This window comes from Colossoma macropomum, unplaced genomic scaffold, assembly GCF_904425465.1.
Source record: "Colossoma macropomum unplaced genomic scaffold, Colossoma_macropomum, whole genome shotgun sequence".
Taxonomy (NCBI): Eukaryota; Metazoa; Chordata; class Actinopteri; order Characiformes; family Serrasalmidae; genus Colossoma; species Colossoma macropomum.
In genome coordinates, this window is record NW_023494794.1 from 4,553,797 (window position 1) to 5,130,512 (window position 576,716).

The 576,716-nt window shown below is 38.1% G+C and overlaps 8 protein-coding genes and 1 pseudogene across 11 annotated transcripts; 8 read left to right on the forward strand and 1 right to left on the reverse strand.

Annotated features, from left to right (window-relative positions):
- Positions 1–37,837: 37,837 nt before the first annotated feature.
- On the forward strand, positions 37,838–47,035 carry si:ch211-122f10.4 (cathepsin A-like). Its single transcript, XM_036580913.1, has 11 exons — positions 37,838–38,040; positions 39,344–39,455; positions 40,474–40,608; positions 40,762–40,920; positions 41,185–41,276; positions 41,371–41,455; positions 41,560–41,709; positions 44,210–44,337; positions 45,797–45,959; positions 46,215–46,304; positions 46,856–47,035. Exons 1-11 carry the CDS (start codon positions 37,850–37,852, stop codon positions 46,934–46,936), a joined length of 1,386 nt encoding a protein of 461 aa, XP_036436806.1. The 5' UTR covers positions 37,838–37,849; the 3' UTR covers positions 46,937–47,035.
- A 74,772-nt stretch (positions 47,036–121,807) lies between these two features.
- On the forward strand, positions 121,808–315,756 carry lamc3 (laminin, gamma 3). The gene is given in 29 exon segments (XM_036579937.1): positions 121,808–122,349; positions 122,351–122,621; positions 144,510–144,814; positions 187,377–187,507; positions 190,771–190,937; positions 198,167–198,355; positions 204,767–204,884; positions 212,373–212,471; positions 212,991–213,127; positions 213,695–213,814; positions 237,832–238,030; positions 243,931–244,034; positions 253,971–254,210; positions 285,682–285,870; positions 288,631–288,882; positions 289,153–289,306; positions 290,507–290,649; positions 291,698–291,876; positions 298,917–299,115; positions 299,509–299,744; positions 301,489–301,565; positions 302,237–302,371; positions 304,331–304,583; positions 305,609–305,752; positions 308,986–309,088; positions 310,665–310,867; positions 311,538–311,681; positions 313,052–313,151; positions 314,266–315,756. Coding segments are annotated over 29 exon segments (4,950 nt in total). The 5' UTR covers positions 121,808–122,241; the 3' UTR covers positions 314,517–315,756.
- Positions 315,757–319,342: 3,586 nt separating this feature from the next.
- Positions 319,343–336,818, forward strand: aif1l (allograft inflammatory factor 1-like). Its single transcript, XM_036579938.1, has 6 exons — positions 319,343–319,477; positions 319,669–319,730; positions 322,992–323,058; positions 325,927–325,968; positions 327,352–327,514; positions 334,693–336,818. The coding sequence occupies exons 1-6, from the start codon at positions 319,453–319,455 to the stop codon at positions 334,778–334,780; spliced, it is 447 nt and encodes a 148-aa protein (XP_036435831.1). The 5' UTR covers positions 319,343–319,452; the 3' UTR covers positions 334,781–336,818.
- A 7,267-nt stretch (positions 336,819–344,085) lies between these two features.
- On the forward strand, positions 344,086–359,814 carry gfm2 (GTP dependent ribosome recycling factor mitochondrial 2). The gene is made up of 20 exons (XM_036579939.1): positions 344,086–344,407; positions 345,013–345,094; positions 345,195–345,240; positions 345,753–345,850; positions 346,218–346,343; positions 347,131–347,219; positions 347,597–347,685; positions 348,356–348,416; positions 348,513–348,701; positions 349,344–349,424; positions 349,538–349,686; positions 350,624–350,764; positions 351,216–351,315; positions 352,753–352,951; positions 355,133–355,209; positions 355,920–356,058; positions 357,510–357,695; positions 358,286–358,401; positions 358,526–358,708; positions 359,024–359,814. Exons 1-20 carry the CDS (start codon positions 344,372–344,374, stop codon positions 359,150–359,152), a joined length of 2,316 nt encoding a protein of 771 aa, XP_036435832.1. The 5' UTR covers positions 344,086–344,371; the 3' UTR covers positions 359,153–359,814.
- hexb (hexosaminidase B (beta polypeptide)) lies at positions 359,258–377,142 on the reverse strand. 2 transcript variants are annotated; one of them, XM_036579940.1, is made up of 14 exons: positions 376,853–377,142; positions 375,352–375,500; positions 374,564–374,629; positions 374,104–374,150; positions 373,905–374,015; positions 371,622–371,723; positions 370,690–370,822; positions 369,655–369,835; positions 369,328–369,414; positions 369,175–369,247; positions 363,838–364,015; positions 361,900–361,990; positions 360,172–360,276; positions 359,258–359,800 (listed from the first exon to the last, which is right to left on the reverse strand). In XM_036579940.1, exons 1-14 carry the CDS (start codon positions 377,101–377,103, stop codon positions 359,737–359,739), a joined length of 1,638 nt encoding a protein of 545 aa, XP_036435833.1. In that variant the 5' UTR covers positions 377,104–377,142; the 3' UTR covers positions 359,258–359,736. The 2 variants fall into 2 exon arrangements, with proteins under 2 accessions (XP_036435833.1, XP_036435834.1); XM_036579941.1 differs by lacking the exon at positions 363,838–364,015 and adding an exon at positions 368,337–368,511 and having other exon boundaries at positions 376,853–377,141.
- Positions 377,143–387,057: 9,915 nt separating this feature from the next.
- On the forward strand, positions 387,058–405,374 carry enc1 (ectodermal-neural cortex 1). Its single transcript, XM_036579942.1, has 4 exons — positions 387,058–387,273; positions 389,896–390,195; positions 390,359–391,886; positions 401,084–405,374. Exons 2-3 carry the CDS (start codon positions 389,902–389,904, stop codon positions 391,838–391,840), a joined length of 1,776 nt encoding a protein of 591 aa, XP_036435835.1. The 5' UTR covers positions 387,058–387,273; positions 389,896–389,901; the 3' UTR covers positions 391,841–391,886; positions 401,084–405,374.
- A 37,344-nt stretch (positions 405,375–442,718) lies between these two features.
- On the forward strand, positions 442,719–443,809 carry LOC118814991 (gamma-crystallin M2-like). Its single transcript, XM_036580914.1, has 3 exons — positions 442,719–442,833; positions 442,947–443,189; positions 443,522–443,809. The coding sequence occupies exons 1-3, from the start codon at positions 442,822–442,824 to the stop codon at positions 443,807–443,809; spliced, it is 543 nt and encodes a 180-aa protein (XP_036436807.1). The 5' UTR covers positions 442,719–442,821.
- A 3,688-nt stretch (positions 443,810–447,497) lies between these two features.
- On the forward strand, positions 447,498–448,540 carry LOC118814992 (annotated as a pseudogene).
- Positions 448,541–451,627: 3,087 nt separating this feature from the next.
- Positions 451,628–455,274, forward strand: LOC118814993 (gamma-crystallin M2-like). Of its 3 annotated transcripts, none has more exons than XM_036580917.1 (3): positions 451,628–451,648; positions 454,450–454,692; positions 454,987–455,274. In XM_036580917.1, exons 2-3 carry the CDS (start codon positions 454,477–454,479, stop codon positions 455,272–455,274), a joined length of 504 nt encoding a protein of 167 aa, XP_036436810.1. In that variant the 5' UTR covers positions 451,628–451,648; positions 454,450–454,476. The 3 variants fall into 3 exon arrangements, with proteins under 3 accessions (XP_036436810.1, XP_036436808.1, XP_036436809.1); XM_036580915.1 differs by lacking the exon at positions 451,628–451,648 and adding an exon at positions 453,199–453,231; XM_036580916.1 differs by lacking the exon at positions 451,628–451,648 and adding an exon at positions 454,320–454,331.
- The last annotated feature ends 121,442 nt before the right edge of the window (positions 455,275–576,716 follow it).

Here is a 576,716-nt window from a genome sequence, read left to right on the forward strand (position 1 = left end):
GCACCATTACACACTAGGCCAGAATGCATGCTGGGTACTAGTCTGGAATTACCTTTTGAGCTGTGCTATGATATAATACTAAATAGCAGAATCTAATTAGCAGTAGAAGTCCACTGTATACTTACACTCTTAGGTGTCACAACTATATGTAGGTTGTTAACTTAGCATGAATGCCACACAAGAATACTGAATAGCTGAAATATCTTCAACAAGTGTCATCAATGAGGCTTTTGTTAGGCATAGACACTTGTTATTAGCAACAAAATGTACTGTTAAAAGTGTGTAACATGATAAATGGCTGGAAATTTATGTTTATTAACTTATTTTTGGTGTTTGCTACATGGTAATGCCAGAGTTGTAACTGTGCCTCCAGCTCCACCAAACTCTAAAAATATTTGGTAATAATCACTTTTAAACCTATTTTTAGAAATATTATTTCTACAGCCTGATATATTCTACATGGCATTATTCCATCATGGCTTATTCTATTCTCCAATAGAGAATGGCTATGCAACACATTGCAACACATTTGGTTACCTATATTAATATTTAGCTAGAGTATTTTTCATCTTCAAAATATTTCATGCAGTAACAGTTCACGGTGGCTCACTTGTATTCCAGCACTTACCAGCGATAAGGAAAGCAAGTCGTAATTTTATATGAATTATTTCTCTTGTACCTCCTTGAAACAGGCAAAATTGAGGGTTGCAAACTTTCAAGTGATACTACATTTGTGTTTGCATGTAGAAGAGACTATGAATTTGATGATTTTTATATGAACTGTATGATGAATTTGATGAGCCATCACTCATTTTGCTGAAAGAAATCCTGTGAGCTCATTTCTTGACAAAGCTCTCATTGCAGAAGGTAAATTAAATGTAAATGTAATTAATTGTGTAATTCACTATGTAATTAAATATGTAATGTAATTACATTTATCCTTTATCCAGTAAACTAGGACTTTTCTTTATGTGCTATTTTCAACCTGCTTGCTGAAATATGGATGCTTCAAGTGTTTCTTGAACCTTTCTCTCACCCTTTTTTCTCTCTGTTCCCTCTGGACCAATGATATATTCATTTGCTCTTCGGTCAGAAAACGAAAGAATGGGGAAGTGTGGATTGATTAGTGTACCAGACCCACACAGCTTTGAGCAAATTTGAGATGTCCACAGAGCATTTGGTGGAGTATGACAAAGTCACAGGAGAGTATTGATATATTCAGTCTTTCTATCTCTATCTCGCACACATTCACACATCTGACTCCAGGTGCACTGCAGCGCGGGCCGAGTGTTTCCAGAACTTTCAGAGGCCGTGCAGTTTGTTGCCAGGATACGTTGATCTCCCAGGGTGTTTGTATTCAGAGCAGGTGCTCAATAGCTCGCTCACTGTGTGTGTGCGCGGGTATGCATGTGTGTGAGCGAGAGAGAGACAGAGATTGAAAGAGAGAGAGGGATAGAGATAGGCTTGGTCAAAGACGCCGCCAACCCCTGGTGTTGAAACAAAAGCTCGATTAGCTTCCAAAGGGGCCAAGGACCACAGTATTCACTTCCTTTTTATTTACAGGCTAAACCCCAAGGTGTGCTCACATCAGAATTCATGGAGCTTAGGCTGAAATCCCAGCATGCCCTGCTGTCTACTCATCAGCCCCCAAGTTTCCAGATTTAATCCATCAGCATGGGAACACTGACTGATCGATCAAACACCAACAACGCAGTCTCTTCAATGAAAGATCAGTAATCGCATAATGAGCTTACTAATGCAAATGCCTGGTTTACCCTGAGTGGACAGTTCTTTAGAAACCTCTACTTTGTTACTACCAGATAAGTGTTTTTTATAGGTGTCTGTGTCTTGCCTCTTGAAATACAATGCATCAGCCACCCTCTACCCTGTGCATCAACAGAAAGGGACCACCAGATCCAGTTCATTCCCAAGCTGTCTGAAGAGGTTGAGGCCGCCCTGGGCAGGCCACTGGAGTTCTTACCTAATTTTGTGCACAGGTGCACAGCCATGCTGGAACAGAAGGGGGCCCTCCCAAAACTGTTGACACAAGGTCAGAAGCCAATAATTGTCTAAAACATCTTTGTATGTGGTAGCATTAATATTAATCTTCATTGAAAGTAAGAGGCCCAAACCCTGAAAAACAACCCCAGACAATTATCCCTCCTCCCAACTTTACTGTTGGCACTATGCATTCCAGTAGGAAGCGTTCTCCTGTCATCCGCCAAACCTAGATTTGTCCATCAGAGTGCCAGATAGTGAAGTGCGATTCATCACTGCAGAGAACATGTTTCTACTACTCCAGAGTCCAGTGGCGGTGCGCTTAATTCCACTCCAGTCAAAGCTTGGCATTGCACATAGTGATGTCGGGCTTCTACGCAGCTGCTCAGCCATGGAAACACATTTCATGAAGCTCCCAGAACACAGGTCTTGTGCTGATGTTGCTTTCCAGAGGCAGAACTCAGGAGGACAGGTCATTTGGAACATGCTATGCACTCTGCGGCCCCAATCTTTATGGCTGAGAAGTTGCTCCTTGATACTTCCATTTCACAAAAGTAGCACTTACTGTTGACCAGGACAGATCTAGCAGGGCAGAAATTTTGCAAACTGACTTGTGACTCAGCTCTTCAGTAAGACTGACTGACAATTTATGTAAAGAATAATATGTAAGTAAAAAATATATATAATTTTTTGGTTTCAGGTCATAAGCAGTGTTAAATCTGGTGTGGGAAAACAAATGTGTGGCTGTGAGAGCTTTAACATGATAAAGGAAATGGATTTTTCTAGCAACAAGTAGCATAACCATCGCTAATGGGTAATTTAATAAGACGCGATTTACAAAGTGAATGTTTTTGCATTAAATTCTGCTAGGTACCATTAGGTTCTGTTTATGACACAGTAACAAAAAACTGAAATTACTGCAGTGACAATGATGGGTGACAAACTTCTCGATAAAGCAATAAGCCACACCTTACCCATGATAAAATCACTGTAAAGCATATGTGGCTTCTGTGGCTTATGGCTTTATAAAAAAATGATTTTCTAGAATGAGTCATACAAGAGTATTCCATATTTTTACTATTTTTCCCCATTTTTGAACAGCAGTCAGGACATCAAAACCATAACACAATCAAAAACTAAGCTATTTCTTCAAAGTGCCTTGAGGCAGATTTGCATACTCTTGGCCTTCTCTCAAGCAGCTTCATGAGGAGCCACCTGGGATGCTTGTCTAATAGTCTTTAAGAAGTCCCACATATGTTGAGATCTTGTTGGCTTGTTCATTTAAATTACCAGTAAATTAGAATAAACACAACTTAAGATTTTATATGAAATAAATTCATATAGACACCAATCTTACAATTCATATTTGTCTTTGAAGCAACTAAGTGTTTAAGCATAAGCTTTAAAATCAAGGTCTTTAAGATTATAATTTTACAACATACATTGTCAGGTGTGTCTAAAGTTACTTATCCTTTTGATCTTTCATTCAAAATATTAGCAAAAATCTAACATTTATTTAAGGTATAATGATTTAAAGAAAAAAATATATCTTGTCATGAAATACTTTTCTTAAATCTGTGTGCACAATCGTTGGCATCCCTAGAAATTCTCAAGAGTGAAATCTTAAGTATATTCTCATTCATATGTCACCAGGGAAAAAGACGCACACCAAATGACAAAATACTTTTTCGGGTATTTTATTCTGATAGATCCCACTCTAGGGATTTTATGTAATATCCTATATAAATCAAATGAAAATAAATGAGCAGCAATAAATCACTGGCCTCTTTACAATTAGCCTCAAAAGTAAATAAATAAAATAACAGATATCAGCACTTATACTGCTCAGCTACACAGTCTATATGTCCTGTGCTCATCAAATATCTGTGGTATTGCTGACCAAAATACACAAGTCCCAGCACACAACAGTACCCTACTGAGTTTAGGCTTACTGCCACTGCAGTGTAACTTTTGGTAGACTCTAAACAGCGCTGGATGCAATTCTACTCAAACAGGCATACAAATAAATAAGGTACACAATGTAAAACCTGTCAGAACACAGCACAGTGAATGGTAGTGGCACTATTAACAGAGAATGGAAAAATAACATTAATAACCTTTCACCATTGTTACCACTCTCAGAACTATTTATCTTTTCTCATAAGCTCACCTCGATTTACAAATCCTTACTCAACAAAATCCTAGCATGTCATCATGTGAAATTGGACAAAACAGCTTCTGTAAACCAAAAATACAGGGCTTGAACATGGGGAGCACTCCACCTCACTGAAACAAAGCAATTTGCCCCCATCCTGCTGTAGTTCTTCTACGTTATGTTTTTTTAAAAGGCAAAATAGGCATCCACCATAGCTAACATGACAGATAAAACTATATTGGTCAGTGCTTTCGCATTTTTACCTCATATTTCATAAGGATGGCTCTGGATACACAAAAATTTACTTGCAATGGAGCACCCCCATTATCTCCAGCTTGAGCCTCGCCTCTCTGCTCCTGCTCCAAGCCCCACCCTTTCCTCTTTCAGCGTGCCAGCAGTTCAAACAGTGGCCCTTAAAGACACACACCTGTTTGGGGGAGGGGGGGGTCCTTGCTGTCAAGGACCAACAAACTCAAGCTCCTACAGTTTGCCAAACTTTACTGGAACTTTCAGTGGGACCGTATTCCATGGCCATATGATGTGATACCAAAAAAAGAGGTTTTAAGAAACAAACACCAGAAGTCAGTTTGCTGTGGACACAAACAGCCATACAGAAAAGTACCTCATGTCCACTGTGAAGTATGGTGGTGGATCTGTGATACTGTGGGGCTGGTTTCTTCCAAAGGCCCTGGACAGTTTATTCAGATACATGGTATCACAGACACTGTCAAGTACCAGCAGAAATACAATCATCAAAACCTGACTGCCTCAGCCAGGAGGCTTAAACTGGGCCATACTGACCACTGACCACAGAATTAAGGTTTTGCCATGGCCGCCCCGGTCCCCTGACCTAAACTCCTTAGAAAACCTGTGAGATGAGCTGAGGAGGAAAGTCAACAATTGTGGACTTCAGAATCTGAAGGATTTGGAGAGGCTGTGTGTGGAGGAATGGTCTCAGATCTCTTGCCATGTGTTCTCTCGTTTCACTACTTATTATAGGAGAAGACTTAGAGCTGTTATCTTTGCAAAGGGACAATGTATTAAATGGGGTGCCAACAATTGTGGCACATGGATTATAAAGAATGTTTTTTACAGCCTGTTTTGCTCATGTTTACAAGGGTGCCAATATTTATGCAGGGCACTGTAGCCATATGCAAAAGTTTGAACACCTTTGGTCAAATTACAGTGCTTTGTAAGCTTGTGACCAGTGACAATTAACCACTAGTTACCACCATAACAGCCTGTGACCATAAAAAAAAAAATTTAAAAATGTTGATTAATTTCATGCAAACTATATTAAGACACTAGTTATCCCAAACATAGTTGAACAGAAACATGTTGGGTGATGTGATATCATGCATTTATACCACATTCATTGTACCTAGCCTACATGAGAATGTTCTAGAAATGTGTCAAAGTACACTTGTCGAATGTGCTCTGGGCTGCAGACAGATATCTTGAAAAAAAAAAATCCAATACGTTATGCCTACATTACAGAACATCCTCCCATCACACCATCAGGGGAGAAAAACACAGGAGTAAAATCATGTTTCAGCTGTTGTACATTGGGCAAAACAGGTAGTTTCAAACAGCCTCAGGCTAAAATGGCTTCTGGAAAGAAGGCATCAGGCTAAGCTAAGTGGCTACAAACTCTCAGATGGTAAAGTTTGTGTGATATTCACAATTCCATTCTTTCTTACTATACTAATGATAGTTATGTGGTCAAATAAAAGACTACAACCACAATTTTTACTGAACTGCACTTTTATTTTGCTCCCCAGATCTGCTTCTGTCTGACACAGTCATTTTCAGTGGGGGTGGGACAAAATGTTTAGGTTGCAGGTGCGAGTGGGACAAATTACAAAAAAGAAAAAAAAAAGTGTGTACCTTTGAAAAAGGAAATATTTTTAAAACTTATTATTAAAATGAATAAGAAAATTGCTATGAAGGTGACCATGTTTGTCTCCCCAGCAATCTGATCCACCGTGACCACGTCCAGCCTAGTATTTAATTTGGAACAGTTTAACTACTACAGTGATAGCCTAGTGCTGCAACACCAGCTTATAAAACTGCTTGTTTTCCTAAGACTTTTTCAAAGTGTTATGTTAGCAAACCTCAGCCAATTGAACAACATCTTTGATGTCAGGTGGACCAGCGCAATAAATAAACTGAGACAAAATCTGATTTGTTTGGGCTGAGTTTCCCAAAAGAATCTTGGCACTAAGATGATTCTTAAATGGTAGAGAGAGCATTATAATCAACACAATCTCTATGTGTTAAGATGATCTTAGCATCAAGATACTTTTATGAAACTGGGCCCAGATTAGTTCTTTGACTAACAAAACAGGTGTGTTAAAAGGAATAATGAATGCAAAAAATTCTCCAAAGCAAGTGGCCAATCCGTCCACAGGCTCTGCATTTTTAGTTGCCAAGATATGTTCTGGTCAGGGGCACCAGGTGATACACAATGACCAACCCTGAATACTTTAGTCTTTAGTTCTCTAAGAAAAAAGCTGTAAATCTGTATAATTTGTTATTTGAGAGAAAACACTAGTTTTCGAGAAGAATGAATTCACAGTAACGAGTTAGCAGTGTAGTGGGCAGAGTTTTCACAGGCTCCTGTCTGATTGGATCTGGGCAAAGTGAAAGTAACTGGAATTGTTCTTTCACTGTGCTGCTTGAGAGCCAAATAAATTTCCACAAGAACAGCTTTGATGAGACATTCTTTCATGACTCATGATGATGGTAGTATCAATTTTGTGTTCTATAATCATGCATCTCCAATGGTTATTTGGGGAACTCAGCAACTGGCCACTGGCTACTATTACAAATGAGTTTTAAGTCAGGGGGTTTCAGTTTACCAAGTACAGAGAAGCACGCCAAAATTATTTTCCCTGGTAATTGACAGTATGATAAAGCTGCAGCAGATGGCAATTAGGTAAAAACACTGCATTTCTTTAAGTTAGTACAGGGAACAGCAAAGAAACTCTCTCTCTCTCTCTCCTTCTACCCCCCACTCTAATACAAAACACCCACGTATTCAATTGCATTGATGAGTCCATTTCTTTCATGGCTTTTGGCCGGAAAAAATGCAATCATATGGGAAACTGTGGCGCAAACAAAGCAGCCAGACAAATTACAGGCAGCTTCACGAATAAACACTTTTTCCACTGTCAAGCTGATTTTACAGATAAAACGTGACATTCTCGTGGCTGGCTCATCGTGTGCTGGGCTTATTATTTCACCATGCCAGCACTTTTGGACGAGCACAAAGTGCCAGACACCGAACGAAAACAAAGCAATATCATGCTCCATAACAAAAGATGATATTGCAGAGCAGGCTGAAAGAAAGCAAAATGAGCTCGCGCAACTGCGTGCTAGAAGTAATGGGAATTTTACACAGCATGAGAAGATTCCTAAACTCATGTAGGTCACATTCTTATGAAAGGATAGTCATGGGTTGTATAAACCCAATTCCCAAAAAGTTGAGACAGTAGGTAATATGTAAATAAAAACAAAAAGAAATGATTTGCACATCATTTTAAACATGTTTTCAATTGAAAACCATACAAAGACATTTAATGTTTCAATGATTCATCTTTGTTTTTTTGTATATTTACACTTATTCTAAATTTAAGGCCTGCAACATGTTCCATAAAAATTCAGAAAGGGACACATTTACCACTGTGTTACACCACCATTCCTTTTAACACTGCTCAGTAATTGTATGGGAACGGAGAACACCAACTGTTGTGAAACTGGAATTTTCAAATTCTGCTTGATATAATGCTTCAGCTCAACAGTCTGGGTCTCTGTTGTATGATGTGCTACATAATGGATATTTTTCAATGGGAGACAGGTCTAATCTGCAGACAAGCTAGTCTAGCACCTGCACTCTCTGACTATGAAGCCACACTGTTGTAATGCACAGAATGTGTCATAGCAGTGTCTTGCTAAAACAAGCAGGGATGCTTTCCCTGAAAAGACATTGTCTAGATGGCAGCCTATTTTGCATGTGTACCCATCAGCATTTATTGTTGCCTTCACAGATGTGCAACTTAACCATGCCCATGGCACTAACATACCCCCCACATGACAAACTTTTAAACTGGCTTTAGGCTAGCTAAACATTTTGCCAGGAAAACAATGTCCATTATTTTCAAAAACAATTTGAAAAGTGGACTCATAAGACCACAGCACCTTTCCACTTTGTGTAAGTCTATCACAAAGGAGCTTTAGCCCAGAGAACTCTGCGGCATTTCTGGAGGTTGTTGATACATGGCTTCCGCTTTGTGTAGTAGGGTCTTAACCTGCATTTGTAGATGCAACAATGTTTTTACTGACAAGCATTTTCAGAAAAGTATTCCCAAGCCCTTGTGGTTATATTCATTACAGAAGCATCTTGATTTTTTAAATGCGGGGCCATCTAAGGGATCAAAGGTCACAGACATTCAATTTTTTTTTCTTTTTTCAGCCATGCCCTTTACATGCAGATTTTTCTCTGGATTCTCTGAAGCTTTTGATGATATTCTGAGAGTAAAAGGTAAAATCCTTGCTAGTTAAAATCCTTGCTAGTTATGCTTGAAGCTTTTTGAATTCTTGTAACACTACTACTACTACTACTACTACTACTACTACTACTACTACTACTACTACTACAACTACAACTACTACAACTACAACTACTACAACAACAACAACAACAACAACAACAACAACAACAACAACAACAACAACAACAACATTATAAAGCCAAGGAATTAAGCTTAGAAAGCATAATCACGTTAGCATACATGGATCACTCCAAATTACACACTTATTTTACAACTATTACAGAGCTTAGTAACTTTACTTTGGTATTTTCCAGAAATTTCCAATCAGGACAGGCATCATGGTGGAAAACCACAAGCCGCCTGATACATAACCACAAACCTGTAAAGGCAGCCAGGTCAAAATCAGAATAGCTAGAACCAGCAAACTTAAATAGACAACAGGACTGTGCAAAATAATAGTGAGGAAACTGGAGAGAATAAATATATTTCTCTTAATGAGACCATAAATAAGAAATCTGTATTAATGGGGTGCTAGGGTCAGAGCGGCACTATCACAACTGACCTATCCTTGCTCCGCCAACAAATGCATTATTTTGTAGGTACTGTGGAAAGGTTAAACAAGCTTTATAGAACATTTATAAGCAATCCATGATGGAAAAGTAAAGGCCATGTTAATTCAACCTTTGAGTTCATTCCAGTACAATTCAGTTCAAATGATATTTGTATCCACTTTATTCCCATGATGTTCTGAACAGTTTATGGACAAAAGTTCATGTAAAGCATAAACAGACTAAATATATTGGATATGTGGAATGCTAACATCCTAACATGACAAAGGCTAACGGGTTAGTTCAACAATATGTTGGATTTTGATGATGTCTAGTTTAAGTAAAGACACTTCAATCTTGTAACAGATACCTTGTGTGAAGGCTTGAATTTGAAGTCTTTTATTGTTGGATCATTAGCCTGTTAGCTTAGCTTGACCTGTTCAGCCTACTTGTGAGCGCAGAATATAGCTACTCACAGAGAATATAATTTTTGTAACAGTTTAAAGTGAGTCAGTTAGCAGCAACCAGTGACACGCATCTATCAATTTTTCATATGGTAGATTTTTATGTGCACAGATTACAATAACAACTGGGCTTTTTCATGAAGCCACATTCATATGTTCTTTGAAGCTCCAAACTGTCTTGAGAGGCTTATGCTCATAACATTCCTTTTCTTGCTGTACTTTCAGCTTCACTCATCTGTGGTGAGAGATGCAAAGTGCACATTGTCCTAGAAATGCCTCAGAGACATTTCAATGGGCACAAAATGACAAGCACACACTCCTTGACTTCGCTAAAGCAGTAATGAACTACACTCCTATTACTATTACAGACATAATCACAAGATATAGTGGTCACATGAAAAATAAGGTGGATAGGACTTTTCACAGCACATTTACAGAAATCTAGGTCCACACCCCTAAACAGGCTGAGGACGACAAAGGCGGTTGAATTCCAGTGGATAGTAGGACTATCCAAAATCATAAATAATTTGGTCATTATATTTATCAGTATTAATGTGCAAGTCATTGCACAACCTGAAATCTTTACTAGTTGACTCACTATTAAAAAAAAAAAATGGAGGAGTAGTCATTACCACCTTCATTACCATCTGAATGAAGTGTTATGTACCTCTATGAAAAGTGTTTTGTTAGTAGCTTGACCTGAGGCAGAACACACTGCAGTTTGAGGTGCAAGATGTGCATTGCAGAAGACTATGTAGTCTCAAGCATGCTACGCATAGAGTTACACAGACTGTCTAATGTAAGCTGCATGCTAAAATTATCACACCCGTCATCTTTTCTCAGGCTATCTGTGCTTCTGTGCACTGGTTTTATCAGTCTAATGAGAAACAAATGATTGTTTATCAAACCAATCTACAAACCAATATGACAAAGCAAGAAATAGGCCTAGTCTCTGAACCAGAAAACATTGTAACAAGTTATTCCTAAACTTCCTAAAGCCTAAAGAAGCAAGTAAATGAGATGTTTGTGGACCGGTACTGCACACTGTTTAATGCAAGTTAGTTTTTGCTGCACGCACATCACGCTAAATTGTGATTGGTCATTTTGCATGCCAGTCAAAACCATTTCCTTTCAGAGACTGTGGTTTCCTAAACCTCCATAGTCTGACTTACAAGCCTGTATTTCAGCACAGTCTTACACAGATTACAACAAAAAAGGATCTGTTCTCTCCTTCAGCCTGTTCACTGTGTTTAGTGTATTTCAGTGTACATTCCTCAACTAATCTACACAACTCCTAGTATGTATATACAACGAAACACTTTCCAGACCTCTTTATTGAATATTAGTCTGAATTTAAAATGTGAGTGAAAAAAGTGCTTTCAGGACACGTAGCTCCCTGGAACATTTAATAAGATTTTAATTTGAAATGGTTTGAGCTTTTAATTTATCATTTGTTTAGCTAATAATTTTTTAGGAAATCTTTTCAAGATGGGAAGATGCGAAACAAGTTATTTAGTTAATTTGAGGAAACTAATGATTGCTTCTAGTGTCACTGCAGGATTCATTGATAAAATTACAAAAAGTAAACAGGAGAACTGGGGAACAAATTAACTGCTAATCTGTTGTCCTCTTCAAAGTATTGAATGTAGCTGTGTCAGAGGGACAGCGAGTAAGAGAAAAAGGCAGACAGGCAAACAGATGCTTGAAGGAGTTTTTGCCTGATGAGAGAAGCTGTTAAAGCTCAGTTCTTTCTTGCCAAATTCACGTCCTTTACATTTTTGGCCACATTCACACTGTCAGCATAGATACCAGACACAGCAGGATAGTTTCAACTGAAAAGAAAATAGCTGACTGCGGTGCTGCTGATTTAACTGCTGTCATCTTGAGGAGTCTCTTAAAAATCACAGCAGCACTGCGCTACTAAAAAAAAATCCATATAGAACTTACGCTTGAGTGAAAAGTGAAAAAGGTGAAAAAAGTAGACACCAAAACATCACAGGCATATGTGCCTATGCATACCTCATCCCAAAATCATGGACATTAATTAAAAAAATGATTTGTCCTTTGCTGCTATAACACCTTCCAACATTCTGGGAAGTCTTTCCACTAGAGTTTGCACGTAGGGATTCGCTTCCATTCAGTCACAACAGCATTAATGATGCTGGGCAGCAGGCTTGCAATTCAACTCCAATTCATCTTAAAGGCGTTTAGAGGAGCTGAAGTTCCACACCCAACTCAGCAAACCATGTCAAGGAGTTTGCTTTACATAAGTGGGCGTCAATGTGCTGAACCAGGAAAGTGCCACCCCCAAACTGTTTCTACAAAGTTGGATAGACACTGTTCTCTAAAAAGTCATCGCCTGATCTAGCATTACATTTCCCTTTAGTAGATCTTAGAAAAACAGCTCCAGACCATTATTCCTCCTCCACCAAACCTTACAGTTAGCACTATGCATTCAGGCAGGCAGCATTCCCTTGCATCAGATTTGTCCATCCAACTGCCGGATAGTGAAGCATACTTCATCACTCCAGAGAATGCCTGTTCACTGAGTCCAATGCCAGTGTGCTTTACACCACTCCAGCCGACACTTGGCACTGCACATGGCGAGTGCAACTAAGGACAGACTACGGCACTTCAACACAGCACTGTATATATGCTTCATTTGATTCTCAGTGCAGCAGCGACATGGACATGGTAGTGTGTGGTGCTGGTTTGACTGTATTAAGCACAGAAGTGTTGCTGGAAGCTTCACACCTCTGGGTCACAAGTACTACGTTTAGAGGATATCCAGTGAAGAACAGTCTGATTAGCAGAAACTGACCACTGATGAAGAGCTATGGGATGTCCAACACAAGTTAATCAACAACAGATGAGCTATAGTATTACACCAGCAAGGTGGAGCTACAAGCTGGGTGTTTCAGTGTTGATAAATGCTGATGAGCACCCTTCTGTGTGTGTGTGTGTGTGTGTGTGTGTGTGTGTGTGCACGCCTGCCTGCCATTCATGCGCCAAGAAGAAAGATCACATTCCTTCTAAAGCAAGGACGTTTTGCCTTCACAAGACGTTAACTGAAAATGACTCATGTCAAGCCTGTGCCGATAGATGTCATTTCCCTTCACCATGCCCACTGAGCAAATCTGATAGCACAGACCAGGAAACCAATTGCATGTCAAATATAGAGTAGCATTTGTAACATTCCACTGGTTATTATTAGGCTTCATCAGTGTCCACAATAGATCTTGGGTGAAATGATGAGAAGATGGGCTTTTTAAAGTTACATTGATGTAAATTAAAGTGGGCGCTCCTTAGTGATGAAGATTGCATTCCTTCATGCAATTTTCTGTAAAGCTATGGAGTAATTGTACTCGGAATAGCAAGTACGCCATTTTAACATTTGAACTACTTGTCCAGCGACACATCGCACACTTTTAAGCTCTTCTTAGCTTCTTAAAGCTGCAGTGACTGCAAGCACTGGAGCAAGAAATAATGTCCAGTAGTTTTGGCTCCAGTTTGCGTTTCATCTCTGGCTGTCTTTTCATGTCAGGATGCAACATTGTTGAGTAACATTCTTTATGTAAACTTTTCATTAGCATCAATTAGCATCATGCAAAGGACATGCTTTAATCATCCCATTTGCCTCAAACCATAATGAGTCGTTAAGTATCTCAGATGTCTTTATGGTTTCTGACACTATGACAATGTTGTCGTCTGCGTGCTGATTTAGACATGATGCTAATTGATGGGGTAAAAGCTTGTTAGCAAGTCTGTTTGATAGATTTAGAGTAAAACAGAGGAAACTCATTTCCTGTTTTAGTGATATTTAGAGATATTTGATAATGAATATTAGATACATCACAAAAGTCACAGTTGCCAGGATGTTTCGTAGTGTTGTATTTGTCCATTTTAATCATGATATCCAAATTATTTGCTTAAAAGCCTTAAAAATGAGTAATAATATCAACATGCTTCCTTAATGGAAACATGTCCTCTGACTGGTTAATATTTACAGTACACAATAGAGTCATTCTGAAAGAAGAAGAAAGAGGGAAAAAAAAAAGAAAGAAAAAAAAAACAAAAAAAACACACAACAAACATTTTCATTTACCAACAACTGAGCTTTTTGAAAAATCTTTCCAGGTGAAGATTTTTGAAAACTGCATTTTCAGCATTATCATGTGGACGGGCAAAACTCACACCTTAAACTTGCATATGTCTATAGCTGTTTTCATTTAAGTATGCAGGACTCTGAAATATGACTGACAACTGGGCTGTTTGTGTGCTTAGCAACTTAGGGGTGATTTGAGAGATTTTAGGGTTGTTAGGGATGATTTGATAATGTGTTAAATTTCAAAGTTTTTTGCTTTTTAAAGCTCTATTTCATCAAGCCAAAATTGGACTTTGAGTGAGTTGTTTGTGTTCATGTGGATGTAGAAATTTTGAAAAGGAAAAATAAAATGTTTTTAACAATATTTGGATGCATGTGGATGAGGACTGAGAAGCAACAGTAAGTTCTTATATTTGGCTTGTTAATTCTCCTTTTACAGTGTTGGAACGTTAAAACATTTCCCACAAAGTTTGTGAAACATATCCTGAATGTTAGCCCTTGGATAACCAAGATTGATACTTCATCATTACAGCTATATCACATACATTAATCTTGAGTGTTTCAAACATGATTAGATGATGAACCACACATGAAAGAACTCAAGGACCTTTCCAGCATTTATTTTCCCACTTTTCCAAGCCTGGAAACCCACCAGACACTGTGGTTAGTTACATATCACAAGCTAGATATAATGAGCTTAAGCTGATTCTCACTATATTAAAAAGCAAAACATGTTGCTTTTTTTAACAGCACTGCATGCAAGAGGAACCATTCAAATGAAAAACCTGACATCATGAATGCTGCACACTGAACATGACCAACTTAGCTATGACTTATTTAGATAGTAAAACCTGCCTCGGTGGATTTGTTCTTGACACAGCAGTAGATACAGCATGTCTGAAATAGGAAATGAATGGAATTTCCAAACAAATTCACTGAGAAAGCATAACTGCTTATTTTCCAACACTTTACTTTTAGTGACTTCACTCACACTCAGAAGGAAGGATGTTAAACAAATAGAGTACCACATTAAAAATGTTCAAGGGTTCTTGAATAAAGAAAATGGTTCTTTACAGAACCATGAAAACTCAAAGAACAGTTTCCATAATTAAGTTGTTCTTCGCATTGTGAAAGTGTTCCTCAGATTGATGGACAATATGTATAAAACCTGTTTGAAAAGGGTTCTGTGTAGCACCAAAAAGGTTGTTCTATTGTTACGATGTCAACCCTTTTAAAAAAGATTCTATATACCATCTACTACCATCTACAACACAATTCAACAATCTGAAGAATGCTTTTACAATGTAAAGAACCATTTAGTCATGCAAATGGTTATATATAGAGCCATTTTCTTTACTCAAGAACCCTTGAAGAATGATATTTTTAAGTGTGTATTTGTTCATTATGTCCTTGACATGTCCAGCCATTGACACAAGCATGTTTAGGTCATCCTTTATGAATCTGACTGGGCCTTTTGAAAAAGCAGTTTAAAAACCACCAGAGAGGCCACAATGGCAAATGTCAGCTAATGGGCCTCATTTGTTGTTTGTGACCGATTTTTGATGGTCTTTGTCTCTGCAGGTTTAGCTGAGGTCCCGCTGGGTGTTGCACAGAGTCTGGTCTCATTATTGCTTCACATTTATGCAATATACGTGATTGTAATGTCAATCAGGGTCATCTTACTGATCAGTAAAAACAACCAGATGGAAAGCATAAATACATGAGAAAATGACCTTATTAATTCACTAGTACTGTTAGCTTAAAGAACAATTATGATTCAAAGTAAGCAATAGGGTCTTACTCAAAGTGTAGCCCTGTCCATATGCAGGGGTGATTCTTTGCAAATGGAGGTATTTGGACTGGAACCACTGTTGGGGTAATGAGGTATAAAGTAACATGTTACAGTAACAAGATTACATCTTCCTTTTACAAAGTAGTGTAGCAGTTATTGACTTAAGAATTCAGTTACTCTAAAGCCCTGTTTGAGCTGGATTGGTTTCCCTTGAGGAGGTGTAGTAACTTGAGTGATGATTGACAAGATCTCTGATTTTAATCCAGCACAAATCTGCCACGTGTAGTTTGATCTGATAAGTAATAGTTCTGGCGCAAATGATCTACAATTGGCTAAATTCTAAGCTCGCTTAGTAATGGTAGCCCTGTTCGAATAAGCAATCACAGTAATGTAATAACATAGCTTTAAAATTGATTTGACCCAATTCTTTAATCCTCAAGCTCATGACGAGACTACTGAAACCCACATTTGATGTGTAAAGTCTCGCCCCTTGTCCAGTGTTTTTTTTAGCACTATATTTGTAATTTAGCCACACAATGTGTTACTGTTCAGAGGTGTGGCACCTGTCACATAATGCAGACTGTGATAGAGGCCATTTGGGACAAAAACAACAATCCTGGACCACTTCTGTTAAACCTAATAAAGATTGAATAGGACTTAAAATTACTAAATAATTATATATTATGCATTTAAAACAAACTTTTGCCTCTATATATTATCTGTTTGTATGTAATTTACATGTGTGCTTGCCCCACCTGTGTCAGCTGACTGTGCACATTCTACTGTGACTGTGAGCAGTATTACAAGGCAGCTTTAAGCTTTTGTACTGGTTTAAATCACTCAAACCATCATCCATTCATAATTTTAATCAAGCACGGCTGTGTGTTTAGTGTAAAGGCCTCTTACATGCCATTTACTGTGATAGCCTAATAAAGGAGGAAAAGAAACTTTGAGGTTTTCTCTGGTTTTAGAGAGCAACACAGACGTAAAGAGATTACGTTTCCCAGGAATCAAATGTCAAGTAATCCTATTACCATTTGAGAGAAGTAATGTCATCTGTAATTGTAAATGAATAACTACCCCAACAGTGACTAGAACTAAGACTAAACTATTTTTCTGAAATTACTGAACTTGCACTTGGCTGTTTTTTCAAAGCAACCTCAGATCAGAATCAGCCCTACTAAAATCCACAAGGGGTTATATACAGTCTCCACCAAGAAATTCTTCAAATCGCATAGCCGTTCTAGATTCAGTGTGGATAGTTAGATAAACTGTCTAAGAGGTGCGGAGTTGACTGCTCACATTCTGAAGTATCTAGTATTGTATACTAGAAAATATTACAATAAACAAACTCTATTGCTATTAGAAAATAAGACTGCGTTACTGACACTTATGCAGTAGGAACACATTAAAGCAATAAATCATCTTTCTGAGCATTACTCTTGCGGCAGACAATATAATTTACAAAGTATGTCCTGTAAATATCTTTCCAATGCCCACTATATACCCAATGTATTTTGTCAAAAATATTCTCTTTGGATGTGAACAGGGCAGTCCTAACATTATGAACACACCAAGCGAAAGCTACCCACCAAGCGAAAGCTACCCACCAAGCGAAAGCTAACCCACCAAGCGAACCTAGCAAGCATCACTGAGCTATTGTCCGTGTGTTGTCTTTGTTCGTTTATTCGCCCCTCTGTCTGCATAATTCAGTGATTGAGCTTGAAGTCATTCAGTGTAGTTTGATGTGAAATGGTTCACTGTGGAGAAATGTACAGACTCAGATGTTCTTTTACAGTGGTAGTGATAGGATCCAGGAATCACAATGTCTACAATACAAAAATAGCCTTTTTATTTACTTTGCAAAATGACCAGAGACCCACATGTGAGTTTTCAATATGAAATGTCGCTAATGGGGAGGGCAGGGGGTCTTCTGTGGGGACTATTTTGCCTTATAATATGCCCTCTATATACCTCTTCATGGTGAAATGAATTTTTAAAAAATACAAAAGCATCTCAAAACTCTTGTAAAAACAACGTCTCATGCATCAGGCAACAGACTTATTCCATCTGAATTACTTTAGTGATATAATTATGCATAAATTTTGGAACATGGTTGGAATTTCCCTGTAAGACTACATGCCTTTAATTAGTATTTTGTCATGCAAATTTGCATTGCACACTGTATACTGCAGATTTAGTGACAAACAGATGCAGTTTGTTTAGCTAGGTCACAAATAAGGGTAAAACTGTTGAGTGATTTGTTTACGAGCCTTTCTGGGCCTGTGGCTGGCCAGTTAAATTACACCAAGCTTTAATTATATTTAGGTTTAAAAATTCCATTCTTAACCACATCACAAGAAGTATTGTTCTCATTTGACTAAGCCAGCTTGTCAGCCAATTACTAGCAGAAACACCTTGCGAACCATTATTTTTGAATACCCATTATTTAAAAATGGCCTTGATTGCTTTGGGGTAGGGACTCAGGAATTGAATTGTACTTCTCAGGCTGCATTCAAAATTCATGTGTTTATGCCGAGATATGAACATTCTCCAAGTGGGGCTCCGTTTTAGACCACCAAGTGCTTGCAGATGAGGATGCCTATTTTGAATTTAGGAGTGGGCAATTTGCTGCTTTAAAGTCTACATCTGCACTCAGTCAATGGAGCCAGCACTTTATATTCAGTTCTTTCATTATGACAAAAGCTGCACTGAAGTCAAGGTCTGCTGCAGAAGCCAAAGGTTGAAGCTGTGGCAAGTGCTTATTTGGTGCTCTTTTGACCACCCGATTGTGTCACCCGATTGTTTGTTTGTTTGCTGCCGTTTCCTTTAGGTGCAGAATTAATGTATTGATGAAAGCATGCCTCAGAGGTTTGGAGGGTGGGGGTGGGGGTCCTATCTTTTCCCCCCATGCCTTCGTTTCTGCCTTTAAAAGGAGGGCAGCCTTTTATTAAGCTCTTTCTAAATTGACTTGGTAATTCAGTGGCAGTTCAGGAGCATCAGAGATGAATAGCAATGAGATATGGTAGAGTGTGTGTGTGTGTGTGTGTGTGTGTGTGTGTGTGTGTATTTGAGTAAGAGAGTGAGAGCGAAAGAGAGTGCACGTATGATTCAATATATTCAGTGTTGCATTGCAACACATGATGGGTGTGTTTGCAAACTGGATTTGACACTCATCAGAAATTAGAAGGTGCTCGTCAGCTCTTAGCAGCGTGCCTGAAGATGCTGAAAGCTGTGATGCCAAAATAAAACAATTAGAAGCTTTTTGCAAGATATACAAGACACCTTTACAGATTCCATCAAACGCGGCCATTTTAGCCTCTTCATGTGCGCCCCCTAGCGAGTGTCTTTTTTTACACTGTCTATGCTTTAATCACTTAAGAATTATGTTTGTATCAGTTGTTTGCGTCAGACATGGAGAATCACAACCCAACTTTTAACTCGCCCGTAATCGACTCGCGACCCAACCCAGACTCACCCCTAACAGACTCACAACAACTCCAACTGGCCCATAACCAACTCATGACTCAACTATAACTCTCCTGTAACCGACTCGTGACCAAACTCCGACTCGCCCATAACTGGCTCGTGACCCAATTCTGACTCAAGACTGATGCTCCTGAAACTGACATGCGACTAATTATAATTAAAATTAAACATAATATTTTTAAAAAGTAATAATATTCAATAAAGTTAGCAATGACTAATTTTGAACAAAGAATCCAGAGAAAAGGATTATTGTTTTTATTATCTATATTCCACTACTGTGAAAATATTTCCTCCAGTCTTTATGAATCCGGTATATTTTGAATTGTGGTGAAGTTTGAGATTTAATTAGGCATTTTTTTAACAGCTGTAATTAAGGAACCCTTCTATATTTCACCTTACAGATTCTGAGAAAAGATGACATCACACGATTCTAAGCATCTAATCACAGCAGCTTGGCTTTGTGATCCCTGCTTCACTATCTGAATCCCAAATAACACTTTAGAAAAGATTGTATGTTTGTTTCTATTCATTTTAAAGTTAACTACGCTAACACCATATGGAGAATTAAAGCTTTGCATACATTTAATCATTTAAACCTTAAAGCAAAAGACCTGTTTTTCAGCCTAATGTCTACTGATATCCCAGTTGGCTACTAAGGTCTTGCGAGCACATTGCTATAGTATTCCAGGTGGTTACTAAGGTGTTGCTAGGTCATAGCTATGGTAACCCAAGTAGTTGCTAATATGTTTGTGTATATATTTGTGCTAGCATGCATGCGAGTCTGTATGTGTCTGAGGGGCAGTATGAAATGTCCATTTTAACCTCATTTGTGGAAGTTTTGATTTTGTCAACAATTCGCTATTAATTTTCTCATTGTACAGTCTTGTGAACAAAGACTGTACAAAAACCATGTCCTATTAAACACAGAAGCACAACTGCACTATTAGCATATAGGCTCTATGATCATGCAGTTTCATGGTTCTAATCCAAAAATTGCAAACTATGAAGACAAAAATTTGCAATCAATAAATAAATAAATAAATAAATGAAAAAAGACTGATTAAATGGAGAACAGTAAGTTGGCTTTCTCAAACCAACTTAATGCTAGCTAGATAAAGTACATAGAGAATTGTCTAGATTTGGGTGAGGAGGGCTGGCACATTGGTTTGAGGTTGGTTGGAGTTGTGTCTGCCGGTCCAGGTGTGTGTCACAAACATACATTAATTTTTACTATGCACTGGAAACATTAAAAAGCATACTCGTAGTACTCTACTACATAATTTATATTGAGGCGCGGCATTAGTGTTGTGTCTATATTGGCAAGCAACAAAAACAAAGTAAAACTAAACTCTGGGCACTGCCACAAGTGACCAATTGAAAAGGCTACGTCATTTAACATAGTAGGGTTTTAAAATCATCACTATGCATCTTCTGGATTCTTAAGTGATGCACTAGTTGTTGATGTTGAGGTGGAGGATAAATCAGCAGACTGATTTCCTACATTTCCTAAAGTGTCTCACATGTCCCACTCATGATTTAGTTTTGGCAGCAATTGATGTGTCTAAAAATGAAAATAACCTTGAATCCAATCTGTGTGTTATTTTTTTTTCTAATTGCATGTTAAATGAATATTTAATATGAAATATAAATAAAAGAAAAGAATTCTACTTTTACTCAAGTAACATATTACAAACCATCACTGCTATCTTTTAAGTAATGGAGTTTAAGTAAAGGGAGTGTACTTTGTCCATACAAGGCAATGAAAAATAGAATGGAAATAGAATTCTTTTTGACAGCAAAATGTTACATGATTAAGTGTTTAAATACCTGGTTTGGTTAATAAAAATTAAAAAAATTCTATTTCTATTTACTGCTTCATTCTTTGAAATAATGGCTTATTTTTAACACCAACCATCCCCATAACATGTGCCAACCAACCCAATGTTGGCACAAAATGAATTTAATAGTAAAAAATACTATTAATAATTAATATAATACTATTAATAATTAATAACCATACCTTTTTTTTTAAGCAGAATTTACAGGACAACTAAAAGGACAATCCTGTGTTATCTGAAAACAAAGACATAGGTAGTACATTTGCTGGTTTGGTTTGACATTGTGTGTGCTCGTACGAGAGAGAGAGAGAGAGAGAGAGAGAGAGATAAAGAGCTAGAGAGAGAGAGAGAGAGAGAGAGAGGAGAGAGAGAGAGAGAGAGATAAAGAGCTAGAGAGCGAGAGGAAGAGAAAGGGGTGAGAGAAAGAGAGATATACAGCCTAGTCAGCACTTTGTGGCACACTGTTTGAAAGGTATCTCATTTGCTTCCCGTTAACGATGACCTCTCCATTCTCCATCTCTACAGCCACCGCTCTCTGCAGAGCATTATGGAGATCCAGCTACTGCTATAGTGGAAATATTCTGGCCCAAGGCCCAACAGATCTACTTAAAGTGTTGCAAGAGCTGGTAAGGATATATGAGCGGTTCCTCCTGAAATTATTAAGAAGAGAAATTGCAGTCGCACCACCCTGCAAGGACTGAGCTACACATTAGCTCTTCTGCTCACTACTTTGTTGTACTTGAAAAGAAAAAGTCTAATAACATTATTTTATTTATATTTTGTGTGTATATACACTATGTTGTGTGATGTATATATACACACATACACACACACACACACACACACACACACACACACACACACACACACAAATCACCCTTATAGTCACATCACATTTACACAGGTGTGAAGGTGAGCGAAAATCTTAGGTGTGTAGCCCACTTGTAGAATTTAAATACAAAAAAAATAACACACACACACACACACACACGCGCACACACGCACACACACGCACGCACACGCACGCACGCACACGCACGCACGCACACACACGCACACACACGCACACACACGCACACACAGCTACCTTCAAATTCATGCACTGATGTGGAATGTTTGTTATTACTAAAGGAACTGAAAATGAAACCATTCAGTGGTAAATTCTCATTACATTCACAATGCTATGAAAAAACACACTGGTTGATTTTAAGAGGCCGTTTTGCGCGTGACTTGGCGTGTTATGAGGAAGCTGTCAGTGAGAATTATCTGGAGATTTGAGTTGAGACCACACATCAGAAACTGGAAGACCAAAGGGAGAGAGAAAAAAAGAAAAGAACAGGAGTGGGGGTTCAGATCTGGACCACAACAGTCTGTCCCAGTAGACGTTTGTGATCCCTTTTAATCTCACAGACTCACTGACTGTGTTTACACCATGTTTACATCATTGTTGCAGTTGTATGAATAATGAGCTGCTACTTTATTACATACACCTACACCCCTGTAGTGGCAAACTGATGATTAGAGCTTGGCCTTCAGTTCAGTCAATAAATGTGGAAATTCGGTCACAAATTGATGGATTGAGGAGGATCTCTACAATAATGCTAATTCCTGTTAGCTCCCCTGTGGAATGCCTGTAGTATGTTAGCGCAAAACTAATGCTATTGCACATGACCATTTTTTGGCCCTTCTGGATTAAATCTGAAGCTTGTAACAGACATATTATTAGCATATATTTTCTATCATAGCAGTTCACAGTGAATCCTTTAGTAAAGAGTCTTGTCACTGAGCTGCTGATGTTTTCTATTTCTAACATCCAACAATCACATTGGTCAGGCTACCACTGGTATTTGCAGTAAGTGACATATCTAGGACTTCCACAAGGTCTAGGGTGACTCCCCTCCCCCTCCCTTGACTAGATTTAAGATGATTTTACCCTAGTAAAAAGAACTAATAATGAGTTTGTAAAAGGACCAGGCCAAAGCTCTTAAATATGCTACATTAGGAGGTTTTGTAGGGGTGGTTGGAAGGTGGTTTGCCTCGATTTTGTAATTTCTTACAAAAGATTCTTCTGTTATTGTCAAAGAAAAAAAAAAAAAGACTTTTCCCCCATAAGTGCTAAATCAGCTGTCTTTTAGCCATGCCTTCAAAAGCTAGCTCTGGTTTTGACCTTGACTTTACTCTTAGCACTCGAAACATCAAAATTCCCAATACTTCCGCAAGTACTGCCGGAAAACACCATTATACTCTTTGCTAACCTGAATGCATGAGGAACTCCATTTTGCCAAGCCAGCACTGTTAAAGCCCTCTTATGAACATGAAATAGCTCCACCTTTAATACTCCCCGGTGGTCTTGAAGTGGGCCATTAAAAGAGATAAGTGTATCTTTTCAGGCCCTTCGCTCAGAGCACAACCTTCAAACCCAGGCAGCTTCCCCCTGAACTGCTTTAGCCGACACACAGAGCTCACATTTATTTTCTCACTTTTTCAAAGGGGAGGGAGAATTTCGCTTTCAAAACCTCGCAGCAGCCACACTGTCCTATTCACACACATAGAGCCTTAGTGTGTGTCCACTGGGGGTGGGGGGCCGCAAGGGGTGGACGTGGGCAGAAATCAAACTCTGCTTTTCGCAGCTCTGCTTTATAGGCAGTGGCACTAATGGCTGATGGAGTCATACAGCTTGGAGGCTTTTTAGATATTGTCATTCACGCACAGCTTTGTCAGTTTTATGCTCATTTTTTTTAAATGCTTTGATTAAACTTTAAGAGAGCATTCGAGTCAAAGAAGTACAGCTGGTGTACATAGGCTGTGACATCTTTCTAGGAGTCTTGCAAACCAGACTTCTGCTCATCAAAAAGCCTGGTGCCTTTTGTTCCTCAATGTGGCCAAGACAGGAAAGGGCCGTTTTGCAAAATAACCAACCAGTGACCACTACTCAAAACAGGGTTACAGGGAAAACAGCAGGAAGAACATTAGCATATGAGGATCTCTCATATAAAGGCTAAATATTCTTAAACTGGCCATCAACAATGTGCTAGAAAACTTGTCAGTGCTAGCAAACTTGTTGCACTCTTCTGCCCCTTCAACTGTACATGTCTGTGTCATTAGGTTGCCAGCTGTTCAACATTATAATCAATTTACATTTGCAATTAAAAAAAGTTACATTTTATACTACCTGTAGTCAAATTATCAAACCTTTATTGGCAGATGTGTTACATTTAGACATTAGCCTTAAAATTATATATATATAATATATATATATATAATAATTTGTATATATATATATATATATATATATATATATATATATATAAAGGGTGCCCCCATGTCTGCATTTTCAAATAGCGCTATTTGGCAGGAAAAACGTAAATCTGGGAAAGAACCAGTGCTCCCATTCAGCAAACAGCACAATTATTATAGTTGCCACAGAATTCCTGAATGCTCAAAAAAATGCTCATATCTACTCTTTTCCAACTGTTAAATTCAGTTTCACTGTATACTCTCAGAAAAAAAAAAAAGGACTAAACTGTCACTGGGAATTTAACCCTCGTCACTGGGGTGGTACCATCAAGCATACATCGTCACTAACTTTAGTTCCAGAACATAAATTGTTATTCATTTTAGGGAACAATTTATTATTTTATTTTTCTGTATTATTGTAGACATTAGAATAAGAAAAGTAACAAATACGTGTTTTCCCCTGGGGGGAAAAAAGAAAAAAAAAATTAATGCACAGCATTAATCCTTTAAACCACTGTTGCATTTATTTGTGATCAAATGTTTTTATTTTTAAGATGAAGCTCCAAAATATTAATATTTTTACAGCAGCTGCAACTGTGCTGAAATTGATACCAAATGTGTTGGTAAGTAGGAGATATTTTATTATAACCTAAATATGACATGCCTTTACAATGTCCAGTTTATGTCAATGGTCTAGGCCTGTCAATTATTAAAGAACCATCTAAATGGCAATTATTTTCCATAGTTGCCAACTTTCAGGATCATATGCCTACATTAAAATCAATAGCATGTTAACAGGGTGCCACGAGTGAAAGGGACATGTTTTCTGAGATGAAATGGGTCTTCTGAAACAACTTGTAGAAAACACCTTGATGTTACACTTAATTGATCCTACAAAGAAAATGTCATTTCTTTGTTTATAACTACACCCAGTCTAGGAGCAGCTTGGCATCACCAGCAAGGAGGCGTCACCTGCAGCAGTGGGTGGTTAAGTGCCTTGTCTAAGGGCACAACCAGAAACATCCAGTCAGTCCTGTTATTGAACCCATGACCCTTGTTGTTGGCTCACCACCCCTAAACTTTTCCATTTCAAAAGGTATACGCATTTCATATGATAGCAAAGTATGCCAAGCAAAAGCCAGTTTACTATTGTTTGGTTGAGGAACACAACATACTTGAAGCAGGTTAGATTCATCAACTTATTACAATGATACAGCTTAACTTAAGCAATAGTTGGCCACTGATTTTGTGCAAACCCTTGATAGGATATGGCTTCTGTTTCCAATGCACTTTCCTCTACGTTGAGCATGTGTGTGTGTTTTTCTGCCTGTGTGTTTACATATTGTGTGTATACACATGCACTGATACACAGTTCACAGAATCATATCTGCTGAAAAAAGGGCACAGAAAGTCACAAGATTTGGCATGATTGTTTGAAATAGGAATGTATAGTACTGGGCAAAAGCCCTACTGGTTTCAATGTGTTTAACAGAACATTACACCAAAGCCAGCAACAAGAATGAGTATAATATCAAATCTACCAGTATTTAATTTGTCCACTCTCTACTTTTGCCATTTTAATTCTTCTATCTTTCCCAGCAGCTACCCAAACACACCTTAGCTGCCTTATCAATTTCTTGCTCTTATGTATCTAAAATGACTGAACGAGATATTTCTTAAGAGATTATATGGAAGATCCTTCACTTGCACAAGGAACAGGAAAGTTAAAAGTAGGAAAAAGCAGGAGTTTCTATTACTAGGGTCCAAAAAAGCATAAAAAAGAAAATGGGCATTCTAACAGTTGTACCAGACCTGGTAGAGCACTAAAACTGTCACCATCATCTTTGAGAGAGAGGAGAAAATCAAGCTCCACTCTTTCTTTAAATATGAAAACATCCACAGGTGTTTGTTCACCCGCCCACTGTGACACTTTAATGCTATGCATTCAAAGGATGTGTAGCTGTTATGGAGAAAGGGAAATAGACAAGAAAGAAAAAAAAAATGCACTAGAATCTCAAATCTGAAGATCTGAGATGTGGCATAAGGGGTTATGAACCGTGAGGTCTAAATATGAGGCCTATGTAAGCCATAGAATGCAGTATATATGCTGCCAAAGCAATGAAAGACTCTTCCAATCATGTCTACAATCAGTCAAGCATGGTGGATGATCAGTGTAAATTTGGGGATGTGTAACATCCGATAAACATCTGTAAAACGTTTGGTGGGGGAGGAACGACAAGATAATGACTCCAAGCACACTGCTGAGATCAAAATGTACATATCAAGCAAAGAAACTGCTGGTGTAATCAGAACAAACAGCCATCAGAATTCAGACCTCAACATCAATTAATGTTTGAGATTCTTTGCATCATGAGAAGTACAAAATGCAAGCAACTAAGACTGAACTTTGGAGGTGTAAAAAAGACTTGTATCCTTGTATATTTCTTTAAAAAACGTAAAGCAAGTCTGAAAGGATAGAAGAGAACAACTATATTTCGTTAAATAAATATCTGCAGTCAGTGATGCTGAAAAATGACTAACTTGTACTTCAAGGCCATTTGGACTAGAAATTACATAAACGAAAGGGTGGTCTCTTACTTTTCAGTCAGTCCTGTTATTGAACCCATGACCCTTCTGGTTGTTGGCTCACCTTCCCTAAATTTTTCCATTTCAAAAGGTATACGCATTTCATACGACAGCAAAGTATGCTAAGCGAAAGCCAGTTTACTATTGTTTGGTTGAGGAACACAACGCACTTGAAGCAGGTTAGATTCATCGACTCTACATCATTACAATGATACAGCTTAAATTAAGAAGTAGTTGGCAATTGATTTTGTGCAAAGCCTCGATAAGATATGACTTCTGTTTCCAATGCACTTCTCTATGTTGAGCATGTGTGTGTTTTTCTGCCTGTGTAAGTGTTTACATATTGTGTGTATACACATGCACTGATACACTGTGTTCACAGAATCATATCTGCTGAAAAAAGGGCACAGAAAGTCACAAGCTTTGGCATGATTGTTTGAAATAGGAATGTATAGCACTGGGCAAAAGCCCCATCAGTTTCAGTGTACTTAACTGAACATTACACCAAAGCCAGCAACAAGTATATTGAGTATAATATAAAATCTATCAGTATTTAATTTGTCCCCTCTTTACTTTTGCCATTCTTCCATCACTCCCAGCAGCTACCCAAACACACTTAGTTGCCTTATCAATTTCTTGCTCTTATGCATCTAAAATGGCTTAAGGAGATATTTATTAATACATTATATAGAAGATAATCCACTTGCACAAGGAAGAGGAAAGTTAAAAGTAGGAAAAAGCAGGAGTTTCTATTACTAGGGTCCAAAAAAGCATAAAAAAAGAAAATGTGCATTCTAATAGTTGTGCCAGACCTGGTAGAGCACTAAAACTGTCACCATCGTGTTTGTTCACCCACCCACTGTGACACTTTAAGGCTATGCATTCAAAGGATGCGTAGCAGTTATGGAGAAAGAGAAACAGACAAGGAAGAAAAAAAGAAATGCACTAGTATACCAAATCTGAAGATCTGAGATGTGGCATAAGGAGTTATGAACTGTGAAGTCTAAATATGAGGCCTATGTAAGCCATAGAAGGCAGTACACATGTTGCCAAAGCAATGAAAGACTCATTATCAAGAGAAATTTGGGGATGTGTAACATCCGATAAACATCTGTAAAACGTTTGGTGGGGGAGGAACGACAAGATAATGACTCCAAGCACATTGCTGAGATCAAAATGTACATATCAAGCAAAGAAACTGCTGGTGTTATCAGAACAAACAGCCATGAGAATTCAGCCCTCAACATCAATTCTTTGCATCATGAGGAGTACAAAATGCAAGCAACTAAGACTGAACTTTGAAAGGTGTTAAAAAAAAAATAATAATAATAAAACCCTGTATATTTCTTTAAAAAACATAAAGTGAGTCTGAAAGGATGGAAAAGAACTATATTTCATTATATAAATTTCTGCTGTCAGTAATGCTGAAAAATGACTAACTTGTATGAAAAGATTTACAATAAAACAAAAAGAGTATATAAATAAATGAATAAACAAATCAAGTTAGTATTTCCTCAGCCACTAAGCCTACATTCTGTGATAAGCTTTCAGATGACCTATCCCTATTTTCTTTCAGCCACTTGACATTGTGTGAGCTCCCAGATTACGGCGGAAGTTTATTTAAGATTGTGTGTCCTTGTGATTGCTTTTATACTGGTTTCCATTTGCACTTTACTGTGACCTCCATTTCCATCGCTGTGAGTGCTTATTTGTGATGGAATAGTCTCGCACACTCTTCTGATGGTTTTCAGCCTCCAAGCCTTTTGGTATTCTTTATTTATAGACCACAGCTGTGGTGCAGTTCAATCAGCTTTCTGTACATTTACAAAAAACCTGCCAGTGCCATTAGTCCAAGCTGCATTGTGAACCCCCCACCGCCAATACAATTGCTGCTTGCAAGTAATTGCCATCATATAAAACTCTTTAAAATTACTGCTTTAAGGAAAGAAAAGAAAAAAAGAAAAAAAAAAACTAAGCTGCAAAAACATCCTGTTTTGAATTCATTGTTATTGTGATGTCACGAGAAGCAACCCACTAACAAATATCCACTTACTCATTCTACAACAGTTTAGCTCCACCCACTCACATTGAAGTCCTTAAGGCTCATTTACGTAGGAAAGGATAACATCCTTTCAAACAATGCAACCATGACTGCCCACACTTCCATGCGTCCTTTACATTAGCAAGGATGTTAAGCAACCACAGGAGGGCGGTCCGGAGTAAAAAGTTTGACAACAACAAACATGGCAATGGTGATGGAGATCATAATATTGTACCAACTATGCAAGAGACGAAAGAGGCACCAGTGTAGACTGTGGCGGTCTGTGAGGCCATTAAGTACTTGTGGACAGAGAATTCGAAAAGACTTGTTATCAGTGAGAGAACTTGGAATCGGGTCTCACGTGAACTATTGGTTTAAGTTGAGTTGAGTTAAGTTGACTTAATTAAACTTAGTTAAATTTTCCAATATTTCTTCAGAAACCCTTCTGATATTGCTGACATCTATTTTGCAGGGTAAAAACAACAAAAAAAAACATGAAAAATCCAATTTTGCCAAAAATGAGATTTTACAAAATTTTGAATCTACATTTGTACAGTTGTCAAGCATAAATTTTTACACTTTTTTAATTGTTAAGGCAAAGCTCTGGCTAGCAACTGTGATACTTTGCTTTTCTTACGCTTTCACAGGAAAAGAATTAAGAGCGGTTATCTTTCAAATAAATGTGTGTGTGAGGAAGATTGGCCTGCGTGCATGTGTGTGCGTGTGTGTGTGTGTGTGTGTGTACACACAAACACACACGTACACGTCACTTCATCATCAGCTGATTCCACTTCACAGCATGGTTAAAAAGTTTAGAGAACAGCGCAAAACACTGTCAGACAATCTCAAACACAACCTATGTTTAACACAAACACTGTACATAAATTGGCCGAATAACTGCTGAACTATTATTACACTGCTAATATAAAGTGATTATAACTTTACAACTGGCTCAAAAACTGAAAACAAAAGAGTGAGTGAAGAGACAAGAAATAGAGCAGTGCCTGTATAAACAAGGCAGTATGCCATCCAACTTGTGCTGCAGAGATAATAGCACTGTTATTATTTACTATCTACTTTATTTTTATGCCCCATGATGCTTTGAGTGAATGATGGACAGAACCTCTGGCAAAGCGTAAAACAGACAATACATTAAACGCTAGTAACATCTTTACATGACAGAAATGTGGGAATACATAAAACATAAATAACCTTCATTACTGGGATGTTTGAAAGCTTTTTTCAGGTTGTTTATAATTGAGCTGTCAACAGAAAGCTGAACCTGCGTGAGAGAAACTTCAGTCAGAGGAGTGAGCCTACACTTCTTACTTACACTAAGAAAACTCATTTCATTGTTTTAATTTTGTTTACATTGTCAGGTACCATAAAGCAATGCCTTTATATAGCAATGTTTAATAGGCTCAGATTTCAACAACAACACAGCCATTTTACGCAGTGATTACGAGGCCATATTGATACATCCTTTGAAGCTCTGTGCTTTCTTGAGAGGTTTATACCCATAAGATTCCTGTTCTTGCCCTCTCCCCTCTGTTTCACTGGACCAGAGGTCAGCAACCCAAATGTTAAAGAGCCATTTTGTCCTTTCAACATAAATCAAACCACCTTGGGAGCAACAACATTTAACGTCCATTTTACCATCTTGGCTCTAAATATGTCTCAGCATTTCCTAATGTACTAGTATGGGGTAAATATATATAATATAAACAAAAATGCAGACTTACTTCGCTCTGCTTTAAGCTTTAGCTCAGCTATAGCTGCTTTTCTCGCATCTCAGGCAGGAAACTTTTCCGCGAAAGTGGAATAGATCTGTAAAATGTCTCTCGGCATTTGACTTTATACGAGGCTGAAGTCAGCTTCTCATTAGCCAGCTTCTTGTTCAAATTTTCCTGTTCCATCTTAAATGTTATGCATGTAACAACTGCACCATGTAAAGTAGAATGGGACAATTTGAACAAGAAGCTGACGGCCGAGAAGCTTTGCGACTTTTTAGTGTTTGAGAGTTTGTCGTTGCAGATGAAACGTATCAGGAACCAGCTCGACTGCTGATAAACGATTAATCTCTAAATCACCGATGTTCATCTTAAATCTCTCTCTTCGCCTTTTCGTTAGCTACTAGCTGGGTGAGACTGTTGTCGTTGCTATGGTGACCAGCATCCTGCGCATCAATCTTCACGGGTAAAGGGTGAATAAGCAGATATAGGCCACATTAACTGCAGCCTTTAATAAAATTTATTGTTAAAACTGAGTTAGATCGATCAGCAGAGCTTTGGTTTACTGAAAAGGAGGATCTTTTTTTTTTTCCCCTAACAATCTAATTCTGCTGTTGAGTCACAACAGGGCAGTAAAAGAGCCACATGTTGCCGACCCCTGGTCTAGACCATAGTCACCACTACAAACTGCACGTTGTCCCAGAGTGCTGCAGAGACATTTAATGGAACATAAAACAACTGAACAAATAAGCACACACTCCTTGACTTGACTAAAACAATAATAAAGACACTGCCATTTCCTAACCTTGATATTTTGGCAATAACCTCAAAATACAGTGACCATGTGAAAAATGGAATTTTAAAAAGATGTATCACTAGTTTAGTTAATTAATAGGATTTATGATGTGCCAGTGCTACTCATCAGCCTCTGTATACACAAACTCTTATCTGATGGTAGGAAGTGTTCAAATATTAGTCAACAATCAAGATCCCTGATATAACTTGGATTAAATTTTCATTATATCACTTTATTCTGTAGCTATTAAACAAATTAGGCAACTACATTTAGGATGGTTTAATCTCAGCTGTTTCTCTCTGGCACCGTCTTAGTTAAACCTGGAGTTGTGCATCACTAGTTTAAACATAGAAAGGAGTGAAGGGTAGTGGTGGGACAGGGTGGAGTTTAGAAATGGAGACAAAGGGGCATTTACAATTTGCATAATCATGGGTATTCATAGATGCTCACATTCTGAATGAGTGTTGAGGTTTAGGAACTCTCCTGTGCCATTTCATAATGTTATGCATGTTAATTTTAGAGTGTTAGTTCTCTTGCATTAATTCACTTATTCTGGATCTTATTGTGAAGGAAGTGCTAGCTTGTCATGTGTTCTGTTAGATTCGGAAGTGCTGCGTCAGTCTCATGCTGACAGTCCACGAAGCAAGGTGTAGTGAGGCTTAGAGCGAATTATTAGACAAAAACTGTGTGCACTGCATGGCTGTGGCCAACTACAGCCCTTTAACAAAGCACAAGAACTTGTGTATAAACTGGTTCTTTTTCCTAGCAATAAATGCTACAGTCATCAAAAAACTTTTTTTTTTTCCTTTGGATTTTGATGACTTCAGGGGTACTTTAAAGAACGTCCACATAATGGAAAGCAACTGGCATAGAGAAAAGAACTTTTAAGTAAACCATTTTTTTTTAAATGTGTAATTTGTAAGATCTTTAGTTTAACTTTATTTAATTTTGGATTATTTTAAACAGAATGAGAAGAAATAACAGTTTTGATGTTCTGTCAAAGACTCCAGCCCTCCTTGCCTCATAGTACCACTTTGTAGCTCAAGAAGTGATAGTGAGTCACTGCAGCATCAAGTCTGCCATCAATCCAACACGAGAGGATAAAATAACAGCACTGTCCTAAGGGTATATTCTAACCCCTTGTCTTGAAGGTACTGCCCCCATTAGACCATTTAAGGACAGGTAGCCAATGAAAGGAACATTAAACACATCGATGGCTGAAGCTTTTGGCAAGTGACCATTATCGCTAACGCCACATGCTACATTCAGCAGCGAAGAAAATAAGTGACAAATAGAAGCAAAGGGTTAACAGTGGCATTGCATTTACTGCTTCAGAGGCCATGTAAATGGATGAAGTTTGATGCTGAACTCACAACGTTTCTTCGAGACTGGTAAGGAGGGGAAGGAGTGAAGAGGGAGGGGGAGGGACTGTGCACTTTCTTGCCTCCTTTGTGGTGGTACGTTGCCCCTATTTGTTTGGAGTATGAATTTGACAGGTTGCGTCATCTTACATATTGCTCATTTAAGGTGTAGATGAACCTTAACAACTACTTTCCCCTGGGGAAAAAAAGTGGTTAAAACACAGACAGACACAAAACATGGTAAATATAAGAAAAATGATTCTTATAAGTCTATAGAGAACACTTCTACTACTTATCCCCAGCTGATATCAACTACATCATCTCTCAGACTTCAGTTCATTTTGACCTCTCTTGGGCATAGTAGTAGATAGGGGCTCATGCTTCCTGGAGAATAACACAGCATTTTGTATTGCATCATCCGTGATCATTTCTAGGGCAAGTTTTTAAAGATAAAACTTCCGCTCACTTCAGTGATGCAACGAATGTGCAACATGCATGACATTTAATTCACAACAATTCACAGTGAATTGTCTGTCATTATGGGCATTGATATTGATATGAAAAAGTGATGAAAAAAAAAAAAGCCAATCAATGGTTTTGGGTATGAAAAGAACTTAAATTCCACACAGTAAAATATGACATTATGGCAGATGAAAGCATCTTAGATGTGGGTAATAAGACATTTAATATTCTTCATTATTCATACAGCTGCAAGAATATTATATGCTTATTCCTTCTACTTATGTAATCTTAAGTAAAATCTTTCTGTTCTTGCAAAAGCATTATTAACCTTGAAACAAGTACCTATAAGTAAAATAATTCTGCTTAGAATTACTTTAAATATGTTATGGGGATAACAGGGCACACTTTAATATGCAGTAACACTGAACAGCTTTTTTTTTAATGTAGTAATACAGTATCAAGTATAATATTGCTTCTGTCTGAACAAAACCTCGTTCAATCTCCATTTATGCCAATTTTCAGTTTGACAATTTAAAAGTGCCTGTTGGTCTTTACATTGTGTGTAAATTTCAAGAAGGAAATAGCCCAAAGTTTGGAAAAAAAAAAGTCTGGTTTCATTGACTTACATTAAAAATAAAGTATTTTTTTCAATCTCCTGAAAAGTTATCATTTTGGAGATGAGAGATATTTTAGGAGATATTTTGCTCTGACAGCAGCAATATGCTTTAAGAGATCCCCTCATATTCCCATAGTCACCCCATGTGCAAATTCTGACAGATATTCCTTGAGACTCACTCATATTTATGGTTTTTGTACCATAAAAGTAACTTTTTTCCCCCATCACAATTGTTTTTCTGTTATGGAATAGTGTGTTTAAGTCACAGAATTCACACCAATGTTATTTTAATTACCCTCCTGGTAGCTGTTATATAGCACATAAACCAATCAGAGTGAGAACAGGTTAAAGTACAGCCACCACACTTTAACAATGAGGGAATCCTATAATCCTCTATATACCTATAGACTCATCAAAAAATGTGGGGCTGGGATGATAAGCAATTAAAAAAAAAATGGTTGATTAGGTGAAAATAAGTTATCACATCTTCTGCATCTTCTACGGAGATCAAACTTCTGCACAGTTTTTATGTTTTTCCCCCCAAAATTTTAAACTTGTTTACTCCCTGTCTAAGTGGTTATAAGTAGTTAACTTATTTTCACACAGAAAAATTAACACATAATTTTGCATACAACTGTATATCGAGTATGTGTGTCATTATAGGGTAAAGACTTAGAGCAGGGGTGGGGGACTAAAGGCTGGACACTAGCACAATTTAGTGATTTCCCTGCTCTAGCACACCAACTAAAACTGGTAATTAGCTGATGGGTTGAATCAGGTGTGTTAAACTCCAGAAATCCAGCCCTCCAGCACTGTTCCCCTCCCCTGCATTAACACCTTTCTCTACAGAGACATTTATAGCCCCCTCCCCTCAAAAAATATGAATGTTATTTGGTATTTTGCACTAGAGCATATGGTTGTTGACTTGTTCACTGCTTTTAACGCGAGGAGCTTCAAGTTGCAGTAGACCCTCTTAACTCCAGCTCCACTTAACACCTGCTGTGAGAGTTGTTGAGGAGCTTCAGTGAAACTCCCTGTGCTGTTTCACTTTTCAGCAGAATGGGCCATTACCCACTGTCTGGGTTTTTTCTATTGTGCTGGCGAAAAATATATATACGCAACTCTGACTTTGAGGAATACAACTAACTTCTTAAGGGAGGTGTCCACTTTAGTTTCATTGGAGAGCTTGTCTAACACAAACTGAATGGAACTGCGCTGAATTAATAGAGCGTTCACCAATTTACAAGACCTTTTAACAGCTCCCAAAACTAGCAACTCAGTCTGTATCAATTATCCCATATATGGGTTAAGTTCATTTGCTTTCAGTTGAACAGTTCATCGTTGGTGTATACAAGTATTATTTATCATGCACAAAAACCAAAACATATTTGATTGTGCCCCACTCTCCCTGAAATAGGCTGAATAAATATTGATGCAACACTCCAGGAAAAAAAAAAAAAAAATTAAGAAAGAAATTAGATATTATTGCTGTTGCACAAAAAAAATTGACCTCCAATTGTTTAGTTCTTTACTTTTTTGCTTAATTTGAAAATTCCAGTTACTCCTGGCATTCTGTTAAAATTTCATTTTGAGGGGACCAATAGAAATGTATGTAAACTTACCATTTTGGACATAAGAGGAATTGTATCAACAGTGAGGATATATTGCTTATGCTTAACATGCTTTCGCGTGCCGACATCAAGTATACTCTGTACAAAACCTCGTGGCTTAGACTTATGGTTATAGAAAAAACATTTCTGATTGGTTTAGAACCTTTAAAATATGTTTTCAAAACTTTAGAAAAGTTCTTCACATCCACACCTCATTTATAAAACAGGTTCCTTAAAAGAACCATCTACATAAGTGCTCTTTTGGAAACCAAACAAAAACTATTGCAGCTGGTGGGAGGCTGATGTCCAGCACAGTTTGGTACCCAAACACACCCACTAAACCTGGCAAATAACAGATTAGTTGAAGCAGGCACGTTCACCAACGTGGCAAGACACCGGCCCTCCACAACTGGAGCGGTGCACTCCTGTTCTGCAGAGTCATTCCAAAGAACGATTTTGGCACCTTTAATTTTTAAAAGCGTGCTCTTACTACCTTTTTTGTGCTACATGAACAGTCATAGAGATGGGTGGATGAATACCAAAGCATATCCACCAATTAGCCACTAATTACCTCAGCATTCAGCAGTTGGCTTTTAAATTGAGAGCATTCCTCACTTAAAAATATGCAAACTATTGCAATGCACAAAACAAAACCATATAAACAAAGATAATCAAATTAACAAAGACGCTTATTAAAACAGTGGAGTTTGATAGTAAATGGAATAGAAATTTTGTTTTGACTGCATACAGTGCTTTTTAAAACATTATATGTGTGGGTATTTATGGAGGATGGGCCAATCAAGTTTTTGTCCCGGATTATAATACATTTTATTTAATATTGATGTGGTGAGTATGTGGCGAAGCCTGTAATAACTTCTATATATTTGCTAACAGTTGCATAATGCACACTTCAAATACATAAAAGTTAGTTAAAAGCAATCTAATTAAGGTAAGATATGCTAGGGTGGTCAAGTAAAATTACTTCATATTTGGTATTTGCAGTGTGACAGTCTGAACTAATACATTGTTTGAACTTGCATGTGCGGCCTATTCCTTTATCTAGACATAAAACAAGCTGTTAATGGTAACTGCTCCTAACATTTGAGGCTAGTATAACCATGTTTGTTAAAGGCGGCTCACTTATCCACAGTGGAAATGACACTGCAGATTTTACAGAGGGCTGTTGGACTGTTTTGGTTTTTCACTTTAAAACAGTTCTACACTGCAGATGTTCAGCCTGCTTGATTGCTTTATTGCCCAAGTTAAGGATAGTGTCCCTTTACATTACCATCACAGAATTGGATCAGGCTTAATGTAGCCAATACTGATCCACTAAAATGTGCCCTGCTCCAACCCAAGTCTTTCAGATCAGGTCAGTACATTCCTAAATATATTTATACCCATGTTTTGTGAAGGTATATCAAAACCTTATATTTAGGAGGGAATGCTTGTGCCAGAGTTTGCTCAGAAAAATTACTACAACACAAGACTAGAAAACAATGGCGTAATAAATATAACAGCAGTACCTAACAGAATAACAAAAAGATAAATTGTGATAATAAATAACCTAAAAACACAATATAGAAAAGCAATATTGCATGATGTTAAGTGTCACATAGGAAATGATACTGAAACTCAAAAGTAGTTTATTGCATATAATATTAAAAAGTATTATTGCATGCCATTGAGAAGTAATATTGCACATTTGAGTGAACCAAAAGAGGAAGTAAAATGAAGATAATCTTAGTTTAATTCACTTTAAAGTGAAGCTGTAAACTGGAATGAGTCCAATTTCAGCTGAAGTTTGTTTTTGGTCTTAAGACTTGACTTCAAGTGAAATGTGTAGTTTACATGGCTGCTTCAACAATGTATTAAACAGTTATTTTGATGCCTGTCAGTTCTTCGGTCTTTTTGAGAGAAAACAGACTCCAGATGGAAATGCAGCATCAAGAACCAATTCTAGCCCTTTCTTAGCTCTGCTGTTCATAAACTAATTTTGCAGTGACACATTTAGTGGCCAAGAAACATCCACAATGCTAACTGTTAAGCCCTTATGAATGTGTTTATAATTGGTCTACTGTATCTTCAAGCCATCAGAGCAATGCAAGCTGTTCCTTGGCAGAGAAAGTGAAACACGCAGCATTTCTCAATAGAACATGTAGAGCCTGACTTGCACAGAGGAACGCAGCTATTCTTCCAATGCATTTGATTATGTAGCTCAGCTGGTGATTTAATAAGAAATCTCTGTTACATTCAATTTAAGCCATTTTAACCTTATAGCCAGAGCCTTAAATAAACATTAACAGTATGTACAAGTATATTTTTTCTCCAAGGCTGGAATCTTTAGCAGAATGGAAATAGTTGCTATCAGGTCAGCTGATAAAGCTGATAAGGTATGGAACATATGGAGAACTCTGTGATAAGTATGACTATAAGAAGGAAAACCCAGATGATTGAGAGTGCTGTAGATGCAGTTGGTTTCCATGATGTTTCTTTGGTGCAGCTCATTTGTGATAGCTCTCTGCCTTAGGGTCACTTATGCCCTAAGTGGCCCTGCAGCAGATCTCGTTACATCCCTCCCAGGGCTGAACGAAACCCCAAACTTCCAGCATTATTCTGGTTATCTTCAGGCTGGGCAAGGAAAATACTTACACTACTGGTGAGTCCATCAATTACTCCTTCATTAGCTACATTTGTATAGACACTACTAAACTGCAAGCGATAAAAATGTAAAGAAAAATTTATGACTTTGTTTATATCAAACTGACTTGCTGTTGAAAATGCTTATATAAATGTCATTTCCTGCAAAAAAGAAAGTTTAAGGTTTATTGATTATGTTTGATGGTTCCATGTATGTTGCAATTTTTGTATGTTTCCTGACTTCCTTGTAACTTACTGAAGAAGGAAATTTTGTTTAGTCAGAATTTTCTTATTTTAAGATATATTTTAAAAAAAGTGAACAAAAGAAAGAACGAAAGAAAAGAAAGATAGAGAGAAAGTATTTAAAAAGAAGTTATTTTCCAGTGTTGGTTTGCACAACATTGCGTACCAACAAACAATTTCTGCCAACACTGAATGAAATAAAACAAAATAAAAAATAAATAATAATAATAATAATAATAATAATAATAATAATAAAATAATAATAATAATAATAATAATAAACAATAACAGCAATAACAATAATAACAACAACAAATTGACAATGTTTTAATAGTCTACATTGTAAAAAAAAAAAACAAAAAACAAAACTAAGAGGAAATCTCTAAAGACTTTACTGTCATACAGTTGTATGCAAAAGTTTGCCCCCCTCCCAAGTCAAATTACATGTTTTGTTGATTTTCTAAACATTCACATCCTCTACATGTTTTACTCATTCTAGCAAACAAAATAAATAAATAAAAAAAATAATAACTGTATTGAAGTTCTTTAGATTACTTCATGAAATGTTTAACAAAATGAGAAAAACACTTCACATTCATAAAACTGATGTGGCCTTCTATAAGACTTCCAAGCAGAAGGCATTAAGAGCACTGTAAAGCACAGAGATGGAAACGTCAAAGTCTAGGGCTGTTTTTCTTACAGTGCCATCACTAACCTTGTGTTCATTGATAGGATCATGAACTCAGAGGTGTACAAAGGCATATTGGATGAAAACCTACACAAATCTGCAAAGAATGAGAATTCGTCTTGGTATTACTTAGTCAAAAATCAATGGTCCTGCTTATCTCTAGATGGCAGAATCGACTGTCCACTTTCTTACATTTCACTGCGAGTTGTAACGCTCTCTCAATCAAAGCCAGCCTAGTTTAGCCAACGTCTTTTGCTTTAGGTATCTAATTGACAAGCGATTCCAGTTGCTTGTCTAATCAAGTAAGTCTGCTGTAGCTCAGGAATTGACCACGACTAATGTTGATGTCTTTGTCTAAACACTTGATCTGCGCACTGATTGTATTAAACAGGTTTGTGGAGTCACAGAACAATCCATCCACAGATCCAGTGGTGCTCTGGCTGAATGGAGGTCCAGGGTGTAGCTCCATGGAGGGGTTACTGGCTGAGAATGGGCCTTTCCATGTGAGCCTGAATTTAATTACATTACCAGTTTTTAGGAATACCTAACTTGTACCTACCACTGTAGGCCATTTTACCATATTTGAGTACTATTTAGGTTCACTTTGTGGGTTTTACTGACTGTAGCCCATCTGTTGCACAACATATCAGCCACTCTACACCCTGTCCCCATCAATGCAAAGGGGCCACCATGGAACCACTGCCCACAAGATTTACTTAAGTTGTGGACCATTTTAGCATAGCAGTGAAACCAACCATAGTAGAAGTGTAGCACTGGTATAAGTGCATCAGGCATAGTAGCATTTTTTTTTTTTAGGATTTTTCACATCACTGCTGGGTTAAGCCCAAAAATATCTGGCCGAGACTGATGCTGTAAGCAGATGATGACCTACAATCTTTAAAAAGATGGTTCTTCAAGGGTTCTTTAGTAAACGGAAAGTATTTCATGCTTGAATGACTCTTTGCATGGTGAAATGTTCTTCATATTGATGGAGAATGTGTTATATGGTTCTACATAAAACCTTTTTGAAAGTAGTTCTAAATAGCACCAACAAGGGTTCCACTATCGTTATGATGTCAAGCTTGTAGGAATAAAATAACCTTTTTGGGTGCTGAGGAGAGCCATTGTCAAAAAGGGTTCTATGAAGAACCATATACAACACAGTCGCCATCAATCAAGAAGCTTTTCACCATGTGAAGAACCAGTTAAGCATGCAAAAGTTTCTTTGAATGATCATGGTTCTATGTAGGACCACTGTCTTTAATGAAGAACAATCTTTTTTTAAAGTGTGTAGAAGAACCATTTTTGGTAATATATAGAATCATTTCCAGCAAGGTTCTATATGGAACCATATACAACACATTCCCCATGAATCTGAAGAACAATTTCACCAGGCAAATAACTATTAAAGCATGAAATGGTTCTATAAAGAACTCCTAGTTCTAAACAGAGCCATTCCCCTTACTTAAGAAAACGTATCATCTTCTTAAAGATTTCCTCACCATTCTTATGTGTGTCCAGCTACATGATGATGGCACAGTCTACCTAAACCCTTACAGCTGGAACCTGCTGGCTAACGTTCTATATGTGGAGTCTCCACCTGGAGTGGGCTTCTCCTATTCAACTACTGGAAACTACCAGACAAGTGATCCCCAGGTAAGAAAGTTGTGTTACAAGGCTTTTAGTAAATGCACTCCAAGAATTTTTTTTTTTGATGTCCTCTTTGCCAAAATATTGGAGGATAGAAATTTTAGAGTATTATAAGATTAAGAAACTTAATTCTTTCATTCTATCTACCCGTTTTTTAAGGTCGCTGAGGATAACTACAACGCCCTCCTAGACTTCTTCAACAAGTTTCCCTCCTTCACCTCCAACGACTTCTATGTATTTGCAGAGAGTTATGGAGGCATCTACGCACCCACCCTCTCAAAGCTCATTGCCAGTGGCTCTGCTAACATCAACTTCAAGGTAGTCTATCAAAACAGCGGGAAAGCATCGCGCACCCATTCAAAGAAAGCTATGCTTCTGTAAAAGGACTTTGTGGTGGGGTGAAGGAACCTGTATGAAATACATTACCATGTGCATCTCAAAAGGTTCTTTGAAGAACTGTGTTATAAGGTGTGCTATAGGAGATCACTTCAGGATAAGAGATTCTGTTGTGAAATGTAGCAGTTTTGTATGCAGGGCAGGTAAATGTCTTGACAGTTAATACCATCTGAAACTGCTCTCCAGGGCATGGGTGTAGGGAACGGCATGACTAGCTACGCTGTCAATGACAACTCCTTGGTCTACTTTGGATACTATCATGGCCTCATTAGTGACAGGTATATATGACCAAATCAAACATACATCCAATTTCCTGTTTTAGAAATTGCAATATTATTGAATAAAACCTGACAATATTCCTTGTTCCAAAAGCTTATGGAGTGAAATAAACCAGTACTGCTGTTCCAGTGGCACCTGCAACTTCTACAGCAATAGCAACAGCAACTGCCAGAATGCAGTGAGTACTCTATAATCTACTGAATATGAACTTTCAGTCTTTATTGATAAGAACATCTTCAGTTATTGTAATCCTGCCCTTCTTATAATATTGCCTCATTTCAGGTCAATGATGCCCTATATCTGATCGAGGACATTGGTTTGAACATCTACAATTTGTATGCCCCATGCTACGGAGGAGCACAAGCTCAAGGCCGTTATGCTGCAGACATGTCCAACTTATTCCGTCATTATGGATTCAAATTCCAGGCTGAAGTGAGTCATGGCTTTGCTGATACCTTGTAGATATGCCTACACTTAATGCACCTATAGTAACATCTTCTCATTGCCCTTTGTTATTCATTTATTTCTTTTGTCGCCAAACAACTTAATATAGTCACCTAGCAAAGCACAGTGTGTTAGCATTGTGTTCACTTAGAGCACACCAGAAAAATGGCCTAACATGCAGCACAGCTAACATGAACCAAGAAAGCTTAATATTGGTCAACTAGAAAGATACAGTATGTTAGCATTGCTTAATTGTTCATTTTCATGCACACATCCCAATATACAGCTCAGCTGTTTATTTTCAGGCACAAACATGCAGCAAACCTAACATGAACAAGAAAAGCTTGTAAAAAAATTATGTTAGCATAACAATGTTCATTCACCATATAGCAGGCACACAACATGCAACAAGGCTAACATGAACCAAGGAAACTTAATATTAGTCAACAAGCAAGGGGTAGTATGATAGCATTACTTACCTGTTTATTTTCAGGCATACAATCAAACATGCAGCAAAGGAAACGTAAATAAAGAAAGCTAAAATAGCGAAATATAGCATGTTAGCATTCTTTAAGTGTTTATTCACAGAAAGCAGGTGCACAACAAGCAGCAAAGCTAACATGAACCAAGAAAGCTTAATAAGTCTACAAGCAAGATACAGCATGTTAGCATTACTTGACTGTTCATTCACCATACAGCAGAGACACAGCATGCTGCAATGCTAACATGAACCAAGGAATTTAATATAAGTCAACAAACAAGGGATAGTATGTTAGCATTGCTTAACTGTTTATTTTCATGCACACAACATGCAGCAAAGCTAACATGAACCAAAGAAGCTTAATATTAGTCAACAAGCAAGGGGTAGTATGTTAGCATCACTTACCTGTTTATTTACAGGCATACAATCAAACATGCAGCAAAAGGTAGCATGAATAAAGAAGGCTTAAGTAGCAAAATACAGTATGTTAGCATTGTTTAAGTGTTCATTCACAGAAAGCAGGCGCACAACAAGCAGCAAAGCTAACATGAACCACGAAAGCTTAATATTAGTCAACTAGCATAATTGATAGTGTTGCCTCACAGAATAGCAGAAATATAGCCCTAAGTGCAGCAAAGCTAACATGAACCAAGAAAGCTTAATATTAGTCAACTAGCAAGGGATAGTATGTTAGCATTACTTGACTGTTTATTTTCAGGCATACAGTCCAACATGCAGCAAAGGTAACTTGAATAAAGAAAGCTTAAGTAGCAAAACACAGTATGTTAACATTGTTTAAGTCTTTCTTCACAGAAAGCAGGTGCACAACAAGCAGCAAAGCTAACATGAACCAAGAAAGCTTAATATTAGTCAACTAGAAAGACACTGTTAGCACTGCTTAACTGCTCATCCACTGAAAGCAGGCATACAACATGCAGCAAAGCTAACATGCACCAAAGAAGCTTAATATTACTCAACTAGCAAAACACAGTATGTTATCATTAATGTTCATTTGCAGAATAGCAGGAATGTAGCCCAACATTTAGCAAAGCTGACATGAATTTACATAAGCCAGGCACACAATTCAGCAAACAGCAGAGCAAGTAACCACATTAATACAAACACATACCTTGGGGCAGTGGACCAGTCATCTACTCTCCTTTACCTGTGTGTCTGCACCCGTAAGTCTACAGAGAAAACAGTCTTAGTTATAATCACAGAATTATCATTGCGCTTCTTTATAATCTTTAATGAAGCATAGGCCAGGCCCAAAGTGTGGCCTACACATCAAAGTTAGCCCATGAGGTCACTGGATTTAACCCATTAGAAAGTTACCCTAGCCCTCACCCACTGAGACAACAAATATTTTAATACTATATGGTATTAACTTCTTATTTCCCTTTTTAAATTGTCTTTTTAGGTATTTAAGTAACAGAATATAGCATAATGTTACAAAAATATACCTACCTACCTACTTTCTTTGTTGGTATATTGTTTTGTCTTCTTGGCCTTTGGTCCACCATAAGCAGTGCAGTGTAAATCCCCAGGACAAAAAGTTTAAGCACCTCTGGCATAGATGCTTGAAGCAGCTAACTAGTTATCCACAGCATGAATAACTTGCTAATCAAACATGTTCACTTAGCATAGCATGCTAACTTGCTAGTTAAACAAACTAACTAACTAAAGCTACCTTCTTTGCTAACATCCACCATGCAGTACCAACTCCTGGCCACAACAATGAACACAGTGAACAGCCCCAATCAAAAGCCTTTTTATGTTCACTTAACCTGGTGGCATTTAGCAGTGCTGCCCCGTAGTGGTGGGACCACTTACTGCACAAAGACGACAGTATATCATGACGAGGATAACTCAAACCAAACATGTCCTTAGCTGACTGACTAAATTTGGGGTAAGGGGGGGAATTGTTTTTTGGCCAAACTATTGCTTTGAAATATAATGAAATTAAATCATTTTATGTTGCTTTCTGGCACACCATCCTTCTTTCAGGTGGATGTATCTGTTCCTGGTGATCCCAGGTGTTTTAATGGGACAGCTATGTACGTTTGGCTGAACAATCCCAATGTACGAGCTGCCCTACACATCCCCACCTCGGTGCAGTCCTGGGAGCTGTGCAGGTAGGCAGAGCAGTCTCTGTGAGTGAGTTATGTTGTAGCCAGCTTTATTCCTTACAGGTGCATTTTCTTTACTTAGCTTGGAACAGATAAATCTGATAGATATTTGTTTTGTGATTACTGGACATTTCATTGGAATTGGGTAGTTTGCAATGGTGTGGGATTACATTCTTTTGTGGAGATGATTGTAGGCTGAACATCTCCCAATCGGGTATGTCTAGGTCATTCACTCTTAAAAATGTTCCCAAGGGATTCCTGACTTGGATATATGGTTGTTGGAAAACTACATTGTGGAGAAAAAACGTTCTCTTCACTCACTAATTTCATTTACAAAACTGGTTCTTCTTTCTAGTGTAGAGGTAGTGTTTGTCCCAGCACTGACCAAATATTTAATGAAGAGAAATTAGAAGTAAACCCATCATAAAAGTCCTTCAGCTTTTAGTCCATTTTTACTCTATATACTGTTCTTTTAATTAATAAGCATAATACACACACACACATTTTCGGAAACCACTTATCCTTCTGGGTCGTGGGGGTTGGGCAGGGGGTTGTTTGCTGGAGCCTATCCCAGCGGTCATTGGGCGGAAGGCAGAATACAACCTGGACAGGTCGCCAGTCCATCGCAGGACAGACATTAAGCACAATGGCATAACACCATAAAAGAATGAAGCATGCAAAGGCCAAAACTATTATATACTTATTGAGATTGTGGAATAGAAAAATATTAAAATAACAATATGTTTCTAGCCGCAATGTGCTGCTCTTATGTTGTTGTTTACATGACACTTCATTACTAAGTTACTTTTATACATGCGGCCAGTATAAAGGCCATGCCAATAACACAGGAATGCTTTGGATGTGGCAGCTGAGGAGAAACAAACTGGGTCCTTGCAGCCCACTTGTCCATACACTGTGACCCACAAATGGATTGTGTTTGAAAATCACTGCTCTGAAGAAACATTCAATGACAAGTTCTATAGGGAACCAAAAATGGTTCTTTCCACTCTCAAATATGAAGCTGGGAAAATTTATTTTGGAGCAAAAGTGTACGATATTTTTTTTTTCCAAACTGGCCTTCAGGGCCCCCCAGACGGTCTACATTTCATCCCTACATGTTGCGAGTTGGGTCAGAGCCAAAATGTGGACAGTGCCACATTTATGGACAATTCAGAAAATAAACAGTAAAAATTTACAATAAATGCAGATACAGTGCCACAAAGGGTGCTTTAAAATATACATAATTTACAGTATATAAACTAAGTGTATGGGGTATATGACTGTAACATGATGCATATGTGCATCATGGGTTACTGGTAGATGTTTACACAGCATTGTTAAGCAACTCAATTGTTAAGGTGATTAATTAACTTACTATTTGGGTAAAATGGGAATTAGCCCAAATTTCCCTGTATAGAAAATTGATATACTTCATATATATATTTTATTCCCTTGTCTTACTCAGCTCCACTGTTGGTTCACTATACCAGAGGACTTACAGTGACATGACTCCATTTTACCAGTATCTGCTGCAGCAGAACCTTAGACTGCTGGTCTACAATGGAGATGTTGACATGGCTTGCAACTTCCTAGGTGCAGAGTGGTTTGTGGAAGCCCTCAACCAATCGGTAATCCTGATTTATTCTGAAAATGTTTTTACATACGTTATGCCTGATATGGCAACTGTGGCAATATCCACTTCATGTTTCATGTAAATGTCGTCCAATACCAATGCAGATTGGGAAAAAGGCCTGAATCTACCTGGATTAACATTACAGAGAAATATACAGTTCAAATCTATAGTCTCAACATGAGAAATATTAGATGTACCAAGATTTGAGATCAAGGAACCATTTTTTAAAATCGTGTGACATATTTTGCAGGTGGTGAACCAGTATGGACCATGGTATTATAACAACCAGATTGCTGGCTACGTAAAACAGTATGAGAACATCACTTTCCTCACTGTGAAGGTATAAGAGAACATCACAAAACCTAAAGTACAGATATTTTCATATGTAGCCATTCAAGTTCACTTTACTGGATAGGCCTGTATAGATGGTTTCAGGAAGACCTTATTACTATAACTAACTACTGGTTGAAATTTAACTGTAAAATTTAGATGTATTACAGTGAAGGATGTTTATAGCAGTCTGTACTTAGGATAATATATATTTTTAGGTTTCCTTTTTTTAGGCTTGGTTGAGATAGTAATTATTGACCATATTTAGTTGGTATAGTGTAGTGTAGGTGGTTGGAACAGCACAGAAGATAACACCGCTACCCCTTTCATTTTCTTGCCTGGGCAAGCACACTAAGCCACAGCAATGTGATTCCTTGGGAAAACCTCCTAACACTGTGTTCACTTACCCACTAAATTACTTACAGGTTGCTCTAGATGAGAAAAGCAAATTACCATGAATTTAATGTAGTCATTAGTATTCAGGTTAACCAAGTTACTTTCTATATTACTGTACAAGTTAATTTCAATATATATTGACTTCGAATGTGTTTCTCTATTCAGGGTGCTGGCCACATGGTTCCGCAGTACAAGCCTGCTGCTGCTTTTCAGATGTTCAAGAATTACTTGTCTAACTCTTACTAACTAACATTTAATAACTAAATCTACAGTTATGATTGATGCAGCTTTCTTCAAAGCTCGCTGTAATCTGTAATGATAATTAAAAACAGTATGAAACCAAAACTTTGAGTCTGTCTTAATTATGTTTTGTCATTATCTCCAGCAGAGACATGCACATGTTGTAATTTCTCTGTGGAAAGATTTGAAGCCATGTCTCTGAATGTGTCACTGGTGAGATGTTAGATATGGAAGGGCTAAAAGCCTAGATGCAATGGCAGGTTTCAAAGACTTTTGGTGATCATCCTTGCAGCCATTGCTGAGAATGACACAGTTAGGTTCACTTATCTACATGCCAGACCCTCAAACAAGTTACATGGTTTTAATTGCGGAATGTTTTAGTGACCTCATATCAACATACAACATATGCTGATATACAGAGACACATTGGACCTCATTCAGCAACCGTTCTTAAGGAATTTCTTCTTAAAACCCACTTAAGATTCTGACTTTCACCAATGTTTTCTTATTTGGGATTTGTTCTTAGGTAAGAACAGAATGTACGCACACTCCAGAGCACAAAGATGAGAACAATTCTGTGGTTTAAGAATTTGATGTAGACTTTTTCTTGGGGCTTTCTCAAGAACAATTTTGAGAAAAAACTAAGGAAGATACTGGTGAATGAGGCCAATTGTTCTTTCCTTCTCATCTTAATGCAGCACTGACATTTACAAAACAGCCTTCAACTTTAAATGCTAAATTCTGACAGAGTGACATGCTGCCAAAGGGATTCAGGTCTTTTCAAATGTGTTTAGTTGCTGTGCTCCCACAAAGGTTACTCTTCACAGTATGTCAAAATGCTGGTGAAGGTAAAACATTCAATTGATCAAGTACACAACACAACCTTGGATTTCCTCTATGTCAGGCGTTCTTTATGTAAAACCGTAAGTTAGCACACATGCACTGATTCAGGAGGTGGTTATGTTGAAATGCACACTGTAGCTGTTCATTGGTAATGCAGTGGAGTGTTTTGGGCCGAGCGTGCACCTGCGGTAATTAAACCTTCCTTCTTATTCAGAAATGGCAATACTGGCACTAGTGAAACAGCAAGATCTGTGAACCTTCTTTAAAAGTAAAAATAGGTAGCTAACTAGCAATAACCTCTGAAGCATATCACGTGAAACAATAAATTAGAAAGCTAGCTAGCTATTTCCTAGTCATAAAGCCTGTTTACACCTTGCATTAACATGTTTTATGTCCAGATTGTATCTGGATATTCTTTGGCCAGATTCTATTTACACTTTTGACTAAAATGCATCCCCAGTTTGGCCAAATGAGATCCGATTTTACTTTTCCTATGTAAAAAGCACATCAGCACATACATTGTTTCTGTTTTACTTTTGTTTACTTTATCCCCTTTAAGATATAAGCTCAACTTGGACGCTTTCACTGGCTCTGAGTGCATGCAGGCTTTCCATTTACACTTGTGTTAAGTGTGATAAGATCCGTCTCTGACCACCTCCAAATGAGGTTTGAGTGATTGCAGTCTGGTTACAATGCGTACAAATCAAGTGAACTCCATATCAGATCAGTGAAAATGCATGTTGATGCAAGGTGTAAACAGGCCAGTATGGCTTTACTGTATAATAAAGTTTGGATTCAGAAAAACCTTCTAAGAAAAATAAGCTAATTTAGTCCATGGACAGCTAATCTAAGTGGATATTCAAAATAAAAGACAAACTCAAAAAAGTCAAAATAAAAAAGCAACCATCAATACATCTGTTTTAAACATAAATAAGTGGCTATTTGCCTCTTATAGCTGCCTTGCTTAGGTACAGAGCTAATATTATTAGGTGCTATTGCTAGGCAGTTGTATGGATGCATGGCCGGTGAATATAGCTGTTTTTGGAGTATTGCACAATAGCAAGAACCAAACTATTATATAGATCATTCTACAGAACCAGTTCAAAGTCACATTTCACAAAAGTCACAAAAACACATTTCAGACTTTTAACTGACTTGGACTTTAGACTAAAATCCTTTTGCTTTCAATGACCTTATACCTTATGTTAATTATGTTTATTTTATTAAAATAAATGATTGAACGTGGCTACCAAAGCATATCATAATGCAGCCGAATATTTACCAATGTTTCAGTAGTGGCAGTTATACACACATAAAATCATATAAATATTTCATTACAACACAAAATTTTACTTAACTGCAGAAAATATGTTTCTGTAGTGACAAATCCTAATGTTACATACTGATTTTCAGATTCGAGATGCATTTAATTCAAAACAATGGGCTCTAACTGCTCACCATGTGTAAATATTTAGCTTATTACTGTCTCGATTAATGCCTTGAGTTTAAATAGATCATAACATAATATCTATTTAGACTCATTCTGGGTATTGAGAAGCACCTACTGTGTCAGTGTAAACATGAATTTAAAAGACAACATGTGGAAGAGCCGCTTTCTTTAAAAGGGGTGGGGCTGGCTAAGGTGAAGGTCATGCTGTACACAGGTGACAGGCAGGCCAGTGAGATTAACTAACTACTTCTTTCTCTACTTCCATTCATAATGAATATTAAGGTTAGACATGTATTTCAGAACAGATTTCTTGAAATATTGCTGCGAATATGCATTCATAGACCCACATTTCTCACCACCTACTCATATGAATGACAGGATCACCACCATCCCTCTCTCGCTTTCTCTGAATTCCATCCTGGAATGTGCTGTCACGTCTGATCCGGCTGCATAACATTTATGATTCAGAGATTTAATTAGCAGTGGCCAGGAGCAGCCACCCTTGGGAAACAAGTTTTCCTTCGTCTTAATTAGTCTGTTAATTTCATCAAAGCACATTGTGCCTGCCCACAGAGAGAGAGAGAAAGAGAGAGAGAGAGAGAGAGAGAAAGAGAGAGAGAGAGAGAAAGAGAGAGAGAGAGAGAGATTTTGTTGGAAATGTCTGCTGTGGTCATTTTCACTGCTATCTCTTCTGCTGATTTAAGATGGAACAAATTATGTTTGTATATAATAAAAAATAATATAAGCCTTCACTTACAGATGTACTTCACATCAAATTCTCTCCTTCTCAGACATGTGATGACAACGAGGGTGTCCGAACTTTTGCACGACTATATGTGTCTGAGAAGGAGAGAATTTGATGTGAAGTACATCTGTGAGTGATCTTTCAAGTGAAAATAAGTTAACATATTTTCTACAGAGAACACACTTCTGCACATTTTAAAGCACAATTACTGTTTAATTGCTGAATTTAACATACTGGGGAAAATATACCATGAAATCTGGGCTGTGCAAAAGCTATGGCCTATTTTAGACTGAGATATTTATTTTGAACAAATAAATAAAAATTGTAGACTAAAATTTGCACAGAAGTGCCACATTTAAGTGTATTCTCTGTAGAAAATGTGTTAACTTATTTCCATTTAGAAAATCAACAAAGCATGTGGGCTGGGGTGGGGGAGGTTGGGTTGATGGTTATTTTGAAAAAAACAAACAAACAAAAAAATAATAATAACTGTTTTTATACTTTGATAGTATTACAATAAACTGTACTGAAATGGATCAGCATTGGATCACATTCTGTTTCAATGAAGGCTGGGTTTAGCATTTTTGGCACTTGCTGCTGCAAGTCTCACCTCCATGTTTATAGACTGTCACTAAACACCTGCCTTTTTCATCTGGTCAGCAACTCGTAATTTAGGTTATTTTATCTGGCAGTTCAACACCCTGCATGAAAACAGTCGTCAGGGAACATAAAACGCACCATTACAGAAAATTCTTAGAAAGCACACTAGTCCATAGAGCAGCGATGGGCTGGGTTTGATGTTCTTGCAGAGGTTAAATGAGCTGGTTGACTCTCTGCTTGTTTGCTGTTCATTCATGGACTAGCCAGAGATGAGTTGTGGCTACCTGCTGCTATCTGTCAGAACAGCTAGCACATCAGCTAAACATCAAGACAGGCCCAGGTCACCAGATTAGCAGCCCCTGGGCACAAATATCTGGTGGGAATTTTTAGTGATCACAGCAGGTTACAGGAGGATTATGCAGCACCACAATGTCAGCATACTAACCACAGTGTTGGGCACCTCACTGCTATAAGCACATAAACCCAGCAACTGTTGCGACATTTCCCTATAAAGCATGCATCCGTTCTCGACAAACAAAACATTTACCCCAATCAAGACCACAAATCAGACAGCTGAATTGTACATAGTAAAACAGAAGAAAGCAGCAAACTTAAAAAACTAAAGCAAAGCTAAAGCATACTGCTCAGTGGGTGTCGATGATTAGTTACATTTATATCTTACCTTTGATGACTTTATGCACAGAAACAGACAGTTTGCACATCACTACTGATAAGAATGACATAAGTTTTTTCTTTGACTTGGGTGGCTGACACTTTATGTTTGGCTTGGGAGATGAACATCCTCTCTGTTGAAGTATCAGGTCTCACCTTTACAGATCCCCCAGGCATGTGTTTGGAATATATGGAGCTTCATACTCAAAGTACATTCAAAGGAACTATCTCACTGCTAAAAAACTTTGACTGAGGTAATGGTAGGTAAGAAAAATGGGTGCTATCAGTGATTGGAGGACAAAATGAAGCGGATGTTTAGGAAAGACATGAAGAGCATCAGGATTATAATCGGCCATAACACGATGACGAATTTGATATTAGTTCTGTTCCATACTATGCCGATACTGAAATTCCCAACACAAGTAAAAAGAGCTGTATTGATTTCTCATAATTGGCTGCAGGGACCCCCTGGTGGATCAGGCCCCTGGTCACACATGCATAAAACCCAAGGGATGACGTGAGTCTGCATTTAGAGAATGTTTCCCAGACACAGACTTCACCTAGACCAAAATAAAGTTTCAATAGTATTTCACTACTGAGGAGATTAGCTTAATCCATTACCAGGAAACCCTCAGAGAAACTTTGGACACTGGATATGGAGAGTTAAGAATGTTACTGGCATACATTTCTAGTTACATTTAAAAAGACTTTTATTTCATTTTACAAACATGCTTGTTCAGTTTTCCTGTATGGTCTGGGAGTGCTGCAGCCCCCAGGCACCCTTATGTCCATGGTTAGGTAGGAAATGGTCCCTTTAGTACTGTACCCAACACCACTAACATTGCTAATAACTAAAACATGCTCCACCAAGCAACTAATCAAGGGTCCCTCGTGCATTGTAAGACAGTGGGACTTGAATTTGATATGTGGGCAGTAAAGGTGATAAAGTGAATATATGCTCACTTCATCAGCTGACATTTACAGAGCGTAATCACAACTGACAAAGATAAGAGAGATGGGGGAGTGCGGAGGAGAGAATGACAGAAAGAGTGATGGAGGGTTTGAATGAGACGGAGGTGGCATTTGGATGTCCTCCAAGAAAACCTTTCCATTCAACCATGTGCTCTGAATAGCATGTGCGTACGTGTTTGGGTGAGAGCGAGAAAGTGAGTGAGAGAGAGAGAGGGAGAGAGAGAGAGAGAGAGAGAGAGAGAAGAGAGAGAGAGAGAGAGAGAGAGAGAGAGAGAGAGAGAGAGAGAGAGAGAAAGAGAGCATGACTGAAAAAGGTCGGATTGTTATTTCACACACAAGTGTGTGCACACTATACCAGGGGTCTCAAAGTACCACCCTGAGACAGCTTCTTACAGCCCAAAGGTACTTTTGCTTCACCTACCAAACACTGTAGCTTCACTCACATTCAGCAGGAACACAACTGCTATCACAATAAAAGTCTGATATAATTCTACTGTTAAAAAAGTATGTTTACTTGATTTAGTTGAACTGTAACACATTTAATAAATTCTCAATGTATTTATATTATTACTACTACTACAACTACTACTAATAATAATAATAATAATAATAATAATAATGCTAAAAATATATTTTTCAAAAAAATGAGGCATTTTTCTCATATTTTAGTTTAAAATGTTATGTCAACATTAACATTAACATTAATTAAAAAACTCAATGTAGTTAAAATTCATAAGTAAGTACTACTCAGAATTATCTATAGCTCTATTAGTCAAGCTTATCTCTATTCATAATTATCCATAGCTCCATTAGTCAAGCTTATCTTTCACTTTGAACTCATTTATTAAGTTATTAAGAACAGTTAGCCTTAATTCTGTCATTAAAGGTTCACTATAAGTGACTGCTTTCCATAATGTCTGCAGAAGCGTTTGCTTTTCTAATAATGGAAAGATAGTGGATTATATTATAAGCTATGCTGAACACAACTCTAGCAAAAAAGCTTATGTTTTACTCTGAACCCATCCAGACTAATTAACACATTAGCATACTTTCTATCACTGATGGTTCCCAAAGGGTGTTCCAAAATGTTTGCAAAAATGCTAACATTGTGATGTGATGAATGAAAGCTAGTGAGTACCTAGTTAGCATAATTCAATTGAGATTACTCTACCATTCCTTCACCTTTATCTGTGCTAAGCAACATTCACATAGTCTGATTTATCCTTTACTATGAACTCTCTTTAGACTTATTAAGCACTATTAGCCTTAGTTTTATCATTGAGGCTTCACTGCTCTCTTCTGTATTCTTTCGCTAATCCTTCCACTGAAGTGAATAGTGCTGAACGCAAATGCCAAAGCACTCAGGTAGAAGTTGTCCTTAGGTTACTGTTTGCTTATGGAACATTACTTATTCCATCTAACTCGAGACGAACAAGTATTCTGGCAGCTGCATTTGGCTGAAGCCCTGAATAATAGCTGTAGGGCGTATTTTGCCAAAAGACCACCCGACCTTTGTGGCAATACTTGCATCACACTGCACCAATGACTCAGCTTGATCTGTGATGGACATGTCAGGCTCTGTATGAAGCAGCAGGGTAATTGACTGGATGTCTAATGCTCAGCTGGGTGTCCGCTTTATTGATTGCTAGATGAAATTCTAACTGTGATGTGGCCAGAGGAGAAGCCACATGTGACTGAAAGAGAACATCCTGTTTTGTAGAAAATCTCAGTTCTCTGTCAAGGAATGAGTGAAACACAGGTTTAAACATTAAGTGGGCATATTCCCATGTGGAGACTCAAAAAGTGCATTCCCACTTAAAAAACTTCAGGTTCCCAAAGACAAAATATAGCACTGCCATAGGCAAAAATACATTTCTGAGTAGGCCAATGAAAAAGTGGGTAGGCCAACTTGATAGATACAATTTCCAAACATGCTGATGTCCAACCGCATCATAACATCAGGCTATAGCTTATCCCTGACAGCAGTGCATTCTTCACCCTACCTACATCAACACTTCTGCTTTATCTGCATACAGAATAATAGCAATCAACCAGAATGCTGGGGACACATAAAATCCAACCAACACTGCAGCACCCTTCACTATAAAGCACGCATCCTCTCACTACAAGCATGTTTGGCTGAGGAAGATGACACAAGTTAAAGTCAGACAGCTCAGATGTACCAAGATCAGGAAGAACAGCACAGTAAACCCTAAAAACATAAACCTAATCATTCTAGGCTAAAGCATACTGGCACAATGGGTGGACCCAAAGAAAATGACAAAAAAAATCAGGCACTGGAAATGTGCAGAGACAAAGAAAACAACACAGCATACTGAAAATTCTAAGCCTAATCATCATATGCAAAAACATACCACCACGGCAGGCATGAAAAACGTTTATGGTCCATTTATGTCTTACCCTTGATGACTTTGAAGTAACCTTTTTTTGACATTTTTTTGACAGCCCATTTTAGCTTTTATAGTAAAAGGGCACTGTAAGTGATTGCAAGTACCAAATATGCAGACAACTAATGACAACAATGTTTTTAAAATGTGTTTTTGGCTTTGAAGACAGAAAGAAAACAGCATACTCTATGGGACAGTATCTCACGTTTAAACATTCCCAGTTAAATCTTTTCATTCAAATGGAGCAAATTCAATAATTGGCACACTTAAACTGAAGACCTAAAGCAATGACAGACAGCAACGATTGCTAGGTTGTGATTGGAGGGCTGCAGAAAAGAAGGCAGAGTTTGGCAGAGACCTTAATGATTTGACTGGCCACAATACAATGACAGCTTTCACAGAAAACAAATCAAATTTCACTGTCTTAAAAAAACAGCTTAATAAATATTCTTTCCCAAATGATTAGGTAGGCCCATGATCAATCTAGGCAAGTTCAGGCTCACTCAGGCCTTTTTGTGGCTACATACCTGAAGTACAGTGATTGTACATAAAGACATGAACAATACATACTTTCCAGTAAGCTTAGTCAGGTAAAGATATACCGATAAGGAATCAATACCAACAAGCAATGCATTTTCCTTTTTTTGCATTTTTAAAGTTCACACTAGAATCCATATATGACATGACAATTGTTGTATATATTTATATATTTAGCAGAGCAAATCACAATGGTAGCTCAAAGTAGCATTAGGGTTTTAGCTCAAGGACTCTTAAGGTGTAGCTGTGTCCTGCCTGGATAGAGGATCAAATCTTTGAGCTTTTGTGGCCAGAGCAGTTGTGTTATCCACTATGCTGTCCATTTCAGCAAGCTTGAAGATAACAGAAGCACTCAGCATTAGGATAAGGAAGTTTGACTAATTAAAAGCTTATGGAGATGCATGTATTTTGGTAGTAGGCAGGATTTATACTGTTTGTCCATTAAAGGCCTGTTCCAAATGGAGCCCTAAGCACAGTGAGATTATGTAATTAATCATACTTTTAATGAGCTAATTTGCATACAGTGTCAGTGCAGACTACACAGAGGCCTAAACTCAAGAAATAACCAAGAAAGATGATATAGTCGCATAAACAATTTTCATTTTTTATTATAAGACAGACATGTTTCTGCCACGGCCGCATTAAAAGGAACTTTGGCTAGTAAGACTTGTAGACTTTAGTCTGGAAGAAAAATCTTAAAATATGAACATTTGCTGTTAAAAACATAATCATTTATATACAATAAAAATGCAAGACTTTATTTGAGATGTTTGAATGTTGCCTGTTATTGTAGACATGCGTGTTCAGTAGACGTCAAATAGTCTGCATATCATCTGCAGGAATGTGTTTGTGAAAGCACATCTCATAGAACCCTACTGAAGACGGCCTTCAATGCAAGTTAATGGCAGATTCAAATACACACTGTTTTAGTGGAGGAAAGATCAATATTTATTGGACAACAGACTTTTACAACATCATTTTTGGGTCCTGCCCGGTGCCAGGATATTGAAAAATCTTGACTAATATAGCCTCAAACTAAAAATAGCCTGCCACTGTACATGTGCTGCTCAGTGCTCAGGAGTTGTTTGAAAAACTAGTATCACTGGCTTGATAAAACTTTGTATTGAGCAGGTTTTTATGGTCTTTTGCCATCATCATTGGGAAAATACTAACTAAACTGTTTTTTATTTTTTATTTCTGAATAAATTGTTAGAGTTTTGAGTTCGGTCATTCTTCTTTATTTGGTAAGTTAACTGTTAACAGTAAGATGTTAACAGTTAAGATGTAAGATGAACCTTTTGCTAGTGTGTACTGTAGTTTCCAAAAAAGTCTCATAGCTAATTAAGTGAATTCGCAATAGGTCAGTAACATGACACTCTGTGAAAGACTACTTGGGTAAACAGTGCAGCAATTCAAGAATAAAATTTCTCAATGCAAAATAGCAAAAAACTCGTCGTCTACAATACATAACATCATTAAAAGATTCAGACAATCCAGAGAAATCTCTGTATACAAGGGACCAAAACTAATATTGGATAGCCGTGATCTTCGGGCCCTGAGGCAGCACTGCAATAAAAACAGACATGATTCTGTAGTGGAAGTCACTGCATGGGCTCAGGAACACTTCCGAAAACCACTGTCTGTGACAACGCAAAGAAGAAACCATATATAAACAAGATCCAGAAACGCTGCTGGCCCAAGCTCATTTAAGATGGACTGAGACAAAGTAGAAAAGTGTCGTGTGGTCTGACAACTCAAAATTTGAAATTCTTTTTAGAAATCATGGATGGCTTGTCCCCCAGGCTAAAGAGGAAAGGGACCATCCAGCTTGTAATCAGCGCACAATTCAAATGGGGGTGTGTGTATGGGGGTTATTAGTGCACATGGCATCGGTGACTTGCACATCTGTGTAGGCACCATTAATGCTGAACGATATGTACAGGTTTTGGAGCAACACATGCTGCCATCCAGATGACGTCTTTTTCAGGGAAGGCCTTAATTATTTCAGTAAGACAACGTCAAACCACATTGTGCACATATTACAGCAGCATAGCTCTATAGTAAAAGAGTCCAGGTGCTAAACTGGCCTGCCTGCAGCCCAGACCTGTCACCTATTGAGAACATTTGGCACATTACGAAATGAAAAATATGACAAAGGAGAGCCCGAACTGTTGAGAAGCTGAAATTCTATGTCAAGCAAAAATGGGAAAACATTTCACTTTTGAAACCACAGCAATTGGTCTTCTTAGTTCCCAAACACTTAACAGAGCATTACTACAAGAAGAAGTGATGCAGCGCAGTGGTAAACATACTCTGTCACAGCTTTTTTAAAAGATGTTGCTGGCATCAAAGTCAAAATGATCATATATTTAAAAGAAAAAGATAAAATTTCTGTTTCAATATTTTATATAGGGTTTAAATGACTTTCACATCATTGCATTATGGTTTAATTTACATTTTGCACAGCTTCACAACTTTTTTGGAAACAGGGTTAGGCTAATCCCCTAAAATAAGGTTAACAATATTAGTATATAGCTGCTTTTTTATTACAACAGGTTTATAGAAAATATATACACGTTCAGAAGTTTGGTATCAATGTTTTTTTCAATATAATAAAACTTATTTAGTTGCAGATAAATGTATAAATTTATTCTAATCTGGTGGTCCTGTGAACCATGTACTGATTTCAAACGAAGAAATCCTATGTTTGTTGCAAATGACTTGTCACTAATTTTTTTCTAAATAGATACACTACATTGTTTATCATTTCATAATTTCTTATTGTTCCAAAAAACATTGAGGAAAGCCTCTAAAAATATGTTTTGGTGTCTAGTTCATAACATTTATATCTACAGCTATTATTGAATATAAAGTGTTTCAGAAAGCATCAGCCTCTGCTGCTGTACAGGCATTTTAAAATGCCACTTATGTCCTATATTAGACCACCATACCCCACAAACAAACCTCTTTCAACACTAACCATGCTGCTTTATCAGAAATGTAATCCTGCCTTTTACATAAACTGGACCACACTTAAAAAAGTCTTGGTAATTAGGAGCCTCCTGGTGGTTTAGGCTGTTAGTGCAGATCAATAGTATAATAGCCTATTTCATCTTTGCTGGGATATGTGCATTAGTATAGGCATTAGTGTAGTATTTTATTATTCTCCCAATAATTAATGCTCTGTTTTGAAAACTGTACAGCATCTGGCATCAATAACATCCTGCACCGTGATGACTAATGTCCAGTTCTGTTCGCTAGCAGTGCTTTTCTGATATGTTCTATAAATTCTATAAATGTCTGCATATCAGTCCTGTTCTAGCTCATTTAAAACTTCCCAGAAACTTCAATAAAGCATGCATTTCCCCCACCGCCCTCTTCACTTCCATTATAGCTCTGCTTCCTTCTCTCTGGGTAGCCATTACTAATGTTCCTAAGAAAAACTCACTTGAAGAACAGTGTGGCCTTGCAGTTTAAAGGAAGTGCTTTCTTACAAAGCCTATGCGTGCGTGTGTCTATGTGTGTGTATGTGTGCTCGAGAGGGAGTGAGAGAGAGAGAGAGTCCCTTGTTCCTCTAGGTCTTTCAGCTGTAACTGAAGAATTCATCATTAGTTTATAGTGACTAACCTTCAAAAGCAATAAAAGAAGGCCAATACAAACGCAATAAAACTGGCAATGAAAGCACATGGACGTTAGGTAGATGAAAAGCAGATACTGTGGAGCTGCACCCTGACAGGTTGAAAGAATTGCTGCAGACACCCACTGTACTTAACTAGACTTCTCCCTGATAAAAATCCACTCATTTGTAGTCATTCATGTAATGTGGCATGCAATCAATGGTGTATTCATAGTGATTAGGTTCATATTGATATTAAGACATTATGTTCATATTGATATTAGGATGGATATGCAGGTGATTAAAGGAATACTCCAGCATTTTTCAATGGAATGTCACTCTGTTACATCAGCAGACCACGGTCAATTACCACAGACAATAATTTTGATGCTTTTCCTGTGCTTAGTAGAAGAGAAAACTCATTGACTTATAACACACTTACAATAGAGGCCAACAGGCAGTTGCTTTAGTGCCTCCTATTACAGGCACAGAGAAATGGATTGGAATAATTGTTTGTAGCAACTGACTATATGCTACTGCTACAGCAGATTAAGATTAGGCTGAAAAATGCTGGAGATGGCCAAAAAAAATCACTTTTTCATCATGTTATAACTCCTGGAGATCCATCTTCCCCTATGAAATGGGACAATGCTTAAATACAAAAGAACATTAGTTCATTAACAGCTACTAGCGGTCATCTGTAGGTCACCCTGCCAGTCTGCACTGATAGCAGAGGTCAGCAACCTCGCTTAATTTTAAATTTAGGGAATCATATGCCTTCAAAAGGTGGGGTGCAACAATTATCTATTATCACCAGCCCCTAATTTTTGGGTGATATGAAGCTTTTTGCCAGCTTCTTGTTCGCATTTTCCCGTGGAATGGTGGAAGGAATGCAAAATTTAGCATTTAAATTGTGCAGCCAGTTTTTTTCCTCGTACTTTGTTTGGAGGGTGCCTCTGAAAAACCTCTGTTTGCAGGTTGCCATGTAGCCCTAACACTTTGCCCTACCTCTCTATCTCAACTAAAATTGGGACACCCTACCTCTAGGTGTGAACACACAAAACGGAAAGGTAAGGGCTAAGTGGTAGGGGCAAGGGGAGAAATTGGGCTGAGCCTTAATCTGACCCACCTGATCCAGATAATGAAAGTTTTCAGTGTCATCTGAACATTAGAGTCAGGTCAGATGGATTTAAACTCTCCAGGGTGCACAGTAAAAAAGTGCTAATTTCCACTAGCTTTTTCTTCTTTGCTCTACTTCAGTAAATAACTAGTTATACTGACTGGAATTCTGTTGTGTGTACCCTAACAGGTATTGAATTGAGCTAACAATGTTTGTTGTCCTAAACATTATAACTGGAAAAAAAAATTCTCCTTTCACATTGACGTTACATTTTGGTAAATGCTTTCATCCGGAGTGATGAACAAACTGAACTGTGTTACAGATTTAGGTGAATGTAGTGCTGGGCATCTTGCTCAAGCCCTTTTTTTGGCGTGGCAGGGGCTAAACCCTAATCTGCCGTGCATTCGACAGCAGTGTTACCCAGTATGCTACACCTTTCCCTGGATAATCGTTCAACACCAATAGGCCATTTAACGCATGAATAAATTACAATCTGTGTGCAGATATGGACATGCTAAGAAACAGGCCATGTGACTTTAGATGTTTGTACATTATGAAGATTTAAACTTTGCATGATAGATTGTAAAAAATCTAACCTAATTTTTTTTATTAAATTTTAGTTGATTAAGCAAATATCCTTAAAAATGTCATATTCCTTTATGTATAAATAATAGGAAGATGCCTAGCACTACACTTGCCTACCTCTGTAACATGATTAACCCCTGGGGTCTAAAGGCATTTTCTCAATCTTTGCATATCTTATTAAATATGCCCTTAAAGGTACTTGCATGTAACATAATATCCTGCATGCTGGATAAACGGAGAAGCACATTCAGTGGCCGTCTGTTACAGCTGTGCTGTGTTAAAGAGCACCATGAGAGATCTTTCTTACCTACGGCTCTACAACAATTCTCCTTACTGCAGAGACGGTACTGATTTCCTGCTGAACTGTGCTGAACCACATCACTTTGTCTCCTCTCTGATTAATACACACTGTGCAATATATCACAACTATTACTGTAATGACACTTTCACTATGCACTTTACTTTACACTGTAATATTTATGCAACTCAGAGTTAGTTATGTCTATAATATGTGCTTTTAGTTTACCTCATACCACTCAGTGTCTGCTGTCTTGTAAATACAGCGAATCTGTCTCATGTGCCATGTGAATATGTAAATAGATATACTTTTATTTTATTTCTCTTGTACTTTAACTTATGTCTAGATTTATTTCTATTTTTCTGCATAGTATAGGTAAGTTTATGTGCAATTATGTCTTGCTACTGAAACACTGCAATTTCCCTCCGGGAGCAATAAAGTTTGTTTGTTTGTTCGTTTGTTCTATCTATGTTTCATATTAAAATGCTCTATTATCTTCATTGCTACTTTCCAAAACTGCTGCAGCAACTTCAGTGGCTATAAACTCTCTGTACATCATTTCATTACATGTGTCTCCAATGTCGACTGAATACAGAATGAAGGGTTTTCAATGTGATGGTAAGGCCTTAGTGATTGTGTCCATTTGTCAGTTTCACACAAAATGTAGACATACACACAAATCCACCAATTACACATGGTAAGAGGCAGATAGCATGTATCTTAACCCCTCTTCATAGCCTCATAACTCTGGTTGTGAGTCACATACGATGTTGCAATAAGATGGAATCAAAAGGGCAGATTCTTCTGATTCAGGATATCTATTTCTGTGTTATATTATTGCAAAGATAGAGAAACATATACAGAAACATCAAATTTGATGTGTGGGCAGGTTTGTGGACCCCAGAGGGTTAAACCAAGGTATGAAATACAGGGGGTCCTGTATTAACCTCTTGGACCCCCTGAATGTCTCAACATCAAAATTCAGGGGGTCCCTGAAAATAAACTTATTATCATGTTCTGCTGCCTGGGAAAAGCATACACTCAAATACAAATTCAGGGAAAAGTTATTATTCAACTGTTACAATCTGAGGGCTTCTGTCTGTGGTATTCCTCACTAACTAGAGATGCAGTACTGGTCTGCCTCAGGGTTGTGCTATAGCAGACTGGTTCAGAGAGTTGGTCCTTCATGGCCTAGAAACTGTAATAATGCTGTAATAAAGATACCTCTGAAAAACTTTACAACGTTCCATATCATCTTTGTAAATCTGAACACTTATCCAGTTTTCCAAGAGTTTGGTGGAAAGAGTGAATTGTTACTCATTTCTCAAACTCAAAGCCTGCCAACATGGTACCCCCCGAATACCAGGGGCTGGTTAAAACCTCGCCTCACACCGAATAAAAGCATCTGCCAAAATGTGAGCGGAGAAAAGTTGGTATGATTTAAAGAGCTTTTTATTAATTCTACTTCTTACAACAACAAATTTTAATGCCAGCTCAACTCAATATTTCATGTAGTGCTGACAACACAATGTCAGTCAGTGTAACTACAGTTGAGTATACAAGAAAAAGTTAGTGGAAATTGGCAGTAAGATTTATTTTGTTGCGCAAACCCCACTTATTTTCCTTTGATTTGCCCCTTCCTTGTGCACGTGGATTTTGTTCTGTTTAATCTCTTCAGAAATACCGTCCAAAAAATGAACAACTTGTACTTAATGGCCGTTTTGACTTAAAATCATATTAATGAAGAGTGGTTTCAGATTTTTAAACAGTATTGTACAAATTTACAGTGTGAAAGAGAAAGAGAAAACAGCATGTGTAGCTATTCGGTTGCAACATGTTTGCGTATGCTGCTACTGTATTAACTTTGGCGCTGTTCCGACTGCTGCAGTATTGCCCCATGTTGCACTGCCGTCTCTGTGCCAGCTCAGAGCAAGTGCGTATACATTAAGAAGTCATTTCAAATTCGGTTCTGGGCTCTGTTCCAGCTGGCGATTTATGTGCGATGCACAACATGCTTTTGGTCCCTCTAAGACTAGAAGCTTAAAATTATACTTTATTTGTGCCCATATGTTGTGTTTAAATGTGGTGTTTGGGCTCATAAGAACATTATCATCTTTCACTGCTTTCACCCTGTGGCAGTAAGTAAATATTGCTCTGTATTTGCAGGTTTTGTTGGTTTTTATAGAAGAAAAAAGAGTGGCTTCCCATGTAAAATAGATCTAGATGTATTAGAGAAGATTCATACACATTACACACATGTAGAGTTGCCACTTTATTAGAAAACACCTAACTTGTGCCTGCACTCATTAGCCATTTTATTTAAAACTTCTACCATATAGGTGTAGGTTTATAGTTACTGACTGTAGCCCATGTGTAGCTGCATAATTTATCAGCTCCCTCGACCATATCCATAAGTGGAAAGGGACCACCATAAGACCACCACTGACCAGATATTATTTCTCAGCACAGCAGTGATCCCATTCATTTCTGGAGACTAGCTTTTAGGTTTTTTAAAGAAATCTGGGATATTTCTCCACCGTGCAGTCTAAGAGGCTGGTTGGATGTTCTGCTTCTCATGATCCATGCAATCCTAAACACATTCAGTGATGTTGTTGAGTCATCTTCTGCCACACAACTTTACATATCTGCTAAGCCAAATGAGGCTCTAAATCTAAATAATCTTGAAGAATGTGTTAAAAATATCAAAAGCTGGACGACCAACAATTTCCATCTTCTTAATCCTAACAAAACTGAGGTCCTACTACTTGGACCCAACGCAGAGAGAACTTTGAATTAAATTTAGATGGCTATACGGTCAGTCCAAGCATTACTGTAAAAAGTCTAGGTGTCATCTTCGATTCCAGTCTCTCTTTTGATACACGTTTGCAACATTGTTAGAACTGCATTCTTTCACTTGCGTAACATCGCTAAACTACGTAATATTCTAGCCCTAAACGATGCGGAAAAACTTGTGCATGCATTTATAACCTCCAGGCTGGACTACTGTAACACCATTTTAGCTGGATGCTCCAATACTTTTATAAATAAGCTCCAACTGGTCCAGAATGCAGCTGCCTGAGTCCTTACAAGGACCATATATCCCCAATCCTGTCACCATTACTCTGGCTACTTGTTAAATGTTGTGTAGAGTATAAGATCCTTCTCTTAACGTATAAATCATTAAATGGCCTGGCCCTACAGTATCTTAGTGAATTAATTCAGTCATATGAACCCACACGTACGCTCCGCTCACAAAAATAACAGCTTGCTAACAGTTCCTACAATTAAAAAAACCACAGCAGGTGGTTGAGCTTTTGCTACGTAGCCCCAAATTTATGGAATCATCTCCCGACCTCTGTCCAGGACTCAGACACACTCTCTACGTTTAAAACTAGACTCAAAACTTATCTTTTTGCACAAGCATTTTGCTAATATCAGTTGTTGCACCATTAACTCATTAATATCTCTCCATAAACTGCCCTGTCCTGTTAATCAATTTCTCTCTCCCTCTCTCTCTCGCTCTCCCTCCCTTTATTTGAGCCCCTGAGCGACATCTGCCTGAGTCGCCACATGTGAACCACGAGAGCTGCTAAAGTCACCAGAGCTCCATCTCTGTTGGCTGATCTGCACCTCACCTGCATGAACTGACCCCCCTGATGCTGCTGCTGCTGCATTAACCTCAAACTATCTAATTAACCATTGCTCCACCTGTTTTTCCTGTTTTGTATTCTAATATTTTATACTAATGCTGTTTGCTATCCAGTGTCATCCAGAGGAGGATGGGTTCCCCTTTTGACGCTTGGTTCCTGTCAAGGTTTCTTCCTCTTGTTCTTAGGGAGTTTTTCCTTGCCACTGTTGCCACTGGCTTTCTCATGGGGGCTCAGACCCAGATTTTTCTGCTTTGTAAAGCTGCTTTGTGACAACACCTGTTGTAAAAAAAGCTATATAAATGAGCTTTGACTTGACTTTGAATACTTTGGGATCATTTAGAGGTTTCTTAATCCAGGTCCTGCCAGCAGGCCCAAAGTGTCGTTACACAGTCCTGCAACCTAAGAATAGCTCAACCAGGTTGCATTGAAGTCCCTGTAGTTACTATATAATAAGCTGTAGTATGTAATAAGCCTGTGATTTTAAGGGTTAAACTTGAAAATGTTTCCTCATACATGCATTTCTCATTTACAAATAAGGGTCTTTAAATAAGCATCCACTGAAAGGTTCTTTAAGGAATCAAAAGTGGTTCTTCCATTGCTCCAAAGAACCCTATTTGCTTCCATTTGGCACCTTTATTTTTAAGAGTGTAAAGCATCTCTCTGAACCACTTTTCAACAAAATCTTGGATGGTATTAGTATGCTTTCAAGGGAAAGGTCACTATTTTTCAAAATATATAAAGTAATTTTGACTGGTTTCATTTGCATCATAATGGTGTAATGTGCAGAGTATCAGATAGAAACTCAAACTCCCTCAGCACGTTTCCATTAATAGCAGTAGCAAGAAAAACAGATTGCACCATGCCATGCGAATGGCTCACCCCAACAAGTAGGCTGGTTGAAAAAAGCATTTATTTCCTCTAGGGTGGGATGCCAATTTGGCACTAATAACTTATTCCAGTTTGGTTGTTAGCCACAAGAGCAGCAGCAAGGCCGTAATGCTCAACAGTATTACAACTGACAAGTGAAACAGGAAAATACTTATTGGTCTGTTGAGTCTTACGTTTACAGAGGAAGTGGCAAGTCCAATTTGCTGCAGTTGCACGCTCCGAGCACCTAAATTGTATTATAGACTGCCTGTCATTCGTTATCATCCCCAGTGCGGAAGTCAGAGTCCGGAACAAATACCCCCTGGGATGTGTGATCCGTTTGGCCAAATATTCAAGGCTTCATGGAGTCCTTGATAATCTGTCATGCAGCATAAGTTGAACAAACATTTTTGCAGGAAACTATATTGACAACCCAAACAACCAACAAACCAACTTGGCTAAGTTTGCTCATACAACAGACAAGCGCATAATGAACAGAACGCCTGAGTTGCTGTGGTAAGCAATTAAGCAAGTGAGATGATGCTGCCAAATTGTTGTTGCTACAATGAAAGTATTAGTTTTACAGAAAGTCACATTTGAGCAACTTTCCTCTTACCCCAAATGTAGTCAGTCAGCCAAGACATGTTGGTGTCTGAAGTTTACTTGTTTGATTTTGCACTGGAGCTATAAGGCTGCCATCCTGTTATCTTTAAAAGTGGACAGAGGTTCACTGATTGAATGGCGAAATATAAGGTGAGCTATATAGTGATACAGACTATTTTCACAGTATCTTTTTGTTTGTTTCACAGTGTGTTTATCCCTGTAGTTTTTTTTTTCCCTTAAGTTATATTAGGTAGGATCTTTTAACATCTCTGAATCAGTATGAATGATTTTTATACACTTTAGGCCACACAGCATCCAAAAACACCTACAGCTTTTTAATGAAGGTGTGCCAACATTCGGTGTCAACACAGTAAAGTCTTAGATATACAGTCAAATGCTCATGGTCTTGTCACCTCAGACAATGTTACCACCTTGTCTTTTTCACCTCATATCTTTCAACTCAAAAACAGCCAGTTCGTAAGTTCATAAATTATGTTCAAAGTTTCATTCCATGCCCTGTGATTGACTGGCAGTTTGTCCAGGGTGTATCCTGCCTTTCGCCCAATGGCTGCTGGGAAAGGCTCCAGCACCCCCTGTGACCCAGAAGGATAAGCGGCTTAGAAAATATGTATGTGTGTGTGTGTGTGTGTGTGTGTGTGTTTAATTTCATTAAATTTAGATGAAAAGAGTGTAAAAATTAACTTGAGCTTGATATGATGTCAGTGGACACATTGTGTTGCATTATATATCACTGCTGTCGGAAGAAAACCTTGTATCTCCATTTTTTTACGTTTTTCAGTTTTTGACATAATTTGAAAATGCAAGTAGTTCTTTACATTGTATGTAAATTTAATGATGAATGGACAAAATGGATGAAAAGGCCCAAAATGACTTGGAAAAAGTCTGGTTCCATTGATTTACATAAAAAGTAAAGGAGGTTTTTTCCTTCTCCTGTAAAGTTCTGATTTTGGAGATACAAGGTTTTCTTCTGACAACAGCGATATGCTACATAACGCTGTGAGGTGGTCCGGTGTGCAGTTTGAGATGCACTCGAGCTTAAAGCTTCTTTAGTTTTAAACTGGAGTAATGCATGCTGAACATGATGAAAATGTAGAAAAGAAGACCGTCACCTCGTGTGAGATCACTCATTGCGTCAAGAAAATTCACATTTTATAACCCTCAATTTTATCTCTCTTATGGGGGTTCCTACGCTTTGATGGCACATCTGGTACTCCCTTCCCGCTACCAGCCCCCTTAATTTGATCCAAAATTGAAATTAGTGATGGGTGAAACAAACCCTTCTGAACTAAAGCATTCAAAGCAATTGTTGCTAGGTTTCCATCACATATTTTTATGCATATTTTGGAATATTTAAAAAAGGGTTTGGTGGAAATGGCAAACATTGAATAAAAGTGGCAAACATTGCCGTAGCAACATTTCCTGAGCTGCTGCAACTATGTTTTGTCGTTGTGGTCCAGTGACGTTGTGGTCCAGCAACGAGAATCTGCACAACATTAACAATCAGTCTCTAACCCACTCCATATTTCTGTGAAGTGTTACAAATATGCCATAGAGAGCTTTATTTTCTAGCAAAGATCTGATGAAAACTCAGTCTAACTCACATAATTCCTTTGGCACATTTCAGTCATTTGCTTGAATTTAATCTAACAGCTGGATCTGGCTGGTTCGAGGTTTTAAAATATTTGACACCCAGATATCTCTCTGCTGAGCTCTACTGGACATCTGTTTCATCTTGGTCATGATGACTGTATTGTTCGGTTCTCCTTTTCTGTTTTCTTTTTCTAAGCATCATGAAAAACCCACAGTGAATGAAAATGAATGAAAAGGACATTGGTCACAAAAACTCTACAATCGAGAAGCATTTAAATCTGGGAATTTATGGCCCTTCTAGGGCCTCGGATCAGATGACTGACTCGGCCAGCGTGTCAATCACAGGAGGAAGCAGCAGGTTTAAGTGGCGCACTGACACATTCTGAAGCCTTGTTTACTGTCATATGCAACACTTCAAACACCCCCAGTATGAGTACATATTTTGTTGATGTTCTCAGAGAAAATACATTAAAACATGCTCTGCAGGGAACACACTTAAATATGCTAGTTAGCCAATGTAAGTATGCAATTTCTTTTTATTTGCTTTGAGTTTAACACATTGCAAAAATAAGGCCACACTTTATGTTTTATTTTTGATTTTTTTTCCCTAATATGTTAAATTCAGCAATTAAACAGTAATTGTCTGTACGTTAAATATTGTGTTAACTTATTTGCACTTTGAAAATTAACACAACATGTATTTGACTGGGGCGCACTTTTGCACACTTCTGTATATATGATCATGTGGCATTTGAACCACACTTTGAAGCAGCGCTTCAAAACAGCTGTGCTTAGAAAGCACCAATATCTTGGTAGCTCGCGTCCCATCACGGGTTGCTGCTAATGCTTATATATTTGTATAGACAACAGTACATTCTACTGTGTCAGAACAAGAGATTACTTAACGCCCTCAATACAGTTTGAGGCAAGCATGTGATGGCATGGAGTTTGCAAGATGCTAACTAGTGAAGTAAACTCATAATATTAAGCTTGCACTGGAGCTACAAAGCCAATGTAGCTAACAAATAATGGAAGTGTATTAATAGTAATTATCATCATTATCATCATGCAAACCTTATGGTTAAATCATCACATACGTGCTTTAAACCACAGCAGGTTGTTAAGCTAAAACATACAGACTTTTACACTATATGGCCAAAAGTAGGTGTATAGCTGACCACCACATCTATATGAGCTTGTTGGATGTCCCATTCCAAAATAATAGGCATTGATATGAAGTTGATGCCCCCCAACACTTTGTTGCCATAACAGCCTCGTAAGTGTGTCTGTGGGAATTTGAGCCTATTCAGTCAAAAGAGTATTTGTGAGGTCACACACAGATGTTTGACACAAAAGCCTGTCTTGCAATTGCTGCACCAATTAATTCCAAAGGTGATCAGTGGAGTTGAGGTCAGGGCTCTGGGAGTCCAGGGGATCCTCCACACCAAACTTGTCAAACCTTGTCTTAATGGACCGAAATTTGTGCACAGCCATGCTGAAACAGTAAAGGACCTTCCCCAAACTATTGCTACAAAGTTGGAAGCACATTGTCTTGAATCAAACCCTGAAAAACAGCCCCAGATCTTTATCCCTCTTCCACCAAACTGTTGGCACTATGCGTTCCAGAAGGTAGCGTTCTCCTGGCATCCACCAAACCCAGATTCATCCACCAGATTGCCAGATAATGGAGCATGATTCATCACTCCACTACATCATCCATGTACTGCCAATGTTTGTCTATGGAGATTGCGTGTCTTTGATTTTATACAGCTATCAGCAAAATGTGTGTCTGAATCACCTGTACTCAATAATTAGGAGGAGTGTCCGCATACTTTTGGCCATATTGTGTATCTATACAAGTGGACAGAAATACAGACAAAACTCTTTTTCCAACATGGCTGCTGTGCTATGTGATTGTTTTTAGCTATACTGTTGTGCTTTTGCCTATTTTTGAAGGTAGCTCTGGTCCTTGGCAACATTTCGAGTAAAGGAAAAATTATGTATATTTTATTATACATGTTTTGTTGCTTTGCTTCACTGCTGTACTCACTTAGCTCTGCTTCCAAAAACATGTAAGAAAGAGCAATGCTAAAATCAATGCCAAAATCAACAAGTATTGATTTTAAAATGCAATAGAACGTACACATATGCACAGCGACCTTGGGCTACACATTCAGTGGAGTATCTGCAGCAAACTGAGCTTCTAGTACATACGGTCTGTAGTTGGAGGGCCTCATTGACTTACCTGGCAACAGGTAACCACTGCCAACTTCTGGGTTGGTCCTCTACCATCTGTCTGATCTGTTCACTGGTGAGAATTTTGTCTTGTGCTGCCAAGAATACTGAGGCGTACTCAGGGATTCTGCTCGCTAGGCTTGTCTCTTCAGCAGCATAGAAAGTTATATAGGGCACAGAACCCTGCTGAGCTTCCTCTTTCGTAGCTAAACCATGAGAACAGAGAGATGCTTCTGTTGTAAATTCACTGTCAAAGGCGTTTGCTCTTCCTCTAGCATGGTGGATATCTTAAGCTAGCCTCTGAAACTTGCCAGGCATAGAATGTTTTGATCCACATTGTAGCAATGCAGACCAGTGTGACTTTGTTTTTCTACACTCACAAAACAAGTGCATGAAAAACAACATGTGTCCCATGAAATGGCTCATATTATGGCAAAATGAATTTTTATGTTTTTTTTTTGTTTTTTTTAAATTTTGGATTAGGAGACCTCTATGGTGGAAATGTGTAATTGCATACAATGTGTGGAAGAATATTTTGCAACAATGGTGCTTCAGACCCCTTCCCCAAGCAGATGAATCTAATGATCAGAGCATGTTGAAAGAGTATTCAAAGAGAACTTAGTCAAAACTTAGTGAAGAATGTGTCTTCTGAGGATATAAGTGAATGATTAAATCAAAGCAATGCGCACACTACTTTTATCCAATTTATCCGAGATACCGATGATGTTCCTGTTCTGGAATGTTCAGTCTGATTGGGAACAGTGTGCTTGTATACAGCTTTTTGAAACAACATATGGTTTTTAATTATTGTTAAATGACAATTTTTTCCCTTAGGAATGAGGGTGCAAAAGTTTGTGCACCCAATTTATGTCATGTTGATTCAAGTCCATTAGTAACACCCTATTAGCCACGTGGGGAACCAAAGCAACCATCTAGCAATACCCTAACAACCATCTGAAACACCATAGCAAACACTTAATAGCATCCTGGCAACCACCAAAAAAACACCCTAGCAACCACCTCAGGATACCACAGCAGCCACTTATCAACACCGTTGCAACCACCTAAAATCTAGCAGCTGCCTAGCAACTGTGTATCATGCGCAATCACTTCTAGTCTGCTGCTGTCATCATATCTTCATTGATTTTTTTTTTTGAGGCTGTGGGTGTGATGTTTATGTAAAGACATATAATGTGGTCTATTATAGTTTGATGAAGTATATAAACATTGTTAAACACTGTTTCAAACTGTTCCATCCACTCCGCAGTCCATACATGGAAACTAAGCTGCAAAAAAGCCAATTTTGTATTAACGCTGTGATGTCACAAAAACCAAGACGTTTACAGATATCCTGTCTATCAGCCCACAGTGGTTTAGCCCCACCCATTCACACTGTGATGAATGGTTTAGCTCAGGCTGCTTTTTGAATGAGGCACACTCTTAAAAAATAAACGCCACAAAGAGCAGTTTTAGTGATGCCATAGAAGAACCACTTCTGGTGCCCTAGAGAACCGTGCTTGAACAAGAGATTTGTGAATGTGAAGAACCAATATCTTCACATAATGCAGGTTTTAAATAGGGCTGACAAATATTAGAATAGTTATTTAAATTGATTTTATTAGCTTGTTGCAGTTAATCGTGATCAATCACATTTGTTGTATTTGTTTTAAATTAACCCTGAGGAAAGGGTGTTTCTGTCATCAGAACATGTTTATTAACTTCAATAATAAACTTGAAACTAAATATAAAATCATCACATGAAACACATAAAAAAATGGTAAACACAATTTCCAGTTTTCATCACCAATGTTCAGTGAAAGCAACAGCAGCTGCATGTTCCAACTCCTCCATGATCGTTGCCTCTCGCTCTAACATCGCTAATTCTGTTTCAGGGGAACTGTAGCTTTCTACTTTGCTTTTCTTTTGATAGTTTATAAAAATTATTTAAATAAAAAGTTTAAATTTTATAGCGCCTTTCTCAAACCAAAGGACACTTTACGGAGGCAGAAAATTCCTGTAGCCATGAAAGGGGGGCGTTTTCCTGCAGCCGAACACTGTCGGTCCAGGCAGCCTCGTAGTCGCAGTACTTCGCCACTCAAGCAGCCGGTCCAGGCAGCCACATATCTGCGATGTATTGTCGATCAGGTCCCTGGGCCAGGCAGCCTTGTAGGTGCAATACAGCATCACTTAAGTAGTCGGCCCAGGTAGCCATGTATCTGCAATGTATTGTCGATCAGGTCCCTGGGCCAGGCAGCCTAGTAGGTGCAATACAGCATCACTTAAGTAGTCGGCCCAGGTAGCCATGTATCTGCAATGTAGTGTTGATCAGGTCCCTGGGCCAGGCAGCCTCTTAGCTGTAATACAGCATCACTCAAGTGGCCGGTCCAGGCCACATCATAGCTATGATGTAGCGTTACCCAAACAGCCAGCCCAAGAAACCTCAGAGCCACGAGTGGAAAATCACTCTCGGCTGTTATCTCAGTGGAATGATAGCAAACTCCTCAGCCAGCAGGGAAACATCAAAGCATACACACAAATAATACAAAACAAAAGAAAAAAACAATGTAAAGGGGCAGCCATATTGTGCCAGCGTACTTACAATGGAATGAACATGCGTGGGTTGTTGATTTATCCATTGTTCTCACACAAGCAGCATAGTCTGCCAAAGGGGCCCTCCAGTGCTAACGTTATTGATATTACTGATATTGCCAGCATCAGTCCTGTTTTGTGTATTGTGTATATAAATGCTTGACAGTACCTGAAAATAACTTTCAAGTTCGCATCACTAAAAGCTGCCACTTAAAAGCTGTATTTAAGGTGTTTTTAATTGAATTTTGTCACATAGCAGCAGCTGGGCATCAGGCTGGTATTAACGATGGTCAAACAGTGAAAATTTGACAGCACTAATTCTTTAGCAATTTAAGGGTTCGTCCTAGAACTTTTACACTATGTAGAGGTTCTCTGACCGCTTTCTGCAGGCTTCCTCATGGCCTATCTGCTCATCTGCTCATCAGTTTTATTAATGTTAAATAAAATATTTCAATTTTCAAATATAATTAAAATATTTCCAAATTTTCAATTATATTTTAATACATTTTACTTCAAAGTTTGAAACTCTCAAAGTGAAATTGCATTTTATGGCTACTGTGAAAAGGGGTTAAACTTTAAGAAGGCTCTCCACACTTACAGTCTCATTCCCCAAAATGTTTTTTTTTTGTTTGGTTTTCTACCCCGAGGTCCACTTATAATATTTGAGCTAGTTTATATACGAAAAACAGACATAATACATTTTTATATGACCATTTCCCAACCACTCTTTATCCATTAGTACTACACAAGCTGTACTGTGCGTTTAAAACTGATATATGTAAATGACCTCTGCACTGTTTGGCTGCCCTTTATTTTGCTTCATTCAGAGAGTAGTCAAAGCTGAAACACTCCTTACTCCTTAACTTCACTGAGTGGCTGGAGCTTAACTGCTGTACACTGAACAGGTGGATACATGTGAATACTTTGGGTTTTGAGACATCACAAAAACACTGAATTCAATGCAAACTATTTTTTGCAGTGGATTTTCCATATATGGACTGTATGGACTGGGGAGCGAATGGTACATTTAGAAATTCTTTTAATTTAAAAATAAGTACGGAAAACTCTGTTTTCCATGATGTGTGCTCTTTCATGAAAATGGTGAATAAATGATATTCTGGACTGTTTCCAGGAGCCTCTTTAGGTGATTCAGGAGTGCATGGATGAAAGTATCACCACTCTGAAGGTCCAGAGGAGAGCAAGGTTTAAATGCTGGACTTGCCTTGGATGAAAGCTAGCCTAGTACACGATGAATGGCCAGGGGTAAGAAAGGTTATTCAATATTCCAGCGTATGAAAGATGCATGCGCGTGAATGTGCGCGGGTCAGAGAGGTGTCGCTGTCGGCCGACTGGCCTTTCAGATGAAAGGGACCCTATTTATGGGTCAGAGCACTTAGGATCGGTGTGTATATGTGTGTGTGTATGTGTGACTCTGATCAAAAGCAGAATTCTTCTTCCAGAAAAAGAAAAAAACAAAAGAAAACACTAACCAGCACTCTGATCTTCCACTTCAGCGACAGACTGTTGTTCTACACGTTTTAACCTTTTGCCCCCAGTGAGATTAAAGAGAGGCTGTGGAGAGCAGATGTAGGGAAAGTGGCAAAGAAAAGAGTGTAAAAGGAATTTGAAGGGATGACAAAAGAAGGAGGAGTGACGGCATGACACATCTGAACATCATGTCTTCCATTTCAAGAAACTGTCACAAGAAAGTGCGACATTGTTTGGCTCCCTGCTCTTACCGGCAAGACACGTCTTTATTTGTCACAGTGCCGAGACACAATGCTATGATGTGTTAAAACTAGTAAAATAGCTGCTGGCTGTGTGAAACGTGTGAAAATGCTGGTCTGTCGGCCTCTCGGATCGTTTATGAAGGTAAACACAGGCAATATGCAACCTTACCCCTTTATCACCCTGTCGGCGTCCTTTGTTCAGCTGCTTGTGTGTACGTGTGCGTTTCTGAGAGAAACTCCATCTGGATTAATCCGAGATATTAGAGCTGAAGGGTGTTGCATGCATTTCACAAAACAAAAATAAATATGTCATAACACTTTGAAGTCAGGTCTCTCATGTTTGTGTGTTGTTTTGCTCACAGAATGGATCCGTTCACGCACTGCAGCATATTTGTAGTATTTGTAAAACCAGTAAACTAATGTGGCCTAAGAAAATAAAAGCCAAGTCATTACAGATGGCTGTGTAGATGATCTAGCCAAGAGGAAAATTTTATTGCACAAATGTTGATCTTTGATGGCTCAGGAAACTGGTGATTCTTCGAAATGTCCTTCAGAGAAATAACTGCAGACAAAAAAAGGAGATATGCCACACTTCTGGCCTGGATAAAAATGATAATAGTTACTCTCAGCATGAACACTGAAAATGCTTTTAGGCTGCGTTCACATTTCAAGCCTCATTGCTCAATTCCTCTTTTTTGCTCGGATCAGGTCTTTCTAACAATGGTTGGCATTCACGTAGGTAAATCATGAACATCAAACAAATGAACATCAAACGAATGTACCAGCAGAAAAGGCCTTCTTCACAAAGGTAAACTACTTTGAACAGATCACAGCTCTTGGCAAAAAAGTTTGGGATGCTTTTGGTCTGTTTAATGGCACTAACTTCAGGTTAAGACTGAATGATGGAGTATACACAGCGGAAAAATAATTCATGAATTCTGACCTGACTGTTCTCTTTAGGCCTGTTAACACCTTGCATCAACATGCATTTTTGATATTCGGATCAGGTTCTGATTTCACTTGAGTGCTTGAAAAGCCAGACGTAAACATTCTGTCACGCATCGGGAAGATTCGGACTTCATTTCCCAGCATGCATGTGGAGATCACATGTCAAAACAACTTCCCTCGGACTCGGAAACCGAAAACAGACTCCACTGCCCACAATCCTTCAGGAGATCACATGACATCAGACAATAGCACACGCACCTATCAGTGCTCCCGATCGCCTGAATACTAATGTTGTGCACCTGTGTATCTTGTCATATGACCGTATTAGTTCAGTATATAAGCCCGGGCTTTAGATGTAGACATTGTGAGGTATTGTTTATTCCAAGAACTTACTGAGTGTTATATTTCTGATTGCCTTTGCCTGTTATTACCTGTGCTTTGTTTCCCTGACCTTGTTTTTTGCTTAACCTCTTGGTACTTCTGCCTTCTGTTTGTGGATCTGTGTTTTTGACCTTTTGGCTTGTTCTTTGACCACGATTTTTGCTTTTTCCCTTTGATCTCGACTGCCTGGTATTATTATCACGATTGTGATCTGGCTGGCTTTTTTGGATTTGACCCACGCCCGTTTTCTGACCACGGCTTTGCCTGGCGATAATAAAACAACTTGCACCTTTTATCCGCGAGCGTCTGAATTCTGTTGAATTCACACATTCCCAGGATGAACGGATTACAATTGGATCACTCAAACCACATTCAAGGGTGGTCAGAGATGGATCTTGGCCACATTTAACACTTAAGTGTTTTCATTATCCATATGGGTGGAAACACGTCTGCCCAGTGCTGATTATGTAAAAGGATAAACAACGAAAAGAAAGATAGAGGATAGGCAATGCTGAAGTTATACCCAAACTGAATGCCTTCTTGTACTCTGGATTGGTGGATGCGTCCAAGCTGAGATTGTCGGAAAATCGGAAATGACTTATGTGTGTGCGTTGATGTGCTTTTTACTTTAAAAAGTAAAATGGAATCTCATCTAAATGGGAATGCATTTTAGAGAATAGTGTAAATGGAATCCAGCCAAAGTGTACCCAGATCCAATCTGGACACAAAACACATTTTTTAAGGTTACATAGTGACAAATTGGACACGTATCCAATCTAGGACAACATATGAAAGTGAATCAGATCTGATTTAAAAAGACCAGATTTACATTTACAGTTCTAAAAACATCAGATCTGTGTCACAGTAAGGAAAAAATCAGATTTGTGCCACACCAGCCTGGTAGTGTGAACGTAACCTTAGTTTCAGATGATCAGTTCATATTGAGATTGCCAGACTTTAGTTCAGTTTCAGATAAACATGAGCATTATTATCTTGGCAAATCTGAGCACAATAACCTTTATTCATCAAAGCTATGCAAAAAGGATAGATGATTTTACCGCCTTTAATCTGTGTGTGATTCTTGAGATGTTTGTACAACATGGAAACAAGTGGGGATCTGAGCACAAATGATGGATCAGCCTCAGTGCGTGAAATCAAGCGCCAGCCTACCAGCACCTCACATATCATTTATCATTTAAATTATATGCAGATGTTTCGTTAGGGAGCCAGTAAAATCTCAGCATTCAGCAGCTTGTGAGTCACCAGCTGTGCTTGTAGGCAGAGTCTGAAGTTGAGCAGTGAGTGATATATAATCTCCTTTTTTTATTTTCTTTTCTGTGGAAAAGATGCCTTTTTGTGCCGACTTGAGACATTTTTTCTATTGTCTCTGAATTGTCTTGCACTTGATAGCATTTCAACAAAGACTTGCCTTGAGCGCCAAGAAACTCAGGCCCCACTGATGCATTGTAGTCCTCTTGTTTACAGAGAAAACTTCCACACATCTGACTACATTTAGAAGTGGACCGTTGGAGCCATGTTCTAAACTTTCAATCAATAATGTAGGTGTGTTTGTGGATAGAGGACACTTTTTACTGATTTATGCACATACCCTCTTATATTTATTTACTCTATGATTGTATTCTAAATTCATGAAAGTTTAAAAAGGTGCAGCCCCATTTGGTTAATTTCATATGATGATTATTTAAAAATTATGATTGGTTAATTTTCATTTGTTTCTACTGATACAACCACTGGATACCACCATACTTGAATCTTCAGCCAGCAGTCAGTCACAGACATGCCCATATGACTTCACTCCTGCGAATATAATAAACACAGTCAAATACTGCATACCACATACTACTTTTGGGCACAATCAATATGTGAGCAGTATGTCATGAGCAGGCCTGGAACATCCCATGGGTTTTATGGGTGTGTGCCCAGGGGCCTCAGCCAGTAGGGTGCCCCTGGAGGAAATTGCCAAAATCTAAACAACTGTGTTGACTCATGATGGGAGCAGTAAAAAAATGAACTAATGTCAAATTTATCATTGTGTTATGGCTAATCACAATCCTAACATTCTCCACATCTTTCATAAATGTCTTCATTTTCTCCTCCAATCACTGCTTAGGAGCCATTCCACTATCCACCGTTACCTTAGCCAATCTTTCATTTTCCACAGCCAAACACAAAATTGCATTGTCCTTGTCTATAGTGATCTGTGAACTGTCTAGGTCTGTGTGTAAGGTGATCAGAGGTAAGATAAAAATGAAAAATAAATTTATGTCTGCTGTGGCAGTATGCGTTAGCTTAAGATGTTTAATGGTTTGGGTTTTTAAGTTTGCTGCTTCTGCCCTTTATGTCTGCAAGATGATCACAACACCAAAGTGCAGACATTGAGGGGGGAACAGGGCCTTTTGAGATGGGCTTTACTTGAGTGGTTAGGGTTTGGTTGGCAGTATCCATGAATAAAGTGTTGTTTTGAATGTTTAGCCATGCTATGTGCACTGGTTGCATCTTTCACAAAATCTTTCAAAACTACAGTATATAAAATTTTGTTGCCTTGCCAAATTGAAAGATTTGCTCTACCCAGCCCAATTAGCAGTAGAAGCTGTAGAAATCCATTCAAACATGATATTGCATGCTCAATGTTCTACCTGATATAGATCATCTAGCCCACTTCCAACCCCTGTACTTGTGCACTTCAAGGGCACATTGTGCAACTGATTGAGAACTGGTCAAGTGCACTCCTGAAACATGCAAGTGTGAAGACTGAAGACTAGCAATTTGGAAGGCTTATTAAAAGAGAGCTGGCTGCTTGTTAACCAGTGATTTACAGTCAACCGTTAACTCCACCCTTTCTCAACTTCAGTCATATTGACTTTGGTCAGCTCAGCTCTGCCTCTGACCACGGTTCAGCTCCAGCTGTGCTGATTAATGGGTGGCTTTGTAGGAGTTTATCCATCAATCTCTTACCACAAAGACCCAACCACTGACAAACCACCCTATGGAACCCATCACGCATTAGTCTGTTGAGTAATTGAGCCTGTCTGCTCTATGGAACTTGTTTCTGAGACTGGCTTTCCAAACCGCAGGAAGCAGAGAACCAGATCACAGGGTGCAGGTGTGAAAAGAATAAAAGAACTGTGGAGCTCAAGCCTTGGCTTTTCTTTCTACCTGCTAATTTATCTTGATTGCTTCTCGCTCGTTTATCTTGACTCTTTTCCAAGCTGCTCTTTTAGCTAATAGGGGGGAAGATCTTGGCTAATTACCAGAGGAAACTCTACTGGGGAAACACTAATGAGCCTGGGCGATATCATCATCAGTCTGGGTGTAAAAATCTGACGACTGCAAAGGCAGTTTTTAAATCATCATCAAGGTCAGTGCTTGAAGTGTCGGATTAGTGGTGTAACCCTCTAAAATTTTTATTGGGCCCTTATGTAGATTCTGACAAAACTTTACACTCGTTATTCACAAAAAGATCAGATTTCTTAAAGACTCAGCAAAGCTGCTTTTCATTTCTTTCAGAAATTAAGTTTTCAGAGAAGATTTGACACATTTTTCCCAAATTGTTTTTCTTTTCCATTTTCTCTGTTAATTTAACTTTCATTTCACTGTTTGGCCATGACCCCCAGCAGATTACATATTCACCTCTTGATATTCGTCTCTTGGCATAACCTGGAACAGCCCAGTTTAGATAAGGCACAGGCATATCAGCCCAAGTCAAGTTTACATGTATGCGTCCAAGAAGAACATGGCTACAAAACACAAATTTGAGTTAATCTTAGTTATGTGAATATACAGAAAAACTGAACTTGACTGATCTTTAACATAAAAAGATTTAAACCTTACAGAATAAACCCTACATACACTGTAAAAAATGCACTACTTAAAAAAATTACTTCATGTGGTAACAAGCAATTGAACTAGTTTTAATCAACTCATAAAATTACTTTGATTGAAATAATCGTTCATTCAAAGTATTTATTTAGGTTGAATAAAACTAGTTAATTTACTTTTTACCACATGAAGTAATTTTTTTTGTAGATCTGACGAGCCACTTTTTACAGTGTATGTAGGGTTTATTCTGTACGGTTTAAAGCTTTTTATGTTAAAGATCAGTCAAGTCAGTTTTTCTGTATATTCACACAACTAAGATTAACTAAACATAATTGTTTTACCAGTTCAGACTGCTAACAAGCTAAGGAGCAACACAAATGATCCTCAGAATTAGGCTTTAAATTTAAACATTTACTGGAAGATTAGCTGAAAACATGCAAAATACAAAGTAAAGATGTGTTACATGAAGGTTTTTATAAGCTTCAAGGTTGATGGCTAATGTGTGAAGAACTAAATGCTACCTAGGAAAATAAATAAACATCCCGGTTAGCTTGATGCTAAAATAATAGGGAACTCAACATTGATGCTAATGGAATTAAAAATAATAAATAAAGCTATTTCATAAAGTAATGTTTTCAATGTGCATTTTAATGGTTATATGACAAAATGTTCATGAATGTACTCCAATATCATATGCTTTATTTCTTGTTGGGACAGATTGTGCTAGTGCATAGAGATGATGACAAAAAGTACCAAAAGTCCATAAAGAAATATTTTAGTTAGAAAGTTATTTTAGTTAGGTCTTATTAGACCTAGAAAGTTTTGTTAGTTAGATCTTATTAGACCTAGAAAGTTTTGTTAGTTAGGTCTTATTAGACCTAGAATGTTTTGTCAGTTAGGTTTTATTAGACCTAGAAAGTTTTGTTAGTTAGGTCTTATTAGACCTAGGAAGTTTTGTTAGTTACGTCTTATTAAACCTAGAAAGTTTTGTCAGTTAGGTCTTATTAGACCTAGAAAGTTTTGTTAGTTAGGTCTTTGAAAATATTTGGAATTTAACAGAGAGAGGGACTATAGCTAACTCCTTCTTACACTCCAAAACTGTTGTTTAATGCCAAAAAGGTGGTTAGGGGCCAGTGTAGCAATACTTGAAAACTTCAGACATGATTTTTATGCACTTATCAGTGCACAACATGTATTGTGCTGAATCGACAGCATGCAGATAATCACATGGTTTTGATTATGAAAGGCCTGTTCTGGGCCTTTATCAGCTTACCTCACCACGTAACATTCATCAGCACTACACAGACAGAGCTTATGTCATAAATCTCTCTCTTTTTCATAATGCATTTCATCCATTCGTTTTCAAAGAAATCTTTCACAATATGATACGGTTAATATTTATAGTTTAAAAATCTTAAATAGGCAGTCTGACATGAAAGGTAGGTTAAGGTTAGATGTCTGTGGTGGAGTGGCATTCCTTGAAGCATAACAATAGCAAGTAAACCAATATATTGCACTGCCATGTTTTTGTGCATTGAAATTCATTTTGTTACTGGGGGCAATTCATTTTTTTGTATAGGATTCTACTTACTCCACTGTGTTGGACTATGATGCCGATACAGTATTTGCTTTTTTCCAACAATCATGCCTCTCATCTAGGTTTGTGTTATTCCTAACATTGTTAGAAGTCATGCTAATGTCAGCAGTGTTGCTACCCTGCTGAAGTGCACACTTGCATGTTGTTATCTTTGCGTATCTTGGATGATTTGACTCACTCGCATCTCGAAGCCATGTTATGTTTCTGACTCTGATTTAACTGTTGTTTTGTAGCCTGGCTAACATCGCCAGAGACAAGCTTCTTTGGGACATTCTAAAATGTCTAACATGAAAAAGTTTAATGTAGCCTAACGTACTCACACCAAACTTAGAAGGGAATCCCAAACTTAAATTCTGACGTAATGTTCGATATAGATTTTTCTGTGTGTCCAGAATTCTGCGGCATATCATTGTATCTTTTATCCTCCACAGTTTCACAGAATTCACAATTTTATATTGTTTTCATTTTTTCATTCATCAAAGTTCTTTTACTACAATACCCAACATGCATTACACTGCATGCATTATACATCATACAAACATAGGAAATCCCTGTAGTGTCAACTGATCTTGACTGCCAGCCTAAAGAGTCATCTACAGGCTAATAAAAACAACCCAGCTAGCATTAGTGTAAATCTCTGTCATCGAACAAATGGAAAGAAAACAGTGATTTAGTCTTTATTCAGCCCAAAATAGATCCCAGAGACAGGTTTTTATCATTTCAGCCAGAGAGCTTCCCCTTCTGCTTTTAGCTCATTGCCCTCACCTACTGAGTCATTTCTTTCATTTGAAAAAATCAGTTCTTTTCATTATATTGATGATTTTAACACAGTTACGATTCTTTCACGGATACAGTAAGATATTGTACATATGATGGCTTCCTATCAGTAATGTTAGCTTTTTTCAGTTTCAAAATCATTTTGATGGTACACTGACATATAACAGAGAGAATGGCATCTCTGTCATTGCCACTCCGGAGCAACATTTTGTCGGAACTTGTTCAAGACCTGTCCACAACCAACCAGAGACTGAATAAAATTCTAGCACTTAAATGGCAGCATCTCTTAAAGGCAACCCTGACAGCTAAGACTTCTATGCATGGAAACAATGTCATGACAAATAAGACACTTTGTGCAATGTTACACTTCAGCTTTAGCTTCAGCATGTTGGAAGAGATGAATTACATATTTTGGTTAGATATTTAATCCGCTGTTCTTCACCCAATGGACAAGAGAGAGAGAGAATGGATGCTGAAGCAGAAATGGCAACCTACTAAAGGAGGGATTTAGTCTTTTTACATACATCCACATCATCTAAACCACTTATCCTTCTGGGTCGCGGTGGGGTGCTGGAGCCTATCCCAGCTGTCATTGGGCAGAAGGCAGGATACACCCTGGACAGGTTGCCAGTCCATCGCAGGGCAGACAGACAGACATACACAGTCACACCTAGGGGCAATTTAGCATGTCCAATCAGCCTGACTGCATCTTTTTGGACTGTGGGAGGAAACCCACGCAGACACGGGGAGAACAGGCAAACTCCACACAGAAATGACTCCGGTCGCCCGGCCGGGAATCGAACCCAGGCCATTCGTACTGTGAGGCGACAGCGCTACCCACTGTGCCACCTTGCCGCCCTAGTCTTTTTTAATAATATTTAAATTATTTTGTTTAGTTTGGACATGTATATATTGATGCTTACATGCCTTGACAGTTAGGGTTCCCTTTAGTTACCCTGCAGCGGTTATGACAGTCATCATCAGATATTATAAAAAATGATAACCCTAATTATCAAAAATCAAGTGTTCATATATATATATATATATATATATATATATATATATATATATTTCTGTAGACTGACCCCCATATAAAATCTGATTGGATGTGACGTGTTTGAAGCCATTCTAGAATCCACAATATACGCACACCTATGAGTGCCTCACAACAACTGAATTGTGTACTACACAATGTGCTTGTGCTGTTAACAGAATAATCTTTGACTATCATACTGCTCACATGGACCACCCACCATGTTGATGAAGTAAGATCTGTTTTTTGTTTAAACCAAGGGGCTGGCTACTTATGTTCTTAACTAGAAGTACACTGGTTAGCTAGCTAACACGCTAAAATATAGCCAACAGCCTAAACAACATCACAGGCTTGATTTAAAGTGCTTACAGTATAATTAACTTAAGTCTTAAGGAACTACATTTCTTGGCAGAATACTTGTTTATGTCGATTATTATTAATGATAAATTATTTTCTGAAAAATTGTGCATTTTATCATATTTTCATGTTGGCTACTATTTTATAAAAGACACTCAAGGCTGTGCATTACTGTAATTTTATCATGGGGAAGGGATATACAAAACTCATTAAAGATAGCAGACAGACAAAGAATAACTTGAAACTGAACCCAACGCGTAATGATGTCCAAAAACAACCAAATCTGACCAAACCAGACATGGCTCCATAAGGTTCAGATGCATATTTCAAGCTCTGTAGTAAAGTTTATCAATGGCTAATGTAAAACGATATTTATACCAGTCTTCGGCTGAGGTGATGAGATCTGCTAGTGAAACTAGTTTCTTCTTCATGCGCTTCTATGGAACAAAAATAAAAATCTCTGCTGGGCAATCTGTTTTGGCAGAGGTAAAATCGAGTGCCCAGATCTTATGCCAGTACACAAGAAAGCATCATGATACACCAAAGAGCAAAAACATAGGATTTCTAGTACAGCATTTCAGCCCACATCAAGCACTGACCAAGCTATTTTAGGTTAGCTTTTCACGTTGCCACAAGCTAAACGAAGAATTTGGCTCTCCATCACATAGTAACCCCACAGCCTCTGAAAATCAGAGCAGGTCTCTCCTCTAGAGTAGGTGGATTGCATCATCTTATGACAACGACAAGCTTTCTCAGTTTTCCTTTTGTAGCTGCGGGGCGCCGACTGTTACCAATCGATTTTTGGAGCGTCTGAAGAAACAGGGCGCAGGAGGTTTTTAATTCAAACACTTCTCTGCTTTTTCCCCTCCCTCCACCCAAAGAAGAGAAAAAAAACGTACGAGAGGAGCACTGGCTGTATATCTGAGGTTAGCTTTTGATGTTGGCCTAACCTAAGACACTTAGTTTAAAGGAATGATGAAAAAAAATCCTCCCCGCAGTCCTGTTCACCTTTGCCTCCTGCAATACCGAGGAGGATATGGGATGTCTGTTATCTTCTTCTTCCTCTTCTCCCCGTGACTTCTTTCTCACCTCCTTAAGGCTTGTCTTTTTCCATCATCCATAACATTTTGCCTTCTGATCTCACCATTTTGTATTTTTTCGTAATATTTTCTACCCAGGGAGAATGAAAGATAGGACAACTTATCAATTTATCGTGAATCACCAATAACGTTCTGTGCTTCAGTCTATTATGCGAAACTAGCTATTTGTCGAGGTCTCTTTTTATTTAACCTTTTCTAGATCACTGTACTGTACTGTGGCGATGCAATATACTTTTTGAAAGCTTAAAATCTCAGGGTTTGATTCCCGCAAACTATTTTGAAATCTATTATTCACAGCAGTTACAATCATGTCATTTGCAACAAAAGCACCAAATGAGCAATCGCTGGCAAATCTTTGGCTTCTTACCTTCAAAGCCTTGCTGATATCCACAGAGACATTATATTCCAAAACATGTGATCATGATAACATGGCAAGAGTCAGAGATCATGTCAAAATAACCTCCTCCATTCTAGCCTTTCTCACTCTGTGTCAGGAATTTATGCAATGATTTAAACGGGAATAAAACTGGAACATCCAAGTGTTTCCTTTCAAATCAGACCAAGATCATGACTGTAGTCCAAAGTGTGTGGGAACAGTACTCCTTGTACTTTAGGTTATGCTGTTTCAAGCAAAAATGGGGCAAAATGGGGTAAAAGCTACCGAGAGCAGTCCATGCAACCCAGATTAATCTATGTCTGAGGATTATAACAAAATGAATTTGGTGAAAATCGGTTGAGTAATAAGGAAGTTGTGGCCGATTTAATCCTGAGAACTCATCACCTCTTAATACAAGTGAATTTGTTCACAAGCGGATCTTGACCGACTTGTCCAACATGGTGGACACGCAGGTGTATCGCCTCAGATGGAGAACAACAGACAATGTGGCATCTAGTTATGTATATCTATGTTTGCAAATCTAGGGCCACCAGTCAGGCTGGAAATCCCATCATCAGAAAGATGGCAAAAAACCCACTTTATTTTTAAAAGTGACTCTGAATATAAGGAACTTTGCCTCTATATTTTTATCTCTCTGTTCAGTCCTCTTTTTCCTCACTTTTTTGCCAACCTGCACCCACTCCTTTGCCCTATGCATCACACACACTAATTCTTCTCACTATATATGACAATTAAGAGCCTTCCTGTTCAGCTGGGCTGCCTAAAAACAATATTCACCCAGTCAAAGATCACTCACATCGTCCGCCCTGTAATTACTGTTCTAGCTCCAGCCTTTTCTTTTCAGCGGCTGCCACACAGACATGCATATAAAATACCTTATCTGCAGGTGGTCAGGAGCACAACAGAGAATCACTGGCACACAACAGGGTAATATATGCTGCTCGTGAATCGTGGCCAGTCAGAGGATGACAAGCTTATTTGTACCTTGCCCTTTGCAAATCCAGAGCCACTAGGCAGGGAGGAAATCTCATGTCAAATCCGGAGGCGACTGTGCCTTAGCAGAATAGAAAAGCTTCCCTGAGAATGATATCGCAAGGAGAAAGCCCTCGAGACGACTGACTTTCTTCCCTGAGCCTGACTGAACACTAAGGCCGTGAAGCGAGAAGAATACCAGACTGATGGAGTGATTGGTGTTGATCACAGGTGGGAGATGTCAAGTTTTGCAAGTTTATTTTGTGAAAGTTAAGGTCGGGGCTTATGGAAAGAAGTTTTAACCAGTTTAACCTAGTGTTTACATAAAAAATTATCAAGGTTTTATGACAGGAATACAAAGTTGCTCAACAGGGCTGTATAATTTAACAATATTGTTGCGGAGAAATGAACCCTGTGCAAACACAAAAATGGTCACAGGTGTTCGAAAGACCTTTATGTGTGCAAATGTGTACATCTCCATTCAAGTTAGTTTGTCAAGTTCACGTGCTTATGGAAGTTAGTTATTCAAAGTCAAATATTTGTGCGCTGTTCTAACTACATGGTGTCTCACAATATCTCACAAATACACAAGGAATTTCCTTATAAGTGTAGTTGTGCAAGCTGTGAAGGAGGTTACGTTCTAGTGTTTATGGTAGTTGTAGTCCATCAGATAATACGAATACTAGAGAATGAATCCAGATCTTTGTAAAAAAAATGCCCAACCGTAGGTTAGTTTGAAGTGTCATATATAAAGCCAACAGTAATGTAGCACTTTGTTTAGAATTAACTGATTAAATAAAAAAAAACATATTAACCCCTTACCAAGACATTGGACCCTCCGGCAGGCCCAAAGTTTCATTACACACTTCTATAAGAGAACATCCATTAGTTAGCACTGAAGTCCCTGTAGATACTGAATAATACGCCTTACTATGTCCTAAGCCTGGAATGTTAAGGGATTAAATAACATGAATCCTTACTTTATATAATAAACTATTTTGCTTCTCATTTTAAAATTTAAAAACGAACTATCTCTGTGTTTATTTGCCGAGCTGTTCATGCCCTTGCTCGCCTGCCCTCTGGAGCAGTTGTGACCAACATGGAGCTTCCAGCATGTCTATTCACCCCCTGCTGTGTACAAAGTCTCACCTGCATGCCCCACTCACTCTCCTGACAGCATTTCTGCTTGTGCTGCTTCAAACTAGAACTACTGAGTCTTTCACATTTTTCACCTGCCTTACACCATACTGAGTTCTTTATGTATTCATATCAATGTATTGTGATTGGCATCTAACAGTAGTCACTGGTTTTAATTTATCCATTTCTTATTTGTTATTCTAAAAGGCTTCAGTTGTCCAATGTCAGGCTCATTTCATTTTTTTTATATGTTCACTATTCATTGTCAAATCTTAAGTTTTTATTCATATTGCCTTTGTTGTGTTATTGTTTTGGTATCCAGTGTTGACCAGAGGAGGATGGAGTCCCTTTTTAAGCCTTGGTTCCTCTCAAGATTCCTCTTCTTGCTCTTATGGAGTTTTTTCTTACCACGGTCACCCTTGACTTGCTTATTTGGGACTTTTTTCTGTAAAGCTTATTTGTGACAATGGCTGTTATAAAAAGCACTATATGAATAAATCTTTAACTGAATTAAATGTATTACTGCTGGTGTGGGTTTCCTCACACTAAATGATGCAGAAAAATGCTATTAGAATCACATTAGTTTCCCCTCATATGGGGAATGTAAATTATTGTGGAGAAAATGAATCCTCTGCACATTTCACAGTATTAACATTAAAACTTTAAACCTTTTATAAGCTGATCCTGTTTTCCACAGTTACAACTACTATTTGTTTCACTTATTCAGATTAATACTTTTTATCTCAGTGCTAAAAACATATCTTTGCTACAATATTTGCAATTTTTACAGCACCAAGTTTTACATAATGGTTCATAGCTTGGCATACAGTTCTTGAAAAAAGCCCTTAATTGGTGTACAACAGGTGTGAGGAGCCGAGGGCCAGGAACTAGCACTGTTTGATGTTTTCCCTGCTCTAACATTCCAACTAATCCTGAAAATTAACAGATGAGTTGAATTTGGTGTTTTAGCACAGGAAAGATCACTAAACTGTGCAGAAATCTGGAATCCCCACCCTGACCCCCAACCCAGTTGCCCCCTAGTTATGTGTAGTCAATTCCACCCACTACCTAAGTCTCCCCCATCACACAAAGCTACAAAGGTGGGAGAATGAAGGCAAGCAAGAGCTTTCTCCAAGACAAATGAAGCCAGCCACCACATCTTTTCCAAATGTCACTGGACAGCTTAACATGCTTGGAGGAGAATTTTATCTGCTATTTCCATTAGTTAACATGATGGTTCCCAACCCTGGTCCTGTCAAACCCCCCTGCCCTGCACAGTTTTGTGTTTTACTTCACACCCACTTCAACTCAAGAAAGGCTTTCTAATTAGCGGATTGGTTGGATCAGGTGCGTTGGGAGCAGGGCAAACACTAAAACTTACCAAGATAAATAAAATAATTTAGTTGATTATCAGTACCTCTGCAGCTTGGTCTCAAAAACAAAGATGGAAAGTTACAAAGATGGAAATGTATGGGTGTGCTGACAAAAACTGCTGCTTGCATGCAAGGCCAGTGCAAAAACATAAACACACCAGTGTGAGGAGTCTCTTGCCCTATGTACCCTCAGAGCTGTTTATGTTTAGAGAAAGCCAGACGACTCACATCTGTTGCCAACTGTTGAACGTCCACAAAAGTACGGAAAGCCATCTTTTGGGAGGTATAACTTCACATGATTGCTCTACATGATTACATAATGGCCAAGGGATATGATGCCATTTTAGACAACCAGGTGCAAGCTGTGGTGCAAACACTCTTCCGTCATAATGTTCTTGTATTCTACAATGATGCCCCCATCAAATTCAGGAGTTGTTTCATGAACCATAATGATGTTGAATGGCTTCCATGGCCCCTCTGATCACCATGTCTAAACATCATGGGGGTTGTGGGGGGTTTGCTAGAGCCTATCCCAGCAGTCATTAGGCAGAAGGCAGGAAACACATGGACAGGTCGCCAGTCCATCACAGGACAGACTCAGCTAAACGAGCTAAAGTTTATTTATTTTAACATTTTCCCTATATATCATGTGCAAAACTTTGGGGCCCCCTGGTTAAATGACATGTCGTATTGATTTTCTTAGTGAAAGTAAGTGAACACATCCTCTACGGAGAACACACTACTGCCACATTTTAATGCACAATTACTGTTTGCAGAAAAATACCACTGTTGATTTTATCCCTTGCACAGGATATCTTAATTTTTTTTAGACTTAGAAAACCAACAAAATGTAATTTTGACAAATTTCTGCATACAACTGTAAATAGATAATTCTATTAAATTGGTTTAAAGTCATAGTTCAAAACACATTTTGGACTTTTACTTGAATTGGATTTCAGACTAAAATCCTTTTGCTTTGAATACCTTAATTATGTTTATTTTATTAAAATAAATGGTTAAACATTCTATTTGGTACCTAACAAAACAATGGTAACTCTCCCAAAATCTTAACAAATGTAAAATTCAAAACTCAAAATAATTACTTAAAAACACCAGCCAGTACATGCATCAGTAGTGACCATTCTTAAGGTTACACACTGATTTTCAGATTTTGAGACACATTTACTTTAAAACAATGGGATCTTACTGCTCACAATGCGGCCATGAGGGACAGGGATGGAGTCGTACTTCCAGCTCTGAAATGCAGGGATGTGGCTAAAATAAGACTTCAAATATGGACTAAAACTCTTTGTGTTTCGGTAGTGACATGAAAACAACATTTTTTTGGATAAAGTATTTTTATTTGAGAATTAAACTCATGATAACTCTAAATCTTTAAAAGAAATTGAAAAATTTGCACAAAAAGTTGGAATAAAACAAAACAAAACGAAATTCAAGCACAATTTTCACAAATTAAAATGTAAGGGTTAGTTATTGGGACAGGGTTTGATAATTTTGTATGTATTTAGCTTATTACTGTCTCAGTTAATGCACTGGGTTTAATAGATCATAAATAATAAATACTTTGTTTTTCTTTTTTTTTCTGTGGTACTGCAGTTTGAACTAATTCGGTAAAATGGTCTAAATGCCATAACTTTAGGCCTTTCCTTATGAAATTTATATTATCCTTTTGGCTTATAAAAGAAATAGAGAAATAAACACCAACATAAGAAACAAATTCTTAAGTATTTAGGCCAACCTTACTTTTGAGATGATGTATAAATCACATCAGAAAACAAATACCTGAGATATGGTAGCTGGACAGACTGCATGACAGCCATATGCATTTTGTGGTTTCTGCAAAATACATTACATAGTAGCATTCAAGACGAGTGCACTCTGCACCATTCCATCCTGCAGGTGTTCTAGGGAATCAAGTGCCGGAGCGCACATTTCAATCCCAGGCAGCCTAAAGCATGCTGGCAAAGTACGGACTTGAATTTCATTTTCTCAAAAGTGCGCTGAGAAGAGGCAACAGCCTCGCAAACGGGTACACGAGAACATACTCGAATGGAGTGTAACATAATTACAAGTGAATAGCCACAGTGCAGTGGAGGTGGGGAGGCAAGGCACAGTGCTGACTCAAAGATAAGGCAGTGACATTAGCTACATCTCATTTAAAGCTCGGAAGTCCAAACACACTGCCGTTGTAATGGGGTGATACCCTTTATGACGATGTGTGGCCAGTTTTTGAGATGCCTGTTGAGAGAGAGAGAGAGAGAGAGAGAGAGATGAGCTGAGCCTTTCCTTGCCTCAGGATGTAATCTTGCCTGGTCTTCCTCATTGGACTTGCAAATATTGCTTTAGCAAAGCTCTGCGAGACATGAATGCATTTACTTAACGTACAACCGCATTGTGAAGGATGCTTGTATGTTTACACATGCATATATGCTTCCATACAGAGAGCTGAATTATATTAAGTGAACTATTTCTTATTACTATTGTATGCACTCTCATAAGCACAGAATAAACAACATGTAACTACAAGACCCAATCTTTCTACCGCACATTTGAATCGGGCTGTCACTTGCTCTCTATCTCTCTTTCTCACATATGCCATAAAAGCTCACATCCACAGTTTGCCTGAGCATTACAAACACCATCCCACTACATAAAGGCACACCCCCAAAATTAATGTTCCACACATTAAACTCGATTAAAGCTCAACTGGGGGAATTTAGTAGAAAATCTCATTACTATAGAATTATCATAACTCCACATGAGTGATCGTAAACAGAAAAGCCGGTGAGGGAGCAGCGCCAATTAGGCAGTGAAACTTTTGCTATTTCATCCTAAAATTCATTATTGACATGCTATATTTTTTTCCAAGTGCTTTCACTGCACCGTGTTCACGCCTCATAACTCACTGTAAGCGCTAAGAATGCCCATTTGTCAGGCGCATAACTAGAACGTTTAGTATGGCGTGGCCAGGTAAGACCCAGAGATAATATTGGGGTGGCACATTGCTAGGAAAAAAAACTAAAATTAAAATAACTGTATTAAAATGACATAAAAAATGATGTGTTGTTTTTCTTTTGTGTCATTTCCACATGAATAAAATATTACTTCAGCATGATTATTGCTTGTGTAACTTGTGTTGATAAAATGTATTGTCATTCATGGGGAAGTAAATTAAATTCACTACTTTTTTTTTGGTGCAGAACATTAACTTTTAAGAAAAACATTTCACCTAGGCCACAGAACTTAAAAAATCAGTCTAATTATTGCAAAGCTGGAGCCATGCTGTTGTAATATGCACAGAATGTGGTTTGGCATTGTTACGCTGAAATTGGCAAGGCCTTTCCTAAAAGATATTCCCTGCATGACAGCGTATGTTGCTCCAAAACCTGTATATATCGTTCATTATTGGTGCCTTCACTGATGTGCAAGTCACCTAGCCATGTGCACCCCCATACCATCACTGATGCTGGCTTTTGTTAACAGTTTACCACTGTTAACAAGCTGGATTGTCCCTCTACTCTTAAGCCTAGAGGACAAGGCATCCACAATTTCCAAAAATAATTTGAAATTTTGTTTCGTTGGACCATAGGACTCTTTTCCACTTCACCTCAGTCCATCTTAAATAAGCTCAAGCCCAGAGAAGGTGGCAGCGTTTCTGGATCCTGTTTCATATGTGGTTTCTTTTGTGCATGGTAGAGTTTTAACTTGCATTTGAGGATGCAGTGATGAACCTCGTTCTCAGACAGTGGTTTTCAGAAGTGTTCTTGAGCCCATAGAATGATTTCCACTAAAGAATTGTATCTGTTTATAATGAGGTACTGCCTGAGGGCCTTAAGCATCATTCTTGAATTGTTGCACTATTTGCCCATGAAGTCTTTCACAGCATAGTGAACCCCTCCCCATCTTTACTTCTGAAAGACTCAGACCCTCTAGGATGCACTTTTGTACCCAATCATGCTACTACCTTTTGCAAATTAACCTAATTAGTTTCACCTAATTCAGTTTCAACATTTGATATGTTGTTTCTGTAATATTTCCAATTAAATATAGGGTTTCAAATGATTTGCAGATAATTGCATTCTGTTTTTATTTACATTGTGCACAGTTTCCCAACTTTTTTTGGAAATGGGGTTATATTAAGAAATAAACGTTTAAAGCATAAGTTTTCCAAAACCATTTGGTTTAATTTTACTATTTTAAAATTTTTATTAATTTGAATGTGGCAAGGCAGCTGTTTGCATGGCGTTTTTCTGTCAAATAAACAAATGTGTTTGTATTTTTCCCCCCTCCTCTCTCAGCACAATGGTAAACCGTGGTAGTGCCAAAAATACAATAAGCTTTTTTGCAGGTGTTCAACAGTGCACAGTCAGTATTTAGGCTCAGCTTTGGTAAATCGAAAAAGGTGCTTCATTGTAATAATCTCGTCTCAGTTTTTTGTGCTTTGAAACTTTGAAAAATGCATATGCAATCAGGCAAACATGCAACAGAATATAGACCACAAAACATTTGTAAATCTGCCCTCTTAAGAACTTAAATAAAATTTCTGCCCTGAAAGAGCAGAGTGCAAAGATGCCAGTGAGCGAGTGAAGAATGATGAAGGTAAGTCTTGGTGGAGCTTTGACAGAGAGCAGAGGAGTGGCAGATGGGAAACAATGCTGTGTGGAGACCACGGGAATGATATGGGAGAGGAGAGAGAGAGAGAGAGAGAGAGAGAGCAGATAAAATCAGACACACCAGGAGATAAGGGACAAAATAGCGCTGAACTGACAGCTACTGCCACTTTGACATGCACAGAAAAGTGTAAGAAGGAGAGAGAGAGAGTTGGTACAACTGGCGAGCCAGCCAGGAGTAGGGGTGAGGGGTGGGGGGTGTGGAATGCAAATGTCTGGCAGAGATTGTGAGCGAGCCAATCAGGGTTGACATATGGAGCAGGCTTTGGAGAGAGCTCCTTCAGCCTGTCTCTTATCAGAGAGAACGCTGCTTTCACTCTGATTGAATGACTAATCTCTCCTCTTGACAGAACACCAGTGTGTGTGAGTGTGTGTGTGTGCAGGTGTATGTATATGTGTATGTGTGTGAGGGAGACACTGAGAGAGTTTAAATGCACAAGGGGGTACAGTGAAGCAAACCAACGAATAAAAGAACAATTGCCCGAGGCACCGAAGCCTGAGGGAGAAGGAGAATGAACGAGAAAGCGGGAGGGGGAAAGGAGTATTCGGAGAGGTTGTGACAAGGAAGAGGAGTTCTTACGGAGAGTGAGAGAGAGAGTTAGAGAGGGAGAGAGGGATTATACATACACACAGCCAAACAGACTATGCAAATTTAAGAAAAAAAAACAACTGATGTTCTTCAGTAGTCAAAGTATGGGCATGTTAATGTGTGACATTTTCAGAGCAAGTCTACCCATCAAAAAAGGAGCACTGTGCTTGAGGGAAGTGAAAGAGTGGGAGAGGGAGAGAGAACAAGAGAGATCTGCTGAGTCTTGTGTGAGTGTGGACTCTGGTGTGTCAGTTCACATCATATATACTGTAGACTGAGCCACAAAGTCAGTTGTAAACAAGTCAAAGGTTCAAGAGAGTTGCTACACAACAAGGTCCAATATGTGTTGGCTGTCTTAAAGCAGTGGTTCTCAATGCACAGACTGGAGACCACACTTTGTAGATTTTTATGCTTCGCTTGCTGTAATGCACCTAACTTGACTCATGAAAGACTTTTAGCTGGTGAAAATTTGGTGATGAGTTAAATGTGTATGTAAGTTTGAGTGAAAGAGCAAAAAATGTGCAGGACTGGGTTTGCTGACAATAGTCTGGGATTAGGGAACTGGTGTCTGTGATTGGAGATTTGGGTTTGGGATCAGTCATCACGAATAAGGAACCAAACTTGGGGATGGGACTAATATCTGTGATTAGGAACCACTGTCTAGGAATGGGAACTAGTGTTTAGAGATGAAGATCGTTGCTTGGGATTGGGGGCCATTGTCTACTATTGGGAACCAATATCTGGAGTTGGGGACCGTTTTCTGGGCCTGTGGACCTTTTTGGCATTGGTGACAAAAGTCTGGGATTGGGGATTTTGTCTTGGGTTGAGGACAGTGATCTCAGATTGAGGATCATTGTCTGGGGTTGGGGACTGTTATCTGGGACTAGGGACCAATGTCTGGGATTGGGAACCAATATCTAGTGTTGGGGACCTTTTTGTGGCACAGTGTCTGAGACTGGGAACCAATGTCTAAGATTGAAGATCTCTGTCTGAGATTGATGGCCAATATCTGGGATTGGGGACCAGTGTCTAATATTAGGGAGCAGTGTCTCAGAATAAGCATACAGGTTGGATCCATTCCTCACACTGGACTCTTATTTAGATACAGGAGAAAACCGTGTTGTGATCAGTGTTCCCCTAAGAAAAATACCTTACCTTGTGTTTGGTCTGCTTGACAGGGGTCTGTTCAGTGATGCCTGTAAAGCTGTTTTGTGACAATGTCTATTGTATAAAGCTCTATACAAGTAAAACTGAATGAAACTGCATGGGTGATAAATCCTCAGGCACAGTGAAAGTGACACTGAATGACAATGCCTGCTGACAGGAGTCAAGAAGAGAGGTGGAGGCAAAAGAGACTAATTGTCATACCCCCTGAAGCGAACTGAGCAAGTGAACACAGTGGTCATTGAGCCCTTGCTCCACTTGATAAGGAATTAAACTCACTAATGTGCTGATAAACGCTGATGCCATCGATTCAGGCTATGCCCAAACCTAGAGGAATTAATTAGAGATTAATATGATTGCAGGCAGCATTGTTAATTATACATCGAATCAAGTTGCATTAATGGGTCTCAGCAAGCTGTGGATGTTCAGAAGGGATCCTTGCAGCCCTGCAGTAATAAGGTTCAATAGACCTATTCAATATAATGTACTTACTCAGTTGAAAGAGATAAAAAAATGATGAATCCTTCTGGCTATGAACACCTAATGGTTGTCCCATATGAAAATGACATCTATTGCAACATTGAGTCAATATATTCTACAATTGAACTAGAAAATGAGAATGTAAGACAAACAAGAATTACAACCAGATTTCAATCAGATCTTAAGTCAATATGCAATGTGCAATTACTAGTGCTGAAAACACTATAGCTTGTGGGAAAAAAAAATAGCAGTTTCTTTAGAACTGTGTAGAATTGTAACCCAGCCTGTGAGAGGTGACCCATAAGTGAATGTGATCCTCCTCTATATTGAATGAGTTTAGTGTCTGTCAGATAGCAAAAGCTGTGTAAAAGACACAAAGATGTAACACTGTGAGTGATCTGTCATTTTTGAGATACAGTGGCCTCAAAAAAGTGTTTAAACCATTTAATCAAAGGTAAACTATAATTCAGTTCTTTAGGCTACTTCATAAGATGGTTAACAAAATTATATTTGCTGTAAGTGATGGAAGACTATTTGTGTTGAAAAAGCCTGGAGAAAAAATCCAATCAGACTGCACCAAGGGTGCTGGAGAGGGCTGTTTTTTTTTTAAAGTAGTGTCAGTGTCCTTGTGTTCACTGATGAGATCATGAACTCAAAGGCATTTTGGATGCAAATCTGCAGAAGTCTGCAAAGAAATAGCTTAAATAATAACAATCTGAAATTTACTTGCCACTTTTGGAAAAAATACAAAAAGAAAATTATAGTCTTGAAATGGTCACTTTCATTTTGTCTCTTGATGCAGTGAAATTTATACATTTATAATTATGGCACAAATGTCCAAATACTCATATTTATTGATAATCAGTGAAGGTCAGTGAATATTAATACTGGCGAATGCTCTCCATCCATTTTATGTTTGCACAATTCATAGCCTAATAGTATTGTTTGCTTAGGATGTGTTGTGATGTGTTTGGTATCCTCCCCCACTTCCTCCCCCCCAGCAATGCACCTCCACACCCCAACCCACCCCCAACCCTCAGAGTTTAGTGTTGGCTGGTGGCAAAACACATTTAAAATGTATACTGTTACAATCAGTATTCTGGTAACACTTGTCTATGTTGACATATGACATGGGAAGCCATATTTAGGTGCATGGTTTGGATGCCATGCTGTCCATTATTCATGTATTATTCAAGTTAAGGTTTTGTGCAACCCCACCAAGTATTTTCATTTCAATTTCATTTCACACAGTGCAACAACAGATATGCATGGCTACAGCATAGTGATGCATGACAATCCATTCAGCATATATATAACTGTCATTTTGATGGGTTTAAGGGTAGCACATATTAAGAAATTCAGCACCTATTCATGTATATTGGGTAATTAAGCACCCCCTCCTGCTTCTTCTCTCTCCATGGCAGGTTTGGAGGTGAAGCTTCCTATGCTCTTACCACTCACTGAGCCTTTCACTCCTTCATAAAACATGTCATCTCTGGATGAGGAAAGTCCAAATAATTGAGAGAGAGACAGATAGAGAGAGCGAGAGAGAGAGAGAGAATTATCTTTCTTTCTCAAGCTTGCTCTCGTCATAATAGTCAAGAGGTGCACAATATGAACAATATAGGCACACACAAGCCGACTTTCTACCAATTGCTGCGCTTTATAGCTAACAAAGAAGAAGGTGAAGACCAGGTCAGAAAAAGTTTCATGTGGAGACCATACGCTTGGTCTTAATGAGACCACTCTCGAGATTTCAGATCCTTGAGAAATCACACATTTCTACTGGTAGTTTCTACAATAATGTCTACAATGATTTACATTATGTGATTGTTAAAAATAGATAGCTGAGCTGCATTCAGAGTATATGTATTTACAACCCCATTTCCCAAAAAGTTGGGATGCTGTGTAAAATGCAAGAAAAAATGCAATGATGTGCAAATCATTTAAACCCTATTTCATCAAAAATAGTAAAAAGACAACATATCAAAAGTTGAAACTAAGAAATTTCATTGGTTTTTGAAAAATATATGCCCATTTTTAATGTGATGCCAACAACATGTTCCAAAAAAGTTGGGAGAGGGGCAACAAAAGGCTGGTAAAGTTGTGTAATGCTAAAAAAATACCTGGTGGTTGATTGACATAAGGTCAGTAACATGATTAGGTATAAAAAAGCATCTCAGAGAGGCTGAGTCTTCAGAAGTAAAGATGAGGAGGGGTTCACCACTCTGTGAAAGACTGCTTAGGGCAAATAGTGCAACAATTGAGGAATAATGTTTCTCAATGTAAAATAGCAAAGAACTTTTGCTTTTCAGTACGTCTACAGTACGTAATAATTTTAATAAATTCAGAGAATCTGGAGAAATCTCTGTATGCAAGGGACAAGGCCAAAAACCAGTATTTGCTGGCCAGGATCTTTGGGCCCTCAGGCGACGCTGCATTAAAAACCGACATAATTCTGTAGTGGAAATCACAGCATGGGTTCAGGAACACTTTTGAAAACCACTGTCTGTGAAAAGAGTTTGTCGCTGCCTCCACAGTTGCAAGTTAAAACTCTAAAATGCAAAGAATAAGCCATATACAAACAGGATCCAGAAACGCTTCCACCTTCTCTGGGTTCAAGCTTTTTTAAAACGGACTGAGGGGAAGTGGAGAAGTGTCCTGTGGTCCGACAAATCAAAATTTGAAATTCTTTTTGGAAATCATGGACACTGTGTCCTCCGGGCTAAAGACCACTCAGCTTGTTATCAGCACACAATTCAAAAGGAAGTATTCATGATGGTATAGGGGTGCATTGGTGCACATGACATGGGTGACGTGCACATCGGTGAAGGCACCATTAATGCTGAACAATATATACATGTTTTGGCAACATATGCTGCCATCCAGATGACATCTTTATCAGGGAAGGCCTTAATTATTTCAGTAAAACAATGTAAAACCATATTCTGCATGCATAACAACAGCATGGCTCCGTATCAAAAGGGTCCAGACACTAAACTGGTGCATTATGAAATGAAAAATATGGCAAAGGAGACCCTGACACTGTGAACTATTGAGCAGCTGAAATACTGTATCAAACAAGTATGGGAAAATATTTCACTTTCAAAACTACAGCAGTCCGTCCTCCTCAGTTCCCAAATGCTTCCAGAGTGTTGTTAAAAGAAGAGGTGATGAAACACAGTGGTAAACATGGCCCTGTCCCAACTTTTTTGGAACATGTTGTTGGTATCAAATTCAAAATGTGCATATATATTTTTAAAAAACAATACAATTTCTTACAAGTTTCAACATTTGACATGTTGTCTCTTTAAAGAATTTTCCTTTAAAAATATGGTTTACATGATTTGCATATCATTGCATTCTATTTTTATTAACATTCTGCACAGCGTCCCAACTTTTTTGGAAATGGGGTTGTAACTAGGGATAAAGTTAACCTTAGCCTAGCTAGCTAATGCTTGCAAGCTATCTAAAAGCATGCTTGATTACCTAGCACAACATGTACCAATATTTTATAAAGCATGGCATATTAAAGTGAGTTTATGATCTTCTTTTTCCCATAAATGTCATCATATAGCAGAAAATGGTGTAGAAACTTTGGAAGTATCATGTTTCTTTGTACTATCTGATTATCACTGCTATGATAATATTTTGCTCTATGGGATTTGCTATTTTGGACTTTCCGTTCAGTACTATACAGCTGTGGCTTAAACATGGACTTCTGGTGCACGTAACATATTTTTACTGTATAAATTGCAGTGAAACCTTTAGTAAATGGTTCAAATTAAAGCTAATTGTGAGTATTATTGAAGGAGCCTGTTAGCTTTTGAAAGAACAGCTGTTTGCAAGTTGAAGACAATTCATTATGTTTTGAAATTGATGTAAAGTAATTGTTTTGGAAAGAAAACTATTGACAGCCATAAAAGCAACATGCAGAATTTCTTTCCATTTTGTATGCAGGGGTGTTCTGATTCATTATTTAAAACCTTAGTCCTGCTTTTACCTTATTTACGCACCCAGCAGTGAGTTACACTGGTGTGTGTTGTCACACAGAGAAAACAGCAACAGAAACAGTAATTTTTTTTGCACTTAAATATAATTCAAAGATTAGTCATTAATGTTTCACACCGAGTTGATTTTTATGGATAACATGCTAAAACCTTCACATCAAGTCTTATGCCTTTTTTATTTAACATTGAGAATGCATGAAAAGGAAGAATGGATCCATCCAGCAAATGTCGATTGGCAAAGTAATCATTTTTCTTTTAGCTTGTGCGAGACGCAGACTCAAGGCTGGAGGCTCAGCTTCAACTCGAAGCTCTGAGCATTAAAAAAGAAAAAGACTACCGGGGCAACCCTGAGCTCTGATCAAAATGACAACAGTAGTGTTAATGTGTATGTTTTAAAAACTTGATATAAATTTTGGGGTTTGTTGGTCTGTAAACCTCAGATTTGGCCTTACAGTTTTGTCTCCTCCCTCTGGCAAAATGGAAACTGTCCTAGATACACTGAATGCAATAGTAAAACATTAGTCATTTTAAATAATAAAAACATCAATATTTATTGATTAGGGCTAGGGCCACTTTTTCAAAGCTCTGAGTTTCGTGTTCCATGTGCACATCACTGGTGACCTTACCTGGACCACCTGCCTAGCCAAGAAAAGACGAAGAGAGCAAACCTTCCCCCCTCTACGTTTACTACATTCTGCAGGGGGACAATAGAGAGTGTCCTGACCAGCTGTCTCACTGTCTAGTATAGAAACTGCACTGTCTTGGGCGGATTGCGAGTACAGCTGAGGAGATCATCAGGGTGTCTTTACCCACCATCCACACCTCTTACCATAAGCGCTTCATCCAGCATTGTGGGAGACCCCTCCCATCCCTCTCATGGACTCTTCGCCCTCCTGCCATCTGGCAGAAGGTATCAGAGCATCCGTTCCACCACCTCCAGACTCTGCAACAGCTTCATCCCTGAGGTGTTCAGATTACTGAATGCACTGATGCCCCCCAACATGCACCTGGACTAATCAAGGCCCTTTCCAGCATCCACAATGGGCTGATCACACAACACTTTACTATCACTGCAAATGCTGTCTAGACCTGCTGCATTCACATGCTGCTTTGATGACAATCCATGTGGATATATGTATGTGTATATATACATATGTGGCCCATTTGTATGTATTGTTTTGTTATCCTGTCTGGTATTATATATATATATATATATATATATATATATATATATATATATTGTCTGATGTATTTATTATATATTGCTGCTATCGGAACAAATCGTTGTATTTCCAAAATGATAACAGGAGAAGCAAAAAACTTTACTTTGAATGCAAGTCAATGGAACCAGAATTTTTTTCCAAGTAATTATGGGTCATTTCTTTTTTAGAAAAGGGGTGGGAATCTTTAGGCACCTCATGAATCGATTCGATTACGATTCAGAGGGCTGCGATGCGATTATAAAATGATTATCGATGCATCTCGATGCATCTTTTTTCTCTATACATGATTTCTATCTTCCTACTGTCTGAGGACTTGGTAGTTTTAAAGTAAAGTATTTGTAATGATCCATAATGTAAATGCATTACGGATCATTGCTTTAATTATCTAAAATATCTTTTATTAATAAATCAAATGGAAGTGATGTGGCAAGTGAACTAGAAGGCTCTCATTCAGAGACGCTGCTGCCACTCATCTGCGATAAAATGCGCTGTTGCCCTGAAATAAGATCCAGAGGCAATGGGTGTCCACGCAGCGCGTTACAGCCACCCTTTTGGTCTCGTTGTAGAGAGTGGGGGGGGGGTATTTTCGAGACTGGACGCTGAATCTCGGCTCCAAAGTGTGCAGCATAACGCGAAAGCCCTGGTTCTCAACGACTGAGAACAGACAGCAGGTCACATAGCCCCGAAGTCTGGCCTCGCTAGCAGCGAACGAAAAAACAGATTAAGACGAACATTTGGAGGACTTATTCGCATTTATAAGCAGCGCGGTTGGTTAAATCTGCAATGAGAGACTGTCTTTCTCTAAAAAGTTGCGAAATTGAACTCGCCTCTCTTTCGTATTTTCCCGTTCCACCTTAAATGGTGCAGCAGTTACATTCGGCGCCTAAGGCAGAATTTAAGGTGGAACGGGAAAATTAGAACGAGAAACTGGCGAATGAGAAGCGACTTCAGCCTCGTAAAACAGCCGGACGCTGAGACATTTTACAAGAAACTCTTCTAGTTTTGAAGAAAAGTTTTCTGGCGGAGAGCAAAATGGCTCTTCTTATCATTTGTGTTGTGACTCCTGATCTAACCTGGCTTTTAATGCAGAGGGAGCCGGTCGGATTTCTCGCTCTTCCAGAAGTGTTTTTGTTATGTGCCGCCACAGACTGTCCGGGCGCTGCACTTTTCCACTTCCAGTTCAGCCTTTTGCGTTCCGTCAACGTTACTTTATAAATTAAATATTTAGAAAATCGATTTTTGACGTTGAATGATACGATTCAGAATCGTTCACGTCTGCATCGCGATGCATCTAAGAATCGAGTTTTTCCCGCACCCCTAATATATAGGGTATAAAGGGTTCTTTGCATAAAGGGTTCTTTGCATGGTTCATTGGTTCTTCTCTACCTTTTCCGGTACTATAAAGAACCCTTTTTCTAAAAGTGCATCGTTACTGCTGCCAGTGGTAGTAGTCAGATCCAAACCCATTCAGAATAAAATGAATGTAATTAATTCAGTTACATTTAAATAGTATCATAAATCTATCGTACTAACTCCAGTCTAAGAGTTCAGCATAATCAGCTACTGAGCCCTTTAAATCAGACTTACACCATCTTCACTCATAAACAGTTTAATATTTTAGCTACTGTATATGTTCTAGATTTAATGATGCTGCTAACGTCAATGGCCTTGATGGCCGTTCTGCAATAAATTAACTAGTTTCCCATAAAATAAAAAAAATGAAGGAGATACAAGCTGTAAAAGGATGTACAACCAGACTAAATATATTAACAAGCTTATACACGCATACACAAACACACGCAGATGGTTAGGGTTGAGGGTGGCAGTAACATCATCATTTTCCTCTCTGTTGAGACTAAACACAGAGCTTAGAGTCAGCATGTCTTTTTTTGCATAGTAAACACAGCTGTATGCTGCCGCTTCTTTCAAAGAGCTGAAACTAGCTCTCGTTTGTATGTGTGTGTGTGTGTGTGTGTGTGTGTGTGTGTGAACGATACTAGTTCTCCTAAAGCAATTATCTACCATATGAGATTCTAATGGCCGAGTGTTCTTTCTAACAGCTTTCTAACTGTTAAACCATCCCTCATTTCAGTTTGGTGTAAACCGCTGTGGTCCCAAAGCCTCAGCACTCAATGAGACATCGATAAGCCTTTTAGGAAACTTTGTGTTTTCCATTTCTACTCTGGGAACAAAATGTGAAGTAAGGACAGTGATGGCACAGGTCAATGTTTGACAGTGGAAATGGGGAGGACTGAGTTCAGTATAAGGAGAAAAGCCACATCAGAACCTCCATGTTCAATACTATTACCATGTATATACATGATTCGCTTGCGAATAATAACCCTATTTGAGCCATATTCGTTTTACCCTGGGGACTGAGATGAGGGTTCAGGTCGCATGTTAAGTGACTCGCGACTCAACTTGGACTCGCCGCGTAACTGACTTGCAATTTGGACTTACGACTCTTAAAATTTCAACCTGAGGAAAAAACATGAACAAAACCGATTACATTATGACTGTCAAGCTAATTTGGTAAGTAAATGATATCATTTGTTTACTAACCTAACCTCTGTGTGTGACTTTGCCTGTCAGTTTTGCTAACTTTATGCACAGTCATTACTACAGTGCTGTTCTCCTGCAGCTCAGAGCAGCATCAGGTTCAATATATGATAACTAATAAGCCTTTCATTATAGAAAACCTTTAGTCTGAAGGAACTTATGCAGTGAATGCAGTGTTTAAAGGAAAGAGGCAAAACGGTTGGCTAGCATGTAGTAATTTTGTGGTAGTTATTTGCAACTGCACTAGCTAGCATACTATATAAAGTACAAACTAACCATTTAATTCAGGTTGTTTTGCTTCTTTCCTTTAAGTCACTACATTTACTGCATGAAGCACTTCAGTTCTGCCCTTCAGACTGAAGGCTTTTCTATAATGAAAGCCTTGTTATTTAAATCTATGTTAAACCTGTTATGTTTTTAGTGGTGTCTACTTTTATGCTATGCAATGCCTGTAGCTAATAATGACACTAAACTAAATTGTTCTACCAGAGACTTGAGGCTCAAGACTGCACTCATACCCCAGACACCCGAGGCTCAACCCAAACATGAACTGACTTCTGAACATCTTTGCCTGGGGAGATACTGTGACCCAGGGAACCCAAATCTGTGTTTTCTTTCTAGTTAGGTTAATCTTGTTCTTGCAGATAAACAGTAAACATATACCAAGCATACCTTTTGAATACTGTTCCAATGATCAGTGAATGACCAATATATTCACTATATTTTCTCTTCTTGATGTAAACTGGACGGTACGAATCTTGGGTAATGCTTCCTTATCAATCACAAGGCTGACGTCTCTTGCCCCACCCACACAAAACAGTTAGAGAAGTCATAGAAACTTAGTGAGCTAAAGCTAAAGCTGGCAAACTAAGCCACCTGTCTGTACCTGCCTGTCACCTGTTCATTCATTTATCCACACATGAACATTGCTCATTCTTCCATTCCTTTGTTCACACGTTGCTCCATCCATCCGTTTGTTCATCGACCCGTCTATCTGTCAGTACATCTATTTGTCAGTGCATTTTTTTGTCCAGTTACCATGATACAAAAGCTGATTATTGAGGCCAGGAACGATGGACAGAGAGCTGTCTATCATGCCATGCCCATACAGTTCTCACATAGGTCTGATTAGCAGGCTTTAAGATGTGTTTTATCAACACATCTCTAATACACAAGTTTAGTATCATACAAACATTTTTAATAATTTACTCTGTGTTTCATGGGACTTTAAGCGATTACCAACAAGATCCATGATTTTAATGCAGTCCAAATCTGCAATGCCCATTGAGATACATGACTGATAAATGATAATTCCAGAGCAAATTACTTTCTGTACATCAGAAAACCCAGAGCATATCCAGAAGAGTAGATGCTGTTACTACAGCAAAGGAGGGACAAACACCCTATTAATACCCTTGTTAGTGGTTGCTAAGGCAAGTGAATACCTTGCCTTTGCTGGCATATTTCCTCCAACAGTGCTCCTCCAATTAAACTTCTATGGTAATGTCATAACAAAACCTGCTAGTAGACACGGCCATGCAGTGTGTTGTTATTGTTACTGAAAGTCATGCCTGGCACTTAACCCATACATTTGGGCTAGAACATTTCTGTGCTGCGGTAATTATACACATACACTATATCCACAAGTATCCAGACGACTCTATCAACTAGATGTTTTAAGGTGCAACCATTGCTATCACAGGCATTCATTTCAGTATCTTCTTAGAAAAGCACTGCCAGTATAATAGGATGCTCTGGAGCAGCCACATATAAGCCTAAGGTCACCATGCCCAATGCCAAACATTGGCTAGAGGGGTTCCCCTTCATTTGGCTGTGGAGCAGTGGAATGGCATTCTTTGGAGTGATGGAGGACCATCTAATACATTTGAATTGATTTGGAGTGGCGTTTGTCATCTGGAACTAATTACCCAATATTAATATCTGACCTCACTAATGCTCTTGTGGCAGAAAGCAATCAAAACTTTGCCTTGCCAGAAGAGTAGAGGCTGTTACTACAGCAAAGAACAGACAAACTCCCTATTAATACCCTTGATTTCAGAAGAAACATTGAAGGAGCAGGTGCCTAAACATCTGGACATATGGATATCTTTTACCCCCATGATATGGCAGGCAAATCCCATAACAAATTACATTGCAAATCTAATAGTGTTAATGGTTGCTATGTTGAGTGAGTACCTTGTCTTTGCTAGCATATTTCCTCCAACAGTACTATGACTTCATCAGGCCATGGATGGCTGAGCCCCCTGGTTTCAGTTTCTTATTGTATTTTCCACACAGTAAAATTGCTATTGTGATCACTCGAACCAGACTATGCATTCTGATGGGCTCAACTTTTTCCTCAATGTAAGTAATCAGACACCCAGCATGATCTATCAGCCCCTTCATCTGTTTCACTATATATTTTCACTGTGATTCCTTTCCTCTTGCCTCTGTGCTTCATTTGCAAGATCACCCGGTACTCCAACACTGCTCACTGGATACACTGGGCATTTCACTTAGCAGTGAAATGCAAAACACAGCAATTCAATTCAATCACCCAATCTACCCTAAAAATGAAGGTGACAAAGAGGGTTGTTTGGAGCGATATTACAGAAGTACCAAACCTTCCAATGGGCTTTATTAACCATTCCCATAAACAAGCTATGCGAGCACAAAATGTTTTTAAAAGTTCCATAATGTAAAATTTCCATACCAATTACATTTTTTTTTCCTAGAACCATGCCAAGAATCATTTAAGGTCTTTTATTGTTAAGAGTATATGAGCTCAAAATCACATATTCCAGTCCACCGAACACCAAACAGCCTATAGTTCTGAGCAGAATAAACTCTGTTGCTATATCTCCAGCTCCATCTGTTGAAGAGCACAAGTCTTGGCCTTGATGAAATGACTTCAACAAGTATCTCATCTTCTCTCTCCTTTCATCGTATCCTTTCAGCTATCGTGGCTTAGTTTCCTTTATACAATCACCTTGTTAACTTTAGCATCAGTTTATCATCTTCAAAAACCTAATTGCTTCTGTCAGTTCTATTACTCCTCAGCCTGACCAGCACCAATGATTCCAACGTCTTACCCCTGAATCTGGCAAAATGAGACCAGAATAAATCTGCCTTCCATGAAAATCTCTGGATTACTGTGTGCAGCTTAGAGAGCCTGGCTTAGCTTCTTGCATTAAAGCTCCAGGTATTAGCGCCTCGAGATATTGCATCCACCCAATTAAAAAAAAAATTACCCATAGACATCCAGGTAAAATGTCAAACTCAGGCCCTATTTCCTAGACTCAACTGGACTAAACTGAATTAAACTGTGTCTTAGACTAAATTACAATATAAATGGTGATTCGCTGTTGAAAATCATTTTTTAATGTAGGTTGAGAATTGATCCTAGTTAAAATGTGCCACAGTAATAAATGCATACCGGACATTATGTCCAAGCTCTAGAAAGAGCCCTGCCAGATCACACTGGTCCATCATCACAACTAATAATGTATACAAGCTTTGTATACTTCAGGTTATTCAATGTGCAAGATGTTAGATTGTGACATCTGTTCAACAGTTCACAAACTTGATTGCCCAGCATTTGTTCTGAAATCAAGGGTATTAATAGTATCTTTTTTGCCCCCTTTGCTGATGTAAGAGCCTCCACTTTTTAGGAAGGTCTTACACTAGAAAAGTTCAAATGTTGTTATGGGAATCTGATACCATTGCCACAGGAGCATTGGCGAGGTCAGGTACTGATGTTGGCCAATTAAATCTGGAACAGAAATAGTGTTCCAGTTCTGCCACATTTGCTGTTTCATCACTCAGAAAGAACACACTTCCACAGCTCCACAGTCCAGTGGTGAGGCACTTTATAACACTTTAGCTAATGCTTGCATCTGGGCATGGTGACCTTAGGCTTAAGTGCAGCTACTCCAGATTCTAACTACTTAGTCTGTTGCCAGTGTGCATGATGCTGCTCTGCATCCACAATGAACACCTGTATATGGACACATGAGTCTGCAATTGATGTCCTTTAAACAGATGACTCCACTTATTAGTGAAAAGAGGTGAAAAACTAAATAAAAACAAAAACTAATAAGCAATTCAAAACTATGATAACTGTTTTTTTTGCCAAGTCTTGGTGTGTAGTGTGCCTCTAAGCCTTGTTTCTCTGCTTTCAGTTCCACGAAGAACCTTTCAATGGCTGGCTTTTTAATGAGATGTGCAAGTAGAAAGAACCTTTTTAAAGTTTCAAGAACCTCCTTGTGATGTCAAGGCAAGATACAATGAAAAGTTTTTTTTTTCCTGGAACTGTATGTCCAGTCAAAAACCACTTAGTTACCTTTACTTTTATGAGCAGACTTGTTCGTAATGGACTACTTGCACCTCACTTTGACCTTCTCACAAAACCTCTTTGCCATTACTTCTGTGTAACTCCTATTCCTTACAAAGGGCACTTTGGATGTGAGGCCACAACAAGTTGCTCCAAGCTATTGATTGTTGATTTAAAAAATACCCTAACAATCTCCTTTCTTCTCCATGTACTTTCTTATACCACTCCTGGCTTGCTCTACAGTAAAGCCGACCGACAGTTGGACATTACAATTCCCTGTGCAGAGCAGCGCACTGTCCTTGTGCTCTTAAACAAGGGTCTAATGACCGACCAGTGGAGCCATTTATTTCCCACGGCATTCTCCAATCGACCTCTCCAGGTGCTTATCACCACTTCACACTGACCGCAATCCCGCTGCCCGCTCTGTCCCCTCTGCCCTCCTCCTCCTCCCTCACGCGCCTGACTCGCCGACACTTCATTCCATCAAAGGATTTTTATCTGAGGACAGTACTGCCGAGACGTGGTCAGAGTGACTCTGTTTCAAATAGATTTCAGAGCTTTTTAGTCATTCTGAATGGAGCACAGTGTGATGTGTTGGACATTTTCTATTTACCTCTCTTTGAAGGTCGCTCTAAAAGTGAATGACGCAGGTTTCTAGTATCTAATTTGCTCTTGATTTATTTAATGAATTGCATGTATCTCTCATCCCTTGATGACATGGGTGTGTAAATGTGGCATGCTTCACTTTTTTTATCTAAATACAAACAAATAAAACATTTGCTTGAGAAGTCAATTTATATTTTGTGCAAAATTGTCTTTTGCAATGTCATTTTATACAATTTAAGATTAATCATATGCTGGGTGAGTTTGGTGTGGAAAAACTTGACCTACCCGCACAGAGCCCTGACCCATCGAACACCTTTGGGATGAACTAAAACAGAGATTGCAAGGCAGGCCTTCTCGTCCAACATTGTCTGACCTCACGAATGCTCTTCTGGATGAATGAGCAAAAATTCCCATACTCCAAAATCTTGTAGAAAGCTTCCCAGAAGTGGGGGAAGTTGTAATAGCTGCAACTCCATGTTATTGCCTATGGGTTTGGAATGGGATGTCATAAAAGCTCCTGTGGGTGTAATGTGTAGGTGTCCCAGTACTTTTGTCCATATGGTGTACATAGCTCATATACGTTTCACATACATTATGTTTCCAATCAAAATACAATCAAAATTCCAATACAAAAATGGAAAGAACATGGTCCCACCTATTAACCCAAATCATTCAGACACCTAAAGTATGCACAAGTTGCCAGTTGGGTCCACCTGCCATAGAAGTGTGGTAGGTTTACAATGGACTGAACTGACATCAGGATACTGACAGCTTCACCAGAATACCCCATAAACCAGCAAGGTTTGTCAAACTTGACAGTTAAGTTGCTTTAGCAGAGGTAGCCTAGAGCTTGAGTAGCTGTTGCTGGTATAAAATAGTGCTCAAATTATTAGTAGACTTACTTTCAAGCAACAACCCAGATAGCATGCAGAAGTGGGCCACTTCTGGTAAAAATATGGCACTGCTGGCCCATTGTTGGCACTGCATGTGAACCAAAAGTGGCCAACTTATAAAAAGCTTTTTGGCAAAGAATGGCAGTGCTGACATGAGCTGTGACAATCACTTATGTTTTAAACAGGGATTAACAGGATTGTTTATCGTTAAGACCTCAAGGTATACCGTAAAAAAATAAATACATAAATAAATAAACAATAATGTTGGGTTAAAATGTTAATTTCAGTTAGTTCAACACAACTAGGATCACTTTTAGTTTAAGACTGAGAATTGAATTTAAAATTTAGATTTGCGGCTGCTTAAAATTGTGTGCTCATTGAACATCAAACAGTAAATTAATAAAATAATAAATCTTATCCGAAGTTCAATTAACTTAAAATTTTAAGTCAGTCACATTGCATATTTAAATTAAAACAAATCTTTTTCTCAGTGTAGTAAACATTTTGGACATGCAGGCTTATTCTGGAAATGTAGGCTTATAAACAGGAGTACCAGAGTGGTGCAATAAGCTTCTACCCCATCATCATCAACATCACAGCCATCTGCAGCTGGTAGTCAAAGAGGGGAAAGCACATGCTAGCTTCCACCCCCTGAGCCTGGTGGCACCGTGCAACAGTGGAAGTCCTACTCAACAGAGGAGTTGTTGTGACAATCTGGTTTTGAGTGGTGGGTCAGTTCTGGCAGTGGTAGTTTAAAGGTGGCTGAGATGCAGCCCTCTAATGGCAGTGAACAGGCTGAGTTCTGGCAAACGCATCTGGCCCTTTCCGGTGCTATCATTCAATGCGGTATGTGGGCTACAAGCAAATGCCAGATGTGATATCAAAGCTATCTGGGATCACTGCAAGTGCTAGCTTGCTTGTAGCATGTATGTTGAAATATTCAGATTTTGCTGCTAAACAACCTCATAATTCAGAGGATCCAGTAACATTCTGGAAAAAATGATGTAGAACAACATCTGGTTTTGAACTGCTTTGTTTCCGCCATTTCCCCTGTTGCGGAAACAATCTTAGACCATGAGTTTCTAATATGGGCAGAATGACGCATGAATTCAGAGGCCTATTACTAATTGTAGCCCATCTGTGCTTCACAATTTATTTACTTACAGAGGGACTACTATAAGACTCCACTGATCGGATGTTGTTAGGGTGGTGAATCATTCTCTAGTATGGTATGAGGGTCTCAGGCACAGCAGTGTTGCTGGAGTTTTTAAACACTATGTGTACTCACTGTCCACTTTATTAGAAACACCTATGTTGGTCCATGTTGCTGATGTAAAACAATATACTAAACAGTCAGTAGAGTGCAGGAGCATCACTAGAGGTTTATGTATAATAGGGGCTAAGTATAAACAGAGAGGGGCTGGGGGCATGGTCCCCCCAAGATAATTTTTTTTTGAATGGCCCCAAAATGTCTGTATCATGAACTTTTAGAGTAGCAACAACTAGAAAATGTATCAAAAATGGTTATTTTGCACAGTAGATCTGTCTCTTTGTAGCTTGTGTTAAGCACAGAGTTAGCATGACTTAAATACTATATCTGTTCACTTACAACAGTCATAGATCAAGCAAAGGCACTAAAGTCAAGTAATGCTATCTCTGCTCTCTTAGATAAGCTGCAAGATCCTAAATATACTGTACAAATACATATTATAGATCACTTCAATTGATCAGTTTAATACGCGAGGTTAAGGAATTTTATGGTGATCCTGACAAATAGTTTCTTTGTAAACTTCAATTAAATTCAGTATTAATTTTAACTGAAAGCTTAAACAGCCCTCGCTTTTGGTTTTCTTGATCACTAACCTCCAGATCCACTCCTTTAGCCCTGTCAGTCTCCTTCAGCTTCTTCCTCTCCCTCTCGTACTGTTTAATAATACATTATTTTTGTTAAACTGAGATTTACAAGAACTCAAGGAAATAATGAGAGATCAATCTATTATTTGATTTTTTTAACAAGTAAAAAATTTCTTACCTTTGACAGAGCTGCTGCTGCCGGCTCTTCATTTTCATCTACGAGTTGAGGAATTGAGGGATATAAAATTGTGTTATGATCAACACTATATGACCTTTTCACTGACAATAACTTACTGTAAACAGTAATATATAGAAAATACTGGTGGTGTTGTTTTCAAATACTGAAGAGAAATATAAAAAAAGGATATAAAAAGCTGTCAACACTGTTATCTTTGGCTCGGTCACTCATTCTCACTCTCAAACTCACTATGAAGTTTCTTTAAATTCTTAAACTAGTTGGCTTGTCAGCTAGTTAGCTAATGTTGGTGTTAGTCTAACAGTTTTTCATTGCCACATGTAAACCCAAAGTTAGCTATATGCTTAAAAAAGTTGGTTATTTAAGGGTTCTTTAGTAAAGAAAATGGTTCTATATAGAACCATGAACACTCACAGAAGTTGGATGAAGAATGTGTTGTATATGGTTCTATATAGCACCTTTTTGAAAAGGTTTCTATATAGCACCAAAAAGGGTTCTTCTGTTGTGAAGAACCATCTGAAGAACCATTTCACTATGTAAAGAGCCCTTTAGGCATGCAGATGATTCTTTAAGTGTTCGTGGCTCTATGTAGAACCATTGCCTTTACTAAAGAACCTTTGAATAACCTACTTTTTAAGAGTGCAGTTAACATGCAAAGTAAACCTGATAGCCAGCTATACTGACCATATTTTGCCACAAATCCATATTATAGGTGAGTATCTTCACTCTGTAACTACTTACTGCTTCACTCTGTATATTAGAGATTTTGAATAAGGCCGAATGTTTATTTTAGTATGCTTTTAGCCAAAAAATCCTGTCTAGAGCTTCAGCAGTTGCAGACCAACAATAATTTGCAGAGCGAGTAATATCAGAGACTCTCTCCCAGGTCTGATATGATTGGCTTACAACTTACAAGGTTTATTATGATTGGTTTAGAGCTTACAAGGTTTAATATGATTGGTTTACAGCTTACAAGGCTTGATATGATTGGCCAAACCGGGGGTTCCATGATCCACGTGGTAGCACAGCAGAGGCAGCGCTGCATTAGAGCAGCAGCAACGCCTCCCCCAGGCTGTGTCCTGCTCTCACAATATATTGTGTATTTAGAGATACAATGGCACAGTTTAATAATGAAGAATGAATGAGAATAAACTATAGATGATTTGAACTAGTAATGTAAATTTATTTGGGCAGGTGGGCTAAAAACCATTTAGGAGGGGGTAAAGTCCCTCTAAAACTGGCCTAGTGATGAGCATAGGTCTACAACATTCATTGATTCATTGCAAATATATATATAGTCAGCAGTATATACATATATATATATATATATATATATATAGTCAGCAGTATATACATATATATATATATATATTTATTTATTTATTATTATTATTTTTTTTTTCCCACTGACTCCATCTTGTCTCCTGGCTTTTTGTTGTGTTATACATATATGTTCCTTGTCCCTAGGAAAAACTTACAAAGTTTAAAAAGGTACACAGTTGGACCTTTAAACCATAGTTGTACCTTCATTTGTGGTCATTTTCTCACTACAGGACCACTGTTGGCTGGTTGGTGGACGTTTCTCAACTCATGTGTAGCAGCTTTGCTGGGATTTTTAAAGCGATGGGTTCAAAATACATAGTCAGCAGTAGTCAGTCGGTGGTCCTTTTTCTTTAATGGAAGGGGTAGAGGGGCACTGATAAATTGTGCAACAGCAGATTGGCTAGTCTATAACTTTAAACCTAAAAAGTGCATCTATATGGGAGATGTATATAATAATATGGCCAAATTATTTTCCATTAAATTTCTGTTTTCTGTGAGCACTACACAGAAAACACAGTTTATTTGTATGTGTGTGTGTGTGTGTGTGTGTGTGTATGTGTGTGTGTGTGTGTGTGTGCGCGTGTGTGTGTGTGTGTATACACATGAGACAGGCAATTAAAATCACAAAGGGGTGCATCCATCTCATGGCCAAGGATCATTTGAGTGGGCTTTCATTTTCCTGTTGACCTAAGGCTATAAACAGGCCATTGAACAGGGGAGATGTGGTCATACTGCGATCAAATTGCAGCTCAAAGTTGAAGCCTTCAGGTTTTAATGGGCACACACAAAGTTTAATGAAGCAAAAAGGTTAGTTAGTGAGGTGTATTGCGTATGAAATTAGAATGAATGTATGGAACATTTAGCACAGTGTACACACTAAGTTGCCAGTTTATTAGAAACATCTACCTCATCTCCATTCATTGGCCATTTTATTGGAAACACCTACCATATAGGTGCACTTTATAGGTTTACAATTACTGACTGTAGCCCCTCTGTTGCTGCACAATTTATCAGCCACCCTCTACTCCAGCCATCAATGGAAAAGGACCACCACTGGACCACTGCTGACCAGATATCATTAGGATCATTCTCAGCACAGCAGTGACACTAACATGATAGCAGCATGTTAGTGTGTGTTGCACTGGCAACGAGTGTATCAGGCACAACAGCATTGTGGTTTTAACACACCTCAATAGCACTGATGAGTCCTGATCACTGATAGGAATAGAGGATGACTAACACACACTGTGCATGGAAAAAGATAAGCTATATTCTCCAGCTGTAAACCTAGGTAAAGCAACAAGTAAGGTGTAAAGCCACTTTCTATTTATTGGGTAAAAAAACAAAACACCACATTTTTTGTTTTAGTTTATTTTTCAATATGCATGAATATGAATATAGTATTTTCTTAGCAGATAAACAGTAATTGTGTATTAAAATTAGCAGAATTGCAGATACAGAATTCTCTGTAGAGGATGGGTACTATTAAAGAAAGTCAACAAACATGGAATGTGACCAGCGTGCCCAAACTATTTCACATGACTGTATATGTGAGAGCTCTCATAAAATTGTTTTGCTAAGAAAAGTGTTTAAATGTAAAAAGTGAGTGTTTGAATATTTTTCATTTTTTGGGGTCGTTTATTTGCATTGCATTTTGTATGTAATAGGCTTTGATGTTAGGTTTCTTGGAAACCATAGCGTACTGTTAACACCACATTATGAGTCAAACTTGATAATTATATGCTAATAAGTAATTAAATGCTCATTATTTATATATTAACTGTTTATTAAGCATTAGTTGCTGATTAAATACTTAGTTATTAGTAATTGAGTACACTGTTCACTTAGTTTGTCATTAGTTCACAGCTTAATCACAATGTCCATGGCCTAACAGAAGCCCTTGATCGTGGTAAAATCACTAATACACAGCCGCTCGTGGCTTACTGCTTTGACACTGGCTTCATACTTTTGCCTCATTTTTCTTCAGTCTTTTGCCTTCTTTTTTCTTTCAATCCTCCTTCTCTTCATCTCCCAAGCATTCTTTATCTCCTGTCTCCATCTAACCCCCTCCTTCTCACTTTCAGTATTCACCCCACCTTCTACTATTCCTCCTCCTAATTGTCTTCCTCTTTCTCTCCTCCTCACCTCATCCCTCTCTATATCTGTGGACGTCTCATTTGTCAGAAACCTCACTAGCCTTGTTTGAACCTCCCTCTCCAGCGTGTGAGAGTCTGCTAGCACGATTAATACCCTCTACTGACACACACACACACACACACACACACACACGCACACACACACACACACACACATACACACAGAATTGTTCTCCATCCTCCCTTATGAATTTCAAATGGACAGAAAATCTTATCCATATATCACAGGCTTCATTAGTCACTCAGCATCTGTGTGTGTGTATATGTATATATGTGTGTGTGTCTGTGTGTGTGTGTGTGTGTGTGTGTGTGTGTGTGTGGGTTTGGGGGCATCAGGCCAAAGTGCTCATGGCTCATTTCCTTTTAATAATGTCAAGATTGAAATTTTAAAACACTTGCATTTACTTGTGCCATTCATCTCTGGAGGAAATGACCACCATTAAAGTGAATTAGTCTTACATGCACCTCTCTACCCAAAAAGAGAGACACAGAGAGAAAGACAGAGAGAGAGACAGACAGAGAGAGAGAGAGAGCATTACATTACTGTAATCAACAATATTCACTTTTCTGAATATTATATATACACTTACTAATCACTTCATTAGACACACCTGTACTCCTACTCATTAATGCAATTTTCTAATCAGCCAATCATGTTGCAATTGTGCACTGCATAAAATCATGCAGATATGGATCAGCAGCTTCAGGAAATGTTCACATCACCCATCAGAATAGGAAAATGTGATCTCAGATATTTTGACAGTGGCATGATTATTGGGCCGGACTGGCTGGTTGGAGTATTTCTATAACTGCTGATCTCCTGGGTCTTTTACACAAAACAGTCTCCAGAGTTTACTCAGAACAGAGCAATAAAGTAGAAAACAATCCAGCGAGCAGCAGTTCTGCGAACAGAAACTTGTTGATGAGACAAAGAATGGCCAGACTGGTTCGAGCTGACAGAAATGCTACAGTAAATTAGATAACTGGTCTGTACAATTGTGGTGAGCAGAAAAGTTTCTCAGAATGCACAACACATTGTACCTTGAGGTGGATGGGCTACAACAGCAGAGGACCAATTCAGGTTCCAATTCTGTCAGACAAGAAAAGAAATTTGAGGCTTCAAACTGGACTTTAGTGGACTAAAAAATCGTAACCTGATCTGATGAATCACGATTTCTGCTGAAACACACAGATGATAGGGTCAGAATTTGGTGCCAACAGAATGGATCCATGAACCCAACCTGCCTTGTCTCAACAGTCCAGGCTGGTGGAGGTGGTGTAAAGGTGTAGGAAATGTTTCCTTGGCACACATTGCGCTGTTAACACCAGTAAATCATCGCTTGAATGCCACAGCCTGAGTATTGTTGCTGACCATGTGCATCCCTTCATGGCCACAATTTACCATCTTCTACTGGCTACTTCCAGCATAATAATACATCATCTCACAAAGCAAAAGTTGTCTCAAATTGGTTTCATGAATGTGATCATGAGTTGAATGTTCTTCAGTGGCTTTCCCAGTCACTGGATCTGAATCCACTAGGAGGTTTGCATCCTGAAAAATCTGCAGGAACTGCACAGTGCAGTCTGTTTTGAGAGCAAAGGCCCTACTCATTATTAGTATAGTGTTCTTAGTAAAGTTCTTAGTGAGTGTATATGCACACGCATATGAAATGGAAGAGTTAAAATGGCAGTTTTAAATTGCAGTTAAACTGCCAACTGCAAACTGAACCAGAAGACCAGAAAAGAATCAATTGTTTCATTTCAGTTTTTCAAAAATACAAATAGCTCTTCTTAGGCTTTAAGTTGAAGTGTTTACTAAATGATTCACTAAACATTTTTGTAAATTCAAGTTACAAAGTAAAAATATGTTACAAGCATGTTTTAAAACTCCAAAAAGTGTTCAAGCTAAAGCTGTATTAAACTCAATCAGGGAAAATTAATGCACACCACTGTACATCTCATAGATAGCTGAAATTAGCATTATCATAGCAGTCGTAATCAGGACAAGGACACTTAGAAAGTTGAAGTGTCTACACTAAATTCAGTAATGACATATATAACAAAAAAGTATAACACTTACTGAAAATCCCATTCTTTATTTTACATTGGTACAAGTTGTGCTAGGCAAGCTAGCACACTATTAGAGGCTAATGTTAACTAAATTTACCACTAGATGAGTCAATTTGTTGTATTTACCCTGCTTCACAGATACGAATGCAGCTCAGCTAACTCTTTGAATATTTAATATTTAGTTTGGTGCCTAGTTTTACAGTAAAGCTGATAACACTGTATGTATCATTGTATTATTCCAATACAGTTAGACTAACATACGGTGTTTAACACAGTATAAAATGCCTGTACATTTATAGTACACTGTACTTTATTGTAGAAATTATTGAAATTTTTTACAGTGGAGGAGAATTCATAGCTTCAACCCACAGTGCCTTAGTCTTTATATTAGTCTTTATCTTAATCTTGCATTGTCAGTTACTACTTGGGTTATTTATTCTGGTTTAAATTGTCTTTTGTCTTGATCTTAGTCTGCAGCTTGGACTTAAATGGTTTAGTTTTGGTCTCAGTTGGTCTTGATACTTCTGCTCTGATACACACACACTCACACGCGCACACACACCAATTATTCTGACCACCTCAGCAGTGCTAAGCCATGCGCGCTCAATTATTGGCTGGCTAAATTAAAAACGTGCAAATTGCAGTGTAAATCTGAGAGCGAGGGATGAAAATGGGAGCTGAAGGAGAGGACAAGGAAGATTTTAATGAAGGCATTTACGCCTGGTAATGACTGTCCCCTACCTCCCTCTTCAACTTCATCAACAGCCAGATAATTGAGAGAGAAAGAGAGAGAGAAAATGTAAAGAGCAGTGAACTTCACCTTTCTTTCAGACAGTGTCATATTTTGAACCATATGCAATGCATACAAAGTTAAGCATAATGAAAAAAAGACAGAAATGATATTTTTGACAAGAAAATAGTGCTTGATGGTCACTGGAGAACTGTTGCATATTAAACCACCACTTTCTTCATCTATTCAGCCTCATATACTAAGACTTAATGATGGCCTATTCCACAGCCTAGAGGATATTGCTTGGATGGACATGAATGCCCCTGGTCAAATTACATGCTTTGATGAGTTTCTAAGGGAAAATAAGTCAACAAATCCTCTACAGGGAACTGAAATATGACATTTGTCTGCAATTTTTCATGCAAAATTCTATTTATTTTATTTGAGTTTAACATACTGGAAAAAAAAAAAACTTAAACTATGAAATTTGCCATAACTTTTGCATAGGTTTTATTTTTTCCAGTAAGAAATAAATAAAACAATATTAAATATGTACTGATTATTTTTGAGAAATGTTTAATAAATAATCACAAATGAAGAAGAATGCAAATATTTTAAAAAGATGGTTAATTAAAAATTGAAATGGAGCAATAAATATTAGAATGAGCTCAACTGAAAATCATTTAAAAACATAATCTGATTAATTCCACTCTGCATGGTCCCCAGCCTTGCTAAAAAAGTCAAATATGAAAATGCATCAATAAAAATCTCTACATTTGTGGTGGAATTTGATTATAACAATACACTGTCTTATTGGAAAAAAGAAAACTACTTTCAGGTATGGTATATTAAAGTAGACATGTACTGATATTCAAAGTGTGTGTGTGTATATATATATATATATATGTGTGTGTGTGTGTAGGTAGGTAGAACCAGATAGTGGCATTGCATTACACCTTTAGTAGAATCCATATAAATAAAGAAAAGACCTTTTCTTTTGACTTGCTGCCTTTGTTTATCTGTATATGTGTTTGGGAAAAAGATAGAGAGCCAGATAGAGAGATCAAAAAAGAAGCTCGCAATTTGTCCATCACGTTCAACACAAGTTCAATCCTCTTCTCTCCCTCTCAGCTGCAGCAAATGTTTAGAGGATCCCCCAGTGAGACGCCAGCTCATTCGTCTTGATAACGATGAAGAGGCATTTTTCCGGCAGCTCCTGGGCTGAGGAGCTGCCTAATGGCAGCATTCTGCTGGACTGAAAAGCGCCAGCCTAACCCACCTACAAAACCACACTGCAGGGTGCAGCCCATCAGGGAAACATCACTTCACTTACACTTCACTTCAGCAACTGCTCTTTTGAAGGGGAAAGCACTTTCTGTATAAGCTCTCTCACATTGCTGAGCGATCCTCCAATTTATTTGCACTTAAACAGAAGCATCACCCTACAGTGCTAATGCCGATAATAATAAACCAAGCTAGTTCGCAAACATAAGTGAGGTATGCTAACAGGAAGCTTTTAGCTTTAATTTACTTCTAGCCACATTGTCCTTCAAAATCCTTTAAAAGAAATGCTAAAGTGCTCTGTTTTTATGCTCTCCGACATTATATTTTATAGAATTTTATATGGAGCCAGAATGTAACTTCTCACTCAGACGCTAATGGTGTTGATAATAAAGAAAAGCTAATTGGGAAATGCAAGTGAGATTATGCTAACTAGCCTAGGTTTCATTAACTATTAGTTACATTAGCTACAATTGCTACTGATTTTAAGTCATTTTACTGCTGATGAATAGGAAAAATGGAATTAGCATGCTAACATAAGCTGCACATATTGTGTTATTACAATGAGAAACTGTTGCTAAAGGTCTGTAAGGCCATCTTTCCAAGATAGCAAGCATATATTGGTTTGCTTGATTGGCTTGATACAGCCAGCACCCTAGATCAAAATCCTTTACTGAACTAATTTACGAAGTATAACTAAATAAAGGAAGGATGCAAAAATAAGTAAATTGGACCGTGAATGGAAAACGAGGATGATAAGTGGAATTTTGTCTACTTCATTTTGTCTAATGCTTAATCACCAGTGGGCCACTGATGGCAAAGCTGGCAGTCCACCGGCATTTCCAGGGTGGCCCAGGGTGGCCAAGACTGTCCTCTTGCTATCAGAGAAGCATTATTTGAGCTGTAAAGTATTACCAGAGGAGGTCATTTGTAAGGGAATCGACTGGGCGATTCATATGGGATAAAGTATCTGTGTAACTTCCCCAAATTACATCAGATAGCCCAGACTGAATTGAAACATCATAGCCTGGACATTAACTTCGGCCTTAAGATTATGATCCAATTGATGATTAGGCTAGTAAAGCTTATTCATTTAAGTTCATTTAACCTAACAGATGTCAAAAGAACAGAAATCACTCTGGCCTGTGAGACATGACTTCAGATATTTAATTCTTTCTTCTCCTTTGTATTTATCCCATCACCAAAATGTTTGAGATTACAGTAGTCCTGTTTTGAACTTTGCCAAACTCCCCCATCTGCCCGGGGCCAAAAAACAGTTGTCGATGTCTATTACCGAGAGCTTTTTTATTACATTACCATAGGGTCAATTCCAACAGTACTACTATTACAGAAGGAGCTCCAAGTTCGATGAATTATCAAAGGTACTCCACTCTGGAATTACTGCTTAGAGTACTAATCCAGCTTGAACACAACTTTTGCCGGCTCTTCTTTTCTTTGCCAGATGTAATTGCAGATGGGGTTTATGGGCAACCCAAGCAACTATTGCTCATTTGAGGGAATCTATTAAATTGCCACAGAATGGAATACTTGTGTCTCTTGTACTGGCAAGGCCTCTGATTTATCACACAACAGTTAAATATTGAAAATAAAAAATATTGTATACTATATATCCAGAAGTATCCAGACTCCTAATTAGTGAATTTCAGTGCTGACACACAGCTTGTATAGTCTTTCTTAGAAAAGCACTGCAATAGAATGGCAATGCCCTGGAGTGGTCACACATGAACCTAAGCTCATCAGAATAACCTTATAATGGTACATCCCTATTCATTTGCATTAAGATCATTAGGTTGCTAACAGTTACAACAAACAGAACTAAGACATAACGCATGGAACATCTTTGCCAATTATTCCCTTTATTAGCTGTTTTGTAATTACACGTTTGATGTAGGGGCAACCCAAGCAACCAGAAATTACTTCAGAGAAATAATTGGAGACTGGAATACAGTATAACTAGCAATGGCAGGACATGACATAATCACAGCCTCTCAGTTGTTGAACATGTTATTATAGGATAATGAGATTTCAACCAAAATGATCTTATAAGCTTTTTCTTTGTCTTGTTGCATATTGAGCCAATTCACTGTTTAATGTGGCAACCAGAAATCTTTGACCATATGCTAGTGGCTCTCAATCCCAGGCACATTTTTCCATTTTCTTTGCTCTAACCCTCCAGACTGAGATTAGTAATTTAATATGAGCTAAATTTGAAGTGTGTTAGATTAAGGAAAATAGAAAAACACATAGGGCATTGGATCTGAATGGATTGTCATTTGGCTTACTTTCAGGCACTGAACAATACTCTAGATATAGAATATATAGGCCAATACTTGTACCAGCAGATAGTTCAATTAAAGGTGGCACAACATCCCTTTTCATTTCCAATACTGATACCATGGTGATATCTTGGGACCAGTCGACACCAATCTGTTAATAACTTAGTGCAAATTGTACTCAAGATCAGATTGTTTACAATAAAGAGATTCTAGTATAATATTTAGCTAGATGCCTGTTATTTTTATGTTAACCCTGGGTCCCTATGTGTCAAGCACAAGGCCCGTGGGCCAGATCAGGCCCACAATACAATCCTCCCTGGCCCACAGAAGTATTTAAATTTTTTATTAATATTAGCCCGTTTCACAACGGTCCCCATCATGCACTGCAACGTTATGTGCACTTTGACTCTCCCACCCCAACAACAAGCTATGAGACAGTGGTTACATCTCAATTCTACACAATTCTATACCAGTCATATCACCAAACACTCTAGTTGCATTTCAGCTGCAGTTCAATCAGAATAAACATTTAACGTCAGTTCAGCAGCTCAGAAATTGAGCCCAAGCTTTAATGAACTTGCAGCAAAGAAAGGAAGTCAGGTGTCTAGTTGAAGCAGATATGTAGGTTTAAAAGACTGAGCTCCTGGGGACATTTAAATTTTGAATATTTCAGGTATTCATGTAACATTTCTTAATAAAGGTAATAAGGTCTACTAATAAGTTATAGCAGGCAACAAGCATTCTGTAATATTTAAATCTTGATCTGTTACAGACTCAGACTGTGTTTGATGTTTTTTTTTCCTGTCCAATCCAACATTTTCTGCCGGTGTCACTCCAGTACCAACACAGGGCACTGGACTGGTTCCAACTCTGATTAAAAAGATAATGAAATTACTCTTAACTAATAAACAAGTTCAGCAGAATAAAATGTAGGTACTCTGGCGTTTGCAACTGTTTATCCCTGTTGGGACAAAATCGTTTATCTCTATTTTTTGTAGTTTTTTTTTTATGTTGTAACATACTTTGCTTCCCCTTTATATTATGTGAAATGTTCATGGTGAAGAGACCAATAGAACTAGACTAAACTTCTTAAACTAAATTCTTAGACTAAAAGTCTTGTTACATTAACCTCCATTCAGCTACTCCTGTACAGTTACTATTTTACAGATATGAGGTTTGTGCCAGCCAGCGAGAGTATGCTTCAGCTACAATAGAACTGCAGTAGTCCTTCTCAAAAGGGGGTGCCTGTTACTGTGACCCCTTCACCTCTTTAATTATCTCCATACCTCCATCTCTCCTTTTATCCTTATCTTGGACCTCCCCTTTCAGCCTACTCCCCCCTATTACCCGCCTCTCCCTTAGTCTGGCCTGGCCCTTGTGTGTGTGTATTTGTCTCAGACCACTGCTTAGAGGGAAACACATGTTAGTAGTCTGCAGGAAAAGCAGGGATGAGGAGGAAGCGCTCCATATGAAGACACAAAGAAGCATTTAGGACATTATGCACTTTTTTCCCATTCTTTTTGCAAACGTGTGAGTGAGTTTAGTTTGTGAAGTGCATGGAACTGCTTATTTCTGTCTGATGCATGTCACTGCAAAAGAATCTTAGTGCTCTTCTCATCGAATGTAGCACTGTAGCTGAATTGTGAAGCTAGCGTGTGCATGGATGTAAATGTGTCTCTATACTGACGAGTATGCTGTATGTAGTCTGTCATTTATTTCCATAAATTTAAGTTAGAACTTCTGTATGGACGCACCTTTCATTGACTTTTCTCTGTTATTTTTAAATTAGCTTAGCCACTTTTCTGAAAAAAACATGCATTCTACTCCACTTTCCATACCCATCTCCCTCCTTTTCCTTCTCTTTCTCTCAAATTCCTGCGTTCTTGCGGGAATGGACTCCTGTTACGACGAAGAAGGAACACCCAAGCCGCTGCATGCCCAAATTTGAGAACGCAGCTTTCAATCGTACTGTAATAGTTTCAAATGTGTGCGGCACACCACCTGAGGACTACTGCATGCAAACTGGTTCCACACGTTTATGTCACCATTGCGATGCTTCGGACCCTGGAAGGAACCACAACGCCACCTATCTGACGGACTTCCACACCGACGAGGAACCAACCTGGTGGCAAAGCCAGTCCATGTTCTACAGAGTACAGTATCCTAACTCTGTCAACATCACGCTACACTTAGGTAAGAGATTCTATCTTTAAAGGAAAAAATATACACTGTTTTCCATTTACCCCAAATATTGTCCAACAGTCAAGACACGTTAAGTGTCCAAAGTTTGCTTCTGTAGTTTCACATTGGGGTTATAAGGCTAATGTAGCTGATAAGTAATGGACTCTCATAGCCACCTGATTAGCATTATGCAAAGTGCATGCCTAAATTATCACCCACTCATCTAATTTGCCAAAATGCCAATACGTTTTTAAGTTATTGTTATGTATGTAGTTTCTGCTACTGTATGGGATATTGAGGTCTATAAAAGACTAGAGGAACATTTTATTGCTCTTTGAGGTCTCGGGAGAGTTAATGGTCATTCTCCTAAGATTCCTTAAGAGAAATAGCATTAGACAAAGGGGAGATTTGAGACACAGAAGAAATAAAGGACCGATAAAAGTTTGGTTGCAGAAAAAGATGAATGAGCCTCATTCACCAATATCTTCCTAAGGTTTTTCATAAATTTGTTCTTACGAAAAGTGCTAAGAAAAAGTTTACGTCAGGTTCATGACATGTTCTTAAACCACAGAACTGTTCACACTTTTGTGCTCTTGAGTGTGTGTAGATTCAGTTCTTACCTAAGAACAAATCCCAAATAAGAAAACACTGGTGCATATCAGAATCTCTGTGAAAACTACTAAGTGGGTTTGAAGAAAACATTTCTTCTTAAGAACGGTTGGTGAATAAGGCCCATTCTAAGTATCTCGGCAAATCTGAGCACAATGTGTGACTGTTTTGAGTTCTGTGTTTAAACTCAAGAGAAGACATGTGTGAGAGTACCGAGATCTTTTCCTGAGGAGAAATAGCCAAGCAGCAGGAGACTTAGGCAAAAGTCACCTTTGTCTTTGCATTTCATCTCATAGTATGGTAGAAACTACAGATATTAAGGAGGAAACAGAAGTTGCAGCTATCTTTGAAGCTTGAATTTTGGTTTTCATTGACTTTTAAAGCAAAACTAACCTCCAAAATGCTAGTGTTACTTATAATAAATGCTAGGTAGTGGGCTCTGCTTAGCAGTATGCAGATCAGATCATGTTAACTGGTTGCTGATTGCTACTAGTTTTCAATGACTGTTAGCCACTCTGGCACTGCTAGGTGAAGTATTCCATTAGCATGAGCTGTTAAGACGAAAAGAAAAGAATTTAGACTTCACTAAGCAATAAGACATTAAGTCATACTATCTGGCTACTTTTAAAGACTAAACAGTCAGGGCTGTGGCTATAAGTTCCTGCTTAAAGGCTGTACTTTGCGCCGGATGACAAATAAGACTTACAATCTTTTTACACCTTCATGATGCTAATAAACCTTTTTCTCAGTCGCTGTGTTCTTATATCCAGCTGTAAATTGCAGCATTATCGAACTTCCGCCGCACCATTTAGCAGAGCGACAATGGAGGGTCGCCCTTTTTGCCTCCCTCAAAAATCTTCTTTTGGCCTCTGTGCAGTTCATAGGAGAGCAGCTGGCATGTCTGGTAGCTCCTCCAACATGGATGGAAAGGCTAGTTTGACTTGGCCGAAGCATGTCACGCAAAACTTAACAACATTTGAACTCTATATGACCCTGCATGTCTGCAGCTGTTGACTCTCTTTACCACTGTGCGGAACTCAGGGGCAAGCCCGGTAAATGGACTACGCTGCGGCAGACGTCTTGACATGCATCCCACGTTTAAAACCGCATCTCCGTGTCAAAGCAGGCGCATTAAGACGGCGGAACGTAGTCCGCAAAAAATCTGCGTCTGAACCTTGATTTGCCAGAGATGAGTTTTGCAAAACAGACAAGGAATGGAGCAGATCTTTATGTTCAACACCACTTCACACATTAAGCATTAACACTTTAAACAGATTTGTACTCATTGCGCTTCATATTGGAGGAAGAAAAAGTCCACCATGTTTAATTCTTCCTACTCAGCCCATGTTAACATTAGCAACATTAGCAAGTGCCCTGAACAGCACAACCAGCACAGAGACACAGCGTCATATTTTTACATTACTGTAAAATACTTACCAAGCTACAGTGGTGAGGAGTCTATTTCTCTGGGTTTTTACACAAAAAAAAGTATTTTCACCACAAATGTACATAAACCTGTCCTACTGTACAGCCCACATCGCTCTCCATTTCAGTTTTACCCTCCTTTTTTGGTCAGTTACCTAGTTAAAAGTGACATATGATGAGACTTTTCAGCTGAAGTTGAATATTTTTTCAAACTTGATCGACTGGAAACCCAGGTAAGGCTGTTTAGTTGAATTATTGGTGCATTTACGAACGCAACAATGACTTCGCGCAGTATCGGCCATTGTTTACAGTGTGAACAGAAGCTATTCAATGCTACTATTTACTCTTCCACATTAACAAGCACAAAAATGTGAGAATGGTCTATTAGTTCTTTCTTTTTACAACATGCTACATTTGCTTTTCATGCAAATGCTATATATGAATTAGAGAGAAACAGCCTAAACCCCAGCCATGAGGCCATATAGGGTTGGTTCCCAGATAGGAATTAAGTCAAGTCCTAGATTAGATTTTTCTTTTTTTCATTCAGAATGCTATGTAGTCCAAGACTAGGCTTAATCTCTGCCTGGAAAACCAACCCATTTTCTACTGATCACAGAGCTACAAGCTCATAAATTACTAATAAAATCATGCAGCTAACGCCAAAGATGTGCCTAAGGCCCAAATTTGAGCATCACCAATATAATCATACCTAAGATTGCATCAAGCATATCATCAAGATCATCGTAACTTTTGAAGATTGATGTGGACTGTTTAAATTTGACATCTATGATATTGAATGCTGGTATTCCAGTGACACCATGTCAAGTCCTTGGGAAGAGTTAGTGCCTTTGTTTCCATGTGTCACTGAGCCTTTAGCTGCTTTTGCAGTGATTTCCTTGTATTACTGAATTAAACATCACAGTGCACTCATTTGAGGCTTCAGATGTCCCGGAAAAATAAGAATAATAATAACTCATAAAACTAACAGGCTCTATCAACTTTATATTGCATTTCTCCAAAACTAGTTTTGAAGCAGGCCATGATTTCCTCTTGTTGGCTAAATACATAAGCTACTTTAGCTAATGCTAGCAGTCTGTTTATACTCCAGCTTCAAGAATCTTTGTTTGCATGATACATGCAAAGATACTTTACGTGATAAGGAGTGATTTGGTCTTTTCCCATCCTGCTCCCAACACCGGTCATTGTTTTTACTCGTTAGCGCAATCCTGTTCATGGGATCTGCTAACAGCAAGGTAAAGTTAATCTGCTAAGAGATGATGTGACATACAAGCACGCAGTATTTATTTTACCATTTAAGTGGCCTATTACCTGACATGCCATGTAAAATTTTCAATTAACATCATTTAGCACACTGCTGCTAATAGTATGACATTAGGTTGGCAAACACTTAGCCCAAGTTCCTCAACTCTTGCATGTCATGCTTGAACCTGCCTCTGTCAGACAGTTGGAACAGATGTGTCGTTACGTGAAAGTGTCTGGGGGGTCTTTTGCGTCCCTTAGATGGCTGAAGAGAGAGCCAGTTTACATTCTGTTGCCTCAGTTTGGAACAGCACAGATGTGACCCAATTTGAATGAGAGGAAAACTAGCTGACAACATTGTGTTCTCTGTCTTCCTTTTTTGGGATTGCTGGGCCAAGCTACAGCTTCCTGCTATCTTCCTGGAAATCTTTACAAGAGATGTACCGTAGCAAGTGCAAGTAGTTCCAGTGATACTGTCACTTTCAATCTACAGTTATTGTGAAGAAACATAAAATACATACAAAAGGAAGCTGACAATTCCGTGAAAAAGTGTTTTTTGAAAGCTTTAATAATTGCTCCACTGGACTGTGAGAGGTTGCACAAGGGTAGTAAATTTGTTAGCACTAAAGCTATCAGTGAGGTTGTGTTGTGGATGACAATACAATATGGGATAATGGGAACCAATAGTTTTATTGGGTCTGGGTTCAAATCAGCAAATATGTGCTTCATGGGACTTTTGCAGCCACGGACCCCTTGCTCTGTGGAAAAAATGCACAGATCCCACAATATCTGTCCAAAGTTTGTAACTGAATATCAGTCAAGAGTTCTTGATGTCTTCCCCTCACTGAATCCTAGTTAGTATGATAACAGAGTTATGGAGATAAAGTGAGACCAAATATGATAACGCTTTATTTGGATAGTCCACTTTAGATGCTTCATAGATACTTAATTTACTTTCATGTTACTTTGAACTAAATATCTACTACATTGACCATATTTTTTTCAACTCTAAACCTGGCTCTAATCCTAACCCTAACTTTAACCTCAACCCTCACCCTGGTCCTAGCCCTAAACCTGGTCTAGATCCTAACCCTAACCCCACCACTGTTTAAAATCAACTGAGTTTCAACAGATAGTTTGTTAACAATTTGAACATCTGTAGAAAATCTATAGGGGACTATAGTGGACTATCCAAATGAAGTGATACCATATATTTTATTTGGTTATATCAATGAAAAATATTAATTTCCATTGTCCTATAGGGTGCCTGAAGAAGGCTACTGCCCTAATATGTATTAGCTTTTCTCAGTTTGAACATATATGGTCTTAGATTTGAGGTGACAGACATCATTTTATTTTATACTTTTTAGAAATCATTTGACATCACACACCTTGAATAATATGGGGTCACTCCTGTGATGCAGGAACATTAAATTAATGTTACCTGCTGTTGAGCTAGCATACACAAGCATACACATCAATATGGGAGTTACTTTGAAGAGTGATTTTAATGTGGTTTATAGTCACTGGAAATCTGAATTGGATTTACATTTAAAGTAACATTAAAAAATCTTAAAAAGTATTACATAATGAGGATGCCTAGAGACCCTGTAAAATCTCAGAACCCCTTGGCGACACGTCACAGACCCCTCTTCGAGAACAAAGGCTTAAAGTGACTCAGCCTGTGAAGCTAATTTATAAATTATACTGTCTGGACTTGCTAGCCTCATAACTGCCCAACCAATTTCACAATGTCTGCAAACAGCTTAATCAACTTGACTGAAAATGTACAAAGCTTAGAGCAACATGCCTCCATGTCAAGAATGCCATGTCCATCTGTTCCGATCAAAGCAATTCCAAGTATTGTTAAAGCACCCATGAAACAAATGCAGATTGAGTTCTTTGAGATGACACATCTTTTCTCCAAAAACTGCTCCATCAATGAAGAAAAGGCATAGAGATGAATAGCATCTCTCGATGCATGCTTACCATAAAAAAGAGAACATCTACTTTCTTTAAATCGCAGTAAAAAGGTGTAAAAAAAGCTTTTACGCTGGAGATGACAGTGCATGTCTACCCGTCAAACCATATTGTAAAAGGCTCATTGTGTAAGCAGTCACTTGGCATGCAGTATACAATGCAAAACAGCTGCCCACAAAAGCTAATGTCTTTTCAACTTACCACATCATTACAAACTCTTCAGAATGATTGTGCTCTTGTTCATGTAACCATCATCGTTCAACAAAAGGGCCTCGTTTTTTTTTTTACCCTGACCGAGCTGGTAAAGTGCTGAAAGCAGAAAATGTATGGTGATCACAATTGCATCTGTCCGGTGGGAAAGTGGAAAAATAACGCCATTGCTGATTGCATACTTCTGAGACTGTGGGCTACAATAGCAAGTGTCAAATCCACTTGAACTCTCTGTTCTCCTGTCAAATCTGCTCATGCATGAAAAAAGCCAGCATATACTTTTACCATCATAGGTTTTCGTCTCTCCAGTTTGCCAAAGTTGGTTCTTGCATTCCCTTAAAGTCATTAATTTGGTGTTATATGGCTCATTCTAACAAACTGTTTCAAAGTCAGAGGTCAAAACATGTTCTAAACTTTTAACTAATTTGGACTTTAGACTAAAATCATTTTGCTTTGAGTGACCCTATACTTTAATTATGTTTAATTTATTAAAACAAATTATTTTACATTCCGTTATGCCACTAATAAATTGATCATGTTAATGCTGTAACAAATGTTTCGGTAGTGACTGTTTGAGTAGTGACAATTTTAGCTAATTTTGAGCAGAACTCTAAAATGCTAGCCAGTACGTGGCTAGTAAACACAGCTTTGAACAGTTGTACACACATAAAATCATAATATTTTTCATTTAAACACTTACTTGCAGAACATATGTGTTTCAGTAGTGACAGTTCTTAATGTTACACACTGATTTTCAGACATTTGAATACATTTACGTCAAAACAATGAGATCTAACTACTCATCATGTGGCCATGAGGGGATGGAGTCTCACTTCCTGCTCTAAAATGGAGGGGCATGGCTAAAATTAAGCTCTGCCTCTTTGTGTTTCAGTAATGGCATTAAAAACAAGTTGTTTTTTTTTTCATTTATTGAAAAGTTAAATATATATATATATATATATATATATAAATATATATATATATATATATATATAATATAAATATATAAATATAAATTATGATTTTTGTATATTTTTAGCTTATTACATTCTCAATGAATGCCTTGGGATTCAGTAGATTATGACATAACCCTTGTAAATATCTGAAGTCTGAATACTTAATTGGTTTATTTAAATAGCTTTAGTGTTTTTTTTCCTGTGGGACTGCAGTCTTGAACTAATTCCACAGAACTGTCCATATAACAAAAAACATCCTAAGTCATGTTAACATGACTATTGACCATGACCATTTCACAGGCTGTTTACTTACTGCCTTCATAACTTATATATGTGTTATCTATGTAAGTCCTAATTGGCTGCCTTGTGTTGTGCTTCACTGGAAAAGCGGCACAGGTTGAAATACTCCTTATGACTTCAGTGTGAATGGGTGGGGCTAAACTGCTACGGACTAAATATTTAAATATGTTGTTTTTTATTTTGACATCACAAAAACAATGAAAACACACAATGACTTCACAAAGTCTATATACAAAAATTGTTCAGTAGTGTCCTATACAAAAATCTAATATATATATATATATATATATATATATATATATATATATATATATATAAATAGAAATAGATATTTAAATTATATGTGAATTACTTACCGTTCTCATGATACAAACAAATATAAATATTATATTCTGAGCAACTCCTTATTGAAGTACAGCATTTATAAGACTGCACAACACCTACATAAGTCTTTCATGACACTGACATTGAAATTGACAACTGATGCTTGCTGGAATAAGCTTTAATAAATGTTTATCAAGGTTTTTGTCAGTTGTACTGAATGCTTACATAGGAGTCAGGCAGCCTTATGTATGCTACCCTTCAGTGATGAAGTGCTATCACATTCTGTCTCAAGTCAAATGACAGTAACATTGTCTACATGCTGTTCGTGCCCATACATTTCATTTTGTGATTATCTACATATTCTAATTGCACATCGTGACTGTCCAGAAAAAAATGCTGATGTTCACTTTTTGACATCATTTGAGCACAGCGGCTGACCTTTATACTGTGTAATTGATCAATTTATGATGAATGGATCAATAGAAATACATCAAAATTGCTTGGAATATTTTTTTTTTCCATTAACTTTTGTTAAATGTAAATAATGTTTTATCCTCTTCTGCAAAGTTGCCATTTTGGAGATACTTGTTTTTGGTTGGACAGCGACGATATGTTGACGTATCCAGAATTCCTAAGTATGCATACATGTACACTGTATATTGTTGATCTTAGATCATTAGTGGTACTCTATAAAGTTCTGATTGAGGTTCTGATTTCCTAGAACCTGTGTTTATATTTTTTTTTTACTTTTTTTAGGTCACTGAATAATAAAAATTCTTAAGCTTGACAAATATTAATTTATCTCAGGGCCTTGTAGGCCTTCAAAGAAGGCCTAATGAATTCTGGGAACCAGAAATTTCATGTTCATAATTTGTAGTTAATTTTTATTCAAAGGAATCATGCTTGTATTTAAGCTCTGCTAGTATTACAGTACTATTATTCTTTGATTGTCAAGTATAAGATAAAAACAAAGGGGTTAAATTCTTCAAATGGTCACTGGAAAATTGGCTGTTCAGAAATTGTTTTTCATGGTATCTAGGTAAATACAGTTAAAAGAGATCTCAATTATGTTTTGATTTCTAAGAGACATGACCAATTTTTTTAGAAAAAGCATCTGTAATGTAGGAGGTGTTGAGGCAGGATGCAAGTGCGAGTTGCTTTTATTTAAATGAGAGTTGAAAGTCCAAAAACACAGTGGCTGAGGTTAGTGGAACAGATAAAGCCATAACGAGACAAAACAAACTAAACCAGAACTAAACCACAAACAGCAACAGGGTATATAGACAATGCAAGACAAAGGGAATGAGCAAACACAGGGGTATAAATACTAACAGAAAACGAGAAACACCTGAGACCAAAGAGAGGGCGGGAGCTTGGAGACAAAGAACAGGTGAAGACAGGGCAGGAAAGGGAAGGGGCCAACATGACAACAAAAGCACATGTTACAAGAAAACAAAGGCACATGGCAGATAAACAAAAACACACAACACTGGGAAACCAAGAAAAAAGCAAAAACAGAGAAAGACCAGGACAAAGCGTGAACAGATACCCACCATAAATGTTGCAGCCCTTACATTCTGGTGCCTAAATGTGCCACTGTTTAAGATGGAATGGAAAATCTGAATACGAAGCTAACTTCAGCCTCATCAGAAAGTGCTCATGCGAATTGCTATTAGCTTAGCGCTAACAAAATACTAGAATCATATAGGCATGCTAGCGCTATCATTGAGGTGGGTTTTTCCTCATGTTTTGGCTGAGTTCTGACATTATCGGGTCTAATTGAAGGCCTAGCTCTAATAGTCACAGGTCACCATGGCAAAAAGACACATTTAGGAAGACTTTCTTTCTTGAAACACTTCTGTGAATCAATCTCGCCCCTGAATTCTGGCAGGAGCTCACAAGCTCGTTCAGAAAGAAATATCCAGCAGTAAAGGAAGCCTCATGCATATTATAAGTGAGGATAGACAACACTGTAGCACACAGAAAGCCTCAGTTCTACATGGTTAAATGTGTACAATGATTCTAGCAATGATATTCGGCACGAGTGGCTTTCTTTTTTTGGAGTGGGCCTTACTGGGCTTGTCAGGTTCATGCAGTTAACATGGTTGTGATTTACATTCTGTTCAACTTTCTTCATTTTCTTAATTCTATTTTGCTGCATTTGAAACACTATCATGCCTCTTCACCCTATATGTAATGCAATACACATACTCCTCATGTTCTTTTCAAGTCGTTTGGCAGCAAACTTTAGAGCATATCAATTACTCCTGGGCTAACATGCTCGCGAATGTTTATTCCAGTGCTCTCATTGGATGGAGAGATATCCGAAAAGACTCTTGGTGTGGACGGAGTTGTTTTTTTGAAAACGGACTGGGAAAATTTGGTCAGAAACATTCAGATAGGTGTGGATGAGGCTGTAGAATCTTTATCACTTACAGAGCCGTTGTTTCAGATTGGTTAACATGGTTGCACTGGCTGACAGAATCACTGATGCCATGCTAGCAAGAAGCCTCAAAGGCTCAAAGCAAAGGCTGCGGGAAGCATGTCAGTTTTAGAACAACTTTAAATAAGTGTCTGGATCATAGGCATTATTCATCTGTTTTCCTCACAGCCCTGCTGACAGCCAGAGCTGCTCCCAATTACATTAGCCAATATGCTCGTAAACATACGCCCCAATTCCTCCTCATTGATCTTCCCTTCACAAGCACGAGTGAATGGCATTGAGCCGACACCTCCTCACAGGCCAGAAAGGCTTGAAACATCTGTCAAAGGCGAATGGTGCGGATCACTCTCCAGGAATTCTTCTGACAGCTTCTGGAATTCCACCGGTGGTGGAAGTTGGTGGTGTGATTTAGCATTACTCTGAAAGGGGGGTTTTGAAGGAGAGAGAGAAAGAGAGAGAGAGAGAGAGAGAGAAAGAGAGTGAGAGGGGAATGACAGAGCATTAAATGTCATGTGTTCGACAGGAGAGGAAGCGAATAACATAATATTGGCTTTAAAAGGAGGAATATCATCTGGCAGTGGGCCGCTATTGATTTGAACGGAATGACAGCTCTGGGGCCGAGAGCGGAATGTCTGAACAGGAAACTCTCTTTCTCTCTCTCATGGCCGGTTTTTACTTTTGCTCTCTGATCTCCGGATGGCTTGCAGTTGGGGGTCTAACGTTCAGTTCTCTCCAGTTTCCAAACCAAACAAACTACATCCTAGACCCAGATATGAGCACAGCACACACACACACACACACACACACACACACACACACACACACACACTTGTTTTCATACAATGACAGGACATTGCATCCTGTGTGTATATGTACACAAACACTAAACCACCAACATTATTCATTGCTGCCTTCTAAAGGTGATATTAACAAATATCACATAAACAAACATTACTCACTGCTGCCCTCTAAAGGTGTTATTAACAAACATCAAATAAACAAGCATTACTCACTCCTGCCTTCTAAAGTTGTTATAAACAAATGAAATAAACAAACGTCACTTACCGTGTTTTTAACAAACATCAAATAAACAAATAATACTCGCTGCTGCCCTCTAGCGTTGTTATTAACAAACACCAAATAAACAAACATCACTGAATGCTACCCTCTAAAGGTGTTATTAACAAACACCAAATAAACAAACATCACTGAATGCTACCCTCTAAAGGTGTTATTAACAAAGCATCAAATAAACATTACTTACTGCTGGTCTCTGAAGGTGTTTTTAACAAACATCAAATAAACAAACGTTACTTATTGCTGCCCTCTAAAGGTGATATTCACAAACATCAAATAATCAAACATATAGCACAAGTTTAGAAGTGATTTTTGTTGTTTTTGTAAGGCTCACGTGTCTCATTAAGTGTATTTACTGCTTTCTTTTTTTACATTTAGTGCAAGGATGAAAACACACCTAATTCACATTCTGTGTGATGCAATATAAACTTATGATTGTTAAAGCTACCGTGGAAAATAATTGCGATCAGGCGATTACATAATAACGGTGTCAGGCTTATATGTGATCTTAACCTAATCCTAACCTTAACCTCAGTAGCTAAAATAAACAGTGTTGTCTTTTTTAATTTGAAGTATGTAGCTTCTGTAGAAAGCACTTCTACAAAATAAAGAGTGTTATATTGGTCCTGGTGTTATAAGTTAGACCTGGTTTCTCTGGTTTTCCTACAAAGTCAGAGATTGTTGTCGTGAAAATGTACAAAAACTAACATGCACATACACTATATTTGGGTCTGTATGTGTAGGTGTGTGTGTGTGTGTGTGTGTGTGTGTGTGTGTGTGTGTGAGGGGGTGGTAAACAAAACACTATAAGGAAGAAGACAAACATAAAAAGCAGCAGAGGTCTGGTGGCAGAGGATTCAGGTCAGGTCTTTCCCACACACACACAAATACACAAAGGCATTTTCAAAGGAAAGTTCGCCCATCTGCTTTTCATTGTGGTTTTCCTTCAACAACATTCTAGGAGCCCATATGAAGGACAGATGCCATGCAGTGCTTTTGATTTCTCGAGGTGAAGAAGAAGAACCACATTAGGCAACCCAGACACCACAGGCACTGACCCGTGGACGTTTGATGAGTGGATGCTGCAGAAATTCATTTAATCCCTTAACCCTTTAAGGGCTAAGCCTACTAAGCCTAGAAGTGGCCATGTGGACATATCTTGTAAAGTGGTGATACAATACACTGTCTACAAGTTTCTTCTTTTCTTCAGTCTTTATATCGTCATTCAGCACAAACTGTTTTACATTATGTAGTTGTAATTATGAAAGTAACATGTAGTTGCATAATTATATCAATCAGCTCAGAATCAATCAGCTCAGAATTTAATCAATCAGCTCAGAATTTTGCATCCACAGCTTACTGTTATCTGCAAAATTAGACAAACATATATTGCATAGCTTAAAACAATATTACCAGTGTTTTTGAAGTCAATTTTGTCCAAGACTGTCCATAATATTTAGAAATCATATGAATTGTTATTTCTTTCACTCCAATTCTTAAAAATAAACTCTCAGACTGGCTTTGAAATGGGTTTTTTCCACCATTTCCACTGCAGAAACAAATTCGAAGCTCCTGTTTTAGAGGGAGTTTGGTCATCTTTTGAGATAGATGATGATTGAATTTCTTGGCAGCTGAAGTTGTCCATAACCGGTGGATGAGGATGATTTGTTGGTGCTATTACCTGCACTCCTGGTTATTTATTCCCTTCAGCTTTAGACATAAAACAAACAATATCAGCTTCCTGAGTGGGTCAGCCGAAAATATTGAGTCTGGTCAGATGGAATGAAGTTTTCACGCACAGACACACAAACACAGAGACACACATGCACACACACACACACACACACACACACACACACACACACAGGATCAGTTTAGTCTGTGTATCCATTTCCCGACAAACAAATATTGGTCTTCCTTCGGCAGCATCTTCTGCTGTATCGACTTCAGTGGCTAACTGCAGAACATTACAGTAATAATACACCCAACTACACACACACACACACACACATACACACACTCTAATACTCATGAAGATGTGTGAATGTTCTCACAGACAGTGTCCTTGTCATTCCAGGAGCAGAACTAAACTTCTCTGTCTCATTTCTTTTCATTCTTTCGCTGTTCTACAACTAGGCCTTTTGAAGTATACACACACATATATATATATATATATATATATATATACGGTGCTGTATAAGTACCTTAGAAAATTTGAATTAACAAACTATTTGTCTGGGAAGTTTTACCATTTATCTGCTCAGAATGTTAATAATATTCATATAAAAAGTACTGGTTTTACACATGATAATGTGATTGTTTAACCACTACCAAACCTCTCCTATCCAATACCTGGCTTGATTAATTAATCCTTCATTATGTTAAATCAAGTGTGCTGGTAATAATCCAAATCCAAGCAATGGCTGGGATCGTCTAGGAGAAATCTGGAACCAAACGTTTTCTTTGAACTACCTCCCAGGATATCAACTGCTTTTTTTTCAAATGAGCAAATTCTTGTTACTCTTGTTACTGTATTCATATTTACCTGCAAAGTACTTAATGATGCTGATGTGTTTTTACCAACAAAAACACAACTCTTTCCACATACATATATACGTACATACACACACACACACACACACACACACACACACACATATGTATATGTATGTGTTGAAGGGATAAAGAGAAGTTGGAAAAAGGTGTTGTGAAACTGTTGGGAGTGGATTTTACATATATAAGAAATCAAAGCTCTATTATGATTAATACCTTATTTAGAAAACGTCATTAGAGAAATAAAAATGTATTTTCAATTACATGTCAGTGGTTAACTCACACCGACATTATTAGTGGACCACAGAGGATAGAAATAAAACACCAGAAAATATAGGATATGGGCTCTATCACATACTTTTAATAGATGGAGTTGAAAGACTGTGTCTGTGTGAATGCGCCTCTCTCTGTGAGTCTGTCTGTGGGTAGGGGTGGAGGGATAGCACAGAGGAAAGTAACTAACCAGTCTGACAAAGTAACAGAGTGCAACAGTACTTTTAAAGCAGGCTTATTGGCCAAAAGTGGCTTAAAAGTGTTCTGCTGACACCTACGCCAAATTGTGGAAGACAGAAGGAACGAAAAAGGCTCTTTCTCACTTTCTTAGTGGCACTCTTTTTTAATTAAGCTACTGTTAGGTTGTGTATTATGAAACCAAACCCCCAAAAAAGAATGAAGAGCAAGAATCATTAACTGCTCTCAGTAGCCTCTGAGTTTCAATTACTTTCAAACAGCAATTAACTCCAGACTTCTCCATGTCCAAGTTCTTTGGCTCTGCCTTTTAGGAAAGGCACTCTTTTAAAAAAAGAAGAGAGAGAGAGAGAGAGAGAGAGAGAGAGAGAGAGAGAGAGAGAGAGAGGACAGAGAGATTTAAGAGCCTCCGAGGCCCAGCACAACTTTTTATCTATGAATTCAACACATTATTTCGGTCGTACAGTTGCTGCTGTCTGCGTTAGATCGGATGGGGCCTTGTGGAGTCTGCAGACTCAGTCTCTTGATCATAGGCCACTGTTTTTTCTGTCTGTCTGCCTCTCTCTCTCTCTCTCTCTCTCTCTCTCTTTCTATTGCCCTCTCACCATGATAGTCTGCCCTTTCCCTCCTTCATGTATTAGTAATTAGTTTGAAAGCTTTTGTAATGGTAGCTTCTTTCCCTCCTTTCAAGAGTAGGGCAGAGTTTGGCAAAGTGCAATAGGCTGCAGAACTACTGTGGAAACTGGGGGAAGATGAACACTCACAGGTCATTATAAGGTACATCTGCCTTGTATTTTTACTCATTGTCCATTTTAAAAGCACCGCTTACTCTCTGTAGTTCTTCACATACAAACTGTAGTCCGTCTGCTTCTCTGAGTAATGTGTTAGCCCTGTTTAACCTGTTCCTCAATGGTCAGGACTGGGGCTGCAAAAGATGGATATGCGATGTTCGATAAAGCTGCTGGATATCGTGATGATACATTTTCATTAAAACAGCGTGACTCTGACTGAAAGTGCTACATGGATGGACCCTGACTTTTATTATTTATTTATTTGTTTGTTTGTTTGTTTTGCTATGTAAACAGAAATCTAAGCCAATAGCAAAATTCAAAATGACAAAATACAGTAGCACCATTCATTATTGTGCAAAATAAAGATACTTAGAGGGTTACTAGCTATTTACATCAGAACTGCAAGCATATTTTGTATAGGCTTACAAAAGCAAATAAATATATAAAGGGTTTCACTCCAAAGTGCTTTATGGACCACTGTTATGACTTTTCTTTTTTATGGTATACATTGTTAGGAGTGGGCTTTATATATACAAGAAATATCAAATCTATATTTTGATTATTACCTTCTTAATCAGAAAAATAAAAATGTGATTCCATTGACATGTTAGTTGTTATTCTTTTCAAAAACTTTTTATATCCCAAATTGTTATAAATGGCAGATCCAATGGGAGGTCCATCTGTTACTCTGAATATTTTTTTAGCCCACCCTTTGCTAATCAGCACTCAGTAGCTACCATGCTATTATCCAAAATCTATTTGATGTAAGAAATCAAAACATAAAAATTTATTACAATACAGATATTTAACCAAACATCAATTTAAATACAACAATTATTGTTGTGATATTTTTAAAAGTAGAACATATAGTTAGGTCATTGTTCTGACAAAATGCTAGCTAGTTATGTTTACATTCATCAATAGTCTGGATTGGTTTATTTGCTCACACCCCTTTGTCCCGACTGTAACAATCCAAAATTGTTGCAAAGGAATATACAGCATTTTGGAATGAAACTCTTCATATATTTAATTCCTTAAAAAACCCTTATGGTGATGCAGGTTTGTTGTAACAGTAGTCATTAGAACAGTCATCACAATCTGAAGTAAGTTTACAGGCTAGTAGTTAATGATAGTAGTTTCTGATCTGTGTGTGTGAAGGTTTTGTAATTGGCTGTCATGTGGCCATAAACTGACCGCTGATGAAGGACTAGAGGAAGACTAACATTAACTGTGCGGCAACAGATGAGCTATTGTCTCTGGCTTTACATTTGCAAGATAGTATTGCCTAATAGAGTGAACAGGATGTGTACACAGTGTTTAAACACTCCTGCTGTGTCTAATCCACTTGTGCCAGCACAACACACACAACCACCCAGCATATCGATATCACTACAGTGCTGAGAATAATCCACCACCTAATAACATTGACTCAGTATTTTGTTGATTTTTAAAAAGTGAAAAGGAGTAAACACAACCTCTGCAGCAAATTGTTAAGTACATAAATAAATAAATAATATTTTTCCTGTTATTTTTTGAAAGGCTAACTTTAAAAATGAACAAAAAGCAATTGTGCCATGTCCATAAGTTCAGACACCCTTCTTAGTCAGTACTTAACACCACCTTTGACAGATATCACAACTTGCAAACACATCTTGTAGCCAGTTGGACTCTTTCTATTCTTGTTTTAAGAGTTTTCAACAGTTCTTCCTTGCAGAGTGCTTCTAGCTCATAATATTCTTGGGCTGGCTTGCATGCACAACATGTTTAAGATTGCAGGTTTTCAGTGACTTTCAAGTGAGGGGACTGTGATTGCCATTTCAAATGCTTCAGCTTGCATTTCTTGAAGTAGTTCATGGTAGATTTTGAGGTATGTTTTGGATCATTGTCCTTTTGTAGGAGCCAGCCTCATTTCAGCTTGTTTCTTGGCTGACTGTGTCATATTTGCTCCCAGAATTAGCTGATATTAGTGGAATCCATTCTTCAATCTACCTGTGCAAAATTTCCAGTGTCACTGGCTTTCCCACTGCCCTAAAGAATAACAGACCCACTGCCATGCTAAACAGTTGGCAAGATGTTCTTATCATCAAATGTGCACCACCGCTCTTGCAGTCCTTTGCCGTCATTCAGTTTGTATTTCTGGCCAGAATATGAGCAAATTAATCTGAAAGTTTTCTTGGTTATCCAGATCTTGCCCTGAATTCCACATTCCCCCTCAACTGTCATTTCCTAATGACATTTCAGACAAAGGAAATTGCAAGTTGGAAGCACTTTGATGTCTTATTATAGCCATCCCCTGCTTTGTAGACATCAATTAGCTTCATTTTCAGATCCTTAGCCAGCTGCTTGAACCCATAATTATCAAGTGTTAGCACACAATTTGAAGTCTGAGAATTTATTACGCTCTGGAAATGTCATCAGCTGTAAATACAGGTGAAACTGACAGTCAAACACAGGTGAACTCAATCATCATGATCATGGAGACAACAAATGATAGTGTCAGAGTGGAACTTGCCTCAAGGAAGGGTGAAGCCAGCATTGAGCAAAGCTATAGTTAGGGGAGTTGTGATGTATTTGCGGACTTTCTAGTTAGGGATGACTCTCACTCAGTTATCTCTTTAGAGGTGATCAGATCAACATTTTAATCTGTAAATGGTTTCCTTGCCTGAAATATTTTAAAACTGCTGTCAATTTTAAAGGCTTTCAACTACAGCTTTAGGGCTATGTAACAGTGGTTTATTTGTATTTGTGACATCAGTGGAGGTGAACCATTTTACACAGCCAGTGAGCTGATCTGCATGCCAGCAAATCAGCACTCAGTAGCTGCCATGCTATTAGCCAAAATGTATTTGATGTAAGTAATCAAAATGTAACAATTTATTACAATATAGACATTTAACCAAACATCATTTCAAGTATGACAAACATTGTAGCGATATTTATATGTAAAAGTAGAACATATCATCACTGTCCAAAGAAGTATCTCCAAAATAGCAACTTTACAGGACAGGGCAAAAACGTTCTTTACTTTCAATGTAAGTTAATGGAAAGAGAGTTTATTCTAAGCTGTTCTGAAGCATTTCTATTGGTCCAATCATCATGGACTTTTCACACATTGTAAAGGACAGCTGCTGAGCTCAAATGATGCAGAAAAATAAAAATTGCAAAAAATGGAGATACATATTTTTCATTGGACAGCGACGAAATGTTTAGGTCAAGCTCTTTAATTGTCCTAGCTAAATGCTATCTAGTTATGTTTATATTTTCAGTGTAAGTTGACGTAAAAAGGTACCAAAGCTTGGCGATTTACAACTGTATCTCCATTTATCAGATTGAGAAAACCAAGAAAACCAAGTATAAACCGAAACAAAGAAAACACAGCAAAGAGTAGCACTATGTCTATGATTAATCAGCTCTACGCAATCCCATTCATTGAGGACTCTCTCATATGCACCCCTTGTGTTTTGCAGTCATTTGTTTTTTTGTATAATGGCATGAGCAAGAAGTAGGCAGGATCCTCCCTACACTAGCTTTGAAATATCCCATCATTTTCCACTGTCCCTGTTCACTGGCCTCCCACTTGGACATGGGAAATGTAGCTGGTCATGTTTTATTTACAGTTCTAACATGAATAACAATAACATTCTGTGACAGGAGACAAAATAAACTGAGACATATAACACATTCACAGCATGGCTCATAAAAGATAAAGAGGCGCAGATGTTCCATAAACTTTCTCATAGATCTAAGGAAGAATTTACCACACTCACAATATTGCTCAGTTTGTACCGGCTGACAGTGTGTGGATGGCGTGTTTTGTACATTGTGTAGACTTTTAAAATGAAAAGGTGCCAGAAAAGATTTTTTTTTTGTGCAAAGCCTAAAAAACAATGTTTGTAAAAGGTTTGTGATCGTGAAGAACCTTTTAAAAGCCTAAAGGACTTTTGCATAATCAAAGTTCTATATCAATTTAAGGGTTCTTCCTACAACCGTTACATTCCGATTCTCATTTTATGAGATATATTTACATGGTATTAGGTCTATTTCCACAGGCTTTTGGACACTGGGTCTAAATGAATAATTTTAGTGTGTACTGTAGAAAGTAAGGGCCCATTTTCTACACTTTTCTTGTGCTTTTATTTTTTTTAGAAGTCCTCCTCCTTTCTCTCCTTTCCCTCCTCTTCTGTGCCCCTTTTTCTGGCATTTTGAGTGCTCTCCTGATGACGTCTTGTTTAGTACAGCTTAACTGTCTAATTCTTTCTATTTTATTCTTGGAAAGTCTACACACCCCTATAAAAAATGGAAGGTTTTTGTGATGAACAAAAAAGAAACCAAGATAAATCATGTCAGACATGTTTCCATGTTGAACTTAAAGAGAAAAACAATCAGAAACATAAGTTTGCACACCCCTAAAGATGAAATTCCTCTTCATCTGCAGCTTTCTAGCAGATGATTGAATGTTTTGTGACAAAATTGACTACTATTAAGATCTATTCATGATTCGCTTGAATAAAGCCCCTGTTGCAGCTGAAGAAAGCAGCCCCAGTGTTTGATACTGCCACCACCATGCTTCACCATGTGTATGGTGTTCGTTTAGTGATTTGCTGATTTATTTTTGCGCAAACATACCTTTTGGATTCATAACCAAAAAGTTCAACTTTGGTCTTATCAGACCATAACATTTTTCCACATTGTTTTTGGGGGACTGGATTTATGTTTGTGCAACATTTAGCTGGGCTTGGATGTTATTTTGTGAGAAAAGTCTTCCGTCTTGCCACCCTACCCCATAGCCCAGACATATGATGAGTACGGGAGATTTTTTGTCACATGTAGGGAGCAACGAGTACTTGCGAGAAATTCCTGCAGCTCCTTTAATCAATCAATCTTTTATTGTAGCCGCTGGCCATTTGGCAACCTCCTTGACCAGTTTCCCCTTGTCTTCTTTTAACTTTTGGCAAGTCTGTCTCTTGGTAATGCCACTGTTGTGCCATATTTCCTCCACTTCTTGATGCCCATCCTCACTGTGTTCCATGGTTTATCTAATGCCTTTTTCTTTTGTATTCTTTTGTATCCCTCTCCTGATTGATACCTTTCATCAATGAGATCCCATTCATGCTTTGTAAGATGTTTGTAAACCACGGTTTTTGGAGTAAGATGCAACCAAGAAGGTGTCAGGAAAATTCTACAGGAACAGCTGATCTTTATTTGGGGTTAATTAAAGTCACTTTAATTGAGCCAGGTTATTGTAAGTATGTAGACAGTTTAGCTATTGGCATTAAGGTTTAAAGGGACGGCTTTCCTTATTAAATCTTGGTTCCTCTTAGTGTTTCTTCCTCATGATCCTAGGGAGATGTGGCCTTTAGCTTGTTTGTTAGTCACCTGGACCTACATTTCTTTAAAGCTGCCATGAGACAGTCTTTCTCTGTGACAAGTGATGGTAACACTTTATTTGGAGTGGACCTTTGTAGATGATTAATAAACTATTAACAGAGTATCAGGAACACATCAACAACATATCAGTGAAGTAGCAGTAGTAAAGCATCTGAATACATTAAGGTAAATATCCTGAAGATGTACTGTTGATACATTACTTACATTAAGTAGATGTGTTGTTGATATGTTAAACAGTCAGGTTAAACACCTACAGATATGAATTTGGAAACTCCTAACAAAGTCAAAACAGCTGAATTCAGCAGACTATAAACACATTTTATTTCTGCAGTTAATTAAAAGTCTCTTGATAATCTACTGAATATATTCACTGCTGCTTGATTGTTGTAGTTTTTTTTTGTTGTTTTTTTTTCTGAGAGTCTGTTGAGTGTTTATTTCATCTAAAAAGCACCACTCAAAATAAAGTGCCACCCAAGTCACTTAAAAAGAAAAATGCTGTCAAGTTTGACCTACATGATCCTAGATAAAGTTCTGGAATTGCAACCTCACAATAAACGCAAACAGAAGCACTGAAGGTCTTTACTGAACTGGATGGACATGTTCTAACACAAGAACTAAATATCCTGTTTAGATAGATCATCTAGCTAATAAGCAGATGCCCATCTTCTTAGAGAAACTCAACTCAGTTTCTATAACCAGGTTACAGACAGGGAGAGCAAGGAACCATGTGCAAATTCCTCCCCATCATGCTGTTCAGAACTTTCTCAGAAGCATAGCCAATAGTCATTAGGCAGTAACAGATGTGTTTATGGGCTTGAAGAACTATTTCCATGAAAACAAGAGGGATGGGTATGATGGCTCTACACTTCTTTTGTTAAATATAAGACTGACAGCCAGTCTTGCAATTCTTATTTTAGAAATTTTCAACCACTTTTCCTTGCAGCACATGTGTAGTTCTGCAATATTCTTGGGTTGTCTTGCATTCACAGCATGTTTAAACTCTACCCACAGAATTCCAGTCATATTTAAGTCAGGGTACTGTGAGGGCCTTTTCAAAAGTTTCAGCTTGCATTTCTTAAAGTAGTTCATGGAAGATTTTGAAGTGTGTTTTGGATCATTGTCCTCTTGTAGAAGTCAGCTGCTTTAGTTTCAGTCTCTTGACAGACTGAGCCACATTTGCCTCCAGAATTTATATTTAGTGGAATTCATTCTTCCATCCTCCTATGCAATGTTTCAGGTGCCACTTGCTGCCACACAACCTCAAATCATACTAGAACCACCTCATGCTTAACAGTTGGGAAGGTGTTCTGTTCATCAAATGCTTCTGCTTTTTTTCTTCAAACATACCTTTAGTTATTGTAGCCAAAGAGTTCAATTTTTACTTTATCACTCCATGGCACTTATTTACAAAATGCCTCTGGTTTATCCAGACATTGATTTTGTGATGAGGTTGTAGGTTAGGCTTTCTTCTGATGATTCTTCCATACAGAACAAAATTTGTGCAAGCAATGCTGCGGAGTAGAATGGTGCACCACCATTCCTGTGTCAGCTAAACCTTCTTACACAGGTTTTGCTTTGCCTTTCTGGACAATTTTTGACTTGCCTAACTAGTCCTAACCAGTCAATTGAGGTCTAAAGTGTTAATTAAGTCTTTACAATTAGAAGAGTGTCCAATCACATGCTATGATTTTTTTTTCTAATTTTAAAGTTAATGCACAAAGTAACTGTGCATTAACATTTGCAAAAAATGTATTAGAGGTTGTGTTTACTTCCGTTAATTAAAAAAAATTATCAAAAATAAGCAATTTAGCAATGATTAATAATTTATATAGTACCATTTATAAATGACTATGTACCTATTACTTATTTATTAACAGTCATTCACAAACTATTAGATAATTATTAAGCTGCTTAGTGTCTTTGAATAAGAACACTAAAAATACTAATGGTTTCTAAATAAACATGAAAATATTTCTGTGGGACAGTGATCTGTTTGTTTTCTAGGATATGACTACAACTGCAAAAGCTGAATAGAATTTAGATATATCATTTAAAAAAGTAAGAAACTATCAAAAAAGACACAACAGCTGACTCCAGATCTGTGCTCTCTTCCCAGGTAAGGCCTTTGAGATCACATATGTCCGCTTGAAGTTCTACACGAGCCGACCAGAAAGCTTTGCCATCTACAAGCGTACGACCGAGACAGCGCCTTGGCAACCGTACCAGTACTACAGTGCTTCCTGCCGTAAAACCTACAGGAGGGATTCCAAGGGTTTCATCCGGCCTGGAGAGGAGGAGAGGACAGCGCTCTGTACAGATGAGTTTAGTGACATCTCTCCACTGACAGGAGGGAACGTAGCATTCTCCACTCTGGAGGGAAGACCCAGCGCCTACAACTTTGACCAGAGCCTAGCACTACAGGTTTGTGTACTTTCAGTTATGTATGTATGTATGCAGCTATCATCATGTTGTTTTCCCTCAGTATTGTTTTGATTCTTATCATCAATGGATTTTTTCCGGATGTGCAGCTCCAAATGTTTTTTAAGGGGAGAATTCCTCCAATTTTTCCGAGAGGTCTGCATAATTAAATCATAAAAAGGTAAACAAAATTGCAGAGTCAGAATTGTTCATAGTGGTGGTGATAAAACCAGACGACCAAGGTATTTAATGCCCTTTAAAGGCTTGCTTTCACAGAATGTCCCTTTAATGTTGTCAGTTTGTTCAAGTCTTCTGAAGACAGTAGTCATTGACAAATGAAGAGTGTTTCTCATCTGTCGGACAGATGTGTGGGGATTTTTCTTCATTGTGGTGAGAATCCTTGTGTCACCAGCTGTGGAAGTCCTTCTTGGCCTACCAGTCCCTTTATGGTTACTAAGCTCACTAGTTCTGTCTTTCTTCTTAATAATGTTCTAAACAGTTGATTTTGGTAGGCCTAAAGTTTGGCTGATGCCTCTTACTGTTTTATTCTTGTTTCTTAGCCTTATCATGGTTTATTTGACGTGGTACAACTCTGGTCCTCTTATTGTCAAACAGCAAGACTCTGAAAATGACCAAATGGAACAGAGGGCAACATATAAAAAGTGCAATAGTTCTACACTTTAACCACATGTGAATTGTTTGAGTAAAATTTTAATACTGTGCAGTACAAAGCATAAATAAAAAAATTCCTTTGTCCCAAACATAATGCAAGGCACTGTATTTGCGTCAACCCAACACACTCAATTTGCATTTTGCTTGCTGAGGCGTAAGATGATCGTGAAATCTAACAACTGTGGGAAATTACTGTGGTCAGCTTAAATATTTGTAATCATTTCAAATAACTGAGATTAGACAATGTATTGTATGTATTGTATTATGAAGTAATTCTGACAGCCCTATATTTGGTGTGTATTTCCTATACATTTCACCTGCATCCCTGTGAATGTGAGTTTTTTATAATTACTTCCACTTCCTGCAATAACTGAAGTTAGACGAGCCAATGCTTGGCCAAAAAGAGCTATTTTAGACAGATGCACTTCTGTATTAGCAAAGAAAACACATAAACATGCACAAATTGCACATTTTAACATAGATGCCTGAAAGTGCATAATGGACTATTGTACCTGGATAGAGTACCACTTTAGATGAAATCTCAGTGGAAAAATAGAAACATTTTATTTTTCTTTTTTTATATCAAAAGGGAATTTATTTTCTTGGATGTTGGATGAATGGATGTTTGGAACTTATCTGTGGTACATATTGTTCAGTCACTTGACTGGATTGGACTCTTAACGCTACAGCAAGTCATAAATGTTCAAATCAAATTCCGCCCTTATAAGCCGTGATACCAGTGATAACAAATGCAGGATTTCGTTTTATGATTTTCTTCTCACTCTTACCTCATTAAAAAAAGAAGAGCAGTTCTGTGAAAAGAACAGAGCCTAGCCTTTTGACTGAAAACATAATTGTGTTTGTAAGAAGAGATATAAAGCTAAATTCTTGACATGGAAGCAAATGGAGAAAAGTCAGAAGTGCAAACTTAAACCTGTCAGCACAGAATGTAAATCCAATGTAAATGCAACTGATTATCATATAATGTAATGACAAAATTATGACAATTAGACCGTTTTAAACGCTGACCTCAACTCTTGTAAGCCTTTATTAATCTTATGAGCCTATAATTAAAGTTTATTAACTCCCACTCACTCACCATTCAAGACGTGGTGCCTGTGTTAGTGCACTTCAGTAATTGTTGTCAGATGTGTGTGATTTTCCACTACTGGGGTGTGTGTGTGTGTGTTTCCTAGGGGTGGGTAAAGGAAATCGATACAACATAGCATCACAATATTTTGAGTGAAAAAACAGTATCAGTTAGTATCAGTTTTATGCAATTTTACAAGGAATATTTGCATGTGCATCAAAGTAGACTAAAAGAATACCAAAATGAATTGTTTTCTTTGTCCAAAAAGAGCAGGTGTTCTCTTTCAGGGGCATCATTTGACGTCAAACGTAATAGATCACAATATATCATAATATATTAAATTGTATGTAATAGTTAGCATTACTCGTTGATGTTTCCCAACGTATACTTGAACACTCATTCTCAAAATCTTCTGCAGTAATATTTGGAGCATTTTTCAGTCGTCTGTCAGATGGAAGAGATATGCCTCCATTTTAATAAATGTGTTAGTCAACAACAGCTATGCTAGGTAGCTTAGCAAGCAGGCTACAGACCCAGACATTGCTACACACCACAGTACAGGTTTGGTTCTGACTAATTGGTGCTTAGAGGATATCTAAGAGTGCAAAGTCAAGTCACTAGTGTTAGAGTGAAAGTCGATATGAAACATGTTCTTGTGTGTAGCTCTTAGCCGTCGCTGAGCTGCTATGATGCTTAGTTTTTCGGAGGTTTATCCTGACTGTGATTTCTCCCCTCTTTCTATCAGCACCACCCACTGGTGGCACTACTAATGCATTGTGTTGTTGGGGCATCATGAAAATGTCTTTATGTATTGTGATATGATATTTTTCCCACATTGCCCACCCCTAAACCCTGGCATCATTTTTAAATAACACCTTATACCCTGTTACCTTCATACTGCCCAACCCTAGCTCAAGTAAGTGATAGTACTGTTTTGTGAAGCCTCTAGTAATTCCTACCCCAATGCTATGAAAAGAGACACAAGTAGGTGCATTTTTTCTTCATATCTCTCTCATACAGGAGAAAAAATGTTGACATTCACTTGCACTTTTAGCAAGTATATTATCAGTGCAGCTTTAGCATCTCGGTCTAGCTCCCCTGACCTTCATAGCAGCCTCTCACTGCAGGGCAGGAGCGTGCGCGCAGCCTGAAATGATTCTAAATCCAGCACACTTCAGGCAGACAGCAACCTTCTTTCAAAGAGTTTTCACACACACCTTTCAGTCAAGAAGATACACTCATAGCCATCAGTCCAACTACAGAGAATTGAAGTGGACAGATGACACCAAGGACATAGTGACAGTGACCATCTCTCAGGAAAAATACATTTTACATTTTAGTCGTACTGTATGGGTAGATACATAAATTCATATAAAGCACATAAATAACATAAATACACATAAAGCACATAAATAAATAACCCTGTACGCATACACACAATTTTAGACACAAAGAAATATACGATACTGCGCAAAGGTCAGAGACCACCGTTCATTTACTTTTAAAGTACAATAAGTACAAAATATTCATTTTTTAAATATCAGGACAAAAAGCAGAAACACATATTTAAGAGAAAATTACACAAATCCTCAAAAACTAAATCTAATTTTATTTCTTGTGCCCACCCTTTTTCTTTATCACAGCCTCCATTCTTGTCTTATCCAAAGTTCAGTCTTAAAAGTAAGTTGCATTTTCTGCTTCTCAAGATCAAAGTAATCCTGAACGTATTTAATGATGTTGAGGTCTGGACTCAGACTGAGAACAGAACAGTTTTGGTGGTCTAACAGGTCTTGAAACTAATGTTTTTCTCCTGTATATTATGGGAGCACATTGTTTTTTAGTTAATCTCCTCAGAAATATCTCCTGAAAAATGAATAGCTTGTACGTAAAGTCCCAGTGAACACAGAGTAAAGTATTAAAAAATGTATGTATGATACTAAACTTGAGTGCTATATTAATCCAGCAAAGCTTGCATGGAAAATATAAGCTCTACCTAAGTAGAAAGAAAACACAGATTTAGGTTCCCTGTGTCTTTACTGATAATTTTGACTGAAAATGAAATAAATGAAGGGTGGTCTCTGACTTTTGGACATTGGATATGTGCTCATGGAAGCATAAACACACTATCTATCATGATGACTAATCAAGTTTAATAACTTAAATATCACAGAATGCACCTTTCAAAACTTTAAAATGAACAAAAGGAAAGCATATGTGTTTCATAATCAATATGATTAAGTTGTAGTTCATGTTTATATATCAGTCTAAACATTTTTTTTTTCCTTGTTCTTGCTTGCTAAACACATAAAGCTGTGCTACAGAGCTCCTTCCATGCACAGAATATTTTGAAACATGAACTAGCCCTTGAATGATTTTGACTTTGTGGTTACATCAAAGTTAATGAAAACAAAAAGATAAAGCCTATTAATTTTATAAATAGCATAATAATAACAGGTTACAATAACAGCCAATTCATTTTGTTTATTTATTTATTTTTGGAAAGCAGCTTTCGCTTGCCATCGCCACCCACTCCCCTTCTGATACTATTGTCAATTAGCGACAGCTACTGTACAATTAGATACTAGAATAATTCACACGATCCCAGAAGCCCACTCTAAGAATTCTTATAAACATTGTTCTTTTGGCATAGTGACATCACTTCCTCCTGGCACAAACCACTGCTCTAATATTAGTTTATGGTCCTAACCTGCACCCCCCCACCCCCCATAGGTGCTGAAGCAACTGCCTATTGACTTGTATTGTAGGTGTATTTTGAAACCATGGGTATCCTGTTTTTGTCTAAATACTGGGAAACTATTGCGTGCTGTAATGAACCATGTACTACAGATGTGGAAGGTAGACATTAGGTTGAAAAATGTCGGACTATTCCTTTGAGGTGCTGAAGCAACCACCCACTGGCTTCTATGGTTTTCTGTTTTTGTCTAAATAACAGGTATTTATTGTTTGTGGTAATCGACCATAGACTGTAGAAACAGCAGATAGAGATTGCTCTGGAACATGCTGTAGTATCTTTTCATTGCTTCAAGATTCATCTGGAATATAAACCTTATAGTGTTTTGTATACAGCTGGCATATTTGCACATGCACACACTTGAATACAGAATGCACATAGTCCAGAAACAAGAGCCATTATTCAGACACAGCGTGTTGTTCTTATCACTGAGATATGTCGCTGAGATTGGGTGTGAGAATAGGCTATATGTTTAGGTTGGAACAAAAATGGTTCTGCCATTTTGAAGAGATAAAAAGAAGATTGGCCTGTCTTTTCTCATGCAGACAGAGTTTGCAGTGTGAGAATGGGGGCATACATAGTCATTTGTGGTACATATTCAAACACACAAAAACACTCCAAGTCAGAGACCAGCCTTATTTATTTCATTTCCAGGCAAAATGGACCATCCATCTTCGGCCTTTGTTACAGCTTCCGTTCTTTTTAGGAGGCATGCTCTTAGTTTTTCTAAGAAATCTGCAGGGATATTTTTCCACATCTCTAAAGTTCAGTCTTAGAAGTTGGTCACATTTACTGCTTCTTATTATCCAAGTACCCAAAACACGTCCAGTGCTGTCGAGGTCGAGGTACTGGGTACTGTCTGGGTATCTGGTGGGGATTGTTTTGGTGTTTTACCAGATCTAGCTCAGCTGTTAGGAGACCCATTTTCTCTGTATATTTTAGTCTTTTTTTTTTTTTTAACTCCAGTTTTGGAGTTCAAGAAATGAATAACTTGTATACACTTACAAAAGATGGTTCTTCAAGGGTTCTTTAGTAAAGACAAAGGTTCTGTTTAGAACCATGAGTTCAAAGTAGAACGATTTCATGCTGAAATGTTTTTTTTTGCATGGTGGAAAGATTCTTCAGATTGATGGAAGAATGTGTTGTATATGGTTCCATTTGGAACCTTTTTGAAAATGGTTCTATTCAGCACCAAAAAGGGGTTTTCTGTGGTTACGATGTCAAGCATGACAACAGAAGAATCCTTTTTGGTGCTAGTTAGAGCCATTTTCAAAACCCTTGTGGGATTTTGAAGGCTTAACCGTAAACACTTAATTCAGAAGAAAAGGTACCTTTCACACACACGCTTATCTATCTATCTTTCCATCTCCCTCTCTCCTATCAGTCTTTCTCTGCCTCATTTCTCTGCCTCTTTCCCTCATTTCCTCTATCATTCTCTACATCTCCCTCCATCAATGCATCTTTTTCCTCACCTCATACTCTTTCTTCTGCCATTCTCCTCCCTCTCTGCTGTCTGTCACGGCGCACTTTTCCACTGCGTACCCCTCTTATCTCTGCTGTAACGTCAAAGAATCTGCGCACTGTATTCGTTTGTCATGTCTTTGCTGTTTTTCAATCTGATCCAAGTCAAGGGCTCTCAGCTGGTGGTGCGTTTCATTTGAGCGCTTGCTATTTCTATCCCTGTGCATCAAAGATTTGATTGACAGTGCACTAAAGTCTGCATGAATCACCTTGTTTCTTGTAATGAAGGTCTGAAAGCAGCGCTAACTCCACATTTGACAGCAGGGGTAAAGAAAGACATGGATGAGTGAAATTTTAGGCATATTCTGCAGGCCCTCTAGTGGCCATTTTGTCAGTGGAATGGAAATCAACTGGGATATTTGATTTCATATGATCACAAATTTCCTGTAACTGTAACTGTAATTAGATTAACTAGAACACTGTTGGCTTTCAGTGGGAAATGTGTGGCTGTGTTGTGCTGCTAGTGAGCAATGAGGACTGAAAAGGGAGCTGTGAGTTAAAAGACGGTCATGCCGAGACATGACAGACAGCACAACTGCAGCTTTCTGATTTGGCTAGCATGTAGTTTGGAAGGAAAAGTCTTCAGTTTGATGGACGAAACTAAAGCGCTATGTGCGGTCAATGCAGACAGAGGCTAACCCTGATTGCAAGAGAATAGTGGACCACTGTCGGCATGCTGATGGCAAAGCTGGCGGTCCACTCGCGTTTTGCTTGCATTTTCTGGGTTGCATTCACTGGTGTTTAAGCAGAGTATTAGACAGAAGTTCACTAATCATTGCTCATTTTCCACTCACAGTCCAATTTACTTATTTTTCCCTCCTTCCTTTCTTTAGTTATTCTTTGTAATGACTTTAGTGAATGATTTTAATCTAGCACAGTGTCAGCAACACACCATTTCCTATAAAATCATTTTATATTAGGCCTAGTCATTATTTTTTCCCTCTCAGTTGTTTGTAATATTTGTGTTTATTTATTTATTTTCTAAAATAAAAGGCATTAAAAATGTGTTTGGAGAGATTACAACTAGTTACAGCTTGCATGCAGGACAATAATCTGGGTGGTCCGAGGGTGGACCAACAGTAGCAAATAGTCAGCAGGGTGCCGACCTTATGAAGCCAATGCTTGCTATCTGGAAAACAACTGGAAATGGCTGACCAGCATGTAGTTTGGATAGCAATTATGCTAGCTCACACAGTAGCTAATTTAGCTAAAGTTGACATCTAATCTAGGTGAAGTTTTAGTAAGTTACAAAACACATTGCCTTAAACATACGAAAACTTCTGCTGGATTGGCTATTATGCTAGCTAGTTAGCATAGTTGTGACACAAACTATAGACTAACCAACAGTTTGTGTTTGCATTAAACACTGCATTTACTGTGATGCTCTTCAGTTCTGTCTGCCTCCTGAAACATGTGAACAAGGCTGTTACCACCAAAAAATTCAGTAATGTTGGAACAACATGTACTGTAAAAGTTGACCAGTAGGGAAAAAGATGTCCATCCAGGCAGAATAGGTGGTACTGAGTAAAGATTGGTCTTCAAAAATGTTCTGCTTTTGTGTACAGTGCCACCACCTGACATCCAACTGACAGTAAAATGGCCTATTTTTACACCTTAACTGAGCTTCTTTTCTTGAGACTGATTGGCTCTGAGCTTCGATAGACTAGCGCCAGAGAGTGATTACCACTGCAGATTGTTCTGTCAGGAAGCCTTAGGCATGTTAGCAGTAATAACATAGGTAGAGATGATTATCCTGCGACCTTGCCCTTACAGGAATACACCAGCATTTCTTAACCTAATCTCCATCAGATGCATCTGTAGCATTCAGCTGATTACCGCAAATAATGATTTCAATGTGTTTCCCAGTACTTAGTAGAAGCATCTACTAACTGGCTTCTATATAAGTGTATTTTTGTCTGTTCTTCTCTAAGCACAAGGAAAAAGTCTTGAGCAATTAACTGTGTGCTGCTGTCATGGCAGAGATTGGGTTGAAAAAAAGATGGAATAATCTATTAACAAGAAGCAACCCGTTCTAAAGTCTGCTTAGGTGTGCCCTGAAAAAAACAACAAGCCTCTCTTATTCAAATGAGACTTACTTTCTTATTCAAATGAGACTTAGACATTCCTCGCTAAGAAGTAGCAGGCGCGTGCAAAATTTATGGCAAAATTCACTTTCCCATGCCGTACATTAATCATCAGCGCTTGCAAATATAAATTGTGAATGCCCTGGGCATCAAGCAGCTTCTCTAAGATGGATAACTCCCTATCCAAAGAGATAGTGATCCGGCCCTGCCTTCGTTCATTGTACGAGCGTCTGAGTAAGAGCCATCTATACTTTTTATAGTAGCATGCTCCATTTGCAGCAGGGAGAGCAGCCTTTGATGTGTCAGGGCAAAAATATCACATAGGTGCAATGACCCATTAATATCTGCTGATATCTTTCAACACTGGGCAAGCTACAGAGAAACATGATGGCAGAAGGACAGATTGATTTTGGCATGTTTAAAAGGGTTTTCTTTTTTGTTTAAACTTTTATTTCATGGAAAGTGTAGTTATAGAATATAGTATGTACAGTGCCATGTAAGGGTCAGACTACCCTTTGTTCATTTCATTTCCAGTCAAAATGTACATTGAATGCAAGTTACTTATTTTTTAGTATCAAGGAAAAAAGCAGAAAACACATATTTAACAAAAAATGACACCATCTCAGCATCAAAATGACTAAATCGCATTTCCTCAGTATTTAGTGTATACACTCTTTGCCTTTATTACCATTCCCATCCTTTTCAGGAGACTAACTTGCTTTCAGTTTTTGATAGACATTTGCAGGGATATTTTTCCACACCTCTAAAGTTCAGTCATTGAAGTTGGTTGCATCTCACGATGCAAGTAATCCCAAAAACATTAAGAGTGCGTTTACATGCACTCAATAATCCGATTGTAATCTGATTTCTGCAGTTATCTGATTATTCAAACGGTCAGGTAAACAGCTGTAACAGCTTTAAGAATGGGTGGAGGGAAGACGCCGGGAGCAGGTGTGGAGACAGAGAGCTTTTTTATTATTTATACACAACACAAAAACTACTCGGCTTTTCAGCCCACAGACAAATTAAGACAAGACGCTCGCTGGGACTTCAGTCCTTTCTTTCTTTTGTTCAGCTTAGCTCTCCTTGGCTCGGCTCACACACCCGCACAGGTCTCCTTCTCTCTCTGGGCTCTGACACCTACTGAGGGAAGAGATGACTAGTAGGCTGGCAGAAACAAGGCACAGATGAATGTCATCAGCTGCTTAGCCCGCTGGTTCAGCCGGACCGGCTTCTCCCTCCTGCATTGGACCCTCGGCCACGCCCCCTTCTCCACAACAGCATTATTCAATTTCTTAGGTTGGAGTAAGGTCCAGAAATCCGATTGTGAAATCCGATAAAGAGAGATGTATTTTAGCTCAATAGTCAGATTTGTCAGTGCATGTAAACTCTTACTCACATTTCTTTTAGATTTCTCAGTCTGGGCATGTGCAAAAACAGACTGATACAAACAGAGTTCATAGTTTAGGGCCAACACTAAAAGCATTTACATGACATAGCAAAATGACAATAATAATAATGATTCTAAGAGTTGACATATAAATATGAATACACTGTAATATGAAGTATCTATACTTCTAATGTCTAATACAAAGCACTGAAACACTATTGTTTCTTCTGAAATCAAAGGTATTAATAGAGAGTCCACCTCAGACTCTTCTCTCCTTAGGAAGGCTACATTAGATGTTGGAACATTGCTGTGAGGATTTGATTGCATTTAGTATCCAAAGGTACTGGATGGAGCTCAATCACTCCAGATGATGGGAAATGTAAAGTGCTGGGGGGCTTTACACCCCTCTAGCTGTGGCTTGGCATTGGGCATGGCTCATGTTTGGCTGCTCCATTCTATTGGCAGCGCTTTACTATGGAGATCAAATAAGATGTATTAGCACATTTGAACATCTGTGTCAGAAATTGGTGCATTTTAAAATACTCAAATTCCCCAATTATTAGAGGTGTCTGGATACTTTTGGACACAGTGTGTGATGCTGCATTAAAGGACTTCTTCACAATTTTTCAATCTAATATCTATCTGTCACATCTGTAGCCTACAATCTGTCAAAGACAACAGTTTCCATGTACCTAGAAAAGAACAGAAAAACTGTTGAACATTTACAATAAAAGGTAACGGACATGGACTTTAGTAAGGTTTCGTTCACAAGGTCTTCAGTTCCTTTACAACATATAGGAAAAACTATTGTTTGTGGTAACTGACCATATGTTGCAGATGTAGCAGACAGACATATGGTTGAAAAACACTGAAGTATTTATTTAAAATTTGGCCAAAATAAAATAGCAGGCGGCATATTTCCTCAGTTGGATGAAAATCTAGTATCTCCTAAATGGCAAATTTTCAGGAGAAGGAAAAAACATACTTAACTTATAATAGAACTGAATGTAACCAGATTTTTTTTTTTCCAAGCAATTTTGGACCATTTCTACTGGTCCATTCATCGTAAAAATTTACACACTGTAAAGATACAAGGTTTTGCTTTGACATTAATATATAGATATATAGATATATATAGATATATAAAGATATGAGAATTGAGGAATTTATGCATTTGATGGCTTAAAACATCCCCCAATATAGACACCTCACCACGTATTGAGATACAACCATGCTGTTCTGTTATTCACTCTCTTCATTCTTCCTCCACTTAACTCCCAGTGACCTCTGCACAACAATATCTTTACTTAAAGTGCCAGGTCTGCGTATTTAGTCACTTAAGTGAATGCTTAGGGCCACCAGGGGGCCTCCTAACAACTTCTGAACTTTTGCTGTATTGTTATGTTGTCTTGCAGGGGGTAGATGTGCCTCTTTGCCCCTTAATGACTAATAATTTAAAGCAAGAACAGTGCTAAAATGAAGTGGATCAAAGTGCATGATTCCTGCTTGTTCAACTGCTCCTGTCTTTGACAGACAACCCTGAAGCCCCACCTCATTTTCTTGGCCCTCCAATCACTGCTTACCAACCATTTCTGTAATCCAAATTCCATAATCATTTAAGCCTTCAACTCAGATTTTGAATGTAGTGGTGATATGGTGATAAAATGTGCCTGTTCCAGACTGAAGGACTGAAGGATGCTGTTTTCTATGCATTTCCAAAGACAAAACATAAAAACATCTCTGGATTCATCTGTGTGGTTAACCTCACCATCAGCTGAAATCGCATATCAACGACAGTGTCTGCTTTGTACTCTGTACTGTACTGTGTCTACTGTAAAAAGTAGATATTGAACCCTGGTATAATTTTAGCTGGTAAGCTATTAAAGTTAGTCTTTGCTGAACCATGCAAGCAGTTGTTCGTGAAATGTTTATTAACCCTTTAAATGGCCTGGCCCCACCAGCAGGCCCAACGTTTTATTACACACTTCGATAACCTACTATTAGCTCAGCCAGAACTCAGAAGTCCACGTAGTTACCAAATAATAAGCCTTAGCATGTAATAAGTCTGGGTTTTTAAGTGGTTAACTTGTTATAATGTTATAATGGCTTTAATAGCTCTGGCGGTGCTGTTACTTCATTAAGTGCATGATAGAAATTAGCTGATCTAACTCAAGCCTAGTAGAGCAGCAGGGTTGCTCTCTCATTTTTAACTCTCATTTTTTGCAAGGAGGGTGGAGCACTTTATGGGATTTTCTCATGGTCCATTTTGGAAACACTGTTATAGCCTGTCTTGTGGTAGCAGGTTTAACTAACATGAGTTCATTGTGGTTGTTACCTTGTTTAATCACATTTTATTGGCTATTTTATCAGCTGCTATGAGAATCAAAATTCAGTCAGAATGAAATATTTTTCATGTGAAAGCAATTGCATTTTAAACACTTCAGTTACTGTTGAGTATTAAGATATTGTGATATTTGACAGTAGTGTTATTTACATAACAAGGTTGACTGGTGAAATCTTGAATAAGTGTAATTACATTATTTTGATAAAAGCTAATCTAAGGTAATGTGGTGTGATGTGATGTTCTTTTTGAATACTGGTTGTTGCCGTAGTTGATTTATTCTGTGGTTGGTGTTTTTCATTTCGATCCATGTGTCTCATTATCACTTTGAGCATCTGTTCCTCTAAGGCTTTCTGCATGGCCTTGCATGAAAGCGTGATGTTAGTAATGAACATTCAATTGCTTGACAAAGAAGGAAAAAGAAAAGAAAGATAATGCCACCTTAATATGTAGTAAACAAAACATTTATAACAGAATAAGCAACCCTGTCACCACTGCCACCAGATCAAACTAAGCTTAGCTGGATAAGAAGTGCTGCTTCATGACACCGATTCCTGGATTGAGAATGCTGAGAATATTATCAAATTAAACTGTAACTTAATAGAACCCCAAACAAGCATCCAAGTAGTCAGCAATACACAAATTAGCCAGTTCTAAATTGACATAATTTAGACAGTTTGTGGTAGTCATTGTTATTAGTTAGTTTTTAATTTCACAGTAAATCAGCTAGCAAGATAGGGGCCCAAAAAAAAATCTTGCTCAGGGTCCCCAAAAGGCTAGAGCTGGCCCTGTTTACGCCATAATTACACAGAGGTCTGTAATTATGTACAGGTCTTAATTAAGCTCAGCATGGCAGGAGGCAAGCAGAGTGTTTCATTTCTTTCAGCCTCTGTGCTCAAGTCCTGACCTCATGCTTAAATATGGAACATGAAAAAATATGATTTTTTTTTTTCTCCCCTTCAGCTTCAGGCTTAGACCGATTTGTTGTTATTAGTTATTGTTCCGGGAGCAGTCAAGCTTATCCCATGAAATTCCGCCACCTGAGGCAAAATAGAATTTCTTTGCCTCCGCCGCTGCAGATAAAATTGTGTTGACACTCTTTTGTTCCACACTGCAATGCACTCACATTTTATTTGATCAAATTTACTGTGTGGTCTTTCTAAAACTTGCCCCAAGTTCAGGCCAATAATGCAGCTGTAAAAAATAAAAAATAAAAAAGTAAAGAAAAGAAAAGAAAAAAAAACCAGAAAGAGTAAATAAATATAGTAAAGTATGTATCTATTAAACCGTATAGTTCTGTACTTTTGTATTTGTTTTTTTTTTCTGTACTATTTAAATGTAATTGTACAATTACATGGTTAATTACACAGTTAGTTACACTGGAAAAAAGACTTTTTACACATTATTCCTTTATAATTTAAACTGAGCCTGAGTTTCTGCATTTCACTGTATATAGAGCCATTTCATGCTTAAATAGGATCTTTGCATGGTGATATTGTTCTTCAGATTGATGGAGAATGTGTTGTACATGGTTCTAAAAATAATCTTTTAGAAAATGGTTCTATATAGAACCAAAAAGAGTTCTATTCTTACAAACGTGAAATTCTGATGATAGTACAACCCTTTCAAAATCATGGCACTGAATGATTTTCAAAAAAGTTCTATATAGAAACATATGCAACACATTTTTCATCAATCACCATGCAAAGAACCATTTAAGCCTGAAATGGAACAGTGCTAAATAGAACCATAGCCTTTACCAAAGAACCCCTTAAGGAGCCATCTTTTTTACTTTAATCAGTGTCAGTATGTGGCACAGTTTCCCAGAGATGTTAATATGTTATCCATGAACTAGACAGAGTTAAAGTAGCTAATGTTAATTAACGGTGGCTAGTTAGCCTCACTGATATATATATATATATATATATATATATATATATATATATATATATATATATATATATATAAATCATGGCAGATATACAAGGGCAAATACTGAACAGAGAAAATAAAGAAATACATTTAATTGCAATTAATCTAGGGCAGGCATACTAAGAATTCTTTGAGGTTTTAGTCTCTTCATTACCTCTTAATTTTCTCATTTCTAAACAGTTTTCATCATAGAAAACTTTTGTGTGTTGCAACATGTTTTCCTCATGATAAAATGTAGGTTTTGATACAAGTTTTTGTTTTGTTCACCATGATGGTATTTTGTGTTCAAATTTACTAAAACAGCTCACAGCACAACACCGCTTAGTGGTCACTAATTGAGCTCTCAGTAGGCAACCTTATAAAGTTTTGCTGTATTATCACCACATCAAATATTTGAATCCTGATTATTCCATAGCCCAAAAAAGTCACCACTTATTGGCAAATTATCGACAATATTTTCAGTGATACTGCTAAATCTGTGGGTCAACAACAATCAACCAATCGCTATATTGGTAGGGTTCTAGTTCTCTTTTAAATTGAAGGAAACATATGTGATTTTTTATGGCTACAACTGTAAAATTATGGCATGTTCTGTATATGAAGTGACAAAATTGTCCTGTATATGCACAGAATATAAACAGTAATGCAAGGGAGCTCACAACATCCAATACGTATGGTACCAAGAGGCACAGTGGATACATGCACTACAGTAATTTAACAGAATTTTCCGTTAAAGGAGTGATGGAGTGATGGAGTTATCTGTTAACCTTATGGAAAATGTGCCAGTATTTTTTGCCAATGCATCTTCCGTTTTTTTGTTTGTTGGTTGGTTGGATGTTTTACAGTGCATATAAGGAATTACATTTATATCCTGTAATGCACTTCTGACTTTTTCTGATTCTTGTGATGTCAACAAATAACAAAACCAAGGCAAAAATTTCAACAAGTTTGTACATATAAATGTTCTTCAAATTCAAATCCTAAAATATCTTCTCTTCCTCATACAAATACAAATATGGTAATGATACAAAGTTTAGAATCTACACTTTCAACAGAATTTCTCTGATTGTTTCAAACAATGACTTCTAAAGGTTAAACTTACATTCATGTTGCTCTCGCAGCTTCGATTTAGATTTGCTGGCTAGTACCTTTGTCACAAAACCCTGCCGAAACATTTGCTTTTGAAGTAGAATACAAACACATTGAAAAGGTGTAAAATATGATCAAATGGGGTAGAGCAGTCTGTGAACAAAAGATAACTGCAAACAGCAGGCATTCTCAAGTGTTTTTTTCTATCACTTAATGCATGCTGAGCAAGAACTCAGCAGTAGCCAGCATACAAGGTGGGCCAAGGATATGCCAGAAGCTGCAATCAGCTCTATATCCTCAACATCATGTGAGACTGCATGCACGGCTTCAGTGCAGCCCGAGGCCCAATGGCCAAGCCAGACACAAAAGCTTTTTAGTTTCCACTTGACCTCATCTGGCTGTTTTTCTCTGGACTTTTTGATGGTAAGTAGATGTTTGTGTAAAACTTTTTTTGGATAGTCCGCTGTAGAAGCTTTGTAGAGGCTCACAGTAGGCCTCATTCACCAGCCATTCTTAAGAAGAAATCTTTTTAAAACCCACTTACATAGTTTTCATAAAGATTCTGACATTCATCAATGTTTTCTTATTTGGGATTTGTTCGTAAGTAAGAACAGAATCTACACACACTTTAGAGCACAAAGGTGTGAACAATTCTGTGGTTTAAGAACACGTCATGAATCTGACATAGACTTTCTCTTAGGAACTTTCTCAAGAACAAATTTAAGAAAAAACTTAGGAGAATATTGGAGAATTGTCCTATTATCTTTAACTGAAATTCCACTAAAAATCTATTCAATTCAGCCTAACTTTTCCTTAACACTTACTGTAATGCACATTACATGTTTTTGAAAAACTGTTTTCATGAAAAATCTTCATCCACACCTACAGTGTTTTAGAAAATCTCTTCATCCACATGAGAATGCAAAAATACTGCCAGAAAATAAAAGCTTAAGGAGAGCGTTTTTAAAAACTTAAATTTTAAGTGACAGAAAATGCTGTTTTCATTCGGAAGCCAAAATGCAACAGAAAAAAATGCATGAAAAATAAAATGAATATATATATATATATATTATAACAAATAAAAAGGGCAATAGTAAGCTGTTCTATCTGATAAATATGAAGGTGTCATGATGTTTCTGAGGTTTAAGAGTATAGATGAGTGTGGGCTCACTATGTGGCAAACAATAGGCCACTCTTTCTCTTTTTATTCATGTGTTTTAACTGCTTATTAATGATTTTAAGATGGGGATGGCCTAATCAATAACTATTAATAAACTGATTTTAAACCATTCATGAACTGTTTAGCCTTATTGTAAAGTGGTACCCAAAGACTTATTGTAAATAGCATGCTTCTGCACTGTGTGACATGATGAAATACCAATATTTAGCATTACTGAGGCATAAAAATACTAATAGAAATTCTTTTAGGAGTTCACTACACAGCAGCAGCCTAGATTTATGGCTGGTGACCAGCATCTCAGAAAAAGAGAATTTATTTCAGTGTACAATTCAACTAATCAGAGCATACAGAGTGTCAAGTGCCATTAGAATATGCTGGTGATGGCACCAAATTCAGTTAAAAAAAAAAAAAACATTGTTAGAAAGTAAGGATTTACCCAGGATTTAAAACCTAGTACTGTTCTTAAAGTGTTGTTTCCTGCTGCTTTTCATACTCTGAAACCCCAGCCAGGCTTTTCCTAAAGGCTATGAGGCCCGTAGATTTCTTCTCGGCAAGGTGCCCATCGACATACTGATTATAGAGCGTCCTCAGATCGATAAGATCACTTTACACGCAGGCAGTGACAAAACTTTTTTTTGTGTGTGTACGTCCACTCCAAGCCTTTTTTTTGCTCCCTCACTGCTTTTATTTCTTTCCTGCCAAGTCATTTTAATGAGTAAACGAGAGACCTTGGGATCGACCATCAGCGCTTCCTTCTAGTCTGAGCGAAAGAGAGATCAATAGAGTGAAACCCTTTCATTAAAAAACGCACCATCTCCCTCCCTTTTCTCGTACATATGAAATTGTGGTGCAAGGAGGGGGCAAAGAGACTAATTTGGCAGAGCGATTATGGGCTTTTTTTGTTCTCTGGTTGGAGCGGCCTACATTTTTATGGAGATGAGCTGACCTTTTGCAGATGTAACAGAGATGAATAGTGCAGCATGTTCTGCATTAGCCTGCATGTGCTCTTTTTCACTCCAGACAGAACCACTCACGATGAAGATGTCTGGCTACATCTGTCACAAAGCAACAAATATTTTGCCATAAATTCTAAATTGTGTTGTATATACTGCGTTGCCAGTGTATACCTTTCATCTGCACTCATTGGCCATTTGTTCAGTTTGTACACTTACCATATAAGTACACTTTGCAGGTTAATAGTTACTGACTACAGCCCATCTTTTACTGCACAATTTATTAGTCACCCTCTACCAGGGATGGGGGAGTAGCTAAGTAGCACGCTACTTTTTGTAGTTAGCTACAAATTTTAGTAGCTAGTAGCTGTAGCTGCTACAGTTTTATGAAATGTAGCTAATAGCTGTAGTGCCTACAAATTTTTCTGTAGCTATAGCGAAAACTTTCACTACAATTTCACTCCAGGCTTCAGGCAATCTACGCAAAATGTGAACCATAGAATGCGGTTGTTAATGGGGCTTGTGGCGACTGTGCAATCCTGACTGAGCCACAGACAGTTCGAGCAAACAGTCACATGCTGATCACCCCTTACTATGGTAAGCTTAGCTCAGGGGTCGTAACCGAAATGTTAAGAAGAGCCATTTTGTCCTTTCAACCAAAATGAAACCACCTTGGGAGGCATGACATTTTATGTCCGTTTTACCATGGCTGCAAGTATATCTCAGTATGTGCTGATAGTACAGGCTAAACATATAACAAACACAAACGCAGACTGTGCTCTGCTTTAAGCTTATTTCAGCTATAGCTGCTTTTCTCGCACCTCAGTCAGGCAACTTCTCCGCGGGTTTCTTGCAAAATGTTTCTCAATGTTGGACTTTTTACGAGGCTTTGGGCTTGTTTGGTGTGTCAGGTGGAGATTCACAAACATTCTGACAATCGTGCTTTGAAAGTAGCTAAAAAGTAGCGCACTACTTTTCAAAAAGTAGCTGAAAAGTAGCCACTACCTTTTCTGGAAAAGTGGCTAAATTGTTGCTAGCTATAAATTTTGGGAAAAAAAGTAGCTAACCACTAATTTTTCTGTAGCTTCCCAACCCTGGCCTCTACCCTGTCCATCAATGGAAAGAGACCTCCATGAACCATGCTGACTCTAACATGGTAGTGTGTGTTGCGTAAATACACACTTCTATAACCTAAGAATAGCTTAACCAGTTTGCATTGAATTCCTTGTAGTTACTGAATGATAAGCCGTAGTATGTATAACGCTGGGATTTTAAGGGGTTAAATGATTGAAATGAAACATTCAATCTACTTTGAATCTATTCACACATGACAAGAGTCAGCCTGACTATCCAGCCATAAAGGTACAAAAAACATCATTCTGTAAATCTGGTAGACAGTGACGTCTCTGGGATTGTTTTCTTTTCGGCATCTTACTTGATGTGCATTGTGACAATAGTGATCTTTGCGAGTGAGCTGATGTCCTCTCATTGGGATACCTAACCGATCTTGACAAGGCCTTAGCTGAGGACTTAACTCTGGAACTTTAGAACTTCAGCAAAAAACATCATAACACCTATTCAGCAAAAGGTCTTTGGTTATTATCAGTGGATTCATGGGGATGAGATACCATAGTGCCACTGCCCAAGGGCACCAAATGATCTAAATCTGGCCCTGACTGTAATGTCTCTACCACCGGCTACAGCTGCACCAAGTATACATTTGAAAAGACAGGAAGTTATTGATGTCAAATGAAAAGCCTGAAGGCTAAGATATATATAGTATATAGTAAATATATGATGTGTTGCTGAGTCTAAGGCCCTGATCACACTTGGAAATAACATGTATCTTGGGTAATCTGATCATAAGTGGACAGCGCTGAGTACAAGTGTGAATAGGGTACAATTCATCTTGGAGATATATTGTGATACAATCACTAAAACCACAATCGAAGGTGGCCAGGAATGCATATGACCACATAGCATTTGTGGCATGAACACTAAAACTTTTTGATGCACTCTTGACAGCGTCGAAGTACTGCCTTAATCAGATGCGTCATCACAGCAGAGACGAAAGCAGCTGCATAGCTTCAGTTTTTTTTCATTAGTAGTTGGTCTAAATCAGGGGTCGGCAACCCAAATTTTAAGAATAGCCATTTTGCTCTTTCAACAAAAATCAAATTACTTTGGAAGCCACCACATTTTATGTCCATTGTACAATCTTGGCTGTAAATATGTGTCAGTATGTGCTATGTGCTAATGTACTAGTATAGGTTAAAAAATATAAACGAAAACGCCGACTTGCTTTGCTCTGCTTTAAGCCCTAGCTCAGCTAAAGCCACTTTTCTCACATCTCTGACAGGAAATGTTTTCAAAAAGTGAAATAGGTTCTTGTAAAATGTCTCTCAACCTTTGAATTTTTTGTTTTTTTTTACAAGACTGAAGTCAGTCTTTTTTTAGAATTTTTTCCATTATACCTTATATGGTGCCTGAAGCATTAGAATGTAACTGCTGCATCTTTTAAGGTGTAATGGGAAAATTCGAACAAGAAGCTGGCAAACGAGAAACTGACTTTAGCTTCATGACTTTTTAACATTTGACAGCTTGTCGTTGCAGATTAAACATATGCGAAAACAAGCTGTAGTGCTTATAAATACAAATAGTCTCTAAATTATCCATGTTCTTCTATAATCTTTGTCTTTGCCATTTGTAGATGCTAGCTTAGCAAGACTGTTGTCTGTGTTGCCATGTGACCAGCATTTATTTATTTATTTATTTATTTATTTATTTATTTATTTCCTGTATATCAAAAACAGCCAAAAAATGTTTCTACCTTCACTTGTCTTTAAGCTAACTGGCTAACAAACAGCATGCCATACCAGCCCTAACCACGTGGGGGCATTCAAAATAAGGCTAATTGTTAAGCACTTAACTGAATAAGCTCCCATTCATTTTATTTCATTCATTCATTTACTATGTAGCTTTTGAAGCGTTGGTGGTGGTGGTGGGGGGGGGGGTCAAATCTTGTGTAACATGCAAAGTGTTAGTCAATATTTTTTTCCTTAGTAGTGCAAATTCTTTTAAGATTTCTAACGGCTGAAAATGATGCTAGAAATATTTTTTGGCTATTTGCGGTGTGTTATTGTAACGTAGGGGCTTAAAGGCATTCTGATACTCATTGTCGTAGCAATGTGGCTTCACTGTTTGGAACAGTAATTTTGCTAGTTTAAAGACTTCAGTGTGACGTTTTTCTTTGCCAGAAAAGAATCAAGTCCGATGTTCATATAATGCGAAAACTGATGTCAGTGCTGAGAATTGCTCCCAAATCGGAGACAGCCATGAAAAGCAATAGGTTGTGGCATCACCTGGAGATTATAAGTTTGATTGCCATTATAGAGCCAACATGACATGCTGTACATGTATATGTACAGATGTGATGTGACTTTGAAAGAGGTCATTTGTACAGGAGCACTTACTGAGCCATTGAAGTCACGAACAAATCAGTCAGCCCCAAAAAAAATAATGTTCTGCTACCATGACCATCAAAATAATAGACAGCTGCAGAAAAATGAAAGAAACATAGAGGCTTCACATGCTAATTTAAGTCATGCGGTTTAGCTTCCATAAATTGCTTCTATTAAGAGAGCTTCACTGCTGAATCATGTCATTATTTTGCCGCTGCATTAATGCACACGCTCCTAGTCCAAACCTCCAATAAACCCAAACCTTCCTTAACCTTGTCTTAATTGTCAACAAAGCATGTCTGCTTGTGACTCACAGCACACAGCTGGACATATTCTCCATAAGTCTGCATCAAAGCCTCCATATTTCATCCGCTTTAGAAGCACCAGGCCTGCATCCTGCCTGTAATATTAGCATTTTAATCCGGTTGTAAGTGTTTCCCCTACTGCGCAATCCATGTTCAAAACACTTTATTTTTTTCCCAGCCATCATTCTTTCCCTCTTTAAACCTCTTTTCGTTCAAACCCCTGCCGAATGCCTGAACGGAAAGAATTGCGAGGGGAGAGGAGAAAAGAGAGGATGTTTGAACTTGGAATCGGATGACAAGAGACACAAGGACCCCCTGGGTCGAGCTTCTATGCCGAGAGTAATCCAGGAATAAAAAAAGAGCTGCTCTAAGAAAAGGAAAAAGGCCTTCTCAGTTTGATTATGCCTATATTTGCTGTGCTAATCCCCCTCATGAACTCTCTGTTGGTCCATTTGGTTGCATCTTTAGGTTGTCTTTTTGGTTAAATGTCCCAGCCTGGGCTAAAAGAGTGCAGACCATTCTTTTTTGACACAAAATGCTAACCTAACATGCTAATAGTTTTAAGCCATATACCATATTTAAATGTCCCCTACGGTCACTGCAAAACCCTGAATTCACTCTTGTTTTTAATAATGTGATTTCTAAATGCTGTTGTTGCGTTTGCTTTAATATGTAAAGAACATTAAAATATAGCTGGACATTCTGGAGATTTAAAGGGGAATTACATAATTTTTACATTTTCTGAGCAATGAAGTAATTAAGATGTCAACTAAGAGCCTGTTTACAAATTGCCTTAACAAGTGTTTTATGTCCGGATCATAATTTGAAAAACTTTGGCCCGTTTCCATTTACACTTTTCAAAAAAATGTCCCCAGTGTGACTAGATGAGGTCCAACTGTACCTTTCCTACGTATATCATCTCCATTTTACTTTTGTTTACCCTTTTCCCCATTACGATATGAGTGGACAAGCTTGGCTTGGACCAGCGGTTGGCAACCAAAATGCTAAGAAGAGCCATTCTGTCCTTTCAATAAAAATCAAACCACCTTGAGAGCCACAACAATATTATGTCTATTTTATTAAAGTAATGTTTTACTATCTTAGCTGTGAATATGTATCAGTATGTGCTAATGTACTAGCACAAGATAAAAATATAAATGGAAATGCAGATTTACTTTACTCTGCTTTAAGCCTTAGCTCAGCTATAGCTGCTTTTCTCACATCTCTGTCAGGCTGCTTTTCTGCAAAATTGGAAACAGTTTCTTATAAAATGTCTCTTAACATTCGACATTCGATGTGAAGTCAGCTTCCTATTCGCCAGCTCCTTGTTCAAATTTTTCCGTTCCACCTTAAATGGTGTAACTGCTGCAATGGCACAATTTGAATAAGAAGTTGGCGAATGAGAAGCTGACTTCAGCTTCGCAAATTTTTAGTGTTTGACAGTTTCTCTTCGCAGATGTTTTAAATATATCAGGAAACTAGATGAGTGCTTATAAACACAAATAAGTCTATCTGTCCCCAAATTTCTCTTTGCCTTTTCATTAGATACTAGCTAGGCGAGACTATTGTCTGCGTTGCTGTGTGACCAGCAGTCTGCGCACCGATCTTCAGGGTTAAAGGGTGAATTAGCAGTTATAGGCTACATTAACTCCAGTGTTTAAGACCATTTATTGTTAAAACTGTGTCGATCAGCAGGGCTTTATTTTACTGCAAAGGAGGACTATTTTATTTTTACCTTAAAATCTAATTCTGCTGTGGAGCCGCAACAGGACAGTAAAATAGCCACGTGTTGCTGACCCCTGGCTTGGACACTTTCAACTGCCTGGAGGGCATGAAGGCACCTGCTAGTAAGCACTCAGTGGACGCATTTCCATTCATGTTATTATATACAGATATTAAAAGCGCATTCCATGTACACTTATGCATAAATGAGCTCGAGATACGTCTCTGACCATCTACGCTCGAGATACGTCTCTGACATCTACAAAAACCCAGCTGAAAAAATTATTATCCTGGACAGAAACTTTAACTTGAAATCTCTGTTACTGGATAATAATGTTATTTTTTATTACTCATGTATGACTTATTACTATACTTATTATACTTATTATTTATGTTTTACCATATACATATTTGGATCAGTATCACATAGAAGCGCTGTAAGGAGAAAGAGAGTTTAGGATGATTCGAAGGACCCCCAAGAAAGCTTTTCTTAATTAAAACCTTTAATTCATTAATAACAATTAAAGACTAGTTTTACATGCAGTGCTTACAGCAATGCAGCATCCATTCTGTCACCCATCCAGCTGGCCCCTTTGTGTAAGTGTTCAGTGGTTTAGCCCTCTAGAGAGACACTCTCTAGCCTCCCCTTCTGTCTTCCAGCATGACTAATACATCTCCCTTATTCCAGAACTTTCATGATCTATTGTCTGTGGACATTTTACTGGGCTTTAATGTATCTGTCTCATATTAGTCATAAACAGTTCATTATAAAGTTTTGCTTCAACAACCATGATGCAGCACTTTTAAGAAGCAACAGACATTACAGTGTTGGGCAGCTGCGAACAGTATATTGATCTGCATTCACATTGCTCATATTTCATATTCACAGCTTGCTGTATGCTAAGAAAGAGTTGGAATTATGGAGCTATAACAAAATAGGGTTCTGAAATATTGGCGCTTTTTAACATACTCAGCCCATAAATGCATTCTTTTTGGCTCGTTGCTAGGTTGGACAGTCTTTACAGAATGTTTGTTAAAATGACATTTAACTGAATAAATTTAGTTTTGATTGGCTACAAAACATTAAGTTTCCAATTTAAAAACCTATTTTACTGAGTTGGGCTGTGTTATTAAAACTGAGCAAGTTGGAAACAGCAATGATAAATTTGCCACCACCCCTGCTTAAAAAAGCAGGGCATGAATTCCATGCTGGTCTAAGCTGGTCTATGCTGGTTTATACTGGTCGAATGCAGTTCTGGTGCTGGTTTGTGTGGTCACTCAGCACGGTCATGCTGGTTGACCAGCATACCAACTTTCAAAACACTGTTCAAAAAACAGGTGTTAAAATGTCAACTGTACAGAAGAAGGCAAGAACGATCTTTACTTTTAATGTAAGTTAATGTGAAGAGATTTTATTGAAAACAATTTTGAAGCATATTTGTCCAATCATAAAAGTTTCACTCAGCCATTGTGCTCAACTGAAGTAGAAAAATAGAACATAAAAATTCAGATTTTTTTTTTGGACACTGACAAGATGCTGTTATTGCTGTTGACTAACATACCAGCATCCAAAATACAACATATGCTGGTTTTGCTGGTGACCAGTCTAGCAGCATACCTTCACAACTAAATAAAAAACAATACTTCTAACAGTGTGACCTTATACTATATATTCACAGTTGCATTCTACATTTTATTTTGATGTTGAAAGGGTTTTCTGGTGGTGTTTTTTTTATAAAGCTCATCCAGTTAGTGATAAGAATGCATTTGTGGGCAAGAACAGGTTATTTATCATAGTAGGATATGCCTGCTAGAGTAGCTTCCCCTGACTAGTTTGCTTTCACTTACTAGATTGCTCAGATTGAAAGACAGTAAGACCACCCTAGCAGAAATGCATAGTTTCATTTAAAAGCTGGGGGAGGAACAAACAATTTGGGCTTGTGATTTGTTAGGACTCGTAATTATGTACATCAACTATGATTAAACAGTAAACTGGGTCATTCAGTGTTAGAGTTCACTCTAAACTAATGGTTGAGGGTCTTGTACATGCTAGGTTGTCACAAAAGTGTTTATTTTAGGCATACGGTTAGGATTTACTAACCCTCCAAGACCCTCTGTTGCAATTGTTAAAGCATTATTTATGCTTAGTTCTGACTAGATGTTTCGTAAGACTACTTATCCCAACAGAACACTCTCAGAACTGTACCACAGCATCACTGCTCTGTGTTCTAGAGCATATTTGGCAACTTCAAGTAAGTGGTTATTCAAGTAGCTATTTTTCTTCATTGTTACTGTGTGTAAAGATAAAAAAATACAACAAATAATTTAAAGATCTATCTACACAATTTTGAGGCATTTTTTGTGAATGTTGCAAATGCAACAATGGGCCTCAATTTTCACCTCTTCAGCATTCACACAACAGCCCCATGCGGTCCATTAGAATGAACAAGTCCAACTCTAGTCTCGCAGATCCCCTGTCTGGAACATTTACAACAACTCAGTACTAACAACTTAATACAGATCGTCAGTTAATTACAAAGCCTTGTATGAGCTGGATCAGGTTTTTTGGAGATGCATGAAACTGCAGGGTTTTGTCTTTCCTATTACATTTACTATATAAATATTACATATTTCTATTACATATACTATACAAATATTCATAGGATTCATACTGTTTATGTATAAAATACATTACCTAATGTCAGGTGAAGCAAAAGTGTGTTAACTCACAATGAGAAAATGACCTTTAGAACATCCTAAAAAACACCCCAGAGCATTTGTGTGTGTATGTATATATATGTACAAATTTAATGTATGGATCTCTGAGGATTAAATACAGAACACAGAGTACAATGAAAAGCACACATACAGCAGGATAAGACTATAAACATCAGGAAAGGAAGGCAAACAAAACATAGGTGGAAACAATAATGATCAGGTGTGACAGGGGAGAAAACATGAAGGTGGTGAAAGGGCAGATCCAGGACAGGTATACTGTTACATAGGTAGTCAATTCAACTCAAGTTTATTGCCATGATACACAATAGGCATTCACTTAGTCTCATCACAACCAACACATAAAACAGAAACAAACACTGGTTTTAATATTGAAAATATGAACACATTCACAATGTTCTTTCCTAGAGTAGACCAATGTGTTGTACACACCAGTGTATTGCCTCATTTACATTGGCCAGACATCAGTTGGGTCAGAGTCTGGCTGGAGATTCCATTGTCACTAAAATCTGGCCAAAGCTGTTGAAAAGACTGGAAAGTCAGCCAGCTTTCACGTCCAAGTCTGAAACTGGCTGAGGGAGCATAATAAAGCGGATGTTGATTGGCTGTGGTTGGTGCAAATACACGCTTGTTTAACAAATTGGAGCAAGATATCCCTCGACAACAAAAATTAAACAGTCATAGCTTACTGGCTAACACTGAATATCACTTTTTTCCAAGAGGAATAAACAATGAGCTTTAGCACGCCCCACTGGAAGTGATTACATTACCTATTGCCAAATATTAGAGGGGAACATACTCTACATTTTTCTTGCTTGCCGGTTTACCAGGAATAGTCACAATCTATTTTTTACTTGACCTTTTCCAGCTTCTATTTATCCTTTAGAATTAAATGGGCTGTTTTTGTTGTAACTATTGGACCGCTGTACACTGTATGGCCAAACAGTATAATTACTCCTAATTATTGTAGTCAGATGTTTCAACCACACCTCTTACTAACAGGTGTATAAAATCAAGCACATAGCCATGCAGTCTCCATAGACAAACATTGGCAGTAGAATGGGTCGTACTGAAGAGCTCAGTGACTTTAAACATGGCACTGTTATAGGATGCCATCTTTGCCACAAGTCAGTTCACAAAATTTCTACCCTTCTGGATCTGCTCTAGTGAAACGGAAGCATCTAGGGGCAACGACAGCTCAGTTCAGTGGCTCAGGTAGACCACGCAAACTCACAGAGCCTGCCGCCGAACATTGAAGCGTGTAAATCACCTGTCCTCTGTTGCATCACTTACTACAGAGTTACAGCTGGAGTGGTGTAAAACACGCTGCCACTGGACTCTGGGGCAGTGGAAAGTGTGCTCTGGCATGATCAAACATGCTTCACTACGTGGCAGTCTGATAGATGAATCTGGTCTGGAATGATGGTCCGGGCTGTTTTTCAGGATTAGTTCCTTAGTTCCAGTTAGGGGTGGACGATATGGCAAAAATATTATATCATGATACTTCAAGACATTTTCATGATACACAAAGATAGACCAAATGGAACCTGCAGTGCCACATATAAAAATATAATAATAATAATAATAATAATAATAATAATAATAACTAACAACAATTAAACCTACAACTATAATGATTTTTATTAAATGTTTCACCAACAGCATTGCACTAAATCCAATTAAACAGGCCAAATTGTGCTCACTCTGTAATGAAACATGTAGTTAATAATATCCATGATAAGCTCAGAAAAACACATTGTGACATAGTTTATCACAATGATGATAAAATACAGTCATATTATCCACAACAGTTTCAGTGGAAAAACATTTTTTAGACAATGATATGCTTCCAACTTTGTAGCAGCATTTTGAGGAATGCTCTTGTTCCTATTCCAGCATGACTGTGTCACTTTGAACAAAGTGAGCTCTATAAACACATGGTTTAATGAGTTTGGTGTGGAGGAACTCCAGTGGCCTGCACAGAGTTCCAGACCTCATCCCCACTGAACACCTTTGGGATGATTGGAATGTCGATTGTGAGCCAGACCTTCTCATCCAGCATCAGTGCCTGACCTCACAAATGCTCTTTTGACTGAATGGGCACAAATTCCCACAAACTCACTCAAAATCTTGTGGAAAGCCTTTTCAGAAGAGCAGAGGCTGTTATAGCCTCAAAGTCAGAACCAATTTTGTATTTGATTTTGAAATGCGATACCCAACATGGGATGCTCATATAGGTGTGATGGTCTTTTGGCATTGTAGTATGTGTGTATATATTCTGATTGGCTGTCCTGTAATGTGCTTTGTACAAAAAGAGAACAAACTGTTCAGTTCAACCCAAAGTCTTCAGGAAACCCCAATGAAGGCTTTGGAATGCAATACTACTGTACAAAGACACAATAAACAGCACAATGTTTTTTCCACACGTATTCCACTCCATTACCTACAGAGTGTCTGCAGGGACAACACTCCTTATCACTTCAGCATAGGCAACTAAACTGCTGTAGAATGAATGGATGATCATGGTGATCATGCAAATGTGTTCACAACCATTACAACCTTCATGAATCCAAAATATGCTGCTTTTTCATGCTACTTTTATCGGGAATTTTTTTTTCTTTTTTTTCTTTCATTTTTGTGCCCTGTAATTTCAACTTTACTAATAGCCTGACATACAATTTCCAGCAGAGGCCCAGCCTAACTCTGTGGTCCAGCTTTGCAGGCACAAATCAAGCCTAAATTACTCCAAATGACTCTTGATTGAGATTATCTATTGAGTCCTGACTTATGAAAAATCATCCTCACTAAGAGATCTTATTTCGTTCCTTGCTGTTCTATGTGTTGCTATCATCTTTGTTTTTCGTTCGACTCCATTGAGCTCCTGCAGTCCTTTCTGCTGTTTTCCATTCATCTTCCCCAGGCCAATATTGTTTATCTTGATGGCTGCATGGCTGGGTGTAGGTATGCTAATATATGCATGTTTTTCCTCAATTCATCATTACAAAATAAATTGGCTGGAATAACAAACACTCACCTTGTAACCGGGTGCTTAGATGTTTCCGCAGAAGTAATGGATTACTTCAAAGGGGGCCTGTTTGCGAGTTTGTACGACATTATTATAGGTTTTTTCCGCTCTCCGCAAAAAAAGAAAAAAGCCTCACACTGAAGATGAAAGCTGCTCCATGAATTCAAATTTAATTTGTTCAGTCATCCATTAAAATGCTGCGCGTGCTCTCTCTCCTCCTCTCTTGCTCTCTCGCTCACTCTCTCTGGGTGAGGCTGGAGAGCTGGGTGTTAAATTGGAATGCCAGCATTGAATGCGAATGAGAATGGGAGGCATACAAAAGAAGCGAGGGCACCGTGAACTTAAGCAATCAAATTAAAAAAGTTATTAAGTTTGCAATGGGGGACAAGTCTCTTCCTTAATTCAGTAGATCCGCCAAGATTGGAGGCCAAGAACAGTTGGTGGTGGCGGTGGTATGGATTCATATTAAATGAACCGTATAGATAAAAATAAAGTTTTATATAATGAAGCAACAGACAGACAAAATGGCAGATAGTGGAATAGAGCTAAAGATAAAGCACAGTAAAATTACATAGTTCCTTATGTGTCAAAGATGGGTAAAAAAAAGTCTTTCTGGTTAATTTGCTCTATTTCATACTGAACATTTGGAGAAAATCTAACATTTAATTGAGGAAAATTTGGTTGTCCAAATGTAATTACTGGCATCCTTACATTTAGTACTTTAGCTAGCAAAACAGCAATGAGTCTTCTCCTATAATACAGAACCTTTCCAGATCCTCCAGGGTCCTAGGTCCTTTCTTTTAGACTGTCCTCTTCAGTTCACCCAACAGGTTTTCAGTGGAGTTTAGTTCGAGGGACTAGGATGGTCATGTCAAAAGCTTGATTCTGTGGTCAGTGAACCATTACTGATGGATATGGATGCATGTTTCTGTCTCACTGCCCAGCTGAAAGATATAACCATGACCCAGTTTAACATTTTGGCAGACAACTACATTTTTATTTACAATACCCTGGTACTTCATGGAATCCACAGCACATGATGCCATTTATCCTACAAAAAAAGGTTCTCAAGACCTTTGGAGGAAAAACAGCTCCAAAACACCACAGATCCTCCACCTTACTTAACAGTAGGCATGGGATTCTTTTCTGTTTAACCTTCTTCCTTTTTACACAAAACCCACTTTGAGTATTTGATGCCAAAAAGCTCTATTTTTCTTTCATCTGACTGGCCACTGAACCCATTCCAGTCAAAGTTGTCTAAAGTGTCTAGCAAACTCTGGGAGCTTAGGTTTGTGGTTGAATGGGAAAAGGCTTTGTTCTGACATGTATTTTAAATACTTTCTAATGGAGGTGGCATCTAAAAAATTTGGAGAACCCAAAATGCTACTATCTTCTGAAAATCTGAAATGATCCTTGGAGAACTGTATCCCTCTGTAACCATCCTCCTTTCATTGTGCATCGGGGTAAAATGAACATGTGTCTTCTCTCAGGCAGATTCACTACAGCTCTGGTTGTTTTAAACTTCTCAATTAATGCCTTAGCAGCAGACATGGCCATTTTCAGGCCTGAAGCTTTTTTCTTTTTTATAGCCATTGCTTGATTTATGAAGGTCAAATTTTTTTTCTTATTTCATTTGCATATTTTCTAATCTTCCCCATGTTGATGAATGACTAATGGAATTTGGCCTTTGTGTCTTATATTCATAGCCTGGTGAAATAAGTCACAGGGTTCTGCATAGACAGACTGCAGAGGAATTTGAACTTAAATATACATGGGAACATGCTTCTCTTATATATTGATCTTAAGAATTTTTAGGGGTACCAATAACTGTGACATGTTTTTGTTTTCTTAGACTTATTTTGCTTTAATTAAAGGTTAGAAATAGTAGTAAATGGTTTGAACAAAAATTTAAGTCATGGTATAATTAATAAATAGTATAATTTTAGACTTCCGTTTCAGTATATGTCCTACTTTATGTATGTTTTCAAATAAAACCATTTTAGATGCTTAAGTAAACCTATTTTTTGTAGGTTTATAGTGGCTTGGTAATCTACGATGTCGTTTCACAAGAAACATTTTTTAAACCCCTGGTGGACAGCTTACTTCCTATACAAGACCCCAATCATGACATTGTTTGATGCAGCTGACCGAGTTAAACATTCTTTTATGTCTGCTGCCTCAAAAACAAAGTGGACTACTTTATGCAATAGACTAGACAGCATGAGGTGATCGAGAGTCTTCTTGGCACAACAGTATAATGGTTATGGGAAGACTTTCAACGGTTATAGTACACATGACTAGTTAAAGCTCTCTCATATGTCCAGTGTGAGATTGATCTAATTAATCAAAAAGACCTTTTGACCATCACCTTTTTATCCCATCTTTACCAAACGTGCCAATAATTATGGAGCTGGCTGTAATTAAATAAAGCACATCTTAATTCTTACAGGTTTTGCAACAGTGAGCAAATAAAGAAATCCTGACATACACTTACATGAAACCTGCCCTAATTTAAGCAAGTGTAAGCCAATAAACAGGCTCATGAACTGTTGGCTGTGCTCCATGAAAAAATTCACCAGGACATGGAATACTCTTTCATGTGCAAGCGATCAACATACAACCCAATAGACTGACTAATGACCTAATTAAGATCCAAGTCTATACGTTTCAATGTAATATTTCCAAATTACATGTCAGCAGTATTCAGACTGGAAGAATGTTTTACGTGAATATTTAGTACAAATATTACCATATTAAATATTATGTATTATCATAGACTTTTATTCTTGATATTATTGATGATGATAATGATTCTATCATTTTATCATTTAAGCACAATTATTGTCCAAATTGACTACACTGAAATTTACACACACTCAGAGTAGATGCGAGTTACAGCAGATCTGTACTTGAGTAAAAGTATATATAAATACTTTTGGTAAAATACTATGAGTAAAAATAAAATTTTATTATTATATTATATAAATGTGCACAAGTAACAACGGAAAAAATGCAGATAAATAAAATAGAAATTACTGTGTAGATGACTACTGTGTAATACATACATGATACAAATTGTTCATCAACAATATCTACAATAACGCAAAGTACTCTTAATACTTGAACACATTTGCAAGCATGTACTTTTGTACTTTCTGTACCGACAGATTTGTAAACTGTACTCTCGAATTTAATTTCCATGACCTCCGATTTTTCTTTACTTTTCTCAATTTTAGAAACTGTGCCCACAGATTAGTTAGCTAACTGTGTAAAGCACACACTACCTTCCATAGCTACAGTACAGGCCACATTTATGACTATTTTGAGAATTTTTTTGACATTTCTGGAAGAGGGCAGGCAATTGGACGACACAACTGTGTCGACCTTTAGAGATGAAAAGATAAATATAAGCAAGTAACATTAATGTGACATAAAGCAGACATTACTAGAAAGTAGGTAGGATATTGTGCTGTACCTTTCACATACACCGTTATCAACGGCTTTAACATTTCATGAAATTACAGTTTAACCTTACTGCTCAACTGGAGTGTTTTGTGTAAATGTATTATGTGAATGCACTTGTTTAAAACGAGGCAAAAATAATCTCCCACCATGCGGCCAGCGATGACTGAATGGAGTTTCAGCCTGGAGAGCACATTGCATGTTAAAAGGAATAACGTTAAACCCTGACTAAGCAAAGAATTGCTGGCTATTTATAGCCCAGTGAGCAATTGACATTGAAATAATTGAAATCACGTGCATGAGCATCATTTCAGTACAGTACAGTTTACAAATCAGTCAGTACAGTTTTGCTAACTGAGAGTGCAGTTTACAAATCCGTGGGCACAGTTTATAAGCTGAGAGTACAGATTACTAAACTGCGGGGACAGATTTTGCTCCTCACAATTATTTTCTCGTTAGTGACCTCCGTAGAATTCTTTTATTGTTAGTCAAGCAGTGTTTTACTAAGAAAATTTCTACTTTTATTTTACTCGAGCATGAGTGTTTTCATTTTTCCTCAAGTAGTATTCTACCAAGAGTATTTCCACTTCCACTTTTGTTAAGATACAAATATACAAATATTTTACTTAAGTAGTATTTTGATAAGAGTATTTCTACTTTTATTCAAGTACAAGTACTTTTACCTTTACACAGCTAGTATTTTACCACGAGTATCGCCGCTATTACTTAAGTACAAATACATTACTTAATTAGTATTTTACCATTAGTATTTCTGCTTTTACTCAAGTATAAGTACTTTTACCTTTACTCCAGCAGTATTTTATCAAGTACATCCGTACTTTTTCCACCGCAGTTTAGTGATACAGCTAAACCAGAGACTGATGAATAATGAAAGAATAATGAAAAAACTTGTGAGTAACAAAAATGTCTATGAAAGTTGTGAAACTTTATGAACGGTTTTGAACATATGCTGAATATCACAAATAAGGGCTGTCATGTTTACTGTCTGGACTCTCTTCCCAGCGTTTTTGTTCCTGATAATATTATTCGGTGAAGTCTATTTTTAATTGCTAATTAGTGAATCATCAAAATAATTGTTACTCAATTATTAATCTAATCAATAATGAAACTTAATCAATAACTGTGAAAGGGAACAGAACATAGAAATGTAAGAGAGAGATGTTTCATATCTGTATCTCTATCAAGTCTTCCTTAGCTATATGGATATGTGTGTATGTCCAAAGCCTTGTGTTTACGTGCCTATATGTATTTGTTTTAGGCATGTATTATGGGGTATTATCCTTCTATTACCCTTACATCTATGTCTGCTCCAAATGAAAAGCAAAGCTCATTTTGCCATAAAACGCTGTTTCTCATTAGTCAGCGGCTTTAATGAACCCATCAGGCAAACGAGCAGGAAAAAATGAGCACTAATTAAGCTTTTGCTGCCGTTTGCACTTTAAGCCAATAAGTGCCCTAATAATTAACCTTTCAAAGATTGCTTCCATCCTCTGCAAAGTAAATAATATTTCAAAGAGCAATTGGTTCTGACAATTAGGTGTTGTTTACCTAGCCTGAACCAGGGCAAAATGGCAAAGGAATATTTCGTATATTATAATGATGACCTGTGAGCTGTACTTGTAAATGTCAGTGATAGGTGGGTATGTGCCATGATAGTTCATTCATATCTGGACTGTTTAGTACCTTTCTCCTTGCAAATGTAAATAAATGTTACTAATAAATAATATGAACCATTAAAAACACAAATATGATGGCTTTCTTAACAAAATTATGTATCTCCAAAATGTCAACTTCACAAGAAAACGTTCTTAAATTTTCATGTAAAAAACAGCATTTCTTTTCGTCCGTGTATCATGAAATATTCACATAGTCTAAAGGAGCTGAGGCTGTGGTCAAGAAGGCAAAAAAGACAGTGACACTATGTATTACATGGGACGTGTGCCTTTGCTGTCACTGTTGTGATGAAATATTGTCCAAACCTTGTCTGACTTTACAAGAGAAATAAATTCCACTGTATATAAATGTTCAATACTGTGCAAAATCATAGTCACTCGTGAACATTAGAATAAAAAAAAATATTATTTATATTCTCAGAAAAACACTAATATTTGAATTAAACAAATGCCATTAATACAGATAAGTACACTTATCTCTCCTTTTGGCAGGTCAACATTAATTGCAGTCATCATCCAATACCTGGCTTGGCTAATGAGTCTAAAAGTGTGCCAGTCATGGAATTTATTAAATGCATGTGATGGCTGAGAGTATCCAGGAACCAAATTTCAAACTATTTATTGTCACTTTTACTGGGTTTATGTTTATTTGCATTTATGTTAATGATATATAAGCTATATGATATATAAGCACAATCCCACTTACTGCTAAAGTTGATGGTGCTTAGGTGCTTAAGACTTTTGCACAGTACTGTATGTTTATGTGCATTTCTATTGGTCCATTCATCATGGTCACTCAAAGTTAAGAGCTTGGAAAGGGAAGCTAGATTTTTCAAATGGTGGTAAATAATTAAAAAAGGAGCTATAAAGTTTTTGATATCGACATACACAAATAAACATTAATACAGTAAAACATAAAAAGATGGTCTTGCTTTTTTTAAGTCACTGTTATTATTATGGCTATAAGAATACAGTACGTAGAACAAAGATTTGGTTACCTTTTGCTGCACTTCAGTCATGTCATGGACACATGATATAATTTAATGAAAGACTGATTAGATGAAGTAAGTAGTGGGTTAATGTGGTAACTGTAAATACTTGTCTTCTTCAAAGAGAGATTTAGAAATGGCTAAGCTAACACACTCACACACCTGTGTATTATTGTTGTATAGCACCTGCTCTTTCACTTTGCACTCACTTTGTCAATGCCTATGAGTCACTGTGAAAACCTTAAAGAGCAAAATCACTGAAAAACATTCTCCATGTATTTTGGACCTCTTAACACATTCTAGCAACGTAGGAGGTGTTTCTGACGCGATTAGATATGACAGTATTATTTTGTCTCCATTAGAGAAAGCCATTCTGAATTTGTCCTCCTCTTCCTGATTGCAAGAGACTACAAAAAGTCCAGGATTTTACACTTTCATCTCGTTGTATTAAGCAGCATTTACAAGTTTGAAAAGTTGTTCCTTGCCTCATAGCGGTATAGGACAGAAGGTGGCATTCAGCCATGCAAACTTTGGCAACATCAATGGCAGAAATGGATGATTATCAGAGGAGAGCAGTGGGAACAGGCTGTATTTTTTTTTTTGGTGATACTACTGGACTGATACTGAACAATGAGACTTTGGGAAATTCATGGCTCCCAAAAAAATCAATATCCAGTTTATTCCACTGCCACAGTTGGCACAGAAGTCAGCGGTGGGAAAACTGAACTGATGGAATGCTCTGCTGTTCCCTGCGGTACGATGTTGTGACAGAATTTTCCGTTAATTGAAGACAATGGAATATCTGTTTTGTCATTGACCACCTACCACCAGTAAACGCAGTGTAACGTTCTGATATGCTAAGAGATAGATCAGTATTTTGGAACCTAATTTTAAACTGTAGTATACAGTCAGTAAACATGGAAAATAATTTTCCTGTACTTGGAAACCAAAAATGTTGACGTGAAACATGTTTACAGTAGAAGGCCAAAGGGGAGCTGCTGAAACCACCAGTTTCTATTATAAATATAATATCTATTATAAATGTCCTATGTATAAGCAGTGTACAAGGGAACACAACAAAATTGTCATCAACAGTAACTGAATGCATGCTACAGATTCCACAGATAATGAAAGCATTCTTTGATTCTTGTGTTGAAAGTACAAGTCTGCTAACGTCTGTTAAACTGGCTGGCCAGAAAAAAATCCCACTTCCTATAGGGCATCATAGCTGGAAAGAAGCAAATGAGGCTCCATTAGCTTTATGCATTCTGCATGATAGAAAAACAAGTGAGTAAGAAATAATATGCACAAGAGCTTTTATATAAGCTTTCTATATTCTATAAACTATGAATGAAATGCAATATATCCAGACATCATTCACCTTCCTCTTATAGCTGTGTAGTCAAGTGGCATAAATGGGCTTTGGGGTTTATCAACAGTTGAGCTCAAATAAGGACAAACCTCAAGAGACTTACTCAGGTTGAATTAAAGTAATAATGACAGTGTCTTTAATAATGATGGCATAATAATGATGTTGTCATGGTTAATCATGTCAAAAACAACCCTCACTTTCCCAGCATACTAAGAGATGTATAGTCTTACTCATGGCCCTGCAAAAGAGTCTCATGGTACATGTTCAAATGGCTGGGAAAAGGGCTTAAAATCTTAGAAAGTGTGACAAACGGCAGTCACCCCTTCAATGATTATGGTTATTTTGCTATACTGTTCAAATGTATGTAATTCTACAAATATATCATGTATGCATTTCTACTCTGCTAGATCTGCCCTAGTCAACTGTAAGTGTTATTAGTGTGAAATAAAAATGACTAGGAGCCACAGCTGCTGACCAGTCAAATTCAGAGTGAGGCGAGTGCTGAAGCATGGAGCACAAAAATCACCTATCCTCTGTTGCATCACTAACTACAGAGTTCCAAACTGCCTCTGGAAGCAACATCAACACAATAACTGCATCAGCAGCTTCATGAAATGGGTTTCCATGGCTGAGCAGCTGCACACAAGCCTAAGATCACTATGCAAACGGTGTTCTCTGGAGCGATCGAGCTCTGTGGGATGAGATGGAGTGGTAGAACTAATCACCCAACATCAGTACCTGACCTCACTTATGCTCTTATGGCTGAGCGCAATCAAATCCTCACAGCAATGTTCCAACATCTAGTGTAAAGCCTTCTCAAAAGTATTGAGGCTGTTGCTGCAAAAAATGGGGTAGAACTTCCAATTAATACCCTTGATTCTAGAAACACTTGAAAAGCAGGTGTCTAACTTCAGATATATAGTGTAATTGTACATGAGCTTAATACATTATCTGAAGTGAGATTTCATGTGAATTAACAATTCATATATGCTTTTATACAACCGACTCCTTTAGGAATGGAGAAGTGATGTTACAAGAGCCCCAACCAGCCCCAACATGGGGGTGTTGAACATATGCTGTGGGGATGGTTGACACGCTATAGTTTCAAAGAAGGAAGCAGCAAATAGAAATAATCAGACCTTTTAATTTAAATCAAACCACAAATATAAATATTCAGTGATAACCAAAACAATTTTTGAACCAATTAAATGTTAGGATTTTTTTTTTACTTTTCATTTATTTACTTTCTTTTATCACTGGCTTTATTGAAGAACAATAAGAAGAAAAATAAAATGAATTATTTTTTTTCATTAGCCTTTATTTTTATCACATTATAAACAATAATTACTTATTTGAGGACTAAACATCATCTTGTTAAAAAATGACTAATGATTAGTGATCAGAGTTTTGTTTTTTTCATCTTGAGACAGATGCACTTATTATCAAGCTTAGAGGCAAGAACAGCCTGCTACAAATTTCATGTAAATGTAAATTTAAAATAGGCAGTGACATACTGCAGCACTGCGTTCTTGTTTATTTATTTAGTATGCTGTTTACTAATATATAATATGGTATTTGTGTGTGACAATAGCCCTACATATATGCAAGCTGGCACATGTGCCAACCAACTCCAAAATGAATGTGGCAACACACCCCATAGGACATAACTCTGTTTTATTCATGTTAGTTAGCTAGCATTACTTCTCATTCACTTTTAAATCATGCCATTTCTTTTTGACTGTAGGCCAAGAGGGCATTTTTTGTTCCCCCTACTGCCTCAGCAATTGTGCCAAGAAACCCCTGTGCTAACCAATGCAATGTCCCCTATTTATTAACAAACAAGATTGGCCCCAGAATGCCACCTTGGGGAACTCCTGCTGTAACCGCATCTTAAAACATGCAAAACACCACAAATGAGCCAAAGCAAACCAAGATGTTCAAACACTTCCAAAGGTGAAAAACAACTAAAGACAGCAAACAAATTGAGGCAAATGTATCACATATCCACTACCATAATCCAGAACAAGAAGTAATTGCATCTAAATGAAGCTATGAAAGGAGGAAATAAATGACTGATCATGTCCCTAAATAATGGTGCTACAGTTACCTACACTGTTTAGATGATCCATGTTATGCAGGTCTATATGTAGGAATAGCCAACTATCATCAGTTTTGGTCAAACTTTGCAACTATGAAGCTACACTGCAAAGTCAGCATCACTGCACAGTCTCTCTCTCTCTCTCTTTCTCTCTCACCCTGCTGTTCTGTGGTTGTTTGTCTTTATGATTCATGGCATACCGTCATCCAGGAGTTTCCGCCAAGCCTTAACTAGCCAAGAAAGCAAAACTTTCTAGGGAAAAAGTTTTTACCTGATGCACAGTCGAGCACTCAAAGGGAGAGAGGAGGGAAGGTGAACAATAGAGTAAAAAAAAGTGGTGGGAGAGTGCAACTGGACATTCAAAGAGAGCAAGAGAGAGAGAGAGAGAGAGAAAGAAAGAAGAGCTATAGGGATTGGTACTGAAAGATAGAAAAGAGAGAGTGAGAGAGGGGAAGAGAGCTCTGTGGAGATTAAAGGATTGATGCAGAGAAAGAGGAGGATGTCTATACAGAGAGAGCAAGCATTACTGAAAGGAGGAGAGAGAGAGAGAAAGAGAGTTCAGAGGGATATTTCTGTTCCCTCTACTTGTTTACACATTGCTCTGAATAGAAATAAGTTTTCATCCCTCAGAGAAAAAGTTTGGACACATTTCCAGGGTGCTAGCAAAGCTCTTTTTTTTCTTTCTCATCCTTGTTCTCCAGTCTACAATGTAAGTGTATATACACCTCAGTGTTTCTGGCAGCGTAGCTGAGTGTAAACTCCATTAATGAGAACAATACAGTGGCCAAAAGGCTATGAATGCGCCAGGTGCATTCCGTCAACAAGTGGTCACAGGGTGCTGCGTTCATTGGGCTACATATTGCTTTAAGATGTGGTCATTCAACAGTGGACATGCTAGAAGAGATTACCCAGGAGTGAAAAGGCTGGATGAAAGTATGAAAATAAAACAGTTGGCATTCTGGTCCTCTGGCTAAGCATCTTGCCTGTGGGATTCATGATACTTGACTCTAGTCCAGTGGATTAAAGACATCCTTAGTCAGTGTATTAGGCAAGCAAATAGGAGGTAGTTACTGCGGAGTGCCCCAGGGACTCGTTGTAGGACCAATCCAGTTTCTTAATGGAATACTTCAGTGTTTTTCAACCTAATCTTTGGTTGCACATCGGTTTGCACAGACAGTAATTCCATCACATTTACCTGTACTGCAAACTTGTTGACTTAGAATAGAAGCCATGGAACAGCTGCTGAAGTTGAAAATACAGTTGTTACTCTCTAACAATATAAGTCTTAGTAAGAGACAGACATAAGAGAATATCTAACTAAAGGTGTTCGTATGAAGTTGTTTTTTTTGTTTGTTTTGTTTTGTTTTGTTTTTTTTGTTTGTTTTTTTGCCAACTTTAGGACATTAGAACAGCAATAAAGAACTAGTTAAGGCTAATTTTCCCTAAATATTTCCTTAAGGCTTACTGGTATCCATTAGCCTACATCACTGCTTCTGGAAAACTGCATGCATCATTTGAAAGAACAAATTATATGTTTAGATATGTAGCTTAATTTGAAAATATCTTTGACTGAAGAATACATAAAATTTTCTACAAAAACACAGATATTTAGCATAAATGCTTATTAATAGAATTCAGCAACTGTCCAGTTGTCTAATAAGTGAGTGTTGAGCCTGTTTTCTGTTGTTTTCTAAATTAAGAGTAATGTGTTGAAATTATTGTCCGTGGCCATTGCTGTGCTATCCCAGGTGGTTGCTAAGGTGTTGCTAGGCTGTTGCTATGCTATCCCATTTGGTTGCTAAGATGTTGAAGGCCATTGTTATGCTATCACACCTGGTTGCTAAGGTGTTGCTAGGCTGTTGTTATGGTATCCCCGATGCTTGCTAAGTGCTGCTAGGCCATTTTTATGGTTTCCACAGTGGTTGCCATGGTGTTACTAGGCCATTGCTATAGTAACCCTGGTGGTAGTGAAAGTGTTGCTAGTCCATTGCTATGATATTCCAGGCAGTTGCTAAGGTGTTGTTAAGCAGTTGCTATGGTATACACAGTGGTTGCTAAGGTGTTGCTAGGCCATTGCTATAATATCCCAGGTGGTCATTAATGTGTTGTTAAACCTTTGCTGTTGTTTCTCAGGTGATTGCTAAGTTTTTGCAGGGCAATTGCTATGGTTTCCCAGGTGGTTGCTAAGGTGTTGTAGGTGTAGCTATTATAAAGTTTATGTACATTGTCATGTAGATGTTGTTCGAAAACTGCAACATGTGAAAATGGTATTTAAGCCATAGAATAATAAGAATGAGAGGATAACAAAGAACATTAAGTTGACTTTGGTAAACCAACTTAACAATAATTCTTTTAATCTTAATGTCAGGGTTGACTTGCAAAGTGCACATGTTGCATCTAAAACAATGCCAATTAAACTGCTGTTAATTAGCTGCAACCAGGAAAATCCAAATGGGCCCCAAGATGTTGGGGGAAAAAAGTTATCTCCTTACTGTCTCTTTGTCTCAGATAAAGTCACAATGTTCATGTTCTACCAATCTGAAACATGTGTTCTGTCTAACCTTTCACCTTAACTTTCTGACCTTGTGAAATGATCCTCATCCAGGATAAAGTCACAATGTTTATGTTCTACCAATTTGAGACATATGTTCTCACTCTTATCCTTAGTCTAGCCTTTCACATTTCACCTCAACTTTCTGGCCTTGTGAAATGATCCTCATTCAGGAGTGAACATTCCAACACACACGCACACATTCTCTTCTTTCTTTCTATCCTGTCTTTCTTTTTTCCCTCTCTGCTGTTAGTCCATCTGCCTGTCCAGATTAATCTCCTTGACACCGCCTTAATAGAGTCCCTGAGAAACTCAATGTGTTCTTTGTCAGAAGCCATAAATGAGCTTAAACAGTTCCACCGAGCTTTCTCCTTAATTCCAAAAAAGTCTATTAAATGAATACTCTTTTGTATCTTCCTCTAAGTTTCTTCATAGTTTCATATTTAAACTATTTCCTGCCCACACACCAATTTCACTGCACACAATTTAAACACAGGCTTTCATATTTGTTAAAAACCAGGTTTCTCTCAGGTTAATTTTCTAATAGAAATCCTCTCATGCTTGACATGCCTTCATATGAAAGCACTGATTAACCTCATTTTACCTTTTGATGTCGTAGTTATCGCTAGTGATAAAAAATGGTGTGATTTGATATGAACTGTGTCTTCTAGAAAGTGATTTACATTTTGTGTTTTTGTCATTATTTGACATTGAAAGTCAGATGTGCCGACTTGAACCCACAGAATGTAAATTGAAATTGCTATGTGATAGTTATTTACTAATGTACTTGTTTATATCACTGTTGGCACAAAGTTTGTGTCTCCAAAATAGCTGAGAATGCTTTACAGGAGAAGAAAAAAATATTCTTAACTTTGAATTGAGGTTAATGGAAAAGGTTTATTTTTCTGAATAATATTAGTCTATTTCTATAGGTAAAGTTATTGTGACATTTGAACATATTTTAAAGGGCAATTTTTAAATGATAAAAATAGAGATGCAAGGTTTTGTCATGAAAGACGTCTATTCAGTGAATTTTGAGCCTGTTTTCTGTTGTTTTATGTTCAGAGTCATGTATTGAAATTATTGTCCATGGTAATTGATTGAACATTACATACATAACAGAGATTAGACTGTGTTCATTTAACCCCTTAAAACCCTAGTCTTATTACCTACTAAGGCTTATTACTCAGTAACTACAGGGACCTCAATGAAATCTGGCTGAGCTATTCTTAGGTTATAGAAGTGTGTAATAATACTTTGGGTCATGTAATAATACTGTGGGCCCTGGCCAAGTAAGGGAAACATTTGAGAATAAATTTTTAGTTGGCTTGACATAGCTGTTGCTATGCTGTCCCAGGTGGTTGCTAAGGTGTTGCTAAGCCATGCTGTGCAATCCCAGGTGGTTGCTAAGTGTTTCTAAGCCATTGCTATTGTATCAACAGTTGTAGCTAAGGTGTTGCTAGGCCATTGCTATAATATCCAAGGTGGTTGCTAATGTGTTGCTAAGCAGTTGCTGTGGTATCCACAGTGGTTGCTAAAGTTATGCCATTGATATGGTTCTTTACTTTGAATTGAAGTTAATGGAACAAGATTTCTTTCATGAAGAATAGACAAATACAAGTGCTTCACAATCACTTACAGTAAATGTCTTTACATTAACTTACATTAAATGTTTATTTATTTTTTATTATTTAAAATTTGTCAGCAACATAATAGCACATACGCTATTATATATATTGCATATACTCTTGATTAGATAAGGTAAATTGGATGTATAGCAAAACTACAATAGTAAACCTAGGGATAAAACTAAAATTATGTATTTGATTGTAATTGTGTATGTAATTGATATGTAAGTACAAAATTACTTTTAAGCAGCATGGCAAAGTAGTAATGACTTAATAAATTATAAATAAATGATTCATAAATTAATTATCTCTAATAAAGTAATTAATTCTAATAAATTCTTAAAAGTCTAAAATAGTGTTTTATTAGAAAATAATACACAATTGTATCTACATCCTATGAAACAGACTGATCTAAAAAGAGCTAAAATGGGAATATGTTATACAATCCATTTGTAAAGTCATTCTTCACATATTCATTCTCTCTCTCTCTCTTTCTCTCTCTCTCTTTCTCTCTGCAGGAGTGGGTGACAGCCACTGATCTTCTGATCTCTTTGAACAGGCTCAACACATTTGGAGACGAGTTTTTTAAGGATGCCAAAGTGCTGCGCTCCTACTTTTATGCCATCTCTGACTTCTCAGTGGGGGGCAGGTGAAACATGCTCACACACACCTATACACACACACACACACACACACACACTTGTTTCTGTACAGTGTCAGAATGTGAGATCATATACACAATACTGTGCAGAAGTCTGATGCCACCCTTTATTAATTAAATTTTTGGTCAAATTGATCAATTGTAATTAAGAAATCAACAGGTACAAAAGGCTATATTATGTTCAGTTAACTGCTAGATTACCTTCCCCTTAAAGTATGTTTTTTCAGTAATCAGTGAAATCTAAGAAGTAAGAGAGAAAAAGAGCCAAGCAGAGAGAAAGGTAAATGAAAAACAATCAATATAAAACTATCAACTACCCTTCTTCTGTAGAGTAATTTGTTTGGAGGTGTTGTTCTGACGGCAACAATAGACAGATCTCAACATGTATTCACATCTGAAAATAAATATGTCAATAAATAATTGTATAATTAACTAAATAAAATGCAGGGTACCTAGAGTTAACCCCTTAAATGGCAATAAGCCTGGGATTTTAAGGGGTTAAAGCAGTTTATTGAAGAATGGAGGGATTGGAAATGAACAAACGGAAATAAACAGGTTCATAACAATTATGGATGTGTAAAAGGAACACTACAAAAAATGAAAAAAAAGACTAAATGAGACAGTGCCAGTTGCTGTAATACACATTCAGCCATTAGTGTGATGTAGATCACTTTTCTACAAAATCAACCTCACTAAAGTTTTGATCCTAGTTACAGCGCTGGTTCAGATATTACATCTAACACTTATTTCAAAAATCAAGGAAATCTTGGTTTTCGATGATATGGGCCAAAAATGATTTACAAAGTCAGGAGCATTTTGATATTGTTGCTCAGCCATTGTATCTTTTTTTTTCAGACAATCTTATTCTGAAAAAAATATACAGATACATAAGAAGGCAAGCATGACACGTTGATGCATTAACCTACAGTGCTGAACTGTTGGACTGAAAATGTCAGTCTGTGCCAAGCAGCCGAATGCATATGCACACTAAACACAGATACTGACTTCTGGCAAAAACCTACAATCTGTTCTGCAGGAAGTGCAAAACTTCTTTGAGTTAATGTGTTTGCAATGTAAACAGGATTTGGTGGTGAGAGAATGCTGTGTGTGTGGTGGGAGTGGTGAGACAGAGGGATTGCTCTGTGTGTGTGTGTGTGGTGGGAAACAGGGAGTGGGGGCATAGGATGGTGGACATGTGTGTGTAATTAAGTTGAATTATTTGGTGTTGGTGAATTGGCTTTGGTGTGCTGCTATCAAAGATTACACAACACATGCTAACACCACTGAAATCCAAACATCTCTTCTCCAATGGCATTTAGCTTACTATAAAGTTCAAGGAATCTGCATCTGTAGCTTATGATCAATGAACTCCTTAAATGGCTGGGGCCCACCAGCAGGCCCAAAGTTTTATTACACACTTCTGTAACCTAAGAACAGCTCAACTAGTTTGTATCGAAGTCCTTGTAGTTAGTGAATAATAAGCCTTAGTATGTAACAAGACTGGGATTTTATGGTGTTAATATGAAGCATCATTTGGATGTATTTTCTTATACTTACAGTTTGACCTCTATTAAGTTGAAAACACTACAAAAACACAATATTTGATGTTTCACATTATATATATGCTCATTCCAAATCTGATGCCTGCATTAAGTTAGGGCAGGAGCATGTTTATGTGTTAACACATTTCCTTTTGACAACACCTAATAATTGTTTTGGCGACTACGATGCCAATTGATCTAGTTTTAAAAGAGGTGTTTTGAAGAGATTTTTTTGCCATTCTTCCTTTAAACAAGTTTTCAGCTGTGCAACTGAACAGAGCCTTTGTTGTCATATTTTGCACTTCATATTGCACCACACGTCTTCAATAGGAAACAGGTCTGGACAGCAGGCACTCTTTGATTACACAGCCATGCTGTTGTAACATGAAGAATATAGCTTTCTGCTGTCATGTTGAAATAAGCATAGATGTCTCTGAAAAATACATCATCTGAACGGCAGCATATGTTGCTCCGAAGTGTGTATGTAGACTCCCCAAGGACTTTATTAGGAAAATCTCCTTGTTTCTACACTCATTGTCCATTTTATCAGCTCCACTTACTATATAGGTGCACTTTGTAGCTCTGCAATTACAGACTGTAGTCCATCTGTTTCTCTGCATACTTTGTTAGCCCCATTTTATTCTGTTCTTTAATGGTCAGGAGCCCCACAGGACGCCACAGATCAGGTATTATTTGGGTGGTGGATCATTCTCAGCACTGCAGTGACACTGACGTGGTGGTGTGTTAATATGTGTTGCGCTGGTACGAGTGGATCAGACACAGCAGTGCTGCTGGAGTTAGAAACTGGAGTTTTTAAACACTGTGTCCACTCACTGTCCACTCTATTAGACACACCTACCTTGTTGGTCCACCTTGTAGATATAAAGTCAGAGACTTATCGCATATAATAGCTTATCTGTTGCTGCACAGTTTGTGTTGGTCATCTTGTAGTCCTTCATCAGTGGTCACAAGACGCTGCCTACAGGTTGCTATTGCTTAGATATTATTGGTAAGTGGACTATTCTCCGCCCAGCAGTGACACTGAGGTGTTTAAAACTCCAGAAGCACTGCTGTGTCTGATTCATTCATACCAGAGTTAAAGGAGGTTAATAAGGTATGCAGAGAAACGGATGGACTACAGTATACAAAGTGCTTCTATATGGTAAGTGGAGCTGATAAAATGGACAATGAGTGTAGAGACAAGGACCTATCTTTGCTCATAAAGGACTAGGTCATTCCGGGATGCTCCTTTTGTACCCAAGCATCACCTGGCAAAGGTGCTTTTTAAACATCTCACAATGTTAAATTGCCTGTCTTAACTTTTCTGGAACATTTTGTGGGCATCAATTTCAGAAAGAGCGTAAAGTGTCAACAAACAATGAAGCTAATACAAATCACTGCTTTCTGATGTTTGTAGAAAAGTATAGAAAGAAATATTGAAATGAAAAAAGAATAGCAATATTGCCTCAAGACACACTTATAATAGAAGTCAATGGGTAGCTGGCTTGAGCTTGAGTTTTTCTTTAACAAGTGCCAACACACTTTCAAACACTTCTGCTGTTCCTTAATTATCTCTAACACAAAAGTCTCAACTGTCTTACAGCTTTAATTACCTCTAACTGTCTCCGGGGTTGAGTGTCATTTTCTATCCAAAACAACAGCAATGTTTTTGACACTGTCCTCAGATCATTATCTCTCCTCAAAACACAGATGCAAGTGTAACGGGCATGCCAGCGAGTGTGTGCCAAACGAGAATGGACGGTTGGTGTGTGCATGTGAGCATCACACTGCTGGGACGGACTGCCAGCACTGTGCCCCATTCTACCAGGACCGCCCCTGGGCTCGCGCCACTGCAGATTCTGCCAACCAGTGTGTGAGTGAGTACTGAAGCCAATTATATACTACAGCAGGTTTATCAACAGTCAGTATTGCTGTAAGTGCAACGTTATCATTTCTGCTTAATTTGCCATGACTGAAAAGTTGCGGAAAAGGGTTTTTGCTATAATGCCATAGAAGAACAATCGTTGGATCCCTAATCAACTATTCAAATGAAATCTGCAAGTGTAGGCTTAAAAGACATCCACACAATCCTGTGCCAATAAAAGAACTATATGTCCAAGCCAAGAACCTCTTAGATATCATCATTTTTTAGAGTATATATGGGCCTACATTTCAGTTCCAATCAACACCATAGCAAAACCAAACATCAAAAAAGCAGAGAGGTTCTAATAGACATTTTGTTCAAACCTGAGTTACTAATGCTACTTTTAATCTTCTGTGTCAAGCAAGCTTTTATGTATCTAACATCTACTTTTAACTTCATAGACTAGGCAAAACCATACGTTCCTTTAACTGTTACACAGCATTCTTGAGAAATCCTTTGAATGAATCAAAATAAACATTTACAGTTAATTATATCCCTCTGGAAATGTATTCAATTAATTAGAGTTTGATTTACATTGCCCTACAGTTGAGTAAGTTCTGAAAAAGTACTGTCAACCATGCTTTAACCTCTTATTCTCCAGGTTATATCTTGGTTTGTCCATCTGAATTTACATGACCAAATCGTAAGGTAAATTATTCAGTAACTGCATGAAATAAATGTAGATTTTTATTGTATTTATTTATTTTTTGTAAAAGCTCCCCTCAAATTAATAGATCATGTGTTTTATGATCATACACATATTGCTATATGCTTACAATTTACTGCTAAAAGCCAAAAATCTTAGAAGCTCTTTGTATTATTTTATAAAAAGTCTATATAAAAGAGTATATCACTGAAGAGACACCATCTGTTTATAGTTTATAGACTAGATTTGTGGAAAAATGGGTCAACTTTCAGCAGATGTTCAGCTTTTTCTATTATAAGGGTTTAAAATTACATTACCCATTTATTTGACTGGAAAGAAGACAGTTACAGCTCTCATATGACACCCACCTTTTGAATGTAGCTTATGAAATATGAAAGTTATGAAGAATATGACCAAGTGCATTTTGGAACCACCAGTGGAGTTGAAGAGGTTAAAATGTGCCAAGGGTCAGTTCTAGACATTCATGCCAGATATATTTTGCAGAGCTGTATAGAAATGAACTATTCCATACAATTTAATTTTAGGGGAGGACTATTTTCAGGTTCATGGGAACCAGGTAACATGCGTAAGACCAAGGATATCGCTACAGAGAGGATGACAACTACCAACTAGCCTACAATGTTTAAAAAAACCGTTGAAGTACTGTAAATTAAATGCTCAGTTTTATGTGGGGTGCATACTTTTCCCCAGGTCCCCCCTAGCCTGTTGGGTTTCCAGAATAGACCCTGTCATGCTTGAGAAGCCTTAAAAATAAAGCATTGGTTAACCATATTTTCACTGTCCAAAAAAATAAGTATCTCCATTTTTTCCCCATTTTTTCTACATCATTTAAGCACACCTAATGCTCTTTACATTGTGGGAAAATTTCATGATGAATGAACCAACAGAGATGCTCCAAAATTGCTTGGAATAAAATCTCTTTACATTAACTTATGTTAAAAGAAAAGAACGGTAAAAGTTGCCATTTTAGAGATTTTAGAGTTAACTATTCTTTTTACAACAGTGCTTTCATACCATATGGCCTATTCACACCTATTGTTCAACTAATATACTCTAAAACACTGAACTTCTGCTTAAATGGGACTAAGCCTTACAACCCATCTGTTAAGTGACTTGTAGAATCCATCTGTTAAATTATGTAGTTATTACTTGCAAATCTATGGACAAACTAAAGCTCTAATTGATATTACTGTTACTGGTACTATGGATAACTACCTTTTGTGTATTCTTATTTTGACTCTTTAGGCCAGTAACATATGGTTTTCTTTCATTATTCTACACATTTTTTGAGAAATCAAGTTAGGCCCCCTGTTATCCTAAAATTTACTAACATATTTTATTCTTGAGATCAATTTGACCCCAGGAAATACAAAAATTCTGGTTGAAATTATCCACCCCCCCATGTGCTGTGGACTATTGGTGGTTCTCGCACTACTACAGGGATGGCTGTATCAGGTTAGGGCCCTAAAGCAGAGGAAGTTTTTGAAGATTATAAAATTGCATGTTATAAGGACCTCAGTATCATCCAAAACAACCAAAACAAACGTGTGAAAAATATTGACATTTCTTATATTTTATACAGCTAAAACAGCCTGGGGTCAAACTGACCCCAAAGAATACCAATGTGTACGAAATGTGTTTTAGACATTGAAAACATATCGTCATCATGTTATGTTTACCCAGTTGTCCCCATTAAATTAGGGAAAGTCATTAAATATGAAGCAAAAACATTATGTCCGTAATTTATTTAGCGTTGTTAAAATTTGAATGGGGTCAAATTGACCCCAAAGATAATAGGAGGGTTAAATAATCAGTACAGTCATTTACTGCTAATAACGTTGCTGTTACCAGACAATTTAGTTACCATGTTACGTTTTACATTAACTCATATGATTTAATATATTTTTGTTGGTTTTTTGGAGCTAGGCCAAACATGTGAACCTGAAACTTTGTGATTATTGTGTTCATGTGCCTAATACACCGTAAAAAGGGAAAAAAAGAGTGCAATGTTTGTGGGAGTTGGTGTCTAAAATCACTGAAATCCTATTCTTAGAACAAATTAGCCAGCCAAAGATAAAAAAAAAAATAAATAAATAAAAGTTGGCCTTTTTCTGCTAGCAGGTAAAATTAGATCATTAAAGAAAGTGATGCAATTCCCCAGACAGTATGTATGCTTTTGCAACCCATATTGTCCCAAAGTAAGGTCAGTCTAAGTTTGGAACATCCTGTGGCAAACTGGACATTGTGGGTGTGTGTCTGGGGACTTTTAAGCTAACTCATTTACTGTGCAGATCCCAACAGAACTGATGTGACAGCAGGGTAAACTTCTGTCCTGCAGTGCTAAAGTCATTAACTGCACCGCACAATGTGCAATATATAAATTGCTGCTGTCGAAACAAAACCTTGTATCTCCATTCTTGTCGTTTTTCTGGGTTTTTTTTACATAATGTGAAAGTACTCATTGTCCTTTACGTAGTGTGTAAATTTCATGATGAATGGACCAAAGGAAATGATCCAAAATTACTTGGAGATAAGTCTGGTTCCATTGATTTACATTAAAAGTAGAGTATGTTTTTTCCTTCTCCTATAAAGCTCTCATTTTGGAGATACGAGGTATGTGTATATTTATATGTATCTACATTTATAGAGAGAGAGAGAGAGACAACCTATAATTGGCAACTATTCAAGCTTTACATTCATAAAGCTTTACACATATTGAAACTCGTTTAGCCTAAAGGTCCTTTAAACAGCTGAAGATTTCATTGCTGCCATCACAAGGGGATAAAATGTGTGAGGTATGTCATTAGTTCTAAAGCAGTACTTTCATAAATATTATGACAAATACTTCCTTGTGTGATAGTTTTTATTTAAATAAACTTGCTTCTTAAGTATATTAAAAGGCCAATATCCAACATTTTCTTGTTTTTTTCTCCCTGAAGCCCACTTATGTGTGCTTATAACGTTTTATGTACCAAAACCAGTTGTCCTAATGACCATTTTCCAACCTCTGTTGGGAAATAGTAAGGGAACAAGGGGGACAAGAGAGTCATTCATAGTGGTTTGATGTGAAATGGTTAGTTATTTACCAGCGTGAATTCAGCATGAATAGGTGGGGTTAAACCACTGAAGGCTAACATCACAACAACAGTGAAATCAATACAGGATGTTCTTGCAGCTTTATTCCATATATAGACTGTGTGGACTAGCAGTGAAATGTACTTTTTGAAACTTGAACTAATCTGGTTTTCCATGATATGGACCCCTATCAGTCATAACAAGCTGACAAAGAAAACAAGCTTGTCTTTAAAATATTTCAAAATGCTAGGTGTCTAAGTAAAATCAAGCGAATATGTGGATGTACTGGCTGTGTTTGAGGGACTGGATCAAATCCCTCTGGCTTAGCGATTATATCAACAAACAGCAGCTCTGTTTTTGAGCACAAACTGGGGATGTGTGCTTTTTGTATTATCTTGAATAATCCCAACAAAAGAATTGTTTGTTTGGTGGCTGCCTGGGGTAATTAACACTAATATGTTTTTTAGCAACTGCGTCCGTGTGCAGTCGGCTGGGTATACATGCGAGAGTGGGTTTCCCGCTTATCTCTCTTGGCATACTTCTATATGGTTTTCACAAACGAGGGAGGCGGTAATTGACTGATCCGATAAACCTAAAAAGCGCCAACCAAAAACAAAACAAACAAAAAAAAGCACAGTCTGGTAATTGTTTAATTTGCCATTCTAATAAGCCACGTGTCATTTTAATTAACTCGTTTTCTGCGGCCAACAGATGGCTTTTTGCAACCGACTGTCGTTCTTCCAAATGAAAACGAGGATTTACGTTTTGGTTAACTAAAACACCAGTAAACGACAGCAAAGGCGGCAAAAGGCACGTTTTGTGTAATGTATGCGCAGCCGCGACAAGAATTTGCATCGTTATTGGCCACGCTATGGCTTTCATTTGTAAAGTAGGCACTGCTAGTTTGGTGCCATATGCTTCTCTCTCTTGAGGGGGTACGCACATACATTAATTGATGTGGATGAGAGAGAGAGAGAGAGAGAGAGAGAGAGAGACTTTAAGATTAAAAAACAAGCCAGAAACTGAGTTAAATTAGCGTTAGTGTTAGCAATCGTGAGAGAGCATGGATGAAAGACTAGCCTTGTACTCTGCATCCGTATCCATTTGTATAAAGAGGAGGTTTGAGAAAACTAAAAGCTTTCTCCAAAAACACATCATCATAACAGCATTGGTATTTCTTGTATGTGTAAAGCCCACTCTCAACAACATATATCATGGAAAATAATGAAAGTAGCACTGAATGCACTTTGGACCAAATATACAGTACTGTGAAAAAGTTTAGGCACTTAAGCATATTATTAAAAATACATAGATATAAATAAACATAGATAAAGTAAAAAATGTAAATTAAAGAATGAAAGAAATTGAGATCTTGTGAGCTAAAGTTAATATACATGACATGTAAAATCACTATGTACTGTACTAATATTATTTGTATTTAGTATGTGTGTTTCTGATCAAACGAAGGCTTATGTCCAGATAAACAGCTTTTGTAAATGTAATTTTCTCAGCTGCCTAAAATTTTTTGCACAGTACTGTATATACAAAGGTGTACACATAAGTTTGGCCAAATTACATAACCTATATTTCTGCAAAAGTTAATACAGATATTTTATATTAGATCTTATAAAAATAGGATAAAATAAAATAGCAAATGTGGCATGTGAAAAAAAGTCTGGACACGCTTCCAGTTGTAAAGCCACAGAACTTCATTATCTTATTAAGCCCTAACTGACTTGTTAGGACTGGTTAAGCAGGTCAGCTTATGGAAATGACAGACCATAATAAATTCTCTGACTCTTCAAACATTCAAACTATATGTTTTTAAAGGTCCCCTGTTTTTTTTTGTTTGTTAGTTTTTTTTTTTGCAAGCTAAGTATTGGAGCTTGTAAATGCTATTCATGGGTTCTTATAGGGAAGATAAGACTTTTTTTTACTGCTTGGCCTTTTAGCAATAACTGATTACTCAATTAATTGTGAAAAATAATAGCTTACACAATAGTGATAAATGTTATTTTAATTTTTTTTTGGATTTGTACTTTGTAGCTCTACAATTACAGACTGTAGTCCATCTGTTTTCTGCATACTTTGTGAGTTCACTTTGACCCTGTTCTTATAGGACCACCACAGAGCAGCACTGCAGTGACATGGTGATGGTGTGTTACTGTGTGTTGTGCTGATATGAGTAGATCAGACACAGCAGTGCTGCTCTAGTTTTTAAACACCTCAATGTCACTGCTGGACTGAGAATAGTCCACCAACCAGAAATATCCAGCCAACAGTGTCTTGTGACCACTGATAAAGGACTAGGGGACCAACACAAACTGTGCAGCAACAGATGAACTACTCTGACGTTACATCTACAAGGTGGATCAAACAAGGCAGGAGTGTCTAACAGAGTGGACAGTGAGTGGACTCACTATTTAAAAACTCCAGCAGCACTGCTGTGTCTGGTCCACTTGTACCAGCACAACACACACTAACAGAGCACCATTATGTCAGTGTCACTGCAGTGCTGAGAATGATCCACCACCCATATAATACCTGCTCTGTGGTGGTCCTGTGGGGGTTGTGGCCCTTGAAGAACAGGTTGACAGGGGGCTTTCAAATTATAGGTGAAGCCAATAAAATGGACCAAGAGTGTAAATATAAGGTAGGTGTACTTAATGAAGTGCCTGGTTGGTGTATATATTTAGTATTTATCTATTTTTTTGCTAGAAGTGTCTAGAAATTTCCACCCACAATGCATTCTCACATTTTATTCCGCTCTGTTCCATATTTTCAACTAAAAATATGACTAAATGCATGATGCAGCCATACGCTTGAATGCTTCTAAGACAAATCTTACCCACTTGCTAGAATACTAAAACCTACTACTGCTCAAACTTCTCTAGAGGGCCTTCTAATTAATGTACGAGTGGCCTGTGTACTAAAATACAAAAGGAATCATTGTTATGGTTTAATAAGCAGTGATGTACTGGGATTAGGAATCCTTGCGGAGTGTACTGAAGAATAGCCTTCCTTCAATGTCAGGCAGAGACAGTACGGCCCACCGGGGAGTGATAATCGCACAGTTATTACAGACTAAAGAGACAGAGACGGGCAGATTTGGAATAAAATGGGTCATTTCCCACAATGCCCCCCCTAGGTGGCTCATGCGTAATGAGCAGTCTTTGAGGACTGTGATTGGATGGTAGAGCTTGAATAATTTACTGTTGTGCAAATGTGTCAGTGATACAGAGAAAGAGCTGTTCAATGACTTGAAACTTTCAGAGGCAATTACTTATGTATTACTAATACATTTTCTCATTTTTTTCATTGTTTGTTTTCTGCTTTCTGCCTCATTTCTCGCATTCTTTTTCGCTCTTTCCTTGCTGCCTCACTTCATACTATGACTCTCTCTCTCTCTCTCTCTCTCTCTCTCTCTCTGCCTGCGTCAGTGTGCAACTGCAGCGGGCGTGCAGATGAGTGTGAGTTTGATGCAGAGCAGTACCGCAGCACAGGCAGCGGGGGGCGCTGCATCGGCTGCAGGGAAAACACAGCGGGGCCACACTGCGAACGCTGCAGAGAAAACTTCTACAGACCATCGCCGCAGCTGCCCTGTTACAACTGCAGCTGCAACACTATGGGTGAGACACACACATACACAATCAGGCCTGTTTCACTCATAGGAGAGAGTACAGCACAATGGGTTAAATGTAACATGGACATTTTATGCAATTAACCAGGTTCAAGTAGAACCTACTTTCAACCATGTTCTTTTATTCCCATTGCAACTGTCTTCATCTTTTTTATGGGTACTGAGTTGTTAAGTCCCTAACCTTAACCTCAGCCCAAAACCTAATCCTAACCCTCATATGTATTTGACATATTACTGAGAGTCCATTAAGTGTTTATTTAATCTAAAAATGACCACCCAAAATAATGTGTCACTGACATGTTTTGGTAATTATTAAGTAATGCTGAGATCAACATAATAGCAAACAATAAAACTATAATATAAAATGTGCCATAACTTTTGCACAAACCATATTTGATATTTTTTTTTATTCCCCAATATGTCAAATTCAGCAAACACACAGTGATTGTGCATTAAAGTGTGCAGAAGTGTGGAGAGCTGCAACAAATGACTTTATTCCTGTTTTCATCAATCTTAACGGTGCATGTCTACTTGCATCTTCGCCTCACTGTATCCTATTCATTTCCATGGAGAGCTCTGCCGCCTTGTGCGGTACATGATGGTTTGCGGTGTGGTAAAAAATGCTTTGCCTCATGGCCAGAAAGTTTATGCAAATGGAAAAGTTTATGCAAATGAATGTGCATTGCATTTAGCCAATCAGGCAACGGTAGATTGGTCTTCATCACAAACAGCAAACACAACTTTCTCTGAGAGTACACAGCGGAAACTACAGCTCTCTTTTTCTTCTCTCAGTGCATGACTCTTAACATCATAATGAGAATATCTGGTTTTATACTGAGCTGCTGATAATGAGGATTTGGAGGGAAGATGTTCGATTGGATAAAGTGTACATAGTTCAGGTGGGATCTTCTTTCTATTCATATTTTCCAAAATAATAATAATCATATGTTGGAACATAAACAGACAGACACTCTGTGATGTAAGCGAGTGCTTTAAGGTCATTTCGAGCCTTAAAAACTAGCGGCAGAACTTTAAAGTCTATCCTAAAAGAAACAGGTAGCCAGTGCAGTTCTTTCAAGGGGGGGTATGAGCTCTGTGTTTAGTTCTTATAAGGATACCTGTATTTATAATAGGATCCAGGTTTTATAGTAATCAAAAAAAGTTTCTCTGCATCGCTCTGACATAGAAAAAGCTGAACTTTCGCAATATTTCTCAAAGGATAGAAAGCTACTTTAGTGATTGCATTTACAGGCAGGATAAAACAGAGCTCAGAGTCTAAGATCACACCCAGGTTTCATACTTTAGGTTTGGTACCTGAAGCTACAGAACTGCACTTCTCATAAAGCGGCTTTCCCTGAGTTTTAGTACCAGGGATCGGAATTTCTGTGCTTTTGTGATTTAGTTGTAGAAGCTTTTGCGACATCCGCTGAGGAATATCTGACACACATCTGGTAAGCTTGTCTACAGGGTCTTGATTATCAGAAGGAATGGAAATGTATACTTGTGTAAAAAGGGCTTTAACAAGCGCACAACAGATTTTCTGCATTGCTCCACTGCAATTGAAAGTTGCAGAAACAATAAAGGAACATTACAAACAAATCTTATGAGGCTGGTTTTCTGTATTTCTCCTCTAATGAGGAGTTATCTGTGTGGTCAATAACATCATGTAATGAAATTTGATATCATAGATCATATACTAGCCCTGCGGTCATCAGTCATTTTAATCTACATTCTGGACAGGAGGTTTTTCGGTGTGATTTTCTGGGTGTTCAGACAAATCAAATTAAGTCATCCAAGTGCAGCAGAGAAACTCAGAAATTTGGAGGAAAGCAAAACCTTTGTCGCTGCACTCCCAAAGCGAGCTGAACTTTTTCAGTCAGAACAGGGCGCTGCACAGGATCAGCAGGCCATACACAATGCTAATGCTAATGGTAGTATAGATAGCTCCAGTGTTGGGGCTCAAAAATGTAATCCATACCACATTATGACTATATTGGCAGATACAGGATATATGAAATATTAGGCATATCGACTAGATTTTAGGACTCTTTCATTTAAAATTATTTTATTTACACATTGATTATTTCAGAGTGTAGGCGGTTACATCACTGGGGAGCCCAGAGCCTCAGCTAGTTTAAAAATGTGCATCCAGGAGGCCACATTCTTTTCTTTTGCCTAGGACCCCAGAGTCACTAAAGCTCGATCCCACTTGTTTTCAAGTGTCAGTTTGCGCCTTGAAACTGAGTTACAAGGGATGGTGGTTGAAATCTTCCCCTATGAAATAGGACAAGCCCCAAATAAAAAAACATTACTTCATTAACAGGCTACTAGCGCAGCTCTGTAGGCGAACCTGCCAGTCTGCAATGATAGCAGAGGCCTCGCTGCTGCTCTTTAGTTACATTTAGGGCATCATAAGCCTTCAAAGTGCGGGGATGCAATAATTATTTCTTATCGCACATCACTAATTCTTCAGTGATATAAAGCTATTCGCCAGCTACTTGTTCTAATTTTCCCGTACCACATTAAATGGTGCAGCAGTTACATTCTGGTGCCTGAGGCATCAAAAATGCTGCACCATTTAGGGTGGAATGGGAAATTTAGCTAGCTATCTATTGAGACATCATGATGCTACTTGTGATTTTATGAAGAAAAGGACCATAATACATTGAAATGACATTAAACTAAGATAATACCATTTAAATTTTAGGTAATCATATGCTTTCGAAGAGGAGGGATGTGACAATTATTTTTTATCACCCACCCCTAATTTTTCGGTGATATAAAGCCAAAGTTCGCTATTCGCCAGCTTCTTGTTCACATTTTCCCATTCCACCTTAAGTGGTACAGCAGTTCTGATATCTAAGGTGCCAGAATGTACCTTCTGCACTATTTAAGGTGGAACGGGAAAGTTAGCTACCGAGACATCAGCATACTAATACCATTTTTTTTTAATATAAAAAAAGCACCATAGTACATTAAAACAATATTAAACTTAGACAATACAATGGTTATTGTAATTTTTAACAGAGAAAATATCTATATTTGTGGGATTCTTTCGTCGCTTGCACAGAGTTTCTTGTCAGTGTTTCTTTTTTTCTGATATCACTCTGTTGGAGAAAAACCTCCATTTGAAGGGCCAGGTAGCGTGAATGTGCAAAGCAAAGGGGTAAGGGCTAAGTGGTAGGGACAATGGGTGAAATGGGATTGGGAATCAGCCCATGTTCTTCACATGTAAAAGAGAAATAACCATGTATGTGATGTTGGTGTTTTTTAGCATACATTTATGTCAGTGCACATTCAAATGCTGATAATCACAGTGGCTATTACAGTGGCCAAACCAAGTGAATTCATTCTGATCATAAATTAAGACTGAGGTGTTTATATGCCCACTCTACTCAACAGTCTGATGAAAATCTGTTTACATGCACACTACAAGTACTCAAAATTATGTGCATGTGTGGAGTACCACTTAGGGTAGACGTTACCATGATAATGAGCATCATGTGAGTCCAGTCAGAGGTGAGCAGCAGTGTGTTTACCTGAGTTTTCAGCTGGCGCGCTTGTGTTTTTAATTGTTTTAAAATGATGGCAGACTCAGGAACATGCACTTCACATGTACTTATTAAAGAAGGGTGAGAGAAAGACAGCATGTTCTGCAACACATAAGCTGGATGCCAGTCCCACTGCCGATGACACAAAACCTCTAGCTGAAAGTGGGCAGTAAAGACTGGTGGGAAAGAGTAAACCTGCTGTGGTTCGTTTGCCCATATACTGGTCTGAATGGCTTGTTTTTGCGAGCTTTGCGACCATCCATCCTGCTATTATAATTAAGGCTTTAAGTTTGAAGCATGAACTTTGTCCCCTCTGCAGACCAGTTTATGGTGTCCCAAACATTGCATATGATGCAAATGCACATGCACAGCACATAATTAAACTCTCTGGCTGGAAATGAAATCAGAAACAGGCGTTTATATGGCTGTTATTCTCATCTGTTGTTATCAGGCTGTATGTAAACGTGCCTAGTGACATAAACCTCTGTGCACTGGAGGCTAAAACCTGAAGAAAAATGAAAAACATCCAAGTTAGTCTGTGTGCATTAGTGTGCAAGCATCCCTGATAGTTTAGTTGTGAAATGTGGACAAACAGTTTTGGGAGAAATATTTATTTCATGATAAGATTTAGGGTCATTCTACAGAAACGTCCACTTTTCTAGCTATCAATAGGTGTCACTTGTGTTACCAATCCTCACTTGTGTTACACATAAGAAAGGTAACACCAGAGACAGTAACAGCAGAGACATTTTTAATAATATTAATGAAATGCATTTTACAAAATGGCTGGTACAGAGCATCAAACCACAAGTTGTCAATCATGGAATATCCACTAAAATATGTAATTTAATCTATTTGTATTCTGTTTTTTCACAATGACCTAAGAATAAAGTAGGTCACACCAGTGACGTCGACTAAAAGCTTCACATGAAATCATGAGCTAAATGAGAAAATTCCTGATAACTGAAAAGACACAGTGGACTCACCATGTGCTTTTTTCATAGATCTTCAGAAAATAGGTAAAAGGAAGTCAAGTGATGTCATCAGTGTGATTTTTATTTCAAAATAAGAGATTCTTTGTTACGCAGTAACACCAGTGACATGACTCCTGGGGACCACAACTTTCATTATATATTTTATGATATTTATTTGGCATTTATTTTCTTTATGTCATTTAATTTATGTATTCCATAGTCATGTATAGATTATTGTAGTTAAAATTGCAGAAAAATGTGTTTTTTTACCTGAAAATATGTCACTCACCCTTTACACATGACTGTGGGGACAAGCACTTCTGTGGCGCTTGGAATTCTAGATAATTGATTTAAAAACCAATATTGTTTAATTGATGCTCAAGAAGGTGTAATTGTTAAAATAACTTATTGTTTTATTTTAAAATATAATAAATTGTAACCCTAACATGTTATTTAAGTGTAATATATCTGTAAATGCTAGGGACACAAAAATGGACATTTCTGTAGAATGACCCTTTAGTCTTTTTTCTTTCAATCATTGTACTTTGAACAAAGGTTAGATTTTTTCTTAATATTTTGACTTAAAGAGTAAAAGGATAAGCAGCAAAAAACCTTCTGTGCAGCTTGTTTTGCTTATGTTTACCAGAGTGGCAACATTTGTGGAAGGCACTATATCAGTATCTCACTAATATAGTATGTCGAGTTTCTGCCATGGACGCAGTGTATATTCTCTCACTTATTCACACACGATAGTCTTGCTGCCCACTGAGTTTGGTTTTACTTATCATACAGGAAACTGTCTAGATGATAAGTGTTTTTTTTTTTTATTTTTCAGTCATGCTCAACCCTGTACTGCAGCCTCTGCTATGTGTATTTTCCTCTTTCAATCACCTGACATAGCCATTCTGTATTAGTTGTTGCAGCCCCAGAAGTATATTCTCTGTATACGATGTGTTTATTTATTTTCACTTAGAAAATCAACAAATGTCATGATGTTAGTGAAAAAAAAAAATATTTTAAAAGCATATTTAAGATATATTGCTATTCAAAGCAAAAAGATTTTAGTATAAAATCCAAGTCAGTTAAAATTCTCAATGTCTTCAGTTCTGACTCTAAAATCCGGAACCAAATTATGTTCTTCAAAGTATGAACTACTTTTTTGAAAATAACAAATTTGTGTTACTTTTTATTTATGTTTTACTGTATTTCTGTTTATTTGCACTCATTCTAATGATACATGGTGTTTTTACAAGCATAAATGCAATTACTGCAAAGATAAATGGTTTTAAATAATGTTCTTTTGCACCTAGGACTTTTGCATAATACTGTAAATGTAATTAACTGTAAATCTCACTATGCAATTAATTATATAGCAATATAATTAGTATATAGCAAGCCAAAACTAATGACTCTCAACATCTAAAAGTTAACCTCTGCTGCCGCAAACAATGACCGAACAGCAATGGCTGAACAACAAGCAATCCCACGACGACCCAGGCAATCCATCTCGAATCTACAGCATGCCACATGCAGTCCTGCTCTGTTCCATCAATATTTTACAAATTAGAAAGTGTTCTTTCATAATTGCAGTCTGATCCCTATACACTAGACCTGCGTTGTTATTTTCGAAATGTTCCGCTGAGGCTCTCTCTTACGAGACTGCACCTTTTTAGACGCAAAAAGCAATTAAGGAAATCTCAGCTTACATGCTGCAGGCCATCTGAATGAAACGCAGCAGAAACGGCATTGAATATGTGAATGTTCATTCTGCTGAGCCAGTGACGCAACTGCAACAATTCATGAGCTCATTAAGAAGCAGACGACTGGAAAATAAATTCTCTGTCTTTCTCTATCTCATTATCACTCTGTGTCCAGGATCTGTGAGCCTGCAGTGTGACGAGGAAGGTGTTTGTGCGTGCAGGCCGAGCGTGATGGGGGTAAAGTGTGATGTCTGCAAAGCTGGCTTTCACTCCCTCGGCCCAGGAGGCTGCAGGTAGGCCTAATGAGAAAGAGAGACAGAGAGAGATGTATGAAAGTGAAAGGTTAAAGTGAAAGATGAATTATGACCTCCCCTTGATAAATATAAAGAAACAGGAAAACAAAAGACATTCGATAAGAACTTAAAGGGGAACTCCACAGATTTTTCAAAAGTTCTGCAAAATTAAATGCTTGTGATTATTCAGTTATTCAGAGTGGTTTAATGTGACATGCTCCATTCTAGAGAAATCTACTGAGTCAGAATTGTTCACAGTGGTGGTGATAGGAACCAGACATCTAAAGAGTTTAATGCCTCTGAAAGCTCCCTCACAGAAAGATATTACATGAAGTAGTTATGAATTGTATGTATTTGAATCCATTTATTCCCAGATGGAGAAAAATATATTCTTAATGTATTTATCAAATATATTTTAAAATGTATGAAAATGGCCAAGGAACATATTTGCTGAATATATATTTTAAAATGCATTTATGTGTTTTTTTTTTCAATTCCATGTAGTTTTAACAAAGTTTACAAAAAAATAAGTATACATGAACTGAATGAATGGTACTGACTTTTGTGTTTTGCATTGTACTTTGTATTAAGATACACTCACACAAAATGTATTTCAATTAAGCAAGATATCAAATCAAAACTTTTTTTTACAGAGTATCAATACCACTTGCTTTTGCCATGTGAAAGATTTGCTAATATTTAAAATTAACATACTGGAATACAATTTGATTTCAGAAGGTATCCAAACAGTAAAGCACACTTTCAAACGTATTTGATAAATACATTTACATACACTTATTTTTGTATGGTACCTTTCTGTATGTGTAATATGTCCACAGACATTTTATTACAATGTATTTTAAAATATATTTGGTTAATATGGCACTATATTCTGAAATACATTTTAGTATTTAAAAGGATTTCAGCATGGACTGCAATGTGTTTGAAATGTTTTTCAAATCTATAAAAAAATGCTTGTCCATATATTTTTTTTTCCATATGGATTTCAATCTGTTCATGGCGGAGGGGTACACACAAGGTGTTATAAGGCAAAATAGTCCCAAACAAGACTTTTTTTTTTACAGATTTATGATTATTTTACCATCATCAACATTACGTATAAAAACTAAGCAGGTACGTGTGGGTTCACTGGTGGTTTTGGATAGTAAATAAAATGGCTATATTTGTGTTGTTGACATGGCGACCCCTGGTTCCTATCACCACCACTGTAAAGAAATCAGAGTCTGTAAGTTTCTCTACAATAAACCACTTCACATCAAACCACTCTAAATTAATCAGTTTACATTTGAAGGACTGAATTATTCAGAAACTTGGTGGAATTCCCTTTAAATGTATTTTAGTAATGTGTTTTTTCTAAATCCATCTAGGTCTCATATCTAGGTCTCATATACACCTTGAAACTTCTCTTCATGTACCTTTTTTAATTATTTCTCACTTGTTGCTCATTGAAACAAGTAAAGAAATTCTGTCTAAGGTGTGGATTTGAATCTTTCATTACCACATTTGTTTTTGTAAGTCAAAGAGGAGATATTTTGATGAGATTGAAACTTGATGAAAAGTACTTGGTGTGTACAGACTTGTTTGGCTGAAACAAGCAAACAAACAAAACATTCTTTAAATTTTTGCTAGGTGTTTTTGTCCATTTTAAATGTTATGTATGTGTCTTTATATATGTGGTTGTATTGTTAAGGATGGCTTTATGTGGTGAAACTTTTCAACTAGTTGCATTTCTGTGCAATTTGACCATTACACTAAGCATTTCAAAATCAAAGTTGCATGCAACATGCCCAATTACGCCACTAGTTAACCAAATTGGCAGCTTGTATTTCTTGATACACCATATAATTCTGTTTATAAAGTCATTCACAGGGTCTTTTTTTTACATATTTGCAGCATCATCTTTGTACTTTTTCCAGCTGTATTTGGAAAACTTGTATTATGTTTTTAGCTCTCTATTTAAGGTTGTTTATGATACATTTGGGTTTTTATCTGTTGTGTATATGTTAAGCCATCGAAAATTCATGTTTAAGTAGCCATTATGGCTGTGGACCGCTTGATGTCTCACTCATCCTGTCCTAGAACCAAAAGTTCATCATGGACCATGTCTCTGTTGCAGCCTTTTAAACGTTAACTTGGAGAAACTCACGTTTATTGTCGTGGCTCAGGACACTGACAAAACGATGAATTCCATCCTTGAGTCAGTCGGTGGGTTTTCAAATGCCCAATAAACCATCTTCTGTTTTATTTTCTCATCCACTGATTGGGTAAAATTAATGGTTGCAAGTACACTGTTCAATGTGATCATGTGACTTTCTGTCAGCGCTTTTGATTGATTTACTGTTTCATGAAACTTGTTTCACAAAGTTGAGACACTTGAAACAGTTGTAGCTGAGTTTCAAATGAGTTGCAGAATGTTTTACATTGCGCAACTCAAGAGCAATTTAGTTTCATGTAGGTTTTAAGCAACCAAAGCTGCACTAAAGTTTCACTGTGTAGAGCCAGCTTTAGACTTGCAGGACATGTGTGCAGTGTTTCTTTTTTGGCGTTTAGGTGAGCAGCTGGTGACATCAAACAAGCCCACCAATATTTCAAAATTTCTACATGACTGAATGGTTAAGATATAAACAAAAGTTATTCAGAGTGGTTTGGTGTGAAATGTACCATTTTAGAGAAACTTAGTAAGCCAGAATTGTTCACAGTGGTGGTGATAGGAACACTGAAGAGTTCAATGTCTATAAAAGTTACACAAGAGAAAGTTAATACATAATGGCTGAAACATCATTTTACTATAGTTCTGAGATAAGTGTTTGGCCTAAAACATACTTTATAAAGAAATAGAAACCAAAATGTACGAACAGAATTTAAGATAGACTCTTCTGTGAAGATGCACATACAAGTATCTATGACAAGATGCACAGAAGATGCTCAAGGATAAGTGGAGCTCACAGAAGCTGTGCATCAAGCAAACACTGATTGCTATCTGGTAGAGTCAGGGGGCAGAAGGAGACTCAAACTAAAACTAGTGCAGAATCAAATGGAGTAGTTCGAGGATTGGATGGCAGAAGAGGTGCGAAGTTACAAACATTTATAGCCATTTGGAGACTTTTTATTAGCAAGTACTATCCATTCCCTAGAACGCAATGCAAAAGTTCCTTCTTCATTATTTTCTGTACATTCTGTAACATAAGCAGGCTGGCAGACAGCCTACAGTACTGGGCAAAAGACCAGTCAAAAGAGACCACCCATTCAGTTATTTCATTTCCAGTCAAAATGGCCAGTAAGTTCAAGGTATTCATTTTTCAGCTGCAGGAAAAAGGAGAGCGCACTAAATGAAACAACAATAACATTAGATTTTTCAGTATTTAATGCGTCCACTCTTTTCTGTTATTACAGCTCCCATTTTTTCCAGGAGACTTGTTTTCAACGAAACCTTCAGGGATATTTTTCAACACCTCCAAGTTCAGCCAGTCAGTTCAATTACAAATTGCAAATTTCTTCTTTTTTTGTCTATTTTCTTTGTCTCAGTATCAGCTTCTTGACAGCTGCACATCCTTTCAGACTCCAAGTGTTGAGTTGTCTTCTCACAGTGGAAGGATGGACAGAAACACCTGTGGATCTTTTCAGATCTGAATCAAGAGTGGAGTTTGATTTTCTCCTCTCTCTCAAAGATAAAAGCTTTACATACTGTTTATCTGATGGGGACAGTTTTGGTGGTCTAGCAGGTCTTGGAGACCCACTTCTCTTGTTTTTCTCATTTTTCCTTTAACTTTCCCCTTCACTGCGAATCTATATCCTCTTATCTCAGAAATATCTCCTGCAAAACTTGGACTTAATGGCTGTTCTGACTAGAAATTAAATAAGTGAAGGGTGGTCTATGACTTTTGCACAGTGCGCTCATGAAGTTTTGAATCCTATATGCTTCCGTGTGTGTGCTTGTGCACTTGTGTGACCTACACTCGAAAGTGATACAAAGAACAGCACAATGCGGAAGAAAATATGGGATTAAGGCTAAATAAAATACATCGAACAAATCAAAAACAAACACACTCGCTCTCTCTCCTGTGGCCCGTGTGAGTCAGTGTGTTGTGGTGTGAATTAGTTGGTTCAGTGGAGCGAAACAGAACAGGCCAAAATTGAGGAGTAGGAGGAGAGAGAGAGGCGGTCTGGTGAGAGAGTGTGTGAGAGAAAAGTGAGAGAGGGTGGTAAAGAAACAGAAAGACAGACAAAAAGATGAATCAAGTGATAATTGAATTATATCTAATAGCATGCTTATATAAACACTGATGCTTGGATCGCACTGATAATCAGAAACATAAACAGTGTACGGTCATCTTTTTGTTGCCAAATTATAAGAAACACTTACCTTGTAAGCTCATCTACACTTACTGGCCATTTTATCAGAAATGCCCACCCTATACAGTGGCCCCAAAAAGTACTTAGACACATACAATATTTAACCATTGGTAAGTTTTAATGAAGTTCTTTAGGTTTCTTCCTAAAATGGTTAACAAAATGATATTTTGAGACCAATATATATTATATATTATATATAGAAACCATTATTGTATATTAGATAATATATATATAGAAACCATCATATATTATATAAAGATATTTTGATATTATGAAAAACACTTTTAGCACAACATCAAACTGAAGGTAGGCTCTTTGTGTGGAGAAAGCCTGGAGAAGAATTCTAGCCAAGCTACACTAAGAGCACTTTAAAGCACAGAGGTAGAAACATCAAAGTATAGGGCTATCTTTCTTGCAATGATGTGGGTGAGCTTGTGTTCATTGACAGTATCACAAACTCAGAAATATGAAAAATGGACAAAAACCTGCAGAGAAAAGAAACTGCTCAAATAAGAGTGATCTGAAACTCACTCAGTCACGTTTAAAAAGAAGTGTACTTTGTCAAAAAGAACATGACAGTCGTTTAAAATAAATGGCACTAGGTTAGACATTTTGGTTCCCATGTTTTGGGGCCACTATAGGTACACTTTGTAGGTATACAGGCACAGACTGTATATGCTCAATATCTCAATGGAATCAATAAAATAAAATGTCCAGTAAGGTATATATATATATATATCTATATATATATATATATATATATATATATATATATATATATATATATACCACACTAGGGGTGGGAAGCTCTAGGCACCTCACAATTCAATTCAATTATGATTCAGAGGGCTGCGATGTGATTATAAAACGATTATTTTTTCTATATAGCATTTATATTTTCTCACTGTGTGAGCTCCAGTTTCAAGTTCAAGTTTTAAGTTTACTTGTCACTTGCACAACATGTCAGGACATTTATGCATTGAAATGCTTGTGGTGAGGCTCAGCTAATCACTCTACAGAAAGTAAATAAGTAAAAATAAAAATACAAGAAAAACCAACTGAAATATATTAAATATACACAAAATATACACAAAATATATACGGAATGTAGAGACAATATACATTTTAAAGTGACTGAGTAACTCGGTGTTATTGTTATTTAAAGTGACTTGGTACTTTTAAAGCAAAGTATTTGTAATGATCCATAATGAATTTACTTCCAATATCTTTTTTTAATAAAAACAGATGGAAGTGATGTGGCAAATGAAATAGAAGGCTCTCATTCACTGCTCTTGTTTGGAGCACGAGAAGCTGCTGCTACTCATCTGCGATAAAATGCGCAGTCACGGTGAACTAAGATCCAGTGGCAGTAGATCTCCACGCAGCACAAGTTACAGCTATTCTACCCGTTTTCTTTAGTGAGTTTATAACTTCGGTTTTGGTCTCGTTGTAGAGACCGGGGGGGGACGCTGTGTCAGTAAAATGTCTTTGAGACGGGTCGTGTGCAACATAGCACAAAAGCCCTGTTTCGCAACGACTGAGAACCGGCGTGCAGACTGCAGGTCACATAGCAGCGATGTGTTATTCGCATTTATAAGCAGCGCAGTTGGTTTCCTGGTCCGTTAAATCTGCAACGAGAGACTGTCAAACACTAAAAAGTGGCGAAGCTGAAGTCAGCTTATCTTTCAAATTCTCCTGTTCCACCTTAAATGGTGCCGCATTTACATTCGGCGCCTCAGTTAGAATTTAAGGTGGAACGGGTAAATTCGAACAAGAAGCTGGAGAATAAGAAGCGACTTCAGCCTCGTAAAACAGTCGAACATTGAGAGACATTTAATTGATCTACTTCCGAGGAAAGGTTTTCTGGCGGAGATGGGAGGAAAGCGGCTGTAGGCGAAGCTTAAAGCAGAGCAAAGTAAATCTGCGTTTTCGTTTATATTGTTTAGCCCATACTAGGACATCAGCACATACTGAGACATAGTGGACATTAAATGTTGCGGCTCCCAAAATGGCTCTTCTTATCATTTGGGTTGTGACTCCTGATCTAACCTGGCTTTTAATGCAGAGAGAGCTGGTCGGATTTCTCACTCATCCAGCTGTGTTTCTGTTATGTGCCGCCACAGACTGTCCGGGCGCTGCACTTCCGCACTTCCAAGTTCCACCTTTTGCATTCCGTCAACATTACGCTATAAATTAAATATTTAGAAAATTGATTTTTGACATTTGTGAATCGATTCAGAATTGTTCACGTCCGCATCGAGATGCGTCTAAGAATCATTTTTTTCCCACACCCCTAATACACACCTTACTGGACATGCCATTCCAAGACCATGGGCATTAATATGGAGTTCAGCCCCCCTTTGCGGCTATAACACAAGATTTTTGGAGTGTATCTTTAGGAATTTGTGCCTATTTAGTCAAAAGAGGCAACGATGTTGAATGAGAAGGATTGTCTCAATCGACATTCATCCTAAAGGTATTCAGTGGGCTTGAGGTCAATGCTCTGTGCATGCCACTCGCTTTGTGTAGTGGGGCACAGTCATGCTGGAATACAAAAAGGCCTTCCCCCAAACTGGTGCCACAAAGTTGGAACCATATAATTGTCTAAAATGTCGTTGTATGCTGTAGCACTGGAACTAAGGGAACGTGTCCAAACCCTGAAAAACAGCCCCAGACTATTATCCCTCCTCCACCAAACTTTATTGTTGGCACTATGCATTCTGGTAGGTAGCATTCTCCCGGCATCCGCCAAACACAGATTTGTCCATCAGACTGCCAGATAGTGAAGCATGATTCATCACTCCAAGGAACACATTTTCACTGCTCCAGAGTCCAGTGACAGTATGCTTTACATCACTCCAGCTGACCCTTGGCATTGGGATTAGAACCCAAGAACAGAAGGGTTAAAATATCGGTTCTGCTCAGATCAAATCTTTTTTTTTTCAGTCCCTGAGTCCTGGTGTGTGTAAGTAGCTGCTGTGTGAATGTTTTCTTCATTCCTCTGCTGTCATGTCTTGACAGGATGTGTATAGTGTGTAAGCGCATTTTGCTGATATTTTTCACTTGGCTTGTATGTGTGTTTGTGTGTGTGTTTGCTGGGATATGTACTTGCAGGTTGTGTGAGTGTGATGAAAGGGGCAGTGTGGGTGTGTGCTCTGCTGAAGATGGAACCTGCCACTGTAAACCTAATGTGGAAGGATACTCCTGTGACAGGTGACTTCAGTTAAGCAATATATTACATCTACACGTATTTATTTAGTTTAGCATTTTGTTTATCAGCACTTTTTTTCTGATATTGTCTTTTTTTATACATGTTTACATTTATGTTAGGGCCGTCAAAGTTAACATATTAATAACGGCTAGCATGATAAATTATTAACATCACTAATTTATTTAACACAGTGAGTGCATTTTTTTAATGTTTGAACTTCAAACCATCCATAGTAGTAGTGCAGGCTAAAGCCCAGCTGGTCATGCTGTATGTTGCTACAATAGAATCTAGGATTGTATCTCTCTGGAAAAGTGCTAGCATGACAACTATGGATAACTCAACAAGCAGCAAAATAACTCAACAGCAACATAGAAACTTATAGTTTTATATTATATATTATAATTATAATTATTTATATTAGATATATATATATATATATATATATATATTCATATTACTATTATTACTAAGATGCTTTAAAGTGTGCTTACGGAAAGCATATGGTGTGTGTGAGTGTTTAGGTGCAAGCCTGGGTCATTCAATCTTCAACCAGACAATCCAGATGGCTGTCAGACATGCTTCTGCTTTGGTCACTCCCTCGCATGCTCATCCTCCAGTCACCATGTGGCCTTCAACATCACCTCAGACTTTCTTGAGGGTAACTGAACAATCTGATATTGTTATCTCTGTATTATTTAATATTTTTTTTTATTCTAGTTTTGGAAAATGCTGTGTTTTCCACACTTCCTTTACTTTGACTTTGGCCTTCCTTGTGCAAATGGATTACCTTCTATCTAATCTGCTCTGAAATATCACCTCTTATCTCCTGTTCGACTTAATGGCTGTTTTGACTGGACTTTAAATAAATGAGAATGGTGGTCTCTGAGTGTTGCACAGCACTATAAGCCTTCACATAACAATATCATAAATAAAATAGTCAGGTAAGGAAGTACAGAAACATATTCAGGCTAACTGATACAAGCTTCTGACCTAACTGAACTCTGTCCCCAAGCCTTGCCTTAAGTCTAATCTTAACCTTAATTCATTATAAATTACTTTTTTAAATGCCTTTTTGTGTAGTGTATGGACTCTACTGATGCACGCTGCTGGTGTACAACTAAGTGCATTCAGCAGTACGAAACCATTATGAATAATGACCCAATAATATACAGTCAGCTTCCCTTCCAACCTTTGTAAAATATGTGTGTGTATTTATGTGTCTAAGACCCTGATGGCTGGGTAGGTGAGTTCGCAGGACATCAGGAATCCTCCTTGCTGTGGAAAGAAGGTGAAGTGTACCTGCTACCCTACAGTGAGGAGGATGCTGGCTACTACAAAGCACCAGGTAGGTTTAAAATGCATCAACAACTATCATAACCATAGATATATACAGACCAAATCATGTTTGTAAACATAATGTTTGGCCATAATTCCGGGTGGAAAACTAACTAAACATGGAAGCAATGGCACAATTTACAATAAATTCAAGCATAACAGATAAAACATTGGCAATAATGGTCAAACCTTGTTATGTTTGAGGCAGTAATGTCAAATGCACCCAAATATGTAATGGATTTCATTGACATTTTTCCAGTTTTCCCTGTTCAAAAGCAGCAGAGGTAACAGTTGCAGCTGAAGCCAATGACAGTTTAATGAATCCTTTACCAGATGAATATGTCAAGCAGTATTTCACGACCAATAGAAGAACCAGAAAATAAACTAGGATGGTATATTGATATTTTGATTGCTATTTTTAGAATTAGCACTTTGTAGAGAATTTAGCATAAGGAAAAAGAAGCTAGCACTATTAGCATGTATGCTAGCGGCCACAGAGCAAGTGTTTTCCTTGTTGAAAAAACAGCTAAGCTGGTCAATGCTGGTTTGGGCTGGTCTGGTGCTGATTATTACAAACAGGTCCAGCACGGTCATCCTGGTTGACCAACATACCAGCTTATAAAATATGAAATATGCTGGTTTTGCTGGTGACTAGCAAATTAACGTCCATTGCTCCTGACCAGCATGCCAGCATCCGAAACCTAAGATATGCTGAATTGGCTGGTGACCAGCTATGTTGGTTTTTCTAGCAGATTTTGCTAATATTCCACACTTGACAGAGAAAAATTAAAGCTTTGCTTAATTCTACACCTGATTCTGTGTCAATGTGGACATTTGTGTGAGTGCTCAGCACACAGCAGTGTATCATTTCATATCAGCCACTAAGCTAAGCTAACTAGCAAGTAAAGTAGATAATTAGCCTAGACACTAGACACTTTTATTTACATAAAAAAAGACCATTAAATTGTGGATATAAACAGGTTCAGCTGTATTTTGAGCAGGTAGAAAATGAACTCAAACCTCAAGCCTTGCCTTAAGCCTAATCTTATTATAAATTCATTATAAATTAGTTTTTTAAATTGCTTTTTTGTGTAGTTTTTGGATGTAACTGGTGCACACTGCTAGTGTACATTTAAATGCTTTCTATGCACATCTAATGCACATCTAAACGGCCTACATATTTGTGTGTAACGAGCCAATAATATGAAAAAATATAAATAAATCGTACATTATTTTGACGTTTTTTAAAATTTGGAACGTAGAACTGCAGTGAATGTCTGCAGGCACAAACTGCATGCATATGAAGAAAAATGTCTCAAACCTTACTAAACATTCAACATGTGAGAATGTAGTTTAATTTAACTATGTCTCGACTGGCCAATTGCAAGACAGCTTAGATACATAATGGGCTAAGATGCTCCATCAAGAACATTGAGGGAAAGGCTGTAAGTATTTACTGAAGAATTGACTAAAAACTGAGTAAAATAAAGTAAACAATATATGAAACATATGATTTACCAGCTTGAAATGTCCTCTTTCTGTAGAACTGCCATTAATAGTAAAAGTACACCTCAGTTAGCTTGGTGCTAATGTTATATACTGATTCCCATAGAGATGCTAAAGAATGTAGCATTACTGTAAAGACAGAAACTGAAAATAACAGAAGTGCATTATATTATGAAAGACCTGAACACTTGATTCTGATGCATATCTTGAAGAAAAACACATTTTCACAAAAATCAATGCAAGTCTATGGGGAACACTTCAAGGGAGTTCAGGATTGCATGTATACATATAAATTCAGCCTTTAAAATCTCTACTACTGCTACTTTTTGCTAATTGGTGCAGTATAACTACTGGAAGGAGAAAATTGTGTTTGTTTAATTTTTCACCAGACTGTTATTTTAACTTTTATGAAGATCACATGGTCTGGCACAGCAGGGGCTACGATTGGGCTGTCCGCTCCCAGAACAAATCCAACTTGCTAAATGATCAAGGCTTAGCCAATTAGTTCAATCTGGATTTAAAGCAGAAGACGTGCCATATGTTTGATTTGAAAATAGTGTCAATCATCCACAACTGTAATGCCAACCTTGGAGGTCAAATCCGGCAACAGCCAAGCAAACAAGCAGAGTTATCAAAGACATAGCATTAATCATGAATTAGAACACAAGCTTTTTCAAGCAGTTGCTTGCTCTGCTTGCTGTGCAGAGGCAGATTTAGTGATTCTGGGGCCCTAAGCAAAAGGCAGGATTGGGGCCTCATGAATGCACATTTTTAAATAATTAACGCAGTCATCTACACTGGGAAGTGAAATTATCTTAAATCTAGTCAGTATATCTAATATTTCTCTTTTTAAGATTGTTGTCAGTATATTATAAGAATTTTTATTTCTAGACATTTTTGCTTGGGTAATTTTATTAGGTGAAATAATCTCACTATATTGACATTTTGTTTGTCTTAAGAAATATACTTTAAAACATACAAAATGTAGATTATTACTTAATTACCTTCTTCATACAGGTCTATCTTTACAATTGTATGTATATATATATATATATATATATATATATATATATATATATATATATATTTATATATATATAATATATATATACATACACACACACACACACACACACAACATCAACACACACAGTTTATCTAATTTGTATTATCATGGTGCATGGTAACGGCTTGATTTATTAAATGCATACTACTTTGATTTACATGGCTCTGTTGCTGACCCACAGAACCGTTGACAATCACTTGCCCTTATGTTTCAAGAAAAAACAATGTGTTGTTGCACTGTAAAAAAAAATGTTATGCCTTAAAAAAGTAAGTAACCAGGCTGCCTTGAAATAATATGTTAGCAGAATGATAATTGTTCTGATAGGTTACTATGAAAAATTTCAAGTTTAACTAAGGTTTTTTTTTTTTGCAATGTGGTCTTTTTTCCTGTGTCAGTCAGTCCCTTTCTCTCCAAGCAGACAAGTCTTGTGAGCAAAACACCAGACTCTCTGGTGATACTTCCAAGACTACAGTACATCAGAGTTGCCATGTATGCAGTTTTCCAAAATTAGGCTTGTTTGACAATGAACTAGTTTTTAGGACTACTTTTAAATTAACCAGTCACCGGGTTGAGTGTGTGGCACCTTTGATAATGTGTCATTGGTAAGTAGTTTCTGCCTATTTCCTGTTATTAAACTAAATCTGAACACCAGCAAATGTGAATGTAATGCAATGTCTGAATTTCTACATGGCTGAAGTTGGCTTTTTATTCAGCAGCCAGCATACATTCTGCCACTTGCATAGGCACCTGAATGGAACTGCTGCACCATTAAGTTGGAATGGAAAATACAAATTTCGCAAATCATTTGTCACTCACATGCAGCAATCAGTCTGGTGTCCGTGTTAGGCTAAGGCTAACTCCAAAAGGCTGGCCATTTCTCTATGTCTGCTGCCTCGAAAACAAAGTAGACTGCTTAAAATGTAACAGACTAGACAGCAGGAGGTGATTAAAGGTCTGCTGCGTTTCCATTTCCATTTGAAACATGACTGAAACATCCATGACTCTCTGCTGACACAGAGCTAAAGGTGCTAACATTAGCATGTTCTGCTTTGTTTGTACACCATATTGTCCGCACTTATTTGTGGTATACTGGTAATAATTATGACAAAACTCATAGTATTTCAACTGGTATACTACCTTCTACTAGATCAGGCTAACTTTTCTCTGAGTTTAGAGTTTAGAGAACCCTTTATAAAAGAAACTGTAAGCCTTTAAACAGAAACTGAAACATGCTTAGCAGAAAGCTAATTCCAGAATGATTTTTGTCATTTTTGTCACGAACTAGTTCTAGAAACCAATCTGAAGCCAACACAAAATGTGGATATTAGCCTAGAGGGCTAGTTTGGAGTCCCTGTCCTCTATGTGCGGCGGACACAAGGCTTATGGAGGGCGAGAAACTTTGCCAGTCTGACAGAGTTCCATTAATAGTGTAATTTAGCGTTACTGAGAGACACTCAGCCAAAGCATCTCAGGCTGATCACAGTATGAGCAATCCTGTTACAGCATGTCTTTATGACTTCCAGTCCAAAATATGATCAAAGGACAGTCTACACACACACACACGCACACTCTCACACACCACTGCAGTGACACTCCTCCGTGCTATAAGCCCCCTAATACGAATGTCAACACAAGGCTTTTAGCTTCTGCTTTAATATGCAACTTTAAGGCCAGAAGATAAAGATGACTTTCTTTACTCGTGGTCAGTGTGTGTGTGCACACTCAACTCCAGTCATCTGCTAAACTGAGTGCAATTACACACTTGTTTGCAATGGCAGAACACACTGTTCTCCTGGTTCAAGTGTACTCAAGAGGGCACACTACAGCAGTAGAGCTAGTTGCCATTACGACCTCTAAGCTCTTGATCATGATCATCTAGAACTTCAATATTTTCAAATACAAGATCATATGAATTTGTCTATAATGCGTTTACAGTTTAATGAATTATAATAATCTCATATGTTTTGTTAACAAGGTCATCCAAATTCCGCAGAAGGCACACCCCTCCATACCACTCGTATTTTGGGACTGAATAGTATTCACTCAGTGTTCACTCAGTTCCAGTTTTGAACAGCCACTATACAATAAGTACAGGGAGATTCACTCGAAAAAGGCCAAGAATACATAACTCTCTCTAGGATAGAGCAATCTGAACGAAACAACATGCAATGTGCTCCTCAGTATATGGACCTTCGAAAAAGTCGGAATGCCTGGACAGCCGTTGCAACATTTTACCTCCGTTTGCAACTTCCATGTGCATACCCCCATACCCCTTCATGTCTCTGGCAGAAAACAGAGATCATTTCCAGCATTGCATGCAATGTAATCAATTATACATACGTCAAGATATGTAGCATATTTTTTTGGTTCAGACTGCTTCGTCCTAACAGGAGTTACAACAGAATATTCGGGGCCATTCAGGGCCATATTCATTTCGAGTGAATTTCCATGTACTATAATTGAGTTATAGTACTATGACAGTACTACACAGAGTACTAAGCTCTACACAGTCATGCTCAATGTGAAGATACTAGCGAATGATGTTGCAGTGTTTATTTATATGTATAGCCACTTCAATAAGTACACCTTGTATCCACACTCACTGTCCATTTTATCAGCTCCACTTACCAAGTAGGTGCACGTTGTAGTTCTACAATTACAGACTGTAGTCCATCTGTTTCACTGCATGCTTTGTTAGCCCCCTTTTAACTTGTTTTTTAATGGTCATAACGCCCATAGGACCACCACAGAGCAGGTATTATTTGTACTGCAAAAAATGGTATCTTGGCAAGTGAAATTATCTTAAATCTAGTTAATATATCTAATATGTTGCATTTTGTTGTAAACTTTATTTTTAAGATTATTTAACTCTATTCTAGACAATTTTTTCATTTGTGTAAGCCAACCTATTATCATTTTATATTGGTAGATATTTTTGCTTGTTTTAAGAAATGTGCTTAAAACCAGCACAATTAATGTCCAATACTGTGGGATCATTTTACTCATAAAAATAAAATTACATAAAGTAAGAAAACCAATAAATACAAATAAGTGAAATAATCTTAAAATAAGCTTACAACAATCTCAAAATGAGAAACGTTATATATATTGACTAGACTTAAGATAATTTCACTTGCCAAGTTACGATTTTTTGCAGTGTGGGTGGTGGATCATTCTCAGCATTGTAGTAATACTGATGTGGTGGTGGCACGTTAGTGTGTGTTGCACTGGTATGAATGGACATACAGATATCCAGTCTTCACTTAACCATATGTTGATAGATAAAGGTGACATAATTTAACAAGTGCCACTTAAAATGAACATTTGTCATCTTTTTATAAAACTGAAATAAACAGAAATTAAATGTTCTTATATGGAAAAAGTAAACACACTCCTACATATACCACCATTTCAGATGTGTCAGATTGAAATCAATTAGGTGCTAATGGTAATAACACTGTTAGAAAATATCTTGGAGGAACCTGTCTCATTTAAACCTGGTCTGTCTTATTGAAACCTGGTGTTTTTGTAGATATTGGAAATCAACCATTTCACTGTCCAACTAATGTACAGCCAGGGAATTTGAGACCAAATTGTCCAGGCCAGGCTGCCCCAATTAATTTAACCTGAAAGCACACCATAAGATCCTAAAAGAAGTCTTTAAAAACCCCAAAATTTCATCACAGGATCTGCCAGTAGCTACTTCCATTGTTGAGGTAAATGCCTGCATCTACCATTAGAAAGAGACTGCAAAAATTTGACCAGAGGTGCACCAGAAGGACGTTTTTGCTGTCTAAAAAGAACATCATGGCATGATTAAAGTTTTCTAATGGATATCTAGGCCCAGGGGACCAGAACTTCTGGAACAACAGACGAGTCAAAATAGCATTGTTCGATCACAGTACCAATAGTCATGTTTGGCAAAAATCAAAGAGAGCATTTGGTCACAGGGACCTTATACCAGCTGTAAAGCATGGTGGTAGAAATGTTATGGTTTGGGGCTGCTTTGCTGCTTCAGGGTCTGGCCAACTTGCAATAACAGAATTAACTATGATTCCTCTTTCGTACCACAATGTGGAGAATGTGAGACCATCTGTAAAAAAGTTCAAGCAGAAGAAGTGGACCTTCCAACAAGATAATGATCCCAAACATACAAGTAATTCCACTAAGGACTGGCTCAGACAGAAGAAAGGAAGGAGAGTTATGGAATGGCCTAGTCAAAGCCTAGATCTGAATCCCATTGAAATAGGGATTGTGTACATTCAAGCAACTGCAAATCCCCAAAAATTGCACAGTTAAGAGAATTTTGCATAGAGGAGCAGACAAAAAATTCTCTCCAATGTCAGAAACGGGTAGACAGTTAAGGAAACGTCTATAGAAGGTTGTTTCTGCCAAAAGGGGCAGTATCAGTTACTGAAGCCAGGGGTGTACTTACTTTATCAGCAGAAATAATGACATCAGTTAATTTTGTTATATTGTAAATAAATTATTGCACAGTTAAATGTTTATTTTTTTCCATTACATAACATTTATCTATTCATTCTGTTCATTTTTTCCCAACTTTTTCAGAAAGATTACAATGGTACATCTAGTTGCCCCATGACTTTTTTGTACATTAAAAAGTATAATCACCATAATATAATATTCTGTTGGTCAAGACTGACGAACCACTTCAGAAGCCCCACCTCTCTGCACCACTGTGGCGTATTATTTTGTAGGATTATGGGATTGAATGGTGTCCAATGTTCACGCACTTCTGATTTTCAATTATAGGATTGAATCGTGTCCAGTGTTCGCACATTTAATGTGGCCTCCTAGCACCTTTCAGCTAGTGTTTGATGAACACTGTCATACTGTGTACTATATACTGAACACTTATTCGCAATGGAAGTACATACATTCTCCTGCTTAGCACAGCAATCCAGTATGTGTAGGACTTTTTAAACAGACTACAACAGGCTTTTTTACTCCCAATAAGTTGGTTATCACATCCTCATAATGAATGCATTCTGCACCAGAGTAGAATCACATGCTGTGCTGCTGAATCTGGACTAGAAAGTTCTTGAAACAAAAGTGTAAAATGTAAATGTAAAGCCAATCTGTGAATACCTGTGCAATTAAAGAGACATTCTGACCAAAAGGAAAAAATTAACCGCTTAATCACTACATCTGTAACTCACATTGTTCACTTACTCACATCCTGATGACATATATTGAAGGTGGGGGAAACTTTTGAAAAACTTCAACTTCCTTGGGAGGTGGATTTTTTTGAAATGTCTTCTTTTTTTTTCCTTGTTAGCTGATAAAAGCAGAAGGAAGCCAGCAAACCAGCATTACTGTTAGAAAGTCGAACATCTTATTGCAGCTGTAGTAACTGCAGAAAACTTTAGTAACTGTCTTCAAATCATCATTACACTGGAGAAAACAGGTTTCTCAAATGACAGAAATGATTTGTCAGATGAAGAGAACTTAGCTAAAGCTAAAGCAAGGTAGCTATCAATTTGGCTTGTTTTCTCTGGCTGAAAGAGTAAAAACTTTTCTCTGGCATCCATTTTATGTTGAATAAAGACAGAATTGCTGTTTTCCTTACAAATTTGTTCAACAACCAGATAAAGAGATATACTAATAGTAGCTCGGTTGTATTTATTAGCCTATAGATTACTGGCTAGGCTATCAGTCATTAATGCATGCTGGGTATTGTAGTAAGAGAACGTTAATGGCCGAAGTCTTGAAAATGATACAAAATCATGAATTCTGTCAATGATGAAACTGTAGTTTAGGCCAGAAATTCCCCCTTAGGCCATCCTGGTGGGTAAATGGTTCTGCTACACTCAGCTAACTATGTTGAAGAAACTATGTTAGCCATGATTTTTAAGCATTCTCAGTGCTCAGGTTAGTGTCACAACAGACTCCTACAAAGTACAATAATCTTGTATGTTTTTATGAAAATGCAACATCTTCTAAAAGTTGACCTCCTCAAAAGTCCCACATACTACAGGAATTTATGTCCAGTTAACTGGACTTGTTTTGATCCATACCCTAATATAGCCTGGGAACATTGGGCCTCATTCAGCAAAATGTTGTGAATGTTTTTTTCCTAAATTTGTTCTTGAGAAAGGTCCTAAAAAAGGCTTTGTCAGATTCTTAAACTGCAGAACTCTCTGCACCTTTGTGCTCTTGAGTGTGTGTAGATTCTGTTCTTACCTAAGAACAAATCCCAAATAAGAAAACACTGGTGAATGTCAGAATCTTCGTGAAAAGTGGGTTTTACGAAGAAATTTCTGTTTAAGAGTGGTTGGTGAACGAGTACCATTAAGTCCAACCCGACCCACAGCACCAAGTTTAGAATCAAAACCAGACTGTCGTCTCACAAAAATTCCATCTGAACCCAGCCGCAAACAACTAAAGACCAAATAAAACTCCACATTCCTCATAATAACAGCTGCTAAATCACATTAACAACAATGACAGCCAAACCTATTATGACCAGTGATGTCCCATCAGGTCTGGACAAATATTTCCTGCTGTACTGCAGTGTTTATGCATTTCTATTTGGGACTGAATGTAGTCCGACCTCCGGGTGCATTTAGGTTTTGGACACACTGTAGTGTAATCTTTCTAGAGCACTATTTTAGCGTGCTATTAGGGCAGAAGTATGTGATTTCGGACACAGCGTTTGTCTCCCCCCCTCTCTAAGAGCTGCAGCAGCGGCCTCTTTGCACCGCTTTACAGCACTTTGTGGCGTTTTTTGCTTATCGTCATGACGCAGGGCTTGTTTGTGTTGTTCCAGCCGGCTGTGTTTAAAAAAAAAAGAGGAGATCTATTGCTCCCTTGCCGCTTTTAACGATCTCATTTTCTCTCCTCCCCTTGCTCCTTTTTTCTCCCGATGCTCGTGTCTCCTCGCCTATGTTGGCTTGCTTTAAAGATTAGACCACAGCCGCCCTGACAGCAAAGGACTTTTATCCCTTTTCTTATTTTCCTACACTATGTTCTAATTTGCGTGCCGTTTTTTATTCCCGTCGGTAATCCTCCCCACGCAGCTGTGGTTTCTTCAGGGCAAGATAATGCGAGGCAAGAGAGAGAGAGAGAGAGAGAGAGAGAGAAAGAGAGAGAGGGATGGCAGCCAGTGAAACAGGCAAATACATTTCCCTCTGATACTCACTAATCTATTTGTCACCTATTTTGGTAGAGTTCCCGGGACGGAAGCTGCCTCGCTTATTGAAAACTTTGCATATGTGTGTGTCTGTGGGTGTGTTCTCGTTTACATACAGTTTTCAGGGAAAAATTGGCCTAAAAACCAGGAAAATAAAGCTAACATGCACAATATGTTCAAAAGTTTGTAGCCATCTGCTCATCCAAAGTTTCTTCTGAAATCAAGGGCATTAATAAGGAGTTTGTTCCTCTTAACTGCAGTAACAGCCTCTACTATTTCTGGAAGGCTTTACACCAGATACTAGTGTACTGCTGTGAGGATCTGATTGCATTCAGCCACAAGAGCATTAGTGAGGTCAGGTACTGCTGTTGGATGATCAGTTCTGGATCGCAAGCTCCACTCCAATTCATCCTAAAGGTACTGGTTGGAGAGTGCAGTTCCACTGCTCCACAGCCTATTACTGTGGGGCTTTACACCAGTCTAGCTGATTCTTGGTTTTGGGCATGAGCTCATGTGCGGTTGCTCCATTCTGTTTGCAATGCTTTTCTATGGAGAATATACAAGCTGTGTGTGCACGCGGTTGAACACCTGTTTCAACAGTGGGTGCACCTAAAAGTAGAAGAATTCACTAATTAAAAGGGGTATCTGGATATTTTTGGACAGGTAGTGTACATAGAAGGTCAGGAAGAAGAGAAATACTCCTGATTTTGTGAAGTGCCTTTTTTTTTAGAAAAGTGACATGCTTTAACTTTAAAAACTGAAACACTAATGCCATTTCTTTCTGTTAAAGGTTAAGGTGAGAGATTTTGGGTGAGGCTCAAGTACTATATGGACAGGATATTTTTTTCTGGACGTACAGTACTATGAAAAAGTCTTAGGCACCTAAGTACATTGTTTAAAACCATTTCTCTTGGCAATCAATGTGTTTGTGCTTGTAACACAATATATATTTAGAATAAATGTAAATCACCATTAAGACAGCAAAAAGTAACAAGAACTTTGTATTTTGTGGCTTTTTTGGGGGGTGTTCTCCCAATTTAGTCGTATTCAATTCCACCCACTAGTTAGGACTCCCCCAATCACATGATACCACCAGTGCTAGGAGAGCAAAGACTAGCACAGCCTTTGTGATGGGGGATCACAAGTAATACTGAGCTTCCATGGGAGGCTTGGAATTGGTTAAATGAACACATACATGACCTACACAGGACCCCAGCCCACTGTTCTAAATGTTATTTGTATTTTTCCTAATATTGGTGTTTTTTTAAACAAATAATTGCTTACTGAACAGCATTTGAATTTTAATCTTCTCAGGTGCCTGAAAGTTTTGCATAGTGCGGTATACTCATTTTATTAGGACCACCTAATTGTTTCTACCCTCGTTTTTCGTTTTATCAGCTCCAATTACCATATTAGTTGCACTTTGTAGTTCTACAATTACTGTAGTGCCTCTGTTACTCTGCATACTTTGTTTTATATCTATTTTAACCCTGTTCTTCAATGGTCAGGACCCCCACAGGACCACCACAGAGCAGGGGTTATTTGAGTAGTGGATCATTCTCAGCACTGCAGTGACACTGATGTGGTGGTGGTGTGTTAGTGTGCGTTGCATTGGTACTTACATGCAGTACTGGGCAAAGTCAGAGACCACCCTTTGTTTACTGAATTCACAGTTAAAGTACAATAAAAAAGAGAAAAGTCAAAAAAACAGGAGTTTCCAAAAAATAATTAAAAGATATAGAGAAAATGACTCTAAACAGCCAAGCAAGATGTGGTAGATCTGCACAACTGTCACTATCTTATATGAAAACATCCACAGGTGTTTAAAACCCCACAGCTCAACACCATGAGTTTGAAAGGATGTGTAGCTGTCAAGAAGCTGTTACTGAGAAAACGTAAGAGGGAACATTTGCAAATCAAACAAAGAAGCTGGTGTTCTCAGAGTAATGGACTGACCACCCCAGAGTCCAAACCCATTCCAACATCACTGAATGTGTTTGAGATTTCTAAGATTGTGAGAAACAGAAAATACAACCAACTTGTGGGACTGTGCCTCATTTTAGAGTTAGCAATGCCCCGCAATATGTTTAATAGACTTGAATAGTGGTGGCATAAAGTATCAGATGTAATAGGATTTGTGTGTGTGTGTGTGTGTGTGTGTTCAGAATGGAGCAGCAGATGTTTCCTCACTTGAAAGCCTTTCTGCTTGGACGCTGCCTTGGGCTTTTGACAACAGTGAGGCTGCCATGTCAATAGTGGGGCAACAGACAGAAAGACACCAAAGCACCAAAGCCAAGAGTTCTGCTCATCCAATCTGTGTGTGTGTGTGTGTGTGTGTGTGTGTGTGTGTGTGTGTGTCCCTAGAGGTCTATCTCCTCCATGGTGAGAAAACAGAGTGGAACATTTATCACAGCTTTGAGGAGCAAAAAAAAAAAACACTGGACACATTCACACATCATGCACACACACTGAAGCTGGTCAATCTGGCACAAAGTCGGCTCCACAGATGGAGGGAAGGAGCAAGTCAGGGGCAGGGAAGTAGAGAAGGAGAAGAGAGAGCTGAAAGGAGGAGAACTCTAGATATACAGTCAGGTATTTGTTTTCTTGCTGCACCGTTTCTATGGAAACTCTGGCAATAAATCTTGATGGCCAATCACAAGCCAATAACAGATGTCGTAGTCAGTAGGGACATCACCAGCAGAGGTATTGTAATTGCTTGAATAAATACAAAAATGAAAAACAGACAAGATCGTCCTGCGTTAATGGTTCACATACATACAGTACTGTGCAAGGTCCACCCTTTTGTTCATTTAATTTCCAGTAAACACTCTAATTAAAAAAATCTATTTAAAATGATGCATCACTCTCCCCAGATGCAGTCGATCGCAAGACATGTTTGATATCTGAGGGTGTGCTTCTTTAGTTTATAACAGGAGATACAAGGCTAATGTTGCTAACAAACACTGGACTTAGACTGTCACCAAACTCATCTGAGTAAATACATGCAAATAAATGTTTTAATTGATTTACTTCAGAAATCTATCGAAATGCTAAGTAAAAAAGTTTGGAAAAAAAACAATTTAGTAAAACGGCTTAGATAGACCCACTTTTTAGTACTACTCCGCTTTCAAAATGGATCGCAAAGGGGTGAGTTCTACTTCAAAATGTCAATTGTGTTCATTAGCATAGCTAAGGCTTCTTAACTGAAAGATAGTTTGCTAGAAGCTGCATACTAAATAACAAAGCTATGAAAATAAGATGTTGCATTTCATTTTGTGTAAACAGGAAACAGAACAAAAAAATCTAGGTGTAGTCTGGTATATTACTGTTTCCCTAATGATGCAGAAACATGCAAACTAGATTTTGGCAATTAACCACACCATAAAGAGTGCAGTTCAGTCAAAGTATTGTGCCAAATCTCTGGGTATGCAGTGATCATTTTCCACAAGGCAGGTTGTAAACAGTGTATTCTAAAATCTACAGCTGTTCCAAATAAATTTATACAGATGAAAAGCAACTTTTTCTGTATTTACAGTCCATTTTGTGCTCACTTAGCTACTGTCATCTCAAATGCAGCTCGCATGCTTGATAACGTTTGACTACAGACATAAATAAATGCAACTTTTTGTCTAGTTCAACTGGATTTAAAAACAATGAATAAATACCTTTTGTTTTTAAAAAGTTTTGATAGTTTTTTAATGAGGCACTACTGGCTCTGTTCCAACTTATCAGATATCAGAAAAAATATATAGTGACTTATTGTTTATCATCTACACTATAACTCCACAACATGAACATAGCGTAACTGTGTGGGCAACAACAGCAACAGTAGATCATTACTTTAGCATTTAGCAAAAAAAAAAAAAAACTACCACATTTTTCTTCTATGTCAGTAAAATATGTCCATACATACTTATACACATACACTTATTTAATGTCAAAGAGTTCATGGTTCATACTTTGTGTAAAACTTACCACCCATTAAAAAAAACGTCCATAGCATGCAGTACTGTAGCCATATGCAAGCAATTTTGTGATATATGTCTGCAACATTAAACTTCCAAAAGGCCTGAATTTCTTATTTTTTCTTATAACATTCTGGATAAACACACCTTTTGGCTGGAGTACCGGCCTACGTGATTGCTTTGATCCCTAAAAATTTCAATATGTTCATTAGTCCTCCAGGAGTAAACTGATATCCAGTTCATAGTTGGCCTGTCCAATTGAAAAATGAGTTGCATTCGTTGAAAATGGCCTATTCCTGGGTCATTTAGGTACACAAACCACCTTGGCTAGAAGTTTTAAGCAGAGGTTTTATGTACATGTCATCGGTGATATCCTGGAAAAATCACTGCACAAATTGCAAAATCCATGAAGCGTTGAGACAGGCCACAGAATCAGGCCAGACGATGTCAGTCCCTCAGCTCTGTGCCTTTGTTTGTGTACAGCTGCATTAACTGTTGAGGTACAGTTGATTTAATTGAGTTAAGGCCCAGATTGATCGCTAAGCTCAACCACGGTTCAGCAAATGTCATCAGGCTTCGTCGCCGTGGTGACAGTCAATTTGTGCGACGGGGTCAACACCTTCGTGTCACTACGTTTGATCTTGAAGATTGGGAAGTTGACAAAAAGTACTACAAGTCTTGGGCCTCTCTTGCACTGTCTGACTCTCTCTTACCTTTCAGCCATGCTTTTTCCACCATCCTGCTTTAGAATTTCTCCTCCCCCACCTCCCCCTCTCTCACTGATTTTCTTCCTACACACCTCTCTTCCAATAGGCTGTAGGAGTGTATCAGTAAGCAAATTACATGATAGGATATGTATTTTGCATCATGACATGATACATTTTCAATACAGAATTTGAGAAGAGATGCTAACGTAACTTCAACATTTATTTACTTGTTTATTTATTTATGTATATTGTATTTTTTGAAAATTCCCACTGTCCCTAAAAGACAACAGTGCTTGTTGAAGCTAAAACTGGCACAAACTTTTTGGTGACAGTTTATTTTGAGTGGCCCTTTGTAGATGAAACAAACTCTCAACAGACTCTCAACAGACAACTTAGCAGCAGTGAATACAGTCAGTAGATTATTAAGAGACTTTTATTTAACTGCATACATAAAATATGCTGAAAATCTGCTGATTTCAGCTGTTTCTCACTTTATTTGGAGGGTCCAAATTCATATCTGTAGATGTTAACCCGAGGGATCACTGAACATGAAACAGGTCTAATACAGACCATCTCAACATCCTCAACAAGCTGTTATAGACATGCTGCTGACACCACTCTGTAACTGGACTTTACCTGGATTAGGTTTCAGATAAAGGTAAAGTTAGGATTAGGGCCAGGGTGAGGGTTAGGATTAGGTTTTGGGTTGAGGTTAGGGTTAGGATTAGGACCAGGGTTAGAGTTAGGTTCTGGTAAGGTTGTGTAAGGTTAGGTTTTGCTTAATGGAATAACCATATGAAGCCAACTCATGTAATATATCAATAATACATCTACTTAATGTCAGTAATGTATCAACAGAACATCTTCAATATATTCAATGTATTCAGATGCTGCACTACTGTTACTTTACTGATATGTTACTGATGCTCTGTTAGGAGTTTATTAATCATCTACAAAGGTCCACTCCAAATATAGTGTTACTAGCTATTTTTCTTAATTTCTTCATTTACAGTCAGATCTTGCATTTCAACATAAAGTCAGGCTCTTCTGGCCGAAATGAGTGTGAGGGGGGTTTTCTAATGTGGCTCAGCCACTTCAAGCAAACTGCAGAATTCGTAACCAAATAGAGGTAGACTCTACACCCGAATAGAGGTGGTCTCTACAACCGATAGAGTTTCAAAAATAGAGGTGCATATAAAAAAAAGCTTGGCTTGGACAATTTCAGTGGCTCAGAGTAATGAAGGCTCTTGGTTTCATTGTTTATTCTCTCACCAGCTTGTCAACACTTGGCAGATGCATTTCTGACTCATGTAATTGCATATGGACAACAAAAACATATTCATTTACACTTGTGTTAAGCATGATTCAGATGTATCTCTAACCACCTCCGCATGTGGTTTGAGTTATCAGATCATAGTCTGATCACAGTGCATCCTGGGTGTGTTTACACCTGGTTTTTCATGCACTCAAGCGAAATCCATGATCCAATCACTGAAAGTGTACATTGATGCAAGGTGTAAACAGAGTCAGTATATCATACAGAATCAGAAACCATGTAATCACAGCCAGTTAAGATTGCTTAACAACTCACTATGGTTTGTGGCCAGTATGTAATGATCTAAGCAATTAGCAATTAGTCTGCGCAATACTAATTGGGGAGATATATGCTTCCATGACTTAGCTACATTAGCTTCATAGCTCCAGTGCAAAAGTAAAAAAGCAAACATCAGATACCAAACATGTCTTGGTTTAGCAAGTACATTTGGGTTAAGGTTGAAACTGTGTAACAGCAGAATTGAGAGGTCTCTCTCTGGCAGTAGATGAAAATCTCCCATGGCGGGCATTTGTCTTTCAAGCCAAAGTTCTCCACTTCTCCATAGGCGCTGGAGTTTTGTGCATGTCACTTTCTGAGAGACTACAGCAGGGTGTCAGACCTGAAGACAATGGGAGCCCTGCAGGTATACTCCGCTTTCCCTCCGTTTTTGTCTCAGATGAGTCATTGCCTCATCTCCGCAGTTGGTGCGCTGGGGCGTGGGGTGGAAAAACACACCCGCTCTAGGTGTTTAACAAGCCAGCGGGTTATCTGGGATGAGGACGTTCTGTGGAGTTTTGTCTCAGACAGGTTACAGCAAACACATTTGGGGATTTAGCGCCAAGGCAAAAAGAGATAAATGAGAAACTCTCAGGGGCATGTGATGATCTGATTTGAGGGGCATATGATGATCTGATTTGTAGCTGGCTGGAACTGTAGGTAGTCTCAATTCTAGCCAACTCCAAGGACATCTTGATCTGAAAGGTTTCCATTTTTTTAAGGCTTTAGGCTTGAAGGCTGAATGTAATGCGCCAGACTCCCAGTTCATGAGCTACATGTTATTATGTTAAATTTCTCTAACTTAAAACTTAGATAACATTGAATGATGTAAGATATCATTAAAATTACAGCTCTTATGACTTGAAAATTGCACTCTTTCAAATTGCAATTTCAATATAAAAACGACCGTTCAGCCCAACCTGGCAGACCAACAAAGTTATCACCATCAGATAAACGGTAAAGCTTTCATCTTTGACGGGGAAGAGAAAATCAAGCTCTACTCGTTTCAGATCTGAAAAAAATCCATAGGTGTCCAAGAGCCGTCAAGAAGCTGTTACCGAGAAAAGGAAGTAGACTAAAAAGAAGAAAATTCACAAATCAAATAAAAAGCTGCTGATATTGTCAGAACAATGGAATGACCACCCAGAGTCCAGTCCTCAATAGTAATAGGGATTACTTGGATCATGAGAAGCAGAAAATGCAACCAAATTCTAAAACTGAACTTTGAAAATGGAGAAAAAATCCTTGAAGGTTTCTTAAAAAAATTAAATTAAGCCTCCCCAAAAATGAAGCTGTAATAAAGGCAAATGACAGGTACAGTATTGGTACTTGTCTATGTGTTACATGAATTTTTCATCCAAAATTTCACCTCCTTATGCAAATTACATGTGGCAGTCAGGCAGCACTGACTAATCAGGTAAAAGCAACTTTCCATTTTCTGTGAATAACGAGGATGTGCCTACAAAGTTTGGTCTGAATTACATGGTAGAAATGTTTTACACAGTATTTTATATGGATCATTCTACTAAATTGGTTCGAAGTCACAGCTGAAAACACATTTCGGATTTTTAACTGACCGAGTAAGTTCAAAATGCAGTCCCATAGTAAAAATGTAAGAAAGTAAAAACTGGAAAAACAACCAAAAAAAAAAAACCTAAGAAAAACATGAAAAGTGCTCAGATTTTAGATATTTAGAATGATTATGCTATGATCTATTAAAACTCAAGGCATTACCTGAGATCATAATGAGCTAAATATATACAAAATCATAATTCATAGGGAACTTTGTTTTGTTTTTTTTTCTAAGTGATGTTTCAAGATTTAGATTTATCCTGAGTTTAATTTTTAAATAAAAAAACAAAACAAAATGCTGTCCTAGGTTTTCACGTCATTACCGAAACACAAAGACTTTTAGTCCATAGGCGGAGCTGTATTTTAACTACACCCCTTCGTTTTCACCCATATCCACATGGTGAGCAGTTGGATCCCATTTTTTTGAAGTAAATGTGTATCAATATGTTAAAATCAGTGTGTAACATTACAAATTGTCACCACTGAAACACATTATCTGCAAGTAAGTAAACTTTTTTGTGTTTTAATGAAAAATATCATTTATGTGTTCAAAGCTGTGTTTACTAGTTATGAACTGAATCAAAATGAATCAAAATTATCTAAACGTATTGCTACTGAAACAGTCACTACTGAAACAGTCACTAATGAAACGTTTCCGGTAGCGTCATGATTGTTTTGGTAGTGATAAAATAGATGTTAAATGCTTTAAAAACTAAATGCTTTGTTTATAAACTAAACATAATTAACGTATAGGTATAAGGTATAGGTCACTCAGTGCAAAAGGGTTTGAGTATAAGGTCAAAGTCAGTTAAAAGTCCAAAATGACTTTTCCAGATTGATCTATATAAATAAAATCTAGGATATGGGCCCTTTAAAGGTTGTCATCATAAATAAAAATAGAACCCAGGACAGACTAGGAAGCCAGAAAAGTAGGACTAGCTAATGTTAATGAGCAGTCAATTTGCTGACTAGCATGAGGAACAAAATAAAAGACAATAAGACAGACAACTAAGCTTTCAACTGCAGCCATTAGCCTGCTTTTATTAGCACTATAAAGGCAGTGCATTAGAACTAATGAAAAGCTTCAATCTCACAAAACTGCTTAATAGTTAAAGTCTGAAGTATCCTTATTACAGCCTGGATTTACACAAGAAATTATAATGAAATAAATACGTGATACACTATAAAATTGTGTCTCAGACGCAGTGAGTATGGAGTGCCGAGTGCTGTATGGAGTGTGAGTGTGTAAGAGGGAGAGAGCACGCTGTGGGGGCTCTTTGAAGTCTTGTTAATGCTCTTTAATGAGGCAGGAGGAGATGAGAGCCGATTATACCCATCCTCTTACACACAGACACACAAGCACGGCCCATCTCCAACCTTGCTACTTGTCTGCAAAGCGAAGGATATAGCCAACATGCTTCCCTGTCCAGTGAATCATGGGATTTCAACATCAGCAGGTCATATTTGTAGAGTCTCTCGCTATCTCTCTCACAGTCTTTCTCTAGCTGTCTTTCTCACTCACACACACACCCAAACATTTCATCTCGTCGTGGATTATCTTAATCGGGGTCACCGCAGCTCAACAGTCAAAGTTATGCTTGAGTAATTAGCGGGAATTCATTTACATTGCAGAAATGCAATCGTGCCCCAATGCTATTCACTTAGCCCTACTTAGCCAGAGACCTGGGGTGTGGGCAGAGCAACTGTCAACCACTACTTTGGGTCAGTGACATTGTACATTACAGGGGTTGGTATCACCCATTGCTCGGTGTCCCAGCCCACAACATTTCATGTTTTGGGCACTAAAAATGTGGCCTGAGATTTTTATTAATTTATTTTTTTCCCATTTTTTTCACACCACTTGACTTTTCACACATTCACAAATATCCACCATTGACAATTAAGCATCTACTTTTCATCCTCTTGCATGAGATCCATAGCTTCTTTGGTTGGACACAGAACTAACTGCAAAAGATTTTGTTCCAAATTTGCCAACCAGTGTTTGCCCTACAATAATATAGGCTGAGAGGCCCACCCGGCCAAACTTGGGAGCCCAAATTATCACCAGAACACTAAAAAATCCATGACATGACTAGTCATGTCCAGGAAAAATCTGGAGCCAAACTTTGTTCTTCAAACATAGATATCAACTACTTTTTTTCAAAATAAGAATTTTTTGTTACTTTAAATAGTTTTTATGTTTATTTATATTTATTCTAATATGCTAATGGTAAAAACACATTAATTACCAAGATAAATGGTGTTAAATCATGCTTAGGTGTTTAAGAATTTTGCACAGTACTGTAAGTGGCGAACTCCCTAACATTTGCTTCCTAGTGTTTGGCTTTTGTGTGGTATTCCAATTTTTTTGTGATTTGTGATATTTCTTATGGTATTCCATTTTTTGATATTCAAATTTTCAAACTGTTTTGAATAATGAATTTAAAGATGCACTAAATTTAGATCCTACATACAGCACAAAACTGATCAGTGTGTGGCAGAGGCAAGCTGGTTTGTGCCGAAGGAGCAGCTTAGTCTTCTAGCTCTCCAGCATTGTGCTGTGGAGCAGTGGAACTGTATTTTCTAGTGGTGAAGCTCCCTCTAATATCCTTGAGATGAGTTCAAGAGGCATTGTGATCCAGAACTAAGTATCAGTACCTGACTTCATTAATGCTTTTGTGGCTGAAGGCAGTCATATCCTCATGTGTAAAACCTTCTCAAACAAATACAGGCTGTTATTGCACCAAAGAGGCCATAAACTCCATCTTAAAACCCTTGATTTCAGAAGGATAGTTAGATGAGTAGGTGTCAAGTTTTCAGACATATAGGGCCCAATGTACTAAGCCTTTTGTACCCATTTCAGGGGCAAATCGTATGCCTTCTGCACAAACAGATGCAGGCCAAACACCTAATTTGTAGGTCGTGTACATGGTAAAATGCAAAATGTGCTCCTCCTCTTTATACTTATGCAGTTGAGGGAAGGCCATGCAAAATGTGGGAGGATCACACAAAAGGTCAGTGGTGATATCACACGCGCAGTTAATTACATATTCCGCTCTACTAAAGCTGACCAACTTGTGGTGGCAGTTTTTCCTCTGCCTTTTAAAACCAATTGTAAATTTGTATCAAGGTCTCCAAAGGTGTGTTGTTGAGAGATTTCCTTTAACAATGGCAGCAGTGGCTAGATGGAGGCACAAGCATCAACAATGCACTAAATTCAGATTCCACATACAGTTCAGATCTGATCGGTGTGCAGCAGTGGCGAGCTAGTTTGAGCCGAAGCAACAACCTAGTTGTAACGAAACCGACCCGGTCAGACGAGTGCGGTAAAAGTGAAAAATAAGGCTTTTTTTCAATGAGGTTTGGCAAAATTCAGTGTTGATGAACAGACAAGGGTAAAATCCAGAAAAGCCTGAAAACAAAGAAAGATAAACATAACAAAACCAGGCAACCAGATCGAAAGGACAAAAGACAAAAAGCAAAGTAAAAGAGTCCAAAGGCAAGATCAAAAAAAGACAAAGAGCAATTAGACAAAACCACTCAGCAGTTCTCACAAATAGATACGATGTGTCATTAGTCAAGTGATCTCCCAGAGGATTCTGGGAGATGGAGTTCATGGATGCTTCAGAGCATCTAGTCACAGTAGGCCTTAAAACATTTTTTTTTCCTGCAATCTGAGATATGAGTTTGGTCTGGTTTTAGTTTTATTAAAATCTGTGTTGCACTCCTGAAAAGGGAATAATAAAAGAAAGTGAAACTAAAGCACACACCTTTGGCATTTTATTAACAAATAAAACCTGACATAAGCAGAACGAGCTTATTTTCTAGAATGAGCATTTCTTCGTGGCCTGCTGCAGTGGCAGGGTTATTAAAATATGGCTTGAAGAAAGAATTTGTGTGGCTGGAGTAGGATGTGATGTTTTGTCAAGCATGCTGTCAGTCTTCACGACAGGCAAACACTACAAGTTTATTATTTACCAATAGTAACATATCTAAAAAAGGCAATATTCAAAAGCACGGCTGCAGCTTTCAACTCTAGCGTTGACACAGCACAGTGATTTCCAGCGATCTGCTACAAATCCACAGGACAGACTGATCAAAGCCTGAAGAAGATGGCGGTGGGTCAGCAGGCTGCATTGATAAAATGCACAAAATGTGGGAGGATCACGCAAGAAGTGGCTGGAGATATTACACATGCGGCTGATTACATATTCCGGTCTACCAAAGTTTGAACAGCTTGCTCTGCCTTTTTAAAACCAGGTGCAAATTTACATAAGACGTGCTGTTGAGAGACTTCCTTTAACAATGGCAGCAGATTCAGAGGCTAGATAGAGGCATGAGCCTCAAACACATGCTGAAATAATGTTTACCATTAGAATAACACTATTTAAACTCTTGGGACAAGATCTGTGTATAAAAAATGCCGTTATGTGGCCACAGTACACATGCTCAGTCTGCGCTATCACGACTGGACTTTCATTTTTTGTTTTGTCTTGAGCTCCATTATGTCTGAGCTCCCTCTATAAACGTATTCTTTTGTAATAACAGTTGGCAGGTCGAGAAAGATTTAGAGAACACTGGCAGAAATCTTATCAAACCTAATCATAAATTGTAGCAATCTTTGGCCTCTTTTTCACTGCAGGGCCAAACGATTCTGAGCATGGAGGGTAACCGTTCCAGTGGTGTTACCACACAAACACAGTTCGACACGGAACGCTCGGTTTTTTTCAGCATGGTTAGCTAACCGTACTTGGGGCCACGGAACCGTTCGGTGGGATGACGTAGCTATTTCCTGATTGGTTTTATGTTTATGTCGGTATTGTGCCACTGCATCCTGCTGCATTAGTTCAAACTTGAAAACAATCAAATACATTCAGTTCACGATTTAAAACCCACCATTCATTATATGCCAAAGCTTCAATCTAACACCAATTTCTAAACATTAAACAGTGTGGATAACCAGGAGGAGTAATTGGTTAGCATTAGTTAGCTAGCATGCTGCCAGCTCTGCTCACCACAGAACAGGTTTGATTCTGACTAACAAAAGCTTTACTGATACAGTTTAGGTAATAAGGTCTCAGCTCGGAGGACGCAAAGTCGAGCGGTTGATGTTAGATGGACAGAAAGCCGAAATTAAACCTGTTCTCTGGTGTCTGGAGCTGGAGCTTCCTAGCTAGCTAAGCTAATGCTAGTCGGCTCCTCTTTCCTAGTTAACTTAGCATATCTAAAGATATCCAAACACCCCAGTGCAGGTTCGATTCGACTAACCAGTGCTCTGCTATCACAAGTATAGAGCCAAAATCACAAGTATAGAGCCAAAATCAAACCTCTTCTTTAGTGCTTTAAGCTGTAGCTGCTAGACTAAGCTAATGTAAATGCACAGTGCCTCCCACTGCAGTACAGGCTCGGTTCTAGTGAACCAATGATTAAAAACACCCGTTTAGAGGATAAAGACTCGTATATGAGAGCACAAATCTGAATGACCGGTGTAGAAACGACAGAAAGATGAAAATAGAATTGTTCTGTGGTGCTTTAAACTGTACCGTGTCGGGTGACGCTAATGCTAATCTAGCTAGTTATCCCACCACAGGTAAAACCCACTACAGTACAGGCTGTTTCAGTAACAAAATAAATACCACCCGTTCAGATGATAAAGAAGATGAGAGCACACTAAGAGACTGGAGTTGGAGTGACAGACGGAATCAAATGTGTTTTGCAATGGGTTATGTGTGCATGGCCATTAACCTATTAGCATTTAGCCACTCATTTGCGTTTTTTGGGGGGTATTTCCTGGTTCTGATTTAGTGGTTCAATAAATGGAAACAGAAACCACAACCGGTCTCACAAGTCCGGACCAGCGCGGAACGGCCCACTACGGCCCTGAGAACCATTTGGCCCGACGGTGGAAAAGCTTTTTTTTTTTACTACATGACCCCAACAAGCTGGACTATGTTGTCGAAGCTAATCAAAACCAGTTAGGTTTGAAATGGCAACAAATATACCACCATTCTATGACCCAAATTATCCTAATGCTGTAGCATTTCATTCATATACAAAATAAGTATTCAAATTAAGCTCTCTAAAGTTAGATAATTTGACAAAAACTTTACTCATTCTCTAAAGTGTAACTTTGTGAAACTTCACAACAGTAGGTATTATTTACTTCTTTGTTGGAGGGGCATAGGTCAGGTTCCTCACATTATGTGTGAACAACCTGATTTGATAGTCTTGCTTTTGAATACAGGTACAAATAGTCTTGCTAGCTAAACTGATCCAAAGTCTGGTCCAAAAGCTTTTAAAGATGAGATACTGTGGACTTCACATACAGCCCAGCTGCTGCTTCCACAGATATTACACTATTAATATTTGCCAAATTACATGCCTGTATCAGAAAATTGTCTCCTCCAAACTGAATCCTAATAGGATCTAATGAAGAATATTGTTCTCTATTTTGTCTTGTCTAATAGAAAAGTTTATAGGAAACCAGCTGCTGAGTTACGGGCAGCATCTTTCCTTGTCGTTCACCGCTGAAGCCAGCGAGCTGTTGCCAAGAAGTGTGACTGTGCTTCTGGAAGGATCTGGAATATCAGTCAGTACCAGCCTGTATTCAGAGAAGGACCTGGAGAGTGGGCCTGGCCACACTCTTCATAACACCTTCATTCTCAGGTATGAGTATGTTTGTGTGTCTATGTGCAAAAGTCAGAGACCAGTACTAGGATCCATTGAGAACACACCAGCACACAATAACAAAAGGAACTAGAAAGAACATAAATTGACTAAGAAAACAATGAAATGCTGGATTTGCACAAAGAAACCATGAGCCGAAAAACAAGATCACAAACATAAACCAGGAACACACCACAATACTGGCTAGGGAATAAAAGAAACACAGGGGTATACATACTAACACAGAAGACAAAGAACACCTGAGAGCAATGAGAGGGTGGGGCTAGAAAACATGGAACAGGTGAAGGCTGAAGTCAGGGCAGGACAGGAGAGGAGCTAATGCAACAAAAGCACATGGCTTTAAAAAAACAAAGGCACATGGTAGATGTAAATAAAAGCACATGACAACAAAGCAGATACAGAGTGTTAAAACGCCCTTTACGTTGTGTGATAAATCACCAATACACCAATAGAAATGTTCCAAAGTTGCATAGAATAATTTCTAAAATAAAGTTTCTTTATTGAAACTTACTTTAAAATTTAAGAGGATTTTTCTCTCTGTAAGGTTACCATTTTGGAGATACATGTTTTCTTTGGACAGCGATGATATATTTAAAAGGATATCACGCAGAAGCCTCAACCACTAAATGTATCATTTTTTCAGTATTTTTTCTGTCCACACTTTGCCTTTATTATAGCTTCCTTTGTTCTTGGAAACCTTAATATTTAATGATTAAATAAAATTTAATGATGTTGAGGCCTGGGGTGGTCAGTCTACTGTTCTAAGAACACCCATAGCGTTGAGTTGTCTTCACGCAGCGTAAGGATGAACAGAAACCTCTATAGATTTTTCAGCTTCCAGCCTTTCAGCTTTAAGAACTGTTTATCTGATGGTCACAGTTATGGTGGTATACCAGGTCTTGCACAGTTGTTAGGAGTCCCATTTTCTATTTTTAATACTTTTTTTGAACTTCAGTTTAGAAACTTCCTGCTTTCATTATGCAAGTGAATAATGTTATATCTAGTCTTCTCAGAAATATATCCTGAAAAATTAATAACTTGTACTTAATTGCCAATTTGACTGGAAAGTTAATGAATAAAAGGTGGTCTTCAAATTTTTGTATTGTATTGCCAATATTGTATTTCATTCCAATATGGCTTTGTTTTGCTTTGTTTATGTCAGCAGATGAAACAAATTTAAGGTTCCTCAAAAATGTTTACAGTTGCAAAGGATTTTACATGTTTCCATCATAATGTATGCTGTATGATTTGTGCCTGAATCAAGACTAAAGGATTTGTAACACTGCAATGTATGGTCAATGATGGTCCTAAAGTGGCTCCTCTCCATCAGTGGATGAAGTAGTTTGCGGCTAATGAATTCTGCTGATGGACTAAGAAAAAGTATATGAACCCTTTGGAATTACCTGCATTTTTGTATCTGTTTAAACTAATAATACAAAAAATAATATATTGTTCTTGTCCGTGGTGAAACATTCACAGTGTAGGCTGGAAAAAAGTATGTGAATCCTAACTAATTGGTGTCAGAAGTTAGCAAACATGGAGTTTCAGTGAAAAGAGATTTGAGGTGTGGGTTAGAGTTACTTTGACCTATAAAAACCACTCAAACATTGAGTTTGCTTTTCACAAGAAGCGTCTGCTGATGTAGACCATGCCTTGACAAAAAGAGATCTCAGAAGACCTAAGATCAATTTGATTTGCATAAAACTGGAAAGGGTTACAAAGTAATCTCAAAGAGTTTAAGTATTCATCAGTCTTCCTTTAGTCATACAGTCTGTAAATGGAGATGATTTAGTACTGTCTACTCTCCCTAGAAGTGGGCATGACACCAAGATCACTCCAAAGTCACAACACTGAATGTTCAGTGAACTAGAAAAGAGCCCTGGAGTAACAGCTAAAGGCTTAAAGGAATTACTGGAACTGGTTAACATGAAAAATCATGAAAGAATATGAACGGACATTTGTGTCCATGGCAGGGCACCACAGAGGAAGCTGCTGCTCTCCAAAAAACAAAAACATCACTTCATGCCTGAAGTTTGCAAAGAGCTCCTTGACACTCCAAAACACTACTCAGAGGATGTTTTAGGGACTGATGAAACTAAGGAGAAATTGTTTAGGAAGAACTCACAGCACTACGTTTGGCGTAAAAAGGGCACTGCATATCGACATGAATACATCATCCCAGCAGTGAAGCATGGTGGAGGGAGCATCATGATTTGGGGCTGTTTTGTTGCTTCTTGGCCTGGACTGACTGCCATCATTGAGAGAAGTTTATCAAGGTATCCTACAGGATCATATCAGGGTAGCTGTCCACTGGCACCTGAACTGAAACTGGGCGATACAGTGGGACAATGACCCTAAACAACAAAGTGAACCTACTACAGAATGGCTTTAAAAAATTAATCCACCCTTTGGAGTGACCCAGTCAGAGCCCAGACCTTAACCCAGTAGAGATGCTGTGAAATGACCTCAAGAGAACTGTTCACATCAGACATTCAAAGAAAATAAAGCAAGTCTGTAAAAAAGAAGAGTCCAGTATTCCTCTTGCACGTTGTGAAGGTCTGATCCACAGCTACCAGAAGCACTTGCCTGAGGTTATTGCTGCCAAGGGAGTGTTGACCAGTTATTAAATCCGGGGGTTCACTTACTTTTTACACCAGCACTGTGAATATTTAATTGGTGTGCACAATGAAGACATTAACGATTATGAATGTCTGTGTGTTATTAGATTTAGCACATTGTGTTTGTCTATTTGTGCAAGTTACATGAAGAACAGATCAAATCTTATGACCAATTAATGCAGAAAACTAGGTAATTCCAAAGGGTTCACATACTTTTTTTTGCCAGTGTATATAATAGGTGTGCCTAATAAAATGGCCAATAAGTATGAGGATGTGATGTTTCTGTTACAGTTATATAAAATTACCAAACATTCAGTGGTAATTACAGATGTCTTTTGAAAATTACAGACATTGAAGCTCTAATCTCACAAGAATCTGTTTTTAATGTCCTGAGAGAAGAATATGACCCAGTTTATAGGACGGAACAGGCCATCACTGATTCTTTTTCATGTGCTTTGATTAATTCAATTAACTGAAAAGACTCAAGAACTGCTATCAGTATAATTACGATCCACCATCTAATTGTGGGACACATTAGGCATAATAAGTGTTGCATGGGCTCATAATTGTTCAGCTTGGCTAGTTGCCTGGGGCTTTCAAAAACGCAGCAAATTGCCGCTTTGGGAGAATGGTTTTATTGATGGTTATCACCACAGGAGCTCTAATACACTCACTGACTCTACAGCGAACCTTTTCAATGCTGGAATACATCGTCCAGCAGGTAGTATTGATGTATTTGTCTTGTGTATAAGATGTGTCATATGCAAATATTTGGTCAAATTACACTTTTTTTTTTGTTGATTTTCTAAGGGAAAATAAGTTAACACATCTTCTACAGAAAACATACTTCTGCACATTCTAATACACAATTACTGTTTATTTGCTGAATTTAACTTTGACAAAAATTAAGGCTTGGCCTGTGCTAAAGTTACATGAATATTTTGTTTATATGTACATATAAACATATATACATATGTTTAACTCAGCAAAAAAATAGAAATTGTGCACTAAAATTTGTAGAAAACATGCTGTTGTAATTGTGTTAACTAGTTTTTAACCTAAAAATCAATAAAATGCAATTTGACTGTGGGTGTTCAAATTTTTGCATATAATTGTACATAGTACACTTACTGTGTGTAATACCTTATATATAAGCTGTTGTCAGAAGAAAACCTCGCATCTCCAAAATGGTAACTTTACAGGAGAAGGAAAAACCTTATTTTACTTTTAATGTAAGTCAATGGAACCAGACTTTTTTCCAAGTCATTTTGAGCTGTTTCTTTTAGTCCATTCATCATGAAATTTACACACAATGTAAAGGGCAACAGGCATTTTGAAATTATGTCAAAAACTGAAGAACGATAAATATGGACATACAACGTTTTCTTTTGAGAGCAGCAATGTGTATACTATGTACAGAACTGTGTTAAAATCTTATTTAAGATAATGATATGTAAAGCTATTTGTCTAGGGTGTAGGCATTTAACCAAGATATTAATTACTTAAGAAATATAGATTTTGCATTTATTTTCATGTTTATTTTATATTTTGCTCAGTAAACACATTTATTGGTAAGTTGTAGACAATTTTCTTGTCTCCATTTCTTGTAGTGTATGTATACTTTATAGTATTGTGCAAAAGTCTTAGGCATCTGAGAAAATTATATTTTGAAAAGTATTTATCTGTTCAGATATCAACATTATATACTCAGAAAAGCACTAATATTAGAATTAAAATAAATAACATTAATACAGTAAATACTCTGTTAAAAACAATGTTTTAGCTAAAAATGTAGAAACCTGGTTGGTTTAAAATTCTGAGTTATTGAACTCGATTCACTTTTTCGGTCACTTTTTAAAATTAAAACTTTTTTTTTTTTCTTTACACTGTAGTGATTTTATGTATGTGAATGCGACTGTTTATCCATTTCCAGACCTCTCCAGTATTAATTGTAGTTACCATCCTGGTTTAGCTAAATCAGTTGTGCTGGTGGCCTATAATGTGAATGTTTCTAATAAAGTGGCCAGTGAGTGGAAGCACAAGGTAGGTGTTTCTAATAAAGTGGCCAGTGATTAAAGGAAAAGGTAAGTGTTCCTAATAAAGTGGCCAGCCAGTGAATGGACAATGTAGGTGTTTCTAATGAAATAGCCAGTGAGCGGAACTGTAAGGTCGTATGTGACTTACTTTGCCATAATTCCTTTTTTATAGGAGAAGTTGGTCCAGCCCCTGCTGCCTTATCTTTCCTTACGACTAAATATTGGCAAAAAATAAACCTAGCTAAAATATAAAAGGCTGCCTGATCTTTACAGGACATATCTTCACTAGCTTATCCAGACAGCTTTAAAAAAAGAAGGCTAATTATGAGTTCTAGAGCTGGAATGATCCATGTTTTTGGGAGCAATCTTAGCGTGAACACTGAACGTGTGAGGACAAGTGTATGTGTGGGTTACTTGTTATCAGATATTTCTGTCTGTTTATCAGCGGGGTGTGGACTTCATGAATAAACATGATGAAGCAGTCAGAGTCACGACATCTGTGCACGCGCGAACGCGTGACTGTGTGACTGCATGTGCCATCGACAGGCTCCGGTAATGTTCCCTGACAGATTTAAAAGCTGTGTGTTTTCTGAGGGCGCGTTCTAGCAGCTAATTTTAATCAAGCAGTACGAGCGGGGGATCAGAGTGCAGGAAAGTGAACAGGTGAGAAGAAGAAGTGGAAAGGGGAAGGGAAGTAAAAGAAAGATCAGGAAGGAAGTAAACTTATGTGCACATGATTAGAGCTGAACAATTTGTGGAAAGATTTTTCTTACCAATAATGTGACAGTGATTTAAACTGTGATTACTTTCTATAAATAAAAGTCCAGGCCTGAACAGAATATCCCCCTTTTCTGGTTTGAGGCTTGAACGCTGAGCATACTGTTGTTCTGTTGTGATGTTGGGTTGGCCTTTGCATAGCATATGAGTGCTTGGTTGCTTCTAATTGGTCTAACTCAGTGGTTACCAACCTACTTCTCAAGATCCCCCAGACAGTCCACGTTTTTGCTCCATTTCTGAAAATGTGGTAAATAATAAACAGACCATAATAAAAACAATTCATCTTTCAGCCCTATGCACATGTGCTTTGGTTTACATATTATCGCATGCTGTATTCAATCTCTGTTTACAGCCCTGCTGCACCTAAGCTGTCACACCTGTACACACATCCAACACACACATTCACACATGGCTGACAGGCTGCATTAACCTGAATTTGTGTCCACAGGTTAAGTGAAAAGGAAGTGAATCCAGCTCTGACTCCGTTTGAGTTTCGACGAATGCTCAGCAACCTAACTGCACTCCGCATCAGCAACGCAGGAGGACAAAACTGTGAGTACCCATGTGTTATCGTTTTACTTTCTATGTGGGAGACTCAGGGCCAGATGTACATTATTTGTTCAAAAGTCAGAGACCACCCTTCATTTCAATTTCCTGTCAACATATTTCTTAAGTACAAGTTTTTACATTTTCAGAAAACATATTTGTAAACAGAAAATTACCCAGATGTAGGCCTGTGCCTAGAGCCGGTTAACCAAACAGTTACCAGTAATGGTAAATTTTATTTATTTATTTATTTTCTGTTAAAATTGAAGGATGTAGTGTTATTATTATTTAAGTTAAAGGTGTTGGGTCAGATTTTGGGGGAGTTTTTTTGGACCAAGTCATAAGTCTTTATGCATTAACATGCATAGAGTAGACTCAAAAAGTAGACTCAAAAAGAAAGTACGGCTCAATGTTTAGGTCTCAAATGCTAAATCAGCAAGCTGCCTTTGTTGAGGCACACAATTTAGGACATCCTTAGACCACAATATTAAGTTTCACACATCAGAAAAAAACCACTCCACATCTCTCGAAAAAATTGGGTCTCGGCTCTCATACATCAGACGGAACAAGCCTTTCAGATGGCCACAAACTCTCAGATGGTGAAGTTTGTAACATTCACAATTTTGCTCTTTCTTATTAGATAGATTGCAGTTTGTGGCCAAATAAAAAATCACTGTATACTATAACCACAGTTTTCACTGAATTGTGCTTGTATTATGTTCTTTTATTTGACAAAGTTTAAGCTTCAAATGAGTCTACATCACTGTGCAAGCTCCGACATCCACTTCAGTGTAAGGAGCGATCTCAAAAGATAGATAAAAAACCCCAGCCCAGGTTTGACTGTTTACGCAGTTACCTGAATAAAAGGACTGTTACCAGCAGAGGCCTACACAGAAGCCTCAACAACTAAATATAACATAAAATATTTCAGTATTTAGTGTGTCCACTCTTTACCTTTATTACAGCTTCCATTATTTTCAGGTGAAATTTTTCAAAGGAATCTGTGAGGTTAACTTTTCACACCTCTAAAGTTCAGTCTTAGAAGTTGGTTGCATTTTCTACTGTTCATGATCTGCGTAATCCCAAAAGAGTTCAGACCATGTCTTCAACATGGTTGTAGTATGAGGGAAAACTGATTGAGGGAGGGGGGAGAACTCTGAGAACTTGGGCTGGAGTTCTGGGGAAGTTCTAGACTAGTAGCTAGAGGCCAGATCCTCTGTCATAGCTGTAGTAGGACTGATGTAGGACTGAGGAACAGGGAGGAGATGGGGTGGCAGTGGGGATTGTGAACACTTCGTCACGGGAACGGAAGCAGAGGCTGTGGCATTCGTTTGGAAGAAGGAGGGGTTCCTCCCCCAAACGTCAGTTATAACATAACTACATTAGCTATATTGTGATAAGGGCTCTTGGATGGTCAGTCCATTGTTCTGAGAACACCAGCAGCTTCTTCTTTATGTTTTGCAAATTTTCTTAGCATTAATTTTTTTAATGGCTAGTTTGACTGGAAAATAGGTAAAAGGGTGGTTTTTGGCCTTTGCACAGTACTGTACCTACCTGAGAAGGTGCAGTGCAAAATGTGCCTTAATGTATGTGCAATAGGCACATGTAATACATCTGAAATGGAACATATCAACATATAAAGTACAATACAAATTCAAAACAGAAAGAGTCTTCAAAGAGATCATTCAAAAACTTCAAAAAGTAAAATAATAGCAAGATGTATTGTGAAAAAAACAGAAAAGTCTGTGAAATGTAATGCAAACTGAAATACGTACAGTGATTATGACTTCAAAACAGTCCGCAGGGACACCCAGACGGTTCATATTTTACTCTACCCCATGTGTTGCGGGTTATGTTGAAGTGAAAGTATCGACCGTTTGGGGGTCTCTGAGGACCTGTTTGAGAACCACTGACATAGCATATGTAGGAGTATTCCATAATATTTGATCAATTTGTAATGTAAGTGTGAGTAAAAAGTTTTAAGTTAAAAGAAGATTGGCCAAGAATGCACTGAGGTACAACAAACCATACTTTGGGAGTGTGCAAAATTTCTGAGCGTATTCCTACAAATAAAGACAAATCAAATCACTGTTTTAAGACCACAGCAATGTTAGAATGCATGTTGCATTTGTACTGCAGGTCTGTGCATTTGCAACGCATTGCATGGGCACTGTCATTTGTGTTTGCCTACTTGTGTTGTGTATGTTTCTGGCCTAATCCACATTTTAAGTCAGCTGGATTACTTACTTTTCAAAGTTAAAACAACAAATGATTGTTCACAACATGCACATTCACTTCTACATGCATACAAACTGTCATGTCTTGGCATGGAAGAAAAAAGTTGATTTATATGAATCCCAGTACAGCACTGGGGGTGTCTTATCACCTGAAAGCTCTGAAAAGGCAATAATATGAGAAATTCTACAAAGAACATCCTCCTATTCTTTTGTCTCACTCACTCGAAATGGATTATTAGCCCATTATTATTCATTTGTCAAATGTTCCGCTACAACCTCGGCCGCTTTGTTCAGCGACACGCGCGCTGACAGCCCGAGTTACCGATGCAAGACAACTGCCAGAGAGAGATATGTGCTGCCGCTCGGTGTGTGTGTGTGTGCGCCTCCGAGTGTATGTGTGTGTAGCCAGGGGTTAAATTGGAATTTAGTGAGGTGGGAGAGCTTTCTTTTTTTCAGGGTGGCAACAATGTGGAAATAACATAGTTCAATATGTGTGTTATTATATAGTTCAAAGCTTTGATGTCATGAAAATATGAATAAAACTACTTTAGGCTGTGTTTAAATGATGTAGAAAAATTAGAAAAAAAAAAAATCAGTCTCGCTGTGATGCACTGATTTCCAGCTACCTCACTGCAAGTGTGCATTTTGAGTGCATTTAGCAAAGCCAGGTGACAGAACACATTATAAACACAAGTTAGTTATGAAATTTAATCTGTTCAAATAAAACGGGTTATTACAGAGTTGGTCCTGACCTCCCTGGAGCCCTAAGCAATATTCTGCAAAGGGGTCCTCCTACCTAACCCGTGAGTCATGTAAACCATTTGCAATTGCCCGAAGTCACACCTGACACCCCGTGCTCCCACTACAGTCGTTACTCCATCTGTCGCTCTAGGCAGGCCTTTATAGAACAGAAAGAGGTATGAACATAGTTAAAATGATAGATAATACTAGGCCCAGTATGCCCAGCTAATCAACATTTTGAATTCAGTATTTAATCAATAGTCAGTGTCAATCCATTGCTTTTCATTTTGCATTACTCCAGAGTTAACTAAACCCTTGACTGAGAGACTAGATAATCATTGTCTGGTTTTAAAATGATGTTTGCCTATAAGGAGTGAACCATCACACCTATATATTGTCTGGACTGGCATCCAGAGGTTGATGCTGCAAAGCGTGAGTTACATTTGATGCATGCGCATATGAACCCATTAATGTGCGGTGCAGTTATCTTTTCCAAGCCACATGTTGTAAATGATTGCCCGCTGATGTTTAACAAACGTAATAAATAGTTGAACTTTTTTGTTATTTGCTGGCATCAAACAAGAAGAGAAGAGAGCACAAGTTTACTTGATTGATGTTCCCACATTTCACTCTCATGGTGTTTTTTTTTCTTTTTTCCTGACCAGATGGAGAGTTACGCTTCGTCCTCTCATCAACGTTGTAAACAAAAAACATCTTTGATGCAAGGGGTAGGCAGGGTCCTTGCATAATTTCCAGGGCCCTATGCAAATTGCATGGTGAGCGTATAGGGCTGACAAGCTCTCAGGACCAGGTTAAAACGTAGCTTGGCACAACAGTTTATTTTATAGTCAAAATGCTCTACAATGACTAAAATACTGCAAAAATGTCTCAAAATAAATTCCTTCCATCAAAACATCAACACAAGTGTCCTTACAACAAAAATACTTTATTAGTCACAGCACACTCACCTAAAAACATCAACAAGTGTAAGCATGAAGGTAGAAACTCTGTTTTATCTAAAAAGTAGTAAATAATTGTCATATTGTAAATTGAACATTATTCTTTGGTATATTTGTTTTGTTTTTTGTTTTTAAAAGAAAAACAATTACAACAGAAAAACATTACTTAGCAGAAATAAATCCAATACCACATAATAAGCAAAGATAATATCAGAGATATGCTTAACGCTTAGTTTACCTTGACTGCATTTTTTGGCCACGTGTTTTCATGCACATCACAGCTACTGTCCTCTCTTGCTTATACACAGTTATGGGCATGTGATGGACATTCCATTGCAAACAAGTTAACTTCTGGAGTGACCCCTTTTTATGGATGGTCAACTGCATATGAGTTCAGCTCAGCTGGGAATCAGTTGTGATTAGCATGTTTACATACATACATAATACATTTGTCTGTATTAACTTTAGACTGTTTTGGATTTTGATCTTTGTTGTCCAACATAGAATTTATATTTAGTAACTCGATGTGATGTTTATTAAGAATAGCAATTCTGTAATGGTGTATATAAGCATTTGCAGTTTGAGCTCTAGAAACACACTTTTTAAGGCTGAGACTGAGTGAGGAGTACAATCTTTAGAAAGATGTTTTTTCAAGGGTTCTTTAGTAAAGACAGTGGTTCTATATAGAACCATAAACACTTTCAGAACCATTTACATCATTAAATGGTCATTTGCGTAGTGAAATGTTCTTCAGATTGATGTTGAATGGTTTTATATAGTACCAGAAAGGGTTCCATCAGCAATCAGCAATGTATTATGTGCCTGGGATGCCCTGTTTGTAAAAATGCAGGGTGAAGCAGAGAGCATGTCTGTGTTTAAACTGATCACCTGTCAGTCACCTACACCACATAACTCCGCCACATTTCTGTCTACATAGCTCATAATACAAGGCAAAATCCAGTTACCAACTTGCACTGCCGAAAGACTTAACAACGTGAAGGATAGTAAAACAAGAATGCTTTGGAAGTGCTTTTCAAAGTTGGAATTATTACGTGCGAAGGAGAGAAAGTTGTCCTCTTGGACATGTATGTAATCGTGATACATATAAAGCTGGTTGAATCGCCTTTACATAACAAATCTAGTAGACAAATCTTTATCACTAAGACAGCCAGGTAAAGTAATACTTTGGATGAACCACCTTTACAGAGTGTGAATGTTGTGTGTAATACTAGTGAACTGCATCAAACTCCCAGGCAGTTGAGGATGCTAGATGAGGCTGAATTTGGCTTCTTATTCAAACTTTTTGTTCTGCTGTAGAACTGACATCTGCCTCATTATGAAGACAAACAGGACATTCTTGACTATGTTCAAGCAGTGAATCAGTATGAAGAGAATGTCAAGTGTATACAGACTTTCATAGACTCTATATAGAAGTAACTTATATTACGTAACTTTACAATCCCCCGGACAAAAGAGACAGTGGAGGTTGACGTTTGCTCTGTCTAAATGCTGCTGCTATACAAAGAAGTACTCGAAGAGAACTTGGATAGCTTGATTAGGCAAAAGTCTCCCTGAAAAAGTGAAACATAATGATATGTCATCATAATTTGCCAAGTAGAATAAAACACTTTGCCAGGGAAGAGAGCAGCATTGTAGCCCTCTCTTGACGTTTATATGTTTTAGCTAGGTTCATAAAAGCAAGCACAACTACCATGAGATGAATTAGCTAATATCAATGGTATACAATGTTATTAACAACTTGTGAAATTGTTGTTTTAGCTTTAAAAAGGACCACACACAGTGTGCTCTACTAAGGTGTAGGCTACATCAGATATATTGATCTCCTCTTAAGCAATAGTAGCGTAATGCCATACTTTTATCATCTATATCTATATTATGAAGCAAGGCAATTCCCATACGAAACAGCCTACCTCACTGCTAGAAAGTGAAGTCATGACAATGCTTGGTAGTGTTGCTGGTACTTTGTTATGATGGGTGGAAGCCGGAAGTGGAGCTAAAGAGTATGAAAAAATGTTCCAGTGTTGATGTTGTATTTCATCTGTTTAACCTCTAGAGGCGGGCCGCGGTCCGAGTCCAGACCCAGACGCTGTCCAATGCGGACCTGGGCCTATCACCGAGACAGAGGAGAATTATTTAATTTCGACCGGGTGGTCCTATTTTAATCTTTTCTAGCATTTAGGGTATGGTTTTTGCAGCCTGGGAAACTCACAGACCAATCGCATGCAACCGATGAGCACTGAAACTCGAGTGAGTGGTGCACACGAGACGAGGGACGAGACGAGACATAGCAGTTAGAGAAGAAATTGAGCCAGATTATTTTACATGGCGTTCTCTAAAAAGAGAAATCTAACAATAAATAGTGTTGAAATATTACTGAATTGTACTTTATTTGATTTGACATTCAGTTGTTGACTACATAAGATGTTGATATAACTACTACTTCAGTATACAGTATGTGGCACTGAATCATAGACATTATGATGTTCCGGACCTTTGGTTGAGGAAATTGTCTTTGACTGGACCTTGTTGAATTTTAATTAAAGACCTCTGCTCTAGAGGTTTGAAAATCCTCAATTTTGACTCATCCACCTTTTAAAGGAGACAACACTAAAGGCTTTATTTCACCAAGAAGATATTATGTAACAGAGTTACGTCAATTTCACAAAGAATGTATTAGAAATTATGCACATGTACTTCAAATTATAGTTAGCTTGGCTCTGCTTGTGTTCACAGAAAACAAACAAGAGTTCTGGCCCAATTTATCCCCTGTGTGTAGCCATGGCTAAAAATGAGCATGAACATGTGTGTGTAGGCATAGTTGAAGATAAGCACAAGAAGGTTTGATGGATCCAGCATGGCTAGAGAGTGAATGTGTGGGTGTTATTCCTTTATCATTAGTCAGAGGAGCTTGGGGTACCTGAGAGAGAGAAAGACCCCTTCACCTCCATCGTGTTCCTCCTTCTGCCTGTGCTGATTAATTTATACCTTTTTCATTTATTTATATACTTATCAAAGATTCACTCAGCCAGCACTCTGAGTGTCTGTCCATTTGTGTGTGTAAGAAAGAGAGAGAGAGGATGAGCTAGCTCAGCTACTGTCCACTGTGAAGGCAACTGCTAGTGGACATGTCACAAATGACTCCTCTACCTGAAGGGAATCCAAACATGAGGAGCCAAAACTAAGGTTGCAACAAAAACAGCTACAAAGCACTTTATTAGCCTAAAATGTTGTATATCATATAATCGGCCACTTCATTACAAACACCTCCTTGTGTCTACACTCACTGTCCATTTTGTCAGGTCCACTACAATTACAGACTGTAGTTCATCTGTTTCTCTGTGTACTTTATTAGATCCTTATACCTTGTTCTTCAATGGTCAGGACCCCCACAGGACCACTGCAGAACAGGTATTATTTAGGTGGTGGATCATTCTCAGCACTGCAGTGATACTGATGTGGTAGCATCACTTATATGATAAGTGGAGCCGTTAAAATGCACAGTGAGAGTAGAAACAAGTAGAATCACTACTTAATGAAGTGGCCAGTCGGTGTATTAGTATATTAATATTTAACATATTGTACTGTAACATAATATTGTGTTCGCTAAGACGCTCCTCTTTGTTGAAGGTTCTTGAAGAAATCCTGTGTGCCTGTAAAAAGGTTTCTGAACCTTGAATAGATCCTCATAGAACCTTAATTTCATTAAGAAAACACAACATTTCATAGTGGAACCTTCATTTTTAGAATGCAGTGTCCAGCCTGTGCATCAGTTTCTGGCCTCCTGAAGAAAAAAACGCTCCTCCAGCTTCATCACTGACTATCGAAAGATGTGACCTAGCCTTCCCGCAAGGCAACGCTTTGAAATGGACATGTGCTAAAATTAACCAATTATGGATTCTCCCTATCAGCCCTACTTCCCTCTGGGGTGGATATATGATAGAAGATAAGCGTTTAGCTCGCCCCTGTGTTTTTTAGAAGGCTGTAAATTAAGATTGCTATCCTGCTAGCTCCCCATGCTAGCTTGCATGCCATTAACTTATCTGGACGCCTTAGGCTCTTTCAATTACCTATCTTGTATGTGCTCGCCTTTCTTCATAGTAAGGATCAATACAGAAGTTGGGCCAAAGTCAATTAAACTCAAAATGTCTATCAGTAAACTTGAAAAAGCTCCACTATTTAACCTTTACACTGATGTATGGATGTCTTTGCTTAAAGGAATAGCCCTATATGTCTTGGTGTCATTAATCTTTGTCATTTCCATCGCAAACATGTTTACAGTCTAAGGAAGTGTTTCCAAACCCTTGTCCTGGTGCCTCCTGCACTGCACATTTGAAGATTTTCTCTGCTCTAACACACCAAATTCATCTCATTAGTAAGCTTGTCATAGGGTTAAAATGGGTGGAGATTGGGAAACACTGCTCTGAACTCCAACGATGCAAACAATGAAGTGCACTTTCCTCAAAAAATGCTAATGCTGCTAACAGCAAACTTCTCATTGGCAATATAAGCATGAACAACCCTGAAATGGGAAGATATGGCAGAGTGTGGGTTTACGATTTATCTAGGTCATTTCTTATCACCAAATACAATATCAGTTACAATCCACCAAGTGCTACTCATCATTTACAAGCCAGTAATCACAATCCACCAGTTACAATTTCATTTATAATCCACCAGTTACAATCCACCACATTTCAATATTTACAATTCATTAATTACAATCCACTAACTACAGTCCACCAATTACAATTCAACGTTTACCATTCACCAGTTAAAATCCATCATTTACAGTCTACCATTTACAATTAATAATTCACCAATTGCAATCAACACTTTACAATCCAGCAACGACAATCCACCAGTTGCAGTCCACTAATTGCAATCCACTAATTATAATTCACCAATTATAATTCCACATTTACAATCCACCAATTGCAATCTACCAGTTACAATTCATCTAATTACAGTCCACCATTCAGACATGCCAGAGTGTGGGTTTACAATTGATCTAGGTTTTTTATGTTTCTTTAACAAATACCATACAGTCTCAGAAAAACGGTACAAAACTGTCACTGGGATGGTACCGTCAACTGTACATCTCAGTACCTTTAGTCAGGGAACATCACCATACTGACACTCCAGGCTTTTTATTTTATTGCTCTGTTTTAAAACATTAGGTTATAAAAAGATACAAATACAAACTTTTCCACTAGAAAAAAACATACTCAAGATACACAATTGGACCTCAAAACCACTGTTGTACCTTTGAGGGTTAATCTACATTGTTTGTACCTTGATGAACAAAAAATGTACAGCACAATACCTTTATTTCTAGCAGTTTACTTACATATTTAACCTCTTACCCATATTTGGTTCTTATAACTCAGAATATAACATCAGAAGCTCATAGTAGTTACTGAATCATAGGCTATAAGAATAATAACTGATTTAATAACCCTGCAGTTTAATGAGTGTATCACAAACATATATCCTTTTTCCACACCTCCAAAGTTCAGTCTTAGTAGCTGGTTGCATTTTCTGCTTCTCACAAATCAAGTAATCCTATTATAACATACTACTTCTTTTTCTCACTAACAGCTTCTTGACAGCTGCACATCCTTTCAGACGCATAGCCTTAAGTTCGCTTCTCACAGAGGAAGGATGGAACGAAACACCTGTGGATTTTTTCAGATCTGAAGCAAGAGTGGGAATTTTTTTTTTCAGATTTGCTTGATTTGAGGTCTTTGTAAGATTTTAATTAACTTGACTTTAGCGATAACACATTATGTACAACTTTTGGCAGAATGACAGAAAAATATTACAGTGTGGCAGAAAATGACATGCAGTAACTAATAACACTAAAGGACATTTATTGTTGAAAAAGAAATGAACGACACTACCATTGTAATGGAGAGTGCAGACATTCTTAAACAGAAGTACTAGCATCCATTTAACCATTTTTCATACTTTCATTCTTCTCACAGATACTTCCCAACTGTCAGGAGTAAGCCTGGCCTCTGCTGTTGCAACTGCATACCTCTCCCATGCCCCTAGTGGACCCCTGGCACCATGGGTAGAGGTGTGTGTGTGCCCCCCTGGATTTGCAGGACAGTTTTGTGAACTATGTGCACCAGGCTTTACCAGAGAGACTCCCAACGCCGGACCGTTCTCACCCTGTGTGCCCTGCAACTGTAACCAGCACGGCACCTGCCATCCAGAATCAGGTCAGTAAACTATCATCCAAAAGTTTAGAATAACTGTGCATAATGTTGAAATAGCTATTTTCATCAATATAAAACATACTTTTTTGAGGATAAATGTATAAAATTATTCAAATATGATGCTTGTGCAGCTTCATGTTTCAAATAATTAGTAGAAAAGAATTTTAACATGATTGAAAAAGCTGTATAAAACTGATAATGAAGTTTATAATTTATTTAAATAGTTTAAATAATTTCTTTTTCAGAATTCCTTGTATTTGAAAAGTAGTAATCAAACCATGAGACTAACTTGAAAAAAAACTACCATAAATAAATAATGACAGTATATTGCTCATAATTTAATAACCTGTTCTCAAAAAACATGAAATATTGAATAAATAAAAAAATAAATCTTACAAGACACTCTCAGCAAAAATGGTTTTATGTAGTAACAATAAACGTTCTTTGACTAGAAACAACATCAGAACCCTTTTTGGTCCTACACTCTTTAAAGAAACATATAGATTTATAACCACACAAAGAACCATTCATTGATTGTTCTTTGAGTGATCACAGTTCTATATATAACCATTGCCTTTACTAAAGTGCTTAACTGTTTTTTTTTGTTTTGTTTTTAGATTTAGCTTCTGGTGTCTAGATTACTGTATTTCAATGTAAGTTAAAATAATAGCAATTATTAATATGACAAGTGATTCAACAGATTACCCAGAGAGTAGTAATTACAACCCACCAACTTAAATTCACCATATAAAATTCATCATTTACAATCCAACAATCACAGACCACCAATTACAATTCAACATTTACTATTTATGATATACAACTCATAATTTACAAGCTAGTAATCACAATGTGCAATCCCTGAATCACTACATATACTTATATTTCAATAGTTACAATTCATCAATTACAAACTTACCAAATACGGTCCGCCAATTTTAATTAAACACTTATCATTCACCAATTACAATCCCTCACTTACAGTTTACCAGTTACAATTTATAATTCACCAATTATGATCAATGATTTTGAATCCACAACCAATTACCAATTATCCAATTACAATCCACCAATTATAATTCACCAACTGCAGTCCATGAAATACAATCCACCAATATAATTCACTGATTACAGTTCACCAGTCACAATCCAACAGTTATATTTCGCTAATTACAATTCACTGGTTTCAATCCAGCATATACAACTGTGGTGTTTGTTCCTATTTGGGGAAATAGGACATGCTTGTTTGATTTTATTATTGATGTGGATGCCATCTCAGTGCATCGCCACTGAGTTTTAAAGCCTGCTGTGCTCTCTTTCAGACTGTTAGCTGTATTTACGTGTGTGTGTGGGTGTGTATCCATTCTGCCAGGGACAGGACAGTGTGCTGCCTATTCTCTTCCACTGTCGTTGGCTTTTTATTTCTCCATACGCCCACTCCAATCTCTCAAGTGTCTTGTCTGTCCCTCATAATTTCCACCTACTTTTGCCACTTACTTTGGACTCTTTCTGCTATTCCATCCCCCATCATCCTTCGTTGCTCTGCCGTTAGCCCTCCTTCTTTCTCTTGCTTTTCTCTTCTTTTACCCTGACCCACTTTAGAGGCTGACTGCCTGTACAGAAAAGGCAAAGTTCAATATCACCTCTTTCTTTCTCATTAGCCCTGTTAGCCACCCCTAGCTAATTAATGTTAATACAGACTGTGCCTGTACACGCCTGTGTGTGTGGGTATGTGAGAAATGAGAAATGCCAGTTTATTAGAAACACCAACCTTGTAGCTACATCCATTGGCCACTTTATCTGAAAACACTTTATTACAGATATATATATACATATATATACATATACACACACATGCACCTTTTTCTCATCTGTTCTCTTTCCATTCTCTCTCTCTCTCTCTCTCTCTCTCTCTCTCTTGCTCTCTCTATCCCCATGCGTATACTCCAAGGAGTAATTTTCTGTCTCTCTTAATGTGCTGCAAATTAAAGCTTCATCATTCTCCTTATGAGCGTAATATGTGATTAGTTCGGTACAAGACTTTCACGTTACAAATTAATGTCAGACACGACCCGATGTGCTTTAAGAGCGAAAAAAGATGGCCAGACGAAGAGGGAGGCACTAATTTATTAAGCCGCTTGGGGTAGGAAAGGAGGAGGGGGAGAAAAAGGTCAAGGGAGGTGTGAAAGTAAAGTAAAAACAGGGAATCAAAGACGGAGGACCACGTGGAAAGAACAAAATGAGAGAAAGCATGCAAAAAATCTCTCCATCCCAGGAGAGGAGGAGGAGCCCAGTGCATTTATTTATTCATGAGCCTGTTTAACTTCAAAGCGCGACTGAAAGCCAGTCGCAACAGGCGCCGTTCAGGGCCATTTAGCCGCTTAAACTCTCCTAGTTAGTAAATAAAATTAGGCCTGAAATGAGTCCCTGCTGAAAATGCACTCGCATGCCATTGGCATGTACGTAACGTCATTCTTCATTTCACCTCAGTGCTGCAAAACTGCCTTTAAAACTTATTTCGAAGTCATCCACCTAATTAAGCTTGGCTAGGTCTTTGATAGAAGCTAATCTAAACTAGTTTCTAGTGTCCAACTGGTGGACAAACTGGTTCTTTTGAACCAGACATTTTTAATAAATTGGTCATATCTTGACATTGAAACAAGAAGGAATGGTTAGAAGAGTGGACTCAAACCTGTTGATACCTGTCAATTGAATGTTAATTCATTAAATAACACACTAAGTGATTAAATATGTCATTTAAACAAAAGCAATGACTCAATTTTTGAGGGTTAAACTCAAAATTACAGTATAAAATATTACATTTGGTAAAACTTTATTTTAATGGTCGATTTAGATGCTTTGTAAGTGTTTGCTTTGTATTTAACTGACAATCGACTAAATAAAATTGACATTCAACTTAACTTTTCCATAAATATTCACTCTAATCGGAACCTAATCTATTTGATGATAATTAGAGCCTTTCTAGATCATCCATATAAATCAAGACACTATATTATCTTGTCTCTTTGTAGGCTGTAGCTGCCTTTCTTTTTACGTTTATGCTTTATGCATATAGAGATCGACTTTATTAATGAGTAGAGTAATGGGAATGAAGCTTACAAGACTTGTGAGTCAATGAGTCACTGAATCAGTCATTCAATCAATTAAAAAACCTGTTTTGGTCTTCACCCATGGTCAATTTATTGAATAACTTCTGTTTCAAGAACTTGACTGATTCAATCACTAATTGATTCACAATTGACGATATTTAGAGGTTCAGAAGATGACCTGACTTGCAAATCAACAAATCACTTGTTCAGTTCACTTAAATAGAGCTGGTTTGGTAAACTGATGGTAGGTAAAAAAATGTACCTCACATGTGAACCAATAAATCACTGAATCAGTTGTTGGATTCATTTAAACAGAACTAAATAAAGTGATGAATAGTCAAGCTGACCTGTCTTGAGAATCAATGAGTCATTGAATCAGTCATTTAATACATTGAAACAGAACTCATCTGGTTAACTAAGGATGGGTCATAGTTCTGTTTTAATTAATTAAAGTTGACCTCACTTATGAATCAACAGATCATTGAATCAGTCGTTCGATTAATTGAAACAAAACTGATTTAGTAAACTAACGAGAAGTTGACTTGACTTGTGAATCAATGAATCACTGAATATGCTGTTCAATTCACTTAAACAGAACTAATTTGGTAAAGTGATCATGGGTAGGAAAATTGACCTGACTTGTGAATCAACAAATGAATGAATCAGTTGTTAGATTCATGTAAACAGAACTGTTTAACTGATGGTAGTTTCCTTTTCAGAAGAGATTGACTCTTGTTAAGAGGCCACACTCGTTCAGTTTTATGCATTAAGGAGACAGGCATGTTTTTGCTGGATATTCAAATTAGGTCCTAATTGACTATCAATTGGTTAATGGTCGTGTCAGCCAGCATGGACTTTGTTTGTTTGGTGGAAAGGAACAAGGGAGTGGAGGCTGTACTCGAGTGCAGGGCTGATGGTGCTTCATAATTGTGATTTATTAAAAGTTCTCCAGCTCGTGTCATTGTCGTTTGCTCGCCGGCAAAACACGACAGATTGGAAAATGTTAATATTTGCAGCAGGGAAAACAAAAGAGGCCTTGGCTCCTCCAGAGTGCTGCCTCTGGAGGGCTGATGATGTTGAGCATATGTCCGTCTGATGAATGTACATGCTGTGTGTGTGGGTGCTACTGTGTGTGTATGTGACTATGTAGCAAAACAGGAACATATAACGTACTACAGCAGGATTAATAATAAAAATATAAAATACTGTGCATAATTCAGAGACCACCTTTTTGTTTATTTAACTTCCAGTCAAAATGCTATTCTTTTCAGTGTCAAAAAAGAAGGAAACATATAAAGGGTTTCCTTGTGTAGAATGCATTATAGATCACTTTAAGAAATGTCTTTTTTCATGATATACATTGTTGGGAGAGGGCTTTACACCTACGAGAAATATCAATGCTATATTACAATTAACACACCTTTATTAGATAAATGACAATGGTTACCATAGTAACATCCTAACAACATTTTAGCAATCACTTGGAATACCATAGCAATGACCTAAAAACACCTTAGCAACCACCTGGGATATGAGAATATTTATTGTTATCGTGATAAATTACATCACAATATGTCACAGTATGATTTTCTAAAACATATCATAGATCATCAATACTTAAAAACTTCCTAACTGCATATTTGATTAAGAAGAGAGTATAATTAGTCCTGTTTAATTGGATTTAGTGCAACATATTGTGTAAAATGTTGAATACAAGTTAATTACAATGACAAGTTGACTAGTGAATGACAAGTTAATAGTTTTTGAAAGTATTTTTTAAAATGTGGCACTGCTTTGTTTGTTCTAACTAATTGGAAGTCAGAAAAGAGAAATATTCCCAAAATATCATTATATTACATTTTGCCATATTGCCCATTTCTACTGGGATACCACAGAAATGCCCTAGCAACACCTTAGCAACCACCTGGGATTCCACAGCAATGCCCTTACAACGCCTTCAAAACCACTTCAGATACCATAGCAACAGCCTAGCAACACTTAAGCAATCACCTTACAACCACCAAGCAATGCCCTAACAACAAGCTGGAATACCATAGTAACCTCAAAACACCATAGCAAGCACCGGGAATTACTAAAGAAACCCAATGAAGTTATCAGAAACAACCGACAATGTTCTGCAACTGCTTTAACTTTTGAAATGTTGTTAGCTGGCTTTGTCAAGCCAACCTAAAGTTCATTCAACAAATTTTCAGGGTATAACTCTTTATTTATTTAGCAGAAAACTACACAACACCTCCAACACTAAGCATAATATCAAATCTTTCAGTATTTAATTAGTCCACTCCTACCGCAACTTTAACTTCCATCGTTCCAATCTTAAAACCAACCAGTTACAGCTGTGTCCTCCCAACACTGACCTCACTGACATTATGCTCCCCTTCAAACAGACACTAACAATCACACAAGCAACTAACCAAACACACCTTAGCTGCCTTCCAATTTCTTTCTACATGTACATCTAAAATGGCTGAAGGAGATATTTATGAGGAGATTAGATGCATGTTTTTGTTTTGCTATCCAATGTTGACCAGAGGAGGATGAGCTCTGCTTATGAGTCTTGGTTCCTCTAAGGTTTTTTCCTCTTGCTCATAGGGAATTTTTCCTTGCCATTGTTGCCATTGGCTTGCAAAGAGGAGCTCAAACCTGGATTTTCTTTGTGACAACGTCTGTTGTAAAAAGTGTTACATATATAAATTTGATTTTGAATTTGACAAGTTAATCCACTTGCCTAAGGAAGACAAAAACAGCAACACGTTCCAAAAAAGTTGAGACGGGGGCACATTTACCACTGTGTTTCATCACCTCTTCTTTTAACAACACTCTGTAAGCGTTTGGGAACTGAGGAGACCGACTGCTGTAGTTTTGAAAGTGAAATGTTCTCTCATTCTTGTTTGATATAAGATTTCAGGTGCTTATCAGTTTGGAGTCTCCTTTGTCATATTTTAATTTCATAATGTGGCAAATTCTTTCAGTGGTGACAGGTCTGGACTGCAGGCAGGTCAGTTTAGCACCAGCACTCTTTTATTACAGAGCCATGTTGCTGTAATACCTGTAGAATGTGTTTTGTCATTGTCTTGCTGAAATAATCAAGGCCTTCCCTGAAAAAGACGTCGTCTGGATGGCAGCATATGTTGCCAAAAAATGTACATATCATTCAGCATTAATGGTGCATTCTCAGATGTGCATGTCACCCATGCCATGCGCACTAATGCACCCCTATACCATCATAAATACTGGCTTTTGATCTAGCCTTTGAACAGGCTAAGTGGTCTTTAGCCCAGAGGACATAGTGTCCATGATTTCCAAATAGGACACTTTTCCACTTCCCCTCAGTCCATTTTAAATGAGTTCTAGCCCAGAGAAGGTGGCAGCATTTCTGGATCTTGTTTATATATGGTTTCCTCTTTGCATTTTAGAGTTTAAACTTGCATTTGTGGATGCAGCGATTAACTGTTTTCACAGACAGTGGTTTACAGAAGTGTTCCTGAGCCCATGCAGTGATTTCCACTACAGAATCATATCTGTTTTTAATGCCGTGCCGCCTAAGGGCCCAAAGATCACGGCCAGCAAATACTGGTTTTTGGCCATGTGTTTTGCATACAGAGATTTCTCCAGATTCTCTGAATCTTTTAATGATATTATGTACCATAGAAGATGAAAAGCAAAATTTCTTTGCTATTTTATGTTGAGAAATGTTATTCTTGAATTGTTGCACTATTTGCTCATGCAGTCTTTCACAGAGTGGTGAACCCCTCCTCATCTTTACTTCTGTAAGATTCAGCCTCTCTGGGATGCTTTTTTATACCCAATCATTGACCTCTAGTCAGTCAACCACTAGGTGTTTTTTTAACATTACACAACTTTACCAGCCTTTTGTTGCCCCCCATCCCAACTTTTTTGGAATGTGTTGTTGGCATCAAATTAATAAAAATGGGCATACATTTTTCAAAAAACAATACAATTTCTCAGTTTCAACATTTGATATGTTGTCTTTGTACTATGTTCAATTAAATATAGGGTTTAAATGATTTGCATATCGTTGAACTTTGTTTTTATTTACATTTTGCACAGCGTCTTTGGAAACAGGGTTGTAAGTGAAAAAGGTGAATTTTTACATGAATTCACATTTTTAAAAAGAATATTAGACTTTTTCTTACATGCATTTCATCAGAGCACAGAACTAGCCTTGAACTCTGCTTGGACAGATAAACCTCCTCACATTTTAGCAACATGCCCACAAAGCAGACATCTGTCTGCGAGGTAAGTGGTTTGGTTCGCTGTAATGCAAACACAGTTATTTTCAATTTAATACGTTTCATCTCTGACTTACTTAACAGTACTGTATATATGGGACTTATGTGTCCTACGTCCTAACACTACACTAAAACATTTTGTGTGTGTGTGCATGTGAGGGTTATTGTGTCTCTTGGTGTGCATTTTTCCAGACAGTGTTAATTTAAGACTTCCCATCCATTAAATTGGACTGAGAATGAGGGTAAGAACACAGCAGGGTGATTGAGAGAGCGAATGATTAAAAAAAAAGCAGAGAGAAAACTGAGGGTCTGTGTGTTTGTATGGACGAATACATTAAGAGTGACCAGCCAGTATAAGAACATGCATTTGTCTTCTAAACAAATAGGCTGCATTTAGTGTTATTTTCCTTTTTGTTTTCTCTCCTTCTGTTTTTCTCTCTCCCTTTCTTTTCCACAAGTGCGCGCAATAATTTGATTAGGATCAGTGAACACGAATGAAGCAATTAATTACAAAAAGCGGCACTCCGAGCATAGATGCCGTGTCTGCGAACAGCCATCTGCCTTTTTTTTTCTCAGCTATCGCTCTTTGCTTTGGTGCAAACCTTTTTGTAAATAACACCAAATGGATTTGCGTTATATCACATAATTCCCACGGGGGCCTTACACTTTACATTCATGACCACCAAACAAACAGCTGTCAAATAACAAGACAGATCCAGCCTTGGCATGAAATATTAATTTCTCTCTTGCATTATTTTCTTTGGTGTTATGTCTTTGGCCCTGTTTACACTTGGAATTAAACTGTGTCCTGTATCTGGATGCTGTCCAATTCTGATCGTAATTTGTTTGGTTTAATCTGGTGGTCCTGATCTTGAATAGAGCTGGGTATTGTGAGCAACTTCATGATACCATAGAATGACAAAACACACCAGAACAGACATTTGTGGTCTTACCTTGTTTACCTTGAAATTTGTTCTTCAACTACAGTAATAATGAATAAATAAACGAGGTTAGGGAGAATGACGAATGACAATTAATTTATGCAAGCATGAATTTTTATATAAATGCCTAAAAATGAGCTAATTACTTAAAATATTCAGTGTACACCTAATGGTCAAAAATATGTGGACACCCATTCTAATTCAGGTTTTTCAGATAGCCATTACTAACAGGTGTATAAACTCAAGCAGTCATCTCCATAGACAATCACTGGCAGTAGAATGAGTCATACTGAAGAGCTCAGTGACTTTAAACACGGCACTATCATAGGATGCCACCCTTCACCAGACATCAGTGAAATTTGTGCCATGCTAGATCTGCCCCAGTCAAACGTAAGTGTTATTGTTGTGAAATGGAAGCATCTAGGACAGCTCAGTCATGAAGTGGTAGACCATGCAAACTCACAGGGGTGCCGCTGAGTGATGAAGCATGTGGCATGTAAAAATCTCCCATCCTCTGTTGCATCACTCACTACAGAGCTCTAAACTGCCTCTAGAGGCAATATCAGCACAAGAACTGTGCATTAGGAGCTTCAGCAAATGGGTTTCCATGGTCAAGCAGCTGCACGCAAGCCTAAGATTACTATGCACAATGCCAAGCACTGGCTACAGTGGTCTGGATGAAACCACAAAATGAATCCAATGAGGCTGAGATGCAGTGCTATGCTATAGAATATTACATAACATGACCAGAAAGCACATCAAAATAATATATAATGTATATTTTAATAACATACTAATAATGTATATAATAACATACAGTGTCTTGACTTGGTGGTGATATGATGAATACAGTCTAATCACAGTGAGCAAATGTAAATGCCCAGTGTAAACAAAGTTTTTGTATGTCCAGTGCCTGGAACAGAACATTTCTTTAGGTGCTGTGTAAAAAGCATGGTCATATGCAATAGAAATACTTTCCTTTTCATCTCTTTCCTCCTATAACTGCTGACAGGCTTTTTCTGACCTGGGGGTCTTTGAAAGGCAAGTAAAGAGAGATGAAAGCAAAGCAGCTGTAATAAGATAACTTCAGCCATCTGCCTCATTAGTCATTAAATTAAGTTTAGATCTAAGACCATTGTCAAACAGCATACACACAAGCTTGTATGCTTGTGTACTTATACCCGTCTTAGTGGAGTATTTCCATTGACATCTGTATTACTGTCAGTAATTATTTCTCCAGCTATATCAAAACCATCCCTAGCCTCAAACTCATTAGAAGCAGGTACACATTGCATATTGTTTTTTTTTTTGTTTTTTTTTTTCGTAAAACAGCATTTTTCCTCATGGGGACCAGCCAGATGTCCCTACATCGTCAACATGTTAAAAGTTTCTGTCCTCCTGGGGACATTTGGTATGCACAAAAATCTAAACACATGGTCACACAGAAGATTCAGAAATGTAAAGGTATCTGCTACACTTTGCTCACATTCTACTTTAAGGCACAGTTACACTATAATTCACATCTCATTGCGAAATAGGTGCCCTCTAGCACTTTGACATCAAAATTCCTCAATCTTGGTGCAGGTAGCAAATTAGAAGTGCTAGTTAGTTCTGAAATGCTATTTTCAGAACTGGCTGCAATATCGTGGTGAGGATGGAGAGACTGCTAGGTCTGAAATATTTACAGTTTTTCTATCAAAATCACAAGAGTGCAAATTTCAAGTCGCACTTTTTAGGGAGTTCGTTGCAAACAGGTTGAGCTATTCTTAGGTTATAGAAGTGTGTTATAAAACTTTGGGCCCACCAGCGGGCCCTGTAAGGGCTTAATCTAATAACACAGAGCTGGAGACCTGCCTATCGATTAGTTAGACCAATCAGAAGCAACCAAAGGCCTGTATGTTTTCAACATGACAACACAACCACATCTGACCAGCAGTCTTGCACACTATGTTCAGTGCTCAAGCCTCAAGCCAAAAAAGTGGGTAAGGTGGTTGTCTTGGCCAAAGAAAACAGGCCTTGGCCTCAAGTTATAGAATCAGGCACAAAATTGGTAAGAAATATCACAGTTTGATGGTATTGCTTATAATAATACAGACACAGTTTATTCATCTTATCAGTGGCTTCCAGCCCAGATAATTCAGCCCTAAATACTGCCGAAGTTTGTTAGTTGGTTAGCTAACTTGCCAAAAATAAACACTTAAAGCATGAAATAAAGATGATTTTGTGACTAACTTGTCCATAACGCTTCTACATATTTTTTCACACACAAAAGACATATATATATATATATATATATATATATATATATATATATATATATATATAGTTGAATCCATAAGAACTGTATAAAATGGCCTGGTCACTGCTAAAACAGTGCCAGACATGGGGACTTGATTGAATGTTGATTGACTCGCGACCTGACGCCTACTCAGGACTTAAGACTTTTTTCTCAGTGTGGAAAAAAAAAAAAAAATCTCAGGACTCTGAGTGAATATTTGAACAAAACTTTGCATTTTGCCTGTCAGTTTTGCTACAGCCATGCCTGGTCATTACTGCTCGCCGCAGCATCAGGTTCGACAGGACTTCAAATAACAACAATGACTTTCATTATAGAAAATCCTTCAGGCTGATGGACAAAATATAGCGCCACATGCAGCAATTGTGACATTTAAAGGAAAGAGGCAAAACAGCTTGAAATGTTTGGTTAGCGTCTTCACTATATGGCCAAAAGTATGTGGACATTCGAATGTCATACCTACATGAGTTTGGTGAACATCCAATTCCAATTCGTGGCTGAGCTGTCGTTGCTCCTAGATACCTCTGTTTCACAATGATAATGCTTACATTTCAGCAGGGCAGATCTGGCAGGGCAGAAATTTCACGTACTGATATATGGCAAAGGCATCCTTTGACAGAGCCACTTTTGAAGTCACTAAGCTCTTCAGTATGACCCATTGTACTGCCAGTGTTTGTCTATGGAGACTGCATGGCTATATGCTTGATTCTATCCACCTGTTAGCAATGGGAGTGGCTGAAACACAAACTCATTAATTAGGAGGAGTTTCCATATACTTTTGGCCACTTAGTGGTAGTTTAATAGTTATGTATGCTAGCTAGTGCAATAGTCATTTTAGCTGAAGCAGTCAGTTGTATCTAACTGTAGTTCTAGTAAGTTACAGATCACATTCCTTTAAAACTTAAAGTTCAGCTGGATTATCTATTAACGGGCGGCACGGTGGCACAGTGGGTAGCGCTGTCGCCTCACAGCAAGAAGGGCCTGGGTTTGATTCCCGGCCGGGTGACCAGGGTCGTTTCTGTGTGGAGTTTGCATGTTCTCCCTGTGTCTGCGTGGGTTTCCTCCGGGTACACCGGTTTCTTCCCACAGTCCAAAAACATGCAGTCAGGCCAATTGGACATGCTAAATTACCCCTAGGTGTGAGTGAATGTGTATGTTTGTCTGTCTGGATGGACTGGCGACCTGTCCAGGGTGTATCCTGCCTTCCGCCCAATGACAGCTGGGATAGGCTCCAGCACCCCACCGTGACCCAGAAGGATAAGCGGTTTAAAGGATGGATGGATTATCTATTATGCTAGCTAGCTAGGATACTTGCTATACAAACTACAGACTAACAAACTGTTTCAAATTCTTTTGCCTCATGTAGCGTTTCAGTTCTGTCCTAAAAGTCTTGTCATTTGAAGACAATGCGAACATGGCATGTTTTTAACGGAGGTTTACTTTCATGCAGTGCAATGCCTACTGCTAATAGAGGGAGACTAAACTGAAATTCTCTACTCAAGGCTTGTCTTGCACTTGTTCCCCAGAGACTTAAGACCTGACTCAGACTTGCAATAAAGTGACTCATGAACAAAGCTTTCTCTATTTTTGTTTTCCAGTTCCGCTGTATGAAAGACCGCCCCTTCAAAGGTCAGCGCAGTTAGATTAATCATACTATTGGTCGATGATGCAAATTCGCTTGTCACACTTCACCAAAGTTAAAGTATCGCACTTAGAATTTTCACACCAGACGTCTGTGGTGCGAAACTCTTGATTAAGGCAATTTTCACTGAAATGAATGTAATTTTGCTTAACACACTTTGCTGCCAAAATGAAACGACCTACAGTGTCTGGAAGCCACTAATGAGATGAATAAACTGAATCTGTATTGCTAATTAATATTCTAATAACCAGTACCACATTTCACGGGTGGGTGTGTTCCAGCCGAAGTCGCTCAACTAGCCATCTGCATCCTCATTAAAAAGAATATATATTCTAATGAGCCCTCTAATCTGGGACCTATTCTAATGAGTATTCAAATGAGTTCCTCCCATTTGTGACGGATACGCAGCGACAGGTAGCAGGGTGGAAAAATGCCCTTTCCGTAGAATGAAATAAAGGACAGTGACGGGAGCGGTCCGTTTCATCTGTGTTTTTTTTTCTTTTCTTTTCAGTTGCTGACACTGAACACTTCCTTCTTTCACTCTTTTTCTCTCTTTCTCTTTCTTCTTGCTCAAAGAGTGCTGGAGGAGGAAAAAAGAGCTGTTCAGAGGTGGTGACATTTAGCCATGCAAAAAAGCGGTGAATAATTTAGAGAGACATACAAATGTCAGGAAGGAGGCGAGCGCGAGAGAGAATAAACTATGCCCGAAGAGAGTCAAGAGCGAAAATAAAGTCTGGCGCTTAGACGGGCGCCCGTGGGGTTTCAGACACTGATATGGTAATCAGCGATACAGTGAGGCCTCAGACACTGATATGGTAGACGGAGCCGGTGTTCATGAATTTTTGAGGGTTCTGGGGCCAAATTTTCAAAAGCTTACTACAGAAAAAACTTACGAGAGATCTTAAGACTCTGGGTTCTGATTCCAGAAAAGAAATGCATCCCAGACTTCCCTTTTGGACTTGACCTCATGGGAAGCCCAGCACCATCTTGAAGGGCATTCTGATTATCAAAAGGGTCGAAAGAAAATTTTTATTTGCAGAAACCCTTCAGGGCCCGTTTCAATTCTTTTTTTAACTTGCCCTCACACACTTCGACTCACCACTCGAATGTGCATCACACCTATGTTACACAAGTGTTCACTCACGGCAGAAGGGGAGGAGGTGAAAGTAAGGAGCGGATTATTCAAATGAAACGGACTCGGCCTTGGCAGGTTAGCCTCATTGAGCTAATCAGCTAGCCATGCAAACTTGGCAAAGCAAAATGGTTTGAGCATAATGTACATAACCTCATGCTTTGTTTGGCTGTAAACCTGGAGTAGAGCCATGGTGTAGTGTCTTTATTCTTGTTCTTGTTAGCCATGTAGGCTTTAGCATGCTAACAACCCAGCTAGCAGAGGAAAGTGATAAAGTTGTATCAGCAGTCAGATATAATAGATTGAGTAGTTTGCAACATAAAGCCTAGAAAATTAAATGCTATGGTTTGGAAATGTTAATGCATTTTATTTTAATGGAAATGTTAATGCATTTTAAAATAGTTCATTGCTGCAGCTTATAAACAGCTTCGTCTGACATTATTTTTGGATTTGAAAAGGGAAATGCATCAGGTCGCAATGATTTCTGTGCAAATTCTGCTGCTGAAGTCAACACTGGTGTTCACATGATCTTTCGCCCCTCCGAGGGCTCATCTAACATCCTTCACTTGAGCTAATAATGTAATGGAACTGCCCTTAAGATGGCGCTGGGGATTCCTCTGAGGTGAAATAACAAGACTAAGTGGATAAGAGCTTGTTAAAACTGGCATTAAAACAGGGGGTCGATTTGACTTGAGGGAGGGAGTCTACAAAACTGTACATTGAAGTCAAGTACCATTTACGAACCTCTAATTCTGAGCATGTTTTGTGATGCCAAATTGAATTGCATCTCAGGGACATGACAACACCTGAAGTGCACAGTTCAGGTGTCGCCACATCCCTAAGATGTATTTCATTTTGTCATAATAAAACGTGCTTGAAAATAGAGGTTCTTAAATGGTCTTTAACTTATATGCACAGTTCAAGGGAAAAAGTTGTTTAAACCTCGAAAAGATTCATCTCATTTACAGCAATGGTTCTTTAAAGAACAGTCCATTGAAAGGTTCTCTAGGGAACCAAAGTCTTTCTATGACACTGCCCCAAAGAAACCTTGTTGGCACCTTAAAGCTGTGGTCATATCGGATTGTCGCCTTGCTACTTTCTTCCCCAGGGTAGGGCAAAAATCAGTCTGTGGACAATACTGACCCTCAATTTGACTTAAGTAGGGAGTCTAAAAAACTGTATGAGTCAAAGAAAAAAGCAGTAACTTTTATTTTTAAACATGTTTTGTGATGACAAATTGAATTGCATCTTAGGGACATGGCGACAGTTTTGTAGACTTCCTACTTCAAGTCAAATCGAGGGTTTTTCCCCTTAAAAACTTCCCGACCCTTTTAATAATCAATCACCCTATGTTTAGTTGGTCAGGGGTTAATTCTACAGCAAGACAGTGAGCCAAAACATACCTCCAAGCTATGTCAGAACTAACTTAGGAGACAAGAACAAGACAGTAGGCTTCAAATCATGGAATGGCCAGCACAGTCTCCAGACTTAAACCCAAATGAGCTGGTTTGGGATGAACTGGACAGCAAGATGAAAGCAAAGCAAGCTACAAGTGCAACACATTTGTGGGAACTTGTTGGGAAAAAAAAATCCGAATAATATTTGATTTCCATTTTAGAAAGAATGTGTGTTTTTGCTGTTATATCTGCAAAAAGTTGCTACTTTGATGAGTCCAAAATTTAGATACATTTAAAAAAAAAAGATTCCATGATTTATGTTTACCTCTTATTGTTTATTTGCTCTATGTCATAATTTCAGAGTACACTGAGACATTAAACTGCATAAGCATTATTAAAAACTGATTTTAACATTAAGCCTGTAGCAACTAGGCAGACCCCATTAGTAAGCAACGAACAACATCTAATTCCCTTTGAGCAGTTTTCCAGTGTATATATGTATTGTTCATGTGATAAACAGTTGCTGATGACCACCCGCATGCAACAATGTGTTGACATAGCAATTGTCAGACTTAAGCAGTTGATAAGGACAAGCACAGTCCGAATGAAGATATACTTCTTGCTGTACATATGGAGAACATCAGGAAATCTGCAACAACTCACAAAATAATTTGACAGCATCAGGAAAACTGCAATTAAAATCATGTATTGGGCACCTGGCCTAAGACATTTTCAGGGTTACCTTGTCCATACTTGACACTGGCTACTTGACAGAATCCACAATAATCCCTCTGCGTTCACTTGTGGGATGATGCATTGAGGTCTGTCTGTGTGGATCAAATAAACACTAACAAACCCCAGTTTTCCAAAGTGGGCTGTTGGTTTTAGAACATCCAGAAAGGAGGAAAAAATTCCACACGCATTGTTTATTTTATCAGCTCAATATATGTGCACTTTCTAGCTCCACAATTACAGACTGTAGTCCATCTGTTTCTCTGTATACTTTGTTAGCCCCCTTTTACCCTGTTCTTCAGTGGTCACAACCCCCACAGGACCACCACAGTGCAGGTATTATTAGGGTGGTGGATCATTCTCAGCACTGCAGTGACACTGATGTGGTGGTGGTGTGTTAGTGTGTGTTATTCTGGTACGAGTAGATCAGACACAGCAGTGCTGCTGGAGTTTTCAAACACCTCAACCAAAATCTCCAGCCAGTAGTGTCCTGTAGGAAGCGTCCTGTGGGCAGTGTCCTGTGACCACTGATGAAGGACTAGAGGACAACCAACATAAACTGTGCAGCAACAGATGAGCTACTGTCTGTGACTTTACATCTACAAGGTGGACCAACAAGGTAGGAGTGTCTAATAGAGTGGACAGTGAGTGGACACAGTGTTTAAAAACTCCAGCAACACTGCTGTGTCTGATTCACTCAGACCAGCGCAACACACACTAACACACCACCACCATGTCAGTGTCACTACAGTGCTGAGAATGATCCACCACCCTAATAATACATACTCTGTGGTGGTCCTGTGGGGGTCCCAACCATTGACAACAGGGTAAAAGGGGGCTAACAAAGCATGCAGAGAAACAGATGGACTACAGTCTGTAATTGTAGAACTACAAAGTGCACCTATATAGTAAGTGGAGCTAATAAAATGGACAATGAGCGTAGAAACAAGGAGGTGTTTTTAATGAAGTGGCCAGTCAATTGGATGAACATGTTTTGAATTTGACCATTACATGAATGTGGGTGGGGTTGAGTGGGAGGGGGTTAGGAAAGAGTGAAGGTGACAGTGGGAGAGCGAGCAGCAACAGCAACACTTGCATAAAGTTAGCTACTACACTTAACTAGCAAAGTCATCCTGGCTAAATTGGCTTTTTCTCAGGTCGAGAGAATGTCTAGTTGCAGTTATACCAGTGATTTGTCTAATATTTACTTAGCAGAAGAATATGGAGAAACATTTTAACACAAGCCACGAGGAAGAGAGACTCATATTTCAAATTCACAGAGAAGTGCTTTGTGGTCATTAAGGTAGCTTAACCCTGACTGACATACAGACAGAAGGCTGTAGTGCATTTTGGTCATCTCAGTGGCCGATATTCGAAAAAAGACATTATGAGTCTAGCTTGCGTCTTTGTTTTTGACATGTTCAACACTTTTTGCCAGTGACTATGGTTTCTTCTGTCAGTCATATGCTTCAGTTCACTGTTATTGGATTGCAAGAGCGTAAAAAAAAGCTTATAGGCTGTAATGACCTACCAGAGCAAAAAGGGTCGGAAATTGATCTAAATCATACTTTTTGTGGTACTCGGAAAGATGCCAGGTTAAAACTGTGTCTGTTTTTATATATTTACGTAACAGTATGTAGTTTCACACCAGAAAATACATCGATCAAAATAAAGAAATAAAGATGTAAATTAGGCATGCTAATAAAAAGGTCTTAATGTTATTAGTATTCGTACCTACGTAGTCTTGTAAATGAAAAACTGTGTATGTGTAATAGCCGAGTGCAATCAGTGTTTAGAAAAAATGTTATTACGAATTCTACTATCTATTTATGCTGTTATGGTGTCTCCCTGGCCCCCTGTATCAGCACCACAGCATGTTTCATATCTGTGGGAAACACTGAATGTACATTTCATTTGTAGCATAATTCACTATGTAATTAAATCTGTAATTATGTAATCACATTTGAATAGCAAAGCAAAATGAAAGTAATAAGACTTCTGAAGCTTAATAATCTTAAAGTAGGTTGTGGAAAAAAAAACAAAACAAAAAAAAAACAAGACATTGGAATACCAAACAAGTGCAGACATTGAGTCAGCCTCTTTTGATCCAGGCACACAAACAAGTGTGTGTGTGTATGTGTGTGTGTGTGTGTAGCATCTGTCTTGTAAAAAGATGCCACATATGTCTCTTATTGCCGTTGTGACTTGTGCATCCACCACGGCTAAAAATCATATGGCAGCCGGCTTCGTGTTCAAAAGGAATCAAAAGTGATTCACTCACTCTCGCTTCTTTTTTCTAGACCTCTCTCTTTCTTTTTCTGTCCCTCTCTCACTCTCACTTTCTCTGTCTTCTTCTATCCCTTGCATGATCTTTCTCTTTTTGTCTCTCAATCGCTCCCTCTCTCTTTCATAATCTCTCCCCCCTTTCGCTCTTTCTCTGAATCTCTTTCTCTGTTTGTCTTTCTCTCTATCTCTCATTCTCTTTTTCTCTTTGTCTCTACTCTCTCTCTCTCTATATCATTATCTTTTTCTATACTGCCCCTTTCATTCTCTCAGTCCATTTGTTCGTGCCCTCCAAGCCTCTTTCTCACTCTCTCACTCTCTTTCTCTTAACCTCTCCCTCTCTCTCTATTTCTCTTTCTCTTAATCTTTCCCTCTCTTTTACTCTGTCTCTCAATCTCTCTCTCTTTGTCGATCTCTCTCTCTTGCTCTTTCTCTTTCTATCTGTCTGTTTTTCTCTTCTCTGTTTTAGTCTTGCTGTCTCTCTTTCTTTCATTTTCTCAATTGCTTGCTTTTTCTTTCACTCCAGGTCTCTCTCTCCCTCTCATCAGTCTCAGTCTCCCTCACCCTCTCTTTTAGTGAAAACTGTTACTGGCAACTCTGTCTCTCTCTCTCTTTCTCTCTAAATACAGCAAAATGATGTACTAACAGCACCTTCATTCTAATGAGTTATGTTCACATTCAGAGTCGGATAAAAGTAATTACAAAGAGCTGGCCTTATCACTTACCATGTTAATGACATGCTTTATCCTAATAATTACTTTTCCTCTCATGGCTCTACTGTCTTCTGTAATGGAGAAAAAGTCATAGTAACATAAATAGACCCGGAGCCTTCACACTGTGGTATGCTTTAGTTGTATGTTGGATATTACAATTTTGTAGTGGTTTTATTGTAGGGAAGGTAATAATGAATCATTCAACGGTTATGTGACAAATACATCAATGTTCAACCACTGCTTCTGGTTAAAAAGGTCATTTTGTTTTTCAAAAAAAACAATTGATCTTTGAAAATGTGGGCTTTTCATTCAATTTAAGGACCATTTTTTAATTGTATGCACAAGGACACAAGCGCAACTTGTTCCAGTAGTCCTGCTTAGGGATGCACAGCTCTGGCTTTTCTGGAGTCGACTCCTGCTGAAGTGGATGGAGTTGACTCCTCGATTCCATTTAATTTTAACCAACAGTGATAAAACAGACATTATACCATCCTAAACATAGTTTACAGGACTATTGCAACTAGATGTTATGAGTGCTAAAGTAGACCCTGTTTTTAAATGTCATGTTGCTTCTGTTGAGTACAGCCTTAAGTTATAGCCTACAGATAGGTTTGTTAGCTAACTGTTAGCCTATGTAGTTAGTCCCATGACAGAAAAGCTTGACCGACGTGAATTCGTGTTGATTGTTGTTGAAACTCTGTAAACTTCAAGCTAGTCTTGCTCAGGCCATAGATGTACGTAAGTAGACTGCATTACATTACTGTCATATCTGTTACATTAGGCGGTGCTTTTCTTCAATGAAGCCTAAAGCCTAGTTTATATAAAATGCTATAGAGTTTGTTAATGATTAATAACCAGTTTAAGGAACAATATGACAGCTTTCACTTAACTTAAGATTTATGTTTCATGAATTAAATGGAAAAAGTGTCATGTTAATTATGTTACTGTAATTTTAAACTAGCCATGCTTTGCACACATATTCATTCATTCGTCATTACTGTTGGTAAGTTGGACAAGCTTTTCATAACATTGGTAAAAAATCCTGTTCCATTTTAAGATGGATTATAGCATGCAAATACCTAAATTTAGTGTGTTATCAAGATCAAAGGATATGTATTTTGTATCATGTGTTTTTGTCCTCTGCAGTTTATAAATTATGCGTTTGCCAATGTTCTGTAAAGCCAACCTAGCAATGCAAGAACACATTTGTGGGTGCAGGGCAGATTCTGCTATACAACAGAGTGATATGCACAATGTTTAGAACATTTAGAGTCAGAGTTTGTGCTTAAAACTACACTACATTTGGGGATTTGGGGATTTGCAGACCTCTCTGGTAGAAATGTGTAACTGCATGCCATATGCAGAAACATGTTATGTAACATCAGTTGTGCCTCAGACCCCTTCCCCAACTGGATGAATCTGACGATTGCATGTTGAAAAAATGTTCAAAGAGAACTCAAAACTTGGTGATGGATTTGTCTTGTGAGGATGTGAATGCATGATCTACTATTATCATAACTTCATCAGTATAACGCTGGCTTTGCATTTGACACTTAAACATGAAGCTGGACCTTCTTTTTGACGCTGTGCATGTGATGTTACTACATCAAGACGTGGTCTGAGAAATTCCCCCCAAATCCAACCTGATACCTCTGACTTACAAATTGTTACTTCTTTCAATTTTAACAACAAAATGTTACACAATGCAGTTAACATGGGACTGAATAAACAAATAACACTGTTATTGGTCAGCAAACCACAATCTGCTGTTCATTTTGTCTGGACGTAAAAATGAAAAAAATGTCTGGCTTTGTGGGAAAGTTCCTGTCTGTACAGATGTATTGAGTTATTGGGCTTTTTTTTTTTCTTTTTTCTTTTTTTATGAATTGCCCTGGGTGTTGTGTACCTTTGCTCTGTTGAATAGCCACACACACATACACATATACGCACACTCATACACACTGAGGGAGACCTCCCAAAGACTGAAAATCAAATGCCTCTTAAATCTAATTTAACCGAACAAATAAACCGGAATAGTGGGAGACAGAGAGCGAAATGCAGCTGCCTCCAAAAACAAGGGAGGAAGAAAAGAGGAAGTGGGCCGTCCCCCAAAGCCCAGATCTTTATTTAAAGTCCCTGGCCTTCCTCCAGAGCAAAGATATTTTTCATTAAATGCCCCACACGCTCCTTCCCTCTGTCCTGGGCTCGCTCTTTCTCAGACTGAGATCTGTCAGCTGCGGTCAAGTGCCTTCCAGCAGTGTGCTGATGACACACTCATTTATTTGTGTGTGTGTGTGTGTGTGCAGCTGAGAGAGAGAGAGAAGACAGAAAAGGAGGGAAAGCACAATAAGAATGTGACTCCAAGGGCCTATTCACACAGTGTCTGATTTTTACAGATGGAAAAAAAGCTTGTCAGGATTTAACGAACACACGCTGGCCTTGAAGCGATCGATGATAGTATGATGAATAGCAATCATTAATGAAGTTGGACGATTTAAATGTCTGAAAACATGCCATCAGTGCTTTTAAAATGCACAAAAGTAAATATGTTTGTCTCACAATCCATTTTCTTTTAATGTAGTTAAGGGTGGGTGATATGATAAAAACATTTTATCATGATACTTCAAGATATTTTCATGATATGTGATATGCATCACAGTATGTAGTTCAGAACCTGCAGTGTCTTGTATAAAAATACTTATATAATTATTATAATAGTTATAATAATAATAATACCTACAACCACAATGATTTTTATTAATTGTTTTACAGACTAAATCCACTTAATCAGGTCTCATTATGCTCACTTTGTAATGAAACATGTAGTAAGTCGGTTGTTCTCTAAGCACTGACGATGTCCACGATACTCAGAATAGCGTATTGTGACATAATTTATCAAAATGATAAAATATTGTGATATTGCCCACCCCTATGTAACATTAGCCCAGGTCCTGGGCTGAATCAGCCCTGATCAGTTGTCTTTGTTGCTTGCCTGTATATCTTGCAGTTAGGACACAGTGAAAAAAGCATATAGTCCATCTTTTCACCTCCTTTTTCCTTTTTTCTGAAAGCTATGTGCCACAATTTTTGAAAGCTATGTGCCACCAACCACATGATAATATCATCAGTCGGCGATGGCTAGACTCAAGAAACTGGCATTTATTGTGCTTCTTTTTGGACAGGAGAAAAAGTATAGTAGGTTTCATCATGTTCAGGTGAACACTGGCAATGTTAGCAAGTGTCTTCAACACCATAACCAGCAAGCAAAAAGGCACAACATAGTATTTCTACATTGAAGTAAAGTACTCAGGGGGACTTGCCTCTTCCTCAGTGTTTTTTTTAGCAAACCTCTGTGATAATGTAGAAGATTGTACATATGGTACTGAATTAAAATTAATTTTTGAATTGAATATTTTTCAAATCACTGTCCTACTGTACAGGCCCCTGTTCCCTCTGCTCCCCCTTTTTTAATTGGTTACCTCATGAAAAGTGTCACATGACAAGCAGTTTTTCCCCTTAAGTTGAAGTTTTCTAACTTGATTGGTTAGGATCCATGTCGGAAAAGTCTGTGATTTGCTGCAGAGAGCAAGCAGAGCCTGCAGAAATGACAGTGACTTATGTACATTCATGATGTCAGTGAATGCAAATCACTTCACTCAGTTATTGAGCTGATCAGCCAATCAATCAGCACTCAGTATCAGTAAGGCTTAGTATCCTAAGGACCAAAACTTTGCCATAACTTTGTCATGGCAAAATTTGCCATAAAAAATGGAAGGTTCACTCCCATTCAATGTTTTGCAGTTATTTGGTATGATGGAAGACTTAGGAAGTGGCCATATTCCCCATAAACTAACTCTCATCTTGTTTGTGGCAGAGCACAAAAGCTTATATAAGAAGGAACAAGGCTCTGTTAATTTTAAATAGGTAGTTTACTATATATATATATATATAAATCGGCTTATCCTGAATCCTGCTCTGTTCATACCTGGCTTTTTGGTTGAATGTTTGCACACAGTGTGCACAAACAATCATTTTTATTGATACAAACACTCAGTTATTCTGACGTTTGCCTCTAACAGTATCAAAAAGTGACCTATAATTGTCTAAAACCCAGATCACTTTATCCGGGTTGTATCCAGATCTGTCAACAATCAAAGCAAAAAAATTAAGGTTTAGGTGATCCATGCTTCATTATGATTTACTGAACTGTCAATTTGGACTTAACCAATCGGGTCTCTGATGCCTGGCCGAATGTATGTTCTATGTTCCATGTGCAAGCATAAAATGAGAGAAAGCCCCTGCAAGTTTGAATTCTTTCACCTGTGTCCGGCTTAATTAACGGGCAGAAATAAGCGTGTGAGTAGCAGAGCTAATAACAGTCTCCAGGCTTTTCTCCATGCACCATTATGCACGAGCAACAAATAACCAACACTCACTTCTGTAGTGAGTTAGGAGCCAGATGCAGATTAAAATAGTGGGCAGTGTTGATAAGAGTGGATGTCTGGCCATGTTTATTTAAGCCTCTTCAATAAATAGTGTTAGTAGTTGGAGTGGCAGTCCAATCACGGCATGTTAAAACAATGCTTCTGTGGTTTTCAACCCAATGTCTGTCTGCTGCATCTGTAGCTTATGGTCGATTACTATGGATAATAATTATGACATGTTTCTCTGTACTTAGTCAAAGAATATATGTTAAGCCAAAGCACACTTAGAAGCTAATATGCAGTTATTTGAATCTGCTTCTTGGTAAAACCATTTCAGGGTTTAATACATTAATATGCACTAATATGGCAATTCCAGGCCAAGGCCGATATCCGATATTTTTCACATAAATATATGTTGATGCTGATGCCAATACATAAACGATCATAAAATGTAGAAATTGAGCCTAGGTTCAACTGGCTTAGCATTAGAGAAAAATGTACAATTATTTCTGTAGGGTTGATAAATTAGATGAATTTGAATACAGTATAAAACTAAATGTATTTAAATACAGCATTAACTATTACATTGCATCTAATGCTGTGTTTATGTGTTGGCTTTGAAAAAAAAGACGTCATTCCACGCCTCATAACAGTACGTGACTGATGACAGCATGAGGCCATGCAAACGGTGGCATGGTGACACCATCACTGATGAAAACAGTTCATTATCAAAGTAGAGCTTTGGCAGTGTATACTGTTTATTCAAGATGGAAAAAACAGGAGGGTGCCTTGTTCTGTTTCATCTCTTTTATTTTTTGTTGTGTAATGTTTGGACTTCAACAATGACCCATTTGGCCTTCTTTGGCTCCCAAAAAAACAAACAAAAAAAACCACACATCTGGTTTATTCCACCCCCGACAGCAAAGGCTGGGAAAATGTAACTCTCGACGGAACATTCCGCAGACTGCCATGGTATGCTGAACGGCAGAATTTTCCGACACTGCTTAATTGAAAACAATGCAACAACATGGCGAACTGTAGCGCTGCAAAAAATTGCATTAAAATCGTGATCTCAATTTGTCACTCACTGAGATTCAACTTAAGTTCTGCATCAACTCTGCAGGGCTGAAACGCTCACCACTACGCCGCTGACATCACCACCACAACTGAGCATTTGATTTCTGTCAGAGCACAGCCAGCTGAAGCGCATTGTAGATCAGAAGTGGTTACCACGATGTATGTGCACTGCACTGCTGCCTCTCGCAAGGCACTCCTGTGTTATAAATGGGGTCTTTACTCCGGCCTTGCGCAGCAAGCTTTTCACATCAAGTGTTGTGCGGATGAGGCCAGAAGTGATGCACAGTCGAATCGAAGCTTCAAGTTTGCCCTGAGCTGTGCGTCACTAGAAGCACCATCAAAATAGTTCCACGGCATCTGTCACTTGTGTTACGCTTTGCTGCTGCGCCCAGTGGCTTTTGGTGTAAAACAAGCTGATCTGTGCTGTTGATTTTATATTTTCAGTGATACAGAGCAGTGCAGTGGAATAACTAACAGCAGCCTAATATCAAGACACAGACTTATTCTTTTTAAAGTCAATGAAAAATTGAACAAATATTCAGTGTTTTGCATGCATGCCACCCTAATATCACCTGGGTGTCATACAGTTGCCAGTGTAGCAGTCCTACTGTCCAGTACTATAAATTGTTACTTTATGTGCTGTACTTTATGTGCTTCCTTATGTAAGGCTCTCTATAGACTACAGTTGTAGCTGTAAACACAGCTCGGATAGTGAGCTTCTCATTGGTCTGTTCTACAAACAGGATTGTTGCAATCATTTTGTGTAGATTTCATGTATTTCTTCAGTTTCATTTATTTATTGAAATTATACTTTATAAAGTAATTTATACGTAGTTGTGTGGAATGGTTTGAACACCCCCAGTCACATTCTGTTGATTTTATAAATGCAAACACACTTAAATATGGCACTTTTCAGGACCTTTTTTCTGTGTTTAACATCTTAGAAAAACATACAATTTAAAATGTACCATAACTTTTGCAAAGGCCACTTTTTATGTTTTATACCCCCCCAGTGTGTTTCATTCAGCAAATAAGCAGTAATTGTGCATAAATGTGCTGAAGTGTGTTCTCTGTAGAGGATGTGTTAAATTCTTGTTCACAAAAAAAATTGCGCCAAGACTTTTGCATAGATTTGTTTATAATTTGTTTCTAATAGCTGTTTCTATTGGTATCTGACTTCTATAACACATAGTAAAAGTTTTACGAGGTAAGAAGTAAATATGTATACTGTTCTTTATAACACTGGTATGTTGAAGAGAGGTAAGTGAAGTTCATGATCTCTAATTGTGATTACGATGCAATTGAAAGTCATGCAGCCCTACTTTAACGTAGGCCTGTCACAATTATTACATAATAGCCAGCTCGCAATTATTACAGCTGTTCACAATTATTTTCCATGGTTACTGGCTCTCACAATTGAACATTTATGTCACAGCAAATGGAATGTATATTTAGTGTGCTTTCATCAGCTGAGCTGAGACGAATACATGTACATAAAACAAAGCAGAACACATTTATTAAAACATATTATGGATCTTAAGTGTTTTAAGTGTGTAAAAGCTTTAAACAATAGTATTATTCCACATTTTATGTCCATTGGAAGAACATGACTGACTTGTGTTTGAAATAAACTCCACCTTTCCCAACTGCTAAAAAAAGTCTTGCATTTATTGAGACAGCATGAATTTTATAAACATAACAAAAGTTGGAACTTCTGAATGGTGCTATTACACTTTAGAGGGAACTGGTGAGTAATTTCTGTTTATTTGAGTTTTTCAATCTGTTGATATTTGGAAGTTCTGACTGCTAGGAAGCAAGACAGATTATCAGCCAGTATGGCCACATAGGCTTATACTTAGGCTTGTAAGTTGAATTCAGTGACAGAAAGACACACTGAACTTGTTAATTGCAATGATTTGCGGGGGAATTAACCATCAGCTAAGGCCTGGTTTGTAGTGCTGTCAAAATAAAATTTGACATTTGAATATTTGTTGAAATATGAAATTAAAAAATGAAGTACAATGACAAAAATGTTCAATCAAAAGTAGAAACGTCTATGCAAATGTTAGAAGCCTCAGCTGCAGCTCATACTTACCATATGGACTGTAGTCCATCTGTTTCTCTGCGTACTTTATTAGCCGCCTTTTACCCTGTTCTTCAATAGTTATGTACTTTTTTTACCAGCACAAGCCTAGACCTACTTTAACATGTCTCAGTGTGCAATGTGTTTAGTTTATTAGTTTATTAATTTGCAAGTTTCATATTTTGGAAGTTGTGAGTTTATTTCTAAGGGACATGAATTTATGTGCAGCAGTGTAAGAGGTTATATTTACCCTTCATTAAAATTTCTTTCATTTCACGGTTTGAGATATTCTTATATTTCTCTTGGGAAGAAGCATCTTTTTTCACTTCTACCCCCCTGTGAGTCTATGTGTGTGTGTGATTCCCTTTGATCACTCAGGCCTCTTGCCCTTCACACTCCTGCGTCTCCTGTGTCCTCCACAGCCTATATGCAGTGGGTCATGAACAAGATTCATTCAGGCTTTATGTATTAAGCAGATACAGTATCAGACCCACTCTTTTCCCTCCATCACTCTGGTTCGTTCTCTCTTCAGCTGCTTCACAGAGCAGCCAAGCAGTTAGACATGCATTCGCCGGTCAAGCTTTATCTAATATTTTCAGAGAGCGCGTAGGATTTGATTCGGAGCATAAATGACTTAAAATCAATTTCAGAGACTTATTCCTCGCTTGTCCGTTAGGAATGAGCCAACGAGATTATGAAGTGAATGGGCTTTGAAGGCTGGGCGACGTTTCCACTCTCTCTAATGTGGTTTTTGATATTGGAATCATGCATGGGACATGGTTAGCCCCGAGGGATTGGCGTGGGGGCTTGTTTGTCTGTATATTCATCTTTATTTTTTTCACATTTGCACTCACCCCTCCCCATGCCTTTTCTTCAAAATGCATCCCTAAAGCAATTACAGTCAGGCTGGATTTAGATTCTGAACTGGCCACACGTGAGTCTGTCTCTCTTTATCGAACTTTAATGACACATTGCCCTCTGCTGTAGAAAAACGGCAGTGCACTCTCTGCCCTGAATCTGTCAATGCGGAAAATCAATAAAGCCTCCCCACCTCCCTCGTGTGTGTGCCTGTACAAGTCTGTGTGTTTGAGCATTCGAAACTTTGAAATCCCTGTTTCAATAATATAAAACCAATTTAGTTGAAAATACATGTATAAAATATTTCTAATATCATGTTAGTCCTCATTAGCTTTGCATATTTCAGCTATTTTGTAAGAAGCTGTGAAAGATCTAAAGCTTAGATGCATCAAGAATGAGGAACAGAGGTGTAGATGATTCATAATAACCCTCTTTCATACAGTCAGGTTCATGAATATTACTGTTATTTTAGTTGTCTACTACAGCACATTACAGTAGATATTAAACAATGAATATGAGCTCATAGTGCAGACTTTCAGCTTTAATTTGAGGGTGTTTATATCCAAATTTAGGTGTAGGACTTACAACCATTTCCATACACAGCAACCCCTTTTAGAGGCTCAAAAATAATTGGACAATTGGCTGCTCAGTTGTTCTTACTGAAATGCTGAGGGATGTGTGTTAATCCCTGAGTATTTCAGTAAGTCAGCAGATAAAACATCTAGAGTTGATTTTAAGTGTGGTATGTGTATTTGGAATCTGTTACATTTGCTGTTTGCTGCTCTGAATATGAAGTCCAAATAGTGAAGCAAGCCATCATTAGGCTGGAAAATCAACAAGTAAACAAGGTAAATACAGTGGGTTTACCACAAGATTTAAAAAGCCTCAAAAAGAAGACCAGATTAGAGTTTGCCAAAACATATATGAAAAACCATATAGGTACGGAACAGATGAGACATAGATCAGTATGGAGAAGGGAAGAAACTGATCCAAAGTATACCACCCCATCTGTCAAGCATGGTGGAGGTAGTGTTATGGAGTAGGAATGTATTTCTGCCAATGAAAATGGTTTCCGTGTATTTAATAATAGGACTGCTGACAAAAGGAGCGGGAAAAATTCTTAAGGGTACACACAATTCATTTACTGAGGACAAAACTGAAACTAAAACACCCCAAGAACAAGCAGGAACGTAAGACGGCTGCAGGAAATGTCTGGCTGAGCATCGCCAGGGAAGAAACCCAGCATCTGGTTATGTCTATAGGTTCCAGACTCATTTTCTAATAGTGAGCTATTTGAATGAAGGCTAAGCTCCGCCACACTTAGCACAATCGTGTCATGTCATATAGCACTTGTTTAGATAAAATATCTAAATACATATAATTTCCTTTGTACTAAGGAAAGCATTCACATAAATTGTGCATGTTCTCTGAGATCTCACTGGATAATGCAGTTCCGAGGTCCATCTTCAAAGCTGTTTATCTCCAAGGTCAGTTTTTCTCTATATTCAGAAACAAACATCTCAGCATCTAGAATATTTGCATTCATGAAATTTTAGATGTTTATTCCTAAGCATATTCTGAAGCGTATCCTAATGTTGCTTATAAGAGGATTTCTGCCCAAAAATGTTTTATAATAACAGTGCAGTGTTCTATTAATAAAAACATAAAAAAATAAAACAATGAGTGCCTCATTTGCATGTCTAAATCTAAATTTTACAAAACCTTAGCACAAAAAAGTATCCTATTGTAAAACATTACCCTATTCATCTTTACTGTCTCAACCACAGAATGAGTACAATCTCACACTCATTTACACAACATACATGTTAACAATGGATCTTTTCCAAGGCAAACTGTATCTATCTAAAGATTTTGAAGCCTATACTGAACAGAATTTGTCCTGGCGTCCATAATAAATCAATCCAATCAAGCAAGTTCAAACATTTAAATCTATGTTATTATGAAGCAACTCATGAGCCTAGTTAATAATTCACTAACTCACTCCCTCACATTTAGCAGGCTAAAGGTTCTTCACAAGGGGGCACTCAAGCAGTTTCTGTGTGCATCACTGAAAGAGAAAAACACTAGCCTTAAGCCACTTTAGACAAGTCTAAAGTAAAATTGCACCATTAAAATTGAAGAATACATTACTTGAATGCTTGTTGTAAGTTTTAGATGTCTGTGATGAAATTAGAGTTGCCAAAAGTAGTATTAAGCCCAGTGGAACAGTAAATAATCACCAGTTAGCTTACTGCTATAATACTAATCAGTTTAACATTCTCTTTGCAGTGGTAGAAATTAGGAAAATTGATTTCAAGAATCAATACATACATACATACATACATCATCTAAACCGCTTATCCTTCTGGGTCGCGGTGGGGTGCTGGAGCCTATCCCAGCTGTCATTGGGCGGAAGGCAGGATACACCCTGGACAGGTCGCCAGTCCATCGCAGGGCATCAAGAATCAATAGATCAAAGATAAGTTCTTATTATGACAGAGATCCAAAATGCTTAGCCAACCTATCTGGTCTGCAATTACACAGCTAGCATAATGAACAAAGTGGCTTTCAAGTACAGTTCATGAAGCATTAACGTGCTCTGCACCATGCCTGCTGTCTATTTCATTTTAATAGAACTGAAAAAAGGTTTGGAGTATGAGTCAAGGCCAAAGAAAACTTGCTCATGGGCTAAATCTGGCTGGCAGGCCGCTATTTGATCCCAGCTGTGTAACAGCTAGAACAAAGTTGTAATAAATTTAAAATCCAGAATGCTTCAAAAACTGGTGATCAAATCTTGAGGCAAGAAATAGGCCTATATTTGTATACCATCAGCATAGCAATGGAAACATAAATAAAGTTTCTTCATAATCTGTCCTTAAGGTAACATATCACTGGAGAATAAAATACGTCCTAACATTGAACCACAGGTGGCCTTAGCAGTTGAAAAGATAAAATTATTTTGCTAAAAAATTATATTGCTAGTTAAAATTATAATGCTAACTGTAATGTTTGATCTCTATGTCTGAACATTTGAGTGCTAATACCTTGATTCCAGCATATTGCTCAAGGTGCTTGATATATATGCAGTGATCAGCAGTGTCACTAAAAAATAATAAAAGTATTATGGATCATCAGAATCCATTGCAAGTAGCAGATCATTTGTCAGCTTTCAAAGTGCACACACAGGGGTATTGCTCACCCTAAAAAGTTTAAGAAAATAAAAATTACAAATTAGAAGAGGGTATCTTTGGCTAATGACCTGACAAGAAATCAACATTTATAGATTATTACTACATACTATTTTGCATTTAACAGTTTCTTATTGTCCCCTTAAAACTTTAAATATTGAATAATATGTCTAAGAATACCTTCTCATGTACAGTTTAAGTGATTCCACATTTAACAGCAGTACATTCCGCTTGTGGTGTTGCTTTCCTTAAGGCATCTGAAATTGAGCAGGGAATCAGTATGGAGCTTGCATCTTGCCCAGTGGTATGTTTGGGGCTGTGTGTTTGAGGATAGAAGGTGGAGAGTTGAGCTGCCTGTCTGTACCTATGAGCTACATTCTGCAGCCTCCAGCTCTGGCCTTTCTGCTCACTTGCCAAAGCCTGTTCCAATTTGTTTTTGTTTTTGTTTTGTTTTTTCAGTGAAAAACTCATACTGCATTCACGAGTCTCGCACCCTCCAGTGAAGTGTGTGTATGCTTATGTCAACTGTTTGTGCCAAGTGATCTCACCCGGAAAGGTTCTGTTTGGCTATGTGTACATGCCGGTCTCATGTTTAACAAGTCAGCCTTTCTCTGATGTCATGCAAGGGCCCGTCAAAATTGCAGGATGCCATTCTTTCTTTTGATCTTTTAACAGAGTATTGTACAGTATTTTCACTGCTATTTTTCATTTAGAGAGTCTATATTCTACATCTTTGTTGTCATTGAAGTCCTCTGATTAAATTTGTGAGGTTTTATGTAATGAAACTACTCACAATTCATTTTCAAACCTCTCTTTATACAGACTGTTTTGGTTACTGTGCCTGCAAGACAGATATATGTAAATGTTGTATGTTCGTCTTATTATGTATGTCTTATTCAAAAAGCTACTGACTGTCAGCAGTAACAACACTCCATATCACTTTAACATGAATGGATGGACTAAACTGCCATGGCTAAATGGATGGTTGTAAGTAAATAGGTTCAATTTTGTGACATCACAACCATAATGAATCGAACGTGGGCTGCATCAACATAGGAACAGTTATGTTTTGTCATTTTTTAATGTCAGAAGTTGGTGTACTATGTCTGAGATTAAAAAAATTCAGGGCAAAAAGTGCAGAAAACTGGTCCAGTTTGGTAGAGACATATTAATATTTCTCAGAAAAGTTACACTTCTGATTTATATATATATATATATATATATATATATATATATATATATATATATATATATATATATATACATATATAGTAACAGGTAGGGTGGACAAAATGACCGTGTGTGTGTGTGTGTTTTACTCTAGGTGTGTGTGACTGCACAGACTTCACCACTGGTCCCTCTTGTGAGCGTTGTCAGGATGGTTACTATGGAAACCCATTAACTGGCAGCCCAAATGACTGTCTGCCCTGTCCCTGCCCGGACCGTACTGCATGTGCCCAGGTGCCAGAGACACAGGATGTGGTGTGTACCAACTGCCCAGCCAATCAGAGAGGTCAGTCTTGGTCTCCTTGATTTGTTCAATTTCAGATATTCACTACACAACAGTGGCCACCAGCCCTTTTCCTGGAGATCTGTTCTCCTGGAGAGTTTACTTCCAACCTGTATCCAATAAACTGCTCTACTCCTTGCTTAACCCTAATACTTGTGAAGAGGTTGATTAGCTGGAGCAGGTGTGGCAAATTGTGGTTTGACCTAGGCTCTGCAGGAAGGTAGCTCTCCAGGACCAGAGTTGGAGACCACTGCTGTACAGTATATTGTTACCTCAACTATGATTGCTTGGACATCATTTCATAAACAAATCAGTTTTATACTGAAAGTTTTAAATGATAGTTTACTGAAAAATCTAATTTACACAGATTTCCCCCTATTCCAAATGTGGCAGTCAAGATCTGTGTAGTGTTTTAAATTTGCTTCTCTTGTTTTGCACTGGAGCTATGAGGCTAATGTAGCTAACAACAATGAAAGTGTTTACCCCACTAATTAGCGCTGTGCAAACTGCTTGCCTGAAACATCACACAATAGCCTAAAACTGCATCATCACCAATACACTTGCTAATGTGATTTCTGTCAGCAAAAATAGACAAAAGCATGTTTTGCAGCTAAAAATAGTAGTAGCAGCCACCACAAAGGCTGAAATTTGTTTGTCCATTGTTTATACATAATAGTGTCATACATAAAAGAAGTCTATTTGAGATTCCTTAAGAAACTGGCAGAGCTGCCATAAGAACCCTGGTGCTGACCAAATAACCAGCCCAAGAAAACCTGCATCCAAACAAACTCTATTGCAGTTCTGTTGAATTATAGAAGAACAACAGACAAAGAACCAGCAGTTCTATCTATGGTCCTCTTTGTCGAAAGTATGTGATGCTGCCCCCACTCACTCCCTGCCCCACTGGTCATTAATATGACATTACAAATGAGGGTCATGTCTTACCAGAACCCTATCCATTTTAGGAGCTTCCTCCTTAGCTTTCGCTGACCCAGCATGGCACTGTTCTATGACATTACAGATAACTTTTTAAGTTGGCACTGGATTAGTTGGCACATAAATTTTAATAATGTTTAATAACATCTGCCATATTTAAAGTACCTTTTTAGATAAACTCAAGCAGATTTAATAACCTGACAAAATTAGAAGTTACAGAGTTGAAATACAACTACCGAAAATGTTCTGCAGCCACCTTAGCAAGTTTGAGAAACACTGGTCTAAATGGATCAAGCACAAAATGAACCGTTGTCTCTCCCTACCCGTCTGCTTTGGTACCTGCAGATGATGAATTTCTAATGGTATTTTGACACATTGTTGTGTTGTTATATCTCTCTGTGCATAATTGGAAATTATAGAGCTAATATTTTCAGTTCAAAATGAGGCTGAGGCACATTCAAAGCATTATAAAATATTTGATATCATCACACATAAATAAATTACATATTAAAACATTACGTTTGTGCATTTTTAAAAACAGTAAGATGCCCATGGTTGTGTATTTTCACAGTGATTTTACTCCACTTGGCTTTTTGGAAATTCACAGTAACAAACAGTCTTTCACAGCTTATTACTTACCTTGAATATGATCATACCTAGATGAAAACAAGACCTATATAAAACTGATATACTCAGTTAAGCCAGAGCACAGCAAGATTCAGCACGTTCAAGGGCTGGTGTGGCTGCAGGTTTTCATTCCAGCAAAACAGGAGCTCACATGATCAGCTGTTTAAGACTGAGATTAACTGATTAAAAAATGGAATCAGGTGTGCTCCAGCTTGTTTGGAATGAAAACCCACAGCCACACCAGCCCTTTGCAGGTAAGATTGAACATCTCTGATTTAAATGCTTTGGTTCAGTGTCAAAAAACATGCTAAGTGAACCAGAAGTAAAACAAAACAATATATCAGTGCTAGCATTTACATGCACTTAATAACCTGATAACTGCATAAAATCAGATTCAGTCAGTTCAACGTTTACATGCACTCAGGTAATGAGATAGTTGGAAACTCTGGAGTCTACATGAGTAATCAGATATCTGCTCTGCAACCTCCAAATAAACTCACAGAATAAGACATGTCTTAAACGTAATGTAAAACTCAAACATGATACAGAGGCTTGTTTTAAAACATTGGGGCACTTTAGTGGAAAATATTAATATATATCATCTAGACAAAGAAGAATATTGAAATTCTTCATTTCGTCATTCATTCGTCAGCATCGCTTTAAAGGTGTTTTGTTACCATCTTGGGGATGCTGTGTTAAACGCTGCTTGCTATCTCCAGGACAGCAATCAGTTTTTGCACAGACTGAACGAAAGAAATCAGAGTAAGGGTATCCATGCTGAAAACCCAATTACTGAGCTAAAATCCAGCTCTCTCTATCAGATTTCTTCATCAGATTTCTAGGCCTTATTCCAGTCTAAGAAATCAGAGCATGCAGTTTACATGGCCACTTGAATAATCAGATAACTGAAATTTGATAATGATCAGATTAGTAAATGTATATAAACGCTCTCGTTTCCTGCTTTGGTCTGGATCAAGATAACCCAACTGCAAGTGTAAAAGCACCCTTATATTTATTGTTAGCTACATTAGCCTTGTAGCTCCAGTACAAAACAAAAGAAACTTCAGATGCCTCATGTCTTGGCTGATTGTCTAGATTTGGGGTAGAAAATGTGACAATTTTTTCAAGGTATCACTTTAAATCTCACTGTAATCAAACATCATTGGCGTGGATGTATTTTGCAATGTTTTGCATTTCCAGGAACCAGGTGTGAGTTGTGCGAGGATGGTTTCTATGGCAATCCCCTCGGTTGGGATGGCGAGGTACGGCCGTGCGTGAGGTGTGAGTGTAACGGGAACATAGACCCCAACGCGGTGGGTGTGTGTGATCACGTGACTGGACGCTGCCTGAAATGCTTAGGTCACACAACGGGGGATCGCTGTGAAAGATGCCAGGCGGGTTACTATGGCAACGCTCTGGACAGAACCCTCAGGCCTTCCCAGAAGTGCAAAAGTAAGTCTAAATTTCCTTAATCTGTTAATCCTAAAGCAAAAAGGAGGCTGCATTTTAATCTACTCTTCTCTACTAACAACGTTTGTGACTAAAAGTAGGACGCCAAAGTGTCCTACTTTATAAATCTGGTTGTCACAGTACACAAAACGAAAACATTTTATGAATGACAATCTTTAAGTAGACAATCGTAGTTGCATCTAATAACCGATTGATTTTCCCATCTCTAATTATGTACGTGTGTGGATTGATATCTCTGGTTTTGCTTCTCAGCTTGTGCCTGTAACCCCGCCGGCACATCCTTGTCATCAAGCCAGTGTGACTCTGACACCGGCCGATGTTTGTGTCTCAGTCACGTGACTGGACGAGACTGCGGTCAGTGCGAGGCCGGCTACTTTAATCTGCAGCCAGGTGTGGGCTGTGAGAGGTGGGTCATGGGTAACACATACCTCCTTCTCATCACACACTGTTCCTTCCTTTCATCTATCACTCCAGTTTTTGTTTTCTGGTTTCTTAAAAACATTTTAGGCCAGTTCCCCAGAGATCGATTAAGCCTAGCTCTGGACTACTGCCATTGGAAATTCTTTTTAGTCTAGGCCTAGACTTAATCTGGCTCTGGGAAACTGGTCCACAGAGTTACCTAGATCAGCAAAAAATCTAATTTAAATCATTTTTCACTTATCTCTTATGTAGTCAACCAGGTATAACATGTTTGGTGTCCTCTATTTTTTTTTTTTGTAGCACTGGAGCTGTGAACCATTCCTGCATGATTCGTTTTTTAGATAGCATAAATATTAGTGTTGTATAGGTCAGATCAGCCGTGAAATCCCCCTTTAAATAATCTCAGACTCACATATGTGGTTTTTGAAATGTTCACATCTCTCTAAACATGAACAAAAGAATAATGCACAGCTAAAAACAGTATAGGCAGGTATATTGAAGCCTGGATCTTGCCCAAACTTTTGTTTATGCTTTTAATTTACAGAATACGTAAATATATGGTTAAATACATCAATAAATAAATGTTTTTTTGTGTATGTAGCATATTTTAAAGGGGCTCACATCTTACATTTTTTGGTAAATGATTTTCTTCTCTTGAGGTTATTTTATAATGTTTGTGTGGGTTTATGAACAAAACATTCACAAAGGTGAACCTCTCCTTATCTTTTCAAATGAAACAGGTTGTTTTTGTTACTGTACTTTTATGACTGATTTAAGTAAACAATTGGTTGGCCTGTATTGTGCATCATTTAAAAAGCAGTCCATGCTGAACCACTGCTTATAACTTTCAAGTGAATGGGTAAGGCTAAACTGCTGTAGGGGGATGTATGTAAATGCATTGGTTTTTATGACAACACTAAAACAATGGATTCTAAATGGGCCATTTAACGGTATAGTTTCAATATATCTGCTGTATTGACTGGGGAATGAATTGTACACTTTGAAACTTTACCCGTATTTACATACTACATCAAAGTCACTGATTTCTAAACTGTTCTTTTAATCTGCATCTTGAAAGATGATTTATTATGAGCAAAATGTCAAAATGAAACCTAGACATGTTCCTTTATTTGTGCTCTTATGATCATTTTTCACAGAAAAATTGCTTCTCTTTTCTTCTTTACAGGTGCAATTGTAATCCTATTGGCTCTTCCTCACCAGCGTGTCACCCAATTACAGGCCAGTGTCTGTGTCGGACAGGTGTGGAGGGCAAGCAATGTGATCTGTGTCGAATGGGCTTCTTTGGCTTTTCCTCCAGAGGCTGCAGAGGTATAGTTATCAACTCCGAAACCAGGTCCAAGACCAACCGTGATGTAGACCTGGAGTCTCAAACTACAAGCCTGTGGGCCACATCCACAGCCCATCACATTTTTACAATACATCCTCAAATCCGACCCAGAATTTTTTTTTCCTTCATTTTTTCCATGGCTAAATGTTTGTATTTGTCTGAAAGATTTGCTTCATTCACCAGGCGATATAGCTGATTTCCAAACATATGCTATATAAAATCAGCTAATGATGATGCTAAGCAAAATAGAGCACTGCTATACTATCATTTTTGGAAGAACAGAATATCATGATATGATATTTTTGGCCATATCTTGCATCGCTACACTATAGGCCAGCACAGTAAACTGACCAGCTACTTCATTGCACACATCCTTGCAGCTACACTCTTTGTCTATATTTATCAGTTCCACTTACCATATAGGTGCAATTTGTATTATTACAATTACAGACTGTAGTCCATCTGTGTCTGTGCATGCTTTGTTAGCTATTTTTACCCTGTTCTTCAAAGGTCACCCCCACAGGACCACCAAAGAGCAGGTACTATTTGGGTGGTGGCTCATTCTCAGCACTGCAGTGACGCTGATGTGGTGGTAGTGCGTTAGTGTGTGTTGTGCTGGTACGAGCGGATCAGACACTGCAGCTGATAAAATGGACAATGAGTGTAGAAACAAAGAGGTGTACTTAATAAAATGTCCGGTCAGTGTATATCATTTGTCTGTTGTTATGAAGATATAAGCTTTTGCATCACTGATATCGCGCAAGGCTTTTTTTAACAGTATTTTTTATTATGTACTGTGAACTTCAATTCACAGGTCCGAATGAGTGTTTCTGTGCATGTTTTGGTGAATCAAGGTGTTCTTTAACATTTCAAGCAATGCATTTTTATTTTGCAAGACAATTTTATCGCAGTACTAATGTTTTGCAGATATTGTGCAGCCCTGCAACACTATAAGCATGTGAATTTAGAAAGCGCGTAGAATATTTAGCCTTGTTACAATCTGTCTGTCGTCTGTCTCTAAAATTACAGCCTGTAATTGTGACCCCATGGGCTCGACCTCCATGCAGTGCCACAGCAATGGGACTTGTCCTTGTCGTCAAGGTTTTGTGGGCTATAAGTGTGACAAATGTGAGCTGAACTACTACCTAAATCGTGTGACCCAACAGTGTGAGGAGTGTCCAGTGTGCTACAGTCTCATCAGAGACCAGGTACCTGTCTGTGTGTGTATGTGTTTGTGTGTGGATGTGTGTGTTGTATGTGTTATAGTACTGGACACCTAGCCTTACACGAAGTTTTCACTTTATTAGAAACACCTACCTTGTATCTACACTCATTTGCCACTTTATCAGAAACACCTGCTCTATAATTGCACTTTGCTATTTGTATCTGTCACTGCACAATTTATTAGCAAGTCTTTACATCACCAAAGGGACCACCAAGTCCACTGCTGAGAAGATATTATTTGAGTCAAGCATTCCTAACACAACAGTATCCCCAACAAGGTTTGTGGAATGTTAGTGAATGGTGCACTAATGGTGGCTAATAAATGATGCATCATCAAATAGGCTATGGCTAGTCATTGTAAATATACAAAGTGCACCTATATGGTAGGTGTACCTGATTACATGACTAATAAGCAGTACAGTACTGTGCAAAAGACTACCCTTAATGTATTTAATTTCTAGTCAAAATGACCTTAAGTACAAGTTATTCATTTTTTGACTTCAGAGAAAAGCAAAAAGCATATATTTAACAGAAAATAACACGTAAGTCTCAACAGCTAAGCACAATGTTACTGTTTTAGTATTTAATGGTTGCACTCTTTACTTTTTTATAGCTTTTGTTGTTTTTGGGAGATCTGCTTTCAGTTCTTCCAAGAAATCTGCAGTGATATTTATCACACCTCTAAAGTTCAGTCCTAGAAGTTGGTTGCATTTTCTGCTTCTTACAATCCAAGTAATCCCAAATACATTCAGAGATGTTGGGACTTTGATCAGGACTTTGGAGTGGTCGCACAGTGGAAGGTTGGACAGAAACACCTGTGGAATGTTTCAGATCTGAAGTTTGATTTTCGTTATCTCTTAAAGATAAACATACTGTTTATCTGATGATGACAGTTTTGATGGTCTACCAGGTCTTGCGTGGTTGTTAGGAGTCTTATTGTCTCTGTATCTTTTAATAATTTTTGGAACTCCAGTTAGATTTTCCCCTTTTGCAAGTGAACATCTTGCATCTAATCTCCTGAAATATGTCCTGATATCCTTTATCATTGGAATAAAATGAAATAAATGCAGGGTGGTCTCTGACATTCGCACAGTACTGTAGATGTTTTTGATTGTGTATATACACGAGACATATTTCATACACCTTCACAATTCCCTCTACACTGTATCAATGGCATCCAATATCCCTACCCACTGTACCCATTAAGCACTTATCTGTGCCTCCTAGCTCTTCGCTTCAGCGCAGCACACATTTAACTACCGTTGAGGCTGAACGACGCGCTATTCAGATGCCCCACTATCACCCACTGCCAAGAGTGCTTTCCAGCCAAGCTGTTCTTTGTCTCCCAACAATAGAGAATTACTGAGGCATGTAGCTTCATTTCCCCATTGAGAGAGAAGCGAGTGCGCCGAGGTGGCTCTTGTTTGTCAAACAGCAATGCGAGCACAAAGCTAGCGAAACAGATGCCACCCACATTTGCACTGAAAATGTAAATACATGCTCCCCGATCACAGTGCTTCAGACTGGATGACTGTTAAGTAGAGAATGGAAGCACCCTGAACCTCTCGAGGCAAAAGTAGAATGGGAGCAGGATAGCCAGGAAGAGAATAGGAATCAGTTTTGAACACGCAAATGAAGTCTTTCATTGCCTATGGTTATTATAGGAAATCCAGAGGGCCCTCTCAGGGACTATTAGTGCGGAATTTGAAATCATTGACTGGAGATTAGGCCTTTACACTGGCACATAATTTGGGGTGTTAATATGGGTGATTATGTAAACCCTGTGTGAATTAAAATATATGTACTGTTAATTATTGCCAGGATTTCACAATTTTTAAAGCAGCATTATGTAAGATTTTTTTGTTAAAACTGACAGTAGTAGCATTACTGAGTCAGGAAGGAGTAAACATGCTAAAATATGGGGTACGTGCGCTGCTGTTTGTCACTGCATAAAAGCCTGAAATAATCATTCAAAAGTCATCAAGGTTGACTTAAATTTGGCGGAAGTTTTTCGGATAATGTTATACATCTATACTTATTAATGTCACACGCACAAACACAATGTGACAAAATGCTTTTCTGCACATCTCGTACAATTGCACATTTTCACCAGAGAGGTCTCCAAATTCCCAAAACTTACATAGTGCGGCTTTAGTGGTGTTTTCACAGTATTGTGAAATCAACTCATCTCAAAACATTTTCTATAATAACACAGCATATAATGTGAAGTTGATGTTGAACTGTACCACACAGCATTTTCTAATATGACAGCAACTGAGAGTTAAAAAAAAATGCACGATAATAAATACATTTTAAGTGTTTTTTTATTCTGACAATGCTTTTTTTGACTGTTTAAATACTGGGACATTGGTTTGTTGACAAAAATGTTGATTCGACACTTCTGGATCAAACTTTTTCTATCTTTTTTTTGATATCTTGTTTGGGCGGCTATAGTCATTAGTGCCTCAGATGCTGACAGAACATCAACAATGTGGCCGTGTGCTGCCTTTTCCATGTTTTACAAATACTATATATTGCTAACAATTTTTAAAATCGATAGTGAAACCTTCATTTCCATACCGATTCCTGAACGATACTTTTTGATTACAGACTGAAAGTGAGTGTGGCTTCAAGCACAAGTGAGTGTATGAGATGCTGTAAGTTGTTCTATTTACTGACTGTAATGGACTGCAGTATGTGATACATGTAGTCTATATATATAAGGGAGTCTATTTGAGGCAATTATAGTTAGCATGATGCTAAATTAGTCCCTTTTGTTATTAAATACATTAGCCTCATGTTTCAAATGTGGAACCAAATAAGAAAACTTTGAACACCAAATATATCATAACTCATCAAGTACATTTTGGGTAAAGGGAAGATTTGAGGTATACGTTTTGTTTGGCGCAATCCTGACTTTTAGGTTTAATGCCAGTTTATAACACTTTTACCTCATGAATACCAGTCAAGCTTGTCAGCTAGAGTTTTGAAACATGAATGGCAGCTGGTTTGCTGGCTTAGGATTCAAAAAAATAAATAAAAACATATATTTTTCCTGAAACCTACCGCCAGCTATTCACTTCAGCCTCATTAGTAGATCCCACAAGACCCCTTTGGAAATGTGTGAAACTAAACTGTCTGCAGATTTTTACTGCCAGGTATGCAGCTTTTACCCTGCAAATGTTTTGGGACTGCCCTTCCATTAGAAGCCCCTGTGCAGCTGTTCGACCTGCAAGCCTCATTCATCTCACAGCTTCCCCCCATGTTTTCCATTATGACTGATTGACTCTTAGCTGCAGCTTGACATTTCATGTGTCTCAGATCAGGATAAAGTCTATAGAAGATTCCATTTACACATGGACAGATAAATGCATTTCTGTATTTCAGGTAAATAGAAATCCAAGCGCTGCTTTCCCCACATTACGTGCAAATCCGAGGAATTCTTCTCCGAAATCTCCTGAGATTACCATTACGCCAAACTTTTGTTTTGTGCAGTTATGCATTTTATAAAAGCTAAAGGGAAACAAATGGCTCCAGTTTTTGTGATGTTTGTGTTGTAATAGGGTACAGGAGCTTTGGGATGCAGATCTGTTCTCATATATGATTATTGCTGCATTCGACCAGGGCTCTGGGGTTAGCGCACATCCTGCTCAAGCCCTAACTCGGCCCATGATGACAACTGTTGGCTCATGAGCTGCTGAATGCTTTTGCTTTATTGGGCTCACTTCCTAAACATCTTCATGAATTCAGGCATGCTTCATGTACGTTTTACGTATGTGAGGGCAAATTGGGGCATGTCCATGGTAAATTATATGTAAATAAAGTATTTGTATGTGGTCCTTATTTCCATGCACTGAAGCTGATTTATCAGTTGCGCCCAAATCACAGCTTGTTTCTTTGTTGACAACACTTTCGTGCAACATAAGAAGTGGAGATTTGAGTGAAAATGATGAATCAGCCTCAGTGCATGAAATCAAGTGCCAGCCTACCAGCAGTGTTGGGATAGCTACTGAAAAATTAGTAGTTAGCTACTTTATCAAAATTTGTAGCTAGCTACAATTTAGCTACTTTTCCAGAAAAAGTAGTGGCTATTTTTTAGCTACATTTGGAAAGTACACTACTTTTTAGCTACTTTCAAAGCTGATTGTCACAATGTTTGTGTATCTCCACCTGATAAAAATGTAAGTTTAAGTGTAACCAGCAATCAAACACACAACCAAAGGCGTGATATCCAACAAACATTCAGACTAAAGGCAAAGTCAATCATTCCAGGTTTTCCTTACAAAAATCAACAAAATTAATCGGATACAAACCAAACAATTTTGTGCAACTGTTGAAATAAAACTGCTCCAATTTAAACATTTCAGCAAGACACAGACAGACATGACATTCAGAGTCCTTTGTTAAACTTCAGCAACACTTTAGCCTCAAAATTCTCATCAGTGACCCTGGTTCTGTTTGGCCTGAAAATCAGGCCTGAATAATCTCTCCACTGCTGCAGAGCTGTTGTGGCTCCACAGCAGAACTAGATTTTTAGGTAAAATAACATAATCCTCCTTTACTGTAAAATCGTTTAATCTGCAACAACTCGCGAAGCTGAAATCGCTTCTATTTCTCCTGCTTCTCGTTCGAATTCTCCCGTTCCACGTTAAATGGTGCAGCTGCACCATCTGCCGCCTCAGGCACCATTTAAGGTGGAACGGGACAATTCGAGCGAGAAGCAGCAGAGCGAAAAGCGACTTCAGTCTCGTAAAAGTCAAACATTGAGAGACATTTTACAAGAAACTGGCGGAAAAGTTTCCTGAGATGCGAGAAAAGCGGCTACAGCTGAGCTGAAGGTTAAAGCAGAGCAAAGTGAGTGTGTGTTTTCGTTTATATTATATTTTTAGCCTATACTAGCACATCAGCACATACTGAGACATACTTACAGCCAAGATAGAAAAACGGATATAAAATGTTGTGGCTCCCAAGGTGGTTTTATTTTTGTTGCAATGACAAAATGGCTCTTCTTAACATTTCGGTTGCCGACCCCTGACCTAAGCCTACTAGTGAGGGGTGATCACTAGTGCGTGTCTGTTTGCTCGAAATTGTAGCGACAATTTTCGCTATAGCTACACAAAAAATTGTAGGCGCTACAGCTGTTAGCTACATTTCATAAAACTGTAGTGGCTACAGCTATTAGCTACAAAAATTTGTATTTAAGTACAAACCGTAGCGCGCTACTTAGCTACTTACCCATCCCTGCCTACCAGCACCAGATTCACATGTCATTTACACAAAGCACGCCATTCATGCAGATGTTTCAGAAAGGAATGAATAAAAATACAGCATTCGGAAGCTCATAAGCCAATATATGTGGCTATAGACAGAGTTTGTGGCCAAATGCTGCCCCCACCCAAACTTTATAGTATTACAAATATGATGAGTCAGAAGAATAAAATGTGAAATTAAAAAAAGTCTTCATTTTTTAAAACTGTATAAAGACGTAAGTATGTAGTGTAATTATTTTCCTGAAATAACAGATTTAAATGCTAGTTTGCAGTGTATCAGATGCTTCTGTGTCATTAGTATAAAACAAAAGCACAATGTAATATGTCTTTAAATAGAACATGGAATAGTTCAGCATTTGTTTATAACTGTGTGCATGTAAAATAAGTACATCTGTTTCCTACTAGATTGCCATCTGCACAAATTATTAGCATTATTGTTGTTTTCTAGGTTTATTCTTATTACTACTGGTATTACAGATGATATTGATAATAGGTTAGTTTGGTTAGTTTACTTCAAATCAATCATTTTTTTTAGATTATTAAACTATTACACGCAAATTTACACGCTCTTACCAGACGTGAGATTGACAATGCAAATGAAATTTGTGTGCGCTCATTTTATGATCAGATTTGATGTAACTTTTATGAATAAGGGCCACTGGCTGTTGTAAACAAGCTGTATACACACAAATTAATAAAATGAACTGAATTACAGAACTTAGAACATTTGATCTGCCACCTGTTGGTTGTAGTTGCTCGTTTCCAAGCATGGGCTAATATCATGTCCGTTTTAAATACCCAGCACAATGATATAACAACAAAACTGTCAGTGGAAAATAGGATATGAAAAAGTTCATGTACTGAACTGTTAGTCCAGATGCTTATCACCCCATATTAAAAACAAACACTCATTTTCTGTCCCTAACCCTAATTACTACTAAAAGCTACCTCCTTTAGCTTTAGACATTTCAGCTGGGGGAAAATGACCAGTTTCACCATTTTCGTTCTAAATGAATGATTGCAAACACCGTAAGCACTCTTTCTTTCACCCACACACTGCCTCCCTGGTCTAAGTGAGTGTGATGCATTTCGCTGATGCTCACTGCCTGGCACTCAATTTCTAATTGCTAAGTCATTTTGAATGGGAATACGTGGGAAGGAAAGGTTGCATTTTAACTAGTTTAATGATAGCCTTCGGCTCAGCTGGGTTCAGGTTAATAAGGTGTGATAAATGTTGTAATGATCAACAATTTTTCAGGACCATAGCACCACAGCGAGTGAATGGGTTTCGAATGCCTTTGAGTCTACAATGTGTTTTCATCTACTGTTCTTCCTGAAGTTGGTTTATCTATGTCTTATTCAGGCTTAACTCTTAGAGGTGCAGAGGTAGCACTACTGTTTAAATGTAATCTGTATTTCTGTACCATTAAGTCTGACTTTTTTCCATGCATTTCAAAGGTTATAAGACCATTTTTTTGTTGCTCAAAAACAAGAAACTCAAAACATAATAAAATATTTTTCCTCTGCCTACAAACACAAATGTGATATTGATTGAAAGCCTGGAATCCGCACTTCCAACAGAATTTTTCCACTTGTTTCAGTGACCTATGAGTAAGAAATAATTCAGCAAAGTGTAAGAAAGGTCATCTAAGGACATATAAACAACATAAGACATAGGAGAGTTAACTTATTTAAGCATTATCTCCTTTGCCTTTAATTTTTAATGAATATTGTTTTATTTTTTATATCTACAGGCCAGTAAACTCAAAACTAAACTGCAGGATTTGGAGCGACTGCTTTCCAATTATGATTGCAGGAGGTACAGGCCGCAGTCCTACGTGCGGCCACATCACATGCACCAGCATCAGCAAAACGTGCTTGGGAATCAAGTCCATGACCATCAAGGCGAGGACTATCTGCCCAATGCCCTGGAAGATTTCCTGGCCATTCAAGGTGAAAAATCTAATGGCAAAGCTAAAATACTAATTTCTACTAACTGAGAAGGTTCCATTACTCATTAAACATCAGACACCATACATGTCTTGGCTGATTGACAACACGAGGTTAGTAGTGTACATTTTTTTGCAGAACTGTTCCTTTAGTTTAAGCAGAATTAAGCTGAAGTGTCTCTTTCAGTCATATTTTTCTATTGACACAAGTGGAAAAATCGGATCTGAATAGTCATCTCAAATGTTCTGCCGTGCATTTTTCCAGCAGCAGGCTAACATTAGCTACTCTCAGAGGGCTTTTTATGAGTGCACCTGCTGTTTTTTTTTACTTTTTTTCTTCTTTATCCATGGAAATGAAATCAATGACTGAGTACACATTCTCCTTGGTTCTATACAGAAGCGCGAGAAGCCTTTATAAGGCAGTTCTCACAGCTGGAAACATCTGCACAGACCCTACAGCTGCAGCTGCGAAACTTTGCCATAGCAGTGAACTGCAGCTTCGTGGGGGAAGGAGGCAAGGAGGAAGAGGAGAGGACGGGAGCAAATGAATGCCGAGCTCTAGTAAACACATTTGTTGTTGTCACTGATGCGCAAACACGGCTTCAGAAGATGATGTTTGACCTTAACAGCCTGGTGAGTCTCCCCAGACCATGTCCTTCTGTATTCAGTAAATATCTGTGTGTGTGCGTGTATGTGTGTGTGTGTACATATTGGCACTGGTTACACACAACCATTCAAAAGTTTTAAATTACTTGTTCAATGACACAGTTACACTTAATAGTAGTTTGTGTTTAAGATATAAAAGCTTGGAAGACCTGAAACTTTCTCCTAAATCTGCTCGAAATTAGATTGTAGACTGTCTCCTTGATCATAAGGTTGTTGTTGTTTTCTGCGCAACCAAAAGCCTCAGTTAAAGACCTTGCTGTATTTATTTATTTGAGAACCATATCAATAATATCTCTGTTTTATTACTTCCAAAATAAATCCAAAATAAAGCATATCGAAACCTTATAAGATATTCAGAAATTAGTACATGCTTTTGCATAACTTCTAGATTAAACTACAGTAACATGTAAGTAGCTGATTGTCCTGCGGTCCAACTAAGCAGGCTCCTACTAGTTCAGAATGCAGCAAATCATGTGCTCACCAAAAAGAAAGTTTGAACATATTACTCCGGTCATATTCAGTTTGCACTGGCTTTCTTTTAGAGGGACTGAACATGTAAGAAACTGCCAGTCTTTTGAGGTAACAATAGCCTTTAGCCTTTAGCATTGCAGCCTTCTTGCTGGGCTTGTGACTCCACAAGTCTCGCCTTGTGAACTTACTTTAGTTGTTGTAAATTGTAAATAAGATTCTTATTATTAATTATGTCTTTATGTTTTTCTAAGCATATATATATATATATATATATATATATATATATATATATATATATATATATATAGCACTGCTAGCACTGCTGTGTCTGATCCACTCGTACCAGCGCAACACACACTAACACATCAGTGTTACTGCAGTGCTGAGAATGATCCACCACCCAAATAGTACCTGCTCTGTGAGGGTCCATGGGGGTCCTGACCACTGAAGAACAGGGTAATAGGGAGAGAAACAGATGGACTAGTAGGCAGAGAAACAGATGGACTACAGTCTGAAATTGTAGAACTACAAAGTGCACCAAGCTGATAAAATGGACAATGAGCGAAGAAACAAGGATAATGTCATAATGTTATGCCTGATCGGTGTCTATTAGGGGCAGGTTTTTCAGATTATATGCATTATATATTGATTAATATATATTTCAGATTACATGCAATATTACATGTTGTATAGAAACTACAAAAGGTCATTACATGATAACTAATGTTTGTTTGCACTAATCCTCTGTTAGGAGTTGATTAACCCTTTTCAAATATGACGCATTCCGGATGTTTATTTTTTAAAACATCTTTATTAATGTTATACAGCATTCTCAATTATTATGGAAACATCTACAGCTCTGTTTGTCGTTCTGGACATCTAAGATTACTGAATTTTTTAAGCTTCCTACTAATCATTGAACCCTTGGTATTTGCATGGAACCACCATCATATCTAAATTACTTCATATTTTTCTAAAATAATTTGTATCTACAACATGTAAACAGCAAATATAAACCTGTTTTTAAATTCAACTTTTCTGCGCATTTGTACCAGATACAAGGTAACAAGTACAGGCCACAGATTGATGGAAAATGTGGTAAATGTTAATTAGATTTTTGGAAACACTATTCCTTTAATTCTATCTAGGGTTCAATAAAAGACACAGCTTAAGTGGTTGGCTTTTGCAATGAGTTTAAGCCCATTTTAAAAGCTCTTGTTGGCTTCTTTGCCCATTTCAGGTGGTCCCGTTTGTGATCCCAAAAGGACCGACCCAGTGGAATGCTCGAGTCAATGAATCCGAAGCTTTAGTGAAGAGGTAGGCTTGACAATTGCAATTATAATGCAGTCATGTTAAGACTTAAGCTGTTCAGCTCCTTTTGGGTCTGCAGTTCACAGAAGTGAACTGTGCAGTGCAGAAAAATCAATACTGGCTTTATTGAAATATATAAGTAAAGGCAGTAATTCACAAAGTGTTCATCGCAGGTCTGAGAATACAAACCTTCTTATAGACAACAAATCGAATGAAGTGAATCAAGGATTTCATTCTTGATTTAATTCACTCACAGGTTCAATTTTATTCAAACAGATTGGTTTGATTCAAACAAGGATTCAAAGGAATTTAATTGATTTCCAAAGTGACGGGGCCCTTACCATAACTTGTTGTACCTATATAACCAACTCCTAAGACTATACTTTGGAGGTATGGAAAAATATCTCTTCAGATTTATTTAAAAAACAGAAAGCTGTAACTAAGACAAAGTGTGGACACACTAAATACTGGACAATTAGATATAACAATACTGATATACAATTGTTGAGGCTTCTGTGTGATTTTCTGTTAAATATATGCTTTCTGTTCTTTTTTTTTTTTGGCTGGCATTGAAAAATGAATAACTTGTACTTAATGGCCTTTTTGACTGCAAATTAAATAAATGAAGGGTGGTCTCTGACTATATATCTACCATTACTGTTTTTTTTTCTCCACAGTCATACAGAAATGGCCACTCATATAGAAGAGCTAGCAGGAGAGGCACTCAAAGTGTCTAACAGAACCTATTCCATGCTACTGAGTCTGCTGGAGGATAACTCAACAGAGCTCCATGTACAAGATCTTACACAGCAGTAAGTAATCGTGTGTGTTTATATGTGTACTCTTCATTTTAATCTGAAATAAATATGAAAATATGGATTTTGTCACACCACTGTGCTGGTCCTCATAAGGAAAGTGAATTTTTGAACACAATACAGCTTTTATCAGAAAGAATTTTCTTTAAGTTACTATGGAGGGTAAGGTTTAAGTGTGGGTAAATGTAAGTGACGTGTGGGTAATAGCCTACATAGATTAATGGAAAACCGAATAAAATGGTAATACATATGTATATGTACACTACCCATCACAAATTGGTTGACATTTTGTTTTTCAAACTGTTTTAATACAGATGAGCTTGTTTTCTTAGTGTCATGGTCTTTCTATGTTGGCTCTGACCTCTCCTGTTCTCCAGCCAGGTGCTTTTATTTTTTGTTTTGGTTCTCTTCTCTCCTCCCTAGCCCCACCTTATTATTAGTCCTTAGTGTTTCTTGTCTTTTGGATCAGTCAATTTAAGTTGCTCATCCATTTTGTGGAATGTCTAGTCTGCTGACACACAGGGCGGTGTTGAAGCATAAGGCATGAGGATGTATGCATGAATGCAAATTGATTTAAAGAAACAAAACAAATATTACAAAAACAAAGAGAGCATGAACTAAACACAGCATAGTACTGTAGATTTAGGACTAGACCAATCAAGATTGAAACAAAGTGCTACTTTACTATATACACAAGACAAGACTAAAAACACTTTATACAGAAGGGGTAACCAACTAAACACAGCTTTAACCCTGTGGGTCTAAGGGCATTTTCTCAATTTTTGCATATCTTTGTAAATTTGTCTTTAACCCTTTAAAATACCAGACTTAATACATACTAAGGCTTATTTTTCAGTAACTACATGAACTTCAGTGTAAACTGGTTGAGCTATTCTTAGCTTATAGAAATGTGTAATAAAACTTTGGGCCTGCTGAAAGGCCCTGGCCATGTAATGGGTTAAAGGCACTTGCATATGACATGATACCCATATGTTTCACATCAGAATGCTTGGTTATCTTTCTACTTTCTAAAACTGCTGCAGCAACTTCAGATTGAATGAAGAATGAAGGGTTTCCAACATGATGTGAAGGCCTTAGTGATTTCCTAAATGTCCATTGATCAGTTTCACACAAAATGTAGACAGACACAAGAATCCACCAATTACACATGATGAGAGGCAGAAGACGTGTATCTCAGCCCCTCTTCATAGCCTCATAACTCCAGATGCGAGTTACATAAGATCTCTGGATAAGATGGAATGGAAAGGGCAACTCTACAGATTCAGGAAATATTTGAACCGTATTTCTGGGCTGTATTTTCGCAAAGACAGAGAAACATACATAGAAACATTGCATTTGATGCAGTTCATGGACCCCAGAGGGTTTAATAATCCTAAACACAGCATTCTTTATGAGGCGGGACGAAGTAGGAGAAGAGGTAACCAAAAAATAACAAGACATGGCTAGAAAACAGGAGTGGGTGGAGTCAAGAATGTCAGACTGTGACACTAAGTTTTCAAAAACTTAACATATTAAAGTCTAATTATCTTTTTGAGAAAGCAATATCACATGAATAATAGTTGTGACAGTACTAGCTTTAGCTCCAAACCTAACTTTTAGCACAAGAATAATATAACATGCCAAAAAAAATAATAATTCATGAGAAGAACAAATGAAAAATAAGAAAAATAGAATGTGATAAACAGAAACAGAAGCATGGTGTCCTCAGTCTTTTGACAGGCAGCATACAGTCTTATGCAAATGTTTAGGTGCCCCCTGGTCAAATCACATTTTGATGCTTTTCCAAGTGGAAATTTTCCCTTAGAAAATGACAGTGTATATAAAGTGTTCCTTGTATTTTGTCATTGATGTCTATGTAAAAAGTATCACAGACCATCATGTTGATTCTTTGTGTGTGTGTGTCTGTGTGTGTGTGTGTGTGTGTGCATGTGTCAGGCTGTCAGAGATGCAGCAGATAAAGGAGAATCTCACACTTCAGGCGAATGACACCCTTGCTGCCCACCTGTCAGTGCAGAAGCAACACACTGACACAAAGGCCATTTTACTCAACATCACCTCCACTCTACCTGAACTGCACAAGAATAACAGCAGCATCACCTCCACTGCGGCAGAGACGAACAGTACATCCTCCACACAACAGCTCAGTGAAGCAGACAGCACAGCAACGCAAGCTACGCAACCGATCCAGGTTCATCCACATAGCCAATGAGCTTACAGGGACAAGAGAATATAAAACATGTAGAATTATTTTCCATTCACTGTATGCAGTATTAAACCTTTGAAGTTTTGACATTTTGTATATATATATATATATATATATATATATATTAAATACCTTTTATACATGCCACATTTATGTTTAATGTTTTTCAATGTTAAATTCAGCAACTAAATAGTATTTGACAAGGGGTGTCCAAACTTTTGCATATCACTGTAATTTTATAAATAATTACATAAAAAAATTCATTATTTGCATAAGTAATTAAATTGATTTTTGATTTACATTCATTAGATAAGTAATTTCATTTACATTTAAGGTAACTTTTTATTTGGATAGCCCACTGTACAGGCTTTGTAGACATTTATCTGTAACCTATTTATTTAACTTACATTCAACTACATATCTTGAAATCCACCTTAATTTTTCTGAACTCCAATCCTGGCCCTAGCTCTAAACCAAACCTTACCTCAACCCAAAACCTAAATCTAACCTCCACCCTAGTACTAATCCTAAACCTGGTCTTAGCCCTAACCTAAACCCTAACCCTACTACTGCATTTATCTAGATTGCTTAGTTAAATTTCTATTCCATTTACATTCATTACACAATGAATTTGTATTGGATTTACATTCTGTCTTGACAGGTTCAGAATTGTTTTACAGCAAGAAATAAAAGGAATGTGGAAAAAGTGTTTTTTTTTTTCTTGGCACACTTGAACTTCAAATCATGATAAATATCCCTTCTAGTTACGAACACAAATGTAGCTGCGATTGAAAGTTTAGAATTGAGCTTTGAGTTTGAATAAATAATGAATGTAAAATTACTCAGTGCTTGTTAATACAAGCCCCTTCCCTTGTACTGAGGGAGTAGTACAGGACTGTACAATTATTGGCTATTAGGATATTCAAATGCATGTTTTTTTGGCAAATGTTTTTGTCAGTTGATTTGAAATAGATGTACTGAAATGCAACCGCTTTGATTTCCGGGTTTAGAGTTCGGACCTAGCCAATAGGACTGCGGAACTGGACGTTATGGTGCAGTTAAAGGAAGAGGAGGTAAATAAGACCAGAGAGAAGATGAAGTCCCAAATAGACAACGCACACAAGAACCTGAAGACCATTCAGGAGTTCCACCAGGTGAGCTCCGCCAATCCTGACAGGCCAGACGACTGCCACCAATTTAGCTGTGATAAAATCTCTCCAGGTGTCTTGTGTCCGTATTGCTTACAAGCGCTGACAATATACAATGTGCTACTTAGTTACAGAGGTTCCATCCATAGATTGAGCCTTATTTTAGCCACACCCATGCATTTTTGAGCGGGAAGTGAGTCTGAATATCTCATGGCCACATGGTGAGAAGTTCAAGCCTCATTCAGCAATATCGTCCTAAGTTTTTTTCTTAAATCTGTTCTTGAGAAAAGTCCTAAGAAAAAATCTATGTCAGCTTCATGCCATGTTTTTAAACAGCAGAATTGTTCATACCTCTTGAGTGCGTGTCGATTCTGTTCTTACCTGAGAACAAACCTCAAATAAGAAAACACTGATGAATGTCAGAATCTTAATGAAAACTGCACAAATGGGTTTTAAGAAGAAATTTCTTCTTAAGAACAGTTGGTGAATGAGGCCTAGTGTTTTGAAGTAAATGCATCCCTAAGTTTGAAAATCATATGTAACCTTAAGAATTGTCAGTACACAAACAATCAATTCAATTAAAAAAAAAAATGATGATTTTATGTGTGTACAACTGTTCAAAGCTGTGTTTGCTAGTTATGCACTGGCTGGCATTTTTGAGTTATGCTCAAAATGAGCTAAAATTGTCACTACTGAAACATTTGGTAAAGTTTTGGTAGAGTGGTGATTTTTTTGCTAGTGACAGAATGGAATGAACATAATTAGGGTATAGGGCAAGGGTCAGCAACTCAAACATTAAGAAGAGTCATTTTGTGCTTTCAATAAAAACCAAACCACCTTGGGTGCCACAACATTTTATGCCTGTTTTATTAAAGTAACGTTTTACTTACAGCTTACATCTTAGCTGTATGTCTCAGTATATGCTGATGTCCTAGTATAGGCCAAAAAATATAAACAAAAACACAGACTTTGCTCTGCTTTAATCCTTAGCTCAGCCATATTCGCTTTTCTCGCAACTCCGGCAGTAAAATGTCTATCAACGTTCAACTTTTTACGAGGCTGAAGTCAGCTTATTATTCTCTAGCTTCTTGTTTGAATTTTCCCGTTCCACCTTAAATGGTGCCTGAGATGCCAGAATGTTGAACGGGACAATTAGAACAAGAAGCTGGCGAATGAGAATCTGACTTCAGCCTTGCGACTTTTTAGTGTTTGATAGTTTCCCGTTGCAGATTACAAATATCAGGAAACCAGCTGGAGTGCTTATAAATGCAAATAAATCCTTTCGTCTCTAAATTATCAATGTTTGTCTCAAATCTTTCTTCTTGCCTTGTCGTTAGCTACTAGCTAGGTGAGATTGCTGTCTGCGTTGCTGTGAGACCAGCAGTCTGCGCATCAGTCTTCAGGGTTAAGGGTGAATTAGCAGTGTTTAAGACCATATATGAATAAACTCCACTGTTTAAGACCATTTATTGTTAAAACAGTGTTAAAACTGTGTTAAAATGATCAGCAGAGCTTTATTTTACTGCAAAGAAGGATTCTTTTATTTTTACTTAAAAATCTAATTTGGATGGAACCGTAACAGGGAAGTAAAAGAGCTGCATGTGGCTCTGAAAGCCGCATGTTGCCGACCCCTGGTATAGGGTCACTTAAAGCAAAAGGATTTTAGTGTAAAGTCCAGTTCAGTCTGAAATGGGTTTTGAACTCTGAGCCAATTTGGTAGAATAATCCATATATACGGTAACAGTGTTCATTTTTTCAAACATATTCAACCATGCGAATGAATATGAATGCTCAAATCAGAATTTGTGTTTTTTTTTTCACTGCCATCATTCAGTGTTAAGGATGCAGCCATTCCTAACCTAAAGTTAGTGCCAGTAAACAATGCAAAAGCAAAGCATCTGACCCTTTTTCACCTTCGTCTTGCTCTAATAATGAACAGCTGACAGCTGCTCAGAGCAGATTATCTTTGCGACAAAGTCTTGTTCTGCTGATTAGTCTGTTGTTTTTGATTAGGATGTGCACATGTTGGTCATTTCAGGACAAAGATTCATTCACATTACCGACAGATTTGAGTCACTCATGTTTGCGAATGTGAACTGTCTAGTTAGAAAGATCAGATCTGAGCAAAAAATCTGAATTGAGCAATGAAGCTTGTAATGTAAATGTAGCCTTACTGCACAGATAAATCATTTTCATGGTTGCCTAAGCCACAACACTGCATATATAAATATATATATATATATATATATATATATATATATATATATATATATATATTTATATATGTATATATGCAGTGTTGTGGCACTATTTGGGTGGTGGATCATTCTCAGCACTGCAGTAACAATGACGTGGTGGTGGTGTGTTAGTGTGTGTTGTGCTGGTCTGAGTGGATCAGACACAGCAGTGCTGCTGAAGTTTTTAAACACCTCAGTGTCACTGCTGGACTAAGAATAGTCCACCAACCAAAAATATCCAGCCAACAGTGTCCTGTGGGCCACTGACTAGAAAATGACCAACACAAACTGTGCAGCAGCAGATGAGCTATCGTCTCTGACTTTACATCTACAAGGTGGACTGACAAGGTAGTAGTGTCTAATAGAGTGGACAGTGAGTGGACACAGTGTTTAAAAACTCCAGCAGCACTGCTGTGTCTGATCCACTTGTACCAGCACAACACACACTAACACACCACCACCACGTCAGTGTTACTGCAGTGCTGACAATGATCCACCACGCTAAGAGTACTTGCTCTGTGTATATCCTATACAGTAAATGGAGCTGAAAAAAAATGGACAATGAGTGTAGAAACAAGGAGGTGGCCATAATGTTATGCCTGATTGGTGTATATATTCTTTTGTGACTTAAATCAGTTCTTTCATCATTGCATAATTTGTGCCTTAACACTGTTTATTATCTGAGCCTTATGCCTGACACTGCTGTTGGTTTCTTTTCTCTAGTTTAGTTTTTGTGATCTGTTTCAGTTGACAGGAGCAGAAAATATTGTACACAAGCAGAAATCTGCCAACAAATACAGTGAAATAATGATGCAGTAAATGCAACTACAAAATATATGGATGAGAATGACACATAAAACACACTGAATGAGGCAAAATGAGGCAATTGCATCTGCCAAAACATTCTTACATAAAAAGATTTCACCTAAAAGCCTGTTTGTCTTTGCAACAGTGACATTATGTCTTTATTCTTTCTTGATGTCTTCTCATTTGTCTGTGAAGCTGTCAGCTCTTGCCCAGGGCTTGAAAGAAGCAGCTCTTTCTTCAGTGGTACAAGGCAAGAAGACAGACTCAGAGACCTTCTCTCTGCGCAGAAATCTAGAAGGTAAAGCTATTAGCTATAAAGCCCTTGCACAAGTGATTTATTTCTTTATTTTAATGTTTTGACACCTTCTTGATATTTCACTCATAATGCCATCGGATTGAAGAAAGACACTGAATATTTCTAATGAAACCAACTGAACAGACAATGGGAAGAAAGATATGGAACGTGGTCGAGAAGAGTAAAGAAAGTTTAGAATAGATCTCAGCCAAAATAGAATAGAAACTGTAGGTTAGGATTTACGATCTAATAAGGGAAAACAAGTGGAAAAGCAGCTTTAGGGAAAAATTCTCATTTACTGTACAGCTAGACCAAACCTGTGCATGGGTATATCATGTACTGGAGTGATGACACACAAACCTGCGCACAGAAAAGCGATCAGTTTTATTTGTGTTGCACAAAAAAAGAAAATGCTAAATGCTACTAAAGAATCTTGTATTCCATTCTCTTTGTTAGCTTGGATTTACAGGAAGGTTCATTTAAATGTCATTTAAATTTTTTAGAAATTATTACTAAGTATTAATTATGTATTATTTATAAGTAGTTCAAAATGAAGTCAAGGCCTCTCTCTCAATTTATGTTGCAAACCTTATTTTAACAAACACAATACCAATGACAGTAAAATAGAAGCACTTGAAATGTCAGTTTTGCTCATTAAAGAGGTATTGTGATTACATGAATTACATATTGATATGTAAATTCATGTATTATTATTATTATAATTATAATTATTATTATTATTATTATTATTATTATTATTATAACAATGACACTAACACAAAGCAATAGTATTTAATATTTAATTGGTAAGTGTGGATGTCATAGAACAGATTCAGAGTGTTGCCTTTGCCGGGCTAATTCCAGCTAAAGATTGCTATAGCTAGCATGCAATGCTAAAGCCAGCTAGTAGTGGAACTCGGACTTTGTGTCTTTATGACGAAAATCTAACTGAACTATATTTCTGGCACAGTATGCTAATGGGGGCCTTTTGCCCCCTGTCTGAGGGGGCACTTCTTGCCCCAAAGGTCTGACTTTCATTTTCACTTCAAGAAAAAAAGTCTGAAAATCTAACAACTAATATAACTTCATATAAATACATAGATCACTATTATCCAATGGTAAATAATTTGATTAACTGACCCCAAAATGTTTTTGGGGAAATACATCTCAAGAATCCAGTGATTCAGTTGAATTTGCAGAATAAATTAGACTATAGACTATTATCAGGAGAGAAAATTGGTTGAGGGCGGGCGCTGGGAATGTTGGCATATAGTAGAATAGAATTAAATAGAGTAGAATAGAAACTGCAGGATAAACAGAGAACAGAGACTGCAAGATAAACAGTATGGCAAAAAAGAGTGTAATAGAATAGAATAGAATAGAACAGAATAGAATAGAACCTGGATGATAAACAGCAGAGCAGAAGAGAGAACAACTGAATAGAATAGAATAGAATAGAATAGAATAGAATAGAATAGCAACTGCAAGATAAACAGTAGGGCAGCAGAGCAGAGAGTACAAATGGGAGCAATAGAAGAGAGGAGAATAGTACAGTCTGTAATTCTCTCCTCTGGTGCAGGCATACATCAGGAATGGCCAGTCCTGCGGACTCAGACCAGGGCGGCTCTGAAGCGAGAGAGCATCATGGAGGAGAAGATCCTGACAGAGGTGAAGAAAAAGGTGAAGCAGGCTGAAAGAGCCCTGAGGCCTACGCTGGAGAATGCTACGCTAGCTAGCGATACAGTGGCCCAAACCAAAGACACAGCTAATACAGTGGCGAAGGTGAGTTCAGAAACCGCTGTTGCACAGGAGCTGGACAGTTTCCTAAAAGAGCAGTGCCTCTATCTTATGCAACGTATAATTGACACTATGTTCTTACCTAATGTATTATTGTCAGTGTTCTTGTAGACTCATTAAAATCTGCCACCAGGTGTATTGAGTCGCAAAAAATGAATCAGCATGTGGAACTGGTGCTTTCTGTGTACTAGCTGTGTTTTCTATCCCTATATAAAAGAAGCACAATGCTGCCTTTATTGTTGGATGCACTGCAATAGTTTCTAAGTGAGTTTTCCTAAAGTTTTCTACATATTTACACTCATATCCTACTCATATCGAATCCCATAACCTACTGTAAACAGAGCACTGTTGCAAATAATAAACAAATCTTTTTTTATATCAACCAGCATTGCTATATAAGCATAATTCCCGAATGTGGCACATTCAGGAATATTTACTGCTTTGCTTTACTGCAAGCACAGGTAGCTACATTCACATTTAGGAGCATTCAGCCAACCCCAGAATGAACAGGATACTGTTGTAATGAACTATCAAATCTGCTATCATCCATTAATTTGGCACTTTACCATAAACAAAGCTGTCCTCATATGTCTTGAACCCTAATTAGCAGCAGATGACATGCTAATCCCCCGCTTCGTTCACTTTCCTTTTGTAGGATGCCAAGGCATCTGTGTCACGGGGAAAGCATGCAAGGAGGACGTCTGCGCAGCTGAACTCAGCCATGAACGCAGCTGTGCAGCAGCTGGCTGAGCAGGAGAGTGCAGTAGCGCAGGTGCAGGCGAACATGCACATGGACGAGGTGAGCAGTCTGTATGTCCATCATCTGAGCTTATGTTTTTGCCTCTTTATTAGCACTGTTTTGTGCCAAATTATACTTGCCAGGTTGCAGAACAGGTACTGAACAAGTTGGAGGAACCTGTACGTTTGGCTGAGAAAACTTATTACACTTGTGTAATTTCATGTAATCTAATTTTCTGTATACTTGCAGAACATTTACTCAGTGGTTCACACCAGCAGTACAGAGGTCCAGTGCTTTAACACATACAGTAAAATGTTTGTAGACTCATGAAGGAGTTTTCCGTATTATTATTTACTTATTTTCTACATTTAAACATAAGGGGCCATATGTGTGAAGGGTGTGTACACATAAAATGATGCTGAGCTACTATCTATGTAAAAATTGATATGTGTGAAAATGACACTTTCCTCAGCATACTCTGGAGGTGGTCTGTGCATATTTTGGGGGTGACTTGGATTCGCTGACATCTAGTACTCCAGAATTCATTGGAAATATGACTTTCTGCAATAGTCTGTTCACAACTAAATCCAATTAAAGCACATACTGTATATAGTGCATATTGGACAGATAGCTAACATACTTGTTGTGCTCCTAATGCAGATCATGATATTTCATTTCACTGGTTAGATTAATGTTTGAATGCTTGAATAAAATTATTCTCAGCTTAATAAATATGAACTTTTCCCAAAATTTTAACATGTAACCCTGCTGTCGGAAAACATTATATCTGCATTTTTCTTGTTTTTTAGTTTTTGACATCATTTGAAAATGCCTGTTACCCTTTATATTGTGTGTAAATTTTATAATAAATGGGTCAAAAGAAATGGTCCGAAATGACTTGAAAACAAGTCTGGTTCCACTTTGGAGATATGAGGTTTTGTTCCGACGGCAGAGATATGATAGGATGTAGGATGTTAATGGACTCCAGTGCATCTGTGGATAGATGGATGGATGGATGGATGGATGGATAAACAATCAGTTGGAAAGTGTGAGATTTATAATCTGTTAGTACTTTAAGAGTCACAAATATCAGTGCAGAACGCTTCTCAGCCAATCACACTGTGACGTCTGAACTAACTGTTGCATAAACAAATAATTTATTGTTAAGTCAGTTAGATCAGAGAAGACACAAACCTGTAAAGAGCAAGTGGTCCCCTGGACGATGGCTGGGAACCACTAGCTTAACCTTTTTAAACCTTAATCTTGGATGCCCTCGAATTATGTGTGCTGCTGAAAAAGACATGGAAAATAGGAATATCATTTGCTGTAAATGGGATGGAATGGTTTGATCAGTTAACACTCTTTGGTTTGAGTGTTTTTTTTTGTTTGTTTTTTTTTTAATCCAATGATCTCCCGTCTCTGCTTTACAGGCTGATGTTTCATTAGCATCCGTGAAGGACAGCATGGAGACAGCTAAGACCCAGCTGGAGGCTTTCACTCACACACTGGCTGATCTGCTCAGTCGCTTAGGTACATTTAGAAATCATTCATCTATTATGTCTTCCTGTCATTTTTTTGTCTTTTTGCTTGTCCTTTCTTTGCCTTCCCTTGCCATGCCTGTCTTCTATCTTTCTTTTCTTTCCTGTCATCCACTGTACTTGGCTGGGTTTCCCGAAAGCATGTTAACAAAAAGATGATTCTTAAATGGTAGAGCAAGTATTACAGTGAACATTCTCTCTACCTTTTAACATAATCTCAACACTAAGATGCTTTTGAGAAACTGAGCCCTGAAATGTTCTTTCTTTTCCTCAAACCCTCGCTTTTCGATTTTCAGCTCATTATGCTGGCCTACTGAATTGACTGAGTAATGGTGAAGCAGAATTCTGTTTTTTTTTAGCTCAAAACATTTGGAAATTGTTTGCTTTCACGGAATCTCAGTAAGGGCCGCTATTCACAAGCCTATTGTTGCTATCATTGTGATCCACAAGCCTTCAATTCTTTATCAGCGTGCCAGTGTTTAAATTTGAAGCTCTAGCTGCGGGCAAAACATAAACCTGGGGGAACTTGAGATGAAATGAGATCCTGATAAAGTATCTAGAGTCTCCCCCTTTCCAAACCCAAAGATGCTGTTGACAGTGGTCTGCACATCCACTACTCACAATGCTCTTTTGCTACAAAAGGTAAAATTGGCTGTGTCAAAATGTCAAAGCAAACATCTACTTCAGTGCATCAAAGGTAAGACATAAATTATCTAAAAATATTTCTCATGCCCACCATGGCAGTATGTTTTTTAAGTTGCTGGTTGTTTTTACATGACTGATTTAAACTCAGCTATGTCATCTTCGCTGGGCAAAAGTTGTGCCTGTGGTGACTGGCTGCATGCTTTATAGTGAAGGGTGCTGTGATGGTTGGGTTTGTGAATCTTGTATTCTGGTTGATGTGTACACAGCTCTTGCTATAGAGCAGAAGTGTTGGGATAGGTAGAGTGACGACTGCACTGCTGTCAGCAGTAGGCTGCAGCCTGATGTCTTGACGTGGCACATTTAGAAATGTTCAGTTCTCACTTTTTCACAGGACTACACAAAAACGGGTTTCTGCATGCAGCACTGATGTAAGTAAATATCTCCTAAAACATCTCTTGCAGAATCAAATGGCGCTGTGGAGAAATACGATCGGATGCTGAATGACACGGCCACCCGCCTGCTGGTGCTCCGGGCCAGCGTAGCGAGCCCGGTGTTGAGCGGAAAGATCCAGAAGCTACGCGGCGCAGCTGAGGAGCAGGAGAAACAGCTGCTGCAGCTGGAGCAAAACCTGCAGGACATCCGAGAGGAGAGGGACAGCTTGACAGACATCGTTCAGAACCTGCCCAAAGAGTGTCCACAGCGGGGCCACTGAGAAAGGGGAGAGGGGGGAGATGAGACATACAGAAGGGGAGAAGGGGAGAAAGGAGGAAAGTATGAAAGAAAAAGAAGAGAGAATTAAAAAGGAAAAAAGACTTGTAGAATCACAACTTCAGTGCGGGACAGAGATGAATATTATAATAATTATTAAAGGAAAATTACAGTTTTTTCAACCTAATCTCCATCTGCTGTATCTGTATTGTTCTTTCAGCTACCACAGACATACTGATAGTTTCAATGCGTTTCCCAGTGCTTAGCAGAAATGAACAGAAAGTCCATTCAAAACAGGCTTATAATGGAAGCCAGTGGGGAGTTGCTGAATTCTGTGGATACTCATTTGAAATAATGTAAAGTGAATTTGAAACTGCTTTATGCTCAAACAAAGGAGACCTTAGGATGTCTTAGCAAAACTGTTCTCATTCAGTTTTATCTAACGTTCCAATTATTTTCTTCTTCTAGAAGGTTTTCTAGTATCCATATGTGATCAGGCAGAGCCTGTGAAAACTCCTCCCACACCACAACATTGGTAACACTACTATAATTTCTACAGATTCTTTCTTACTGAAATCTAGCTCCATATTTAAAAGAACAAATTATACAGAACTACAGCTCAGTTTACCCATTTATAGTCTATGGGAATCAGCAATGCGCCACAGATTGGGCAGATAGAGAGTAGACTGAAAAACAATGGAGTATTGTTTTAAACGTAAAGAGAAGGAAGAAAGAAGTGGTCATTCCAGATCCTATTCAGTTTATCAACTCAATCCTTTTTAAAGAAACTACAAATATGTTTGGCATAATCTCTTTTTTAAATATCGATTTAATTGTAATAACTGATTCAGTAGCTGAGAGGCCTGAGTGAAGATTCCTGAAAGGTGATTTGATATTAAAACTGTTTCTAGTGACAAATTTGTGCTGTTGAGATTTGTAACAAATACAATGTTCACTAATGCTGTAAGTGAGATAAAGCTTGTGCATATTTGGGTGATGTGCTTTGGACTATTCATGAGTGGCCAGGCTGTATTCATCTGATAACAGCAACAACCTGTTTATATTCAGTATAATGTTTATGACCAACATGCAGTTTCATATTTGACCATACGATTGGCACCGATATACAAGCTATAATAGAACTTTGGTTTCTTACATGTACACAGCACACATACAGTTGAACTGCTGGATATGTTTTATAAAACATGCTGATGTTTAATAGCAAATAAACCAGTTGAAAGTCAGTAGTGCGTCAGTGTGTGTTTTATGATTTAATTCATAACCATGGTTGGATTTATGAGGGCTTTAGTTTCTAACAAGGCTGTAGTTAGCGTCCTATTCGCTAGCTTCTTGGGTCATTCTACAGAAACGTCCACTTTCCTATCTATCCATAGGTGTCACTGGTGTTACCAACCCTCATTGGTGTTACACATAAGAAAGGTAACACCAGAGACATTTTTGATGAAAAATGCATTTTACCAAATGGCTGGTACAGAGCAGCAAACCACATGTTGTCAATCATGGAATATCCACTAAAATGTGTAATTTAATCCATTTGTGTTATATTTTTTCACAATGACCTAAGAATAAAGTAGGTCACACCAGTGACATCAACTAAAAGCTTCATATGAAATCATGAGCTAAATGAGAAAATATCTAATAAGTGAAAAGACACAGTGGACTCACCATGTGCTTTTTTCATAGATCTTCAGAAAATAGGTAAAACGATGTAAAGTGATGTCATCAGAGTGACTTGTATTTCAAAATAAGAGATTTTTTGTTATGCAGTAACACCAGTGACACGACTTCTAGGGACAACAACTTGCATTATATATTTTATTATATTTATTTGGCATTTATTTTCTTTATGTCGTTTAATTTATATATTCCATAGTCATGTATAGATTATTGTAGTTAAAATTGCAGAAAAATGTGTTTTTTTCTTCAAAATATGTCACTCACCCTTTACACATGACTGTGGGGACAAGCACTTCTGTGGTGCTTGGAATTCTAGATAATTGATTTAAAAACCAATATTGCTAAATTGATGGCTGAAGGAAGTGTAATTGTTAAAATAACTTTTTAAATGTTACAATAAATGTAAAAAGAATTGTAACCCTAACATGTTATTTAAGTGTAATATATCTGTAAATGCTAGGTACACAAAAATGGATGTTTCTGTAGAATGACCCTCTTATTCCAATTTGAAGCTGAAGTGAGCTTCTTATTTAGATGTTCCGTTTAAATGGTGAGATGGCCCTTAAACAGTTTAGGGTGGAACAGAGCATTTAATTTTGTTTTATGGAAGAAATTATAGTTTTATAGTTTTCCACACATGGTTTCAGATTGGTGCATATAGTCCATATCAGCGTCAGGAGAATCACTTCTACTATTTGCAGCTTATTGATTGCAATTTTTGCCCAAGTTGACCGCAGATTCGTCAGACAATTGCCGTGATCCACTTTGTTGAATAAGAAGTCCTTTTTAAGTGTTATGAATGTGATTTTGTCTTCTTTAACTTGCATTGTATCGTTTACATCTGAGGAACATGCTGTATCTATTTTGACCACACGGTGGCGCCACATACAAGCAATATTAGAACACTGGTTTCTTATTTACAGTCATGTGCAAAAGTTTGGCGTCTCTGGTGAAAGACAGAGGACACACCTCTGCACATTGTATTTGCTGAAATTAACGTGTTGTAAAATACAAACAAAATACACAAATAACACATTATATATTTTCTTTTGAATTTTTTTTCACAATATATTAGTCTCAAATCAATAGAGATTGTGCACTAAATTTTGCAGAAGCTTGTCTAGTGTTATTTCACTTCATTATATCGACAAATCATGTAATTTGGCCAGCCGTAGTCAAACTTTTGCATATGATCGTACAAAACACACATACAACTGAATTGCTGGTTATGTTTTATAAGACATGCTGATGTTTAATAGCAAATAAACCAGTTACAAGACTTTTTGGCTTAAGTGTATGTTTCTGACTGATTTTTATTATTTGATTTATAACAAAAATGCTGCAGAGTGGTATAGTACTTTTTTAGGTTTACTTTCACACAGACTTTAATTTCACCTACATTTATTAATTTAATTTCGCCTACATTAAGCCCAGTTTTGTCAAAATTCCACTCTTTTAAGAAAAGAAATGCAACCCAAAACTGACTGCTAGCATAGCCACCGGAGGCTAGTAAATACAGGCGTACTCAGCTTCATAGCAGTACCTATTAGCGTTCCCGCATTATCAGCCTTAAACTTATTTAAAACAACCCACCTTCAAGAATCTGCCCCACAGCATTTGTAGTTTTTTTAAAAGGTCCTCCCACCTTCGAGATACATCAGAAGGAGTTTTTCAAGTCTTTATAGTGCAAAATTTCCCTCTAGAGACTTCTGTGGTAAGCTACCACTGTAGGAACTGAATAGGCATGTTTACAACAGATATAGTAACGGTTACATTTTTAATTTTGGCAGGACTGCCCCTTTAAGCTGCCTTGGATCTGCTTAAAAGGATTTCCCAGATTAAGAGCAAGTTTGTTGCTCTTTGCTCTGATTAAACCCTTCAGTTCCAAAAGTCCTGCCAATTTCCAGCTTCAGTGTGACGTTGTAATAATTCCGTCTGCTACCTTGATCTATGTGTGAAGGCACTGCATTAGTTAATGTAGTACAGGCCACTACAGGTTCCTATAAAAGGCATTGTTTTTCCCACCACATTCCTCCAATTCCCGCCCTCCCTCGCTAGGGATTAGCTGGTTGTATCCCGCGTTCTGCGCCAATAGGCGGGCTGTTTATAAGTATGAACTATTAGCCAATCCCAGCGTAGGGAGAAGAGATTTGTCGGAAAACGGGTGGGGGAAAATAGCGCTTTGAGTGAATGGAGTCTGCAATCTCACTTTTCGCCACGCGGTGGCGTGTAGAGCTGCATTCTTGACAAACCCGGTAGCGCATCAACTGCGGCTCTCACGCCTGTTCTCGTCTAGTGATGGGAGGATCGAGTCGGTTTACTGAACCGATTCTTTGAAAGTGACCGTTTTATTGAACTGAACGATTCAATTTAACGATGCATTGATTCACAAATCAAGTCAACTTCATTTTTTACAGAAGTTCCACATAACCAAATTAAAAACTTAAGATTAAATGCTTAAGATGTAAACAAAGTCATTCAGAGTGGTTTGGTGTGAAATGGTCCGTTTTAGAAAAATTTACCGCGTCAGAAGTGTTAACAGTGGTGGTGATAGAAACCAGAGGTCTGGGGGAAATGATTAAAAATATGCTGCCTGGTGTCTGAGACATTCTTTTACAGTACTTCTGTGATAAAGTTTTGCCCTAAAATGTTTTGCTAATCCATTTATTTTAATCCATTTGTGGCGGAGGGGTACAAGCAGGGCATTGTAAGGCAAAATAATCCCCAAAGAAAACGTTTTTTTTTTTTTTAAGTTTTCTCTGTTTTACCATCATCAACGTTACATATACACACTCAGAAGACTCATGTAGGTTCATTGGTGATTGTGAATTGTAAATAAAATGGCTGTATTTGCGTTGTAGACGGGACCCTGGTGCCTATGCTGTAAAGATTTCTGAGTCTCTGCAAATTAACAATTTCATATTAAACTACTTTGAATTATACAGAAATTTTAAAAGATCGGTGAAATTTCCCTAAGCGATACAGAGTCGCGAAAGATTGATATTTTTAGTGTATCAGACCTTTTGAACTCGTAACAAACATTGCACAAATGCTACAAAAGGTTTGATTCGGGAGACTTGTGAATCGGTTCGACTGATTTATTGAATCGGTTGAAAAGAACGATTCGTTCACAAGGCGGACATCGCTGGTCTCCCCTGGCTCGCCACAACTGAGAAAGCCACACACTGCAACACCACTGTCTGCACGTCCTCTCACGTTAACGTTACCGTACTCAGTCCAACATGCCGTCGAATCAAAATGTACAAGGTAAGTGTTTAGAGAGTTGTAGATACGGCCAATTCAGTAATCACGCTGGCCGTTACTCACAGTCGGTAATGTTATAACGGACGGCTGGTTCTTCTGGAATGCTAACCTACGATATGTGGTTCAACAGCCAGACAGCAAGTGCACTGGAATTAAACCAGCTTTAACGGGTTATAAAATGTCCTTTTTTGCAGGAGGGAAGGCGTTTGGATTACTGAAAGCACAACAGAGAGACAGACTGGAAGAAATAAACAAGGTAAATACCGTTATGTGTGAGTTTTAACCTAATATTGTTTCATTCTATGATGCTTTTTGTCTGAGGCGGTTTTTCGGAATGAAAACGTTAAGCTAACATTAGCTAGCTGGGCCTTGACCTTCCTTTATCAGTCTAATAATGCCGTTACTTTAGCTAACATTAACGTTTTCTAAGTCCAGTGGTTCGCTAAAACAGTGCCCCAAACAACTGTTTAACAAATTGTATCGCCACTTTTAATTGTTTTGGCATATTTTAGCCAAAAGGACTAGCAGACAGTAAACCGAATTGTATTATTTGTGAATGTATGCTGTCGGTGTTTAAATCAGTCGGCTAGCTCATCCACATTAGCCCGCCGCTCATTATACAATTAGGACTAAGCACACAAAAGGTTAACGGGTGAATTGCTCGCAGTTGTTCCAGTCCAGCCACCATTTGTTTCACTGTCCTGCTCCTAGAACAGCTTTGTTGTGTTTTCCCCGCTCCAACACACCTGTCTCACACTCTGAAACCCTCAAATGGGCGTGTAAGAGCAGCGAAAACGCAAAAACGTGCAGTTACTCCTTACGCAGAAATGAGACACGCTGGTCTGAGGGCGCGGTTCCCTTTTGCCCTTTTAGCTGCGAGAAGTTACGAACGGAGCCCTCTGTCTAAAAGCGCATAGTGTTTTTTTTTAAACTTCTATTCAAAGCTAATATTTGAAACCAGGTCGCTCTGGAGCGATAAAGAGGCGCCTTTTCTTCTCGCTTTCAGACGGGAAACAGGTGGCTGCTGGTCCCGATGAAGAGCCCCATTGTGTCGGGGCGTCTCTCCACCCCACCGTCTGACTGCCTTTCTGCCTTTCTTCTCTCACACGCAGCGCCCACTGCCTCAGACTGGCGTGTTGTGGTCACATGAAAGCCTCAAATGTAACAAAAAAATGGGTTGCTCTTCTCAGCTACACTACATGTCCAAACTATAATCAGACACCCGTTCTACTTAGTGAATTCTGTTACTTTAAGCAGATACCGGTGTTCATTTGTGCTCACACAGCTTGTATAATCTCCATAGAAAAGCATATGCAATAGAACGAGACACTTTGGAGCAGCTGCACATGAACCTAAGGTCCCCAGTGCCAAATGTCGACTAGAGAGGTATAAAGCCCCCCCCCAGCATTCAACAGTAGAGGAGTGGAACTGCATTCACTGGAGTTATGGAGCTCTAGTCAGTCCATTTGGGATGAGGAGTGGTGTTTGATCCCGAACTAATCGTCCAGCATCAGTACCTGGCCTCACTAATGCACGTGGGGCTGAATGCAGCCCGTGTCCTCACATCTGCGTTCTTGTTTTCAGAAGTAGTGCTGGGCAATCAAGTGTGTGAGCCGTTGAGCATATAGTGCATGTAATGGACGCAACATACGAAAAAGGCCAAGTCGTGATCTAACCTCTTGCGCACTGAATAGTCTTGCTTTTAGACAGTGCCATGTCTGCCAGCGGAACAAACTGTTCAGTTTGCAGATATTTACAAACTTGTAGTGTGATTTCTTTAGTGCCCTTTGACTTGCTTCATTAATTACACACAGTGGAATGAATGACAATAACACATGGCTAAGGGCATGGAGACTCCCTCTGTCACCAAACCTGATTATCATGATTTTGTTGCCAATTTCTGTTTTCCTTGAACTTCCTCTGTGTATGACCTTAAGGTTTATTTTAGTTTCTGCTTATCATAGAATGCATTAGTTCTTCCCCACTGTGCATTTTTTGTTCCTCATAGAAAGACTTACAGAAGGCCAGGAGCGATGCAGTGAGTCCTGATGTAGTGGAGACAACTCACCATGTCAGGTGGAGCTGTAGTAGAAAATGCTAGATCTGATCAAATCCAAATGAGGAGCAAAGCCAAAAACCACACAGGCTTCAAAAAGGACTTGGGCAAAAGTTGATCCTTCACCAACAGAGCATTTGAGAGTTTTTGTCAGACAGTCCAGCTGCAGAGGCCTGTTGTAAATGAGCCAAATCTGAGCCAAGGAATGTGGCCAGTGCACAAATCATGAAATCTACAAGCACTGTGCATTTATTATTGCACAGTAAGGATGTCCTGGAGATCTATGAAGTTGCTTATGTTAACTTGCAGGTTACATTACTTAAAAACATAATTGTTCAGAGTAATTATTGTGCTTGTAGATGTTTGGGGTGTGTTTTTTGTTGACTTGTAGAAATATCTTTCCCTCCCTGAAAAATGCTCTCATCTTTCCCTCTCTGGAAGGTGAACCTATCTTTCTAAAGAACTTGTAGAGGACTTCATAAGGATGTTATGGTTAAACAAAGCTAATGTGGTAATAATGCGACAGCCAAATAAAGCTTGCATCCGTGTTAGTCATGTTGCCATTGTTTACTTTCTCATTCAAGGTTCCCCATCCCATAATCTTCATGTTCAACCATCCTTATTCAGCATATTATATTTGGGGTGGTTCAAAGATCAGTATTCTGGTTGGGATCAACTACATGCACTCACTCTTGTTTACCCTCATTGATTTTCCATTCGGTGTTCTGCTTACAGGCTACTATAGACATTGATTCACCAATAGTTGTGCACAAATTTGAGTGACTCTGAACTGTCGTGCTTTCAGTGAACAGCCAATTCTGGGGCAAGTTGAACAGATTCTGTAGTGCTATCCATCTTTGAACCAGACAATGTGCTGCCAAACTGTAATATAGGTGTACTTCTGTCATCATTTGTTTATTTTGTGCCTTATTTTTTATTGTTAAACAATAATCACGTTTTTTTGCTTTGGTCCTTATTTATTATTAATGAGATCTTAATAATGAATTGATGTCAAATACAGAATTATGTCAGTGTTTATGAAGTCTAGTCAGGGAGGACCACTTGCCTTAAAGTAGCACTATACTATACTGTTTGATAGTTATTATTTGGCCTTTGCAGAGTTTACATCGCGAAAGAATTCAGTATGCAAAGGAATATTTTGTGTGCTCTGAGTATTCTGGCCAATCATTCAGAATACCTGTGAATCAAGGCATCCACATGATCCAGCAAATATAGTTAATTTTGTAAAGTCGTTACATAAAACAGTACAGACCAAACTACGTCACATTAAGCGTTTGCTGATGTGTGTGATGCAATCTTGTATGAAGCTATTGTGCACCCCCACCATGCTCTCAGGAAAAGCAGCTGTGAACAAATGGATATAATTCATCCAACCACTCTAAAACCGATCCACTATGCCTTACTATCTTTTTTTCTTTCTTTCTTGCTGTGCTTCTGTAGGAATTCATGGAGGATCAGAAGTACCGGGATGAGGAGGATTTGGCTGAGAAGCTGGATTCCTTCAAAAGTAAGAACTACAGCAGCTTAAAAACTCGCAGGGAATCTCCTTAGGACACAAACTTCCTCTAATGGCATCGGGAGCGGTGGAATGGGAAACGTTTGTATAAAGTTCATATATAAATGACGATGTGTTTATAAAATAGGAATCTATGTCATCATAACTCTCTTGTATGTGTGCAAGAGAGGGCGTGTGATTTAGTGGTCCATAGAGGGGGTTTTGTGCAGTGGTCTTGCAGGAATGCTTCCTTGTTGTTTTAGGGCTAAGGATTTTCAGAGAATGTTTTTGGCAAGAGTGTGTGTGTTTGTGTGTGTGTGTGTGTGACAGAGAGAGAGAGATACAACTGAAACAAAGGCTATATTTTTTTTCAGCCACAAAGCCTATCTCATCCCTCATTTCACTAGTATCACACTAAACTACTTCTTATGAATTGTTTACCATCCAGCCAAGTCATGTTTGTGCACCTATGTGTACTATGTATGTTCTTTGTATTTGTGTTCTTGTGAAGAAAGAGAAGTACTCTTATCTTTCTAAAGAACTTAAGTGCTAAATGTAGACAGGGAGCGCAAAAGCTGAAGGAAAAACAAAGTTTGAATGGGAGGGTGTAGGAAAACACAGTAGAGGCTAGATGGAAAATTGAAGCACTTCTTGTGTTGTGTATAGTTTGCAGAAATGCGGTCTCACTCTGTCTCAAGCCCTTAGGCTCACCACAGTGTGTTCGACCCACAAATGTCAGTCTCTGTATGTGTACATCTGAGTGGGTGTCTCAGCCTTCAAACCAGAGAGGGAAGGAGGAAGCATACCCTTGAGAAAAGCAGACGACAGCAGCTAGAGATAGAGAGCCATTGTTTTCCCACTGTGCCATGCAGCAGACTTTGAAACCAGAGACAGTAGAAACAATTACAAACATGGCCCTTTTAAATACTTTTTTAATGCTGAATATGGTCCTTGTTGTAAAGCTACTTTAAAGTGAAGTGTTTGCAAATGTATGATGACATACAAAAACTGAATTACTGCATTTTGTGGATCTTTAAAAAGGGCTCTCTGTGTGTGTGAGGGAGACAGAGACAGAGATAATAGTAGTAGTTAAGTAATAGTTCACTCATCATATGTTTTTGTTTTGTTTTCCCACGTTCTTTAGGCCTTTTAGTCTGAGCTGAAATTGATCCGCAGGTCCTGTCTGTTTCTCTCCCTCTGAATCTCGTGGCCAGCTTTGTTGTGAATAGTCATGAGTTTGAGGGGCGGGCATCAACAGGGGGCCATTGTAACCCTCTCCTATCCATGATCCCTCTCTCACGGAGACAGTGTTACAAGAACTGTTCACGGCCACTCCAACAGAGCCCTCTTTGTGAGACAGAAACAAACAGAGAAACAGAAAGATGAACAGAGAGCCCAAGTTTGGGGTAGACTAATGTAAACTAACATTTTTCTACATGTTAATGCGTTACTTTCTATTTGATTAACTTAAAAATAGAAAAAAGTAAACAACATTTGTAGCATGTTCAAAAGTTTGGACACCCTCCTAAGCTTTCTCTCTACTGAAATTCCTTGTGCAGCTGGTACTTTGCAAATGAAGATTCTGATTTCAGCCATTCTTCCTTGCAAAACATTTCAAGTTCTGTGATATTCATCTTGCATGCTCAAGCATGTTTAAGATGTTCAAGTCAGGGGACTGTGATGGCCATTCCAAAATCTTCAGCTTGCATTTTGTTTTGAAGTAGGTTGAGGTAGATTTGAGGTATGTTTTGGACCATTGTCCTGCTGTAGAAGCCAGCCTCATTTCAGCTTTAGTTTCTCGATTTACTGTGTCGCATTTGCTTCCAGAGTTTGCTGATATTTAGTGGAATCTTCTTCCCCTGCAATGTTTTCTGTGCCACTGGCTGCCACACAAACCCAAAGCAGAATAGACCCACCACAAGCCTAAGAGTCAGCTGTTCATCAAATGCTGCTCCTTTTGTTTTTTTCTCCAGATATACTTTTGGTGATTGGCCAAAGAGTTTTTATTTCATCAGTTCACAGCACTTGTTTTCAAAACTGGCATTGTTCTTTGGCATACTTTAGATGTTGACTTCTGAGATGAGGTCACAGGTACGTTGTTCTTCCCCTGATTTGTAAGCATCAATTAGTTTAATTTTCAGATCCAGGAGCCCATGACTGTTGAGTGTTAGCACAAGGTTAGAATTTATTAAGCCTGCCTAACTGGTCCTAACAAGGCAGTTAAGGCGTAACAAGTTTTGAGGGTGTCCAAACTTTTGCATACAACTGTATGTGTTGTGATATAACTTACAGTATTTTAAAAACACCCAAGTATTTTTTGTTAATGTGGTTAGATTGCATTATTTGTTCATATTTGTTGGATCATGTGAGTGCTCCTTGGTTCTTGGTTCAGAAGATTAGGCTGGAATTGGGTCAGGATGCTCATAGCATATATTTAAACATTTAGTGATTGGTAAGAGGCTCATTTGCATCTTCCATTTTCTACTATGTTAGTGTTGCAAATTGTCACGATAACTAATAACAAATGACATACTGTGCAATTTTAGTACTGCATAGAAGGAAACACATGCATTCTGTAAAACAGTCAAAAAAGGCCAGTCCTGTGCTCTGTTACCCAATACAGCTTACACAAATGCATAATACAATAGTAGCGTCCCAACCACTCAAGTTGAAACCAGGCTGGCCTCTTTCCCCCTGCTGTGGCCTGCTTACTGCTGTCAGAACATCAGCTGTCTCTATAATAACCACTTTCCTGTCACACTCACCTGTTGCTGGCAGCTGTGTGTGGGTGTCTGAGTGTGTGTATAATTAGAAATAAAGGGTTTAAGCCTTTGTTCAATGTTGACCCATTATTGTGTGTGTTTGTTTTTTCTCGTACAGACAAATATGCAGAATTCGACCTGAACGATGAAGGAGAGATTGGTAAGTCTGTGCTTTTAGGCATATGCGTGATTAACACTAAATGAACTAGTTTTTGTGTTGTTTGTGAAGATGACACTGTCATGTCAACAGACATGAAACCTGAGTGTGTATATGCAAACTAGGGAAACATAAGAGTCAGAGGGCAGTGAGCGTGGCTGTGGAGAAAGTGTGCAGTTGTAGTGTGTTCTGTATGGTAGGCATCCTGGTCCAGGTCCCAGAGTTTTCCTGAGATGTTTATTGATTTTTTTCCGCTGCATCACACCCCATAAAGAGCTTGTTAATTAGTGCAGGAATTAACTCCCGTTAGCTGGCGAGTGAACGCTGTTTTATAAGGTGTTGATGACTTTATTGCTGTTGTCCTTGAGCTAGAGCCATATTAAATTCCTGCTTGTTTCGTATCTTCAAATTAACTCTGTTTGATGCAAATTGTGTGACCAATAAAATGTTCAGGAATTTTCCACATTTTGGCCTTCAGTTATGCTCGGAGATGTTTATGGTTCAGTAAATGAGCCCATTTCAAAAGCACTGATAAATGTAGCCAAACTGCCTTCACCAAGATTTGTAGACAATGTTATGTACTTCAAATGGGCAGTTTACTGATAGGATGGGCTTTTTACTTTGTAAAACTGCCAAAGTGGTCTGTTTCTGGGAACCAATTTATTTGCCTTTGCTAAGTTTACCCATTTTCCTTTCTTAATTACCGAACAGTTGACTGGCATTTCTCATGATGGTCCTGATTTAACTTGCACCGACATTTTGTTGGAGAAACATTGTCGAACACCAACACTACCATTCACACAGCAGAAAAAAAGGTTGTCATTTTGTGCATGTTCTGTGAGAACACATGTACCTAAAGGGAAACGACTGAAAAAGCCACATGCCCAGACACATTTGGTGCACTAATATGTGAATTCTGCTTTGTGACTGCCATCTCAAATCTGGTGTTTCAATGTGAGTCTTCAGAAAACTGTCCAGACATGTTTGGAATGTCTAATCTAGAGAGCAGTCCCTCCTTTTTTGGTAATCTGAACTTTTACTTTACCTAGTTTAGGACAGACATGTTTCTGTTTCGTCACATGTAATCTTCAACGAAGACCATTTTATCTGAATATTGCTGCATAACCACAACCATTTAAAGCTGTTTTTACTACTCAGACATAAATGCTTTGTATCATTCTCTCTAAACTTAAAATGTGTGCTTACTATATCATGTTGAAACAGCCTACAAATACTGGTGTCATATATACATGAGTAAATGAGTAATAGTAATTGCAAAAGTGGAAACAACCTTTTAAAAACTTGCTTGGACCCTGCAGATTGCAAAATGCAACTATATTAGTAAAAGATGATGTATATGTGCATAACATCATCTGTGTGGTACAGATATGATGGGCCTGAAGAGGATGATGGAGAAGCTGGGAGTGCCCAAGACCCATCTGGAGATGAAAAAGATGATTTCAGAGGTGACCGGGGGCAGCAGTGACACCATCAACTACAGAGACTTTGTCAAGATGATGCTTGGCAAGCGCTCGGCTGTGCTTAAACTGTAAGTTTGCGTGCGCATTGTATGCGTGCATATTCCCTCATGAAACGTGTTGCAGGGCCATCTCATATGGTGCCAGGACCTGCACAGTAGGACTATTTTTAGCATGTCCGTGTGTTTAATCGTGTCAGCAAATCCACTGCAGCATCAGCACAGCAGCATATCTCTGCCATTATCTCTCAGTAGGGGGGAGGATAGACTGTGTCCTCAACATGTATCGCATGACATTCTTGCAGAACTTTAATTACAGAGAGCTGTGCAATTTGGGAAGAGTCATTTTACCTCCTGGGCTGCAACATTGCAATTGCAGAATATTTTTTATCTAATATCTTTAACCAGTTTTGCAGTATTAGCCTTGGCAATACTAACATTTCATAAGGCTGCGATATGCAAATGGGCCATTATACTTCAAGGCATATTGCAGTGTGTAACAGAATAATTGTTGTTCTAGTATTTTGTCCATGAATAAGTTGTAAGCTTAAGAGACCTCCATTTAGTTGACTGGTTTTCGTCTTCTTGTTTTAAGATCCTAATCCTGAATGTTAATCCAGTGACACCAGGCAGCTTGTCTCATATTAACTAAGTGGTCGATGCTTTCACAGTTTTGAGTTTCAGACCAAGAGCGTTCAGTGTCTTGACTCTGGAAAGCTAAGATGGCTAGACCTTTCCCTTTCTAGTAAATCCCGTCATAATCTGCAACACCCTAGTCATCTGATGAAAGGCAGTATTTTTGCTCCACTTTTGTCCTCAGTTTCCTTTTTCATTGTTCAGTTTGGTAGGTTTTGTTAGGAGAGAGCATGACTTGCTGATTCAGTGGTTAGGGTGTATGATTTAATCAGTTATTTTTATATTTTGGACCTTAAAACGGCCCCTTGCAAAACAGGCCATTTGAAGATGCCTTTCTTATAGGTTAGGATGGCACTTTGGAGTGGTGTGGTGAAAAATCACATTTTTACTCACCCTGATGTTGTCAAGCCGAGACATGTTTGGTGTCCGAATTTTGCTTTCGCTTTATCAGCTCACTGCTGGAGATGCCAGGGTAACGTTGCTGACAAACACTAAAAGTCAGTAGGCCCAAATCTTTTTTTGTAAACCTCAAAGCTTCTCTCAACCTGCTCAAATCACATCCACATATTAATTAAGGTAGCGCAGACTTGTCAAGACAAGTTTTTATAAAGAAGAAACAACAGAAATCTTAAATTTAATTAGATTTCATATTCATTTGCATGTGATAGGTAGTCAAATTTTGGCGCAACACCTGTTGTCCAAAGTGGCTGCCTGCATTCAGCTATGTGGTAAAGTTTTATTCATTTTTATAGCTCAAAATACATCATACTTTATCCTGAGGGTAACAGATCTGAGCAACCTTAATTAAAACATGGGGGGTATTTCACTAAGTAGGAGTTGTTAGGTAACTTAGGTCAAAAAAGACAAGACTGTACTATAAGAGAATTGCTAAGGTACGTTCCTATTGGACAATCATCAGCTTTTGGCTTAGTTATCCAGCTTACTGAGAAACCTCCCTTTGTGAAATGCCCACATGGAAGCAGTTTGAGTGGCCTCACAGAGGTTTAGAGGATGTATTTGCAGAAACGATTTGGATAACCATTAACTTTTGTTAGTAATATTAGCCTTGCAGCTCTAGTGCTAAATTAACGAAGCAAAATTTGGCTGATCAACCACATCTGGGGTAAGTAGAGAATAGTGTAAAAGACTCCACAGATTCTCCATATGAGAATTTCATAGCTTCATAGCTCACACTGGTTTCCACAGCATAGGATCCAGCCTTATTGCCTGTTATGTAATTGTATGGGTAGGTATTTTGCATTGATGAGCAAGGCATTAACTGAAAATGATGTATATTTTTTTAAAGTCAAGACTAACAAGCCCTCTCTCTCACACAGAGTCCTTTAACTTAAGTAGGCTACTATGGATGCCCTCCAAGTTGGCACAGGTTGCCGTAACCCTCACTCCTATTCTTGTTTTTCTTTCCCAAGGGGAAATTGGAGGAAGAGAAATAGGTGGAGATGGAGAACAGAGAACAGAAGCTTTGTTTTCGTAGGTGAAGTAAAGAAAGGCTTGGCTGAAATTAGTTTGGAAAAAAAGTTGACGCTTGTGAACAAAATTGTGATTTGGTGCCAAGGTTCATACTGTAGCAGTGCTGACTGTTGCTAATAAGAGGCTTTTGAAGTTCAAGCTGTTTGTTACTGCATTCTCAGACACTGACTGGCTTAAGATATGCAAAAACTTACTATTTGCTAAGGCATTTTGTCAGAAGTTAATGGGGGGGTGGAGTTGACAGCTAAGCTTTCTTAAAAGTTAAAGGTAATATGGGGTCAAGAAGCTTGCTACATGACATGGCCAGACTGGGAGTTAGGCCCAGTCTTGGTTATTTATTCTGTTGTAACGTTGCTGCAATTTTAACAAACATTTTTGAAAACCTGCTTTAGCTGATATAGTTATAGTGCTACAGTATTACTGGTAGTATAGAAGTTGTAAGTTGTATGACTGAGGATTCAGCTTGAAATTTAAGGCACCATTTGGAAAGGATCGAAAGCTTGATCTAAATAAAAGACTGAGATGATGTGAAGGTAAATTTACTCAACATTTTTCTTAAACAGTTTACACAGAGTAATGTACTTTTAAAATGAATGCATGGAAACAGGGAGTGAAAAGGAGACATGAGCATCTTTACACTTTCTTTATACCACTCTTGTAATCCAGATAGTTTAGTGTTATCCAAAAGTTGCTGTTATGCAAATAGTCATTCTAATTGGTAGCTCTTGGCTCTCTTCTTGTCTGTTAGCACTTTGAACAGTCAATCCTTGTAAGTTTAAGCCAATAAGATAAAGGCTGACCATTCATTCTCTGCTGATGGCTCCCTCTGGAATTACCGATGCAAGTGTGAATAAATTCAGTAATGGAGCACACGGCATACTTCATGATTTCCAGCTGAATGGTTTAGACTGTTTAAAACCAGTCCTCTGGCCCATATTGGGGCCATATAGTACGGCAGATCACCCAGCGGAGTCGTTCCTGTAAGCAGAGTGAATTGGGCCAGAGAGGTAATTTAGGACAGCTCTAAGTAGCCCTGCAGTGCTGGAGGGCAAGCAAGAATAAGACTTTTCATCTATATGGGGACACTGACACTAGAGCTCCTCTTACGTGCAGAAGACAAGACACTACTGGCTGTCATTTTGTCATTTAGATGGCTTAAATGCAAGCAATTTTAAACTTGTCACAGCTATAAAAACTGTCCGCGACCTGACTATAAACCATTCCCCTCAAAATTAAGCCCTGATTATAGTTTTAATTTTAGTCCCAGCCCCTCAGTGCGCTAAGCTCTGGGGAGGTGACCCATATACTCGAACCAGTTAGAATGCATCAGTGAGGTTTTTGCAGAGAGAGAGAATTATTTTATAATGGTGGTCGATATAACAGTATATCGTTATGAGTAAAAATATACATAATAAAAAAAACTTTTGAGTGTATCATGGAGTCTGTACTGAAAGAACACTCAGAGTCCTCGAAGAGCAACTGCATGTTTCGTTAAAATGAGTTCTGCTTAATTGTATGTAGTGATTTTTTTTTTTTGTTTATTTGTTTGTTCTGAAGTTGTTCTGTCCAAGTTACAACAAACCTGTGGGCTAGCTTCGGCTCAGTGTACCTCAGTATCTCTTGAAAGCAGGCGCTGTCTACCATGTCCTTCTCTATAATTTGCCACGTGCGATTTCCTCACTTCAGTAGTAAAGATATGCCATAGAATAAGTGTTATATTCTACAAATATAGAACCCCAATTCCCAAAAAAGTTGGGACCATATGTTAAATGAGTTTTACTTCCTGAACTTTACTTCCTAAATTGTTTTTTCAAAATATGCACTCAGTAATCGGTTGGGGACTTAAGACACCAATTGATCAGTTTTGAAAGCCTTTCTTATGTATACAAGTCTTCAGCTATGCAGACATACAGGGTCTTTGTTGTCGTCTTTTGAGCTTAATAGGACGCATGTTTTCAATAGGAAACAGGTCTGGACTGCAGGTAGGCCAGTCTAGCACTCTCATTCTCTGATAACGCAGCCATGTTGTTGTAACAGGCAGAATGTGGCTTGTCATGTTGAAGTAAGTGTGGTTGTCCCCGAAAAAAGACAGCATATGTTACTCCAAAAAAACGTTTTCACTGTGCGTCAGTCTGTTTCAGATGAGCTTGAGCTCATCTTGAGATGTCAGCAGCATTTCTGGATGTTGTTGACGTGTCTTCCGCTGTGCATAATACAGTCTTACGCTTGTGGATGCAGAGAGGAACCGTGTCTATTGACAACAGTTTGTCAAGTGTTCTTGCGCCTATGTGGTGATATTCATCACAGAAACATGCTGGTTTTTAATGCAGTGCTATCTGGGGGATTGAAGGCCACAGACATTTATTACACACAGAGATTTCTCCAGATTCCCTCAATCCTGGGTTGAAGATATTATGCATTGTAGAGGGTGAAATACCCAAAATCCTTGCAACCCCTGGCCGAGGAACGTTATTTTTATATTGTTGAATTTTTTGCTGATGCATTTTTGCCAAAGTTGCAGCCTTTCCTGGATTCCTGTTTTATACACAAGTATATACAAGTGTGATTGCATCAACCTATTTGATGTTTTTTTTTGTTTGTTTGTTTGTTTGTTTGTTTTTTTTTAACATTTCACAATGTTTCTAGTCTTAAATTGCCCTGTCACAACTTTTTTGGAACGTACAAATACAGGTCAAAGTATATTTATGAATCACTGCTTTCTGTTTTAATTGCATTTTACCTACTGTCCCAACTTTTTTGGAAATGAGTTTAAATATAAATTAATACAATTTAATGGTATAAAAATGTTCCAAAAATTCTGAGCTGCTGCCTCCACATAACTGTGTGGACATGTCAGAATGATTGACAGTTTAGACATCTATTTACATTTCGCAGCTAATGTTTGAGAACTTAGGCTTTCATTCTACGCTGGGTAATGTTAGATCATGGACATATTGTGTCCCATATCGGAACGCTCCGCAGCACGTTATATCAGTCACTTATAACGTTAGCTAGCTAACTGCTGGTTCATGCTCCTGAAGTGGAGGTCACACAAGGTCCCATTTTGAGTCAGCACTGTAATATTTGCAGTGGAAAGACTTCATATGTGCCTACAGTTGCAGGGAAAAACTAGGAGGGATGTTAGGAGGGGTAGCTAATGTGTCTTTTTCTTTTTTTCCTGCAGTTAAGGTGGACCACTATCTACTATGCTCTCGTAAATTTTAAAATCTCATAAGTTAATTGCTTATAGTAGCGAAGGAGATTTGACGTCTGACTGGTGCTATAACACCTTTAGGGGGTCTTTTATCAGAGAGATATTATGTATTGACAGCTAGGAAGATCGCTACTCAGCCAATTTGGCCACATTAGACTTTCACTTGTACACAATGAGCAGAAAAGACAAACTTGTTAATAGCAATAATTTATATGGCACCTTATTGTCAGATAGAATGTCATGACCGTGACAGGCCACTTGTGAATATGCTGCTGGTGCAGTGCAAGCTCAGGGCTTGTTAAGAGCTTATAAGAGATTTGCAGAGGTTACCAGGAAAAGAAAGTAAAGACGCTGTCTCTGAATAGACCTGTCAGGACTGCTTCATAGCCACATAACTGCTTCGTGTTCTCTCAGTCCCTTTCTTGCTCTTGATCTATATCTCTTCTCATGTCTCCTTCATTTGTCTGTGGTCAGAGATATCACCCTCCTTTTTGTATCTTTGTCCACCAGCCTTACTGTCACTTTGACACTTTGATATTTCTCTCTCTTGCGGTCTCTCTCTCTCTCTCTTTCTTCCTTTCTCAGTAGAGTGCTGTAGCTGATTTGCCTCTATGGTTCAGGTCAATGTTGCAACATGGTCATGGTCATTAACTCTTCCTGTGTATTACCAGTTATCAAATGTTCAATGTGCAACACTGCTATGCAAGAAGCAGTGTTATAGCGAAGTTTTAACTTGGTATTTATTCAGTGCTGCACACCTGAAATTCAAATGAAACCAAACAAACTAAATTCAAATGAAACCAAACAGCTGCCTTTGGCCTGATTCCATGCAGCGCTGAGGGGAGGGGGACAAGCTCTTTTCCGTTTTCCTTTCCCACATTAAGAAGTAGTGAAGTTAAGGTTAGTGTGAGAAAATGGTTCAGCAGTGTTAGTTTAATGGGATCCTGATAAACCTTTTTCTCCTGATTTGAATGCGGCCATCTATCAGTGAAAGAGCAAGTTTAGAGAATGTCATGCCTCTGAAAGTGACCTAACTTTAGTTGTATGCAGTGTCTTATATTTTAAGAAAAGGTTCAATGTAATCTTAAAGGATAAGAAAAGATTTTGCCTTTTTTTTCTCCCCTATTTAAAAGTCTTTTGCCACAGTGGCATCGTATTGGAAAGATGCATCAACCTGGAAAGACAGCTGTGGTGGGAACAAAAGATATTTTTAACTTGAACACTTGTATTTTAATTGGGTGAATGTAAAAGGCCTTCGCATAACTTGTGGCTCATGTATTTTTTATTGTAATAAATGGATGATTAATTTCTAGCTGAAGTGTAATTGGTATTGCTTTTGTTCCAGTTTCAGAAAGGTTGTTATTAAAGCATTTGATTTTCCTTTTGTCACAAAGGATTTACAAGCCTCTTAATTCAGAACTCACTCTTGCCCATGCTCAGATACTGCTTGCTCACTAATTTAGAAGCATTTCAACAGTTATTATGTTCACAACCACTTGATATTTAAAAGATTAGTCCATCCTGCAAGCAGCTAGGCAGGTACAGTTTTTGTGGCTAGAAAAAAGACGAAGTTTACGAATGCTAAATAGAGGTTTGAATACAGTAACGAATGCATGCTTGAGATTATTTAGGCCAGCTGTAGAAATGACAGCTTCACATGGTTTGAAGAAGTTCATGATCATTTTGGCATCCAGTTTGTGCAGTGCTAAATGGTGCACTGTAAACTTCCATTAGTTGCTAGCTACATTAGCCTCATAACTCAATTTAAAAACTAAATACCATAGTTGATTGATTGGGGTAAGGGTAAATTTGGGTAAATATGATTTTTAGCTGAATTATTTTGTTAAGCCACCTCTTATTCAGTGTTGGCATTAGCAATAGATCACAAATCTTTTTTTTTTTCTTTCAGGGTGATGATGTTTGAGGACAAAGCTAACAGCGACACCTGCAAACCTGAGGGTCCACCCCCCAAACGTGACATCGCCAGCCTACCGTAGATGACCACGTGGCTGCCCCTGCATCTACAATCCCCGCCCGTTTCACACCAAGGGGCTATGTGCACGTAGCCTTACCCAGCATCTTTTGCTAGAACCCAGGGGAAAAAAAAATAATCTGCGGTTCAAAGAAGGTTGGAGGGAAAAAAAAAAGAAAGATAATTATCTATATATATATATATTTGCTGTGAAGTGGTCAAACTGCAGAGTAGCTTTTTATAACTAAACAAATGTATATATTTATATAAAAAAATAGGTCTTTTTGAAGAGCTCTCATCCCTATTGAATCGTTTCATAAAATGAACAACAGTGTGTTTGGTAAGAGTTGTCGCTCTTACTGTGAGTGAAGTAACAGTGAAGTGCAGTGTGTAACATTTGAACATGTAAGTGTAGTGCGTGTGGGCTGAGAACCTTTTTTATGTCTTAAGACGTTAAACATTTTAAACTAGAATTAAGATGGTGTTATGGTGTCCGCCCTCCCTCCACACCTTTTCGTTTTGAGTGCTTTTAGCATTAACCAGATAAGTCTAATGAGCTTGAAGCGTTTAGTCTTAAATTACCACTAACCTTTTGTCGCAGTCTATACAGTCAAGTGTGCACTAGTGTCAAACCTGTGGGCAGGGCCGTTTTGTAGTAGGGCAAAAAGATGGTAAAATCAAAAGCAGATGCTATGATAATGATATATATATATTGATGTTGTGATGGTACTGAATTGTTTGTGAGCAGTTTCTTGGTTACAGTGAGTGGAAGTCTGTGATCTGAAATTTTGTTGACAGAAGCAGAAAGGGACTGAGAAAGCAAGGAAGGAAGTTCCACAGGCTTTTTGCTGAAAGAGCAAGTAGAGCAGTTTGCATTCCTTCGAGCTTAAATACCTCATAGGCCTCCCACACTCACTCTTTCTCCCTCCATGTTCTTTTTTTCATCCCTTTTTCTTCCCTGTCTGTGGTTCACTTGTCCCAGTTAAAATGTGACATTGTATAGTATTTTTATAGTATAACACACTGTTGGCTAAGCACAAACAATAAGAGAATATTTTGTGGTTTCCACACATCTAGGGTTTTTTTTTGTCAAGGCTGAAACATCACACTTGGAAAAATGTCATTTCTGTGAGTATGTGCGTAGTCTTACTCGTTTCAGGACGCCTGTGTGTTCATTACAGTGTCGCACAGAGTATTTAGCATCTGCACACTGTAAATTAATCTGCAATCAGTCTTTCCAAGTGCCTCACGTATTTCATGTAGCCAGATTAAGCATACCTGTGAAGTGAAGTTCAGATAGTTTGCTGATGAAAATGGTGTGTATGTGTGGTCATATTGTTTTAGTGCAGAGTTGCTTTTGGGTCCATTCTGGGAATGTTTTTTTTAAATGCTGCAGTGTCCTTAATTTTTTTATTTCCTTTTTCTCCACCCCTCCCCCTCAAATGCAGCTTTTGCTCAACTCGCTGTTTTAGTGTTCCCTAGTGCATCTGAATTCCATCGTAATTTTTTTTGTTGTTGTTTTTGTTTTGTCCCGCTTTTCACTCCAGATCAGCAATTTCACATCCACCTCCTTTGGTAGGCATCAATTCAGTGCTGTTACAGAACTGCAGGTTTAGTTGTTTTACAGCCACAGTGCTGCTTTGTCCAGCGCGACCACAAACATAAGCGGTTTAGATTTCCCAGTGAAGCTTTTGATCTAATTCTTCAAGCTTCTTATTCACTTCTCATATATTTCAAATGATGCATTTCAAACGATTTTACTATGGGCTTTATTTTTGTGTAGAAAATGTTGGGTGCCTCTTGTTTTACTTTTGATTATTTCATTTCCATGCTCATTTTTCTATATAAAAATCATGAACATGAAATATGGAATAGCAGCTACACTGTAATAGGGTTGTATTTTTAATGAGTCATTTAGATAATTATTATTAGTTTGTTCTTTCAGCATATGAATTAATGCAGGCATTTTTTTAAGGTTGTAGGTCATCTGTGTAACACTTATTTTGTTTGTTTTCCCTTTTTTGCATACACCAAAGGAAGTAAAGATCTTAGTTGCACTGAAATGTGTTTGTCAGTTCTTTGTGTGCATGTGTGTCATGCAGTTTCAGTTGACCTCTCCAAATGAACCCACAAACAAACAAATGTGTTCATTCATAGGTATTGTTGCTAAGTTGGGCAAGCTTTACAGAATGTTAACAGAAGTCCCATTCAACATAGTGAAAGACTGTACTGCAAAATTATTATTATTATTTTATTTTGGGGGGGAAAAATACTGACATTTAGAGTATTAATGTAGTTAGTATTAATGTAGAGTAATTAATCGCATGTTAATATTTGAATTAAACTTAGGGCGTACGGTTAGAACAGATTGGATTGCTTTGTCTAGTGGTAATTTGAGTGTAGTGGCAAATTTGTCGTAATTTCCAAGCTACATACTTTTGATTTGCTATAGCACAGTTCAGCTCTGTGGCCTAGCATTTTAAACTGGAAACTTGGTGTTGTAGTGAACCCAAAAGGCTGCAGTTTCCCACTAGGTTGAATAGGATTTATCTCAAGGTTTGGTTAAGCTTGTCCAACCAAGTTATGAACACTTGTGTTTGAAGAAGAGGGCGAAGGCAAAAGCAGTTCCTATCCTACACATTTATTTGTACAATCAATTTTTTTCACTTTTTCTGCACTAAACACATTTCATAAGAAGACGTGTGATTACTTAAACACAATATCAGTCCATTCTTGAAAGGAATTGTTGGGATACTCAGGGTTGGGGGGAAATCACACTGGAGCCCATGGTTCACGGGGGTCCAAAGTGACCAGGCCTCCTAAAATCTTTATTGGGCTACTCCTATAGATGCTGACACAGTTGTATCGTCATGCGTCATAGAAAGATCCCATTTTGCAACGACATACCCAATTAGCTTCCATCAACACTGCACAGACAGTCCTGACCTCTTTATCTCCTTCTTTTTTGTAATGCATGGGTTACAAGAAGGAGTGCCAGGATTACCCTTTTGGATGGGCATGGCAAATTCCTCACATTTATCTCGAATGCTTAAGCACTGCTTATGCAGGACCCGAGAAACTCATACCTCCTGTACAAGTGTGATGAGAAGCTCCTAGACTGAAAACTAGCTGGGAATTTTGAGTGTGTTGGTGGAAGAGGAGGGAGTGATGCCCTCAGTTATGCTTATTGGTTAAACTGGGAATTAGGATGTTATTTTTATTTTTCCATTTATGTTCTGGTTTATTTACTCATAAGATCTTAATAGTGAAAACTTGAGCGTGCCGGTACAATACTGCTGCTCTTTAGGTTGATTGTCAAGTCCTTCACAACCTGCAACATGATGTATTCATTATTCATAATTCTAAAATCTGAAATATGTAGAAAACATATTTAAGATTTAGTTTAGATACTAGTGGCATTTGAGCCGTTCCATTAACTTCTTTATGTTTTAGTTTTTTTGCTTTGGGGCCCATGAGATCCTAGTTACACCAGTGCATGAGCCAAGTGTGTTGTGAACCCACCCTGAGGAAGACCACAATCAGTGAACAGAAGGACAGAGCATGATGACCTATTTTCTCTTTCACATACATAACACACTTATACAAACACATGCACATATGAATGGCTAATGGCATTAACCAACAGCCAACAAATCTAGCACACCCATCCCCATATGCTCATGAATAAACATTTACACTATTCTGCAAGTTTACACAGTTTTCCTCGTGCCCCAAGAAATGTATGTGCAAAATAGACTGGTTTCTGGTTGACAAAAGTAAAGTCAATATTCAGGCTTTACGGTGGCTGCTGCTACTGTTATTGCTTTTTTTGTGTATAGAAAGCACTATAAGAAACCACACAAAGGAAGTCTGTCTATTTTGGATTACTTGACAGCTTGAAGTGGTTTAAGCCAGTGTTTGCATGATGCATGGTGCTAATAATTGGTTGCACTTCAGCTTCCATAACTTATTAGCTACATTAGCCTCATAGCTCTGGTGAAAAAACTAAAGAAGCCAACTTTGTAGACTTATTGACTACTTTTACATGCCACGTTTTTTGCTACTTTAAATGTGAATCCTACCAATTTGTTAAAGTGTCTACATAATTCAGTCATTAAGATGTAAACAAAGTCATTCAGAGTGGTTTGATGTGAATTACTGAGAAACTGATCACGGTGCTGGTGGTGGGAACCAGACATCTGAAGTGTTTTATGGCTCTAAAATCTACCTCAGAAAGTTATTGCACTAAAATATGCTGCTTGATGCCTGAGATTTTTTGAGATAAGATTTTGGCCTGAAACATATTTTCATGGAAGATAGGTACATGCAGTAAGACAAAATAGTCCCCAGAGAAAACTTATCTTTTCAGATGTACCACTGTTAGCATTATCAACGTTACATGGTTACTGCTTGTTTTGGACACTACACAGAATGGCTGTATTTGTGTTGTAGCACATACAGAAATGACAATATATGGATTTCAAATTTATGACATAAGAATTTCCCTTACATCCAACTTACATAGGTATGTGACATATATGCCAACTTATTTGAAATAGGCTATTTTCATGCATGGGACATATATTTTGGTCATATATCAACATATGTAAACATGTATGTGTAACACATATTCAACAATATATGATAGAAAGCATTAAACATATATGGGTGGCATATATTACTCATATATACTAGCTTTATGTCATAAGTTTTTTTTATTGCATGTGTGTTGCTGGTGTATTTAATTGAGATTTTTTTTCTTTAAAAAAAACTTTGTGTATCAGACATATATGTATGATCCATGTATCAGACATACATCAGATGTCAGATGTCCTCAGATAAGTCAGTATGTATATATGTGTATATATATATATATATATATATATATATACACATACAAACATATATGGATATATACACATATATTATGCATATGTGTTCACCCAGACATATCAGACATATGTATTATGCCTATATGTCCAAGAGTTGATACTTATCTATATATGTACATATAATTTATGTTACAGTTCTGCTCATAAGTTAAATATGACCTGGCAGACTTTGCATTCGTCAGCCTGGAAGTTGCACATGACAATGATCCAAAACACAAAGCCAAGTCAACCCTTCAGGGACTTCAACATGAGCAACATGAAGGTTCTGTAGTGGCCATCACAGTCTACTGACACCAATATCATTGAGCCACTATGGGGAGATCTCAAATGTGCAGTTCATGCAAGACAACCCAAGAATTAACGGGAGGCTGTTGTTTTCTCAGGAAGAATGGGCACCTGAGAACTATAGGGCACTAAAGACTGCAAGGCATCATTGATGCTAAAGGGAGCAATACACAGTATTAAGAACTAAGGGTATGCAAATTTTTCAACAGGGATCACCTCAGTATTTTCTTTAAAGTTTTGTTTAATGATTGTGCTATTCTGTGATGCCTTATAGTTTAATTTGAATCCCATTGAAATAAAAGTGTTTGCCTGATGTCTGTTTTATTTAAACAATGGTCCACATCTTACAAATTCCTCCAGTGTATGTAAACTTATGAGCAGAACTGCTACATGTGCAAATATGGCCATATAGTAGATTTCCATACGGGAGACTTTGGGACTCCTGGTTCCTATCACCACCATTGTAAATAAATAAATGGTTCCTCTATTTCACATCAAAAAATCTTGCTTTGTTCTCTGACCCTGGCCGTGTTTGACGAAGCAATGAGATGCTGAGTGAGTTAAACAAAAACAAGCAGTGAGTGTTCAAACCACAACCACAACCTTTTTGTCCCTAAACTAAATTGGTTCCACTGTTGTGTAGTTTTCTATAAAAGACCTTGTGACGTTTTGCTTGCAGGGGCTGTTTCCTAAATGTTGCTGTGAAGAGGACATTCACATGTTGCTCTCTGTGGCCAGCTGGCTTCCTCTTTTAACTTCTGTGTTGTACTTTTTAAATGCATTTAGTTAGTTGGGAAAGTTTCAGTTTTCATAACCAAATAATCAGTTCCCTTAAATGTGAAGTCCACCAATTTTCCAAAATCTCTAAATAATTCAGTCCTTGAGATGTAAACAAAGTCACTCAGAGTGGCTTGGCATGAAGTGGTTCATTGCAGAGGAACTTACAGATTCAGATTTCTTTACAGTGTTGGTGATAGGAACCAGGCATCGTGGTATCTACAAATATAGACATTTTATTTACTATCCAAAACCACCAGTGAACCTACACGTGCCTGCTTAGTTTTCACGTGTGATGATGATGGTAAAACAGTTCATAAATCTGAAAAAATAAGCTTTCTTCTGGGACTATTTTAAAATACATTACATTTTATGTATCACACATCAGCGAGCACATATGTCTAGTTCCTATCACCACCACTGTGATTCTCTAGAACGGAGCATTTCACACCAAACCACTCTGAATGACTTTGCTTACATCTCAACCACTTGACCACATAAAATTTTTTGAAAAATCCATGGAGTTCCCCTTTAAGTACTGGCATCTCTGCACACAACAACAGTCCACATTGTTAGTTTCGTGTGAATGGCGAAAACAATATAGGGCGTGTGTACTGATTGCTCATGATGCATTCAGGCGTGTGAATGTGCACTTGCATGATAATGAGCATCTCATGCTTGTGTTTGTGTTTTACATTAGTTTCCATGCTCTACATCAATTTCTCTACGGGCCTGGAGAAACAGGTCATAAACAACCCTGGAGATAAGAAGGGAAGGAAAGCATCTCTTAAATTACCCAGGGGAGGGAGGGAGAGAGAGAGAGAGAGAGAGAGAGACAGAGACAGAGACAGAGAGACAGAGAGAGAGAGATGTTAATAAGCATAATGACCAGAGAGAGGAGCGCAGAGTGGAGATAACATCGAAATTCCCTAAATTTATACTAGAAAATATTTCAAACAGTTCCTGTTGATTTTGGGTGAATCTGTGGTTTCGTCACTGGACTGGGCCAAAGTGTACTTTTACTTGGACATTGAAACATAATCTACTTTGACACATCTAATCCCTGTGTACATTACATAACAACCACAACTAATGGTGAATAATTGTGCATGTAGCTTACTGTGTGCCGTCACCACCCTCTTGTGGACTAAAGGGGAATTCCCCTGATTTCCCAAGAAATTTGGTTAAGATGTAAACAAAGTTGTTCAGAGTGGTTTGATATGAAAAACTCCATTCTAGAAAAATTGTTAACAGTGATGGCGATAGGAACCAGACATAGTTCCCAGAAAGATACTACATGAAGTGGCAAATATGCTGCCTAATACCTATGATACAATTTTTTTAGTGCATAAAGGTTTTGGTCTGAAATGTTTAAAACAATTCCATGGTGCAGGCCATTTACAGGAAATATAGTACCAAAGAAAAACTACAGTTTTGCCAATATTCAGCATTATTATATGAAGATCTTGTAGGTGGGTGGCTTTGAATAGTAAATAAAATGGCTATATTTGTCATCGAGTACAAATTCTTTGTATTTAACTTACACTTTGTAGTTCTACAATTACAGACTGTAGTCCATCTGTTTCTCTGCATATTTTGTAGCCCCCTTTTACTCTGTTCCTCAGTGGTCAGGACCCCCACTGGACCACCACAGAGCAGGTATTATTTGGGTGGTGGATCATTCTCAGCACTGCAGTGACACTGATGTGGTGGTGGTATGTTAGTCTGTGTTAAACTGGTACGTTGGGTCAGACACAGCAATGCTGCTGGAGTTCTTAACTCCACTCTATTAGACACATCTACCTTACTTGTAGATGTAAAGTCAGAGATGATAGCTCATCTGTCATCTTCTAGTCCTTCATCAGTTGTCACAGGACGCTGCCCACAGGAAGCTGTTGGCTGGATATTTTCGGTTGGTGGACTGCTCTCAGTCCAGCAGTGATGCTGAGGTGTTTAAAAATTCCAGCAGCACTGCTGTGTCTGATCCACTCATACCAGCGCAGCACACACTAACACACCACCACCATGTCAGTGTTAGTGCAGTGCTGAGAATGATCCATGTGGTGGTCCTGTGGGGGTCTTGGCCTGGCCTGGAAACTAGGCAAACAGAATGCAGAGAAACAGATGGAAAGTGCGCCTTTATAGTAAGTGGAGCTGATAAAATGGACAGAGTGTAGAAACAAGGAGGTGGTTTTAATGAAGTGGCTAGTGGGTGTATATCGCATATGTCAATATGAGTCAACATTACATCATACGATACCAGATTGTTGTACAAAATATACTTTACTCTGAGCAACGTAGAAAACTATGAATGTCAGTGAGGTTCTGCCCCCTGCAGGTGTGTATTGGAAATGCACATTTTCATTGCCGTTTCAAAATAAATCATCGGTTTTTTGGTCAGACGTTGTAGGTCAGTTTTCCGAACAAAAATAAAGCAAGTCTTACATTAATGAGTTATTGGTCATTTGTCACTGAAATGTCTCAGGCTGTGTAATATATGTGTGGAACAGCTGCGCTCTGTGAGCAGAACAGAACAGTTCCACTCTAGTTTTCTGAATTGGTGGTGGTGTTGTGAAGGCGCTAATGGTGGGACATGAGCAACGTCATCCTCACAGCTCAGCTTCTGATTTTATGCTTTTCTTTCTGTCGGCACATTTTAAAAATATTGAACTCAGCAAATAAATAGAAACTGTGCAATAAAATCTCAAGAAAATTTACAAGAAAAATGTCATATTTAAGTGTGTTCCCTGTAGAAGATGCTTTGACTTATTTTCACGTAGAAAGTCAACAAAACGTATAATTCAAATTTTTTGCACAGAGCTATTGCTATATCGAAAATTTCCCCCCCAAAATTTTAAGCAAACATTAATAAGTTTTGTTTTCCCGTGGGCCTTCATGCTTCCTAATGATAGATACTGAGGTGGAAAAGGTTGAACCCACACTGTAGAGGATGTGTTTCACTTAGAAAATCAACAAAATTTGACTAGGGGTGCTCAAACTTTTGCATACGACTAAATAAATAATAAAAAAAAACAATAACAAAAACAGTTTAAATAAAGAGTGGTTGGAATTGGTCATGTAAAAATGAATTATAAATGTTTTGGTACATAAAACCACAATATGTGTTCACAATATTGTTCAATTTTAACAAGAGCTAAATCAGTTTTCATAAGTGAAATTATTCACTTATGAATTAAAGTGAAATTATTCACAATTCATCATTCTAATTATTACATGTCCGAATTGATTTAATGCTTCACTAAAATAATAACATTTTACTTGTGCAAACAAAATTTCTTATAGCAAGAAACCGTTTGTTGTCAGCGGAACCTTGTTTTTCTCCTTGTTTCCTACGACCTCATATAGAGATGCACCGCTGCATGTACATTAGGATATCTTCAGAGAAGTTTCTGTTAAACAGCTAAAAGCGGCTCTGTTTTGTATAAACAAGGTTATCACGGAATGGGTGGCTTATATTATTAATTACAGACAGTTCAGTAAATAGAAATGAAGCGGCATTTTTTGTTACTGCGTGACGGTGTAATTAGTTATTTGTGACAGAGGACACAGACAGAGAGTTTGACTCTGATGAAATGGACCCGCGTTACTATCAGCGTCTGATGACTTTCTTGTAAAACCTAACTTGTACTGTCAGTCCAACAATGCAGTTTGGAGTGCCGTTTAGCGTCCTGCGAGGGGTAAGAGTCACTGTTGTATCTTCCTAAGATGCTAACTGGAGCTTTTCATCTCTGCCCTTGCAGAAAAGTCACACACACCGAAAAGCTATAACATTAAAACCACCTTCTTGTTTCTACTTTTCATTTTATCAGATCCACTTACCAAATAGGTGCACTTTTGTAGTTCTACAATTACAGACTGTAGTCCATCTGTTTCTCTGCATAAGTTACTTTGTTAGCTCATATGACTTTTTGTAAGGGTGTGTACTACTGACTCACACTTGCCAATCTTGAGAAACTTAAATAAATCAGGGCTGTATTTCAAATAAGTCTGTGTATTGATGCTGTTGCTAGAGCTGTAGTGCAGAAAACCTTGTAAGATTAAAAATTCATCTCTGTCTGTAAACTTTAATCATAATGTAAAAATCTAATAACTCAAATGACTTAATTTTTGATTACATCACCGAGCACCAGTGGGTGGGGAAAAATAATATTAATCAATAATATTTATTAACATATTGATAATCCGAGCCTGTCATACTGGGTTATATTTGGAAATGTGGAATTTTTTTTTTTTATCTGTTTTGACCAGCTCTACTACAGCATTGTGCTTGTATGGTTTTTAGTGTGTGCAACACTGCAGAAGCTGTTCTTCGCCAGCATGCGGATGGAGAGCACAATGGAGAAGGAGCTACAGCTTCCTTAAAGGTGAAAGAGACCTAAACAGTCAGATACTGAAAAAAGAGTATCTTCTTCCTAAGTCTGTCATGATGGTGATAAAGGCACTTCTTATTTACATTCTTTGCAGATGATGTGAAATCGCTTCGAGCTGTGGTCAACCCAGACATCTCAAAGTAAGATGCCATAAATAAAGAGTCTGTTGTAGAAAAATGCACTGTAAGAGACTGTGTAACTTTTATGAGTGGCTGCTGGTAGTGTCTCTGAGGCCTCATTGGTTTTAATGCACCGGCCCTATTCCTGGGGAACTTCCATATTGCATTTAATTGAATTGAATCAATTATATTATATTGGTCCCTGATGGGAATTACAACTGAGTATAACGTTAACAAGATGTCAAGAAACAAAGATTGTGAATAAAGAGAAAAAAATAAACGCATATAAAATCATAGTGTCAGTTGTTGACAATGGGAATAGTCAATCAGCCTGATGGTCTCAAGCACAAAGTTCATCCACTGTTGAGAATCAGAGACAATATGACCCTCAGTGCTCTTCATAAAGAGTGCCAGCATGTGATGTAACACTATTTTGGGATGTTTTTTAGCTTCAGTGATGTACGCACAATGACCATCATGTCTGCTTAAAATCATAAGCAAAGTAATTGTATCTGGGACGTGTTAACCTTTAGAATTCGGAACATTGGCATCATGGCCCACATAGACGCTGGGAAGACCACAACCACGGAGAGGATGCTCTATTACTCTGGCTATACCCGCGCCCTCGGAGGTAAGATTTTGGAAAAATTTGCACTGGGGATGGTGTTCTCAGACTGGCTGCAGTTTATTCCAAGTTTCCAGTTTATTAGGTACACCTTGTACCTACACAAATTGGCTATTTTATAAGCTACCCCTAAGTGTACATAATGTCCACTGTGAGCCCCTTCTAGTCCATCATGAGATGATAAATTGTGCAGCAACAGATGGGTTACAATAAGTAACTGTAAACAAAGTACACCTGTATGATAGGTATGTGTACCTAATGAATTGGTAACCAAGTTTAATTAATAATTTAAATTATTGTTATTTTGATCTCTGTCAAATTGTCAAATTTGATCTCTGTTTTTAATGCCATTGAGGTTTGTTCTGTTGTATAGATGTGGATGATGGGGACACTGTAACAGATTATATGGCTCAGGAGAGAGAACGGGGAATTACTATCCAGTCAGCTGCAGTCACCTTTGACTGGAAGGAGCACAGAATTAACCTTATAGACACACCAGGTATGAACATGCACACACACAAATTCTTGCTCAGGTTTTTTCAATCTAGTTATTATATCGCTCTGAAAGGCTCAGTCATGGTTGATAATAAATTACCACATGTACCACGTTAATCAAAAAATATTAAAAAATTGTCATCGTTAGATTTCGATTCCATGTCTGAACTGCCAAATAAACACATTTCAACCATTTATATTTTAGAGGCGTCATTGATTTATGATGTGAGAGCTCACTGATAGAAAGACGGGAAACATCAGAGCCAGGAAAGGCCTCAGAAAACAAGGCATGATAGCACCACAGCTAAGAGCTAAGGGCTCCACACACAACAGAACACGTTTCATTTTGACTTTCACTCTAACACCAATCACTTGATTTTCATGCTCTCAGATATTCTCTAAATGGGTTTAATTTTAGCATCACTTAGCTGGAACCAAGCCTCTGCTCTGGTGTGTGGCGTTTCAGTCCCACACAGAACAGGATTTCATCTTTGTGTCACTCTAACACCAGTCACTCGACTTTTGTTCTCTCAGACATTATTTTTAGAATTTATACAGCAGAGCAGCAGTTGGTCAGAATCATTATCATCTCTGGTCCAATCAGACTGCTAAAACCAACTGCATTGAAGTCTGTCCACATGGACATGCAGATAGCCAACCAGAAACCAACAAAATCCAGACAGTTGTGGCCAGCTGAACTTAACACAGATATCAGCCACTCCGTGTACGTGTGGGTGGAAGCTGAGACTATGCACTTAAAGACACACGGAGTAAATTGTGTTTCATTTCAGGCCATGTGGATTTTACTCTGGAAGTTGAGAGAGCTCTACGTGTGCTAGATGGAGCGGTGGCTGTGTTTGACGCTTCAGCAGGAGTGGAGGTTGGCCTGATGACATGACTTGTATTTTTCCAATGTGTAATATACACATAATGACGACTATGAAAGTAATTATGAAGATAATCCTACTGAATAGTCTTATCTCTTTTCCTTTAAGTTGATGCTGTCATAGCATCGCACAGAACTGACTGAGAGTTAGCACCTACTGTTCATAGTGGGAACTGACCAATTTTCCATCAAAATGGACTTTTTAAATTCAACAAATAAGTAATAATAATTGTCCACTAAAATGTGAAAAAATATGTCATATGTAAGTTTTTCCATGCAGAGGTGTTGACTTTTTTCAACAAAATGTGTAAATTGACCAGGGATGTTCAAACTTCTGTGTACAACTTGATGCATCATTAACTGAATTGCAGGCACAGACATTGACCGTGTGGCGACAGGCAGAGAAGCACAAAATACCGTGTGTATGCTTCCTAAACAAAATGGACAAACCAGGTGCCAGGTAACACATACACGTTACTCCCTGTAACATATCATCAGCTATGTGGACCTATTATATGCCCTATACATACATACATAGGTACATCAGTCTGGTGTAGGAATGTATTTTAATATAGTAACAGGTTTAATAGGCCTGTCACAATTATCACATAATTTCCTGTTGCAATTATTTGAGATTTGATTTGATTGCAATCATGTATTCATTAATCACTCACAATCGTTAATTAGTTATATCACAATGAATCTTCAGCAATGAATCATAAATCATCAGTTATGTTAGGTTCTTGGGTAAAAATGAGATGCATTTGTACTTCTTTAAGTATTTTCTTGTTTATATTTTAATTTATACTCCAGCATGTTTTTGAGGAAATGAATCTACTTTTTTATGCAGTTCCACTTTAACCACACTGAGTTACAAATCCTCTTTGTAGGGTTTCATTGTTGTTCTGTTCTGTTGGTTTAGCACCTCTGTTGCTCATGTTTCTCACTTCAAGCTTAAGCATATTATTTTAAACTAGAAGGCTCCCAGAGAGGAATAGCGCATTTACTAGATGCTAGATTTCCTTAGGAGCTATTTTTAGCCACTTTTATGTCTATGTAAATCATTGATTTATTTAATTAAAAATGTTTTTTTCCTGTTGTAACTAACCCTTTCTGATGTCCTCTCCCAGCCTGAGTTATTCTTTAGAAAGCATCAAGACAAAACTGAAGGCCAACCCTGTTCTTATTCAGGTAACTTGTACTTGTCTATCATAATACGTTTATTCTCATTCTGAACAATGTTAGACCATTTATTGATTCATTTTAATTTTAAACGGACTTTCACAGATTCCCATTGGCTCTGGAAGAGGCTTTATTGGATTGGTGGACTTGATCACCAAGCAGCGAATGACATGGCAGGGGAAATCTTGGGCTGACGATGGGGGGCGTCTTTTTGAGAGCAGAGTCCTTGAGCCCACAGATGACCCAGAGCTACTGGAAGAAGTTGACCAAGCCAGAGGAGGTCTCATAGAAAAGGTACAGCACAGCCAAAGGCAATGCTCTCCAAAACAGTTCTAACATGGCTAACTATGATTGAATTCTTTTTTTTGTTGTTGTTTCTAGGTAGAGCAGGCTATCTTGTTTTGATGCCAAAATACAGATGGGGAGACAGTAACCTGTAACAGTGATACATCAAGCAGGTTTTACCTGAATAATGATAATATTTTCTGAACTATTCTTAAAAGCACGGATTGAGACATTTTCAGCCCAAAGGTGGTTTAAACACTTTAAATTGCTGATGATTGTTGACATCACAATAAGGAAATAAAATGCGCTTAGGCTGCTTATTCCCAAGCTAGTGCTGTCATAAATGTTGTCATGTTGCTTCTCTAATAATAAACCGGCTTAGTCTTTAATATCTTAATGTGTTTCAAACCAACAGAAGAGGAAAACATGCTCATTTCTATTATAAAAACATTTTTTGAAAAGCTAGATGTCCCCAAACTTTTGACAGGCAGTTGGTGCTTTGTTCAGAAATGATTTTTGACCAATGTGGTACCAGCTTTTTTCTATCCTGATACCTCTTTTACTATTGCAATGGAATGAGGTAAACATTCAGAATCTCAGAATGACACAAACAGATGAAAATGCTAACAAACTTGTGCACATTCTATGCAGGTAGCAGATCTGGATGACGAGTTTGCTGAGCTGCTTCTAGGAGAATACGGTGACAACTTTGACGCAGTGCCCGCTGGAAAAGTAAGCCTTAACTACACCATATTGGTCGGATGGCTATTGCACTTCAGCATGTGGTTTTTCCTTCCATGTTTTGTATCAAAAACAGTAATGGAAATGCACGCTCATGTTTTCAGTTGCGGGAGGCCGTGAGGAGAGTGACGCTGGCTCGTAAAGGAGTGCCTGTGTTGTGTGGCAGCTCTTTAAAGAATAAAGGGGTTCAGCCGCTGTTGGATGCCATCACAGCATATCTTCCTGCGCCTAATGAAAGGAACCATGACCTGGTGTAGGTCCTTCCTTTCTTTAAACATGAGAAAACCTACAGCAGCTGTGGATGACTGACTGCTTTAGTAGGGATGCCAGTAGCGATGTGCTGAAATTAAACTTCTGATGACGGCCAACTATCAAATTCTTGTGCCAGATAATTAATTTTTTAGCTCACAATGATGCGTCAGTGCATACATGAACTATCAAAATATTCAAAAATCTTAAATTTTAAATTCTTCAAAGTAGTCCCACTTTGACACGGGTTTGAAAAAGTTTCACATATGCAGAGACCTTCTTGGCTGCTTGAAACTGCTTGATAGGGGGCCAATAAATAAAAATCAATAATAATAATTAAAAATAAAACAATATATTCAAAGCATTTACACATACGTTTTTGAAAAACATACATTTATATGCAAAAGTTTGAACACCCCGGTCAAATTACATGGGAAAACGCATCCTTTACAGCCAGCATACTTAAAGTATTCGGCAATTTTTTTGTGCACAATTTCTGTTTATTTGCTTAGTTTAACAGATTGTAAAAAATTAAACAAAAACTACAAAATGTGCCATAGCTTTTTCACCAGCCAAAATTGATGTTATTTTATTTATTTGAACTATTTATTATTTTATTTGCATCATATATGTGTTAGTTGTTTCCTGAATACACTGCAAATTAACAGTAATTGTGAATTAAAATGTTCCAAGGATGTGTATTATTTTCACTTAGAAAATCAACAAAATGTAAGTTGACTGGGATGCTCACACTTCTGCATGTGACTATGCATTTATTCAGATGAGCTTTGAATGTTCAGGGTGAAGAGACAGATTGTCAGAGATTGGGAATTGCTATCATTTTTGCATTATTTCCTCAACTATATGGTGCATATTGACATTTAAGGTGTCATGATGCTGACATATTACTGTAATTGTGTTTATCTTCTGTGTGTGTACAGGCGCTGGTATAAAGACGACTTGTGTGCATTAGCATTTAAAGTGGTCCATGACAAGCAGAGGGGTCCACTGGTGTTTCTGAGGATCTACTCTGGCACTATGAAACCCCAGTCCGCAATATATAACATCAACAGAAATGGAACGTAGGTCTAACCACATGCACGTCTGAAGGATTCTGATAACTGAACCCTCTACTTAACATTGTGTTTTTTAATAGCCTACTTACTGAACTACATCTGAACCATGACTGTGGCTTCCTTATCAACCTGAATCTGGACATCTGATGAAAGTCTAATTAACCCATAAAATGATCGTATGGCTAAAAATCTAATTAACACAATTTTCTTCTGTCCTCAAATGTAGTAGGTCAGCCAAATTTGGTGTCTGATGTTTGCTTTAATTTTTCATTGAAGCTTCAAGCCTTTTATCCCACCGGTTAGTAACATGCAAACTGCATGCTCCGAACTGTTTGTAGATCAGTTTGTGTAATTTAAATAGAAGTATTGGGTCCTGAAGTGACCTGAGGCATGTACAAAACACCCAAGCGTTTAGGGGTTAAATTGTATTGAATGTCATGTTTGAATTTTGCTGCAGAGAAAGAATGAGTCGTCTGCTGCTGCCGTTTGCAGACCAGCATGTTGAAATCCCTTCACTGTCTGCAGGAAACATCGCCTTGACTGTGGGACTCAAACAGGTACTGATTTTTTCCAGATGTTTGTACATATTCCAAAGCTTTCTTTTATAAACCAAAACGATATAGATTATCTCCTGTAATTAAATTTGTGTATATGTAAATTAGTATGTAAATTTGTAGATATGTAAATTAATATAGAATATTTTTCATAAGAATGTATTTCTTACACCTAGGAGTATATTTCTTTGACTTTTTCTTTGGCTTTTTTGTGTCTCTGTATGGCTTTATTTGGTGGTTTGCTCTCTTCGTGGACATCATGGCGCTTGGAGAGTGATTCTTTCCTTGAGAAAGTTATTGTGACACAAGATTTGACTTAGATTGTGACTTGTAGATGGGCATGTCCAAGTCTGCAATATAACTTATATAAGTTTTTATTTGCACTGATGAGTCAGCAACTGTATATGAAGATTGTCTAAGTTACATACAGTTGCAAAAAAAATTCCCACCAAAACAAATCTTCTCTCTACTCTGTGTAATGCAAAGATGTAGACAGTAATCTTGGATGATGATGCAAATTTAGACAAACGATTATTGTCTGCAGAATTATTGCAATCAACAGTATCATCGTGGTCTAACTGGGCTAAATCTAATATTACTCGATAATTTATAATGAACTATAAGGACAGTTGCCATGTAACACTGTTAATATCCACAGCTCTGCATGCATTTGGTTGAAAACCAAAGTATTGCCAAACTAGCCCATTGTCACCCTTCCTCTGGACAGGGTCATCCATTTTACTCTCTAGCAGAAGTCATTGTACCAGACTTTTTTTTACTTGCATTCTTTGCCGTACTATAATCTACTCTGTAAACTTTCCATATGTAGAAAGTATGTATGCGTGTAGCTAATTAGTTGGCGATGTTCCATTTTTATGGCCTATAATTTAGTCATTTCATTTGTGTACATTTTTTACTAATCATAGATTATAGTGATTCACTAAATATAGGTTAAGCATTACAGATATCATGCGGAAGGAGAATGAAAGAATGATAATTTGCGTAATATCAGATGATGACAAGCTACCGATGGAAACATGGGTAAAAACTGATCTGAAGATTGCTCTGAAGATGTTATGTGCAGTGTTAGAATTGATTATACATTCAAATACTATTCTATCAAGTAATAGTACTATTCAAAGAAATATGTGCCTATTAATGTTTTCCAAAATAAAGTTTTCATATTAATTTGAAGTATAAAAATCCCAAAAAGTTTTATTGTATTCACTACCATGTAAATACTTGAGTCACATTTGTGTATTCAGTGTAAAAGAACAGTCAAATTGAATTGTGGTGAAATTGAGATTTTTATGATGCATTGAAAATTGGAAGGTTCTGTTTTGCGTGCCTCAGTAAAGTACACACTTTTTATTAGTATATCTAGTTCTATTTCTGCCATTATACCATTATATAAATTGATTTGATGTTTGTGTCACTTAGACAGTGACGGGTGACACCGTTGTCTCCTCAAAAGCCTCAGCAGCAGCCGCAGCACGGCGGGCTCAGAAGGGTGTTGAAGAGAAGAGGGGATCTGCAGGATCAGGTCGAGAGAGCAGCAGTCTGGTGCTGGCAGGGGTGGAGGTGCCTGATCCTGTGTTCTTCTGCTCTATAGAGCCACCCACCATGTCCAAACAAGCAGGTAGTACCCCATAAAGGGAAAATACAGAACTACATAGATTATAAGAATATGAAGGTGCACCTTTAACATTAAGTGTATGTGCATATTTTTTATGAATAAGAAGAATGTCAGTGTATTGTGTGAGATCAAAGATTGACATTGTAAGGACCTTTGAGTAGCATTACAACTTTTGTTAAAGAATTAATTTACCTAACTGTTCATTTTTTCATCTTGTGGTGACCAGCAGAGGGCAGTTTGAGCTGTAATTCCATTCCATTATTTGGAATTAAAGTTTTGTCAGACTTGAATTGCATTACATAGCCATGCACCTGTAGTAAAGTTGATGATGATGATGATCATAAAAAAGACAGATACTACTTTACAATGAGATGACCCTTATAAAGGACTTATGAATAGTTTAAAATGAGTTTAAAAATGGTTGTTCAATTATAATTTGTATTAATGTTATAAAATAAGCAGTTATAACATAAACAAAAGTGCGGTAGTGACCTGTGGTTTGCCAAGAAGTGACCCCTTATTCATCTACACTGTTAATCCTCAGATTTTGCTGGTTTCTTATTTTACTTTGTGTTCTCAATCAGGCAGTATTACACCAGTCAGCTTCATCAGATGCTCATATTCATCAGACTTTACAGCTTACTGTTGCACTGTTGTGTTTTAATAGCTTATTAATGATTTTTAAAATGTTTAGGGTGTAATAAATAACCATTATTTAACTAATTTTAAACTATTCATAAACTCTTTATAGGGCTTATTGTAAAGTGGTACCAACAAGCATCACAGCCCTAAAACATGTTCAGTGAAACATTTTTTTTAAAAAAAGGAAAAGACAATTTGATTAATTCTACTATTCCTGAGTATTAAATCTTATCAGGACGTCAGAAGTCTACCTCTACACTGTTACTTCTAAGATATCTTAATAGAAAGTGATAGAGAATGATGAATATCTAAATGTGAAGTTTGAATGTACAGAAAATGAAAGTTTTCAAAGTCACGTCTGACTGTAATAATGATCAGTATTGTGATCCGAATCTAATCAACAAAAATGTCAGGAATGAACTACACAGTGTGGACTAACATGCGGCTTTACTGAAATTAAAGTGACACCAGTGTGCGATTAAAAGGTCACATCTGACTCAAGAGTAACTCTGTAGAGTCACGATCCCTCATTTGCCTGAGACATGTTTTCTTCTGTGCCACAATCTAGGTTTATTGAGGGTTTTTACTGCTTTCAGTTTATGGTGATGATAAAACGATTTATCAGAACATTTTGTGACATCACTCATCTGGCCTACATTTGTCAACAGATGTTTTGACTGCTGACACTATTAATGCTGATGTTTTGTCAGCTATATTGCATCTATAAAATTAAAAATAAATTATAAATCGAAAGTTGTATTTTATTTTTGGATATGTAAGATCAAGCCATGACTTCCTCTGCCCTGTATTAAGGAATTAAGGTTAAGGAATGTTCACAGTTTAAGAAAGGTCATTTTCAGTTCTAAAGCAGCTGGCAGTGCATTTTATTGTGTAGCCAAAACTAGCTTGGTAGTTTATGTGTTACACTACTTTGCAACAAAAAATACCATAGTGCTTTACTTTGTACCACGTTACTTTAACACTGCTTGTGAGGATGGTTTACACTGATGATGATATATTTTTTTGGTATTGCTCAAAAGGCTCAGGAAAGCATGTGGTTTGGGTCCATTAGGTCCAAAGCATGTGACATTGGGTCCGTTTTAACTCTGTCTCACTAGGGCTGAACAATTTGGGAAAAATATCTAATTGTGATTTTTTGGATCAATATACAGCTGTATTGTATATATGCAGCTGTGATTTAAATTGCGATTACTTTCTGTAAATGGAAGTTAAGGCCTGTTATTTTAGCAGAGAATATCAGAACATCCACTTTTTCTGGTTTGAGACTTGAACACTAACAATGCCAGACTACCAGTTGCTTGTGGTTGTGATGTTAGAGCATATGTTTTTTAGTTGCTTCTGATTGGTCTAACCCTTCTACAGGCAGTTCAAAAGCTCTAAAATTAGGTTAATGCCCCCCCTATAGGCTATAATTAAAATTGCAGCTCTTGCAATTTGAAAATTACACTCTTTTTAATCGTGATTTTGATACTAAAATGATAAATCTTTCAGCCCTGTTTCTCACTGTGCTGCTGTCAACAGATCTTGAGCATGCGTTAAACTGCTTGCAGAGGGAAGACCCCAGCCTGAAAGTCCGGACAGACCCTGACTCTGGACAGGTAATCATATTCACTCATTGTGACATCCTCTTCATAGCCCTGAAATGTCTCTCTGAGATTAAACCTTGCTGGTAAATATACACTGAGTTGCCAGTTTAGTAAAATTGATTGTAGCCCATCTGTTGATGCGCAATTTGTCAGCCCCCCTCTACCCCGTCTATCAGTGGAAATAAACAGGCATAGGTCCACTGTTGACCAGATATTATTTGGGTGGCAGGCCATTCTCAGCACAACAGTGAGACTGGCATGGTAGTAAGTGCTGTGCTGGTAAGAGTGTATCAGGTGCAGCGGTGTTGCTGAGGTTTTCACAAATTTTGGCAACAAATACCCTTTAAATAGCACCCAACTAACATCTGGTCAGCACTGGTCTGCTTTGGTCCCTTTTCATTGACTGACAGGAAAGGGGGCAACCAGAAAAATAGTGTATCAACAGATCACAGTCAGTACTTATGAACCTACAAAGTGCACCTGTAGCTGGTACAGTTGTCAGTGAGTGTAGATACAAGGTAGGTATTTCTAATAAACTGGTCAGTTAACATAACGAAAATTAGATCAAATCATGGCGAATCACATGATCATTCTGGGTAAATATTGTTGGGGTCAGTTTAATTTCAGACAGGCCTCATATACTAACATCCTCTTCCACATATGTCCTGTTTATTCATGTTCTCCCTCACTCCCACATGTGTGTCCCATATGTGTGTACATAGACAATTCTTTGTGGTATGGGAGAACTTCACATTGAGATTTTGCACGATCGCATTAAGAGGGAGTACAACATCGAAACCCACTTGGGACCCTTACAAGTGGCCTACAGAGAGACCATCCTCCAGTCAGTAACTACTACAGGTAAGACTACAGACTAATCACAACAGGGTTATAATGTCCAATATCATTGAGACATGAAATGCCTAAAGACAGCAAGCACAGATTCACTGCTGTATAGGTGAAATGACCATATCACAGAAAAAAGTTAAATAAGAGTTTGATATGGTGCAGTTTAGCCACCCTTTCCAGTGGTCCATTCTGCTTTTTGATCACAATATAGGACAACCAATCAGAATGTAACTAAATTAAGTAATTTACCTATTTTAGATTTAAAGGCACAGTAGTAAAAGGAGACTGTTTAATATTAAGGGAAAAAAGATTAGATAATGGTAATTTTAGAATTAAAACCACATGAACATTATAAGCAAATATGAAAGAGAAAAAGAAAAAGAAAATACAAGAAAAATGCAGAATGTGGGTTTAACACATGATTTCATAGCCATTGATTGGGTCAAGAAAAAAAAAAAACAGGAAAAAACATCTTTATGGTAGTTAGGCAGAAGTTTGTAATGCTAAATGTAGAAAGTTCAACCTGCTTAGAAATGTCACCTTTCAGCAGCACAACACAAACACCTTTACTGCAGTGGTTATAAATGGCGAGGTGAATGACTTTGAGAGACCTAATTAGAGACCTGACCTGAATCCAGTTAAAAGACTGAGGCACTGCGCAAATTGCCATGAAACTGACTTTTAGCAACAAAAACGCTTTATGTGACATCATTTTTTTTGCAAAATACATGTTCCTGCATACGTATTGGTTTATTGACAAAGAAAAGTATCTCATGTATATATTTTACTATCAGAACTGTTATGTGAGAGATCATATTTCTGTGCCTTAGAGTTGAATGGGGAAAAAAAGTTGTGAACATTCATATAATGTTTTTGCAGTTTTCATTAACATAGCCTATTTTGACTAACCTTTTGAAGCATTAAAACATTTTTTGTAAAAAGAAGGTAATTTGGATGGATTGTGGCTCATAAGCATCCCAGTAACCCTGACATTAGTATTGAGGGTAGTATTGTCAGATAAATGTAAGAAATAAATAGCCAAATTGCAAAAATGTGCAAAATGGCACCTAATATTAACCCTGATGGCTTATAAATTTATAAAATGCTGAAGTTATGAATACATTATGAATTGCCATTTTACAAGAGGAACATGTTTAGGACTTCCTGTAACCAAACTAAATGCATCGGCACACGCAATCCACAGCATAGACTTTAAAACTGTTCTATACTGTACTGAGTTGAAAGATTAAAGGTTGTAAAAAAACATTCCCAAGGAAATAATAGATTATGAAAGGCTATTGTACTGTTTTATGGGTGCAATATGTTAGCATAATAAACCCTGAGATCTCGGTAAGTTGTATGATAAGGATTGAGAGAAATGAGAGAGGTAATATAATGCACACTTATGCTGTGCTTAGAAACTATTGCAAAGATATTGGAAAAGGCTGTTGTGTTTGTTTCAGACACTCTGGATCGCACGCTGGGTGAAAAGAGACATATTGTAACTGTAGAGCTAACTGTGAGCCCCTGGTCAGAGTCTGCTACTGGCACTTCCTGTAACATTGCTTATGACGAGGAAGTAGAGGCCCAGATTTCTGCAGAGGTCAGAGAAGCAGTGGACAATGGTGTTCAGAGTGGTTATCTGCAAGGTAAGTAATTTGCAGTCATGGGCTTAGTCTGAAAGTGCAGCTCATCTACTGCACTATTCAGTGCACAGTTTTGGGAGTTTGCCATTTTGCTGTGGTGTCTGAAAATATAGACATCTCGAGGTGAAGTCTGCAGTTGGAGAGTAGAGATCTTGCTAGGTCTGGTATGCATAGGCTTCAGTGCTCATTAATGCACATTTGAGACAACCTGAGCAGGCTGCACTAACATGTCATAACTTACTGACCCAAGCAATGTGACACCTTTGAATCTTATGTTTAAAAACAGGAAATAAAAATTTGTATATCACTTCTCTGGTGCCGTGGCATCTCTTCATGTGTTAATGCAAAAATAAAGTATTTTATTGACTATTTCAAGGTAAAGTAATAGTGTGCTGAGACACGCTTTATTTATAAGTGCTGTAGCTTATTTATGTTTTTAAATTGATCTGAAACCTGCACATAGGTAAATGTTTGTCACAGCTATGTTTAAATTGCCTTAAATTTACATACATATTAGCAAATGTAAAGTCAGTGAGACACAAATGGCACCCCAGTCATAGAATACTGTGTGAAATCTTGGTTTTCGTGTGCAGGTCCCATGCTGGGTTACCCTGTGCAGGGTGTAAGCACTGTTATCCGCAGTGTGCATGTGGAACCAGGCACCTCGCTGGCCATGGTGTCTGCCTGTGTCTCCCGCTGCATGCTTAAGGTATTCTTTCTTTCATGTCTGTCACTCTCCATTAATCAAGAGAGCTTTACTGAGAACTCCTGAATTGTGAAATCTATGTCGAAGTTTGGGCATAAAATAAGGCTGTGTGCGTGTGTGTGTGTAGGCTCTGCAGCAGGCAAGTGGGCAGGTACTAGAGCCTGTGATGTCTCTGGAGGTGACCGTTGGGGAGGAGTATCTGAGTTCAGTGCTTGGTGATCTCGCCCAGCGCAGAGGATGTGTCCGTGACATCCAGAGCCGCCATGACAACAAGGTGCTTTTGGCCACTGTCCCTCTTGCAGAAATGATGGTGAGTGGGAACTAATGGTCTTGCTTTGGTCACTGTATGTCTGTCTTAAAATCCTATTTTTATTTATTGTTGTAATAGAGTTTTTCCATTACATTTTTAGAATTACTTCCACATTTTGTCCCCCTGTGTCACTATACACAGGACTGACATCAGTCAGCTACTTGTTTCTATAAAAGTTACTGCACACTGGTTCTTTATCATTGGTCTAAATCTGTCTTATGACATCCAGTTGTTTGGTGTTCTAGAAGTACTGATAGTGCTTGCAATATACATAGTCTATAGCAATTTTTTTACTAGTTTATTACTTTTCTCCAGGGCTATTCAACAGTTCTACGCACTTTGAGCTCAGGGACTGCCACCTTCTCTCTGGAGCTGGCTAGCTATGAACCCATGAACCCCCAGGCTCAGACCTCACTGCTCAACAAGATGGCTGGACTGTCCTGATGTTACTTCCTTTGGTGTTGTACCGCTCTTGTGGAGATGACTCTTTGACTGTTCAAAATGTATGTCATTTATTGAGATGATTCTTTGAGTGTTCAAAATGTATCATTTATTGAGATGAAGTTCCCTTTTATTCACTAATTTCTCATGTTATCACAGCAATGTAGAGTTACACATCAAAACAAGTGGATCAGAAAATTGTCATTATAAATTACTGATGCAAAAGAGATCTCTACTTAAAACCTGATTGACAGATGTCTAACATAAGCCCAGAAGTTGAGGTTTCTTTTGTGTGGAATAGATACAGCATAACAGTATCTCAACATACAACTGTACTAAACCAACAGTCCTTAAAAATCAACAGCTGAAAATTTCTCTTTACTAAAATGTACTTTTAGGGTGGTCCCTCATACACCATTTTTGAACCAAAAAAAAATTCAAACCAAAAGCAAAGTGCTGCATTATCAGGATACATACATCTTTCTTATCGTGAAAGTTCACAGCAAAAATCAACTAAACTGTCTCAGTGCACACAGCTGATAGGAATGAATGTTGATCATTCAAGTAAAAATGGTCCCACTTTGAACTCAGTTGCCACTGTACTCATGAGGACAAAAGCCCACATACAGAGGTTCTGCAGGTATACCTCTCCTGGGAAAACAAAAGGTGATTAAAAATGAAGGACAGCACATAATGGCTAATTTAGGACAGCAGTATTTGTCAATAATACAGCAGAAGAAATAAATAGCTCTGCTGCCTCTAAAACAACTGTACATGGAGCCAGCATTGCTGCACCTGCACACAGCAGTGGCTCACATACACAGACATATTCTGACTAATAAAAGGTCATCTACTTTAGCCAAGTAAAAGTGTCAGTAAAGAGTCAAAGAAAGATATCAGCCAGGTGAGCAGACATTACCAGTTACCTCAGCAACATATTGTGCATCATTTAAACAATGAATGAAAGATTAATAATAAATGCACTTCAGGTCATTTCAGTCCCTTGGTGGTTTCAGACTCACCTGACCATGCGGCAGCGGTGTTTCACCAGACGATCATAGGCGTTGCCGATGTCTTTCACATTCTCATCACTCCATAGCCTCTCTGCTACCGCACTGGCTCGAGGCCTGTGAAGAAACAGACCACACTCTTCACTGTTGTTCAATCAGCACAGAGCTCTCCAAGAGTGAAGTTACTTTACAGTCTTCAGGCAATTGTGTCAACTTTAAGATTTGAGGGGAGGCGATGGCAACATTACACTGCAAGCCTTTTGATTTTTCTTCAGATCTGATCTCAGCAGCAAGGCACACTGGACAAGGATGGTGGTAATACACTATTGGTCAGTAGATTATTTCATTGGTTATTTAAGCAGTCCAAGTCCACTGATTAACTTGAAATGGTACAAAAGGTAAGCAGCGAACTGCCAAAATTAGCAATAAACTGAAAACACCAGTTCTACAGCGATGGAAGTAAATTAAACTTTGAAAGTGGATAAAAACAATTCCTACAGATGTCCCAACTTTTGTCTAACGGTTTCCAGCACCATCGAAAGGCACTTGAAAACCAGAGGAAACTGACAGGAAGAGCTCTGGCAGAGAAAAAGCCCCAAAAGAATCGCAAGGAAAGTTTCTGAGAGTCAACAGCTTAACATTGGTTGAAATAAGCACCTCAGTTTCAGGGGTGAAGAGAAGTCTTTAAGCTACTGATTTAGGTGAATGGCAAAATAAGAGGCTTCCCTGGACCATGCAGCACTGCCTGAAGTCTGGAAGAGCATAATGTAAACCAATGAATCAAAATTTGACATTTTTGGTTTATTACACAGGGTTTTTGTGAGGTAAACTATCAAACGAGGAGGTAGCATGATAGCCTGGGGCTATTTTGTTGGATTCAGAGTCTGCAACAGAATGACTAGCACCCTGAATCAAAAGGACTACCACAGCATTTTGCAGCGAAATGCAATACAAAAATGAGGCTACTTTGACTCAAACGTTTATATTGCATTTTGATTCAATGTATTCAAAACTTTCTCTCTAATTGTTTTGTTCTACGCTTTAATTTCATAGGACACAGACATTACACAGCCTAAATATCCACAAACCTGGACGAATGGGTGTGTTCTAGATCTTTTGACTGTAAAACACAATTTTAATCTGCCTGTTCTCATGAAGGTCACATGGCCATAAATCAGATATGTCTGACTGTAAAGTGACTCAAGCTCTGTTTTGAAAAGATCAGATTTTTGCATTCGCACAGCTCTGAAAACATCAGATCTGTACTAAGGCAAAATTGTCACTTGGTAATATGAACAATTGCTTGTGTATGACTTAAGTGCTAATAAGCATGTTCCCCTCAAAGATTAAGATATGATATTTATACCCTAAATGAAGACCTTCAATGTCTGAAGTCTGCTTCTTTAAGTTATCAACTGAGCTAGGATGCTAACTCAGCTAATCAGTAATTGATGCTTATACCCCGACAATTAACACTGTGCAAGCAATATGCCCAAAATCATAAAAACGCACAAAATTCTGAACAAAATTTAGGTTGCTACTGTCCAGTCTTATTGATAATGTCATACAGTGTCAGAAACCACATGAGATAAATTGAGACAAGCGTGTAATGATTTAGTCATGCAGTCTGTAAAATGCTATTTGCTAGCTTCAGTGCAAAACTAAAGAAGCAGACTTCAGAAACCAAACATGTCTTGGTAGTAACGGGAAATTGTGTAAAAGGATGGGATATGGTCATACCAGAGACGGGGGGTGAGGTTGGTGGCATCCACATACTCCCCCCAAAGACAAGCCTCTCCACCAATCACAAGCTTCTTCTGCTCTGCTGTGCCTAAAAGGTCAGGAAGGAAATAAATGACAAAAAAAAAAAAACCTCTGTTAGTTCTCACTAAATAACAGTAATGTCAAAAGCTTTTCTACAAAAATGCTATGCTATGAAAAAAATAAATAATAAACAAACACCACAACACTAGTACTATCAGATCTAGATCTACTATCAGATTCTACTATCAGATTTGGGGGGGATCAGATCTCATTAAAAAAGAAAATCTGAACATTTCTGACTAACTTCAGACACAAATGCCAAGTCATCCACATAAGAGTTAATTGAGTATGCTTTCAACATTTCTAGACCATTGTAAGACCATCCACTCTCACTGGAGTGCCACTAACACAAGCCCAAAACCACTATTACTGAAGAGCTCTGGTGGAGTAAGGCACAAAACTGGAGAAGCACAACTACTAAAACTGATACACTAACAATGATGTACACAGCCAAAGTTTTTCTGCACACAAATGAAAGTGTTCCAGTACGAAAACAACACATCTCTCACCACTAAATGCTCAGTAAATCTAAATCCTTGCATGATTCAGTTTGTTGCTACAACTAGAACTCACCTAATATGCACAAAGCCCTAGACTCCACAAAATCAGAGTACTAATACTGGGTAAAGTAAAAATCACAATTTTTATTTTCTGCGATTACTCAAGATGCTCCTGGTGAGTTGTGTTCTGCTGCATGAACGTATTCATGTGATCTAAAAAATGTGAATCAAATGGGGGGGAGGCTGATCTTTAACCACATTGCAATAAAATGTTAACCTGTGTGTTTAATGTATAACTGCTGTGTAACTGTGTAATCTAATATGGTATTTTGTGTTAAAGGGTGGGCGATATGACAAGTATCATAATATTTTCACAATACACATCACAATATTTTGTTATTTAGTTCATGAACATGGAACAGCCAAAATACAGGAAAAACAGTAGTGCCACAGTAAAAAGTGCTACAAAAGACCTGTGCACTGAATGTATGCAAATGAACACACATTTAGGAAGGATAAGGAGGGAAAACTAAGAAACACGTTAAAATAAGATTAAGGCATAAATGGCCCAAACAATACTGAACAATACTCAGACGATTAATCCTTGAGCACAAGAAAGCAGTGTTTATGGTAAACAGCTAGTCACATTAAAGATGAGTCAAGCAGCTTATTTTAAAAGGAGGAAGAAAAAAAGAAAATACTACATGTATATGTAGAAAGTAAAGCACTGAGCAATAAGCTACTGCTTACTGAAGAGATAAACCGCTTTGTATTCTTGAAATCTATGTTGCAAGACTTGTTCTCTTTGCCAAAAACCAATAGTTCCCATGACTGAAACAACAAACACCACAAACTTAAATGATTAAAGGGATTGGAAGGGTAAAAAGGCTGTCCCTGATTGGCCAATTAGGGTCAAGCTTGTGGCCAAAGAGCTTTTGACCCCTAATCCAGAAAACAGTCCGCCTTGGAGCAGGTTCAGCATGCAGCAAAAGCTGCCAAGGTCACACAGCCCGGTAAAAAGGGATACATGGATGTGTGACAATCTGGGTTAGATTAAGCTAAATTAGGAAACCAAAAAAATCCCACAGCGCAAGACAGGCCCCCGATTACTATTGATTATTATTGTTGCTTACAGAGCATGTACTACTGGACTAAATCTGTTGTTTCTACAATACATGCAGCTGTTCAGTGTTCTAGAAGTTCTCACAATATCCATGATTTTCAGAAATCACGATAATGATGTAGTCATATGGCCCACCCCTACAATACACTGTGGATTTAACCTACAATGCAACCTATGTCTGAACCAATATATAATTTTTTTTTCCGTTGTATCCTTCACATTCCCACACACCATTGAAGTTCTGAGGGTCAGCCTTGTAAATGCCCAGCCAGTCTTGGCCATAGCTGATGCGGTTTAGGTACCAGGGAGAGGAGAGAAGGGTTTGGAACCCAGCCGCTGTTATCCGTGCCATTTCATCGTGGTACGGTGGCTTCTCCTTCCACACGTGGAGCTGCGTGTCTGCTTTCAGCTACATACAGACACACAATCACAAATTTGCAAATAAGCATGCTGGGATGACAGATGCAACAAACAGGTGGAAGAAAGGACACTGCCTGTTTCTTTTGGTTTTAGGCTGTTTTCACACCTAGTTCATCTGCATTTGACTTTGGGTTTTGGGTGACATTCTGTCTTTTACTATTTGGTTTGGTTGGTTTTACACTGCAATAGCTGAAGTCCACCAAATAATACGCATAGGTGTTGCGTTCTTTGACTGGGCAGGGATACGGCAGGGATACAAGCACTCATTTACTTTCATATTTGTCTCACTCAATTATCTACTTTTTACTTTAACTTTCACTAGATAAAATAACTTTAATAAAATATATCACCCATAATGTTGCATGAAAACAGAGATGCTTAGTAGCTACAGTACCTGACCTAGTTTTTTTTTATGACTGATTTAGTTTGAATATGTACCAGCTGACAGCGCTAACGTGTTGTAAAATTTTGTATTTTTTATTTTATTATATTTTATTAGAAGTAATCTCGTTTGGAGCAGACCATCATAAAATTGGGTTCCTACCAGGAGCAAACTACACTACAGTTTGCTTGGAAACAGACCAACGATTTTTGGCAGACCACTGTTTAATATAGGTGGAGTGCTCAGACATGTCAAAACAGACCGAACTAAAGAAAAGCTGAACAGGGTAGGTGTGAAAGCACCCTAGGGGTACCATCATCAATACCAGTTCACCAAACTGTTGTAAGTCAGACACAAAAGGCACATTCACACACTAAATGCTAAATTCATGTTGCAGCAACATGTTAACATGATGCTGTCTGTTTTCTGCATCTTACTGCCACCACACTTAAGGTGTTTTTCCACTGGGCAGTACATTACAGGTCAGTATGGTTCCAAGTCCGAACCCAGAACTATATACCCTTGCCTGTATACGTTTTGCGTTGCATACATGCATTTGGTTTTATGTAAAGAGTCTCACGGACTCTGCACAGCTGCACATTTTTTTTTAAATGGCAGTCACTAACAACTATATTTGACCAACCCAGTGGTTTGCATCATTAGTAGCTCCACCCATAAGTTCTGGCTCAGTACACTTGGGACCCAGCGAGAAGGATAACCAAACTCGGCACCTGTGCCCAGGTATAGCACAGAAAACGACGACAAAATTCGTGATCACAGATTTGTAACAGTACCTTACCAGTACCTTACCATTGCCATGCTGTGTTGCCTGCCCAGTGGCAACACAGCATTATATGGTGTATACATAGAGCATTTATATTTCTTGTATCAAAATTCAGCATGAATGTGCATGTGCCTTAAGTGCAATAACAGTTATGAATTTGAAGATGCTCCATAAAGACAGAAGCATACTGTGCCTTACTGCCAAGCAGTGAGATGCAGGCCACATGCAGCGAGGGTGAGTGGAAGAAGTGTTTTCAAAAGTGGGCAGAGTAACCTAAACCCATACTCAAGTAAGAGTGAAATAATTAAAAACTCTTTAGTAGAAGCACAAAAGTGCTCAAGTACCAGTGACAGCAGTAAAACTTCTAGTATCTACTTCTAGTAAGTTCTAGTAAACTTCTTATGATTTTGCTTTACTTTGTCTAGAATGAAATGACAAACTTGAAAAGCTAGATATGACCACACACAAAGCAGTATAGATATTAAAAAATAAATAAATAAAAAATATCAAAGTAACAAAAAAATTAAACCCACAAATGCCTAAAATGCAACTGAAGTTCAAAGTAGTTACAAAGTAGTCACCTTCACCACAAATATACTTGAGTACATGGAACTGGTTACTACCCACCTCTGGTTGTCAACTGTAGTGACAAACATCACAAAACACCTAATACAATATGCATGCGTGAAAAACAGCAACAGGATAAGATTATGCAAAAGACTGCAATAAGACGTTAATCATAGGTTCAGTTTCACTAAACTGCTCTAGGAATATCTGATATTCAACACTGATCTTCTGTCACTAGACAGATGTAACAGTTTAACCGGAGAGACGTTAAGTGTCACAGCAGTTAGTGGAATATCTTTAATAAATCTTAATCACTTATGACTCACCACCTTACAAATAAAATTTTAAATGTTTTATAGAGTAGCACAACTGAAGTAGCCTCTGCAGTTACTGATGTTAATCACAAAAGCCTACAATTTAAGTATATAAGAGTCTGTTTACAGCTTGCATTAACATGTGTTGTGTTTCTGGATCGTATCTGGATAAACTTTGGATTTCCTTAAAACTGGATTCCCTTAAAATGCATCAACACGTACATTGCTTCAGTTTTATTTTTTGTTTACTCTTTTCTATTATCACACAAGTGGACAAGCTTTGCCTGGATGCTTTCATCAGCCTAGAGTGCATGTATCAAGTATCCTCCATCTTTCATTCTATTGTTTCGTCTCTCACCCGCTACTAAGTATTCAGCAAATGCTGAATGTAACTGTTCAAAGATAACAAAAGTGCATTCTGTTTACACTTGTGTTAAATGCGGTCAAGATCTGCCTCTGACCACCTTGTGGTTTGTGCGATCCAGTCATAATTCAATCACCGTGCATCCTGGGGGTGTTTATACCTGGCTTTTAATGCAGTCAAGTGAAATCTGAGTGTGATCTGTTCACAAAAAACGCATGTTAATGCAAGGTGTAAACAGGCTCTATGAGGTCTATGTAGTTTTTTTGCTTGCTGCATTTTCTGTATATGTATTTGCCTGCTGCTATTTTAAGTATATGTATTACAGTGAACTAATCACTGTTGAATAATCATTGCGGAAGTTCTTACAAAACGCCTTAAAAAAGATTAGTAAAGGATGAGACAAGGTGGACGCAGGAATGAAGCAGGAAAGAGGAGACAAGTCTTACATACACAGCATATCAGCACTGTCACAATACCTCTAAACTAAAAACGAAGCACTTAAGTTTCTATGCCGGTTTCCTATATAGGTTTTAAAAAAAAAAAGAAAAAAAAAAGCACATTTTCAATACGTATCAAAAAATAGAATTTGAAACCAAAATTTTAACAGGGAGAGGGGCTTATATTGTGTATGCACCCACACTTAAATTATCTTGGAGGATTCTTATTCATCTTAGTATAAGAATAGAGTTCTGTAGAGTCATTTAACATTAACATACAAAACATCACAAATCTAACTAAATCTTGATCTCAGAATTAAAAATCGTATATTGTTAGGTCTCTAGTATGTGCGCCTGTAAATGGTGCATATGATGCCAACACTAACATTAATCATAACATGAACAGAGGGCACATATTCAAGCAATCCTTACTTTCGATGTATCAGAAAATGTATCGTAACGAGAGAGTATTGTTACACCCCTAACAAGTCTTCAAGACCAACAACTAAAGATAAACTACAGCTAGTCCACAACTAAACTGTTCAAAAGAAGCAAATAAAGAAGCTAAATAAAATTCTCCAAGCTCAGTGATCCCTTCACCCGAGAGTGTCTTAAAATGGAAGTCTGGGAGTGAAACATAGGCTGAATTTCACGCACAAAAAAATTCTAGAGAAATCAAAGCCTAACAAAGAAAATGTCCAAGTAGTACTACAGCCAGTACAGACACATCAACATCCACCCAATCCCCCTGAGCCAGTTCTGATATACTAGGTAGGAAGGGAACAAAAGCTACTACAAAAGAATCCTTTACCATCTAATTCTAATTAAAATAATTAGTAATTCTAGTATGAACACAACTATTTCAGGTTGCTAGCTAAATTAACTTAGAAGTACAGTTATTGCCTTTGTTTTGCTATACCATCATATGCAAATTATGCATCTCCATATTTCATTTACATACCATGGCCATGAACTGCCCGCAACATGGCGGAACTGTATTGTACTGTACTGTACTGAGTGCAGGGTTGCACTGCCATGTCAAATACTAAGACTAGTGTTATTCATATGCATTTTAAATAATTAACGTAATACATGTTCAATACTGTCTAAAAATGTATATTTTGGAAATTGGAAGTATTAGGTAAACTTAGCAGTGCCCACTAAAGAGTTAATTAGGCGAGCTTTGTTGCTGTGTAAATTAGTGTAACAAAGTTGGCATGTCAACGTTGGCCGTTACGTTCTGGGGATTATGACCAAATTTCTCTGCTTCCACCCCTCCACCTCCACCCACCCCCCCCCAACTGAGCTACACATGAGAAAATATCGAATTCCATCATGCCTTTGTTACTGCCAGCAATAACCAAGGATTAAGATATCTGAATGAACCAATTTCATTGAAACAGTAAATATGCACTGTTTTTCCAGTGCTATTGTAAACCACTAGGTCAATGAGCACACCAACCCTCAAAACTGAGCGGCTCAACCGTGTAGTACTTCTTCCAGTCCTGTCCATAGCTAATGTAGTCCAAGTACCAAGGGGCGGAGAGAATGGTGGTGAAACCAGACCCTGTGACATTCTGAAGCTCCTTGTCCACATTGTTGTTCATCCACACTTCCACGACTGTGTCACTCTTCAACTGCAAGCACATAACTTAAAAGTTGTCTTACATAAATAAATAAAAAAGCCTATTTGCACAAGCACAAGCGCAGAATGCTGCATACAAAAGGTTGCACATTGACAGGTTAGCAAAGCGGCATGCACTGGAAGTCGATCATTACTTCCAAAGTTTGCATAATAGGTTATAATGAAGTTTAATTAAGATAAATCAGTAAGGCGAACCCTCAACCTGATTTTGGATTCATTTATCTATACATAATTACACAGCATCCCAAGACATCAATTTGCATTGATGAAAGTGTTGGTCACTTGAAAGTGTTGGTCATTCTGTGTTTAGTCATCTGACAAATAAGGATATTGGCTACAAAAGTAATTTAATACTGTTTTGTAAAAATGCTCAGGAGAAACCTGAAAAAATAATTGTGATGCAAAGCAACAAAAATTATTTGTTCAACAGATTGTAGATATTTATTCTAAATAGGTCTGCAAAACATTTCCTGATGGAAAAATGATAATATATGCTTTTGATTTTCTTTGCATCCAATGATCATTTTCACCTAAAAAGTCTCAAAAATGTATGACAGTGTTAAGAAATAAGACACTGAAGTCATAGCTGGGGATTTTGACTTCATCATCTATGATCAACATAAGCCAGTCTGTCTAGAAAAAGCTACACTCTTACCTTAACTCCATTGTCAAAGACCTCCTGCCACACCATGTAGCCTTTATTGGTGGTACTCACAATGTCAAGAAGCCTGTAGTTAAAACCACACATTAACTACAACATTTTGGATGCTTTCCCACTTGATTTTTCACAAAGAGTGGGATCTCTTACCGTTGGATATAGTAGGATTCAAGTTTTTTGTAGTCCTGGCCAAAGCCTTGCTTTTCCATGAACTTCTGAATGTCAGGGTTTGACTTCCTAAAGATAAGATATGATTGCCTATTTTTAGACAAGTTCACAATTCAGCTACAATGACAGCTTTATTTGCTTGGTTTGTATCAAAACAAGGGTAGCAGGCTCAGCACTTTCAAAACCATACAAAGCATAAAGTGTCTCTCTTATGTGAATGCCGAAAGAGCATTGCTTTTTTGCTATATGCTGTTCCAGAGTAAATCAATAAGGATGCGATTCTTCCATTGGACATTCTTTGTCCCTCACCAGCAAGTGAAGTCCACTTCGTCTCCCCCCAGGTGGATGTATGCATCAGGGAAAACAGTGCTGACCTCTTTGAAAAAGCGGGTCATGAAGTCATAGGTGGAGTTCAGAATGGGGTTTACAGGGCCGAAAGTTCCTGAGGGACTGCTGCCAGAGAAGCATGGGGTCAGAAGATCCGTCTGACCTATACAAAAAGAGATGGTTTACTGTCGCTCTATGAGGCAGCAAAGACTTCTGTTAACATCTATATATAGATTATGTTTTATGAATTATATAGGTGGTTGAGAGCTTTTTAAAAGGAGACTTTTCTCACAATAATGTTTGCTAATGACAAATAATGGTAAGCCCAGGTAGCATTCCATTGTATTTAAATTACATTGAAATGAATTGTTTAATGAATACTGCTTTGGGTAATACGAACTAAAATGCAAGCATGTTTAACTGTCCAGAGTAAACGGTTCAGCCCTTGTTCTGTGCTTTGAAGAATTATAGGTGATAAAATAGAACTGGGTGATACAGCAATCTATCCACTACGAAAATTATGAATCCAACAATTTGTATTCAACATTTCACATACTGCACTAAAGTAAATCCAACTAAACAGGACTAATTATGCTCTCTTTAATCAAACATGCAGTTGGGAAGTGTTTTTGAATACTGATAACATCCACAATATGCTCAGAAAGGCATATTGTGACATTTTGTGATTTTGGTAATTTATCACAACGACGATAAATATTGTAATATTGCCCAGCGCTAGAAGAAATAGCTTAATATTCTTCTTAAAATTGTCTAGGATGTTAGAGGACGAGGAGTTGGCTAGCAACTATGTCTTAACACGGAGATGGTTTCACAATAGGTGTGACATGATGCTGTAAAGTTCAAGCTGCACTAGACAAACATTTGTTCTATCTTGGTCATTTTTTGTTAGCCACTCTAGTATCTGTAAGGGAAGTATATCCTTAAAATTTATTTAGAGCACATGACATGACAAACAATAAAACAGAACTATCTTGCACTCAAGGGTTCTTCACTGACCTTTGCCCCATGAGAGGGTGTGTCCAGGAGTGTCAAACTCAGCAAGGACACGAATGCCCCTCATGCGAGCAAACTCAATGACCATCTTCACATCAGCGGGGGTGTACACATGCGTGTAAGGGTGGTAGGCTCCCTTTGAAAACACAAAATAAAGGATATTACCAGGGGTGTTAAGGTATGATAACCTAGTCAAAATATAATTTTTTATAATTATTTTTAACATCAATAAGTCAACAATGGGGCAACCATCAGACCACATATCATGGCTAACCATGGCATCATAACAAGCCTAGGTATGAGCCATAAACCTAAATCTATGTGATTTCCCATTTAATTTTGACAGTAAAGCTCCAGAATAGAGGAGACACGACTAAGACATATTGGTCGTGGCTTAAACTTGCGATAATACAGGAACAAGGGAGGTTACTACAGCTATATTACTTCAGCTTGACTTATTTCACCTACCCTCTTCTTCCAAGATGGCAGATGGAAAAAAAAAAAAAATGAGAAGATGAAGCAATTTTTTAGAACCAGAACAACTGAGCTATACACACGTTTAATGTTTAAAGCGGTTTTATAACCAGGGAAATATACATCAGCCAGCCTTCATAAGTCCAGCTTCTCAGGTTCAGATGCAGCCTAATTTTCTTAACTAAAGTGGACATGACATGGATCAGTTCCTCTGAATGCTTTTTGGAACTGCACTGTTTCAACTGGAGTTTAGGTAATTCACTGTATCTTAGGCTTGCTGCTACAAATGTCCACAATGTCAAAAGAACAACAAAAACTTTAGCTTTATATAAATGTATAAAATAATCTGAACAGGAATAACTAGAGAAGCATAACTGCCACTCTAAAACACATTTTAAAAACAAAGCAAAAGTATTTTGTGTTAAGCAGTGTCTGGGAACATTTAGTAAAAGATAGCTTACCTTGTGACTGAGGTCAGGGAAAGTGCGACTTTGAAAGGGGAAAGAGTGATCGTCCACAATGTGCCAGTGGAAAACGTTGAACTTGTTCATCGCCATGGCTTCCTGTTAAAAGGGAAGAAGGTGTGAGAAATCTGGATACAGGAAAAATATATATCTTACACCCCCCCTCCAAAAGGAAATAATTTAATAAAAAACACATTACACCGAAACAAAAAGATGAATTTTGATACAGAAGTAGCAGCCATCTTTAAGCCTGAATCACTTTTATATATAAACAGACATATGTTTACCACCACAGAAACCACTTAAATCCAATTGAGCTCCCATTATTTGTTACAACAAGGAATGTCAGACAATAACAACACACACAGAAAATTCACTGCGTTTTACAAACACTGTGCAAAATAAAAAAGGAATAGTAACAGATGCTTTGCAAACTCAGAAAAGGCATGCAACTTCAAAAACACCACAAAGCCTGTCAGAACACAACAGGACACACAGGGGATGGAGCTATTCAAACTTCTATGCAGCATAAATATTCACCGGTAAAAGCAATTTTACTTATTTGAGCAGGTAACTAAAAGCACTGCATCATAATGGAATTAGCTGTAGGGTGTAACTGTAAAATTTCAAATAGCAAAACCAAATATGCCCGATAACTACCACAATACAGCTATCATGTCAGATAGCTAACTAGCCAGCCAGCCAAGTTAACTATAAACTTCCTGAATGTATCTGTGGTCTTATTAACATCTGTCAGTGACTTCATCCATCACAGATATTTCATCCCCTTTTCAGAGCTGTGAAACATTTCCGCTGTGGTGGCTCACTTGCGTTGTGTTTTGTTGCTGAAGTGGTGTTTTCTGCATTTGCACTGTGTTTGTGAAATGTAGACGTGTAGTCACATTAATGAAACGTTTTCTGAAGTTTGATCACGTTTATGAGTTTGTAACTCATTTTTCAGTGTACTGTGAATGGTCTGGTCGGCCTCCATAATACAAGCATGATTAGACTTATCAAATATTATTATTAATATTATTATTAACATTATTATTATTATTATTATTATTATTATTAATATTATTATTAATATTATTATTCTTTTGGTGTGGAATCAAATAAAGATAAGTCAAGTAACCAAGTACAGATTTTGGGAACGCCCCCCTCGATTACCCCAATCAGAAGCACTAAGCAATGCCCAAATACATGAAATGCAGGAGTAGCACAAGACCAGGCTTGGAATATTATATTGAACACCATATTACATTACTAGTAGGTGGGTTTTACCTACTGTTGTAAGTGAAACCAGCAATCACAGCACTATTTACTTTGTTCTGTCTCATCATGAAATTACATTCAATCTTGACAGACCTGCTTGGGCACACACTTCTGCATGTTTAAAACATAAGATAAACAGATCTTGTGATATGCATTTCTTCCTTGGTCATGAGGACTACTGGAAGTAGGGGACGCAGAGTTGTGCTTTTCAAGTTATGCAAGTAAGACCAGTTCCCTGAAGTGCAGCTTCCTTCAGTTTAACAGAGTATACACAGAATAAAAAACACACTGCAGAAGGAAAAGGAATCATATTTGAGAGAGATGTATAATAAATGATGTCAATTAAACCTCAAGCCAATGTCACTTGATGTAAAAAGCCAGATATTTTCATTGTTTGGAGGCATGGAACAAACTGTCTGAGTAACTCACTTTATTTTTACAATCTCTGTTTTTTTCTTTTGAGAATCTCAAAGAAAGCCCTGTGTACAACATGACCTGATCACAGCTGTTTAGCATAACAGTGAGCTGTTCTGCAAGATAAAACTTCAAGACAAAACCACTACTCCTCTAAAGGAAAAAAAAGGCTCTACGCTTTATCTTTTGCACCATCAGCTGAAATTACTGTTCACTTTGACTCCTCTAGTGGCCCAAACCAGTTCTTAAGAGTATTATCCTAACCTTATCCCTAAATAGCTGTTGTAAGGACACTGGCTAAACAAGTCTGAGTGAACAGTGTAAAGAGCAGCGTTTTTCAAAGCCGTAAGAACAAACTGAAAGGACTGGGTGTGGATGTTAAAAGGGAAAAAACTTGGAAAACTTGAACTGCTAGCAGTTCTAGATCTGTTGCCAGTATGTTGGATTCGTTAGAATACATTTGCATTAAATCCTATATAACCCAAGACTAGCGTGTTCGACAAAAATTAGGAAACTGTGAACCACTTTTTTCTCTCCATATATGCACTCTGTTTATATATGTAATTAGAGTACACCACATTTAAAGCTTACCAGATTGGCCAAAATGACTTTGAGTGGCAGGTAGTGTCTAGATGAGTCCAGCAAGATGCCTCGATGGGCAAACCGAGGAAAGTCCGAGATACTTGTCTTATTGATGTTTTGCTGTGCAAAAAAGAAGTCAAATATGAAAATAACTTTCCACTCAATCAAGTCAAGTTAATTGCAGATAACCACAAAAGAGAGAACTCACGCCTCCATAGTCATCTTCATACACCAGTTGACTGAAGGTTTCAAGTCCTAATAAAAACAAAGACATTAAGTGTAACTAATAAAAGACCTCAAAATACAATCACTGCAAGACAAACAGTGTGACTGCAGTTAGCTGTAGGTTTTAAGGTCTTCGTAGCACATAAGATGCTATTTATACATGACCACACTGTCATAAAGCACAATGACTGTACAGTGAATTATTTTATCATCGCCCAAGGAAACCACCATTCAGCGACACAGCAACATTTATTTTAAAACCGTATGGATCAAGCAAATGTTTCTTTCTGGGGCAATCCAATAAATTAAACTATAGCATTTTTTTCCCTCTGATATGCATCAGAACTGAAGTTCTGAAAAACTGATAGACAGCTAACATTGATACATCAGTACCAAGAGATTAAGTCACAAGCAGGACGATACTAATACTACAATAAGCTTACCTCGCAATGCTCCCCATACACTTGCCGCCTTAAGAACAGCCGCGGGTTGGTTTACTTCGAGTTGGTCTACACAAACAGAGCAGGTTTTGAAGAGCTAATTAAACATGTAATTGCATCACCAAGCAATTTAAACCTGTCCCATATGAACTGTATTAGCCATTGTTACTGACTGTTGTACTCAAATGCAGAAACTATCAATAGCCAATATGACTCGATTCCAATCAAAATCATACACCGGACAATTAAACTGTGTATTAAACTGGATGTTGACTGCTGAAACTAACTAGTCCACATTATGACCCCAGAACACTGGTAACACTGGCTAATACTGCAGACAGGTCTCTGCATGTTTTGTGTTTAAATAATTTCATCATTCACAGTGCATGGTGACCAAAATGGTGCATGGCATAATCTTCCATAAAGCCCTTGGACCCACCTTTTTCCAAATGCAATGTAAGAAAGTGTTAACCATGAAATGTTCCAACCTGCATTACACACAATTCTCCACATAACCAATAATGTCACCTGTCTTGGATCTGCTTTACTATTCTTTCATTCCAAACAGAAAATGGCCTGTCCATTGACAAAACAGGCTACTTAGGACTTCCATGATCTAAGAAAGAGCAACCTACAAGCAGGTTAAACCATTTAAATTCAGATTATCCTCGTCCAGAAGCAGATGTCATGTCACGAACTGGATTATGGTAATCTCTGCTCTTCAGTAGATTAGGCAAGCAATTAGCAGATTACTGGGATTCTGTACAGGAATACAAGAAGTGGGAACTCACATGACTCATCTGATTTTAGACTGGGGTAGCCATCGCACTCGGGGTCTGCAGACGTGATCTGCACCTGAAGCTCCGCCAGATCAGAGTTAAATACGTTGTCTAGGTTCTGCCCATGCTTCCTCCCATTTCCAAATATGTAAATGTAGTACCTGGAAAAACAAGACACAAGATGATGTTTAGGAAGTCTGGTCGGTCAGGCTCTCACATGGCTGCTCTTAGCCTTCATCCCTCACCTGTTCACATCAGACTTCTGCTATTTTTTTTTTTTAAATGAGCTTCACAACTGCAAACCCCTGCATAAACTTCCACACCACTTCCGGAAATTGTAATGTGGCCTTAAAGTTCTACTGATTTTTCAACATTTCTGCATAATTCAGTGGCGACATGACATATAAATAAACTAAATGAGAGAGGCCTGGGGTGAAATTCTGTTGTTTAGTTTGTAGAGAAACATACAGACTCCAATTTCTTTACAGTAGTGGTGACAGGAGCAAGGGGTCCCGATGTCTAGAATGCAAATTTAGCCATTTTATTTACTATCCAAAACCACCAGTTTTCATATGTAACGCTTACGATGGTAAAGTAGTGGTCAACACGACAATGAGTTTTCTTTGGGGACTATTTTGCCTTACAACACCTTTCTTGTATCCTTCCACCATGAATGGATTAAAATAAAATGCCTAAAATACATTTTAGACCAAAACCCTCTTCATAAAACTATGGTAAAACAATGTCTCAGACATCAAGCAATGTATTCATAACCATTTCTGGTACTAACTTTCTGAGAGGGAATTTTCAGAGGCATTAAACTCTGCAGACTTCTGGTTCCCATCACCACCACTGTAAACAACTCTGACACAGCAAGTTTCTCTAGAATAAAGCAATTCACACCAAACCACCCTGAATGATTCAGTTTACATCTAAATCACTTCATTGTGCAGAAATTTTTGAAAAACCAACAGAGTTCCCCTTAACACTTCTCAAATTTAACATCCTGTATATATATATCTTACACAATCATTAGTATACCAGCTCTGTGTCTGACTTTGTTCACTGCCTTTTTTTTACTGATCTTTCCTCTGCATTATCCAACTGCCACTGTAACCTGTAAACCTGTACCACTTACATTATAATTCCACTATCAGCTGCACCAAAAAGAGGATGGTTTCTTTTTAACGTTAGTTGGTTCCCCTCAGTGTTTCTATCTCCTACTCTTACGAAATTTCCTGCCACTGCCTCCTTCATAGTGATATAAGTGTCATAAGGGGTGTCCTGAGCTACTTTGAGACAATATCATTAAAAGCGATACGAGCGAACTGAACTAAAATTAAAAGTTTGGTGAACTAGAAATATTTTTCGCTGAGCTTAAGCACAAACAATGTACTTCCTCGTTGGTATCCCTCAGCTCTTGGCTGCAGAGATTGTCTTTGTAAAAAGCCAACCCTCAGACAGGAAGCTAACATGAACGAAGCTCAAGCTGCCATAAATCAGTACAACTTACCTGCGAAAGGCGTTTTGTAGGAGGCTGCAGCTCGGCCCGGCCGTCGACTCTTTGGCATGAACGATTTGAAAGCTTGCCGCGTTCAGTCTGAAAGCATCCCCGGACGTCTGAAACTTCTGCGGCAGCGGCCAAAGAGCCACTTCGTCCGACTCGCTGCGCCTCCGCGTTCCGAAACCGTCAAAAAGCCAGCCGTTGCAGACAGTAACCGTTAACAACAGCGTCCCAACTTTCAGTACGTGCAGCGCGCCCATAGCTGCGGCCGTGTGCAGTCAGCTGACAGTTAGGGCGCGAGAGCCTGTTTTTTAAGCCAGTCAGGGGCGGAGCTTCCGAGCAGAGCGGCAGTCACGAGACTGCGGCTGAGCTCCAAATGCCGTTTTATTGGGCTGTAAGTGCACTTTGTGAGTGCACAAGGCGTTGCATTGTGCTATGTAGTGCTCTATATAGGGAGCAGAGAGTTGTTTGAGACTTAACCTTCAGTGTAGCCAATCGCTGTGGAGTGTTATTCAGTTTCCATCACTTGACTAACACCATGTTGCTTTAAACCACTTCCTTATTCCAGTTTTCAATGAATAAACATGTTTATGGGTGTTTTTTTTTAAACGGGCAGTAAATGTACATCAAAACTACAGTTAGTTTAACTACAGTTAGAGAGCACTAGGACAAAAGGACATGCTGTAGTCACACAGCAATATATGCTGATCAGCCGTTACATTAAAACCACCTGCCTGTTTCTACACTCATTGCATATTTTATCAGCTCCACTAGCCATATCGGTGAACTTTGTAGTTCTAGAATTACAAACTGTAGACCATCTGTTTCTCTGCATACTTTGTTAGCCCCCTTTCACCCTGTTCTTCAACGGGCAGAACCTCCACGGGAACATCATAGAACAGGAATTATTTGGGTTTGAAGAACAGGGTGAACAGGGTAAAAAGGGGCTGACAAAGTATTCAGAGAAATAGATGGACAGCAGTCTGTAATTGTAGTGCACCTGTATGGTGGAGCTGATTAAAACAGACAATGAGTGTGACTGAGTCAGACAATGAGACTGATTGAGTCTGTTTCACTCTCTAGTTCAGCTATTTAGTTCCAATCTGTGTAATTAATATCTTATTCATATTATTCCTTCTTATGCAGATTTTGACAATTTTTTTTTATTGTCAGATAGATATCCAAAGAAAATACTTAAAAACAAAAAAAATAGTAGTCCTTATTTCATCCAAAGCTCTTTGTATAATCTTTTGCCAGAATAACAAAACGTAAAATCACACTTTTGAATTTTGGAATTATACACATTTTCCTCTGAAGGTATTGAAACGACAAGGCCAGTTCATTTGATATTGCTGTACACTGAAGGCAACTGGGTTGGAAATCAAAACATGTATATGATATATCAGAATTTTGGCTTATTTACTGATACTTACATTTATATTTGTTAAACAACTTAAGACATGGCACATTTTGTTTGTTGCCAAGTTGTGCCCTGATTGATTGCTCTGAGCAATTATTAGCGTTTGGTTTGAGCCCTGTGTTTTGCCTACAGTTAAGACTGCATTTGTTGTTAAAAGGGATAAACCAACGTAAAGACCAGAGGTATGTCTATGGGACCAAGACAGAAAGGCCCAATCCCATTTCACCCCTTCCCCCTACCACTTAGCCCTTAGCCCTCTGTTTTGCGCATTCACGTCTAGGGTTAGGGTATCCCAATTTTTGTTGAGATAGAGGGGTAGGGTGAAGTGTTAGGGCTACATGGCCCTCCAAACGGAGGTTTTTCAGAGGCACTCTCCAAACGGACTGTTATGAGAAGAAAAGAAAAACTGGCAAGATGGCTGAACAAGAGACCAAAGAAACCCACAAATGTGAGAATTTTCTCCATTACAAAAAATACGATAACCATTGTATTATCTTAGTTTAATGGTGTTTCAATGTATTATGGTCGTTTTCTGTATAACAAGCATAATAAATCGCTAATAGCATGCTAATGTCTCGGTAGCTAGCTAGCTAGCTAACTTTCCTGTTCCACCTTAAATAGTCCAGCAGTATTGACACCTGTAGCACCAGAAAGCAACTGCTGACCATTTAAGGTGGAATGGGAAAATACGAAGAAGCTGGCGAATAGCGGATTTCTGCTTCATATCACCAAAGAATTAGCAATGGGAGATAATAAATAATTGTCTTAAACCCCCTCTTTGAAAGCTTTTGATGCGCTAAATGTAACTAAAGCCCAGCAGCAAGGTTGCTGAACTTTTCCCTTTTCTGCTATCACTGAAGACGGGCCGGGTCACCTACAGAGCACTGCTAGTAGCCTGTTAATGTAGCGATGTTTTTTTGAGGGTTGTCCTATTTCGTAGGTCAAGATTTCAACCACTACCCCTTGTAACTCAGTTCCAAGGGGTTAGGGTGACACTCGAAAACAAGTGGTAGGGGTAAAAAGAAGAAATGGGATTGGGCCAAAAGCAAGCCATTTTGAAGCTGAGAAACGAGGGAAAATTGACCAGAGCCATTGCACAAGCATTGGGCATAGCCAATACAACAATTTGGAATGTCCTGAAAAAGAAAGGAAACCACTGGTGTACTAACACGCAGACAACAAACAGGTCAGCCAATGAAAACAACAGAAGTTGATGGCAGAAACATTGTGAAAGCTATGAAGAAAAACCCAGAAACAACAGTCAGTGACATCATCAACAACCTCCACAGGGTAAGAGTGAAGATATCACTGTTTGAAGAAGACTTTGAGAGCAGAAATGTAGAGGCCATATCACAAGATGCAAACCACTCATCAGCAGTCAGATTTGGAAGAGTTTTATGGATTGATGAGACCAAGATTAACCTCTACCAAAGTGATGGAAAGGCCAAAGTAAGGAGAAAGGAAGGATATCCTCATGATCCAAAACATAAAAGCTCATTGATCAAACATGGTGGAGGTAGTGTCATGGCTTGGGCTTGCATGGCTGCTTCTGGAAAAGGCTCACTAATCTCTATTGATGATGTAACATGATGGTAACAGCGGAATTAATTTAAAAGCCTACAGAAACATTCTGTCTGCCGAATTACAGAGAAATGCATGCAATCTAATTGGAAGGAGCTTTGCCAAGTAAATCACCAGCCCTAAACCCAAATGAGTATGCATTTCACTTCCTGAAGAGGAGACTGAAGGGAGAACCTACCCCCCAGCCAAGCACTTTAGTAAAGATTGTACATGTGGAGCACTGAGATCTGGTGACTGTGAAGGTCACAGCATATGATGAACATCATTTTCATATTCATCATAACATTCAGTGACTACTTGTGCCTGGTGGACAGGGGCCTTGTCATCATAGAAGAGACTATTTTCCTCAAGATTGAAATAATACATTATAGGATAAAAAGATTAGTAAGAATAACTTTGTATTGATTTGCAGTGACCCTAGCCTCTAAAGGGGACACATGCATCCAAACTAGCCAGCAAATTGCCCCCCACAAAATACCAGAGTCAACAGGCCTCTCTTGGAGAATATGTTAAAGGATGACTCATCTGACCATATCATTTTTTCTCACATTTTCTGCACTTGGTAGACTCTCTTATCCAGAGCAACTTACAATTGAATCAGGTAAATGTAGCAATCGGAGTTTTGCCCAAAGACCCTTATTGGTATCACATAGTGCGTTTGCCCGAGCGAGGAAAATGAATACTAGAGTGCTGCTTGGAGGTCAACAGTGTTACCTACTACTATACCAATCCCTGTAGACAAGTTATGGCTTTTAAACCAATGAACTCTCAAACGTTTATGCACTGCAATCCCACAGTAATGTCCTCTCTATGCAGTTGTGCTCTTGCTGACACAATCCAATTATGTTCTGCATTTGACGTTCTCAGTCACCTGAGGAACAGTTGCTCTTCTGTTTTTTCACATAGAATGGGTGCTTTTATCCACAATCTCAACCCTGATGTCTTTAGATCTAAATGCAGATGTCACTGTTCCTGTTGAAGTGGCCTTCTTTAGCCCTTACCAGTTCAATGAATGATGGCATCATCGTTTTTTGAACTAAATCTCTTGTTCTAAGCAACCAGATTGTATCTTAAGATTTGTTCTACATTTTATCCTACAGGAAAACCCCAAATGAGGCTGACATCCCATTTTCACCAAGCAGATTTGAAACCACCAATTATATTACAAACCACCAATTACAAAATAAAAACATAGCCCATATCCGTCTGTGAGCCAGTCATCCAGCAATGCTCCGCATGGGCTCAGTAGCATCAAATTGCAGTTTAGCTGCTCTGAAACTCATTCCAAACCCACATGTGTAAGTAATGAACCTCTTGACTTTGTCAGAATTCATTCAGTTCTTTGGAAATGATGAGCTGAAGAGTGACCTTCCTAAACGACATATAGCTTTCATGCTGAGTACACTATACTTTACTTTTTAGCATAGTATAGAAAATCTCATGGCTCCACCCTGTGGTTGCTGTTAGATGTTGATTTTTTCTCAGCAGCTGTAGAGGACGGTTTACTAGTATACCTGCAATAAAATTGATAGAATTAAACATTTAGAATTACTAAATTACTTTGGATAGTATTCTAGAATTACGTAAAATTACTAAATATCATTGCTAATACTGCTACAATGCAGGTAAAATACACATATTTGTATAGAAAGCATCCTCATAATAACGTAACATTGAACATCCATAACACAAATGCAGTACAAATGTGATAACTCAGCATTAAAGTGCGTTAGGTGTCTAGCTGTAACATACCTGCCTGGTAACTGTGTTCATGTTAGCAACAACTATTTATGTGCAATATAACCAGTCATTTCATTCATCACTTTATGTGTTGTTTCTACATTCATTGTCTATTTTATCAGCTCCACTATAGGTGCACGTTGTAATTCTACAATTACAGACTATAGTCCATTTTTTTCTCTGCATACTTTGTTAGCCTCCTTTTACTCCATTCTTCAATAGTCAGGACCCCCACAGGGCAGGTATTATTTGTGTTATGGGTCATTCTCAGCATTGCAGTAACACTGACACGTATGTATGAATGGATCATACATAGCAGTGTTGCTGGAGTTTTAAACAGCTCAAGGTGAGAATAGTCCACTATCCAAAAATATCCAGCCAACAGCATTCTGTGACCACTGAAGAAGGAGTAGAGGATTATCAACACAAACTGTGCAGCAACAGATGAGCTACTGTCTCTAACTTTACATCTACAAGCTGGCAGAACAAGGTACGTGTCTAATAGAGTGGACAGTGAGTGGACACAGTTTTTAAAAACCTCAGCTGCAGTGCTGTGTTTTTTATTGTACCACTTGTACCAGAGCAACACACACTAACATACCACCACCACGTCAGTGTCACTGCAATGCTGAGAATAATCCACCACCCAAATATTACCTGCTCTGTGGTTCTCTTGACTATTAAAGAATAGGGTAAAAGTGGGCTATAAAGTATGCGGAGAAACAGTTGGAGTCTGTTCTACAGTCTGTGATTGTAGAACCACAAAATGCACCTATTTGGTAAATGGTGCTGATAAAATGGACAATGAGTGCAGAAACATGGAAGTGGTTTTAATGAAAGTTGGTGTATACACATTAATCGATCATCTTATTGCTTATATCCTTTTACTGGCCACCTTTTGTGTACATATAACATGTCTGACATGTTAGTGTGTGTGTCTGCCGCACGAATCACACTCAGCAGAGTACATATGAAGAGCTTTAATCTAAAATGCTGTGTATGTATTTGTGAGAGGTTTGAATAGAATAACAGCTGATGTATAACATGTTTCATGGCTTGTGAAAAAAAATCGCTTCACTTCCAGGCAAGAATTTCTTCTAGAATTTCTTCTAGAAGGTCCTTCACAACAGATATCTGCAAGAACACTCCGCAGAGAACTGCATACCATGAACATATTGAGCAGAGTGGCATGCAAAAGGCCTTTGCTCACTTCTGCTCACAAAGTTGCTGGGTTACAGAGGGGGAAGAGGCATAAAAATTTGACTGTTTATGAGTGGAAACATGTTATCTGGTCAGAAGAATCTCATTTCTGCCTGTATGTGAATGATGCTAGGCGTCGTGTTCATCGTAGACCTCAGGAAGCCTTCAATGAGGACTGCGTGCAAGGTGTGGTTCAATTCTGGGGTGTTTTAATTATTTGATGCAAGAGTGGCTGAACCTTGACATCACCTACATCCAGAAACTTGTCTATTCCATGCCAAATCGAATGGCAGCTGTTTCAGTCACAGGTGGCTAATTTTTTGTCCGGTGGGCTTACTTTACTGTAGGGCAGTGTTCATAAGGCAACGTAACAATTACATCGACTATCTTTATATTACATGACCATCTTTATCATAAAGTTTGCATTTGCCAACCTTGATGCTGATTTGACATAACATCTATGTCAAGTGACACTGATTTTTTTTTTATCTGATATTAAGTTGTGACACTTTTTGGAGTGAAATGAGAGACTTATAGCTCAGTCACAGTTAGATATTGCTGATAATACAACATAGCTTGCCAAGTCAGGCTGAGCAATTTCTGTGGCCTTTAGGTAAAGTGAGTTTACAAGATTTAAACTATGTCACATCATCAGCATTCACTGTGTGCTACAAAGTCAGTTGGGTAACCCTTTATTTAGATGGTCCACTGTAGATTCTTTGTAAATGTTCAGTATATCTTTAAGTAACATTCAACTAAATAGTCATTAAATGCAACTGATCATGAAGTTGAGTGTTATTTGGATGGTCCACTGTAGATGCTTTGTAAATGCTCAGTCTGTCTTTAAGTATCATTCAACTCAGTATCCATTAAATTCAACTGAACTTCAAGTTCAGTGTAAAAGATTTTATTAAATCGATCCCTAACCCTAAACCCAACTCTTACCTCAAGGCAAAACCTAAACCTAACCATAATGTTGAACAATTATGTGTAACATTATTGTTACAGTTAACTAAACATTTCTACAATCGTTAATGTCATTTGTCATGACAAGCTCATTTTTTTAGATTTTTAAAACAAGTTTAAAAGAGAAGAGAGAGAGAAAGGATATTTTGGGTGCCATTTTTGTGTTTTTGAAAGAGAAATGAACACTTCTATGAACATTCAACATTATCAAATAATAATAATAATAATAATAATAATAATAATTAAACAAAGCTTTGTTCTTCATTTATACAGTGGGGTCCAAAAGTCTGAAACCATATTGAAAATCTGGGATTGTTTTCATTTCATCCTGGGAATAAACAGCAGAACATATTAAAATTTTGAAAGAGAAATCAAGTCAGAAACAAAGTACTGTGCAGGCATTTTGTTCATTAAGGTACAAGCCTATGACTATGTAAAAGCCTTTGTATGAAAAGGTCAGATTTCTTTTCCTTCTTTTGGGTCTTATCCCTTCTGTTGAAACAGATGACTCTCAGGTGGATTTGATCTCCTCATCAGAGGCTTCTGTCACTGTTCTGAAATTCGTTGAATTCATTGCCACAAATAGTCCATCATTACATCCTCCATCTCCGTCTGGTTCGGCTCTGCATCTTCACAAACCAAGCATAAGCTGCACAGTCAACAGTGCAATGTGCACAGAAAATCATCGTCTGTCGGCTCTATACACTTGAAAACCTTTATTCATCTAGGATGAGGAAAAGGGCAGGGAAAATCATGGCTGACCCCTCATACCCTAGTCACTCTCTCTTCTAGCGGTTTCCATCTCAGCCAAGACCAAGAGTGAGAGCCCTAAAGACTCGGATCACATCCCTAAGGACCCTTCTCACATCCCTAAACAGCTGTGCTTTATTACAAACACTGTAAAGTACATAACCACTGTATATACCACACCATAATCCTAAATAAAAACCTTTCACAGTTTCCTCTACTGTAGTCAGTGCATGTATGCAGTGTAACTTGTTGCAGTATACATATTTTGTAAACATGTTTACGTTTATATATGTAGTATGTACATAGTAGTATGCAGATATGTTCCTCAGTACTACAATATTTGATTGTATCTATACTTCTCTCCCATTGCACATCTTTGTAGTTGCAGTGTATTACATACACATACACACACACACACACACACACACACACACTTTCTAAGCCGCTTATCCTCCTGGGTTGCAGAGGGAGCTGAAGCCTATCCCTATAGTACTATACCATATATATTGTTCTATATTTTATTGATGCCTGCACCAAGTGAAATTCCTTGTACATCTGGTACTTAGTGATTAGAGACTCTGATTCTGAAATTTCTATGCTAATAATATAATTTATAAGAAAACATTTTATATTAAATTAAATTAATAGAAGCATCTAGTGCTCTCAGACTTTTGCTCCCCACTTGTATGCAGATAAAGATACAAAGCACATAAAGGACCCCCTATACAAAACTGGCCTACAATGTACAGCTATAGACACAAACAGTCATAGGGTACAGTCACATAAACACACTCACACAAAGAAACCTGCATCAATAGAATGCACTTGCATACAATATTCCATAGTACATAAACAGAGTGCAGTGAGTGTTACTGAGATGTCCAGTGGTTCTCTTGTGGTGATTATTTGATGTTATTGATTGGACTTTTTCATTTTTATGTACTGAGGTTATGTGGACTAGACATCAGTTTTCTACACTTTATTGCCCAACAGAGGGTGCTATTGGCCTGTAAATCTTCCCTACTCTAACACTGACTCTGCACATCAGCTAATTAATTGCCAAGCCCTTCATTCATCAACTAGATGTGCTAGTACAAGAAAGACTATGAAGCTGTTTAACTTCAATGTGTAGAAAATGGTGGATTAACATCTACAGTGTTGAATGTACCTTTACAGTGTTCAGTTGTGTTGAGCCAGACTCAAAGTGCTAAAGCCACATGCAGTGAGTATTGCACTACACAGATCAGCTGTCTGTTTTGTGGGCTGCCGACTGGAAATCCAATTTCTCTCAATCAATGCTTATCATGACATTCATGACTAATGATGCTGTGTGGCAAGTAAATCCCAATAGGGGTCAATTCCAGTAATCTTACACACATGTACAAGGTTTAGGCCCACAAGGTCTTTGAGGTTTGCCCTATAAAATTACAGCCATGATCAGACATTTATATCTGACAACATTTTAACTGGCACTGAAAAACACTCCTCAGGTTCCACAGCCCTGCATACAAGAACTGACTGACTTAGACTAACATTAAAGATACTGAAAAGGTCTAATAAGTGCTTAAATTTTGAATGTTGGAAAACAGCAATAAAAGGCGAGAACTAATACAGCATATGATAAAGTATGCATGTCTATGAACATCTTCACCATACTGATCATTTACATATCATATTAGGGCTGATTACAATTTAAATTAATTAAATTAATTATATTAGTAATCAAGTAATCTGCCAGGAATTTTCTTGAATAATCCAAGCAAATGAAATTAGACTTACCTGAACAATAACAACTCAGCCTTTCAAAGATTCCTAAATACTTTATTGGAGAAAAAGATAGACAAGGTCTTTGAGGTAAATATTATGTGTAGATCAATAAATAAATAAATAAATGAATTAATTAATAAATAAATGGTGGATGTGTCCATCAGTTTCTTACTTGTGAGAGATCACTATGCTCTTAAAAAAATGGTTCTTCAAAGGTTCTTTAGTAAATGGAATGGTTCTGTTTAGAACCATAAGTTCTATTTAGAACAATTTCATGTTTAGATGGTTCTTTGCATGGTGAAATGGTTCTTCAGCTTAATGGAGAATGTGTTGTATATGGTTCTATGTAGACCCGTTTTGAAAATGGTTCTATGTAGCACCAAAAAAAAAGTTTAACATCATAACAATAGCAGAACCCTTTATAGTGCTATATAGAACTATTCCCCGTACTAAAGAGCCCTTGAAGAACTGTCCTTTTTAAGTGGGTAGGACAATTGGAACCATGCATTATTCATCATGCAAATTCCCTGCCGATTCATCGAGAGGGTAATTAATCGATTTTTTTTATAATCGAGTAATCGTGACAGCCTTAAACATCGACACATCAGAACCCTGAATCTCCAAGCCTCGCACACGTAAATCGTTTCACAGAGGCTGCTGCATCTCCACTGGTTCCTCGCTCTTCTTCATTCTTGAGCGTCCCTCCCACCTCGGCCCCGCCCCTTCTTCTGCTCCCCCCTCATTAAAACACACCCCTTCAGCCGGGGCTAGCATACACTCACACGAGCAACTGGCACAACCAGAAAGTGTCCGAGAGCGCGAGCTTGGCACAAGACGAGAGCTCCGAAACTTTTGTTCGCGGTGAAGCCTCAGCGGATCGGCTCTTCACACTACAGGCGCTGGAGCGGCGCGTTACGGGATTAAGCGGCGCATCGTGCCTCGGCTCAGTCTGGCATGTTCGAGGAATAAAGCGGACAGATTTGAACTCCTGCTTTCTTACAAAGAGGTACACAGCCTACATTAAGCTCTTAGGGTCTCTGTAAGGTTCATTCACAGAACTGGCAGACATCGTACGGGTTTCAGTAGCGCTGCGCGAGGCTACATGAATAAATGTCATTAACTGCACGCGTCAGCTGCGTTTTAATGGAAAGCTGCTATTTATGTGCTCCGATCCTTGTTGGCTAAAAAGTTCAGTTTTAAAGTCTGTCTTCATGTATGTATCCTACTATTATTATTGTTATTATTATTATTATTGTTGTTATTATTATTATTCATAAGATACCTGCACTAATTATAATGAGGCTATTGTAGTTCTCATATGAGACAGTCTAGGCTATAGATTGTATTCTGTATCTATATTAGAGTTATAGTGTTACAGGCTATGGTGGCTATATATATATATATATATATATATATATATATATATATATATAGCTTAGATTAGAACAGGTATAGCTGTATATATTGGTAATGCTTGAAATAGCTATGTGAAGTTAGAATACATAGAATATGTCTATATGTAAAGAATATACAATATTACATATATATATATATATATATATATATATATATATATATATATATATATATGTATATATATGTGTGTGTGTGTGTGTGTGTATATACATATATATATATATATATATATATGTAATATTGTATATTCTTTACATATAGACATATTCTATATATTCTAACTTCATATAGCTATTTCTTTATATCTATATAATATAATCTTAATACAAGTTGATAAGGTTTATACATATATAATATAATATAATCTTAATACAAGTTGATAAGGTTCATTCACAGAACTCATATAGAATATATAGAATATGTCTATATGTAAAGAATATACAATATTACATATATATATATATGTGTGTGTGTATATATATATATATACACACACACACATATATATATATATATATATATATATATATATATATGTAATATTGTATATTCTTTACATATAGACATATTCTATATATTCTAACTTCATATAGCTATTTCTTTATATATATATATATATATATATATATATATATAATATAATCTTAATACAAGTTGATAAGGTTCATTCACGGAACTCATAACTGGTATGTTGCTTATTCTCTTGTTACTGGGAATTTAAATTTATCAGACTCTGTAGGAACCCTTGTACGAGGCTGCAATAAAGAACAGTGAAGCAGAATGATTGGTAGTGTGTCGACACGATGGTTTTTGTCTTTGGTCTTTCACAGCTGTGACCGATTTAAAGGAATTGTCAGTCGGCATCAGGTGCCATGTATCACCTTTGCTTGCTCTAATGCATTTAGCGCGGGTAAGAACTACATTTAGGTCTGCACAGCATTAGGGGAAACCCAATTAAATACGCCCCGCAGGGACGTTGACAACCAGCAGGGACCGAGGGACGCGTATCGGTTACATGGAAATTACGACTGATTGGATTTGAATGCGCACCATATAGGCAACCAGATGGTGGCCGGTGACACTGACACACTTAATGTTGACTTTGCGCCCAGTGCTCGTCTCTTTGTTGGTTTTGCCTTGACTGTGTAGAGTGGTTGCGGTGTTTACTTTCAAAAGTTCTTTCCTCCTCTTTTCCCTTCCTCTTTTCTCCTCTTTCTGTCCGCCTTTGAACACCTGGTAATGATTAAACTCGCACGCATTCCAGGCGGCTAGACATCAGAGACAGATCCAGTGGGTTTTGTGTGTGTGTGTGTGTGTGTGTGTGTGTTTACAGAATGACATCATGTTCTGTCGTCTCTTCTTAGTCTAGCTTCGCTCTCTGTGGATTTTGCTGATATCGATCAGTCGAGTTAGTGACATGTGACTAACCCTAAACCTTGTATCTTCTAAGTATCTACAAACCAAGATTGTAGAAGACCACAACAGAGGGCAAGCTACTGAAGTTGTTGTGCAGTTTGCTGTTGGTCGAATTGTTTTAAACGTACCTTGTTCAGTGAGATGTGCGCACATTTAACAAGGTTGTGAACGCTACCTGAGAGTCTAGTGCTTTGCCATTCCTCCTCAATCATCAATTAAATGAACTACTGCTGTATTAAAGGAGAATTTCACAGATTTTTCTAAATGCGTAATTCAGTGGTTGAGATGTAAACAGTCATTCAGAGTGGTCTTATGTGAAGTGGTTCATTGTAGAGAAACTTACCGACTCGGAATGCTTTACAATGGTGCTGATAGAAACTAGAAGTTGCGGTGTCTGCAACACAAATACAGCCGTTTTATTTACAGTCCCAAACCACCAGTGAACCTACATGTGTCCTCTGAGTTTTATATGTAACGTTAGTGGTAAAATACTGATAAATCTGAAAACACATGCGTTTTCTTTAAGGTCTGCTTTTCCTCGCAATGCCCTGTGTGTACTTCTCCTCCATGGCTGGATTTTAAAAGTATGTTTCAGGTCAAAACCTTCTCAAAGCTATCAGAACAGTGTCTCAGGCATCAGGCAGCATGTTCATAACATGTCATTCATTCATAACAGTTAGCTTTTAGAGGAATAAAACTATTCAGATGTCTGGTTCCTATCCCCACCAGCAGAACAAGTCTGAAAGTGTGAAAATAAAGCCCTGTTCTGACTGATTTGGTGCTACCCCTCTCCTAGGATTCAATGAAAATGTCTGTCTGCGTCCACGAGAACCGCAAGTCGCGGGCCAGCACGGGCTCCATGAACATCTACCTTTTCCACAAGTCTTCATATGCTGACAGCGTCCTGATGCACCTAAATGTACTCCGGCAGCAGAGGCTCTTCACCGATGTCTTGCTACACGCTGGCAGCCGTTCCTTCCCGTGCCACCGGGCAGTGCTGGCTGCCTGCAGCCGGTACTTTGAGGCGATGTTCAGCGGTGGACTGAGAGAAAGCCAAGCCAAGGAGGTGGACTTCAGAGACTCAATTCATCCAGAGGTATGGGAGCTGTCATTCCAGATTTAAGCATCTTTTATTCATTTCATATTTGAAAAAGACTTTTAGACTTAAGATCTGCAGCTTAAGTTATAAACAAATTAAATACATGTTCAGCTGGTAAGTATTTTAAAGACTAACATCAGTATCACTCTGTGTCACCCAGGTGTTAGAGCTTCTTCTGGATTATGCTTACTCATCCCGCGTAGTCATCAATGAGGAGAATGCTGAGTCTCTGCTGGAGGCAGGCGACATGCTGGAGTTCCAGGACATCCGCGATGCCTGTGCCGAGTTCCTTGAGAAGAACCTTCATCCATCCAACTGCCTGGGCATGTTGCTCCTGTCTGATGCTCACCAATGCACCCAGCTGTCCCAGCTCTCCTGGAGCATGTGTCTCAGTAACTTCCCTGCCATCTGCAAGACGGAGGAGTTTCTGCAGCTGCCCAAGGACATGCTAGTCCAGCTGCTCTCGCACGAGGAGCTCGAGACAGAGGATGAAAGGCTGGTTTACGAGTCAGCACTCAACTGGGTGAACTATGACCTGGAACGACGACACTGCCACTTGCCTGAGCTGTTGCGCACCGTACGGCTTGCCCTCCTGCCTGCCATCTTCCTTATGGAGAATGTCTCCACGGAGGAGCTCATCAACACTCAGGCCAAGAGCAAGGAGCTGGTTGATGAGGCTATCCGTTGCAAGTTACGCATCCTGCAGAACGACGGTGTGGTCAACAGCCCTTGTGCCAGGCCACGCAAGACCAGCCATGCCCTTTTCCTGCTAGGTGGTCCCACCTTTATGTGTGACAAGCTCTACTTGGTGGACCAGAAGGCCAAGGAGATCATCCCAAAGGCAGATATTCCCAGTCCACGCAAAGAGTTCAGCGCCTGCGCAATTGGCTGCAAAGTCTATGTGACGGGTGGCCGGGGCTCGGAGAACGGTGTGTCCAAGGACGTTTGGGTGTATGATACCTTGCATGAAGAGTGGTCCAAAGCGGCTCCCATGCTCATCGCTCGATTTGGCCATGGCTCAGCTGAACTGCGCCACTGCCTGTATGTGGTAGGTGGTCACACAGCTGCGACTGGTTGCCTTCCAGCCTCCCCATCGGTCTCCTTGAAACAGGTGGAACAGTATGACCCTGTTGCCAATAAGTGGAGCATGGTGGCACCTCTACGTGAAGGTGTCAGCAATGCAGCCGTTGTCAGCGTCAAGCTCAAGCTGTTTGCTTTTGGAGGAACAAGTGTGGCCCATGACAAGCTGCCCAAGGTCCAGTGCTATGATCCAGTGGAGAACCACTGGACTGTCCCTGCATCTTGCCCACAGCCATGGCGCTACACTGCAGCTGCTGTCTTAGGTAACCAGATCTTCGTAATGGGTGGCGATACTGAGTTCTCTGCCTGTTCCGCCTACAAGTTCAGCAGCGAAACCTACCAGTGGACTAAAGTAGGTGATGTTACAGCTAAGCGAATGAGCTGCCAGGCAGTAGCCTCGGGGAACAAACTGTACGTGGTCGGCGGCTATTTTGGAACACAGCGCTGCAAAACACTAGACTGCTATGATCCTACGTTGGATGCCTGGAACAGCATAACCACTGTACCCTATTCCCTGATCCCCACTGCCTTCGTAAGCACCTGGAAGCACCTCCCAGCCTGACAACTGCATGCCTTGCCTGTCCCTTGACCTTCTTTCATCCTGTGAGGTAGGTTTGCCAGCCCTAAAAAGTGATTTGACTGGCAATTTTACACTGCAGAGGTACAAACATCCATCCGAAATGGAAGTGCTTTCATATCGAGGCTGTATTCATGAGCAGCTTGATGGATTTAGTGGTAGTATATAATCAGGTTAACATCAAAGGTGCTGTGCAGCTCAGCCCCATGTAGAGCTTTTATGAATGGAGCAAAAACAGTCTTGAAAGAATTACTTGAGGGAAACACGAGGGAATTCCAGGAGGAAGATTTAATGAGACGTGTCAAGCTGCTGCCAATTAAGGTCACAAACCTGTTAAGATAATATCTGATAATGGATTGTTTTTGTGGCTTAATTTTTAGCTTCTGGCTGGTAAATTACATGTTTGCACAAAACTCTGTGCTCATAATAAAGGCCTAAAGGCTAACACAGTGCTGTTTACCTTTAATTTTATTATAAACCTAGTTTTCTGTTTTGTCTTACCTTGTGGAAAAGTTCCAGAGTGGAATGAAAAATATAGGCCTAGCGTGTAACAGTGACTGTTGTTAACATTCAACCATAATTCGCTTTAGATTAAAAAATCACATCTATTCCCTGATCTCCCTCTGACTTCTGTGTATACAAGGACAGAGATCCTAATTAAATCAGGGGTAAATTGAGTATTGATAGAGTAATTAGATTCCTCCATGATTCAGTGAGAAGGTGCCGCATGCCCAGAATATCAACCAGTTTGTACAGTTTACACATCAATTTTGCTCATCTGCCCTTCCACCCCGACATCTTATTTATCTGTTTTGGTTCAGTCATTGGCTTGATTGTGTTAGCTGCTATCAGCTAACCTTTGACAGGGTTTGTATGTTTTAACTGAAAACTGTTATAAGGTCTAACATAGTCAACATTCTCCTGAAGTCAGCATGAACTGGAAATTATAAGACATTTCAATACCATGATGTATTTCAGAATGAAACACGGTACCAGGGAGGGTTTTTAAGCTAGCTGTGTGTTTTCGCTCAGTGAAGGGGGGGTAGTGGGAGGTGCAGCTGAAACGTTACAATATTGATTAATACTGTTTTCCAGCCCACTAGTGCATGGTGATGTAAACAAAATTCAGAAGATGTTTTAGAGGCGAGGCAGAAGTCATTATGTTTTGACTGAAGATTACGTAACAATGCGAATTTTGTCTTTTAAATGATATAATATATATGATGCTTCCTATGTCTAGTTACATGAACTAGCAAGGTAAAAAGGGTTCATTGTGATGTCAGGTTGACTTTAAATACACATTTAAACCACATTTGTAGATATGACAATATGACAATATTGTATTGTTATTGTAATAAATTACATCACACTATGCTTTTCTGAGCATATCTTGGACAGCGTTGGTACTAAAGAACACTGACCAACTGCATGTTTTATTACAAAGAGAGCATAATTAGTCCTGCTTAATTGGATTTAGCGCACCTATTATTGCAAAATGTGGCACTACTGGTTCGTTTTGTTTGTTTCAACTCAGAAAAACTAAAAACTGATACACACAAGTGTCTTTTTGCGCTGTTGTACTGTTGTATTTGGGTGTATCACCCACCTTCAGCCTATTGCAATTTAGCCCTGCCCATTCATTTTGAAGTTATAAGGGGTGCTTCAGCCTGGACTGATTCTTGATCTAGGCACAATACAGGGCAGCCAATCAGAAGAGAGCTCATTTACATATATCAATGTTAAAGGCACAGCCTGTTTAATAAGGGATAAAGAAAATGGAAAATGGTTGTGTACATAGGAATTATAGCTGTTTTTTTACATACATAAAGCCACACAAACATTATAAAGGGGCCTCAGGGGGGTAAATCTAGTATGTGACCCCTTTAGTACTATAGTAATTGTTGCTGTAAATGCTATAGTCTCCATGGGTCAATTTAATACATGCTACAGTGCTCTATGTCTGAGCTTAGAGCTTCAGTGCCTAGGTCATTGCAGGGTTGTCGTGGGAAAAGGGACCCAGCCTGCCAGCATATATTCCTCAGCAGTGGTATGCCCAGTGATGCAGACTAGTGACTTTGTGTCTGTGTGCCTTTTGTGCGTCTGGGGCTGTATGGGCTGGCTGATACAGCGACTATGCTGTATCTGATCTCCCTCCAGCTTTGAAAGCTGACAGTGCAACTGAGAGAGAGAGAGAGAGAGAGAGAGAGGAGAGAGAGAGAGGGAGAGAGAGGGAGTTGAGAGAAGAGAGACACAGAGAGATGAGTGATATCTAAAGCTTCTTGGAGCTTGAAAGAAGTCACAGAACCTAAGATTCAGCTCTTTCTGCCATGACAGACAGCAAAAACAGCGGCGCAATTGAATTTCAGTTTGTGCGCGGGCCACTTACTGTACATTCTCGCTTGGGAAATGCAGATTGAGAGAGATGCGCGTGTGTGTTTTGGGAGATGTCTCCCGGGATGTCTGGCTGAGTTATGAGTGTGCGGCGTGGGGCGTAGCACCAAGGGTAATTGAAACAGAATAGAAGACTTTTATTGTCCCTGAGGGGGAAATTTGTCTATGGGTGGAGAGAGGAGGGAAGAGACGGAGCGAGAACAAGAAAGGAGGGAGGGCAAAGAGAACACAGCAAGGAGAGAGAGAGAGATGGATACAGGGGGTAATTAGATCAACAATATGCATGACGATGTGCTAGCATTAGGGCAGGCCTGAATAATTTGACTACTCAAGTATTTGTTTGTTATGTTTGCATTCGTTTCTCTGTTTAGTATTCAGGCATGTTTTGCTTTTTTAAAGCCTGAAAAAAAAACTTTACAATGAATTTTGATAGTGGTAATATATGGAAAATGTTTAACATAAATAAATTATAGCAGGTTTCGGTAATTCATTCGAGGTATCCATGTCACTTCACCTCAGGTAACAAACTGCAATATGCTTCAGAAGAAATCAGATGTTTGGGAGCACTTTAAATTTTCAGACGATAAGAAGAATGCTCAGTGCAAAATTAATGATAAGAGGTTGGTATATCACTCAGGCATAAAATTTTATGTATAGTTTATATATATATATATATATATATATAGTTATAAATCATCTCAAATATGTCAGTATAGTGATCCTTGTCCGAGTATCTCCACACAACCAATCCACGCTGCTACTGACTCAGCTCTATCACTTTAGCACTTTAGATAGGAATATTAGCTTTTTTCTCTCTTCTTTTTCTAGTTAAACAGATTTATAGTAGTTTTTAAATGTAACAGCACAGTCATATGTATTTATTCAGATGAAATCACAGACACAAGTTTTTAGCACTGTATCAGAGAAGACCACGCACTGTTAGTACAGCGCAGGAGCTGCTATGCAACAACTAAGCCATCAAGATCATCACATTTTTTTTAAATTATTGTTTTAAATACAGTTTAGAACACCGTATAAAAGCTGTGTGCTTGTTTTGACAAGCCTAGGACACAGCCAGCGTTGCTAGCTAGCATAGCTGTTGGAACATAGTTGACTGGAACATTCATTAAAATGGAATTGCATTGTTTTCCGTCAGAATGAAAACAAAACCCTTTAAGTCTTATTGTTTTTTTTTTTAATAACTAGTGTTTAAGTAATCAAACTATCAAGGAGTATTCGAGTCCTGCAAAATGCTGTTTGTGCATGTGGTTGTGGTTGAACTAGCATGCTAGCAAGACATATAGTTCACACACACTGATTAGTTAACCTGGTTCGGAGCTAGCTAAAATGAGTGAATGAATGACCACAGCTCATGAGAGAATGATATATAAGAATATCAAGTATATCAAGAATTTTAAGAAAAAGAATATATGTGTGTCAAGGAAAGCATGTTGGCTACAAAGAGTTTGCTAGAAACATGCTAACAAAGGCCAGACTTAGCCACACTCATTCTTTTTAACCAAAACATTTGCATAAGAACCCTGGGCAGATTTTAATTTAAAACTGACTGTGGACATGACCAGTGTGAATCTTCTAAAACCAGTCCTGTAGTTCAAACATGCTCCCGCTAAGACTGTGTATCCTCTAATAAGGCTAGAAGCTGGGAAGTAGATTCTTTATCATTCTACATATTCAAAGCCAAGATGTGGCAGGTCCATCTGCAGCTAATCTAAAAGGAGGGGAATAAGATTAAAGAGGAGAAGATGTGAGGGAACAAGATAGACAAGGCATTCGCTCTTATTCAGCAAAACCTTCTCAAGGAGGTTCACTTCCAATGCATCTGAGCAAGACATGTTCTTGGGGAAAACATCTGGGAGCACACACACCCAAGCATATGAACAGTCTTTCATGCTTTTGAATTGGCTTAGGGGAAGGCTGGAGTTGGAATTTGGTTTTTGTAGTTAACCCCTTAAACGGAAGCGCCTGCATTTCAAATCCACAGTCTTGTAACTGCTTAACTTCCACATTAGTTTTATATTATGTACTTTGCCACACCAAACTTATTATCCATTATCCCAGTATCCATTTATAGATAATTTTCATAATATTTTGTACTGGGGCCCATAAGATCCTGATAGTTACTTAATAATAATTGAAAGGGTTAAACCATCCTTGCGTAACAGTCCATTATTTTTTCTTTCATGTCTTTGAGTTTGTAGTCTTCCTGCACGTCACGTGTGGTTGTAACAAAGTGGACGAGTCATATACTGAAGCAGACTTCAATGTCTAGGGAGCTGTAAGGCCAGCAGACAAAACAAACTCACTCTGACTTTACTAGACTGGAGTGATAACAGAGAGCAGGACTGACTCAACTTTGCTAACACTTAGAAGTCACGGTTCTCACTTTGCCATAACAAAAGCATGGTAGAAATTTGATATGAGGTATTTCTTATTCGTAGATGACTGAAAGATGCAGAGAAATGTATGTTTGTAAGTAGAAGAAGAGATATTTTATTATGATTTGAATATGAAGCAAAGTTGTGTTGTGTGTAGTCTTATTTTATGGAAAGAAAAAACATCTTCTACTACTTTTTTGCCACATTTTTGTAGTTACATGATATTGAAACAAACAGAAAATTGTCAGAACTGCAGATTCAAAGCAGATAAAGAATTGATTGTGAATGTAATTCATGGCGTAACTCTCTTTGTAATTAAATATGTAATTGCATATGTGTCGGCTGATAAAATATACCACAATCGAAAAAATATTCAGCCAAAAGTGACACTTCCAAAGAGAAAAAAGGGCAAACGTGTTGACCAAAAAAATCATAATTGGAAAAACAAAAAAGATGATCTACAATGAAGTAGGAAAATCTAAGAATCGTTTTAATGGAAATGAAAATGAGAAAAAGTGATTAAAAATGCTCCCTTCACTCTCCTGTGCTGGCAAGCACAGCCATGTTTAAACAGTTTGAGCGGCAGCAGATCAACAGTGAAAATGTTGGCTGTGAGGAACAATTTTTTTTTTTTTTGTTTTGAGTTGCAGATTTCAGCTTAATGTGAATTTTGGTTTCCGTTCACTTCATTTCAGCGCATCACTAATTTGCATCATGTAGCAAAAACAAAACTCAACTTCTAGGAGTAAAAAAAAAGAAGGAAAAGAAGGAGTGTGAAGCTGCCATGCGAGATTACTCCATTTCTGACCCCCTGAAGGCCAAGCATTCATCTTTGCTTCTTAAAGGCCTGGTGACCAAGTCCGTTAGCATGCGTGTGTGTGGGTCTGGAATGCCGCCCACCTCGAACGGGCAGTTAATTTCAAAGTGGAGGTCCTTTTCTTTTGTCCATTGGGACATTCCTATGCATTTAAATGGCTATGAAGTGTTCTTAGCTGCTGACCCCCCACCCTTTTTCCTTTTGTAACAATGAGATGGCTCACCGCTGGCCAGAGGAGTGGGAGGAGAGAGAGAGAGAGAGGAGGAGGAGGTGGAAAGGAAGATGAGAAGGAGAGAATTGGAGGAGGGAGGATAAACAAAGATTTCTTGTGTTTTTTCCCCTCATTGCTGTCTTTTCTCACACTATCTCTCTCCCATGGGAACTCGTTTAGCTACAGGCATCCTCCGTTTCCCACTGCAGTGCATAATTCATACAGGCGCACACGTCTGTGTTTATACACTGTCAATACAAAGGGTCACACATAGTGACTGTTTAGGAGAAAGAAAAAAATAGCCTGAATGTGCGTTAATGTAGGAGGATCCAGCATTTTATTGGTCCTGACATTGCAGGCTAGCAGAACACTTTGACCTCAACATGTACAAAAACAAAAACTTTTCTCTCCTATCTTTACTGTGGAAAGGTAGAGAGCCAAGAATCATATTTAAAGACTTCTCAAAACCAGTTTACTCAAAATACCACAGTACCTACATAACACTCTCGGTGTAATTAGCTGTGTTGACCTACAGCCAGGGCCAAAAGCCTTGAATCCTCAGCACATGTGAAGGAGGCCCCATGATGTGCGGTCGAGTGCACAAACCAATCAACTTCCTCTGCTGCTTCTCCTTATCAGCTTATGACATGCTGTCAGAACTTAAATGAGTTCCACCTATTATTAGCGAGTACTGTTTGTCATGTTTGCTGGACAAACATTAGAAAGGGCTCATGTCACATGATTACATCCACATTACATTTAACCCAACAATGTTCCCCATGGCCTACATACCTTGCTTGTTGACTTGCTTTGCTGTACGCCTAGCTTGTTGAAACAAGCGAAGAAATTCTAAATTTTCAGTCAGTACCACATTTGAGTTTGATAAAAATTCATTGTTGTTCATACAGTCTTGTTTTGTGTAAACAACACATCCTGTGCACATAAAAAATCTTGTATTTTTGCCATTTTTTCAGTCTGAAACAAATGGTTGGAAGAACCTGTTGACACAGAATATAAATCAGATGTAAATGTGATTATGTAAATTGCTATTCCTTTTGTAATTTCAACAAATAATTACAAAGTGAGAATCGAATGTGTCACAGAACAAAAATAACTGTTCAAACAACTTTCATGTACACCGAGAAACTGGCCATACGTGTTTGTCTATAATCTAGTGTGTATGTGCGCGCGAGTGAATGTATGCCAGGCATGCGGCCGAGGTCATTAGTCCAAGACCTGCACCATTGACTAGGAGCTCCATGCTGTCTTAAAGCAGGACTCATGCTTCAGGGAGCGCTTTGTGTCCAAAGCAACCTCTGGAGAAGCTCCACCCTGCATACCGAGCTGGACAATGAGTGGGTCATTGGAGTGATGGATGGATGGAAGGCTGGATGGATGGATGGATGGATGGCTTGAGTCTACCTTCCCCTTTGTCTTTCTTCTTAGGCTCTTATTAGTGTGCATGCTCATTACTAAAAGCTAGGCTGTGACCACGGGCCACCGCTAGCTGCAGTGGTAATGGAAAATCACAAGTGCATATGAGTGAGAGAGAGAGAGAAAGAGTGAGAGAGAGACTGTTAGCTTATTAGCGTCAAGACTTCCCATACGTCCAGCCACAAGAGACAAAGAATGAGAGAGCGAGAGTGGAAAAACTGATGGACTGCTGACTGCTGGCTCTTACAGTCAAAAGCCCAAATGAGCCCTAGAGCTCAAATGATTAAATCATAAAGAATGACTTCCTGAGTCAAATGAAGAGAGAGAAAACATAGATCATACCCTCGAATGTCAATGTCTTGTCAAATATTGAACAGTAAATCGATTACCTATCAGGTATTGCTGAAACAGCATCCTAGCCATACACAGCACTTGGTTTGCTAGCGATACAAGAAGTAAACATACTCATTTACCTTTTAGCTTCTGTGTGGGTATTGATTGCTAGTTCAGTAAACTTAGCTTGCGAGTTGCTGCCAACTTCCTGGCACAGAAATCATTGCAGTCCCAGATAGCAAGCATAGCCTCTAGCTTGATAAGGTTGGCATCCTGCTGACTGTATGCCACTGCTGGTCCACCCCCAGATTATTGGTCTGCATACAAGGGCTAACTAATTTTTATTCTCCTCAAACAGATTTTGAATGCATATAGCCTTTTAGTTTCCAAAATAAATTAAGACAAATATTACAAGAGGAAAAATTAATGTCTAGGCCTAAAATGACTTGCTGACACTGTGTTAACTTAAAATGATTTACTAAACTAATTTACAATGAATAACGAAAGAATGAACTCAAGGAAAAATGACTAAAAAGGACTGTGAGTGGAAAATTGATGTTAAAAAGTGGCATTTTGTCTAACACTGCTCAACCACTGGTGGGCCACCTAGAAAATGCTAAACAAAAAGCTGGTGGTCCACTGGCTTTGCCATCAATGGGCCAACGGTGACCCGCTATCCTCTTGCCATCTTGGATCACTGAAGGTCCACTACGTGACCTAGCAATGTGGGTCATGGCAAAGCATGGCTGCATTAAAAATAGTCTGTTTTGGGCATTTCTGTGGCAGAGGAATACAGTTTCCCAGCTGCTACTGAGGTTACAGGGTGCGGACAGTGAGGACGTGCACCCTGCTGTTGCCTGGGTCATGCCTTCGCCTTGTGTCGGCCGGCGAACAGGTGCTAGCACACGACCCGTCCCACTCCATCTGTTTTTCCTCGAGGACGACAGGAAAAGAGGGAGAACAAATGGCCAGGACGAAGGAGCAAGCGTCTGGATTTGATCTCGCAGACTTGTTATTCTTTCCTGGAGCGTGGGTCGGGTGTGTGCATATGCGCGCGTGTGTGTGTATGTGTCTGAAATGGAAGCATTTTTGAGAAAACCTGTCTGCTCCACATTGTTTATGAGATCTGTTAGCAGAAATCTGATTGGGACGGCAGCTTTCATGCCTTAATAGGAAAAAAGCAGCAAGTTCAAAATGACTTGGGTGCACTTATTATGGAAAACTAATTTTTCCTGACTTTTTAAAGTAAGTTTGTTGTAGCATGTAACCCTTGTTAAAGTTTTAAAATGTACCGTCTAATTCCCAGCCCATACAGTCCATACAAGGAAATAAACTGCCAACAGTGCCTGTTCTGAAATTAGTGTTTTTGTGATGTCACAGAAACCAATGCATTTGCATGTATTCACCTATTCAGCCTAGAGCAGTTTAGCCCTGCCCATTTACATTGAAGTTATAAAGGGTGTTTCAGCATGGGTTGCTTTTTCAATGAGGCACAATCAGAGCAGAGCTCATTTACATATTTCAGTATCAAAAACAGGCTGTTTAATTCTAAGGGATAAAGGGAAGTTGGACAGTCAGCATGTTCAGATTCAAAAGCTTATACAATTGTCAAAAGAGATTAACATTGTTGTTTCTTCTCTTTACAGATTCCCCATTTTCCATCGTCGTTGATGTCTACTGGATTCCAACTGTGAAGATTTTCACCATTCTGTGCAATTTCATCGAAAGGCATTTTCTTCCATTAAAAGCTCAACTTTGATGTTTAAGACATCCAATCACAAAGCTTTTCTTTTTGCGCTGTGAGTTAACAGATGTGCTTCAGAGAACTTCCTGCTTTGGGACAAACTTTTTTGCGTAGACGTTGCGATGTCGTTCTTTCGTCTTTGTGGAGTCTTGGGACGACGTGTTTGCAGTGGCGACCAAACAAACCAATCCCCGCACATCTGAAAAGACCACTTAGCAACCAGCATGTTTCGGTGTCCCGTCCGTTGTGTTGGTGCGTGTTGTCTGATTTTTTTTTTTCTTTTGGTTTTTATATGAAGACAATGGTGTGTAAGCTAAATATAGACTCTATATGAAAACAAGCCTCGCTTTAAGGAGCAACCAGTGAACCAGTGAAAGGATGGAGGGACCAAAATGTCTCCTTCTATGAGGTTTTTTTTCCTCCAATTTCCAGACGAAGTCTCTCTTGCTCAAAGTTAAAGGACAGAGATAGGGGGAGAAGAGAAGAGGCTTATTAAACCCACGAAAACAAAAATTGTCCTCTTATCCCGTCCGTAAAGGATGAAAGCAGAGAGACAAACAACTTGTTTGTCCCTTATTGCCTCTGTTTGAGCAGGAACGGGCTGATGCTGGCCTGTTCCTGACAAACAGACCCTGGCAGCCTGGTGTGAAACTGGCTGTCAGAATGCATCCTGAGGCGAGGCACACACCAGCTGTGTGTTTGCGCGAGTGTGTGTGTGTATGTGTGTGAGTGTGTGGAGAAGGTCAGCATGTCCCAGCATGTTCTCCTGAGTGAGAATCCAGCTGACAATACTCTAATGTCCATTCTTCTTCCAAAAAGACACCAAAAACAAAGGATGGAGCATGCCCACTGTGGACTTAATGAACGGATAACTGGATGACCAACAAACAGACGGCTCCTAATGACCTCCACGCAGAGAACATTGGAGAATAGACTGTTCCACCGGTGAAAAGTTAGGCTGCTCATGATAGACGCTTAGCCTTGTTATAAGGTGTCGAGCAGTTCTATTCTAACACATATGGCCTGAGTAAAAACGTGAAAGACAGAGCGATAGAGAGAGAGAGGTGAGAGTCGTTCTGTCAGCTGGAGAGGGAATGTAGTCTCCATGGCAACAACAACGAGCAACCTGAACTTTAAAAAAAAAAAAAAAAAAAAAACTTGTGATTTTTTTTTTCTTTTCCTGAAAAAAAGAGAAACTGGCTGTCTTAAGACCTTTCGGTGTCTGCTCATAGTCTTAATTTATGAGATTTTTTTTTACAGTTGTGTTTTTTTATTGTTAGTTTTGTTGTTAATTTGAACTATGTGTATTATTTTTTGTATTTATTGATAATCTGCTTGCATACATATCCGGATGTACAGAAGTTGGCGAGTGTTTTGTGCTACGCATGGCCCATATTTGCTCTGTGTTACCTAAAAGCTGCTCTTTTGCACATATCTAGCTACGTCATGCCGTTTTGGTTGTGCCAGGGCGGAATTCGTAGGAGTCAGCAACCGCTTGGACCTCTGGCTCGTCCGACCTGAAAAGGGTCGCGGGCCTAGGGTCGTAGGTCATCGCCTGGATAACAATGGGAGGGATGACGTCATGGGATCAGATTACCCAGGGTGCAAAGGGACAGGTCAGCGGGGGTGGGGGGTTCGGGGGGACTGGAAGAGGGAAGGGTCAGATATGTAGAAATGGTGCAGTGAGCTGTTCTGAAAGGTTCCTATTACGTCCAGTAAGGACACACCTATAACACAAATTTTATGCTAGATTTTAAGCTACATCTAGCCCTTTATTTTGGAAGCTGAACTTACTAGTAACGTAAAACATACTTGACATCAAACTGCATCTATTTAAACACCCCTCAGCTTCAGTAATTCCAATGCTAATGCTAATCAAGTTGGACTGTAGCGCAAGTCCCCAAACAGAATTAATAATAAAGAGATAGTTCAAACAAGCAGTCATGCTAATCGGCATCATCCTTTGTTAGCCACTTTAGCACTTCTGTTTGGTTGAACTATCCATTTAACACCTGTAGCTGACAAACCTTAGCCGACAGCCACAGCATGCCATCCGAATGCTAAACAGGGCCAGCACGGCCTCTTGCTGACCCTGCTATGTCAGTCCCTTTGGCAGTACTCAAACACGGCCTGACCCAGGGTCGGCATGAGTGGTAAAGGCCCTGAGGCGCTATGTAAGAAATGTGGCATCTGCAGCTGCTCCCAGAACAGCTGGAACTGTCACTGTGTCGTAGGTGTGACTCGCAGCACAGCGCAGGGGTGTTAAGTGTTATTAGCACACTCTGCACAAACTGGCCTCAGATCAGGAGCCCTGTCACCAACACCTGCAAGCAGAATGATTGGCCTGACTACAGAAGTTGGACTGTAACGTTGCCTCCTCTCAGGGTGTTCTATTCTGCCAGTCTAAAATGAATGGAAGATTTTTCCACAAGCATTTTAAATGCTATCCATTGAAGGCAGCCGACTGTGGTGTTGTATGGGTCATATATACAATGATAAAGGCAATGTTGATGATGCTAAATCCCAAAGTTTCTTAAAAGGACTTCTTAAAGGCAATGTCTACGCAAGGGCAGACACCATAGTGCTTTTTAACCAGTGCCAAGGACATTGTCTGTATAGTGCAATGGTTCTCAGTTCCAGCTCTGCAGTACCCATGCACTGCACCCTTGCCTCAGCTCATAAGCTAATGAGTAAAAAGCCCTTCATGAGTTGAATTAAGCAAGGGAAAACCCAGAGGGAAGCACTGCATATGAGAACCAATGGTATAGCTAGACGTCTTGTGAGTATGATACTAGGATGAAGTTGCTGAACAAGGAACACCCACAAGTCTGTCAGACAATGTTGCTAGAACGATTTGCTACATGTGATTCCTCTGACAACACTGTGCTTCAGCTAAGCGCAACAAGCTATTGCTTGTGCTTTCGCTCAGATGCTCATGAAACCTCCGAACCCAGTGCTTGAACAGTATTCTGTGTGCTTTATTAGTCAAGCTAGTTCCAGCTCCATAGCAGATTTCTGTAAAAACAAGGGCGAACGTTTGCATCAGCCAAATCGTACATGCACACTGAAAGAGAGAGAGGGCTAGCAAGCAAGAAAGAGAGAAGGCTGTGAGGGGTCAAGCTTCACATTCCTTCCCAGACCCTCCTCCCCTTCCACCTACACCTTTCTTCAACAGAGTGGTTTAAGGGAATTCCTGCTTTTACCCTACTGCCTTTGAGGATCTCGCATCCACCCCTGAAACTTTAAAGGCCTCCCTCCCCCAGGACCTTTTTCCAGAACACTGCACACACTAACGCCCCAGCCGGCCAATCAGATAGCCTCTTCCCGCCCCTTCTCAAGTGCTGTTGCCCGGGCGATGGTCAACAGTCACCCCCACCAACCCCCTTCATTTAAACTGGTAGTCGTCAAGTGTTTTGTTTTTCTTCTCTCCCCCTCTCCCTTTTTTCCCTCACTGACCCCCGAGCTGAAGTGCGACCAGGAGGTGGGCAGTGGGCTTTGCGCATGGCGTCAAATCTTAGGCCGTACATACAATGTGCAAGCACGTAAACGTGAATGGTTTTAGCCACTACAATCAATTTAACGTTGTTGGATTCTACCTGAAAATTCAACACAAGGATTCTACCTGAAAATGCAACTCAAGCACAAGCTTCATTCAGAACGTTGCAGCAAGGGGGCGCTATATCAAATAAAATCCAGGCACAGGTTGGACAAAAAAGTTTTTTGCTTCCTCCAAAAGTGTGTTATTTTCTGGTAAAGCAGTGTAACGCTCCTCAACTGTTGAGACTGATTGATTTTGTAGCTATTGGAATAATAACAGATTCAGACAAAGTATACACTTACATCACCCCCTTTGAGTTTACAACCCCCAAAGTCACATAGGAATGCAGGTTAAGTATGTACAAGGGGAACATTCACTTGCAGTGCTTTGGCTGAGAGTCATCATTGGTGTTTGCATACTTGCCTGGGATGTTTCTGGCCCTAACCATCATATGCCTTTGTCAATGGACGCATTGCTCGGACGCTGTCAATGTTGGGCTGTACTGTTCTATCCTGTATGTCTTACTACGTTGCGTTGTTCTGTTGTTGCTCTATTTCAACCATGGCGGTTAACGTTATTTTGTACAAGTGATTTTTTTCACAATGTGAAATTCATGGCGAAATAAACATAAGAGTTTTTTCCTCTTAATTGTTAAGAAGTCCGCAGCTTATTGAGTCTTTGTTCAGGCTTGAAAAGCCAAATGTGACAGTTTTGTTATGTCCAAGAATTTTGGTACACATTCATGAGCTGACAGCTTGGATACTCTCTCTCTCTTTCTCTGTCTCTCTCTGTCTCTCTCTCCATTTTACCTTCTTTCTTTCCTACTTTCTTTACCAGTGGCACATGCATAAGGATGGGCAGTTTTACAATATTTATCATTATTATGATAAATCACATGATATTATGACACAATATGCTTTTCTGAGTATAATGTGGATCAAGAAGGTACCAGAACAATATTTTGACTTTCATTCCTTAGTAATACTTTTTTCAATACCTTCCTTTAAACTACTAACCAAAAGTGAGTGTGTCTAAAACTAGAAATGAGTGTGAAAAGTGGATGTATTTACTGACTGCAATAGATTACAGACTAATCACAAAGCGCTAATGGTAATAACATGCTTTCGGCACGTAATTTAAACAGCCAATCAGCAGTCTAGATTTTGGAACAAGCATGCTTTTTGACTCACAGATGCTAAGACTGACGGCTTAAGTACTGAAAATTTTCAATACTCTGAAGTAACTCCGTTGGTATCATAAAAATGTTGAATTTTCATACCGAGCCTTAATAGATTCTTTTCACACTCCCATAATCGACACATTGGAAGTCATCATAGGGAAAACATTACAGTAGTAGCACCATTTGCAAATGAGAATGTAGAGGACCTTTTTACACACACACACACACACACACACACATCATCTAAACCACTTATCCTTCTGGGTCGCAGTGGGGTGCCGGAGCCTATCCCGGCTATCATCGGGCGGAAGGCAGGAAACACCCTGGACAGGTTGCTAGTCCATCGCAGGGCAGACAGACAGACAGACATACATACACATTCACACCTAGGGGCAATTTAGCATGTCCATTTCACCTGATTGCATGTCTTAGGACTGTGGGAGGAAACCCATGCAGACACGGGGAGAACATGCAGACTCCACACAGAAATGACCCTGGTTGCCCAGTTGGGAATCGAACCCAGGCCATTCTTGCTGTGAGGCGACAGCGCTACCCACTGCGCTGTCTACATTCCTATTAATTTTATTTATTTTTTGTTTATTTATTTTATTTATTTATTTATTCATTGTTAATTTGGTGGAGCAGTTTTCATTTTCAGAGAGAAGCAAGTTTGACAAGGTGTACATTAAAAGCAGGCAACTGATGCCTGTTGCTTCGGCACTGGATGAGTGAGTAGTACAGAGTTAAAGGAAGTGAAATCATGTTCTGTGAAAAAATTAGGCAAATTCCTTAATAAGGACCTTGAGTCCTCTACATCAGATACATTATCAAGGAGGACTTTCTCTGCATTCTCATTCATAAACACTGCCACTGCTACTACTATGCCGACTTCCACTGCTTCCAATATGGAAGTGTAAAAACAGTATTACTGTGATCTTCCATTTCTGGCATCCCAGCCTAGATGTGCATGCATACAAAATACATAGAAGCACATACACCCCAAAGCATGAAAAGCGCAACAGTTGTTCATTCCAGCACAGCCTAATAGAGCCAGACTCATTGGAGCATTTCTCATATATCTGCTTGGCTTTCCTCTGCAGGCCGGGAGCTCGACTGTCTACACAAAGCCTTAGAACAGGCGTGTTCTTAAAGTCTTTGCTTAAATGTGTAGGAGAGGCTCACCTCATCTTATCTCTGTGTGCATGTCTGTGTGTGTGGCATAGGACGAAGCACCCCTACACGGCCCATCAGATACTTTCCCTTTTACGCTGGCGTTGCCGTGGCAACTCTTCCCTTTATCTCTAAACTGTGGGGGCTGATTTGGAACAGGAGCATTTAAAAACCTCCTTCAGTCATGCTCGTTCGCTCCTTCCTGTCTTTCTTTTTCTCGCTCCTGCTGACTTACTACTCTCATCCTCATTTTTTCTCTCTTGTTGTCTCTCTGTAGCTCACTGCTGTATCTTGCTCAGTCTCTCTCTCTATGTAATGCGCATATCTTTCTCTCCCTGTATAGTCTTGAAATAGCTCTCTTAATAAGTACTTTCTTCATGTACTTCTTGAGAGAGCATGTAGAAATCACAGCACTCTTTATACATAACTCCCTCCTCTAAGCTTTTTCTTCAGCATGTGAAAGTCAAACACAACAATGGCATTCAGATCAGGTGACTGACATGGCCTGTTAAGAATTTGCCTGCATGTTCACTGTCTTACTGTAGGATGAAGCGCCATCCAATGAGAGGAGGTGCTTTCTTGAACTTGAGATGATGCTTCTATACACCTCAGAATTAATTTTGCTGCTGCCATCAGCAGTTACATTATCAACCTCATGGTGTGAAAGTCTAGAATCATGACTAGATGTTGAAAGCTCTCTTATACCTGCACTAATGAAGCAATCAAACACATCTTCAGCAACCAAACACAACACAAAGACCTATGAAGTCCTATGAAATCCCAAACATCAACGATGCCTTGAAATAAGGGGAGACTTTGTCCCAAACACTATGTATAAAAAGTGCTGTCATTTCTACATGGTAAAACTAAAATGTAAAAAATAACCTTTAATAAAATATGAGAATGTGTATTTTTTAATCACATGTGAATTGCGAATTAAAACCATGGAGTATGGAGGCAAAAAATACCTTTGTCTCAAACATTACAGAGAGCACTGTAGCTTTGATAGAGCTTAACGAATTCAGGAGAATTTTTGAGAATGCAAGTTAGGGTGTGGTTTTCATTTTTGTCCTGAAAATGTGTGAAAAACAAACTCACAAACACAGGCAAAAGGAAGTGTGCTTCATCAGGAGATGACTGTTTACATTCCTGCTTTAAAACAACTCCCTTTCAACAGGTTCTGATACACCAGTTTGACTGGCTCCACAAACACACATGCTACATGTTGCAAAGCAAACACGCACAATTCATGGGAAGAAAATGATTCATTTCACATGAAGCATCCAGAGTTCACAATGTGGGGTGGTGTAGTGAACTAGTGATTAGAGCTACAGGTTCTTCTGCTTTTCAGGGTCCAAGAATGGAAACCAGCAGATAATAGACAAGCGATTGTGGAGATTACTGTGTTTGGGGAACAGTAAATGTCATTGATCATTGGAATAGAGCCACAGCTGGGACCACACTTTGGTTGTAAGATTATTATTTTTGTTATACAGGCAAACTGCACATCTCTGCTACAAATAAAAACATAAGCAGCAGCACAGGAGGGCAAGTTGTGACAGTCACTAAAAAGTCTGCTAAATTGAAGCAAAGTTTTTCAACATAAATCCCAAAGCCTTCCTCAAACTGCTTCCACAAAGTTGGAACATGTAACTGTCTAAGATGTCTTTGCATGCTGTAGCATTAACATTACCATTCAGTGGAACTAGGCAGCCTAAGCCAAACCCTGAAAACTATCACCAGACCATTATCCCCCCCTCCACCAAACTTTAGCAGTATGCACTACGGTAGGCAGTGTTCTCCTAGCATGCACCAAACCTAGATTTGTCTATCAGACTGTCACTTTATATGCTTCAAAATAGTTCTATACTATTGCCACCAAAAGAATGATATTGGTGTGAATACTGTGATTTGGGTCACGTTCAGGAAGGGCAGATTTCTTGGAATCTTGGAAGATTTACAATAAAAACAAAAGCCTGATGCGATTGCTCTGTTGCAGTTTGTTAGAGCAAGTGAGAACGCTGCCATTCAAACTCTGATGTGCACCAAGCGAACTCCCTGAGCATAAATGCAATACATACCAAAGACATCTATATAGACCGTAGACAGAACATATGAATTTCTGATGCTGTTTTGACACATGCTAGTGTTTTTTATCTCCTCATAAGCTCTGAATCTGTAATTATTGAACGGATAGTTTTGGTTTAAAAACGAGGCTGGGACATGTTTGAAGTCATTATAAAATATTCAATATACACATTTGACTGCACGCATAAATGATATTATGTATTAAGGTACCAAAGTTTCTCTGTTTATTAAAAGCAGTAAGCCACTCTAGGCTGTTACAGGGATTTTACTCTGTTTTGCATCGTTCAAACCCACAGTAACACAGGGAGTCTCGTGGCACATTGCTCTAATATCACAAGACAGATAAAACGAGACATAAATAAAGCCAATGAGACCAAATAGAACAGAGAACAGCATGATTTAGAAAGTTCAGTGGACATCATCACAGTTATTGTACATCGTAAAATCTGCCCAATCAGTTGTGACCTTTTATTTGTATGACTTTTGTTTATGTCTTTTGGCTCAATGTTAAATATGTTAGAACTAAACTAAAATACAACAATGTATCATTTTCTGCTTTGGTCTGGACCGATATACACACATATGTATATATACATACATACATACATACATACATATATCATATATATATACATACATAATACATATATATATATATATATATATATATATATATATATATATATATATAGTATAATGGTATTTAGACCATATACATATATATATACATATCATATATATAATAATCATTATATATATATATATATATATATAGATAGATAGATAGATAGATAGCTGTTGTCAGAAACCTCATAACCCTAATAACCTCATGTGTGTGTGTCCATTTCTTACTGTAAAAATATCTTTTTAAATTGAATAATTACAACAGCCCTGGATTTACTGAAAGTGAATTGAATGAGGTGAACTGAACTGAACTGTAAATCTTCCTTTAAATGACTATGAATTTCAGAATGTATTTCAGCCTGGAATAGGACCGACTTTGTGAGTAGGTCTCTTTGAAAAGGCTGTGAAGATGAAAAACACTGCTTAAAGGCAGTAAATATGCACACACACACACACCAAATCTACACATTAAAGCGACACAATATACCACAAGCTCCTGTTGCCAGGCAACGTGTGTGGCGGCTCCACTGAGGTTGGCACACGCTCAGTGCGATCCCTCAGCTACCCTGAATTCTTGTGCTGTCACCGAGCCAATCACAGGGGGACGTTTCGCTCCAACTCAGCCAATCACAGCAGGCGCTTCTGCGTTAAAGAGATGTCAAAGCAGCCAGTGAATGGTTAGCGTACCCATCTCTTAATCGCACACGCTTGTGGCTGCTCTTACTCTCTTACACAAGCCTTCAAGGAAGCTTTATAATGGTATTTATTTATAACCATTCAGGTCCTCAGGACCAGCATTTTTAATCCTAATAGCATTTCATTCCCTTAAATGCATACCTTGGGTTGCTAGCAGCCCCCACCACCTCATTTGTTCTTTTCAGATAAGTGACAATGTACACTGAGGTGCCTATTTAATAGGTACACCAACGTTACACGTACACTTATTGGCCATTTTATCAGGTGCAGCTACAATATTCACGTACTGGTCATGCACATGTGAGTCAGTCATCCTCTAGTGATTCATCAATGGTTAGGTAATGAAAACAGGACCACTGTTGGCTAAAGGACTATTCTGAACTCAGCAGTGACACTGAGGTGTGTAAGAACCCCAGCAACACTCTGAATGACACACTTGAACCAGCTCCAGACACACTAACATGCCATGCTGAGAATGGTGGACCACACATATAATATCTAATCAGCAGTGGTCCTGTCGTAGTCCCTTTCCATTGATGAACAGGGTACAGGGGGGCTGACGAACTGCAGCAACAGATGGGCTACAATAAGTAACTGGAAACCCACATATGCATACATATTCGTGTATACAGTCTTGGCAGTAGATTTTTGCACACATTTTCATATACAAAAAGGTTGTAAAATGTAAATGACTGTTGTTAGTGTAATTTATGTTGCATATTTTAGGCCAAAATACCAATTTTATTCATGTCTTATACTCCTGATTTAATTCTGTAAATGCATATAAATAAGTTACTGTACTACATAATGACATCTTTTCCATTGAAACCACTTGCATAAATATTAAATCAAAATATCTTTAAATAATTGTTGTTGTTGGTCAGTCATTTAGGCATTTTTTCTCTATAAATATGTCTGTCTCACATCTGTATGTCCTTACCACACTGATCAAATTACCTAAAATATATATTTTTTCAAAGCCAAAAAAACTGCTTTAAATGGAGACCTAAGAGCTAAAGAGCCAAAAGTGTGGGAAACAATCCAGATGTCCTTGGATTCACAAAAAAGCCAAGTAAATATCATCTTTTCATATTCATATTCAATACTGTACAGCTAGTGTATTTTGAATTAGACTTGAATTAGACTCCAGATGTTTTTTTAAAACATAGCGCTGTTGATGTAGATGAAAACGTTCTTGTGCTTTCTCTCTGTCCACAAAAGAAGACAAAAATGACTTGAAAATGCTCACATGAGCATTCCAGCCACAATGGGTGATAATGTATTTTAAAAGTGAATGTAAGATGCCTCAAGAAGAGCAATATGGGCATGAATATTGTGCAAAACATACAGCATATGGCAGAGCTGAAGCACAGATTATCTAACAAAGTGACAGTGGTTTGTTATAAACATGGTAGGCTTTGACTTTAGGCTGTCAGAGCTCTATGACTCAATATCTCACACAGTTTCAAAGTCTAATGCCTGCCAGAAAATAAAAGCTCAAAAAATTTTGCAGGAGTTTTTCAGATCTCATCATACGTCTTTATGTAATAATATCGCACGAACAGAAGGTCTGGTTTGATGTTTAGGTCTCAAATGCAAAATCAACATTATGCTGATGAAGATGATGAAAATAGTAGAGGATTCACACTAACATCCTCAGAAGTCTAGCTGTCAGGTTCGGACAGAACTCAGACGCTCACAGACGAGACTGAAGTAAAATGGCTTTATTAGCAAAGGGGGAACCTAGAATCAAAGTCAAACAGTCCAAGGTCAAAAGCCAGATCGAGAAAATCATAGGGGCAATCCAAAAAACCATAGGGGCAGTCCATAAACCAGAAGAGAAAGCCCAAGATAGAAATACGAACTATACACAAAGGGACTAGGCTAAGGTGAGGTCAAAATACACAAAGCAAAGGTCATACATGGACAGCCATACTAACGTACAAGAAGGCTCAGTAATGCTCTGTGAGACAAAGACAATACTTCACAATTAACTGACCAACTGAGGGGGTTTAAGTAGTGTGTAAACAGGTGACCTGAATCAATAATCAGGTGAAGCGGAGCAGTGGGCGAGTGAGGGAGGTCTGGGGTCATGTGATCTGGCTGGGCATTCTGGGAAATGGAGTCCAGAGGCTGAGAAGTGGTGACAGCGGGGCGGGAGGGACATGACACTAGCCTTCACCAAATTTCCCTTTAATGAGTTCTCTTTGAATACTCTGGGTTAGAAGTGCAAAACGTTGCGTGCAATTACACATTTCCACCAGAGAGGTCTCCAAATCCCCTTAACTTACATAGTGCAGCTTCAATAATATCATTAAGTTGAATATCTTTAGAATCGTAGAGGTATTTTAATATCTGCAGTCGAGTTGCCATGTCATTCCAAAGAAATGTGCCCTGTAGATTCTGAAGCCTTTGCACTGTGGTTTATTGAAAAAGCTTAATTCAGTTGAAAACATTATCTACCCATGAAACTGCCAAGCGAAAAAAAAAACAACCCATTCATCAGCCTCATTTTAGATAGTTCTGCATGCTCAAAAAAATGAAAACAGCAGCAGGCATGCACAATTTAACAGCATGATCTCAACACTTTAAAGATGCTGTGCTTAGCCCAAGTTTTTAGAAATCTCCATCCTGGAGAGCATTTTCAAAAAGCTCAGTTTTCAGTGAACAAAAACAGCCTTTTGTGCTGTGGACAGGAGCCAAAAAGCAGAGGAAAAAATAACCAGATATGTGTGGATGGGGCATTAGTACTGAAACGTCAAATGTATGCTTTGTTACACAGGATTTATGGAAGAAAAATACTTTGTAGTAATGTGCTTCCACATAATTCATATAAGTTACCCAGACCACACACGCGTGCACACAGGCGTCACTGCCTTCTGCAGTGCCTGTTTGTGATTGAGCACACCTGTAGTACATTAGAAGATAAGAGAAAGCGAGGGAAGAGAAAAAAAAGCCATGTAAACAGAGAGAAGAATGGAAGCAGAGAGCGAGAGAACAGAGAAAACGGGCAGTGAGAAAGAGGTGAGTCTTGAGGGGCTTGTGATTTAGACCACACACAAGGCCCTCAGAACTTTTTCTCTCTTTTTCTCTTAGTTTTCTCCTATGCCCATTTAAAATCTGGTTCTGAGGTCATCACAAGTTTTGGCACCTTCATTTTTTTCTCTCATTGTTCAAACAGCTGAGGGCTATTTATTTTTCTGAAGTGCATTAATAACTCCAAAATCAGTGAAGATGATGAAAACCACCCTTTATTTATACCATTTACAGCCAAAATTGGTCATTAAATAGAAGTCATTTATATATTTACGGAAAATTACAAAGAAGCCTCAACAACTTCAATATTTAGTGTGTCCACCCTTTGACTTTATTACAGCTTCCATTATTTTTTAGATACTTTTCTAGATACTTGGTTTCAGTCTTTTAACGAAATCTGCAGGGATATTTTTTAAACCTCTAAAGTTTAGTCTTTGAAGTTGGATGCATTTTCTGCTTCTCACAATCCAACAGTGATGTTGAGCTCTGGACTCTGGGGTGGTCAGTCCATTGTTCTAAGAACACCAGCAGCATCTTTGTTTGATCTGCAAACGTTGTTCTTCTTTTTTGTCTATTTTCTTTTCTCAGTAACAGATTCTTGCCAGCTACATATCCTTTTTTTCAGATTTCTTTCAGATCTGAAGCAATAGTGGAGCTTGATTTTCTTTAATGTTGACAATTTTGGTGGTCTAGCAGATCTGATGGTTGCTAGGAGACCCATTTTTTCTGCATCTTTTAAACATTTTTTGAACTTCACACATGCTTTTGTCCCCTGATATCTGATCCAGCATTTTCTGCAGGTATCGGCTCAACACTGATACAGAGTATTGGATTGGCGCCAACTCTAACTGCATATAACGAATCACTTTCAAATTGAATATTGTGACCTCAGAGGTTGAAATCCCTATTTAACAGCTTTCCTTCATTGTAGTTGAAACCAGTCTGAAAATATAAGATAGCACTTCATGTATACACCCACACCCACCACCCCTTCAAACACACAGATTACAGCCTTCCTTTAACCTCCATCATAAAGTGGAAACACCTCATTACATATCTAAACACACTATCACCTTCCTATTAAGCGCAGCACCTGCACGATAATGCCACTCCCTGAGATAAAAAGTGTTTACCGTCATCATTAAGTGCTTAAATGCTATTTCTAAAGCCTCTTATCTATTCATCTTCCGTGTATATAGAACATAGCCTGGGCTGAAAGTATGGAATCAAAGAGATTCCACAGGCTTTCTGAGAACTGCATGGCATTTTGTCTGCCCTTCCTTTCCCTTTGTAGGAGGTTCAGTAGCATGAAACAATATGTGATATGTCAAGTTTGTAAACAAGTTGGAAGGGTGTAAAAAACCATGAGTACAAGGATTCCACTTTTTTTGTTTTTTTTTACCAAAATAAACTATTTAAGAAGAAATGGGGAAAATTTCAAAGAATTAGTAAAAAATAAATAAATAATGTCCAGTCAGCTACCTGTTACTACAGGTCTGCACTAGTTATTGTTTACAGAGTCATCATAATTGGTGCAAAACTCTCATTATTGGCACAGCTCTTTTGTTATTAGTAATTTGTTCCCAATTTGCTCCCCAGTTTAGTCGTGGCCAACTCCATCCTTTAGCTGTCATACAGTGCAAAGTTGGAAAGGCTAAAACTAGCATCAATGAAAGTCAGTTAAAAGCTTGTTCCACTCAGGATTAAATCTTTTAATGATACATGAAGTTGTTTAGTCCTCCAGTCCTGGCAATATTAGTTAATCTACATGCTGCTTCTCCATCTAATGAAGCCTGAAACATTTGTGTAAGCACTGCAAGTGTTGGATTGCACTGCAGCTACCATCTTCTATTGTTAATATACTGGATGTTGGCTAATGTCTAAGAAATTAATCAAAATTAGTTAGCAGGTAGGCTTACTATCATGGACATACACAGTTTTTTTAAACAAATAGTATTTAAATATTCCAACGAGACATTAATTATATTGTGTTGTTCATGAGGAGCACCACTCTTCAATAGCAACTCTGTAAGGTCATGAACTTGTTAATATTTGGTCATGTAACCATGAACAAATGGTAGCTGTTTTCATTTTCATTATATTTTGACTAACAACATGCTTTCCAGGCACCAGGCCTGTGTTCTTTCTGCTACATTCCACCACACTTGGAATGGAGCTTTCAGTGGGACCATGTTTTATGGTCAGGTAAGACCAAAATAGAGGTTTCTGGCAACAAACACCAGAGGTGAGTTTGGCGTGGACACAAAGAACACAAAAGAACCTCTTCCCCATTGTGAAGGTAGTAGATCTGTGATACTGTGGGGCTGTTTTTCTTCCACAGGCCCTGGACAGTTTATTCCAGTGCATAGCATCACAGACTCCATCAAGTACCTGCAACAATATAATCAAAACCGTCTCAGCCAGAAAGCTTAAACTAGGCCACAGTTTGGATCTTTCAGCAGGACAGTGATCCAAAGCACACCTGAAAATCAACAGAAGAACTAAGGTTTTGCCATAGTCACCCGACTTTTGACCTAAACCCCATAGAAAACCTGTAGGATGAGCTGAAGAGGAGACTCCAAAGTGTGGACCTTGGAATCTGAAGGATCTCGAGAGGTTCTGTATGGAGGAATGGTTTCAGATTCTTTGCCATGTTCTCCAGTCTCATTAAGTGTTATAGCAGAAGACTCGGAGCTGTTATATTTGCAAAGGGAGGTTACACAAAGTATTAAATAAAGGGTCTCAATAATTGTGGCACACATAGATTTGAGAAAAATCTTTATTTCCTGACAAGATTTAGGATTTTTTTCCCAATCACTGTACTTCAAATAAATGTTAGAGTTTTGTTAATACTTTGAATGAAAAATCAATTGCTCATGTTTACCAGGGGTGCCAATATTTGTAGAGGATGCTGTAGAAGTAAAAAAATGAGTAGTGATGTAATGTGTGAAGTAATCTTGTTACAGTTTGAGAGAAGTAATTATCAATAAATTAATTTTTTTTCTGCCCCATTATGGAAAGTCTTTTACCAACATAGGTGTGCTTTTCTTTATACAACTGAAAGAACCAGTGGTTTCCTTTGGATTAAAGATAGATTACGTTAGATTAACATTTATGTGCGTGTTAGGGGTTTAAGCATAAGCTTTGAATTCCACCCCATTCTGAATTGCACCGTCTAACCTTGTAAGCTCAAGTCAAGTCATGGAACCAAAAAGAGCAAAAAAATCTATCAGGTTTAGAAGCCTTTAATTAAAGGAAAAGAATGGGCCCACGCTTTGGCTGGCTGCTAGCGGCTTCCCTCCTATCAACCTCAGCCATTTCGCATCAAAACCTCCCTCTCTAACGAAGCGGAAGAGTAATTACCAAAGCAGGGAGCAGCCTGGAGGCTGCTGATATCGACCCACTGGGACCTGGGCAGTTTATCGACACATCCAGTGTTTTGAAGAATTTAACTACCAACTAGATGCTAATTCAAAGCTAAGACAGCTAAGAAACTCATTGAAGTTACTCCACACTTTTTAGCTGGAGCTACACTTTTTCCTTGAGAGGCTCTACAGTGGAATGTGACTGAAAAATAATGGTAGAATAATGGCACAAATTAAAAGACATGGTTCTTTTTCAAATGCGAAGTTCTGCTAGCACTGATGTGGGATACCTAAAGTTGGACTGTTTTTGTCCTTGCTTATCATTTTGTCATTTTTCCAAAAACTGAACCCTTTTTGTGCACCTGGGGAGAGAGATAACAGCAGAGGAGCATGCCGATAGCATATGGAGCTAGCATCGCTGACGCTAATGAGGCAATAATAAAATACTCAAGATGCTGTCTCCAAGATGGTGTCGATAAAAATAATTATTGACATAAACTCACCAACAACTGCTACGACTGAATGGTCGTTGATGTACGTGAAATTGTGAGTTTAGGGTATGTGTGATTATAAGAGATGCACATGCCGATGACGTATGGAGCAGGCAAAGCTGCCGTTAATTAGGTAATAATAAAACGCACATGCACACACACAAAACTTCTGAGGAAGCAGTTTGGGTTCTTAACAGGCTAAGACACCGCAGGCTTTGGATCCTTCGGTTGGACTGCGGTCAGAAGTTTAGGGGCCTTTCATCACTTAAAGGAGCTGCTCCTTAATTAAACAGCACATGAGCAGATGGTTGGTATGTGTATGTGTGTGTGTGTGTGTATGTGCGCATGTGTGTGTGGGGAAGAGGAAGCCCACAGAGTTTGTAATTAGCAAAGAGAGGCAGGACGTCCAACAGCTGTTTGGGATTTTAATGTTTTTATACCCGGCTCGACCAACGGTGCATGAGAGAGAGATGTACTGAGCCGTTTGTGACAGTTTCAAACACAAATTGGACGCATGCTGCCCACGTGTTGTGGCACAAAACTGGCACGTGAGCCCAAACATGCAGCTTTATGGGTTGTATGCATGGTAAAGTGCAAAATGTGCTTCTCTTCCTCATGTATATGCATTTGACAAGGGTTGCACAAAATGTGGGAGGAGCTATTACACATGTGGCTGATTGCACATTCCACTTCATTTACTAAAGTTTTGGCAACTCGAGGCAGCTGGAGGTACAAGCCTCGAACACGTGCTGAAAGAATATTTACCATCACCTTTAAGGCCATTACACACATTTTTTTTGGCACAAAAATGTGGAATATTCAGATGTTCATTCATTTTCCTCATCACAATTATACACCAGTGATTCAAAACCTTATGACCATGGATCAAACCTGTTGTTCCAGCACATCCCAATGATGCTCAACTGAATTGAGATCTGTTGAATTCGGAGGCCAGGGCAACACCTTGGACTCTTTGTGTTGTTCATCAAAGCATTCCCGGATAACATGTTGGCAGGATGCATCATCCTGCAGAAAAGGGACCACTGCCATTGGGGAATGCCATTGTCATGAGGTGATGTACCTGGTCCGCAATAATGTAGGTGGCCCGTGTCATATTGCCATCCACATGAATGCCCAGACCCATGGTTTGCCTGCAGAACCTTACCCAGAGCATCACAGTCCCTCCGCTGGTGCATCCTGGAGCCTTCACTTCTCCAGGCAAAAGGCACACACATTCTTAGATGTTCAAGTGATTTAAAAGAACACGGGACTCATCGGATCAGGCAACCTTCCTCCATTGCTCCAAGCTTCAGTTCTGATGCACACGTATCTAGGTGCTTTTGATGGTGGACAGGGGTTAGCATGGGCACTCTGACTGATCTACGGCTATGCAGCCCTACACGCAGCAGGTGTTGTGACACATTCTTCCCGTAAGCATCATTAAAATTTTCTGTAGCTTGCGTCACAGTAGCTCTTCTGTCTGTTCGGACCAGAAGGGATGGCCTTTGTTGCTCTACAGTGGTTTCCAAACCTTTTACAATACCGTACCCCTTTAAACGTGTAACCACATACTACATACCCCCTCTCACTCCCTATACATGTTGCTATGATGCAAATGCAAGACTTATGCTTAGCCTTATAAAATCAGTTCCCCTTGAATTATAAAACATGTTTATGATGTGATGACATACTGAGTAGTACTGAATAAATAATGCTGTTCAAAAGTGCACAGTGGTCTATATGAGGGCACATATGCATTTGTGAGACACTGGCTGTAAATTGAACAGTGAACAACAAAATGTTCATCAACGTGCCACAGATCACATTCAGCACAGTAAAGTCATCCGTTTAGTCAACCTCTGCAACCCTCAGTGTGTTAAAATGTCATCATTCACAGTGGTACAGATTGTGCATGCAATGTAACACATCTGTGATTTGATGCCTGGAGTGCTTATGTTCAGCAAACCTCACCTAAGGATACTTTTGAAATGGATCTGCTTGTAGTTTGTGCTCTTTGTTCTCAGGAGTGAGAAAATGTAGGTCTGATCATTTTTTTGCATATTTAGTTTATGAGAAATTAAAGAGAGAAAGTCAAATATCCAGCAAACTTTACCACGTTTAATTTTAACAGCCCTCCAGCTCGAACCAGCTCTAGAAACACATAACCAAAATGCTAACAGCTAAGCACTAATCACAGCAGCTACAAACTAATATTTCACTGCAACAGTGAACACTTAACAATGGTTGTCACATGATTCTCACTTCATTCACGCACACTAAAACAGCAGATAAACTAATGAATGAACTGTAAGTTAGTCTCTCCAGAACCTGTGACATGCCGAAGGGACTGGAGAGAAACGTCTTTCTCTCCAACAGAGCCTTTTACTCAAATAACAATAAATACAGAGCACGTGTTTGTCATCCGCTGGATGTTATAAATATCTCACTCACTCGTTACTCCTGCATATCTGCCAGAGCTGCTATCCAGAAATCTGGTATTGGCTTTAGATTAAACTCAGTGTTCAGAGATCCGCTCGCAGTAGTTTCAGTGAGGTTCTCTTTTTTGGGAATTGGTAAGTGGAGTGCAAAGTTGTTTGTTTCAGGGAAGTAGCTGCGTAATTGTGCAGCCAGCTAATGGAATGAAATGAAGATTAAATGAAGTGTAAATGTCAAACGTAACAATTGGACCACTGTCACCAGGCCCCCCCCCCCACTGCTGACAGGGAGCACCGCAAAAGCCTTGCCATTTTGGAGATGCTTTGATGCAGTCGTCTGGTCATAGATCTTCACATCTGCCCATTTCTCCTGCATCCAGCGTGTCTAATACAAGAACATGTGCCATTGTTAAGAGATAATCAATGTTATCTGCTTCGTTTGTAAGTGGTTAATTATGGAGCAAAAAACCAAACAGGCTGGGTGTTTTTAAGCACAAAAATATATCATTTGCTCCTCAGAAAATGGCAAACAGTGACACTGGGTTCCATTTACGAAAAGCAAAAATGAAGCATAGAGTGTTTCACCACCTCATTCAGAGGCTGGACCTTTACGAGCACTCTCACACATAACTTGGATGTCCATAACTCAGTTTGAGCTAGATGCCAGCACAAACTATGACAAAGCAGAGGACAAACTAATCCTTTTGATGTATGTTAAAGGTTCTAGCTACTGGGACACAGCAGATTGGTTATCTTGGCTGTCACCATGCCAACACCAGAGGTGAAAAAGATTGGTCAGTAAGTTCATGTTGCCTGAACTGAGGGCAAATAAAACAATGGAGTATTTTCACCATTCAAAAATTTTTGTTTGGTTGCAAGATAATTACATTATATAATTTAATAACATCTTGTTGCTCCCAAATCACTTGAAATATTGCATAAAACATCTTCTGAAATAACTTCTGATATAGCAATATTTCAACCCACACTGTATGAGTTATAAAATAACAGCAATTACTAATATTGTAGCAACCTGTTACTGGCTGGCGCTAGCCTGTAGACGCTCGTGAGGCATGGCCATGCTGATGGCCACACCAGGAGACTCATGGTAGGTGCATGACCTCTGGAAAAAGAACTTCAATGTTGTTTATGTTGTTTGTCAGTTTAAAGTATGTATTTACGAGCTGTGTTGTTCTGTATTGGGGAGTGGGTTTAGTTAGTGTGGGTTAGTGCTTAGAATGAGGGTGAAGTTTGTGGCTGGTGGTGACCCCCAAAGCCCCACCCCCATGAGTTCAGTGCTTTGTATGTGCTGTTCTTTCCTAGTGTTTAATAAAGAGCAGTTCTTGTGGTGGAAATCATGGCCTGCCCTGTGTCTTACTCTACACTGAGGCTAAAATATGACGTGATGGACTTTTTACTGGCAGTGTATGTGAAAGTAACTTTGATCACAATTACTTGACTGAGCTCAATTACATTCTCATTCTCATTCATTTATTACATTCTGGATGAATCAGCAGTGTTTCTATATTTGCTTTAATGAAGTCGTTTGACCGTTTTCTATATAAAATGCCCAAGTATTTTAGAGTCTGTGAAAGGCTCTGTTATTGTTCAGTAAAGTTCATTGTTATTTGCCATTTTTAAAAACTAAATCACTCGTCACCGCTAGATCACTGGATTATTCATATTAATTGATAATGAGCTCTGATAAAGACCAACTCTAAACCAAACACACACAGAAACAGACCACAAATCAGTCTGGCTTTAGGTTTGAGACCACACACACATACAAACAGGAAAAGGCACGTGGCAAGCATAAAATAACACCCCCCACAGCCCCAACACATACACACACATGCACACGCATGAACACACACACATATGTTCCTCACACACATGAAGGGAAGCCTCTTTGAGGATGAAAGCATGTGTGCGTGTGATAACGTGCCACATCAAAGACTAGTCTGGTTTCCCTTTTAAAAGCCAGACAGCCAACTGGGACATGAAGCTGACAGAAACGTGTGTGTGTGTGTGTGTGTGTGTGTGTGTGTTTAGAAGTGGAAGTTGCAGACACACTAAACACGCTGTACTTCCTACAGAGAAAAGGTCGCATCACAAAATACTGGAACTGAGATCTGTTGCTATTCGGTCTTGTAGTAGACAGAATGCAGACTTCACTGTAAACCTCAAAGTTAAGATTCATGAATTGAATTGAGTAAAGAAACTTTGCTAAAGATATCAATGAAAATACTATACAGAATACACTATACTCCTAAGAAATTACATGCATATGGACTTGATGTTTCAAATCTACGTTGGAGATGTAGAAAGACGAAGGGTCACTTATCCACATGTTATGGTCTTGCCCATATGTAACATCTCTCTGGAAGAGTATTATTGAATGTCTGTCTAATATGTATCTTCAAGACTAATGATTTTAGGTGACATCTCTGTATGCACACTCAGTAAAGTATGAGCTAAAATGATTATATCCTCTGCACTTGTAGCCAAGAAAACAATTTTACTTTCACGGAAAGAGCCACAACCACCTTCTTCAACTGCTGGAAAATGTACTGCTGTCCTATTCTTTTAACCCAAAATGTAAATCATACAGTGAGATGTGGAACAAGGCTGTAGAGTATTTAAAGTTAGTTGACTTGTAGCTTTCTAACACTTTGTAATACACCTGTGTTGATTGGTTTGTTTCTTATTGTTATTATTTTTTTAAAGAACTCGAAGTAATTTCTGCCTATTATCCTAGATGTGCTATCACTAAATGTGCATGTTTATTTGTTGAGATGAAATAATATTCTAGTCTTCTGTACACAGCAGTTACTGTGAAAACAATAAAAAAACATCAAAGAAATGGATTACGTCAATTGTTTTGACATATGTAGTTGCTGGTGTAGTCAGATGAAAATAGCCAGGTTTTATTGGGGAACCCTACTTTTTTATGCAATTGCATCATTGAAATGCCTTATGATTTTTAATCAGCCTATAAATATGTGAATCTAGTGCATTTTGGCACTCAAAATAATACAGGATATTTCTCTGTTAGTGAAGCATTTCAAAGGATTAATATTCATTATGGAGCAAATTCATTCGCGAACCACAAGGGTAGTTAAATGGGACATTCCAAGAAACATGAAAGATTTAACCAGCGCTATATCTGTTGTAAACATGCCAACTTACCTGTTACAGCAGTGCCGCTGTAGCATCTAAAGCAAGATTTCCTGTTTTAAAGACTAAGAAAATCTATTTTTCTAATGTAGAAGCATTCCTAATAGTGTGACCTGCATATGTAGAACATCTCATGTTTCACTTTCAGTCTGACAGTTTGGCAAGGAGTGAGGAAGAGTTTTATTTCCGCAACTGTTTAGAATTGAAAGAGAGAGATTTTCAAACACATTGATTAGTTTTGATGAACACTTGTGAACACCCGCCATGCATGGCACATAATTCATAATGTGATGGAGGCAATAAAATACAAACCAGAAAGATGATGTTTTAACTGCTATTTTCTAATATTTAGGGTAAATTTTGCCCTTTACTGTTAGACATAAAGGTACTGTGCAGGTATATTGTTCGTTCATCTAGGTACAAACAATGGAAATGTACCCTTAAAGGTACAACAGTGGTTTAAAGGTCCAACTGTGTACCTTAAATAAATTTTTCTCAGGTGAGAAGTACATAATTTTTTATCTTTTCATAAACTAAAGTTTTAAAAGAGAACAATACAATAAAAGCCTGGAGACGAGGCGGGCTGTGTGGAGTCAATACAACTTAGAAAATATAATTTCAATGGATTATGGTTCAATTATGTTCCCTGACTAAAGGTACTGAGATGTATCCTTGATGGTACCACCCCAGTGACAAGAGGGGTACTGCCCCAGTGACAGTTTACTATCTTTATTTCTGAAAGTGTATCACAAATAATCATCTGGCAGTTGTCTTTGCCAAATGATTGTTAAAAGCACATATTGAAACTCTTTGGCTCTCTAATTCCTATTTTAATAAAGATAATCCTTACTTCTTTATTCCTGCATGCTCTGGCTTCCGGGCACTGTGGTTTATGCTTGTTTTTGTACTACATGTTGCTAAGAAGTTACACTCAAAATCCTACAGCTCCCAAACAACAATGTGCTCGGTAAAATTAAACAATGACTTGGCAGTCGCATGGTTTCTAAATGCATTCAGCATTTGAGATTCATAGAAACACTTTTTTTCTCTGAATTTCTATGTCAAATTAATGTATTTTTTTCTCAAAATATTAATGATGCTGACATAATCACATACATTCTCAACAAGTAACAACTCATTTTTTCAAGTTAGTCAATATTCTGACTTCCTAAGTCAAAACACTGGGAAAAAGGTAATTATTTTAACCTAATCTGTCCGAAAAGGTGGACTAAAGAAGGACTGAAAACCTTTTGACTCCTATCTGATGGAAACGTGTTTTCATACAAAAAGCACATGAGCCAAACATGGTTACATTGTGCTGGTCATATGTTAACTACCAAATTGGATCTGTGTTCATTTGCATGGAAGTTCTTTTAGGATAAGCTACTAAATCGACCACCCCTACCAGCGCAGTGTCAGCAGACTGTCATTAATTAGTGCATATCTTAATAAATCTGCCCCAAATGTGGCACAACAACAATACAGACCGAAAGTATACAGTTTCCAGTCCTCGATTTTGTATTGACGGGTGAAAAGTCCAGGACTGGAAACTGGATTCACGGTTCAGGTTTGAGGATCTCTTATATAGACTAAACATGAATTACACCAAACATCCAATGAGGGACATCCAAAACTAAACTCATTACAAGCTTCATTCATGCTTCATCCATGTGGGGTTTTAAGACTCATGGGTAGTTTTGTTTGTACAGTAAACAACAGATTACTTTAACAGAGAAGTGGTGCATATGCATATATGTAAATGTATATGTAGATGTTTGAGTCATCACTGTACATCAACACAATTAAGTAAACTGACAACGATAAACAGAAAGGAATCCCTTAGTAAGTATTTTATAATTTGACAGTTATAATGTGTTGTCTCAAATGATCATGTCTCACATTGCCAACAAATCAACACACATCATTAAAGAGATAATAAAGTCAATTTACATAGTTTTACCCCAATGTATTAAAGACATGTTTGGTGTCTGAAGTTTGCTTCTTTTGTTTTGCACTGGGCCTATGAGGCTAATGTAGCTAACAAGTAATGGAAGTACAACAATTAGCATCACGGAAATTGCATACCTGAAACTTGTCTCAAACTGTGCTGAGAAGTAACACAAACATTTTTCACAGAGTGTTAGCTACATTAACAAAACTAAAGAGGCAAACTTCAGACACCAAACATGTCTTTGCCAATCAACTATATTTGGTGTACGGGGGAAATTGTTAAAATTAGATTTATTTGCTAAAATTATGATTTTAAATGGTCATGAACTTGTTACGACACAGATAATCAGACGATGCAATATGTAACATGACCAATAATATTGTTGACAAATTGGGTTTGGCATGTTATTCCACTTATAATGACACTCAGTTTTAATTGACTAAAGTAAAGGTGGGTGGAGGGAAGGGGAGATGATGTGGTGGGGGATTTTGAGTGGGATTATAATTGGCGGAGGACGGTCACTCCTCAGGCAGTTCCAGCCTAATCTCACCTCTTAATCCCTTTTTCGTGTTTGCAGAAATTAGCCGGCGTGGCAGGACTGATTTGGGTCAATCCTTTAGGGACGCTCTGAAGTGTGTTTGGCCGCAGTGCTGCAGCGGGTAGTTTTTTGGCCCCCAGGGAGGGGCTGCTTTACAGTTAGGATGGCGTGAAGGAGGAGAGAGAGAGAGAGAGAGAGAGAGAGAGAAAGAGAGAGAGAGAGAGAGGACAAGGAAAGGTCTTATGGCAATGAAGACTACATTAACAGTTGCATTATTATTCTTATTTTGTGCTACATTTAATGTACATAAAATAACCATTCACATGAAATAATGTAATTACATCATTAATTACATTACAGTTAGTAACATTGTAGTTTTACCAAAAATAATTATCTTGTACATTCTTAGCAAAAAAGGGTTCTATATAGTATATATATAGTATATAGTATTACTAATAAAATATATACTGGTTCTTTGACTCCAAAGTACCAATAGTGGAACGCTTTTTGGTGCTATATAGAACCATTTGTACCCACCTAAGGGTGGGCTGTGTGTTTGGAAAGGGCAGGGCAAAAGTTGAGTCTGTGTGTGTGTGTATGTGTGTTAATGTGCATACACTTCATTGCATCAGCAGATGTGTGTGTGCTGTATTCATTTAAAAACTAATTATGCCTGTTGCATTTGTAACAGCGCCACAGCATAGCTGACAAATCATAACCAATGAATTTTCATATTTTTCTCCACACAGAGTGTGGAATTAATCATAATGCTTCCCACTGCTAAATCATAAACTGTAAAATTAGACAACAAAATGTTGCAAGAAAGAAAAGAAACAAAGGGGTTATTAAGATATCAAGTACACAGTTTTAATGACATTCATTTTATGATAACTCTAGTTAAAGATGATTAAATGGCATTTTGTCTTTTACTTGCACAGAAAGTCAAACTCTGGTTGTAAGAGTGGTTATAAGAGCACAGAGCCATTAACACACTTAAAGTGATAGTTTGGCAAAAAAATCAAATGTATACAGAATTTACTACTCTAAAGGTAGTCAGTCACCTAAGATGTTTGGTGTCTGAAGTTTGCTTATTTACTTCTGCACTGGATCTACAAGGCTAACAAGTAATAGAAGCTTATGTACAGTAATCTGCATCTGTGTCTATGAAAATGATCAAACATAAGGTTAAATTCAGACTTTAAAGGAATGATTGGGGGAAAAAATAATAATCTACACAATTTTCCACTTACTGCAGGTATAGTTTGATCAGCCAAGGCATGTTTGAAGTCCAATTTCTGCTTCTTTAGTTTTAAACTAGAGCTACGAGGCCAACAAACAATAGTCAGCAGTCACCCAAATCTTTTTTTGTACATACATCCCCAAAGTCTTAACTCACTCAAACTGCATCCAGGGCTTCTTTAAGGTAGCACTGACTTGTTGATATGGTTTAGAAAACAGTATGACTTTCTGTGAACTATGCACAATGGGGGCAACCATTTTAGACAACAGGTGTCGAATTCTGACTGTGCGTGCACATAAGGCATATGGATGCTACAAATTATGTTCATAATTTCTGTTGATTCTGTTTAAGAATAACTGCAAATTTTGAAATTTTGAAGATATTTGTGTATAATTAAAACAACAAAAGGCTAAAAACTAATTTAGTGTCTGTATGCATGTGTGACATGCGTGCATGTGAACGAGAGTCAGGTTCTGCAGGGGAGGTGGAATTTGGCACACAACACTGAAGTGTCTGAAGTGGTTGCCCACTGTGTTCAGCTACATGGTGAAGTTTTGTTCGTTGTTACAGTGTCATTGTATTGTTACTGATGATTGTTATGACAGATGTCATAATGTTGGATGTCATGATAGCTTATATCACATGATCATTTTTGCTAAGCATAACCTAATCAGCTATTTTGAAATGAAATGTAATGACAATTACTGCTAATGGTAGCATGACACTGTTATATAACTGAATAAAATCTGTCATAATAACTGACAAGCTTATGCCATGGTTATGTCAATATTATGTCATGACAGCTTGTATCACGATCATTTTGGCTAAGCATAACCTAAACAGCTATCATGAAATTAAACGTTATGACGCAGGCTTCAGTTGAAATGGTACCATACTTTATCAATGCTAATTTAAATGTTGTCTGATACCATTATATGTTCAGAAAACAGCAAGATATTTATCAATATCGCCCACTGCTAATGCTACTTTCTAGTAGTGTAGTGGGGCATATACACTGTGTGCTTGATTTTGACCATGATCGGCAATATCAAAGACTTATGAGCTGAATAACTAGCATGCTACATGTGTTACACGGTACATGGCATGTGTTGTGATATTTCATGCTTAGTGTTTTTTTCCACCGTCTCTACAATCACTGATAAAATTTGCCATTATAATGCTATACAGCTAGCATGACAGTAAAGTGAACATGTATATTCTCATAATATGAAAAAATTTGTTGTGTTTGATGACTATAATAACACCAACTTCCACATTACAGTCCAACAAATCAATTACAAGACACTTGACACATGAACAGATGTACTTTTGTAAAATAAATACATTTTATATACATACTATACACATATACTGTTGTGGGTAAAACCACTGCACTCCACGCACCAGACTATGGTTTGATACGCAGACTATGACTATGATTTAATTTCCCTGCTTTTAAGAGTCCTTAAGCAACTACAGTCTACAGTCTACAGTGCTACAGTCATCTACCTTTGTAAGATAGTAAAGTGTATTCCGCAATTGAGCTGTGAGGAATCTGCCTGTGACATGTTTTGCAATGTGGAGAAGGAGCGGAGCAAATCTTTATGGGTGGGAAATTCAAATACCCATCATACTTCTTACTAAATGGACAGACTCAAGAAACAATCACTTATTGCACTTCTTTTTTGAGGAACAAAACACATGATCAGCTCATGTGAACATTAACCTCAGCAATAAAGTGGAATGTGAGCAAAACTGTCCTACTGTACAGCTCCTTCCCTCTTTTTTGGTTGGTTAGCTCATGAAAAGTGACACTTGATGAGCGGAGCTTTTCCGCTAAAGTTGAAAGTTTTTCAACTGAATCCTTGAGGGTCCACAGCAGAAGAATTGTGATCTGCAGGGACAAAGCAGAACAAGTGGCGCCCACAGAATCCACCTCCTACTGTAAGACAGAATGCCATTTTGGGCGGAATGCACTTTACCATCTAGAATACAGCCTTATATAGGCCTATTTAAGTAAGTTGACGTCATTCCTTTTATTGTACACAACTTTTTGGATCAGGTCTAGATTCTTTAATAGAGTGAGCTGGGGATTCTCTACATACCCACCTATCCAGACATCCACTTCACCAGCGTTACATACTGCAAATATTGGAAATCGAGACTGCATTCTGTGGGAAGTTTCCCTTAACTTTCTCTCCACATATACACACACTCACCCAGGAAAACACTCTAACACCCCACCTGTCCCTACAGTGTTCCGTTAAGATTACTGAGCAAACATAAACCTTTTTTTCCTGTTATCTCCCATTCAGCGTTATATGAAACCATATCTACTCACAGGTGTTAGCAATTATGACTCAACCTTTTAAACCACTTATCTCAGTGCACCAGTGCAGTTCAGAGCTGGATGATAAACAGAAGCTTGGTGTTTTACCTGTGAAGGCCATATCATAAAAGCACAGGATATAGCCCTGTTAAAATTCAATAAATCTGGAAGAGTACAGCAGTGTGTGTGACAGAATGTGATAATGCTAATGGCTAATAAGCACTAGCTGGCTCTCTATGGAATAAATGAATGGAATGGAAATTATTCTGCCTCTTCCTCCATCTATCTCGCTTTCTCTCTCTCTCTGTACTCCTTTGTCCTTTTTCTCTTTGAGTCTCAGTTCTACTCTTGAGAGACTCCTTTGACTGTGGTACAAAGAAGCGTTCCCAAACGTCTTTATGACCAGCAGAAGCAGTAAAATCTGCCTCCATTCAGAGTAGTTACAGCTGATTAGATTGCACTTCTGGCAAACAGTGTTTCACACTAGGCATAAGTGTGGAATACTGATTTTACTTTTGATGTAACAGCAAGTAATGCCGAAGCTAGCATGTTGATACGAATACTGTGTATGATGTGAAACCAGCATTTAACCCCTTAAAATCCCAGGCTTATTAAATAATAAGGGTTATTAACCAGTAACTACATGGACTTCAGTGAAAACTGGCTGAATTAATCTTATGTTATAGAAGTGTATAGTAAAACTTTGTGGGGTCCTGGCCATTTAAGGGGTCAATATGCTTTGTTATGTAGTATTCCGCTGCGCATCGGTTTTTCAGAATTCACAAATTTTGTGTTTTTGTGCTTTTTTCACTATAATGCCCAGCATACATTATGCAAATACATCATACACTGGGAATCCCAAAGGTGTGAAAGAAATCCTGGTTGTCAGCCTAGCCTCTGAACTAGAACCTAATAAATACATACATTCTAGTGCTTTCCTAAATTGGTCGCTGAACAAAATCCTTTTTTTTGTAATTATCAGTTGAATTCACTTGAAGAGCAACACATACCAAGCTGCAGTAAAATAATAGTTGAAAGCAGTTGACTACTGTAGTGGATAATAGCAATGTTCTATGCACAAGACGTTGATGTTTGATTCCTCATCCAAGCAGGAGTGCCACTGATGCTTTATTCTCCAACCATTTTTATCTCTCTGGATAAGTGCATCTTCCCAGTAAATAATAGTGATGATTTTCAACATTTCCAAGAAATATATGTTGATAAATGGCAAAAGGTAGTTACTATTGGAAAAGATGTTGTTACGCCACAGAAGATTTCAGTAACATTTCCTATGAATCCTGTCTTCCTACTGCATTATAAATGTATTTATATGGCATTATGTGGCATATATAATACCTTTTAATACCAGGCATAAGCTTGCATAGTTACTCCTAATTATTATAATTACATGCATAACACTTAATAAAGCAAGAGTAAATGACTTTATAAAGTCAGGCTCCATAGCACAGTATAACATCTGTTCATAAGAACTTTGTAGACACTAATGTTGTAATGCACTGTAAATACAAATAATCTATTATAGAGCATGATGCCAGGCTGTTACAGGCTATAAGTGAAGTAAGGTTTTTAAATGTCTTTTAAATGTTAAGGACATTTCTTTTTAATGTATAATACTTTATAGAGGATTATAAGTGCTCTTTACAGCCTTTAAGTGAAATGAGATAATCACATTTAAGTAGTAATACAGGACATACAACTTAGTAATTTCTACATTCAGTAGCACATGGTTTATTTAAAAAAATAAACAGGCAATATCTCACATAGTGTATCTTCTCCCATAGCTGTTAAGGCCAGAAGTAATTATTACCCAACAAATGCTTCCCTGGATGTATGCCCAGCTCAGCTGTTGTGCAGAAGATATACCAGAACCTTGTAATAGCGTGTTATAGTGCATTTATACATTTATAGTGCATTGCATTCATTCAACATTCTTATGAACAGATTATAATGCCTTATGAAACCTGACATTATAAAGTTTTATACTTTTGTTTTTTTTAAAGTGTGTAACTATACATGTACAATAAGTAACTGACAGGTTACAAGCTTATTCCAGGTATTATGAGGTATTATGTATGCTTCCTAAATGCATTTTAAAGCATTATGAATAGTGGATTCATAGGAAGTGTTACTAGAAATTCTAGGATGTTATATTCGTGAATGGCACCACTGACCAACCACTGGCACCATTGTTGAGTTCACATTTGAGCCCCAGTGATGCAGCAGCCATCCGTGGCCAAGAAAGCATAAGCCTCACTGTCTCTGACTGAGAAGGATGCTCCTGTCTCTTCACCATCACGACGATGCTAGGCAGTTGGAAAAGATATGGCGGCTGGCTTGATGTGACTTGGAGAAAGTAAGCCTTCACCCTCCCAGCTTGGTAGCATCTATACACAATTCCAACTATAGGCAACTTTAGGTAATAGGAGTTTCTGTTTAGCTTGTTGTCCTCCTCATCTGACAGTTGTATCATCTGAGAATATTTTCTTTTGGCTGGTGTGAAACTTTTAAAGTCTTCTTTGTAACTCCTAAAGTAAAAATGAGTAAATACTGACATCAATAAAATATACTTCAAAGTCTTTGCATAAGTATAAAAGTAGTAGTTTGGCAGAAAATAGAGAGAAACATTTCCCCCCCTCACACCAAATGTAGCCAATCAGCAAAAACATGTTTGGTGTTCTAGATTTGTTTTTTAGGTTTGCACTGGAACCACGAGACTAACTAGTTATTTCCATCAATTACCATCATGCAGACTGCATACATCACATACTTTCCTTAAATCCCACTGAGTTGTTATGGACAAAATTCAGGCTTAAAACTACTGTTTTTAGCTACTAGATATATTTTGTGTCCATTTAATAGATATGAAATAGTATTAGAAACCATATAAGGAAGTCCTTAGGAGATTACTTAACAACAAGGCAAAGGTGTGATGATTGAGGGATGAAATTTGCAGGATGCTGATAGGCTTCCATAACAAGTTAACATTAACCTTGCATGTCCAGGGCAAAACTAAAGAAGCAAACTTTGGATGCCAAGCATGTCTTGGTGGTATCAATGCATATAAATGTTTACACAATGAAGGATTCTCAAAGGAAACATGAGAATTGCAGTGTATCAATTCTTCAGTAGGAGTCCACCCATCTTTACTGCACACTATGAAAGACCACTACAGCTTAGCTTTATGCAAAGCTAAAGTGCAGGCTTTGAAGTATGCAACCTGTCAATACTACCCACAGAGCTTTGAATTCTGTCAGAAGAAGAGACAGATTTTTCTCCTAATTGGTTGTTTACCCTTGTCCTATTTGTGAGTCTAAAACATATTGTAATAGACAGTTAAGCTCAAGTGGCATCAAAAATCTCAAAAAGCAACAAGAGTAAATAGAGGATTATCATACAGTTGATGCAACACCAAAAAGCAGCTTTCAAATTTGGGGAGTGGTTTCAGCATTACAGTTTTTACATTTCATTTCTGACACAAGAAAAACTGATGAATCAATAACAAACATTATTTTTATAATTGTTATTTTTTATAATTATTGATGTAAAGCACCAAACAAATACCTATGGCAAACACCTTAAAATTAAGAAGACTTTATTGTAACATGCCTGTGATGAAAAGGCTCTACTTCTGGCATGATCCTCTACCACAAACTTAACAAATGACAACATCTAATTAGTCAACCCTAATAATCACATTAAATGTTTAATAGAATATCAAGCAATTAGTTTGAATGTCAGGTAGCAACAAAAAACAACAAGATAATCCATTAACAATGCAGCAACAAAGAATGTCCAAGTTTGTATATTTACAAATGAGTAAAGATGAGGAAACACCTGAATAAATGAGTGAAGAAACATAAGAGCAGATGCTTCCAGGCAGGTGTACTGCATGATACAATTAAGCAACAAAACATCATATCATGCTCTGTAGCATGTATAAAAATGTTGAGGCCCAGCTGATCTCAATTTGGGATCAAGGTGGCAAAATGTAGCCAATTTTGAAAGAAGGTTCATTATTGGGGCTCAAATGGCAGAAGGCTCAGTCAAGATGGTTCAATTGGCCAGCATGTCAATAGAAGCAGTGACTAAAGTGACATCTGCATTTAGGTCTATGAGAAAGATTCCTGGTTGAAAGTGCACATTCAGTGACTGAGCTAAGGAAAAACAGAATAGCAACTGTTCCTCGGGTGACTGAGAATGTCAATGCAGGACAGTCCATCCACACAGAGAGGGATATTAGGGTACATTTGAGATTACAGTTGTGTAAAAAGCACAGAAACTGCTCACAGAGCTGTGGAAAAATGTGATATGGTCAAAAAAAGCCATCTTCATCATATTTTCCACAAGGGGGAGAGTGCATGTGCAGCATACATCAAGAGAATGATACAGGCCTGAATGCTGCTCTCCTATAGTAAGGGGGTCTGGTGGTTCTATCATGCTGTACGGGCGCATTTTGCTAGCATGGTTTGGGTCCACTTGATCCCTTAGAGCATGTGTCATACGCAAAATGTCCCCGCAAAACACTGGAGACTTGAGTGTTCTTCCTCATTAAGAACAGCTTAGCCAGTTTGCATTGAAGTGCCTGCAGTTAGTGAATAATAAGAATTAGTATGTAATAAGCCTGGGATTTGAAAGGGTTAAACACACCCGATTCAAATCATCCGTTGGCAAGGGCTTTGCGAATTGAATTCAGAGTGTTGAATGAAGGAAAACAAAAATAAATCTCCATACAAAGTTAGGCAGACGGGGAAGAACTAGTGCCAGCTAGGGACATTGATGATTGCGTGCCATCAGCTGTTCATCGCCTCTCGTCTTCTATGAAAATCTGCACTTGTACACATCGTAAAGACTAAAGCTGAAGGCCGACACCTACATATTTAATGCATCTGCGTGAAAGGGAGCAACTCTCTATAGCAGGAACTGGCAGTGTGTAAAACTGTGTGCAGCATACAAAGTAAAGAATAGACTGTTCTAATGTCTTATGAGATTCAAAGTTCCATGTTTGAACTAAACCTAAAGTGTGAAAGTGGAAATAAAACACTTTTGCTGATTCTACATGCTCAATCTATGTGCTGGGTGGGTAAAAAAGGCTACTTAAAAGTGAATGTTTGTATATTAAAACATGACATAAAATGCATTGGCACGTTCATCATTATATGCTACTGTACAAGTGTCCATGAAATATCAGAGTATCCTATTCTTTATAGTTTGTTGTTGGGAAAACAATACTATTCATTTCAAAATTCCAACATATGAAAGCAGAAGCATTCAAAATGCTCACTGGTATAAAAATGCTACTTGCACTACTAGACCCTTAGATTTAATGCTCTATCACATGTTGGTGTTGAAAAATATCATTCCATGCCTCATAGTGGAACATGACCGATGGTGGCAAGAAGCCATGCAAACATCGGCATGGTGACAGCTTTACTGATGAAAATGAATGATTTTTAGAAAAGAAAAAAACATGTGGTGGACTGTTCATTTACAGTGGACAAAGGCAGGAGGACGCTCAGTACTCCTGTTTTTTTTGTTGTGGGCTCATCTGGAATTCAACAACAAGATGTTTGGCCGTCATGGCTCCCAGAAACATCTACATCTGGTTGGATGTTCTCAAAATTTGTGAAAACTGAGCTCTTGACAGAAGGTTGCTGCTGGTTGTGGCAGAATTTGATGTCACGGCTCCATTGAAAACAATGGAATATCTGGTTAACGCCAGATATACAAATTTCCTCTGACTGATCACCTTTATACTATGATGAAACATCTCTATCCTGATAATTACCAGGTTTCAACCCAGCTGAACACCTATGGGAGATTTTGGACTGAAGTGCTAGACAGTGGTCTTCACCACCATCATCAGCTGAGGGAAAATCTTTTGGAAGAACAGTGTTCCATCCCTCCAGTACAGTTCCAGAGACTTGGTGAATCTATGCCAAGGAGCTTTGAAGCTATTCTAGTGGCTCATGGTAGAGTCCAATATCATATTAAGATGCTTTATTTAGTTTTTCCTTTTATTTGTTGTTGAAGTATTTTTACCTTAGTCTGTTTCGCATTGCCTTAAAGGATTCCGCATAAAGAGTGTGAAGCAAAAAATGCATAAATATTTGCATTCCACTTTAGTACCACTTTTTTACTATATTTGGAATTATTCGAATGCAAGGCTAAATTGAGAGAGATAAAGAGAGAGTGAGAGAGACAGAGAAATGGAAAAATGGAAAGGCTTTTTATCCCCCTGAACTAACTTAATTAGGCAAACATGAGAGAGAGAGAGAGAGAGAGAGAGAGAGAGAGAGAGAGAGAGAGAGAGATTGTCCTGTTTTCTGAATAGACTGACTCAGAGCCAATTAAACCCATTTCCTCTTTGAATTGGCCCAATCACGCCCTGTGTCTCAGACCTAAAAAGAGCTTTTGTCTCGGTCCAGGTTGCAGGCCCGTCTCTCGGTCTTGCTCTTCACATCAAACGCTTCTAATTAAGTTAAACTGATTATATCTTCCATATCATTATGTGTGGAATTTGGACAAAATGTGCATATTCATCAGGCCAGTAATGAAGATTTACGCTAATTACTTCTATGTATTAATATTCTCAAACTGTACAGAAAGGCTGGCTATTTCAGCAGAGTGGCCAGATGGAAGCTTTCTCTCAGTATTGCAATATCTGCTTAATTATCTTAGACAGAAGAACCTGCTTATATAAGACAAGAGGACATAAAGTGTGAGATAATAAAGGTAATAAAACTCCTGTGAAGTGTCTTAAACTTATATGGACCCATAAACTTCCCGGATATGTTCATGATTCTTACTGAGCCAATATTGGTTAAAATGATCTTTTTTGATATTATCCTGAAGTATTCTATATAAAGAATATAAAACTGATGCATGTGATAAAACATGTTCAGCGCTAATGTGTTAAGCTAACAGAGCTGTTTCACCCAAGCTAGCTAGCTGCTAAAGCTGTCCGAATATGGCAAAATCTGAGAAAACATGTATGTAAACAATGCTAAGAACATGTATGGGTGCTCTACATAAGTGTCTCTAAGGGGTCTCTACATAAGTGGCACGTCAGTGGATTTCTTTACCATCAGGGGTGGTTGTATAGCGTAATGTATGCAGCGGTGAGAAAACGCTGCTGGACGAAAACATGAGGATACAAGGACATAAATTCTGTTGAATGAGGCTGAGGGATACATACCACAGAATGTTTATGTTATTAAATGGTAGTTTTAGGCCAGAATGCCTTTCTAAGAAAAAATACTGTGGCACTGGAGTAGAGTAACACACAAGAGAGGCTATGATATATATATAATTTTTTTCCCAGGCTTTATCGATTGCATCACTACAGACTATTAAATATAGTGACCAATGGTGACCAGTTCCTTTGAGACATGCGTAAACTCAATTTCATATATTTTTTTGATCCTGAGGTCAATTTATGATTTTGGGGTGGTTTAATGCATCTAAGGTCAGTCCCCTTGTTTATTTGAACATGCTACTTTTGTTACTGTTCCTTTAATACTGAAGAAAATAATTGAGCTCTGTTCTGATTGGCTGCCCTGTACTGAAAAAACCTCATTCAAAAAGTAGTTTGGGCTTATAACTTTGCCATGAACGGGCAGAGCTAAACTGCTGTAGAATAGGTGAATATAGGCAGGGGTGGAAAAGGTAGGTTTTACTAGAGGAATCCTACTTTTTCTTTTTAGGGAGAGGAGGGTTGCTCCATTGAAATATGATTTTATAACCAGCCAATAAATATGTGAATATACACATGAAGTGCATTTTCTGCACTCAAAACTCAAAACATTTTAGCTGAAGTCAAAAACTGAAAACTTGACTTTTTTTTCTAGGCTTGGCTTTTCTTCACATCAGGGTCTCCGATCTTTTTTGCCAAAGCTGAAAGAACAAAAACACTTAAATTCTGCACACTGCCAGCAACAGTGCTTTTGATTGATTGTTTCACATGAATCAGCTTAATCACAACTTAAATCTCAGTCCTTGTTTTTCTTCCACAAAGGAGGAAAGCGTAGGAAAACTTATTAAGACCAGTCTGGAAAATGAAACATATATTTTGAAAAACATTACAGAACTGGCTAATAAACTAAAAGGTGTAGCCATTTTCTAAAAGCTAAACAAACAGCAAATTTGGAAGTGGCATATTGTTGCAGAAAAACAATGAGATTTTAATACAGGTCTAAAAGAGTTTACTAATCAATGCTTTCTGTTTTAGTAGCACTTCTGTCTCAGCTATTTGGAATTGGGGTTGTATGTCTCCATTTTCAAGACTTCTCTGATGGCTTGAACTCGAAGTTTGTGTTTTATTATTGGAGCGTTAGCCTGTTAGCAGGGTAGCTTTCTGCTGAGCTGCTCAGGCACTCTAGTGGTTGCATAATAAATCCAATTAGAAAGACAATATAAAACGTAAACCAGTTAAAGAGAGTCTGTTAGCAGCAACCAATGATGTTCAACGGGTATTTCATCATCTAGTTGGATTTTATGGACACAGATTTCAAAAATAACAACGAGGTTTTTTTAAAACAGATATTAAGAAGCTACTTTAATGTCATTTGAAGCATTGTGCTTTCTTGAGAGGTTGCTCTTAGCACCCTATTCTTGCCATTCTTTCATCTTCACTCCTTTTTAGTGCCTACTGCAAACTGCACGTTGTTCCAGGACGTCACAGTTATGAACAACACTTCCGTTCCCTGACCATAGTCTGGACCATGGTCTCGAAATACACACTGTTGCACTGTGACTTCTTATTCAAGGAAGGTTCTGTGTTACTCATAGCTATTCTCTATAGCTAAGACTTTCCACTATTCATCAAGTGTAGCTGCAGTCTTCGCCACACACACACACACACACTCACATCCATTATCAGTCCCAAATCCATTAACAGGCATGAGGCCCATTCCAACCAGATAAAGCCGTTCCTCTAAGAAATTCCAGCTCATTAGGATCCATCTCCTCCCACAGCTGTGTCTCTAGGGAAATCCCTCTCCTGCTGGTCTTATCCTGCTGGCCTGTGCAAGCAGCTCAGTGACAAGCTATCAAGCTATAGATGCTTCCCACGGACAGTAACACTAAGAAACGTTATCAGTCTTTTGCAAAGCTCCATGTTTTTGTCTCCTTTGTTGTGTTTTCTGTCTCTTTCTGTCTCTGTTTTTGGCTTCCTCAGTCTTTTATCTGTCTACAGCCACTCTCCATCAATTCCCTCCCTACCACACACATGCACACACACACATACACACACACACACTCACATGCAATCATTTGCAAAAACTTGGGCAACACTGTTGAAATGACGTGTTTTGTTGATTTAATAAGTTAACACATCCTCTACAGAGAACTTCTGCACATTTAAATGCACAATTACTGTTTATTTTCTGAATGTTAACATAATGGGGGGAAAAAACAAAAGAAGATTAATGCACTTCAAAAAGTTCCCCTGAAGGGAAGTATCTGCAGAGTTAGAGAGCTCAGCTTGTCTCTCCCCAGTTTTAAATTTGACCTTGGCTGGCCCGTCACCTTGGAATGAGCATATGTTTCCAATCAAGTTGCTCAAAGATCAAAACAAGGGCACATTTATTGTTAAGAGAAGGTCAGACACAAGTCTGTTACTGTGTGTCTGTGAAAAGGAATATATCAGTGTCTACATTCTGTTTCTTGTTTAATCTCAGTTATGAGCTATAACTTTTTATTGTGAATTAAATGGTCATGATTATCACAAATATATATATATATATATATATATATATATATATATATTTGTGATAATCATATTTGTGATAATATATGAAGAATGAATAATTTCTACTTAATGGTCTCAGAGTTTTGCACAGTAAGAAAATGGCAGAGAAACATGATCTCTCAAAAAATCTCAGTTATGAGCTATAAATGGTCATGATTATCACAAATATACATATATATTTGTGATAATCATATTTGTGATAATATATGAAGAATGAATAATTTCTACTTAATGGTCTCAGAGTTTTGCACAGTAAGAAATGGCAGAGAAACATGATCTCTCAAAAAATCTCAGTTATGAGCTATAAATGGTCATGATTATCACAAATATACATATATATATATATATATATATATATATATATATAATTATATATATATATATATATATTTGTGATAATCATGACCATTTAATTCACAATAAAAAGTTATAGCTCATAACTGAGATTTTTTAAGAGATCATGTTTCTCTGCCATTTTCTTACTGTGCAAAACTCTGAGACCATTAAGTAGAAATTATTCATTCTTCATATATTTCACAGAAAACTACACAAAAACTTCAACAACTAAATATAATATATTTTTATATCTGCAGAGTTGAAGTTGGTTGCATTTTCAGCTTCTCACAATCCAAATAATCCAAACACATTCAGTGATGTTGAGGTCTGGACTGTGGGGTGGTCAGTCCATTGTTCTGAAAACACCAGTAGCTTCTTTGCTTTACAATTTTCTATTTTTTGTCTATTTCCCTTTGTGAGTAACAACTTGACAGCTACACGTCCTTTCAGACTCATAGTGTTGTCTTCTCACAGTGAAAGGATGGACAGAAACACCTGTGGATTTTTTCAGATCTGAAGCTTGATTCTGGAGCTTGATTTTCTCCTTTCTCTCAAAGATGAAAGCTTTATGTACTGTTTATCTGATGGAGACAGTTTTGCTGGTCTACCAGATCTTGCATGGTAGCTAGGAGGCCTGTTTTCTCTATTGTTATATGTTATCTCCTCAGAAATCTCTCCTGAAAAATGAATAGTTTGGACTTTTGGCTGGAAATGAATAAAATGAATAGTGGTCTCTGATCTTTAAGGCTCTAAATCTTCTAGTTTAGAGCTGTTTGAACAGTTCCAGTCTTTCAGGTGTCAATAAACAATTTATCTGCTGAAGTTGAATGGAAAAAAAAGTTGTCTACATTCATAATATATTATAGACAATTTTAAGTCCCATAGGCCACACTGACAAACTCTTCATCTCTCTCTCTCCTTCTCTTTCTCTCTTGTTCGCTCTCTCAGACACATCCAAAGGCCCTAAAGCAACTACTTTCTCAAACTTTTTTTCTTTATCTACCTTCAAACTCTAACAGACAGGTGTAAAATGCAAAGCACCTCCACTACTTTCTCTCATATCTATGTTTTGATAAGAACTACTTTGTTTAACTGTGTTTATTTTCGCTTAGGCAATGGTGGGAATGAAAGCTAGCCTTAGCTTAAACATCATCATTAATTAACCCAAAGTGGCACTAGGAATGTTTCCCTGGCCTTCTGAAAGTTAAACATTTACTGTTTCATTCAAATAAAATCAATTTGAATACCAACGAAAAGTCTAAAGTCACAATGCATGTCGCCACCACATGGCAAAAAGGGACACAAAGCCTCTTTCTCTTTCTGTTTGTCTGTATGACTCTCACTCTTTCCATGTCATAACCTGATGCTTGCCACCCACAGCTGTCTAAGGCCACAGTTACACAAGACATTTGCAGTTTGCGTCTCCTTGCAAAATGGACTTCTGAGAACATGGTGTCATTTTGTAGTTCGCTATTAGCATCCAGGCAAACCCTGAGATTTAGCTGCTTATATGGGAAAAGCGACTAGATGTTCATAATTGCACCATCTCTCATTAACCAATGAGTTTTAAAGGCCAGTTTCTCCCCAAATTCACTGTGTCATTTGAATTACGAGGTCATTGCTACGTATATCATTGCTGTCATGCAAACCTTTGAATTATTTGAGAAGTCCAGTTACCCTTTTCCTATCTTTTACAATTTCGTGATGAATGGACCAATGGAAATGGTCAAGAGGTACTTGGGAAAAAAAGTTTTGTTGCATCAATTAATAGCAGAATTAATGTTTCAGTAGTGACAGTTCTTAATGTTACACACTGATTTTCAGACTTTGGGACACATTTGCTTCAAAACAATGGGATCCAACTGTCCACCATGTGGTCATGAGGGACAGGGATACAGTTTCACTTCCTGCTCTACAATGCAGGGGTGTGGCTAAAATAAGGCTCTGCCTATGGACTAAAACTTCAGTAGTGACACTAAAATGTGGGACACCATTTTTAAAAAAGAGTTTTTTTTTCAGTTAAAATTAAACTTAAATCATAACAAAAGTGGTAACACTACAAAAAATTAAAGATGAAAGATTTATGAATTATGTGATTAATCATTCATTAATTACTCCTTGTTAAGCATTAGTTATTACTTAGTAACTGATTAAGTACTTAGTAATTAGTAATAGTTACTAAACTGATAGTTTAGTTTGTTATTAGTCCACAGCTTATTTACTCATCAGCTGTGTACTAACTGCTGCTTATTTCACTGCAAATGAACTGATAGGTGCGTGTTCTCTCATATAAAGAAATAATTTGAGAACTAGCTGGTACTTATGTGTCAGTGACATTTATTATTTGTTAATTAATGAACAAAATGTTATCATTACATTTTTCTTCCTCTGTACAGTATGGATCACAGTCCTTGGCTGTGAGAGATAACAGGTTTGCTATTTTAAAATAGCATCTCCTCCTTATTAAATTTTAAAATAGCATCTCTTCTTTATTAAGTGGACATACTGGCTAAGCCTAAAACACAGGATGCTTATTCAAAGATATATGTAGATAGTTCACCGTATACGCAACAGAATGAAGTATGCACGGTCATACTATTATCATATTATCATAAATATTATAATACCTAGTTCTTCTTGGAGTTAAGCAAATGGAAAAGCCTCTGTTGGATCCCTAAACAACTTTTCATTGGATGAGATGTGCATGTGTGAAGGACATATTTTAGGTTCATATCTCGATTCCTGTTTGGTTTATTTTGTACAATCATTTGGAATAAACGTTGATTGACAATGTATGTATATTTTCCACTTCGCTTCAGAGAACACAAAAACAAGTAGAGAGCACTTAATCAATAACTAGGCAAGTTCACAACATAATAAGTGTTTAAATTAGTACTTTACTGCTGACACAAAGTAATAATTAATAACAGTAAATAAGTAGATTAATTAATAGATATTTAACAGCACAAGTACTGGTAAGGTCTCACATTATTTGTTCATGAGTAAACAGACTTGTCAATTCATTAGCAGTTAAATAAGCTTCAGTCAGTCCACAGTTAATGACTAAATAAGTTTGGAACTAATGACAAACTAATCTATCAATTGACAGTGTATTGAATTACTAATTACCAAGCAAGTAATAAATCACCAAGTGATGAATGCTAATTGAATAATTAACTGCTGTCATTAATGATTTATAAACATATAATTAACAATTCATCTGTGACCCTTAATGTAAAGTGTAAAAAGATTAAACATCTCCTACTTACAAATGTGCTGTTGACAGAAAGTTTAGAATTTCTGACCACATTTTTCTGCAATTTTCTGTCTTCTCTGCGTCAGATGTAATATAGTACACCAAGCTTTAATTGTCTTCTGCAGCTTCTAAAGAAAAGTGTTCTCTGTTACTATGCATTCAATGTTTAGTGAACAAAAAGCAGGACAAAGAAAAACATGCACACGCACATATGGACACACATGCACGCAGGATCCTGCCTCTCTTTCCCTCTGTAGTCAGTCACTAACAGAGGGATTGCTAGTCAGGAGTTTTCACAATAGGAGTCTCATGTTCTTTTGGGCCTGGACTGGTATAAATACGAGGGTTAAACCAGGCAGGACATCAGCTCACCATCCAGCCATCCAGTCAAGCACTGCTTTGACAAGCAACAACTGTCAAAATGATGGGCAAGGTAAGCAATAGCAACAGATGAACTGCAAATATTTTAAAAAGTTATTTTAGCATTAGCACGTAGCATCACTGATCAAACATGTTTAATTTGCTTTTTGATCTTCTCGAAAACAGGTCATCTTCTACGAGGACAGGAACTTCATGGGCCGCTCTTATGAGTGCAGCGGCGATTGTTCCGATATGTCCTCCTACATGAGCCGCTGCCACTCCTGTAGGGTGGAGAGCGGTTGCTGGATGGTGTATGACCGCCCCAACTACATGGGTAACCAGTACTTCATGAGAAGGGGCGAGTACGCTGATTACATGAGCATGTGGGGATTCAGCAACTGGATCAGGTCTTGCCGCATGATCCCTATGGTACGGCTGTTAGTTCTGTAGTTTAATAACAGCGTGTTTGACACTGTGTTGGTATACAATTACTGACTGCAGCACATCTCTTGCTAGTCAGTAATAGCGACACAATTTATAAGCCCATCTACCCTCTTTATCAACAGGAAGAGACCACTAGGACCACTAGTTTCATGTTTTTCTTGCTAAAGCACATCTGATTTGACTCACAAAGTCCTTCAGACTTAGCTGATGAATTCAATTTAGCAGTATTCAAAAAATGAAAACAGTTGGAGAATTTCTAGCCTGTCCACATGCTGACTGGCCTAAAAGTGACATTTTCTGTTCTATTTCCCATACAGTACAGGGGATCCTACAGAATGAGGGTCTATGAGAGGGAGAACTTCATGGGCCAGATGTACGAGATGAGCGATGACTGTGACTCCTTCATGGACCGTTACCAGTGGTCCAATGGCTGCATGTCCTGCCACGTGATGGACGGCCACTGGCTCATGTACGAGCAGCCCCACTACAGAGGCAGGATGTGGTACTTCAGGCCCGGAGAGTACAGGAGCTTCAGGGAGATGATGAGCGGCATGAGCGGCATGAGGTTCATGAGCATGAGGCGTATCATGGATTCCTGGTATTAAAATCAACTAAACTGATGTGAAACCAACCAGTTTTTAAATAAACTTTTTATAAAAATACATAAACTGCAGTTCTTGATTTTTTCTAAACACCACAGGTTTGTTACCCAAGCACATATTGCTTAAAGTGTAGGATGCAGAACCAGCCAATGATAGAGATGAAGATCTCTGATGAAGTCAAAAACTGAACTACCACAAACATCTACTGTTTAATACTAGGCTGACTGGATATAAAATAATCCTGGGTGAATTTATAATTTAGATGTTGGTGAGATCCATTACTTCAGATATTACTGTATTTTACACATTTACAATGATCATGTTATGATCCTTTTAAAGGTATTAATTGCGATAGCAATAAGGTAAATATTTAAAAATTCATGAATAATATGTTTTCTATTGGTGGTTGTCACAAATCTCAATCCCTTAATTTCAAAATAAAATGTATTTTTTGTGTTTTCAGTTTTGAAAGGTCTTTTAATTTCTTTTAACAAAATGATTAATCATGAGTTCTTGTTTTCAATAAATAAGCTTCAAAAATTCTATTAAAAGCTATTTAAAAACTATGTCTAACATTTTCATGTCACTACTGAAACAAAAGTTTTACTCCATAGGCAGAGCATTATTTTAGCCACACCCCTGTATTTTAAATCAAGAAGTGGGGCTGCATCCCTGTCCCTCATGGCCACATGATGAGCCATTAGATTTTAGTGTTTTGAGTAAATGTGAAGTCTGAAAATCAGTGTGTAAAAACTTTGTGTCAGACCTTAAGAACTGTCCATACCAAAAACATTTTCTGCAAATAAAAAAGTAGACTTTTTTGTGTTTTAATGAAAAATATTATGATTTTTTATGTGTATATTTGCTGTCATGTACTGGCTAGTGTTTCTGAGTTCTGCTCAAAATTAGCTAAAATTGTAGCTACAGAAACAGTCACTACTAAAACATTTGGCAACATTTCTGTACTGTTCAGATTGTTTTGGTACTGACAAAATGTAATTTTCAATTATTTGTTTTAGTAAAATAAACATAATTAAGGTATAGGGTCACTCAAAGCAAAATGATTTTAGTCTAAAATCCAAGTCAATTAGAAGTCCAAAATGGGTTTTGTACTCTGAGTTTGAACCAGTTTGGTAGAATGATCCATATTGCAAACTTGATAATATTGCAAACAAGATTGATAGATGTTCAACTTAAGCATCACTTGACATCTAAACAAGTGACATCTAAAGGTTGTCTGCTGATCTTTATATTCAGTTTTATAGTAGTTTTTTCAAACCTGAAATAACATTGCTATTGCTAGTTCAACAAACTTTAGCTGACTTAGGTTTTCTATTGGTCAGCAGACTGTCACTGAATTATTGGCATTACAGTAACTCTTTCCTCGAACTGTGCTGCATAACATTGACATAACCATACTATAAACATGTCATATGCTTTAATATAACAGAGTTATGTTACCCTTACCAATGTCATGACATCAAACATTTTTGCATCTGTGCTGACAGTTCTCGGTCATGGTAAGGTGATTTTGTAATATTAAATACAATTAGTCATGACAAATTCAAGACAAGGTAAGACATCTTCCATGATGTATTTATGGCATGGTTATGTCAATGTTTTGCAGCATGGACAAGTAGGTGTTGCCAGCATTGCATTATTTTGATGGCTTATATTACTTACAAACGCTCATATATCAACAATTTAACTGCCATTCGCATCTCTATGAGAAAATAATCATATATGCTCTATCTAGCTAACTCACCAATTAGTAAAAACAAATGCAGAAAACAATGCAGAAAAAATACAAAGGTACAATGTAGAATACCTTTTACATATTAATTTATGGTAAAATGTTTTATAAAATTTTATGCCTGGATGCTGCTAAAATTACCATTTTCCTCATTTTCAATGTTCAGTGCTGCTATACAAAGGACTTCTCTTTCAGGTCAATGAAGCCATTCGATGGAATCATTCGTCATCTTAAACCTACACCGTGTAAGATTTTTTGTTACAACCAGGGATGTCCCTAAAAATGATGTTGTCTAGATGGCAGTATATGTTACTCCAAAATGCATAAGTACCTCTCAGCATTGATGATACCTCTACAGATGTGCAAGTTGTCCATACTATTGGCACTAACACACACATATCACGACAAATGCTGGCTTTTGAACTTTACACAGGGAACAACCAGGAAGGTAATTTTTCTCTTTGGCCTGAAAAACACAATGCACATTATTTCCAAAAGCAATCTGAAAGGTGAACTCCTCATCTCACATGACACACATCCACTTTGCATCAATCTATCTCAGATAGGTTTTAGCCCAGAGAAGTCGGCGGCGTTTTTAGATGTTGAATACATATGACTTCTGCCTTGCATAGTAGAGTCTTAACTTGCATGTGTACATGCAGCAACAAACTGTGTTTATTGAAAAAAGGTTTTCTGAATTATGCCACAGCCCATGCGGTTAGGTAGTGAGCATTCAATATTGGTTTTTGGCCTTGCCCTGTACACACAGAGATTTCTCTGGATTCTTTGAATGATGAAATCCCTAAATTTCATGCCCTCATGCATCAAGAATAGTTGTTCTTAAACTGTCAGATTTTTCACTCACACACAGTTTCTCTGCAAAGTGGCAACTGAGCCTTTGGTGAATCATCCATTTATACCCAATCATGATAGCATTACCTGTTACCTGTTTACCTGTGAAAAGTTCCAAAACAGTTTTACATTGATCCAGTCTTGACTTTTTTGGAATATGTTGCAGGCATTAAATTTGGAATTTGTGTATATTTACAAAAATCAATAAAGTTGATGAGATATCAAATATCTTTTTGTGCTGTTTTCATCTATAAAAGTTTTGCATTTTTGCATTTTACCTGTATTTGTTTGCATTTTATTGTTTTTTGGAACTGGGTCTGTATAAAGACAATTGTACATAATTCACCTACATCCTCAAATGTTAATCATTTTCATCAGTCTTGACTGAGTTCTCTTCAAATGATCTTCAGTGTGTTGGCAATCATCAGATTCATCCACTCAGGGAATGGATCAGAAACACAACTGAAGTTACAAAATGTTCTTCTGCAGTAATTCCTTGTCATTTACTTTAAACAGCCACTCGATCAACAATGCTTTTTTGAATATGAACATTCTGGATATTTATTTTATTATCTTCATTCCCTATGTTGTACTGTATATTATGGAATCATCTACATCTCCAGTCACCACTGAAAATTTTTGAATTTTGATAGCTCCCTAAAATTTTTGAAACCTAAAAAACGTGAAAATCACTGTATGTGCAACAACATCAGTTTTCCATTGTTAATTCCAGACAGTAGCTTTTCTTTCCACACAGCAATAACTTTCTTATTCAAAGTCAAATCACAATAAAAGATCTTCTCCTAAATAAAATTTGGTGTTGACTGAAAGTTTAGAATTTCTGACCAAATTTTTCTGCATGTTTCTGTCAGAGTGAGAAACAATATCAAATTACACCATCCTTTCATTCTCTTCTGTGACTTCTAAAGGACAGTTTTCTCTGTTACTATGCATTCAACGTTCAGTAAACAAAAAGCAGGACAAAGAAAAACATGCACACGCACATATGGACACACACACACACACACACACACACACACAGGACCCTGCCTTTTTTCCCTCTGTAGTCAGTCACTAACAGAGGGATTGCTAGTCAGGAGTTTTAACAATAGAAGTTCCATGTTCTTTTGGGCCTGGACTGGTATAAATACGAGGGTTAAACCAGGCAGGACATCAGCTCACCATCCAGCCATCCAGTCAAGCACTGCTTTGACAAGCAACAACTGTCAAAATGATGGGCAAGGTAAGCAATAGCAACAGATGAACTGCAAATATTTTAACGAAAAAAAGTAATGTTAGCATTAGCATGATCAATCCTGCCTAATGTGATGTTTGATATTCTCACAAACAGGTCATCTTCTACGAGGACAGGAACTTCATGGGCCGCTCTTATGAGTGCAGCGGCGATTGTTCCGATATGTCCTCCTACATGAGCCGCTGCCACTCCTGTAGGGTGGAGAGCGGTTGCTGGATGGTGTATGACCGCCCCAACTACATGGGTAACCAGTACTTCATGAGGAGGGGCGAGTACTCTGATTACATGAGCATGTGGGGATTCAGCAACTGGATCAGGTCTTGCCGCATGATCCCTATGGTACGGCTGTTAGTTCTACAGTTCAATTATGTTGTGTTTGATATAGATGCTAGTTTATTAGGTAGACCACTAGGACAATCAGGTTCATTTTAACTTGTTTTAATTTGACTCATGAAGGTCTTGAGAATTAGGAGATTAACTGAATTCAGTTTTTCAGAAAAAGGAAACGCAAAATTAAAGAATTTCTAGCCTGTCCACATCCTGACTGGCCTAAAAGTGACACATTCTGTTCTATTTCCCAAACAGTACAGGGGATCCTACAGAATTAGGATCTACGAGAGGGAGAACTTCATGGGCCAGATGTACGAGATGAGCGATGACTGTGACTCCTTCATGGACCGTTACCAGTGGTCCAATGGCTGCATGTCCTGCCACGTGATGGACGGCCACTGGCTCATGTATGAGCAGCCCCACTACAGAGGCAGGATGTGGTACTTCAGGCCCTGGAGAGTACAGGAGCTTCAGGGAGATGATGAGCGGCATGAGCGGCATGAGGTTCATGAGCATGAGGCGTATCATGGATTCCTGGTATTAAAATCAACTAAGCTGATGTGAAACCAACCAGTTTTTAAATAAACTTTTTATAAAAATAAATAAACTGCAGTTCTCATGGTTTTTCTTCACCAAAGGCTTGTTAACCAAGCATATATTGTCTACAGTAAAAGATGCTGAAACAGTCATTAATGGTTTTGCATGAACATCTATGATAAAGTCACAGGTTCAACCATAACAAACATCTACTGTTTAATGGTTGGCCTACTGAGGGGAAAAAGCCACTGGGTGTGTTTATAATTCAGATGCTGGTGAGACACTTTACCTCCTGGAAGCCAATTAAAGGATATACACATCTTCAGACCATATACACTAGAAACATTATACAAATGATCACTTTGTAGCATTTCTTCTCAGCTTGCTCCACCAAGTTTTGACTGAGTTCTATTTGAATGCTCTTTCAATGCGTTCGCAATTATCAGACACATCCACTCAGGGAGGGGATTCAAAGCGCAACCGAAGTTACAAGATGTTTTTCCGCACAATGCATGCAATTATCACCATCCCCAAAACTTACATAGTGCAGCTTTAAATGGCAAACTGAAATGATCTAGTTTGTAGTAATTCCTTGTGATTTACTCTAAATAGTATTCGGTCAGCAGATTTGGTCACAAATTTTGAATCTTGATTCTATTATAACTTCATTTCCAATGTTATACAGATTTTTCAGTTATTGTAGAATTGTCTACATTTCTAATTACCACTAAGAATTTCTTAATTTTTACAGCATAAAATCTATAGAATGTTAGCATCATTAGTCATTTCATACACGTATCTGCAACAAAATTGGATTGATGATATTAAAAACAGTAATTCCAGAATTTCATTCTACAAAACAATTACTTTTTTGTTCAAATGCAAATCATAAGAAGAGGTTTTCTCCTACTTACAAATGTAGTATTGATCGAAAGTTTATTACAGAATTTCTCTACATGTTTCAGTCATCTCCAGTGAGAAATAATTCATATGGATTTGCACCATGTTTTCATTATCTTCTGTGAATTCTAAAGGGTAGTCTTCTCTGTTATGAGGCTTTCAGTTTTCAGTAAAGGAAAAGCAGGACAAAGACAAACATGCACATATGGATGCACACCCACGCAGGACCCTACCTCCCTTTTCCTCTGTAGTAAATCACTAACATGTGTTTTGGAAAAGGGCCGCAGGACGGACATTTTAAAGGCACCCAAACAAACCAGCGCTTAGCAAGTAATCCGCCACAGACTGGAAAGCTTCAGCCTTCTGATCAGAGAACAGCAATCCCTCTAAAGCAGTGTTCCCCAAAGCTGGTGCCATGCGGTCTGACCTGGAGCCATAGAAACACTGTTCCTTTCACTTTTAAAACTAGTCTGCTCATTTGATCAGATCATCTTTCATTATGTGCAGTACTAAACACTTCAGTTTGACTAAACAAAAGAATTTAGCTAATAAACACTGGCAGTTTAAAAGTTCTGTAAACCACCTAAAGGGCTAGTTGCAAAAATCTAATTTACATATGCAAAGGTTTGAGCACCCCAGTCAAATTACAAGCTTTGTTGACTTTCTAAGTAAAAAGTTAATACATTCTATACAGGGAACAAATGTAAATATGGCATTTATGTTCAAATTTTATTGCATGTTTTTAGTTATTTGCTGAGTTTAACATATTGGAAAAATATATAAAATGTGCCACAACTTTTGCACAGGCCACATTTTATATTTTATTTTTTTTTCCAACAGGTTAAATTCAACCCAGAAGGATAAGCGGTTTAGATGATGGATGGATGGATGGATGGATGGATAGATGTTAAATTCAGCAAATGAACAATAAGTGTGCACTGAATGTCCACAAGTTTGTTTTCTGTAGAGAATGTTTTATTTTCACTTAGAAAATTACCTAAATATATCATTTGACAAGGGAGTGCCCAAACTTTTGCATATGACTGTACACATTTTTCACATTATAGATATTATAGAAACCTTATAACAATTCACAAACCACATAATAACTTGATTCAGTTAGAGAAAAGATTTAGGCATGCAGTTTTAATAGTGCTAATTGGTAGTATATTGATTATTAGCATTGTCCTCATAGCTCTACTTTTAAATGTGTTGGAATGGTTTGACAAAAAAAAAATTATACAATATTTCCCTTACACCCAATGTGGTAGATCAGCCAAGACGCTATGTGTCAAAATTTTGTTTCTTTTGCTTAGCACTGAAGGTATGAGGCTAATGTTGCTAAAAACTAGACTAGAAATCAATAGTCACCCAAACTGTTATTGTAAATACATCCTTAAAACTTCTCTCGAGCTGCTCAAACCACACCCAGGTCTTCATAAAGGTTTTGTAGACTTGCCAATGCAGTTTCAGACACAGTATGACACTGTAAACTATAAAAATGAACAAATCTTCACTATGTAGCTGTACACAGCAGACACACACTTTGGAAACATGTTGTACCCAATTCCGCCTCCACACAGAATCCAACTCCCCTTCACATGCACGAATGTCACTCAGGCAAATGGACACGACTACGTTGGAGCTTTCTGTTATTTCTGTTTTGAAACATCTTCAGCTAGAAAATGAAAAATTAAACAGTTATTTCTAAACAGAATCAACAGAAATCACAAATGTAATCTATATTGTGCATATAGTATCCTGTATAACATACATTAACACTAGGGATGCAACAAACGAGTAATTTGATAGTCGAATAATCTATCGATTACTGAAACGAATAATCGATTATTCGGATTATGAATCACTACATTACCAATGAACGTTTATGTAGTTTTTAGCTATTAAATTTAGCTTGAGGTTGTTTTATACATTTGCTAACTAACAATGAAGACAATTAAGATGAATAACATTGAAGAATTCACTGTTTTAATGAATTTTCCTGCTAACACAAAAAAAAAACTTCAATGTATTTTTCCTGTCAAAATTTATAACCAAGGATGTACCAAGTAGTAGCAATAAAATAAAACAAACTAAATCAGTTTTTCTTTAATCAAATAAATAAAAAAAAGAAATATAAATTTAAATGTTAGATATAAACAGTGCAGTCTGTGATCTGTGCATTCTGTTGTATGTCTAAAATTTACAATCACAGGTCTTTACTGAAACAGAGGGAAGTCAGCGTCTCTCCTTGCTCCTGTGAGAGGCCTGATCTCCTCGGAGAGCAAATACTCCCCTCAGCAGAGGAGATGCACTCTGACAGCGCAGATGGGAAAGTGGCGAATGTTTGTGGCAAACTTGTTCTTGTACAGTTAAATTTGAACGATTTTGTGTAAACGCTTCATTTCAACAATAACCCTTTGTCCAGCTACCCTGTGTGTTCATGAAGAACCACCTCCTTAAACTGTTAGCCAGTGGAGCTAAACGTTCGAGGAGAACAGAGACCTGTTTGTAAACGCTCTCCTGTGATCGCCGAATCTGAACGCACCGGTGGCCTCGACGCTAAGACGACGATGCAGTGTTGAAACTGTAAACGTTATCTGGAAAGTGAACAGGGTCGCTGTGAATAACAGTTACTCGCTCCTCTGTTCCAACTCTGTTAACAATTCCAGAGAGCAGCATTTTGAAATAGAAAATGTTACAGCTCAGTTCATAACATGGACGGACAACTAGGACGGAATTTAGCGTTAACATTAGCTAGCTAATTAGCTCGCTAGCACGACTATCGCTGCGTCCCAAACCACACACTTCTGTACTTCACACACTACACAAATGAGTGCAGTTCTAATGGTATTTGCGCTATTTTTACACACTATTTAGTGTGCTAGTATGCGGTTTGGGACCCGCCGTATCCTACCGAGCTGAATCTTCTTCATTTCTAGCGAGTGCAAGAAAGACGCGTAATGACGTCACCAACTAATCGACTACTAAATTAGTTGCCAACTAATTTGGTCGTCGATTTTAGTCGACTAAGTCGAATAATCGTTGCACCACTAATTAACACAAATGGTAGTCAGATTTTTTTCCCGGTGTCCATCTACACAATTAAATTTTGTTCATTTCTGTAGCTTACAGTAAGTTATACTGTGCTCTAAACCACATCAGCAAGTCTGAGCAACCTTAAGTAAGCACTGGAAGTGGTTTGTGTGGGTTTTAGGGGTTTATTTACAGAAACGTTTTGGGTGACTATAAACTTCAAGTGTTTGTTAGAAATGACCGTGTCATAGCTCCAGTGCTAAACTAAAATTTGGACACCAAAAATGTCTTGGCTGATCGGCCATATCTAGGCTAAATAGAAAATTGTGTATGTTTGGTTTTCATTGAAGCATTCCTTTGGACATCAAACATGTTTTGGCTAATTGGCTACAATTATTAGTATTTTGCCAAACTATGGGGTGATTCAAAAAGATTCATTCGATTTCAAAGCGCTATATTTTTACAACTGTGAGGCGCCTAGGAACCAATCACATACCAATTGAAAGAGGGGGTCATAGAGTTATTTATCACCGGAGGATGGCTACCTTCAGTCTGTGAGGAGATGGCAACCCCTGAGCAGAAAGAGTTTTGCGTTCTCCACTTCAATAAGAGTGAATCCGTCATAATTGTGCAACATGATTTCCGTTGGCAGTGAACATCCAACAGCTCAGAGCGTTCGTCGTTGGTTCCACAACACTGGATGATCTCTGAAATCGCATTGAAAGAGCCATGAGTACAGTGACACCTGACATGCTCAATCAAGTATGAGATGAATTTGACTATCGCATTGATGTTGTCCATACAGCAGGAGGAGGTCATATTGAGCACTTGTAAAATGACAATATTATTTAATTTATGCTCACGTAAACCATTTACAATTTACTGCATTGTTCTGTAATGATTTACAAGTGAAAGAAATCATTTTGAAATCAGATGAATCTTTTTGAATCACGCTGTATTTTGACAGTGGTTTGACAAATACTTTAAACTACAAGCGCATGTATGTAGGCCCACACTTCATTCCCCACTCATAAAAACTACATACTTATGTCTTAAAATGAATAATTAAATAATACAGCTACAGCTTTAGGGGCTTAAATGTACATTTAAGCCTAAACTAAGTATAGTGTGTGATTTTCCAGGTCAGACCATGCTATCTCATGCAAGTGGCTGATCTCAGTTTGGAATAGCAGCCAGTGATCTTGCTGCAGATCCACAGATGGATAGCTTTATCACAGGATGGTCAAGTGGAAAAGGGCTGAAATGTGTTTGCCCTCAGCATAAACTGATACACTACAGTACTAATCTGAACACTGAGGCCTACATCTGATATACAGCAAAACAACAGCAATAAATGTAGACTCGCAGCATAAATCACTGCATGATGAAGACTTGATTGAAAATATTTGTTGAGGTTAGCCTCTTGTTGCCATCTCTAGCAAAACTCAAGTTCTGCCAGATTGCAAAAAAAAAAAAAAAAGACATTCCTGGAGACCAGGTATAGGTCACGCATTTGTGACAGCAATAACAATAGCATGGATGGCGCTGGCATCCCTCTGGATGTAAAGACCAAAACAAAGCATTTTTAGAACAAGCAAAGCTGCATTGTCTTGCCAATGGGGTCTATTCTAAAGTCTTCTGGAGACCACGTCACATGGAAGCGTGGTCAAAGCACTTCGGCTTTCCATGGGCCCCTGAGCTGTGTTGCTTGGTCAGGAGTTTTCACAATAGAAGGCCCATGTTCTTTTAGGCCTGGACAGGTATAAATATGTGGGTTAAACCAGGCAGAACATCAGCTCACCATCCAGCCATCCAGTCAAGCACTGCTTTGACAAGCAACAACTGTCAAAATGATGGGAAAGGTAAGCAATAGCAACAGATGAACTGCAAATTTTAATTTTAAAAAAGTTATTTTAGCATTAGCACGTAGCATCACTGACCAAACATGTTTAATTTGCTTTTTGATCTTCTTGCAAACAGGTCATCTTCTACGAGGACAGGAACTTCATGGGCCGCTCTTATGAGTGCAGCGGCGATTGTTCCGATATGTCCTCCTACCTGAGCCGCTGCCACTCCTGTAGGGTGGAGAGCGGTTGCTGGATGGTGTATGACCGCCCCAACTACATGGGTAACCAGTACTTCATGAGGAGGGGCGAGTACGCTGATTACATGAGCACGTGGGGATTCAGCAACTGGATCAGGTCTTGCCGCATGATCCCTATGGTACGGCTGTTAGTTCTGCAGTTCAATTTCACCATGTTTGATACAGTTGCCAGTTTATTAGGTACCTTATAGTTACACTCACTGGTCATAGAGGTTCACTTTGTAAGTTTACAAAGAGAGCACTAGGACCATCAGTTACATATCTATCTTGCTCTACCACATCTAATTTTACTCTAGAAGGCCTTGAGACGAACTTAATTCAGCTGTACAGAAAAGCAAATGTTGAAGAATTTCTAGCCTGTCCACACCCTGACGGGCCTAAAACTGACACATTCTGTTCTATTTTCCAAACAGCACAGGGGATCCTACAGAATGAGGATCTACGAGAGAGAGAACTTCATGGGCCAGATGTACGAGATGAGCGATGACTGCGAGTCCTTCATGGACCGTTACCAGTGGTCCAGCGGCTGCATGTCTTGCCACGTGATGGACGGCCATTGGCTCATGTACGAGCAGCCCCACTACAGAGGCAGGATGTGGTACTTCAGGCCTGGAGAGTACAGGAGCTTCAGGGAGATGATGAGCAGCATGAGCGGCATGGGATTCATGAGCATGAGGCGCATCATGGATTCCTGGTATTAAAATCAACTAAAGTGATGTGAAACCAACCAGTTTTTAAATAAACGTTTTTAAAAAAAAAAATAAACTGCAGTATTCATGTTTTTTTCTAAACACCACAGGCTTGTTATCCAAGCATATATTGTTTAAAGTACAGGATGTAAAACGAGTCAATGTTATTTTTGCATGAACATCTCTGGTAGAGTCACAGGTCCAATCATCACAACACATCTATTTTAATGGTCTATTGAGCTGAAAATATCACGTTAAGTGATGTCTGAAGGTGGTCTGCTGACTCTTGAATCCAGCATTGTGCTCACATTTCAGTTATTTCAGCATAATTATGGACAAATTAAATGTTAAAGGGGAACTCCAAATTCTGCATAATTAAATAGCTAACATGTTACCAAAATCATTCATAGTGCTTTGGTGCAAAAAGCTTTGTTCTAGAGAACGTCAGAGTTGTTCACAATGGAGATAAACCAGACGTTATTAAGAATTTAACGGCTCTAAAATCTCCCTCACAGAAAGTTGGTACATGAAATGGTTATGAATACACTGCCTGATGTCTGAGACATTGTTTTATGGTAGTTGTGTTGTAAAGTTTTGATCTAAAACATATTTTACATGAAGTGTTCCAAGGTAAAATATTTCCCAAAGAAAAAAAAAAAAAATTCAGAATGACCATGATTTTACCAACATCAGCATTACATATATAAACTCAGAAGACATGTGTAGGTTCAGTAGTGATTTTGGATAGTAAATAAAAAGGCTAAATTTGCATTGTAGACATTAGTACCCCTGGTTCCTATCACCACCACTGTAAGGAAATCTTCACATAAAACTACTCTAAATTACTTTGGTTATATCTTAAGCAATGAATTATGCTGAAATTTTGCAAAATCTGTGGAATTTCCCTTTCATAAGTCCTAAGTTGAATGTGTCTTTCGTGACAAATTCTAAAAATATTTATAACCTTAACGACTATCTTAACAAACTGATCTAAAGTAATCTATTGGTCAGCAGACTGTCACAACTGTTTGATGTCAAGATAGCTCTCTACAATACAAGCAAAAAATAGCATGTGACATAAACTGTCATATACTGTAATATGAAAGAGCATAATCTGATATCTCCCATGACATAATCACACTGCTATATATATATATATATATATATATATACACACATACACACATACACACACACACACACACACACACACACACAAAATTACAAAAGCACAAGGTTTTTATGCAATATTAATTCTTGAAACAAGCATAACAAAAAGTTATTGTTAAGCATACTGTCCTGTTTCGGGAAAATAAAAAAGCTTCCATTATATTTTTGTTATGTTTTTGTCATTGTTTGCTACCAGAAGAAACAGAAAAAAAGTTGAAAGTGCTGACTCAGACTCATGTATATATAATTCATTGCACAACCAGCATATGTAATTACATATTTACATTTGAATAGTAGAGCAAAATTGAAGTAATAACTTTCAACTTCTAAGGCTTAAACCTTTGGGTACCAAAAACCAAAAACCTTACAGGTACCCATTATCAGACAAAGCTGCAAATGTAAATAAAGTCAAAAGAAAGTTGGTGTAAAGTTCTAGAAAAAAGGCCTTTGACCTCAGGGCTGAGGTTTCAGTTGGGGTTAGTTGAGCTTATAGAAGCCAGAGTGTGAGCTGATTGCTAGCAATGGAGATTATTTGAGGGTGGGTAGTGGGGGTTGCTGAAGATTTGGGGGTTAGCTGGGGTAAATGGGGTTGATTTGGGACCCTATGGGGTGCGTGCCTGAGGCCCACTCTCAGCTGGAAATTTCCTTTGAGGCAAAGGAGGATGTGGACGGCTGGCACCTTCTTGCCATTGTGGCGTTTATGAGGAAGGTCAAAGGTCAGACTTAACCTCCTCTCTACTCCACTGCCCACTGATCTGCACTGTCATCTGCCTATTAAACCCCTACTGGGAGGCAAGCACGCCCTGGATTTGTGTGTGCGTGCAGACGCGTTAATATGTAAATGTGGCTTGTCAACATGCTAGCTTTTCATTCTCTTCACAAACACCCTGGAAACACCCCCCTCCCCTTCCCACCTCCAGTCCCTTCCCTGATTCGACTACTCTGTTACTCACCACTGCCATCCAATGGTCCATGACCAAACAATGAAGGGTGCCTTCATTTCCCCATTCAGCAGCATTATAATGAAACACTTTTATCTTCGCAGAAAAGGTTTATGCTTAAGGAACATTAAACTGGTTTGCATAATGGGAATGAAACATCGCTGTCCTAAGAAAAATGTATCGCTAAAATAGTTGTTTACAAGATAATGCAAAAACGTGTAGCCTTTAAAGTAAATTAGCATTATTCCAAGTGATTTGGGAGTATTTGTATTGGTCCGCTCATCATGAATCATGAAAGGACAGCTGCAACGTTCAAACAAGCTCAAAGAAGTGTTCAAAAAATGCTATGCTACAGTGCTGCACTATGTTTTTGCAGCCAATCGAAACTAGTTTGAAATGACAGCAAGCCACTGGTTACACACATCGTTCCAACAATGTAACCTTCCACATAACACAAATTGTTCTTGTTCTTTGTGCAATAAAGCCCAAATTCAACACATCTAAATGGTTTATTCAATATGCATGAAGATGTCTTCATCATGGCCTCAAGATCTGTTCCATATTCTAAAGTGCAGTTTTGGCCTTTGAACTCCTGTACAGTAGACACTGACATATTAGTGAAGTATTCAATTGTATTGGAAACCAAAACACTGTAAATATGTACTGAATTTATCATGCAAATAGAATTAAGCTAAAACTGCACATTAGAATATAGAACACATCTTCAATTATTAGTGACTAATTCAACTCTTATTAGCTCTAAAGTAATAAAATGCGTAAGTTATCTGATGCTACCAATAACCTGAAAGAATCAGATTCTACCAATTTCACCCAAATAACAAATAAACCAATTATTGGTGATGTCCTGATACAGTCTATTGTGCAAAGCTGCAAAAAGACTGAACGATTGCACAGTGATCTTCAATACAATCTTTAGATATTTAATAAAACAACTATAATAGTATCAAGAAATTAGCAACATAATGACACCAATGAATGAGTATAAATATCATTTGAAATGAATAACATGCTCTAAATTTAGGTTTGAACTACAATTTCTCTTCAGGTTGAATGGGATATAAATGTTGTCTAACAGTGCAACAGCATGCATTTTAATAATGCATGTGTAATAATGCATGTGTGAGCAGAACATAGACAGGTCAGTTGCATAGCTTTCACCCCAAGAAGTGAATGCTGAAGTCTATGGCAAAGAACTCATACTATTTCATACCACTGATTCTCTTTCAAATGCATATTGCTGATTCTTAAAACTCCACTTGTACAATGACAGTCATTTAGTCGTGTCTATGCTAATACTATTATACTTTTTTATGAAGCAAAGCTGCACTGAATGTTCGTTTAGTGATATTACACAAAATCTGAAGATCTTCACCTTCATGTTAAACTTAGATCATTATGATGTAAGAAATGGTGCAATTTCACTCCTCTAAATCAGCAGCCAATGGCAAAAATGCTGGATTTACTACACACAGAACTAGCTGCAAATGAAAATGGAATAGGTACTAACTAAGACATGAATGTTAGAGCCTTCATAAATGTCAAAACTCGGTCAAGACGAGAAAAACACTTCTATGATAAGGCTAATTTCTGCTAGCATACATAGAATCCTAGTAGCTTGTAAGTGCTAAGCTAACAGCAATTCAGATTAACATTTATGGTCATTCTAGACTAAACAATGGTTGTGCCTCTTCAGACAGTACCCAAGTGCCCAGTCATGTCTGAATTGAATGTTTGTTTAAAATTCTGCTTGCTGAGGTTCCTCAGTTTGGCTGTTTTTTGAAGGCAATTTAGAAGTATCCTTTGCTGCCTTACATATCCCATAATCCTAGGTGTTAGCACAAAAACTGCTGAATTATACCAATTTTCTCAAAACAGCTTCTGTGTTCTTTTAGTATTTTATTTGATTTTGTAATTTAAGAACAAATACAGCAGGCGGCTCTTTGTTATGTCTGTTTTTACGTTCAGCTGTAAGTGTCCATTTGCTAATGTAAGCTAGCTAACTAGGGAAAGCTAAGCTAGGGTAAGCTAATGCTTAGGTACCCTATCCAGTATACCCATGGTACTTTTTTGAGCATTAGAGCATTAGAGTTTCTGTGAAGCAAATGTTTAATTCATGTAAAATACCCCATTTTGGTTATAAAAAAAGATCAGTTCACCCATCTTAAAAAGCATTTTTCTGGGTAAAAGGTGCTAATGGCTAACACTAACATAACACTAACAGCTAGCAGTAAGCTGTCAGTATCTTGGCTATGTTCTCACAAAATTGATCCTGCTTATTAATAATCAAATCATGAAGGTTTGATTTCTCTTTGACCTCATAATTATGCTGATGATTATCCCCTTGAAGCCCCAGGCTTATTACATACTAAGACTTATTATTCAGTAACAACAGAGACTTCAGTGCAAACTGGCTGAGCTATTCTTAGGTTATAGGTTATAGAAGTGTGTAATAAAGCCTTGGTCATTTAAGGGGTTAATCGAATATGTTAGGCCTTCTCTTCAGCTCTTAAAGCCCTAACCTACAGAAGAGCTCACTTAGCTATATCTACCCAGCTACCACAGAGGGCCAGTGTACTTTAGTAGCCCCTGAAGTTACCAGACATGAATCCAATAGAGGATCTTAAAACATGGTAGAACATCCCAAATACCGTTCACAGCATGATTTAGATGCAATGATGTGAACACTGGCCAGAATCTGTTGTTGCGGACCTTGCTGTTCATCATATTTACAAATATATATCTATATACATACATATCTATATCTATATCGCTCTCTCTCTATATCTATCTATCTATCTATCTATCTATATATATATATATATATTTATATATATATATATATATATATATATATATATATATATTTATATATATATATGTATTTTTATATATATGTATATATAAGTGCCCTGTTTTTTTTTTATTTTAGATCCACTGAGTGAAGACAGAGCACAAACATGGATTGAGGCAGTCTATCTCTCACTCCATCTTCCTGATGATATAGTCCCTGACTCATCTGTCTATTTAAATCATTTGTCATGCAAGGCCGGTGGGCGAGTAAAGAAAGACCCTGAGAAACACAGACAGGAGTCAAGATAGAAGATATTCTGAGGATATGAGATATAAAATAATCCACCTGCACAATGAAGTTTGTGCAGTCAAAAGGGAAATAAGTGAAAGAACAGGAGTTTCTAAAACTGAAGTTCTAAATATTATTTGAAGATATAGAGAAAATAAGACTCCTAACAACCTCACAAGACCTGGTAGACCACTAAAACTGCCAACATCAGATAAACAGTACTTGATACAGTACTTTCATCTTTGGGGATCAAGCTCCACTCTTGCTTCAGATCTGAAAAAAATCTAGATGTTTCCATCTTTTCACTGGGAGAAGACAACATTATGAGTCTGAAATAATGTGTAGCTGCCAAGAAGCTGTTAGGAAATAGACAAAACAGACAAGAAAATTGAGTAATCAAACAAAAAAGCTGATATTTTTAAGAACAATAGACTTGCCACCTCAGAGTCCAGACCTTAAAATCACTGAATGTGTTTGGGATTATTTGGACTGTGAGAAGCAGAAAATACAACCAACTTCTAAGACTGAACTTTGAAGGGGTGGAAAAAATATCCCTGCAGATTTCTTTGAAAACCTGAAAGGAAATCTCCCAAAGGATGGCAAAGGATGAACACATAAAACACTAAAAACAATTTTATGTAATTCTCTGATAAATATGTATATATATATAAATATATATAAATATATATAAATTTCTGCTTGTTTAAAAAAAAAATTTGTCAAACAACACTGTTGCATTCTCTGGTCTTTCCTGTAACGATGGATGACTGAGGGCGTCTGGCCTGCATTTCATCTCACATACATTCTACAGTGAAAAAGGAAGTCTTGGCTGACCATTTAAGTGTTCCTAATAGCTCAAGTGAACTTAAAATATGAATGGGGAATATCATTTTTATATTTTTTTGTGACAAGATCTATTTTTTTCTTTCAATCACATATATACAATCCCATTTCCCAAAACATTTTTGCTAAATGTAAATAAAAACAAAATGCAATGATGTGCAAATCATATAAATCCTATATTTAATTGAAAATGCTTCAAAGACAACATAACAAATGTTGATACTGAGAAATTTTATTGTTTTTTGAAAAATATATGCCCATTCTGAATTTGATGCCAGCAACACGTTCCAAAAAAGTTGTGCAATGCTTAAAAACAACCTGGTGGTTAATTGGCAGAGAGCATCACAGAGAGGCTGATTCTCTCAGAAGTAAATATGAGGATGAGTTCACCAATCTGTGAAGGATTGCATGATCACATAGTGCAACAATTCAAGAATAACATTTCTCAACATAAAATAGCAAAGAAATTTTGCTTTTCATCATCTACAGTACAAAATAACATTAAAAGATTCAGGGAATCTGGAGAAATCTCTGTATACAAGGGACAAGACCAAAAACCAGTATTTGCTGGTCATCATCTTCGGGTCCTCAGGCAGCACTTCATTAAAAACAGACATGATCCTGTAGTGGGAATCACTGCATGGGCTCAGAAAAACTTCTGAAAAACACTGTCTATGACAGTTCAGCGCTGCGTCCACAAATGCTTATTAAAACTTATAAACGCAAAGAAGAAAGCATATATAAACAGGATCCAGAAATGCTGCCACCTTCTCTGGGTCCAAGCTCATTTAAAATGGACTGAGGGGAAGTGGAAAAGTGTCCTGTGGTCCGACAAATCAAAATTTGAAATTTTTTTGGAAATCATGGACACTGTGTCCTCTGGGCTAAAGACCACTCAGCTTGTTATTAGTGCACAGTTCAAAAGCCAGTATTCATGATGGTATAGGGGTGCATTAGTGCATATGGCATGGGTGATGTGCACATCTGTGAAGGCACCATTAATGCTGAACAATATTACATGTTTTGGCAACATATGCCATCTGGTTGACGTCTGAAACCATTTGAAGGGTTATGAAATGAAAAATATGACAAATGAGCCCCCAAACTGATGAGCAGTTGAAATCCTATGTTAAGCAAAAATGGGAAAACATTTCAATTTCAAAACTACAGCAGTTGGTCTCCTCAGTTCCCAAACACTTACAGAGTGTGGTTAAAAGAAGAGGTGATGAAACACAGTGGTAAACATGCCCCTGTCCCCTTTTTTGGAATGTGTTGTTGGCATCAAATTCAAAATAGGCATATATTTTTCAATAAACAATAAAATTTCCCAGTTCCAACATTTGATATGTTGTCTTTGTATTATTTTCAATAAAGTATAGGGTTTAAATGATTTGCACATCATTGAATTTTGTTTTCATTTACATTTTGCACAGCGTCCCAACTTTTTTGGAAGGGTTGTACATATGGACCACTTTTCAGTTAAATGTAGCTCATACTGCAATGTCTTCTCTACTGTTTTCTGAAGCAAAACAGTGTGTTTACTGTAATGGCTTATTGTAAGTGGCCTGTTTTTCATCATTTTTGATCTATTGAGTGAAGACAGAGAGCAAAGATGGAGAAACATGGATTGAGGCAGTCTATCTCTCACTCTCTCTTTCTGATGATATAGTCCCTGACTCATCCATCTATTTAAATCATTTGTCATGCAAACCAGAAAGGCCGGTGGGCGAGAAAAGAAAGAAGCACAGAAGTCAAGAGGGAGACACAGTCATACACACCCAGTACACAGGCATGCATATGCACAAAAGCTCAACTATTTCAGGCCATAGACACAGAGACACACACACAAAGATATGGAGTCATTCTAGGACACCCTGCTGTTAACCTCCGATATCTCTGTGCCAGGTTCAATTCCTTAGCAATCTTTGTTCAATGCAGACCCTGAATGAGAATTAAATTGCCTGAATTGATTCGAAATTGGACAGGAAAATGGAAGGGATCCAACACACACACACACACACCCACAATGGCGGTGTGATCTAGTGTGTGTGTGTGTGTGTGTGCGCGTGTGTGTGTGTGTGTGTGTGTGTGAAACTGCTGAAAGACTGTGCTATCTCGCTAACTCTACAGATCTCATTCATTATTCATGAAGGCTAAATTTTTAAGTGAAAATGTTCATGTTGATCTAAGCATTTACCTCCAGAAATTGTGTGTTTGTGTGTGTGTGTGTGTGTGTGTGTTTCTGTAGGAAAGAGATGAAGAAAGAGAGAGAACGTAACATAACCTCTGGATCTTTTTACCATTGTGGTGGCAAATGATGTGTCATGACAGTGTAGCAGTCAGCAGTTACTTAGCCCGCTAAGTCTGAAAGCTGCAGTTGTGCTGGACCAAAGCCGTTAATTAAGAGTAAAAGGATGTTTTCTCAATGATTAAAATCTGTAAAATTACAGTAATTTTTTTTTTTTTTTAGAAATACTGCCTTTTACTGTAAAGTCAAACTCATCTGTATTGTCATTTCTTCTCATCATAGACGTGATGAGAGAGAAACAAAATGTAGTTTCTCCAAGACAAAGAGCTACCTTTGAAGGGGAATTCCACCAATTCTTTCAAAATTTCGGAATAATTCAGTCCTTGAGATGTAAACAGTCATTCGGAGTGGTTTCAAGTGAAATGGTTTATTGTAGAGAAACTTACAGACTCTGGTTTCTTTACAGTGGTGGTGATAGGAACCAGGGGTCACAATGTCTACAACATGAATACAGCCATTTTTTTTACTATCCAAAACCACCACTGAACTTACATGTGAGTTTTTATACATAATGTTGATGATGGTAAAATAATCATAAATCTGAAAAAAATCTTTGTGGTCTATTTACCTTATGGCAATCTGCATGTACCCTTCTGCACATTTTAACCCAATAGTTTATCACAAAATTTATCGTAAAAATGTGTCATCAGGCAGTGTATTTCTAACCATTCCATGTAATAACTTTCTGTGAGGGAGCTTTTAGTGGCATTGAACTCTTCAGACGTCTGGTTCCTACCACCCCTGTGTACAATTCTGACTGTAATGATCACAAACTTAGATGTAAAAGAACTCCCTTCCAAAAAGAGTCTTCAAAGTTACAAACTCTAACAACAATTTTGAGAAAACCTACTGAGTTGGCAGCCACTGAAGTTGTTTTGTTACAACCAAACTGACATCTCAGCAGAGGCACTAAACACATTTGTGTATCCTAACCATGAAACATATGAAGTGCATCCAAACTTGCATTTAACCTTTTTATAACATATGAACGTGTTGTTTGTTTGAAAACAACATCCAAAGGAAAAATAAGAGCCAATAAGAAATGAACTAACCCACTAGCAATTCTGGGGGACTCTGCCCTGTAATCTCCTTTTGCTTGTCTTTTTGAGTTTGTTCTAATCACTAAAATAAGTACTAGAATTTTCAACCAGACAGTATAAACAACTTGTTGGATTAAATGATAGCAAGTAATTGTAAGAGAATGAGTAATTATAATTTCATTATTTAAGTACAAATAACATCAGAACCTTCAGTATACAGCATTTTATCATAAAAATAACAGTAACAGCCCTTAAAATAAATGCAAACTTCTTATATACAGATTTGTGTTTGTGACTTTGCATTCTATTTGTGTTAATTAACAGCAGCAGTGTTAAAATACAGTATAAATGTAGTTTATTTAAATGCACTAAACCTTTTAAAAAACAATAAAAAAGAGGTATTGACCATTAAATGTTACAGTACGTTGGCAGTGAAAATCCTTTTTATTTCCAGTGTACTAAAAAGGGTGGGGCTTGTTTTCAATTACAAGCACAGGGTATCTTACGTAGGTCATCATTTGACTTTATGCTATTATTACACTTTTAACCACAGTAATTAGATGGGTCTATGTTCCCCGTCCAGCCCTTCTACTATCCGCTACAAGCAGTTACGTACAAAGTTTTGAGCACCTCCGGTCAAATTACACGTTTTGTTGATTTTCAAATTAAACAAATAAATAAATTAATTAATTAAAATTAGGTAACACATCCTCTACAGAAAACATACACATGACATTTTTCTACACATTTATTCCAGAATTTCTATTTATTTGCTGAGTTTAACATACTGGAAAAAAAAATGTGCCAAACATTTTATGTTTTATTTTTCCCCAGTATCTTAAATTCAGCAAATAAAAATTAATTATGTATTAAAATGTGTTAACTTACTTTTACCTAGAAAATCAACATAAATTTGACCAGGGGAGGCCAAACTTTTGCATACAACTGTATATTATTGTGTCATTTTTCCTAGAATATCTCAAAATAAACCTAAAAAATAAACAACATGACCAAAATTACACAAACCTTCACTGAAATATAGTTGCATGTGTATATAATGTGATGGTGGTATTCACTGTGAACTGAATGTTTGAATGTAGGGTACAAAATTACAGAAAGTTGATGGATGTGAATTTTTTGTTCTATTATTAAATTAATCAAGAAAAATCATTTTTCATTATTCATTGTTCTTTTTGAATTTTTATTTTAGTAACTTTCTCATGTTGTGCATGAAAAACAACAGATAGTATTATTTGTTATAAAACAACAACCTTGATGCTTGTTTTTCAGTTTAAATAACAAAAATGCATTTAAAATAGAATAAAAATGCATTAAAAATAGAATAAAAATATAAAATTAAATATATTTTTTGATAAAATCTTTTTCTAAAGTTTTGTCAGTGGTGTTACAGAAGGGGCAAATTTAGTGATTCTGGGGCTCGAGTCTAAAGACAGGAATGGGAACTGTCTATACTCTATGAAAGCAAAATCTAGTTTATATATCTAAGAATACTAATTTTGAGATGCGCTGTAAGAATATTATTTAACTTAACTTTTTTCTAGACCTTTTTTACTTAAACAATATTAGGAAGTGAAATAATCTCTGTATATGGTGGAAGATTTTTTGCTTTTTTGCTTGTTTTCAGACATATGCTGTATCTGCCAATACCAGAGATATCTGGTACAGAATAACATGGAAATAAAGTGATGAGTAGTGAGATTTTTCCAGGAAGTAATGAAATCCATTAAGTTTTAAGAGAAGTAATTAGTAACTTATAATGGATTAGTTTTTGGGTACTTATCCCAATGCTGGAGCTATCTATATTACCATTAACTCTAGCATTATGTATGGCCTGCTGAGTCTGTGCAGCACCCTGTTCTGACTGAACACCCAGAACATCACCAAGAACCTCCTTTCCATAATGTAAATTATCACTTAATTGCCTTCCTCATACCAGTCTTTATGCGGTTGTGTCATGTTCAACATGGAATAGGTCATTATAATCATGACTGGAGGGTAGGGCTGCATTGAAATTCCTAATAATTGTTATAATCACAATTATTTTAAAAATGTATACATTTTTCAGAATAGGTTATTTAACATCAACACATATGGTATATTTAATTTGTATTTCCATTGGGGCCCCTAGGCAGCTGCCTACATTTGCTTAGTGCAAAGACCACCCCTTTCACAGAAACATACACACACAGAAACATACACCTGTAATGCCATTAAAAGAACAAACAACAACAACAACAACAACAACAACAACAACAACAAAAACAGGGAGGTCTTTTTCAATCACTTCTTCTATGGATATCTCAAAGAAAGAAAGACTAAATCTGGAACGTCCACAGTGAAATGCCTTTCTATTTCTGACACATTTGACTAAAATACTGACAGCTTCAGACAATGTCAGCGGTGTTACTCATGAAACATTAAGTGATTTAAAAACTGAAATAAAAGAACAACATGAAGGCAGTATCTCTAACTTTCTACAAGCAATGTGTCTTTGAAAATTAAGTGGCAGTAGAATACATTTCAGAAAAGCTCAGATTCAAGTCATTTTGTCAGTGGTGTCACTACTTTACTAATGTTATTCAATATAACAGATGACATTTTTAACTGCTTTTTGCATGGGTGAAAGACTAACTCAGAGAAGTCCACAGTTAGCAGAATCACTTTTTATAATGACATATTTGGCTAAATTAGTGTCAGTGGTGTAACTCAAGGAACATTAAGTGATTTTACAATTTATTTGTAATTTTCTGCACACATTGTGACTTTGAAACAAAGGGGCAGTAGAGTATTTTAGAAAAGCTCAGATTCTAGTACTTTTTTCAGTGGTGTTAAAACTTCACTGATGATGCTCAATATGAGACCACATTTTATACTAACACTCACTCACTTTGCCACTTCAGTAATAGCATGACCCCCTATATATTCGTCTACATGTCAGAGTTGCATATGTGTTTCTGTATGCTGAGCTGAGATATGTCTACAGTAAGTGTGCGCGTATGTGTGTATGATGAATGGACACAGAGGTCAGTGTGTCGTGGGATACAGTACCCGTTGTTAAAATGTGGGTGGTCTCCTTTAGCTGAGCGACCCCACACAAGCTCCAGCAGCACTTTTTCCCCTCAGCACCATTAGCTTGCACTACCCCGGCAGCCAGAATAAAGCTTGACGCTAAAAGCTAATCTCCATTAAAGTCAGCCCCTTGCCTTGTTTACTTGTTCCCTCTTGTGTCTTGGGGGTCACAGGAGATTGAGGTCAGCCGAAGAAGACCCGAGCCTGCTAAGCTGAGCACTAAACGCTAAGCTAACTCACCTTTCCTGCTGCATGATCCGGTTCAATCCGGGTCGAGCCTGGCCATCACGATCTGATCCGGATTGGGTTTCTTGCTGGAGTCGGCTGGTGTGTTTTGACAGTGGACGAGATTGCTTTTCTCAGGGTTTATCAAAAACACATTTATCCAGCCTGTGAAACTAGCGCTAGCCAGGCAGGGGTGAAAGGGAAAATAAACAAAGCAACAAAAAGGGCTATAAAAAATGTGTGGGTGTGTTAGGTCATGTTTTCAGCTCTTTGTGGGGTTCTGGGATTTCCAGGATGATTGAACACACGAATATTTTCAACCTATAAGGACTTTTGTACTACAAAAAAAACAAACAAACAAAAAAACACAGATTTCACTTGAAAGTGTCTATAGAACAGAGACCAAGAGCGAGAGCCCTAAAGACTCAACCATCACCTCCACTGCTTCATTTCTAAGACCATTATCCTCAAAAACAAGGTAAAGATAATATAAACATAAAATGCATGTGCAGCAGTTTAAAGCAGAGGGATGTGAGACGGGTGTCTACACATCCGTAATGCACACTGTAATGCACTATTCTACTGTAGTCAGTGCACATTTGCATTTTAACTGGTTGCAATATTCATGAGTAAACATAATAAAACTTTCCATTTATATTCTTATTGGCTGCTCAATTCTTTTAGCTGTACATACTGTATATATGTACCTCAGAACTTGATTGCATCTGTATGTATTTCCAATTGCACATACTTTTACTTGAGTTTGTGTATGTACTGTCTATTTTATGTTTATATTATCTTTTCTTATATTATTTTATTCGACTTAAAAGCAACATATCATCACCATAACAGCTTTTTATTATCATAAAAACATATTTATAATCAAAGCTTTGGTGTCCCAACAAGACCTAGAAAAACTCATCCATGCTTTTACCTCCAGTAGGGTCGATTACTGTAATGGTCTCTAAACTGAACTTCCCAAAAAGACCGTTAAACAACTACAGCTCAGCAGAATGTGGTTGCTAATTTTAACCAGGACCAGAAGAACAGAGTGCACTAATATTAGTGCCAAAATCTTTACACTGGCCTCTGGTTAGTGACAGAATAGATTTGAAAGTGCTGCTACTAGTCTCTAAATCAGTGTATGGTTTAGCATCAGAATACATCTCGGATATGATTAAAGCATAAAAACAGATTAGGTCTCTTAAATCTTTGGATACAGTCCAGCTAGTAAAGTCCAAACTAAACATGGTGAAGCAGCATTTAGCTGTTATGCTGCATCCAGCTGGAACAAACTGCCAGAAGATCTTAGATGTGCCCCAAATACAGCGATTTTTAAATCCAGGTTAAAAACATTTCTCTTCTTACATGCCTATAACTGAGCTAAGACGTTTTACATGTGGTCACTTCGGGGTGTCTTGAGTATCAGGATTATATTTGGATAAGGCCAAGCCACCTAAAAATGCAGGTATACATGCACCCAAGACACATTTAAAACAGATACAAATCTGATCACTAAAAGCACTTTAGAAGGTGGTCTGAGACACATTTGAGCAAAGTTATAGCAGTGTAAACGAATCAGTCTCTCCCAGACTCATTCAACAACCTAAACTCCTCCCAGTACAGCCGAAACCCTTCCCTATGCAGTACATCACTGGATAAATGATCCGTGTCTATGAGGAAGATAATCATAGAGGACGCACAAGGTTGGGACTGGACAAGACAAAATGCTTAATAGCAACATGGACAGACACTACTGTGCAAAGCAAACTGCAGATGAAGAGGCTGAATGGATAAACAATTTGTAATTGGTTGCTGCAAAATTTGCATATTCTGTCCTTCAAAGCAATCAGATTTCAGTCCAACTAACCAGAGACGCAGTTGACTGCCAAGTGTGGCTAAAATCTTATCAGGATACAGTCCAGATACTAATCACATGAAGTGACCAGGTGTAAACAGGGTCTAAGACTTTCACTATATTCTTACTGCACAGCTAATTTTTGATAACACATAAGCTCTTTGTTTTTTTTTTCCTTTACTTTTATGTACTTTCTACTTTTGATTATCTGTTTTATTTCTTTAAACTTCTGCAATTTATATCCTTTTAGTACTTTATTTTTTATTTTTTTTTACTTTATTCTTAAGCAGTTTATTTTTCCTTTTAATATTCCTTTTGCTTGTATTTATGTAAAGCACAGTGATTTGCTTTGGTGCACCAAATGTGCTGTATAAATAAAATTGCCTTGTCTTGTCTTGCCTACAGTAATACAGGTCAATGGAAAGAGCCTATTAAGATAGGAATACGAACGTGCGAGTGTTTGTGTGTGTGTGAAAGAGAGAGAGAGAGCGAGCGAGAGCAATGAAACTGAAAAAGCACAAGGCCGGAAGATAAGGATTATGCTAGGTAGGGGGAAAAGAATGTGCAATGAATCCCCTCACAGCTATAAATATTGTTCATAGCCCTTGACGTTTTCCTGTAGGCGAGGGAAGGAAATGGGCTCCTTTGACTTTGTCTTCCTTCTAAAAACATACAATTCACACAGTGAATGGGAAGCAATTTAGATGTATAGGTATTGAAGCTGTCTAATATGATATAACATTCCTTTTCTTGCAGTTATTCTATATGTTGTATCTATATTGTTTCTATAATGATCAGCCGAGTGAGGGTGATAAACAAATACAGCTTTACACTGGACACAATAATATATCAGCAAAAAAAAACAAGGCAGAATGCATGAAGGTCTCGTTCTAACTGGAATATTGCAGTTCAGTATAGTAACATTCAATGTAGTATACACTAATTCTCTGGTTACTTATTTGAATGTAAAAATAGAACAAAAGGCTTATTATGTTGATTTTATTGAAATCCACTACTACCTAAATACATTATTTGGCTAAAAGTATGAGGACACCCCTCCTAATTATTGAGTTCAGCCACACCGATTGCTAACAGGTGTATAAAATCAAGCACATAGCCATGCAATCTCCATAGACAGACACTGGCAGTACAATGGATAACACTGAAAAGCTCAGTGACTTAAATGTAGCACTGTCATAGAATGCCATCCTAGCTACAAGTTAGTTTGTGAAATTTCTCCCCTGCTAGATCTGCCCCAGCCCACTGTGTTATTATTGTGAAATGGAAGCATCTAGGAGCAACAAGAGCTCAGCCACGAAGCAGTAAACTATACAAACTCATAGAGTGGGACTGCCAAGTGCTGAAGCGCATAGTGTATGAAAATTGCCTCCTCTGTTGAATCACTCACTACAAAGATCCAATGTGCAATGCCAATTGTCGGCTGGGGTGGTGTAAAGCATGCCTGGACTCTGAGGTAGTGGAAACGTTCCCACAAGGCTCGGTGCTGGGTCCTCTACTCTTTCTCTTTACACTAGCTCTCTAGGTGATGTAATATCCTCTCATGGCTTCTCTTATCACTGTTATGCTGATGACACTCAAATAATGCTTTCTTTCTCACCTTCTGATATATAGGTTTCCAGTCGCATCTCGGCATGTCTGCCTGACATCTCTTCATGGATGGCAGCTCGCCACCTGAAGCTCAATCTTAGCAAGACTGAGCTGCTATTCATCCCTGCAACTACAGGTCCTCATCTTGATCTTGCCATCTCATTTGAGAACTCTCTGATTGTTCCGTCTGTAGAGGCAAGAAGTCTTGGTGTGATTCTGGATGGCCAGTTGCTCATATCGCGAACATAACTCGGTCATGCAGGTTTCTCCTGTACAACATCCGGAGGATCCGACCCTTTCTCACTCAAAAGGCCACCCAGGTGCTAGTTCAGTCTCTTGTCATGTCAAGGCATGACTACTGCAACTCGCTCTTGGCTGGTCTTCCTATGCAGGCCATCAAACCTCTGCAACTCATTCAGAATGCAGCAGCATGGCTCGTCTTCAATCTCCCCAAGTTCAGTCATGTCACCCCACTGCTGCGCTCCCTTCACTGGCTTCCTGTAGCTGCACGCATCGGATGTAAAATCCTGAAGATAGCCTACAAAGCCAGAAATGGAGCAGTCCCTCCCTACTTGATGGCAATGGTCAAAACTCAAACTGTACCACGAGCCCTTCGAGTTTCGAGTACAGCTCGGCTTGACCCACCATCCTTCAAGACGCGCAGAAGACAAGCGTCAAGACTTTTCTCTGTACTGGCACCCAGGTGGTGGAATGAACTCCCACTGGCTGTCCAAACAGCAGAGTCTCTCGTGGTCTTCAAACGCAGACTGAAGACACATCTCTTTATACAGCACTTAAATAAGCACTGAGTTAAGTTTTCATTGTAATGTGTTGTACTGCACTTATTGAAATGTATTGTATTGCACTGCGCTGTCTTTAACTCTGTTCCTTTTTCTAAAGGTATCAACATGGACTTTTTGTTTCTAGCAGTATCTGAGCTCAGGACTAGTTTTCTCTCTAACCTATTGGTAACTAGCAAAGATACTTTCTCTAGATATACAAAGCACTTTTTGTAGTCGCTCTGGGTAAGGGCGTCTGCTAAATGCTTTAAATGTAAATGTTCTCTGGAGTGATGAATCAAGCTTCACTATCTGGCAGTTCTGATGGATGAATCTGGCTTTGGAGAACTCTACCTACTGGAATGCATAGTGTCAACAGTAAAGTTTGGTAGAGGAAGGATAATCACCTGGGGCTGTTCTTTTGGGTTTTGGCTCAGTTCCACTGAAGGGTAATGTTAATTCTACAGCATACAAAGATAGAAAATTATATGCTTCCAACTTTGTGGCAACAGTTTGGGGAAGGCCCTTTAATGTTCCTGCATGACTGTGCCCCCATGCACAAAGTAAGCTCCATAAAGACATGGACTGATGAGTTCAGTGTGGAGTCCAGTCCAGTAGCCTGCACAGAGCCCTGACCTCAGCCCCTCTGAACGCCTTTGGGATGAACTGGAAAGTCAAACATGAACCAGGTCTTTTTGTCCACTATCAACCAAGTGCCTTCTTGCACTCTGGATGGATGAAAGCATCCAAGTGAAGCTTGCCGATTTGTCTGGTAAGGGGAAAAGTGGAAGTAAAACAGAAGCAACCAGTTTTGGATGTACAACATGTTACAGTAATATAACAAAGTAGTGGAATGCAGTTTCAATTCTCATAATCACAGTACAGTTACAGACTGAATAACAATTACTTGGATTACTCATATGTGAAAGCAATTATTACTTATTAAGTACACAAATCGCCAGACTTGTGACCGGAAGGTCGCCAGTTCGATCCTCTGAGCCGACAGTATGTGACCAAGGTGCCCTTGAGCAAGGCACCTAACCCCCACTGCTCACTGGGTGCTGATGATATTGCTGCCCACCGCTCCGGGCACGTGTGCTCACTGCCCCCTAGTGTGTGTGTTCATTAGGGTGTATGTGGTGTTTCACTGCATGGATGGGTTAAATGCGGAGGTGAAATTTCCTCGTTGTGGGACTAATAAGGGTCTCTTAATCTTAATCATGCTAATAATATGAAGCTGATGGATAAATATCACCATGCTGCAGAAGACAGAGCCCCAGCCTCACTTAAACAGAACAGACTTTTATACAGCACCAGCTTTGTAAGCTTTACATTGTATTTATAACCAGATTTACATTTAAATTTATGGCATTTAGCCACTCTTATTCAGAGTGACTTACAAAAGCATTTTGTATAAATAGGTTTGAGTCTAAACTGCCATTGAGTTTGGACACTGCCAGAAGCAAAAGCCAGTGCTAATACCTAGAAAGAAAGATGCAGAATTAAACCGCATAATTGTAAGGCAATGCATTTCAATAAGTACTTAGATTAGTGCTCACTTAAGTACTTCACAAAGAGATGGGGCTTCAGTTTGCATTTGACGATCATTAGAGAGTCTGCTGTCTGGACAGCCAGTGGAAGTTTGTTCCACCAGCTGGGTGCCAGGACAGAGAAGAGTGTTGATGCTTGTCTTCCATGCATTTTGAAGGATGGCGGGCCAAGCCGAGCTGTACTTCAAGTTCGAAGTACTACTAACTAGAGTGCTACTAACTAGATTCTGGGTTTTCAGCCAATCATAATTGTAATTGAGCATAACTGGCTGTGTCTTGTTCAGAGTAAAGTCAGGGATAGTGACATACCTTTAAAGTGACTGGCAGTATCTTTCTAAATAAAGTAATGAAAGACTATTTGATTTTCTCTTGTTCTTTTTAGTTGGTACAGATGTGTAAGGGTTTTTTAGAGAGTAACCAAGGAGTAAAGTAATGAGTATCAGAATTACTTTTTTCAGGAAGAAATAAAGAAAGTAATTCCATTTCAATTTGAGAGAAGTTACTACCCCAGCATTGGAAATGGTGTATGCTTTAATGTGCCTTCTATGTGAAGAAGTAAATTGTGACCGTATCTGGTCACACCGGAGACACATTTTAGTGAAAAGTGTAAATTGATTCTGTTGAAAGTATATCCAGATTTGGACATGAAAATGTAAGGTGTGAATAAGCTCTATGAACATATGGTCAAATACAATAATACAAATATTAAATCTTGCTGAAAGATTAGCTTTCAAAATGATTGTGAGTTGAATCTTTGTAAGGTTAGAGATTTGCACTGCTTCTGGTGCTAATATGGGATAATGGTGTGAATGTTTGCACCTACTGCAAGGTGGTGAAGCATTTTCAGAGCGTTTTGAGAGTGCAGCCATGACGTAGCACCAAACATTTTAAACAGTGAGCATGAATATCAAGTTAAAGGGGGGGTTGAGCACCTTCCTTGAGAAGCCATTAGCTTTTCACAACAGCTGCATGGCACTGGACCGAAATGCTGCCAAAAGGAAAGGTGCTAGACGAACAATGATGGTTCCAGAAAAGTACAAGAAAAGAGAGCAGAGACAGAGAGAGAGAGAGAGAGAGAGAGCAGAGAGAGAGAGACTGACTTAAGCTCCTTGTCAAAATGCAGTCAGTGTGAAATACTAATATGAGCATTAGAAAGCCTTGGCTGCTTCTTTGGCCTAAGCTTTGGGTATTAGCCACTCTGTTTACTGTTTACTTACACCCCCACCCCCTAGACCCCTTCAAATGCCAGGGCAGCCTCAGCCACATTTCCCAAAAGTATACCAATGCAATCGGAACATTGCAGGAACAGTTTCCAAATATTTTGACCAGGATGTCCCTAAGCTTCTGTTAAGCTAGGTTTTAGTTTTTTAACTCATGCCAATGTCTGCTTCTAAAACTGATCAAGTGTTTAGTGTGTGTGTGTGTGTGTGTGTGTGTGTGTGTTAGACATCGCTGGCAAGTAATGAGCCGGCTTACTTTTGGGAATTGCAGAAAGTGCCCTTGATGATGAAAGGAAACTGCATAATGTAGCTCATCTATCAGGCGTTAATGTACCAAGTAGAGCAGCATGGTGGAAAAGATCACCATCTTCTGTCACTGTCACTTAAGAGAGCAAAGTTATGGGAGAAAGTAATAAAAAGGAAATAGATAGATTCTCATTTTCTCTCAACGATGCTCCCATTTTACTACCGTAATAAAGATTTAAGTGGAAATTCTACGCAAACACAAAACACCACAATGTATATTCAGCATGTTTCATTTGAGACAGTGATGCACCCGGTCAAGGAAGTTGTGTCTTCCAGGGTTTGTCTCTGGAATTTGTAGAATTTTTAGAAGATAAGCAATGAAAACATTCCCAACGCTCTGCTGCTATCAGAAAGGCCACTAATGACCATAAGTTCACATCCTGTTTCTGGCTCAAGGTCTCTTCATGATCTCAACGATGCCCTGGCCACTGTGAAGCAATGACTAGGCCAAAATCTTAATCTTTTGCTTGTTCTCCTAGATTTAGCCAATCAGCCAAGGTTTGCTTCTGGAGCTAATGAAGGCTAATATAGTGAGGAGTACTTGAAGCTATTGACTATTGACTATAAGCTACTGAAGCTATAACAACTAGTTAGCATCATACAAACTGCATGCCTACATCACCCACATACCTCAAACTGGATCAACTTGTTAAAGGAATCAGTGTTTGACAAAAAATATACTAACATATATTCACACAATTTTCCACTTCCCCCTGATATACCGCTAACAAAGTCGACAGTTACCCAAATCTTTTACAAATTCATCCCCAAAATGTCTCTAAAACTTATACAAATTGTTCCAGATTTTTTATTGCAAACTAATATGTTCTTAAAGGCAATTTTCAAAGTCAAAATTTCATAATTTATCAGCGAATCTTTTTTTTTTAATTAAAAACTAAAAATTACTAAACACTTTCAGACTAATTTGTCAGAACCACCTTTGCTGCAATAACAGCTTTAAATCTGTTAAAGTAAGTGTCTACCAACTTTGCACACAACAATTTTCAAATAGTGCGACTGGATTTGACTTTATAGAACATTCATCTTTTTGTTGTTCAACCACTCCTGTGTTGCTTTGGCCTTGTGCTTGGGATCACTGTCCTGCTGAAAGGTAAAGTTTCTCTCAAGCAGGTTGTCTTGCAGCATCTCCCTGTATATATCGCACCATCCATGCATCCAATTTTAACAAAAATCCCAGTTCCTGCTGAGAAAAAGCGCCCTTACAACATGACACTGCCACTCCCATACTTCACTGTTGAGATGATGTCTGTTGAGGAATAGACAGTGCTAGGTTTAGAACAGCATGTTGAATTTTGGCCAATTTTTGTCTTATCTGTCTAAAAACACTTCTCCCGCATTTTAGCTTGGTCCAGATGTGCTTAGATGTGTTTTTTCTTCAGTAATGCCTTCTTTCTAGCCACCCCATACAGGCCAGTTACATGCAGAGCTTTTGATGTCATTGACTGATGCATCTTCACTACAGGCTCAGGCTCTGAACTATGAAGCTCCTTTGCTGAGTTTTGAGGCACGGCCTTGTCTAGGCAGCGTCAGGGAACAGGTGTGTGTGTAATCAGTAGTCTGGAGATGAAGAATGCTGATAGGTGGATTGGTCCTGAGTCATATGACTTGTAAGCTAACTGTGTATTCATCAGGGCATCTGTGTAAACCAATATCACTTTAAAATTAATTTTGGGGGTCAATATTTTGAAATAAAATAGAACACAGCACAAAATATCAAAGTGTCATTTATAATCCAGACTAATCTAAAAACAGAAGTAACGAACATACTCATGTATGTTCACGTACCCCATATGCCTTCACGTACATGTGAAAGGAAATTTGGCAGAACAATTGTCTCAAAGATCTGGGTGACTCTTGGCTTCTAGTGTTTGTTAGCAACATTAGCCTCGTAGCTCCAGCACTAAAGAAGCAAACTGTGGACACCACTCCTTTCCATTCCTTTAAGTCATCTCAAATAGACTTACTTATGTGCTTTGTGATAGCACACCTATTATGTGGTAGCTATATTGGCCTCACAGTTCCAATGCAAAGCTAATGAAGCAAACTTCAGACCCAAACATGTGCTGTCTGAGCTATAGTATTTATAGTAAGGGCCAAACCATCACTTTAATGATGTCCTATATCTCTCCTATTATCATTCCGTTTAATGTGGAGTGCTCTTACCTTCCATTTTGTCAGTGAAGTGCACTCAGGTGCGGACCCTCTCTTCCACAAAAGTCCCACAATTCTTTGCAAACACTTGATGCTGTACAAGCACAAGGCCACCCCATTTCCTCCTCGAATGAATGTCGTGCCAGCTTTCACTGACGCAATATAGTTTGGAAGATCATTTTGCACTACTGAGCAAATCTAATGCAATTAGTACTTATTCAGTGTAATTATCTTCATTTGTAACTAAATGGCAGTTAACTCCGTATGTGTATTTACTAATGTATTTTAACATAACAGGAATGTAAATGTAAGGAACTCAGCAGTCTGAGTAATGATGAGGGTTTCAATCCAATAGAAGACTGCCTTAAGCATTCTACCAGCATGTTTAAACTGACAGTTGAACTTTATGATTGTCATATTTTCTATTTTTGAGATGGATAGGTTGGAAAGCCAGCAATCTATCAAACCTTTAGCAAATGCAATATTGCACTGTCTGCTTGCTCTGTTTTAATATCTTACAGACCTACAAATAGCCTAATCTCTGTCTGCTGCATAGGCAGCATATGGTCAGTTACAGTCAATCATTTCTCTGTAATTAGTAAAAAACAAAAGAAACGTTGTTCATAATAGAGGTATGGGGGCATGTGGTAATTGACCATATGCTTCAGATGCGGCAAACAGAAATGACTTTGAAAAATGCTAAAGCATTCAATTAACAGTTATTTAATTCGATGTAATGACAAGTTGAGTATCTATAAAAAGCATGTAGACTGTACCATTCTAATAAAGTTCTATCATTATACGTATACGTGTAAAAATCAAAGACCAACTTCTTTTTTACAGAATTTGTTAAAACAGCCTTTAAGAAGTTATTCATTTTTCAGTGTCAGTTACAAAAGCAGAAAATATATATTTTAAGGAAATTTACACAAACATACGTCATTTTAGGACCACTGTTAATAAAAATAAAAATAGCAGACTTCGAGAATAATGTTGTAATACATAGAGAAAAAAAAGTAGTATGGTATTATATTTTAAGAAAAAAGTTGTAATATTTTGAGAAATAAATCATACGATATGATATTTCGAGAAAAGACAATATTACATGAATAAAGTCATAATATTTCAAGAACAAAGTTGTAATATTTCGAGAAAAAAGTCGTAATAGTTTCGAGAAAAAAAGTCGTAACATTTTGAGAAAAAAGTTATAATATTTTGAGAATAAAGTCGTAGGATTGCAACATAAAAGTGGCATTAATACCAGGAAAGCTCGCAATATTCTGGCATTTAGTTTCATAGATCAAAATGATCGATCCACAAGGAAACAAGGAATGTGTGGAACTCCACTGCGCTTGGTATCCTCTCTGTCGCCAGTACAGCAACTGAGACTCCAATGCGTTATGGCAACTCCCCTTACAGTCAGCCCACTTTATCCTTGAAACATTACTTTATTCTTGAAACTTTGACTTTTTTCTTGAAAATCTCCAACTTTTTTCTAGAAATATTATGACTTTATTTCTCAAAATATTACGACTTTCTTCTTGAGATATTATGACTTTTTTCTCAAAGTCTGCTATTTTTATTTTTATTAACAGTGGCCCTAAAATGCTGTCAAACTAAAGCCTACCACACTAAGTATAATATCAAATCTATCACTTTGTCCACTCTTCGGCTTTATTAGAGCTTCTATTTTTTTTTTTTTCAATTCAAAGGAAATTTGCAGGGATATTTTTCCACATCTATCTTGTAAAAACACGCAAATAACCCTTTGCATAATTAAAGGGTTTTTTGCATCACTAAATCGTTCTTCAGATTGATGGAGAAGGTGCTGTAGGTGGCTCTATGTAGAACCTTTTTGAAAAGGGTTTCATATAGCATCAAAAAGGGATTCTTCTATTATTGCAATGCCAAGCCTTCAAAGAGAACCATATAAAACACATTCTGCATCAATCTGAAGAACTTTCACAATGCAAAGAACCTTTAATCATTTAATAAAGGATTTTCTGGGTGTTCATGGTTCTATATCCTCATTTGCTTTACTAAGAGCATAAATGTGGAGTTAACTTACATGTACAACAAAGGTTCACATTATACTGTAATGAATCTCACTAAAAGCTCTGCATGACCCATGTAAAGGTGTCCCAATAAGTAATACGTGCCCTTGCCATCCTAATGGCGGTCATACATCATTTAAGCATGCATTAGGTTAAGAGTACAATCCTCAAGTATGAGTATTGTCACCGGGCCATTATAGTACATCAATGTTCCTGATGAAATCTGCACCGGACACTTCACACTGAAAAAAAGGTTTGCTTTAAATGTCTTTGTTTCAAATACTTTCAATCATTATCTTTCAAAATGTTGAAATATACTGCAGTAATACAGGTATTGCCAAAGGTAAGTAAACTAAAGTAAACACTACTGTGTTGCTATAATGTACTTTCTTCATATCCCTGTAATGCATGTTGTTGCCTCAGGGTAACAAACCCCACTTTTCTCACTTTACAATCACATGAAAGGCCTCATACTGAAGGCAAGAGTTTGAATAGGTTAAAAAAAGCTTGTATTTGGTCACATTTCCGCTGGTTGGCATTTTTAAACCTGTTTTTGGCATGATGTACCTTGTGAATGAATCACTTTACTGCACCAGACAATCTCTTAGAAAAGCAGGAATTCATATTTTTTTATCCATCCTAAAAAAAGATTCTAATCTGTTATCTGTGAGTTTGAAGTTCATGTAGGTTTTTACATTTAGTGTTATGTAAGTACATTTTAATGTTATGAGAAGTTCAAAAAATATGTTTGTTGCCCTGAGGCAACACTGTGCAACAGTCAAAGACCATTGCAATTATTGTTGAATTGATGTTTTATTTAGACTCATTTTGTTGGTTTGTTTATTTTGGAAATGTAACTCACAAACATGTTTTATGTATATGCAATTTTAGAGGCTAGAAGCCCCTTCCAGTATATGTACTGTTTCAGTGATATTGTTTTACTAGCAAAGAAACACTACTCCAAAAGGTTATGAGAAAAAGCATGCTTTTTTTTGATAATGAAATTGAATTATTCTCTATATTCTTTTTTAGCAGTTATACTCAAAGATCAACTATTTGTGTAGTTACTTTTGTTTTGTTCAAAATATTTGAATAAAAAAATCATCCAATTTCCTTAATAAGTCTCTATATTATTTCTTTTCATTGTTGCATAATGTTGCCTCATGGTAACATACCCCAGTAGCCACTTGTATCATTTTTTCAAAAAATGTTTTTGATTTAAGTTATGAGGCCCATTTTATGCAAGAAAAGTGAAACATTTTTAACTATTTCTTGTAACAGAGGTTAACAGCAATGCCTTTACTCATATGAACCAGTTTAACCAGTTAAAGAGTCAATAATAATATACATGTTGGAACTTTGGCTAATAGAAAGCACAAGTATGTGCTAGTGCACTTCCTGTGTTCACTTAGCCCACACAGGGTGAGCTTATAATAATCATCCAAAATAACATCAATCTACCATAAATTGGCCATGAGTGGTGCAGCTCTAATGACAACAAGTGTTTGTTTCGCTTTGTTAGCCTGCTGTATCAAATTGTACGTAGCTGGGTTATTCGTTTTCTCTAAACTGAATTACACATTGCAAATGATTTTACACTGATGAGCTAAAACATTATGATCATTCACAGATGAGGCAAATAATGTTGATTATCTCATAACAATGGTGTGTGTCAAGATCTGGGATATATTTGATGGTAAACAAACAGTCAATTCTCATTGTAGACATGGATGTGAGAGAATTGGGCAGCTGTGAGAGCCTGAGGGACTGACGACTGCATCAGAGCATCTCCAAAACGACACGGTTTTTGGGGTGTGTCTGGTCAACAGTGGTGAGCACCTACTGACAATAGTCCAAGGAGGGATAAACCATGACAGGGTGTTGGGAACCCAAGACTCATCAATGTGCAAGGGCAACAAAGGCTGTCCTGTCTTGTCCAAACCGACAGTCGCAGAAATGTTAATTATGGCTAATTTAGGAAAACACAGGGCTCCACCTCACAACTTCCAGGCTGCTAGCAGGGCACCTTAAGAGTCCACGCCTTAGCAGGTTGGCACATGGAGAACCAACAGCATATTAAGCAGGCAGTCATAATGTTTTAACTCATCTCTGTATGTAGCCAGAACAATAAAATATATTGTTGCTGTTGAAAACATTGTAATATTTCACGAGAAAGAAAAAAAAAATGTTCTTAACTTATAAGGGAAGTTAATATAAAATGTTTTTCAAGCCTTTTTTGAGAATTTCTATTGGTTCATTAATTGTGACATGGACCAATTCATTCCACATAATGTAAGCTGGTGTTTACATTCACTTACTCATCATCATCATCTAAGCCACTTATCCATCCTCTGCTGAGGGGGGATGCTGGAGCCAATCCCAGCGCTCATTTGAGTGGAAGGCAGGAAACACTTTAGACAGGTCACCAGTCCATCACAGAGCAGACACACAGACATACACATTTACACCTAGGGGCTATTTAGAATCTCCAGTTGGCCTGACTGCATGTCTTTGGACTGTGGGAGGAAACCAGAGCATCCAGAGAAACCCACTCAGACATGTGGAGAAAAACTTCACACAGAAGGAACCCTGGTCACCTGGCCAGGGAATCGAACTCAGGCCCTTCTTGCTGTGAGGCGCCACTGTGGCACTGTGCCATCCCTGATGTTCACAAATCATGTAAAAATATGATATGAGACATTGAAAAATATCAGCAATGGTATGAATACTGAATACTAGCTGCTAATCTTTCTTGCTAACGTGTAGAATAAATGAGTGCGACTTCAGTTAGTTTTGGACTGTAAAACACAGAGTTACATAGAGTAAAAATGAAAAGAGTGCCAAAAACATGAATTTATCAATATGATTATGAACTAAATATGGTTTATGGCAATAAATCCAAAAGTATACTTTATGTTGCATGCTTTTGTGATTCCACTGTAATTGAATCCATGTATGTATGTGATAGCTAAACCATATACACTGATCTAGAATCATACCACATGCTAAGCTCACAGAAATTTCTAGCGAAGCCATGGCTTCATACCACATTACTCACACGCACAGTTCCAGTGCTATTCTTGGATAGGTTCCGCTTTTCGGTTAATAATGACTAAGATCAGAATGCACCTGGTCTCGGACCAGTGATGATGTACAGCCTCACTTGTGCAGTATTTCCTTGAAGGTGGCACTATAACTACCATAAATTTGCACTTATATAACATTTCCATGTAGTTGCACAATAAAAGCGGCACACATGAAATGCTGCTCAGTTCTGGCAGGTGAAACAGTGCCCTTAGGTGTGAAGGTGTGTGTGCTTCTGTGTGTGTGTGGGGGGGGGGGTTGGGTGTGTACCTAATGGGTGTAACATTTCAGAATCAACCTCTTACTGCCTGTTCTATCATCACTACAAAGAGCACACAGCTGATTTATTGATCAGGCTGGAAAAAAGGTATGACACTTTTTTGACATGTGGCCAGCGCCTTGCTTTAGTCTACCTTGAAGTGCATTCATTTATAGTGGAAGAGCATGACATAAGACAAGCAATAAAAAGGGTTTCTCTATTGGGATGAATCAAAAAGGTTCTATACTAAACCATATACAACATGTTCTCCATCGATCTGAAGCACTATTGCCCAATACAAAGAACAATTTAAGCATGATATGGTTCTATATAGAAGTCATGAGTCTAAATAGAACCATTCCCTTTACTGAAGAACCCTTAAAAACATCTATTTCAAGAGTATACTGCTTCTATATTTATCTTAGATATTCATTCTGAGGAGTTGTGCCAACAGCACATCCTGAACATCATGAGTCTGATTAGCTGCTGATGTGTCTGTGTTGAGACTAGAGTTATTATAGTGAACTAAAACTATTAATAAAATAAAAACCAGCATTGGAAAAAAATGCTTGTTAACTACAGATTTCAAAAACACAAACTAAATCAAAACAATAATGTCTACTGCAAAACTAACCACAATGAAATAAAATTACTGAGAAAAGAAAACTTTAGCTTTTGTTTTTTCAGTGTGCAAATGAGAGTTTGGCCATCTCTTAGGAGCCGAGCCGAGCTCAGTCTACTGTCGAGTTAATTTTATTCTACCCTTATCAAATACCTACAGTCACAGTGTTCATCATAATACTAAAAACATAAACTAAAACTGAAACTACAGAAAATCTAAGCTAAAATTGTTACTTTTCAGAAACTAAAAACAAAACAAAAACCAAAGCACCCTTAACTGAAATGACAAATGTAATTATTTTACAACTGAAGTTTGGGGGAAGAACATGCCTGAAACCCCTCCTTCTTCCAATCTAACACCCTAGAAATTCACATCCCCACTTTCCATCCCTGTGACAAAGGTTTCACAATCCCCACTCCCACCCCATCTCCTCCCTCTTCATCAGTCCTGCATCAGTCCTACTACAGCTTATGAGGAGGGTCTGGCCTTCTAGCTGCAAGCAGAAGCTGCCCAGAACTCCAGCCCAAGTTCCCAGAGTTCTACCCCCTCCCTGAATCAGTCTTCCCTCATACTACCACCAAGTTGAAGGCATGGTCTGAACTCACAACACTAAATAAAACACTGACTTACCCTGCCTTTATATATTACATTGTATACAACACATTTACTGTAATCATTGATTTACTTACCCCATTACGTTAACGCTCACCTGGGCCATGTCAGCTACCCACACTCGGCATGAATCTATAAATGCACACCGTGTCGATACATTTGAGAATCAATTAAGCCCTTTTGCCAATACTCCGGTTGCCAGTGCTACCAACACTTGGCCTGATTCTGGCTGGCCACCCACTCTGCCACAGATCAGCCAACCAAGGGCCATGCTATCTGAGTTTGTTTAACTTATTATTAAGCCGAATTATGCTTTAAACCTGGACTGACACCCTATAGATTAAATGAAATAAAAAACATATGAGCAATAACATAATTAGGCCAGGTACAGTACATGTGCAGCCTGTGTGGCACAAGTGTCTGTCCCAAACTGAAATCACCAAGTGCAGAGGATGACAACAGGTGTCAGGTGGCCTTTTGGCACTAAAGGTCTAAAGACTCCTGAGTGTGTATTGCCCTGCACAGTACATATCCTAGCTTCCTCTGCTTCCAGACAGTCTGCATGACCCTATATGTTCATCACATCCTAAACTAAAAAATAATCCATGTCTAATCCAGCTATTATATAGTTCTCTGTCTTCGTGTGCCTTAACTCTAAAAAGCAACTTTATCCTATGAGGTAAGGCATAGATGGATTTCCATAGCAACCCTGAACCGGAAGGCTGACATCATAGCGGTGAATAAATAGCAATCCTCACACCTCCAGCTCAATATGAGAATGAAGACGTTAGTGTGCTGATGCAGCCCACAGATAAATATAGCACACATTCAGGGGACAAAGGGACATTAAAAGAATTCCCATGGTGCTCTTCTAGGCATTAAAAAGTTCTCACAGAATGTATTCAAATGTTTGTAAACAAAGAGCCTCAAGAAGCTTCCAGCTGTATATCAGTGAGCAGAAGCGAATGAGCACTAACCACTAGAAAAAGAAAGACCACACAAAATACAGAAGGCTTAGAAGTCATTTTCTTTGGGCTGGTAATGTAAAATGTAAGGCTGGTAACAATTTTGGTTTTTTGTCATCGCTGATACATCAGAACCTCTTACCTCCATTTGTTCTCTTTTTGTTTGTTTTTACACCTTTTGAAAATGCCTGCAGCCCTTTAAAGAGAAACAGATGGACCGCAATATGTAACTGTAGAACTACAAAGGATACTGTCTACATGAGATGAAAGCGAATACAATGTCAACTGCAAGTTGGCAGTCACTTGCAGGTTGCCTCTAGTTATGTCCAGACAGTTAGGTTTCGATGCTCAACAAGCCCAACAATTTACTGATTTGATGGGAAAGTGCAAGTTGACTGACATGCAAATGGACCAATCACGGACCACTGTTATAGCCTGACATGTGGGGCATGGAAAAATGGAATAAAGTGAACTGAAACTTTTCTCTAAGCATCAACTGTATCTTACTCAGAAAGGCTCATTGTTACGGTGTCCAGAAACTATTTCCTACTAGTGAGCAGCTGGCATTTAGCAAATAAACAAAAGTTTGGATTTCATCTGACTGATAGAAACTCGTGAAGCACAGATGTGAGCAACACAGGCCTGGCATTAGGGGGTCTTTAGTGGGGCAGTGCCCCACCAACCAATCAGCATGCCCAACTTATATGCTGCACCTCTCTCGCTCTCCACCAGCCTCTCTGTGGTTTTCAGAGTGGACATTTATTTTTGATGCCAGGCCTGGAATGTCACAGTTTGACGTGGTCATTTTAGTGTACAGTGTTCCTTACATTAGACAGCCCCTATAGGTCTGTGGAGTGGGATGGAGTGGGAATGGAAGAACTTGACTGGCCTGCACAGAGTCCTGACCTCAACCCGATACAACATCTTTGGGATGAATTAGAGCAGAGACTGCGAGCCAGGCCTTCTCGTCCAACATCAGTGTCTGACCTCACAAATGCGCTTCTGGAAGAATGGTCAAAAATTCCCATAAACACACTCCTAAACCTTGTGGAAAGTCTTCCCAGAAGAGTTGAAGCTGTTATAGCTGCAAAGTGTGGGCCGACAATATTATCAACATACTTGCTGTGCAATGAATGTATTGTTTGATATAATACAATAAGAGACTGTTACACTCATATATAAGTATATGGCCAAGCCACAGGGATGTTGTTTCACAAAATGAAGAATTATGGGCTTCATTTTATCAATGATGTAAGAATGTTATGTGGAGAAAATGCTATGAAATGTAGGGGGTTAAATAAAACGTTAAAAAGAAAGTGAACCCAGAGAGAAAGAAGAAAAAAATGCAAGCATCCAATTTAAGGAAGGCAGCGACTGAAGCGTGGGCCGAGTGTAGATTTCAGATACGTGTGTGTGTTAATCAAGTGATTTCTACCGCAGTGCCCCAGAAGAAAAAGAATGCAATAAAAATGATAGGTGTGCAGCTAGAACATACATTATACATAGCAGAGAGAGAGAGAGAGAGAGAGAGAGAGAGAGAGAGAGAGAGAGAGAGAGAGCGCTCTAGTTCTAATTGGGTTTCTGTTATTACCTCCATAGATCACTGACGCTAACTTAGCCAATGCTAACTGCAACAACAAATGCTCAAAAACCCGAACAAAGCATGTGTGAGTGCGTGTGTGTCTCAAGGGGCTGGATGAGAGCAGTGTGTGGTGTATTACAAGATCAAGCCAGGCATGTTTACACACACACAAACACATAGACACACAGAGAAGGCAAGAGGTAAAATCTGGCCAAAAGCGTTGATTAATGGTCAGTGTTGAAAAATCAACATTGGACCAATACTGGTGCTTATTTTTTTACAACATTGAAAAGTAATTATTAATTCACTGGTGATATTTTCAGTGAATTTAAAGATTTAGAATGTGACGTTGGCTCAACATTTACATCAGGAGCATATTTCATCACTGAAAAGCTTAAGTAGAATCAGTGTTAATGTTAGGTTAGTAGATTCAGTGCTCATATTTGGTTAGTTAAGGATGATTCAGTATTGTAATGTCATTTAAGGCTTAGTATTATCATACTCACCGCATTTTCATTAGCTGGTGAAAGCAGAAGAAAGTCAAGTAGCTAACATTACTACGAGGAAGCTAAATATCTTAACTTCACAGCCTAATAACCACAGTATCTCTTCAACCTCAACCTCTTTAAATCATCATTACAATGGAGATAAGTCAGATTAGTAGATTAGTCAATGAAAGAAATGATTTCTCAGCTAAAAGCTAAAGTTAGCAAAATAGCTTGTTAGCTTTTCTTCTGGATGAAAGGGTAAAAACTTGTCTCTGATGTCCTTTTTGTGCTGAATGAAGACAGAATCACTGGTTTCTTAACAATTTTGCTTGATGACTGAGGTGAGATTCACCATAATGCTGGTTTGGTTGCATTTATTAGCCTGTAGGCTAAGCTAGCAGTCATGTTTGGTTGAGCACCACAGGGGATTTCAAAGGTTGTATGATGTATTTGTGTAATGCATGCTGGGTATTGTAGTGAGAACACTGATGAACAAAGCATTAGAATGATATAATTTGGCTGAGGGATACAGAGTTTGCTGCATAACACAATTAATAACATATTCTAGTGTTAAGCTGTAATGCCCTTCTTACACTTTTCTACCTGACTGTATAAGATCCTTTCTTGTTTTTCAGATCATTAGCTTGGAACATTCATTTTCTCTTTCGCTGTGACGGTGCAGGTCTTCCCAGAACTCGCTACTCCTATTAAATACATGGACATCTATTTGTAACTGAGCCATATATGAAGTGTAATGTACCTCAGATAAGTCCATGTTTCTATCCAATTCTGTTTCTATCACCTAGATTACGATAGCCAGTTAGTGACATTAAACCTATGCTGTTTAGCATTTTCCCTACAGCTTTGAGGGGGACTGAAGTCTTTGATAAGTAGGGGGGATATGTCCCTATTTTGCTGGCTCAGAATCTGAGGTTCAGTACTAGAGAGAAATGAACAGTGGAACATTACATACTGTTTGCACTCAGTATAAAAAGAAAGGAAGCCATCAGAAGCCCCAGAAATGCTAGATTAAGACAAAATTTAATTTACATAGGGGTCCTGGGGTAATTTCGTCATTTAAAGGTCTTTTCAGTGATTTCATTTTCATCTGACATGGATTGGCCATGTCAGTGTTCTTCTCACTGTTCCTCTAAGAAAATGAAATGATTTACTATTTCTCACCATGCTGTGATCATTTTAGTCACACAACCCACTAAAAACTCGCTTTTACCATTGAGGAGATTGCAGACGCCCCCCCTGATAGACTAATCCAAACCAAATAGGGCTTTTGATGTCTTTCTTTTGATGTCCTTCAATAACTTCATTTTTCATGACATCTCTTGTGCCAGGTCATTTGCAATATGCGGTAAAAGAGTTAAAATGTTTTCCTGGTGACTGGGCGTGTTATGGTTTAGCTAAGTTGCTAGCTTGCTAATGTAAGCTAAGTTTTAGCCGAGATGTGATTCAGTAACATGAAGCATGGTGTGGTAATTTATAATTTCTAATCAATTTATCAATGTTAGTGCTCGGTTTGAGACTTCAAAACCATCCACAAAGCCAGTCTAGCTGCAAGCATATTACAATTTAATGCTTAATGCCTGAATTGTGATATAGTGTCTAAACTGAAGAAGAAACAGAGCAAAGAAAAGCAGAGCAGAAAAGCCAGAGCAATGAGAATAATTCATTTTCATAACTCAGCCTATTTTGAAATAAACTTTTCTACTTCTGGTTGTGTTTGAGTGCCTCCTACTCAGCCTCTCTCTCTGGCTCACTTGCTCGCTCGCTCTGTCTGTCCTTACAAGACTTTACTGGGTGGAGGAATGAATATGTGATCAACATTCAAGGTTAGACGCATACACTGACACACACACACACACACACACACACATCGTGTTAGCCTGAAGCTGCAGAGATGTGGATCTCTTATTATTCTGTTTAAGTAGTGATGAAAATATATTTTGCTCTTTTATTGAGTTTTCCCTGAGAGACTGAGGGTGGAGGGGGGGAGAGAGGGAGTGTGTGTGAGAGATTGAAAGAGAATGAGAGAGACTGTAGGAGGGAGAAAGAGACAGTGGGTAAACAAGAGACCTAGACAAGACAGTGGGAAAATGAGAGAAAGAGAGAGAGTGGGAGAGCGAGACTAAGATAGTGAAAGAGAAAGAGAGAGATTGTGGGAAGAGGAGAGAAGTAAAAAAAAAAATATAAAAGTGAGAGAGTGGGAGTGAGAGAGTAAGAGACACTGGAGGAGAGCGTGAGACAGGAGAGAGAGAGAGAGAGTATAACCTTTGGACCTGTGCCAGGGTGGAGACACTTGAGTTAATCTGAAGTGAAGTGGTGAGGTAATTCTGTCAAACTCAGCTCCACACGTTACTTAATCCACTTACACACACACATCCATACCTGCACACACAAACACTGGCCATATGATATCAGTCAGTCAGATGCAATCACATCTGATGTTTGACCAGGTGTTGTGTCTTTCCCCCAGTCTTCACAGACACACAGTGGGCCCCACCTTAAATAAAGCCCCTGAGACAAACATGCTGTGAAGTCATTTCCTTCAGCTGTCTGAGTAAAACTGACATCTGTATGTGTGTATGTATGTATGTATGTATGTGTGTGTGTGTGTGTGTGTGTGTGCGTATGTGTCTATGTGCGTTTGCACATTCTAAAACTTGTATTGCACCAGTTACAGCACATGATCCCTTCCAGCTGCTCCTCTTTACCTTAAACACAAAAAAGGAATGGAAATAATGCCCCTTGGCAGTGTGTCTGTGCCTTTGGGCATATATTGCATTCTCTGTTGTTAGGCATGAAAATGAAATATGGATCATATTAGAACATATGTGTTTCCGTTCAGCTCAGTATTCACTACTGTAAAAAATGTGAGGGATTGTAAAAGCTTGAACACAGCATTTTCTTTATTTTCACTACTTCCCACAATGTAGAATAATAGGGAAGACATCAGAAGTCTGAAATAACGCATATTGTGATTGACATATCAAACCTTATACCTTAACCTTTTCCTTCTCTGTTTTCTTAAGCCAATGACCAAACAGAATCCCAGAGAAAAGAACTGCTCTAAATAAGATCTTTTGATCTCATTTACTCAGCCAACACACAGTTAGGTCTGAGTTAGAAATCAGTGAGAGACTTAAGCAATTTACTGCTACTTCAGACATTCAGCTCTTGAGAAACAACCCTTTAATTTTCCCTCTTTGATCAAAATAATGTCTCACAAATGTTAACTTTTTTTATTTCAACCCCATCTGAGCTGAAAAACATTACCACAAGTGAATGTTCTCATTTTCTTTCATAGATCTCTTCTACTTTTCAGAAGTCTTTCAGTAGTTTATCAGTGTAGAAGGAGACATGCATTTTTCATTTGTCTCCAGATCTTACAATGAAGATAAAGATAAGTTCCACATATCAATCAAATAATATCAGATAATGTACTGTCATTGTTTATTTACATGCAGTTAAGCTATTAGCCTTGAGATTTGATCTCTACTTTGGACATGATGAATTCTCAAATGTCATACGACTTTTCCAATCCATTCAGAATCTTCTACAGCTCAGTTTATCAGTTCACCTCTGTGCCCTGTACTGGACCATGAAATATGTGGTCACCTTTTTACCAATTACTGATGTGCATTGCAGTTTTTGAGGTCTCTAGAATTCTAAAATGTTTGGTCTGATCAGTAATGGTAAGCTTTTATACAGCTTTTTGATCAGACATATGACTTTCTTACACTCTTCTTTTGTTTTTTTACCTATAGAAATGAATGGGGTGCAAAGGTCTGTACACCCAGCTTTTATTATGATTACAGACGTCCATTAGTAACACCCTGTTAACCATCTGGGACACCATAGCAACCACTTAGGATACCATAGCAACAACTTAACACCCTTTAATCATCTGGGATACCATAGCAACCATCTAGCAACACCCCAGCAACCATCTAGGACACCACAGCAACCACCTAGCAACTCCATAGCGAACTTGTAAAATACCATAGTAACCGCCTTGCAACACCCTAACAACCATTCTTGAATTGCTTAAGCTGCACACTCTGCATTTTCTTCAGGAAATGCACTTTTCTAGTTTATTCTGCAATCTAGTACTTCTCAAAACAGATCAACTGGCATATCATTATTGTCATAACAAAACCTTGTATCCTCAAAATGGCAACTTTATAGGAAAAGCAAAAAAAAAAAACAGTTCATGTATGTTAATATAAAATAATGTATTAATGTACGTTCATGTAAAAAAGTTTAATTCCAAGTAATTTTGGCATATTTCTATGCATCCATTTGTCTTGAAATGTTCACATGATGTAAAAGGAACCTACCATTTCTGCCATAATAAGCTTTTATAGGTTTATTAATGCATTTTTATAGGTTTATCAACGTAATCAAGCAGAATCACACCTGATTCCACTTGTTTAATCAGTTAGTCTCAGCGCTATATGAGATGTGCTTCTGATTGGCTGGAATGAAAACCTGGGGCCACAACGACCCTTTGCGGACAAAAATGTCGACCCCGGATCTAGGCCTTCAGTGTTTTCCAAACGGGATGGTGCAGCTACCAAACACTCGGCCTTGTGACCCAAGCAGAATCATTTGTGGAATGCAACATTTCCAACAAGGACTTTCAATGTCTCAAGGCTAATTTCCTGACCTTTCAAGGCCTTAATTATTTTTGTTCGCAAACTAAGCACTTTCGATGACTTTGAGGTTCTTTAAGGGCCTAAGGGAGCCCTAGGGAAGGAGAGAGAGAGAGAGAGAGAGAGAGAGAGAGAGAGGGGAAAGAAGTAGAGGATAAAGGGACATCTTCCTCTTTCTTTTTTATGAGCGTGTGCTTGTTCGGCTGAAATTGTGGTGTGTTGGCTACATAAATCACAGCACCATAACTTCAGTAATGAAGAAACTACCGGCGGGGGTTGGGGAGGGGGTCCATTTAACGTCAAGGACGCTGCAGCGGTGTGTGTTTCCGTGCGTGCGTGTGTGTTTAGACAGTCCAGTTGATTTATGGGCTCAATACTGAATGGTCCTTGGCAGTGTAATACATAAAACTCTTATCTGCAGTGTGTGTGTGTGAGTGCTTGTGTGCTTGTATATGTGTGTCTTTCTTAGCTTATCCTCCCAACATTTAATGTGAGGAGCGTTCTATAAAACTTATATCTTAATAATAATAAGCCACAAAACATCATTTTTCTGCCACGCATCATAACACATAGCAAATCAAACTAATGCTACATAAAATCATAATCTCTGTACTAGCTACAGATGATAAAAGAATAAGATCACATAAGAGCCAGTTAGGAAGGACGGACAGGAAAAAAAAAAAGATGCAATGCACCCAGAAAGCATTCTGAAAGGATTAAGATGATAGCGATAACAGGAGCGCTAATCTGATCCATCTCTTTGGTATCTCCTTCAAGGCTGATGGTAGAGATTATGATAATAATTCAATTAAACTTGTACTGATTAGCTTCAACGTCTTTGTGCTTACAATGCTTCCATTCACTATTCAGCACATGAACTGTGCATGACAAGCCAAAATGGGTGGATCAAAAACAAATGCTGGACCCACCTTGAATACCTGATGCGTTTCGTTCTGCTAAACTAGAACTGACTCTCTGTTCCTGAGAAATGGGGAGCATATTTTTCAAAAACAAGCCAGTTAAAAACAAGTTCCCTTCAGGCAAAATCACAGATGCTTGAAAGGGAGGAATTTACTGTTGGTAAAACCTGTTTTGAGGCTTGCCTTGATATGAACAATGGAAATTACTTTCAACCTTGTACAGCATTGCCTTGTAGTTTAGGGCCCTTCAAAAAGAAATTATGGATACAACGAGGAGCTTTTTCTTGCTCTTTTGTAAGCAAATGAGTTTGAGGGGCTAGGCATTGGAAGCCAGCCTCGCTTAGATTCTCCTATGCCACTGAAAATATTACAAAATTTAAGGTTGTTATGGGCAAACTGAATTCTTGCATCCTCATTTATTTTTTCCACCTCAAATAAATAATAGAGATTGATAAATCTCTCCTCCTTTGGTCGACCCAACTGCCATGGCAATTTATTATGCATGCTGTTGTCATTCATGCAAAAAGGCACTGAAAAACACTTTTTCCACATGTAAACTCAACATTAGCTCCACTGCTCCATTTCACCTGAACTTTTCTGAGCTGTGCTAGTTCCCATAAGCCTTTGGTGCCCAATCCTGGTCGTGGAGATCTACCACCATGAAGAATAACACACCTGACTCTAACATTCAGATGCTCCTGAGGGCCTTCATCACTTGTGGTAAATAGGATGGGAGTAAAGCTCTGCAGGGTTGTTGATCTCCAGAACCAGGATTGGGCACCACTGCTATAGGCTATTTACAAAGCTAGCAAGTAGTAGTCGTTGATCATGCTTAAGAAAACAAAGTTGAGTACTCTGAAAAAGGGACATACGCATTGCAATCTTTGGCCATTCACTTTAAACAACATCCAAGCCTAGGCAGACTTCTGGTTAATTAGCCTTTCCCCTTAAAGTCTGACAATCAAATTTTCAATTCCACCTTAAATAGTGCAGTAGAATGTTTATATGCTGTACTATTTAAGGTGGAATGGAAAATTTGAAGCCAACTTCAGCTTCATCCATGGTAAGATCTCAATCGTTACAGTAACAATAGCCAATTAAAGGTAAGGTAAGGAATCATATATTGTGTATCATATTCAAAAATGTTTTCCTCTGATTATAGTAAGTTATTTTTAAATGGCTTACCAACAAATAAGTCGACAGGTTGGAGGTTGTCATCCTCACTGTAGCAATGTCTCAGGGACTTAAGGCTTGACCTCTGATTCAGCATCAGCTTAACCTTGCTTGCTTGAGTAATAAGAAGGGGTGTTTCTGCAGACAAAGTAAATGGAGCAAAAACGTTGGTAAAATGATTTTTTGTGCTGTTCCTGGCTGTCACAAATCAAAATATATCATTGCGTCCTTTCAAAGAATTCAGACATTTAAAAGAAAAAAAAAATCACTGAGATCTATTTGACATCATTAAGGATTTCAGTCCTAACCTGCTTTTTGAACAAAGTACAATACAGGACAGCCAATCAGAACAGAGATCATTTGCATATGTTAGTCTTAAAAGTAATAGCAACAGCCTGCTTAATTCTAAGGAAAAAGAGTGGTTAAAAGTGGTCCTGTAAAACCACACAAATGTCAAAAAAGTGGACTTCTAAAGGAAAATAAATGAAAAATGTAGAATACAGCCACTTTAAATAATGTTAGTCCCACAAACTGAGTGATATGCAGCAGGATTTCAATCGCCCATGGCCTTGTAGGAAAAACGTGTCCATTGAACTATTGACATTTCAGCAGCCAGTACCAGACATTTTACATTTGATCTTTATATTCATCGTCCAAAACATCCAAAAAGAAGAAAGAAGCACGATGTCTTTCAGAGGGAACGAAAGTGGTGGGTTAAAAATGGCTGACATTTTCACCCTGCCGTCATTTCTCTCTACTCCACTGCCAGCGGAGCGAGCAAGAAGAATGAAAGGATGTGGCAGGAGAGAAAGAAAGGGAAAGATAATGAAGGGCAACAGAACTCTAGGGCATAGTGAGACTGAGGAAATAATGATTGGCTCCTTCAGACTGTGGGGGCCAATTCCATGAAAAAACATTTGTCGTGCAGTCTGTGTCATCCAGGCTAGAGGCCCGGCCGCATTCGTGGATCTGACGTCCTCTTGACCTGGTTGTGTCAGCTGAAATTGGGCTGCTGTATGACTCATATGCTTTCGATGTCTCTCTTTCTCTTTCTCTCTCTCTCTCTCTCCCATACTCTCTTAAACACACAGGACTGTGCAACAGTCTTAGGCCAGAGAAGAACATCAAGAAAACAGTTTATCTGGGGAGAGCGTTTGTGTTGCATTATCACTTTAGAAATGTACCAATGAACATGAACAGAGGAAAAATTAACAAGTTATAGTGTCTTTTGAGATGTTGATAAGAGTTAAATGAGTTTGTTAAATGGTTTGGTTCCAGAATTTTCCTTGATGCTCCCCAGCCATTGCAGGGATTTATTCATTTCTACAGAACTCCTTCAACCCTGAGCTTATTATTCATTTATTAATCTTAAAACTTCTTAAACTACCAGTAGTAGCATAGCAACTACTATGAATTATTTGGAAGCTACTTCAGCAATAGAAAAAGAAGGTAGGATGTTATTGTTCATACCTATGAACAAATCACAGCTAAGATGTTCATGATAACACCAAGGTGTGAAATACAGTTGGTCCTGCAGGGTCTAGTCCCCCCAATTAACCTCTTGGACCTGCTGAATGTCTAAAAATTCTGGGGCGAATCCCTGAAAATAAACTTATGGCATTGTGCTGGAGAAATGATGCTCAAATGCAAACGTCAATGTTTAGCTGTTTCAACTACAAACAAATGCAAACTCAGGAAAAGTCAATGTTTAGCTGTTTCAACTACAAACAGCGAACTTCCGTCTTTGGTATTCTTAACTTACTAGAGATTCAGCACTGGTCTGCCTCAGGGTGGTGCTGTAGCAAATTGGCTCACCCAGTCCTTAATAGCCCAGCAACTGTAACTCTGTCCGGGATCCCTCTGAAAAACTTTACAAAATGCCGTAGCATGTTTGTGAATCTTAAAACCTACCCAATTCCCCAAGAGTTTGGTGGAAAGAGTAAATTGTTACTCATTTCTCAATCCGAAAACAAAAGAGAAGATGCGTAAGATCTCAATTATTCTGTGGAAGAGTGCTTTACCAAACTAGAGAAGAGCATTTCCAAAAGACGACTGTTATTTTGTTGGCATTGATGCTAGCATCAGTGCAGCTATGGTTAGTGAGCTTACAGCCAGCCAATGCTGGAGTAGCCAGCCAACATTTTCTCATTAGGTTGAATGGGATTGTGGCCAATGTTCCGCAAAGTTTGTCCAACCTGGCAACAGTTGCTATGAAAGGACACATTTGTGGGCAGAACACTGATAGGTCTATTGATGCATGGGCCCCATAAGGCCCCTATAGCATCTTTCTGCAGGCCCCCTAGAGGCCATTCCACTAGGAAAGGAAATAAATCTGATATTTTTAAAGAATACAATCAAATAAGTTATTTTCCCCCACAATTTATCAGATTTACTAGGACACTGTGCCTCTCTGTGTTGGGCTGCTAGTGATTGATGAGGGGTGAAAAGAGAGGGGTGAGAACACCCTGCTGGAAAAACAAAGACAGCATGCAGTGATAAAATAGACAGCACAACTGCACCTTTCTTGGCATCACAAAAATCATGTATAACTTCCAAAAAATGGCAATGAAAAACACTATATTTAAAACACTATGCTATAAATGTTGCTTGTGATGCTGTAAATCCATCTAAATATTCCTCAACATTATTGAACAATGCATTGTTCCCCTGAGGAACCTCCAAAACAGGCAAAAATTGCTCTTGTGACAAAGGATTAAGAGGCCAATGAAGTTCTTAACACCTAATATTGATTAGCTGAAGCAGTTAGTCATAGTATGAATGATGTCAACAATGTCATGCAGTCATGCTACCTTCATTTTGGCAGGCAATTTCCAGTTTAAAACAAATTTGTAAAGTGTATTAACCAATATATATGAGTGTATTGCCTTGATTTTGTTTGATTTGTTGCTGTCATGATAACAAAAAAAACTGGCTGAGATTTCCCACTTGGTTACTTATGCTTTGCCCCAAATCACACGCAAGCATATTAAATAGTATGTAAAAAGTAGTCCAGTACTATTAGAAGTGCACTTATTAGTGTAGTAGGTGAAGCATAAAAGTGTGTGTTTGATCAGCCATGGTGGGTCCAAAGCACAACCGATGGTACAAAGTTTTATTTTGTTGTATTATTGTGTGTGTGCACATATATATATGTAGATAGATAGATAGATAGATAGACAGATAGATAGATAGATAGATATAGATATATACTTATACTTGCGAGGTGTACAGGTTATATGGACCCAGTCCACCAATTAAGCTAATCTTCTCCTCATAGCATTTTCTATAGACTGTAGATGTTTTCTTAAGTGTTTTCATCTTTTTTGTGGACATTCTGGTGTGGACATTCAGCATGCCTACCAAAATGGGGCAGTCTTAGTGACTTAATCTAATACAATGGCTGTGTCTGAAAACATCATAAATCCTGCCTATTCATACTGTATTCTGAGGCTGCAAGGCACCCACTCATGTCTAATGTTTTTATAAACGCTGCCTTTAAGTTTCCTCCATTTGGCCATTTTTTGAAGACAGTGTAGAAGTGTCCTTCGCTGCTTTACATATCTTATAATCCTGTGTGTCAATGCCGATGTGGTTAGAAAAAATAGTGGAAAACACCAGCACTGACACAGTGGACAATACTGCCTTTTAAGGCAGCAAGCCATCAAGACAGCTGCCTTAAGTTTCCGATACAGCCTATGACAGTAACTGCAAACACTGGGCTACCTTATGAAAAGATTTGGAAATGATTAAGCAAACTCACTTACTCCCAGATAAATAGTTTGAAATATAATTAGCTCAGGTGACCTATGGAATTTGAACACTAATAGAGTGAAACTTCTTCATACTCATCATGGTAATGCAAAAGTCAATGAGTCACGTCGAACTGAATGGCCATAACAATAAGAATGAAAGAGCACAGAGTCATTGTCATTTCAACGTGTTTGTTCAACCACAGTATGTCAGTCATCGTCAGCCTCTTTCAAGCATGAGATGAGCTTCCGTCGTTTCTCTGTTTCGTCGCTTGTAGCGTGCCAGCGCTCATTATGGGATTAATTCCGTGAGAATCCGTCTCAGATGACCGGCCCTTCATGTGACTCTATATCATCAGCCTGCTATGTGTGGTATGCGGCCTTTACTGTACAAATGACTTCTCATTAAAAGCCACTGAGGTTTGGCACACCCGCCTTTTGTCTTCCCTTACATACCGGTCCAGCAGCTGGGAATAATGAGATGCTTTGGGTGGACGTGTGAGAACATAGCCTGAGATGGAAAAGGAAAGAAAAAAGACAGAAATAGAGACACATACCTGAGAAGAGATTTCCGCAAGGTAATGTGTAACTATGCACATCCTGTATCTAAAAACTGCACGCATAGATTACTTCATGAAACTGACCACATAGACATTGTCCACATTTTTTGTATGTCATACTTCAGTGTTCTCTACTGCTGCCATTTGACAGAATTCAACAATGTTTGATGATCCCAGTTTCTTTCTTTAAACCAATCTCCATTTTTATAGTGCTTTTTACAACTGACATTATTTCACAGCACAGAAATCACAGTCTGGGTATGTTTTTGTTGGGTTATTTCCACAGTGCTGAGTAGGTTTTGGTAGCTTAGCCAGTGGGATTGCGACTGTGTCACAAAAACAATCCAGTAATCCATTGGTTACTATTCAAAGTATAATCACATCTGTCGGCAGTTCATGGATAGGTCAATTATAATGTGAGCTCACATATGGGCCTTGTAGCCCCTGTCTGCAGGCACCCTAGTGGTCGTATCACCAGCGAAATAGAAATGTCAGATTTTTTTATGAATATAATGAAATCAATTATTTACCCCACAATCAGATTAACTAGGACACTGTTGGCTCTATGTGTTGAACTGCTAGTAAGCAATGAGGGTGAAAAAAGTTATAAAGCTTTTTACAACTGACATTATTTCAAAGCAGCCTTATAGAGATTACCGTCTAGGTACCGTTTTGTTGGGTTATTTCCACAGTGCTGGGTGGGTTTTGGTAGCTTAGTCACTGAGATAGCGACTGTCACAATAACAATAAAGTCAATTAGTTACTTTTCAAAGTACAACCACATATATGGGCAGAGCATTTATAGGGCCCTTTAGCCCCTTTCTGCAGTACTGCTTGCTCTATGTGTTGAGCTGCTAGTGAGCAATAGGGGGTGAAAAAATACAATGTTTTTACAACTGACATTATTTCAAAGCAGCCTTATAGAAATCACAGTCTAGATACCTTTTTTTGGGTTAATTCCACAGTGCTGGGTAGTTTTGGGGTAGTTTTTGGTAGCCCAGCCACTGGGTTAGCGACTATCACAATAACAACCCAGCCAACTTGTCAATTTTCAACCACAATAGTGAGTGAGGAGGCCGTTTAGAATACAGTCAGTTAAACAGCTTCTTATTAAGGAATGGCGCGGAGCCATAGTTGACTAGAATTGATAAGTAAGTTTCCATAAGATATGGTTTTACCACTTACTATTAAATGAAGCCAATAATATAGGCGTCCATCCATATGAAACCAATAGTATATAGGCATCTTATTTCAAGTTAAAACTGTATTACATACTGTTTTTTTCTCGATGTGATGTGTGATTAGCTATGGATTGGATTAGCTAACATTAGCCCGCTGTAACTTGGCCAAAATATTTGTTTTCACTGTCTTATTGGAAGATCACTAGTAGTTGTAGCACATCATATGATATTTGTTGAACTGTATGTCTGAATATTATGTCATTCTAATTTTATAGTAGTTTGCTAACATTAGCCTACATATACACACATTTACATATATTTACATACAAATGTATAACTACAATTACATAGCTAACTTAGCTAGCTAACCATTATGTCACTACTTTTTATGAATGGTACATTACTTTGGGCAGTGCATTTTTTAAAAACTTTTTTCTTCTTCTTTTTACAAGTTGAAACAAACATGCCAGAATATTTCACCAAGCTGACACAAAGGATATGAAGATTTGATTTAATTGTTTAACAGTTTCTCATTATTGAGCTTCTATACACACTACAAATGTTACACATCCCTGACACATTGCATGCCATTACATTACATAATATACATCTGAATATCCTGGAGAAAATAAATTCTTTTTTAATTTTATCTTTTTGCACCTTTGGAAACAACCATCGGCACTTTTTCACATCAGTCAATTAGTCAAGCCATCAAATGAAGACAATTGCAGTGTCTTTTACCTTCAAAACACTTTAGCAAACTCTTGCAAAAAGGGTAATGACACCAAACATGTTCTGGCTGGTTGACTACAAATGTATGTTAAATGTATGTATGTTAAAATGGTTCATGAAAAAGTTCATGAATCCAAGGCTTTTTGATAGGAAATCTATGAAATTCTCTTGGTTGTGGAAATATGGGTGTGTGAATATTTTTAGATAATTAATTAATTAAGGTACATCTGGGAAATATCGGTGCTTTAGCCACATATGTGTTCTTTCAAAGAAATTGTAAGTTTGGACAGGCTTTACAGAACACTGGTAAAATTCCATTCAACCTAATGAGAAATTACTTTTGTTATTAATTTCAAATTATGTTAATTATTTTATAAATATTTTGTATTGTTTGTGAAAGGTCACACTAGATAGATGGATTATATATATATATATATTTTTTTTTGCTGTTGTATGATGCCTAGTTTTGATTAGCTACAAAAACACAGTCCATCAGTAGCATAAGCATTGTAAAACTGCACTTATGCCTGGGGATTTGGAGACCTCTCTGGTGGAAATGTGTAATTGCATGCACCATGTGGAAAAACATTGAATTTGATGATTGAGAGCATGTTGACAAGTATTCAAAGAGAACTTGGTGAAAGATGTGGCTTTCAAGCATGTAAGTGAGTGATTTACTATTGTCAACATATCTTTATTAGTATAATGTTGATTTTGAATTTGAGAACAAATCCAACCCGACACCTCTGACTGCTAAATTATTATTTCAGGCTTTACAGGGTGACTCACAGCAGTGCATGCACACCATATTTTAGCATGTTTTTTAATCCTGACTCAGTGGAGCTGCTTCTTTCAATTTCAACAAAAGAACTTACATAGTGCTGCTTTAAACTGGAAAAACTGAAAATCAGTGTTATTTGTAAAACTTGTCTAACTTCGTAACAGCTGCTGGGTGGAGCATGTATAGATCAATTAACTATGAAATTAAGGTACAATGAAAACTAGAGAAGGAAAGGTAGTGAATTAACTTTGAGTTGATGATGCTTCAAATGTTAAAGAAAGAAAACTGTTGATTGCTTTTGATAACTTAATTGAGTTCATATGGTAATTCCAGGTAGATGCTATGGTGTTGCTATGAGGTTGCTATGTTATTATATGTCCTGCTTGTTATTAAGGCATTGCTTGGTGGTTATTAGGTGGTTGCTAAGGAGTTGCCAGGCCATTGCTATGGTATTCTGTGTGCTTGCTGAGGTGTTGCTAGGCTGTTGCCAAGGTGTCCCAGGTGGTTGCTAAGGTGTTGCTAGGTCATTACAATGGCATCCTATTGTCTGTGAGAGTGGTATCCACAGTGACATAATTTGTGGCAGTTAGATTTGATTTCCTAAACATTTCTATGGGAATAAAATTGTTTTTGAAGAATCACTGTATGAAAACTGTACATATGATCAGCCCAAAAAGCACAAGCAACATGTTTGGGTACAGGCTCTATGATTCCACCATGCTGGGTAATTGTAGCTCAAAAGCTATAGGAGGAATAGCATGGACAAATTATATAGAATAACAATAATAATAAGAAGATTATAAAGAGCAGGAAGTCTCTCTCTCTCTTGCTGTCTCTCTCTCTTTATACACTTCCACCTCTTTGTAATCCTAATACTGCATGGTGCAAACCCTGTCTAAGCAGCAGCAGCAATATTACTCTGTGTAAACACACACACAGAAATACACCTCTACTTTGCCCTCACATAGCATGCTATTATAGTACAGTACTCCAAAGCAATGGCTGAATGCGCAGCTTAGCTGGCCTCATTAGAGCGAATGGCATCTCTGTCTAATGGCAAAGAAAGCCTTCAACCTAAGGTCAGTAGACTATAGAGGAGCCAATCTACTACAGCTTACTCAGTCCACTGCACTTGCACACATGTCTGCAACCACGTTTCTGGTATAATTAACAGCTATGGCCAGCACCACAATGGCTACTGTGAGTCTTCTAGAATTGTGTTAGTATTCATCACAGACCATGTAATGGAAAACTGAATTTTCCTTGCTTTTTCAAATAAAAGTGTCTTTATTAAAGTTTCAAAACACTCCCCTAAACTAACTTGCAGCTAAGTATTCATATACAGATCACATATGGAAACTAAGCTGCAAAAACAGTCCATTTTGAATTTGTCATGGTTGAGATGTCAGTATAGAATATGGGCCCTTTAATAGTGGTTCAGAGAGTCATTACAAATAACAGCCTTTATGTTATTTGTGATGACACAATCCCTCATGTTCTATTACCGAATTGAACCACTTTTAAAAGGCCCAAATTCTATTGTGACATCACAACCATGACGAACATTAAAATCAATGATGAATATATGCTTTTTGAACTTGGATGGTCATGAAACAATGTTTTATTTTTTTTATACAAAAGTTTTACAAAGCAATTTTAAGAATATTTTTTCCCCCAAAAAAGTTTCACAAGCTGTGTTGCAACAAAGGCCTCCAAAAAGTTGGCTCAGGTGCAATGACAACTTCCAAATTTGACCTGCTAATGACCGACACATTCTTTTACCAAATCTATCCAAATGATGGGAAAGTCAAATGGTATCTTTTCTAGAGTATGGTTAACGGTTATCAACAGTTTAGAGTAAAAATGACCAGTGTTGTTACAGTGGAATTAAAAACAGTGCTGTTATCGCATATAATAACATGGCAAGCAAGGCTTTTAACTTTTTTCCAGCTTTTTTTCCATTCAGACTGTGGTTGGAACTAACTGTTACAAAATAACATAATACAAAGTCTGGAAAAGACTTTGTAATGTGAAAGTGCAGAAGAAAGATGGCCAGTGTTGCTGAGATATCATAAACTCGACTGTGATTAACGCCCCCAGAGCATTACTGCACCAAGTCCAACAAAAGCTGGCAGAGAACATCACTTTCAGTATGACAGAGTAGTTTAGACAATCTCAACCCTGTTTTCAGGAAGCTGAAATCAGATTTAGAGATAGAGATTTTTCACCTCATGCCTCAGATCCTTTCAGTGATTACCAGGGGTCAGATAAATGATGCAGGGGAAACACATTTCTTAAAGTTACATTTTTTCCTCTTACTGGAAGCATTAAGGCATAGGGAGTGTGTAATGTGTATTGGCACTGTTGAAACATAGGCCTGCACTGAGTAGGAGTCACCTACTCAGAGTCTTTTCTCCACTTGCAAAGCTCTTTCATAACCTGCTCTTCATACATAAACTGCAATACACTCTTAAGAATAAAGGTTCATACATAATTCTTGGCATGGATGAATAGTTCTAGGAAAGATATCTAATCAGACTAAAACCTCTCCGTAATGGGGAGTTCCTTAACCTTTAATAAAATTTCTCAAACACATCTCACCTTGTCTGCGCTTATTTGTGGCATATCAGAATAACAGTTATGACAAAACTAAGGATAAATTTCAACCAGTATACCAGATAAATCACTGTCTATGACTACTTAGAAGTTTTTTTGAGGAATTCAAAGTGGTTCTTCTATGGCATCACTCTAAATAAGCCTTTTGGCACCTTAATTTAAGAGTAAATTCGGACCATTCTACTGGTCCCACAGTAAGAAAAAAAAATAAAGAGTTCAGATCTTAGCTATTTGCCTACTAAGACAAGAATTGAAATAGTAATAGACAAAATATATACTAAATTATAATTTATAGGGTACCTTCTATTGGGAGGAACCCCCAAATTTCAACTTATTAATAAAATACTGACATTTTTTTTTGTTTTTCTTTTAAGATCGTTTTGATTTTTTAAAGTGAAATTGAAAGATTTTGATTCATCACCATCAATAATTTTTAAATAAAAAAATGTTCAAAAAATGCTGTCCCACGTGTCACATTTCATGTCAGTACTGAAACACAGAGTTTTAGTCCATAGGTGGATCCTTATTTCAGCCACACCCCTGAATTTTAGAACAGGCATCTCTGTCCCTCATGGCCACACCATGAGCAGTTAGATCCCATTATTTTTATGTGTGTCCTAAAGTCTGAAAATCAGTGTGTAACATTAAGAATTGTCATTACGAAACACATTATATGTGTACAACTGTGTTGTTTGCTAGTCATGTACTGGCTAGCGCCCAAAATTGGTGAAAATTGTCAAATGAAACAGTCATTACCCAAACATCTGGTAAGGTAACAGTGGTGTTGTGACAAAATAGAAATGTTCAGTCATTTGTTTTAATAAAAATAAACATATTAAAGTACAGCGTCAAGCAAAATGATTGTCCAAGTCAGTCAGTTATAAGTCTGAAGTGTGTTTTAAACTCTGACTACTTTAAACCATCTCATTACATCTTTATCAAATCTACTCATCTCAGACTAGCAGCTCTCTCAGCAGCTTCTATTTAGCCAACCACCTGCCAGGCCCCCAACACACACACAGTGTCAGGTAACAGCTGGCCACTCTGCAATCAATGAAATGCCTTTTGGGGCACATGGAAGTCTATGAATTGTGAAAGTGTAGAAGAAAAATGGTCAGTGTTGCTGACTCCGATCATAAACTCAACTGTGATTAATTCCCCCAAAGCATCACTTTACCAAGACCAACAAAAGCTGGCAGAGAGCATCACTTTCAATATGACAGTGTAGTTTAGACACTCTCAACTCTGCAATGTTTTTAAGAAGCTACAATCAGAATTAGAGATGAGTATTTTTCACCCCAGTGGTCAGGTGGTAAATGTTACAGGAGAGATGGAGTTCTTCAAGTTGCATTTTTTCCCCTTTACTGCAAGCATTAAGGCATTAACTGCAGATGGTTCTTTGAAAGTGGCTCTCAAGATTTTTCCATGGAGACATTCCTTTGAAGTAGTATTCCAGTGTAATGCTTGTCTAAGTTTAGATTCTTTTGCTATTACCAGCATGAGATGAGGAGTGAATGGAGTACTGACCTGAACATCTCCATTATTACAAGCACAGTGTTTTAAGCCTGTGCAAGAGCTTGAAATATTTGCCCGAACCGACAGGACCCGACTGCTCACATCGGGTACGGACATCCTTTTCTGGGCTCAAACGAGTCAGGTTCAAATTCCATGTTAGGATTCTCACAGCCCACCACTCACTTATAATAGAGGTTACTCTGTATTTTCCTAGCTTTACTTTTTCTTCTTACTTTATTCTTCCTTTCTACTTTCTGTACCTGGCTGGGTTCAACAGCATTGAGCGGTGGTTCTCCCCTTTGCTGTGTTCAATAAAAGAGCAAACAGTTTTTAATCTGCTTTACTAGAATCACCCGTCTGCGTCGAGGTCCACGAGGCTCACCCATGTGAGGAAAATCTCTGACAAATAAAACAAAATGATTCAGGAAAGTACTGTAGTGACCCACTACTGGCTTGTGTGCCAGATAAGCACGGGAGACATGGCCATGGAGCCTCTAGGGAGCGCTGCGCTCATGGTAGGAGAGACGTTAAATCTTGTACATAGTTGTTGCTGTTAGTCTAAAGCGTGTATGTGTGTTATTTGTGTTCAACTGTGGGGTAGTTAGTGTGACTACCAGAAATGGACATGTGTGGTATGGTTAGAAGTAACTTGCCCCTCTGTCCCAGCCATTCAATAATGCTGAGCGGCGGTTCTCTCCGCTGCTGTGTTCAATAAAAGAGCATTTGCCTTCAAAAACTCCTTATATCCAAAATTGTTACAAATGGATATAAAGCATTTTGGAATGAAACTCTTCACATTATTTGTGACATTTTCTATGTAAACAACTAGAGTTTTAAGATTAAATAAGTGACAATTAACATCGCACTATATCAGCACTGCTCAGCACAGGAAGTTTATCCAGACTAAAATCATTTGGGATGTTGTTTGTCAGCACAGTTGACAAATGAATCTGTTAAAGCAGGACTGAAACTTAATTTTGGAAAATGGATTATTGTAATATGGCATATTATTTCATGTTATTTTTATTAATCTATTTATGGTCATTATTGTTGCTACATAGAAATTTATCACTAAAGATCAGGTTTTATTACAGCACTTTAGCTGATGATGAGCTGGTTAGGGTCAGTTTCTGACAGAATTTTCTTGAGCTCGGGTCAGTTTTGGACTCAAAACTTGATGCTGTGGGTTGGACTGGATCAAAATTTCGAGCCCAATTAAAGCTCTAGTCTCTGTTAGTGTGTATGCAGATAAAGTCTTGTACGCAGGGAACAAGTATGGCTTTGTTTAATTGACTAATGCATTCTTTTGTGTCAACTGTCTCTGGATTGGAGAGGCATTACACAACGTTAACACAAGTCTAATTTAATCTAAAGAGAAATTGTAGCACACCTTGTTTAAAGCAGCTACATCACACTGAGTCTGCAGTCTACTGAGCTGTACCATTGTGTTAAAGCTAACTGAAATGAAGCTGGTCATAATGACACAGGCACAATGTAGGGCAGCCAATCAAGTCTTAACGATCATATTGTTTGAAACCATTTATCTGGGAAACAAGTGTTTTGTGTGATCTGAGAGGCAAGGCACGCTCACATGCACAGGTTTTTCTCTCAAGATTTCCTCACTGCTGTGGTAGGAATGAATGTTTTTCTGTAACTCTCTGATACTATGTGGGACATCAAGCTTCTAAAAGGCTGTAGACATTTTTCAGCCCCAGGCAATCAGCCTGGTAATGGCCAAACCCATTTTTGCCATGTGACTTTGCCAAAACTTCTAAAACTCCTTGAGGCAGTGGTGCCCAACATCAGTTCTGGAGATCAACCATCTTGCAGACTTAAGCTCTAATCTTGCTTAAAATCTTATTGCCTTTCTGTTACTTATATGGCATGTACCTGCACATTATGTGGCCCAGGGCTGTCCAACCTGGTTCTGAGGGACAGGCAGTCTACATTTTTGCTTGATCCCAGCTTCCAACACAGAGCAAAAATGTGGACTGTCTGGGGGTCCCTAAGGACCAGTTTGAGAACCACTGATGGTTCTGGCCAGCTCAGGTCCAATAGAGCAAAATGCTGCTTATAAAGAGATCAAGTGAAAAAATCATGTTGTTATAATCTGAATGAGTATACAAAACCATAGATATACATATCACAAATTGATGTAGTAAAGTATAGCTTAGTGAAGCCAAAAGGACATTTATATTTACTTTGTTTGGCCAGTTTGTTTTTTATTAATATATGAAGGGTTTCATATTAGACACTTAGCTATTCCAGCACTACATGATCCCTGGATGGTAATGGTCAACATATAGACTTGTAATGATTTTTGAAATTGTTTTTAAAGATTTTTTTCCTCAAAATGTGACAAAAATCCAAAAACAAATTCTGTACAGAACATCTAATTTTTCTTTATATACTGCATTATTTCATACTCTGAGCTTGTGATTTCATTATGTGTGAGGAAATAAAGAGTTAGAGTTATTTAAGTATTTCCAAAAGTTCAAAATATTATTAAAATATGTAGATAAAATGACTCCAAACAACTGTGCAAGATCTGGTAGACCAACAAAACTGTCACCATGAGATAAACAGTATTTCAAGCTTTCGTCTTTAAGGGAAAAACAATTAAGCTCCCTCAAAACTGAAAAAAATCCACAGTTGTTTCAAATCAAGAAGCCATTACTGAGCAAAGGAAACATCATTGAATTTGATCGTTTAGATCATGAGAAGCCAAAAATGCAACCAACTTCTAAGACTGACCTTTGGAGGTGTGGAAAAACATCCCTGCAGATTTCTGTGAACAACTGACAGCAAGAAAAGAATGGAAGCTGTAATAAAGGCAAAGAGTGGATACATTAATTACTGAAACACTTTAAATTATATTCGGTTGTTGAAGCCTTTCTGTATTTTTTAGTTAATAATATCTATGGTTATAGAGCACTTTTCATTCCAGTGGCAGCTCAAAGTGCTTTTCAGACTTTACAGGTGATAAAGCTTAATCATAATAGAAGAAACTGAGTATTCATTTAAAATCTAATAAAACAATGACAGATCAAATTAAAAAGATAAATACCATAGAGATGTAGAACTTTAATTAAATGCCAAGTTGAAGAGATATGTTTTCAAATGTTTATTAAAAGTGTGCACTACGCTTGACTCTCTAATAAAAGGTGGCATTGAGTTCCACAGTTTACAAGCATAATAACCAAAAGAGGCCTTGTTTTCTGTATTTAATGGAAGGTGTTTGCAGAAGGCCAGTATCTGCAGATCTAAGATCACGTGTTGGAGCATAAACAGGCAGATATTCTGTGGTGTAAGCGAGTGCTTTAAGGTCAGAGCCTTAAAAACTAGGAGCAGAACTCTAAATCTATCCTAAAATATGCAGGTAGCCAGTGCAGCTCTTTTAAAATGCATGTAAATATATGTTTTCTGCATTTCCTGGTGTTGAAAAATGAAGAACTTGTACTTAATGGCTCTTTTAACTGGAAATTAAGTAATTGAAGGTAAAAACTTTTTACTCTTTTACATTTTAGCCATTCATATATTCATATTCTGACTTTTGCTGAGTAGTTATGGTTAAACAGTGAGTGAAAATAATGGTCTGTCTCTTTCTTGTGCCCCACCCACACTTCTCAGTTAGAAAAATGTAAATGCTCCAAATATTTCCTCTCCCCTACATTTACTGTTAGCAGAGCAAACAGTAAATCGTTTCCGTGTGTGTCTGTGAGAACACGAGTTTTTTTATTCTAATGAGGTTCCCGGCTTGACAGGATTGTCAAACTACAGTGAAGAGAATGAATAATGACCGACCTTAATCATTAACCTATGCGCACCCTTCCCCCCTCCCCCCACATGCACACACATCAAATTTCAGGCCTTCCTCTCCAGTGATCCGGTTTTCATTGTCCATGGGTATCTTCACACCAATTTCTTTTTACTCCTGTTCACATATATATCTACTTCTTCTCATTTGCCATTCCTTTTGGGGCCCTAGATGTGGGATAAGTGAATATTGTATGTGTCAAAAAGTAATGGAATTTGGCTTCATTCATTCATCAGATAATGACGGGGTTGTTTTCTGACTGCACGTATTTCATCTCTCTTCTTTCTCTCCCTGGCACTGCATGGTTTATTCAGAATAAACTATGATTGTTATTCCCGGGCCACGAAGGCCATGACATTTGTTTTTGATTTGCATGCTGGGCGGTGGAGAGGGAAATATCTATCTCATGCCCTCGCTCCAACACATACACACTGTCTCTCTCTCTCTCTCTCTGAGAGGAAAAGTAGGACAAATGCAACGTGTGATATTCTTACCTAGGCGACCTATTGAGCTTGCACTTATGTAGTTTAGTGACAGAGCATAAAACTACAGAAATACTAAATACAAACAAAAACTACAGAAAGAACTACAGCCTGCTATAGAGGTGGGTAGTACCTAGTTGCATTTACTGAAGTACATGTACATAAGCAAAATACCGAGGGATTTGTACTTTTCGAGTATTTTCAAATCATAATACTTCTACTCAAGTATATTAGTGAGTACGTTTTACTCAGTTACATTTAAGCCATTCAAATTTAGTTGCTAAGGCTTGTTTTTGTGTTTAACCCCTTAAATGGCCAGAACCCACCAGCAGGTCCAAGGTAAGTAACTCAGCCAGTTTGCATTGTAGTCCATCTAGTTATTGAACAATAAGCCTTAGCATGTAATAAGCCTGGGATTTTAAAGGGTTAATTTCATTGTTTTGTTAGTGAGGGTATCTGCACTGCTTTGTGATTGGTCATATCTCTGACTCTGGAGAGAATACTAGTGCCAACACTCTTAGATTTTCGACCTGACACTTTTGTACTTCTACTCAGGTTTTGGGAAGGTACTTGTAGTTTGTCATTATTTTACCCAGGTATCAATACTGTAGCATTCCTCACTAGCAAAGGAGACACACACAGCTTATGCACAAGTAGTTGTGCTCTATTAAAGGGCTGTTGTTGGCCAGAGCCACACTGCACTATAAGCAATGCTTCTGGCTAACAGAAGCTCTATACTCAGCTCATGTCTGCACTTTCTCGCTTCCTGCTCTCACAGACACACAATTCCTGTCTGTTCTGACACACATCCACCCAAATGTGAAGTAGCCCTGCCTTCACATTAACCCCTTAAATGGCCAGGGCCTGCCAAGTTTTATTATACACTTCTGTAACCTAAGAATAGCTCAGCCAGTTTGCACTGAAGTCCCTGTAATAACTAAATAATAAGCCTTTGTATGTAATAAGCCTGGGATTTTAAGGGGTCAAGAGTCTTTGTCAGAATAAATGCAGAGAATAACTGCAGGAGAACAATACCCAGAATAACATGCTGAGCATTTCTCGAACACACTACAATACTTTACTGGAGTATTGGTTTAGGCTACTTTATTCTAGCTTTGACTTTGGCTAGCTTTGGCTAACTTTGATAACAAGACATGATTGCTGACAGCCTTAAATTTTCATGACTACATGCAAGTCTAATCTTTACGGAGAATGTGCAATCTAGGATTAGTTTTACATGAGAAGGTGGGGTAATGTTTCCAGTGTTTCTCAGTGATTTTAGTCATGTTTGAATGTGCCATGTCAGTCATTTTTACCATCTGTGTGCTCCTGAGTCAGTAAACTTTCTGGTGCCTTTTACAATAAAACAAGCCTTAGAAATAACCTCAGGTTACATTGATCTCGTGCGAATCGACATGTCAGTGAAAACATTATCATACTCTGCAGAAACAGAGTTTCTTAAATATGGAGGGACTCAAAGTGCTTACTTGTGTTCTCTGTGGCTAAAATCAGGCCATTATTTAATGTTACTGTCCAACCACACGTGTACAACTCCTAAACGTGTAAACATTACAAGAAAACAAAAAATTGACTGATGTATTGATGTGTACTGTTTGCTGTGAATTTCCAAGCTAATGGCAATGCTAATGACGCACTGCATTCCTCATTAGAATGTATTTATTGCTTTTAGTAATACAATTACATTTGTTTTATTGTGTGAATACAGAATTCACATAAACCTAAACCTGAAAATCACATAAATGCAGTTTCTTCTTTTTCTCCCTAGTGTCCAGTGAAAGCAACAGTAGCTACATGTCCAAACTAATGAGTGTGTATATCATATATAACATATATACTAGTCAACTACTCTGTGATTGTAGCTTCTCACCCTCATACAACATTACATCTCGTTTCAAGGGGCCCTCCTGCCGTTTTCCACTTTTCTGTTGCCTTTGTTAGGATGCTGTTCATTGATTTATTGATAGTTCTCCTGCAAGCACTGATGCTAATGTTGCTAATGCTAATGTTACTGATATACTGATATTGCTGGCATCAGAGTTATGTTTTGCTTTCATAAGATTCTACATTCTTCAATGATAAATTCAGAGCATGATGGTAGCTGGAAATAACTGATATTAACAAGACAGCCATCAATGGAACTGTAATTTAAATGCTCTGTTTGAATGAGAGGACTACAGATGCAGAGTAATTGCAACAGTCTGCAATCAGTTGGGCTTCTGGCTGGAACTATGGATGATTCAAACTAGGAAAATGCATTGACAATGTTAACAAATTAGTGCTGTTTACAATGTATCATTTAAAATTTTTTAATATATCATTTAAAAAAAAAACAAAAAAACGTTAACACCACTAATAAGAATACACAGAGATGGCAAACTGATGCGCTGGTGCTAGAAGGCTTACACTGACAAGGATGAATAAAACTGTATCAGCTCACGGAGGCGTACATTTGAAAGCATGTCTTCTTATTCAAAAAGAGCCAAGGGAAATCTGTTGTTCACTGTCCTTGAGCAACAAAGGCTGCCTAATGAGCTAATGCTAACACTAGAGATTACCAGTGCAGTAGCAGGTGATGATTTATGAGGAATCATGTTTTTATTTTCTCCTTAGTGGAAGTTGTACCAAGTTTGTCAAGGTAATACTGAGCACTGAGAAATATCTGTCCATTGTTTCTGGTTTCAGCTAATGCCAGTTAGAGTAGTTAGCCTAGTAACAGCTGCGCTACCTCTGACTTCTCAGTAATGTCCTCAAAACATGCATCCATGCTTATATTAATGCACTCATGTTTATTTATTGTAAAGCATCGTATGATATTCTTAATCCTAAACACAAGCAAAGCTGTGCACTGTAACCATGTTAAAACAAAGCAGTATTCTGCTGAATTGTTGGCCTGTATATTTTCTCACTGACTTATGATGATGAAAAGATGAAATATCTGAACTGATGAGATATGAAATACCCGGAGTGTCGGGTGATAAAGCAAGTTCTTGAGTACCTGTGCACACCCCTATCCCTTCATTTCTCTTTCTTATCTCTCATAGAGTTTGTTTTAAAATGAACAATGTTAGCTAGTTTCAAGGTATAATTCTAGAAGCCTTAAAACATTCTGAAGAACGCCACTTTTCCTAAGCTACGTTAATTTGTATGTGCCATTTATTCATTAAATATATTATTATTATTTTTACATCATGACTTCTGTCAAACCAGCTATTGCCCACTAGCATTCATGTCTTGTTAGCAAAAAATCATATTTTCTTAGCAACGTAATTTAGCACAAAATTGTGGTAAAAAACTAAGAACCGAATTACTGACCAGCCTACAGGAGGCATTTTTGCTCAGTGACTGACTGATAAAATTTGTTGAAACGCACGCGTGAGGAGTGTAGCTAGCCCTGGGTTAGCCTGCTAACCGCGATTCATCCAATGGAAAGAAGAAAAAGATGGCAAAGAAGAATAAAATGTAATGCAGCTAGCATTAGCTTGCAAGCAATGTAGAGAGTAGAGGCAGCATTAGGTAAGCTAAATGCCACAGCTTTAGCTTACCTAGCTCTGGGGGCCATGAGAAGCCAGTGCCTGAGCTCTAAGCACGGAAAATCTGATGCCTAACCCTCTTCGAGCTTAGGAGCATGAAGAGACCGAGCTTGGGGCTCAGGTGCCGGCTTCTCATGCTACACAACGTTAGATAAGTTAAGGCTAAACGCTGTTGCATTTCATATGGGTGTGTGTCCTTGTTTGAAACATTGTGTTGTGGGTCGCCAAGAGAGATAGAAAGTTTACCGCAAGTTGAGGGAGCTCTAGTAGCTCCTCGTCAGCTCTTTTTGGGCCAATTGAGCACGTTAAATCAGCAATAGCCGAGGGCGAACTGCGGGAAGCGAAAGAAAAAAAGAACACATAGCATAGCCAAAGTGCAGAGAAGCAAAGTTTTATCACTGGGGACGGGCATTTGTTATTCTAATTTGTAGATGCAAAGTATGTGAATATCAACAAGAAAATAATTTTTTAAACTTTTTATCTAAAAGGGTGCATGAAGAGAAGTGTGCAGAAATAAATGAGCGAAGCAGCCCCACTGTTATGCTATGCTATGTAAGTTAATATTTAATGAATGGTAGTTGATACTGCATTCGCTGAAGAAGCCCTTCTTTCTCACCCAGCGGCCAGAGGGTTTAGAAAGTAACATGGATGTAAAGTAATGAGAACTATAAGATTTCTTTTTCCTGGAAGTAATAAGTAAAGTCACCTCATTACAGTTTGAAAGAAGTAGTAATTTGTAGTGGAATATTTTTTGAGTAACCACCCCAGTACTGGTCGGTGATGGGTCAGCTTCTGATTTTGGAGCATAACCATAGATTTTGTGCTAGATTTGTGCCAGATCATGTGTCTAGCTAAAAACTAAAGGCTAAATTTGGACCATAGACTTGTGACCAGGTGAACTTCCTTGTGGGTATGTGTGTTTATTGCTGCCACTCAAATTGGCTTGACTGTGAAAATGCATATACTGCTACAGGATTTATAACAGTAACACTGAATCTAGTGTGAGGTGTGGGGTTTTAGGGGTGTCATGTGCTGACAACTGTCAACTCACTTTTAAAATGCCCCTGGCGTTATATACCAAAAGTTGCAGGGAAGAGTGTGTGTGGCCTGGTGTTCCGGCAAAACTTGGCTTGCCTAGTCTTGTATTTTTAACCATGTTACCCAGAATGTGCAATGATTCCTATCTGCTTACAGTCCATGGTGAAGCCAAATGTCTTAGCTAGCATGTGAAGAATGCTACATATGTGCATCTCTGCGAGGTTTTGGAAGCCATCAGCAGGGCTCAACCTGCTCCTGGGCATTACAGCATCTGCTTTGCAGGCTAGGAATCCCCAGCATGCAGAGAATTGTCATTAAAATCTCCCTTAAGGAACAAGCACTGTGCAATAACTGTAGCAACAACCTTTGCAAATGCTTTACATGAGGTGTTTTATATGAGATGTTATCATAAGTCCTGATATGTAATCTACTGTTTATTTAAAAGCGTGATCAGTTAGGTTGATCAAAGGCATTTTAAAGTAATCAAAATGTGACTTCCCATAAGCTTTCTTTTAACCATTGTGAGGTTGCACAAGCTACATGACATTAGGTTGACTGGAAGTTTTCCCAAAGAAAAAATGATATTAATAATTGGAGCTGTTGCATAATAGTAGAGTTTCCAGTTTAAAACACTAGGCTGTAGTGAGATAGACTGTTGTAGTTACTCAGGCTGGAAATTATAATAATGAACTTGCCAATATGCTAACATTAGCTAACATAGAGTAACTAAAACTGAAATGTATACTACAGCTTCTCACTAGGTTGAATGGGATGTTCTGTAGAGCTTGTCCAACTTAAGCTGCGCTAGACAGAAGCTCGTAACTTGAATTTCCCACCTCTCACTACAAAAAATCAAATAAAATGTTCTTAACTAACTAAGCTCAGCACATGACATCAAACCAACATGTCTGCTTACACCATCAACAGAGACCAAAGAACCACTTCTCTACTTTTTAGCTTTATATCAGGTACAAAGACACAGTAGTTGGTTAAACTTTAACACTGACCATGAAGTTCACTGTTTTGAGATGGTAAATACATCATAAACATTAAAGTTATCACTCATGTCACTAAAATTAGCTGGCTAGCTTGTTGCTAATAATACTCACTTTCATAGAGGTGTCCATGTTTTTTTTTACCACGGATTGGCAAACAGACTGAATGCGCAAATGTTACTCCAAGCTATGACTTCCTGCTAGAGCACAGCTTTAGCAACAGATAGGAATAGCACTTTAGCGTGTAGAGCCCAGGTGTCAAACACAAGGCCTGTGGGCTAGATCGGGCCTGCGACGCAATTGTATCCAGCCTGCAAAGTGTTTTAATTTTCTATTAGTATTAGCCCATTTTACAATGCACTGCACTACAGTCCCCAGCATGCACCGCAAAGTAATGTGTGCTGACTCTCCTACCCCAACAGCAGTCTATGGGGCAGTGGTTACACCTCAATACTACACAATTCTACACAATTCCACACCAGTCATGTCACCAAACATACCAGCTGCATTTCAGCTGCACTTGAACCAATATAAACGCCTAATCAACAGCTCAGAAATTTAGTTCAAATATTAATGAACTTGCAGCAAAGAAAGGATGCCAGGTGTCTAGTTCAAGCAAATAGGTAGGTTTAAAAGAGTTCCTAGTTCCTGGGGACATTTAAGTTTTGAATTTTTCAATTGTTCATGTAATATTTCAAGGTCTACTACAAGTGCCTATATTTTACTGCTGATGTTGTTGTGTATTTTGAATAAACAATGGCCAGTTGGGGTTATTGCACAACATTAATTAAAAAATGAAGAGATTTTTTAATATGGCCCCTATAGTGGTTGAGTTTGACACCCCTGGTGTAGAGCATGATGGATAGTTCAATTAGTTTGTTGATTGAAACTTAAATATGGATTCAAGATCAATGAATTTACCAAATTGCAGTGCAATTAATAACCATTATTAGGGTGTTCACCAAATGTTTTTTTGCTTATTTGTTCATCTTTGAAGGCAACAAGTGTGTTTAAAAACATTAAATACTCTGATAACCGCAGAAAATTAGATTTTATCAGTAATTTGTTTAACATGTTTGCATGCACTTGGATAGTCAGATAATGGGAAAATTCCAGGTCTACATGAGTCAGGCAATGTTTGAATTTCTGCTTTGCAACCCGCCAATAAACTCACAGAATAAGAAGGTTGTGCCATAAAATTCAAACAGCTGTTTAAACATGGAGTCACTTTATAGGCAAATATAAATGTGCATCATCTAGAAGATGAAGAATATTCAAATGCTTCATTTCATCAAGCCTGTAGTTGGTTTCAGCATCACTCAGAAAGTGTTTAGTTGCCATTTAGTGAGTTGTGTTAAACGCTGATTGCTATTTCTGGTGACAGCTCTACTATCTATCCAGTTACATTTGTGTAGATGCGCAGACTAAGAAAAACGAAATAAATCAGAGTAAGGGTATGCGTGCACTGGAAAGTCTGAGTACTGAGCTAAAACCCAGGTCTCTCTGACGTCTCGAAATCTGATGATAATCATATCATTGGTGTGCATGAAAATGCACTTACAGAGCATGTATTTATTGCCCACCCATAGAGCATAGTTGAATAACCTAATGAATTCAAAACTCTGATAGGTAGAGTTGTCTTTAACCCACAGGCAAGTTGAAGAGAGTTCAAATGCCGAAGCAGTGCGAGTCAACACAGGAGGAGCAGGTATGCCAGCCATGAACGGAATGAGTGCTAAGCATGGAAAACAGCTTGCCCTTTTACTGTACAAGCCAAACGCTCTGCGATATGAATGTTAGGGTGGAGAGAGGGGTAGAACGAGGATAAAGTGGAGGTGACCTCTCCAATCCAAACTCAGGATTCGTCAGATCAGTCAGAGCCTAAAAAAGATGGAGGAAGCAAGACAGACAGAGAAAGACAGAGAAACAGACAGGCAGAAAAAGGGAATGTGAGATCAGATAAAGGTAGAGAGACAAATCGAAAGTGCTCTTGGGTGAGTTTCTTTTCATCTTCCATAATAGAGCTCGAAGCCTTATCTGATCTCAGGGCAGTATGATGTACAATGAGACTTTTATTGCAATACTTAGTTCTCATGAACTCTATCCAGAGGTATGATGGGTATGTCAACTTAAGATAAGGCATAAAAACAGATATAGTATCCCACACACAGATGTTGTGTGGGATAAAAATATGAAAAGAAGCAAGGATTTATTTTCAATTTATAGATTACAATTAAGTCAACTGTGTCAACAACCAACAAAACATGTTTCCTCTGGTTTATCTAAAGGTGTTTTTTTCCCCAGTTATTTCATAGGGGGGCAGAGATAATAAAAAGTCTTGTCCCCTCAAAGGACAAATGTCTTTATGAGTATCACTTTTTCTATGTCTTGGAAGAAAACAAGCAAATCTCAGTATGGTATTAATGAAGTATCACCAATACATTCTAATCCCCTAAATTGTAAAACATTCCAAAGACATACACACACACACACACATTTTCTAAACCGCTCATCCTTCTGGGTCGCGAGGGTGCGGGAGCCTATTTCAGCAGTCATTGGGCAGAAGGCAGGATACATCCTGGACAGGAGTCCTTTCATCTTTGAGAGAAAATAAAGCCCAACTCTTGCCTTAAATCTGAAAAAATCCACAGGTGTTTCTGTCCATCCTTCCACTGTGAGAAGACAACAACACTATGAGTCTGAAAGGATGTGTAGCTGTCAAGAAGCTGTTACTGAGAAAAGGAAATGGACAAAAAAAACAAAGAATGAAGGAAAAACAAACAGAGAAGCTGCTCTTGTTTTAAGAAGAATGGACTGACCACCCCAGAGTCCAGACCTCAACATCACTGAATGTGTCTGGGACTACTTGCAGTGTGAGAAACAGAAAATGCAACCAACTTCTAAGACTGAACTGTGGAAAAATGTCCATGCAGATTTCCATGAAAAACTGAAGGCAAGATACTGAAACATTTGAAATTATATTTACTTTTTTGAGGCTTTTACAAGGAATTTTCTGTTGATTATATATTTTTTGTTTTTTTCTGATGTTGGAAAAACTTGTACTTAATGGCAGTTTTGACTGGAAATGAAATAAATGTGGTCTCTGACTTTTGAACACCTGTACTGAAGTAAAGAACTAAGAAAATGATAAGATCTTACTCTTATTATGGAAATATTCAGCTAAGACTGCAGAGGGATGAGTCAGACACAGCACAGTTAAGCCATCTGTGAGACAATATTTTGATCAAAGTGAGAAAGGGTTGTTTCTCAGTGGCTTAAGTCTCACTGATTTCAAACAGGACTTAACTATGTCTAGGGGGGGAGTAAATGAGATTAAGAGGAGATCTTACTTTGAACATTTCCTTTCTCTGGGGCTTTTACACTGCACAGTTTTTAATTTTGCCAAAGTTTTAATTTAATCTGATGCAGTTCATCAAACCCTCAGGTGCATCTGAATGAGAGAAACACAGATATGATTAGATTGGAAGATTAGAGCTGAAATAAAACATAATTAAACAGGATGTTTACCTTTTTCAAAGTGAGTAGTGCTTTGGCCTGCAGTGTATATTTTGCTTTGGTGACTGCTAGATAACAGTAGCTATTTTATAACCACTGAACTCAGAACTAAATAGAAAAGAAATTGCCAAAACAGGTACCTGCTGAGATGCTCCTGGTTCAGTGTTGGAAAAAATAAATGATGCATTCAAAGCCAAACATAATAGTTTCCTATTTATATATCATTTCTAAACATTCTACGTTATATTGCTGAAAATAACCTGGGCAATAAATGTCAAAACTCAGTCAAACGGTTATGAAAAAATAACACCCTAACAATAATACCAGCTTCTGCTAAAGTTCCTAGAGGATTTTAGTAGTTTATAGTACTAAGCTAAAACATTTTGCAAGAACACATTCAGGCTAAAGTTAGCTTCTTCATTGAATTTTCCATTCCACCTTAAATGGTGCAGCAGTACTGTTATTGCTACTGCTATTGCCAGTGCAACTGCTGCAGCATTTAGGGGGGGCATAAAATTAAAAAAAGCTTGAAGGACTCTTCTTCTCTATAGATCTTGAAGTCCTAACCAATGGGAGAGCTTGCTTAGCTATTTCTACCTATATACCATGAAAAACAATACCTGATTGTTGGACATTTCCAAAATGTAACACTTTTGTTTTCATCCAATACTTAACAATGAAATATGAGTAGTACTGTAAAACTTGGAGTTTAAATACAAGTTTTATTGAATAAAAATGAACTTAAAAAGACATGCATGCAGAAGGCCCTGAGGGTTCCCCTCTGCTGTGTTGCAAAAAGTCTTGCTTCCAAGCTTTTGGTTAAAAGCTCTTATATAAGCCCCTGCATCCTCATATACATATAAACATGAACGTACAGCACAAATGTTAAGCACCTAAAAATGGGCAGTAAAACCTTCCTTCAATTAGGACGAAAAACAACCATTTCCAATTCTCTCCTTGTGGCAGCCCAGTATTATTTGTAGCTATGTTCCAACACCTGGTTCGGCTAGTCAGTACTCCATTATGTTAAATCAGGTGTACTGGTGATGGAATTTAAATCTATCCCATGGTTGGGGACATCAAGGAGGAAAACAAATCTGTGTTCTTCTAACTAGCTCATCTACAATTTTACCCGGTTTTCTCCCCAATTTAGTCGTCTCCAATTCCACCCGCTAGTTAGGACTCCCCCAATCACACGATGCTATCAACGCTAGGAGGGTGAAGGCTAACACAGGCTTCCTCCGAGACCTGTGAAGCCAACCACCGCTTCTTTTCGAACTGCCGCTCACGCAACGTCAGCTAGACAGCAGAACGCGCTCGGAGGAAAGCGCCAACCGCCAGATCTGTTACGTCAGCTAACAGACGCCTGCGCTGACTAGCATCGCGCTGAGTGATGGGGGAGAGAGCGAGGCCAATTGTGCTCTCTTGGACTCCCGACTACGGATGGCTGTAGCATCACCAGGGATCGAACTCGCGATCTCCTGATGATAGGGCCAACGCTTAGACGGTTGCGCCACTCGGGAGCCTGAGGTACATTTTTAAAAACAAGAAATTCTTATGTTTTTCTGTATTGATGTTTACCTGTATTCATTATAATGGTGTATAGTGTTTTAGCAAAAACACAGTTAGTACCCAGATTCATTGTTTTAAACAGTTAGCTGATGTGCGTAAGACGTTTGCACAGTACCAAACAGTCATATGCAAAAATATGGGCGCCCTGGTCATAATTCATTTTCTTTATTTGCTGAATTAGGATATTGGGGAAAAAACATAAAATGTGGTCTGTGCGCATTTTTTTGCAACGTTAAACTAAATAAATAAAAATTGTGAACTAAAACATAAAAATAGAGCACGTGTGTCAGGCTTCAGTCTTTGCAGGCCAAAACTCTGCAGATTTCAGCACACTGCCCCTTTAAACACACCTGATTCAGAGTGTTAAACTAGAGAAAATGCTAATCTCTGCAGCACTTTGGCCTGGAAGGTCCCAGTTTGACATGCCTGCTGTAGAGGATGTGTTGCATGTACTTTGACCACAGGTGTTCAAACCTTTGCATATAACTATATGTCTGATATCTGATGATGTGTGAACTGGGTCACTTCATGCTCTAGATATCTTTAAAGGTCTGGTGAACAAACACGGATGTGTTCATGTCCAAAACACACAGCCTCTTTAGAGGAAGAGACATTTCCCTCCAACATGTTCCTGCAGATAACTCTACATACCTGTGTTCCTGTCACAAATGCACCAGAAATAGCACAGACCAACACATACACACACAAGTTCATGCTCACTATCACTACACACACCACACTCCCACATACACACCCAGGTACAACAGCACAGTCATGTTCACTCAGTCTCATCGCTTATTTGAATATCACCTGTATGCAGGTTTTAGCCATTGCCAGGTTTTCCCTCACAACACATATGATCACTGATTCAGCTCTATCTTCAGGCTGTACACAGGGTACTGGGCTTTTCTTGGAAAGAGTTACAACATATTTACATTTTTCTTCTGAACTTCTCTATTGGAAGACCTGCAAATGCAAATAACATGTATGTATGTTTGTGTGTGAATGAGAAAGCGTGCTGTCCAATCTAAATGACAATTATGTACATTAGTGTACAGCCAAATGTATGCAGGCACCTGATGATCAAAACTACATGAGCTTGTTGGACATCCCATTCAAAAATAATGGGTATTAACATAGTGCTGCCTCCCACACGCCCCTTTGCACCTTTGTGTCTGCGGGAATTTGTGTCCATTTTCAGCCAAAAGAGCACTGAGGTCAGGCACTGATGTTTGGACAAGAAGGCCTAGCTCACCATCGATGTTCCAATTCATCCCAAAGGTGATCAGTAGGGTTGGGGTCAGGGCTTTGTGCCGGCCACTGGAGTTCGTTCACACCAAACTTGCCAAATCATGTCTTAATGGACCTTTGTGCAAAATATAGGGTGTCTTGGGGGGACTGGGACCCCCTAATTAACCTCTTTGAAACATTTAGAGGGTCCAAGTCAAAATTCTGACAGGTCCCTGAAAATAAATATAAGGTTATGCTGTCCATCAGGGAAAGGTCATTGTTTTGCCTGATTCACCCACAATCAGTCTTTGGTGTTCTTAACTAACTAATAAAACTAACTAAATATGCAGCACTGGTCTGCCTCAGGGTGGCACGGTAGTAAACTGGTTTACCAAGTTGGTCCTTCACAGCCTAGCAACTGTAACTATGCTAAGGATAGCTCTGAAAAACTTGAGTATGCTGTAGATTATTTGTGAATCTGAAAACTTGCTCAGTTTTCCAAGAGATTCTTGGAAAGAATGAGCGGTTTCTTAAACCGAAGACAAAAGAGCAGTTGTGTAAGATCTCAGTTAATGTGTGGAAGACCACTTTACCAAATTAGAAAAGAGCATTTCCAAAAGAAGAACTGTAAAACCAAGCATTTTGTTGCTACTGAAGCTAGCATCAGTGCTGCTATGGCGAGAGAGTTAGCAGCCAGCCAACACTGCACCAGCCTACCAACATGGGACCCCCTGAACACCAGGGGGTATTTCGCACACTGGGCACAGTCAAGCTGGAACAGGAAAGGGCCTTCTTCAAACTGTTGCCACAAAGCTGGAAACAAACAATTCCCCAAAATGTCTTTGTAGGCTGTAGAAATAACATTACACTTCAATGGAACTGAGGCATGGCTATGTGCTTTATTTTATACACCTGTTAATAATGAGTGTGGCTGAAATACCTAGTCACAGTAATTAAGATGAATGTCCACATACTTTTGGCCATATTGTGTATATTGTTTAGAGTGAGCTTTACACAGACAAGAAATATCAATGGTATATTATGATTAATACCACCTTTCTCAAAGAAATAAATACATGTTTACATGTCAGCTTAACAGCTTTTCGAAAACATGTTAAAGCCACAATAGTTACAAATAGATATACAGCATTTTGGAATGAAACTCCTCACATGCAAATGCACGGATTTTGGTGACATCATTAAAAAGAAATGGGCTTAGCTTGAAGCTTATGTTCCATTTATGGACTGTACGGACTGGGAAGCAGGATTGGGCTACTTTAAAAATGTACTCAGAACAGATTTCTAATTACATGCTAAAAACGTAATCCAAAGTACTACTTTTAGTAAAACAAGTAATCCAAAAGGGACAAACAATAATCAGATTATGTCATGCATCCATTGGGCTATGAACCACATATAGACTCCATCTCCCAGAATCCTCTGGGAGATCACATGACTCAGGACCTGTTTGACCTTATCGTTTGACCACTGTTTTTGACCTTTTTGCCTGTTTTCTCTACTCTGCCTTTGTCTGCCCCTTTTTGGATTGATTGCCTAGTGTTATGTTTGTCTTTGTGTATTGGTTGTACTTCCTGTATCTGACCCATGCTTGTTTTGTGACTACGTACTTGGATATTGTCTTCATCAGTAAAGCCTCATCTGACCCTTTTAACTGCGAGCGTCTGACTCCTTCTGGCATGTTACAGATTACATTACTTTAAAGTAATGTAATCTGATTATTGTTTGTCACTTTTGGATTACTTGTCTTTTAAAAGTCTTATTAAATAAAGACAAGTTCAAACTAATTTCAAGAAGATGTCTTTAAAAATGTCTTTAAACACAAAGTGTGTTTTGCTGGTTTGCTGAACAGGTTTATGAAACAAAATGGTAGATTATAGGTTACATATATAGTCATGTGAAGAAGTGAGTACAACCCCATGAAATGTTTCTCTTTTTTGACATATGTGGAAATATCCGAATTTGATATTCGGTTAAACAGTATGTACAGAAACATTATGTAACAGAACAAAATCAATGGAAATTCAGATTCAGATGGGATTAAGATCTGGGCTTTGCATTCCATAACCCTCTATTTCTTCTTTTTGAGCCATTCCTTGGTGCACTGACTTGTATGTTTGGGATCATTATCCTGTTGAAAGATCCACTTCTTCAGGTTAAACTTTTTAAGATGGTCTCACATTCTCCTCAAGCACACTCTAGTATGAAAGGGGAATCATAGTCAATTCTATGATTTCAAGTTGCCAGTCCCTGAGGCAGCAAAGTAGCCCCAAACCATTACATTTCCACCCCCATGATTTACAGCTGGTATGAGGTTCTTCTGATCAAATGCTGTCTTTGGTTTTCGCTACACATGATGTCTGGTACTACTTGGGATTTTTAGAGACTGCTCAATTACTACCTAACACTGCTGTGAGTCAATGGTACATTTTGAAACTTTAATATTTATACTACATCACATTCTTTTATTAAAAATGCAAGAAATATTGAGTTTTCCATCTTCTTTTAGCATCTTATGGAGACGGACTGGTGTGCACAAGCTGGCAGTGGCTTTAAATCTTCACAACTTGTAGATGATCTTTCAAGCAGTGGAATGATTGATTTCCAATATTTTGGATATATTCTTAAACCTCGCCCCAGAAAGACAGGGGTCTACAACGTTCTTTCTGAAGGCCTCAGAGAGCTCTTTTGATCTAGGCATGATGATACCACACACACTAATAATAAAGAGCCAGACAAGATATATGGCGTATATAAAACAGGTTGCTTCAAGATATAAGACAGTCCTCTAATCATTACTGCCTGAACAAGTGCACCTAATTACAATATGAAACAGCTGAAGTTGTAATATACATGACAGACCACTTCAATAAAACCACCTCCTTGTTTCTACACTCATTGCCCTTAATCAGCTCCACTTACTATACAGGTGCACTTTGTAGTTCTACACTTACAGGCTGTAGTTCATCTGTTTCTCTGCACTTTATTAGCCTCCTTTAATCCTGTTCTTTAATGGTCAGGACCCTCACAGGACACTGGCAGGTATTATTTGGGTGGTGAATCATTCTCAGCACTGCGGTGTGTGTGTGTGTTGTGCTGCTACGAGTGGATCAGACACAGCAGTGCTGCTTGAGATGTTTTGCATGGTTAATTTTAATTATATAAAAAATGTTCATTTTAAGTGTCACTTGTTAAAATACATCAACACCGTTGAAAACTTTTCATGTGGTGATCTTACTTCTTCACATGACTGTAAATGCCAAAACTATGCCAGTGGTGCGGTTAGGAATTATGTCCCAGAAACACCATTATAGTGAGGTTAACAACCATTAACTAGCCAGCTTCCACAATGAGACAAAAAAAAGGAAAATTTAAACTGCCTATCAAGCATTTAATACATGCTGCACCACGGCGGGTAATGGCTAAATGAATGGCCTGCCTTGCACAGCTCTAGCCATACATGTCAAGGGCAAATGGCTGAAGACTGTGATTATCTTCTCATTTCTTTTAATCGTTTTCTTCACCACAGTCAACTGCACTGCTTTCCTAGCTCATTATTGCTATGTAAGTAGACACCTATGCTAGTAACCAGCTCATCTCTGCTGCGTTCCTACACTCAGAAGCAAGAGTGGAGTAGAGTAATGCTGTGTTTACATGGTGCTGTTGAAAAAGTGTTGTTCCTTGCTTTAATGACCATGTGCAGACGCTTGCCATGACAATAGCATCTGCTTTGGCAGTCACTGGAAAAGATGGAAAGATGGAAAAAGGCACGAGAATGCAAAACTTTCATTTCACCATGCTAAATGTCTAAGTGACAGATATCCTATGCCATGGGGGTTGGCTACTTTCCATTTTGGAAAAGCAAAAGCATCAGGCTCACACAGCTCAGATGTTCGTAGCCGTAACATCCTGTCTTGCCTACCTCTTGACTTTGTCTGTTTCCTTCAATCATGTATCTGGCCATGTGCTTCTGCTTTTGTTTTGTTTTCCTGTTCGTCCCTTTTACAGCGTTTAAAAATGCAACAGATTACTGTTACCTTTATTTTTTAACCCTGATTACGTAACGCTATTATATCTATTCAGTTACTACCTAATTCTACTGGGGAGTCAATGGTACATTTTGAAACTTTCATGTTTACACTACATCACACTTTTTATTAAAAAAGCGAGGAATATTGCGATTTCCATGGTATGGGCCCCTTAATCAAGCTCTTTACAATGCAAAGCTATCAGGGCAGCTGGAATTGTAGGTAAGACACCTATTGAAAAGCAAATGAGCCTCTGCAGCACGGTGATAGCTTCTCCCAGGATGGATGAGTGTATTGTAATGATGCATGCTTTGTTTCAAGCACATCTTTTCTGAGCACTTATCATGAATTCCACACAAGCCCAGTGTAATCTGCACTAAAATACAGCCAAAAGCTTCACCCACTGCTGCCCTGCTTTCCCTGACACACAAACACAGTAGTTTGTATTCCTATCTTAATTATTACTGCAGTAATACCTATGGTTATGCGCTGCTGTGCGACAGACCTAGCCTTAAAGGGAAATTCCAGTGCTTTAAACGCTTTTAACTGTAATAATCCGCTGCCTTAAGAGCCACTTACTACAAAGTTGATGGGCAGCAGGTAGATTTCTTCAGTTAATGTTTATCTAAACACTTTCAGTCAAAGAAATTTGAATATTAAGTTTTAAATCAGTATAAGACTTTCTTTCAGATATGAGACTGGTTTTCTAGAGAGAAGAATTTGGGATAATTTGTTGCCAGTGTAGTATTGTGAGTGGAATTTTTACAGGTTCCTGTGGAAGGTGCATAATCAGCTAACAACGAATGTTCCTACTATTATGGTTAATGTAATGAACACAAAAGTTCTCAAAAGTCAGGATAAAGTGTTCTCAAAACAACATTAATACAAGTTTCTAATATAGTTTCCACAAAGTTAGCATAAAATGTCCTAACAGCGTCCCTTAAAGTCCATGCAAAGTCAATTCATACTCCTCAGACACTTTGTACATGTTAATAGACATAAAATAATTGCTGAAAACATGCTAAAAGACTGAACTATGTAGTACTGAATTGTGGAGTTTGTCCATTAAACTGTTTTTCGTGATGTGTTCAGAATTTTTTGAGTGGGCCTGAAATCATGGCTCGATGATGCACTGGAGCCACTTAGCAAGACCCTTTTCCTAACACTATAACAGTACAAAAACTAGGGCACATTAGCATCAGTGGTTCTCCCAGCCTAACTTTATTTGGCTAAGTTATACTAGTCAGTAATATTTGTTGCTAATTTGCATAAATGGTAGAAAAAAATGACTAATCTGTTGCAGACTTAGAGGATTCTCGGGTAGGTCAGTGTCCTCTGGATCTAACTTGAAATGTGAATATTTGTTTTTGTCGAGTATGGCAATTTGAGCAGAAATACTTAATCTGTCATGGCTAACATAAATGCAAATAGCATTAGTGTTAGCCTCGTAACTACTTTTTGTTACCATAGCCAATGCTGAAAAACTAACAATACTAAAATAGCAATCAACACATCAATATTCACATTCTTGTGCATTTATTATGTTCATGTAAAAGTGCTTGGTGACTTTATCTTCACCTGGAAAAGTAAAGGATTTGCCAAATTGCCATTTGCTTCAGGTACAAACACAGACAAGAATGCCCTCAAGTACCATTAACTCTTGTTGGTACTAGTTTTGAGCAGGTATTAAAAACCACAAAACAAGAGCTCTTTGAACTTACTGGCAATGGAAACAGCACAGTTCCAGTTTTCTGGTGCTCTGCAGCTAAAGGTCCTGGTACTTTGTGTTAGTGGATAAAATACCAACAAACACACAATCAAAAACAAACAAATAAATACACAGTTATAATTATATAATTAAAAATATAGTTGCATCCATGCAAGGCCTAGTTCTTTATGATCAAGGATTTGGGTCGTGGCCATCGATTGGTCAATAAGTATGTCAATTTAACAACATTCCTCAATGAGCAATCACAAGTATATAAGGTATTTCACCCTCTATGGTGCATAAAAGATTGTGGAGTAATCTTGACAAATCTCTGTGCATAACAGAAAAGGCAGAAAGCCACAATTAAATGCTATGACATTAGATTGTTCAGATGGCACTGCATTGAAAACTGATGTGTTTCTGTAATGGATATCACCACATGGGTGTATTAATAGGGTGTATTAATAATGGGCCTCCTGCCTCATTTTCAGTAACATCCATGCTTATTTTAACATGACATCCCAACATGCAACAGCATGGCTGCGTAACCAGAGGTTGCTAGACTGGCCTGCCTGCGGTCCAGACCTGTCTCCAATTGAAAACATGTGATGCATTTTTGAAGCACAAATCATAACAGCAAAGGGCAACATGCAGCGAAGGACTTGCATGTCAAGAGAGTGGCAAAGAATTCCGCTGGATCAGTTTGGAAAAACATGCTTCTGTCCCAACTTTTCCCAAGTATTGCAGGCATTAAATTTGGAGTGAAGATATATTTACATAAGTAAATAAATAAATAAACAGTTCATAAGGTAATCATCAAATATTGTGTTTATAATTGACCTCTATCACATCTACCATGTGCGCTAAATGGCATGGCTGAACACTGAGTAACGCATTTAACACTTAAGTGTATGAAAATTACACACCAAGGCTGTATCTTTTATTTCAACAGTTCACTTAAGCACTGTTATGTGATTTCTATCCCTTGTCAAAGGTGTGCCTGTGTGTACACTTCCATTTCCTGTGACCCTGTGCACTCCATCCAAACTAAATATTTATGAGTGTTCAGATGACTCACACATGTGCTATGGAAAATACGAGCTGGGCGGCCATCAATCTTCCTCGACCAAAACACTTACGAGGTTAAATCCATGTTTCTCCACTCGAGCCCTGGGCGACCACAGCCCTGCACTGATAAATCAGGTTTGGTAAAGCCTGAGCTGGATCAGGTAGAGCAAGAAAAACCCCAAAACAGTGCAGTGCAGGGGTCTGAGAACCATTCAATCATACTATAGCTGCAATCACAAACCACTGAGAGAAGTGTTGAAAGAAATGCACTCATTCCTGTGAGTAATAACTCACTAAAGACGGAACAACACCTGGTGTGATTGGTAAAGCTGTCAAATCTTTAAAGTGATGGTTCAAACAAATGTTAAATTTACACATTTTTTTATTCCTTAGCCAAATTGAAACAATAGCTTCAAGTTTATAGGTATAACAACAATACTTTGGTGAAAAATCTCTTTTATCCTCTTACTCTAAATGTAATCAATCAGCCAAGGCTTGTTTGCTTCTTTAAATTTTCACTGGATCTATGAGGCCAATGGACAAGTAATGGAAGCTTATGGCCACCAGTTTAGTATCATGCAAACCGCATGCTTGAATTATAATACGTCTCAAAGTTGCTTATGTGGTTTGTGAAGCTGTATGACTTACTGTTAGAAATATAGATAGTTTGCATGTTCTCCCTGTGTCTGCGTGGGTTTCCTCCAGGTACTCCGGTTTCCTCCCACAGTCCAAAAACATGCAGTTAAGCTAATTGGACACGCTAAATTTCCCCCTTGGTGTGAGTGTGTGTGTGAATGTGTATGTCTGTCTGTCTGCCCTGTGATGGACTCGCGACCTGTCCAGGGTGTATCCTGTAGAAATGGGCAAAAGCATGAACAAAACTAAAACACTTGTGGAAGAGAGCACTCTGCAAATGAGTACTGAGAAATAAAAGGTAAGAGCAATCCACATGGCACTGAATAAAAACAGCCTCCAATAAGAGAGAGAGATAGCTCATAATTCAAGCTAGTGGTTCCCAACCCTGGCTTTGGAGCACCCTCTGCTCTGCATAATTTAGTGTTTTCTCTTCTCAGAGCACCTGATCCAACTACTCAGGTAAATGACCCCTTAAATGGCCCAAGCCCGCAGGCAGGCCCAAAGCTTTACTGCACACTTCCATAACTTAAGAACAAGTCAGCTAGTTTACATTGTAGTCCATGTAGTTACTGAATAATAAGTGTTTGTATGTAATAAGCCTGGGATTTTAAGGAGTTAACAAGCCATTTTGGCCAAAAATGCATGTGTTACAACACAAAAATGTGCAGGGTGGGTGGAACCCCAGGACCAGGGTTGGGAACCTGTGATTAAAGCAATGGTTTAGTTAAAAAATGAAATTTACACAATTTTCCGTACTCTAAATGTGGCTGGCATGTTTGGTGTATGAAGTTTGCTTGTTTAGTTTTGCACTGGAGCTATGAGGTGAATGTAGCTAACAACTAATGGAAACTTACTTCTACTGCTATGAACTATGCAAATGTATTGTACTGTATCATTTTCTTATTGATACCAGTAAGTTACAGTGTCAAAAACTGCATACACAAATCTATTTGAGATTCATACACCAAACATGTCTTAGCTGATTAGCTACATTTGGGGTAATGAAAAACTGTGTAAATTAGCTTCTTGGCTGATTCACTGCATTAAGGAATGGAGCCGACTGAATAACAAGGCTGTAGACTACTTGGCATACATGCTCGGGGGCTAGAAGCAGGCCATGGAAACTGGCTGGTGCAAATCAGGGAGCTGCTGAAAAATGGAGAAGCATTACTGCACAGATAAGGAGATTAATTTATGATCTTTAAACGAACATCTGCAGAATAAGACCGTTATCCGTGACATAAATTAGGTTTGCATCATGCGCTCACACACACACAGACATACACTTTCCTATCCCTGCACCAAGTGTATTCCGTCTAGCATGTTGCCTAATTTGGATGGATAGTTATGACTAGCGGCTACAGCAACTAAAATTAATGCACCCCTTTGGCAGAAAACGTACGTTTGCATTTGCATCCCTTAAATGAGCAGTCTGCAGTGCATCCCCATTACCAGGCCTTTCTATTTCACAACTAGCCTGCTAAGTGACAGCTGAATGATGCTCTTTGTGCTCAACCATCAACCACATCAGCTATCAGCTATAATGTATTAGGTGGAGAGTAACAAATTACACTTTGGCTACAGTAATTGGGTACATTAATTAAGTAGAAGTAAATCATAGTACTTTTACTTTTACTGGAGTTCATTTCCAGTAAAGTACTTGTACTTTCCTACTTTAATTTTTAATAACTGGTACAAAGTAAAAATAAAAGTGTGTTTCAGCATTTAAACTGTTTAGAAAGAAATCCTGGCTCTTTTCAATAGATTCAGTTCTAAAAGCCAATCAAAACAGAGCAGTTCTCAAAGACAAAACAATACAGTTTAGCTCTGATTTGCCCAAAGATGCCAAGTTTAGTGGAAATAGTCAGAGAATGTCATTACCAGCACAAACACCAACCAAACCTTATTCCAATTTGTGATTTTCTTTTAAGGAACGGAAGGAAACGGAACAATTATGAGCTGCCAAATATGTACAGGGGAAACCTTTCAAATTTCCAATTTTCACAGCTCAGCTTCTACCCTGAGGTAGGGGTGGGGAATATAATCTCAAATTATCACAGTATTTTCTACTCTTCAGTTGATAACGATATGAATTCATGATAAAAAAGGGAAAATATTATAATAGCAACCGTAATAACAACAATAACAAAACACTACAAACTGAATTATTATTGTTGTTACTAGAACTGTTATTGTTGCTACTATTGCAATTATTATTATTATAGCAGCAATAGCAGCAACTAAAATAGTATTCTTCATTGTGTAAATGCTACCACCGACTCCAGTAGCTCCTTCAGTATAGAAACAGGTTTTAATCGTTCTCTCTTGCAGCATTTCTCCATGTTTGTTTTTACCTCTTCTGTCATTCTCAATTCCATTTTGTGCCTTGTATTTGGTGTCTGAAATAATAGCTCACTGTTTGCTATATCTAACAAAGATAACTCACTATTCCAGGCTTGTTACGTTTATCACATTAAATTTACTCTGCGCCCAATTGGATGGGTTTTACTAGCTGATTTGTTCTTCTTCGTCATGCTTAATGGTTTCCTGGTCCACTAGGCTTGAAACAATTGTTTAATCACAAGTCAGAATGAATGTTTTTATTGGGCAAAGTGGCAGATTTGACTCTTTATTCATTTGGTAAAAATATATCTATAAACTTTCTTGCAGCTCCGCTCAGCAGCACAAACACTGTGTGAATGACCAGCACATGTGAGCAGTAGCAGTCTGAAACACCCTATATGTGTCCCAACTATTACAAGTTGTTAGCTATTTGGTTAGAAAAAGGTTCCTGGCTAATTCTTCATTGTGAGGAAACTGGATAAAAACTCAAAACAAAAGATCCCATAAAAACTGCACTTCAGTGTGTAACTGAGTAAGCGAAACTAGTCATCACCCACTTTTAGCATCAGCCAAAAGGAAGTAGTGACACGCCTGTGCTTAAGCATGCTGATTGTGTCAAATTGATTTAACAGATTTCCGCAGTTAACACAGCTGTACCTAATGCCGGGAGACAGTTCAGCTGTAGCTGTAGTGGGATAAGATCAGAGCAACATTCTAACATTGAATTAGGCTGTCATTACATTAAAGCTTAGGGTGATTCATTTTACCAATTTCGGACAGCGGTGAGATGCAGGAATAGCTGTGTGATGGGTAGCATCTCAATAGTACCCATTGCATGAGAATAACCACATAAGCTGTGATAGTTTAGCATAGTCATAGTACTATAACTTCGATTTAACAATGCTATGGCTGACAGCATTGTTAAATCGACAGCAGATTTCAGTTGATATGTGTGGTCAGATGTGTGTACAGTACAGTGCAGAAGTCAGAGACCACCCATTCTGTGTTTAATTTCTAATCAAAATAGCCATCAAGTAGAAGGTATTCATTTTTAGTGTCTGGAAAGCAAAAACCATATGTTTAATGTATTTAACAGAAAATTACACAGAAGCCTCAACAACTAAATACAATTATGTTTCAGTATTTCGTGTGTCCACTCTTTGCCTTTATTACAGCTTTCATTGTTTTCAGGGCACTTGCTTCCAGTTTTTCAAAGAAATCTGCAGGGATATTTTTTGTTTCTTGTAAGCACCTCCAAAGTTCAGTCTTAGAAATTGGTTGCATTTTCTGTCTTTCATGATCCAAATAATCCTAATAACAAATCAGTCAGTAAAAGCTTACTTCACATTTCACATGTCCAGTTTCAGTTCTAGTGTGTTTTCCTCCTTTCTCAGTTTCAGGCTCATAGTGCTGAGTTGTCTTCTAACAGTGGAAAGATGGACAGAAACATCTGTGGATTTTTTTCAGATCAGAAGCAAGAGTGGAGCTTGATTTTCTCCTCTCTCTCTCTCTTTCAAAGATGAAAGCTATACTGTTTCTCTGATGGGTGATCTACCAGGTCTTGCATGTTGTTAGAGGCTGCATTTTCTATATATCTTTTAATAATGTTTTGTATTATCAATTTTATTTCTTTGACTTCCCTCTTTTCAACTGGATTATCATGTATATTTCCTCAGAAATATCTCCTGTAGTCATTTTAGATGCACATGAGAAAAGAATTTGAAGGCAGCTGAGGTGAGTTTGGGTAGTTGCTTGTGTGAATGTTAGTGTCTCTTTGAAGGGGAACATGATGTTGGTAAGAGCTTTGGGAACAGCTTTTGTTGGAAGGACACAGCTGTAACTGGTTCGTTTTAAGATTGGAAGGAATGGTAGTTAAAGTGGTAGTAGGTGCACAAAAATAAGAGTGTGGACAAATTAAATACTGATAGATTTGATATTATCTTTGATAATTATATTGTGTTACAGGCTTTTGTGCATTTTTTTTAGCAAATATATGTTTTACTGCCACTGAAAAATGAATAACTTGTTTCTTAATGGCCATTTTGATCGGAAATTGCATGAACAAAGGGTGGTCTCAGAGTTTTGCACAATACTGTATATTGAATATTTAACAATGGCTTCAAACAAGCTTCATTCAATATTGAGTTTATAAGAATATTTTGAACATTGTGTCGTCCAACACATTTTTTCTGTTGGTACAGGCTTACTGTTGGTTCATTCTTGAGTGTGTGTGTGTGTGTTGCATCCGTCTGTTTGTGCACAGGCCTAACGTTATGGCTATGGAATGTGCCTGCCTTCACTTTGTGGCAGGCAGTGACATGATGAGATTTTTCTTGACTGTTGTTGATGTTATGCATTCAGCATTAGAGAAAAGTCCCCACTGAGCAGTGTGTGTGTGTGTGTGGTATGCATTCTCTCAGGTATCCAGTGCATTTCCACTTTTATCTTTCATCTTCACACACACTGTGCGCCAGAATAAACACACTGGGCTTTGAAACGCTCGCAGCGTGTTTGTTGATGTCAAGCATCAGCGTGTTACAGGGATTACATCCTAACTTTCTTCTGTCTTCTAGCATGAAAAAAAAGAAAAAAAAAAATCTCTGAGGACTTTCAGGGGTTTTTCCTCTCCCCTGCTGTGGGAGGAGAAGGAGGATGACAGAGAGAGAGAAGAATTAAGAAAAAAAAAATTAAAGAAAAAAGAGCAGAGAATGGGCCTGTTCTCAGAAGGTATTAAGACAACAAAAGGAAAAAAGAAAAGAAAAACAAAATAAAAACATGCATATGAAGCTTAACTCCAAACAAAACAAACAGCATCTTTTACTTCTCCACCCCCCACCTCCCCACCTCCCAACAACACTGAAGATGAAACAATTCGGATTCATGGCTTTTTTCCTCAAGGCTGGCACACAAGTAAAGTAAGGCAAGCAAAAGTGTGTGTGTGATGTACTGTGGCATTTTTGAACAACAAAATATCCTATTAAAATGCCATCTGCAGTAGTGTTTGCTTAATATTGTATTCTAGGCCAGTTGCTCTCAAACTTGGTCCTGAACATTTTAAAGCAGTGCAAAGTACCTGTACTAAATTTGATTACCCTTCATACTGGCCTCAGGCTATTAGCTTCCTCCAAGCCAACAAAGAGACCCCAGTGACATGGGTTTAATATCAGTGAGATGAGATTGTAATTGATTGTACGCAAAATGAATGAAGTGTTAATTCTTTTAGTTCTTGCTCTATTCTTGCATAGAAAAGTAGAATGCCATTTAGGGCCTTCAAATATTCTGAAACAGCCCTGGGTGAGATTATTGAAGAGATGCAAGGAAGTAGCTACAGCACTACAGCATTCTTAGAAAATGCAACCAATGTCTAAGAATGAACTTTGGAGGTGTGGAAAAGCATCCCTTCAGATTTCTTTGAAAAACTGAAAGCAAGCCTCCTGAAAACAATGAAAGGTGTAATATGGGCAACATGTGGACACTGAAACATTTGGTTATTAAGGCCTCTGTGTAATTTTCTGTTAAATACAGGGGTGTCCCAAAAAAATTGACATCATTTTGTAGTCTAATAACATAGCCAATTCTCCCTCAAATGATCTCAAATTTTAACAAAATGTGTAAAAACTAACCAAGTTTAATTTTTAATGTTTTGTTTTCAGGTTGAAGAATGGCGTTCACTAGAAATGAAAAGGCATTTTGTGTGTTAGAATATGCTCGAACACAGTCAAACAAGAGTGTGCAGCGTACATTTTCGAGAAAATTCAATAAAAATGGAAAGCAGATTTGGACATGGTATAAAAAATTCAAAGAGGAAGGCTGTCTGTGCAGGGCAAAGGGATCTGGATGACCACCAGTATCGGAAGATATTACATCTGTGAAGCTTTGTGAAATTGGTTATAAAATCTACATCCCTCTGAATATCTTGTTTGAATTTTGATAAATAAATCTTGTATTGTTCAACATGAAGCCTATTTAATTTCATTTGCTTAGGACATGTAATTACTCAGATATTCACATCTCAAATTATCTCAATTTTTTATGGACACCCTGTATATTAAATATGTTTTTTTTTTGTTTGTTTTGCTTTCCAGGCACTGGTCATTTTGACAGGAAATTAAATAAAAAAGGTGGTCTCTGACTTTTGCACAGCACTGCAGAAACAGTGCAAATCAGTAATTGGTCAAATGCAATTGTCATATCATCAAGTCAAGAGAAACAAACAAACAAAAAACACTCGCTAGCCAGAATTGCTAGTTGTCTGCTATTCTGAAATAAAAACAAAGGCAAAAAAAATGCAGAAAATCAGAGCTAATTCAAGATAAATCAGAAGTTTGAGCACTTCCATTGTTGCAATTGTTGTGCTTGCTGTTAACACTTGCATCACATGAGAAATCATGGGACCACCACAGCCTTCTGAGAAACCTACCTTTCAATGGTACTATTATGCAATGAAAAACAGACATAGGTACTTGACCACAGTACAGACAGTTCTGGGTTCAGATTGGTTACTGTACGGTGCTGTACCGCAGTGTCCCACATGAAGAAGTGCCGTGAATGTTTTCTCTGTACTAATTCCTATTGATCTGCTAGTTAACAAATCTTTCCTGAGCATGGCAATTACAAGCAGAAGGACGCTGAGGTCTAGACCTCGCTAGTTTCGAAAGGGTCTTATGAGATTCAACATGGATACAGAAAGGATCAGCAGTACTTGGTTCTCAGGTGACCTCAGAACAGCTGTGTTTTGGCCATGGGCTTAACCACCCACTCTGTTTATATCTGTATGAGCCACAACGCAGATTGACTTTGACTTTTTGAGATCTAAAGGTAAGCAACAAATATACTATAGGTTATAATATGACATCACTATGATTTAAATGTGAAGGTTTATGAGGGAGATTAACAGATTATGCTTGTAAAATGTAAATAGAAATGAATAGTTAAAAAACCTTGAAAGGAATTATCAAACCAGTAATGTCTTCTATGTGGTATCTAGGCCAAGCTACCTCTCCCACTGGTTAGGACTTCAGGAGCTGAATAGAAGGCCTTACACATCATATTAACCACCATAGTAACCATATTTCCAAAAGGACAACATCTGTAAGAAAAAACTCACTCTAGGCCTTCTTGCTGACTGTGAAGACCAGCGGTAAGCTAACCACTGATATTAGCCATTGTAGCAATTAGCAGTTGTAGGAAAAATGTGTCGGTTATTCAGTTAAATTTGGTGTCTGTTACAAGCTTCAAATAAAACAAATGCAATGTCTTTTACAGGCATCACATCTCTGTGTTTGACCAAATGGCCAAAAACATTTATGTGCACCAGAGTTTAGGTTTAAAAAAAAAATAATTCCAGTTTTTTTACCAAATATTGACATTTATGGCCTAAACTGAAGGCCTGGCTCTAATAGTCACAGTTCATCACTGCTGTACTTAAACTATGCTGTAAAAGTAACAGTTTTTACACCTACACCCTTTAAAATGAAGGTTTGGGTTTGATTGTTGAAATATGGTTCCAGCAACTGGCACAGAACTTTTATAATAAGTGGAGATTCTTTAAACATTTTGGATTTTTTTCCCCCTGAAGTCCACTTATGACATTTGAATGAGTTTATGCACCAAAATTATACATACTATGCTGTATTAAGACTGTTATACATATATGACCTCTGTTCTGATTGGCTGCCCTGTTCTGTGCCTCAAAAGCAAGCTGGACTGAAACACTCCTTATAGCATCAATATGAATGGATGGGCCTAAGCTGTTTTAAAAAAACTTGAAAACATTAAAAATATTTTTCATATAAATTGTTTTCTTTTAAAAGCAGGTCAAACTTCAAATCACTACTTTCTGTATTATTTCCATTCCAAATACTGCCCAACTGCCCTAGACTTACAGAGTTAAGTCTATTTTTCCTAAAATCCAGTCATTTATTCTGCTTGATCATGCCCAACAGTAAAGTTTAGCTCAGTGTAAAACTGTTGGATTCCTTGTTCTTAACTACGCACACATTCAACTGCACAATCTGCAGCACTAAAATACTACTCTTCTTCAGCTAGTTTGTGGAACACATTGCTTGTGACACTGTGTCCACATTTTTAAGATGTGGTAGAATGCTGTTTGAGCTTGTGGAGAATGTCATAAGCACTTTTCTCTCAGCATCAAAATCAGTGACCCACAATGGGGTGTCTCCATGGGAGTCTTCTGTCTAGGCAGTTAATTTGAGGAGGTGTTGCTTGGTGCTACTTCCTCTGGCATTGCCTCAGAGCAGAAACCACCCACTGAGCACAGTCTGCTGAAAAGGCATCAGAAAATCTGGTGAGAAGTGGAAGCTAACTGGACATCTTTTTCAAAGTTGTGGTTGTGAACGTATCAGGTGCCAATGTTCTAAAATGAAATGCTGCTGACAGTTACCAAAGTACTGCAACTTTAGACTCCAGTGTTTTACCTGAAACTAAAGGACTAAAGGAAGTACTTCAGTGTCATATACTGCTATCAGGTATCGGGCCGATACCATGCTCAATTACTCATACTTATAAAAATGCACCGATACCAACATCTGATACCAGCTGATACTGTGATGTGCACAGTGTTCGCAGTGCTGCTCAGTTTCTCTTTGCTCAGTACTCAGTGTAATTTTGAATGAAACAGCTTTATTTGAAATAGTAAATAGACAGATTTTTAAGGTTCATTGCACTCATTTACATTAACAATTAGCTGCTGTCGGAACAAAACCTCGTATCTCCAAAATTATAACTTTACAGAAAAAAAAACTACTTTACTTTTAATGTAAGTCAATGGAATCAAACTTTTTTCCAGGTAGTTTTCAGCCCATTTCTTTTGGATCATTCATTGTGAAATTAACACACATTAATAAAGGGAAACTTTAAAAAAAAAATGGAGATACATGGTTTTATTCTGACAGTAGCAAATTACATAACTAACTACTCAGTGTGATATTGGATTTGGTATCAGCAAGTACTAAAATATGTGTCCTCATATTCCTCGGTCTGAAAAAAATGGTATCGATGCTTCCCTAATGTTTTATGTAATGCATCTCATTAACTGAATCTATTTCATTCTCCTTGATGTTACTATCAACAACATGAATACAAAACACAAAGATATGTAAAAGCAAACATGGGTCTGGAAGGGTTAACCTATACATTTTCATCAGAATTTGAATGTGGTTTTAGTAAACTACTCAGACACTTTGGTTCTAATGAGTTTGTCTGTTTCTGCTTCTGAAGTGGTACAGTCTGCCTGCAGCCGTCGTGTTAACCAGTTGATAACAAGTGCATCCCTCCAAAATGCTTCAGGTCTAGAATGAGTGAGTGCCCAACCTAACATGTCTCATGACTTCCTCTATTCATTATATCTTTAGTGCTGAATCATAGAAAATTGTTCTTTACCCCTTAAATTCTTTTTAGTAAAAGCTTTTTTTACAACCTAAAAAAATTCAGTAATCACATTGTAAATGATGAAATAGGAATAGAACTCTGGGCCTTGTGTGCACTCCTGTGCAGTGTTATACTACGTAAGGTAGATATATGGACAAAAGTATTGGGACACACCTCTTAATCACTGAATTCAGGTGTTTCATTCAGTCACATTGCCACAGGTGTGTAAAACCAAGCACTTAGCCATGAAGTCTGCTTTTACAAACATTTGTTAAGGAATGGTTGCTTCTAAAGAGCTCACTGAATTCGAGCATGGGGCTGTAATAGGATGCCACCGTTGCAACAAGTCAGTTCACAAAATTTCTTCCCTCCTAGTTATTCCATGATCAACTGTGAGTGGTATTATTGAAAAGTGGAACCACAGCAACTTAGTGACGAAGTGTCAGATCACATAAAGTTACAGAGTGGGGTCGCTGAGTGCTGAGGCGCATAGCGTATAAAAGTCTCCAACGCTCTGCTGACTCAATAACTGCATAGTTCCAAACCTCCTCTGGCATTAAAATCAACACAAAACTGTGCATTGGGAGCTTCACGGCATGGTTTTCCATGGCTGAGCAGCTACATGAAAGCCTTACATCACCAAGCACAATGGAGTGCTGTAAAGCACATCGCCACTGGACTCTGGAGCGGTGGAAATGTATTCTGTAGAGTGATGAATCACGGTTCTCTATCTGGCAGTTTGATGGATTGAGTCTGGGTTTGGTGAATGCCAGGAAAAACATTACCTGCCTGACTGCTTTGTGCCAACTGTAAAGTTTGGTGGAAGAGGGATAATACTATGGGGTTATTTTTCAGGGGTTGACCTAGAACCCTTAGTTCCAGTGAAGGGAAACATTAATGCTTCGGCAAACCAAGACATTTTAGACAATTGTACGCTTCCAACTTTGTGAGAACAGTTTTGAGAAGGTCCTTTTCTGTGTCAGCATGACTGTGCCCCAGTGCACAAAGCAAGGTACATAAAGACATGGTTGGGTGAGTTTTGTGTGTAAAAACTTGACTGGCCTGCACAGAGCCCTGACCTCAACTCCATCAAACACCTTTGGGATGAACTGAAACAGAGATCACAAGCCAGGACATCCCGTCCAACATCAGCATCTGACCCAACAAAGCTCTTCTGGATGAATGGGCAAACATTCCCACAGACACACTGCAAAATCGTGTAGAAAGCTTCCCAGAAGAATGGAAGCTGTTACAGCTGCAAAGTGGGGACCAACTCCATATTAATGCCTATGGTTTTAGAATGCAATGTCATAAAAGCATATTTGTGAAGCAGGGCAAATACAAGTTTTTACTTAACCAGAGGTAAAGTTAGTTAACACTGGCCTAACATATCATGCTAGCTTACCTAACACAACCTGTACTGATGTAAAATAAAACATAGGTGAGTTTATGAACTGCTACAGTGATGCTAATCAGCTAGCCACGGGAATCACTCTATGGGATTTAAAAGATCATGTACATTTGCTTTCCCATTTTTAGTTTAATAATATACAGCTCTTGCATAAACACTGACTTTTGGAGGTTGTAACATATTTTTACTCTGTATATTCCAGTTTTTCAGTTTATCATTTGGTAAATACTTAATTGGCCTAGCTAAACATCTTCAAAAATGATCTCAAATACAATCTAACTTAATTATTACCCACAAGGTTAAGACTAAATAGCCAATCACTGACTACAGACTGATTATCATCAGCTCATCAACAAAAACCGCAAAACCTATTCAGCCCATTTCAGCGCCTTTACAATGTAATGAATTCCTCTTTTGCCATGAAACCGGTTAGCCTCAAGCCCTAATTAGCCACCTAGTGTTTCCTCAGGATATAAACGATAGCATATCTGTTAGAGATGCAGCCAATTAAAGGGAAGGAGTTTCCCTTGAGGTCTATTAGACTGAATACAAGCTCCTTTGTTAGCGCATACAATCAACCACACATTAAACCTGCAGGCAGATTGTGTCTACGGCTTGAACGCACATTGGTTAGCAATTTAAATTCAGCTGCCAAAGTTTGTTATCTCTGCATTACCATAAACATGGACAGTAATGGGATCAAGGCGACACTAAGGTTTTACTTGAGAACAGCTACAAGTAATGAAGCACAGTAGCACACCTTCTTAGCCTGGTGAGTTTAATTGGTTCAAAAGTGCACTGGACAGTTAATCTGAAGGCAGCCTCATATGAGACGTGACTCATTCAATTGCATTTTACAAAACAGCAATGGAAATGGAATTTTCCATGCATTGAAGGATGCATGAATGACACAAAACTGTGGAGTGTCAGATTGGAAGCCATGCTAAAAGTGAAGGAGCCATTTAGAAACATGTAAAGAGGATTTTTGTCATGATGGTATGAAAATGCAGCCATGCAGTCGTATTGCTTAAGCAGCAGTGCAGTAGGAAAGTGTAGACACCATGCATTGTTCTGTGTGCAGTGAACACTAATGATGCTTGTATGTGGACATAACTCCACTTGGAATGAAATCCACCAATCCTACTGTACGCCATCAGGAAAATTGAATCACAGCAAAGTCTAGATGAAACATACCAACTGAGCAGAGCTTACAACCTCCCTATGGCAATCTCTGCAGCTGGAGAAAGACGGAGAACACAGTAAAGATGCAGTGTAGCTTTGTATTGAGTTATAAGAATATTACAGTGTTTTTCAACCTGCCACAGCTATATCGTTCTAGCATGTACCACACAGAATGTCAATACATTTCTCTTACTTGTTAAAGACCTGAATACTCATTCACTCAAAATACCAGAAGCCAAAGGGCAGCTGTTGAATTCTGTCAGTAAATATTTGTGCAATATATATAATTTTATAGAACATTTTCATGAACCCTTCATTAAAAGATATTGCATAGGCATGGGTGATATAAAAATAACCATCACCATATGTTCTAGTTTAAAAATTGCAATTATCGATTATACTAGAAATTGGCCAACATTACTTGGAATAAAATCCCTACTACCATTTTAAATAAGTAGCAAATTAAAAACAAGGACAGGATCCATGTCAGCTTCATGCAGACTGTGCACCAGTGTCCTACAAGGCTCTGTACTAGCTCCCCTTCTCTTCTCCTTCTATACGCTCCCTTGGCGATGTAGTGTATTCGCATGAAATTTCTTACCATAGCTATGCTAATGACACTCACCTTATCTTCTCCTTCCACCCTCTGACACTCAGGTTTCTGCTCACATTTCAGCATGCCTGGTTGACATCTCAACATTAATGACAGCCCATCACCTGAAGGTAAATCCTAGCAAGAAAGACCTGCTGTGCATCCCTGAAAATACATGTCCTCACTGCAGTCTTGTTCCTCATCATCTTGAGACCGGACTACTGCAACTTAGCCATGGCTGGTCCTCCTGTGTGTGCCTTCAGGCCCAGAATGCAGCCGCATGGTTTATTTTCAATCTTCAGAAGTTCACCCCTGTCACTCCACTGCTGTGTTTCCATCTCTGGCTTTCTGGGGCTACTTGCATTAGATTTAAAACCTTGTGCTTGCTTAAAAGGACAAAAATAGACAAGCTCCTGTAGTTATCAAGTTCGGAGATCAACCCTTTATAGGGGCGCCTGGAGCCTTGGTCCTCTAGAGAGAATTTTTGAGATTTAGCATGAAAAATGAAGCAATCTGGTGATTTCTGAGAATAAAATAAAGGGAAGCAAGTATTTTTTTCTAGAATTAAGTTTGTTAAATTCAACAACTATGCCAATATAAAGCACATTCCAAGAATTTTGATGCATGTCAAAAAAAAAACCTATTGCTTACTAGGGGTGCGGAAAAAAAATGATTCTTAGATGCATCGCAATGCAGAGGTGGACGATTCTGAATCGATTCATAAATGTCAAAAAACGATTTTCTAAAATTCGCAAAAGGCAGAACTTGGAAGTGGGTAAGTGCAGCACCCGGACAGTCTGTGGCGGCACATAACAAAAACACAACAAGATGAGCGAGAAATCCGACCGGCTCCCTCTGCATTAAAAGCCAGGTTAGGTCAGGAGTCACAACACAAATGATAAGAAGAGCCATTTTGTCCTTTCAACAAAAATCAAACCACCTTGGGAGCCACAACATTTATGTTCAGTATGTGATAATGTGCTAGTTTAGGCTAAACAATATAAACGAAAACGCGGACTTACTTCACTCTGCTTTAAGCTTCAGCTATAGTCACTTTTCTTCCAACTCCGCCAGAAAACTTCCTCAAAAGTTGAATAGTTTCTTGTAAAATGTCTCTCAGCATTCCGCTGTTTTACGAGGCTGAGGTCGCTTCTCACTCGCCAGCTTCTTGCTGAACTTTCCCGTTCCACCTTAAATTCTGACTGAGGCGCCGAATGCAAAAGCAGCACCATTTAAGGTGGAACTGGAAAATTAGAGAAGCGACTTCATCTTCGTAACTTTTTAGTGTGTGACAGTCTCTCGTCGTAGATTTAACGTACCAGGAAACCAACTGCGCTGCTTATAAATGCGAATAAGTCCATTCATCTCCAAATGTTCGTCCGTGTTTCTCTTTTCCTTTTCGTTCGCTACTCGCTCGGCGAAACCTCGTTGCTAGGTGACCTGCAGTCTTTCGCGCCCCCCGCCCCCCCCATAACCCCAATCATCCTTACCACTGGATCTTATTTCACCGTAACAGCACCTTTTATCACAGATGAGTGGCAGCAGCATCTCCAAACAAGAGCACTGAATGAGAGCCTTCCAGTTCACTTGCCACATCACTTTCATTTGTTTTATTAATAAAAGATATTGGACATAAATGCGTTATTGTTCATCAAAAATACTTTGTTTTAAAACTATAAAGTCCTCAGGCAGTAAGAAAATAGAAATCATGTATAGAAAAAAATGATGCATCAAGATGCATCGATAATCGTTTTATAATTGCATCAGAGCCCTCTGAATCGTAATCGTAATCGAATCGAATCGTGAGGTGCCTAGAGATTCCCACCCCTATTGCTTACCATGCAAAGGTCAAAAGGCCAGTATTTCTGAAATTTGTCAGACGTCTTTTGTGACCCGTCCTAAACAATTATTATAAAAAGAGTAAAGTAAACTCTGCCCATCATTTGTGTTCTATCCACTAAAAGGCCTGTACTAGCTTTATCACGTGCTTGGACCCCGATGATTGCCACTGATGAAGTCATTTGAAAATAGTCCAACAAAGAAGGTGGTAGCTGATTTTCTTGACATCAAAAAACAACAGTAACTTAAAATAAATTGACATACATCTCCAACAGCAGTGTTTTAACACAGTTTTTACACAAATGTAAAAATATAATACTGTGTACACAAATACACATAAGTACATGATAATAATCTGCTGCCAATGAATAGGGATTCTTCTTCAGAAATGTCCTTGTTGACAGCAGGGATGAAAATTAAACTTTTTAGTCTACATGATTCACACAAATGGCAAATTCATCATTCAAAATAATGATTTTTTAAAAATATTTTGCATCATCAATGATATGCTTGGAGGTCCTGAGTGACAGCAGAGGGGCATTTAAGGGTCCAACCAGATTATTCCTTGAGTCAGTGCTGCTGTGGCAACAAAGTAAAATGTTAAAAAGATCGATGAACATAATAAAGAGAAAAATATTTCCGTAGCTATCAAATCTCATTAGGCAAACCATCAACCAAAAGATTGTTTAAAGGACAAAAAACAACTTGAAATTACTGGACATACATTAGATGTTACAAATGAATGTGAGTTTTAGCCAAGTAACTTCTTACATGATTACTTACATAAAAAAGATGTTGTTCTATCTAATCAGCTTTGGAGCCCCTCTTTGCCTACTGTAATGTAGGCTTAACATTATCTCTGTGTTTGTGTATGTTTTTCTTTCGGCCCTCCAGCTCACATTAAATTGCGTGCTATCAGCGCTTCTCTCATTTTTTAATTTGCTAGAATGAGATGGTGTAGGCAGAATAATGTAGCTCTAGGGTCTATGGGAGTGCTCGCTCTCTCTCGCTTGCTCGCTCTCACTCTCTCTTGCTCTCTCAGAGAGCAGAGGAGTGTACTGTAATTACTGGTAATGCCTGATTTATCAAAGGCACATTAGGGAGGACTTCAAAGGGCTTGCTGCCAAACGCGTGCATTAAGCTGAACTAACTGCTTCACTGATGTTCTTTCTCCCTCCTGTAATGACCCTGTGTTCACAAAGAGACTACATCAGAGCGCGCAAAGAACACCAAGGAAGCCTTTCCAGAAGGTGCCATGACAAAAGGCCCATAACATAAAAAAAGGATTCTTCCTCGCATTTTTGAAATAGAATTGTTTCAAAACATACTATTCACTTCTCAGACCATGTATTTCATATATAGAGACTAAGCAAAAGCATCTCATTTTGAATTTACTGTCTTTGTGTTATCACAATAAACACTCCATTTGCACATATACTAAATGGCCAAAAGTAAGTGGACAACCCTCCTAATATGAAGTTGGGGGGTTTCATCCGAACCCATTGCTAACAGGTGTATAAAATATTTTTTATACAAAAATAATGGGTTATTTTTATACACCTGTTAGCAATGGGTTCGGATGAAACCCCCCAACTTAATATTAGGAGGGTTGTCCACTTACTTTTGGGCTATATTGAAGTGACTTTGAATGTGGCATTGTTATTGGATGCCACCTGTGCCACATGTCAATTCATGACATTTCTGCCTTAATAGATCTCCCTGGTCAACAATAAGTGCTGTTATTGTGAAATGGAAGCACTGAAGTGCAACAACAGATCAGCCACTAAGTGGGAGACCACAAAGTGCATAGTGCATAAAAATAACCTATCATCTGTTGCGTCACCCACTGCAGAGCTCCAAACTGCCGTTGAAAGCAACATCAGCACAAGAACTGTGCATCAGGAGCTTCATGAAAAGGGTTTCCATGGCCGAGCAGCTGCACACAGACCCAAGGTCAGCAAGCCCAAAGTGTGCTGGAGTGGTGTAAAGCACACCGTCACTGGATGCTGGAGCAGTGGAAATGTTCTCTGGAGTGTTGAATCATGCTCCACTATCTCCTACTAGTTCTAGTGAAGGGTAATGTTGATTCTACAGTATTCCAAGATATTTTAGACAATTATACTCTTCCAATTTTGTGGCAACACTTTGAAGAAGGCCTTTTCCTGTTCCAGTATGACTGTACCCCTGTGCACAAAGTGAGGTCTATAAAGACATGGTTTGATGAGGAACTCCAGTGGCCGCACAGAGGCCTGACCTCAACCCCACTGAACACCTTTGGGATAAACTGGAATGTCGAATGTTAAGCCAGGAACTCTCATCCAACATCAGTGTCTGACCTCACCAATGCTCTTTTGACTGCATAGACAGACTCCAAAATCTTGTGGAAAGGCTTCTCAAAGAGTGGAAGCTATTATTACCACAAAGATGGGGTAGCTCCATATTAATGCCCATGATTTTGGGATGGGATGTCCAACAATCTCATTTAGGCTTCACAGTCAGGTGTCCACGTACTTTTGACCATATAGTGTATATTTACCTAGTCAGTCTGGAGCAATTTAGGCTCACTAAACTAATTGACGCCGAAGTTCTAAAAAGTGTTTCAGTCCAGAGCATCTTTTGAATGAGGTACAATACAGGACAGCCAATTAGAGCCAATCAGAGGTCATTCAAATCTATCAGTCCTGAAGACACAGTAATACAAAACAGCCAGCTTATTTACATTTTTTTACTTTTATTTGTATTTTACATTTTTTATCCTATTTTTCTGCCAACTGTTTTATTGTGAAGCACTTTGAACCGCATTTTATGTAGGAAAGTGTCACGTCTCCTGACGGCTTAGCAGAGACTAACACTCCTCACTCCGTTCAGAACTCCAACTCCCAGAATCCTATGGGGGACTACATGACCATGGACTCTCAGCCCTCCACCCGTCCACACTCCTGTTCACCTGATTGATTGTTGACACCCATTCTAGTGCCTATATAACTTGTCTGTGTCTGTAGCCTCATTGCGAAGTATTGTATCAGTCTACCGAGAATTTCCGAGCTTTAATTTCTGTGTTTGACTTCCTGGTTTGTTTTCTTGCTCGTTTTCTCGTTTTTGATTCTAGCCTGACCCCTTTTCGACTCGGTTTTCTCTTTCATGTAGTGACCTCTAGCTCGTGTTCTCATTCAGTTTTAGCTTATCTTGCATTGCTCCGTTTGCCCATGTATGGACCATTGCTTGTTTTCGTACACGATTCTGGATTAGCCTTTATTAAAGATTTTAACCACAGCCTGCTCTGTGAGCGTCTGACTCTTTCAAAGCCGTCACAGAAAGATACCATCACATTCAATTAAGTTCAGTCGAGTAACTTGTACATACAGTTGTATGCAAAAGTTTGGGCACCCTAGTAAAAAATATTGTTGATTTTCTAAGTCAAAACAAGTTAACACGCCCTCTACAGAGAACACACTTCTGCATATCGCTGTTGAGGGAAGAAAACCTCCAAAATGGTAACTTTACAGGAAAAGGAAAAAAACCTACTTTACTTTTAATGTACGTCAGTGGAACCAGACTATTTTCCACGTAATTTTGGGATGTTACTTTTGGTCCATTCTTCATGAAATTTACACACAGTGTAAAGAGCAACAGGCTTCTTCACATCATGTCAAAAACTGAAACATTCCAAAAATGGAGATACAAGATTTTCTTCCGACAGCAGGGATATATTAATGCACAATTACTGTCAATTTACTGAATACTGGAAAAGAATAAGACATACAGTTTGGCTTGTGCAAAAGTTTTGCAAAACTTTTATATTTATATAATTTTATATTTTGTTTTATTTTTACGTTAAACTCAAATTACAATAAATTGAGCACTACAATATGCAAACCTGTCAAAAAATAATGAAGTCTAAAAATGAAATACTGTCCAAAATATCCTTAATTGCAACAAAGCTATATATATATAAAATGGCAACTCAGTTATTTCTGTTAACAGTTAGAGAGAGACAGCAGGAAGGATGTGGAACTCAGGTGTGAAAATCTTTTGTGATTTGGCACAAACTCAAGGACGCAGTTTTGACACTTCTTGGCTGTTGTTCGGACATTGTTTGTGCACTATCTGTGGGAGTTTCTAGAAGCCGTAAAATATTATGCGACTATTTGGCTGGGTTCTCTTCCCATCTGGTCTGCTGAATGCCTCTGTGTTATCACCTACGTGAAGGACAGAAGGAGCAAACAACCTGAAAAGTGCTGCTTTAACAATCTCTGTTCCTCTGCTGGCCTGGGAATTCAGCTAATTCATACTAGGACAAAAGAACTTGGTCTAGATATGTTTTCTGCTTTCTCTTATACCCTTTTTTGGTGAAGTGATAATAAAAAATAGTGATAGTGAAAAATAAGATGTGCAAAATATTTATGCTGCCCCATCAAATTGATCAGCCAAGACATGTTTAGTGTCAGATGTTTGTGCTAATGGAAGCTTATTAGTTTCCCATCAAGTAATCTCAAATAGACTTTTCATACAATGTGTGGCCAAAAGTATGTGGACACACGATTAGCACACCTATATGAGCTTGTTGGACATCCCATTCCAAATCCACAGGTATTAATATGGAGATATATTTTTTGTGCACAGGGGCACAGTCATGCTGGAATAGGAAAGGGCTTTCCCCAAACTGCTGCCACAAAGTTGGAAGCATAAAATTGTCTAAAATGTCTGTATTCTGTAGCTTACGTTACCCTATGGGACCAAGCCTAAACAGTGGACCTGGCGAGATCTATCAGGGCAGAAATTTCATGAACTGACTTGTGGCGAAGGTGGCACCCTATCACAATACCACATTCAAAGTCAGTGAGCTCCAAGTACAACTGATTTTACTGAGAATGTTTGACTATAAAGATTGCATGACCTGTGCTTGATTTGATACGCAGTAGCAATGGGTGAGGCCGAAACACCTAAACTCAATGATTAGGAAGTGTCCCTATTCTTTTGGCCATAAAGTGTATGTGGTTTCTGACACTGACATACTGTTATCTGTAACAATGGACAAAATATGTAGGATAGCTGGAAACAATAGTAGCAGCCATCTTAAAGCCTGAATTTGCCTTCCTTTTGTCTATTGTTATAAAAGCAAGTCTATTTGAGATCATTTAAGGCAACATTATGTAACAATTTTACCTTAAAATAACACCTTCAACATCATTTTGATGTTACACTAATATTGAATAGGGAAAATGGCATCTCTGTCATTGTCACTCTGGACCCAGAATGGCTGCTATGGTACTATGTAACTTTGGAGGGATGGACATGAGACCTCTCACGATAACTGTGTAACGCTTTACAGCACCATGTCACATTCCAACAACTATGGCTCTTCAGCTCACTATAAGAAGCTAGCTTGGTATTTCCAGCACAGCCATTATGGCAGAGGCAGTGAAGAGAATGAAGAAGACAATGTTATCTGAAGAAGAGAGCAACCAAGCAAGAGGCTGGACAGGAGTAAATCTCGGACTGGCTTTTACTTGTTGGCGAGAGCTAGAAGAGATATAAGGATGCAAGACATTGTCATGGCTGATGGGAAAACAACAAAAACCCTGACAACAGAGTGTACATCTCTCCTAATGGTACTCATGAAAGACTGCGATTATCCCTTTTGTAGTTTTTCCAGATGCCAAAATTTATTAAACCTCAGTCCCATTTCAGGCTAGCATGCATAGAAATAAATTCATCTCACGCCAAAAAGTTTGGTCAGTTTGCAACTTCCCATAACACAATCCAGTAATATTACTCTAACTTACGTATGTACTTACATACATACAATACTGCTTTATCAACTTGACGTGGTATTGAATCAAGTTCATGATGACTTAGGCAGGCATTTTACATGATGCCAACAAGTGAGTTTAAGCTTCTATTACTTGTAAGCTACATTAGCCTCATTAGCTTCAGTACAGATTTCAGACACCAAACTTGTCTTGACTACTTTTGGGCTGTGTGAATTTGATTTTTCACTGAACTATTGCTTCAGTGGTCAGGCCAGGGGTCTAGGATAACATCCCTAAGCACAGTGTACTTAATGCAGCTGTCGATCCAGCACCCCAGCACCCAGCCTCATCAAAGTGCCCACCCATTTAGCTCTGTGCCATTATTTACATCCTCGTTAGGCATGTATACACCTCCTCTGGGCCAACGTTGTCGTGAAATTACCCACCAGGGAGTTCGGAGTGGACAGGCATATTACAGAGCAGCAGATTGGCTCGTAAAAGTGTAATTTGTGTGTACCGTGGCAAGCGACACCAAGCACAGCAGCTAGGACTTTTTTATATTCTAATCAATAGCCTCAGAGGCGCAGCGTTTTTCGCTGACGTGTCGGAAAAAGGCCAATATTGAACGGATGAGGCTTTGTCAAGATAAAGATGAAACTGGGCTGTTATGATTTGCCGCAAAGACACTAATGAAATGTGGCTGCCTAGCAATTAATTAAGTACTTATGAACTTATGGCAGTGTGAAAAATCGAGCTGCTTATACAGTTACATTCAGCTAGACCTCTGTCCGAAAGTTTGGAATCACTGTTTTCTATAATACAAAACCAATTTTGTTGCAGATGCTACTGTTGCACGATCATTTCCAGCCCTCCTAGCTGGGATGAAAACATCTACACAGAAAAGAGAGCAGTACTTATATTTTTTAGGCCAGCTCAAAGAGTGCCTAAATATGGATCGTTCATTTTGGACTTTTTTTTTTGGACATTTTGCTGATGTAAAAGTCTGGACTCTGGGATGGGCAGTTCATTGTTCTGAGAACAGCTTCTTTGTTTGATTTGCAATTTTTTTCTCTTTATTGTCCATTTCCTTTTCTCTGTATCAGCTTCTTAACAGCTACACATCCTTTCAGACTTATAGTGTTGAGTTGTCTTCTAACAGTGGAAGGATTGACAGAAACACCTGTGGATTTTTTCAGATCTAAAGCAAAAGTGGAGTGGGTCATACTGAAGAGCTCAGAGACTTTAAATGTGGCAATGCAATAGTTCACAAAAATTCTATCCTGCTAGATCTGCCCTGGTCAACTGTAAGTGCTATTATTGTGAAGTAAAAGCATACTATAGAGAATACAGAGTTCTAAACTGCTTCTGGAAACCACATTAGCACAAGAACTCTGCATCAAGAGCTTCAAGAAATAGGTTTCAATAGCCAAGCAGAGCTACAAATTTCAAGACAAATACCTTGACAACAAATTACTATGTGTAGTTAAATACAGCACAGTACTTATCATTTAATAGCATTGTTTTTTCCCCCACAAACATATAGAATATTAAATAAAACAAGCTTTTGCTGTGTACTTGACTGAACCTACATTATAGTAGTTATTATTGACAAAACTAAAGTCATTAATATGACAATGTGATTCCACACCTTTTAACAGCAGTGAACAGTAATGAAATACAGTTGCTTAGCAATTAGTGAAGTAATTACAAAATCATGGCAGTGTGAAAAATCCGGGTGTTTACTTGGGTACGTCCAGCTACAACCATCCCACAGCAGCCAGCAGGAAAGAAAATAAAAAGCTACAATGCTGTATCCATGGCAACAGCTCAAACAAAGTCCAGTGTGGTGAGGTCCACTGTAACCACGGCGATATGTGCTGGACCCAAAGAGGGAAAATATGTGAGGGTCCAGCTTTTAATCTTCAGGTCACGCCCAAGTTTTACAGTGGAGTGTTGACATCATGTCAGCGTTCTGAGGTGTGAGTGAGTGGCTAATGATAGAGGGAGAACTCCATGAGGTACTCTATCACTAAAGCACAGGAAGAAAGAGTGGGTTTGTGTGTATATGCACATGTGTTGTGGTAACAGACTGCAGGCAAACATACATGTTTTTAAATAACATAAGCACACAGGGTCATAGTCGGAACAACATTATAAACACGTTTTTACTTTTTCACATAACTTAAAAATGCTGCCCCTTATATCGTCTCAAACTTTCAAAATGAATGTACCAAAAGAAATGGCCCACTTACATGTTTTGTCGATTTTTTAAGTGGAAATAAGTAAACACAGAGTCTTAAATATAACATGTTTCTCCAAATTTTAGTGTACAAAGTCTATATATGTCCAGTTTAACACATTAAAAAAAAACATAACTTTTGCACAGTCTGTGTTTTATCATTTTTCCCCAATATGTTACATTCAACAAATAAATAGTAATTGTATATTAAAATGTGTAGAAGTGTGTTCTCTGCAGAGAATGTGTTAACTTATGTTCCCTTAGAAAATCAACAAAACATGTAACTTGCATAAAACTGTACATAGTTATCTATATGCAGGTTTTGTCCGCCATTAAGTACAAGTTATTCATTTTTCAGTGACAGAAAAAAGTAGAAAAGGTTTATTTAATACAGATTACAAAAAAAGCCACCAATATGAAGGATATCAAACCTATCAGTATTCAATTTGTCCACTCTTTACTTTTGTGCTTATCTGCTGCCACTTTAACTCTTCTACCCTTCCAATCTTAAAACCAACCAGTTACAGCTGTGTCCCAAAGATCTCAATGACATTACGTTCTTCTTCAAAGAGGCACTAACATTCACACACAGGCAGCTACCCAAACTCACCTGAGCTGCCCTCAAATTTCTACCTCATGTGCATCTAAAATGACCACAGAAGATATTTCTGACGGGATTAGATGCAAGATAATCCAGGAAGAGTAAACTGAAAAAAATAAGTGCATTTATGGAGTGGAAAACTGATGTTCAAAAAAGTATTAAAAGAGAAAATGAGACTCCTAACAGCTGTGCAAGACCTGGTAGATCACCACAACTGTATCATCAAATAAACAGCACTTAAAGCTTTCATCTTTGAGAAAATGAAGCTCAACTCTTGCTTCAGATCTGAAAAAATCCACAGCTGTCAAGAAGCTGCTACTGAGAAAAGAAAATAGGCAAAAAAAAAGAACATAAAAGAAAGTAGCTGCTGGTGTTCTCAGAACAATGGACTGACCACCCCAGAGTCCAGACCTCAACATCACAGTTTTGGGGTCACTGAGATTGTGAGAAGCAGAAAATGCAAGCAACTTGTAAGGCCGTAAGTACCTATGTGCAACAATAACATATGCCATGTGTTATATAGGCAAATGTCTATATGTAATATATCTATACTACAAATAATAATACACACACACACACACACACACACTTCCCCACCCACATACACACACTCACACACACAGTTCTCAAGTGCTTGTCACTTACTTCTGTACAGAGACGTGAAATTTATGACCACAGTGAGGCTCTTTTACTGCTTTTGACACATGAACAGACACATCTGTTTGAGGTTCAATGTCAGCTTGGTTTAGGCCACTCTATGTGTATCTATGTGTCTGTTGCACACACTCTCAACAGTTTTTCCATCTTAACACAGAATGACACATCCATGCGAGTGTGGGTTTGGGTGTGTGTCTGAATGCGTGCGAATTTACTGTACATGAGTGTTTTAATTGGTTGCTGGAGACGGTTTTATGCCCAACAAAATTAGAATGTATAAAAATGGGTGGATTAGTTTTACAGAGAGCTTTAACACCCCGCTATGATTTAAAAGAGCTGATGTAAAATACCCAGGAACATACACGCACACGCATTAGCATGCAGAGTGTGTTTGCATGTTTGGATTAAACAGCAGCTTGGAAACACTCTTACCTGCTTAACTACATACATAAGCGGAGATATGGAGGCCAAATGCTCTTTACGCCAGAGCTAGAGGAGCATAAATATTTTCACACACTCACTTTCTCACACACATGTGCAGTACCAGCATGCCAGAAGCACATACACACACATACAGATCAGGGGAAAGGTTGGTTGTGAATAGGCCGCTTTGTAACTCCCATGTGTGGCTGATTACTTTGTTTAAACTCACCAGATTGCTCAAGGCCAAAGAGGCCAGGAAGCATTGGACAGTAATACTGTCCAGAGAGAGGTTTAGAACAATGTCTATGAAGAAACTGCATTGTGTTTTCAATTGCTCTTAGCCTGTGTTTGAAATAATAACTTGGGCACATTTTGAGGTGTGATGTTATAGAAGATCTACTGTGAAACTTTTTTATGAAGTGGTTCTCAAACCAGTCCTTAGGGCCCCCCAGACAGACATCCTGCTCTATCCCTTTGTTATGCATTGTGAGTTAGGTTAGAGGAAAAATGGGGACCATCTGGGGGGCTATGAGGACTGATTGAAGAACCTCTTGCAAATGAGAAATGTGAGGATGAAGAACCTTTGTAAACTTCAAAAAAGTCATATACCAATTTAAGTTTGTACATCAAGGCCAAGAACCGTTAAGGAACCATCATTTTTGGTAGTGTTCATGCACAAACGCTTAATAAAAAGGTGCTACCCAGGGTTCTTCGATTAAAACCATAGCAGAACCACTATATTTAAAAAAGGTTTTGTGAATGTGAAGAGCCTTTTAAAGGTTCCAAAGAACCTACACATAGTGTAATGGTTCTTCTAAGGCATAATGCAAAGAACACTTTTTTGCATCTTTATTTTTAAGGATGTATTTTTAAGTTCTTAGTGTAATAAACTGGATCAAAGCAAGATGTTTAAATAAGACAAATTTAAAGTACTCGTTCATATCTTCTCGCAAATACATGCTGATTTTACAATGTTTGTTTTGGTGTCATGAAGCTATTCTGCACTCTCTCTCTCTCTCTGTTTCTCCCCTTCTCCCTCTTGGCTCTGTCTTCTTTAAACCGCTGCAACTCATTTGTGTACTCTGGTTCAAATCGATATGGCTCTACGACATTTTGAAAACATTCTCCGCAATCTTCCAAAATAGGTAAGAAAATCTGTAAAAATAAACTGTAAACAAAAGCTGCTGCTGGCATTAGACGTATTGAACGGCTGTAGCTACAGGCTAGTAACAACAAAAGCATGTTAGGTTGTGTGCATTGATCTCAGCTGAGAGTACGTGACTGAAGTGCCCTTGAGCAAGGCACCTAACCCCCAATTGCTCCCCGGGCACCGTGGATAGGGCTGCCCACCGCTCTGGGCAAGTGTGCTCGCTGCCCACTAGTGAACACATGTATATGGGTGTTTCACTGCACGGATGGGTTAAATGCAAAGGTCTAATTCCTCTGTGTGCAAACACAGTAGGCTAATGGTTCTGAATTCTGAATTCAGTTGAAAATGCGGTTTTGACAGGAAACATGGAAGTGATCCTGGAATAATAGTTTATACTAAAAATATAACAAACTATCACAAAACAATGTCTCGGGTATCAAGCAATGCATTCCTAACCATTTTGTGTAATAACAGGATGTAGCTTTTAGAGCCATTAAACGTGTCGAACGTCCGGTTCCTAGTATTATAATGGTGAACAATTCTAACTTGGTAAATTTCTCTACAAAGGCGCATTTCACACAGAACCACTGTGAATGATTTTGTTCACATCTAAGAAATTGAATGATTAAGTAACTGTTCAATATCATTGGAGTTCCTCTTTAACAGCAGCGGGAACACAAACATAACTTTGTCCCATTATTGCAATTTCTATGAAATTTCCCCTGTAAATAAATTGTTACTTAACTGTATCTGGTTGTCCTGTTTACAGGATGCTACTTCATGTTGTCTTTAGAGCACCACTGCTTCTAAATTCTTTGGCTGAGAGAAATGCAATTTTTCCCAGTGAAAACAGAGACATTGGGATAATTAGCAAGCATGACTTTTAGCTGATGTTATGCTAAATGTATGCATGAACATCAGCCAGGTTAAGCTAGCATAGCCATTCATATGCTAAGTGCCAGTACTCAGTAAGACACTTTAGCTTCTAAATAATTGAAGCTCCATGCTGTTTTCAGATGTTTCCATTTAAAAACCTAAGCAACGATTTGCAGGTAGTGAAAGAGTGAATCAGAGAATGAGTGAGTGATTATAAAAGGCCTGTAGAAATGCATCTCATTTAAAAAACGTATTTAAAAGATATAAAAAAGTTTCTGAGCAACAGGCATTAAGCACTGGCACTGAATAAAAGGCAAAAGTTATATATTTATAACTTTCCACAGTTTAATTGGCAGAAGGGCTCAGAGATCAGTCGAAACTTTCATTTTAGCTTCTATTTTCGATTGAAGTGCCCTGACTTGCGGTCATTTGTGCACGAGCCTGTTCTTTTATTCTCTGGTGTTGAACACACATACTGGACAAACACCCACACACTGGACCAGAAGAGCTTGCGCTGTCATGTTTTTTTAATGAGATGTTGGAAAAGAGCTTCAAAGCTGATCAATTGAGTTCACTGAGCACACAGACAAGCTGCACAAGTAATGGTCCTCAAGCTGAGGCCTGTCAGCCAGTACATAGAGATCTGAGAAAATCTGGTTAGTTATTTTGATAATTCTATGCTTATTAAAACAATCTGTTATTAAAATAATTTTTAAATTCATATCTGTATGAATTTAATTGAGTATATCCCGATGACATAATTGATGCAATGTTTTATCTAGTGCCAATATAGACCGATCAGCCGTAACATTAAAACCACCTCCTTGTTTCTACACTCATTGTCCATTTTATCAGCTCCACTTACCATATAGGTGCACTGCGTCCACTCACTGTCCACTCTGATAGACACACGTACCTTGTCAGTCCACCTTGTAGATGTCAGAGACTCATCTGTTACTGCGCAGCATGTGTTGGTCATCCTCTAGTACTCCATTAGTTGTCACAGGACGCTGCCCACAGGACACTGTTGGCTAAATATTTTTGGTTGGTGGACTATTCTCAGTCCAGCAGTGACACTGAGGTGTTTAAAAACTCCAGCAACACTGCTGTGTCCAATCCACTCGTACCAACACAACACATTAACGCACCACTACCACATCAGTGTCACTGCAGTGCTGAGAATGATCCACCACCCAAATAGTACCTGCTCTGTGGTGGTCCTGACCACTGAACAACAGGGTGAAAGGGGGCTAACAAAGTATGCAGAGAAAGAGATGCAATACAGTCTGTAATTGTAGAACTACAAAGTGCACCTATATGGCAAGTGGAGCTCATAAAATGGACAATGAGTCTAGAAACAAGGAGGTGTTCCTAATAAATGAACATATGAACATGTGCATATTGAATCTGTTAGCAAACATGCAAATGTGAATTGGATTTTAGTCCTTTTTACCATAGATATTATCTCAAAGCAGCTTTAAAGAATTGTGGGTCTAGTAGCAGGAAAACTCCCCAAGATCATGAGGAGGAACACTGAGAGGAACCAAGACTAAAAGAATTAAATCCACAAAATCATTTTTACTGTAGCTTAAATGTCTTAGTTTAGTCAGAAGTTCTCTTAACTTACATTTTGTAGCACTGCACCTCAGGTAGTAAATGGACAATTTAAATAAAATGAACTAAACTGAACATTTTAATCATTTTCAAATTCTTTGTTCAGTTAAAGAAAAAAAAAGTTATATAAGCAACGTACACTACCATTCAAAAGTTTAGTCACACCTACTCACAGAAAGATTTTCATGATTTTTACCCTAAGATTTTACTAATTTTGGAAAATCATCAAACAATAAAATGATGACATCAAACTTTGAAATAATAATAATTATAATGCTTTCTCATACTTGCTTGAAGAAGTTCCACATATGCTTAGACCTCAGACTGCTGAAAGCTTCTTTTGGGGGGGCACTTCATAGAGATATTTAAGAAAAATATCCACAAAGTCAAGTGTGTCTAAACTTTTGTGTATTTTCCCCAGTTGCCAATTACACCTGCTAGGTAGGTCTCCCTCAATCAAATGATGCTATCCCTAAGCTGGAATGGTGAAGGCTAGCACATGCTTCCTCAGACACATGTTTAGCCAGCTAATCTTTTCAAACTGCTGGTGTCATCATTGGACAGCTCTTGGAGTACCTAACTGCTGATTCTGCTACATTAGCAAACAGATGCCTACATTAGGTACTAGCATCATGCTCAATGAAGGGGGTCATCCTACCCACCCAGAGATAGCTGAGCCAATTATAGTGTCTTGGACTCCCAGCCATGGAAAGTTGTGGCATCACCAAGGATGGAACTCACAATTGCTTGATGATAGGGTCGATGTTTAGACGGTTGCCCTTGTCTATATATGCAGTCAAAGTCAAAGCTTTCAGTAAAATGAGAATTACTGGTTGGACCATAGGACAATATGCTGTAATGACTGTGGAATATTATTTTTCTGAGCATAAGTATCATCAGTACTTCTAGAACACTGAGCAACTGCTTATCATAAAAACAGAACAACAACAACCAGTGTAGTAACTGCATTAACTCCATTGTAGCAAGCAGTTTATTATGCTCTGAACTTATTTTGTTAATTTATTTTTAGTATTTTCATGCTTTTCTTTCATTAGATTTTTCACCATCATGTTCTTTCTTAAATTACATCTTTAAAAATGTTCATGGCCTTTATAAAATGTGACATTCCTATTGTGCTGGTGCATTTTGTCCATTCTTAAACCTAAATGTCATGATGCGTATCATGTATCATGAAAATGTCTTCAGGGATCATGCTATATTTTTGTCATATCACCCACACTTACTAAGAATAAGTGTTCACTCAGCCATCTCTTGGTGTCAGAGCTCATATCAGTATGTTTAGCAGCAGGATATTATTGGTGATTTGCTCATTTTTTCAGTGCATTATAAACTAATAAATACTTCCAGGAATTCACTGCAGTGTGTGTGCAAGTATAAGCATGAGAAAATATGGATCTAAGTAAGAAATGTAAGATTGGCAAGAAGGAACAAACAGTGAGATAAAGAAAATTAGGGTGAAAAGTGACAGTGAGAGATAGAGATCTAGAAGTATAATGAAAAGGAGATAATGATAGATCATATCACTGTTTAGTAGTGCAACGATAATGCTGTAGGCAACACCAAACATTCCTTAGTGGTGTATTCAGGCACTAGCTTCCTCCACTTTGACCAAATCTACTGTTATGACCCAGGCTGTTACAAGTCAGACTCGCTTTATGCTGCAGCTGTTTGTTACAAATTCTGTGCTATAGCACATACAAAATAGAAAAAAATAGACATTAACATACATGTGATAACTTCTATACGACAATATTTGACATGCAGCCCATTTGGTCAGATTCTGAAGAAGAGTGTGACAGCAGGCCTACATCAAATTCTGAACCTGTCGTTGCACCTAAGCAAGCTTTTCTGTCATCAGCTGTGATGGTGGAAGAACTAAAACTAAAATTACAGTACAGTTTGGCGAAACAGGTGGGTTGTTAAATGCTTTATAGACTGGCTGAAAGAAAACCACATTCAGGTTAGCTGGTAAATATTGAAAAACTTGAGCTGAACCTGATTTGGCAACAGCTTTATGGCTCTATCTGTAATGCAAAAAGATATTAGGTTTTTCTGGTGGAAAGAACTGCAGAGATTAAAGCACATTTCCATTCAATTTTTAGATCTAATTTCTAGAGCTCCTTTGCTGGAGCAATATTACAGACCACAGCACACATTTCCACTTTACGACAGTCCATCTCAGAAAGCTTTAGACCAGAGAAGCCAGTGGCGTTTCTTGATGTTGTTGATATATAGCTTCTGCTTTGAAAGCTAAGCAAAGGTTTTCGGAAGTATTCCCAAGCCTATGTGGCTATAATCATTACAGAATTATGTCAGGTTTTAATGCAGTGCCATCCTAGGGATTGAAGGTAGTGGACATTCTCTGAATCTCTGAATAATAATATGGACTGTACATGGTGAAATTCCTAAATTGCTTGCAATCATGCATTAAGAAGTGTTCTTAAGTTGTTGGACCATTTACTCACGCACTCTTTCGCAAAGTGGTGACTGAGCCTTTTGCGAATGCTCCTTTTATATCCAATCATGATAGCATCACCTGTTACCTATTCACCTATTTACCCATGGAAAATTCCAAAACAGATGTTTTTGATCATTCCACAAACTTTCTAGTTTTACAAAAGCTAGAAAAGACAGAATGAGGGATGTGATAAAGATAAGTTGGATGGCTGAAATCTACCAGTAGGACTTAGAGTTATTAAAGTTTTAGCAAATTGAAATAGCATAGGTTACGAGTATGTAGTCTGTGATAAGCAGTGGGTGAGAAAGTGGAGAGAGAGGGAGAAAGACGATGGACGGATATTGATGAATGAGTGCAGCGTGCCAACCCCCCCCAGGCCCCAAAGTGTTGGTGCACTGACTGTTGTTTGGAAACTCTGTAAGGAGAGAGAGAGAGAGAGAGAGAGAGAGAGAGAGGTTTCAAAACACCATGCCACTGCTCAGTGAGGGAAATCTAATCAGTGTAAATTACAGGTTCCAGGCAACTCCTGATGAATGCGTAATTAGTTGTGATTGCGCTTCGCTATTGTTATGAGTTTGTTTTGAAAGTCACTTCAGGACAGACTTGCTTAATATTCAGGTGAGGTTCAATGCAAAAGCTTAAGCCGATCTGGGCAGCATTTGCTAATGAAACAAGCAATCAGCTGCCACACCTGTCTCATTGCACGAGCGCAACATTTGCCGCTCTAGTTAATTGGATATTTTCGTAGACTCTTCATTAGGCATGCTTTACAACCAGAACAGTTGATAATGTTAATGAAATGTATCCACTACGTGAATGTGAGGTGCAGCAATAATGTCTAACCTGCTTAATTGCTGGATAATTTATGTACCTTTTGAATAGAATGTGGTACAGAGTAGTTTCAGAAACTGTCAGGAAGAAAAAAAATCAATGTCACCTGAAAACTTGATATCAGAATTGGAAAATGCAACCTTCATGACAACTGACACTTAGTTAATAAGTATTTATAAATGTTTATGTAGGTCTATTGTGGTAAAGAGTTTATGTAGGTGTTATATAGTAGTGTTGTAATCAAGACCACCTAAGGCAAGTCTAAGTCAAGACCAAGACCTAGACACATCAAGACCGAGACTTTGTAATAGTCAAGTCTGAGTCAAGAGCGATACCAGGAGTGGCAGAGACCGAGGCAAGACTGAGGCCTGATTAAGAATGTTTCAGGATGTAAAAGTAAAAAGAAGAAAGGGGAATTTTCTAAATCATTTGTACTTCTTTGTACATATTTAATTGAAAATAGTAGAAAGACAAGATATATGAAAACCATTGTCTGTGAACACAGTTCATCACTGCATCCATAGATGCAAGTTAAAACCTATGTAAAGAAAAAAAACATAAATAAACAGGATCCAGAAATGCCACCACCCTCTCTGGGCCAGAGCTCATTTAAGATGGACTGAGGCGAACTGGAAAAGTGTCCTGTGGTCCAGCGAATCAAAATTTGAAATTATTTTTGGAAATCATGGATGCCGAAACCTTGTTATCAGCGCACAGATCAAAAGCCAGCATCCAGAATGATATGCGAGTGCATTAATGCACATGGCATGTTGGACTTGCACATGAGTGAAGGCACCATTAACGTTGAAAGATATATACAGCTGTTGGAGCATCACATGCTGCCATCCAGACAACATCTTTTTAGCCAAATTACATTCTGCAGGTACTATATCAGCATGGCTATGTAGTATAAGAGTTCAGGTGCTCAAATTTCAACAGTTGATATGTTGTCTTTGCACTACTTTCAGTTAAATATAGGGTTTAAATAATTTGCTCATCGTTGCATTCTGTTTTTATTAACATTTTGCATGACATACCAACATTTTTGAAAATGGGGTAGTATTGAGAGTTAATTCATTTTCTCTATTTTGCTCTTAGATATTATTTGTATATGTTCATTATTAAGTGATAGTTATCATTCTATTTTAGCTATTTATTCATTTGTGGGATTTCTCTACATGTGCGTGTTGTCCCACTCCTGTCCTCTCTGGGCTACTTCACTATCCACTCTGACACAACACTGAAAATTAGCACTGCACCACAAGATATTGTGGTGGGTCCTACGGGAGACTTCTACCCCCAGTCCAAATGATGTTGAGCCTGGGACAAGATCAGGAATGTTAATTTATGATCTTGAGACTGTAGGGTGTTACCAGTTTTCCTTTTGCAATAAACTTACAGATTCTGTAACACATGTGGAATCAAGTCAACCAGTTATTCTCAAGTCATATGAATCTCATTACACACTACACAGATGCATTCAAAAAAAGCATGAAATAAAAATAATCTGCAAACCAACAGATTCGCTGACCATTTTCCTCATAAACTAAGGTGGAGCAAAGAAAATGGTCAGCCTGTTCCAGCAGCTATCAAAAACAATGATCTCAGTCACGTCGCCATGGTCGGGGTCATGGTCTCCATGGAAACATGACATCACTGTGGAGGGAAAAAAGGCATGGCGTGTGAGGACTTTGGAGGGATTCACCTAAACGATTCTCCTCTTCAGTATGGATTTAGCTGAGGCTTACACAAATGGATTCAGCCTTCAGGGGCAGATTCCCGGACAGGGATTAAATTAAGACAGGAGAAAAGCATAATTCTGGAATTATTCATTCAAGATTGAAAAGTTCATTTCTTAGATATAACTTTAGATTCATCACTGACTTCTAGTGTTTGGACTTAAGATTCCCTCTAGGCCACTGACACCACTAAGATTACCACCAGGTCATGAGACATTTCTGGCAGAAGGAACTCATAAGGGACAAAGTAGGGATGCAGCTGTCACAGCCTTTTGGGGTATAATGCCTGCAACCAAAACCTTTGAATGAATTCCTTTTTTTCATAGGAGAATAATAGCCACATTTGGTGTTGTCTATATGGTTTTGTTTTGGAAAAGAAAGTCAAGGCAACATATTGGGGTATTTTTCAGTCTTGATCTCAAATTCTTACCTTACACCATTCTCTACATAGGTAAATAAAGATGTAAACAAAGTCATATAGACTGGTTTGATGGTAAGTTTTTCTAAAGTGGCACAATTTACAAGTCAGACTTGTTCACAGTAATGATAGGAACCAAAGAGCTGAAGCATTAAAAGGGAATTTCTTTGCATTTTCCAAGTTTCTGTATAATTAATTAATTGAGTTATTAGTCTTTTTGAATTGACTTATATGAAATTACTCACTAACTCTGATTCTTTACAGTGGTAGTGATAGTAACCAGGAGTTGTGATGTCAACACAAATATAGCCAATTTATTTATTATTCACAGTGAAAGGGAATCTTAATGACTCTTCTTAGTCTTTATAGATAATAGTAAAATAGTGCTAAATCTGGAAAAATAAGTCGTCTTTGCTCACTACTTTGCCTTACAATGCTCTAATTATACCTCTCTGACAAGAATATATATTTTTTAAATATACATTTAAGGCCAAAAGCTTCTCAAAGCTACTGTAAAACAATATCTTGGGCATCTGGAGACATTTGTTACTATTCCATGCAATACCTTTCATTGAGGGAGCTTTTAGAGTCATTAAACACTTCAGATGTCTGGTTCCTCTCACTGCCACTGTTAAAAATTTAGACACACATTTCACATCAAATCAATCTGTATGACTTTGTTTATATTTTAACCATTGACTTATGCAGACATTTTAAACACTTTGGTGGCTCTAAAAAGCAACACAGGAAGTTGTTACATAAAATGGGTAAAAATATGTTACATAATGCCCGAGACACTGTTTCATGACAGGATTATGAAAAAATGTTTGGCCTAAAATGAATGTTTTAATCCATTCAAGGTGGAGAGGCACGTGCAGGGCATTGCAAGGCAAAATAGTACCCAAAGATATCTTATATTTTCAGATTTGGATCATTCTACTGGACTGGCTCGAGTTGAAAAGACAGACTTTTAGGCTTTTAACTGACTTGGACTTTAAAATCATTTTGCTTTGATTTGACCCTATACCTTAATTTTGTTAACTGTATTAAAATAAATGACTGAACGTTCCATTTTGTCACTAAAAAAACAATCATGACCAAAATTTTACCAAATGTTCCGGTGATGACAATTTTAGCTTACTTTGAGCAGAAATCAAAAATGCTAGCCAGTACATGACTAGCAAACACAGCTGAATGTAGTGAGTGTAACACATTAATTTTCAGACTTTGGAACACATTTACTTCAGAACAATGGGATCTAACTGCTCACCATGTGGCCATGAGGGACAAGGTTGCAGTCACTTCCTGCTCTAAAATGCAGCAGTGAGGCTAAAACAAGCCTCCCCCCAGTGGGCTAAAACTCTGTGTTTGGGTAGTGACTCAACTGTTTATTATATAGGCCTTTTTCTGTGGGAAAGCAGTTTGAACTAATTCAGTGGAATGGTCCATTTTACCTTTTATCAACTATACTTGTAAAAACTTTGAAGTCACATGCAGGTTTATTGGTTATTTTAGATGGAAAGTAAAATGGCTATTTTTGTGTTGTAGACATCACAACCTTCTCGTTCTATCACTACAACTGTAAAGACTCATTCCTGTCACTACAACTGAGTCAATAAATTTGTCTACAATGAACCATTCCACATCAAACCACTCTGAATGACTTTATTTACATCTCAATGACTGAATCATGCAGAAACTTTGGAATTGGTGAAATTCTGTTTTAAATGTGCTAGAAATTGTAATTAGTTCATGCATCCTGCTCGAGTATGCATGGGTATATATGTGTTTGCGTGTGCATACGTACTAAGTTTCATCAGTGCGTCAATGCTCAGTCAATGTAACAAAGTCAGTTCTTCTGTTCTCTTCTTCTCTGCTCTCAAGACACTCTTTGTTTATGAGAAATCTGACACAGGCTTTATAACTCTGACAAATCCATTACAGGAGTTTTGAATTAATAAAAGGACGACGTCACCCAGAGCGCTTCACTTTATATGAATTTTTCATCCTCTTGTGTTGACTGGCAGCAAACCAAACAAAATGCCAAACGGCAAGCAAACAAAGGACTGTAGGAGACGGGGGTGGGGATGAGGGTGTTAAACATTAAAAAAAACAAAAAACAAAACAAAAGAAAACAAAACAAAGTCGTGCTCTGTGGAAATGACTTTAGCTGCCACTCATGATTTATGATTTGAACAAACCTTACTTGCTTTATAGCTTCCTCAAATGACCGAAAAGATGAAAAGCACATTTTTCCTGCAAAACAAATCACAATTCCACTCTTATATGGCTCAATTTCACTTGAAGACCATTGCCACTTTATGATTAGATGGTGCAGGTTGCAAATAAAGAAATGAACAAAAATCATCAAATGCAGTATGTGCAGTTTGATGGGAATGTCCTTTTATTGTCTACATTTTCCGCTCTGTAGAATCTGAAGTTATTAAGGCCAGTGCAATGAGTGAATTAAAGTGATTCTCTCTCTCACACGCCCTCTCTGTCTGTCTCTCTCTCTTTCTCACATACACACACACACACACACACGCACAGCTACAAGACAAACTGTCCGCTGACCCCTATCACATTTGGTAACTCTCTTTGTGTTGGCCATTTAAGGAGATTTAGGTCCATTCAGTAAAAGGCCTTTAAAGTGGTAAAATCACTGTAATGCAGGGCTGATTTTGTTTCACAGGAGCAAAATAAAATTATACACACATACACACATATATATGTATGTGTGTGTGTGTGTGTGTGTAAATGCTTGCTGTAAACATTTGTTACATACATATCGCTCCTGTCAGAAGAAAACCTCATATCTCCATTTTTGTCTTTATTTGAAAATGCCTGTTGTCTTTTACATTGTGTGTAAATTTCATGATAAATGGACAAACAGAAACAACCCAAAAAATGACTTGGAAAAATGTCTGGTTCCATTGACTGACATTACAAGTAAAGTAGGTTTTTTCCTTCTCCTGTAAAGTTACACTTTTGGAGATACAAGATTTTCTTCTGACAACAGCGATATATGTGATGTGCCTAAAAGCTAATTTTGTGTTCTTTATTCATACTGTTCTTTATTATCTTCTTATTAAGTTGGCTTGACAAAGCAACACCTTAGTATCCACACTGGATACCATGGCAACGGTGGAACACTTTAACAACCACCTGGGATACCATAGCAATGGCCTAGCAACACCTCATCAACTGCCTGGAATACCATAGCAAAGGTCTTGCAACTACTAAGCAATCATCTGGCATAACACAGCAATGGCATAGGAACATCTTAGCAACTACCTGGGGTACCACAGCAATGGGCTAGCAACACCTTAGCAACCACCTGGGATACTTTTAAAAGTTCATTTAGTTAGTTGCTTCTGCCAAATAATGTAGTTAATTAGGCCATGGCTGACCAGCAGCATAACAATCAAAGATTATTCCACAGACTGACACAGTCAATAAAAAAAATTGTAGCTCCATTTTTGTCTTCGTTTATTGTATATTTTATTTTTTTTGCAAACATTTTGTTTTGTAGTTTGTATTTTTTTTTCTTCTGTAAGATGCTTAAAAATATGTGGCACACTAATATTGAGTTCAGCTGATTTGTATGGTTCTATGTGAGTATATATAGAGCATTTTATAACAGCTTCAAGTGTGGCTAAGGCAATCAGATACTAGAAGCAGAACTATGCATTTCATTGATTTTAAACCTACCAAGTTGAAAACAAAGTAGTTATACAGTTAAGGCAGTTAAGGCAGTGAGTATTTTTCATGATTTGTGATGTTTTAACAATGAATAATCTGATGTTCACATTTCTGACAGAGAAGATCTCTTTGTCATCACAATTTGTCTCTTCTTCAGTAAATGTGCCAGACTGTTATGCTTGTATGGAAGGTGTTGCTGTGGCAACGTAAAGGCATTGCAGCTTGAAATTTCATTGTGCTTAATGTTCGGCTGTGTTCAGCCGCAGATCAAACAATGAATACATGCTGGGCTCATTAGCCATGTTTAATATGTGTCTAGCAGTGGACTTAGTGGCGGCGCACACATCCAAACACACATACACACTAATTACACTGAGAGCAGAAACTGAAACAGCATCCATTAGATTTGTATCGAACACAGATTGTTTCTTTTACTCACCCTCCATCACTATCCTTATATCCCTCTAATCAGATTTATAGTAAAATGCTGTTTTTTAGGAATTTATTTAGCAAAGACCAACCCTAAAGCACCACTCCCTCAGCACACACATGCACAATAATTTATTTATTTGTTCAAATAATATTTGCAAGCACATATACTGCAGAGAAACTCCATACATTCCATTTCAAGCTCATTAATAATGAACTAAATTGTTTATCACAGTGCATATATATACACACACACACATACATACACAAAAGTATTGGGACACATCTTTTAATATGTATAATAGGGTGACACCGTTGCAATAAGTCAGTTTATGTAATTCTTCAACTGTAAAGTTTGGTGGAGGAGGGGTAATGTTATGGCTTGGCCTAGGCACCTTAGTTCCAGTGAAAGGTAATCTTTATGCTTATACACACACACACACACACACACACACACACACACACACACACACACACGCACATATATGTATGTGTATATATATATTTAAAAACATCCCTCCCCCCAATATCCCAACTCGGCAAATAACTAGAAATTTTGCACTAAAATTCTTAATAGTCTTGTTTAAGTGTGATCTCTGTAAAGGACATGTTACCTTATTTTCACATCAAAAATCAATGACATCTGACTACAAGCTCTTATAATTATACTTATGCATCAGTTCTGACCACACAATCTGATTGGTTGAAAAGTGTTCTACTGATGTCATGGTATCTGCTAATGGTGCCTTTTTTTCACCATACTTGTATAATTACTTATTCAGTCATGTGATCAATTGTTTGAAGACTGAGAACACCTGATTAAAAAGTAGAATCAGGTATGCTCCTGCTTGCTTGAAATGAAAACCTGCAGACACACTGGACCTTTGTGAATAAGACTGGCCCCCCCGCATTACACTGAAAACTGGTTGCTAACAACATTGGCTGCTTTACTCAAAGATGATGGAACTATTTTATTATTTGAAAAAAATGTATTAATAATGTATAGGCCTTCTTTTTTCTTTATTTTGCAAAACAGTGGTATAAAAGCACTCCAGGCAGGACACTTAAGGTTACGTGTTATTGTGATGTTCACAATAACACATTCAGTACCGGCTCTACATAATAAATGACATGAGCAGCTCCTTTAGGCCTACAGACTGCCAAGGAAGGCCAAAGAAGGAAACGCATCATACTACCTTAATATGTAAAAATAAATCATTTGTAATGGTTATAGAAGCAATACTGCCACCACTGCCACCAGGGTCAGGTCCAATTAAGCTTACAGTTAATTGGATAGGCAAAAAATACTGCATTGCGTGACAGAGCACTGGGCCCAGAATGCTGAGAAGGTAATCTGCAATTTAAATTGTAACTTATTAGAACCCCAAATGAGCATCCATCATCAGCAATACACAAATTAGGCAGTTATAAATATATAGAACTTACATGGCTTGTGGCATTGTTATTGGTAAGCCTCTAATTTTACAGTACATCGGTTAGCAAGATGGGAGGCCCCCCAAAAATCCTGCTTAGGGCCCCCATAAAGTAAAACCCTGAACAGATCTGTAACTAAGAGAATACATTTTTACTAGGGTGTTATATTGTGTTGTCAATCTTTTTTTTTCATTTAAAAAGCAGTGCATTTGATTGTAGCTACACAAGTGGACAAAATACGCTTCATCAGAATGTATTGATTAATGTCAATATTTCAATAACATTATTTACATCATGTAAACATGAGTATGAAATTCACATGATTTCCACAGAGTCAGTGCAGTTTCACATTTCATTACTGACATCCAGTGAGATCAACAGTGGTTGCATGTTCCAACTCCTGCACTCTCAAAGCATCTTTTGCTCTCATACTGGTCAGTTATGTCTTCTTTTGAGAGGAACTGGAGCTCTCCACTTTACTATTGCTTTTGTTAGTTTCTGTTCCACAAGCACTGTCCAGTCTCATTTGCTGATGTTGGCAGCATCAGCGGCATGTTTTGCTTGTGAATGATAGTTCAGATTTGATGTCTTTTGGTGATAAACAAATTCATGGCACTACAGTAGCTGGAAATAGCTTTGGTTTTATCACGAGAGCTATCAATAGAACTTAGCATTTAAAAGCTTTTACAGCAAAGATTATGTATCCTCTCCAGCTACAGTTGCAGAATCATAGCAACAGCACATGAGTAGCTGGGTTTCAGTCTGCACTACTGCTATTAGTTTGAAGGGTCCAACCAGAAAAATGCATTAATGACATTAGTGGCACTAATCATTTATCATAATAATAACAACAACAACAACATGTTAACTTTGCTGTTTAAGTTACTGTGCCTTTAAGACAGATGTATGTAAATGAGCCCTGTATTGTGTGATTAAACATCACAAAAACAATGGCCATTTTTCCAGCTTCACAAAACTCTACATCAAACTTTTAGATTTCAAAAAAGAAAGGAATACAATACTTTTCATATTTTCCATATATGATAGGGGCCATTTAATGGCCAGCCTAGAACCTTTGCATACACAAACTGTTGCTGCATTACTTCAGCATGTGCGTGGGTGCGTATTATAGTTTGATGTAGCTCACACTCTGGGTCCTTTTTGTCTTCCTCAAGTAACTCAACAATGCTGTTTTGAATATTTCACATAAATATTAAATCAGAGAGCAGAAGCAGATATGAAACCATGGCAACAACAGCCAGTTTACATTCATTTCCATAATTCACCTGCACATTCAAGGCCTGGATGGAAATACGGATCTCAGCACTACACAGTATGAAATGCCTGGACGTGTCCTCACATGGCATGTTGTTTTTAATCAAAAAGTATCCTGGTTCCTCACCTGAATAATTTGTTTTACTTCACAAGTTCCTGTATTTCCACTTCACAGGGCATTTCTTTGCATTGCATAACATCAGGTATGTGCATTGTTTCACTGGTGTTGCTGCATTTCGCATGAACTAAACGTTTCCTTGTTTCAATGACCCCATTTAAAAGATCTCCTTGTTTGTTTAGATTTTTCCCCTTTTTTCCCTAACGACACCTTCTTTAAGGACGGAAAAAGCTGAGAAGCTTTTCAAGGGTGTTAATTTCATAGCGTTTCACAGAGTTTAATTGTGATCGATGACAGAATAGAAGCAGTAAAATAGGATGACAGATGATGAGTCTACAGCAACATCTTGGAGATGACTAGCTGCTAATTCCCATGAAGATGATGAAAGATATGCTGGTAAGTTATCAAGAAGTTTCAGTCATGTGATGCTTTCTCTTAAATGCTTTTCCAAAAAGCCAAAAAGAGATAAAGTTACTTACAGTATGCACAAAAACAAAACTTTGTGATACAATTGATATTGATCTGAAACTATTGTCAGTTGACAGTGATGTTTTTTTTTGGTACATTCTTTGTAACGCTTAAGTGTCTATCATAACATTCATCAACTGTGTCACGTGACAGTTTCTTCTTAGAAAAGATAATCATCTCTGGCAAGTATTATTGGCCACTTGAATGAAAAGAAAAATATTTACCTTCTTGCCTTACCGTAATTTAGTTGTGTAGTAATGCCTGGCCCACACTGTGGGATTTTTGAGCTCTTAATTGATGTTGAAAATGTGAGAGAGCCTGTACAAAAAGATAGATTCAACAGAATTTTTGTCTTTAGTCATACTTAAGTCATCAACGCCCCCACACGACAGAACAAAACACCACACACTTTCAGATTATGCTCACAAACCTGACTGCTGACCAGTGGTCCCATCTGTACTAGTTGTGTGTGTATTTAGCAGCATAAAATGAAAGAAAATCCATTTTATTTGTTTTTAAATTACAAACTCGATTTCAAAAATGTTGTGACAGTAGGTAAAATATAAATAAAAATGGTTAGCAGTGATTTCTAAATCTACTTAATGTATTGAAACAAAATCAATACAAAGACAAAATATTTAAAATTTTTACCTTCTCAACATTGTTTTTTGTGAACCTATGGAATATATACACTATGCTGAAATTGATGCCTGAACACATTCCAAAAAAGTTGGGACATGAGCAATTTAAACCTAGGAACATTTTAAAATGTTTATAAAACATCTTAAACAGGTTCCTGACTTCTCTGAACTGAAGCTCATCTGAAATGAACTGATACACGGAGGAAACATGTATCTGGTCTGATGAGTCCACTTTTCAGATTGCTTATAGAAATAATAGACATTGTGTTTGTATTACTTGTGTAAATTTCAAAAGCATCTGTCATGGTAACTTGCAGTATTAATGCTGAACACATTTTGGAGTAACATATGCTGCCTTCTAGATGCCGTCTTTTTAAGGAACACCCATGCTTATTTTAGCATGACAACATCAAGCCACTTTCTGCATGTGTTACAACAGCATGACTGTAATCAGAGAATGTGGATGCTGGACTGGCCTGTCTGCAGCCCAGACCTGTCTTTCATTTAAAAACAAACATGCTCAAAATATAGCAATGAAGGCCCTGTATAGATACACAAAAGACTTGTATCACTAAAAAATGGCATCAATTAGTGTCTTCAGTCCCCTTGATTAAGTGTTGTTAAAAGGACAGGTGATGTAACACAGTGGTAAACTTGCTTCAGTCCCACACACACACACGCAAAGAACAGTAAAACATTCATAAACCAACAAAATATTTTGTGCTGTTTTCAATTTAATGCAGGTCAAACAGAATGTACTCATCACTGCTTTCTGTTTTTATTGGTATTTCACATACTGTCCAAACTTTGGAATTGGCTTTTCATGTTGATTAGGATAAAATGATGTTTATTCTCTTTGGCTCTCACTGATTAGAGGTCTTTCACTCATGTCAGCATTCTGTTTCCTATCAAACAATTGACGTCCCTCCCACACTGCAGAATGTTGAATCAAAAATACTGAACATGCTAACAAATCGAAATCAGGGCAGCTATGACTGAACTGTTTATAAATTATAAGACTAGATTATCCACACTGCAGGCCACAGGATAATCTGAAAAGATAATCACTTAAGATGGGACATTGGGCCTCATTCATGTACAAAGCCCTGCTGGTGACATGATGAATAAAAATAATGTGTGTCCATGCTGTATTAACATGGGGGAACAAGATCCTAATGCATGGCCATGACTTAGTAAGGTGTGGGAACGAGATTTATTTAAGTCGTGGCCATGACTTAGTAAGGCATATAAATGAGATCATGCCTTATTAAGCTGTGGCCAAGGCTTAATTATCTTATTCCCATGCCTTACTAAATTGTGGCCATGCTTTAGGATCTCATTGCCATGCATTACTAAGTCATGGCCACGACTTAATTATCTCGTTCCCATGCTTTACTAAGTTATGACCATGCATTATCATCATTTATACTAGCAGGGCTCTGTATTCATCAACACTTCTTAAGGAGAAATTTCTTCTTAAAACCCACTTAAGCAGTTTTCACAAAGATTCTGACATTCACCAGTGTTTTCTTATTTGGGATTTATTCATAGTAAGAATAAATCTACTCACACTCAAGAGCACAAAGGTGTGAACAATTCTGTGGTTTAAGAACATGTCATTTATCTGACGCAGACTTTCTTTTAGGACCTTTCTCAAGAACTAATTTAAGAAAAAAAAAGTAAGACACTGCTGAATGAGGCCTAATGTCTGTGATTGCTGGGATGGGCTTGTGAGGAATCAGCCTGTAAATCAGCCTGAAGTAATTAAATTTTTTTTGTTTTGTATCTTTTTTGTTTGTTTGGAAATGTGGACACCAAATTCACACTTTATTTCTTTAGTAAATTTGTTTAAGTAGCGTTGATTGACATCAGAAAAACTCAATAGACATTCAAGTAGACAATTAAGAAAAGATCATTAGAAGTAAACATGCCTCAGTAACAAAAGGTTTCATTGTTTCCAGCAAGTGCATCAACACTGACAGCATGCAGTGCATAATGCATAGAATTTAGCTTACTGTAAGGATAAATATACATTTTTCATCATTTCATTGTCTATAGCATCTCTGTAACTATTTTTTTTTAAAAAACAAACAAGGTTGTCTCCCAAGATATAAAGCTACAACTTGCCAGGGCATTCCTATCTAATCAGCCCTGAGGGTGCATACCACATAGCTATGGTAACCTCAGGCATGTTCACCATTAGAAGTAGACAAGTCTAAGATGGGTACTGGGCATGTTTTTCTGTATCTCTGCAAAAATGAATCATGATGCTGTCTTTATTGTTGGATGCACTGTGATAGTTTCGAAGCCAGTGTGTGCACATGTTCTAAACAGAAGCTCACATCATTAAGGGCTTTCTTTTTTTAGAAGTAGCAATAAAAGGCAGCTAACTGGGAAGTACATACATATTCAAATGTTTGCTTGTTAAACATTTTTGACAAAAAGAAAATCTATAAATTTTGGTTTACTTTATATATCAAAAATTGATCTGCAGCATTGAGAAATCACAAATAGATGAAAAGAGTAGATCAGAAGACCAAAATAGTCCCTTTGCTTCAACATTAAAGGGTTAAAGTTAAATAAATGCGGGGTGATGATTAGCAATTAATTGAGGAAGACAGGTGGCTTTATGGCAGGAACTGTCCTGTACATGTACTGGTCCATATGTTCTGGTACTATTTGCCACATGAGAGCAATTTAAAGAGGTCTTGGTGGAATGTGTGAGGGCACTGATAATGCTGCACCATATGCCTTCCCCTAGTTGCTGTACCAGACCTTGATGCTGCTTGGGGGAATGTTCTCTGGAAAGTCTGCTTAGGAAGTGTTATGCTTTCTTCACTAGAAATGTAGTCTGGTAGAACACTGCCATTTGAAAGTCTGGAATCATTGTTATCAATCATTGAGATGTAAACAAAGTTGTTTAGAGTGTATTGTAAGGAAACTTATTGAATTTCTTTACAATGGTGGTGATAGGAACCGGGTGTCGCGATGTATACAACATAAATATAACCATTTTATTCACTACCTAAAACCACCAGTGAACCTACATGTGACTTCTGAGATGCAATGTCTCAGGCATCAGGCAAAATCATCATAATCATAATAACTTTCTGTGAGGGATCTTTAAGAGGCATTAAATGCTTTAGACATCTGGTTCCTTCCAGCACCACCGTGAACAATTCCTCCATTAGTTTCTCTAGAATCACGCTATTTTACATCAAACCAAAAAACATTGCCTCGTCTGATGAATCTCGATTTCTGCTGAGGTTCACAGATGGTAGGTTCAGAATTTGACAGCATGAATCCATGAACCCAGCCTGCCTTGTGTCAATAGTCCAGGCAGGTGGAGGTGGTATAATGGTGTAGGGAATGTTTCCTTGGCAGACTTTGCTGTTAATTCCAATCAATCATCGCTTGAATGCTATAGCCTATTTGAAAATTGTTACTGATGTGCATCCCTACATGGACACAATTTACCCATCTTCTACTGGCTACTTCCAGCATGATAATGCACCATGTCACAAAGCAAAAGACATCTCAAACTGGTTTAATGGACAAGTTCAATGTTCTTCAGTGGCCTTCCCAGTCACTGGACCTAAATCCAATAGAACACAGTATTCCTAATAAAGTGCTCGGTGAGTGTATATACACACACACACACACGCACACACACACACACACACAAGGTATATCCAGAACATATCTAATTCTTAAGTATATACTGGCTTTGTAAAATTTATTAAACACTTTTTTGCACTTACAAAGCAGTTCTTAAGAGATACGTGCAGAAAACTTTACAAAAAGGATTACAAAGAACATAAACTAATAATTTATAATGATTTACATATAAAATCTACGTCTTGAAGCCAGCATCTACTTCTTGAAGAGAACAGAAAAAGCAAGCCTCTACATGAAGACCATGGAGCCTGTCGGCAAATCTCAGCCTTTACCAAGAAGTCTTAACACATAGATGTCTGTCTACTGTCACAAGATAGAAACAATGTTATTGTTTCATTGAAAATGATAAACACATTGTAATTAAGCTTATTTTGTTATGGACCTACAACAAAAAGCATTGCTTTTTAAATGGAAACAACCTTTCTTTAGGCTCAAAATTAAGCAAATAAGACAAATGCAATTAATCACGATTAACTGCACAAACTAAAGCCACTAATCACAAATAAATATTCTAATCATTTAAGAGCCCTACTTGTCGTGTTAATATTTGTTATTCAGTGATAACTTATATCAGTGGAATGAGCAATAATTGCCCTACCTATTCCAATGCTTCCAACCTATAGTGATGCAAAACAATAGCAAGACTGTACACATCAACCAGAATGCCTGATTCACATAAACCCAACCAACACTGTGACACCTTTCAGCAGGCATCAGCTCAGCCCAGGCACAAAATTTGCCCAATGAAGATGAAGAAAACAACATGGTAAACTTAAAAACCTATGCTGAAGCATCCTAGGCTAAAGAATACTGCTACAGTGGGCAGGCCAAATGAAGACAACTTATCTGAGTAAAAATAGGACAGCTAAGATGTACAAAGACAAGGAAAACACAGCAAACTAAAAACTTAAATCTAATTTTTGTAGGCAAAAGCATACTGCCGCAGCAGCCATGAAATTGTTTGTAGATGAATATTTACTTTTGATGACTCCATGTATTTAAGTACATGTTTGCTCTGACATTTTGACCCAACCGACTGAAGCTTTTGTAGTAAAAGAGCATTGAAAGTAAATCTGCACACTTCATGCTAATCACCCCCACAGCAAACTTAACAGCATTGGTGCATTGCTTGACCACAAAGTTGTGGGTGAAGAGGGAGTACAGAATGGGAGGCTGAGCTCTGAATAGCAAGTGAAATGTCCCAGATCTGACATCAATTTAGAAGGTCTATCCATCAGGAGGCCCAGGTTCCAGCTGTAGAGTATCAACAGTGTCCTCAAGTGGATGTTTTTCTCCAGGTGGGCAAAGCCAGATAGAGAGCTGAGAATCCCCTGATGATCTGTTAGGGCAATAGATGACTTGATATGAGCCATGACTAACCACTCAACACACTCCATGATGATAGGGGTAAGTGGAGTGGACGCCAAGTGGAGGCTGGAAGTCATTCAGGGAGGTGGTCTGTAACTTCATGGGCATTAATTTTTAACAGACTGAGACAGAGAGATGCTGATGTCTGTTAGGCCAAAAAGTCAAAATCCACTTGAGTGTCATGTCCATAGGATACATGCAGCTTTGTGACTGATGGCTCTTTAGAGAGATCACATCATATCGCCTGGTTGCCAGCTAGAAACTCTTTCTCATGGCCTCATATGTTAAAGAAATTATTCAGTGATTAATTACCTGCCAGTTGTATCTCAAGTATTGCTCTTAATGAAAGTCTTTTGACTAACATATGTATATATTACTGTAATATATTATGTGATATATTAAACTGCTGTTGTAGTCGTATGCAAAAACACACCCCAGTCGAATGTTTTTTGAAAATGATACAAATAAACACATCCTTTACAGGAAACAAACTTGGATTTTCTGCAAATGTTTGTGCACAGTTTCTATTAAGCTTAAGTTTAACATATTGGAAAAAAACAAACATAAAATATAATGTGCCATAAACTTTGCATAAGAAAATTTGATAATGATAAATACAAATAAATGATAAATTTATATAAACAATAATTGTGCACTAAAATGTGCAGAAGTAATATTAGTACAAATATTCAGTGTTTAAGATGAAAATAATATACAAATTCATACTGACAATGAAAACATCCAGAACAAGATTATTTGAATGAATAATGTAAATGATCAAGCTGCTCGGTTAGCTTAGTTAGCTAGTAGCTAAATTAGCTTCTTATTCTCATTTCCCATTCCAGTGGAAATTCTGCACTATTTAAGATCCACAATTTAAGATGGAACAGGGACTTCAAATGACAAGCTAACATCAGCCTTGAGAGATTAGCATATCAAATTCAGCGAGGCAGTATGAATGTGGTACTGGCTGATACAATAGGCAGCGCTCTACAGAGTTTTTTTTACATTACCAATGTCACAGCTTTCATATGTAAAACGTGAGGATGTGGCAAGAACTACAAAAGGTGGCACAGAGAAGACAAGAATGAAAGTTATTTAAGGAGGATGAGGACATATCTGAGCAGGTGGAAAATGAGAAATGCTGACCTTAACTTAATTATCTAGCATCAGTCTGCAGTATATTGACCATCATGATTATGTCACATTGAAGCTTTTTTAGTTTTCATTTTATTAATAGCAAGCTACCTTGGTTATCTCAGTATAGCATAATAATAAATAAGAGAAAGAAATAAAGAAGAAGAAAATGCGCAGATTTTAAATCAAGTTATCTCACACAAAGGCACTGCTGTATGTGTGCAGAAGGAGAAATACAG

Excerpts from the sequence above, each read along its gene's own strand:
- si:ch211-122f10.4 (XM_036580913.1), top strand. The coding sequence starts at position 37,850 with ATGCAGTTGGTTTCCATGATGTTTCTTTGGTGCAGCTCATTTGTGATA. Across the intron at positions 40,609-40,761 it reads ACCAGACAAGTGATCCCCAG|GTCGCTGAGGATAACTACAA; the intron begins GTAAGAAAGTTG and ends CCGTTTTTTAAG. Across the intron at positions 45,960-46,214 it reads TGGAAGCCCTCAACCAATCG|GTGGTGAACCAGTATGGACC; the intron begins GTAATCCTGATT and ends CATATTTTGCAG.
- aif1l (XM_036579938.1), top strand. The coding sequence starts at position 319,453 with ATGCCGTCGAATCAAAATGTACAAG. Across the intron at positions 319,478-319,668 it reads GTCGAATCAAAATGTACAAG|GAGGGAAGGCGTTTGGATTA; the intron begins GTAAGTGTTTAG and ends CCTTTTTTGCAG. Across the intron at positions 327,515-334,692 it reads CGCTCGGCTGTGCTTAAACT|GGTGATGATGTTTGAGGACA; the intron begins GTAAGTTTGCGT and ends TTTTTCTTTCAG.
- gfm2 (XM_036579939.1), top strand. The coding sequence starts at position 344,372 with ATGCAGTTTGGAGTGCCGTTTAGCGTCCTGCGAGGG. Across the intron at positions 347,220-347,596 it reads ACGCTTCAGCAGGAGTGGAG|GCACAGACATTGACCGTGTG; the intron begins GTTGGCCTGATG and ends ACTGAATTGCAG. Across the intron at positions 351,316-352,752 it reads TGACTGTGGGACTCAAACAG|ACAGTGACGGGTGACACCGT; the intron begins GTACTGATTTTT and ends TGTGTCACTTAG.
- hexb (XM_036579940.1), bottom strand. The coding sequence starts at position 377,103 with ATGGGCGCGCTGCACGTACTGAAAGTTGGGACGCTGTTGTTAACGGTT. Across the intron at positions 360,277-361,899 it reads AACCTCACCCCCCGTCTCTG|GCCTCGAGCCAGTGCGGTAG; the intron begins GTATGACCATAT and ends GTTTCTTCACAG. Across the intron at positions 359,801-360,171 it reads CACCGCTGCCGCATGGTCAG|GAGAGGTATACCTGCAGAAC; the intron begins GTGAGTCTGAAA and ends TTGTTTTCCCAG.
- enc1 (XM_036579942.1), top strand. The coding sequence starts at position 389,902 with ATGAAAATGTCTGTCTGCGTCCACGAGAACCGCAAGTCGCGGGCCAGC. Across the intron at positions 390,196-390,358 it reads GAGACTCAATTCATCCAGAG|GTGTTAGAGCTTCTTCTGGA; the intron begins GTATGGGAGCTG and ends TGTGTCACCCAG.
- LOC118814991 (XM_036580914.1), top strand. Across the intron at positions 443,190-443,521 it reads CTTGCCGCATGATCCCTATG|TACAGGGGATCCTACAGAAT; the intron begins GTACGGCTGTTA and ends TTTCCCATACAG.
- LOC118814993 (XM_036580915.1), top strand. The coding sequence starts at position 453,199 with ATGAGTACAGTGACACCTGACATGCTCAATCAA. Across the intron at positions 453,232-454,449 it reads CACCTGACATGCTCAATCAA|GTCATCTTCTACGAGGACAG; the intron begins GTATGAGATGAA and ends TCTTGCAAACAG. Across the intron at positions 454,693-454,986 it reads CTTGCCGCATGATCCCTATG|CACAGGGGATCCTACAGAAT; the intron begins GTACGGCTGTTA and ends TTTTCCAAACAG.